We start from the raw sequence: 568,265 nt of genomic DNA on the forward strand, positions 1-568,265 counted from the left end.
TTTCAGAGAAAGTTTATCTAGACTTTGAGCAATTGTTTGGTCATTTTCTGCTAAAGTCTTTACACTCTCATTTAAGCAAATAGTATTGTAGTCTTGTTTTTGCAAGACTCTATCAGGCATGCGTTTCATCTCCATACATTCTTTCTCAATAGAATCAAATCTGGTTTTTAGATACTTTTCAAGACTAGATAGAGCCAGATTTGTCCAATTTGTGGCAGCTATTGAATCTTTTGTTGTCAAAGAAGGATCATCAGCATGAGATGGAAGGAGTTTATACAATTTTCCTTCTTGGCTTCTAATAACAAAATTTTTCCAAGGTGGGAAATCTGTGTCAGTTTCGACAATTGATCCATCAAGGAGTTCCCACTTGTGTTTATTTGGAGTTCCAGTTCTAATCATATTTACATGGAACTGAGAACAAACATTTCTTACTAATTCTTCTCCTTTCATCCTAACAGATATCAGAGTCTTGGGGGTGTTTTCTTTTCTTATCATACTCTGGATTTTAGGGTCAAAAACAGGGGCTTTTAAAGGAGGAGGAACTATGACAGGATTTTCTTGCAATTTTTCTTCTACAAATTTATCTTGATCCTTGACTCTTTTCTGTTTTGCTTGGTTTCTGAACTGCTTTTCCAAAGAGTCTTCTATTATATTTGCAGAAGGATAATACCATTCATAGAATGATATCCATTGATTTTGCGCCTTCATCCATTCCTTCCATTTATCACAGGCCGGTCTTTCTTTTCTAGGAGCCATAGCTCTTGTATATATAAATGTTCTTTCTCATGGGTGTAAATATCCCAGTTGAACATTTTTTTCTTCCAGGCATCTTCTGGATCATACAGGCCAATCCCTTTAAATATTTTTAAGAAAGCAATTATCTCAGAATTAGAAGGGATTTCAACAAACTCTGGGATAGGGTCAATAGGATTCTTCCTATATGAAGGAATGACTGATGAACATGTGTAACCAAGACCATGTGAAGAAGAACCAGAAACAGTATGTACAAGGAGTTCTTCTTGTGGATTGAAAAAAGATACTTTTTTGTAACTTTGTTCCGAAGAGTCATCAGAAGGCGGAACAAACTTGATCATGTTTATGCGGTGATTACCAGATGGATCTCCATGGGGAGTAGGAGGATCAGAAGAGAACTGACAAAAAGTCTTCGAGCAGTGAGGATGGTCACAAACTGAGCTGAAAGGCTGAGATGAGCTTGGTTGTGAGAAAAGTCTTTTTATAGACTCATACACTGCTTGGTCAATTACAAACTGTGGTGGGACTGTGGCTTGAGCAGGATGTAATTGGTTGACAGAAACTGTTGCAGGCATTGAAGAAGGTCCACCACGCTGAGCTGTGGTTACTCTGGGGAATCTGGTGATAACCTTACCATCTGTTTCGGTAATGATAGACTGGGCTGCAGCAACATTTTTCTTTGTAGGTTTTCCCCAATTAGTGACCCAATCATCTAGAGGACAAAGATCCTTGCGGGAGACATATACAGGGGCGACTGGATTACAAGCAGAGTCATATTGTACAAGGGTTACTCTACCAGAATCTTTACCAGGAGAATGCAAAACTGCAGGAATAGTGGTGTTATAAAACCAGACACAGGTAATATAAAAGACGGTCAAATTTTTTGATTTTGCATGAAAATTTTCATACCCTTTGGTTTGAATACCAAGGGTCAAACATTTTAGAATATTGGGGTCGTCAAGAGCGACAGAGAAGTCAGGGAAGACATCATACTGAATCAGACCGTTAGAAAGACTGGTCTCGATTCCTCCTATCATAGCTTGTGTGAAAGTACTCCATCGATTATCAAATAGGGCTGAAAAGACAAAGGCTTGCTGGCCTTTTCTGTGTAAAGCATTCAATCCAATCCTTACCATCCCGAGATGGGCGTACTGGTATCCTGATTTCAAAGCAGCTTGGATATCTTTTTGTTCAAGCAGAGGGATTTTCATCATGACGTTTAAAGATAACTCTGTCTTGATTGACTTTTCTTTTATTTTGATACCATTTTCAGGATCATTACACAAAGTACACAGATATGCGGGAAATACTTTCTTTACTGAATATAAACTGATGATATACAGATGGACACTTAGCAAGACTGAGTTTTCTTCCTCAGATTGACTGCAGCAGCATTTAATGAATATATCTCAGCACAAGGCTTAAGAAATTCATAGGCTGCCTGGCATGCATGCAGACTGAGTCTCAAAAACTTATCAGACTTACAGGCTCATAGAACAACATATGATTCGGCCACTTTAGGTTCACACTAGCATCAAGTACTAATGCGCATGCTTCTCAAATCATTTACAGACTAGAACTTATCTCGTGTTGCAAGCAGATCAGACTAAGAGTCCACAGATGCAGAGCAGGAGAAAGTTTGACTCAGACCTCTAAACTCTCAAACTCTCAATTCCCGGATGAGCCTTACCTTCTAGTTCGAAATATTTATAGAACTAGCCAAAGGGGGACAAGCATCCGTGAACTGCTGAAAGTAGAATGTACAAACTGATGACTCAAAAGAAAGATGTTGATCAGGTCTGATCAGATCGCCGAAAGCTAGATTCGGGCATGGGGGTACTGTCCCATGTTATCTCATCCCTTCTCCTTTTACGGATAGCCAGAGGCATATGGGGACCGAATCTAGTACACACAGTATTTACACAGAGGATATTCATCAAAAGAGAACCCTCGAAAGATCGAAAAGACTTAAAGTTGAGATATGCAAATCTCATTTGTACAAATATTACAGAGTGGAGATTCTAGGACAAGGGAACCCACGAAAGCTTGTCCAACACCATAGTCGGTTGGAAAGACGACACTTAAAAGGTATAGTAATCAACTTTAGGATGGGTGTAGTACTGGTAATTCCATCTTTCAATCATATAGTTTGAATAGTATTGGACCCATACTTCTTTCTCCGATTCCCAGGCGGTTGTACTGTGTGGGTCAGGTAGGTCTAGATAATTTAAAGTCATGAATGGATTTGAATTTGGATCTACTTGTCTATGGAATTCGGCATAATTAGTACTTGGGGCGATTGATCTAGATTTATAATGATTCATTACAAACCATAGGACATGGCCACACCTTCTGACACCTCTTAAGAAATCTATATCTTCTAGGTCCAATAGATCCTTTATTGTTTTGTAGAGAACCTCTGTCATGAGCATACTTTGTGGACTAAACCCCGGAATCTTGAGTAGCATAAAAGAATATGGTTTAAGTATAAGAGGTGACAAACCATATATCTTCCACCATTCCATGAACCATTCTGGGAGAGGATCATCTTCTTCCATATCTTCAATTGGAACTCCTTCAAATAAGAAAGAAAACTGACTTCTTTTATTGGCCGCCAATCATCATCATGATCTAGCAAAGCTTTTCCCAAATCATACGAAATCCATCCAGCTGAAGATTCTATTTCAAACGTTTCATCATGTCTTCTTATATAATTACAATCCAGAGCAAGGATGGAATGCTCTGATAAAAATTCCCTGCTTAGCATGTCTGCAAAACTATTTTTATCCCCTTTTACAAACTCAATATCAAAGTTATACTGGCTGAGTTGCATAACCTAGCGAACCATTATTGCATCCTCAAATTCACACTTATGAATTGCATATTTGAGCACTTGACAATCTGTTTTGATTGTGAATTTGGTGTAAATCACAAAATCTTTGAATTTCTCAATCCCAAGGCAAACAGCTCGGAGTTCCTTTTTCAGACTGGACCAGTTCAACTGGTTCTTGGCCCAGAGTCCAGAGGCATACTGGCATACCTCTATCTCTTTCTTTTCTTTGGGATTTTTCTGACATAGTACTGCACCCCAACCAGCTTGACTTGCATCTGTCATTATTATCTTTTCCCATTCTTCTCTGATGGGAGATAGAGGCTGGATATTTCTTACTCTATCATTTATCCTTTTAACAGCCTGTGTACATTCAACAGTCCAGGGTATGGGATCTTTCTGGAGCCTTTTATTCAAAAGTTTCCTCTCTTGGGCGCAATGACTCAGAAACTTTGAAATATAATTTAGACTTCCTAAAAACCTTTGTAACTGATTCTTGTCAGTTATCTCATCTGGGAAATGATCAACAAAATTAAGACTTTTTTGAATCACAGTATAAGAGCCATACTAGATATTGTATCCCAAGAAGTCTATCATGGTTTTGAAAAGCTTCATCTTTGATGCAGATAACACTATGCCCATTTCTTTGACTCTTTTCAGGAAGATTTTTAGATGTTTGATATGATCTTGTATGTTATCAAAATGTATCAATAGATCATCAATATATTTCTTTAAAAATTCATCCATACCTTCGAAGGTTTCATCCATTATCCTTTGAAATGCTGAGGGCGCATTGATGAGACCAAAAGGCATGATGTTCCACTCATAATGCCCTTGTGGAACGGAGAAAGTTGTCTTCCATTTGTCTGCTTCCTTGATGCCAACCTGCCAAAATCCTGACTTCAAGTCGAATTTAGAGAATACTTTTGATTTTGATATTTGGGCCAGTATGGAGGATGGTTTTGGCAAGGGATAAGCATCATAATCGAGAATGTTATTAAGAGGTTTGTAATTGACTACCAATCTGGGTTTTCCTCTAGCAATCTCTGCATGTTTATTTACATAGAATGCAAAGCAAGCAATTGGGCTCTTGCTTTTCCTTATTAGACCTTTCTTTAGAAGATCTTTAATTTCTTCCCTGCATAGTTTCATTTGTTCTTCATTCATTGGCACAGCCTTAGATCTTCTGAGCTTGCCACTGAAATCTGCTTTTAGTGGGAGCTCAACCTCATGTTTGTGAATGTGCCAAAAGGCATTAGGGTCATCAGAACAACATTCTTTAAATTTAGCAGTGAGGTCTGCTATTTCTTTTGAATATTTTCCATTATCCAAAAGTTCTTCAGTTTTGAGTGTTTCTTTCTTCATCTCCATTTTTGCTAATAAATTTTCCATCCTTTCTATTCTTTTTAATCTGTTTGGAGAATTTGAATTGATAAAAGGAAAAAATATTTCTCGATCATCCAAGCTTATAAAATATCCATACCTCTGAGACTGTGTATCAAGCTTGGCTCCATGCTTGGTGAAGTTCTGGAAAAATGGTGTGCCAAGATACATAGCACAATCTATTCCTGGGACTATCGGACATACAAGATGTACTCCAGTGTCTTCTGTCAAAAATACATCTACTTCTGCTTCTGATTTAGTGCGGATGTCGCCGCTTGCTGTAACCACCTTGGGGCAGGCAGTTGGTCTTCTGAGATGCGTACTGACTACTGTGTCACTAACAATGTTAAGTCTAAAACCAGTATCCATCAAGACTTTCCAATATTCATACTATGTTCCAATCCTGACTTTCATTCTTACATAGTACATAACATCTTGATTCACAATATTACAACTCAGATTTAATCTATCACTCTCACCTTCTGGTTTTTCCATTTCTTCAGAAGTTGGAGTCTGGTGGAGTGTCCAATTTTCCATTCTCCCTGAGATTGGAGGATTACTGGAAGAGGAGGCTATATTCACATTCATCATTCTCAGTGACAGATTATTATGATTTTCAACGCATAGCCTTTTATTTTCTTTTACTGTCTTTCTCAGTTCTTTTATGGCTTGGTGAATACTGGGCAACGTTTGGGGTAGATCTTCACCAAAGTCCTCATTTTTGAATTGCCTGATTAATGCTTCTACTGAGAAAAGAGATGCAGGAGGTACATACCCTTTATTTGGAGAATTCTTCGAGCTGGAGGGTACCTGTTTCAAATGATCCATTAATAATGATTTATACATGTCTTTCAGCTGCGGGTCTAATGCAGCCATCATTTGTGCAAAGATATTCCTGCTTGTCTCTTCATGATCATTTGTCTTCATCATCCTGACCGTATTGCAACTAAATACATCAGGATCACTACGATCACAATCTCTGCATTCTATGCAATAGGGATCTCTACAGAGTTCTTCATCAGAATGGACAAAATTTAAATCATTATCTGTTTCTGGATTAGAAGATAAAATTTCATCACAGCTACTAGGTAAATCAAAGAAATTTATTCTCCCTTTCTTATTTCTATAAGGCAATTTTTTCTTTGATTTGTCTTTCTTCTTCTTGGGGCAGTCTGGAGCTGTATGTCCTTTCTGATTACAGTTATAATAGATAATTTCTTTCCCTTTTTCTTTGGAAAACATTTATGTATGTTTATATGGTTTTCTTTTGAAATGTTTCTTTTCTTTGGCTTGGGAAGACGGGGAATTCTTCTTTGTATACCTGTGAGTTCTTCGCTTTTTCCCCCCAGAATTACCAGCCTTTCCAAGGTGCCATTGCTTACAGAGCTGTTGGTAACCATGTGGTTTCTTTGGATTTGTTGCTGCTCTGGCAATTTTCATTTGAGAGCAAAGCTCTACAATGATTGCTTTAACCGCTTGTCTGATGATACCAAATTTATAGTCTCCAACTTTCCCTGGTAATTTGTTTACAATTGTAGAGGAGACCCACTGAGGAAGAGAGGCCACAAAAATCTCTTTCCATTTGGGCTCAAGAATAAGATCTGGAGACAGAGTATGTAAGCGGTGCAGAAATTCATTAAAATATTCATCAAAATGTTGCATATTATGCAACTTCATTGCTAACAAAGTGATAGTGGTGATTTCATTGGTAATTTGAGGAAAACCAATAAAATTCACAGTGATACCATATATGAGTTTTCCAATCATATTGTTGACAGGCATATGAGTGACTGGATCCATATATGTGGAGCCGTCTTCATTAAGTACTACAGCTTGTTCCCAAGATGGGAGAAGATTAGGCTCTTTCAGAGTTTCAGCTTTCAACCATGAATCCAGTGTGCCTTCGAAACCCCCAATAATTCTTCTAGTGGCATTTATAGGGCCAATGTCGTCTGCAAGGTATGTTCTGTAACAGACAAGCATGGAATGCAAGACAGACATAACTTCTGCCTCAGTGCAGTTATCTATATTCCATGAATATGTTGAATTTGCAGACCAATCTTTGTGGTATTCAGATTTCATGAGATCTCTACGATCTGGAGTAGGATTCCAGGTAGTATCCCATTTTGATCTAGATGAAGTGGCATTGACTTGGTTTTCATCATTATTTGTACTAATGCCAAATTGTTCTTTATCCTCAATGGAGAAATTATTGATGCAGGCTTCTAGATCCTCTATATCAGGATCAAGATCAATCTTATGTATGCTAGTATCAATATTTTCTTGTTCTTCTCCTTTTTCTTCTTCCTCTTCTTGTTTGGATGACTCTCCAAACAGAAAACTTGAGAGATTTCCTTTAAAAGGTTCTTCAGGTTCTTTAACTTTTGCAGGCATAGAAGTAGGGCTGAAGAAGCTAGGATTTGCAAATAGAGAATATGGATGAGTAGATGTTGGAGGTGGAAAGTTTATGGAGCTTGGAGATTTTATGAGGCTTTCCACAAACGGAGTCAAAGAATAGGGAATTGCAGTCTTGGGCTCAGAAAAGGGAGTAGCAGACTTATATGCTTCTGCACTTGCTTTCTTCTTTAAAGACTCAATCCCTTTAGATACTTCCCAAACCTGTTTTTTAACAATGTCAAGACTGGTGGAGACTTTGACAATTTCTTTGCCATGAGCAATTGCTGCTTCATGGATCTTCTTTTCTGTTTTCAGAGAAAGTTTATCTAGACTTTGAGCAATTGTTTGGTCATTTTTTGCTAAAGTCTTTACACTCTCATTTAAGCAAACAGTATTGTAGTCTTGTTTTTGCAAGACTCTATCAAGCATGAGTTTCATCTCTGTACATGCTTTCTCAATAGAATCAAATCTGGTTTTCAGATACTTTTCAAGACTAGATAGAGCCAGATTTGTCCAATTTGTGGCAGCTATTGAATCTTTTGTTGCCAAAGAAGGATCATCAGCATGAGATGGAAGAAGTTTGTACAATTTTCCTTCTTGGCTTCTTATGACAAAATTTTTCCAAGGTGGGAAATCTGTGTCAGTTTCGACAATTGATCCATCAAGGAGTTCCCACTTGTGTTTATTTGGAGTTCCAGTTCTGATCATATTTACATGGAACTGAGAACAAACATTTCTTACTAATTCTTCTCCTTTCATCCTAATAGATATCAGAGTCCTGGGAGTGTTTGCTTTGCTTAACATACTCTGGATCTTAGGCTCAAAAACAGGGGCTTTTAAAGGAGGAGGAATTACGACAGGATTTTCTTGCAATTTTTCTTCTACAAATTTATCTTGATCCTTGACTCTTTTTTGTTTTGCTTGGTTTCTGAATTGCTTTGCCAAAGAGTCTTCTATTATATTTGCAGAAGGATAATACCATTCATAGAATGATATCCATTGATTTTGCGCCTTCATCCATTCCTTCCATTTATCACTGTTCTGTTTGTTGAATGCAGGCCGGTCTTTCTTTTCCAGGAGCCATAGCTCTTGCATATATAAATGTTCTTTCTCATGGGTGTAAATATCCCAGTTGAACATTTTTTTCTTCCAAGCATCTTCTGGATCATACGGGCCAATCCCTTTAAATATCTTTAAGAAAGCAATTATCTCAGAATCAGAAGGGATTTCGACAAACTCTGGGATAGGGTCAATAGGATTCTTCCTATATGAAGGAATGACTGATGAACATGTGTAACCAAGACCATGTGAAGAAGAACCAGAAACAGTATGTACAAGGAGTTCTTCTTGTGGATTGAAAAAAGATACTTTTTTGTCACTTTGTTCCGAAGAGTCATCAGAGGGCGGAACAAACTTGATCATGTTTATGCGGTGATTACCAGATGGATCTCCATGGGGAGTAGGAGGATCAAAAGAGAACTGACAAAATGTCTTCGAGCAGTGAGGATGGTCACAAACTGAGCTGAAAGGCTGAGATGAGCTTGGCTGTGAGAAAAGTCTTTTTATAGACTCATACACTGCTTGGTCAATTACAAACTGCGGTGGGACTGTGGCTTGAGCAGGATGTAATTGGTTGACAGAAACTGTTGTAGGCACTGAAGTGATAGAAGGTCCACCACGCTGAGCTGTGTTTACTCTGGGGAATCTGGTGATAACCTTACCATCTGTTTCGGTAATGATAGACTAGGTTGCAGCAACAGTTTTCTTTGTAGGTTTTCCCCAATTAGTGACCCAATCATCTGGAGGACAAAGATCTTTGCGGGAGACATATACAGGGGCGACTGGATTACAAGCAAAGTCATATTGTACAAGGGTTACTCTACCAGAATCTTTACCAGGAGAATGCAAAACTGTAGGAATAGTGGTGTTATAAAACCAGACACAAGTAATATAAAAGACGGTCAAATTTTTTGATTTTGCATGAAAATTTTCATACCCTTTGGTTTGAATACCAAGGGTCAAACATCTTAGAATATTGGGGTCGTCAAGAACGACAGAGAAGTCAGGAAAGACATCGTACTGAATCGGACCGTCAGAAACACTGGTCTCGATTCCTCCTATCATAGCTTGTGCGAAAGTACTCCATCGATGATCAAATAGGGCTGAAAAGACAAAGGCTTGCTGGCCTTTTCTGTATAAAGCATTTAGTCCAATCCTTACCATCCTGAGATGGGCGTACTGGTATCCTAATTTCAAAGCAGCTTGGATATGTTTTAGTTCAAGCAGAGGGATTGTCATCATGACGTTTAAAGATAACTCTGTCTTGGTTGACTTTTCTTTTATTTTGATCTGACTAAGAGCTCTAAAATTAAAAGGACCAAGATTTTTATATACATCTGTAGGTGAGATGGAGGGAAGTCTCCAATCTACAGTAGGATTTATCTTTCTTTAATCTGAAGAAAATGGACTCTGCAAGTTCTTCTGCATCTATAGGACAATTTGGTTCAAAATACTTTGATGCAATGCAAAATGAACAAGAATTAAGATCAGGAATGTATGATTTGTGGCATAATGAAGAAACTTCGGGAAATGAAGCATGTATAAATGAAGAAGTGTTTTTTGCACAATTTTTGCACAAAAAATTCGTTTTCACTACCATTTTTAAAACATGTTTAAAATTGACCCTAAAAAAACCATCGTTCTAGTGTACACACTTTTCGTTTTTAGCATTGTTTTTCATGTTTTTTCGGGGTTTTTTGGCCAGAGTTCTCGTTTTGAATTTGTACTTCCTGTTTCAAAGCTTACATTGTTTGGATGTACTCCTCTTCATTTGCCTCTATGTTTGTTGTAACTGGAGAAATATTATTTCCATTCTTCATCTGAAACCATTCAATCTTGTGGTGTGTGGCTTGTCTCTCCCAGGATGATCTCTCATGATGGCCTTTCTTCCCACAAATTGAGCATGCCTCTAAGTACTAATAGTTGACAACACCATGGCCTTTTTCATGCCACAATGACAAACAAGGGATACCTTACCTAATACATACCCATGATTCTTTTGCTTCTAATCAATCTACTCATTTCTTCGTTTGAGTGCAAGCATAGATTGAGTTTTTGAACTCTTTTCGCCACTACCCTTTTGTAATCTTCCATAAGAAGGTTGAGATAGTGGTGGTATACTACCTTGATATTTTGTTGCTCTTTCTTCTAATGAGCGGTCCAACTCTGTCATGTCTTTCACCTTAGAAAAAGGTTGTCTTCATGGCATGTTTTTTCCCCTTTGCCATGAAAACCTAGTCCTTCATGCTTGACCCTCGATGTAGCGACATTAGGCCCATAATTCCACAATTAGTATTGTTAGTTTTTGGTAGCATCTGAAGTGCTCTAGCCTTGAAAATTGGTAGATAGGCTAAGGCACATGAGTCCTAAAGAACCCAGAAACCGTTTGGTGAAATTCCACCCGGATTGTATTTTATTAAAATAATTAATATATTTAATGGAGTTCTTAAGTCTAAACTTAAGGAAATTAAAATATTAATGAGTATTAATCAAAATATGGGTGAGAATGATCTAGAAGGTGGATCAAGTCATGTTTTAATCTTAGCTGTTGCTTAGAGACTTAATCTCGGTCATTGAAGACTCAACAGGAGAAATATAAAATGGAGGCTTGGGGTTCATTTGGAAATACACAGAGAGAGAGAGAGAAATGATCTAGAGTTTGATTTTTGGGGCTAGGAAGCTGAGAAATTCGAACTAAGTGATCATTCAGCAGCAGAGGGGTAGTGAGAATCAGGGAGAAGGAATTTCCAGAGAATAATGGAAGAGAGGCGGAGAAAGCTTACAGAAATGCAACGCAGTAGTCGGGAGCGCTGACGCAGAAAAGTTGTCTGTCACGTAGAATCCAGAACTGCCGGAACAATCGAGAACTGTCAGAACTGCTGTGAACTATCGGAACAGTCGAGAGATTTGATGCAGAGGAAGTGCAATAGTGGGGGACTGCCATCACTGCTGGAACAACCGAGATTGTCGGGAGTTGCTGAAACTGTCGGGAATTGTGGGAACTGCTGGGAAGAGAAGGAGATGCAGGGCCTACGAAGGGCTAGTGCAGAAATAGTCAGGGTTAGTCAGTCTTGTGTCAGATCAGCCATAATTCTATCGGGTGAAGTGAGGTAAAACTCACTCAAATTTTCTGCGAGTAATTTCTCTGTAAAGGATTCCTAGATGAGCATCCTAGATTGTATTCAAATATTTCTCCTGCATAATAATAAACCCTCAGAACTATTGCACTAGTTTTCCCACATTAGCTTTTTCCAGGGACTATTGTATCCAAAAATAAGTGTGTCCTATGTATCTTTTTCTTTGCTCTGTTTTCTCTTTCATGAGGTGAAATATTTAATTAGTGTAGGTTGCAGAATTAATTTGCTTCAGTATTCAGAAGAATAACTTGATGAATGTAATTTAAAAAATCAAGTAGGTGAAGTAGATTCAAATTGGCTGCAATACGGGTTCCTTCGAGTGTAGGAATTTTCAAACGGTATCAAAGCATTGATTTTGAAATAGGAAGAGCAGATCCAATGTTGAGTCGTGAGGCCGAAAGATGCAATTGGAAACAATTTGAATCCCCTTGAAGGGATTGCGCAGTCCTTGCCGAGAAGCAGATCCGAGGAAATCTCTCTCTGAGTGAGACGACAGAGAGGTACGATTTCCAGTTCGTTAGTTTGCAAAGGCAAAGGGAGTGATGCAAAGCCTCAGCGCAGTGTTTGAAGGGCACAGTTTCTGTCGGGGCAGAAAATCCGCTAGAAAAGGAACAAAGATACATAGAAGGGGAATTTTCTCCTCATAAAACTTTCTGCCAGAAAGTTCGAATTTCTCACTTGCTGAGCAGCTAAGCAGTGCTAAGCAGTGACTAGAGGAGTCAGTTCGACAATTGGGTGAGATGGCATCACATGGACTTAGAGATCAAGACAGGTTGGAAGGAGCTTCCAACTATGTCATATGGAAGACCAAAATCTTAGTTGTCCCGGAGGAATATGATCTTGAGGCCTACATCAAAAGTGTTGTAGTTGTCCCTGTTGATAACGATCAAAAGAAGAAATACAAGGCCGAGCAGGGGAAGGCAAAGAGGCTCATTCTCGATGGAGTTCGAGATCATGTGGTCTTACACTTTCAGGGCAAGGATACAACTCAGGAGATGTGGGAAGCCTTGTCTTCTCTATATGAAGGCTCTTTTGAACAATGGAAGATGTATTTGGAGCAGAAGTTGCAGCAGACCTTGATGCAAAAAGGAGAAGGGATGAACCTCTATCTTCAGTGTCTTCAGGACACTAGAGACCAACTTGTTGCCATGGCGTCCACTCCTCAGCCAACCACGATGGTGAGGATAGCCTTGAATGGAGTCTCCAATGAATGGCAAGTTTTCGTCCAAAGCATATTGGGCAAAGAAGAGCTACTTTTCATGGGAGGAGATGTGGGTGGCTCTTCAACAGGAGGAGTTAAGGAGGGACCTAGTGAAGGTCAACCTCAATGGCAACAGTGGGAGTGGCACAAAGACGAAGGAGGAGGAGAACACAACTCTAGCATCGAAGGGACAATAGAAGTCGAAGTGAAAGAAGGACATTTCGAAGATGAAATGTTGTGGCGAGATGGGCCACTATGCATCCCAGTGTCCTTTGAGGAAAAAGGATAAGGATGAGAAACATGATCCTAAGGCTTCTTCAACAAAGATTGATGAGGAAGAGTATGCCATGAGTGCCCACGCATCTCCAGGAGGGAGATGGGGCGATATTGAGTTGTAATCGGGAGGACTACATGTGGGTAGGATCCTTGAGGAGTCCACCTCTTGGATCAAATCCTTGCTACGGGAACCCAAGGTTCAGCAGTAGCGAGATGGACTTAATGTTAGATGATGCAGTGGAGTGTTTGGAGGAAAGATGCAGTAGTTGTGAACCAAAGACTGATCATCGTAGAGCAAGGTTGGCAACAGTTTCGTTGGCATAGTGCAAAAGTCAGCAGCAACGCAGAAGATTCAGAGGGTCAACAGTAGTCAGATTCCAACATTCATTGTGTTATGCTAAACACAGTTAAGTTCTATTAATTTTGGATGTTTTTTAGTTGCTTCTCTCATCAACTGAGTTGCAGTATGGATGCAGTGTTAGCAGTGGCAGTGCTAGCAGCATAGTAGATGCAACGTTTGAGAGGTAGTTGTAGTAAAGATTGCACAGTGACAGTGGCAGTGTCATGGGTAGCAATACAATAGCAGCAGTAGCACAGTGTTAGTGGCAGCAACAGTGCAGAAAGAAGGTGCTTCAAAAACAGAGCAACATGCAAGTGGACATTGTTACTTGAGCACTTTCCAAGCTAAGAGGGAGTGTTAGTTTTTGGTAGCATCGGAAGTGATCTAGCTTTGAAAATTGGTAGAGAGGCTAAGGCACATGAGTTATAAAGAACCCAGAAACCGTTTGGTGAAATTCCACCAGGATTGTATTTTATTAAAATAATTAATATTTTTAATGGAGTTCCTAAGTCTAAACTTAGTGAAATTAAAATATTAATGGGTATTAATTAAAATATGGGTGAGAATGATCTAGAAGGCGGACCAAGTCATATTTTAATCTTAGCCATTGATTAGAGACTTAATCTCGGTCATTGAAAACTCAACAGGAAAAGTATAAAATGGAGGCCTGGGTTCATTTGGAAATATACACAGGGAGAGAGAAATGATCTAGAGTTTGATTTCTGGGGTTAGAAAGCTGAGAAATTCAAACTAAGTGATCATTCAACAATAGAGGGGAATGAGAATCCAGGAGAAGGACTTTCCAAATAATACTAACAGAGAGGCAGATAGAGCTTACATAAAGGCAACACAATAGCCGGGAGAGCTGACACAGAAAAGTTGTCTGTCACGCAGAATCCAGAACTGCCGGAACAACCGGGAACTGTCGGAACTGTCGGGAATTGCGGGAACAACCGGGAGAGCTAATGCAGAGGCAACGCAATAACCGGGAGAGCTGGTGCAGAACATTGGGGAGATTTGACGCAGAGGTAGTGCAGTAACGCGAACTGCCAGAATTGTCGGAATAGCCGAAACTGTCGAGAACTGTCGAAACAACTGGAAGAGTTGATGCAGGGCTGACACAAAGCTTGAAAGGCTTACGCAAGGCCAATGCAGAAATAGTCGGGGTTAGCCAGTCTTGTGTCGGATCAGCCAAAATTCTACTGGGTGAAGTGAGGTAAAACTCACTCAGATTTTTTGCCAGTATTTGCTCTATAAAGGATTGCTAGATGAGCATTCTAGATTATATTCAGATATTTCTCCTTCATAATAATAAACCCTCAAAACTGTTACATCGGTTTTCCTGCATTAGGTTTTTCCGGGGACTATTGTGTCAAAAAACAAGTGTGTCCTATGTATCTTGTCCTTTTCTCTGTTTTCTGTTTCATGAGATCAAATATTTAATTAGTGTAGGTTGCACAAGTAATTTGCTTCAGTATTCAAAAGAATAATTTGATGAGTGTAATTTAAAAAATCAAGTAAGTGAAGTAGATTCAGATTTGTTGTAGTAGGGGTTCCTTCGAGTCTAGGAATTTTCACAAGGATGTCTTCCCTTCTCTTGCCTAACCCTTGTTCATCATAGCCCATCTTCCTTAAAAAAATCAATCCAATGCCTCTAGTATGTTTTTGAAATTCACCAATATACACCTAAGAAATGTCTACAGAAGGTAAGATTAAAAGGGTTGTCTTGGTCATGGTGCTAATTTCAACAAAGGTGATGGAAGGTGGCCTTTCTAATATGTGCTCTTGGACAACTACTAGTAGCTTCGCTAATGTTTTTTCCTTCTCTACAATTTTTTGTCACAATTGAGTCATCTATAAGTAAACTTATCCTCTTGCCAACTATCCATCTAGATGACCTTCTCTCCCAATTTCATAAGTTGCACTCTTATTTGGTTCCAATGTACCATAAACATAGCAAAAGAGTCTTTTCATTCATCAAATCTCATATTTAACAATGGTAGTGTTGTAGCGGCTATAACCACCCTCCAAAAATTTTCCTACGCTTCGTTTTGGAGCCTCCCTTCTAAACCACAACAACGCATCTGGCACTGATCCAGGTACTTGTGCTTCGATTGAGCCATATTCTTTTAATCTTGGCTTGTGTTTGCTCACTTAGTTCTTTTTCTAACCCACAAGCCCATATCTTGACTTGGTCCCTTGACGGTTCCGGGCTTGCCTTAGAGAATTACACAATTCTTGAGGGCAATTGGCCTTGCCCTTAGGAATTGCACAGTCATGACTGCGAGTAAGCCTTGAGCTTAGGAAATGCACAGTATTGGATGACATCTAGCCTTGAGCTGGGAAATTACACAGAAAAGAGAGTCAACCTAGAGCCACTCAGCCTGGAAATTGTGCAGAACCCACGGTGCTCAGAAATTGCTCAGTGCATGAGCCAAAGAGTTGCCCAATCCTTCCTAGAACTGCACAATCTTTTCAAGCAATGCGTGGCAGTTTTTCTCGAAAAAGAAAAGAAAAGAAAAAAGCTAAAAACATCCCTAAAAATAGGGATCTATTTTTATCAACCCAAAGGAGGCACTTGAGTTATTTTAGAAATTGCCGCCAAGTGTCACTTTTTCCTTGATTCTAGGCATGCGAGTCATAAACCCTAACTTGGCCAAATCTATTTAATCAACGCTACTAGAGCCCATTTTCACACTTGATCTTAGAGCTCTGGCATTCCCAAAGAGATCAAGGAGCCTTCGGTGCGATTGTCGTCGCTTTTCCAGGTGAGTTTGTTTTTCAAGTCTTTTGTCGCTTTTTGTTGTTTAGCTTGTAAGAGTGTTGTTTCACTTGTTTCTTTGAATGATTGTTGGTGTTTTAACATGTTTTAGCTTGTATAAGTGTTGTTTCAAGTTTTAGATTGTCTTTCCCAAGTGTCGTATGAGTTACCATGTTTTTGCACCAACGGTTGTCGTTGTGGCAAATCTCTTCACATGCTTCATTTTCCTTCAGTTTAATTGATTACTGCACTTGTTTCACATGCATGCATCAACACTTAGTTAGATCTACACTCAACATCACATCATCCTTCAGATCTACTTGTTTGCACACTCCCCTTGGGAAGATCTGGGTCCCCTTGCCCAGATCTCACACTTCATTGCATGCACTGTGCAATTTGGGAGCTCAAGGCCTTTGCCTTGGCTTCTGGAATTGCGCAGAGCCTGCCCTGGGTTAGCTCCAACTGCGCATTGCGTGTTAATTTGAGGTAGTATTGGATGTGCTCTAGCCATGAAAATTGGTGGAGAGGCTAAAGCACATGAGATATCCAAGACCCAGAAATAGTTTTGGGAAGATTGTACTCGGTTGGGAGATATTAAAATAATTAATATTTTTAATGGAGTTCCTAAGTCTAAACTTAGGAAAAATAAAATATTAATGGGTATTAATATAAAACTGGGTTAGAAGGTTCGAAAAGTCATGGATCAAGCCAAATCTAATCTTAGCCATTGATTAGAGATGTAATCTCAGCCGTTGAAAGACCAACAAGAAAAGTATAAGAGGCTTGAGGGTCAGTTGGAGAACACACCCGAGTGATCAGTCATTCGATTTACTAGAGCGGGGTTCGCTAAGTAAAGTCAAATCAGTGATTAGCAGCAAGGGGTAGTGAGTACTGGACAGAGAGGCAGAGATAGTACCGAGAGACCAGTGTAGAGGCAGAGAGGCAAACGCAGAAGCCAGAGCAGGCCACGCAGACCCCAGCATAGACAGTGTAGAGGCCAAAGGGCCTGCGTCATCCACGCAAAGGGCAGTAGAAGTGACGCAGAGGGTCCTAGATGCCGCACAGTGCCTCAGAGTGCTGATGCAGAGAGTTCTGAGGCTGACGCAGAGTAGCAGAAGGCTAACGCAGTGCTTCAGAGTTGTTGGAGAGCGTTTCGTGGGACAGGTTTTCTGAATACCTGTTTCCGAATAGAGAGGTATTATTGTTGGTTGTTTTCCTCTGTCGGGTGAGCCAGTTTGGCACCCGGTTGTACTCAAGGATATACTGCATAATAATAAACCCTCAGAATTCCTCCACCAGTTTTCCCGCATTGGGTTTTTCCGAGGATGAGTTGTCCAAAAATAACGGTGTCACTTGTGTGTTTGCTATTTCTTTCAGCAGTTGATCTATAGATAGTTGAGACTGTATTGTGTTTATTTCGATATTTATATGGTTAAATAACTTGTTCGTAATTAACAAGTAGGAGAAATAAACCAGAGAATACAGATGAAATTTCTAACAAATAGACTTAGAAATTTCAACATGGTATCAGAGCGTGGTTATAGATCACATGAGTGCTGAAGGCATCAGCTAAAAGAAAGAATTTGCCGCAAAATCAGTTGTCCTGAGTGACAAAAGCTAATTCTTGTAGAAAGCAGCAGAAGAAGGGTTGACGTAGAGGGATTGCGCCATCAATCAGAGCCAGAGAGAGGCCAATGTAGAGGCTAAGGAGGGTAGAAAAGGCTCATGCGAAGCCACGCAGAGACCAGGAGGGTTGATGTAGTTGGCTGAGGGAGCAATTTTTCCAGTTTCGGGATTGCGCAGAGCCTACAGGCTCAGTCCTTTAGTTTCTAGGGCATGGGAAGCTGTAGGAAGTTTGTCGGAGCAAAGTTGGTGGGGAACTGTGCGCAGAACAATACCTAACAGGGCAAGACCAAGGTAGAGGGAGTTTCTACCGAGGTAGATTTCTAGCTAAGGAATCTGGATCAGTGTTGCAAGTGCACAGAAGATCAGAGAGGTGCAACTTGACAATTGGCAGGAGGATTTCCAGAAGGGAAATCAAGACTCAGAGGGAGTCGAGCAAAGAACTTCCAAGCATAAAGTAGAGAGACTCAGCAGGAACCGAAGAGAGAACTTCTAGAGGAGAGTAGAGAGACTTAGAGGAGTTGACAAGAAGAGCAGAGAGATGGCCATGAATGGGATGAGGGATCAAGATAGGTTGGACAGGGCGTCCAACTTTGTGGTCTGGAAGGCTAGGATCCTATCCATTCTAGATAGACATCGCATCAAGGCCTTCGCCTTGAGAACAATGGCTATCCAAGTTGACTTGATTAATAATGAAAAGTATGAGGAGGCAATGGCCAAGGCGAAATGCATCATCCTTGATGGGGTCAGGATCATGTGGTCCAACATATTGCCGAGAAGGAGACGACAAAGGAAATGTGGGACGCCTTGAAGAAATTGTACCAACATACTTCCTTGCAGAGGAAGATGTTACTTGAGAATCAGTTGCGGTCATACCAGATGCAGAAGGGGGAGCAGATAGATCACCTCCTCGGTCGGTTGAAGGAAATCTGGGACCATCTGACTTCCATAGGGGCCACGTCGGCTGAAGAGATGTTGGTGAGAACCGTACTTAATGCAGTCTCGGAGGAGTGGGAGACATTTTTCTAGAGCATACTAGACAGGGCAAATCTTCCAGATTAGGAAGAATTGTGGGCAGCTCTTCGCTAAGAGGAGATCAGAAGGCTGAGCAAGACAGGAAGTAGTAGCAAAGGAGTCTGGATCAAGAAGGAAGAGGAAGAGGATGTAGCTTTAACATCTATGGGAAAGCAAGAGAAGAGGAAGAAAAAGGACCTCTCCAAGGTCAAATGCTTCAACTTTGGGGAACTAGGTCATTATGCGAACCAGTGTCTGAGGAAAAATAACAAGGGAGAGGTGTCTGACTCTAAGGTAGTGCCAGCGAAGGCGGAGAAGGAGATCGAGGAGGATGAAAATTGTGCCATGAGTGCTCACGTACCTCTAGAGAAGAGGTGGGGAGACATCGAGCTGTATTTAGGAGGACAACGAGCGATGAGGGGTAAGATCCTTGAAGTACCCAACTTCTTGGATTATACCTTGCTATGGGAGCCCCAAAGAGAGAGTAGTAGGACTGGCAGATGTTGGTAGAAACGGATGTGGATGAAGCGACAGAGAGTGCTACAGTGCAGGAGTCCTGGGCAGCGTGAGGCTAGCAAGTTGCAACAATGCGAGAGACACGGAGAGTTGCAACAGTACAGGATGGCACAGAGAGGTTTGCAACATTGCGAGATGCAAGCAGTTGTTGCAGCAGTGCAAAGGCAGTAAAGGGAGCACATGTTAACAGCAGAGAGAGCTTCAGCATCGAGATTGTTTCTAGCCTGACAGGGATGTCAGTAGTTGGGTGGATTAGCTACTTACTTCTCAGTAACTGAGTTGCGGTGCAGTAGCACGATGCAACATGATGAGAGGGGGTTGCAGTGCAGATGCAGTGTTGGGAGAAAGGACCAGCAGCAGCACGGATGCAGAGGAGCTATTGTACGGATGCAGCAGTGGCAGTGGCAGGGCCAGGGGCAGTAGTATCGGATGCAGCAATGCAGAAGATGTTGGGCGGGGAGGCCTAACATCAACATAGGTGCCGGTGCCATATAATCAGAGTAATGCTCAGTGAGGAGTATTACTAGAGCACAGTCCTCGTGAAGAGGGAGTGTTGATTTGAGGTAGCATCGGATGTGCTCTAGCCATGAAAATTGGTGGAGAGGCTAAAGCACATGAGATATCAAAGACCCAGAAATAGTTTGGGAAGATTGTACTCGGTTGGGAGATATTAAAATAATTAATATTTTTAATGGAGTTCCTAAGTCTAAACTTAGGAAAAATAAAATATTAATGGGTATTAATATAAAACTGGGTTAGAAGGCTACAAAAGTCATGGATCAAGCCAAATCTAATCTTAGTCGTTGATTCGAGATGTAATCTCGACCGTTGAAGAACCAATAGGAAAAGTATAAGAGGAGGTTTGAGGGTTAGTTGGAGAACACACCAGAGTGATCAGTCATTCAATTTACTAGAGTGGGGTTTGTTAAGTAAAGTCGAATCAATGATCAGCAACGAGGGGCAATGAGTACTGGACATAGAGGCAGAGATAGTGCCAAGAGACCAACGCAGAGGTAGAGAGGTAGACGCAGAAGCCAGAGCAGGCCACACAGAGCCTAGCAGAGACAGTGCAGACGTCAAAGGGCCTACATCATCCACGCAGAGGGCAACAAAAGTGACACAGAGGGTCCTAGAGGCTACGCAGTGCCTCAGAGGACTGACATAGAAGGTTCTGGGGCTGACGTAGAGCAGCAAAAGGCTGATGCAGTGCTTCAGAGTTGCTGGAGATGGTTTCGTGGGACAGGTTTTCTAAATACCTGTTTCCGAATAGAGAGGTATTACTGCCGATTGTTTTTCTCTGTTGGGTGAGCCAGTTTGGCACCTAGTTGTACTGAAGGATATACTGCATAATAATAAACCCTCAAAATTGTTGCAACGGTTTTCCCGCATTGGGTTTTTCCAGGGACGAGTTGTCCAAAAATAACGGTGTCATTTGTGTGTTTGTTATTTCTTTCAGTTGTTGATCTATAGATAGTTGAGACTTTATTGTGTTTATTTTGATATTTATATGGTTAAACAACTTGTTCGTAATTAATAAGTAGGAGAAATAAACTAGAGAATACAAATAAAATTTATAACGGATAGACTTAGAAATTTCAACATTGTGCAGTTCCAGAAGCGAGCCTCCCAGCGTAGCCATTGAGACTACACAATGCGCAGTCTCTCCCGGCCTTGGCCTAGACTAAATTGCGCATTGCCCAGTTCTAGTCATCAAGCTTCCGGACTGACTGTGCACAATGTGTAGTTCTCGCAGACAACTAGTGACCTCTGTCAGCCAAAATTGCACAATCTTTCCCATCATGAGCCTAGATTGTTGCTTGATCTTGTCTTGAAGTTACTTTGGTTTTCAAGATGACATTTTCTTACCATGAGTGTCCTCTTTGTCCCATAGGTACAAAAATTTTTGAGCATCTCTCTAGTAGTTACAGTTAACATGGCATCCAATAGAGTTGCATCAAAGGAAATCGCCGAGAGTAGTATTGGGGTAGTTGAGCAGATATCAGTTGATCTACCAGTTTATGCAACTACTCAGTTGTTCATCGAGAAGGGTACAACACTGACATGGTAGCAAATCAAAGATATTTTTGCAGTGAACTTCAAGGAAGACTTAGAGGATCGACAAGTTTATCTTAGTATCTAGTGGTCAGGCTTATACAAGGTTGCATGCAGATACCTTTCCTTCCCATGTGCGAACATTATCAGATGAATTGTCTCTCACACACAGATGAACAGACTATGACATTGAGCAGTGCCAGCGGGAGAGAGCTTGCCACCTTCGGGGCAGAGAACTTTCAGCAGATGTGCCATTTACCGAGCCAGTGAAGCGCATGGACTCATTTTTCTATGCCACCTATAGCTTTGAGAACACTATAGATATTTTCAAGTGTTGGGTGAAAGAGTCGTCAAAGTTTAGACATACACCCACTGATGACAAAGTCCCTCAGGAAGGCTTACCAGTTCTTGATCATCTTTGCCTGCATAATATATGTTCAAGAGAACACATAAACCTTTCCTAAAGGGTGGGTAGTCATTTTGGACTAGTTGGTGAGTGATGGGAAGCCATTCAACTAGTTAGATTTGTTGGCTTGTTAGTTGAAGATCCATGTGACTAATGCTTGAAATCCTCCCAAGAATGAGCAAGCAAGGTTTTACATGCCCGCATACTTATTGGATGCAATATGTGCCTGACAGTAGTTCTCTGGCATTAGCTGGACATGGACACCAAAAGGGATTGTCATCAACATCTATTGCAAGTTGTTTTCCGACTATAGCTTTCGAAGAGTGATGGCAAGGTTAACTGACCATTTTATCATCCCATTGTACAAGCTTATCTTTGAGCAAGATCCACCTTGCATGTCCTGAGAAGCAATGGAGGTGATAGTAAACATTGCATATTGGTATGCCTTAACAAGTGGCACCTTCATCAGAGTGTTTGGCGGAGAGAAGCCTTTGCATGTGCTACCAAGGTATGCCACTGACACGCTGATCATGCAAGGGGTTTCATATCACCACGCTACAGTGTTATCAGCAGGACTACATAGGAAGAAGAAAGTGTCATGGCCCACTCTTCCTTTGCAGATCGGATTATACGAGATTAAGAGCTTGAAAGATGCAGATGTCGAAGCTAAGAAGATAGTGAAATTTGAGTTTGGCACCAAGGACTTTAATCTGTATAATCCCCACGATATTTGCAAGGACCACTATGCAAAAGTGTACTTTCTATGGATCCACGGGACATGTCATTGGCCAGAGGAGGAACCTTGAAGGTATTGTTACAATGTTCTGGTCATCTTAGCAGGAACTAGAAAATCCGCTCTGCAAACAACAACAACAATAGGTAGCAATCCAAGGCAAGACAAGGGAAAGAGGAAGATTGTTGAGGACCTAGAGGGAGAGAAAAGTTGCAAGATGAAGGCAGATCATATCTTGGAGAAGGTAGCTTTAGCAGTGGAAGCAAAGAGGGAGCAACAGATGAAGAGAATAGAGCGAATGAAGAGAGAAACGTTGAGGTTTCAGGAAGCAGAAATGAAGCTGTAGGAGATGGATAAGAATCTAAAGGAAGAACAGGAGTTGAGGAGGAGAGAAAGAGAAGAGAAGCAGAAGCAGGAAGAGGAACAAAGGCAAGGCGCAATGACAGAGAAAACAATGCCCATATAGGTTGATGAGCTAGAACAACCATCAACTGAGGAAGAGGGTGAACAAATGCAGGATCTATAGCTTTCTCAGCAAATTGAACAACTGATTGAAGTGACAGACATGGAGATGGAACAAGAGCCACAAAATGAAGACACTGACCTTATGCCGAGAGCACCAGAGGTCATCTCTTAGTCTCCACCACCTCCAGTGTCAAAACCAGTCTCAAGCGAGCAAGGAGATATTGTTCTTCTTGATGATGATCCGGTCATAGATGTGTACAATCTATCATTTGACGAGTTACAGAAGAGATTGAACATGCGTGGAGGAAGCACTTTCCAGATGATCACACATCACATGCATTCATCAAGGAAATGGTGATAGTGTCAGATGCTAGGAAGCATCCAACTGCCCTTGCCGAAGCCATCTCGGCCTATGCAGGAGCAACAAGCTCAAATGTTAAGTACCTGACCACTGAGAATGAACAACTGGCAAAGAACTTGCAGGTTACCAGGCAAGAGGCAGAACAACTTCGAGCATTAGAGCAAAATGAAGTTTTCGCATTGGGGGAGATGAGGAAGCGATACTCACTGAAGTATCAACACTTGAGGGTACCATGCGGAAGCTCTATGACAAATTTTTCATTGTGCATAAAGAAGTTGCTCATGTGCATGGCTTGCAGCAGCGGAGCAAAGAGTTTGTTCAAACTCTCAAGAACATACATGCTGTCATAGCCTATGTACAAGAGTGAACAATGTGGTACAAAGGGGCCCCGCTTGACATAGTAAAGAAGATGAAACCACAGGCAAAGTTGGAGAAAGAAAAGGTTTGTATGTTGATCCAAAACTATGAGAAACTTGCCCCGTTCATTATCAGTATACATGCCTCATATGTGCAGTTGTAGAATAGTTTGGATGTCATGGTGAAGAAGTACAGGATCCCATTAATCAGTTCCCTCACCGATGCTAAACCCAAAAACCAAGTCCAGCTAGAGATCGATGAGTACATGGACCAGCTAAGACGAGAGGCCACCAGAGAAGACTTGGTGCTAAATGCACACAACATGCAGAAGTACATCAGTGGTCTTGTCAAGGTCAACACCATGTTATACATGCTTCAGAATGAGTTGGATATAGGTTCCAAGACCATATACTCAGATGCCATGGAGGCAAAAGTTTGCTTTCAGAAAGACACCATCAAATAGTTTGGGGACACCATCATGCAGTACCAAGCTTGGCATCAATATGTGACCGAGAAGCACCAAGTGGAGGTTGCCGAGTTGGTCTTTCCCCAAACTTCGGAATCATAGTGTTTTGTCTTGTTAGGCTGTCTCTAGCCTATTTTGTCTTACATGGGTACATGTGGAAAATGTAATATTATTTGTAAATATGTTGTGAGTGAACTTTCAAATGTCATAGTGGAATGTGAAAGACCATCATGTTATGTAATGAGTTACTTGTAAGGAAGTTGAAGAGTCATGAGGGAAGTCAAAGAGTCACAAAGGGGAATGTCAAGGGTCACCCCATCATTTGTTATAAATAGAACCTCATAACTCATAGAACAAGCTTTTGGGAGCCAGGCTTTTGGCTAGGCTTAGGATTAGAGAAGGCTTGGGATTATTGTGAAGAGTCTTGGCTTCTCCATAGCATAGAGCGAGTATACTTCTTTGGAGGAGCAAATGTTCTTGACTGTACTGTTCCACTATTGAGGCTAGTGGTCGTCAATGGTGTATGTATGGATGGAACTTTCACATATAATAATAATATCAGAGTCAACACGCTTTCATGCATATGTTGTTAATGTAGTTGGACTATTCTGGTTGCATTGACAGCGTATGTTGTTTAACTTACGCATTTTATTATGAACTATTTTGTATGCAATTGTACAAATCTTGTTGAATGTGTGTTGTTGGATTAACTCATCACTTTAATTTGTGGACTATTATGCTTTTTAGCTTGTGATGTCATTCCGCTCGTGTGTTCCTTTCAAGCTACGTACTATTACAAGCTTCTAAGGGGTGCACTTCTTTTTCCCCTCCGTGTGTTAGAACCTTCATGCATCGCACTTGACTCTCCGCAGGTTCACACACTTGCTCTCACCCAAAGTTATCAGACTTACCTTAGTGCGCTACAACAGTCAAGGCATTACACTACCACCCACTGTTGGGACTCCTGCTCCAAACAGTTTGAAGTCTAGTTGGGACTTCATATCGGGGAGATCCCCTAAATGTTGGTGGTTCCAACATGTCAACATGTAGTTATCAGACTTACCTTAGTGCGCTACAACAGTCAAGGCATTACACTACCGCCCACTGTTGGGACTCCTGCTCCAAACAGTTTGAGGTCTAGTTGGGACTTCATATCGGAGAGATCCCCTAAATGTTGGTGGTTCCAACACCGTCAACATGTAGCAATTTGGAAAAGGTCTGAAGTTTTTCCCCCTCTCTCAAGAATTTGTTCTCTTCTTGAAGATGAACGTTGATTGCCCTTCAATCTTCCAACCTTCCTTTGTTTGCTTATCCATATTAAGTCTTCTTTTTACAAAGTTACAATAGCTATGTCATAGTCAAGGATTTAACTACTCTGATACCTTATGATCCATAAACAATGAGCTTATAGTCCACTCCAACATCATGGATACCTTACAAAAATAAGGTTAACACCGACATTGTTAACTGATTGTTATCTCGTTTAATTTTACATTTGCATTGTTTTTAATAGGTGCTCTATCCTCCATTAATCGCCTAGTTACACTTGTAGGTATTGAGTCTCAAAACCATTTTTCAAATTCATTTCAAAACAATAATTTTCATTTTAAAAAATGTTTTTATAATCCCAAGAACTTATTATTGCTACTTTTAAAATATTATTAACATATAAATTATATAATAATAAATACTATTAGTTTGTTTTTTACCTTTATTTATCACAAACACATACTAAGACACACACACATATCTATATATATGAAGAATATATATGTAGACACATTAATATGTATAGTTTGATGTGTATATAGACATATTTGTGTACATGTGACATGATTTTTACATATTCATTTATATGTCTATGTAATAGCAGATACACATAAATATGCATATATGCATATAAATAAATGTGTATAAGCTTAAAGAGTTAATTCAAATAGTTGAACCATTTTCCCAAAATATTTTACCAACAAGAAAAACATAAGTTGCATGTTCAAATCCAATCAAGTTCCTCCCTTCAAAAATTTTGGACAGGAATCCAACAACGTTTTCAAGAAAAACATATGCATATAAATAATTGCATATTTAAATTATTTAAATTCGTGGAATTGTGCATGTATATACATGAAACTATATATGTAAAGGTAATAATATCATGTAAAATTTATATGTGACCTTCTAGCCTTCGATATTCAGTGTGACAATAACATGTCTACAAACACAAAAGGTTTGTTTTTATGACTGAAAATTATGTTATCGTGTACTTCGCACATTTAGTGTTAGCAAGGGTTTTTGGTCATTATCACAAGTACTAAAGCAAGCCCATCAAATGGAGACCCCCAACCCATGTATAGCTAGAGTTATTAAAACAATTACGTTTGACAGAAATGTGTTCCTTTTAAAGAGATTGCAAAAAGAAAGAAAAATAGGAGGGAGTGAAAAGAGCCTCACGCTCTACATTTTATGCATGTTCATGCCTTAACTTGCGATTATATTTTGTACATGTTCATGTTGATGTGATACATACGGTTATATTTTCTGCATTTGGTTCACAATGAATGCTTGAATATCCTTTATCTCAACATTATAAGAAGATTTCACCTTCAGTCTCCTGGTGAATGGCTTATATCTATTAATCAAGAAAGTTTTCACCATCCTCGATCAAGATTCCCACCAAATACCATATCCTTTCCATTGAAAATAGTCTTGCTAATAGCATTATTTATCCTGGTCAACAAAGCATAACATTTTAGAGAGGTTATTAATTAAAATGCTGAAGCAGTCAAGGAGTGCCATATTGCATTAAAATGACAAAATTGCTTGGTATTCAATCCTAGCATCCAAAAAACATGAATGTGCATGTACACAAACCTCAATACTGAAAAGAATAGAATTATCGAACACCTGCTGCCCAACCACAGCCTGTAGCTTTCGAACACAACCTTCATATGGTGCTTTGACTACATGCTGGAAAATCAAAAGCAGACAAAATTACTTTCCAAAGTCATAGAATGTTACCGTTATGCAATCTGACCACCATGCACAGTTAAACATACCTCCATTTTCATTGCTTCTAAAACTAGAATAGATTGGCCCTTCTTTACCATTGCCCCATCTTCTACTAGAACCTTCACAACGCATCCAGCCATTGGCGCAACCACTGATCCTTTAACGCTTGGAATGAATGTGTCAGACTTATCTTTAGTTTGAACATCCTCTTCATCATGATATTTCATTATATCTCGCATGAAATGATGGTGACAGTTGCCATACCAAATATGTATATGTTCAACGGAGTCCTAGAAATCCAAGTAAAACTCCAAAGTTAGCAGCCATGCTATTCACAATCAACCAAGCTATGTATTAAGTAGACTGCAGTCTGCACGTCATAATTCTACAAAGAGAAGGAAAAACATATGCAGCTTAATTAACATTTTCAATTTCCCATCTTTCCAATTTTAAATTCAGGATAGCCATGGAGTAGGGGTTTTATAAATCACAACTTTGAAGCCAATGAAATAAAAAAACTGAAACATAAAATTTGTGAAACTGGGCAGGAACATATTTATGCAAGTGTCGCTTTTTATTCAGATGCAACCCATTTGATAGGGATGTACTATAAATCTTAATGAAGCCATTGTGACCCACTTTTATCCTCCATATGTAATTGACATAAATCTACAAAAGGGTCTTCATAGCTAGCCAAATGACCTTCTAAAATTTTATGGGTCATTGAAATATAAGTCCACAAACCAAAGATAAATTTCATTATTTTTTTTTAATACGAATTGCATCTTAAGGCATTGGTGTCTCAAAATAAATCATTCTCCCCATCGTAAAACTAGATGGTCACCTAAGTGATAGGACATGTCCCTAGGGCTCTCATGTGGCATGTCGCATGTGTTGGACACCATTTCGATGGGACACATATCAAATATGAGTTTGGCACTTGTCCTATTCAAAAGACACGTGCCCTAGCCATGTCTGAGAATAGGACACGTGCTGTCAAAAGATGGCTGTGATATCTGATATTTAAGAGTAGAGATAGCCTGCAACAAATATTGTTATAACGCTGGTTTGATGCTTTCACAGAGGGTTCCCAATTTACTCCTGTTGGGCCAACAAAGGAGAGTGCTGCTGTTACAGATTTTTGTGCATGCTACAGTACGAAAATATCATGCTCTGCTTTGTTCTAGAATCTGCACCAATAGCAATATTACACACTCTTAACAGTGATTTCTTTCTAAGCTCAGGTTTTTTGTGCATGCTACAGTCCGAAAATATCATGCTCTGCTTTGTTCTAGAATCTGCACCAATAGTAATATTACACTCTTAACAGTGCTTTCTTTCTAAGCTCAGGTTCATCAAAACTCGCGGGGAATTAGAACTGGACACTTCCAGGTCTTTTTTCCAAATCTGTACTGTTGTTGACCCATTCATTAAGCTCGCCTTTCTTTCAACTGATCATTTTTCATTAAAAGGTTTGAAATAAACCTTGTTTTTCTCAGAATTTACATCTATTCCTCTTCAAATCTAACTCATGAGTATGTGTGATATCATGCATGAGAGACTTCTGAGCAGAAATATCATCATCAACAAGCATAAACAGGATCTAAAGGGCTTTCAGCCACAGACTAACACCAAATGATTCACGGAACAAAGATATAAATACTTATTTTCATTAAAAGCTAACCTGAGCTGGCCTCAGGATTTCATAAATACAGGTAGGCTCATTAAATCTGTATTTAGTAGGCCTTGGTTTGGATAGGTTGGCTCCCATCCTTTCTTGGACAGGATAGTTGTGCCCAACAACATTGCCAAGACCAGGCAAGCTGTTAATCTAGTAAAGAGGGCTTGAATTTTACAGAGGTTATTCTCCTTTCTTAAACCAAGCTGATATTCTCTCAGAAAATGTATTCAAACCTTCTGATGATTGGTTCAGGCTCAAGAAACTGATTTCTGGATTTTGTTTTCCTGGATTTTGTTTTTAAAACCTAGATGGCCTAATAATATATGCTTCTAAATCTGTATTTTCCATTGGCATTTCCATTGGCATACCCGCCTATAGTAATATTTTCCATTGCCATTCCCGCCTACAGTAGTAGTGACTCAATATCACTACTATTAGTAGTGACTCAATATCACTACTATTAGTAGTGACTCTATCTATGTATTTATCTATCCATTGGCATTCCCGCCTATAGTAGTAGTCACTCAATATCTATGATCTATGTAATACCTATATAATAGTAGTGACTCAATATCTATGTATAGATATATCTATGTATTTATCTATGTAATACATTGATAGTAGTGACTCAATATCTATGTAATACCTATTTAATACGTTGATTTTGATGTATTTGCCATTGGCATTACCGCCTATAATAGTAATTACTCAATATCTATGTAATTTTGATATACATCTATGTAATTTTGATAACTTATATGAAATACATTTTGATTTTGATAACATAATGGGAAGACTGTAGTTTATGGTTCTAATATCGTGTGAGTTTGGTATTTGATCATCATTGATTTAGTCCAAAGTACTAAATAGTTTTGATTCTATTTTGATAACTTAATGGGAAGACTGTAGTTTCTGTAGTTTATGGTTCTAATATCTTGTGAGTTTGGTATTTGATCATCATTGATTTAGAGAGTTGTATGACTGAATTTGTTGAATTTGTATTATCATCATGTAAATGTTCCAGTTTTTAAATTCTAATAAAATTTGAATTTGTTCTAGTTTTTAAATTCTAATAAAATTTGAATTTTTATGTTTGTATTTCATTTTTTTTAATGTATAATTTGTTGTTTTTTTAATATCTATATAAAGTGTGTTCTCTGCGTCCTGTTGCAGGGGTTGCCCTGTCTTGTGTCTCATGTCCTGTGACTTTGATGGTCGCGATGTCACATGCCTCTTGTCTACAATACTTATAGTTTGGACCCCCAGTAACTGTTAGCCTTTTGGCACCTAATCCCAAGTCCCAGACCACCTTCACGTGTATCTTGGGACAGTGTTTATTCTAAGTTTTATATACTTATTAAGTGTTAGGTATACATGTGAATAATATGATTAATGAGATTTGGCTTTGAGCGTTTCTGTCACTTGATTTTCTTGTTCTTCATTATGTCTTTCAATTGGTCTCACAGAAAGATTATGGCACACCACTGTGGCAGTTAATGACTTATTGTTTTGAGCTATTGAAGTGTATTTCTTCTTTCAATGTTTATAGAAGACAGATATGGCTGATAGTTCACATTTTTGTATCCGTTGTTTGAATTTTCAGCAATGAATTTCTAGATTAGTTTACTTAGATCTGTGGTTTTGCTAGAAGCTTTCAAGTTTTTAGCTACCTAATATTTTAGGTTATTCCAAGTGCGGACTCTGCTTACCATGCTCTGAAAATTAACATGGTATTAATTATTAAAGCATAATGTCTGAAATCTTCCAGATTCCACTTCTGGAGAGACTATTTCCCTGTGAGAGGGAGCCATTGGAAGCAATGTTATCAGAACCGGACCGGAACCAGTGGAACTGGCTGGTCCATTCATTCTCAGCCCAAAACCAATCCAAACTGGGCCTCCAAACTGGAATAGCTGGTTTGGTACTGAACCGGCCTATTTCACTGAACCAGCCGGTTCAGGACCGGTTTTGTGCAGTGTGTACCTTGCAGTTTGTACCTTCCCAAGTCAGCGTAAAAAATTTGCCTTTTTTTTTTATTTTTTTGATTTGTTTGGTCCAATTCTAATTCTCCCCTAGCCCAACTTAGTATTCAAGTCTATGGTCCTATTCTTGCTATGGTCCTATTATTTCTATGCATTTCATAATAATGTTAAAAATTTAAGTAAAAAGATGGAAATGAAAGATTAAGGAGAATGTTTTTTCATTTCCATCCTTTTACTTAAATTTTTAACATTACCATGAAATGACTCAGGATGTTTGAGAGTGGTTCCAACCTCATTGGATTTCATATGGAGAAAGTAAAGTTTTAGATTTCACTTAAAAGTTAAAATCCAACAAACTTAACAATTTTTCAGGATATTAGGATTGCGGGGATTGCAACGTTACCATTGGATTTTGTCATGTACGAGGGTAAGAAACTAGTATTTAACAAAGAGCACCACCCCCTTTATGTACTTTGATGTTAGTGGCAATGGTTGTCAAACTCCTCTATCATGATTCTACTAAAAATGTACCCATCACTCTAACAAAATCTTGACTTGACATGCCACGCTTTTTCTATCTTCTTTTAACGCTTAGAGGGTTATATTGATGACAAAGATCCCAATATAGGCAATTATTGCAGACTTTGATGTTAATCAGTATTCAAATGAGGATGAGGAGGATGATCAGGATGATGATTCTGATGATGACATTGACAACTAGTACTTGTAAGCTGTAGCTGTAATTTTGTAGACTATAGTATCATACTATCATGTTATTTTGGACTATAAAGACTTTTTAGATCCTGCTTCTTAATGTTTTTTGGTTTATAGATGTTTTGCACTAAGTGTTATTTTGGTTATATGCACTATTACTTGCTATATAAATGAGAACTTTCGCATATTTGTGTATAAATGGTTGGGATTCATATAGATGCACATGAATATATATGCTTTTCTTTGAACTATGAATATTTTATGTGTTTTTGGTAAACTTGTTTTTTTTTTCTGGTTTTTTACAGATTCCGGTCCGGTTCGCGATCCACAAGGTTTTTCGGTTCGACCACCAGTTCGGTTCTAATAACATTGATTGGAAGCTTTGATTTATGCCAATGATCAATGTGTGGGCTTGAGAATGGTTGAGCGGTTAGATGCCCAAGATATTTCATTGACTAGAAGGTTTTGTTTATCTTAGTTGTTGACTATTGTCATGTTTGCTTGAAAAGTTGCAATCATGACCAACCAAGGTCTCCAAGATTGTCACATGTTGGAGGGTGCTTCCAAAATTCTTCCATAGAAGAGCAGGTTGTAGAATCCCTTGGAAGATGTTGAACCATGCTACCTTGTGGAGAAAGAGGTCATACTTACCATAGATCCTGTTACTCCATAACTTGCACAAGTATTGTTACCACTCAAACTAAGAACTCGTCCTAAGAGGGGATCCTATAGAGCAACTACTAGGTCGAGGGCAACAATGGAGCGATAGCCCACTGTCACCTTAGCTAAGGCTCCCTGCTCTTTACGGACTTTCACCGATGGGAGGAGTCTTGGTATGTGAGGAATCACTAGAATATATATAGTCAATGATAAGATAAGGAAGTGATTCCTAAGCCTATTCGCAAGAGAGACTCAATTAAATGGGTTGCTTGCTTTAGAAGCAAGGTGATGGGCTCTCTAGGAAGGGCTAAGAGGGCTTTTGAGGATAGGGTTTGGGAGTATGCTTTGTTATAGAAACCCCTAATCTCAGAAGGCCGTATGGATACTTGGCTTTTGAATGATCTTTGTGTTGAAATTTCTAAGTCTAACCTATCAGAAATTTTTTCTGCACTATCTGGTTTATTTCTCCTACTTGTTAATTACTGAACAAGTTATTTAACCATATAAATACTGAAATAAACACAATGCAGTCTCAACCATATACAAATCAACAATTGAAATAAATAGACAAACACACAATGGACACCATTATTTTTGGACAATCGTCCTCAGAAAAACCCAGCTTAGGAAAATCAGTGTAGAAGTTTTGAGGGTTTTATTATTATGTAGGTTTTCTGAGTACCACTGGGTGCCAAACTAGCTCACCCTATAGAGAAAATAATCTAGTAGTAATACCTCTCTTCGGAAGCAGATATTATGAAAGTCTGCTCCACGAAACTCTCCCCAACACCTCTCTAAGGCTCAGCATCAGCCCTCCTGGCCTCTGCGTCAGCCCTCTAAGGCTCTGCGCAGCCTCTCTGGCCCTCTATGTCACTTATGCAGCCTCTGCATCACTCACGCAGGCCCTCTGGCCCTCTACGCAGTCATTGCTGGCCTCTGCGTGGTTCCTTCTAGGTCTGTGTCTGCCTCTCTGCCTCTGTGCTGGTCTTCCGGCACTGTCTCTACCTCTCTGCTATGCACTCACTGCCCCTCGCTGCAACTAATCACTGGTTCGATTTCTCTTAGCAAACCCCACTCTAGAAAATTGAACTGATTGATCACTCTGGTGTGTCTCCAACTAACCCTCAAGCCTCCTCTTATACTTTTTCTATTGAGTCTTCAACAATCGAGATTACATCTATAATCAACGACTAAGATTAGATTTGGCTTGATCCATGTCATTTATAACCTTCTAACCCAGTTTGATATTAATACGCATTGATATTTTTATTTTCCTAAGTTTAGACTTAGGAACCCATTAAAAATATTAATTATTTTAATCTCCTTCACTGGGTAGAATTTCACCAAACCATTTCTTGGGCCTTGGAGATCTCATGTTCCTTAGCCTCTCCACCAATTTTCATGGCTAGAGCACATCCGATGCTACCCGAAATCAACACTCCCTTTTAGCAAAGAATGTGCTCTAGTAATACTCCACTGAGAATCACCCTGATTATCCAGCACCGGTACTTGTGCTGATGCTTGGCCTTCCTGCCCAACATTCTCTGCACTACTACATCATGTACTACTGCCCATGGCTCTACCACTGCCACTACTACATCTGTACGACAGCTCCCTCTGCATCCATGCTGCTGCTAGTCCTTCCTCCCAACACTGCATCTGCACTGCAGCCCTCTCTCATCATGCTGCCCATAGCACTACCACTGCTACTACTGCACTGTAACTCAGTTACTGAGACGATGGTGACTAATCTACCCAACTACTGACATCCTTGTTAGGCTAGAAACCCTCCTGATGTTGAATCTCTCTCTGCCGCTATCTTGTGCTCCCTTTGTTGCCTTTGTGTTGCTGCAACACCTTTGTGCCTCTCACACTGCTACAAACACCTTTGTGCATTCCTGCACTGCTGCAACCCTCTTTGCGCTACCAGGGACTACTGCACTCTAGCACTCTTTGTTGCTTCATCCGCATTCGCTTCTACCGTCATCCGCCATCCTGCTACTATCACTTTAGGGCTTCCATAGCCGATATGATCCAAGAGTTTGGATACCTTAAGGATCCTGCCCCACATCTCCTTTAGTCCTCCTGCTTACAGCTTGATGTCTCCCCACCTCTTCTCTAGAGGTACATGAGCACTCATGGCACAATCGTCATCATCCTCCACCTCCTCCTCTGCCTTCGCTGGCACTGCCTTGGAGTCAGACGCCTCTCCCTTATTCTTCTTCCTCGGACATTGGTTTGCATAATGGCCCAACTCTCCATAGTTGAAGCACTTTATCTTGGAGAGGTCCTTCTTCTTCCTCTTCCCTTGCTGCCCCGCAGATGCTAGAGTTGCATCCTCTTCCTCCTGTTTCTTGACCCGGGCTCCTTTGTTGCTACTTCCTGCCTTGGTCAGTTGTCTAATCTCTTCTTGGCGAAGAACTGCCCACAATTCTTCCCAATCTGGAAGATTCGCTCTACCCAAAATGCTTTGGACGAACATCTCCCACTCCTCGAAGACTACAATCAGGGCAGTCCTCACCATTAACTCTTCATCCGGCGTGGCCCCAATGGAAGTTAGTTGATCCTGGATCTCTTACAACCTGCTGAGGAAGTGATCTATCTGCTCCCCCTTCTGCATCTGATACGACTGCAACTGATTCTTTAGTAGCATCTTCCTCTACACGAAAGTGCCTTGATACAATGTTGTCAAGGTCTCCCACATCTCCTTTGTCGTATTCTTCTCGGCAATATGCTAGACTACATGATCCTTGACCCCATCAAGGATTATGCATTTCGCCTTGGCCATCGCATCCTCATACTTTTCGTTATCAGCTGGGTCGACTGGGATAGCCACGGTTCTCAAGGAAAAGGCCTTGATGCGATATCCATCTAGAACAGACAGGATCCTGGCCTTTCAGATGACAAAGTTGAACGCCTTGTTCAGCCTCTCCTGGTCCCTCAGTCCGTTCATGGCCATCTCTGCTCTTCTCTTCGACTCCTCTGCGTCTCTACTTCCCTCCTGGAAGTTATCTTCTAGACTCCCTCTGAGTCTCGATTTCTCTCCTAGAAATCTTTCTGCCAACAGTCGAATCGCACCTCTCCAATCTCCTTTGCTCCTGCAAACTGAATTGGATTTCTTGGCTAGAAATCCGCCTAGGTAGCGACTCCCTTCTACCTTGGCTCTGTCCCGTTAGGTATTGTTCTGCCTCGACAGCAACAACACCCCACCAGCTTCACAGTCCACAATCTGCCCACAACTTCCTATGCCCAGCAACTGAAGAAATGAGCCTCTAGGCTCTGCGCAATCCCGATAGTGGCTGAATCACTCCACTAGCCAACTGCATCACTCGTACTTGGCTGAGCAGGATGACGTGGCTCTTTGTGAGCCTCTTCTGTGTTTCACTGCTTCTGCGTTGGCCCCTTCTCTGACTCGAACTTATGACGCAAGCCCTCTGCGTCACCCCTTCTTTGTTGCTTTCTGCGTAGGAACAACTTTTGTCACTCGAGATAGTTGTTTCTGCTGCAAACTCTTTGATTCAATTGGTGCCTTCATCTCTCCTGTGATATGCAACCCTCTGATACCATGTTGAAATTTCTAAGTCTAACCCATTAGAATTTTTTTCTGCACTATCTGGTTTATTTCTCCTACTTGTTAATTACTGAACAAGTTATTTAACCATATAAATACTGAAATAAACACAATGCAGTCTCAACCATCTACAAATCAACAACTGAAAGAAATAAACAAACACAAGGGACACCGTTATTTTTGGACAATCATCCCCGGAAAAACCCAACTTGGGAAAACCGGTGCAGCAGTTCTGAAGGTTTTATTATTATGCAACTTTTCTGAGTACAACTGGGTGCCAAACTAGCTCACCCTACAGAGAAAATAATCTCGTAGTAATACCTCTCTTTGGAAGCAAATATTCTGAAAGTATGCTCCACGAAACTCTCTCTAGCACCTCTCTGAGGCTCAGCGTCAGCCCTCCTGGCTTCTGCATCAACCTGAAATCCTCTACGTCAACCCTCTGAGGCTCTGCGCAATCTCTCTGGTCCTCTGCGCACTTCTGCAACCTCTGTGTCACTCACGCAAGCCCTCTAGCCCTCTATGCAGTCACTGCTAGCCTCTACGTGGTTCCTTCTGGGTCTGCACCTGCCTCTCTACCTCTACGCTAGTCTTCTGACACTATCTCTGCCTCTCTGCTATGCACTCATTGCCCCTTGCTGCAACTGATCACTGGTTCGATTTCTCTTTGCAAACCACGCTCTAGAAAATCGAATTAACTGATAACTCTGGTGTGTCTCCAACTGACCCTCAAACCTCCTCTTATACTTTTTTTTTTTGAGTCTTCAACAGCCGAGAGTACATCTCTAATCAACAGCTAAGATTAGATTTGGCTTGATGAATGTCAATTAGAACAGTCTAACCCATTTTTATATTAATACCCATTAATATTTTTATTTTCATAAGTTTAGACATAGGAACCCATTAAAAATATTGATTATTTTAATATCTCCTTCAATGGGTAGAATTTCCCCATACCATTTCTGGGTCTTGAAGATCTCATATGCCTTAGCCTCTCCACCAATTTTCATAGCTAGAGCACATCCGATGCTACCCCGAATCAACACTTTGTGGAATTGGAGTTAACAAGTTGCAGGACGACAAAAGGCCAAGTGGACCCAAAATTAGGTCAAAGATATGGAGTTGATCAACCAAGTAATTGACCTAATTAGGGAAGGGAAGAGGATCAAAGAAAGAATTTTCTTTTGATAAGTTAATGCTGTGATCTTAGTAAGGTCACTAGCCAATGGAAAACCAAGGGCAAGAATCGATCCTTGAGGTAGGGCTTGAAATATCTCAAGATCCCACCATTGGAATTTCGTGAAATTTGGAGGGCTTCTAGAGGACACACCAACATAGTTGCGAAATTTGGAGGGCTTCTAGAGGACACACCAACACAGTTGCGGGAAAGAGATCGAATTCTATTGATGGTTAACTTGTGAAAAAAGTGATGCCCTAGGTGACCTATGGAGGATAGGCCTAGAGGAGTGGAAGGTGAGAGGAATTCTCTTTGAAAATGATCACCTATGGAAGGATCAGTGCCTAATCCTTTGGGGAAAATGGAGTCAAGATGAAATTTGTGATTTAGAGGAACTACACCCAATCAAGGAGCCTCCTAAACAACTTCGCATGGCAATTATGGCATGAGAGCAGTTGCTAGAACAATTTATACTTCAATTTGAAATAATCGATGACTTACCAAAATATGTTCAATAGAAACAATCTCTAGGAACATTCACCCTTTCACACATGATACATGAGATGATGCAATGCTACAAAAGACTAAATTTCCATAATTTTGCATAAGAAAAGAAATAAATTTCAGATCTAGTATAGCGAAGATCCCATCAACATCAAAGTATTAAAGAAAATAACAAGAATAGACATGAAAAAATTATTTACATGTGCAAAGAGTATATCTAATCACCAAAATTATCCCAATAATGAAGCTCCAAGACAAGAGAGAGATATCCAAACATTGAAATTCATCAATTACACCCAAATTCGTCCTCTAAAAGGTATAGCGAAAATCTCACAAAAGAGAATAACCCAATCCAAGTGATGATGAGAGAGTGAATCACCTCTCATCTATTTATACAATGTCTAATGAGTTTGATTTAGCTAATTTGGCCTAATTGAGTCCCTAAAATAAAATAATGTGCATAATAACCAATGTTACCAGACACGGAATCGGCAATAAATCGGCGAGCCAAAAGAGCGAAAGTTTTAATCGGATCGGGAAAAAATCGGGAAAAAATCGGCAAATTCATTAAATAAAAATATACACATATATTGAATTAAAAAAAACCATTTTTCATTAATATTGGGTAAAGGTATGTCCAAACAATGCATAATATCAATAGATGTCCAAAATATCATGAATAAATAAGTATCTCATATATGTTATGAGTCCACACATGATCCAAAGCACTGAGTCTTGAGTCCTTAGAAGCATATGCTTCTAAAAGTTTACAAAAAAGTAAAAAACTGCATACTAATCAGAAAAAAATCAGCAACTAAGAGTCTAAGACTCTTAAGAGTGAGAACTAGAAGCAATTCCTCCCGCTCCTTCGCTTGCTTGACTCTCAAAGTTCTCCAAGTCATGAAGGCTGAAAAGAGGAGGCTCATCTAATTGAACCCATTCTGCCGCATTTGTAGCTTGCAAATCTAACTCTTCAAGGTCAATTGGTGAATGATCAATACCTGTCATTATCATGAGACATTGAAAATTGAAATGTGAATTAAAATTTCACTTTGAAGTTTGAACTTTAAACTTTTAAAGTACGAACTAGATTATGAAACCTTCAAATTCAAGCTCTCGAATCTCACCTTGTATTTGTTTGTTGCGAAGTCGTAGATTGTAATGGACAAATACAAGGTCATTCAAGCGCTTTTGTGTCAATCGGTTGCGCTTCTTAGAATGTATTTTCTCAAACATGCTCCAGTTGCGTTCACAACCTGAAGCACTGCATGCTTGGTTTAAGATTCGAATGGCAAATCTCTTCAAATCTGGCGTATCACTACCAAAGTTTTGCCACCAAAGACCTAGCAAGTGGTAAGGGTTTGTGAGTAGAAGACTAGAAGTACCAAATTAGTAAATAGTAAAAACTTAAAAAGAAAATAAAATTTAATAAAACATTTAACATACAAAATAAAGTTTAAACAAATTTAATGAATTGATGAAGCCTTCAAGCTGGGTACCTGGCAACATCTTTGACCTTTGTCTTATAGCACTGGTATAGGCAAACAATTTAGATGGTGTCCTATAATCTTGTAGTTGGGAAAAGACACGACTTTGTTGTTCTGGATCAGGGAAGCACCTTTCCAAGCATGTCATAAGTCCTCTGCCAACCTCCCCATCCTCATTAAATTTGCTCTTATCATAAAAATATTGTGGGTTTAAGAAGTACCCAGCAGCATGTAAGGGGGAATGCAATTGCCTATCCCAACGTGCATCTATAATGTCCCAAAGAGGCATATACTTTGTCTCATCATCCCCATATCTTCTTTTGATGGCCTCCTTTGCGAGATCCATCGCCTCATAAATGTAACCCATAGCGGGTTTGTCACCATCAACCATCCTGAAAGTTCAAGCATTCAAATTTAAAGAAATATGAAACATTGTAAATAAAAAGAAGCTTGAAATGAAATTTAAAAAATGAAAAAGTTAAAAGACTAAAAGTACCTGAGAACTCTAACAAGGGACTCCGTCACAGCAATAATCTCTTCAGCATCTTTCCAGAAGCCATCATTAAACACAAGTGCAGCAATTTCGATGCCTTCAGGGGTCTTGGAATGTTTAGATCCCATCCACTCAGGTCCCAAGAACATCCTCTTCAGATTTATCTTTTGCTCAACCACAGATTGCAAAGATATGAAATTTGTTGCAAATCTAGTCACTGCAGGTCGAACAATTTCTTTACCTTCAGTGTATATTCTCATAGCGTTTAGGACAATAGTGTGGTTGTATAGGTATTTGGTTATGGATTTTGCCTTCTCCACAACCTCATGTATCCAATGAAGCTTACCAATGTCCTCAAGCATTAAATCTATGCAATGGGCAGCACAAGAGGTCCAAAAAATAGTGGGGTGCCTCATCTCAAAAAGTCTACCAGCAGCCATATAATTCGCTGCATTATCGGTGACAATTTGTACAACATTTTCTTCTCCCACTTCTTGAACGACTTCCTCCATCATTTCACAGATAAGTTGGGCAGTCTTAACCTTATCTGAAGCATCCACTGACTTGAGAAACATTGTGCCTGCGGGACAAGATACAAGGAAATTTATTAAAGTTCTATTCCTCTGATCTGTCCATCCATCACTCATGATGGTGCACCCTGTTTCTACCCATGATGAACGAAACTCAGCTAGCACAAGCATGACATCTTCAACACTCTCTAACAACATATCTGTCCTAAGGCTCTCTGATGTAGGGGCTTTGAACCCTGGACCTACAACAGCAATTGCATCAATCATAGCTTGCCAATAAGGACTTCTGGCACAGTGGAAAGGTATGTCAGAATAGTACCAAAAGTTAGCAATGGCCTTCCTTGCCTGACTATGGATATTTTTTTTCCAACCAGTGCCATCCAAGGTAGGTTGGGAACCGGGTTTTGTGCGGGGAGCAAAAAAGGCGTTTATGTTTCCACCTCCAGTGTTCAAGGAAGGAGTTGAAGGACTGGCATGGCTTTGAGTTTGACTTGGCCTTGGAGGCATGTGTGGAAAACTTGGGAACGGCATTGAGGATTCAGGAGATTGAGGTGACATGGGGCTAGTGGCAGAAAAAGTATCAACTCCAACATTTCCTATTTCAGCAGTTTGCTTTGCTCTCTTGGCATTATGCTGCTCTAACATTTCAAGGGCCAAGGCTGCTTGGTGTTTGACATTGTCGTCAACCTTGTCGCAAATACCTATATCATGGCCAGTTATTTGTGCAAGGTGGAACTTGAACCTATAAATGCCTCCACTACATTTTGATTTGCAAAATTTACAAAGGAGCCTGGGGTCTCCGGGAATCCTGTCACAATAAGCCCAAGCAAAGTCCTTCTCTCTCGGCATTGTTGTTGCTTTGAACTTGTGTTTAATTTGTGGCTTCTGTTAAGATTTGGAGTCCGGCTTCTATTTAATTTGTGGCTCCTGTGAAAGACAAGAAAAAATCAAATTTAAAAATCATCCAAAAATTTAAAATATGCTAGAAATTTAAAAAAGTAAATGAAGACAGATGGACAAAACACTCATATCTGTAACTCTGACTGGGTAGTATGGGTAGAGCATTGGTCATCTGTATATGGATCAAATTCTCATACATTTCACTCCTCTGGTGTGAACCAAGATAGTCATGAAAGAAGCCTTGTAGGCTTGTACAGTATTCACTGTTCAGGTTTTGCTGATAGAAATATGGTCTCTGTTGAAAGTTTGAAACTTGAATCAGCAGTGTATGGAATCATGGATCTGGTGTTAGGGAGTGTATTTCAATGACAGAGCATTCCTCACAGTGAAAGCATCCTATTGCAGATTCCAGAGTGGACAGTCATCAAACTTTGGACTCTGGACTCATTGGTATGATGAATGATCACAGTCTCGACATATTGGCACAGTATCTCAATTGTATGAGCAGTCTCTTGATTGAACATAAGCGTTGTTCCTTTTGTGATTTAATACACAGTTTGCTTGCTTTAAGATTATCAATCTCAGAGCTATGAATTCTCTGTGATGGGTTTATTGTCTCTGTGGATCTCTACTATATATATATATATATATATATAGAGTCTGGCACTGAGGATATATTTATTATAAAGGAAGCTCGGATCATAACAGAGAGACAAAGGAAAATTCGGATCTGTCTCTGAGAATTTCGCATCACAGTTACAGTGAGAAGTTTGATGATTTTGTATGGGTAAGTTGTAACAGAAGTTTATAAATTTGGATCCTCTGCAATTTCGGTAAGTGATTCACTGATTACAGTGAACAGATTCACAGAACTCGGGCATCCCTGAAGACTTCGGTGATCATTACAGTGACACAGTCATGAATCTTTACAGTGTGCACAGGAATGAAAGAAGCAAATGATCGTTGAAGTTTTGAGGAGTTAGAAACTTAGATCAAAGGAAGTCTACGTCGTAAGGACTCAAGACTCAGTGCGATACACGTAGACTCAGTGATACACGTATATCAAATCAAAATGCGATGCAAGCTACGGTAGCTACCGGTACCCAAGCCTCGGACAGTCGATTCAATAGATCAATGCTTCTTATTATTAATGCGCATTGCATACCTCACACTTAATCGCCAAACTGTGACCTGAGTTTCACTGACAGGGACTGTACTTCGAAGTTCGAATGCGGCTTCGTCCAGGCTTCGTCGTTCGGCAGGGTGCTTCGAAGTTCGAATGCGGCTTCGTCCAGGCTTCGTCGTTCGGCAGGGAATGTGCTTCGAAGGCTGCGGGAATGCTATCAACGCAAAAGCGGCAATGTATCAGCGTTAAAACAGTTAAACAAGTCACGGGAATGTTATAAACGAAAACGCGGCAAACCGGAACCCGCGAAAACCCTATTCCAATTTGGCGGGACTCGTTAAAATCGCCGGAAATCGCATAAATCGCGAGTCAAACTCGCGTTGACCACGAGTTAAACTCGGTCAACGCGAGTTGACTCGCCCAGATTCGAAACGGGACTTTTAGCGGCCGATCCGACTTTCACTCGCGATTAATCGCCGGAATCGGCGATTCCTGTTTCATTGATAATAACAATACTTTTGGTGACAAGCCCACCAAATAGCTCAATAATACAAGAATAATCCTCTCAAGAGGGTCGAATGATCAATAAAGTGAGTCATTGGGCCTTTGAGGAGGCCTAATGAAGTCCAAGGGGTGTCATGATGTAAAAATGGACTCCAAACATAGTGGACAAGGGGTTGGCCCCTTGTTTTCCAAGCAAGAAGTTGTAGTGCTCCCAAATGGGTGTGGGGGCACAAGGACATCCTCACTGGTCTCCAAATGGATCAAATATGCTTGTAGACCATCTGTAAGGGTTGGAGTAATGACATATAAGCCCTCCCTCTGCAGTGAGAGGCATCCTAGAACATCTGCCAAGTGCATGGTGCAACTGTGGGGCCGGCTGGGCATGGTGAACCAAGTGCATCATCCTCATCCCAAAGGTGGAACACAAGCAATCAATGAGTGTTGTTGGGGATCTATGAAGTAATATCCGCTATGGTGGAGGCCTCTACAAGTGCCAATGTGGCCCTCTGGAGGGCTAGGACTCTGTATAAGGAGACCAAACCCCAAATGGAGATCCACCTGCAATCCTACATAAGATCCAATGCGTCCCATTGCCCTCCAATACAACAAATCATTAGAATAATCAAGTGAAAAATCTTACAAATAATGGAATCCATGGCGCACTTCATCGTGGCATGCCCTTCCATAGTGGGCTTTGGCATGTACAAGTGTCTCCAAGTTCAATAGGGGGTTAACCAAGGACCCTATTAGGTGGTTTGAACCTCTAAATGGGGTGACATGTCCATAGTACATCCCTCAAATAGTGGGTGGTAATGATATAATAATGGAGCAGAGTGGGGATCAGGGGAAATCATCCAGACCATATGTCATGATTCATGGGTAGCTATAATAAGGGAAACCCACACTTGGGTATGTGAGTGTAGGAGGGAGAAAATTGTGGTACATGAGTCACCTTGGCCTTTGTTTTTCCACCCTTCTTCATATGCCTTTTTCTTTTATTGATTTTTCTTCATAATTGCTCGGGGCTCTAAAGGATGAGAGCATGATGTGTAATATGTAGCAATGGATACCCCTTTAAGGTGGGGTGGTTCATCGCCCACCAGGGACAATCATGGGTTCCTTAATGATAGAGGGAGCTCATCTAGGTCCCATAGGAACCAGGGTGATGGCCATGGATAAGGGGCAGAGTTCATGTTTGGATTTTGCCCACGTGCTAAATTTGTATGTCCCAGCCATCTTTTGCATTTTGTAGTACATTTTCTGTTGAGAGTGGTCAAATTATGCTTTTTCTTTTCTTTTTAGCTGCATCAACCTTCGGGGCATCATTCCAAGCCCGACCCAAGGCATGGACAAGGGGAAGGGGAGGCTAACCTTATGTAAACCCAGTGGACACATGTGGACCCGGATGGGAAAATAGATGAATGGGGCTAAAATGTCTGGAAGGGGAGTGATGTAGGTGGTATTGAGAAGCAGGACCACACAACCAAAATCAGGATTTCCCATGTAGTGCCAACCCTAAAGCAAATAGTCGGTAAAGGAGATCCCACAGGACTAGGATACAAGGGTAACCACAAAATCGGGCAGTGGAGACAAGAATACAAGCCTAACCCACTCTTTCCGCTGAATCCCCCCACCAATCCATGCCCAAAAGTGTCCATGACAAGTAAGGAAAATTACTTAATTATACCAATGAAAAGCCATATCTTTGGGATTGAGAGGCCCACCTTCAAACATACATTCATGACAAGTGGTTGAGGGACCACATGGTGTTGATTTGTGGTAGCATCAGATGTTCTCTAGTCATGAAAATTGGTGGAAAGGCTAAAGCACATGAGATCTCCAAGAACTAGAAATGGTTTGGACAGATTGTACTCAGTTTGGGAGATATTAAAATAATTAATATTTTTAATGGAGTTCCTAAGTCTAAACTTAGGAAAAATAAAATATTAATGGGTATTAATATAATATTGGGTTAGAAGGTTCCAAAAGTCATGGATCAAGACAAATCTAATCTTATTCGTTGATTAGAGATGTAATCTCAGTCGTTGAAGGACCAACAGGAAAAGTATAAGAGGAGGCTTGAGGGTCAGTTGGAGAATACACACGAGTGATCACTCATTCGATTTTCAAGAGCAAGGTTTGCTAAGAAAATTCAAATCAGTGATCAGTTTGCAGTGAGGGGTAGTGAGTACTAGAGAGGCAAAGATAGTGCCGAGAGACCAGCGCAGAGGCAGAGAGGCAGACGCAGAAGCCAGAGTAGGCCACGCAAAGCCCAACAAAGACAGCGCAGAGGCCAGAGGGCCTGCGCCATCCACGCAGAGGGCAGTAAGAGTGACGCAAAGGATCCTTGAGGTTGCGCAGTGCCTCAGGGCTGACGCAGAGGGTTCTGAGGCTGATGCAGAGGCCAGGAGGGCTGACGCAGTGCTTCAGTGTTGCTGGAGAGGGTTTCGTGGGGCAGGTTTTCTAAATACTTGCTTCCGAATAGAGAGGTATTATTGCCAGTTATTTTTCTATGTTGGGTGAGCCAATTTGGCACCCAGTTGTACTCAAGGATATACTACATAATAATATAACCCTCAGAATTGTTGCACCGATTTTCCCGCATTGGGTTTTTCTAGGGACAAGTTGTCCAAAAATAACGGTGTCACTTGTGTGTTTTCTATTTCTTTTAGTTGTTGATCTGTAGATGGTTGAGACTGTATTGTGTTTATTTCGATGTTTATATGTTTAAATAACTTGTTGGTAATTAACAAGTAGGAGAAATAAACCAGAAGAATACAGATAAAATTTCTAACAGATAGACTTAGAAATTTCAACATGGTATCAAAGCATGGTTGCAGATCACAGGAAAGTTGAAGGCATCAGCTGAGCAGAGCATTTGCAGCAGATTCAGCTGTCCCGAGTGACAGAGTTGATCCTTGCAAAAAGCGACAGAGGAAGGGTTGACGCAGAGAGATTGCATCATCAATCTAGGCTTGAGAGAGGCCAACGCAGAGGCTGAGGAGGGCAGAAACAGGTTCACGTAGAGCCACACAGAGGCTAGGAGGGCTGACGTAGTTGGCTGAGGGAGATGTTTTGCCGGTGCTGAGATTGTGCAGAGCCAAGAGGCTCAATACTTTAGTTGTTGGGGCGAAGGAAGCTCTGGGAAGTTTGTGGGAGTGAAGCTGGTGGGGTACTGTGGTCAGAACAATTCCTAACAGGGCAAAACCAAGGTAGAGGAAGTTATTGCTGAGGCAGATTTCTAGCCAAGAAATTTGGATCAGTGTTGCAGTTACACAGACGATCGGAGAGGGGCAACTTGACGGCTGGCGGAAGGATTTCCAGGAGGGAAATTGAGACTCAGAGGAAGTCCAGAAGAGAACTTCCAAATGGGAAGTAGAGAGACTCGGAAGAGTAGAACCGAGAACTTCCAGACGGGAAGTAGAGAGACTCAGTCGAACCGAGAACTTCCAGGCAAGAAGTAGCGATACTCAGAGGAGTCGACAGAGAAGAGCAGACAGATGGTCGTGAATGGGTTGAGGGATCAGGATAGGCTGGACGAAGTGTCCAACTTTGTGGCCCGGAAGGCCAGGATCTTTTCCATTCTAGACAGACATTACATCAAGGGCTTCGCCTTGAGAGTAACGGCTATCCTAGTTGACCCAGTAGCTAATGAAAGGTACAAGGAGGCAATGGCCAAGGAAAAATGCATCATCCTTGATGGGGTCAAGGATCATATGGTCCAACATATTGCCGAGAAGGAGACGACAAAGGAAATGCGGAATACCTTGACGTTGTACCAGCATACTTCCGTGTAGAGGAAGATGCTTCTTGAGAATCAGCTACGATCATACCAGATGCAAAAGGGAGAGCAAATAGATCTCTTCCTCGGTTGATTGAAGGAGATCCGAGACTAACTGCCTTCCATAGGGGCCACGCCAGATCAATAATTGATGGTAAGAACTGCACTAAACGTAGTCTCTGAGGACTGGGAGACATTTGTCCAAAGCATACTTCCGTGCAATGTTCTTGGCCCTCGCCATTGCCTCCTCGTACTTGTCGTTCTCAACCGGGTCAACTGGGATCACTATCTTCTTCAAGGCGAAGTGCTTGAGAAGATTCCTGTCTAGAACGGACAAGATTCTGGCCTTCCAGACTACGAAGTTTGAAGCTCTGTCCAGTCTGTCCTGGTCCCTTACCCCGTTCATTCCCATTTCGCTGCTCCTCTACTTCCCTTCTGCAAGTTCTCAGTTTGACTCTCTCTGAGCATCGATTTCCCTCTTGGAAACCCCTCTGCCAATGTCAAGATGCCCCCACTCCGATCATTAGTGCAGCTGCACCACTGATCCAGATTTCTTGGCTAGAAATCCTCAGCAACAACTCCCTCCTCCTTGGTCTTGCCCTGTTAGGTACTATTCTGACCACAGTACCCCACCAATTCACTCCGCAACTTACCCACAGCCTCTTATGCCTCAACAAACTGAAGGTTAGAGCTTATAGGCTCTACGCAATCCCAGAACCAGCGAAATCCGCACCTCCTGACCACAAGCATCAATCCTTCCTGACTGAGAAACATGACTGGGCACTGCGTAGGTCAGGTCTGCTCCCTTTTTCCACTGCGTTGATCCTCCTCTTGGCTCAAGCTTGATGACGCAGGCACAGCGTCACCCCTCCCTTGTTGCTTCTCCGCTAGGAACAACTTCTGTCACTCGGGACAGTTGTTTCTATTGTTGCTGCTCTGCTTGGCTGATGCCCTCAGTTCTCCTATGATCTGCAACCACGCTCTGATACCATGTTGGAATTTTTGATTTATTTCTACCTACTCGTTATGTTTAATTAACAAGTTATTTACCATGTAAATACTGAAAATAAATACAAGTACATGCTCAACACATTATAGATCATCAACTGAAGGAAAGAAAAGAACACAAGTGACACCGTTGTTTTTGGACCAATGTCCCCGGAAAAACCCAATGCAGGAAAACCGGTGTAGCTATCTGAGGGTTTTATTATTAAGTAGTTTTTGAATACAATCTTAGTGCCAAACCGACTCACCCAACAGAGAATGATCTCGGCAGTAGTACCTCTCAGTCGGAGATAGATATTTCGAATAAAACCCCGGATGAACAATCCCACAACTCTCAACTCCAATCTGCCCCACGAAATCTCCAACGTCTGCCTCTAGAGACTGTGTCAGTCTCTCTAGCCCAGCGTCACCCCAACTCACCCTGCTTCAGCCTCTGGAGGCACTGTGTCAGCCTCTAGAGCCTTTGCATCACCAACGCTAGCTCTCTCTAGCACTGCGCAACTCTTGGCTGCCTCTGCATGGGCCCTGACTGGTTTTGAGTGGCCTCTAGCTAGCTCTGCATCCCTCTCTCCTGACTTCTGCGCTAATGCTCCTGGTACCCTCTCTGCCTCTTTACTTCTGTATTCACTGCCCCTCAGCTGCAACTCTGATCACTCCTTTGATTTCCTCAGCAAGCCCTGCCCCAGAAAATCGAATTCTTGATCAACTCGATGTATTCTCCAAATGACCCTCAAGCCTCTTCTTATACTTTTCTCGTTAACAATTCAACGGCCGAGATTAAGTCCCTAATCAACGGCTAAGATTAACTCTGGCTTGGTCCATGACTTTTGGACCCTTTTAACACAATTTTATATTAATTCACATTAATATTTTATTTTCCCTAAGTTTAGACTTAGGGACTCCATTAAAAATATTAATTATTTTAATATCTCCCAAACTGTTTAGAATCTGCCCAAACCATTTCTGGGTATTAGAGATTTCATGTGTTTTAGTCTCTCCACCAATTTTCGTGGCTAGATCACATCCGATGCTACCCCAAACCAACAAGGGGATCTCAACTTGGTACTAAATGCAGAGGAGAAGTTTGGTGGGAAATATAATGCTGATCCATTAAGGGAAATGGTAGAATCTATTATGGAAACTTGCAGATTAATGGACATGCCTCCTAGCAATGGGAAGTATACATGGAGTAACAAAAGAATTGGTAAAAATAATATAAAGGAAAGGTTGGACAAATTCTTAATCCAAGGCACAATAGCCACCTCCTTCAGTGAAATAAAATCCAAAATCATTCATAACATTGCATCAGATCACAAACCGGTGGCACTTTCACTTGGGTTATTAGAGAACTTTGGCCCTGTTCCTTTCAGATTCAGTTCCATTTAGAACGACAGTGAAGAAGTAAAAAATATCATTGGAGATGTATGGGCAAATAAAATCATTGGCTCTCCTAATTATGTCTGGGAAACTAAACTTAAATCATTGAGGAAAGAGCTGAAACAGTGGGCAAGGAGCAAACAAATAGAAACACAAAAAAGAAAGCTAGAAATAACAGAAAAATAGAGAGAATCCAAGTTGAAAAAGAGCAGCAAGTGGAAATGCAGGAGAGTCTATGGTAGGAAAAGCAAGCTTATTGGGAATTGTATAGGCAAAATAGAGTGGAAGAAGAAGAGTGGAGACTAAAGTCCAGAATTTTATGGCTCAAAGCAGGCAATAAGAACACAGCCTTCTTCCATAATATTGCCAAGATCAGGAGAATACAAAATCATATTGACAAAATTATGGATAATGAGCGCAAAGAAGTGAGAGGACAAGAAGAAATAAAGGAGGCTTTTAGATATTACAAAAAATTGTTATCATCCTTAGCAGCAAATAGTGAGTATGAAGAATTTCTACAGCATACCCCAAAAAAATCAATGATGGAGAAAACAATGAATTTATAAAAGAAGTTGAAGAAAAGGAAGTGCCTGTTGTTATTTGGGATCTACATCCAAATAAGGCTCCAGGCCTGGATGGGTTGCCTATCTCCTATAAACATAATTGGAGTATCATAAAAAAAGATTTGATAAGAATGATAATGTTTTGGGAAATTCAAGATAGGAGGATTCACAAATTCCTCCTTCCTTGCTCTAGTTCCAAAAGAACCGAATGCAAACACTTTTAGCAGGTTCAGGCCGATCTTTCTATGTAACTCCTACAAAATTATTACAAAGATGATGGCAAATAGAATAAAAGTAGTGCTCCCAGAAATTATCTTCGAAAACCGAAGCGGATTTGTACCAAAAAGACAAATTCTTGACAATATCCTAATTTTCCAAGAAGCTCTGCACTCTAGCCTTCTTAAAAAGGAAAAAGGTATGATTATAAAGCTTGATATGGCAAATGCCTTTGATAGGTTCAATCTAGACTTCCTTGTGGCGGTCCTTCGGAGATTTGATTTCTCAGAAAAGGCAATAGAACAATTAAGGCCTGTATAGTAGGTCCCTAGATTTCTCCATTGATCAATGGAAGACCAAGCAAATATTTCCAAAGTTCAACAGGGCTTCGTCAGGGCTGCCCCCTCTCTCCTTTCCTATATATTATAATGGCGGACTCTGAGCTGAAATCTCGAGAAATGTAGACAAGAGCGGTCTATCACAATTCTCTCAATCTCCACTGGAGTAAAAAGCATAAACCACTCTATATTCGCAGATGACACCTTGGTCATGGGAGGGGCCTCTTGTATAATGGCAAGAAGAATAAAAAAGGTGCTGAACAATTTTATGGAAGTCTTTGGTGGAATTCTAAATAATCAAAAATGTAGAATTTTCAGATGGAACTCTCCTCTTCGCGCTCTCCAAAAAATTCCGGAAATTATTTTACAAAAAGAATGGAGCCATTTTCATTATCTAGGCCTCCCTATCTCCAAAGAAAATCTGAAGACTGAGATATGGAATAAGTACATAGAAAAAATGAAAAAAAGGTGCAAAACTAGGGAATGAACTAGCTAAACATGGCAGGAAGGGTGGTATTAATCAAAGCATTACTCACAGCACTCCCAATTTATCAGTACGTAGCAATACTAGCTCCGGCAAGCATACATAAACAAATCGAGCTAGTAATCAGGGGGTTCCTATGGCAAGGAGGTAAAGTAGAAACAAAGAAGCACAGCCTAGTGAAATGGGATGAAGTAACGCAACCCTATGAGAAAGGCGGCCTGGCTATAAGACTTCCTGGGATAATGAATTTGGCACTGGGGGCAAAAATAACTTGGAGATTTATAATTGGAGAGAGTTGTTGGTGGAAGCAAATCTTGAAAGAAAAATATATGAACCATAATAGAATTCTATTATTAGAAAAAGGTTTCCCAATAAGGCCATGTTCCCAGATCTGGAGTTTTATTAAAAATACCCTTCCCCTAATCAAAGAAAACTCCTCTAAGATCCCTGGGAATGGTAGACTCATCAAAATTTGGAAAGACAGAAAGATGGGAAATCAGCCTATAGCTTTCCAAGAAAATCTTCAAGACTTGAGAAGGTGGATGAATTCAAATGGTATCAGTACGCTGGAAGACATTTCTATTTGGAGAGATGGAGATTGGGAGGACTGGAGAGTCCACAATCTTCCCCAAGGCCTTATCCCTTAGTGGAGGTCACTAATCTCGCATCTTAAACGGGTTGCCCCATTGAGTTTGGACTCAAAGGACTCTCTCTGTTGAGATCCTGATGGAGGAGTTTTTTCAGTCAAATCTGGATATGCCTCCTTACATCAGCAAGAAAATAGTGATTGGGGTCACTAGAGGGAGGGATGTAAAATAGAATCCCTACCAAAAATCAAAGTGTTCATGTGCACACAACTCAAAGGAAAGATTCTTACTGCTGATAATCTTAAAAAGAAAGGTTATGAAGGCCATTTACACTGTGCAATGTGTCAGAAAAGTGAAGAAAACATCCAACATCTCTTTGTGGGATGTCCATTTGCTCGTGCTTGTTGGCAAGAGCTTGTAAGAGTCTAAGACCTCTGGGGGTAAGTATTCAACATTTGCTGCCTCTGTAAATGCTCCTAACAAATTGGAAAAAAACATATCCATGTACTTTAAAAATTAAAGAAACAATCAAGAGATATTGGTTAAGCTTGCCCTCATTTATGTGCTGGAAAATCTGGTTAGCAAGAAACCAGAGGATCTTCAAAGACCGCACTCCAAGCAACAAAACAGTACTGGCTAAAACCTGGAGCATGACAATTAAGTTCTTCAACTCCAAAGGAGCTAAAGCAATAGATATCAAACATATGCAACATGAGGAAAGAACCTGGTTAGAATTTGCGATGAGCAAGCAGCAAAAAACAAACATCAGCAAATCAACCATCAGTAGATCTGCTATTAGCACTCAGAGTTGGAAAATCATAATTAAAAAAGAGGATTTTAAAGCATGGTTAGAAAAATTAAATAGGCCTTGTTTATTGTTTGATGGAGATTATAAGTCTAATCCGGGCAAGGCTGGAGCTGGAGGTCTCATCTCTGACCTAGGAGGAATAAATCCCATCACTTATGAATGGGGATTAGGAGAATTATCCAACAATAGGGCAGAAGCATACAGCCTCCTCTTGGGAACGGAAATATTAAGGCAACGAGGTATGAAGAACCCAGTCATAATAGGGGATTCGACAATAATTATTCAATCGATGGTGGAGAGAAGAAGCCTCAAGAACTGGACACCGAGTCAAATAATCAAAAGGGTCAAAAAAATCTTCAGTATCTTGGAGAAGTCACCTTCAATCATATCCTAAGAGAAAATAATGGTATAGCTGATATGCAAGCCAATTTGGCTGTCAATTGTCCTATGGGAGAATCCAGAATTTACAATGAAATTGCTCAAAAACCCATCCCATAGGACTTCATGTCGTCAAGTGTAGAAAATTGCACTCAAGCTGAGGACATCAAGGTGAGCATCAATCGCCTCAATACGAAAAGCTAGAACTCAGAAGCATAATAGAATCAGGAAAATCACAATGTACAGACAGCATTGTCAAACTCTGTCAATCAAGTGTGCCTCAGCTTCTCAGGATCCCCATGAAATGAACAAGTCATCTATCCTGAAGAGGCCCTCAGCACAGCTATATAACCTTCCTCTCTGCGCTTGTTCCCATCTCTTCGTTGCTCTTTTTCTCTGCTTTCTCCTATCCCTGTGCTTAGTTTCATGCGCTCTCCTTTATATTCCGCCAGGTCCCAGAAGCAGCTTACAAATTTCTTGCTTCTGTCTCTGCGCCCCTTGGGTGATCGAGCTTATCCTCTCTGATATTGTCTGACCCCTCCCACTCGCGCAGCTTTAGTGATATATGTTTCTCCCCTTCGCGCTGAGCTGGTGGTTTCTGCCTCTTATCCCTCTCACGCAGCTCGAGTGGTTCGTGCTTCTCTCCTTCGCGCAGCTCTGGTGGCTTCTTTTCCTGCTTCGACTCTTGGCTTATCTCTTTTTCTCAAAAAGTGCCACTATAGCCTTCAATTCTTTGTTCTCTTCTCACTGGAAGCTCCCTGTTGGCTTGCCTTGTGGCCGGGTTAGCATTTACTCTCAACTTATTATAGCTTCTTCTTCTCCCTGTCGGAAAGGATGCCTTCACCTCTCTAGTCGCTCTATATCCTATGCTCTCCTTTATTTTCCACCTAGTCACAAAAGAAGCTCTCAATCTCCCTGTAATTGTCACTGCACTCCTTTGGTGACCAAGATTATCCTCAATGTTTTAGTCTTTCCCTTCCCCTGCGCGCAGCTCTAGAGGTCTGTGCCTCCCCTCGCGCAGTCCTAGGTGGCAGCTGTTGATTATTGGTGGCCTGTCTTGTGGAAAAAATAGCATCTATTCTCGTGTACTTTCTGCCTCTTCTTCTCCCTGCTAGAAAGAATGCCTTCATCCCTCAGGAAAAATGGAATGGAATCCTCTGGAAAATGTACCTAAGTGCGAGAGTTGCGCTGTGTGTAGAGCCAACAAATTCATGATCGAACAGATTAGAGAAACGATTAAGGACTATAAATTTGAAGCAAAGTCTGAGAACTCATTCCTGAAGAGACAACTGGAAGAGCAGAGGAAGGAAATTGCATCCCTAAAGCACAAATGCAAGCACATGGATGAAACAATCAACTATTTGAAGAGTTTACTAATCAATCAGATGGGAGAGAACTCTAACTATCAAAGCAGCAAGAATTGACTTTTGTCTCATCATGAATCTTCAGTCAACAAAAAATAAACTCCTCATTTCTGCTCTTCTTATCTCTACAAAGCTCTTCCTCCAATAGTTTATTATGTTATGTAAATGTATATTCCCGTTGAATCAATTCGTGGGTATTTATAAGGATAGTGCAATTGGTACTTTCAGAATAAAAAAGGGAAGGGCTTGGAAGATAGGGAATGTTTGCCCTCTGGTTTTCTTCCAGGTCGCCCCTCTCCATTTTGCATTGATGTAATGGGGGCTTGCCTCCTCTTTTTTTTTTTGGAATAGAAATCTAGTGACCGAATCTGTTAAAAAAAAAAAAATCAGCTGAACAAGTTGGCTCGTGATGAAACCTCTTATCTTTTTAGATTTATTATATTTTAGAATTACACTCTAAAAATTCTCTTTTCAATGGATGGGGAGGATCATTGACTCCTTAAGAGTTTTGGATGACAAATCCAAGTTGAAAATGCTTTAGTCGTAAGACAGTCTTTACTTTTTAAGGATAACCTTTTTGACTGAAACTAGAGTAAAAGGATATAATTTTTGAGGTTTTTTAAAAGATTTCACAACTTAATGGAAAAATTTCAGAGTTATATAATTTTTATCTAGTTTTCAATTTTGGTAACCACTTCTTTAAAAATTCCTACCTTCAAAATGAAAAAATGAAAAATTAACTTCAAGAGATGTTTGAAAAGTCAATAGAGTACTATTTAACATTTTTATTAACAAAATCTATAAAGGAAAAATAAATTGCAACGGGATGTACAATGGAAGTGATTTTTTTACATATTTTTATTTTTTATTTTTTTTAGTTATTTTTTTTTTAAGAAAATAATTTCTTTAAGATGAGCCCATTTACAAGAAGAGAATCTCTCTTTCCTGATAAATCTTGAAGTATAAATGTAGATGGGCTTATCTGTTCAACAATCTGAAATGGACCAAGCCATAATTTCTGAAATTTGGTATGTTTCCCTTTTTCTTCGTGTGCTTTGTCCCACTTGAGAACTAGATCTCCAACTTGGAAGGATCTTTGTGTGACTGAACTTGCATCAAAAGAAGCTTTCACCATCTGTTGATGTTTGGTGTGTGTGAGTTTGGCCTTTTCCCTTTCTTCTTCTAGTTTTAGGATTTGTGAATTTCTTAATTGCAAGGAAGAAGAAGGTGTTTCTTCAATAAATTGAACTAGGGCTAATGAAGGAAGAGCTAAATGTGATGGAATGATGGCTTCCTTCCCATATACTAAGTTGAATGGAGAAGTGCCTATAGAGGCCTTTTGAGTTATCCTATCAGCCCATAGAGCAAATATTAAAGCTTTGTGCCAGTTTCTTTGATTTTGATCAACAGTTCTTTTGATTATTCTAAGGAGATTTTTATTAGTGGATTCTGCCAAACCGTTTCCCTGGGGATAGTAATTAGCAGAATATTTGAGTTTAAAACCTCTCCTAATTGCAAATTCAATCATACTAGTACCCGAAAAATAAGATGCATTATCAAATATAAGTGCAGAAGGCAAACCAAATCTTGTAATGATAAATTGATCAATAAATTCAATAACAAATTCAGAATTGACTACCTTTAGCGGAATTGCTTCCACCCACTTAGTGAAGTAATTTGTAGCAGTCATAATATATTTATGTTGTTTAGAAGAATGACGAACGATCTCACCTATGATATCCAATCCCCATTGTTCGAAAGGTTGTTCGATGTTGACTGGTTGCAGAGGCAAGGCTGGTTTTCGTTGCCTTCTAGAAGCATTTTGGCATGTTTTTCATTTCCTTACGTATGCGTGAGTATCTTTGAAGAGAGTGAGCCAGTGGTATCCAACATGTAAGATTTTGTGTGTAGTAGTATCTCCCCCAAAGTGTCCACCTGTTGGTCCATCGTGAAGTTCCTGCAAAACTTTTTGTACTTCAAACTTTTCAAGGCATCTTAACAATATGGAATCACAGTTTCTCCTAAATAACACGTTATTAACAATCTCATAATGACTTGCTTTTAATCATAAAGTTCCTTTTTCTTTATGATTGAGTTCGAGAGGAGCATATCCATTTTTCAAATAAAAAATTAAATCAACGTATTGGGACTCAGCATCAATTACACTTACCTCAGAAATGTTTTCATTGTTACCAGTGTCCCCTTCGGCTAGTATGTTGGATTCTCCTATAAGCAGCATGCAGAAACCTTGCCCTCTGACAATTTTGGCTGGTTTTATTTCAATATCGTACTCCTGCAGAATTGTTACCCAATTTGCTCTCTTTTCTCCTAATTCTTTCTGCATTAGTAATTGTCTCACTGCTGGGAATGGGTCTATTACTTTCGTGTGTGTTTTTAAAAGAAAAGGTTTGAAATGCTTTACAGATTTATATACAACAAATGCTTGTTTTTCTACTTCTGAATAATTCAATTCAGCACCTTAAAAATTTGAACTGAAAAAGAGATGGATGCTTCAATTTTTTGATTATCAATTTGTGTCAAAACAGCGACATAAGACATTGAAGAAGCAAAGGTATATACGATGATATGATTGGAGAAGTTCAGAGTATTTAAAGGAGCATTGATAATTGCCTGTTTGATTAAATCGAATGCTTGCTTTTCATGATAACCCCATTTAAAAGTTGTGTCTTTCTTAATCATTTTTTGTAACAACAAAATAATTTGTGAGAAATCAAGGACAAACCTTTTGACAAAATTGATCTATCCAAAAAATGATTGCATGCTTTTTTGTTATATGGTGGAGAAATTTATGAAATTTCTTTTATTCTATCAGGGTCAATGTAAATTCCATTTTTTGACACAATGAATCCTAAAAGTTTCCCTTCACTAAGAGCGGAAAGAAGACTTTGTAGGATTTAATGAAATCCCATATTTTCTACAGCATTCAAAAAATTGTCTTAAGTCTTGCAAATGATTATTTCTGTTCTTTGAATAAACAGTAATGTCATCTAGATAAACAACAACCGTTTTGTTTAAGAGATCTTTGAAGGCTATATCCATGGCTCGTTGGAAAGTGGCCCCTGCGTTTATTAAACTGAATAGCATTTTTTGGTTGGAATAAGTTCCCCATTTAGTTCTGAAAGTAGTCTTTAGCCTATCATGTGGGTGGACCATGATTTGATTATATCTTGAGAAACCATCAAGGAAAGACATAAGTTCGAAACCAGCAATGATCGTAAAATATGTTCCATAGTGGGTAGCGGGAAATTATCCTTTTGACTGACCTTATTGAGATTCCTAAAATCCATATAAATGCGGATATCACCGTTTTTCTTCCTAACAGGTACCAAGTTGGAAACCCATCTTGAATGCCTAACAGGAAAAATGATTTTAGCCTTAAGGAGTTTATTCAATTCCATTTTGATTTGATTTTCTAAGTTCAGATGAATTTTCCTTAATTTTTGTTGGACAGGTTTATCATTAGATGTCATCAGAATTGTGTGTTGAATGATGGAGGTTTCAAATGTTTTGAGATCTTCGTAACTCCAAGCAAAGATATCCTTATAATTTTTTAACAAATGAATGAAGGATAATCTTTCTTCAAATGAGAGACCAAGTCCTAAATTGATGTTCTAAGGTTTAAGATCTGTCCCAAGGTTTATTAATTCAAATCTCAAAGTTGAACTCTGTAGTTTTGAATTAGTAACTCTTTTAAATCTGTCTTTTAAATCATAGAGATCCTCAAGTTTTACTACAGATTTGGGTATGGGATTATCATCGATTTTCTGTTTTAATTTATCATTATGTTCATCCTTATCAATTATTTGGTCATCATATGATTTTTCAGAAGTTAAGAAGCTTAAAATGTCTTCATCATCATTAAATCCCTGCCAATTGGTGATATTATCAAGGAATGGATGGCCTAAAGATTAACTCTACAGAAAATTTATCGGGATTGTAATCTTCGGATGGGATTAGTTTTGATGCAACATTAGCAAGAAGGTCAGCGCTGGAATTTTTGAATCCTAGGAATAGCAGAAATGTTAAACGCTAAAAAATGTGAAGTGAGAGACTAAACCAAAGACTGATAATGCTTCAAGTGTGTAGAGATACAATGCATCATGTTTCTTACTTGTTTAATTACAATTTCTGAATCTCCAAAAACTTGAAGGTATTTAACGTCAAGGCTAATTTCTTTGTACATACCTTGGACCAATGCCTCATATTCTGCAATATTATTTGTGCATTCGAATTCCAATCTGCAAGTCAGCATTGTCTTCACACCTTCAAGATTAATCAATATGCAACCTGCTCCTGCACCATCACTTGATTTCGACCCATCAAAATACAATGTCCAGAATAAATAATTAACTAATGGTTTTTCTAGCATATTTACACATCTGGAAAAGTCTATTTGTGAAAAATTTTCAATTTGAGAAGTTACAGAATTACTCAGAAATGGTGACGTTTGTGCTTTAAAATTCTCAAAAAATGATTCAGTAGAGTAGTTTCCAAGAATGTTGTTATTAAATGCCACTGCCTCATTTTCACCTTCGAAATCTGTTATCGAATGTTTCATGTGTTTTTCTCTGTTGATTCTAATTTGATTCGGTTTTCCATTAAATGGGAGCCATAAGTAAGACCAATCAGTGGAAAAATAATCGTATAGTTTTTCTGACCAATCTCTACTAAGAATTAAACCGTACAAATCTGCGATATCAACTAGTATATCAATTATTTGACAAACTTCATGATTTAGAGATAATCTAATAAGAATTGAATTCATTTCTCCTATGACTTTGACTTCTGTCCTATCGAGTTGCACAATGTGAACTGCAGTTTTCTGGGGTGACATGTTTAATTTCAGACAAACTGAATACAGCATGATATTCGAAGAAGCCCCTGAATCTACCAAGCAGTTTATGTGAATTAGACTTGTCACCTATCAAAATAACATCAGAGGAATCGAATAATGAATGACCAGGAGGTTTACCCATTCCATTAGAATCTTTGGATACCACAACAACAGGAAGAGGAGAAGCAGGTACTGTGTTCAATTCTTTCAGTAAAAATTTTTGTTGTTGTTTGAGTTTAGTGAGTTCATGAAGGGAAATGTTTGCTTTTATTTTCTTCATATCCTCAACTATATTGTACTCAATAGTATTTGAAACTACTAAGGTTCTGGGTGAAGATGGAGAATTGGATGAAGACGAAATTACTTGGGGGGAAGTGGAAGTGGATTTTTTAACAACAGCTTTATCTTTAGTAGTGGAAGTTGAAGGTTTCTATTTTTTAATTGGTTGTATAGGATCAACTGGACCTTTACTTCTTGTGCTAATAGGTAATGCTTCATATTCATTTTCACTATCAGAAATAGGAAGAATAAAATCCCACATTCCATTTAACTCAGCTATTTGTTCATCTTGGGATTCATCAGCAGAAAATGTTGCCTCCTCATCTTCATCATCAGTTTCTGCATTAGAAATTGTGTTTGGAGGTTGTGGATTAGGTCGCTGATTTCTTCTGTATGTTCTAAAAGGTTTTTGGAAGAAGAATCAGCTACTTGTTTTTTGATCTCCACCATCTCGTTCGACAAAGTTTTAAGGACTTGTTGCAAGACTTCAAGATCAAAGGGATCTTTAAGTGCTTTTTTTTTAGATTCATCCTTAAATGTAACTCTTTTTAATTTTTTGTCTTCCTAATCCTTTTTCTTTTCTAGTGCATTTATCCCCTTCTCTACAAACACAGCTTCTTTCATGTTTTCTACCAAGGTATTTTTATTAGCTCTATCTACAAAAATTGCTACGTTAGAAGGAAGAGATGAAATATACCATTCAATTTATACATCGACACCAGGTCTAGAAGTAGCTGGGATTTTATTTAACAATTTGTTAAATCTGGAATTGAAATCTTTTATCTTTTCCCTTGAATTCATTTTTAAATTGGAAAGGTCATTGATAAGAGATGCGGTTAAGCGATCATCACCAAATTTAGTCAAAAATTGTTCTTCAAAAATATCCCAACTAGTAATAGAAATGGTTGGTAATGAAAAGTACAGAGACCCTACTAATCCTGTAAGAGTGTACGGGAATAATCTAACAACAACGTCTTCTTCAACTACCTCATTAAGATTGATGGCTAACATATAATTATGAAGGTGCTCTTCAGCAGGTAACCCATCATCAGGATTGAATTTGGGAAGCCATCTTTCAGGATGTTTTGGTAGAGGATGAAGTGGTGTTGGCATTTGAACAGCTCCTGGATTGGACCACAGTCTAGCTGCCATTGTAACAGTTGGGGAGGTGGATGTGATGAAAGAAGAATTGGCAGTTGTGATAGTACTACTTGAGGTAGCACTAGTCGTTTGTGTAGAGGAAATGGAAATAGATGAAGTGATTGGTAGAGAAAAAGGAAATGAAAAAGGAATAAATGGACATGTTTGTGAATGAGAGAATTAGGTAATCTCACTAGTAGATGTTTGGGAACCTAATGTAGTAGTTTTCATTTAGCAAGATTGAAGTGGAAATTCAAATGGTGAGATGTCAAGTTTTTCACTTCGGGATCGAGTCAAAACACCAATTCCGTGAAAAATAGAAGTTATACTTCCTTCAGAAACTTCAAATGATTCAAACTTTTCTGCTAAAATGGAGATGTCTTCCAATTTCTTTATCAAAGCTGTAATTTTTGGTGATTTTGGAGTATAATCCACAGGGATTACCTCAGGAAGTATTCTAGGAGACTTAGGAGGTGATTGTACAACTCTTGATCTAAAAGTAGGAGATTCTGGAGGGGATCTGGAAGTTGTAGGAGATTCGGAGGGGAAATGACTCTTGGAATGGCCTTTTGTTTTTGGATTGGACTTAATTTCCATTCATAGTCTGCAGGCCCTCCTTCTAGCGCCAAAAGTGTTGAGGCCTTGAAAATTGCTGCATCAACACGGGGGAAAACCACCCGGTCCGGACCTTAAGACAACTCCTTTTCCGTTTAGGTAGTGGCTCCGACTGGATATAATGGGACCAGTTTCCCAATGAAAGGTGATTGAATGAATGTGTAATGTTTATAGTGGAGTGAAATAGATGGATTTGCAGCAATGAATCAAATGGAAAACATATGCATTAATCTACTCTATAACCTGGGATTGTTTAACATTTATCTAGATGCGATCTATAATGATTTTCCTTAGTAAATGACAATATAGATTGCTCAAACACCAATGGAAATGAAAATATTTCAAGATGATTATTTTAATTAAATAGTTAATCAAAATAATGTGTATAACTCATCGCATTTAGAATATCAAAAAAAATTGCTTAACATGTATTTAAAAATATCAATGGCAGCATGATCAGAAATGAATACATGTAACATTGTTCTTTAAATACCATGTAATAAACAATCTGAAAAGATAAATTCACTATTTATTTATGAACAAAACAGAGGCACAAAGATAGAAATACAAGATGCACGTTGCTCAGCTCATAAAAGAAATAGAAGCAGTTTAGTCCTTCTCACAAAGATGATTTTGGGAGTATAGAAATGCAACTTCTCAAAATTCTTTATGAAAATTCCTAAAACAATGTTCCAGTCATTCTTCTGAGAAAAGTATGGAAGTACAATAATGCGAGCTTTCATAAGCCTTTCTTCATAAAATTCAGCTCATAAAAGAAATAGAAGCAGTTTAGTCCTTCTCACAAAGATGATTTCGGGAGTACAGAAATGCAACTTCTCAAAATTCTTTATGAAAATTCCTAAAACAATGTTCCAGTCGTTCTATTGAGAAAAGTATGAAAGTACAATAGTGCAAGCTTTCGTAAGCCTTTCTTCATAAAATTCAAGACCTTAATTTCATACAACAAGTAGCAGAAAAACAACTGAATGTATTGTGCAGAGCGTTGAGGGCATTTAAACAGATCCCTTCAATAACGCTTAAAGGAAAACAATTTTTTGGTAGGAATTTCTGGATGTGATTTGTTGTCTTCATTGACTTTGTTTGTTCCATCAAATTATCTGGATGTTTGTCCGTCTGTTTGAACTGAACTGCCACTTATAAACACAATTGTACTTTTCTGTCATGAACCTGAACACGGAAAACAAGAAATCGATAAGCTAAAAATAAATGACGCTGATAAGCGAGTTTCATTTGAAACAAATCACGTTTTGCAGGAAATAAGGATAAAAATTTAGAGTGTAATAAATCCCGAACACAAACATCAGGGAGAGGAATGCGAAGTGAGGTCTATGGTAAGAGAGGCGGACTTTACGCTCTTATTGCAAATCGCAAAATAGACGTTGATGAAAAGGGGAGGCTTAGCGGTTTTTTCAGAGGGGGTTCGAAGTGGTAAGTAGTTTGTGAAGAGGGGAGTCCGAAAGAACAAAGGAGTGACACGTAGATATAGGGCTAGACGGAAAAACCACTTTTCGGACCCCCTCTTTTGAGAAACTTAAAATTGAGCGCAGGGGGGTCTGAAATCTTCTCTGTTGTTGATCTGGGCAGATTAGATCTGAGTTGTTTATTTTTACAAGACAAGTCGAGCTTTTTGTATTATCGCAATCGGCATTCGGAGCGAAGGCAAAGGAACAGGAAAGACTATGAAAGTTGCGAAGGACCCGGACGCGAAATGTTATAGATAACTTTTAAGTTATGTGTCGGGTCTGATCCTTATATCGCAATTCAAATCGCAGTCGCAAATCGGTTAAGGTGAAGGATTGTTATAAATTGTGTCCCTTTAAAACTTGCGATTGCGATGATGTGGCAGTGTTGTCACGAATGATGTCATGATGACGTGATGATGTGATATGGCAGATGACATGGAGTATGACGTCACGGATGACATGGACCATATCGCAATCGCAATCGGTGGTGTGAAGCGAGGTTTGGTCTTAAGGCTTTGGATCTTGTGATGCCCTGGATGCAGGGTTTTTATTCAATGGATTTAAATCTATGGTCGGGTCCGGTCTTATCAAATCGCATATCGCAATCGGTAAAGGGCAGAGTGCTTGGCCTTTGGAATTTGCGATAGCCTGCAGTGTGGGATTTTATGGACTGGCATTAACTTTCCCATCGGGTCCGAGCTATCGCTATCGCATAAGAGATAGGTCACGGGACTTGGGCAATGGTTTATGCGATCTCCGCGGATGCGATATTTTATAAAGTAAAGTTCACGACCCTGTCAGGTCCAATCTTATCAAATCGCAATCGGTGTTAGCAGAGGGTCTTTGCCTTATGGAACTTTTTATTATGTCGATGTGCGATGCGAGATATGGCAAAGTTATAAAGTTTTTAACCTTCGGGAATTTGAAAAATCCAATTCATTTTAATTTTTTAATTAAATAACCCATTTTAATACTTAAGGTTTTTAAAGCCTAAGTATAGTTTTGGTCTCGGGGGCTATTAAAATTTAGTTTTTTTTATTTTTTATGGAAATGATTTCGATAATCAAGGTTTAATACTTGGGTTTTAGTTAAAAAACCTAAGTATTAAATTTTGATTATAGGATTTTATTAACAGTTTTTTTGTATTGATTTTCTTTTTTTTTTAAGAAATAAAATCAAAGGTTTTTTTAAAACTAAATGGTCCCTATTTTAATATAATAAATTTTATGCCCACGGGGCTTTGGATTGACAGTGAATGGGTGCGTTGTTAAGGCACTCCTTGTGATAGGTCATCGGTTCAAATCCCCCGTGGGTACTTAGATTAGTCTAATAGATAAAAAATATATATATATAACAAATTTCATAGGAAATTTATAATATATTGAAATGGGGGTTGTTGAACAGTACAACAACTCCTGGCTAACCTCTATGCAGATCTGGAAAATTTTGCTCAGAACTCCCTTTGAAACTGCAAAATTTTCTCCCTTCACTTACTGAGCCTCTAATCTTATCAAAATCACTTTGATAACATGTGAAAATTCCTTGAAATGCAGCACCTGGAATTTATTCTCCTAACTGATTAATTATGCAGTTTATTTTTTATGGCAAATAACAACTAAATCACACTGCAATTTCTTCACAATAAAATTATGTTGCGTAAATACATTGGAACTGGGAAAATATATGCATACATACAATAAAAATAACACCAATATTTTTGGACAAAAGTCCCCGGAAAAACCCAACTGGGAAAACCGGTGCAACAGATGAGGCTTTATTTTATTATATGCAGCAACAAAATCTGAGTACAATATTTGGATGTCAATTTGGTTATCTCGTAGCAAGATAATCTGACCAAGAATAATAGTGACACAATTTGTCTCACCCAACACTAATCTCAGCTCTAGAAACTGGCCCAACTGGGCTACTCGAAACCCTAGCGTCAGCCTCTGCACTGCCTCTATGCAAGTTCTACTTGCACCGCCTTCTAGAACTGCTCTAATGCAGTCATTCTATCCAACTTAGCTACTGGAGATGACTCGCTTGGCCTCCTGGAACCTCTTTTGGCCACTAGCACCTGAATCGACCTCAGCTAAATTGAACTGCCCTTTGAAGCTACCTGCGCAGCCTCACTGAGGAATAACTCAGCCCTCCTACTACTGACTCTCTGGCACTGGAAATCGACCACAATTTGTTGACTCTGCTCCCTCGAGATTTTTCATACCTTCTGGCTCGAACTCTTCTTCCCTGCTCGAATTTTGCAGCTGGATAGCTTGATCTGCCAAGCAGCTTGCTCTCCTGATGTATCTCCATCCCCATCGACCTGCTCTTATAATCTTTCATTGATGAACCAACAGACATGATTAGGTCTCTAGCAATGGCTAAGATCATCTCAAACTCAATTCGTGTGAGTTTCTATAGCATCTCACCTTTCCTTAATGAATTACTATTAATTAACTAGTTTTCCTAAGTTAGACTTAGGAAAAATTTAAATGATGGTTAATTAATTTATTTAAGGCGTTTCGCAAGCTTATCTCATGAAACATCTTCTGGGTTTTGAAGATCTCGTGTTCTTAGCCTCTCTGACACAATTCGAGACTAGAACACATGTCTGAAGCTACAAAAACTAACAGATGAAAATGTTAAGAGTCGTTGGAGCTCTTGGAAGATGAAACCAAGAGTCATCTTTAAGTATTTATCTATGGCTCAGCTCAATGAAAATATTTAATCCATGGAGTTATTCAATCCTCATGCTTGACATAAAGTAATTCTTATTATAATTAATTAATAATCGTTATTAATATTATAAAATTCTTAGTGCTTATGCCTAGAGCGGTAAACCAGATACCTGCTACGGGCCAAGCAGCTAAGAAGAAATGTAAAGAACGGGAGTTGTTGAAACTAGCATATTGGGAGATCAATCGGCTGAAATAACCGTGAGCAGCCACAATATTGTAGGTTTCTTCCTCCTGACCAAATTTGTAACCTGCATTTGCGGACTGATTCTCAGTAGTTTCCCTGATCAAATTGGAAGTTATCAAAGAACCATGCATAGCACTGAATAGAGAGCCGCTAAATATGCCAACTACACCCAACATGTGGAATGGATGCATAAGGATATTGAGCTCAGCCTGGAATACAATCATGAAATTGAAAGTACCAGAGATTCCTAGAGGCACACTGTCAGAGAAGCTTCCTTGACCTATAGGGTAGATCAAGAAAACGGCAGTAGCAGCTGCAACAGGCGCTGAGTATGCAACAACAATCCAAGGACGCATACCTAGACAGAAGCTAAGCTCCCACTCACGACCCATATAGCAAGCTACACCAAGTAGGAAGTGTAGAATGATTAGCTCGTAAGGACCCCCGTTGGGGAGAGAATATTAGATTATGAGCCCCCATACAATAACAAAGTCTGAGATCACCTCTTGTATGAGTTGTAATCTTTATCCTCGATGAGGTTTCATACTATCTATTGATAAATTGTCAATGTGTGGGCACTCCTTAGTTCATGAGGTGGTTACATCCATGTACTAAATAGAATGTATGAGTGAGTGTCCTTAGGCAATCACAAAATCTGAGATCACCTCTTGTATGAGTTGTAATCCTTATTCTTGATGATGTTTCGTTCTTATCTATTGATGAGTTGTCAATGTGTTGGCACTCTTCAGTTCAGAAGGTGGTTACATCCATGTACTATACATTGATATCATTTGATGAATATATTGTTGAGATGGCTAAAGCCTTTTCTGCCAGTTCTTGTGTCATGTTTAATTGCATAGTTTAACAGTTTATTCTATCCCCTTCGCCAGTTATCACATATATCTATAATGATTAAACAGTTAAGCTATTTTCCTAGTTTTATAGAAACATCTCTGAAGAACTTCTCATGGGTTTCAAAAAAGAACATGATTTTTACTTAATACATTAATAACCCATTTCTCCTGGAATAATTTTTCAAATAATTTATCTGTTTTCCTAACCCACCGCTTTTAGATTTTGATATGTTCCTAACTAATGGATTTTACACTTCTGACCATCACATGCTTAGAATTCTCAGGTTAGACATGCAGCTGTGAAACCAAGTACTAATTGTCTAGTACATGGCAATTTTTCCTATAAAAGATAAGTTTATGGTGCACTATTGGATTGATATATGGAGCTAGCACATTAATGCTATGTTTACACAATTGCTAACGTCTCTATGATTGGATAGAATAGACTATTAACAAAGTGCATTGTATTCTAACACAAACATACTTGGGTAAATCCAAAGATTTCGCTCAACAGAAAGTAAACTGAGAAAAATATATTTCGCATATTAGCATAAACAAACCAAACAAGATATCAATATTTTGGTAGGATAAAATTCAAAACCAAAAGCTACAAAATAAGATATCAGGTAAATCCTTAATTCACTCATCTAATGATTTCAACCATATGCTCGCTGAATTGTAAGAGCCAGAATTTTTGTTGGACTAAGCAAGAAACATTTCAGGACTGAACTGGTACCTTAGAATAGACTGCCAAAGATACATTCATGGTAACCCCATCAACATGTAATTTAAAGTTGTTTTTCCCAACAGCTGTAATATCTCTCACCATCATTCCAGGGTAACTGTTATCTTCAATCTGAAAAAATAAGGGTAAAAATCTTTCGTAAGGTAGAACAAAATAGAGCATTCTAGTCAAACTATTCTACTTCATATGATTTCACATCCCGTGCACATTATAAGCCACTCAACGAAATTCACAAAGGAATTTATAAGTTATAATGACTCAGGGGGTTGTAACATATTTCCTAAGATTTGTATATAAGGATTTTCCATAAAGACACTAAACCACCAATAATTTAACAATATATCATCTGATGTTAATAAAAACTAAAATTAATTTATTATTCTCCACTAGTGGCCAAACAGGCCAATGGAACTGCAAAAAGTACAATGCAATGTTGCTGAAATCAGTGTCAAGATAAAATCAGAAAGGTTTCGGAAAACCAAATAATTGTAAAAAATGGGAAAATATCAGTAAAAATTGGCAAACGTTGGCAAAATTAAACAAAAACAAAACAAAAAACTAACTCAAGGCAATTTTTTGAATTGAATTGCAGTTTTTTACAATTTTATCGCGATTTTATTGCAATTTTTTGTACTTTTTTGGACTTGCTCATAAAATCAGTGTCGGGGAAAAATCATGATGTGGAGATGTTATCACAATGTTTTCGCTATGTTTGCAACACCAATGATACAAGTTATACAAGGAATTCAAGAAGCATATTCCTGAAAAAAAATGCAAAAATATAAAAAGAGTAAATGTTGGGTGAGCTGAAAGCATGTTAAGTCCCTATAATACTAGTGATTACCTCATTACTATTGTAGTTGTATCCCTTATTAATATTGTTTTTCCCCTATTGTCCCCATATTGTTATTACTATGCCCCATAGAATCCATCTATTGTTATTTTTGTGACTTTATATTATTATTGTTAGGTCGGCTGAGTTATATTGTGACTCCTTAGACTCCTATATATAGAAAAGAGGTTTTGTCATTTGAATCATTCAAGAATTGTTCATTTGTGTAATGTAAATGAGGTTGCCCCCTCGAAGAGGCTGAATTCTAAGGCGTTCAACTATCTTTTTTATCTTTTTGTGAGCTGGTTTCATAACATTTGGTTTCAGAGCTTTGGATTCAAGGATTTCGCTGCTCCAAATAGGTCATCGTGGAATTTTCGCTATAACTTTTTTTCTGCAACATTTCAGAAACTAAAAAAAAAACCCATTTGAGATGAAATCGCACTGAACCTCGGGTCCAAATTTCAGAGCTTTTCGCACTATATTTGCGGAGATATGATCTGAGGAAGTTGGTCTTTTTGCAGACTCCTTAATTACATTCCAAACAAGTGACCTGGGGAAAATCGTCATAACTTTCTCTCTGAGCATCGGATTGAAATTTTGTAAGAAGGTACAGAAAGAGGACGGACCATAGTTTCTTGTATATATTTTTCAGAGCCAAACGTCGAAATAGTGACTCGTGGCACGTCGTACAAGTTCGCTCTACTGAACTAGTCTATAATCAGGTCACTGTGGGAGATTTGGCATAACTCTTCCCGGGAGAATCCAATTTGGATCAGACTAGTGGCATTGGAAAGAGGACGCAGAGGGCTACCGCAGGTCACAATTTCAGAACTGGATGATCTGAAATTACAGAGATACATCAGATACAATATCAAGCTCCTACAAAGTGAAAAAAGGTGTAGTTTTTTTTTATTTTTGCATAAGCTTGGATTGAAAAATTAGTTTGAAGGAATTCAAAGGGCATAGTAAAGCATTATTATCGGTAATTGATGCCCCGGGGAAAGAAAATGCAAACACCTAGTAAGCAACCTGAAATCTCTAGCATAACTCATGAAGAAGAGGAAGAAATGCAACATGATATATCAAAATTACGAGACCAAGTGCAACAAGTGTCACTTGCACAAAAAGGAACAGAATCTAAGATAGATGGTTTAAAGAAAGATGTGAAAGCTAAGATGGATGGTTTAAAGAAAGGCATAGAAGCTAAGATGGATTGTTTAAAGAAAGGCGTAGAAGCTAAGATGAATGACATGGAAGCTAAGATGGACGATTTGAAGACAAGCATGGAAGATTTGAAGACAGATTTAACAAAGTTTCTACAAGAAATGCTTACTAATGGTGAAGGGTAGTAAAGGGAACTCATGATGAGAACAAAAGAAATGTTAATCATGATTTCATAGACTCTAATGTTGGATCGAAGACCCACCATATTCCAAAAATCAATATGAGGAAGTTTGATGGCAAGGATCCCGCAACATGGATATTATAGATGGAGCAATTTTTCGATTTCAATAATGTGCAAAACACACAAAAGGTACGTATTGCAACTTTATATTTGGAACCAAATCAGTTTGTATGGTATCAATGGCTTTGTTCTCGTAAACAAATTATCACTTGGGCAATTTTTACGGAAGAATTGACAGCACATTATGAGGATACAAAAAGCAACACTTTTTTTAGCCAATTGATAAGTCTCAAACAAAAGGGTTCAATAATGGAGCACACTGAGGAGTTCCAAAAATTGAACATAAGGGTAAAAAATATTCCAGAGGAGCATAGGATTGATGTGTTCATAAGGACTTTAAAGGATAATATCCAACATGATATTCGCCTTTGGGAACCTGATTCATTAGAGAAGGCATTCAGGTTAGCAAGAAAAATGGAAAGCAAAATTATGGCAACCAGGAAGCATACCACTCACAACTATAAAGATAGAAGTGTTGTTGCCCCTAGTCTTCCACAACCTATAAGGTTGACAGCACAACGATTAGAAGAAAAAAGAGCAAAAGGGCTTTGTTACAGTTGTGGTAGCAAATACACTAAAGGTCATAAGTGTGCTGAGAAGAAATTATTCTACATAGATTGTGAAGAGGAAGAAGAAAAGGAGCAAGAAAGGTCAAAAGAAGAGGATATACTCCAGAAACAAAGACTAGATAAAGAAGAAATGAATCCGACCATATCTTGTAATGCATTGGCTGGAATTACCACTCCTCAAACCATCAAGATAGAAGGATGAATCAAGAAGAAAAAAGTAATAGTGTTGATTGATTCAGGAAGTACCCACAATTTTATTGATTGTAAGATAGCAAAAGAATTGAATTGCTTCCTATATCCAGCACCAGAGTGTCAAGTGATGATTGCAAATGGAGGAACAATAAATTGCTCTGGAAAGTGCCATAATATCAAGCTATCCATGGGAGAATATGTATTGACTAGCCCAATGCTTTCCATTCCAATGGGAGGTGTTGATGTTGTTCTAAGAGTCCAATGGCTACAATCCCTGGGTACAATAGCTTTTAATTTTCAAGAACTTTTCATGAAATTTTCTACGGAAGGAAAGGAAGTTGAATTAAAGAGTATTGCAGGGAAACCGGGAAAGATAATCAACTCTAACAGTATGACAAAGCTTCTAAAAAAGCAACAAAGAGGTGTAATTGCACAATTATGTTTGCTAGATGTTTCCACGTTGGAATCATCTATTTTTTCAGATCTCCAAAAAGTCTTGGACAATCATTCCAAGGTATTTGAGACTCCCAAAGGTCTCCCACCTATTCGTGATCATGATCATGCTATTCATCCGATTCTAGGAAGTGTTCCTCCAAACATTAGGCCGTACAGATATCCCTATGCCCAAAAGAGTGAAATTGAACGTATGGTTGCAGAAAAGCTAGAGGCTAGTATAATTCAACCTTGTCAAAGTTCTTTCTCTGCTCCAGTAGTATTGGTGCACAAGAAGGATGGATCATGGTGCATGTGTCCGTACTATAGGGAGCTCAACAAGCTCACTATTAAAGATAAGTTTCCCATTCCTGTCATTGATGAATTACTGGATGAATTGCATGGATCAATTTACTTCACCGAGTTGGATCTTCATACAGGATATCATCAAATCAGAATGAAGACTGAAGACATTCTGAAAACAACATTTAGAACTCATGAGGGTCATTAGGAATTTTCGGTCATGTTTTTTGGCCTTATCAATGCACCTTCTACATTTCAAGGTTTGATGAATTCCATTTTCAAACCCTTCCTTAGAAAATTTGTGTTAGTATTTTTTGATGATATACTAATCTACAGCAAGTCTTGGAAGGATCATGTTGAACATGTTGACAGGGTGCTACAACTATTGGAGGAGAAACAATTATATGCAAAAAGATCCAAATGTTTCTTTGGAGTACAAGAGGTGGAATATCTAGGTCATATTGTATCTCATGAAGGAGTTAAGGTAGACCCTAGCAAAATTAAAGCCATTAAGGAATGGAAAATCCCCACATCCATAAAGCATCTGCGAGGATTTCTCGGGTTGACAGGGAATTATCGCAAGTTTGTTAAGAATTATGGGAGAATAGCAGCACCTCTAACAACATTATTGAAAAAAGATGCATTTTCATGGACTCCAGAAGCAACAAAGGCCTTCGAACATCTTAAAGAGGCAATGTGCCAAGCATCGGTCTTAGCTACACCGGACTTCACAAAAACCTTTATTGTGGAATGTGATGCTTCAAGAAATGGAATTGGCGCTGTTTTAATGCAAGATGAAAGACCCATTGCTTTTGAAAGTCATCCAATCAAGGGAAAGTTTTTACACAAAGCTATTTATAAGAAGGAAATGTTGGAAATACTACATGCACTTAAGAAATGGCGATCCTACCTAATGGGAAGACACTTCAAGGTAAAAACGGATCATGATAGCCTTAAATACTTTTTAGAACAAAGATTATCCTTTGAAGAGCAACAAAAGTGGGTCAGAAAGATGTTGGGTTATGACTTTGAAACCATCTACAAAAAAGGGAAGCAAAATGTGGTCGCAGATGCACTCTCAAGAAAGGATGAGAATGTGGAAGCATTGTTGTGCGCCATTTCTATTATCCAACCAGATTGGATAAACGAAGCAAGGGAGGAATGGAAGAATGATGAAGAAGTGTGGGAACTTATTTGAAAGTTACAAGAAGATTCCAATACATCTGATACATTTAGCTGGAAAAATGATTCATTATGGTACAAAGATCGCTTATACCTCTGCAAGAATTCCCAACTCAAACAAAAGATTCTTATGGAATTGCACACTTCTCCCTTAGGAGGGCACTCAGGGTTTTTAAAAACTTACCACAGGGTTAAGAAGGAATTTTTTTGGGATGGCCTTAAATCAGATATTCAAAAGTTTGTGGCGAAATGTTTGGTTTGCCAACAAAATAAAGTCAAAAAAATTAAGACCCCGGGTCTATTACAACCTTTATCCATTCCAAGCCAACATTGGGAGGAGGTTTCAATGGATTTTATCACAGGTTTACCCAAGTCTAAGGGAAAGAGTGTCATCATGGTGGTAGTTGACAAACTTACCAGTATGCACATTTTTGTGCATTATCACATCCATTTAAAGCTAGTACAGTTTCTATTGCATTTATGGAAACAATTCAAAAGCTACATGGAAATCCAAAGATTATTGTAAGTGACAGAGATCCCATTTTCACTGGAAATTTTTGGACAGAATTATTTTCTTGCCTTGGTACTCAGTTAGCTCATAGCTCATCTTATCATCCTCAATCTGATGGGCAAACTGAGATAGTAAACAAATGTTTGGGAGGATATCTTCGTTGCTTTGTATCTGATAAACAGACACAATGGGTCAAATGGTTGCCTCTGGCTGAATGGTGGTATAACACTTCCTTCCATACAACAACAAAAATGACTCCATTTGTGGCACTTTATGGATATTAGCCACCATCCATCACATCATATTTAAGAGAAAATTCTAAGGTTCAAGCAGTGAAACATCACATCGAACATCAACAACAAGTCCTCCAACTCTTAAAGGATAACCTCGTGTTGGCACAGAATAGAATGAAACAACAGGTAGATCAACATCGCAGTGAAAGAAGTTTTGATGTAGGTGATTGGGTATTCCTACGGCTACAACCATATAAACAAATGTCCCTCAAGCAAGCTAAGAAGGATAATAAATTATCACCAAAGTATTATGGTCCGTACAAGGTGTTGCAAAAGATTGGTACAATGGCATACAAATTAGAGCTTCCTGCAGCTTCTCGAGTGCACCCAGTTTTCCATGTTTCATGTTTAAAGAAGGTTATAGACGACAAGCTCCCAGTTCAAACGATATTGCCAGAACTTGACGAGGAAGGAAAAATTATATTGGAAACGGAAGCAGTCACAAAAACAAGAACTCGACAGCTACGAAATCGATCAATTTCGGAGTATCTCATCAAGTGGAAGAACTTATCCGCTGAAGATTCCACATGGGAGGATGAGAATTTTATACAGAAGCATCTAGAATTACTCAAGTGTTGAGGACAACACTTTTTTGAAGGAGAGGGGCATGTTAGGTCCCTATAATACTAGTGATTACCCCATTACTATTATAGTTGTATCCCTTATTAATATTGTTTTTCCCCTATTGTCCCCATATTGTTATTACTGTGTCCCATAGAATCCCTCTATTGTTATTTTTGTGGCTTTATATTATTATTGTTAGGTCGGCTGGGTTATATTGTGACTCCTTAGACTCCTATATATAGAAAGGAGGTTTTGTCATTTGAATCATCCAAGAATTGTTCATTTGTGTAATGTAAAGGAGGTTGCCCCCTCAGAGAGGTTGAATTCTAAGGCGTTCAACTATCTTTTCTATCTTTTTGTGAGCTGGTTTCATAACAAAGCACCTCCAAGAGAAGTGTCAACTTGTCAAGAGAGAAAAAAAGAAGAAAAGAAGACTTTCTATAAGATACAAGGAGGCACAACAAGGCTCAAAGTAAATATGTGCAAGGACATGAAGAAAGGTGCCAGATTAAAGACCCTGAACCAAAAATGTTGTCGCCCAGTCGCTCTACTAGACTCCATGGTCAACAAATAATCAGTGATGAGATTCATAGTAGCCACTGCTTGGACACACTAGAGGCCACACTCTCACACTGAACTTGTAATGGAGACTTGACCAAGAGGTCTTGTTGCCACAAAATCTTGTAGGCCTTGTAGAGGGGCACCTTGCAAGGCAATCGCTAAACCAAGTGAAAACAATGAGGTAGTAGCCCATTGTCACCATAGCTACCTACCTCCTGCTCTTTACGGACTTTCACCAATGGGAGGAGTCCCAGAACGAGGTCACCTAAGATAAGTGTTAGGATATTCCGACACATAGGAAATAGTTAAGTACAACTTGGTCTAGTATAGAGTTAGGTACAGAGTTAGGTAAAGTGTGTTTCTTTACCTTGTACATTTTGTAACTTACAATCCAACGGTCACGATATGTAGTGATCCGACGGTTCATTCTCTCCTCGGTATTACCGACACTTGATCCGTGGCTTAACACCCAATTGGTCCATGAATTCTATTTAAAGCGCATGGAGGGTCATTTGTAGGGTAATCCGTCTATGAGAGAAGCATATGTAAATTTTCATTCTTTTATTAATAAATTGCTTGAAGTTGCCGTGTTGGCTCAAGCCGTGGACTGTTTCCCTCTTTGAGGGTTTTAACCACGTCAAAAACACTGGTGTATTGATCTGCGATCTGGTTGTGAGCGGTGTCCTTTGGTGTTCTGTCTGAGGAACTTACCCTGTAAATTCCTACATAGTATCAGAGCTATTTGAGGGCTGCATCCGTTGGTGATCCAAATCTGAAGCCGGTAGAACTGCATCCGACTGTTGTTTCCCGGATCTACTGTTTCTGACTACTTTCGGGCCGAGAGGACTACTCTATTGTGTTGGGAGCATCTGTTCCAGTGAGGAACCCCTTTCGTTTCACGCGAAAAGGTTTCCGGTAGCCCTAGCTACGTCATTTTTAAGATTTGGAGGTATACAGTGTTTATTTGCAGTTTACAGTTATTTTCTCTCTGTTTATTTCGGTTTCGGTTTATTTAGCCTTTTTTATTACCGGATCTATACCTTTCATTTCTGCGTATGCTCTTTGCCCTGCGACTCTGTGCGATCTGGGCAAATCAGAAACAGAAAGGAAGGATTTTTCTCATGCGTATGCTCTTTTCCCTGCGCCTTAGTGTGATCTCGGAAAATCAGAAACATTGAGGAAAATATTTAGTTTCCGGCTAAAGCTAACTTTGAGCCGCAAGGTTCATTTTTGAAAATATTTAGTTTTTCGGCTAAAGCTAACTTCGAGCCGCAAGGTTCGTTTTTTTTGTATGTCCGTGTTGGGTTTTGTGTTTTTTGTTTTGTAGGGAAAAAGAGCCTTCTCAAAGCAAGCACGCAACCCAAAGCATCAACCCCCCTCTCTCTCTCTCTTTCTCTCTCTCTCTCTCTCAAACTTTTTGTATAGCTCACTTGGTGCAAAGCTAATTTATGAGAGTAGAGGTCTTGGGTTCAAGTCTCCATTTTTTTGGGGCGGATTTTTTCATTTCCGCACATTCCCGCACTTTGTCGGCGACTTCATCACTTTTTTTCAAAAAGCCATAACTTTTTCATCCGGAAGCTGTTTTCAGAGCCGTTTTTTTTAAATCAGCCTAATTTTTCGAGATCTATCCATTGGAACACTTAGTTTCAGCATCTTTAGCTTCAGTTTCCATTGAAATGGAAAGTCAATACCAAGTTACCCTTGACAGCACCAACTACTTCCAATGGTTGTCCTACATTGAGGATTTACTTAGAAGTAAAGGTCTCTACAGAATAGCCTCAGGCCAAGAAAAGAAACCAAAAGATGAAGATAAGGCTGCTAAATGGGAAAATAGGCAAGATCAAGCACGTGGATTGATAGGGATGTCTATTTCTCCAGATCTTAGATTCCATATTGCAGAACTTGATACTCCTGATGAAGCAATGAAACAAATCAATAAAGTTTTTGGGATTAAAAATGAACTTAGAGTCCATCAACTTGAAAATGAGTTGCTTACATTGGACCCTAATAATTTTTCTTGCATTGAAGATTTCTTGTCCAAGTTCAAGACCCTTAGATATCTCTTGGAAGGTGTTAAGGTTAAGAAAGAAGATAGTAACCTTATCTATTCCATTCTTACTAAGTTGGGACCAGCCTACTCTGTGTTTGTTTCCACCTTCCATTCTACAAGAGAAGCCTTCATTTCTCAAGGAACAGACTACAAGTCCCCTTCCTTTGACTCTTTTTGTGATTCTTTAATAAGAAAACAAGAAAAACTCTTACACCTTGATCTTCTTAATCTTGGAAACTCTTCCAAGAAAGCGTTAGCCGCCCAGCAGCAACCAAATTCAAAGAATCCTAAGAAGTCATATCCTAAAAAGAATGGTCCTAAACCAAACAAGGGTCCTAAGCAATCTCAGCCTCAAAATGAAAAATCATTTCAACAAAATGATAAGACAAATATAAACAAATGGAAGAATACTGATAGACATTGCAACTTTTGTAATCGAGATGGCCACTTAGAATCCAAATGCTTTAAGAAGATGGAAGCTTTGGAAGCAGCGATGAAGAAACATAACATCCATTTGGAGCATTCTTCAACTTCAACTTCATCTTCAGGAATGGCACTTTCTGCATGTGGTTGTCAATCATCTCGGTCTAGTTATGCATTAAATGTATCTTCTTCTTCTCATTCTCATGAGTGTCTCATTGATTCTGGAGCTTCGTATCACATGACCAAAAACAAAGCCATGTTTTCTTCTTTAAATGATTGTAACACCAAAAATATATATGTTGGTGATGATAGATCTCTTAATGTTGTAGGGACTGGAACTGTTCATCTAGACAATGGTCAATTTAATGATGTATTATGCGTTCCAACCTTATCCTGCAACCTTCTATCTGTATATCAGATAACTCATTCAGGTGAAGGTAAAATCGTTGAATTTTCACCTCATGATGTTGTAATCAAGGACCTAAGAGATCCTAAACAGATTTTAGCTACTGGCATTGCTGATGATTCTACAAGGTTGTATAAGTTTCACAACTTTGGGTCATCAAATCTTCCCTTAGTATTTGTTGCTCATAACGATGAAGTGAGCAAACTTTGGCATGAGCGATTTGGTCACTTAAACTATCGCTCCCTTCAGCATCTATGTAAAGAAAATATGGTGACAGGTCTTCCTATGGTATCTTGCAGAGATGGTGTTTGTTCCGGATGTGTACTCGGAAAACATCATCGGGACAGTTTTGAAAAACGTGCCTCTTGGCACGCCTCAGCCCCTTTACAGCTTGTGCATAGTGATTTATGTGGTCCACTTCCAGTTGTTTCATTCTCTGGCTGCAAGTATTTCTTAACTTTCATTGATGATTTCTCCAGACGCACTTGGGTATACTTCTTAAAACTCAAGAGTGAAGTATTTAACACATTTTTGGCCTTCAAGGCCTTTGTTGAAAAACAATTTGGACACCAAATTCTTAAGCTAAGATCTGATAATGGCAGAGAATATGTTAAAAACACATTCATCAACTTTTGCATTGAGAATGGAATTCAAATGCAACATACTGTTCCATATACTCCACAACAAAATGGTGTAGCTGAAAGGAAGAATCGCACCTTAAAGGAAATGGCTAATTGTATGCTACAATCTAAAGGACTTGGTCTTAGTTTTTGGGCAAAAGCAATTAACTGTGCAAATTACATAATAAATCACACTCCTACTAAGGCTTTAAAGAATATCACTCCAGAAGAAGCATGGAGCTCAATCAGACCAGATGTAAGTCACTTTCGTGTTTTTGGAAGTGAAGCGTGGGCCCATATTCCAGATGAAAAGCATAAAGCTTTAGAACCTAAGAGTGAAAAATGTACTTTTGTTGGATATTCTGAAGATGTCAAAGGCTATAGACTTATTCCATTTAAGTCCAAAAATGTTATCATTAGAAGAGATGTAAAATTTGATGAAAATATATCGGCCTGCGAGCCTAGTCCGGCGGATGTGCCACCTCTCCCTATCTCTTCTACTTTTGAAAACATTTCTTCTTCAGATGATGAAAGTGAGGATGACAATCCTCCCCCACCATCTCAGGATCCTCCTTCAGCTCCTCAGCTTCCAAAATGGGTTCGTGCTACTCGAGATGCAGCAGGTGATCTTGCCGGTGATCCTACATATCAGCGACGCACACGTTCACAGTTTGACAGAGCCTCTTCTTTACTGGCTCAAGCTCCAGTAAATTATGATCCTGACACCTTTGCAGAAGCTTCAGGCCATCCAGATTGGGAAGCAACTATGAATGAAGAATATCATTCATTATTGGCAAATGATACATGGGATCCTGTTCCTCTACCAAAGGGACGAAAACTTGTTAGATGCAAATGGGTTTATAGAACCAAGTATGGACCAGATGGGAAAGTTGATAAACATAAAGCTCGTCTTGTTGCTAAGGGTTTTTCACAAGTTGAAGGCATTGACTATACTAAAACCTTCTCCCCTGTTGCCAAAATGAACTCTATCCGCCTTGTTCTTTCCCTTGCTGCCTCTTTCAAATGGGAAGTCCATCGAATGGATGTTAAATCCGCCTTCTTGCATGGGGACTTGCATGAAGAAATCTATATGGAACAACCTATTGGCTTTATACAAACAGACTCCAGCCTTGTATGTCGGCTTAAGAAATCCCTTTATGGTCTCAAGCAAGCTCCTCGAGCTTGGTATGCCAAAATGGATAACTTTCTTTTAGAATCTGGCTTCTCTAGGTGTCATTCTGACGATACTGTCTACACCAAGAAAGTGGGCAAGTCTCTTATCATTCTTGTTCTTTATGTTGATGATCTTATCCTGACTGGTAGTGATCCCAACCTTATAAACCATGTGAAGTCTAGCCTTAAAAGGAAGTTTGAAATGACAGACTTAGGACACTTACATTATTTTCTCGGTCTTCAAGTCTTGCAATCCAAGGAAGGTATTTCCCTTTCTCAGTCCAAGTATGCCTGTGATATTCTACGCCACTTTCACATGGAAGACTGTAAGCCAGCCCCTTCTCCCTTTCAGTCTGGAGTCAAACTTTCAGTCACTTGTACTTCTCCTGAAGTTGATGCTACCTTATACCGTCAACTTGTAGGAAAACTTTTGTATCTAACCCATACTCGTCCTGACCTTTCCTTTGTTGTTGGCCTTGTTGCTCGGTTTATGCAAAACCCACGTGAAAGTCATTGGAAAGCAGCTAAAAGAATACTTCGTTATGTTCGAGGTACAGTTCAGTTTTGGATTCATTCCAGTGCCGAAGCATCTCCTCTATTGGTTGGTTTCACTGATTCCGATTGCGCTGGTGACCCTGATGATCGGAAGTCTACTGCAGGTTATGTTTTCACTCTTGGTTCAGGACCTATTACATGGGCTTGCAAAAAACAAGGTGCCATTTCTCTTTCTTCAGCAGAAGCAGAATATCGTGGTGCCATAGAAGCTAGTAAGGAAGCCTTGTGGCTTCGTCAGATCCTGTTAGAGTTCGGCTTTCAGCAGCAGCATCCGACTACACTTTGGTGTGATAATCAAAGTGCCATTCAGCTATGCAAAGATCCAATCCAACATCAGCGCAGCAAACACATTGAACTGCACATGCACTTCATCAGAAAGCTCATTCATGACCATGTTCTTGAAGTGCAATATTGTTCAACAGATGATCAAGTTGCAGACATCTTTACGAAGGCTCTCACAGAGGCGAAGTTCACTAAACTTCGATTTATGGTTGGAGTTCAGGAAGTTGTCACTAAGGGGGGATAGGCTCTAGTGCCTCCTTCCTTCTCCTATTGTGTCATATTTGTAAATCCTTCAATCCTATCCCAAGTTGTTCTTAAGGGGGGTATGTTAGGATATTCAGACACATAGGAAATAGTTAAGTACAACTTGGTCTAGTATAGAGTTAGGTAAATTGTGTTTCTTTACCTTGTACATTTTGTAACTTACAATCCGACGGTCACAATATGTAGTGATCCAACGGTTCATTCTCTCCTCGGTATTACCGACACTTGATCCGTGGCTTAACACCCGACTGGTCCATGAATTCTATTTAAAGCGCATGGAGGGTCATTTGTAGGGTAATCCATCTATGAGAGAAGCATATGTAAATTTTCATTCTTTTATTAATAAATTGCCTGAAGTGGCCACGTTGGCTCAGGCCGTGGACTGTTTCCCTCTTTGAGGGTTTTAACCACGTCAAAAATACTGGTGTATTGATCTGCGATCTGGTTGTGAGCGGTGTCCTTTGGTGTTCTGTCTGAGGAACTTACCCTGTAAATTCCTACAATAAGTATTCTAAAGCTTGAGGATTAAGGTGACACAAGAAGCTTCAAAGGGAAAGATCAACTTAGGTACAATGCTCAAGCAATCGAGAAGAGCAATTCGCTTCCTTTAGAGAGGCCAAACTAGGGCACATTTGATCTACGCTTTAATTGATAGGTTCTAAGTTGGAATGACCTAAAATCAAAGTGCAAAGAAATGGTTTCCCACAATTTATTTCAACAAGAATATGGCACATGAAACCATAGTTGCAGGAACCGCCCCCCCCCCCCCCCACCACCAAGGATCAAGAGGCGGAATCACGTCCCATATGGACCCGCCACCGATCCTCTAGCGGAATCGCGGATCCAAAAATCGGATCCACAGTTCCACCCTTTTTTGGCAATTCCTGGAAAATAGGATCCCTGGGGGGCCGATCCGTGGATCTGGAAAAGATCAAATGCAGATCCGTGGAGGTTTGGGTGTGTATCTGTCGCGGATTGCAACCGGATCCGAGAGAAGGTGGATGTTTCACACTACTCTACGAGGCTTTTTTTGTTTTTTTTTTTTTTAAATTTCGAACTGTTATGTGAGAAACTATGCTTTATGAATACTCCCCAGGTGTCCCTTGATGCTCCCTAATGGTAATGTTAAATTCTTAAACTAAAAGTGACATTCTCCTTTATCTCTCATTTTCATCCTTTTACTTAAATTTTTAACATTACCATGAAATGACTCAGGGTCAGGATTGCAGGGGAGCATCACCCCCCCCTCACAATGCTGCTCCCAATTCGCACCCCCGACGGGAGCAACTTGGGAGCGGATCGGGAGCGCACTCCCGAAATCGCTCCCAAATAGGGAGCGATTTGGGGAGCGTGCTCCCGACAAAAAAATTTCACTCCCAGGTTTTTTCAAGAGTGAAGTCGGGAGAGTTGCTCCCGCCACTCTGGGAGTGATTTTTCCAATGGGGGAGCGGTCGGGAGTGCCCAATGGAAAAATCGCTCACGGCAGGTGAAAAGAAAAGCCCGCACAGCTAAGCAGGAGGCTAACGACGGCGTAGAGAGAGGGGGAAAGGGAGGGAAAAGGGGAGATGAGAGAGGGAAGGGGAGGAGGGAAAAATAAATAGACCCTCTCCCCTCACATTATTCACTTCATCCCATTGAGAGGGCAAGAGAGAGTTTGAAGCAAGGAGAGGAGCTTGGAGGAGTTTGAGGAGCTTGCAAGGGGAGATTGGAGCTTGGGATTGGAGGTCAAAGAGGTAGGATCTACACTCTAATCTAGCATTATTTTATGTTCATTTCTAAACAAATAAATTCTCTATTTTTCATTTCCATTCCTCCACCTTTTTTTAGATTCAAAACTTCAAATTTCAAACATCATGGTTATATGGCTTGGTATTTTCCTCTTCTTGGTTCATTTTTTTGGTTATTATGGTGTTGGAGTAGAAAAAGGAGGGTTGAACATGAAGAAGAGGATGAAGAAGTGGGTTATAGTGGACTTGATGGAAACCCTGGAGAGGAGTACCTTGGTGAGGAGGAGGAGAGTGAACATGATTCAGCACAAAAAAATAAACAGGACCAAACCCCATTGTGGAAATATGTTACTAGGCCTGAAGCAGGGAAAGGGGGTGGAACCACTAAATTTCACTGCCCCCTTTGCAACAATAATTACATAGGTTCATACACCTGTGCCAGAAGGCACCTCTGTGGGAAAAGGCCATGGGATGGAGATAAACAAATAGGAATCAAAACTTGTGCAAGTGTGTCAGCAGCAGATAGAGCCAAATCCATAAGGGAAAAGGAGGAAGCCCAATACAAATCTAAAAAATCAAATGGTTTCTTTGAACCAAGCTCACAATCACATCAACAAGCACAAAGAACTCCTTCAACATCCTCCCATGGCAGTGGATATGCAGGCACAGGGTCACCAAACATCTCTTTAAGGCATAGAACCATATCAGATTTCCTTAATGAAGGGTCTAGGAATGATGTGAATTCAAAAGTTTACCGGTTTCTCTATGCATGTGGGATACCATTCAATGTTCTTCGCTCACCTTACTGGCATGAAATGGTTTCTGCCATAAATGATGCCCCTAAAGGATACAAGAGCCTTGGGTATGACAAGGCTAGAACCGTTGGACTTGATCATGAAAAAGCAAAAATAGCACATTCTTTGAGTAGAATGACAAATTGTTGGACTGAGCATGGGGTGTCCATTGTATCTGATGGATGGACAAATGTAAAAGGAAAGCCATTGATAAGTGTTATTGTTGTGTCTGTTAGTGGTGCCATCTTTCTTTCAGCGTATGATTACTCAGACAAGTTCAAGATCGGCATCAACATTGAAGAACCATTACTTGAAACAATTGACCATATTGGGCCATACAATGTCATCCAAGTCATCACTGATAATGCTGCTAATTGTAAGGCAGCGGGAGCAATTATTGAGGATAAATACCCCAACATATTTTGGTCTGGGTGTTTGGTTCACACAATGAACCTTTTGATGCATGATATTATTAAGAACAAAAACCAGCAATACAAATGGATTGGTGATTTGTACAAGAGAGGCAAACAAATGATAAAATTTATTACAAATCATAGCAATACCCATGGGCTTTTCCGCAGTCACTCAAGATTGGAGTTGTTGAAGATTGCGAAGACTAGATTTGCTAGCTATTACCTCACCTTCAGATGCCTTTTGAAGGTAAGAGAGTCATTGGCTAGCATGGTATCAAGTCCACACTAGCAGGTATTAAAGGAAAGGGCTACAAATGCAGCTGACAAGCAAGGTTTTGAATAGGTGGAGGAGACTGCTCTTGATGGTCAGTTTTGGGCACATGTGAGGTAAGTATTGGAATTCACCAAGCCCATTTATCACATGATTTGTTTTGCAGATACAGATAAACTAGTGATTAGGGAGGTGTATGCGAAAATTCCTAAGCCGAAATCCCCACTGCAACAAATTGATGTTACTTCTCCTACTTGATTAAATCATGCAAGTTATTCACTGTATTCTATGGTAAATTTCGAAGCAAATACATCTGTAGCCTTCACTTAATTTACATATATGCGAAAACAAAATACTGAGCAAGAAAGAAAAATACAACATATAGGACAGTTATTTTTGGACAAATAGTCCCCAGAAAAACTCAATGCGGGAAAACTGGTGCAGCAACTCTGAGGGTTTTATTATTATGCAGGAGAAATTCTAAGTACAATTCTAGGATTCTCAACTAGCAATTAATCCGATACAGAGAGAATACTGAACAAAATATTGGTGAAATGATCTCACCCTATCACTGGAGAATCAGTGACTTATCCTGCTGCTCTGGAGGCTCTACGTCACCCTCTGGTTGGCCTCTGTGCAGAACTGCATCGCCTTGGACAGTTTTTGCGTCACCCCTCCTAGTTATTACGTTGCCTCTCCTCTGGATCCTCTGTTGGCTGAGAAATCGACTGTCTACCTCCCAGACTCACACCCTGGCTTCCGGCAACTGAATTTCGACTTCCCTCAACAGGAACTCGACTTTCCCTCAATGACTGTGTTGCCTCTACGTCATCACTATGTAGGCTAGCGTCAGCCTTCCTCTGGACGTCTTTCTGTCCTCTCTGTGCCTCGTACTCTCCGAAAATTCCTTCTCCCGGATTCTCACTGCCCCTCTCCTGCAAGATCTCTTCAATCATTTTTCCTCTTGAGAACTTCTCACTTCAGAAAATCGATTTTCTCAATCTCTCTGTGTTTTCCAAATTACCCTCAAGTCCCTTCTTATATCTTCCTGTTGGACAACCAAAGGCCTATATTACATCTTAATTAAAGGCTCGAATCGTTTTGACTTGATCCATGGCTTTTTCTAGAAGTTTCACCCCTAATTAGATTAATACCCATTAATATTTTAATTTTCCTAAGTTTAGACTTAGGAACCCCATTAAAAATATTAATTATTTTAATAAAACCACTTCTGGGTGGAATTTCCCAAAATGCTTTTTGGGTTCTTCGGAATATCTACGCCCAAGCCTCCCTGCAAAATTTGAATTTTAGAGCACATTCGATGCTATCCCAAATCAACAGTGTATGAGCAAATGGATACCATGTTGGGGCAAATAAAAGATATTGTTCAGAAAGATGATCCCAACTTGTATACACTGATTCACAATTGTGTGTGTACACGGTGGAATAAACTTAATGTTCCACTCAATGTTTTTAAAACCGGAACCGGTGACCGGACCGGTCCACCTAATGAACCGGTTTACCGACTGGAAACGATCTAACCGGGACTGGTTTGGTCTAAACGAACCGGTTTTAAAAAATACATTAAATAATTAATTTTTAATGAAACAAAACTATTTTTAAGATGTAAAATCATGATTCCAAGCCAATAGAGACAAAATATGCAAATTTTGCTCATTTATATACCATGTAAAGGTGAATACATCAAAATGGCATCGAGTGCAATACATATCATCAACAAAATAGCAAAATACATAAGAAATGAGGCTCTAAATGGCCTATAAAGTCCAAAAACAATGCTGCAAGCTATGAGGCCATTGGCCTACTACAAGTCTACAGTATACACATGATCAATCATCAAGTTCATTACCACTACTAGACACAAGATCATCACCAGGAGCTACATAGACATCATCTGGTTCAGAGTCTGAGGATGCCTCAGCCTGATCTGCAACCTCAGTATCAATGCCACCAATGACAATAGAAGTGGACCTAATGGAAGCACGAGTTTGTCGACCTGCATGACTAGTGCCTTCCATTGGTTCTTTGCCTTTCCTTGATGCCGCTATTGATCCTGGTTCTGATGCCACCACATAATTTTCTTCATCCCCTGCCAAAGCCATGTCGATATCAAAATCAGCCTCAAACATAGGTTCTTCAGTCTCCTCCACCCATTCTGATGTTGGATCAATATCATCCAACACAATGGGATCTAGATCAGGAGTTTTTCTCATCATTTGGAGCTCTAATTGCATTTATTGTTTACCCCCAAACCATGAAATCCTGAAAACCATTAAGTCTGCTGAATTTTGAGTGAAATCTAAAATTCTAGTTTCTCCATATGAAATCCAATGAGGTCGAAACCACTCTCAAACATCCTGAGTCATTTCATGGTAATGTTAAAAATTTAAGTAAAAGGATGAAAATGAAAATTAAAGGAAATGTCACTTTTACTTTAAGAATTTAACATTACTATTAATTGCCAACATTGTTAGGGTTGAAACACCCTTAGTCCCCCCCCAAAACCCCTCAAACACAGTCAAAAACATGTTTTTTTAACTTTATGGTGGTTGTGCCTAAAACCGGCCGGTTTAGGACAAAACCGGTCGGTTCCGTCCTAAACCGGTCGGTTTTCACCGGTTAGGGCCAAAAATCGGGGCAAATGAAGGGTCTGACCGAGTTTTTAGGCCGGTTCGGACCGGCCAGCTAGCTAACCGGCCGGTTTGACCGGTTACCGGTTTTTCTGAGCGGTTTTTAAAACTATGGTTCCACTACATACCTTGGCATATATCCTTATGCCAAAATAATAGTCTCCATCTTGGTTGGGCCAACCTGGACCCGGGGGTGGGGTTAGGTTCAAACCCCATACAGATCCAGAGGCATCTACAGGATATATGGAAGCATTAGACAAGTTGGTACCTGATAGGGAGGAGTGTGCTAATCTACGTCTTGAATTAGGCAGATACTTCAGTTGCACTGGTTTGTTTGGGTCTTTGCATGATGGAAGATAGACACAGATTTGATGCTCTCACATGGTGGGAAGCATAGGGTGGCATGGGACTTTTGCCAGAATTGGCAAAACAGGTTCTCTCACAAGTTGTAAATGTTGAATTTCCTAAGTCTATCCGTTAGAAAATTAATCTGTATTCTGTTGGTTTATTTCTTCTACTTGTAAATTCTGAACAAGTTATTTCAAACATTTAAATACCGAAATAAACATAATACAGTGACAACGTCTACAGATCATCAGCTGAAAGAAAACAAACACACAAGTGACACCGTTATTTTTGGACAAGTGTCCCTGGAAAAACCCAATGAGGGAAAACCGGTGCAGGTATTCTGAGGGTTTATTATTATGCACTATTTCCTTGAGTACCACTGGTTGCCTAACTGGCTCACCTGACAGAGAAAAATACACAGCAACAATACCTCTATATTCGGAAACAGGTATTCAGAAAACTTGTCCCACGAAACCCTCTCCAGTGACTTTGAAGCACAGCGCTGGCCCTGTTGGCCTTTGCGTTAGCCTCCTGCTGACTTGCGTCAACCCCAGGACCCTTTGCATCAACCCTCTGAGGGACTACGTAGCCTCTGGGACCCTCTGCGTCACTCCAGCAGCCTCTGTGTTGATGACGCAGTCCCTCTGGCCTCTGCTAGGCTCTGCATGGCCTGAACTGGCTGTTGCTCTCGCTCTCCCTGCTTTTGTGTTGGTCTCTTAGTACTATCTCTGCCTCTCTATCCAGTACTCACTGCCCCTCGCTGTTGATCACTGATTCACTTTTGCTTAGCAACCCTGCTCTAGCAAAATGAATCACTGATCACTCTGGTGTGTTCTCCAAGTGACCCTCAAACCTCTTCTTATACTTTTCTCATTGGTCCTTCAACGGCCGAGATTAAATCTCTAATCAATGGCTAAGATTAGATTTGGCTTGATCCATGACTTTTGGAACCTTATAACCCAGTTTTATATTAATACCCAATGACCCATTAATCTTTTATTTTTCCTAAATTTAGACTTAGGAACTCCATTAAAAATATAATTATTTTAATATCTCCCAAACTGAGTACAATCTGTCCAAACCATTTCTGGGTCTTGGAGATCTCATGTGCTTTAGCCTCTCCACCAATTTTCATGGCTAGAGCACATCCGATGCTACCCCAAATCAACGGGAAATACTTCCTCTGCAGAGAGGTGTTAGAGCACCTACAACTTCATACATAATGTGAGAAGAAACAGGCTCAATGAAAACCAGGCAGAAAGCTTGGTTTATGTGCACTACAACTTGAGAATTACTGTGATCGGTCTTATGAGGATCCAACATATAAAATTTGGGACAACCACCCAGAGGATGATAATTTGGAGGATGGCACTATACATCTTGAAGAACTGGAAGCAGAACTTATGAGAGATGAAGATGAAGCAACAACCATGCCACCCCCACCATCCAGTAGCAGTGCTCGAGTTCCAAGTCTTGTTCCTTTGCTATCGTCGCCTCCATGTACATCCACATGTGGAGGGCATTTTCCTTCTGGTTCTAGTCATGGGACTGTGCGGGAGGAGACTCCTAGAAGACCACCACGACCTGCTTAGAAATTAGACATTATTCGTGGCGGCAAGAGGAAGATGTAGATGATAGATTTACTTGTCTTTTCTAGTTTCTAGTAGTTTTTATAATTGTTGACTCTTTCATATTTATTATGATATTTTTTGTAAACAATATATGACAATTTAAGTTTGAAGTTGGCAATTATAACTCATTGGTAATGAATTATGAATATGATGCTTCATGAAAGTTGAAAGTTGTTTCATTTCATTTCATGTTAGATATTATTTGTTGTAATGGTTACACTTAGCTTACAAGTACAACTTTGGTGATCAATGATGATAAATGTTATATATTGAAATTTTAAAGCTTGAAACTTTAAGATTGATGAATCACGAAACTCAATATGTTGTATGTTATTATGTTACTAACTTGTGGACATGGTTGATGAAGATTATAACTTCTAGATGATTGTTGTTATATGGTTCAATCTATGTTTTTAATGTTTTTTATATCTAATTCATCATTCTACATGCTTTTGTTGACATATATGCGTCAAAATATAAAAAATATATATATTATATAAAAAACGCTCCCGGAATCGCTCCCAAATCTGGAGCTTCTAAAAATGTCACTCTCACTCCCGCTCCCAAGTAACCTTGCTCAGGATGTTTGAGACTCGAGCGTGGTTCCAACCTCATCAGAGTTCATATGGAGAAAATAGAATTTCATATCCCATTAAAAATTCAACAGACTTAACAATTTTCAAGATCAATGGGATTGTGGTGTTTCATTGGATTATATCATGCATGAGGGCATGTGATTGGCATTTAATCAAGAGCATCGAGCCCTATATGTACCCCAGTGTTGGTGTTGCTGATTGTTGAACTCCTTTGTCATGGTCTTAGCAAAAATGTACCCTTCACTCAAGTCAAAATCATTGATCATGCATGTTAAGCTTTCTCTACCATATTATAAGGCTTAGATTAAATTGGGCAATGTTGACTAATATCCCTAGAGAATCGAAGTAGAGGCAAAGGCTAGACAAGAGAAGAGGAATCTAGATTCTAGATGGTTGATGCTGGAATAATTAATCATTGATGTGTTGGAAAATGTAACTAAGTTTGGTCTTCATTATTGTACTTGGGTCAAAATATAATTTATTTTTCAAAAGAAAGTGAAAAGAATTTTATTATTAAATTGAATTGACTTATTAAAGCATGGGTTTCATGCTTGGGTCAATTATAGGTCAAGCCTCCATTGTAGGCTTTTCGTTATTGTCAAAGTCATTTATTGTTTGACTCCTCCATCAAGTCATCTACTCATCAAAGAGAGCCTCTTCAAAGTCGGCCTCAAAAGAATTATTATCAAAAGAACACATGCCAGCTCAATTAAAAGACACATCTCTTCATGATACATGTCGGCTCATTTAGGACGAACGAACCACTATATATACCAGCCTAAGATCTTCTCCTTACATCAACTCAGAGCTCGCAATTTCAAAGATAAAATTTGATGATCACGGAAAGGAAGTTTCGGTGCATCTCAGAAGAAGTTTTTTGGTACTATCTCAGAGAAAAATTCGGTGTTGTTTACAGTGAGAAGTTCGGATCTCAGTGAGGCATAATCTTGATGCTATCACAGTTAGGGAATGCAGATTGGGGTTCAATCTACCACAGTTCGATGCTCCCACGTTTTGATGTTGCCACATACTACAATCTCGGTGCCAATACTGTCTTGGTGTAACTATAGTTTGGTGGGCTCAACGCCCTCACAGAAATTAAGTCTCTCGTTGTTATTATAATGATATGACCTCAGAGATATTGCAATGAAGATGTCTCAATGAAAACTCAATGGCAAGTATTTGATGCTAACACAGTGAAAGGAAGAAGGGTGACTTGATGGAGGTAGTCTCGAGTCTAGATTGTAAGGGTCTTGGTCGTCTCATCTTTTGAATCTACTGAAGGAAGAATTTGTGACTGGGTTTTCCCCTCGAGGGGGGTTTTTCCCTGGAAGCGTGCCTATATCTTGTGTTCTCTTCTTTTGTTGTTTGGCATTAATCTTGATGATAAGAAAAGATAATTAAGAAATCTAATACTAATAATGAAAACATCACAAGTTAATGTCATAATAAGGGAAATCATTTTAACTACCAACTCCTTGGATTTCCCAACATGGTATCAGAGCTATGGTCTAAGTCAAAGGCAGTTTAAAGAACATGTATACATCCTTGAAGCATTATCAGTTCTGTCAAGATCCCTCAAGGTGACAACACAGTAATATTTCAGTGCTGAAACTTTCGGTACTTCTACAGTGAGACAATTCGGTCTTTTCAGAGAATAGGTTCTAATTATTTCGGTGGTAACACAGTCTCTGCATTTCGTTGATGGCACAGTCTCTACATCTCGGTAAAGGCACAGTTTGATATTTTGTGAAGGGGCTATATTGGTATTTCGGTGGAGGCACAATATTTTAGCACAATGTTTCGGTGATGGCACAAGGCACAGTCTCAACACTTCTTGAAGGCATTGACATTTTGGATATAATTTCGCTATATATAACATAAATGACTTCGATGCTATGTTCAGTACTCCCACGTTTCTATGACACCACTATAACACAGTCTAGATGCAATCTCTGTTTTGGATCAACTTCAGTGATAAGTTCAATATGAAGTTTGGTATTAGTCACAGTCATGTCATAAAAGAAAGTTCAGTGCTATGGTCATTGATATGTGCAAGGTCGAAACAAGTACATTCCTCCACTCATTGAAGAAACAATGGACTAAGTTATCAAAAGTCTAAGAGCCGACTCAACATACTCTGAGTTTATAGAAGCCCTAACCAAACAACACTTGTCATGCATATATGAAACTGAAGGCAATAAAAGGAGGATTTGCTAAAAGCATTCTGAAGTCTGGCCTATGGAAAAAGAAATCAAGTAAGTACCATCAAGATGCTCTTCCATCAAGCTATTAAATCAAAGGTACGTAAACACAAGGTATGTATATTTATAAGCTTTTAGATTTCTATTATCTCTAATGGTTCATATAATCCTTGTTTATAACTAGTCTAGGATTAGGAGTGTACTCTCTAGATAACATATTAGAACCCTAATCCTCTCCCTCTAGAGTTTACATGTAATCTAGGATGTCAAGTAAAAATGTCTTATTATTGATTGAAAGAATGAACAACTTATTATAGGATTCCATCCTCCACAATTATGTAGAAGATCTAACTTAAGAAATCAATTAAATCATGTCCTTGGTATCACATGTTCTACTTGAAAGTATGCATTACAGGTATAGAAGATCATGGCTTACACTTCCTACAAGGTTTGTCAAGAAACATCTCCAGGTATGTCTTAGACTATAAAATTCTCTTTATCTTATTTTGAAGTTTGCATTACATTACTAACATCGTTATGTCTAGCTATCTTGAATCACGAAGATTCTTGTTTTGGGTGATTCATCACTTGATAAATCTACCCCACTCCTATTCTTAACTAATTTTATAGAACCCTAGACAGGTTCTCTGGAAAACTCTAACCTAAGAGTATGCTAATGTTAATGTCTAAAACCCTAAAACTGCTTAGGGATATTGAAATGCTATTTGAAGTTTTGTTAATGATGTCATGATCAAGAAAACTCTAACTGGTTAGGGTTGAATGATGTTTGTCTGAGATCTCGAACCCTTGAAATTTTGGAATAGTAGGGTTTTCTTTGCTATGTTATGAAACCCTAGATATTTAAGGTTTGGTTGGGTCTATGAGAAAAACCCTTATTATGTATTTAGAGTCCTAGGAATGAAACCCTAGGCATGTGTCTGTTTGAGTGAAACCCTAGACTGTTCTAGGTCGGGATATGTCTAACATATTAAATTTGCCGACATATGATACCCTGATGAATTCCTAGATATATGTGTTGACCTAAGTGTTAATGGTCATGAGTCGTATGGTTTGGAAACAAGCCCTAGTCAAAGTTTGTTTTTCTAGGATGATAGTATTTGTGAAATTCTAGGGTTTTGGAGTTAAACCTTAGTAGAAGTAAAAACCTCTAATGTATGATGACTATGTGATGATTTGAGATTTCTATAAGATTTGTTGAAATCTGAGTTTTAGTCGGGATTGTTGTTTGATTGAAAATCTAGGGTTTGCAACTAACACTAATAGAAGCTGGTCACGTTAATGACTAAGTTGTGATTGGTTTTGATTAATTCTTTTGTATGAAATCTAGGATTTGTATCCCTAGTGGAAAAGTCTAACATATGAATTTTGAAAGTTGTTAGATGCCTTGTAGATCTATATTTGTTTGAATTGCTTCTAGGGTTTGCTATATGTTGTAATAGGGTATGTCATACCTTTGAAAGAAACATTGAAACCCTAGATGGAATGAAAGTTGTTATGAAGTAGTCTAGGGATTATGACAAATTCCCTAGCAAGATGTTGAAGAGTATGTGTCTCTTGTTTTGGTATCTAAAGTTGAAATGCTTCCATAATTCTAATATGGCTAACTTCATGCTTCTATAGATTTTGTTGTACTTGTTATCTAAGTTGTGCAGGTACACAATCTTCAATCTGGTGAAGATGCTTGTTGATATGATAAGCATGATGAGGATGATGATAACTCTGATGAAATGGTTGGAAGACACGAAAGATTCTCCGCTGATGAAAAGAAGAAGTTGATCTCCCTAAGGAAGCTTGAATATAAGAGATCTCCCTATGATTAAGAGGCAGTCTGGATAAAGAGATGCTCCCTCGCTGAGAGGGAGGGCATAGCTTGGTTTTGATTGAAGAATGAATTTTGGAGGATATGTTGCTGCACAAGTAGGAAAGGAAAGTTTATGATTGAGGAATCTTCTGTCAAAGATTCGGTTGATAGTCCTACTATGAAAAGTTGAGAAGCAACATCAAGTTGTCTGAAAGACCCCGGAGGTTTGTATTTGATTATGTACATATTAAAGTATTAATGATTGGGCTTGTGTTTGTACAGGTGAATCTCTCAAAGGTTTTGATAGCATGCTAGTTACCAATCAGTTTGATTGGGAGAGATTGGTTATCCTTGATCTGTTGGATCAAGGGTGTTGAGGCTTTGCGAGTGAAGCATTCCCTGGGAAGACATTTGGCCGGCACTTTGTGTTGATGTCTAGGTACCGAAATTAGAAGGGTGGCATTGGTCATTGAGCTCTGACACACACCTGGATTTATGGGTTGATGGTTAGCAAGTAAGCCTAATGGTACCTAGAGAGGATGTTAGCTTGAGTCCATCTTATTCCCACCCAAATAGATTTCCCTGGTCAAGAATCTAGTTTGTGGCATTGCGGTGCCTAAATTGTTGAGAGATCAATGGATAGATTGCCCTAGTCAAGAATTTAGTCCATGGCATTGCAGTGCCTAAGCTTCTTCATAGATGATGTGTTGAGATCTTCCATGTACCTCTATGATTATATGTAAATATGAATACCTCCCTAGTTAAGAGGGAATGTTGGAAAATGTAACTAGGCTCGGTCTTCATTATTGTACTCGAGTCAAAATATAATTTATTTGTCAAAAGAAAGTGAAAAGAATTTTATTATTAAATTGAATTGACTTATTAAAGCATGGGTCAATTATAGGTCAAGCCTCCATTGTAGGCTTTAGGCTATTGTCAAAGTCATTTATTGTTTGACTCCTCCATCAAGTCATCTACTCATCAAAGACAGCCTCTTCAAAGTCGGCCTCAAAAGAATTATTATCAAAAGAACACATGCCGGCTCAATTAAAAGACACATCTCTTCACGATACATGTTGGCTCATTTAGGACGGACGAACCACTATATATACCAACTTGGGATCTTCGCATTACATCAACTCGGACCTCGCAATTTCAAAGATAAATTTTGATGATCACAGAAAGGAAGTTTTGGTGCATCTCAGAAGATTTTTTTTGGTACTATCTCAGAGAAAATTTTGGTGTTGTTTACAGTGAGAAGTTCGGATCTCAGTGAGGCATACTCTCGGTGCTATCACAGTTAGGGAATGCAGATTGGGGTTCAGTCTACCACAGTTCGGTGCTCCCACGTTTTGATGCTGCCACATACTATAGTCTCAGTGCCAATATTGTCTTGATGTAACTACAGTATGGTGGGCTCGATGCCCTCACAAAAATGAAGTCTCTCGTTGCTATTACAATGATATGACCTCCGAGATATTGCAATGAAGATGTCTCAGTGAAGACTCTATGGCAAGTATTTGATGCTAACACAGTGAAAGGAAGAAGGGTGACTTGATGGAGGTAGTCTCGAGTCTAGATCGTAAGGGTCTTGGTCGTCCCATCTTTTGAATCTACTGAGGAATAATTTGTGACTATGTTTTCCCCTCGAGGGGGTTTTTTCCCTAGGAGCGTGCCTACATCTTGTGTTCTTTTCTTTTGTTGTTTGACATTAATCTTGATGATAAGAAAAGATAATTAAGAAATATAATACTAATAATGAAAACATCACATCTTAATGTCATAATAAGGGAAATCGTTTTAACTGCCAACTCCTTGGATTTCCCAACATGATGTACACTGGATACCATATCTATCTTGATTTACGTAAAAATATGCATGTTTTCATGTCTTCTACAACTAATTTGGTATATTGGAAGTTTTTTTTGAATATGAATACATAAAAATATAAATATATATAGAGTAGATGCTTTGCCTCCTAGATTTTTGGGAAATGATGCTTCCACAGATCCGCTTCCAAAAAACATCCTCGTTTCGTCCACGGTTCTTCAACAAACCATCAAGTTGAGGCTTTGCCAACTAAGGTTTTTCCTAGGACAAACAACTAGGGCAAGAAAAATTATGGACAAAATTGAAAAGAATGGCCACCAAGGGGAATGATTTTGAGACAACCACCACAATCGTTGATGTTGAGACCTTCCAAGACCAAAGATTTATCTTCCTAGCTAATTCGCAATAAGCCCTAGTTGGGTCGCTTGGCCTTAAGAGGGCCCAATTGGATAAGAGAGAAAATTCAATTTTATGGATAAGAAATGACTTTATCACCAAAACACATGGCCAGTGCCTAGTTCTTGGGTTGGAGTCTATGGATGCTTAAGATTAGTTGGATCTTGCAAAGGAGTAAGGATATTTTGATGCCCTAGCAACAAAACCCTAATTATTGCCTTTGTGAGCGATCAAAGTCACTTGGGAGACCTATAATCATGATTCACCAAGGGGGAATACCATTCACATTTCTAATATGAGTAATGCATACAATGATGATATCTAGACTTTGTACAATTAATACTTAACAAATTAGGGCACAATAGGAAAACCGTAGATTATCAATGCATTCCATACATTAGACATAAAATTCAAAGATTTATCAAGTACAAGGTACACTTACAAGATGAAAATGCATGAACATTCCATTATTGATCCAAGACAACTCCAAATCCAAGAAAATAGCTCCAATAAACAAATTACTCCATAGATCACATCTTGTCCAAGACACAAAGAGGTTGAAATCTCCTAAGGAGGGCCAAAATAGTCAAAGTGATGATGATTTGCAATAATGATCCTCTCCTCTATTTATATGAGTAGGACAAAGTCTAATTTTAGCTAAAAGCCCCCTAATGACAATTAAAAATACCAGAATGCCTTGGGTTACAAGTCAACCCACTAGCTATCAACAAGAATGTAAGGAAAAGGTCAAACGTGTGAGCCATGAGACTACTAGGGTTGACGTCATGCAATAAAGGAGCTCCAAATGCCGAGCATTGAGGCTTTTGAGTGCCAAATGTGGTGTATAAGCCTCTAAAAAACATCATTTGAGGGTTGGTCCTCGAATCTTCATCCATGGCTCTTTGTGGTCCCAGAATCCAATCAAGGCACCATGAGGTTCTCCAACTGCTCATAATGTCCATCTCTACTCCAACATTGAGGGCTCTCAAGGTGGTTCTAGCCCGCCCAAGTCTCAAAGGGTGAGACCTTCCTCATCTAGGCCCTAGATCAGCTGTCATCCCTCATAAGGTGTTAAGGCCATCCTAGGGGCATGCTGAGTCTAGGTGCATCATCCCGAAAAATCATCACATATAGTGCAAAGTGGCAAAACGTTCTAGGAGCAGGAGGTGCCCAGGGTCATGAGTGATACAATGTTGTTGCTCAGAGACCCATGGCTCTCAACACTTCACATGTTAGTGCCAACATACTTCTCTAGTGGCCTAGGTACCTATGGGTAAGGTTCCCAAGACATGGGTTGCTAAACCACCTGACAATCACATCATGGATTCTAGAGAAAGCAACCAGTGATCAGGGACAACATTCATTATTGCATCTAAGTGAACCAAGCTTGAATACAATGGGTTATTCAATCCTTCAAACAAGGATTCCCTTCCAAAATCAAGGCCTTGATCTTGCAGTGGTATTTTCTCCCTAGGTAGGAGTGGCTAAAGGACGGCCCTATTAGGTATTTCCAACCCCTAAGGGGAAGTAACATTTCCTCAATCCACCCTTCAATTGATAGATGTTAATGAATAATAATAATGATGATATGGAGGGGAGAAGACTTCATGGCCAAGTGTCATGGTCAAAGGGACCGGCATGATGGGGGGATCCACATCTTGAGTGTATAGATGTGAGGAGGGAGCAATCGTGGATGCATGAGTTACCAACTTGGACTTTGTTTTTCCACCCTTCTTGTGCACCTTTTTACTTTTTCTTGATTTTTCCTTGTATTACTACTCATAGCTCAAGGCTTAGAACTTGCTTTGAATGATGTATAGTAGTTGTTTTACCACTTAATCATGAGGCAATTCATCACTCATCAAAGTTGGGACATGTAAGGGTTCCTTTTTTTGTTGTAATGGAGAAACATGTGCCCAAGAACCGGGTAATGGCCATATGAGTGAGGTAGAGCTCATGCTAGGCTTTTGCCCACATGCTAATTCAAATGTCCCTAGCCATATTTTGCATTTTGATATTCTTTCTTTTATTTTGTTGTGGCCATGATTTGTCCTTTCTGTTTCTTTTAGTTGCATCAACCTCCTAGGACGAAGTTTTCGAGCCCTACCTAGGTATGTAGATGTGTGGGTGCCAAATCTTGGAAACCAATGGCCAGTTGAACCCGAAGAATAGATGTGAGATGGGGCTTGTAATTTATGATGGAAAATGATAAGTATGGCATAGGGATAGATGGAACTACGCTATCTTGATCGGGGCTTCCTAAGTAGTGCCCCTCCTATACCCTTTCATCCATTAGGAGTGGTCCCACTGGACTAGGATCGAGGATTAACTCCCCATTTAAGGTAAGAGAAAAAGATCACGGTCAAAACCCCTTTTCCTTCCAGATCATGCCATAATACATATCAAATGCCCAAATATAAACAAGCATAAGCACCCGATTACAAAATCAATAAAGTACCTCTTGATCGGAAGCCCACCTTCATCCATGTGCCCTTGCCAGATGGATGAGAACTCATCAGCTAGTGGTGGTCGTCTGGGGCTGCTGGAAAGACGGTTGGATTTGAAGAATATAGGAGAAAAATTTTCTTCTAGTGGTTACCCACTTTGGTGGGTAACAAGCCTCATGCAATAAGAACCATCTAGAGGCTAAAAGAAGAAGTTATGTGTATTGTTATTGGCATAAGGGAAGATTAGTCTCGCAAAGTATTTTGTTGGAATAGAAGCATCTTGGCAGAGTATTTTGCTGGAATAGAAGTATCTTGGGAAGGTGCAAGGAAGACATCTTTTGTCCTCATACTGAGAAGAAAAAATTCCTTAAGGATCCAAGTGATTCTCTAAATAAACACTTATATCATCAATAGATCTCCTAATGAATAGGGCACCTGGAAATCAAATGGAAATGCCAACAAAAGTAAAAAAATAAAATTCTATCCAATATATTAAGCTTAGCAAGAATTTCATTTGTTTCTTTCTTCTGTCCAATTACTACAAAAGTATCTATTGAAATTGATCCTTCCCATTTCAACTAAAGCTAAATTAATTTCAACAGATTATCATCCTTAAGGGCGTGCATTAACTGCATGATTGAAATTGGAAGAAAACCCGTTTACAATATATATCGTTTTGTTGAAGAGTCATAAATTGTTCCATTATGAAGACTAGAAAGCTACGCTGCATTTCTATAAACTGGCTCTCATAATTGCGTTGACAGTGATCTCTCCAACCATCCCCTCACATTAAGTATTACGAACACTGTGCAACCAATAAAGTTAAAATTTATCACTAGCAAAAGACTTTCTTGAGCTCCTAGACTGTTCACTTGCAAAAACTCCTTCAATTTCTTCAAGCCCTTACTATCTAGCATTTGCAGACTTTTGAGAGGGATAGATTGTTCTTCTTTCAAGTCTCTTTCTGGAAATAGTCCTAACTCCAGTTGCAATCCATGTTGCATGTTATAGAACGAGATGGTGAATATCTTCTTGCCTGGCCAGCGGGCACATCACCTCTATGAGACCTTAAAACTGAAACCACCCACTAGAGAGTATGGTTTCTTGAGTCAACTCAAAATCCCAAAACTGCATCATTAGATTCTTCCCCACAGCCTCTAAGGTTAGGAGACATACAGCTTCATGCTCCACAACACCTCCCACAATTGTTTAACCAAGCACTCTGCAAACGACATAATTAGGCTTTGCACCAGTGCCTTAACATTGATTGATGAGGACATGAATGCCTCTTCTCCCCCTCATCCTCTACCATCATTTCACTTATGGTGTTGATGTTGAGCGAGGGCCTTGTTACCTACCACTACTGGGTGACACCCATAGGAGAATTTTTCTCCTAGATGCATCTTCAGCCAACAACCAGCGACCCCTTATAGCCATCAGATAGCTCAATGTGCCACCATTCTCTGCCACCTGAGCCAACCATTATGTGTCCTCAACCATCTATTATAATCATATGTTTGAAGGTGGACCTTCCAACCTCGAAGGTATGGCTTTTTCATTATGCAATTGGGTATTTTTTCTTGCTTTTCTTGGACAAATTTAGGCATGGATTAGTGGGGATTTGGTAGAAGGAATTGGCTTGGTTTGTACTCTTATTCCCTTGTCCCAACTTGGTGGTTAATCTTGCATCCTAGTCATGTGGGATCTCCTCTATTGGCTACTAGGTTTAGGAGTGGCACTACATGGGAAACCCCGATTTTGGTTGCATGGTCCCACTTCCTGACACCATATGTATCACTCCCTCCCCTCATTATAACCCCTTTTCACACTTTTCCCATTTAGGTCCACATTTGTCCATTGGGTTCACAAGTAGTTAGCCTCCCCCTCCCCTTGTCCACACTTTGGGTTGGGCCTGGAACGATGCCGCGGATGTTGATGCAGCTAAAAAGAAAGTTAAAAGCATAATTTTGCCACTTACAATAGGAAATGTACCATAAAATGCAAAAGATGACTAGGACATAAGAATTTAGCACGTGGGCAAAAACCAAACATGAGCTCTACCCTTATCATTTTGGCCATCACCTTGGTTCCTAGGGCCCCTGTGTGAGCCCTCTACATCATTAAGGAACCCATGATTGTCCCAACCCCTGGTGGGAAATGAACTACCCAACCTTCACTGGGTATTCATTGCTTTATCATACACATCATTCTCTCATTCCCTGGAGACCCAAGCAGTTAAAGGAAAGAAAAATTAGTAAAAGGCAAGAGGCATATGAAGAAAGGTGGAAAACGAAGGTCGGAGTAACTCATGTACCACGATTGCTTTGCTCCCTCCTACGTCTATACACCCATGTGTGGGATTCCCTCATCATAGCTATTGTTGTACCATGGCATGTGGCTTGAAGCCTTCCCTATTGCCCCACTCTGTTCCACCATTATTTCACAAGACGCTTGTCATTTGAAAGATGCACCATGGACCTATCAGTCCCTTAGAGGTTGACACCACCTAATAGGGCCCTTTATTAACCTCCCTCTTGAGCTTGGGAACACCTGTACATTCTAAAGCCCACTTGGAAGGGCATGCCACTATAAAGTGTCCACTTGGGCCCCTAATTTGCAAGTTTATTTACTCAATTTCACTAATGATTATATTGGAAGGTGAGGAGACGCATTGGATCTTATACAATATTACAGGTATGTCTTCATCTTGGGCCTGGCCTCCCTATAAGGGATCCAAGCCCTCGAGAAGGGTCATGATGGCACTTGTAGGGTGAGCGTTGAGATCCATGGGCCTCCTCCACAGGAAAGCATTGATTGCCAAGCCATGGGATTCTTCAATACCACCTATCATGTGTTTGTGCCCCAGTCATGCAGAGATGATGATGCATTTGGACTACATTGCCTACTCGGCCACATACTTGCACCAGACACTTGGCAGTTGATCTAGGGCCCAAATGGGGTTTTGTCTCACCCTGAGAGATAGGGAGGGATTGTATCATCATTCTAGCCCTTACTGATGGAGCATCGACATGTTTGATCCAACTGGAGACCCATGAGACCATTTAGTTGCCCCATAGCTACTTGGGAGCACCGCAAATGTTTTGCTTGGAAACCAAGGGGCCAACCCCTTGGTCATCATTGTGAGAGCCCTCCTCTTCACTTTGGCACATGGAGGACTTGTCTAGGCCTTCCAACAGCCCTTTGCACCACATTTCTATCATTTCGGCCTCATTAGGAAGGCTTATTTTGTACTTTTGAGCTATTTGGTGGGTTTGTCACCAATTAAATCGTTATTTTGCACATTAAAATTTTTTTAGGGGCTTATTAGGCTAAATAGATTAAAATTCAACCCCTTGAGGTTCATATAAATAAAAACAAGCCTCATATGTAACTCATCAACATTTGGATTGGGATTTCTCTTGTGAAAATAATTTGTACCAGCAATTGATGGATGAAATTGGTTGTTCTTTATGCATTTTAATGTTTGGATCATTGCTATTTTATCTTGGAATTTTTATTTTTCAAATACGATGGATGGATATATTCGCTTTATCTTGTAAGTGTTATTTTTTATGTTATTTCTTTACTTTGTCACATGATTAATGTACGAAATATCTTGTCATTATCTTCTTGTGCCCTAATTTGATGTGAAATTCATGAAACACTGGGATTGTGAAATATCGCTTGCATTACATGTTAGATATAGTAAATGAATGTTCCTCGAGGCCTGAGTTGTCTTGCAAACCTTGAAACTTCATTATCTTTCCAAATGAAGTGTAAATTCCTTTTTTTGTTGGGTTTTTGCCTCATTAAGGGTTAGCAAAAAGCTGCATAGGACTCCTTGATAGAGCGAAGTTCCTTCATCAAGGTCAATCTCGACTCCATTTCTCCCAATTGTCAAGGCACTGGGTCCTAATCCTAGTTGATCACCTTCAAAACCCTTTTCTTTTACCTTTTTCCCTCTTTCTTCCCTAACCCTAGAAGGCCAACTAGGGCATAGCACGAATTGCTTTAGGAGGTGAGTTTTTGAGAGCGAGTTGGTAGGCAACTACGCTGGTGAGTCCTCTAAGTGCCCTCCAAATTTGAGGCAATTCCCGTGGCTAGTTTGAGAGAAATATCAAGCTCTAGCTCTGAAACTGTTTTTATTCTTCACCTATCTTGGTTAGTGGCATTCTTAAGGTCATTTTCTCTTGAAAACTCATTGGATTGAATCATTCTTTGACCCCTAACATCCTTGATTGACCTAGGCATCTTATTGCCTCTGAAATTTCATAAACCCTAGGGCTTGCTTAGATCCCCTTAGGTCTCTCTTGTGGTCCCAAAACCCTCACATGATTGTTATCTTACATAACCTTAAGAGATGCATTTCCCATTCCCTAGGAAGCATTGAATTAGGTGTATCTCCTTTATTAAGTAACCCTTTCACCTAGGTCTAGGCATCCTCATAAGCCTTTCTTGTATAGCCATTATCTTGCTCTCAAGGTAATCAAGCCATTATCTGATCCTCTCCTTTGAATGGGCTTTGGGAATCACTTTGTACCTTTTCATTGATCCTATCATACTCGTGCTTTCCTTTATACTAGGCTCCTCCCATTGGTGAAAGTTCGTAAAGAGCAAGGGGCACTCACTGAGGAGGCAGTGGGTCTTTGTCCCATTGTTGTCATTTGGTCTAATAGTTGTCCCTTAGATACTCCTCCTAGGACCCACGCTAGATTGTGTGGCAACTTTTTTGGCGTCATTGTCGGGGAAACAAGACACGTGTATTGGTCCCATATGACAATATTGACCTATCATTTTGGCAACTCCATTGGAAGAATGAAGCCCTTGTTCTTCATTGAACTTTAAGGTCAATGCTTGTAGGGTGGATCAAGCATTTCTCTAGGCATCTCTAAATTCACCCTGGCGACTCCTACATAATTTGCATGTATATCTTAATAGGATGTCTTTCTTTGATGAATTTCCCGCCTTGGACATCACTAGCATCCCTAGACATCCTAATCATGTCACATGGAAGATGGTACGTGGGGTGCCCAAGTTTGATGGTGATCCACTCTCTGCAATTGATCATGTAGAAAGATTTATTGCACATATTTCAAATGCTGGAGTGGTCCACCAGGATGTCCTTATAATGTTATTCATGAGATCACTCCATGGTCATAATACATGGCTACATAATCACGAACCTAGGAGCATCTCATCTATTGAGGAATTCTTTGATGGCTTTCTTAGACATTTTCAAGTATGCCCAGCATTAGACATTCAAGAGGAAGCCTTGATTGAGCATCAAGAAGACCTTGGAAAAGATGATCCCACAAACCCTTCGAACATTGATATCAGTGATTACTTTCATATTGTAGAGGGGAAATGGGAGGTGCATGGGCACCATTTTGACAACGACCCTATCTATGACACCGATGATGATGATATCAATAGGACCCTTTGTTGGTTTTTGGTAGCATCAGAAATGCTTTAGCTTTGAAAATTGGTGGAGAGGCTAAGGCACATGAGTTCTAAAGAACCCAGAAATCGTTTGGTGAAATTCCACCTGAATTGTATTTATTAAAATAATTAATACTTTTAATGGAGTTCCTAAGTCTAAACTTAGGGAAATTAAAATATTAATGAGTATAAATTAAAATATGGGAGAGAATGATCTAGAAGGCGGATCAAGTCATGTTTTAATCTTAGTCGTTGGTTAGAGACTTAATCTCGATCGTTGAAGACTCAACAAAAAAGTATAAAATGGAGGCTTGGGGTTCATTTGGAAACACACACGGAGAAAACGAATTGATCCAGAGTTCGATTTCTGGGGCTAGGTAGTTGAGAAATTCGAACTAAGTGATCATTCAACAGCAGAGGGGCAGTGAGAATCAGGGAGGACTTTCTGGAGAATACTGACAGAGAGGCGGAGAGAGCTTGCAGAGAGGCAGCGCAGTGGCTAGGAGAGATGATGCTGAGCCAGTCTGGGCCCACACAGCCCTAACGCAAAGGTAGAAGGGCCAGCGCAGAGCAGAAAAGTTGCATGTCACACAGAAGCCGGAACTGCTGGGAACGGTCGGAATTGTCGCGAACTGCTAGAACAACTAGGATAGCTGACGCATAGGGCAGAAGAGGTGACGCAAGGCCTACGCAAGGCCAGCGGAGAAATAGTCAGGGTTAGCCAGTCTTGTGCCACATCAGCCGAAATTCTACTGGGTGAAGTGAGGTAAAACTCACTCAATTTTTCCACCAGTATTTTCTCTGTAAAGGATTGCTAGATGAGCATCCTAGATTTGTATTCAAATATTTCTCCTGCATAATAATAAACCCTCAAAACTGTTGCACCAGTTTTCCCGCATTGGGTTTTTCCAGGGACTATTGTGTCCAAAAATAAGTGTGTCCTATGTATCTTGTTCTTTGCTATGTTTTCAGTTTCATGAGCTCAAATATTTAATTAGAGTAGGTTGCAAAAGTAATTTGCTTTAGTATTCAAAAGAATAACTTGGTGAATGTAATTTAAAAATCAAGTAGGTGAAGTAGATTCAGATTTGCTGCAGTAGGGGTTCCTTCAATGTAGGAATTTTCACATGGTGTCAGAGCATTGATTTTGAAATAGGAAGAGCAAATCCAGTGCTAGCAGTGTGGCCGAAAGCTGCACTTGGCAGCAATTTGAATCCCCTTGAAGGGATTGTACAGTCCTTGCTGAGAAGCAGATCCGAGGAAATCTCTCTCTAAGTGAGACGACAAAGAGGTACGATTTCCAGTTCGTGAGTTTGCAGACACAGAGCCTCGGCGCAGTGCTTGAAGGACGCAATTTCTGTCAGGGCAGAATTCCGCTAGAAAAGAACAAAGACACGTAGAAGGCAAATTTTCTCCTCAGAAAACTTTCTGTCAGAAAGTTTGAATTTCTCACTTGCTGAGCAGCTGAGCAGTGCTAAGCAGTGAATAGAGGAGTCATTTCGACAGTTGGGTGAGATGGCATTGCACGGGCTTAGGGATTAGGATAGGTTGGACGGAGCCTCCAACTATGCCATATGGAAGACCAAAATCTCAGTTGTTCTGAAGGAATATGATCTCGAGGCCTACATCAAAAGTGTTGCAGTTTTTCCTACTGACAACGATCAAATGAAGAAGTACAAGGTTGAGCAGGGGAAGGCAAAGAGGCTCATTCTCGATGGAGCTCGAGATCATGAAGTCTCACACTTGCAGGGCAAGGATATAGCCCGAGAGATGTAGGAAGCCTTGTCTTCTCTGTATGAAGGCTCTTCCGAACAGCGGAAGATGTACCTAGAGCAGAATTTGCAGCGGACCTTGATGTAGAAAGGAGAAGGGATGAACCTTTATCTTCAGCATCTTCAGGACACTAGAGACTAGCTAGCTGCAGTGGGGTCCACTCCTCAGCCAACTGCGATGGTGAGCACTGAGGATAGACCTGAATGGAGTCTTAGATGAATGGCAATTTTTTGTCCAAAGCATATTGGGCAGGGAAAAACTACCTTCATAAGAGGAGATGTGGGCGGCTCTTCAACAGGAGGAGTTAAGGAGGGACCTAGTGAAGGTCAACCTCAATGACAGCAGTGAGAGTCTAACAAAGATGAAGGAGGAGGAGAACGCAGTTGTAGCATTGAAGGGACAACAGAAGCAAAAACGAAAGGAGGACATTTCAAAGGTGAAATGCTTCAATTGTGGCGAGATGGGCCACTATGCATCCCAATGTCCTTTGAAGAAAAACGATAAGGATGAGAAACATGATCCTAAGGCTGCTTCAGCAAAGATTGACGAGGATGAGTTTGCCATCACTACCCACGCATCTCCAGGAGGGAGATGGGGCGATATTGAGTTGTAGTCGGGAGGACTATATGTGGCAAGATCCTTGAGGAGTCCACCTCTTGGATCAATTCCTTACTACGGGAGCCCAAGATTCAGCAGTAGCGAGATGCACTTAGTGTTAGATGATGCAGTGGAGTGTTTGGAGGACAGATGCAGTAGCTTGGGACCAGAGACTGATCAATGCAGAAAAGGTTGGCAACAATGCAAATGGCATAGTGTAAAAGTCAGAAACAGCGCAGAAGATTCAAAGGGTCAGCAGCAGTCAGATTCCAACATTCATTGTATTATGCTGAACACAATTAAGTTCAATTAATTTTGGATGTTTTTCAATTGCTTCTCTCAACAACTGAGTTGCAGTAAGGATGTAGTGTTAGCAATGGCAGTGCTAGCAACACAGCAAATGCAGCGTTTGAGAGGGAGTTGTAGTACAAATGTAGCAGTGGTAGTGGAAATGTCATGGGCAGCGGTACAATAGCAGCAACAACATAGTGTTGGTGGCAGTAGCAATGCAGAAAGGTGGTGCTTCAGAAACAGAGCAACATGCAGGTGGACATTGTTGCTAGAGTATTGAGGGAGTGTTAGTTTTTGGTAGCATCGGAAGTGCTCTAGCCTTGAAAATTAGTGGAGAGGCTAAGGCACATGAGTTCTAAAAACCCCAGAAACAGTTTGGTGAAATTCCACCCGGATTGTATTTTAGTAAAATAATTAATATATAATTATTTTAATGCATTTCCTAAGTCTAAACTTAGGGAAATTAAAATATTAATGGGTATTAATCAAAATATGGGTGAGAATGATCTAGAAGGCAGATCAAGTCATGTTTTAATCTTAGCCGTTGATTAGAGACTTAATCTCGGTCGTTGAAGACTCAACAAGAAAAGTATAAAATGGAGGCTTGGGGTTCATTTGGAAACACACAAGGAGAGAACGAATTGATCCAAAGTTCGATTTCTAGGGCTAGGAAGCTGAGAAATTCGAACTAAGTGATCATTTAGCAGCAGAGGGGTAGTGAGAATCCGGGAGAAGGAATTTCTGGAGAATACTGACAAAGAGGTGGAGAGAGCTTGCAAAGAGGCAGCGTAGTAGCCGAGCGAGCTCACGCTAGGCCAGTCAGGGTTGGGCCCACGCAGCACTGACGCAAAGTCAGAAGGACCAGTGCAGAGCAGAAAATTTGCTTGTCAAGCAAAAGCCAGAACTGTCGGGAACAACCGGAACTGCTGGAATTGTTGAGATCGCTGATGCAGAGGGCAAAAGAGGTGATGTAGGGCTGACGCAGAGCCTGAAAGGCTGACGCAAGGCCAGCACATAAATAGTTGGGGTTAGCCAATCTTGTGTCAGATCAGCCAGAATTTTTCCGAGTGAAGTGAGGTAAAACTCACTCAGATTTTCCGCCAATATTTTCTCTATAAAGGATTGCTAGATGAGCATCCTAGATTTGTATTCAGATAATTCTCCTGCATAATAATAAACTCTCAAAACTGCTGCACCAATTTTATCGCATTGGGTTTTTCCGAGGACTATTGTGTCCAAAAATAAGTGTCCTATGTATCTTGTTCTTTGCTCTATTTTTTGTTTCATGAGATCAAATATTTAATTAGTGTAGGTTGTATAAGTAATTTGCTTCAATATTCAGAAGAATAAGTAGGTGAAGTAGATACAGATTTCCTACAGTAAGGGTTCCTTCAATGTAGAATTTTTCACACCCTTGTCTTTCCTCACAAGTACATGAGTTGCATGTGGCCCCTTCCCTCACCCCTTGAACTATCAATGAGGAAGCCATTGTCTCTCTTATGTATGATCATCATGGCCAACCTTCTTGTTATGTCTCTCCATGTCATCAGTGTCCTTTTCCTTCCAATCATGGCCTTATGGTGGCCACAAAGCATGATATAAATGATAGGGACCGTGATGAGGATGACATGCCTGAGGTTGTCATTCATCGAAAAGTTATGAACTTAATTGTTGATTTCTCTATCTTTTGGTTGAAAGAGAGGATATTGTGGAGTAGATTGCATCCCTTTGCTCCCTCTTTGTCCATGATCCTCCGTGTGTGGACATTTTATTTTCCCACCTCCCACCCGTGTGACTTTCCATATAGCCATTCCTACCCTTGCCTTTGGATCTACTGCATGAGTAAGCAAAGGGGCAGTTGTTCTCATATTGATTGGATAATATATTAGTTGCATTCGGTCTATGATTACACTTAGTACTTGTATGATGTAATGTGTATATTAGAGTAGGATGCATTGCATATTGATTTTTGCATTAGAACTAACATCATATTATATTTTCATGCTAGATTAGATGCATTTAGATTAGAATTGCATTTGGAATTTATTTCCTGTTGATTTTATGGCCTAACAAAAGCATGGGCGATCAAAGGACTCCAAAAAAACATGTTTCCCTGTGTTCTTAGTCTTTGATGTGCAGGTAACAAGTCTACGGTCCAAAGACGTTGTTGGTGTTCTCATAACCTCCCCATTCGAGTACATCATTCGTGCACTCTATTGAGAGCTCATGTTGTTGGAAAATGTAACTAGGTTCGATCTTCATTATTGTACTTAAAGTCAAAATGTAATATTTTTGTCAAAAGAAAGTGAAAAGAATTTTATTATTATTTTATTTTGACTTATTAAAGGGTTTCATGCTTGGGTCAAATGTATAAATCAAGCCTCCATTGTAGGCTTTAGGTTATTGTCTAAGTCAATGTTTAAAGACTCCTCCATCTATCTAGTCTCCTTGTTGTTGAAAGAATCCTCTTCAAGTTGGTCTCCATAAGGTGATCACATGTCAGCCTACACAACTGCTCAAATATAAATGTCGACTCCATAACACAATGCTTCATAATATCATGCCGGCCTATTTCATGTTCCAACAACTATATATATCAGCCTAAGTACTTCGCATAAAACACAGTTCTGAGCTCGCATATTTCAAAGAAGTTATTTCGGTGATCACAGAATTCAAACAAGACATTTCAGAGAGTCTACTTTCGATGATCACACATAAATTCGCATAAAATTTCAGAGAACAAGTTTCGATACTACTACAGGAGATCTCAAGTTCAGATTTCAGGACCAGATTTCAAGAAGTCTTCTTTCAGTGATCACAAAAAGTTCATATAGGGATTTTCAGAGACATATGTTCGGTATCATTACAGCAAAAGGTTCAGATATCACAGAGAGCTCGGTGCTATTTCAAAAGGAAGGGTTCGTTCATTGTTATCACAATGACCTTAACTTGGTGATATTACAGTGACTCCAGTTTGGTACATGAAGGAGCTCGGATTGGTTGCAAAGGTGACCTCTTCAAGGACAAGTATGAAGAAGACTAACTGTTACAGGAGCAATGGAATTGAAGCAAGATTGACTTGATGGATGGAGGTAGTCTCGAGTCTGAGTTGTAAGGGTCTTGGTCGTCTCATCTTTTGAATCTAATGAAGGAAGAATTTGTGACTGGGTTTTCCCCTCGAGGGGGGCTTTGCCCTGGTATCGTGCCTACATCTTGTGTCCTCTTCTATTTATTGTTTGGCATTAGTCTTGATGATAAGAAAAGATAAATCAAAATATCTAATAATAATAACAAGAACATCACAAGTTAATATCGTAATAAGGGAAATCAATTAAATTTCCCAACACATGCCCCAGTTGGAGCCAGATGTTACCCACCACCAGTAGGTGACACCCATAGGAGAATTTTTCTCCTAGATATGTCTTCAGCCGACAACCAGCAGCCCCTTGCAGCCACCAGATAGCTCGATGTGCCACCATTCTCCGCCACCTGAGCCAACCATTATGTGCCCTCGCCCATCTGTTATGATCGTATGTTTGAAGGTGGGCCTTCCAACCCCGAAGGTATGGCTTTTCATTATGTAATTGGGTATTTTTGCTTGCTTTTCTTGGACACATTTGGACATGGATTAGTGGGGGTATTCGGTGGAAAGAATGGGCTTGGTTTGTACTCTTGTTCTCTTGTCCCAACTTGGTGGTTAATCATACATCCTAATCCTGTGGGATCTCCTCTATTGGCTACTAGCGTTAGGAGTGGCACTACATTGGAAACCCTAATTTTGGTTGCATGGTCCTGCTTCCCGACACCACATGTATCACTGACCTCCACTCATTATAAGCCCTTTTCACACCTTTCCCATCTAGGTCCACATTTGTCCATTGGATCCACAAGGAGTTAGCCTCCCCCTCCCCTTATCCACACTTTGGGTCGAGCCTAAAATGATGCCCTGGAGGTTGATGCAACTAAAAAGAAAGTTAAAAGCATAATTTGGCCACTTACAACAGGAAATGTACCATAAAATGCAAAAGATGGTCGGGACATAAGAATTAATCACATGGGCAAAAGCCAAACATGAGCTCTACCCCTTACCATTATGGCCATCACCCTGGTTCCTAAGGCCCCTATGAGAACCCCTTGCATCATTAAGGATCCCATGATTGTCCCAACCCCTGGTGGGTGATGAACTGCCCAGCCTTAAGGGTGTATTCATTGCTTTATCATATGCATCACGTTTTCATTCCCTAGAGCCTTGAGCAGTTAAACGAAAGAAAAATCAATAAAAGGCAAAAGGCATATGAAGAAGGGTGGAAAAACAAAGGTCGAGGTAACTCATGTATGACGATTGCTCCCTCCTACATTTATACACCCATGTGTGGGCTTCCCTCATCATAGCTACCTTTGTACTGTGGCATGTGGCTTGGAGCCTTCCCTAATGCCACACTTCTTTCCATCACTATTTCACATGACGCCTGCTATTTGACGAATGTACCATGGACCTGTCACTCCCTTAGAGGTTGAAACCACCTAATAGGGTCCTTTATTAACCTCCCTCTTGAGCTTGGGAACACCTGTACATTCTAAAGCCCACTTGGAAGGGCATGCCCCTATGAAGTCTCCACTTGGGCCCCTGATTTGAAATCTTATTTACTCAATTGCACTAATGGATTTTGTACTGGAAGGTGAGGATACACATTGGATCTTAAACAAGATTGCACGTGGGTCTTCATCTTTGGCTTGGCCTCCCTATACGGGATCCAAGCCCTCCAAAGGGTCATGATGGCACTTGTAGAGTGAGCGATGAGAGCCATGGGCCTCCTACACAGCAAAGCATCGATTGCAACACCATGGGATTTTTCAGTACCACCTATTACTTGTTTGTGCCCATTCATGCAAAGATGATGATGCACTTGCACCACATTGCCCAGTCGTCCACATTCTTGCACTAGACACTTGATAGTTGATCCAGGGCCCAAATGGGGTTTTGTCTCACCCAAGGAGACAGGGAGGGCTTTTATCATCATTCTAGCCCTTATTCATGGAGCATTGACATGTTTGATCCAGTTGGAGACCCATGAGACCATTTAGTGTGCCCCACAGCCACTTGGGAGCACCACAGATGTTTTGTGTGGAAACCAAGGGGCCAACCCCTTGGTCATCATTATGAGAGCCCTCCTATTCATATTAGCACATGGAGGACTTGTCTAGGCCTTCCAATGGCCCTTTGCACCACTTTTCTATCATTTCGGCCTCATTAGGAAGGCTTATTTTGTACTTTTGAGCTATTTGGTGGGCTTGTCACTGATTAGATTGTTATTTTACGCATTAAAGTTGTTTTTAGGGGCTTATTAGGCTAATATAAATAAAATAAAGCCTCATTTGTAACTCATCATCATTTGCATTGGGATTTCTCTTGTGAAAAGAATTTGGACCTACAATTGATGGACAAAATTGGCTGTTCTTGATGCGTTTTGATGTTTGTATCTTTGCTATCTTACCTTGGAGCTTCTATTTTACAAATATGATGGATGTATATATTCGTTTTATCTTGTAAGTGCTATTTTTGATGGTATTTCTTTATTTTGTCACATGATTAATGTATGGATTATCTTGTCATTATCTTCTCCTAATTTGATGTGAAATTCATGAAACAATGGGATTGTGAAGTATTGTATGCATTACATGTTAGACATAGCAAATTAATGTTCCTAGAGGCTTGTGTTGTCTTGCAAACCTTGAAACTCCATTATCTTGCGAAACAAAGTGTAAATTCCATTGTTGTTGTGTTGTTGCCTCATTAGGGTTAGCGAAAAGTTGCTTAGGACTCCTTGATAGAGCAAAGTTCCTTCATCAATGTCAATCTCGACTCCATTTCTCCCAATTGTCAAGGCATTGGGTCCTAATCCTTGTTGATCACCTTCAAAACCCTTTTCTTTTACCTTTTTCCCTCTTTCTGCCCTAACCCTAGAAGGCCAAATAGGGCATAGCAAGACTTGTTATACAAGGTCAGTTTTTGAGAGCAAGTTGGTAGGCAACTGCGTTGGTGAGTCCTCCAAGCGCCCTCCAAATTTGAGGCAATTCCCGTGGCTAGTTTGAGAAAAATCTCAAGCCCTATCTCCAAAACCGTTTCTATCCTTCACCTATCTTGATTAGCAACATTCCTAGGGTCATTTTCTTTTGAAAACTCATTGGAAGTAATCATTCTTTGACCCCTATCATCCTTGCTTGACCTAGGCATCTTATTTTCTCTTAAATTTCATAAACCCTAGGCCTTGCTTAGACCCCCTTAGGTCTCTCTTGTGGTCCCAAAACCCTCACATGATTGTTATCTTACATAACCTTAAGAGATGTCTTTCCCATTCCCTAGGAAGCATTGACTTGGGTGTATCTCCTCTATTGAGTATCCCTTTCACCTAGGTCTAGGCCTCCTCTTAGGCCTTTCTTGGAGAGCCATTATCTTGCTCTCAAAGCAATCAAGCCATTATCTGAGACTCTCCTTTGAATGGGCTTTGTGAATCACTTTTTACCTTTTCATTGACCGTATCATCCTTGTGGTTTCCTTCATACCAGGCTCCTCCCATCAATGAAAGTTTGTAAAGAGCAGGGGACACTGACTGAGGTCATAGTGGGTCTTTGTCCCATTGTTGTCATTTGGTCTAGTAGTTGTCCCTTAGGTGCCCCTCCTAGGACCCCTACTAGATTGTGTGGCAACAGGCCTCAAGCCTTTTAGGTTTTCCAATCCCCTGCTCTTTTATTTCTTTTACTATCATTTATATATCTTGCACTTCGGTAAAATTTTGGACCTGGGAATGTTCTAGACAATTCCACTATTTAGTGGACAGTGATTGTAATCTTAAATCCCATTGACCTATTACATGATCATTTGTGGACAATTCTAAAATTATTTTATGTTATTGACATGGTAAATTCAAGTCAAAAAAAAATTTGCACTATTATATTTGCAATCAGATCCCTCATGCCCATTCTTGTTGACCTTTATTTACTTTTGAGAAGGTTGTTAAGAACAAAATACAAATTCTATGTTGTGATGTAGTTGTTCCTGAAACACCAAGTACCTCAACACAGTACATGTCATCCTTTCCATATGTTACAAGAATTCCCACAGGTATGGAGTCCATGTCAATTCTTTCACTCTTCCATTTTAGCTGGATAGCACGCTTCAGTGTATGGTTGATTCGGAAAGCTGGAGCAGCATACCATAATGAAGCCAATCTCCCTGTATTTACATCAAACATTGGAAGAGTCACAAATGCTCAAAACTGAATAGGCAAAAAAATGCATTTAGCCAACAAACAAAATAATCAGATTGATTAATCATTAAATGAAGCACTGGCCACAACTGAATGGATATTTGCATCATTGAGGACACCATATCCAATAAATTAATCACCACAGGTGCTTAAAAACTCTAGGAAGAATCTATCTATAAGCAAGTTTGTCAAATTACCTTTGGAGAGACCATTGGCTTCCACTTGTTCACGCTCACAAAGACATGCAGCGGCCAAAGCTGCACCAAATTTAGCATCCTCCATCTCACATTTGACTAACTCTTCGTTGTAGTCAGGAAACAGATCACTCTTGAAGTGCTCTATGAAATTTGTTTCAACTTGGCCACTTGAAAAGGTACAATGGCCAGCCAGGCCTTGGAGGAAGTTAACATTGGTTGGTACACCAGCAACCTGGAATATTATCCATTATGGTAATCAATACTTCCACATTATTCTGGATAAGAACAATATGAACAGATTATTATACATAATAGTAGTACATTTTTATGAAAATGCTCAGTACGCCTGCAATACTAAGTAAAAAGTCAACATGCTTCACGGAACAACTCAATCAGAAGAAACATATGTGAATAGATAATGCTACTATCTTATAATACCTGAAATTTTGACAGGCAGTCCTTCAATTTAACCAATGCTGCTGCTCGGTTTTCTCCCCAGACTACTAGTTTAGCTATCATCGGATCATAATGCACACTTACTGTATCCCCTTCTTTAACTCCAGTCTCAACTCTAACTGTGCAATGATGTAGGTAAGTTGATCTTAAAACTAATTAAACACCTGGGTATGAAATCATATTATCGTACCAAACAAAGCCTTAGTTTTCTTAATACCTTTTGTCGATGCAAGTGGAGGGCAGTAATGATTAAGAAGTCCAGCTGCTGGTAGAAAGCCTTTAGGAACATTTTCAGCATAGATGCGTGCCTCAAAGGCATGGCCTTTACAACATATCAGTAGATAAGTACAAATTGTCAGCTCTCTGAAAACATTCTTATCCCATTTTTCATGCAGATGTATGAGTGTCAAAATCTAGAGCAAGAATTAATGTTCTTCGTCAGTGTTATTCAAATAATTTTATGGTAAGAGATAACTGGTAAAGTATAAGATCACTTCCAAATTGTACTCCCTGCTTATGCTCAATATTGAATGGAATGGTACTCTTTGAACTGAATTACTAAAGTTCCACAATTGATTGCAACTATTATAATAGGACAAGAAATGAGAGATATAGATAAAAAGTTGAAAATAAGTTATGCAATGTCCTCTCCAAATTGATGGCTAATGGAAGACGAAATAGCCTATCTGACCCCGTAGGCTATAGTCTTGTTAAAGGGTTAAAAACCCAATTTTTCCTATGTTGGGGAAATATTGGGCAAAAATTGGGTCGGATGGGGCTAAATTAGGGGTTACACACACAACCCCCCACATTTGTGAAGCCCATGAAAAATTTATAAATAGAAGAGGGTTGAGATCAAACAAGGCATCATCAATTGTGAATCAATTCGTCTGTTTTCTTGAGCTTAGCTCTAAGGGTTTTAAGAACCCTTCAAACCTATCAATTTCAGTGGTGAAAGATTCCACCCTAGTTGATAAACTTTTTTTTCTTTCTTTCTATTTATGTTTTGGCAAGCAGGGAAGAATTTTGTTTGAGCATATCAAGGGTTTGCTGGAAAAAGGAAGGCTTAAAAAGGGAGGTCCACATTCTCTTATGAGGCCCGAAAACTCGCTTGAGGTAACAAAAGTTAATTCTGAGGTAGAATGCAAAACCCTGAGGTAGACACTCCTTACATAGTTGAATTACTACACAAAATGATAACCCTGGGCAACGAAATACCATATTCTAACTGAGACCTAAATTCTTACTAGTCTACAGCAGGCCGAGGTCAATTTGAGGTAGTTGAAACCTCCTGGAGAGTGAAGTACTGAAGTGTTCATCTGAGGCAGGTCCGAGATCCCTAGGGCAAGAAGTCGTGTTTTTTTCCTGAGCCTAAGAGAGACCCATCTAATATAACTTCGTGGTTTATTCAATTGACAGACTCACAAGATCCGAAGTCCTATAGGAGTCGTGCCCATTTGGAATCTGAAGCACTGAAAGTTCATATCTAACACAGGATCCAAGACATTTTAAGCTGAGGTGGGGTCTAAGACACTTAAAGCTGACATTCTGAAGCCAACTCCACAGATCCAGAGTCTGGGAATAGAGTGCGAGTCCTATAGCGGGATAGAAATTTTTCTAAGGAAGTGCGAGGTACCTGATTTGTAATAGACCCGATATTGTGGTAGTGATAAAAGGCAAAAAGAGGAAGCACAGACCTGAGGTAATTAGGGTATTTGAATTTTGTAGTATTAGTCTGCTCCAAAAAATCAGCTCTCTATTGTATTGTTGAATTTACAAGGGTATGTTTGGACTACATCTATTGCATTAGTTGATGGAACTATTGGATTATATTGTTGGGATTATTTCATATTGAAAGTTGGAACTATTGATTAAGAATTCTATTATTTGTGTTCAATTGAATGGTTTATATAAAAAAGGAATTTTTGAAACCCTAGTTACTGAAGGAAAATAAAAACTCGGGCAAAAAAATTCCTTACAATATTATAGTGGTATTAGAGCACAAGCATCCTGCCAACTTGTGAGTTCATGAGCCTTGTATGCTTCCTGCTAGTGTTACTTGGGAGCGGGAGCGAAAGCAGGGAGCGAGAGCGAAAACGGGTGCGAGAGCGACATTTTCAAAAGCTCTCGATTTGGGAGCGAATCCCGGAGCGATTTTATATAATATATATATTTTTTATATTTTGATACATATATGTCAACAAAAACATGTAGAATGATGAATTAGATATAAAAAACATAAAAAAAACATAGATTGATCATTGAACCATATAACAACAATCATCTAGAAGTTATAATCTTCATCAATCACGTTCACAAGTTAGTAACATACAACATATTGGGTCTTGTGAATCATGATTCATCAATCTTAAAGTTTCAACTTCAAGCTTTCAAAACTGAAAATTCAATATATAACATTTATCATCATTGATCACCAAAGTTGTACTTGTAAGCTAAGTTTAACCATTACAAGAAATAATATCTAACATGAAATGAAATGTTATAAAATGAAATGAAATTAAACAACTTTCACGAAGCATCATATTCATAATTCAGAATCATTACCAATGAGTTATAATTGCCAACTTCAAACTTCAAACTTAAATTGTCATATATTGTTTACAAAAAATATCATAATAAATATGAAAGAGTCAACAATTATGAAAACTAATAGAAACTAGAAAAGACAAGTAAATTGTAAATCTATTATCTACGACTTCATGTGGCCCTTTCCACGAGAAGTGTCTGATGTATGAGCAGGTCGTGGTGGTCTTCTAGGAGTCTCCTCCCGCACAGGTCGACGACCAGAACCAGAAGGCACATGCCCTCCACATGAGGATGTAGATGGAGGCGGCGACAACAAAGGAACAAGACTCGGAACTCGAGCACTGCTACTGGATGGTGGAGGTGGCATGGTTGTTACTTCATCTTCCTCTCTCATAAGTTCCGCTTCCAGTTCTTCAAGATGTATAGTGCCATCCTCCAAATTATCATCCTCTGGGTGGTTGTCCCAAATTTTATATGTTGGATCCTCATAAGCCCGATCACAGTAATGACTCAACAACCTCAAGTTGTAGTGCACATAAACCAAGCTTTCTGCCCGGTTTTCATTGAGTCTGTTTCTTTTCACATTATGTATGAAGTTGTAGGTGCTCCAACACCTATCTGCAAAAGAAGTATTTACAACCTATGACAGAACTTTTTTTGCCAATTTTGGCAAAAGTCCCTGGCCGCCATATGCTTCCCACCATGTGAGAGCATCAAATCTGTCTCTATCTTCCATTGCATGAAAGGTACCAAACAAACCAATGCAACTGAAGTATCTGCCTAATTCAAGACGCAGACTAGCACATTCCTCCCTGTCAAGCATCAACTTGTCTAATGCTTGTAAATATCTTGTAGATACCTCTTCATCTATATGGGGTTTGACCCTAATCCCACCCCCTGGTGTAGGTTGGCCCAACCAAGATGCAGAGTAGTATTTTGGCGTAAGGATATACGCCAAGCAATGTAGTGGAACATTAAGTTTATCCCACCGTATACACACACAATCGTGAATCAGTTTATACAAGTTGGGATCATTTTTATGAACAATATCTTTTATTTGCCCCAACATGGTATCCATCTGCTCATACACCTTGCCAATCACTGGTTTATCTATATCTACAAACCGAATCATGTGATAAACGGGCTCGGTGAAATCCAATACTTGCCTCGCACATGCCCAAAACATACCATCAAGAGCGGTCTCCTCCACCTGTTCAAAACCTTGCCTGTCAGTTGCATTTGTAGCCCTTTCCTTTAATACCTGCCAGTGTGGACTTGATACCATGCTAGCCAATGACTCTCTTACCTTCAAAAGACGCCTGAAGGTGAGGTAATAGCTATCAAATCTAGTCCCCGCAATCTTCAACAACTCCAATCTTGAGTGACTGCGGAAAAGCCCATGGGTATTGCTATGATTTGTAATAAATTTTATCATTTCTTTGCCTCTCTTCTACAAATCACCAATCCATTTGTATTGTTCGTTTTTGTTCTTAACAATATCATGCATCAAAAAGTTCATTGTGTGAACCAAACACCCAGACCAAAATATGTTGGGGTATTTATCCTCAATAATTGCTCCCGCTGCCTTACAATTAGGAGTATTATCAGTGATGACTTGGATGACATTGTATGGCCCAATACGGTCAATTGTTTCAAGTAATGGTTCTGCAATGTTGATGTCGGTCTTGAACTTGTCTGAGTAATCATATGCTGAAAGAAAGATGGCACCACTAACAAACACAGCACGAACACTTATCCAATGGCTTGCCTTTTACATTTGTCCATCCATCAAATACAATGGACACCCCGTGGTCAGTCCAAGAACTTGTCATTCTATTCAAAGAATGTGATATTTTTGCTTTTTCATTATCAAGTCCAACGGTTCTAGCCTTGTCATACCCAGGGCTCTTGTATCCTTTAGGGGCATCATTTATCGCAGAAACCATTTCGTGCCAATAAGGTGAGCGAAGAACATTGAATGGTATCCCACATGCATAGAGAAACCTGTAAACTTTTGAATCCACATCATTCCTACACGCTTCATCAAGGAAATCTGATATGCTTCTACGCCTTAAGCTTGGTGACCCTGTGCCTCCATATCCACTGCCTTGGGAGGATGCTGAAGGAGTTCTTTGTGCATGTGATTGTGAGCTTGGTTCAAAGAAACCCTTTGATTTTTTAGATTTGTATTGGGCTTCCTCCTCTTCCCTTATGTATTTGGCTCTATCTGCTGTTGACACACCTGTACAAGTTTTGATTCCTATTTGTTTATCTCCATCCCAAGGCCTTTTCCCGCAAAGGTGCTTTTTGGCACAAGTGTATGAACCTGTGTAATTATTGTTGCAATGGGGGCAATGAAATTTAGTGGTTCCACCCCCTTTCCCTGCTTCAGGCCTATTAACATATTTCCACAATGGAGTTTGGTCTTGTTTATTTTTTTGAGACTCATGTTCACTCTCCTCCAACTCCTCCTCTCTGGGGTTTTCATCAAATCCACTATGACCCACTTCTTCATCCCCTTCTTCATTTTCAACCCTCCTTTTTCTACTCTCCAGCACCATAATAACCAAAAAAGGAACCAAGAAGAAGAAAATGCCAAGAAATATAACCATGATGTTTGAAATTTGAAGTTTTGAATCTGCAAAAAAATGGAATGGGAATGGGTCCATGGGAGAAAAAAAATTATTTATTTATTTAGTAATGAACATTAAAAAAAAATTGCTAGAATAGAGCCTACCTCTTTGGCCTCCAATCTCTCCTTGCTCCTTGCTCCTTGCTTCTTGGCACTTGCTCTCTCCTTGCTCCTTACTCCTTGCTCTCACTCTCACTTGCTCTCTCTTGTCCCTCACTCTCTCTTGCTCCTCACTCTCTCTTGCTCTCACTCTCACTCTCACTCACACAATTTCTAAAATAATGAATTCATTGGAGGTTCCCTCCCTCCCTCCCTCCCTTTTTTTTTTCCCAACGGCGGCTTTTTTTTTCCGACAAATTTTTTTTTTCTTTTCTGTGCAACTTTGTTCTACTCGATTTTTTGGCCGTCGAGAGCGTTTTTTGTAGCTCGGGAGCGGTCGCTCCCCAACCGCTCCCGAGCTATAGAAATCGCTCCGGGAATGATGGGAGCGACGCTCCCGAGTTCGATCTGGCAAATGGCAGGGAGTGAATTTTTTTTCCGAAAGCGCGCTCCCGACCTGCTCCCGAGTCACTCCCGCCCGGGGCGCAGATTGGGAGCGGGATCGGGGGGGGGGCTCCCCCACAACACTGCTTCCTGTAAATACTAGCAACATCATAGTAAGAAAGAAAAGAAACACCCATCGTTCAACCATGGGGGATAGATCAGGGAAAGGAGAAAAGGATCCTGCCATCTTGCTAAATGCAATACTCCAGGGGCAACAGCAAATGACCGACATATTACTGTGAGGACAACAGTTGATTCAATGGCAACAAGATATAGCTCAAGTATTAGCTCAAGGACAACAACAATTCAATCAGTGAATGGCTCAACTCCTAGGAAACCTAAACGTTGTTGGCAACATTAGGACCACCAGTGAAGGTAACAATGACCATAACCCCGATCCTCATGTACACACTAACACCAAGGAAACCAACAGCAGAAGTCACAAACGTTACTTCCTCAATTTATAAATAATCAAGCCCATGTTACTTGGGAGCGGGAGCGGGAGCGGGGAGCGGGAGCGGGGAGCGGGAGCGAAAACGGGAGCGGGAGCGACCATTTTCAGAAGCTACTGGTTTGGGAGCGAATCCCGGAGCGATTTTTTAAAAATATATATATATATATATATATATATATTTTATATTTTTTAATTTTTGATACATATATGTCAACAAAAACATGTAGAATGATGAATTAGATATAAAAAACATAAAAAAGCATAGATTGAACCATATAACAACAATCATCTAGAAGTTATAATCTTCATCAACCACGTCCGCAAGTTAGTAACATAGTAACATACAACATATTGAGTCTCATGATTCATCAATCTTAAAGTTTCAAGCTTTCAAAATTCAATATATAACATTTATCATCATTGATCACCAAAGTTGTACTTGTAAGCTAAGTGTAACCATTACAACAAATAATATCTAACATGAAATGAAATGTTATAAAATGAAATGAAATGAAACAACTTTCAACTTTCATGAAGCATCATATTCATAATTCATTACTAATGAGTTATAATTGCCAACTTCAAACTTAAATTGTCATATATTGTTTAAAAAAATATCATAATAAATATGAAAGAGTCAATAGTTATAAAAGCTACTAGAAACTAGAAAAGAGAAGTAAATCTATTATCTATTTCTTATGCTTGGGCCTCTTGCCACCACGAGAAATGTCTAATTTTTTAGTCTTGTTGCAAAATCAGGATCTTTGTCATTAATATCACCCTCCAAGCATTAATATCCAGAGGTATCTTTGTCATTACCTTTGTATCTGTATGGGGATCTTTGTCATTAATATCACCCTCTAAGCATTAACATAAGATAGAAAAAGCATAGCATGTCAAGTCAAGATTTTGTTTGAGTGATGCGTACATTTTTAGAAGGGTCATGATAGAGGAGTTCGACAACCAATGTCACTAACATCAAGGTACATAGAGGGATTGGTACTCTTGATTAAATACGAGTTCCATACCCTAATACATGACAAAATTCAATGGAAACATTGCAATCCCCAATCCTGAAATCCTGAAAAACTGATAAGTCTGCGGATTTTGAATGAAATCTAAAATTCTACTTTCTCCATATGAAATCCAATGAGGACGAAACCACTCTCAAACATGCTGAGTCATTTCATGGTAATGTTAAAAATTTAAGTAAAAGTGACATTTTCTTTAATTTTCATTTTCATTTTCTTTAATTTTCATTTTCATCCTTTTACTTTAAGAATTTAACATTACCATGAATAACATATCAATACTAGGGCCTAGACTTGATCATTAAGCTGCCCCACTCAAAAACTATTTGTTTCTTTCAAAAAAAATTGCATTTCGGACATTACTACAAAAAAAAAAAATGCAAAAAAGGCAAAACGCTCCCGAAAAGGCAGGGAGCGAAATTTTTTTTTAGGGAGCGCGCTCCCGAGTCGCTCCCGCCCGGAGCGCGGATTGGGAGCGGGTGCGGGGGGGGGGGGGGGGCGCTCCCCCGCAACTATGAATCAAGCAATGACGGCCCCAAAAGCAATTGAGCAAAATAGACTCGTTGATGACTATTTTCGAGAGTATGCAACACTAGAAGAAAACATTCGTGCAGCCCTAACTTTACAGGAATATAGCAATATCAGATTCCATAATAGACCCAGGGAACAACAGAATTCTGACCTAATGCGTAAGGTAAGTAAACTTTCTCTCCCCTCAGTTGATTGAACATCTAAGTGTTCAACATGGTCTTCAGTGCAAAAATTGGACACCTACTTCCGACTCAACCCTATGTTAGAAGTTGACGTCATCCAATTCATGACACTACACTTAGAAGGAGACGAACGTGATTGTTGGTATCATGGACTAGTCACTTTGGGATATGCAATCATCACATCTTATGTAGACTTTACGCAAAGGTTGATAGATAGATTTGATCAGAAGAACTCAGACATACACTCTAATGAATTGGCACAACTTAAATAAACTTGATTGCACAAATAAATTATTGGAGAATTCGAACAAATCATGGTCATGGTGATAGACATATCTGAAGAACGATTAGTCATGCTTTTCGCAAAGGCATTAGCCAAACCCTACAAGGTTGGGTCAAGGCATTCAATCCCGCGACCCTCCAAGATGCCATCAAGAAGACTTGAGACATAGGAAATGCAGCAACCAAATCTAAGGCCCCGTCCAAGCCTCTCATCCCTTAGAAAGATAAGGAGAAGAAACCATTTCAATGAGATTGGCCCAAAAGGGACAGGTTGGATGAGGAAACCCGAAGTGAACTAAGGCGAAAGAAGCTTTGTTTTAATTGCAAGGAGCCATGGGAGCTAGGACATCGTTGTTTAGGCAAAGGAAAGATCCACTACATCGAAGTGGTCTCTGATGATGAGGAAGAAGGAGAACCCACCCCAAAAGATGAGCCTAGCAGCCCAAAGAAAGAACAATCCCATGAGGAAGCTAAAGAAGAGGAAAAACCATGCAAAGAGAAGAAAACTTGACCGCAAGTTAAGATTGCGTCCCTATCTGGAACCCCTAAGTATTACACCTTCAGGATCAAGGGAGTCGTCAAGGGACAATGCATCATAACATTGGTTGACGAAGGAGCTACACATAACTTCATTGATGGAACATTAGTAGCAAAGAGTGGACTTCCCACCAATGTTGCACGAAACGGGGACGAAATGGGGACGTTTTTTGGAAGCACGGACACGGAAGCGTCATTTTCCAAAAATCTAGGAAGCGAAGCGTCTACAGAAGCGTCTGCTATATATATATATATATATATATATATATATATATATATATATATATATTTGCATTTATACTCAAAACAAACATCCCAAATACCAAATTAGTTGTAGAAGACATGAAAACATGCATATTTTTGCATAAATCAAGATAGATATAACATCCATTGTACATTAATGATTAATTATTCGAGCATCAACCATTTAGATGCATCAATCATCTAGATTCTTCTCCTCTTGTCTAGCCTTTGCCTCTACCTCGATTGTCTAGGGATATTAGTCAACATTGCCCAATTTTGATCAAACTACCTAATCCAAGACTTAAAATATGGTAGAAAAAGCCTAACATGCTTGATCGATGATTTTGACTTGATTGAAAGGTAATTTTTTGCTAAGGGCGTGACAAAGGAGTTCAACAATTAACACCACCAACACTAGGGTACATATAGGGCTTGGTGCTCTTGATTAAATGCTAATCGCATACCTTCATACTTGATATAATCTAATGAAATGCCACAATCCCATTGATCATGAATTCCTGAAAACTGTTAAAGTCTACTAAATTTTGAATAGGATATGAAATTCTATTTTCTCCATATGAAGTCCAATGAGGCTGAAACCACTCTCAAAGACTCAAACATCCCGAGTCATTTCATGGTAATGTTAAAAATTTAAGTAAAAGGATGAAAATGAAAAATAAAGGAGAATGTCACTTTTACTTTAAGAATTTAACATTACCATGAGGGAGCATCTGCTATATTTATATTTTTTTTATGTTTTTTTTGCCTTTATTCCTCACCCTAACCCAAGGTGGACCCACCCCAACAAGCAAACTCACCAAAAAATAAAAAATAAAACCGATTTTTTTAGGCCGCGCAGTGCACTTTTTCGAAGCGCGTACGGAATCGTATGGGAACCGTACGATTCGGCCTCCGAAGCGCCGCGCTTCGTACGGCCGAAGCGCCGTACGAAACGCGCTTCGGAGATTCCGAAACGCATTTCGGAAGGACGCTTCTGAAATTTCTAGGAAGCGTCATTATCAGTCCTAAACGCGTTTCAGAATTTCGGAAGCGCATTTCGAGAGGCGCTTCCTGGACGCATCCGTACAGACTGCGATTCGGTGGTTAGATCCGAGGGGGGGATGTTTCCTGCAACATTGCTTCCCACAGAAGAGTTTGAAGGCCTTGATGTAATTGTAGCAGACAGGTAAAACCTAGATTGTACATGAATGATTCTAGGTTTGAATGTAACTCTTGCTAATTCACTAGTGATTTTTATGTAATAGACCTGTGGATATCAATTTGGTATTAGGGGTTCAATGGCTATGTTCATTGGGAAAGCACACTATGGACTACCAAGTAATGGAAATGGAATTTGAAGCCCCTAATGGCAGTAAGGTGGTGTTCAGAGGCATGGAAAATGGTAGCCCACAAGTTGTGTCTACCAGAAGAATTGAGGCCACATTTAGGCATGGAGATATAGCATAAGTTGTTGAATGCATGATTACAATCCAAAAGACACCCAGTAGTTGTGAAATTTTAAATACTATTGCAGTTAAGACTGAACTAAATCTTAATATTATGATGACAATCCCACTTCTCGAGCCCCGACACATCCAAGCCGCCCTTAAGTCTGGTTACCAGTATGTCCATCTCGGGATGGTGAGAGTAGGCCTTAATGCATTACATAGAAAAGGCCAACAAACTTTTTTGTTTTCTGCACTACTAGATAATAGATGGACATCCTTTACGCAAGCCTTAATAGGAGGAATTGAGACTAGCCTGTCTGATGGCCCAGTCCAGTATGATGTATATCCAGATTTCTCTGTCGCACTTGATGACCCTCACATTCTGAAGTGTCTCACTTTAGGTGTACAGACCCAAGGATATGAAGGCTTCAGATCTAAAGCAAAAAATTTGTCCATTTTCTATATAACGTGTGTTCGGTTTTATAATACCACCATACCTGCAGTATTGAACTCCCCTGAAAAAGAATCTGGTACTGTTACTCTTATACAGTATGACTCTGCCTGCAACCCTGTTGCTCCTGTTTATGTTTCTCGAAGGGCACTCACCCCTCCTGATGATTGGGTCACTAATTGGAAAAAACCAACTCTTAAACCTGTTGTTGTTGCCCAATCCATAATCACTGAGACAGCTGATCAAGTCATTACCAGATTTCCCAGAGTTCAGCCAGTCCAGCGTGGTGGACCCTCTGTTACGACTATTCCTACATCCGTCCCTACAAATCAATTACACCCTGTACAGTCTCCACAGCAAATTGTAATTGATCCAGCAGTCTACGAGTCACTTCGAAAACTTTTTGTACAATCAAATCCAAATCCAGTTTTCAGCTCTGTCTGTGACCATCCGCACTGCTCGAAGACTTTTTGTCAGTTTTCTTCAGATCCTCCCACTCCGCATGGAGAATCTTCAGATCACCATCGTGTAAATATGATCAGATTTGTACCATCATCTGATTCTTCTGAACAAAGTTATAAAAAAGTCTCATTCTTTAATGTTCAGGAAGAACTTCTTATAGATTCTGTCTCCTCGACTACCTCTCGTGGTCTTGGTTTTGTAAATACCTCTGTTATTCCTTCCTACAGAAGAAGTCTAATTGATAAGATTCCTAAATCTGTTGAAATTCCCTCTGACTCAGAAATCATTGCCTTCTTAAAAATATTCAAGGGAATTGGGCCATATGACCCAGAAGATGCATGGAAGAAGAAGATGTTCAACTGGGACATCTATACACATGAAAAGGAACACTTATATATGCAGGAAGTACTTCTAGAAAAACAGGATAGGAAAGAATTCAATCAGCAGAATGATGTTGCATGGAAAGCTTGGATGCAAGCTCAAAATCAGTGGATATCATTCTATGAATGGTATTACCCTTCTATAAATCAGGTAGAAGATTCTTTGATTAAACAATTCAGAAATGAGGCAAAACAAAAGAGAATAATAGAACCTGAAAAATTTATTGAAGAAAAATTAGAGAAAAACAGAGTAGTTATTCCATCTCCTCTGCAAGCTCCAGTCTTTCATCCTAAAATCCAGAATATGCTATCCAAACCAAATATTCCAAAGTCATTGGTAGCTGTGACAGTAAAAGGAGAAAATTTGATCAAAGATATATGCTTGCAGTTTAATGTAAATATGATTAGGACCGGAAGTCCTAGCAAGCATAAGTGGGAACTCATGGATGGTTCTGTACTTGAAACAGAAACAGAGTTTCCTCCATGGAAAAATTTTGTAATAAGACAGCAAGATGGAAAAATGTACAAATTACTTCCCTCCCATCTTGATGATCCTTCTTTGTCTGCTAAAGAATCAGTAGCAGCCACAAACTAGACAAATCTGGCATTGTCTAGTTTAGAAAAATATCTCAGAAAAGAATTTGCTTCCATAGAAACTGCATGTTCAGAAATGAAAACAATGCTTGGCAGAGTTCTCCAGAAGCAAGATTACAACACTGTCTGTCTAAATGAGAGCATCAAAACTCTGACAGAGAATGATCAAGCAATCGCTCAAAGTCTAGACAAACTCTCTCTACAAACAGAGAAGAAAATCCATGAAGCAGCAGTTGCTCATGGAAAAGAAATTGTTAAGGTTAACCATAGCCTTGACATAATTAAGAAACAAGTATGGGTTGTTTCCTCAGGAGTAGACTCTTTAAAGAAAAAGCCTAGTGCAGAGGCTTATAAGTCTTCTACTCTATTCTCAGATCCGAAAGCTTCAGTCCCATACTCCATAACTTCATCAGTGGAAAGTTTGATTAAAGCACCAAGTTCAATAAACTTTCCTCCACCAAGCTCTACTTTCCAGTACTCACCTTTTGCTAATCCTAGTTTCTTTGGGAAAATCCAGAAAGAACCAGAAGAACAAACTAGGAGTAGTCTCTCTGAATTTTTGTTTGGTGAAGAAGATGTTGAAACTTCTAAGACAAAAGATGATCATGATACTGGTATTCATAAGATAGAACTTTCTCCTGAATTAGAAGATCTTGAAGCATGCATAAATAATTTTTCTACTCAGGATAAAGAACATTTTGGTATCATAAATTCTGATGATCTTGCTGATACTCAAGTCAATGCTACCTCATCAAGATCTAAGTGGACTAGCACTTGGGATCCTGCCCCAGATCGCAGAGATCTGATGAAGTCAGAATATCATAAGGACTGGTCAGCCAACTCCACTTATTCATGGAACATAGACAACTGTACAGAGGCCGAAGTAATGTCTGTGTTACATTCAATGTTAGTTTGCTACAGAACCTATCTAGCTGATGATATTGGTCCTGTAAATGCCACCAGGAGAATCATTGGTGGATTTGAAGGAACCTTAGATGCCTGGTTAAAAGCCGAAACATTGAAAGAGCCAAATTTGCTTCCATCATGGGAACAATCAGTCGTTACAAATGACGATGGAAGCACTTACATGGATCCAGTCACACATCTTCCTGTTAACAATATGATAGGAAGACTTTTGTATGGTATCACTGTTAATTTTATTGGTTTCCCACAGATAACCAATGAAATTACTACAATTACTTTGTTGGCCATGAAGCTGCATAATATGCAACATTTTGATGAGTATTTCAATGAATTTCTTCATCGGCTCCATACTCTATCCCCAGATCTCATTCTGGAACCAAAGTGGAAAGAAATTTTTGTTTCTTCTCTTCCACATTGGGTTTCCCCAGCAATTGTGAATAAGCTCCCAGGTAAAATCGGAGATTACAAGTTTGGACTTATTCGGCAAGTTGTAAAAGCTGTCATTGTGGAACTCTGTTCCCAAATGAAAATTGCTCGTGCTGCTACAAATCCCAAAAAACCACATGGTTACCAGTGGTTATGTAAGCAATGGCATCTCGGAAAGCCTGGCAATTTTGAGGGGAGAAGACGAAAGCATAAGAAGCATTCAAAAAATATTTCCCAGTCATCCCGAGTCTCACAGAAAAAACATTTCAAGAAAAAGCCATATAAACATACTGAAATGTTTTCTAAAGAAAAAGAGATCATCTGCTATAACTGCAATGAAAAGGGACATACTGCAAACCATTGTCCTAAGAAAAAGAAAGAGACTTCAAAGAAAAAGCTCTCTTACAAAAATAAAAAAGGAAAAATCAATTTCTTTGATTTACCCAGCAGTTGTGATGAATTATTATCTTCTGATATAGAATCAGAAAATGATTTGAATTTTGTTGATTATTCTTCATCTTCTGAAGAAGAACTATGCAGGGATCCTCATTGTACAGAATGTAAAGATTGTGATTGCAGTGACCCTGATGTCTGTCAATGCAATGCAGTAAGAATGATGAAGGATGATTATGAAGAAACAAGCAAGAACTATTTCACTCAAATGATGGCAGCAACAGATCCGCAGATAAAAGAAATGTACAAATCCTTGCTGATGAATCATTTGAAGCAGACGCCCCCAAGTTCAAAGAACTTCCCAAATAAAGGGTATGTTCCTCCTACATCTCTGTTCTCAGTCAAAGCTTTAACAAGGCAATTTAAGAATGAAGACTTTGGTGAAGACCTGCCACAGACCTTGCCTAGTATACACCAAGCAATTAAAAAACTGAGGAAAACAGTAAAAAAAAACAAAAGACTATGCATAGAGAACCATAAGGATTTGACCATCAGATTAATGCATGCACAAGAAGCTTCCACTTCTCAGAATCCTCCCATATCAGGAAAATTATAAAATTGGATGTTTCATACTAATCCAATTAGTGAGCAAATAAATCAATCTAAAAGGCCAGAAGATAATTCTGATAATGAATCCGAAAGGACTGGTTTGGGATGTAATATACTTAACAAAGATGTTATGTATTGTGTCAAGATGAAAGTCAGGATCGGGAAACAGTATGAATACTGGAAGGTATTGATGGATACTGGACCTCGACTAAACATCGTGAGTGACACGGTTGCTAGCACACATCTAAGGAGACCAACTGCTTGCCCAAGAGTAACAACTGCCAGCGGTGACATTAAAACAATATCAGAAGTTGAAATTGATGTATTCCTGACCGATGAAACTGGTGTTCGTCTTGTTTATCCAATAGTTCCAAGTATAGACTGTGCAATGTACCTAGGAACGCCATTCTTCCAAAATTTTGAAAAGCATGGAGCCAAGCTAGACAGTTCTAGTCAAAGGTATGGATATTTTGTCAGCTTGAACAATAAAGAAATCTTTTTCCCATTCATTAATGCTAACTCTCCAAATAGGCTGAAAAGGATAGAAAGAATGGAAAGTCTATTGGAAAAAATGGAAATCAAAAAGGAAATATTAAAAACTGAAGAACATTTTGATAATGGAAAATATGCCAAAGAGATTGCAGATATCATTGCTAAGTTCAAAGAGTGTTGTTCTGATGATCCTAATGCTTTCTGGCACGTCAATAAACAGGAAGTTGAACTTCCTCTTAAATCTGATTTCAGTGGCAAATTAAGAAGATCAAAAGCTATTGCCATGAATTCAGAACAATTGAAACTTTGCAAAGCAGAAATCAAAGATCTATTGAAGAAAGGGCTTATAAGGAAAAGCAAAAGTCCTATTGCCTGCTTTGCCTTCTATGTAAATAAATTCAGAGATAGCCAGAGGTAAACCCAAACTTGTTGTAAACTATAAGCCTCTGAATAGTATCCTTGACTATGATGCTTATCCACTACCAAAGCCTTCCACCATACTTGCCCAAATTTCTAAATCTAAAGTATTTTCAAAGTTTGACCTTAAATCTGGATTTTGGCAAGTAGGAATAAAAGAAGCAGATAAATGGAAGACCGCCTTCTCTGTGCCAGAAGGCCATTATGAATGGAATATCATGCCATTCGGCTTGATAAATGCACCCTCTACATTTCAAAGAATCATGGACGAAACTTTTGAAGGAATGGATGATTTTCTCAAAAAATATATCGATGATTTGTTAATTCATTCAGATAATATTCCTGAACATATTAAGCACTTAAAGATCTTTCTGCAAAGAGTTAAAGAATAGTTTTGTCTGAATCAAAAATGAAATTGTTCAGATCCATGATTAGTTTTCTGGGTTATAATATCCAGTACGGATCCTACAATGTAATTCAGAGAAGTCTTCATTTTGTGGACCATTTCCCTGATGAAATTCTGGACAAGGTCTAGCTTCAAAGATTTCTTGAGAGTTTGAATTATATTTCAAAATTTTTAAAGCATTGCGCCCAAGAAAGAAAGCTCTTGAATAAGAGACTCTAGAAAATTCCGATCCCATGGAGTGACGACTGTACTCAGGCAGTCAGAAGAATAAAAGACAGGGTTAGACAGGTCCAGCCTCTGTCTCCCATACAGGAAGGTTGGGATAAGATCATCATGACGGATGCTAGCCATATCGGCTGGGGCACGGTTTTATGTCAGAAAAGCCCCACAGATAAGAAAGAAATCGAAGTTTGTCAGTATGCTTCAGGACTTTGGGCCAAAAACCCGTTGAATTGGGCCAGTTTGAAGAAAGCACTGAGAGCGGTATGCCTTGGTATTAAAAAATTTAAGAATTTTGTCATTTATACAAAGTTTACTGTAAAAACTGATTGCCAAGCCTTGAAGTATGCCATTCAAAAATGTGAATTTGAAGATGTGGCTATGGTTAGATGGGTGATGCAGCTGAGCCAGTACAACTTTGACATCGAGTTTATACCAGGAGACAAGAACAGCTTTGCTGATATGCTAAGCCGTGAATTTCTATCTGAACATTCAATCCTCTCTTTATCTTGTAATTTCATCAGAAGGGATGAAGATTCAGTTCAAATAGAAACCCCAACAGGATGGATTAACTATGATTTGGAGGTCCCATTATTAGTCCATGATGAAAATTGGTTCCCTATAAAGGAAATCAGATATAGAATGGGAATTCCTTATCTATGGAATGAAAGAATGCAGGATGAAATGAATAGTGAAGCCATAGAAGCCCTGGACTATTTAGAGCATATTGGAAGCATCTCTTATGTGCTTCAAAGAAGTGATGATGATGAAGACTTGATTGAAAGTTGCCACATAACCTTTAGACGGTTTAACAACCATCTTGACAGGAATAACTTTGATAAAGTCCAGCAGAAAGAAGCATTCTACGCAGGTATGAATTTACAGAACTATTCCTCTAACTTGTTTTAGTCTATGCAGTTCTCTTTTCTCTATGAAGGATGGACGATTCATACGATGGAAGAAGCGGATCCTACTCCGGATTGGTTCATTGAATGGTGGAAAATCTATGGCCTGTCTGCTCTTGTCATAAAGCCATATTCTCTAAATCTGCTAAAGATCTATGGGTTCAGTGAACCGACAGCACATCAATCTAGAATATTGTACAAATCTGTAAAAGATATTGTTGATATTGAAGATCTCCACTTCCTCCAAGGAGTCAGAAGGTGTGGTCATGTCAGATGGTTTGTCACCAATCACTACAAAGCCAGGACAATTACCACTAGCACTGATGATGCTCATTCCAGCTATGATAATTTCCATGATCAAGTGGATCCAGAATCAAATCCTTTCGAGTACATAAATTTCTTGGAGCCACCTGATAGTCATGCTTCACAGATTTGGGAATCTGAAAAAGATGTATGAGTACAGTATTTCTCAAATTATCTGATTGAAAGATTCTGGTACCAGCATTACTCACATCCCCAAATCGAATACTATGTCCTATGATTGTGTTGTCTTTCCAATCGACGTTGGTATTGGACAGGCTTTAGTGGGTTCACCTGTTTTTGAATCTCCACTGTGTAACTTTAAGTACAATAATGCAAAAATCACATGTCTGTGATTCTCTTTTAGGTACAATAATGGAGCTTTAGTGGGATCACATGTTTTGACTCCCCATTTTGTTTTGCTTTTACTTTTGTCCGTAGATTCGGTCCCCATATGCCTTTGGCTTTCCGAAAGGAAAAGGGATGAGATAATATGAGCTGTCCGCTCATACCCGAATCTAGGTTGTACAAATCTACTTTTAAGTCATTAAGATTTGAGGAACTTAGAATCTTTCGCTCTTCGGATGTTTGTCCCCCTTCAAGCTATAAATCTGAAGGTAAGGCTCATTGTTGAGAGGAGTCTAAGGTCCTGAAGTTTCATGTCCGAGAGTCTAAGGTCCTGAAGTTTCTTGTCTCAGCCTGCTTGTATGCCAGGTAGCCTACAGGGTTTCTTATGCTTTGCTAAGAAATTACTGTTAAATGCTGCAGCAATCCATCTGTGAAAGAACTTTGATGAGTCCATTGAGTCCGTAATATTTTCTTCCGATAATAAAAACAAAGCATTATCTTCATAAGCTTGCGGAAAATATTGAATAAAACACTACTGCAACTTCACAACAAAATAATTAACCACAAGAACTGAGAAAATTATGCACACATACAAATAATGGACTCCAACATTTTCGAACAAATGTCCGCGGAACTTTTTTTGTTTTTTTGTTTTTGGAAATTTCGAACTGTTTTGTGAGGAACTACACTTTCCAAATACTTCCAAGGTACCCCTTGATGCTCCCTAGACGCTTCCTAGATGCTCCCTAATGGTAATGTTAAATTCTTAAAGTAAAAGTGACATTCTCCTTTATCTTTCATTTCCATCATTTTACTTAAATTTTTAAAATTACCATGAAATGACTTAGGATGTTTGAGAGTGGTTCCAACCTCATCAGACTTCATATGGAGAAAATAGAATTTCATATCCCATTCAAAGTTCAGCAAACTTAACAGTTTTTAGGATCAATGGGATTGTGGCGTTTCATTGGATTATATCATGTATGAGGGCATGTGATTGGCATTTAATCAAGAGCAACAAGACCTATATGTACCCCAGTGTTGGTGTTATTGATTGTTGAACTCCTTTGTCATGGCCTTAGCAGTTATGTACCCTTCACTCAAGTCAAAATCATTGATCATGCATGTTAAGCTTTCTCTACCATATTATAAGGCTTGGATTAAGTTGTTTGATCAAAATTAGGCAATGTTGACTAAAATCCCTATAGAATTGAAGTAGAGGCAAAGCCTAGACAAGAGAAGAGGAATCTAGATTGTAGATGGTTGATGCTGGAATAATTAATCATTGATGTACAATGGATGCCATATCTATCTTGGTTTATGTAAAAATATGCATGTTTTCATGTCTTCTACAACTAATTTGGTATTTTGGATGTTTTTTTAATATAAATGCAAAAAAATATAAAAAAAAATATATATATATAATAGACGCTTCCGAGATGCTTCGCTTCCTAGATTTTGGAAAATGATAATCAGCAACGATCTCTTCCTGATAGGATCATGCTCATCTGCTCCGAGATGCTTCGCTTCCTAGATTTTGGAAAATGACGCTTCTGCGTCCCCGTTTCATCCCCGCTTCGTGCAACATTGGGATGATCTCTTCCTGATAGGATCATCCAGGCTCATAGGGGACTGCAAGAAGAATCTAGCCACAGAGTTCGACATGAAGGATTTGGGACGAATGCATTATTTCCTAGGATTGGAAGTTTGGCAGCAAAAGGGGGAGATCTTCTTTGGGCAAGGGAGATATGCTACAGAAATCCTAAAGAGATTCAGGATGGAGGACTGTAGACCCATGGCTACTCCAATGATAACCAATTAGAAGAAGATTGATGCATCAGAAGACAAAGATGTTAATCCCACCTTATACAGGCAGCTCATAGGGTCCCTGATGTATCTGGTCAATACCGGACTAGACATTTGCTACACTGTCAACACCCTCAGTCAGTTCATGGTGGAGCCGAAGAGGGCGGACTAGGCAGCAGCCAAACATGTTCTCAGCTATTTATAGGGAACAGTCGATTATGGACTCTTATACACCAGGGGTAAGGATATCAAATTGAGTGGGTTTACTGATGCAGATTGGGCAGGATGTTCAATGGATCAGAAAAGTACCTATGGGTATTGTTTCAACATTGGATCAGGAATGACCTCCTGGTGTAGTAGGAAACAAAAATCCGTGGCTCTGAGATCAGCTAAGGCAGAATATATGGCCGCAAGCACAACTTCGTGTGAGGCCATATGACTTAGAAAATTGCTAGTCAACCTATTCAGAAGAAAGATGGAGGCAACCAAGGTCATGTGTGATAATCAAAGTTGCATCAAGCTCTCTGAGAATCCGGTGTTTCACGATCGGTCAAGGGCCGGCATATTAATATCCGGTTGCTAGAAACTATGTCCAGCGAGGAGTTGTACAGTTGAGCTACACTCCTACAGGAGATCAGGTGGCAGACATCCTTACCGAGGCCCTTAGAAGAACCAAGTTTGATTATTTCAAGGAGAAAATGGGGATGATAAAGAATCCATGTCAGTAGCCGAAATGGGTATGATGTTGCAGTGTAGTAGCAGTCAGCAATAGCACGATGCAACATGATGAGAAGGAGTTTGCAGTGCAGATGCAGTGTTGGGAAGATGGACCAGCAGCAGCACGGATGCAGAGGGAGTTACTGTACAGATGTAGCAGTGGCAGTGATAGAGCCATGGCCAACAGTACAGGATGCAGCAGTGTAGAGGATGTTGGGCAAGGAGGCCTAGCATCAGCACAGGAACCAGTGCTAGATAATCAGGGTGATGCTCAGTGTGGAGTATTACTAGAGCACAGTCGTCGCAAAGATGGAGTATTGATTTGGGGTAGCATCGGATGTGCTCTAGCCATGAAAATTGGTGGAGAGGCTAAAGCACATGAGATCTCCAAGACCCAGAAATGGTTTGGGCATATTCTAACCGGTTTGGGAGATATTAAAATAATTAATATTTTTAATGGAGTTCCTAAGTCTAAACTTAGGAAAAATAAAATATTAATGGGTATTAATATAAAACTGGGTTAGAAGGTTCCAAAAGTCATGGATCAAGCCAAATCTAATCTTAGCCGTTGATTAGAGATTTAATCTCGGTCGTTGAAGGACCAACAGGAAAAGTATAAGAAGAGGCTTGAGGGTCAGTTGGAGAACACACTGAGGGAGACCAGTCAGTTCAATTTCTGGAGCAGGGTTAGCTGAGAAATTCGAACTAGTGGTCTAGAGAGCAGCAGGAGGCAGCAAGTACGGAACAGAGAGTCGAGAACAACACTAGGGGAACAACGCAGAGGTTGGAGAGGCAGACGCAGAGGCTGTAGACTGCGCAGTCACTAGAGGGCCTGCGTGGGTGACGCAGAGAGGCCCAGCACTGACGCATAGAGGCAGGGGCTGACGTAGAGGGTTTACAGAGGTCAACGAGGCTGACGCTGAGACTGGGAGAAGTGCTTAAGAATTTTCTCTCTGTTGGGTAAGCCAGTTTGGCACCCAATTGTACTGAAGAATTGTTGAATAATAAAATCCTCCCTTACTGCACCAGCTTTCCCACATTGGGTTTTTCCGAGGACTGATTGTCCAAAATATTTATGTCGATGTGTTAAATCTTGTGCATGTGTTTGTTTTTGTATTATGATGTGATATCTGCAACAAAATTTATTTTAAAGTTTACGGAAGGATTTTCATAAATAACTTATCGGGAAATTAGTAGGTAAAATAAATCAGTTGTTGCAGTGATATAATTTTCACATGTTGATCATGTATTCACTACGCTACCAGTTCATGGATGTACTTACGCAGATCCGGATCATATCTATGGATCTGTGGATCCTGGACCCTAGAGGGTTGGATCTAGTAACTTAGATAAATAGTCTCCTTTCCCTTTTTAAAGATTTTTTCATATCTTCTCCAATCTTCTAGAAACTCCCTTTTTATTATTTTATTGATAAAGTCACTTATTTTCTCCAAGTGACCTTTCCCCCTTTTATTTAATAATAATAATCTCAAAAGTAGAGTTCGGAAAAAATCCTTTGTACCCTTAGCAAATTTTCCCCTTTTGTGGCCTAAAAGAGAAGTTAGGCAGCGGGAATGATATCTCCATGCTCAACTAATTGGGGACATTACAGTCCTCCCACCCAAAATTGTTTGTCTCGAGCAATTTTAGTCCTACATGTTGAAGAATCTGCTCTCCCTCCCATGTGGCGTCCTCAATGCATCGATCCTTCCACTAATAAGATATTCTTTGATGACTCTACTCCTTAATTTCCTCTCTCTCACACCTCCAATACCTCCTCTGGAACCAAAACCAATTGTTCTTCCTCATCTAAGAGAGGCAACTCAGATGAAGATGTGACCTGTTGTCCCAATGCTTTCTTCAAGCAAGACACATGGAAGACATTATGTATTTTGCTTTCCTCCAGAAGCTCCAACTCATAAGCTACTTCCCCCACTCTCTTGGTGACCCTATATGGTTCATAGAACCGTTGCTTAAGCTTCTCAGGCTTGAGGGTGGATTGTCTATAAGGCTACAAGCATGGATATACCATGTCTCCCTCCTCAAAACTTCTCTTGATCTAATGCCTATCTGTATATATAATTTCTACTGGTTCTAAGTTGTGTGCTAATTGTCCTTGAGAGCCTTGAAGATGTCTTGGCTCTCTTGGATCAAATCTTTCGCCCTTAGGGCCCAACTATCTCCAAATAGCAACTCTGCAAATGAAAGTGCATCATAGCCATATAGAGCTCTAAATGGAGACATTCTAATTGACATATAATAAGTGGGGTTGTAGTAGTATTCTCTAAGGTGCAACCACTTCACCCAAGCCTTTTATTGCTCGGTCGCATAGTTCCTTAGATAACCCTCTAACCATTTTTTGACTATCTTTGTATGCCCATCAGTGTAAGGATGATAACTCGTGCTAGGAGTGAGCTTCACGCCTACTAATCTGAAAAGCTATTGCCAAAATCCACCCATAAACAAGTTATCTTTGTCACTCACAATGGTCTTCGGCAACCCATGCAATCTAAAAATCTAGTTGAAGAACAATTCTACTACCTGTGATGTTGAATATATGGAAGGAATCGCAAAGAAATGGGTGAACTTGGTCAACCTGTCTACCACAACATAGATGCAATCTCACCCCTGCACTGATGGTAACCCCATGATCAAATGCATCGAGATGCTCAATTCTTCTTATATGTTCTTCAATAGTTCAACAAAGAGAGAGAGAGATAGTACGTTTACAACAGAAGTCAATGCTTTGACTTATCTAGATAAGAGCATAGATCATCTCTAAGAAGATGATACATGAGATCAGTTGAAAACATGTTTCTTCAACTGATTCTCCAAAGTGACTCCTTCACTTACCGTTGTGCTGCATTTCGTCATCATGTTGCACCTCACCATGCTGCACCCATCATCACTATGTTGAATCTCATCACGCTTCATTAATCATGACTGTACCCATCACTGTACTGCATTATGTGCCGTTGTTGCACCATGTTGACATACTGACCTATGTGTTGGCTGCCCCTTGCTTGCTTGTTGTCCCTTGCTTGCTTGTTGTCCCTAGCATGCTTGTTGTCTTTAGTATGCTTGCTGTTGCATACTAGCTGTAACATTGCATGCTTGGTGTATTTGCTGCTAAGTACTATACAACTATCCCAATGTTAGTTAGTTGTCCCTTGCATGTTGCTCTCCTTCGGAGACAGATGCTCCGGCAGTTCCTGGCAGTTCCCGCAGTTCCAATTGTTCCGGCTGTTCCCGACAGTTCTGGCAGTTCCCGACAGTTCCGGCTGTTCCTGACAGTTCTGGCAGTTCCCGACAGTTCCGGCTGTTCTCTGCAATTCCAGCTTCTTCCCTCTGCATCCGCTTTCCCGGTTGTTTCAACAGTTCCGGCTTCTGCCCTCTGCGTCAGCTATCCTGGCTGTTCCGGCAGTTCCGGCTTCTGCCCTCTGCGTCAGCTATCCTGGCTGTTCCGGCAGTTCCCGGTAATTCCTACTTCTGCCCTCTGCATCAGCTTTCCCGGCAATTCTGGCAATTTTGATTGTCCCCGGCAGTTCCCAGCAGTTCCGACTTCTACCCTCTGAAGTAGGGTAGCGTTATCCCTTAAGATCTCTCCTCCTACCAAAACCCAAAGACAAGTAGAGAGGAAGAGATCCCAAGTGTGTTGACATGACTTGAAGGCCACCTCTATTTATACTAAAACGTTGAGCACAAGTGGGGTTTATTTGGTTGCTGGCCGACCTTGACGAATTGTCCCATAACACAAATAAATTCATATCTCCATGAATACTTAACAGAATCGGATGATCTTTAGATCAATCCTACACCTCTCGATGAGAGGGATCCAAGAAAAATATCAACTTCCATTAATAAAATGACCCACATGGAGGTTGGCCCTAGTTTCCAATTTTAACACTACCTCTCAACTACGAAGAACTCCATCCGTTGATCCATATGTCTGACTGTACTATCTCTGCCATCAGTGCCCTGCACTTCTCAGCTCTGTTGAGCTCTGCTCTGCTGAACCACGAGGAAGAATAATTGATCGAGAATGTCTCATACCATTCTCTATTGACCCGAAGTCAGTTTCATCTGAAGAGAGCATGTCACATCACTCTTACTGGCCCGAAGTCAGTTTTATTGATCCCAGATCAATATCACAAGAGAGTGTCTCAAACCACTCACACTGATCCCATATCAGTTTCATTGATCCCAGATCAATCGAGGTCATCCTAGCATAGGGAGTACGGTAGATACACCGATGCGTCCATCAATAATACTACTAAGGTCCCTAACCCCATTTCCCTACTCATTGATCAGATGAGAGGTACTTCCCATGAGTCCCAGACTGCATGGGTAGGATGCCTCGACAGGAGAACTAATCATCCTGTCCACAGGAGAACGAATCATCCTGCCCCACAGTCGCCACGGGAGAACTAATCATCCCGGCCCACAGGAGAACTAATCATCCTATTTCACAGTTGCCACAGGAGAACTAATCATCCCAGTCCACATGAGAACTAATCATCCTATTCCACAGTTGCCATGGGAGAACTAATCATCCCAGCCCACAGGAGACCTAATCATCTTGTTCCAAAGTCGCCACAGGGTATCATAGAGGAAGGTTGAACCTATCATCTTGTACATAGCGCACCACCAGGGGAGGGTGAGTCGCCCTGTGGTCGTATGTTGCTCCAGTAAGCACCCCAAGCCCCCCAGAGCTCCCAGAGCTCAATGCATGCAACATGCAGGACCCTTATAAGAAGGTCTCTCAATGACTCCAAGTCGTTCGAGAATGTCACAGATTTGACCTTTCCCCGGGGCTTTGACAAAATGTCTGCGACCTGTACATCAGTCTCAATGCGGTGGAGCCTCCTCGCTCATCGACTTACCATATCCCAGATAAGGAAGTATCTGATGTCTATCCACTGGAGCAATCATCGAATACGGGATTCCTCAATAATCGAATCCCCCCTCTGGTTGTCACAGAGAATCACAGTGGTATTCATCATGTGTACAAACAGCTCACTTAAGAGCTTCTGCAACCATGCTGCTTCACACGAGATCATACTCATAGCTATGTATTCGGTCTCGGCGGTGCTTATAGCAACTGACTTTTGCTTCCTGCTCATCCATGATATCGAAGCAGAATCTAAAGAGAACTAGCACTGAGAAGTGCTCTAGTGATCCTCCACACTGCGTGCCCAGTCAGCATTCGAATAATCATGTAGTTTCATATTTCCAGCGGTGTATCTCAATCCATGAGAGATTGTGCCCCGAAGATATCTCAGAAGATTCTTGGCATCAATCCAGTGAGGCTCAACCAAATATGAGCTCACCATGCTAACTGCAAAACATATGTCCAGACGGAAGTTCACCAAGAACATCAATGCGAATGAGTTTATGAAACTCAGAGGCATTTCCCAAATCTGGTCTGACATCACTACCATATAATTTCTAAAAGTTAAGATCCTTGAGGTAGTCACAGGCTTGCAGTTTATCATTTCACATCCAGAATCCAACTCCCTCTTACTTCTAAAATGAGAGGGTCTGCACCTGTCAAAAATAGGTCGTCCTCATAAGGTGCCAGTATAAGAGGTCTATCATCCACAACCTTCAGGTAATGGTTTGGATCGGTTCCACTCCTAGTGAATCTCAGCTTCATCAGACAGCTATCAGCCCTCTCATACTACACCCAGGGTGTTTTGCTTCAAGCTATAGAGGGCTTTCTTCCACCTGTATACATGAGATTCCCGATCATGAATCTCAAACTCCTCGGGTTGTTCCAAACCTGTGGACCTGCTGCATGAGTGGAATGGTCCCCTTATAAGATTTTCCTTCGATACATATTAGACATGTACCTTCATGCTCTTCTTGAATTCAGGGATTCCTATCACCATCTGACTCACATCGGGTAGAGCCCCATAGGTAGACCTCTGGTGTTATAGATGCGATATGTCAATTGACATGATCCCCAATGGACCATCCTGCAACTTGATACAAATTGTCAACCCTGAACCCATGAGAAAAAGCATCTTTGAAAATTTTATTTTTAACACGTACCTTTCCAATGATGAATGCCACCCTGAAACCTTTGACTTCCATTTCCAAGATGGACACCAGGTTCTTCTTGCGATTAGGTACATAAAAGAGATTCTTGTAAATGAATAGAGTTACCCTCATTCAATTGAGCGGTAACATTCCCTACACCCTTTCCGCGATAGGTGGCATCGACTCCAAGTATAATCCCACGGTTGTTTCGGTCTCTACCAAATTCGAGAGAGCACCCTTCTATCCGATGAGGTGCCTTGAAGCACTACGATCAATAAGCCAGATTCCCAAAGAATCTGAAGGAGAGGGCTAATACAAGATAACGCTTCTTTATCTTATCAAAAACAACATTTGATTCTTCATACCTGGGGTTCCTTGCTTTCTCTGAAGAGTCGGCTATTTCCTTGATGACCTGCATTACCTGTCATTCTTATGATCATTGAAGACATCCCTGGAATGATTGTTATCATCGTCAAGTGATGTGTCCCTACCTCAGACACTCCTCCGCATAATGGCCAAACTTATTACAACCAAGGCATCTGCGTTTCCTTCCTCCCTTAGATCCGGACTTCCTAATGAAGTGATCTTTAGGTAGGCCATCAGAAGCTTTCGCTGTGCCATTCTGATAATATACTCTGCTTCGACTTCACCCTTGGTGAATTTGAAGAGGGATGAGGAATCCATTGATCCTTTTGTCCTTTCCCAACTATCTTCGGTGATCACTCTTTCACTCTTGCTTGGGCTTTGTCTATACCAATGTGGAAAAAGTCGAAGTCGGGATTAATTCGGCAAGGGTCCAAAAGTTGAAAAACTCGTCAAAGTCGGGAGTTTTTTTAAAAAGTCGGCAAAAAATCAGCAAAATTAAAAAAACACAAAATTACTTATTTTTATTTTATTTTTTTTAACATCTAGAGTATCCACAACATCAAATAAATGCATTTCCACATAAATATGTAAAGAAAGCTAATATATAATATGTATATGAAGTCTAATGCTACATCACATATCAAAATAGTGAATCAACTCCTGAATTTTGGGTCTTGTCTGAGTCTCAACTCTCAAGAGTCAAAATATCAACAAAAAATATCATAAATGTATATCATGAGTCATCTAAAAGTCATCAAGTAATCAGTCACTGAGATCCTCTTCCCCTTTTAATTTTTGTTTCCGCTAATTGTATTAAGAAATAAGTCATGCATTTATTCAGTAGATTGTAATTTGCTTGGGTAATAAGGTGTCAGGTGGTAGGTACAATGAAAATTAACAGTGAGTATCATAGTAGATGTGAAAATTAACGCTTGGTGACTCCAATCTGCTTATTTTCTGAGAAAACAATAGATGTCAGATTACTAACCTAGCCTTGGCATCTATTATTCAAAAACTCTTCGAGGTAAAATCCACTTTTGATACATAACCTTTGCCCACATTTACAGGGAGTTCACCACTAAAGAAGATTCCCTTTCAAAACGTGCTCTCATTGCAGGAAGGATCTTTGTTGTCACAAGATTTCACAGGTACTTTGTTAGTGTCTGAAAAATGGGTTCTTTTTTGAGGCACTGGTTTTGTTTTTTTTGGACAGGTTGTTGCTATTTGATCTTCATGACCTCCTCTTTGTTGTTTCTTTTGGAAGCATTCAACAACTGTAACAATGTTTTTGATGGTGTGGGGTTCTTTCTACGAAAGACTGTTGTATGCCTGTCCTTTTGGTACTTTTGTAATCTTTTGAAGGGGCAGTGGCTGTTAGAGTCTGGATCACTGAAAGCCTGGAGGCTTAGCCAATGTATACTTTGCTTTCTAACTAGAAATATGAAGTATAAAGATTTGTTTTTCCTTCGAAAACAAAAACATATCTTAACCTCAAAACTAACAGATTACAAATGAGACTGCTATGCTCGCAAGAAGTATGACAAACAATACAATCCAATAACTTGAAAATGCATGGATGGAAGCTTCAATTTACAGTTTTTTCACCTTTGCGGCCTGGGAAGAGAGGCAGACTTTTTGGTTCGACTCTTGATTAAATCGGGAGTATAAGGAAAAAATCGAGATTTTTTCATTTGTGAAAAAGTCGCCAAAAAGTCGGGGGATTAAATCGTTTAGTTCAAAAAATCGCGTTTTTAGGATTAAATCGGGATTTTTTCCAGACTTTTTCCACACTGGTCTATACCTCAGCTCCGATACCATGTTAATTTTAGGTATGTTCTATGCTTAGAGCAATTTATTTCAATTTTCACAGTTAGCTCAATATCTTTTCCAGATTAGCAATCACATCAGCATTAAAGTAAACTGCAGATAGAACATAAACATAAATCGCAGAAGACAAGCCAAGACAAGATGACACAAGATGTGGCGCTAGCCAAGGACAAACCCCAATGTGGGGAAACCCTTGATCAATTCTTCTTATATGTTCTTCAATAGTTCAGCGGAGAGAGAGAGACAGATAGTACGTTTACAACATAAGCCAACACTTTGACTTATCTAGGTAAGAGCATAGATCATCTCTAAGAAGATACATGAGATCAGTTGAAGACATGCTGCTTCAACTGATTCTCCAAGATGACTCCTTCACCTATCGTTGTACCGCATTTCGTCATCATGTTGCATCTCACCGCGTTGCACCCATCATCACTATGTTGCATCTCATCACGCTTCATTAATCATCACTGTACCCATCACTGTACTGCATTATGTGCCATTGCTACACCATGTTGCCATACTAACCTATGTGTTGGCTGCACCTTGCTTGCTTGTTGTCCCTTGCTTGCTTGTTGTCCTCAGCGTCCTTGCTATTGCACACTAGATGTCCCTTGCATGCTCGCTATAACATTGCATGCTTGGTGTATTTGCTGCTAAGTACCATACAATTGTCCCAATGTTAGTTAGTTGTCCCTTGCATGTTGCTCTCCTTCGGAGACAGATGCTCCGACTGTGCCAACAGTTCCCGACAGTTTCGGCTGTTCCCGACAATTCCAGTAGTTCCGGCTGTTCCAGACAGTTTCGGCAATTCCAGCTGTTCCCGACAGTTCTAGATGTTCCCGGCAGTTCCAGTAGTTCCAACTCCTGCCCTCTGTGTCAGCTTTCCTAGCTATTCCGGCAATTCCCGGTAGTTCCAGCTTCTGCCCTCTGTGTCAACTTTCCCAGCAGTTTTGGTAGTTCCCAGCAATTCCAGTTGTTCTCGGCAGTTCTGGCTTCTGCCCTCTGCGTCAGCTTTCCCAGCAGTTCCGACAGTTCACGGCAATTCCAAATTCTGCCCTCTGGATTAGGGTAGCGTTATCCCTTAGGATCTCTCCTCCTACTAAAACCCAAAGACAAGTAGCGAGGAAGAGATCCCAAGTGTGTTGAAATGACTTGAAGGCCACCTCTATTTATACTAAAACATTAGCACAAGTGGGGTTTATTTGGTTGTTGGCCAACCTTGACGAATTGTACCATAACACAAATAAATTCATATCTCCATGAATACTTATCGGAATCGGATGATCTTTAGATCAATCCTACGCCTCTCGATGAGAGGGATCCAAGAAAAATATCAGCTTCCATTAATAATGATGTACATGGAGTTTGACCCTAGTTGCCAATTTTAACATTAACCTATTCTACGAAAACTCCACCAAAAAATGAGACTTCCAATCCGTTGAAGCATCCATGAAAGAAAATGTTGTTTCCCTCCTGAATAAAGCATCCACAACCACATTGTTCTTATCCTCGACATACTTTGTTTCAAAATCATACCCTGGATCTTGCTGACCCACTTATGTTGCCTGTCATTCAACTCCTTTTGGTCCAGGAAGAATCTGAGGCTATTATGATCGGTCTTAACTTTGAATCGATTCCCCACCAAGTATGGTCTGAACTTGGCCAATGCATGCAAGATGGCCAACATCTCCTTATCATAGATGGAGTAGTGCCACTCATAGTCTCTAAGCTTCCTCCTCTCGAATGCAATGGGATGATCGTTTTGCATCAAGTGTTGAAATACTGAGGGGGGTGAATCAGTGTTTCATTCAATTGTTATTATTAATGCCAATTAAGATTTTTCACACTTAAAAACTAGAAAGTAATAAAGGAACTTTATTAAAAACAGGCGAGGACACCAATCCTTTTTACAATGGTTACAAACTCAGCCGTTGAAGTCAAGTTTTAATCTTAGTCATTGATTAGAGACTTGTGGTTCATTTAGAAACACACACGGAGAGAACAAATTGATCTAGAGTTCGATTTCTAGGGCTAGGAAGCTGAGAATTCGAAATGAATGATCATTCTGCAGCAGAGGGGTAGGGATAGTTCGGGAATATTGGATAGAGAGACGGAGAGCCACTAGTGGAGGCAACGCAGCATTTAGAGGGACTGACGTTGGGCCAATCTAGGCCCAAGCAGGCTTGACTCAAAGCCAGGAGGGCCAACGCAGAGCAGAAGTTGCCCTCCACGCAGAAAGTCGGAACTGTTGGGGAACTGCTTGAACAACCTGAAGAGGTTGACGCAAAAGTTCCAAGAGGCAGAAGAGACAACGCAGAAGCTAACGTAGAGCCTGTGAGGCTAACACAAGACCTACGCAGTGCCAGCACAGAGATAGTCGGGATTAGCCAATTCTGCTGCTAGATCAGTCGGAAACAACCAGGTGAAGTGAGGTAATCTCACTCAAGTTTTTCTGCCATTATACTTTTCTCTGTCACTAGATTGTCGGGAGGGCAACCAGCATTGTATTCAGAACTACTGCTTAATAATAGAAAACCCTCAGGGCTGCTACTCCGGTTTTCCCGCATTGAGTTTTTCCAGGGACTATTTTGTCCAAAAATAATTGTGTCCTATGTATCTTGTTCTTTGCTCAATTTTTTGTTTCATACAATCAAATTTAAAGTAGTGTAGGTTGCAGAAGTAATTTACTTCAGTATTCAAAAAATAACTTGATAATGTATATTAAAATCAAGTAGGAGAAGTAAATTTAGTTTTGTTGCAATAGGGGTTCCTTGAGGATAGGAATTTTCACATGGTATCAGAGCATTGATTTTGAAACAGGAAGAGTAGGTCCAGCACTGAGAAAAGAGGCCAATAGCTGCATTTGGCAACAATTCGAATCCCCTTCAAGGGATTGTGCAATCCTTGCCGGGAAAGCAGAGATTCCAAGGAAATCTCTCTCTGAGAGAGTCGACAAAGAGGTACGATTTCTGAATCGTGAGCTTGCAAAGGCAAAGGGAGTGACACAGAGCCTCAGCACAGTTCATGAAGGGCGCATTTTTTGCTGGGGCAGAAATCCGTCGGAAAAGAGCGAAGACACATAGAAGGGGAATTTTCACCTCAGAGGACTTTTTCTCACCAAAAGTTCGAATTTTTCAATTGTCGAGCAGCAAACTAGTGTTGCGCAGTGACTAGAGGAGTCAATTCGACAGTTTGGGTGAGATGGCATCACGTAGGCTCAGAGATCAAGACAGGTTGGAAGGAGCTTCCAACTATGTCATATGGAAGACCAGAATCTTAGCTGTTCTAGAGGAGTGTGATCTCGAAGCCAATGTCAAGAGTGTTGTGGTTGTTCCTGCTAACAATGATCAAAAGAAGTACAAGGCTGAGCAGGGAAAGGCGAAGAGGTTCATACTCAATGGAGTTCGAGATCATGTGGTCTCACACTTGCAGGGCAAAGATACAACCCGAGAAATGTGGGAAGCTTTGTCTTCACTGAATAAAGGTTCTTCCGAACAACGGAAGATGTACTTAGAACAAAAGTTGCAACGGGCATTGATGCAGAAGGGAGAAGCGGTTAACTCCTATCTTCAACGTCTTCAGGACACCAGAGATCGGCTTATTACAGTGGGGTCTACTCCTCAGTCTACCGCAATGGTAAGGATGGCCCTTAATGGAGTCTCAGATGAATGGCAAGTCTTCGTCCAAAGTATATTGGGGCAGGGAAAATCTACTTTCATGGGAGGAGATGTGTGCAGCTCTTCGACAGGAAGAATTAAGGAGGGACCTAGTTAAGGTCAACCTCAATGGCAGCAGTGGGAGTGGCACGAAGACTGAGGAGGAGGAGGAGAACGCAGCTCTAGCGTGAAAGGGACAGCAGAAGCAAAAGCGGAAGGAGGACATTTCAAAGGTGAAATGTTTCAAATGTGGCGAGATGGGCCACTTTGCATCCTAGTGTCCTTTGAAGCAAAAGGATAAGGATAAGAAACATGATCCTAAGGCTGCTCCAGCAAAAATTGACGAAGATGAGTTTGCCAAGAGTGCCCACGCATCTCCAGGAGGGAAATGGGTCTGTTGTCGCACAGATTGTCTAGGCAGCGCAACAACGCTCAGACCGGGCGCTGTCACCCTGATCCCCAATCTCTCCGTTTAAGCCGTCTCCCGAGGCTAAGGGGGGTAGACCCTATAGGATAAAGGAAGACCAACTGTGGACTAGTTGGGTTGGGAGACACAGCAAGGCAACTTAGCACCTGATTGATTTTAGAAATTAATGTACCAGTGCCTTATGGAGTTAATGATTAAATGATTATTTATTAAATGTTGCAGAAATATGAACCTTGTAAAACAATCATTTATCATCAAGTAACCCAAGCAATGCAAGATATTCAATAAATGCACAATGCTTTAACAATGTTCCAACAATTAAACTTCAAGAAAAATCAAATGCTTTAAATGATCATAAAATTTAAATGCTGACCAATTACCACTTTCATATAGCTAACTTTAAATAAACATTTAAGTGCATTTAACTATAGAGAAGTGGAACATAGATACCACAAAAGTCACCAAAAATGAATTTTCAATTTTTAGTTAAGCTTTTCAAAAAAAATTATTTTTATATATTTTTATATTTTTTATGAGATTTTTTTTTATAATTTTTTATAATTTTTTTTTAAATTTTATTTTAAGAATAAAATTAAAACAAAACTAAAGTCTAAATAAATAAAATTTAAATCCAAATAAATCCTAAAGACTAACCCTTTTTAACTTTTTTATTTTTTATGAAATTTTTTATTTTTCATGAATGAAATAAAAAATAAAACAAAATTATCCTAAGTAATGTGAACAAAAACCTAAACTAAAATCTTACTAAAAATAAACCAAACCCAAATTTGCTTTTTATATTTTTTAATATCATTTTAAAGCCAAACTAAAAATTTCTAATTTAAAACTAAAGCCTAACTTAAGAAAAACAAAACAAATAAATCTAATCGAACAGAAATTAAATATATCAAAACTTTTAATTCTAAAATCTAAATATATTATTCAAAATATGAATGCTAACTTAATACAATTCAAAACGTAAAAAAAAAAAAAAAAAATCGAATTTTTCTTTATGGTTTTACTGCCTACGCATATGTACATAATAAAAAAAAAGTGTGGCTTGCGTTTGGTGTTTGCAGGTGCGACGGGCAAGGGAGCTTCGACGGCAGCAGAAAGGAAAATCATGCGATGAGGGTAGCGATGGAATGGTGAAGACGCAGAGGGATGGTTTGGAGCTGGCAGCAAAGGTTTAAAACGGAGATGGATGCCTGCATAGGGCGCTAGATGAGGGACGCAGTTACAGCGGGATAAGTGAAGAAGATCACTGCGTGGAGGGGCGTAATGTAATTATTTTGCAGGTTTTGGCAGCGGATGGGTTTTGATGGCTGTGATGGCAACAATGAAATTTGCGTGAGGAAGAAGGGAGCTGCAGAGAGGAATAGCGATAAGAAGGTAGTGTGAAAAGGTTTCAGCTGAGGAAGTAAGAATAATACGCAGGTTTTGAAGGAGGTATGGCAGCGATGAATGGAGCTGGGTGAGAGGGTTTGGAGATAAATACGCAGAGAGGGGAGAAAGGCTGCATGGAAAGAGGGTATAGCAGTAGTGAAAAACTGTGGCCCCAAAAAAAAATTCGAAATTTTTTCTGCAGCAATAAAACCCCAGGCAACAGAGAAAAATGAAAACGCAGGTAGCAGACCTGTAGTCCAGAAACTTGATTGAAACTTTAAACCATTCCTACTTCAGATTGCCTGATGGAAAACCCCCTGATCAGATTGCCTAATGGAAAACCCTGAAAAAAATTTCAAAATCTGTACCTGCAACCTGCAATGGCAAAAAACAGAACACCCAAAAAATAATATATGCAAGCATTTAACCTAAAAGAAACCCAAAAAAAATAGCTAAAGAATTACAATATTTACATATTAACGACTCTAAGCAGCCAGATTGATCGTTATGTCACAAATATTTTTAGAATTTTAAACTTAATGTGAGGTGTTTCAGAAAACCCTTCATGCATCCACAAGAAAAATTCTAATAATAAGCCTGGGATTAAAACTGGCTGGACTCTTTCAGAAAACACAATCCGGGAGTTGGCTGGTTCAGCCAAGAACTTTCCCTAACACCCGGTTAACTCAAAATTAAGGATATCCTGCACAGCTTAAATCAACCATTAACATAAAGGGAGAAAACAACAGCGTAATTCAGATCAAATGGAGATACCTGCCATTATATTCAAAAATTAAATTATCATTCAAACCCCAAAAATCAAACAAGATACCTGTGCCTAAAACAATCTTCAGCAAGTTATCATCAATGGCTGAAAATAAAATTATGCAGAAAAATAAAACATCTTACAGCATTTCTAGAAGAGTAACACCAGCAAGATTTTCAACCCCAAAGCCTTTCTTTATTGCACAAAAAAAACGACTATAAGAAAGCTTTCTTTAGCACACGACTCTAAGATTGAATGATCTCAAATGACCTCTGACACCATGTTTAAAGGAAAATTTCCCAACGGCTAGTTCAAGTGATCCATGTCAAAATGATCTCGACTGTCGATGAGGATCAAAGTCCCTTTTAATCTCATCCGTCGAAATTTTTAAATGCATTAAAAATTTAAGTTTTGCATTTATTTCCTCAAAACTTTTGACTTATTATTATTTTATTATTTTATTTTATTTTTCAAATTTTTATTTAATTTTTAATTTATTTGTTTATTTTAATTTTATTTTATTTTTTAATTTTTTAATTTTTTTAATTATTATTATTATTATTATTTTATTTTTTTTTAGATCCTCGAATTTAGCCTTTGAAAAAATCACCTAGGACCTAAGACTTAGGACTTATGAGGGGATAAAACATTTTCTAACCCTCAAGACACTTTACATCATGACTTTTACAATTTTACATCTCAAGGGGGAAAACCATTAGACATAGACCCTCATAGACCACCCAGTATTGTGACACAAATATAATATAGCAGATCAAGCAATTTGTAATAAAATAGCCTAACCAAATAGTTAGGACTATTCCCAAATCACTTTTACATATATTCGACCTAGCACACTAGGACTCCCCTAAGATTCTAATGACAAAATCCATTCCGACTTTGGGGTTAGGCTAAAGGAAAACTCTGCCGATCATGGATCGGTAAGACAAAAAACCTTCCGGAACGTAGATTATCACTAGAAAATTAAGTTTGCCTAGGCAATTTACATACATGACTCAAATCTGCTAAGATTATTTACAATTTACGCATGCAGACTGGGTTTACAACATAACATGATCGGGCTGATGATGACAGTCGAATGGCACAAACACGTCAATCAAGCGCTATCCCTTTTGCGAAAAAAGGGGGTGTACTGCTACGAGTAGTTGACACATAGTGGTCAACAAGGTCAATATTGAGTTGTAGTCGGGAGGACTACGTGTGGGCAGGATCCTTGAGGAGTCCACCTCTTGGATCAATTCCTTGCTACCGGAGCCCAAGATTCAGTAGTAGCAAGATGGACTTAGTGTCAGATGATGTAGTGGGTTGATTGAAGAGACAGATTCAATAGCTTGAGACCAGAGGTTGATCAGCGCAAAGCAAGGTTGGCAGCGGTGCAAACGGCACACTGCAGAAGTCAACAGCAGTGCAGAAGATTCAGAGGGTCAGAGTCTAGTAGCAGTCAGATTATGACATTCACATGGTATTAAGCTGAACACAGTTAGTTCATAAATTTCGGATGCTTTTCCATCGCTAAGCAGCAATAATTGGAAAATGACGCAATGTAGAGCTAGCAGTGGCAGTGTTAGCAGCAAATGCAAAGGGAGCTGTAGTACAGATGCAGTAGTGGCAGTGGCAGTGTCATAGGCAGCAGTATAATAGCAGCAGCAGCACAGTGTTGGTGGCAGCAACAGTGCAGAGAAGACATGTTTCAGAGACAGAGCAACATACAATAGGACATTATTGCTAGAGCATATTCCTCACTAAGAGGGAGTGGTAGTTTTTGGTAGCATCAAATGTGCTCTAGCCATGAAAATTGGTGGAGAGCCTAAGGCACGTGAATTCTAAAGAACCCAGAAATCGTTTGGTGAAACTCCACCCAAATTGTATTTTATTAAAATAATTAAAATTTTTAATGGGGTTCCTAAGTCTAAACTTAGGAAAATTAAAGTATTAATGGGTATTAATCAAAATATGGGTGAAAATGTTCTAGAAAATGGATCAAGTCAAGTTTTAATCTTAGCCGTTGATTAGAGACTTAATCTCGGTCGTTGAAGTCTCAACGAAAAAAAATAAGGAGGCTTGGGGTTCATTTAGAAACACATACAGAGAAAATGAATTGATCTGGAGGTCGATTTATCGGGCTAGGAAGCTGAGAAATTCGAACTAGGTGATCATTCTGTAGCAGAGGGGCAGGGATAGTTCAGGAATACTGGACGGAGAGGCGGAGAGCCACTAGTGGAGGCAGCGCAAGAGCTAGAAGGACTGACGTTGGGCCAATCTGGGCCCACGCAGGCCTGACACAGAGCCAGAAGGGCCAGTGTAGAGCAGACGCTGCCCTCCACGCAAAAAGTTAGAAATGTCGGGGAGTTGCTGGAACAGCTGGGAGAGGTTGACGCAAAAGTTCCAGTAGGCAGAAGAGACAGCGCAGAAGTTGACGCAAAGCCTGTAAGGCTAACGCAGGACCTACGCAGGGCCAAAGCAGAGATAGCTGAGGTTAGCCAGTTTTGCTACTGGATCAGCTGGAAACTGTTAGGTGAAGTGAGGTAATCTCACTCAGTTTTCTGCCATTATATTTTTCTCTGTCACTGGTTTGCCAGGAGGGCAACTGGCATTGTATTTAGAACCACTGCTTAATAATAGAAAACCCTCAGAGTTGTTGCACTGGTTTTCCCACATTGGGTTTTTCCGGGGACTATTTTGTCCAAAAAAAATAACTGTGTCCTATGCATCTTGTTCTTTGCTCAGTGTTTTGTTTCATGTAATCAAATTTAAAGTAGTGTAGGTTGCAAAAGTAATTTACTTCAATATTCAAAAAATAACTTGATAATGTATATTAAAATCAAGTAGGAGAAGTAAATTCAGTTTTGTTGCAGTAGGGGTTCCTTCAGGATAGGAATTTTCACAATATGCAGCAACAGTATATTGCTAGAGCACATTCCTCGCTAAGAGGGAGTGTTGATTTGGGGTAGTATCGGATGTGCTCTAAGGCTCAAATTTTGCAGGGAGGCTTGGGCACATGCATTCCAAAGAACCTAGAAACCGTTTTGGGAAATTCCACCCAGAGACGATTTTATTAGAATAATTAATATTTTCAATGGAGTTCCTAAGTCTAAACTTAGGAAAATTAAAATATTAATGGGCATTAATCTAATTGTGGGTGTAACTTCTAGAAAAGACGATTATCAAGTCAAAACGATCTGAGCCTTTGATTAGGAGTTAATCTAGATCGTTGGTTGTCCAACAGGAAGATATAAGAAGGGGCCTAAGGGTCATTTGGAAAACACACCGAGAGGTCAAGAGATCGAAATTCTGAAGAGAGAAGTTCTCAAGAGGAAATTCCATTGAGGAGATTTCTTGCAGTTCAGGGGTAGGGATAGTTGGGGTTGGAGTATCTTCTCCGGGACCCCGAATACTCAGCAAAGAGGCAGAAAAAAACTAGTGGAGGCAGCGCAGACCCAGGAAGGACTAACGCTGGGACAAGAGGGCCTACGCAGTGCTTGACACAGAGCCAGAACGGTCAGCGTAGACGCAGAGTTGTCTTCCAACAGAAGTCTGAAACTTGTCGGGGAGTTTCCGGATCAACCGGGAAGGTTGACGTCAAAGCTCTAGGAGGCAAGGAGGCCCAGCGCAGAGCTGACGCAAAGCCTCAGAGAGCTCCAAACAGGCCCACGCAGTTACTGCAAAGGGGCAGTGCAGTTGTAGTCGGGGATAATCAGTTCAGTTGTCGGATCAGTTGGGATTTTTTCGGTGGAGTGAGGTAATCTCACTAAGTTTTATGCCAGTGTCTTTTCTCTGTAACTGGATTGTCGGAAGGGCATCCAGAGTTGTATTCAAAACTACTACTTCATAATAATAAACCCTCAGAACTGCTGCACTCATTTTCTCACATTGGGTTTTTCCGGGGACATTTGTCCAAAAATAACGGTGTCTATTGTGTTGTATTTTCTTTCTTGCTCAGTCTCTTGTTTCTTCATAATATTTAATTATGTGAAGGTTGCAGTAGTATTTACTTCGATATTTACCGTAGCACATAGTAAATAACTTGTATGAATTAACAAATAGGAGAAGTAACATCAGTTTGTTGCAGTAGGGGTTCCTGTTGTGGAATTTTCACAGAAGGCGATCTTCGGGATATCTTGTTCTCTAACCCAAATCTTATGGAACCTAGAGCAAAGATCTATCTTGGAAAAATGCTTGTCCCCCTTCAACTCATCAATACTTGGGATTGGGTATCAATTTTTTATGGCCTTCTTATTTAAGGCCCTGTGGTCAATTCACATCCTCAAGGACCTGTCCTTCACCAAAACCACTGATGAAGCAAATGGACTCGAGCTAAGACGAATGCGGCCTAATGCAAGCAACTCATGGATGGCCTTCTCAATCTCATCCTTGTAAGCTTTCAGATGTCTACAGAGTGGAGATGACAGCTTGAACCCCCTCCTCTAGCTCGATGATGTGCTCAAAACCCCTATCAGGAGGTATACCTGGCAAATGTCTCCAAAAACTCTCTGGTGCTTCTGTAATAGAGATGAAATATCTACTAGATACTATAATGACTAATTTGCTAATCCCCTCTCTGAAATCTGACACTCCACTACCCACTTAATGTCCCATGCCTCAGATCTGCCTCCATCCTATTTGATGACACCACCTTTAGCGGATATGTATGCATGTCTCTAAATACTACCTTCTTACCATCCAGCGCCATGAACTCCATCTCCATCTCACTATAATCAGTGGTATAACGCCCTATAGATTAGAGCCACTGAACTTCCAATATTATGTTGGTGTTAGGAACATCCACCACGAAGAAATCATCGATGATAGTATAATTCCCCATTGTCAAGCTCATCTTGGAGATCATCCTGGTGCACTGCATATACTTGTTTCTAGGTATGACTACTAAAAAACCCCTCAAACTCCTCAACGGCCAATTCTCTTCTAGACACAAGGCTCGAATCTATGAAATTGTGTGTAGCCCCACCATCAATTAGCATTGTTACCTTCTACCACTACATAGTGCCTCTAATTCTGAGCTTGTGGAATCTTGGGATACCTATGAGAGAAGCAATAATACAGCCCTTAGCTCCACCCTAAGGTTGCTTGTCCTCCATCTCCCGAAACTCATCCTCCTTTGGCTACTCCTGCACATCCTCCTCGCCTTCACTATCCAAGAACACCTCAATGTAGTGAGCCTTCCCTTTCCCTACATAACAGTGTCTTGTTGCCCATGGCTCCTGACAAGTGAAGCATAGCCTCCTGTTGAGATCCCTTCTAGTGTCCTCATCCATCTGATTGTGCCTTGAGCACTCCTTCTGAGGAGGTCTAATGTTTTTCCCCTTTGATGGGATAACCAGTCTAGGAGGAAATCTCATCTTAGGGACTGCATCCTGCATGTCTCAAGTTCTACCAACTACGTCCTATAAGGAATGTGAAAATTCCTTGAAATGCAGCAACTGGAAATATTTCTTCTAACTGAGAAATTAATTATGTAGCTTATTTTGTTGACAGCAAAATAATGAAATATTCACACTGCAATTTGTTGACCATAAAAATTAACTGCGAAAGCAAAAATAGGAACTGAGAAATGCTAACACACACAAAAATACTGACACCATTATTTTTGGACAGGTGTCCCCGTAAAAACCCAATGTGGGAAAATCGGCACAGCAACTAAGGGTTTATTTTATTATGCATTCGTGAATTTTGGGTACAATTTTTTGAAGCCCAGCTAGTTATCCAATCAGCAAGAATCTAATTAACAAAAAAAAAGAAAAAAAATTGGAGAGAAAAGTCTCTCCCTCCACAAACAAACCCCGACCTCTATCTCCTTCTAACAATTCGTCGTCCAACCCCCGTGCAGGTCATTTCTGCTTCTGGTGATCTGTGCGGCTATGCTAGGAAAACTCGCATGATTCTCGCGACCCTAACTACGAGCCATCCAAAAAATCCGCACAACCCTTGTTGTTTTGGGCTAGCTTCACTATGGAATATTTCTATCACTTGTTGCTGCCTCTCCAGAACTGGAAATCTTCCTCTGGATCACTATTTCTGCCCCTCTTGACACTTGTTACTCGATCTCTGAATCAATCTCTCTTGCTAATCACCTGCACTCGAGTACCGAATAGTCTAGATCACTAAGTATCTACAATGTGTGTTCTCCATCTACCCTGTTGCCAACTCGCTTGCACACCAAGGTTAGTGTGGGGAAAATCTTCAACCCCACAGGGTGTGATCTTGGTGGAAAATTAAGAGAAGGTGTTGTCACCTATTCCCAACTCTCTCCTTTAAAGTTCTCTCCTAGTTAAAGCGAAGGGGGGTGGTCCCTAAGAAGGTTAAAGGAAATGTGAGTTTCTAGGAGATTAAAATGAATGGAGAGCTTATCACAATCAATTTGATTCCACGATATGAACAAGGAAATATATATGAGCAACATTCAATGATTCATTAAAAAAAATATAAAATCATGGACCAGTGCTTAAACAAATAATTGCTCAAAATAAATAGTATGTACTTGCTCAAATAGAAATTTCCAAGTAAGATGACAAGCAATCCTGCAAAAGGAAAAATGTTAGAGCAATAAATGAAATATCACTTGCAAGATGGAAATATTGTACTTATAAAGAAATGCTCAAGTAAAAAGACAATATCATCCCATAATCATGAGCTAAACATCAAGTACATGAGATAGCAACTTAGCAAGTAAAGTAAAGATTGCAAATGAAAGATCCACACCACTTGCAAAATAAAGAGAGTTTTATTTGAAAGATAAACAACGCTTGCAAATAAGATTCAATAGACCCAAAAAATATTACTTTCAAAATGTTCACAATGATTGGACTTGCTAAAGGAAGTACTCAATAACAAGAGATAATGACACAGAAACAATGAAGCCATCCATTATGACAAGTACATGAAATCAATAAATTTGCAAGTAAATTGAGAGTGTTATAAGATGAATAAATTAAAATGATATGTAATCTATCTATTGTGCGATGCAATTATCCTGGTAAATTTTAAGTTAAATGTCTATCTAGATGTAACTTTTCTCTCAACTATTTTGAAACAAGTCTCTAGTGTGATTTGTAGAGGGACACCCAAAAAAAGACAATGGAGGTTGTATTAACGATACCTCCCCTGGAAATCCAACCACCCAATGCCTCTGGCACTGAAGACTATGGCTCTAATGGTTGCAAGGTCACCGTGTTAACCACAAAACAGGGTCTATGTTTCTCAAGTTGGACGAAATAGAGGATCCTAAAAAGCCTTTCAACCAAGCTTATGCCTAGAGGTAAGTTACTTAAATATGCAAATTAATACTAAGGATACCTAGATGAAATGCTTATGTGAAAATTAGTGTTTCCAAAGAAAGTGTAATGAGAGAAAAATTTCAAGTAAATGTCACCAATAGGTTCCAATGGAAATAAAATGTGAAACAGTTGGCTTGATGTAAAACCACGAGTTCCAAAATATGTTGCTTACAATAAAGTAAATTTTCTCCAAATGAAATGGCACAAGAGATACAAATAACCATCAACAACCAAAACGCCATATGAAAGTGGATTGATAAAGGTATTGAAGAAATATTTTCATGAACATGTAGAGCAAAGTAAGATAGCTTAAATTTTCCAGAATGAAATACTTGCTTGCTAAAATGAAAGAAAGCTTGCATATATTGTAGATGGATTGCACAAATAAATGGAAATGGCAAAATATAAACTAATTTCAAGCGTGTTAGAATAAGAAGATTATGAATTGTTGATTTCTGGTAGCATCAGATGTGCTCTAGCCTTAAGATTTTGCAGGAAGGCTAGGACACATGCATTCCACAATACCTAGAAATCATTTTGGGAAGTTCCACCCGGAGGAGGTTTAATTAAAATTATTAATTATTTTTAATGGATGCCTAAGTCTAAACTTACGAAATTAAAATAATTAAAGTGTATTAACTAAACTAGGTGTGAATTGTTGATTTGAGGTAGCATCGGATGTGTTTTAGCCACGAAATTTGGTGGAGAGGCTAAGGCACATGAGATCTCCAATATCCAAAAAGGGTTTGGGCAGATTCTAAACAGTTTGGGAGATATTAAAATAATTAATATTTTTAATGGAGTCCCTAAGTCTAAACTTAGGGAAATTAAAATATTAATGTCAACTAATATAACACTGTGTTAGAATGGTCCAAAAGTCATGGATAAAGCCAGATCTAATCTTAGCCATTTATTAGGGACTTAATCTCGGCCGTTGATCTATCAACGAGAAAAATATAAGAGGAGGCTTGGGGGTCACTTGGAGAACACACCAAGAGATCAAGATCTTGACTTTCTGGGCTGGGTTTGCTGAGAAAGTTGAGAGAGTGATCTGGAGTTGCAGCTGAGGAGCAGTGAATACAGAAGCAGAGAGGCAGAGATAGTGTCGGAAGGATTAGCGTAGCCACCGAGAAAGCTGATGCAGAGGGCAGAAGGCGGAACTGTCGGGAACAACTGGAACTGCCGGGAACTATCGAAACTATCGGGAAAGCTGACGCAGAAAGCAAAAGCCGGAACTGCCGAAAACAGTCAGAACTGTCGGGAACTGCCAGAACTGTCGGGAAATGTCGGAACTGCTGGGAAAGCTGACACAGAGAGTAGAAGCCGAAACTACTGGGAACAGTCGGAATTGCCGAGAATTGCTAGAACTGCCGGGAAAGCTGACGTAGAGGGCAGAAGCCGGAACTACCGGAATTAGTGGAAACTGCCGGGAACTGTCGGAACTGCCGGGAATTACCGGAACTGCCGGGAAAGATGACGTAGAGAGCAGAATCCGGAACTACCAGGAATAGCCGGATCTGCTGAGAACTGTCGGAACTGCTGGGAAAGCTAACGCAGAGGGCAGAAGAGGGTGACGCTGGGGTTTTTCATGGGGCAAATTGGAGCTGAGGAGCTGTCAAAGTGTTTATTCGAGGTTTTAGCCGGAGCATCTGTCTCCGAAGGAGAGGTACTACTACCGAGATTATTCTCTGTTGGGTGAGCCGGTTTTGGCACCCAGATTGTATTCAAAAACTGCATAATAATAAAACCCTCAGATAGCTGCACCGGTTTTCCTGCATTGGGTTTTTCTGGGGACATTGGTCCAAAAACAACGGTGTCACTTGTGTGCTTGTTTTGTTTCCTTCAGTTGATGATCTGTAATGTGTTGAGAATGTACTTGTATTTATTTCCAGTGTTTACATGGTAAATAACTTGTTAATTAACAGAACAAGTAGGTAGGAATAAATCAGAAAGTACATAAAGGGTTTTTAACGGGTTAAACTTAGAAACTTCAACATGGTATCAGAGCGTGGTTGCAGATCACAGGAGAAGTGAGGACATCAGCCGAGCAGAGCAACAGCAGCAGAAAACAGTTGTCCCAAGTGACAGAAGCTGTTCTTAGCAACAAAATAGCAAGGAAGGGGTGACGCAGTGCCTGCGTCATCAAGTACGGGCCAAGAAGAGGCCGCGCAAAGGCTGAGGGAGGCAAAGACAAGCTCACGCAGAGGTCAGGAGGGCTGATGCAGTTGGCTTAGGGAGCTATTTTGTTGATGTTGGGACTACGCAGAGCCTAGGAGCTCTCACCTTCAGGTTGCTGGGGTTTAGGAGGCTATGGATAAGTTGCAAAGTGGAGCTGGTGGGGTATTGTTGTCAGAACAGTACCTAACAGGGCAAGGCCAAGGAGGAGGGAGTTGCTACTGAGGGTTTCTAGCCTAGAAATCCGGATCAGTGGTGCGGTTGCACAGACGATTAGAGTAGGGGGCATCTCGACATCGGTAAAAGGATTTCCAGGAGGGAAATCGAGGCTCAGAAGAAGTCACATCGAGAGCTTCCAAGAGGGAAGTAGAAGAGCAGTGAAATGGCACTACACGGAGTAAGAGACCAGGACAGACTGGACAGAGCCTCAAACTTCGTAGTCTGGAAGGCCAGAATCTTATCTGTACTTGACAAAAATCATGTCAAGCACTTCGCCTTGAAGACGATAGCGGTCCCAGTTGACCCAGCTGACAATGACAGGTATGAGGAAGCAATGGCGAGGGCCAAGAGTATCATTCTTGACAGGGTCAAGCATCATATAGTACCTCATATTGTCGAGATGAATACGACACGGCAGATGTGGGAGGCCCTGACCAAGTTGTATCAGCATACTTTCGTGCAGAGGAAGATGCTCCTAAAAAATCAGTGGCGGTCATATCAAATGTAGAAGGGAGAACAGATCGACACCTTCCTTGGTCGATTGAAGGAGATCTGAGATTAGCCGACTTCCATAAGGGCCACACCAGATCTAGAGTTGATGATGAGAACAACCCTAAATGCAGTCTCAGAAGACACTCATCAGGGCGACCCTTCCAGATTGGGAGGAAATGAGGGCGGCTCTTCGCCAAGAAGAGATCAGGAGGGTGACCAAGACGGGAAGCAGCAGCAAGGGGATCAAAATCAATGAGGAGGAGGTGGATGTTGCCCTAGCATCTAAGTGTAAGCAAGACAAGCGAAAGAAGGACCTCTCCAAGGTCAAATGCTTCCACTGTGGGGAGCTGGGTCATTATGCGACCCAATGTCTGAGGAAAAAGAGCAAGGGAGAGGCTTCCAAGACCAAGGCAACGCCAACAAGGGCAAAGAAGGAAAGGGAGATAGACGATGTCTGTGCCATGAGTGCACACACACCACTTGAGCGAAAGTGGCGAGACATCGAGTTGTAGTTAGGAGGACTACAGAAGATGACGGGCTGGATCCTCGAGGTACCCAACCTCTTGGATTATACCTAGCTATGGGAGCCTCGAAGAGGAGTAGCAAGACTAGCGGATGTCGGTAGAGACGGATGAGGATGGAGCGGCAGAGAGAGCTACAGTGTAGGATTCCAAAGACAGCACGAAGCTAGCAGGGTGCAATAGTGCGAGAGGCACGGGAGTGTTGCACTAGTGCAAGATGGCACAGAGAGGTGTGCAACGGTGCGAGATGCAAGGAGTTGTTGCAGCAGCGCAGAGGTCAGAGAGGGAGCACTTGTCAGCGACAGAGGGAGCTTCAGCATCAGGAGCGTCTCTAGCCTGACAGAGATGTCAGAGTTGGGAGATCGGTTACTTACTTCTCACTAACTGAGTTGCAGTGCAACAGTTAGCAATGGCGGTGCTATGGGAAGCACGATGCAGCATGATGAGAGGGGATGCAATGCAGATGCAGCAGTGGCAGTGGCAAGGTCATGGGCAGCAGCGTGTATGCAGAGGGAGCTGTCGTACAGATGCAGCAGTGGTAGTGGCAGAGCCATGGGTGGCAATACGGGATGCAGCAGTACAGTTGATGGGTAGCAAGCCTAGCATTAGGGACCGATGTCGAATGATCAGAGTAAATACTCAGTGAGGAGTATTGATAGAGCAAAGTCCTCGCTAAGAGGGAGTGTTGATTTGGGGTAGCATCGGATGTGCTCTAGCCACGAAATTTGGTGGAGAGGCTAAGGCACATGAGATCTCCAATACCCAGAAAGGGTTTGGGCAAATTTTAAACAGTTTGGGAGATATTAAAATAATTAATATTTTTAATGCAATCCCTAAATCTAAACTTAGAGAAATTAAAATATTAATGTGAATTAACATAAAATTGTGTTAGAATGGTCCAAAAGTTATGGATCAAGCCAGATCTAATCTTAGTCGTTTATTAGGGACTTAATCTCGGTCGTTGATCTGTCAACGAGAAAAGTATAAGAGGAGGCTTGAGGGTCACTTGAAGAACACACCAAGAGATCAAAATTTCAACTTTCTGGCGCTGGGTTTGCTGAGAAAGTTGAGAGAGTGATCTGGAGTTGCAGCTGAGGGGCAATGAATACAAAAGAAAAGAGGCAGAGATAGTGTTGGGAGGATCAACGCAGTAGCTGGGAATGCTGACGTAGAGGGCAGAAGTCGAAACTGTCGGGAACAACCGAAACTGTCGGGAACTACCGGAACTGCTGGGAAAGCTGACGCAGAGGGCAAAAGTTGGAACTGTCGGGAACAGCCGGAACTACTGGGAACTGCCGGAACTGTCGGGAAAGCTGACGCAAAGGGCAGAAGAGGCTGACGCTGGGGTTTTTCGTGGGGCAGATTGGAGCTGAGGAGCTGCCCGAGTGTTTATCCGGGGTTTCAACCGGAGCATCTGTCTTCGAAGGAGAGGTACTACTGCCGAGATTATTCTTTGTTGGGTGAGCCGGTTTGACACCCAAATTGTATTCAGAAATTGCATAATAATAAAACCCTCGGATAACTACAGCGGTTTTCCCACATTGGGTTTTTCGGGGGACATTGGTCCAAAAACAACGGTGTCACTTGTGTGCTTGTTTTGTTTCCTTCTTTGATGATCTGTAATGTGTTGAGCATGTACTTGTATTTATTTCCAGTATTTACATCGTAAATAACTTGTTAATTAACAGAACAAGTAGGTAGGAATAAATCAGAAAGTACATGAAGGGTTTCTAACAGGTTAGACTTAAAAATTCCAACATGAATCTTCTAGAGAAAGACGAGGATCAAGTCAAGATGATCTGAGCCATTGATTAGAATCTAATCTGGGTCATTGATTGATCAACAAGAAGATTATAAGAAGAGGCTTGAGGGGAATTTGGAAAAACACATAGAGTAAGAGATCGATTTCTGAAGACAGCAGCGCAGCAGTTGCAGGAGAAGTCATCGAGGAAATTTCTTGTAGTGAGGGGCAAGGATAGTTTTGGTTGGCGATTTCCCCTGATCCGAGAATACTCAGCAAAGGAGGCAGAAAGAGATTCAGGAGAGGCAGCGCAGAGGCTACGCTGGGTAGCATAGGCTAACGCAGAGCCTTAACGAGATCTGTATTTTTGCTAGATAGGTCGATCTCTGAAGCCGGAAGCCGATGTGTAAGACCGGGAGGACAGAATCGAAGTCTCAAAGGCAAATCGATCAACAGAAGGGGTGCAGCAGTCCCTAGAAGTGCCTACGCAGTGACTGCACAAAGGCAGCAAGGGACAAGCCATTCTGTTGTTGGATCAGTTGGGATCGCCAGTGATAGTGTGAGGGTATTTCTCACTAATCTTTTGTCAGTGATATTCTTTGTACTGCATAGCCAACAAGGCATCCAGAGATTGTATTGAGAAATATAATGCTTAATAACACAAACCCTCAGCGGCTACATCGGTTTTCCCACACTGGTTTTTTCTGGGGACATTTGTCCAAAAATATCAGTGTATATGTGTGTGTTTATTTCTCTCCAGTGCAGTATTTAGTTTCTGTAGTATTTTTTTGACAAAGATTTCCCAATCCTCTGAGACAATGTTCAGGGCCAAACGCACAAGCTCTGAATCTTCAGGCGCCTCTCCTACAACTGCCAGTTGATCTCGGATTTCCAGAATTTTGGTGAGAAAGGGATCAATGCCTTCACCCTTATGCATCATGACATTCCTCAACTTCTCTTTCAAGAACATATTCCGTTGCTCAAAAGGATTCAGGTATAGCCCTATGAGAGCATCCCACATCTCCTTGGCCATATTCTTGGCCGATATATGTGAGACTATATGGTCCCAGACTCCATCCAAGATCATCCGCTTCGTCTTGGCCATCTCCTTCTTGAATTCTTTCAACTGATCTGCATCAGTAGGTTTTGCCACAATGTTCTCTACATCGGTCTTCAGACCATGCTCATCAAGAAGGAAGGACATCTAGGCCTTCCAAATGACATAGTTGGAGGCACCGTCCAATCTGTTGTGATCTTTAAGCCCGATTGTGGCCATCTCTGCAAAAAACTCTACCTGAAGCTGAAATCTCCATCTTTCTCCTACTTGGCTGCTAGCTCTGCTATTCACACTACCTTATGGAGTGAGAAAATCTATCTACTGCTATTGCCTGTTGCAACTGGAAATATTGGTTTTCTAAACTAGAAACCCTCTAAGAGAAAGTCGTTCAGTGTGTGCACTTTCTCTTCCAACCAGCATTGAATCTGCTCTAGCAAACTGTGACAAAACCCTGTGTGCCAGAACAAGAAAATCATCTCTATGAAAATCTGAGTTCTTTCCCCCTACGCTGCACTCGCGGTTGTCCAGTCTGTACTTGCGTGATCTGCACAGTTGTATAGGGAAATCTTGCGAGGTTCTCATGGTTGTCCTGAATGTTAGTTTTTGTAGCATCAAATGTGTTCAAGCCATGATATTTTGTGGAGAGGCTAGAATACATGAGATCTCGAAAACCCAAAAATCGTTTCTAGAAATTCCGCCTAGAAATGACTTAATTAGATTATTAACCAGTTTTTAAATATTTCCTAAGTCTAAACATAGGGAATATGGTTAATTAATAAGTATTAATTAAGTCAAAGCGAGAATCATCTAGAAACTCACACGGATCGATCCAGAGATGATCCTAGCCATCGATTATGTTTTAATCTTGGTCGTTGGTGCTCCAATAGAGGATTATAAGAGGAGGTCGATGTGGTAATGGAGGAAACACTTGAGCAGTTCGATTTCTTAGTAGATCGATTTCCAGAGTAGCAGCCTTCAGTTGCCAGAGAGAAAGCTAGAGATCGAAGCAGTTAGAGAGGGGCCAATACAGTGATGTTGGAGGCATTCTACATCCAGCGAGTGCATTTGCAAAGAAGCAGAGGAGCCACAGAGAGGCTGATGTAGGGGCAATGCAGCAGTCTCTAGAGGCAAGATCGATTCGCTAAGAAGGAGAGACGTTTTCGGTTCCAGAAGCGGGGGAGGAGTCCCAGAGTGCCGGAGAAGCATCTTTCCAAAACGACTCCATCAGAGACCAGTTTGAGGCTAAACGTCCAGCAGGCTGCACAAAGCAACACAGAGGCTGACGTAGAGGGTCAAAGGGTCGAATTTTTAAGGCAAGTCGTGTCGGGAGTCTGTGTATGGGGTGAGGAAAATTCCTCATTAGATTTTTGCCAGTATTTTTCTCTGTAGGATCGCCATATTTCGGCATCCAGTGGTACTCAGAATTTCTCATTGTTGCTTAATAATAAAACCCTCGATTGTTGTACCGGTTTTCCCAAGTTAGGTTTTTCCGTGGACTTTTGTCCAAAAATAATTGTGTTATACTTAAGTGTGTGTGCTAGCATTTCTCAGCTTCCAACATTTTATTTTTTTTCCGCAGAATTTTTTTTGTGAAGGTTGTAGTTTATTTATTTCGATATTTGTCGTAGCAAATAAATTGTTAATTAATTAACAATTAGGGGAAATAATCTCAGTTGCTGCAATAGGATTCCAGTTTGGAATTTTCACACTGAGCTAACCCACACGTCCCTCCGAAAAATCCATACTGCAACTCCCTCTGAGACACGAATTTTTCCCTTTGTCTCTGAGCTTCCTGTTTGTCAAATACGCTTTGAAACCATGTGAAAATTCCTTGAAATGCAGCAACTAGAAATATTTCTTCCAACTGATAAATTAATTATGCAGTTTATTTTGTTTACAGCAAAATAACAAAATATTCACACTGCAATTTCTTCACCATAAAAATTAACTGCGGAAGCAAAAATAGGAACTAAGAAATGTTAGCACACACAAAAATATTGACACCATTATTTTTGGACAAATCTCCCTGAAAAAACCCAATGTGGGAAAACGGTGCAGCAGCTGAGGGTTTATTTTATTATGCAGCAGTGAATTCTAAGTACAATCTTTGGAAGCCCAACTGGCTATCCAATCAGCAAGAATCTGACAAAAATATTTGGAGAGAAAATTCTCTCCCTCCACAAACAAATCTCGGCCTCTGTCTCCCTCTAAAAACTAGTCTTCCAATCCCTACGTAGGTCGTTTCTGGTTCTAGCGGTTTGCGTGGCTATGCTAGGAAAACCTACGCAATCCTTGCAGTTGTACTGGGAAAACCCACTTTACCCTAATTGCAACCCGTCAAAAAAAATTGCGCGACCCTTGCGGTAGTTCTGGGCTAGCTTCATTGTGTGAAAATTTCTAAACTGAAATTCTACTACTACTGCAACTGATTTATTTCACCTACTTATTATTCACAATAAGTTATTTTTGAAATCCCTTCAGCAAATATTAAAATAAATTCTACTGCAGTTATCACACAATTACCCAGAGAAAAAATACATGCACAAGAACCAATCACATCAACAGTTATTTTTGGACAATTGTCCCCAGAAAAACCCAATGTTGTAAACCCAGTGCAGCAGATGAGGGCTTTATTAATCTTCAGTAGAACTGTTTTTACAAGGAATGATTTTACAGCGAAACTGAAAGAAAACACTTGAGACTTTCCCTTTGAGACCTTCTGACACTTTGGAGACGCGCTCCCACTTCTGCGTCACTTTGATTGACCCAGCGTGGCTCTCAGTGGCTCTACGTCCGTCTGTGTCAACCTGCATAAGCTCTGCGTCTCTCCTCTGGACTGTGTCTCTCTCTGCGTTGTCTCCCACTGTCCCTGCGTCACCTCCTCCTTAGTCACTGCCTGCTGCTGATGCACTCCTCTTCCTCCACCCTGCAACTCTCCCTCTGAAATCGATCTCCTCTACTTGAGAATCGATTTTCCTTGAGATACTAAGTATCTGTGATGTGTCTCCAAATGATCCTCAAATCTTCTCTTATACTTTTCTTGAGACTAATCAACGTCGAGATTAAGTCCCTAATCAATGGCTAAGATTAAAACAGACATGATCCTCGTCTCTTAGAAGCTCCTCACCCTTATCTTTATTAATACCCATTAATATTTTTATTTTCCTAAGTTTAGACTTAGAAACCCATTAAAAAGATTAATTATTTTAATATCTCCTCATCCGGGTGGAATTTCCCAAAACGATTTCTAAGTCTTGGAGATCTCATGTGCCTTAGCCTTTCCTCCTAATTTCAAGGCTAGAGCACATCCGATGCTACCAAATATCAACACTCCCTCTTAGTGAGGAATGTGCTCTAACAATGTTTCACTATAGAAACATCACACTGATCTTCTGCATCGATACATGTGTTGATGCTTGGCCTGCTGCCTCACATCCCCTGCACTGTTGCTTCCTGTACTACTGCCCATGGCACTGCCACTGCCAGTGTTGCACCTATGCTGCATCTCCCTCTCAACATGCTGCATCATGCTACCCATAGCATTGCCACTGCTAACTGTTGCACTGCAACTCCTGACACTTATCCATTTCTGCTACTGAAATGGATTCTTTACCATCCCCATCTTCTCCCTGAAATAAACAAACTTTGTTCTTCCTAGAGCCTTGGTGAGGATGTCTGCCACCTGTTCTCCTGTAAGAGTGTATCTCAACTGTACTGCTCCTCGTTGGACACAGTGTCTGACAAAGTGACACCTGATATCAATGTGCTTCGACCGATCATGAAATACTAGATTCTCAGAGAGCTTGATGCAACTCTGATTATCACACATGATCTTGGTCGCTTCCATCCTTCTCCTAAATAGATTCACAAGAAATTTCCTAAGCCATATGGCTTCACACGAAGTTGTGCTAGCTGCCATATATTATGCTTCAGTTGAACTCAAAGCCACGGATTTCTGTTTCCTACTGCACTAGGAGGCCATTCCTGATCTAATGTTGAAACAGTACCTAGTTGTACTTTTCCAATCTACTAAACTTCTAGCCCAATTTGCGTCAGTGAATCCACTCAGCCTCATGTCATTGCCTCTGGTGTAGAATAGTCCATGCTCGATTGTTCCTTGTATATACCTGAGAACATGTTTGGCTGCTGCCCAGTGCGCCCTCTTAGGTTCCACCATGAACTGACTGAGGGTGTTGACAGCGTAACAAATGTCTAGCTTGGTATTAACTAGATACATCAGGGACCCTACAAGCTGCCTGTACAAGGTGGGAACAACGTCTTTATCTTCTAATGCATCAATCTTCTTCCAGTTGGTGATCATTGGAGTAGCCATAGGTCTATAGTCCTGCATCCTGAATCTCTTCAAGATTTCTGTAGCATATCTCCCTTGTCCAAGGAAGATCTCACCCTTCTGCTGCCAAACTTCCAAACCCGGGAAATAATGCATCTGTCCCAAATCCTTCATGTCGAATTCCGTGGCTAGGTTCTTCTTGCAGTCTTTGATGAGCTTGGATGATCCTGTCAGGAAGAGATCATCCACATATAACACTAGAATTAGAGGTTGATTCTCTACGACCAGATAGTAGAGATTAGGGTCTGCATCACTCTTGACGAACCCCATCTTCTGCAAGTAGCCATCAATTCGACCATACCATGCCCTAGGTGCCTGTTCAAGCCCACAGAAGGCCTTCTTTAATCTGCATACATGAGATTTCTTCTCATGTGTCTCAAAACCTTCTGGTTGTTCAATGTATACTTCCTCTTCTATTACCCCGTTCTAGAATGTCATCTTGACATCCATCTGATGAATCTCCCACCCCATCTGAGTTGCAAGAGATATCACAGTTTTAATATAAGTATACCTGGCTACTGCGGCGAAGGTTTCTTTATAGTCTATCCCTTCCTTCTGAGCATACCCCTTACCCACAAACCTAGCTTTGTATTTCTCCACATTGTTGTTTGCAGCATATTTGACCTTGTAGATCCATCTTGAACCTACCACTGATCTGTCTTGAGGCCTAGGTTAGTAGGTACCACTTCCCAAACATCATTGACCATTATAGAGTTGTATTCCTCCACCATAGCATCCACCCATACTTGATGTTGAACGGCCTCCTAAAAACTAGAAGGTTCTCCAACTAGAGCTACTAAGGTCTGGTATCTGTCTAGCTGTCTTCGCTCCCTTTTACTATCCCTGAGTGCACCAATGAAGTCTTCTGCATCCCGTAGAATCTGTCAAAGTTCCCAGCTTGTTCTTCCACTGGTAGTAGGCACATCTATCATCTCTTCCTCTTCCTCCCGTTCTGAAGCTTTCTCTTCAGGAGAAATTCTGGTACTAGTTTCCGCTGGTTCAAGTGGTTTGACCAACGGCTAGTCTTTCGACTGCTCCTCGAAAGGCATTTCTCGGGATTTCCTTAAAGCTCTATCCTCCATGAACTTTACATCCCACAGAACTACTACCTTCCTACTCCCTGGAATATAGACTCTATATGCCTTAGCATTCTCGCTATATCCCACAAGATATCATTTCTCAGCAATTTGATCTAATTTCTTCCTCTTCTCTTCAAGTATACGGCAATATGCTAAACTCCCAAATATCCTGAAATGACTGACTTCAGGTGTCTTCCCGGTGAAGACCTTCTCCGAAGTGATTTTGCCCAATGCCCTGCGAGGAGTCCTGTTCTAGACATAAATTGTCGTGTTGCATGCTTCTGCCCATAGGAATTTAGGCATATCCTAATCATACAACATTGCCCTAGCTGCTTCCACAATAATCCTGTTTTTCCTTTCTGCTACTCCATTTTGCTCTGGATTGTAGAGAGTTGTCCACTCTCTTCTAATGCCTTCCTTAGCACAAAAATCGGTGAAGTCCTTGTCAACATACTCTCCACCATTGTCTGACCGCAACACATTTATCTTCTTTCCTGTCAAATTCTCCACTAGAGCCTTGAACTCTTTGAATTGACCGAAAACTGTTGATTCCGAGTAGCATCGAATGTTCTCTAGCCATTAAAATTGGTGGAGAGGCTAAAGCACATGAGATCTCCAAGATCCATAAATGGTTTGGGCAGATTCTACCCGGTTTAGGAGATATTAAAATAATTAATATTTTTAATGGAGTTCCTAAATCTAAACTTAGAAAAAATAAAAGATTAATGGGTATTAATATAAAACTGAATTAGAAGGTTTCAAAAGACATGGATCAAGCCAAATCTAAACTTAGTTGTTGATTAGAGATGTAATCTCGGTCATTGAAGAACCAACAGTAAAAGTATAAGAAGAGGCTTGAGGGTCAGTTGGAGAACACATTGAGGGAGACCAGTTAGTTCGATTTCTAGAGCGAGGTTTGCTGAGAAATTCGAACTAGTGGTCTGGATTGCAGCAAGAGGTAACAAGTACGGAACAGAGAGGCAGGAACAGCACCAGAAGATCGGCGCAGAGATTAGAGAGGCAGACGCAGAGGCAACAGGATTGCGCAGTCACTGGAGGGCCTATGTGGGTGACGCAGAGAAGCCCAGTGCTGACACAAAGAGGCAGGAGTTGACACAGAGGGTCTGGGAGCTGCGTAGAGGCCAACAAGTCTGAAGCTGAGTCTGGGAGAGGGTGTCGGAGAATTTATCTCTGTTGGGTAAGCCAGTTTGGCACCCAGTTGTACTCACGAATAGCTAATTAATAAAATCCTCCTTTGCTGCACCAATTTTCCCGCATTGGGTTTTTTTGGGGAAAATTGTCCAAAATATCTGTGTTGATGTGTTTGATTCTTGTGCATGTATTTGTTTCTGTATTATGGTATGATGTCTGCAGTAGAATTTATTTTAATGTTTACTGAAGGTTTTTCATAAATAACTTATTGGAAAATAAGTAGGTAAAATAAATCAGTTGTTGCAGTGATACAATTTTCACAAAAACCTCATCCTTGGTTTTCCGAAAGTAGATCCAAGTCTTTCTGGAATGGTCATCGATGAAGGTGATGAAGTATTCGGCACCACTAAAAGCTTTTGTGGACATCGGTCCGCAAATGTCTGAGTGTATCAATCCTAGAACACTTTTAGCCCTATTGTTACTTCTGGAAAACTTTGCTTTGGCATACTTGCCCAGAGCACACCCTCTGCATACATCATCTTGTTCAATATTTCGATCTGGAACTTCTAATACTATTTTCCTGAGAATTCTCAAAGCCCCATGGTGTAAGTGTCCCATCCTCCTACGCCATAGTTCATTCAAATCTTTGTCTCATTCACTGCCTATCAGTGCCATTCGTGATTCTAGTTGCAACCTGTACAACTTGTTAGTTTTGATTCCAATCTAGGCCTTCTTTTTCCAACTCGGGTGTTTGACATATACTTTCTCCTTAATGAAGAAAACGTCATAGCCCTTGTTTTGAAGTTGAGATACGAAAAGTAAGTTCATCCCCAATCCTGGCACATGCAACACATTGGTTGCACAAAGCCGCTCTCCTGCTTTAGTTTGAAAAACTATAGTATCTCTTCCTACTGGAGTACACTTTGCCTTATGCCCCATAGTGATCTGAAAATTCATTCTTTCTTCCTGACAATCTGAAAAAACATTCTCGGATTCCTGTCATATGCTAGGAAGCTCCACTATCTATATACCAAACTGTTGATTTGGGGTAGCATCGGATGTGCTCTAGCCACGAAATTTGGTGGAGAGGTTGGGGCACATGAGATCTCCAATACCCAAAAAGGATATGGGCAAGTTCTAAACAGATCAGGTTATAATGGAGTCCCTAAGTCTAAACTTAGGGAAAATAAAATATTAATGTGTATTAATATGAATCGGTGTTAGAGTGGTCCAAAAGACATGGATCAAGCCAGATCTAATCTTAGCCGTTGATTAGGAACTTAATCTCAGTCGTTGATATGTCAACAGGAAAAGTATAAGAGGAGGCTTGAGGGTCACTTCGAGAACACACCAGATGATCAGTCATTCTATTCTCTAGAACCGGGTTTGCTAAGAGAGATAAAATCAGTGATCGGGAGAGCAGCTGAGGGGCATTGAGTACAGAGAAACAGAGAAGGCAAAGATTGTGTCAGGAGAGCAGTGCAGCAGCCAAGAAGCGTGACGCAGAGCCAACAAGGGCTCATGTAGGGTGACGCAAAGGCAACCAAGTGTTGCGCATAGCACCAGAGAGGCCAGCACAGCTGACGCAGAGGCTTCCAGAGCTGACGCAGAGCCTCCTGGGGCTAACGCAGGCCAAGAAACGTTGATGCAGGGCCAGCATGAGATAGAGATGGGGTGACGCAGTCCAGATTGGGCAGACACTAGGGTTGCAGGAGCAGTTTTGTGCTGAGGAGCTGCCGGAAGGGTTTTCCGGGGTTTCAGCCGAGAGATTTCTCTCAAACTGTGAGGTATAGCTGCTAAGGAAATTCTCTGTTGGGTAGGCCAATTTCGGCACCCAGATTGTACTTTGATATTGCTTAATAAGAAAATAAGAAACCCCTCAGATAGTTGCACCAGTTTTCCCGCATTGGGTTTTTCCGGGGACATTGGTCCAAAAATAATGGTGTCATGTGGTGTGTTTGTTCTTGTTTCTTTAATTGTTGATCTGTAATATGTTGAGCATGCACTGGTGTTTATTTCAGTATTTACTTTGTAAATAACTTGTTAAAGAAAAATAACAAGTAGGTAGGAATAAATCAGAAAAAGTGCATGATGGGTTTCTAAAATAAGTAAACTTAAAAACTTCAATATGGTATCAGAGCGTGATTGCAGATCATAGAAAGACTAAAAGACATCAGCTGAGCGGAGCAATAGCAGGCAAAAACAGTTGTCTCGAGGTGACAGAAGTTGTTCTAATAGCGCAAAAGCCAAGGAAGTGTGACGCAGAGCCAGCCAGAGCCACGTAGAGGAAGCCGGCAACTACGCAGAGCCTCAAAGAGGCGAGCGTTGCCGACACAGAAGGCTAAAGGGCTGACATAGGGCATCCCAGGGCTGACACAAACCCATCTACAGTGACGCAGAGCCAGTGTGGGGCAGAGAGGGGCTAACACAATTCATAGAGAGGCAGTTGCTAGAGTCTAGAAGTGTTAATTTTAGGTATGTTCTATGCTTAGAGCAATTTATTTCAATTTTCACAGTTAGCTCCATATCTTTTCCAGATTAGCAATCACATCAGCATTAAAGTAAACTGCAGATAGAACATAAACATAAATCGTAGAAGACAAGCCAAAACAAGAGGACACAAGATGTGGCGCTAGCCAGGGACAAACCCCAATGTGGGGAAACCCTTGATCAATTCTTCTTTTATGTTCTTCAATAGTTCAGCAGAGAAAGAGAGAGATAGTACATTTACAACAGAAGTCAACACTTTGACTTTCTATATCTACATGATATCAGTTGAAGACATGCTGCTTCAACTGATTCTCCAAGGTGACTGCTTCACCTATCATAGTGTTGCATTTCGTCATGGTGTTGCACCTAGTCACTGAGTTGCTCCCATCACTGAGCTGCTCCCATCACCATGCTGCAGCTCATCATCATGCTGCACTTTATTATTATGATGTACTTCATCGTCACAGTGCTGCACCCAAATATCACTGAGATGTTAGTCCTTGGAACAGCGAACAACTCCAAGACCAAGAGAGGTTCCAGCACTGCCACTGATTAGTTCAGCCCTTACAGCGGCCTAGCTCAGCAGCAAGACATGTTTACACACAGCACCTAAATATTTCTGCCTTTGAACAGCAGTGTGTCTTCAGAGAGATCATTTTGGACGGGCTTGTTTGACCTTCTCTTTGAGGCTGCACCAGACCTTAGATCAGCCTTATTACTGCACAGTCAACTTTGCTTACAGCGTTCATCATTTGTGGCTGATAGGGTAGCATATAAGTAGCATATTGAAGGTAGTATATGCATCCTCCTTTTAGGGCACTCAAGGACAGCATGTGACTGTGTATAAGGCCAGCGTATAGTTCTCATTACATTGAATAGAATCTCCATTATGACAGCGGAAATTAGGAGTTGCTTGAAGCCTTCTTTAACGGATGAAGGGCAGCTTCTAGTGCAGCATAAGCCCAGCAGTTATAGTGAATCTTGGACTGCAACTGTGGCTCTACTTAGGGCTAGTGTAATGCCTCCTTTAGCTGTTGATGAACCCTTTGTTCACTGTGGCTTAGAACAGCGAGTTAGGGATCTCCTTTAGGGCTCTTATGAACAACGTTAAGGTCTTTACCAAACAACTCTCCTTGCTGCGTTATAGAGTCTAATTACTGTGTAAGTAAGGACCTTCATGGACTGTGTATAGAGCCTCCCTTTAACTGTGACTTAGGGCATCTGATAGCTGCGTTTAGAACCTCCTTTCTTAGCGGAATTAAGTCTCTTCTAGACTGCGTATAAGTGCCTCCCTTTGCTGCATTAGATCATCATTGATTGCTGTCAAGAGTACCTTCAAATGCTACAACTAGGGCACCCTTAAATGGTGCGAATAGACTTACTGCGGCTAGGGCATCATACTGCGGCTAGGGTTTTATCTGTACTACATCTAGGGCATCATTCGTTTTGTGGCTAGGGCATCATCTTAGGCCAGCGTATACTTTAGTTCCTCTCCTCCTCCAAAACCCAAAGACGTGGAGAGAAGGAGATCACATGAAGAGTATGTGTGTGACAAATGACTTCAAGTCCTCTTCTATTTATACTAAAACGTAGAGGTTGAATAGACATGACTGTTGGGCTTCTGAGCCTACATAAGTTGCTGGCCGACTTGACAATTTGTCCATAATCAAAATAAATTCATATCTTCATAAATACTTATCGGAATCGGATGATCTTTAGATCAATCCTACACCTCTCGATGAGAGGGATCCAAGAAAAATATCAACTGCCATAAATAAGATGACCCACATGGAGTTTGGCCCTAGTTGCCAATTTTAACAAGAAGGCTGCAAAAATATTGTAGAGTGGAGTTGGTGAGGTACTATAGTCAGAACAGTGCCTGACAGAGCAGGGCCAGAGGAGTTGTTACAGAGGGTTTCTAGCCGAGGAACCTGGATCAGCAGTGCAATTGCACAAGACAATCAGAGTAGGGGACATCTTGACAAGCAGCAGAAGGATTTCCAGGAGGGAAATCAGGACTCAGAGGGAGTCCAGAAGAGAACTTCCAGACGGGATGTAGAGACTCAAAAGAGTTGAACCGAGAACTTCCAGGAGGGAAGTAGAGGAGCGTCATGGCACTACACGGGGTAGGAAACTAGGATAGACAGGACGGAGCATCGAACTTCACAGTCTGGAAGGCCAGAATCTTATCAATGCTTGACAAGAATCGTGTCAAGAACTTCACCTTGAAGGTTATAGCTATCCCAGTCGACCCCAATGATAACGACAAGTACGAAGAGGCGATGTCGGGGGCCAATTGCATTATCCTTGACAGGGTCAAGGATCATTTGGTACCACATATAGCCGAGAAGAAAACGACAGTTGAGATGTGGGAGGCTCTCAAGAACCTGTACCAGCTTACTTCTGTGCAGACAAGAATGTTGCTCGAGAACCAGATGAGGTCGCATCAGATGAAGAAGGCTCAATCGATTGACACCTTCCTTGGAGGACTGAATGAGATCCGAGATCAGTTGACTGCTATAGGTGCGACACTGGATCAAAAGTTTATGGTGAGGACAGTCCTGAATGTTGTCTCAGAAGATTGGGAAGTGTTTGTCCAGAGTATCATGGGCAGAGGAACTCTCCTACCTTGGGACGAGATGTGGGCAACTCTTCGCCAGGAAGAGATCAGACGGCAGTCAAAAACAGGTAGCAGCAGCAAAGGGATCAAAGTTCAGCAGGAGGAGGAAGCATCTGAGGGAAAGCAGGAGAAGCGGAAGAAGAAAGATCTCTCCAAGATCAAGTGCTTCCACTGTGGGGAGATGGGTCATTATGCGGCCCAGTGCCCAAGGAAGAAGAGTAAAGGAGAATCTTCCGAGACTAAGGCAGCACCAGCACGAGCAGAGAAGGAAGTTTTGACAGAGAATGACTGTGCCATAAGTGCACACGCGCCACTTGAGCGGAAGTGGGGAGACAGTAAGTTGTAGTCAGGCGGACTACAAGTGATGAGGGGCAGGATCCTTGAGGTACCCAGCCTCTTGGATTAGACCTTGCTACGGGAGCCCCAACAAGGTGTAGCAGGACTGACTAAGTGGGTAGAGACAGATGCGGATGGAGCGGCAGAGAGAGCTACAATGCAGGAGTCCCGAGATAGTGTGAGGCTAGTAGGCTGTAGCAGTGCGAGAGACACAGGAGTGTTGCACCAGTGCAGGATGGCACAGAGAGGTGTGCAATGGTGCGAGATGCAGGGAGTTGTTGCAGCAACGCAGAGGTCAGAGAGGGAGCACTTATCAGCGGCAGAGGGAGCTTCAGCATCAGTGGGTGTCTCTAGCCCAACAGGGAGGTTAGATTGGGAGATCAGTTACTTACTTCTCAGTAACTGAGTTGCAGTGCAGCAGTGGGCAGCACGATGCAACATGATGAGAGGAGGTGCAGTGTGGATGCAGTGTTGGGAGAAAGGACCAGCAGCAGCACGGATGCAGAGGGGGCTGTCGTATAGATGTAGTAGTGGCAGTGGCAAAACCATGGGCAGCAGTACAGGATGCAACAGTGCAGAGGATGGTGGGCAACAGGCCTAGCATCAGCACAAGGACTGATGCCGGATGATCAGAGTAATACTCAATGAGGAGTATTGCTAGAGCACAGTCCTCGCTAAAAGGGAGTGTTGATTTGAAGTAGCATCGGATGAGCTCTAGCCACGAAATCTGGTGGAGAGGTTGGAGCACATGAGATCTCCAATACCCAGAAAGGGTTTGGGTAGAGATTCTAAACAGATCAGGAGATATTATAATAATTAATATTTTTAATGGAGTCCCTAAGTATAAACATAGGGAAAATAAAATATTAATGTGTATTAATATGAATCTATGTTAGAGTGGTCCAAAAGACATGGATCAAGCCAGATCTAATCTTAGCCATTGATTAGGGACTTAATCTCGGTCGTTGATATGTCAACAGGAAAAGTATAAGAGGAGGCTTGAGGGTCACTTGGAGAACACACCAAATGATTAGTCATTCTATTCTCTAGAGCAGGGTTTGCTAAGAGAGATATAATCAGTGATCGGGAGAGCAGCTGAGGGGCATTGAGTGCAGAGAAACAGAGAAGGCAGAGATTGTGTCGAGAGAGCAGCGCAGCAACTAAGGAGGGTGACGCAGAGCCAGCAAGGGCTCACGCAGGGCCACGCAGAGGTATCCAAGTGCTGCGCAGAGCACCAAAGGGGCTAGTGCAGCTGATGCAGAGGCTCCTAGAGCTAACGCAGGGCCTCCTGGAGCTGATGCAAGCCAAGAAAGGCTAACGCAGGGCCAGCGTGAGACAAAGAGGGGCTGACGTAGTCCAGATTGGGTAGACACTAGGGTTGCACGAGCATTTTTGTGCTAAGGAGTTGCCGGAATCATTTTCTGAGGTTTCAGCCAAGAGATTTCTCTCTCAAACTTTGAGGTATAGCTGCTAAGGAAATTCTCTGTTGGGTAGGCCAGTTTCGGCACCCAGATTGTACTCTGATATTGCTTAATAAGAAAACCCTCAGATAGCTGCACCAGTTTTCCCGCATTGGGTTTTTCCGGGGACATTGGTCCAAAAATAATGGTGTCATGTGGTGTGTTTGTTCTTGTTTCTTTTAGTTGTTGATCTATAATATGTTGAGCATGCACTGGTGTTTATTTTCAGTATTTACTTTGTAAATAACTTGTTAAAGAAAAATAACAAGTAGGTAGGAATAAATCAGAAAAAGTGCATGAAGGGTTTCTAACTAAGTAAACTTAGAAACTTCAAAACAAACCTCCGAGGAGGCAGAGCTTGCTAAGCAAGCGATTTCTTCTACCATTCTGGAAGCTAACATAGAATAATCGTAATTTATGTCCCTTATGCATTCTTCTGGAAATCTGTGCGAGTCCCCTTGAGTGGATGCCTCTGCATCATGCTCTTGACCCATAATCAATTTTCCTCTCCTGTTGCCGGATCTCTGCTCCAATACCATGTGAAAATTTCTAAACTGAAATTCTACTACTGCAGCAACTAATTTATTTCACCTACTTATTATTCACAATAAGTTATTTACGAAATCCCTTCAACAAATATTAAAATAAATTCTACTGCAGTGATCACACAATTACCTAGAGAAAATATACATGCACAAAAACCAACCACATCAACACAATTATTTTTGGACAATTGTTCCTGGAAAAACCCAATGTGGGAAAACCGGAACAGCAGATGAGGGCTTTATTAATCTTCAACAGCAATTGCTTCCACAAAGAATGATTTTACAGAGAAACTGAAAGAAAACACTTGAGACTTTCCCTTTGAGACCTTCTAACACTTTAGAGACCATGCTCCCACTTCTGTGTCACCCTTGCATCACTCTGATTGACCCAGCGTGGCTCAGAGTGGCTCCGTGTACCTCTGCGTTAGCCTACGTAAGCTTTGCGTCTCTCCTCTAGACTGCGTCTCTCTCTGCACTGTCTCCCACTATCCCTCCATCACCTCCTCCTCAGTCACTATCTGCTTTTGATGCACTCCTCTTCCTCCACCCTGCAACTCTCCCTCTGAAATCGATCTCCTCTACTTGAGAATCGATTTTCCTTGAGATATTGAGTATCTGTCGGTGTGTCTCCAAATGATCCTCAAGTCTTCTCTTATACTTTTCCTGAGACTAATCAACGACCGAGATTAAGTCCCTAATCAACGGCCGAGATTAAAATAGACTTGATCCTCGTCTCTTAGAAGCTTCTCACCCTTATCTTTATTAATATTTTTATTTTCCTAAGTTTAGACTTAGAAACACATTAAAAATATTAATTATTTTAATAACTCCTCATCCAGGTGGAATTTCTCAAAACGATTTATGGGTCTTGGAGATCTCATGTGCCTTAGCCTCTCCTCCAAATTTCAAGGCTAGAGCACATCCGATGCTACCAAAAATCAATACGTTGTGGAATATTTTTGTCACTTGTTGTTGCCTCTCCAGAACTAGAAGTCTTCCTCCGGATCATTGTCTCTACCCCTCTTGACACTTGCTAGTCAATCTCTGACTCAATCTCTCCTTCTAATCACCTGCACTGGAGTATCGAATTGTCTAGATCACTAAGTATTTGCAATGTGTGTTCTCCACCTACCCATCGACCGCTTCTTATAATCTCCAGTTGGGACTCCAACGGCCAAGATTAAACCTTAATCAATGGTTGAGATTATGTCTAAGTCGATATGTTATGAATATAAGTCATAACAAGTAAATAATTAAAATAAATATAAATATTAAATAATCAAATTTTGATTATGTTAAATAGTCATTAAGTTAAGTGAAAAGGCATGTCTAAAAGACATACCCAGTCACGAAAGGACACCTGCTTAGGTATATATATGCGGGTCTTCAATGTAACATTCATCACTTGTACATTTTTATATATATAAATAAATTATTCCAAATACCTCTTATGTATTTTTACGTTAAGTCAACAAGCTATCAGTTTTGATGCTTCAGTGATATCGGAGCCATGGCGCACAATATAATCATGTGAGCCTTTGAGTGTTGTTCACCACACAATATGCCATTATGTTCACGTCCTGAATCCATGGAGAATTTTAGTAAAATTCAAGAAGCATTTCAGCATTTAGAAAAATCATATGCAGAAGTTAAAGCATGTCGAAAGGAAAGCGATAACAAGGAAAATGATCTAGATAATGATTCCGATGAAGCTTATACAGATCAAGATGAGGATTTAGATAAAGTTGATCTTGATGTGAATGAGGATGATCTAGATCAAGATAATGATTATGATGTAGTAGATATAGATCAAGAAGATTATAATGTTGAATATCCAAATGAAGTTGATCTTGATGTGGATGAGAATGATATAGGTCAGGATGACAATCCAAATGAAGATGATGTCGATGAAGATTATGCAAATGAAGATGATGATCCAAATGAAGATGATGTGGATAAGGACTATCTTGAGAAACAAGAAAGATGTGAGGCTGAATTTCTGTGGGAATCTGAGATGATCAAAATAAAGGCAGTTGAGTTAAAAGCTAAGGTTAGGGTGAACACTCGTCTTCTATATTAGGAAACAAAGTTTAACCTTCTTCGAGAGGAGAGTGAAGGCTATGCAAAAATTGGTGACTCTCTTATGTCAATGTGATTCTGGTGGATTGACACATAGGATTGCATCTGCAGTGATCAACACAATTAAGTCATTAAATGGCCACTTTGATTTGGACCCAAACCATGTTTTTGACATTGTTTTGGAATGTTTTGAGCTGCAACCTAAAAATGATGCTTTTCTTGAACTAATACCTATCTTCCCAAAGACTCATGCTGCACATATTCTTGGATTTAAATTCCAATACTACCAGCATCAAGATGTAAATGAGCCTGTACCTGATGGACTGTACATACTTACAGCAGAACTGGTGAAGGTAGATTTTATTGACCTTGATAACATATATGCACATTTACTTCCCAAGGATGAAGAAGCATTTGAGCATTATGAAGAGATCTCAAAAAAGCAATTGGATGAGGTGAATAAAATTGGCAAGATAAATCTTGCAGCAACAGGGAAGGATCGGATGGAAGAGGAAAAAACTGGAGATGTTACAATTGATTTATTTGTAGCTCTGGATATGGAAGCAGAGGCTGGTGGTGAATGTTCCACAGAGCTTGTTACAAATCAGAAGCTGGGCCTTTTGAAATATCTTTCCAGAGAGAACAAGCCAACCTGGAGAATCATAATGCAGGGAAGAGTGATACCTAACTTTCTTCATTTGTTAAATAGAAAACATCGGCATGCCGACGACGAGTTGCCCGTTCAGATCCATCGCGTTGTGTTGATTTGGGGTAGCATCAGATGTGCTCTAGCCACGAAATTTGGTGGAGAGGATAGGGCACATGAGATCTCCAATACCTAGAAAGGGTTTGGGCAGATTCTAAACAGTTTAGGAGATATTAAAATAATTAATATTTTTAATGGAGTCCCCAAGTCTAAACTTAGGGAAATTAAAATATTAATGTGGATTAATATGAAACTATGTTAGAATGGTCCAAAAGACATGGATCAAGCCAGATCTAATCTTAGCCGTTGAATAGGGACTTAATTTTCGTTGTTGATATGTCAACAAGAAAAGTATAAAAGGAGGCTTGAGAGTCACTTGGAGAATACACCAGAGTGATCAGTCATTCTATTCTCTAGAGCGGGGTTTGCTAAGAGAGAGAATCAGTGATCGGAGTTGCAGCTGAGGGTCATTGAGTACAGAGAGACAGAGAGGCAGAGTTAGTGCCAGGAGAGCAGCGCAGGAGCCAGAGAGAGTGATGCAATAGCAGCCAGGGCTCACGCAAGGCCACGCAGAGGCAGTCGGGAGCTGCAGTGCTTCAGAGAGGCCAACGTTACTGACGTAGAGGGCCAGAAGGCTGACGCAAACCCATTCAGGGTGATGCATGGCCAACGTTGGACAGAGAGGGGCTGGCGTAGTCCAAAAAGGCAAACGCTGGGGTTTCTGGGGCAGATTGGAGCTGAGGAGCTGCCGGAAGGTTTATCCGGGGTTTCAGCCGGGACATTTGTCTCAGACTGAGAGGTACTACTGCCAAGGAAATTCTCTGTTGGGTAAGCCGGATTTGGCACCCAGATTGTACTCTGAAATTGCTTAATAAGAAAACCCTCAGATCGTTGAATCGGTTTTCCCACATTGGGTTTTTCCAGGGACATTGGTCCAAAAATAACGGTGTCATTTGGTGTGATTGTTTCTGTTTCCTTCAGTTGTTGATCTGTAATATGTTGAGCATGCACTAGTGTTTATTTTCAGTATTTACATTGTAAATAACTTGTTAAGTAACAGAACAAGTAGGTAGGAATAAATCAGATAAAGTGCATGGAGGGTTTCTAACTGGTAGACTTAGAAACTTGAACACGTTGTTCTAAAAATTTTCGAAGTTCTACGGCCCCAGGAGGTGGTGAACGTTCTCGTTGCTATCCAGGGCCACGACGACCATGGATTCGGTCATGAATTCTCAATGTTGTTCTGGTCACATGATCGTTAGGTGCAACTCTGAGCGCTATGTATCATAAGCGCATTAATGTCAGAGAGTCGGGAGTACATGCGTAGATTTACTTGGTCCAACAAAACCCTCCCTTCTCAGCTCTCAGTTATGCTTTCTTCCAAGGACGTCGAGCTCTAGTCGCACGGTGCCTCTGCTATACTGCCCTTGTCTCAAGCCTGGCCTCAAAATCCAGATTTCCGCTTTCATACTAAGCATCTGATAATGACATTCATCGATGATGGAATTTTGGAGAACATAGTGGATATGCTAGAGAGTTCAGACTTCAAACTCAGGTTGCTCGCATCACAGTTAGTGACCAGATTTAATATGGGCATCATTGCAACAACAATGACACATTTCACAGCCCATGGCATCGTGAGACCCCTTGTTCAAATGCTCAGCTTGCCCAATTTGCGAAGAGATGCAGTTACCACTCTTGAATCCTATGTATCACAAAATAGAATTGTCTATAGCATTATCATGGAAGGAGGGTTATAGGTTATAATGGATCTCTTCTTTTCACCCGAGATTCAAAACGATGGACTGCTTGCACAAAGCCTTGGCCACTCGCTTTTCTCCATGATCTATTCCAGAGATGGAGAACAAACCACTGATGGAGTGTCTCGCTTCATCAAGATTGGGGCCTTCGACCCCTAAGAAAGGTCAAGCTAAGAGACGCTAGATGCAAAGAAGAAATCGCAGTGGGTTTGTGGACTGAGGTTATGAAAACGATTGAGAGATATATAGATTATACAATCAATTGTCTACAACGTAATAAAATCCCCAAGATAATTAACAATTGGACAACCAGGAGTCTAATTCTTACTATGAAGGAGTGCGATGACTTTACTGTCCAGGCACGGTCTGCTCATGCCTTGGCTCTCTTCACCCACCCATACAATTTTCATGACATTTTTGTGTTCAACAACTTCTTGGAAATTCTTCTGGACCTCCACTGCTCAGCCAACCCCGATAGCCCTCACAGATTGTGCCCATTGTCCAAACAACCGACAAGGAAGCCGCAAACGCACACATCGTTAAGTGAGGTTGTTGCCCTCATCGTCAAACAGTGTGTCCCCGATCTAACGTTGGGTCAAACGTTACGTGTACGCCGATACATTACGCAAACGTCGGATCAATATAGTGCATTGATATATAGTCATGACATATCACATATATATAATCGTGACCTATATTTGCGTGATATATGGTGATATATAGTGCTCCAACGTGATATACAATGTTTCAACGTATAGTCGTATTATAACTAAATTAACAAAATCTAATTAATTTAATTAATTAAATTATTTAATTTAAAATATATATATATATATATGGGAGGTCAATATTATTAAAAAAAATGAGTTATTTAAAATATAAAATAAAAAAGAAAAATTAGGGTTATTAAAAAAATAAATTGGGTTATAAAAAAAAACTGAATTATAAAAAAAAATTGAGTTATTAATTAAAAAAAAAAAAAAAAAAAAATCGATAACCCTGGATTCAATATAGTGTTACTAAGCGAATTATACAGGAAGAGGTGCCAATGGCGTCAAGTTACATATGTCGAGATGACAAATGCAAACTGAAGGAAACTATCGACAATAAGCTTTGAGGACAAAGCTTCTGAAGGAAGGGGCTATGTTATGAATATAATTCATAACAAGTAAATAAATAAAAATAAATGTAAATATTAAATAATCAAATATTGATTATGTTAAATAGTCATTAAGTTAAGTGAAAAGGCATGTCTAAAAGACATGCCCAGTCACGAAAGGACACCTGCTTAGGTATATATATGCGGGTCCTCATTGTAACATTCATCACTCGTACTGTTGTACATTTATATATATATAAATTATTCCAAATACCTTTTGTGTATTTTTACGTTAAGTCAACAAACTATCAGTTTTGATGCTTCACGATTCGTGTGAGTTTCTAGATAATTAACACATTTCTCAACTAGTTCATATTAATTAACCACTTTTCCTAAATTAATTGAGCCATCTCTAGGTTGAATTTCCAGAAATCATTTTTGGGTTATGGAGAACTCCTATGTTTTAACCTCTCCACAAGGTTTCAAGACCAAAACACCATTTGATGCTACAAAAACTAACAATGAAGTGGATTTGTAAGCCTTTACCCATCCACACAAAGGTTCGGCTAACACCGTTGGGAAGAGAGTAACTCATCTAGCATCTGATATGTCTGGCACCATCATGCACAACCTCAGAAAGTCTGATATATAAGTCTCTGGACTTCCTATCTGTCTAAGTTGTGCTAAATCCCGGAAGTGAATTTCCAAATCCTTCTTGTCAAATCTCTCTATGAGCCTCTACGTGAATTCTGTGTATGATGTAATGTTTGCATGTCAACGCTAGCTTGAAGATGCTCCAAGAATGGTCCATAGTTGATGTATATGGTCCATGGTCACTCTTTTCAGCATGGTGTAGTAATTTCCAAGTCAAAAGGATTCCAAGAACTTCGCTCCTCTAGTGCAATGACCTCATGAAGGTGTGCCAATTGTCCATCAAAGGGGCGGCATCATGTTAACAGCTCCAAAATTAAGTAAAATAATGACCCAAAGAAATTAAGTTTCAGTGTATCTCAGATGAGCAGGTTGCAAATATTTTGACCAAACCCTTTCTTAAAGGGAAGTTTGTACTTTATAGAAACAAGGTTGGAGTGGTGCAAAATACCTTTTTCGCTAAGATGGAGTGTTGATGTTTGTAGCTCGGATAGGTACTTCAGCACAAGTTTAAGTGTTAAGTCATGTGGAAATCATCCAAAGTCTTCACCTTACCAAATTCACTTCACTTTATTTAAAGGAATTATTAAAGTGAATTTTTTTTAATAAAAGTGAGTTTAATATCAAGGAAATGTAAAGGTTTTTAACTTTTTATATTAGTGAATTAGATGAATCTAGTTTGTTGATTGAGACTTAAACCCAACCATCAATCTCATTGAGAGATTATGGTTATGGAATTTGATATAAGAGGAAAGGTATGGGAATTGAATATAGGAGGAATGAATTTTGTCTAACCAAGTTATGTTTATGTGAATTTTCGAAATGGAATATTCAAGCCATGAACATTACCTACTACAACACCATTGTGGCTAGATTAACGTGATCTATTTTCAGAAATTTAAATATGAAAACCTTGAAAATTCAAAACTGGGGTGCTCTCTGGTATCTATTTAAAATTTTAAGACTGAGCTATGAACCCATGTATTCCACAAAATCATATATATACAACATATAAAGGAGATCCCTGTGCCGGTTGCTGAATCTGACCCGTAGGGCCATATCTGAGGAAAAAAACTAATGTTGCGAACATCGGCATTGGGATAAAATTGGCAAGGGTTCGAAAAACCAAAAAATCGGGAAAATATCGATAAAAATCAGCAAACATCAGCAACATTAAGATACCATCAAAATATCGGTAAAAATCGGCAAACATTGGCTAGGCCAAAAAATCGTGATTTCGCAATACAATCAGGATGTTATCGAGATGTTCGCAACATTGAAAAAAACTCAAAGCATAGTATATCCTTTCCTTGGAAATTTAATAACCACATAAAGGATACCTGACTGAGAAATTTGAGATTGATTCAACGGCAAGGTTTCTCCATTTGCAACTCGGATTTGCCACTCTACAAGATCTTGACCAATTACCATTTCAGTCACTGGGTGTTCAACCTGAACAAAAAATAGAGTGTTGGTGAGATTAGATAGCCACTTTGAGCTATGTATATCTAGTAACAAGCACAATATATAAAATGGTGGATCAAAATGCATTGCATGTCATTACAATGAAACTATCCCCATATGATTCACTTTATACTGCATTTTTGTCATTCTTCATTATGAAATCACTAATTTCATATACAAACGCTAAGATCTATACGAGTTGCTCCATCTTAGATAAGAATCAATTACAAATATCAGACTGATTTTTTGCAGAAATTGATCTTCCAAGTACAGTTATTAGTTTAATCCTCTGACAGATGGATATTACGAGTTCACAAAAGGAGAAAGATCACACCTGAAGACGAGTGTTCATCTCCAAGAAAAAGAATTGACCAGATAGAGTGTCCATTATAAATTCCACAGTACCTGCATTATAATAGCCCACTGCCTTCACAGGGAAAACTCAAAATATATAAGAATAGTGTCAATAGCAAAAAAAATATTCAATAAAATGCAGGCTAAAAGCATGCATTAGCAAATTGAATATAACATTTAGTAATTAATTAAACTGTCATGAAAGAACTATGAGAATGACTGCAAACCTGATTGTGGTACTATATATTTAATGGAATATTTTAAAAGAGAGATAGGTGCTTATCCTAAACAGGGAAAGAATACAGAATACCTCACATGAAGGCTTTTCTCTTTTTTTTGAAAAAAGAAATTACTGTAGAATCTATAACTTAACATATCAGCAGATTCAGCACACAGCAATTTTTAAATATCAAGTGATGCTTTTTATTCCAATACAGGTCACATAAGTAGAGATGAGATGAGAACATTTTATTAATGCGCAACAAATAAGCAAGAAATTGGTCAATGGGATTAGAGAGTACAATCAGTGGCCAACAGATTATGTGATCTAGAACACTCATAGATGCTAGAAAGCTAACAAAAAAGTAATGATACACGTGATAATAAAAGAGAGAGTACTGGGATATAGGTACAGCAGAATTAATCTCTAAGAGGTCCTAGGCCCTGGCTCAATATTAGCATCATAATTGGCAATATAAGTAGAAGTAGAGGGGGGAGAAATATCCCTGTCTCTATATATCATTCTGAAGGGACCTGTTGCTGCAAAATATTGCACCTTGGTGCAAAGCCTCACCAGACAAGGAAAATGCACAACAAGACAGGAGTGTCACCATTGTCACCTCAGCAACAGCCCCTCTTCTGTTTTAGTGGTGACTTCCAGCAACCACAAGGGAGGCTTCCTGGTAGAACTCAGGGATCAAATAATCCTAAAAGGCTAAAGCTAAGTGCCCCCCAAGTATCCTACAAATGAAACCCACCAATGCTTAAGCTCTTAGAGACTACAGTTAGGTGGAGAAGAAGTGAAATGCAATCAAAGGGATTCACAATATCTATGGGTCAATCCTCAAGCTTCCTGGACGTTAGGAGTCTCAAATAGAGTCCCCAAACACACCCAATGCATACAAAACACAAGGCTACTGTAAACTAGGGAAAGATCTGCAGTTTGTGACAGCAAATAAGACTTTATTACGACAGCAAAACCAACCATTCAAAGAGCATCAAAATTACATACAATGAAAGGTCATTAAATTGGCAACCTAGGAAACAAAAATCAGCAAATTTTAATGGTTGTATCAGTCAATGATTGCATATAAAACAATGACGTCAACCTTAAGATAATGCAGAAAATTGCATGAAAACAATGTTTATGCTTCTCTAATGCACTTTTAAATGATTCCAAATTTCCAACCATTAATACAGTCATCAATGACCAAGATTAAGATAATTAAACATTGTTTTTGCTGGAATTTATCCCCATTATCAAGGCAACAAAACAAAAAGATTTTACTGAACTAGCGTTTTATAAATTTAAAAGAAAAATAAAATTCAAGCCAAAAGATGCATGAAGATTTATGCCTTCTTCAACTAGGGCATGGAGTCTAGGATACAAACCAATTTTACGGTCTTTTAGAGGGAAAAAAACTAATTCCAACAAGCTAGGGAAAATTAACCTACTTTCCCTAGGGTTTGAATTAGGGTTCTCAATTTCTAAGGAATTAAAGGGAAAAGAATTAACCTACTCAAATCTTTGGGTGATGTGATATCTCAACAAGGGAAAATTGCACAAAATTTCCAAATAAACTAACTTAAAAATAATAATAAAATTCCTGTGAACATAAACCAAGCAAAGTAAATAAACCAACTTACTCAACATGCATCAACCAAGATTCACCATCAAAACATTTGAGAAGAGCTCAATCCAACACAAGAGTTAACCCTAGGCCTAGTTGCTCATTGCACACTAGTACAAAGATAAGTCAATAACAAATAATAATGTGTGACAAGACGATCTAAGGGAACGAATCGACCTCCTACTTATGCGAAGCCTAGGGAGGTGGATTTCCCTCAAAAATGCTAAAAGAACCCACATAAGACATAAATCCATGATACATGCTAACAAGGTCACATGTCGACCTCAAAATAGATATCTCAATGCTAAAACATAACGAAGTCTCTAAAAACCCACATGTGTCTGTAAAAGTGGCTCAACAAGTGCGACGTCATGCTCTAGGGAGCCTCTCTCTCATCAAAAAGTGCAAAGGGCACCTCAGAAAGTGCACATCATCAACAAGCCATCTTTATCATCAAGGGAAGTGCTCTATCATCAAGTAAACCACCCACATCATCAAGTGGTCTGTGAGAAAAAAATTCTCCCACTCTTTTACATCCCACCTGCCAACTAGAAACCTCTCACAACCACCACTAGTTGATAGCATGCCATTATTTAGCTCCACCACCTGCATCAGTCGTATGCTACTCACCCATATGACAAGAGCACATGAACTAAGGTGGGCTTCCAATCAAAAGGTACTTCATTCATTTTGCAATTGGGTGTGTTTCACTCAAATTGTACAAGCACTGCGACAACCGGCACGACAACAGCTCAGGGCAAGGGTTGTCGTTCTGATTGCCACCCACTCCTTTTTAGTTGTCTCCCAACAGCAGGCTATGGGGGGTAGTCCCTATGGAAATGTGAAGGTGGAAGGCATGTTGGCAACCAACAAACTTGGGAGACACGATTGAGTGGCCTAGCTACTTGGTTAAATTTAACAAGACTCAAAGATTAGATTAGATTCAAATATGAGACCAGTGCCTTATGGAGTCAAAATTCTTGCTTATTATAATTTAAGACCGAGTAACTGGATGGACAACCGCTACTTAGATGCTTCACTAACCTGTATGAGATGCACGTCCTAAGATCTAGATGAGATGTAAGGATCTTGGTCACTTTTAAGTTATATGCCTAGTCTAAATGGAACATTCTTCTTAAGTTTAAAACACTAGAACACCTAAGATTTTGATGACGAATTCCCCCCTAGCTTTGGGGTGAAGCTGCGGGAAAAAACTCTGTCGACCATCCGTGTTTAGAAACATAGATGAATTGTTGAAGTTTCTAAGTTTACTTAGAAACCTCCATGCACTTTATCTGATTTATTCCTACCTACTTGTTATTTTCCTTAACAAGTTATTTACAATGTAAATACTGAAAATAAGCACTAGTGCATGCTCAACATATTACAGATCAACAACTAAAAAGAAACAGAAACAAACACACCATATGACACCATTATTTTTGGACCAGTGTCCCCGGAAAACCCCAATGTGGAAAAACCGGTGCAGTTATCTGAGGGTTTTCTTATTAAGCAATATCAGAGTACAATATGGGTGCCAAAACTAGCCTACCCAACAGAGAATTTCCTTGGCAGCAATACCTTTCCGTTTCTAACAAATCTACTGGATGAAACCCAAAATAATCTTTCCAGCAGCTACTCAGCACCAATCTGCCCCAGAAACCCCAACGTCTGCCCAATCTGGACTGCGTCAGCCTCTCCTAGCCCAGCGTTGGCCCTGCATCAGCTCTCTGGCCTCTGCGTTAGATACGCTGGCCTCTCTGGTGCTCTGCGCAGCACTTGGCTGCCTCTACATGAGCACTAGCTGCTCCTGCGTCACTATCTCTGGATGCCTTGCTGCTCTTCTAGCACCATCTTTGCCTCTCTGTCTCTCTGTACTCAATGCCCCTCGGCTGCTCTCCCGATCACTAATTCTATCTCTCTTAGCAAACCCCACTCTAGAGAATAGAATGATTGATCACTCTGGTGTGTACTCTCCAAGTGACCCTCAAGCCTCCTCTTATACTTTTCATGTTGACATCTCAACGGCCGAGATTAAGTCCCTACTCAATGGCAAAGATTAGATCTGGCTTGATCCATGTCTTTTGGACCACTCTAACACAGATTCATATTAATACACATTAATATTTTATTTTCCCTAAGTTTAGACTTAAGGACTTCCATTAAAAATATTAATTATTTTAATATCTCCTGATCTATTTAAAATCTGCCCAAACCCTTTCTGGGTATTGGAGATCTCATGTGCCCCAACCTCTCCACCAAATTTCGTGGCTAGAGCACATCCAATGCTACCCTAAATCAACACTCCCTCTTAGCGAGGACTATGCTCTAGCAATACTCCTTACTGAGTATTACTCTAATCATCCGGCATTGGTACCTGTGTTGATGCTAGGCCTTCCTGCCCAACATCCTTTGCACTGCTGCCCATGGTTTTGCCATTGCCACTGATGCATCTGTACGACAGCTCCCTCTGCATCCATGCTATTGCTGGTCCTTTCTCCTAGCACTGCATCTGCACTGCACCTCCTCTCATCATGTTGCATCGTGCTACCCACTGCTGCACTGCAACTCAGTTACTAAGAAGTAAGTAATTGATCTCCCAACTGACCTCCCTGTTGGGCTAGAAACACCCACTGATGCTGAAGCTCCCTTTGCCGCTGACAAGTGCTCCCTCTCTCTGACCTCTGCGCTGCTTCAACAACTCCCTGCATCTCGCACCGTTGCACACCTCACTGTGCCTTCCTGCACTATTAAAACACTCCTATGCCTCTCGCACTGCTACAGCCTGCTAGCTCTACGCTGTCTCGGGACTTCTGCACTGTAGCTCCCTCTGCCGCTCCATCTGCATCCGTCTCTACCAACCCAGTCAGTCCTGTTACTCCTCATCGGGGCTCCCGTAGCAAGGTCTAATCCAAGAGTCTAGGTACATCAAGGATCCTGCCCCTCATCGCTTGTAGTCCACCTGACTATAGCTCGATGTCTGCCCACTTCCGCTCAATTGGTGCGTGTGCACTCATGGCACAATCATCGTCTTTCAAAACTTCCTTCTCTGCCCATGTTGGTGCTGCCTTAGTCTCGGAAGACTCTCCCTTACTCTTCTTCCTTGGGCACTGGGTTGCATAATGACCCATCTCCCCATAGTGGAAGCACTTGATCTTGGAGAGATCGTTCTTCTTCCACTTCTCCTGCTTTCCCTCAGATGCTAGGGCCACATCCTCCTCCTCTTGCTTGACCTTAATCCCTTTGTTGCTACTACTTGTCTTTGACTGTCGTCTGATCTATTCTTGGCAAAGAGCTGCCCACATCTCGTCCCAAGGTAGGAGAGTCCCTCTGCCCAGGATGCTCTGGACAAACACTTCCCACTCTTCTGAGACAGCATTCAAGGTTGTCCTCACCATAAGCTCTTTATTCGGTGTCGCTCCTATAGCAGTCAACTGATCTCGGATCTCATTCATTCCTCCGAGGAAGGAGTCAATCATTTGACCCTTCTTCATCTGATACGACCTCATCTGGTTCTCGAGCAGCATTCTTCTCTGCATAGAAGTATGCTCGTACAAGTTCTTAAGAGCCTCCCACATCTCAACTGTCATTTCCTTCTCGGCTATATGTGGTACCACATGATCCTTAACACCATCAAGGATAATGTACTTGGCCCTCGCCATCGCCTCCTCGTACTTGTCATTATCATTGGGGTCGAATAAGATAGCTATAACCTTCAAGGCGAAGTTCTTGACACGATTCCTGTCAAGCACTGATAAGATTCTGTCCTTCCAAACTGCAAAGTTCGATGCTCCATCCAGTCTATCCTGTTCTCTTACCCCATGTAATGCTATGACGTTGCCTCTACGTGAGCACTGGCTTCTCCTGCGTCACTATCTCTGGCTGCTCTGCTGCTCTCCCGGCACTATCTCTGCCTCTCTGTCTCTATGTACTCAATGCCCCTCAGTTGCTCTCCCGATCACTAATTTTATCTCTCTTAGCAAACCCCGCTCTAGAGAATAGAATGACTGATCACTCTGGTGTGTACTCTCCAAGTGACCCTCAAATCTCCTCTTATACTTTTCCTGTTGACATCTCAACAACCAAGATTAAGTCCCTAATCAATGGCTAAGATTAGATCTGGCTTGATCCATGTCTTTTGGACCACCCTAACACAAATTTATATTAATACACATTAATATTTTATTTTCCTTAAGTTTAGACTTAGGGACTCCATTAAAAATATTAATTATTTTAATATCTACTAATCTATTTAGAATCTGCCCAAACCCTTTCTGGGTATTGGAGATCTCATGTGCCCCAACCTCTCCACCAAATTTCGTGGCTAGAGCACATCTGATGCTACCCCAAATCAACATGAATCAGTGAGATGAAAAACCTCCTAGGATAAAATTTTCACCAAAATAATAGGCTTACTGTTAAAATTGGCAACTAGGGCCAAACTCCATGTGGGTCTTCTTATTTATGGCAGCTGATATTTTTCTTGGATTCCTCTCATCAAGAAGTGTAGGATTGATCTAAAGATCATCCGATTCCGACATGTATTCATGGAGATATGAATTTATTTTTTTTATGTGACAATTCGTCAAGGTCGGCCAGCAACCAAATTACCCCCATCTATCCTCAACGTTGCACTATAAATAGAGGTGGCTTGCAAGTCATTTTAGACACACCTCTTGGGATTTCCTCCTCTCCACTTGTTTGGTTTTTGGTGGAAGGAGAAGTCCCTAAGAGATTACGCTGCCCTAAAGGAGATGCCCTAGCTCTTAGCACAGTCAATGAAGTATGCCCTAGCTGCAGTCATGGAGGAGTCTTGTCACAGCAAGTGAATCTCCTACGTGGTCCTAAAAGAGGTTTCTCTAACGCAGCAAGGAGAGAACCCAAGTTGTTGTCCTAAGAACCCTAAACGTTGGTCTAGAAGAGACCCTATGATGATGGTCTATGAGGCCCTAAATCCGTTGTCATCATGTGCCCTAGCCGCAGGCTTATGAGGAGATCTACACGCAGAAAAGAGGGGACCTATATGCAACTTAAAGAAGCACATATTCGTTGTCCAAAGAGGGAGCTCTATCCGCAGTTAAGGGTGGCCCTAATTCACTGTTAAAGAGGCCCTCATATGTTGTCCTGGGGTGTCCTAATCCGCAGTCTGTTGAGCCCTTATTCACAACTAAACAATGATCCTATTCCGCAGCAACTGGGCCTTAATACGCAACTATGAGGAGGTTCTATACTCAGCTAATATAGGCCCTAATCCACAGCTACAGGAAGCCTAAATCTGTTGTCTTATCCGCTGCCCTAGCTGCGTCTTAATTAGCCCTGGCCACAGTGAAAGAAGGAGGTTTCAGTTACAGCAAGTGGAGGTCTCAAGCACCTGTTAAGTAGTGCCCTAAGCCGCAATAGGAGAAGCCTCTAATCTACTGTCAAGGGACCTTAGACTCAGTCAAGGAGAGACTCTTATCCACAGCAAGAAAGGGTCTTATCACTACATGTATAAGCCTGAAAGGACAGCATGTTTTCTGTGATGAAACAAGTTGTTTATCGTATGCATTGACCAGGTAATGAAGCCGCTGTAATAAGTTGAAAAGCATGAATGAGTGCAGCAGCATGAAGGATGCAACAAAATGGTGGATGATGAGCAGCTCAATAATTGGGTGTTACACAATGATAGTGGTGCAGCATATAGGTGACAGTAAGGATGGGTGCAGTATGGTGCAACACAATGGTACAGCATGGTATTGTAGCAGCTTATTTATGATGGGTACAACATGATGATGAGGTACTGCTTTGTGATGGGAGCACCACAGTGATGAGAGCAACTCAGTGATTGGGTGCAGCACAGTGACGGGTGCAGCATGATGATGAGGTGGAGCACAATGATGGGTGCAGCATGGTGATGGAGTCACCTTGTAGGATTAGTTGAAGCAGTATGTCTTCACCGGAGTTTAGATCAGCTACCTCATGTGTTATCTTCATAAAGAAGATCTCTACTCTTATTTTGATAAGTCAAAATGTTGACTTCTGATGTATATGTACTATCTCTCTCTCTATTGAACTATTGAAGAACATAAGAAGAATTGATCAAGGGGTTCCCCACATTAGGGTTTGTCCCTGGCTAGCGCCACATCTTGTGTTCTTTTGTCTTGGATTGTTTTCTGCGATTTATGTTTATGTTCTATCTACATTTTACTATCATGCTAAATGTGATTGCTAATCTGGAATTGATATTGAGCTAATATGGAAAATTGAAGTAAATTTGCTCTCAGAATAGAACATACCTAAAATTAACACTTACCTAGGTTGTTGCATACATAAATGGTCTTACTAGCATCATTTACATTACAAATTTGCATAATGGGTTTACAATGACTCAATAAACCAATTTCCTGACGATCTCAATCCTTTGAAAAAATTGGTACATCTGCTTCCTTGGAACTTTGACAAAAATGAGTGCAACAGGGTGCTTATGCTTGTTTGTACTTTGGGCATTTGATATGTATTATGGAGTGACCTCAAGGGACGGGTTTTGACCGTGATCTTTTTCCCTCACCTTAAATGGGGGGTTTAATCTTTGACCCTAGTTCAGTGGGACCTCGCCTAATGGCCCAACGGATACAGGAAAGGCACTACTTGGGAAGCCCTAATAGAGGCAGCATTGTTCCATCTATCCCTATTCCATACCATTTTCCATCATACACTACAAGCCATTATCTCACCTCCATTCTTCGAGTTCAACTAACCATTGGTTCTTTGGGATTTGGCACCCACACATCCACATACCTAGGTAGGGCCCAAAACTTTGCCATGGAGGTTGATGCAGCTAAAAGAAAAGGAAAGAGCAAATAATGGCCATGTTACACTCATTTTTGTCAAGGTTCCGAGAAGGCAGATGTAACAATTTTTTCAAAGGATCGAGATCGTCAGGACATCGATTTATTCAGTCATTGTAAACCCATTCTGCAAATTTGTAATGTAAATGAAGCTAGTAAGACCATGTATGTATGTAATAACCTACGTAAGCCTATTATTTTGGCAAAATTTTCATCCTAAGAGGTTTTTCATCCCACTGATTCATCTGTGTTTCTAAACATGGATGGTCGACAGAGTTTTTCCTTCCAACCTCACCCCAAAGCTAGGGTGGAATTTGTCGTCACAGTCTTAGGTGAGTCCTAGTGTTTTAGTCAAGCCTTGTGTAAAAATGGTTTGGGAATAGTTTAAGCTAATTAGCTAAATTATTTTATTACAAATCACTTGGTCTACTAGATCATGTTGTGTCGCAGAATTGGGTGAGTAATTTGAGGGTCTATACCGAATAATTGTTCCCCCTTTGAAGGTTGAAAATGTAATCATCTTATGTAAAAAATATTTTAGTGCATGGTCCCTCAGACACCATGGCTAAAATATTAGAGGGTGGGAAAAATATTTAATCCCCTCAAGAGTCAATTAATTAATTTTTTAAACTAATACTAAGCTAAAAAAATTAATTAATTAGAGTCAAATTTAGAGTCATGGAAAAATTAAATTCTCAAAGTGGAAAAATTCGTGGGTATCAAAGAAATTAATTTTTGGAAGTCCTTGAAAATTTCAAGAAAAATTGGACCCTTGGGCCTTGGTGGTTAAGTCAAAGTCAATTTTTTTAGGAAATTAGTTGAATATAATTAATTTTGAATTAATAAAAAATGGGTTAAATGAGAAATTCGAAAATTCCTCAAAAATAAATATTTTCAACGGTGGAGATTAAAAGATGATCAAATATTTTTTTACGGTCGAGATTATTTTGACGGGGATCAAGCCAACTAGCCATTATTTTTCTACTTGGAGGATTTATCTATAAATTGAGAGTCATTTGTGTCTCAAGCCATCTAGTTTTGGCTTATGTAACTCTAAAAAGCTGATGTAAATTATTGTCCCACTAGGAACATTGGAATAATCATAATAAAGACTTTGGGGTGTAGTTCATGGTGTCTCTGATCTGATGATTTGTGGTATGTGTTGGGTACGGGCATTCCTATATTGTGCTTTATAAATATTTTGATCGTTATTTCATTGTAGGTGATAGGAACATTCTATTGGTAAGTTGTGGGCTTATCTTAGGTGATCTGATTCACTGGGTGTTCTAACAATTTGTTCTTCAGAAATATATAGTGTTTGCAGGTTCCCCAGCCCTTGGACTCCAAGTTCACGAACTTTGGATAGAGAATCACTGTGTTTGGACTCTCATTATTTTTATGGTGTTCTAACTTTGCTAAAGCTGTAGTTTTTCATTTATCTTTTGAAATACATTTAGCCACTACTAAAGATTTATAAAATTTCAAAAAAAATTCAAGCATTTTACATGGATATTTTGTAAATATAATTTGTATAATACACTTGTAAATTATTTTATTTTTCTAATCTTGGTTTTGCAGCTGGGGTTTTTTGGGGTTTGAATTATTTTTAAATTTTTGTATATATTGGGGTTTTGGGTATTTTTATTTTCATTTGTGCAAGTGAGATCAAGTGACAAGAGTTGGATTAGAGCTAGATCTAGGCCCTTGAGAGTAAGATCTAGTCTCTAAAAAATTTTGTGGGCCAGTCATTGAAGATTTTGCAGTAAAATTGAAGATCTGAAGCAAATAAATTTTTTCGGAGAAAGGGCTTCAAGTTTTAGGGCTCCCAGGCCCGGATCTCTCCTCTCCAAGCCCAGCATCTTCCTCCTAGGACCCTACGTCATCCTTTTTTCCCTCTGCGTCAAGGTTTTAGGCAGTGTTGTTAAAATCGCGATAAAATCGCGATTTTATCGGAAAATCGCGATTTTTTCATCTTGCCGATCAAATCGCGATTTTTATACGAAAAAATCGCCTACTTTTTTTTTTGCCGATTTTTACTGAAAAAATCGCGCTTTTTTCAAAAAATCGCGATTTTTTCGAAAAAAACGCGATTTTTAACGAAAAAATCGTGGGGGCTCAGGACAGCATAGTTTTATAACTTTTTTTGGGTTTTTTCATGCAATGTTTTTTGAAAGAAACAAATAATTTTTTAGTGGGGTAGCTTAATGATCAAGTCTAGGCCCTAGTATGGATATGCTATTCATGGTAATGTTAAATTCTTAAAGTAAAAGTGACATTCTCCTTAATCTTCATTTTCATCCTTTTACTTAAATTTTTAACATTACCATGAAATGACTCAGGATGTTTGAGAGTGGTTCCAGCCTCATTGGATTTCATATGGAGAAAGTAGAATTTTAGATTTCAATTAAAATCCAGCAGACTTATCAGTTTTTCAGGATTTCAGGATTGGGAGATTGTAATGTTTCCAGGTGACACCACCTGCCCGGGCTACCCCTGCCACCAGTAGAGGACGTGGTCTACCTCCTATAGCTCCTACTTCTAGTTCTTCAACGTCTAGATCACATCAGACTCCACTGCCATTTCCACCTGCACGGGCACCAGCATCTACATCTAGAGGGAAAGGGAAAGCTGTGGCATTTTCTCGCAAGAGGGGCAGAGGAAATCAATAGGATTAGACTTTCATTTTATTGTATATGACATTATGACATGATGAGATACATTATCATATTTTTTGTTGATATTTTGAGGCTGAGTTGGGACTTACTATTCAGGACATGATTCAATGTTATGTGTGATTTTAGCGCTAGAAATGATATTAAACATCTTATATATTAGTTTTTTTATCATATTTATGTGTCAATGTATTTATTTTATGTTGTAGATGGTTTAGATATTAAAAAAATTGAAAAAAAATGAATATTTTTGTGCCAAACGATTTTTTCCCGCTTTTTTCCGATTTTTTCCCAATTTTAACGATTTTTTCCGCTTTTTTCCCGGCGCCGATTAAATCCCGATCGCGATGTGTGCAACACTGGTTTTAGGCCTCCCAGAGGCTGGCCGCAAACCCTAAGGGGCCTCGGCCTCCCTTTTACCCCGTGTGTCAGCCCTTAAAGGCCTTTTCAAGCCTTGTTGTGAGCCTTTAGGGCCTCGACCTCGGCCTCCCGGAGCTTGAACGCCAACCTTTAGGGCTGGTCGTAGGCTTTTAAGCCCCTAATTCCCTTTCAACCCCCCTCCTTCAGCCGTCTGCTACCTTTGCTCTCCCTTTGACCTCTTCACTGACCCTCTTCAGCCTTCTTCCCTAGCCGCTAGGCCTTCTAGGCCTTTTCCACCCCAATGCTAGCCCTATTAGGGCTAGTGTTAGCCCTTCTTGGCCCTAATTTGGCCTTTGCCCATCTCTGAAATTTCTGCACTAAAGATTGGTTGGTTTTTGCAGGTGGAATTTGCTCAAATCATGTGTTTTCAGGTGGTATCTTCATTGGAAAAATTTTGGGCAAATTGGACAAGTCATCTTCAAGGCCTTGGGCCTAGGATTTGCTCTCTAAACCCTTATTTTCTCATTGTTTTGTTACGGTTGTAATAAATTTTCCACAACATTGATTTAAGTGCCCTAAAATCTCATCTAAATAGTACCCAGCAGCATGTAAGGGGGAATGTAATTGCCTATCCCAACGTGCATCTATAATGTCCCAAAGAGGCATATACTTTGTCTCATCATCCCCATATCTTCTTTTGATGGCCTCCTTTGCGAGATCCATCGCCTCATAAATGTAACCCATAGCGGGTTTGTCACCATCAACCATCCTGAAAGTTAAAGCATTCAAATTTAAAGAAATATGAAACATTGTAAATAAAAAGAAGCTTGAAATGAAATTTAAAAAATGAAAAAGTTAAAAGACTTGAAGTATCTGAGAACTCTAACAAGTGCAGCAATTTCGATGCCTTCAGGGGTCTTGGAATGTTTAGATCCCATCCACTCAGGTCCCAAGAACATCCTCTTCAGATTTATCTTTTGCTCAACCACAGATTGCAAAGATATGAAATTTGTTGCAAATCTAGTCACTGCAGGTCGAACAATTTCTTTACCTTCAGTGTATATTCTCATAGTGTTTAGGACAATAGTGTGGTTGTATAGGTATTTGGCTATGGATTTTGCCTTCTCCACAACCTCATGTATCCAATGAAGCTTACCAATGTCCTCAAGCATTAAATCTATGCAATGGGCAGCACAAGAGGTCCAAAAAATAGTGGGGTGCCTAATCTCAAAAAGTCTACCAGCAGCCATATAATTAGCTGCATTATCGGTGACAATTTGTACAACATGTTCTTCTCCCACTTCTTGAACGACTTCCTCCATCATTTCACAGATAAGTTGGGCAGTCTTAACCTTGTCTGAAGCATCCACTGATTTTAGAAACATTGTGCCTACGAGATAAGATACAAGGAAATTTATTAAAGTTCTATTCCTCTGATCTGTCCATCCATCACTCATGATGGTGCACCCTGTTTCTACCCATGATGAACGAAACTCAGCTAGCACAAACATGACATCTTCAACACTCTCTAACAACATATCTGTCCTAAGGCTCTCTGATGTAGGGGCTTTGAACCCTGGACCTGCAATAGCAATTGCATCAATCATAGCTTGCCAATAAGGACTTCTGGCACAGTGGAAAGGTATGTCAGAATAGTACCAAAAGTTAGCAATGGCCTTCCTTGCCTGACTATGGATATTTTTTTTCCAACCAGTGGCATCCAAGGTAGGTTGGGAACCGGGTTTTGTGCGGGGAGCAAAAAAGGTGTTTATGTTTCCACCTCCAGTGTTGAAGGAAGGAGTCGAAGGACTCGTATGGCTTTGAGTTTGACTTGGCCTTGGAGGCATGTGTGGAAAACGTGGGAACGGCATTGAGGATTCAACAGAGTGAGGTGACATGGGGCTAGTGGTAGAAAAACTATCAACTCCAAGAGTTCCTATTTCAGTATTTTGCTTTGCTTTCTTGGCATTATGCTAATCTAACATCTCAAGGGCCAAGGTTGCTTGGTATTTGACATTATCGTCAACCTTGTCGCAAAGACCTATATCATGGCCAGGTATTTGTGCAAGGTGGAACTTGAATCTATAAATGCCTCCACTACATTCCTTTTTGCAAAATTTACAAAGGAGCTTGGATTTTCCGGGAATCTTGTCACAATAAGCCCAAGCAAAGTCCATCTCTCTCGGCATTGTTGTTGCTTTGAACTTGTGTTTAATTTGTGGCTTCTGTTAAGATTTGGAGTCGTGGCTTCTATTTAATTTGTGGCTCCTGTGAAAGACAACAAAAAATCAAATTTAAAAATGATCCAAAAATTTAAAATATGCTAGAAATCTAAAAAATTAAATGAAGACAGATGTCAGTAAACATATAGAAATGTTGCCTTTCAATAAAACCAGAAAACATGCAGAACCCTGGTTTTATTCAATGGAGCACAACATAGCTCTAAAAATTGGCACAAAAGCACACCAAGAAAGTGCCATGTCATGCTGAAAGGCCAAAGTGCAGTACTGCCTTTTAAGTTTTGCTGGTTGAGAACAGTCATAACAGCGGCACAGATGACATGCGAAGCAGACCAAAAAATGGCACATTAACTGCTTGAAAATTCCTTAAGAAGTGCGTCTCCTTGAGTCCTTACCAAGCAAACATACTCAACAGTCAAAACCCTATCTTATGCGAAAGGGATCCAAAAACTGTGCTCTCCATCACACCAACAGCAGTAACAGTAGCACCCTCCTCTAAGGTTGACTTATCTCTCATTAAATCTCGAAAAAGGTGCTTGGAAATTGGAATAAGTAATTTTCAAGCTTGTTTATTGATCATGTAAAAATTAAAATAACAGAAAGTCTTCACAGGTGAATTTGACTTAGCCTGAGGTGTGAGCAACCTCCATAATGATAATACATAACTTCAATGGTAGAGAAGAAAGTTGAGATCCATGATGATATGGTATTTGACTTGAGGATCAATGGCAATGGCTTGAATTTTAGTGGCACTATAGAAGAGGATAACTCGGTTCTTAAAAGTTTCTGGATGGAAATGGATCAGGCTTTCTATATAGTATAGAGATGGAAATAATCTCATTCTTAGCCCAGAGAAGACTATTATTCACTGCAAGCCTATTTTAACAGATAATGCGGAGTACAGAGAGATAGGTTTAGTAGAGAATAACATTAAAGAAAGGCTTCAATGCCCTTTTGCACACATAGCAAATGAAATTGATAAACCCTCAGTTCCTATCTTGGCCAGATGTCCAACGATAGAAAGGAAAGCTCAAGTCCATGGTGATTTGATATCTGATCTCAGGATCAATGAGGATTGCCTGAACTTTATTGGCATATTAGAAGAGGAAAACTCAGTCCTCGAGAATCTTTGGGAACAAATGGAGCATACTTCAGATGGGGATGAGAATAATTTTGATCTTAGTCCAGAGAGGAGTAATATTTGTTGTGGGCCTGTTTTTAACCTTTTATTACATATGTTGGTCCTCCATGTGCATATCCCAAGAACATAGCTTAGGGAGTATCAGTAAGCTACCTCATTAGACGTGGATTTGAAATAGATCTGATATGCTTCATATCAGAGTTGGAAAACAGTGCAATTTGTTTCTCAAACTAAATAAAATAAGGATAAATAAATATCAGAGTTGGATAAATAAATATCAGAGTTGGAAAACAGCTTGATCCCTGTAGGATGTTGCACCTTAGTACTACTGTCAGATACATATATGGCAGGCATGGCATCTCTGCAATATGGATATGTCTGTCATCTCTCTGCGTTATAGTTGGTCATAGTTGTAAACTTGTATAGATTTCGATTAACTCCGCGTTATATATCAGGCAGATACATATATGGCAGGCATGCCGCATAACTGTTATATATATGGCATTGCCGCATTAGCATCTCTGTTCTTCTCTGCTGTATCGCGATTCGCATCACATGATCACACTGCACAGTGTCACGATTCATCATATATAGAGAGAGAGGGGTTACCTCAAGGCTCACGCAGGTATATGATATCTCAACAATGCGGCGTCGAATGCAGCTCTAAGGCTTTGCGGCGGTGTCCACTGTGCGGTGTCTGGAGTCTGGACGCGGGACTATGGATGCGGGACAATGAATTATGAAACAGCTCTACCACGTAACCGATAAAGTGATAAACGCGACAATCCGAAACCCAAAACCCAATAAACCTAAACCCAAAAATTTTGGCGGGACTCGGAAAAAAAACGCAGAGTCAGAATAATCGCCATACTCGCGAGTCAAACTCGCGTTGACCACGAGTCAAACTCGGTCAATGCAATTTGACTCGGGAAGATTCGGTTCGGATCGTTTCATGGCCGAGCAGAGTGGGAATCGCAATTAATTGGCAAAATCGCCGATTCCTGATTCACTGGATCAAATATGTCAATAGATACAAACCAAAACAATGTCCATGACAAATATGCTTGTAAAATTGATTATTAGCCCTAGATTATGTGATTTTAGCACTGCTGAAAGTGAATTTGTATGGCTGTAGCAAACATATCAAATCTGGAATTTCACAAACAGTCAACAAATATTCACTTATATGCACCCAATTTGACCTTAGATTAATTTTTAATGCCTTAGATGAATTATTAGGTGAATTTAGGCTTGATTTAGATGCACTTAAGCCCTAAATATGTTGTTGTCATAAAATACTTCAGAATTCGAAAAGATGACAGTGATGAAATTGAAGGGTTAGAGAGCAAACCAAGAGGCCTAGTGGCCTTGTAGATGGCTACAGAGACTTCCAATAAGCTTGAGAAACTGTAACCACCAAGTTAGCTCTAGAATTGTTGCAAAACCAAATGTTAGAGATGAAATATGAAATCAATGACTGAATAATGGTTGAATGATGGCTAGAATGAGAGACCAGGGTTAGGAAACCCCAAAACTAGGGCTAGAAAGGGCTAATGAAAGGTTGGAACGGGCAAGCAAGGGCAGCGATGAGGGAAATGAGGCCTTAGAAGGCCATGGCCAAGGAGGAGAAGCCCTCTAAGGCTGATGTCAATCCCATAAGGGCTGACGCAAGGCTAGAAAAGGCCCTAAAAGGGCTAGCGGCCAAAGGAAGAGCCCTTTTAGGGTTGCGGCTAGGGTTAAAAGGGGGTTCGAGGGCCTCAAAGAGCATCCCAACGCTACGGCCAAGCAAAAGGAAGGGGCTCGAGGCCCCTAGAGGGCTAGACGGCTAGGCTAGAGGCCTAAAACGGCCACGACCAGCACTTAAGGGCTTGCGGCCAAGCCAAGGAGTGGGGGTAGAGGGCTCTAGGAGGCCCCCTAGACCTCACGGCTAGGGCAAAGGAGGGAGGACATCTAGGCCTTAGTGCCTAAAAAAATTTTGAGGCCTGCAATTTCAAAAAATGCCCAAAATCACTGCAAAAAAGTTAAATGACTTCCCTTCTTTAGCTAGACGTTGAGTTACTGGAAGTTGGGGAGGCTAGATCTTACCCTCAAGGGCCTAGATCAATCTTCCTTGCTTGGTTGAATAGCCCAAAAAAAATTGTCACTTCAAACCCTTGAGCTATCAAAGAATCAAAGAATGCCAAAAATGAATCATCTACAAAAATGAATCAAAGAATGCCAAACCCCAAATATATATACAAAAATATAAAACCCCAAATACCCGAGTGATGCAAAATAAAATGGGTAAGGAAATAATTTACAAATTATTTATAAATGTACAATGTTTACAAAATAATCATTTTGGAGAAATATTTTTGAATAAATAGCAATGGATGATTGATTTCGAAAAAATAGATATTGGCCAAAACCCTCCTACAAAATCAATTACCACAATGAAATCTCAGACCCCAAACATAGTCGGCTCTTCCCCACATTTGGTGAACTTGGAGCCCAAGGGCTAGCGTACCTGTAAATCTCTATAATTTTCTTGAAGCGAAATTGTTAGATCATATGGTGAATCAAATCACCTAAGATAGCAGGTATCAATAGAATGTTATTATCACCGACAAATGAAATAACAATTTATTAACAATATTCAGCTCAATATAGGATCACACATAGCTAACACATACCACAGATCAATAGAACAACAACACCATTAACTGAACCCCAAAGTCTTTCTATTATGATAAAATAATGTTCCCAGGAGAATAGCAGCTCAATACCACAGTTCAAGAATTACATCATCCAAAGATATCAAATAGAAGCTCAATAGCTTCTTTCTATAGAGAAATTATGTCAAGTGGAAAACAACAGCTAGTTGGCTTGATTCTTGTTAAAATAATCTCGACCATTGAAAATAACTTGATCATCTTTTAATCTCCACCATAGAATTTTTAATTTTGAGGAACAATTCAATTTTTTCTTAAAACCCACTTTTAATTAAGAGAATAAAATTAATAGTTTGGATTAATTTCCTCAAAAAATTGACCTTGACTCAACCACCAAGGTCCAAGGGCTCAAATTTTCTTAAAATATCCATTTTTCCCTTGGTGGGGGACCTCCAAAAATTGACTTCTCTTTGACCGACGAATTTCTTTTTATTTTCCACTTGGAGAGAAATTAATTTCTCTATAATTATTTTTGACTCAAAATTAATTAATTTTCTAGCTTAAGATTTTTATTTAATTTGGCCAGAAAAATTAATTAATTGACATTAGAGGGGATTTAATGATATTTCCACCCTCAAATATTTTAGCCATGGTGTCTAAATATGAGTAACCGTGCACTAAAATATATTTTACATCAAATTATTACAATATCAATCCTTGAAAGGGAAAATACATATTTAAACACAGACCCTCAACAATTTACCCAATTTTGTGACACAATATGATCTAGTATGAAACCAAGTGTGCTTGTAATAAAACAATTTAGCCAAATGTGCTAAAATTATTCCCAAACACACTTTTACAATAAACTTGATATAGCACTAGGACTCACCTAAGACCTTGTCAACAAATTCCACCCTAGCTTTGGGGTTTAAGTTGAAAGACGTTAAAAAACACACATAATTCAGTGACGTTAAAAAACTTCTTAGGATGAAATCATTTTCCAAAATCAGAGGTTTACCTAGGTGTTGTTACATAATTAAATGGTCATACTAGCATCATTTACAATACAACTTGTAGAAATTGAGTTTACAATGATAAAACTGTGTTGGCTAATGACTTTGGACTTTGAAAAAAAAATCTTCACATCTTTGTACTTCGCTTCCTTGGACTGTTGACAAAGTGTGGTCAACGCATCCAAAACATTGTTCTTTGGACATGTTTTTCTTCTTGGACTTTCCAAACTTTCCCTTCTTCAGCTTCTTGACTCGAGCTAGAAAGGCTTGAGATTGCTCATCTGATCCAATATCATCCTTGACCTTGATCCTTGATTCTTCGAATATGCACTGCACCCACTACTCTTCAAAGGGAGTTGAATCCTTCTTGGAGTAAATGTTTGTTGCAAAACTGCTCCATTCTAGTGTCAATGCATTTAGTACACAGATGGTTACTTCCGAATCAGTAATAGGTTCCCCAAGTCCTTGTAGGAGGTCGCTTAGTTGAGAGACTCTTGTGAGAAAGGATGCCACATCCTCATCCTTTGATTTCTTCATTCTGTACAACTTGTTCCTCAACAACATCTTTTGTCATGTTGTACTTAGTACTTACTGAATACAAATTCATTAGTTGGTCATACATGGCCTTGGAAGTCTTCAAATTTGCAATAAATGCAACAAGAGAATCCTTAATTGATTCAACTATGATCCTTTGAGCTCCTACTTCCCCTTTGTTGTACTTTGCTAGTTCTTGTGTCTTATCTTTCTCAAGTTCAGTAATTTCTCTAGTAACATATCTCATTACTTCTTGTTCTGTGAGTATCAAGTCAATTTTTTTCTTCCATGCTAGATAGTTTGAAGCCCCAACGAGCTTATTGCTCTCCTTGTAGAAAGAACCCATATGACTTGAAGATTCAGACATAGTGTAATAATATGTTACTTACTTGAGACCTTGACGATGTCTTCAACCTTCTTGATGTCTTCAAGACCTTTGGATAGTTCTTGATGATGTCCTTGAAAGATGTTCCCTAGGATTCCTCCACCAACAGCTTCCAAGATTGATGCCTTGCAAATAGACTTCCTTTTTGTGAGATCAACACCCTCCTTGCGAGATTGATGTAGTCTTGATCTTCTTCAATGTAGAAACCCTAGATTAGAAGGGTCTTCTACCAACGAGTCTTTAACCAGATCCCCTCAAGAGACAATTTTCCTTGTAGTCTTCTTCTTTCAAGCTTTGAGAGCTTCCTATCTTTTGATCAGCAATTCTTTCTAGTGTCCTTCCAATTGCCTTCCTTGTTCACCTTAGCTCTGATACCATGTTAGAAAATGCAAAGTGGGTGCTATTAAATCTTATTTTCTTTAACCTTGATAGTGCTTGTGAATCTTTAGTTATCTTCTTTAACTTCCTTAGTTAGATCTTTCATCAAACAATAACAGTAACAAAAAGACGACACTGATATAGGCTCTCAGCCAGGGCAAAACCCCTCCAACGGGTAAAACCCAAAAAACTCTTCTCTTCTTAGAATCCACTTCAAATGAGATACAAAGACCCAATCCCTAGACCAAGTCCTCCCAGTACCAAGTCGGCCTTTTCTTAAATCCTTCCTTTATCCTGCACCACACTTCTACACCCTTCAGCTTCGAACTGACCTGCAACTTTGACCCAACAACTTTGTCCTTGCAAATTCTTGAAAACCCTAATATAACCTCCTCCTAAGACCTACTTAGAGCAAGACTGTGAAAATTTCTAAATAGAAATCCAACTGCAGTGACTGATATTATTTCTTCTACTTATTAATTCATAAATAAGTTATTCACAGTGTTTCTACAACAAATATCGAAATAAATTCTACTGCAGCCTTCACAATTAAAATACTGCGGAAAGTAAATGCAAAGAAAAATACTAGCACAAGTATAATCACAATGACAGTTATTTTTGGACAATTGTCCCCGAAAAAATCCAATGTTGGAAAACCAGTGCAGCAGATGAGGGTTTATTTATTGATCTTCAACAAAAATCTCATGTACAAGATACAACCAACAGAATAGAAGAGGAATTTTTGTGAGAAATTTTACAGACAATATTCTCATGCTTCTCAGCGAGATTCTGACTCTAGAGAGGACCTGCTACCCCCTCTGCGTCTCACAGTGTCAGCTTCTGCGTAGGGACTGCGCAATCCCAGCTTCACAGCCTCTATGTTGTCCCTCCTCTGCTCTGCATCTTCTTTCTACTCCTGCACGTTGTAGAATCTAGGGAAGGCATAATTAGGGTGATTCTTTGTTACATGATAACAATTTGTCAAGTGTTTATGCAATTTTTATTTTAGCTTGATGTTTACTTCATTATTAGCATGTGCAAGTTAACTTGATCAAATTGCTATCAAAACAAAAGAGACAAGAACACAAATTTTTGGCTTACTGCCAGGGCCAAAACCTCTCCCTCTTGGAGAGGAAAACCCATGCAAAAATTCTTCTTATAGAGATTCCATTGACAAATACCAAGACCATGACCCTTGACACACTCTGCCACTCCAAGACCAAGAAATCAATCCTCTGTTGCTGGGATCATCATGATTACTGCACCATTCAAGCTGTTACTGTTGCATTACTGAGATCTTCACTGGTTGCTTCTTCATCGTATCATTGAGATCTCTTGACTACATTGAGATCATGACCTTCAAGACCGAGGTCATAACTGAGATAGGATCCTGACTGTATGTGTGCCATGATGAAGTCTTTTCCATCATTATCATGTACTGAGATAGTCCTTATCTCATTGATGAGACTGCTTCTTCTAACTATGTCGATATTATGGTATTGCTTCTTCTCATTATGAAGATACTACATCTCATCATTTGCACCAAGACTGTGATAGTCATAATGACTGTATCTATCCTTTCACCGAGACTAAGATCTCCTTGTACTTAGACCTATTGTATTAATGCAGAGACTGTATCATTGTAGTCTTTTCTTAATAACGATTTGACTGTGTCTATAATAAGTGTTGTTGTAACAGCACCAAAATACAAGTATATACATATATATGTTGAGGCTACTAGGAGACCGAATACTATTCATTATAATGCCAAGACAGTACCTCTATTTAACCTATGCAAATACACAGTGATATCAATCCATTCGTGGTCCTGATCTATTGTCCTTATGTAATGCGAGATCTCCTTAGCCATCCGAGATGTAGTTTATCTACCAATCCGAGGTGTAGACAAACCCTTGTGCACTTGCCCTAGTGTAATGCGAATCTGCTCCTCATATCCATGAGATCTCAGAAATAAATGCGAGATCTATCTGCTCCTTAGGCATCCGAGTTTATGCACCTGCAATTGAGGATATGTTTAGCCCCAACACTTGCCTCACAGTTGCGTCATTACTACTCCATATATGCGAGGTCTTGACTGCACCTAAACCCCAATCGAGGTGTAGTCAGGCCCTAACTGCGGTTGTTGCTCCATGCGAGAACTCAAAGACATCCTAAGTTTTCTTATGTAATTGTGCTGACCCTTTATGGGTATTTATAGTGGTCATCCCATATATGCAAGCCGACATTACCTTATGAACTGACGTGTCTATACTTCAAGCCAACATTACATGTATTTATACATTTAATTCATTTATTTGGAGCCAACATGAACATCTCCTTATCGTTTTGCTTGCAGACTTTGATAGGCTTGTTTTGAGGCATTGATCTTGGTCTTGGAGGGTTGTTACACAACTTTGAAGACTTGTACATATTTACATGAACTCATAAAGAGTTTCTATACACATGACATGACTCTTTGACATTTATAATAAATCCTAAAGACATCAAGAAGAAATCTTTTACCTAGAGACACTTCTTGTTCATGAAACCCATGTAGCAAGATTACAAAAATAAATTATTTCCTTTTATTACATCAAATACAAAGATCATGTCATTATGAAGACCGAACCTAGTTATACTTTCTTCAACACTCCCTCTTAACTAGGGAGGTATTCATAATGGTATTTGGTCATTCTCAATCTGAAAAAAATTTCATAAGAAGAATCAGATTTGCAATCCATCTGTTATAGCATCATTTCAACCAACATTGTTTCCATTTAGCAAGGCCTTGACTAACAGCGCTATCTCTCACTTAGAGCACACAATGTTGGCGAGAACAATGACTGATAGACATGCATCATCATTGTCTCTCTTAGGGTCATACCCACCCGGGTGTTCTCCGAGTATGCCCTACTAGGACTATTCTCATCTTGGGTTCCCAGCCCTCAAGAATATCAGTCTTCTTGCCCACTCTTGTCTTGGATGCCCTACCACATCCTCAAAGAGTGTTGGATGCCAGATGATTGCACAATCCTCCATTCTTTCTTCCGAACTGAAGACAAGAATGCCATGTCTACCTCTCTCTCTTAAGCAGGGACGAGTTCCAAGTTTCTCTTTACTCAGAAACTTGCTCGAGTTCCTTTGCTCATAGGAACTTCCCAGAGCTCCCTCTTACCCAGGGACTCTATCATCAGTGCTTTATAGGGTCTTCTAGTTGACTAACGATTCAAGACTTCGATGTCATCAATTTCTTCACATGTAGGGTTCAGCCATCCATCACTTTCCTCTGTCATGTCATTCCTTCTTTCCCGGAAAGTATCCTCCTTGGCTTTACATCTGGGGCTTCCTTCATAAGCTCATTTGTCTTCACTTTCCTTCAACAGTGATTGCTCTGGATCACAAGATACATAGTTGTGACATCCTTCACAACTTTCCTTTCCTTGATCCTGCACACATACCCAGACTTTTCCAAGAGGTTAGACACCAAAAACAAATTACATATTACCTTTTGGTGATGGCCTTCTTTCAGTGACATCTTCTTGTAGGTATCAATCATCCTGCATACATGTTGACACATTTCCCAATGATTTCTGTCATCAAGGGTCCTCATCCTTTCAAACTTCCATCAGAGTCTTCACATCTTTCTGGGAGATTTCCTGGTCAAGTCTTCCTAATATTCTAGATGTCAATTGCCTTCATCAAGGTTGCATACTTCACGATCCCTTCCATCCTCATATATTTCATTCCCATGAGCTCTCATAGTTCTTCAATGGTCATCAACTACCTCACATTGCATTATGAGGGCATATTATGTTGATTTCATCTCAGTCTGACTTATGTCTTTCTGCATCCTTTCATAAGAGGAGATTTATTCCCTTTTGATCATGCTTGATCCATTTTATCTGCAACCACATATCATGACATTACAATATCAAATGCAAATATAAATACAATAATACATACCTCATTTTCCTTCAGGTATTTTCCTGCAGCTTCCTTGATTAAAAAGATCTTCAATCCTTTGGTCTGCTTCATTCTTCATGTCATTGAACCACCATCTCATGAGTTCCAAGAGTTGGAATTTCTGACGAGACATTTGTTGTCTTCCCGGACTAGGAGATCCTCTGTTGAGATCTCTTATCAGAGATCCTTCAGGATCTAGTATATCCCCATCTGGCAAATGTTTCCTTGGATGACTTCTTCCTTTCCTTCAATGTACACTGAGATTCCCAAGAGCTATGTTCTTCATGATTCCATATGAGCTCTTGCTTCCATGATGCCACGATGCATCTTCTTACTATGTTCATATCTGCAGGGACTTCTGATATGATCCTTTTGAGAGGGATACCATCTCATTCATAGTGGAGATCTATTACTCCTTCTTTCCCTTTATCCTTTTCTCAGCTTCCTCCATCCTTCCAGCAATATGAGTTCCTCTTCCATAGTACTATTATGTCTTGTCAACCTTCCTTTACTTATCGGCACTTAATTGTGTCCTATCAACTTACCTTTCTCTATTGCTTCATAGAGACCACAGACTGTCGATCGAGGTAACCTTCTTGTTCATTGACAATTGTTACCTTTCTTATCAATATCAATATCAATGATCATCATTTTTCCCAGATCTCATAACTGAGATCTCATGAAGATGTTTCTTCATTTCTTGGCACGTACTGCTCTTCATTTTAGAGAGTATATCCTTTTATGTGTCCTTTCTTATTTCATAGAACCTTAAGAGTTCTCATGACCTCAAAGGAGACCTTGATGTACTGACTTCACTCCTTCATGAGGATTCTGTCAATACTACTGCAAGAACTTTTGATGACCTCTCTAACCCATAGTTCTTCTTGCACTGATGAAGTCAATAAACCAAAACTTGATTATAGAATAAAAGTTATTTACTTGATATGTGAAGACAAGATCTTCACCTTGATCATGTTGGTTGTTGTTGAAGCTGATATATTGACTGAGATCCTTACACTGCCTTCCAACAAACTGCTAATACATATTGAATTGAAGTTGCTTGCCATGATCCATAGAATAGCTTCTGATTTGAGTATTGTTCATATACACTCTCATATATGCCTTTGAATCAAGTTCCCCCTAAGATCTGATATCTTAAGACTTTGTTCTTTATAAAGAAGGATCCAAACTGAGTTGTGGATGAACTTGTCAAAACTGTTGTTACATATCCTGAGATCTGAAGACTGTTGACATCTGAAACCCTTGTTGTTGCAGACTGATCTCTGATCTAGGGTTTGATCATGACTACGGTTTGATTCAGCTACTTTGATGTCTTGATTCTTCAATTTCTCTTTTCTGACCTTATTTTTGACTGTTGAAACCATCCCTCTAATACCATGTTGAAGAATCTAAGGCAAGCATATTTAGGGTGATTCTTCGTTAAATGATAACAATTTGTGAAGTGTTTATGCAATTTTTATTTTAGCTCGATGTTTACTTCATTGTTAGCATGTGCAAGTTAACTTCATCAAACTGCTATCAAAACAAAAGAGACAAGAACACAAATATTGGGCTTACTGCAAGGGCCAAAAACTCTCCCTCTTGGAGAGGAAAACCTACGCAAAAATTCTTCTTATAGAGATTCCATTGACGAATACCAAAACCATGACCCTTGACACACTCTGCCACTCCAAGACCAAGACATCAATCCTCTGCTACTAGGATCATCATGATTGTTGCACCATTCAAGTTGTTATTGTTGCATCACTGAGATCTTCACTGGCTGCTTCTTCATCATGTCATTGAGATCTCTTGACTACATTGAGATCATGACCTTCAAGACCGAGGTCATAACTAAGAAAGGATCCTAACTGTACATGTGCCATGATAAAGTCTTTTCCATCACTATCATGTACTGAGATAGTCCTTATCTCATTGATGAGACTGCTTCTTCTAACTATGTCGAGATTATGGTATTGCTTCTTCTCATTATGAAGATACTGCTCCTCATCATTTGCACCGAGACTATGATAGTCATAAGGATTGTATCTATCCTTTCACCGAGACTAAGATCTCCTTGTACTGAGACCTACTGTAGTAATGCAGAGATTGTATCATTGTAGTCTTTTCTTAATAATGATTCGACTGCGTCTATAATAAGTGTTGTTGTAACAGCGCCGAAATACAAGTATATACATATACATGTTGAGGCTGGTAGGAGACCAAACACTATTCATTATAATGCCAAAACAGTACCTCTGTTTAACATATGCAAATACACAGTGATATCAATCCATCCGTGGTCCTGATCTACTGTCCTTATGTAATGCGAGATCACCTTAGCCATCCAAGATGTAGTCTACTACCAATTCGAGGTGTAGGCAAACCCTTGTGCACTTGCCCTAGTGTAATGTGAATCTGCTCCTCATACCCACAAGATCTTGAGATCTGTCTACTCCTTAGGCATCCAAGTTTATGCACCTGCAATTGAGGATATGTTTAGCCCCAACACTTGCCTCACAGCTGCGTCATTACTGTTCCATATATGCGAGGTCTTGACTGCACCTAAACCCCAACTGAGGTGCAGTTAATGTTGAATTTTCTAAATTGACTTAGTCTAGAAACCCTTCATGCACTTTTCCTGATTTATTCCTACCTACTTGTTATTTTTTCTTTAACAAGTTATTTACAAAGTAAATACTGAAAATAAACACCAGTGCATGCTCAACATATCAACAACTAAAACAAACAAGAACAAACACACCACATGACACCATTATTTTTGGACCAATGTCCCCGGAAAAACCGAATGTGAGAAAATTGGTGCAGCTATATGAGGGTTTTCTTATTAACCAATATCAGAGTACAATCTAGGTACCGAAACTGGCCTACCCAACAGAGAATTTCCTTACCAGCTATACCTCATAGTTTGAGAGAAATTTCCTGGCTAAAACCCTGGAAAATCCTTCCGGCAACTCTTCAATGCAAAACTGCTCCTACAACCCCAGCGTCTGCCCAATCTGGACTGTGTCAGCCCCTCTCTGTCTCACGCTGGGCTGCGTCAACCCCAGGAGGCCCTGCGTCAACTCTGGGAGCCTCTGCGTCAGCTGCGATGGCCCCTTTGGTGCTCTGCGCAGCACTTGGCTGCCTCCGCGTGGCCCTACATGAGCCCTTGCTGGATCTGTGTCACCCTTCTTGGCTGCTGCGCTGCTCTCCCGGCACAATCTCTGCCTTCTCTATTTCTCTGTACTCAATGCCCCTCAACTGCTCTCCCGATCACTGATTCTATCTCTCTTAGCAAACCCCGCTCTAGAGAATAGAATGACTGATCATCTGTTGTGTTCTCCAAGTGACCCTCAAGCCTCCTCTTATACTTTTCTTGTTGACATCTCAACAGCCAAGATTAAGTCCCTAATCAACGGCTAAGATTAGATCTGGCTTGATCCATGTCTTTTGGACCACTCTAACACAGATTCATATTAATACACATTAATATTTTATTTTCCCTAAGTTTAAACTTAGGGACTCCGTTAAAAATATTAATTATTTTAATATCCCCTGATCTGTTTAGAATCTGCCCAAACCCTTTATGGGTATTGGAGATCTCATGTGCCCCAACCTCTCCACCAAATTTCGTGGCTAGACCACATCCAATGCTACCCCAAATCAACACTCCCTCTTAGCAACGACCGTGCTCTAGCAATACTCTTCACTGGGTATTACTCTGATCATCCGGCATCAGTACCTGTGCTGATGCTAGGCCTTCCTGCCCAACATACTCTGCACTGCTGCCTCCTGTACTGCTGCCCATGGTTCTTCCACTGCCACTGTTGCATCTGTTCGAAAGCTCCCTCTGCATCCGTGTTGTTGCTAGCCCTTTCTCCCAGCACTGCATCCACACTACACCTCTCATCATGTTGCATCGTGCTGCGCACTGCTGCACCGTAACTCAGTTACTGAGAAGTAAGTAAATGATCTCCCAACTGACCTCCCTGTTGGCCTAGAAACTCCTACTGATGTTGAAGCTCCCTCTGCCGCTGACAAGTGCTCCCTCTCTCTGACCTCTGCGCTGCTGCAACAACTCCCTACATCTCGCACCGTTGCACACCTCGTTGTGCCTTCCTGCACTGGTGCAACACTCCTGTGCCTCTCGCACTACTGCGGCCTGCTAGCTCTGCGTTGTCTCGGGACTCCTGCGCTATAGCTCTCTATGCCGCTCCATCCGCATCCGTCTCTACCCATCTCAGCCAGTCCTGTTACTCCTCGTCGGGGCTCCCATAGCAAGGTCTAATCCAAGAGGTTGGGTACCTCAAGGATCCTGCCCCTCATCACCTGTAGTCCTCCTGACTACAACTCGATGTCTCCCCACTTCCGCTCAAGTGGTGCATGTGCACTCATGGCACAGTCATTGTCTGTCAAAACTTCCTTCTTTGCCCGTGTTGACGTTGCCTTAGTCTGGGAAGACTCTCCCTTACTCTTCTTCCTTGGACACTGGGTCGCATAATGACCCATCTCCCCACAGTGGAAGCACTTGATCTTGGAGAGATCTTTCTTCTTCCGCTTCTCCTGCTTTCCCTCAGATGCTAGGGCCACATCCTCCTCCTCCTGCTTGACCTTGATCCCTTTGCTGCTGCTACCTATCTTCGATTGTCATCTGATCTCTTCCTGGCGAAGAGCTGCCCACCTCTCATCCCAAGGTAGGAGAGTCCCTCTGCCCAGGATACTCTTGACAAACACTTTCCAATCTTCTGAGACAACATTCAGGGTTGTCCTCACCATAAGCTCCTGATCCGGTGTCGCTCCTATAGCAGTCAACTGATCTCGGATCTCATTCAGTCCTCTGAGGAAGGTGTCAATCGATTGACCCTTCTTCATTTGATACGACCTCATCTACTTCTCGAACAAAAATTCTTCTTTGCACAGAAGTATGCTGGTACAGGTTCTTGAGAGCCTCCCATATCTCAACTGTCATTTCCTTCTCGACTATATGTTGTACCACATGATCCTTGACCCAGTCAAGGATAATGCACTTGGCCCTCGCCATCGCCTCTTCGTACTTGTCGTTATCATTGGGGTCGACTGGGATAGCTATAACCTTCAAGGCGAAGTTCTTAACACGATTCTTGTCAAGCACTGATAAGATTCTGGCCTTCCAGACTGCGAAGTTCGACGCTCCATCCAGTCTATCCTGGTCTCTTACCCCGTGAAGTGCCATGACGCTCCTCTACTTCCCTCCTGGAAGTTCTCTGTTCGACTCCTCTGAGTCTCTACTTCTCGTCTGGAAGTTCTCTTTTGGACTCCATCTGAGTCCTGATTTCCCTTCTGGAAATCCTTCTGCCACTTGTCGAGATGCCCCCTACTCTGATTGTCTTGTGCAACTGCACTACTGACCCAGGTTCCTCGACTAGAAATCCTCGGTAACAACTCCTCTGGCCCTGCTCTGTCTTCTGACTACAGTACCTCACCAACTCCACTCTGTAATATTCCTGCAGCCTTCTAGACTCCAGCAACTACCCCTCTGTGAACTGCGTCAACGCCTCTCTACCCCACACTAGCTCTGTGTCACCCCAGATGGGTCTGCGTCAGCCTTGGGATGCCCTGTGTCATGCCTCTGGCCCTCTGTGTCAGCAACGTTGGCCTCTCTGAGGCTCTGCGCAATTCCCAACTTCTTCTCTGTGGCTCTGGCTGGCTCTGCGTCACACTTCCTTGGCTTCTATGCTGCTAGAAACAACTTTCGTCACCTCGGGACAGTTGTTTTCTGCTGCTATTGCTCTGCTCAGCTGATGTCTTCTAGTCCTCCTGTGATCTGCAATCACGCTCTGATACCATGTTGAAGTTTCTAAATTTACTTAGTTTAGAAACCTTTCATGCACTTTTCCTGATTTATTCCTACCTACTTGCTATTTTTTCTTTAACAAGTTATTTACAAAGTAAATATTGAAAATAAACACCAGTGCATGCTCAACATATTACAAATCGGCAACTAAAAGAAACAAGAACAAACACACCACATGACACCATCATTTTTGGACCAATGTCCCCGGAAAAACCCAATGTGGGAAAACCGGTGGAGCTATCTGAGGGTTTTCTTATTAAGCAATATCAAAGTGCAATCTGGGTGCCGAAACTGGCGTACCCAATAGAGAATTTCCTTAGCAGCTATACCTCACAATTTGAGAGAAATCTCATGGCTGAAACCCCGAAAAATCCTTCCAGCAGCTCTTCAGCACAAAACTGCTCCTGCAACCCCAGCGTCTGCCCAATCTGGACTGCATCAGCCCCTCTCTGTCTCACACTGGCCCTACATCAGCCTTTCTAGGCCTGCGTCAGCCCCAAGAGGCCCTGCGTCAACTCTAGGAGCCTCTACGTCAGGTGCGCTGGCCCGTCTAGTGCTCTGCGCAGTACTTTGTTGCCTCTGCATGAGCCCTTGCTGGCTCTGTGTCACCCTCCTTGGCTGCTACGCTGCTCTCCCAGCACAATCTCTGCTTTCTCTATTTCTCTGTACTCAATGCCCTTCAGCTACTCTACCAATCACTAATTCTATCTCTCTTAGTAAACCCCGCTCTAGAGAATAGAATGATTGATCATCTGGTGTGTTCTCCAAGTGACCCTCAAGCCTCCTCTTATACTTTTCCTGTTGACATATCAATGGCCGAGATTAAGTACCTAATCAACGGCTAAGATTAGATCTAGCTTGATCCATGTCTTTTGGACCACTCTAACACAGATTCATATTAATACACATAAATATTTTATTTTCCTTAAACTTAGGGACTCTATTAAAAATATTAATTATTTTAATATCTCCTGATCTGTTTAGAATCTACCCAAAAATCTTTCTGGGTGTTGGAGATCTTATGTGCCCCAACCTCTCCACAAAATTTTGTCGCTATAGCACATCCGATGCTACCCCAAATCAACAGTCAAGCCCTAACTGCAGCTGCTGCTCCATGCGAGAACTCAGAGACATCCGAATTTTTCTTATGTAATTACGCTGACCCTTTATGGGTATTTATGTTGACCCTTTATGGGTATTTATGATGAAATTTCTAAGTCTAACCCGCCAGAAATTTTCTTGCACTATCTGGTTTATTTCATCTACTTGTTTAATTACTGAACAAGTTATTTAACCATATAAATATTGAAATAAACACAAATGCAGTCTCAACCATCTACAGATCATAATGAAAGAAATAGACAAACACACAAGGGACAACATTATTTTTAGAAAATCGTCCCCAGAAAACCCCAACTTGGGAAAACCAATGCAACAGTTTTGAGGGTTTTATTATTAAGCAGCTTTTATTGAGTACAACTGGGTGCCAAACTGCCTCACCTGACAGAGAAATCAATCTGGCAGTAATACCTCTCTTCAAAAGCATATATTCGGCAAATCTACTCCACGAAGTCTGTCTAACGCCTCTTTGAGGCTCTGCGTCAGCCCTCCTAGCCTCTGCATCAGCCTAGAACCCACTGTGTCAACCTGTTTATGCTCTGCACTGGCTCTCTGCGTCAACCTACTGATGCTCTGCATTGGCTCTCTGTGTCACCCACGCAAGCCCTCTACACAGTCTCTCTTGCCCTCTGTGTGGCTCCTGCTGGCCCTGCGTAGCCTTCTCAACCTCTGTGTTGGTCTTTCGGCACTATCTCAGCCTCTCTGCTATGCACTCACTACCCCTCACTGCAACTCAGATCACTTGTTCGAATTTTCTCAGCGAACCCCACTCTAGAAAATCGAACTGACTGATCAATCTTGGTGTATCTCCAACTCACCCTCAAGCCTCCTCTTATAACTTTTATGTTGAGTCTTCAACGGCCAAGAGTAAATCTCTAATCAATAGCTAAGATTAGATTTGGCTTGATCCATGTCATTTAGAACCTTCTCACCCAGTTTTATATTAATACCCATTAATATCTTAATTTTCATTAAGTTTAGACTTAGGAACTCTATTAAAAATATTAATTATTTTAATATCTCTCTAACCGAATGGAATTTCCCCAAATCATTTCTGGGTCTTGGAGATCTCATGTGCTTTAGCCTCTCTACCAATTTACATGGCTAGAGCACATTCGATGCTATCCCAAATCAACACTCCCTCTTAGCGAGGAATGTGCTCTAGTAATGCTCCACAATTGAACATCACCCAGATCATCCGACACCAATACATGTGCTGATGTTTGGCCAGCTGCCCAACATCCTATGCATTGTTGCATCCTGTACTGCTGCCCATGGCTCTGCCACTGCTACATCTATACTACGGCAGCTCCTCTGCATCTGTGTTGTTGTTGGTCCTTTCTCCCAACACTGCATCTGAACTGCAACCCTCTCTCATCATGCTGCATCGTGCTGCCCATAGCACTACCACTGCTACTGCTGCACTGCAACTCAGTTACTGAGACGTTGATAACTGATCTACCCAACTACTGACATCCTTGTCAGGCTAGAAACCCTCCTGATACTGAAGCTCTCTCTGTTGTTATCCTATGCTCCATTTGTTGCCTCTACATTGCTGCAATAATTCTGTGCCTCTCGCACCGCTGCAAACACCTATGTGCCTTCCTGCACTGCTGCAACCTCATATGTGCCTCTTGCACCACTGCAACCCTCTCTATGCTGCTAAAGATCTCTGCACTCTAGCATTGTTCTGTCGCTCCATCTGCACCTTGCTTCTACCGACATCCGTCATCCTGCTACTGTCACTCGGGGCTCCCGTAGCCGGATATGATCCAAGAGTTTGGGTACCTCAACGATCTTGCCCCTCATCTCCTGTAGTCCTCCTGACTACAGCTCGATCTCACCCAACCTCTTCTCTAGAGGTGCATGAGCACTCATGGCACAATAGTCATCAGTCTCTACCACCTTCTCCGCCTTAGCCGGGGCTGCCTTGGAGTCAGAAGCCTCTCCCTTATTCTTCTTCCTAAGACACTGGGTTGTATAATAGCCCAACTCCCCACAATGGAAGCCTTTATCTTGGAGATATCATTCTTCTTCCTCTTCCCTTGTTGTCCCGCAGATGCCAGAGTCGCATCCTCTTCCTCCTCCTTCTTGATTCGACCTCCTTTGCTGCTGCTTCCTGCCTTGGTCAGCCGTCTAATCTCTTATTGGCGAAGAGTTTCCCACAATTCTTCCCATCTTAGAAGATTCGCTCTGCCCAAAATGCTTTGGACGAATGTCTCCCACTCCTCAGAGACTGCGTTCAGGGCAGTCCTGACCATTAACTCCTGATCCGACGTGGCCCCTATGGAAGTAAGTCGGTCCAGAATCTCCTGCAACCTGTTGAGGAAGTGATCTATCTACTCCCCCTTTTGCATCTAATATGACCGCAGTTGACTCTCCAGTAGCATCTTCCTCTGCACAGAAGTGCCCTGATACAATGTCATCAAGGTGTCCCACATCTCCTTTGTTGTATTCTTTTTGACAATATGTTGAACTACATGGTCCTTGACCCTAGCAAGGATTATGCACTTTGCCTTGGCCATTGCATCCTCATACTTTTCGTTATCCGCTGGATCAACTGGGATAGCCACGGTTCTCAAAGCGATGTCTATCCAGAACAGATAGGATCCTGGCCTTCCAGATGAAAAAGTTGGACGCCCCATCCAGCTTGTCCTAATCCCTGAGTCCGTTCATTGCCATCTCCACTCTTCTCTTCGACTCCCTCTGAGTCTATACTTCCCTCCTGGAAGTTCTCTTCTAAACTCCCTCTAAGTCTCGATTTCCCTCCTGGAAATCCTTTCCTAGACTCCCTCTAAGTCTCGATTTCCCTCGTGGAAATCTTTCTGCCAATAGTCTAATCGCACCTCTCCAATACCCTTTGCTCCTACAACACTGATCTGGATTTCTTGGCTAGAAATCCGCCTAGGTAGCAACTCCCTCTACCTTGGTTCTGTCCCGTTAGGTATTGTTTTGCCTCGACAGCAACAACACCCCACAAACTTCCCGATCCACAATCTACCCACAGCTCCCTAGGCCCCAACAGCTGAAGAAACTGAGCCTCTCAGCCACAATCCCAGCAATGGCTCAATCGCTCCTCTAGCCAATTGCGTCACTCCTGCTTGGCTGAGCAGGATGACGTGGCTCTTCATGAGCCTCTTCTGCCTCTCACTGCTTCTACGCTGACCCTTTCTCTGGCTCAAAATGATGATGTAGGCCCTCTGTGTCACTCCTTTGCTGCTTTCTGCTTAGGAATAGCCTTTGTCTCTCGGGACAGTTGTTTCTGCTGCAAATTCTCTGATTTCACTGGTGCCTTCAGCTCTCTTGTGATCTGCAATGCTCTGATACCATGTTGAAATTTCTAAGTCTAACCCATTAAAAATTTCCCAGCACTATTTGATTTATTTCACTTACTTGTTTAATTATTGAACAAGTTATTTAACCATATAAACACTGAAATAAACACAAAAGAAGTCTCAACCATCTACAGATCATCAACTAAAAGAAATAGACAAACACACAAGGGACACTGTTATTTTTGGACAATCGTCTCTGGAAAAACCCAACTTGGGAAAACCGATGCAGCAGTTCTGAGGGTTTAATTATTAAGCAGCTTTTCTTGAGTACAACCAGGTGCCAAACTGGCTCACCCAACAGAGAAATCAATCTGGCAATAATACCTCTCTTCAGAAGCAGATATTCCGCAAGTCTGCTCCACGATAGTCTCTCCAACGCCTCTCTAAGGCTCTGTGTCAGCCCTCCTAGCCTCTGCGTCAGCCTACTGATGCTCTGCGCTGGCTCTCTAGCCCGCTGCATCACCCACACAGGCCCTCTGCGCAGTCTCTTTGGCCCTCTACATGGCTCCGGCTGGCTCTGTGTAGCCTTCTCTGCCTTTGCATTGGTCTTCTGACACTATCTCTGCCTCTCTACTATGCACTCACTGCCCCTCACTGCAACTCAAATCACTTGTTCGAATTTTTTCAGCAAACCCCGCTCCAGAAAACCGAACTAACTAATCAATCTTGGTGTATCTCCAACAGACCGTCAAGCCTCCTCTTATACTTTTTCTGTCGAGTCTTCAACGACCGAGATTAAATCTCTAATCAACAGTTAAGATTAGATATGTCTTGATCCATATCATTTAAAACCTTCTCACCCAGTTTTATATTAATACCATTAATATTTTAATTTTCCTAAGTTTAGACTTAGGAACTCCATTAAAATATTAATTATTTTAATATCTCTCTAACCGGGTGGAATTTCCCCAAACCATTTCTCGTTCTTGGAGATCTCATGTGCTTTAGCCTCTCTACCAATTTTCATGGCTAGAGCACATCCAATGCTACCCCAAATCAACAATTTATAGTGGTCATCCCATATATGCAAGCCAACATTACCTTATGAACTGACGTGTCTATACTTCAAGCCGACATGACATGTATTTATACATTTAATTCATTTATTTGGAGCCAACATGAACATCTCCTTATCGTTTTTCTTGCAGACTTTGATAGGCTTGTTTTGAGGTATTAATCTTGGTCTTGGAGGGTTGTTACACAACTTTGAAGACTTGTACATATTTACACGAACTCATAAAGAGTTTCTATACACATGACATGACTCTTTGACATTTACAATAAATCCTAAAGACATCAGAAAGAAGGTTTTTACCTAGAGACACTTCTTGCTCATGAAACCCATGTAGCAAGATTACAAAAATAAATTATTTCCTTTTATTACATCAAATACAAAGATCATGTCATTATGAAGACCGAACCTAGTTACACTTTCTTCAACACTTCACTCTCGACTGAAGTTGATGCCCTCTCTCCTTCTCACTTGCAACTCTCCCTCTGAATCGATTTCCTCTTGCCGAACTTCGACCAGTAAGAAAATCGATCTCACTTAGGTAACTGAGTATCTGCCTAATGTGTTTTCCAAATGCCCATCGAAGTCCTTCTTATAATCCTCCAGTTGAGTAATCAACGGCCCATATTAGATTCTAATCAATGGCTAAGATCATATTGACTTGATCCTCATCTTCTTCTAGAAGTTTCACCCTCAGTTTAATTAATACCCTTTAATTATTTTAATTTCCTAACTTTAGACTTAGGCACCCATTAAAAATAATTAATTATTTTAATAAAATTGTCTTTGGGTGGAATTTCCAAAAACAATTTATGGCCATTGTGGAATACATGTGCCCTAGCCTCCCTGCAAATTTTGAAGCTTAGAGCACATCCGATGCTACCAAAAATCAACACTCCCTCTTAGCGAGGGATGTGCTCTAGTAATGCAACCTGCTGAAGCATCACTCTAATTTTGTGACATCTCCCTCTGTGTTGTTGATGTCTAACACCACTGTCCATCAACTATTGCACAAATGTTGCATCTGTACTGCAGATGGCCCTGCCATCGCCACCACTGCATCTGTACCGCAACTCCATCTCATTTCCTGCCACTACAACTGAGAAAACCATCTGTTTCTGCTACTGAAACGGATTCTCTACTATACCCATCTGCTCCCTTAACTGGATGAACTTAGCTCTTCCTAGAGCTTTTGTGAGTACGTCTGCTACCTGATTTCCTGTTGAGACATATTGCAACAATACTGACCCACGCTGAACACAGTGTCTGATAAAGTGACATCTGATATCAATGTGTTTCAACCAATCATGCAATATTGGATTCTCAGAGAGTTTAATAGAACTCTGATTATCACAGAAAATATTGGTCGCTTCCATCCTCTTCTTGGATAAACTCACAAGCAGTTTTATAAGCCATATAGCTTCGCACGTAGTTGCGTTGGCCGCCATATATTCTGCTTTTGCTGAGCTCAGAGCTACCAACTTTTGCTTCCTGCTGCACCAAGAGATCATTCCTGATCCAACACTGAGGCAATACTCGGAGGTACTTTTCCGATCAATTAAACTACCAACCCAATCTACATTTGTGAATCCATTCAATCTGACATCATCTCTTTGGGTGTATTTCAAGTTTCAACCCATATTCGACTGTTCCACGCACATATCTAAGAATGTGCCTAGCTGCTGGTTAATGCACCCTTTTCGGTTCCACCATGAACTAACTAAAGGTGTTGACAGCGAAGCAAATGTCTGGCCTAGTGTTGACCAGATACATGAGCGACCCAATAACTGTACAAGGTGGAGTCCACTTCCTTGTCTCCTGATGCATATATTTTCTTCCAGTTGGTGATCATGGGCGTAGCCATGGGTCAGCAATCCTACATTATGAATCCCTTCAGAATCTCTGTAGCATATCTTCCTTATCCAAGGAAGATCTCCCCATTCTTCTGCCAAACTTCCAACCCTAGAAAATAATGCATCAACCCCATATCCTTCATGTCGAATTCTGCTTCAAGATTCCTCTTACAGTCCTTTATGAGCCTAGATGACCCTTGTTAGAAACAATTCATCCACATATAATACCAAAATAAGTGGCTTATTCTCCACCATTAGATAGTAGAGATTTGGATCAGCATCACTCTTGACGAATCCCAACTGCTGCAAGTAACTATCAATCCGACCATACCATGCTTTGGGTGCCTGCTTGAGCCCATACAGGGCTTTCTTTAACCTGCATACATGAGTTCTCTTTTCATGAATTTTGAAGCCTTCGGGTTGTTTGATATACACCTCTTCTTCTATCACCCCATTCAAGAATGTTGTCTTGACATCCATTTGGTGAATCTCCCATCCCATTTGAGCTGCTAGGGATATAACAGATCTGATAAAGGTATATCTGGCTACTGGGGCGAAGGTCTCCTCATAGTCTATTCCTTCCTTTTGTGTGTACCCTTTTGCCACGAACCTAGCCTTGTACTTCTCTACACTGCCATCTGCAGCATACTTGATCTTGTAGATCCACCTTGATCTTACAACTGATCTATCCTCTACTCTAGGCACCACTTTGTTGATTTGGGGTAGCATCGGATGTGCTCTAGCCATGAAAATTGGTGGAGAGGCTAAAGCACATGGGATCCCCGAGACCCATAAATGGTTTGGGAAGATTCTAACCGGTTTGGGAGATATTAAAATAATTAATATTTTTAATGGAGCTCCTAAGTCTAAACTTAGGAAAAATAAAATATTAATGGGTATTAATATGAAACTGGGTTAGAAGGTTCCAAAAGTCATCGATCAAGCCAAATCTAATATTAGCCATTGATTAGAGATTTAATCGCGGTCATTGATTGACCAATGAGAAAAGTATAAGAAGAGGCTTGAGGGTCAGTTGGAGAACACACTAGGGTGATCAGTCATTCATTTTGCTAGAGCGGGGTTGCTAAGCAAAAGTGAATCAGTGATCAGCAGCAAGGGGCAGTGAGTACAAGGCAAAGAGGCAAGGACAATACTGGAAGACCAGCACAGAAGCGAAGAGAGCGAGAGCAGCAGTCAATCCAGGCTACGCAGAGCCCAGAGAGACTGCGTCATCCACACAGAGGGCAGAGGGAGTGACGCAGATGCTCCCAGAGGCTACACAGTGCCTCAGAGAGCTGACGCAGAGGGTCCTGGGGCTGACGCAAGTCAGCAGGAGGCTGACGCAGTGGCCAAAAGGGCCAGCGCTGAGCTTCAGTTGTGTCGAAGAGGGTTTCGTGGGATAGGTTTTCTGAATACCTGTTTCTGAATATAGAGGTATTGCTGCTGTATATATTTCTCTGTCGGGTGAGCTGGTTTAGGCACCCAATTGTACTCAGATAAATTGCATAATAATATAACCCTCTGAATAGCTGCAATGGTTTTCCCGCATTGGGTTTTTCCAGGGACATTGGTCCAAAAATAACGATGTCACTTGTGTGCTTGTTTTCTTTCAGTTGATGATCTATAGATGTTGATACTATACTTGTCGAGCAGAGCATTTGCAGCAGATTCAGTTGTCCCGAGTGACAGAGTTGATCCTTGCAGAAGGCGACAGAGGAAGGAGTGACGTAGAGGAACTATGTCATCATTCTGGGCCAGAGAAAGGTAGCGCAGAAGCTAAGGGAGGCTGAATCAGGCTCACACAGAGCCACACAGAGGCCAGGAGGGCTGACACAGTTGGCTGGGGGAGATGATTTGCCGGTGTTGGGATTACGCAGAGCCAAGTGGCTCAATCCTTCAGTTGCTAGGGTTTAGGAGGCTGTGGGTATTTTGTGGAGCAAAGCTGGTGGGGTACTGTGGTCATAACAGTACCTAACAGGGCAAGACCAAGGGGGAGGGAGTTGCTGCTAAGGCGGATTTCTAGCCAAGGAATCTAGATCAGTGGTGCAGTTGCACAGACGATCGAAGTGGGGCAACTTGACGTTGGCAGAGGGATTTCTAGAAGGGAAATCGAGACTCAAAGGGAGTCGAACCGAGAACTTCCAGACGGGAAGTTGAGAGACTCAAAGGGAGTCGAACAGAGAACTTCCAGGAGGGAAGTAGAGAGACTCGGAGGAGTCGAAAGAAGAGCAGTGAGATGGCCGCGAATGGGCTGCGAGATTAGGATAGGCTAGATGGAGCGTCCAACTTTGTGGTCTGGAAGGCCAGGATCTTGTCCATTCTAGACAGGCAGCGCCTCAAGGGCTTCGTCTCGAGAATGATAGCTATCCCAGTTGATCCGGTAGCTAATGAAAGGTACGAGGAGGCAATCGCTAAGACTAAGTGCATCATCCTTGATGGGGTCAAGGATCATGTGGTACCACATATTGCCGAGAAGGAAACGGCAAAGGAGATGTGGGATGCCTTGAAGAAATTGTACCAACATACTTCTGTGCAGAGGAAGATGCTCCTGGAGAATCAGCTAAGGGCATACTAGATGCAGAAGGGAGAGCAGATAAATGTCTTCCTCGGTCGATTGAAGGAGATCTGTGACCAGCTAACTTCCATAGGGACCACGTCGGATGAGGAATTGATGGTGAGGATCGCACTGAACGCAGTTTCCGAGGATTGGGAGGTATTTGTCTAGAGCATACTGGGCAGGACGAGTCTTCTAGATTGGGAAGAACTGTGGGCGGCTCTTCGTCAAGAAGAGATCAGACGGCTGGCCAAGGCAGAGAGTAGCGGAAAAGGGGTCAGGATCAAGGAGGAGGATGAAGAGGATGCAGCTCTAGCATCTGCGGGAAAGCAGGACAAGAGGAAGAAGGACCTCTCCAAGGTCAAGTGCTTCCATTGTGGGGAGCTAGGTCATTTTGCGAACCAGTGTCCTAGGAAGAAGAGAAAGGGAGAGGCTTCGGACTTGAAGGCAGTCCCTGCAAAGGCAGAGAAATAAGTTAAGTTTAGGTATGTTCTATGCTAGAGCAATTTATTTAAATTTTCACAGTTAGCAATCACATCAACATTACAATAAACTGCAGATAGAACATAAATATAAAATCGCAAAAGACAAGCCAAGACATGAGGACACAAGATATGGCGCGAGCCAGGGACAAACCCCACAATGTGTGGGGAAACCCTTGATCAATTCTTCTTTTATCTTCAAAGTTCAGCAGAGAGAGAGAGAGAGAGAGTACATTTACAACAGAAGTCAACACTTTGACTTGTCTAGATCTGAGCATAGATCATCTTCTATAACGATGAGATCAGTTGAAGACATTCTGCTTCAACTGATCCTCCAAGGTGACTCCTTCACCTATCATCATGCTGCATCTCGTCCATTTGCTGCACCTTACCGTGTAGCATCATCATTCTGCAACATGCATCATTATGTTGCTCATGATCACTATGCTGCCCATGATTTCATCTATCATGCTATCCATTGATCATGATCTCATTCTTCATCATGCTGTCCTTGTCACTTCCTTGAAACATGTTGAGCTAGATCTGAATGTAGTGATGATACTTATGCCAAGGATCTTCTCATTGAATTCTTATAGCAAGACTATAACAAGTCTGCTACAGCACTGCCATCAAAATCAGAACTGCTCCTTGTCATATCAAGATTGCCATGCCGAGAATGGATAGGCTTTAGTTCCTTGATCCATCCGAGGAGACTGAACTCACTACGGCTCCATGACCTTGACTGTGACTTTGCCTGACAATGGCTCTCTGCGGCTTCATGCCATCACAGTGATTCCTCTTCATAATTGCAGCTATGTATAAAGAGTTTCCATTGCTGCGTATGATGACAACGTATAGATTGTTCACGCTGTGTGTCATATCAGGTCTTCCAACATATAATAGTGTCTCCATATCTGCGTATGACCTGTGAATGAGTCTTTATAACAGCGTGTTGACTGCGTTGGATCAGTCTTCATGACTGCATTTCGATGTTTCCAAGGCCACATGTTCAATGGCTGCATATAAACTGTGTTGTATAGAGTCTTCATGCTGTTGACTCCCATTACAACATATGTAGATCATTCTTCTGTTGCTTATTGTGGCAAGGTTATCATGACGGTGGCTTTGTTACCTTGACTGCATGTAATACGTCTCCACTTTGTCTACGTATATGGTGTCTTCATTTACTGTGGATTGGATTGGGGTGTTTCCACTTACAGCGGATCATGACCTGCATATATGGTGCTTCATGAACAGACCTTAATGACCTGCATATATGGTGCTTCCTGAACAGCGTAATATCCTCCATTGTGAACAGACTGTCATGACCTGCGTATATGGTGCTTCCTGGACAACGTAATATCCTTCATCATGAACAGACCTTCATGACCTGCGTATATGGTGCTTCCTGGATAGCGTAATACATAATCTGACCAGCGTGTAGATGTCTTCATAATCTGCGTGTAGGTCTTAATGACTAGTGCTATGACTGCGGCTCTTCTAGGAGAAGATTCTCACGTTGACTGTGGCTTAGGGCAACATACAACAGCTAGGGCATCACTTGAAGACTAGCGTATCACTCTTGGTGTCTCTCTCCTCCCAAAACCCAAGACGTGGAGAGGAAGAGATCACTCAAGAATGAGTGTCTAAATGATATCAAATCCTCATCTATTTATACCACAACGAGGATATGAATAGACACGTCGGTTGGGCTTCTAGAGCCTACATAAGAGCTGGTCGGCTTGGTAATAATTACATAAACAAAATAAATTCATATCTCCATAAATACTTATCGGAATTAGATGATCTTTGGATCAATCCTACACCTCTCGACGAGAGGGATCCAATAAAAATATCAGCTGCCATAAATAAGCCGACCCACATGGAGTTTGGCCCTAGTTGCCAATTTAACATAAGTCGAGGAGGAGGACGATTGTGCCATGACTGCTCATGTGCCACTTGAGAAGAATTGGGGAGACATCGAGCTGTAGTCAGGAGGACTACAGGCGATGAGGGGCACGATCCTTGAGGTACCCAACCTCTTGGATTATACCTTGTTACAGGAGCCCCGAAGAGGACTAGCGGGACTGGCGGATGCAAGTAGAGACGGATGCGGATTAAGAGGGAGAGAGTGCTACACTACAGGGGTCGCCGGATAGCGCGAGGCTAGTAGGTTGTAATAGTGCAAGAGGCACATGAGTGTTGCACCAGTGCAAGATGGCATAGAGAGGTGTGAAACAGTGCGAGATGCAGGGAGTTGTTGCAACAACGCAAAAGTCAGTAGAGGGAGAACTTCTTAGCGGCAGAGGGAGCTTCAGTATCGAGAGTGTTTCTAGCCTGACAAGGATGTCTGGACTCTGAAGTTGGGTGGATCAGTTACTTACTTCTCAGTAACTGAGTTGCAGTGCAGTAGCAGTATGCAGAAGCACGATGCAGCATGATGAGAGGGGATGCAGTGTTGGGAGGATGGACCAACAGTAGCACGGATGCAAAGGGAGCTGTCGTACGGATGCAGCAGTGGCAGTGGCAGGGCCATGGGCAGCAGTACAAGATGCAGCAATGCAGAGGATGTTGGGCGGGGAGGCCTAGCATCAACACAGGGACCGCTGCCAGATAATCAAGGTGATGCTCAGTGTGGAGTATTACTAGAGGACAGTCCTCGCTAAGGAGTGTTGATTTGGGTAGCATCGGATGTGCTCTAGCTATGAAAATTTGTGGAGAGGCTATAGCACATGAGATCTCCAAGATTCTAGCCAATTTGTGAGATATTGAAATAATTAATATTTTTAATGGAGTTCCTAAGTCTAAACTTAGGAAAAATAAAATATTAATGGGTAGTAATATAAAACTGGGCTAGAAGGTTCCAAAAGTTATGGATCAAGCCAAATCTAATCTTAGCCGTTGATTAGAGATTTAATCTCGGTCGTTGATGGACCAATGAGAAAAGTATAAGAAGAGGCTTGAGGATCAATTGGAGAACACACCAGAGTGATCAGTCATTCATTTTGCTAGAGCGGGGTTGCTAAGCAAAACCATATAGTAATTAAGTAATTAAACAAGTAGGTGAAATAAACCAGATAGTACAGGAAGAATTTCCAACGAGTTAGACTTAGAAATTTCAACACACTTCCCAGACATCATTCGTCATGATAGAACTAAACTCTTATACCATGGCATCCACCCAAACTTGGTGTTGTACGGCTTCCTAAAAGTTGGACGGTTCTTCAACCTGTGCTACCAAGGCTTGGTACCTGTCAGGTTGTCTACGCTGCCTTTTCTCAGTTCTAGGAGCTCCGACAGACTCCTCTACGTCCCTCAGCGTCTGGCGTACTTCCCTATTCGTTCTACCACTGGTGGTGGGAGGCTCAATCAAATCCCCCTCTTGTTCCTGTTGTTCCATTTGCTGAGAACTACCTGGATTTCCTACTTCTGAGGAAATATTAGTGCTAGTCACTGTGCTCGATCGAGGTGTATGTCCTCATGCTTGTCCTCCTTGTTGCCCCTGCTACTGTTGGACTAATGGAACATCTACTGACAGACCTTCTGTTGGCATCTCTCGAGATTTCCTAAAAGCTCTATCCTCCATGAACTTTGCATCCTATCTTACTACAATCTTCCTGCTACTAGGAATGTAGATTGTGTATGCCTTCGAGGTCTCGCTCTATCCTACGAGATACCCCTTTTTTGCAGCCTGATCCAGTTTACTACGCTTCTCGTCTGGAATGTGACAATATGCCACACTTCTGAATATCCTGAGATGACTCACCTTCGCTTCTTCCCTGTGAAGACACCTTCAGATGTTTTCTTCCTCAATGCTCTGTGAGGAGTTCTATTATGGATATACACCATTGTGTTGCAAGCCTCTACCCATAAGAATCTAGGCAAGTCCTAGTCATACAACATAGCCTTTGCCAGCCCAACAATAGTTCTATTCTTTCGCTCTGCTACTCCATTCTGCTCTGGATTATATGGAGTTGTCCATTCTCTTTCGCTGCCCTCCTTTGCGTAGAAATCTGTGAAGTCCTTGTCTGTATACTCTCCACCATTATCTGAACACAATACCTTTATCTTTTTCCCTGTCATGTTCTCTACGAGAGCCTTAAACTCTCTGAACTGATCAAAGACCATATCCTTGGTCTTTAAGAAATAGATCCATATTTTTCTAGAGTGATCATCAATAAAGGTGATGAAGTATTCACCACCACTAAGAGCTCTTATGGACATTGGGCCACAAATATCTGAGTGTATCAATCCCAATACGCCTTCCGCTTTGTTGTTACTTCTGGAAAACGTTGCTTTAGCGTACTTTCCTAGTATGCATCCTCTGCATACATCATCATGCTCAGTACTAAGGACTGGAACTCACGTAACAGTCTCTCTCAGCATCCTCAGTGCTCCATGGTGTAAGTGTCCCATTCGCCTGTGACATAGTTCATTCAATTCCTTTTCACTATTATGATTGTTGCCTATCAGTGCCATTGGAGACTCGAGCTGCAATCTATATAGTTTGTTGCTTCGAGCTCCAATTTGTCTCTTCTTCTTCCAGCTTGGATGTTTGACGTATACTTTTCTTCCAATAAAGTATACCTCGTATCCCTTGTCCTGTAACTGGGACACTGAAATTAGATTCATTCCTAACTCAAGCACATGCAGAACATTAGTGGCACGGATGTTGGTTCCTGCTTCCGTCTGAAATGCTATGGTGCCTCTCCCTACTAGAGTACACTTCGTTTTGTTTCCCATAATAATCTGGAAGTCCATTTGTTCTTCTTGATAGCTCGAAAAATATTCTTGTACTCCAGTCATATGGGCTAAAGCCCCACTATCAATATACCAAACATCTGCTGACGCTAAATTTGACAAGCATGCGAATTCTTCTTCCAATCTGTAAGATAATTCAAAGACATCTTGATTTTCCATCCTTCTTTGTGCTATTTTTCCTATCGATTTCTGACGCTTTTCTGCCCCAGCAACTACTGCAAAAAAACTGTGTCTTCACCTGAAGACTGCTCTGCGTTGAAGCTTTTGCGTTGCTCCCTCTATCACTGGCACCCTTTGATCTGGAAATATTCCTCTCTGTCGACTCTCTCAGAGAGAGATTTTCCTATGAAATTTTTTCCCTCCTAGACTAGACTGCGCAATTCCTCTAGGGATTCGATTTTCTGCCTATGCAACAATTTCGAACTCCCTCCTTTTCAACACTTGCTTTTCCGATTTGTCGTCCTGCTTAACTTGGCTTTGATAGCATGTGAAAATTTCTAAATAGAAATCCGACTGCAATGACTGATATTATATCTTCTACTTATTAATTCAAAAATAAGTTATTCATAGTGTTTCTACAGCAAATATCGAAATAAATTCTACTGCAGCCTTCACAATTAAAATACTATGGAAAGTAAATGAAAAGAAAAATACTAGCACAAGTATAATCACAATGACGCAGTTATTTTTGGACAATTGTCCCTGGAAAAACCCAATGTGGGAAAGCCGGTGCAACAGATGAGAGTTTCTTTATTGATCTTCAGCAAAAATCTCATGTACAAGATACAACCAGCAGAATAGAAGAGGAACTTTCGAGAGAAATTTTACAGACAATGTTCTCACGCTTCTCAATGAGATTTTGACTCTAGAGAAGACCTATTGCCCCCTATGCGTCTCACTGCATCAGCTTCTGCGTAGGGACTGCACAGTGCCTGCGTCACAGCCTCTGCACTGTCCCTCCTCTTCTCTGTGTCTTCTTTCTGCTCCTGCACTCCCGACTGATGCCAATGCCCTCTCTCCTCACCTACAACTCTCCCTCTAAATTGATTTCCTCTTACCAAACTTCGACCGGTGAGAAAATTGATCTTACTTGGGCAACTGACTATCTGCCTTGTGTGTTTTCCAAATTCCCATCGAAGTCCTTCTTATAATCCTCCAATTGAGTAATCAATGGCCCAGATTAGATTCTAATCAATGGCTCATATCATATTGACTTGATCCTCGTCTTCTTCTAGAAGTTTCACCCTCAGCTTTAATTAATACCCTTTAATTATTTTAATTTATTAAGTTTAGACTTGGGCACCCATTAAAAATAATTACTTATTTTAATAAAATTGTCTCTCGGTGGAATTTCCCAAAACGATTTATGGGTATTGTGGAATACATGTGTCCTAGCCTCCCTGCAAATTTTGAGGCTTAAAGCACATCCAATGCTACCAAATATCAACAAAGACATCTCTCCCAAGGTCAACAAGGTCAAGATAAGGGTTTTCCCTCTTACAGCTACCAGATTCTGCACTTCATCCTACTACAACTCGAACTTGCAACTTGGGCCTGTTTCTGCAACCCAAAAACCCTAAAATTTTGCACGTGTGAGAGAGATAGAGCCCAAAAACAAGAAATTTCGTCCTCCCAACTTCTTCTAGACCTTCACTCGTCTTCTTCTACCCTTTCCAGCTACAAATCGAACTCTTTCTTGTAGATCGAACTAGTGAGTGAGTGTGTTTCAAATGACGTCGAACTACTCCTTTATATAGCCTTTTCAAGGGGTCGAATTCCGTCCTTTAGGTTGACTTGATGATCCTAAGGGCGACTTGTACTCTTGGAGATTCCAGGACTTTCTAGACTCGAAAATAATTCTTTTTCCAATTACAAATTACCCGGAAGGTTCTTATCAACATGATGTCGACTCCATTGACTCATGATAATAAATCCTAAGACCTAACAAACCCTAGAAGCACAAAGAACATGCTTTTACCTAGAAGACTATCAATAATGAGCATGAACCCCACGCTTTAATAATAATAACTTTTCTTTTTCTTTTCTTGTTTGTTATATAGGAATCAAGATACATATTGAAATGAGTACAACAATTATGAAGATCAAAAATAGTTACATTTCTCAACACCTTTAACCATGGCACTTAGCCATGAAGTCTTCTCCCCTTTATACCATCATTATAATTCACCAACACCTATCAATTGAAGGGTGGACTGAGGAAATGTTACTTCCCCTTAAGGGCTAGAAGCACCTAATAGGGTTGTCCTTTAGCCAATCCTACCTAGGGAGTGTTGTCGTTCAAATTGTACAAGCACTGCGACAATGACTCAAGTTGAAGGCTATCACTCTGATCCCCGATTTCTCCATTATAGATGTCTCCCAACAGCGCACTATGCGGGATAGTCCCTATGGAAAGGCAGCAAAAACGTCTTTGTGGTCAGCAGAACGGGCTAGAAGCATCTAATAGGGTTGTCCTTTAGCCAATCCTACCTAGGGAGTGTTGTCGTTCAGATTGTATAGGCACTGCAACAACGACTCAGGTCGACGGTTATCACTTTGATCCCCGATCTCTCCATTCTAGTTGTCTCCCAACAGCTGGCTATGGGGGTAGTCCCTATGGAAAGGCAGCAAAAGCGTCTTTATGGTCAACAGAAGGCAAAACGACTTCGTCAGGATCTAGCAAAAGGCAAGTCATCCAGCGAGCTATGCAGAGCAGCGCAGAGGCTAACGCAGTGCCTCAAAAGGCCGAAATTTTGAAGGCTAACGCAGTGCCTCAAAAGGCCGAAATTTTGAAGGCAAGTGGTGCAGGGAAATTGCTTATGGGGTGAAGAAAATTCCTCTCCAAATTTTTGCCAATATTTCTTTTAGGATTGCCAGTTTCGGCATCTAGTTGTACTCGGATTATTTCACTGTTGCTTAATAATAAAGCCCTCATTTGCTGCACCAGTTTTCCCCAGTTGGGTTTTTCCGGGGACCTTTGTCCAAAAATAATTCTTAATTTTATGTGTGTGTGCCAGCATATCTTCCAGCATTTATTCTTCCGCAGTTTTATTTGTGTAGGTTGCAGTGTGAGTTATTCAATATTTGTAGGAAATAGTAAATAAATTGTTAAATTTAATTAACATCTAGGAGAATTATTTCTAGTTGCTGCAATAGGATTCTGGTTTGGAATTTTCACTTTTCACAAAGTGCTCCAGAATCAAGCCATCGGCATGGTAAAGGTGCAATGGACCATGCTCGGTCCAGAGGATGCGACCTGGGAGCAGGAAGATATTATGAGGGCAGAATACCCTCACCTTTGTTTACTGATATGTTGTATATACCTATATATACAATGCACGGAGGACTGCATAAAATAAGGGGGGGAGGAATGCAATATTGTTTTGATGATGTAATTGCATGTTATTTTGACTATTAGGTTGGTGAGTCGGAATTTATCTTATGTGGCCTGCATGCCCATGTAGTTACATTAGATAGATTTTGGGGTTGGGTGCCTAGATACTGATATGTCAGTTTTGGTTAAGTGGCCAAAAGTATCAAGATGTAAATACTGTAAATTTGTACATATATTCATATATTATAAAATAAGGAAGGTTGCGGAGCCCACTCCATAGAAAGAGTGTGGGGCGCAACTCCAGGGAAGAAAGCAACAGTTGGGTGCTTCTTTCGGTGAAAAGTGCACCATGGGGCCTGTGAAATTTCCTTAGTTGCAGTTACTGGAAATTATTCTTCTACCTTATGTAGATTATTTGGCGTCAAAAATTAATTACGACCAATAACGAATAAAATCACTACTGCAATCTTCACAAATAATAATAGGAACTGCACACACAAAATTTAGACACGGATATTTTTGGATAATAGTCCTTGGAAAAACCCCCGTGTCAAGAAAAGAAGTGCAGCAGATAAGGGTTTTATTATTATTCTTCAACAAAATCTATGATTGAAGATTATAACTACTTTTCGTACACTGGCAAAGCTCCGACAATTATTTTTCTCCAGCTATTAGCACATAAAAATACCTGGAAGGAACTCGGCTTTCCTCTACAAGTGTTTACAGCTTCACACGTGTGGTCTTGGCTGAAGGAAATTCAGTCCCACAACCTCCGGCAAACTCGGCCTCCTCCGCAACTAACTCGGTCTGACCTCTTAGCCTCCCCTGGAAGAAATCAACTCTAGAAACTACCTCTTTCTCCCACACGTGCAAATGCAAACTCGGCCTCCCTGAAATCCTTGCATACTAGAATAATTTTGGCCTCATGTAGAAAAATCGAACTCGCAAATTTTCTCCCTCTGGATCTCAAAAAATAGAAGAAACTAATGAAGAAATTCTCTCCAGAAATCTTCTACTCAAACACTGTTGAATCCCCGCTATCATTGTCCTCCACACTATCACTGCACCCTTGCTATCACTACAATTCATTGTATCTCTAAATGTACCATTGACTTGCTCTTATAATCTCTCGTTGACGAATCAACCCACAATCTAAGAAGAAACTAATGAAGAAATTCTCTCCAGAAATCTTCTACTCAAACACTGTTGAATCCCCGCTATCAGTGTCCTTCACACTATCACTGCACCCTTGCTATCACTACAATTCATTGTATCTCTAAATGTACCATTGACTTGCTCTTATAATCTCTCGTTGACGAATCAACGACCACAATCTAACTCCAATCGATGGCTAAGATCATCTTGACCCCTTCTCATGAATTTTCTAGAAGTCACTAGAGCAAATCAATTTTGTCTCAATTACTCTGATTTAATTAACCATTTTTCCTAAGATAGACTTCAGAAAATAATTAAAAATTGGCTAGTTAATCTAATTAAGACAATTTTCCTTAGAAACTTTTTATGGGTCTTGGAGATAATTATCTTCATGTGTTCCTTAGCCTCATACACACCAATAGAGACTAGAACACCTATCCGAGCTATAAAAACTAACAGGGCCCATGTGGCTTCAGGGAGTGCCACATGGCAAGTTAGGGCCATGCAGATAAAAGAAGTGTAGATTTCCTGTGAGTGGCATTCGGTAATTATTCAGGGAATGGATTTAGGGACTAATTTTGGGTGACTGAGAAGCCAATGAGTGTTGGGGTTGGACTCTGGAACAGGCGAAGGTGTGGTTATTCAATTAAGCATACTGAATGGATGCATCCCGGTTTATGTGAGTCTTGGTGGCTCCGAGAGCTTATGGGTTCTGATTATGGCTTGATGGCCATGGAGTTCTGGTGTGGATGCAGTTTGGTGATAGTCGGTGAGTCCTAGTTGGGCTCTGATACTGATTGTGGGACTATTTAGTCTGGTTGATAACACTTGGACGTCGACGAGTAGCAGAGCTCCTAGAGTTGCGGGTTGAGACCGTTATGGCTAGTCCTAAGTCGCCCTGGAAGGTAGGCACCACTGAGTGACTCAGATTGTTCCTTGTGCTGGACAGTGAAAGTTGCTCCAAGCACTGCTCTAGAATTGCGTCACTCTTCAAGAACGGCGTCACCCTCTCCTGGCTGATCTACTCTCAGTCTGCCCCACAAAATCTCCCCAGTGCTACCTCTGAAGCCTGCGTCAGCCTCTACGGCCCTCTGCACTGCCTGCGTCAGCCTCTACGGCTTCTGCATTAGCCTCTACGGCCTCCTGCATCCTCTACATCAACTCCTGCTGCCTCTACGCCAGCCCTTCTCGGGCCTGTGTTGTCTCTCCAGCACTACGCTGCCTCTCTGCTATGTATTCTTCAACCTCAGATGAAAATCCCTTGCTGAACTACCCCTCGCTGCAACTGATCACTAACTCAATTTCCTCAGCAAACCTTGCCCCAAAAAATCGAATTCTTGATCTCTCTTGGTGTGTCTCCGGCTGACCCTCAAGCCTCTTCTTATACTTTTCCTGTTGACAATTCAACGGCCGAAATTAAGTCCCTAATCAACGTCTAAGATTAGAACTGGCTTGATCCTCGTCACTTAGAACTTTCTCACCCATATTATATTAATACACATTAATATTTTTATTTTCCTAAGTTTAGACTTAGGAACCCATTAAAAAAATTAATTATTTTAATATCTCTTCATCCGGGTGGAATTTCTCCAAACGATTTCTGGGTCTTGGAGATCTTGTGTGCCTTAGCCTCTCCACCAATTTTCAAGGCTAGAGCACATCCGATGCTACCAAAAATCAACAGATACACCTAGACCAGCATGCCCCCAAGATAGCCTTAACACTTTGAGAGAGATGGTAGCTAATCCAGGGCCCAAATGAGGATGGTCTCACCCCTTGAGACATGAGAGGGATAGCACCACCTTGAAAGCCCTCAACATTGGACCAGAGGTTGACATTATAGATGGAGACCCATGAGAACCTTCCTGTGGTGTCCCAAATGAATTTTGGGACCACGGTGAGCCATTGGCATAGATTGCAGGGCCAACCCTCAAAGGATGATTTTTGGAGGCTTCTACACCACATTTGGCACTATAGAGCACCAACGCTTGGCATTTGGAGCCTCTTCTATGGATGACACTAGTCTAGAAGGGCTCACAGCTCACACGTGGTATTTCTTTTACTTTTATGTCTAACCTAGTTAGGTTGGCTTGTAACCCAAGGCTTTCATTGTGATTTAATTTGTTATCTAGGGGCTTGTAGGCTAAATTAGGACTAATCCTCCTCATATAAATAGAGGAGAGGATCATTTGTATTTGAACATCATCACTTGGATTCGGAATTCGGCCTCTCTTGAGATTTTCAGCATCTTTTCTAGTGGAGAAGATGTGATCTATGGAGTGAAATTTGTCTTGAGCACTTGTTCTTGTCTTTGGAGAAGTCATTTTGGACCAATTATCGAATTGTTCATGCATATTGTCTTGTAAGTGCAGTGTTTATTGAAAAATTCTGATTTCATGTCTAATGTATGGAATAAATTGTTGATTTAGGTTAAATTATGTGCCCTAATTTTGTTGAATATCAATTGAATGGAAAACTAGGTCATATCATTGCATGCATTACTCATATTATTATATGTGAATGACAATCCCCTTGGTGATCTCATTTTAGCTCTCCCATGTGGAATTTTATCCCTCACAAGGTGATAGTTAGGGTTTTGATGCTAGAGCATCGAAACATCCTTACTCCTTTGCAAGATCAAGTCAATTTTAAGAACCCATAGACTCCATCTACCCTAAGACTAGGCACTGACCATCCTTGGGTGGTGATCAAATCAATTTTTATCCACAAACTTTTCTCTTTTCTCTCTCTTTAATTTTGGCCCTCTTAAGACCAAGCAGCCTAGAGCTTAGAGTGAATTGGCTAGGTGGAATTTTGTAATTTGGAGAGTCTAAACATCGGGAGTATTGTAGTTGCCACAAAATCACTCCCTTTCACTGGGCATTCACTTCAATTTCATCCATAATTTCTCTTTCCCTGGTTGATTTCCCTAGGGTAAACCTTAGTTTGGGTTTAGCTTCAACTTGGGGGCTCCTTGAGGGTTTCATGTTCCATAACCTTGTTGTAATACATCATTGGAAACCCTTTCTTGGCATCTTGACCTTGGGTCATCCCAACTCACAACCCACCAATCAAACCCTAGGTTAAATCTTGCCCCTTTTAGGCCTCTACAAGGAAATCAAATTGCCTCCTCTTCATAGTTGAGGCCATGAACCTAAAATTATGTCCTCCTTTAGCCCCTTTACTTGCATAGTTGTCTCTTCCTTAATCACTTTTGTGTGAGTCATTTCAATTGTTGGTGTTCACTTGCAAGTTCCCACCATTTTTGTTGCATCATTTCACATTAGTATAGTTATCAGACATCAATAATGTTAATTTGCACTAGAGAAGCACATAAAAATAACTCAAAATGTACTTAATGCAATGCGACTAAATTAAATATCTTTATCTGAATCAACTAAGACAATGTGAACTAATTGAAGAATCACTAGTACCAACTTCCAAATGTGTCAACTATTATTTGAGAGATTAGAGAACTACAAAACAAGGTTCCTTAAAATTCACAATAAAAATGCCAAAAATCTTCCTTGGAAACTCCTTTGCAATGAGTTATTGTCCTTCACAAACCATAAAGATGAATCTTAGAGTTGACATCCATGATGCATTAATAAAATTCACTTTTTCAAGCATGCCAAATGATGATCATTTTAGTTGAGATAGTAAAATTGCAGCACATAAAACAAGCCAACAACTCTCCTACACATTAGAGTGCCAAACCGCATATGCAAGAGTGAGACCCTCAAGTGGCAAGACAAATACCTTTGCAATCAAGTCACACAAATATTTTCTCTATCTTTTCTTGGAAGCATGACATTGGGAAGTTCCTATGTCGTGAAAATTGGAATCATATATACAATAATGATTGTCATAATAAACCACAATTGTGCATAACAAACAAGATTAAATGTACAATAGCTTGTGAAAAGCAAAGAACTAGGTGAACATAAATTTATAATGTTAGACTCATGAACTAAAGGTTTAAAGTTTCAGTCCAAATGTTTCATGTAAAAAACAAAGAAATAAATTGCTCACTATATATATATATATATGCCCCAAGGGATAGCTCAGTTGGTCGAGTTCCTGTTGCTAAGTACCTCACTTATCGAGAGGTCACAAGGTCAAATCTCCTCGACGCCCTTGGGGTTAGGCCTTGCTAGTTTGGCCGATGGATAGATCCCTTTGCGTTGATCTACCTATATTTTCTCGTGGATGTACCAGCCAGTGTTGATAATATCGTCGAGATATCGGTGATATTTCGGAAATATCGCGATATTTTCTCAGCGAGTTTCCGAAAATATCGCGATATTTCCGAAAATCGCCAATATCTCAGCAAAATATCGCACAATGATAGAAAAAATTGTCAAGAAAGCTGAGCCACGGCTAGAAAAGGGAATTTGCTCATTTCATTTACTCATTTTGGTGTCTGAGTCTTGGAGAAGGAAGGGGAAGAGCTTTGTGATGGTTGTCAAGGAGGGATTGAGGATCAAACAGCAATTATCACCACCAACTAAGATTTTTTTGTGGATCAAAGATTGAAGAACAATGAGACAAACTTCATTTCTTCCATTAACAAGTATGTTCTAAAAAACCCCTATGTTAATGATTTTTTTCATAGATTTAGAGTTATGCTTGCTTGCCTCTTTGCCTACCAACATTTTGCTTCTTTTTTTTCATTTGCTATGATTTTCATGCCCATGAGCCAATGCAAGGGTTTTCTCCATATTTGGACAGCAAGCTTCATTTTTTTTAACTTTCTTATGCACCCTCCTATTGCCATTCTTCATTCACATTGCAAATAATGTAATTAAAAAAAATGAGGTGCTTATTACTTATTATTTTTTGTGTTGGGTGTTCAATGCCAATTTTTTGTTTTTTTGGTGCCCTAGGTTTAAATTAGTTCACTACAAATATGTCAAAAGCCTTGGACCCATTTTGGGAGTATGGGGAGCCTGATGACGGGACAAATCAAGCATATCTATCATGCAAATAGTGTGGGTCCAAGATGGCAGGAGGGGTTACGCGATTGAAATACCATCTAGTTAGACTCCCTAGACATGATGTAATGCCTTGTACGGTTTTCAGTGCGGAGGTTATACAAAAAGCTCTTGAAGCAATTGATGAAAAAGACAGAAAGATAGTTGCTAGGAAGAGGGCACTGATCTCAGATAGATAGCTGCTAGTTTTTTTGTTTTGCTACATATAAGTTTATAACTCATGATGATGAGATACTTTTACATATGTAATGTTATTTTGTATTGGTTCTCCACATTTGAGTCCTTGATTGGACAATTATCAGGGATCAGAAGGATTTGGTATCGTCTTTGATGTATCATTTTTATTTTACATCCACTACATCATACATATCAGTTCTTTCTTCATATTTATGTGCCATTGTGTTTATTTCATGTTGTTATTGCTTTATATATTTAAAAATCTAAAAAAAAATGAACATATTATGCATTTTTTTATGTTTGCCGATATTTTCGCCGATATTGCCGCTAAGATTTTTTCTGGACCCTCGCCAATATTTTGCCGATACCAATATTGTCAACACTAGTAGGGGCCACTCAGTGTTCGTGAACCACCCTATATATATATATATATATATATATATATATATATATATATATATATATATAGTTGTAGAAACTACAAAAGAGGTTAAAAAAACATAATTTTATCATGTTAGCTTATGCGCTGAATGTTTAAAGTTTCAGTCCAAATGTTTCATGTAAAAAACAAAGAAATAAACTGCTCACTACATATATTTATTTTGTTGTAAAAACTACGAAAGAGGTTGAAAAACAAACAGGGAATTGGAGACATATACAATAAGCTGTGTTACCTTGGCTGCAGATACTGCCGCTTGACCCAAATGACACCGTAATTCTTCTGTAATATTAGGCTGGATTAACAAAGCATACAGTTTATGATATCAACAAACATAAATGTAAAGCAAAGGGAAAACTTGCATTACATCAAAGAGTTTCAAATTGATTTCTTTAATTACCGCTGGGGACTCTTCGATGATCTTCTGATGCCTTCTCTGTATGCTACAGTCCCTTTCATATAGATGCACTACATTTCCATGCTTATCTCCAAAAACCTGATAACCCCATCAGGACATTCAATGATTCAACTATGTGAGGACACAAAATTATTATGAACTCAAAAATACCAGGGAAAAACAGCACAAATCTCATGACATTATATGACATAGGAATGTACCACGACTGGACAGATTAGCAGTAAATTGTAATAAACAAACATAGGAAGAGAAGTTGTCCATTACTAATTAGAAATAAGAGATCAGAAATGCTAAGCAGCAATAAAGGACACCAAGGTTGGAAAGAAAAGCAGAGCTCTCAACTATGAACCACATGAGAGCTTCACTTAAATAAGCGTGAAGGCCAATTCTCCAACTTGATAATGCATCCATGTGAATGTCCTAAAGATGTTGCTTCTGCAACTTGCTAAGCTTCCAGCTTGTCAAGAAGAGAAATATTTCCTTTTTCGGGCAATTTTTGATAAAATTTGGCCATAGTAGAACAGCTCATCAGTCTGGTTCTGTTCATTTGACTTACAGCCTTACTTGAAGTTAGAATATGAAATTCGCCATGTAGTGTGTATTCCTTCGGAAAGAAATATCACACAAATAAAATTAACTATGAATTCAACACTTTAACTGTTCTATCCATACTTCAAAGTTCATATGACCCAATTAAGACAGCGAAAAAATTTCAACTTTGCTACTCTTACATGCACTTCAAGAACAGCCTCTTCTGTACTCCAGGGTATATCAGACCACAGCTACCTTGTAGCTTGAGAGACTCTCTAACTCAACTTCAGGCTTGTTCCCATCAGCTATGAATGGAGAGAAATAATATTTCAAAGGAGTAATGCACCTATAAACTGTATATGGCAACTAGAGTCAAATGATCATTTCATTTTCAGATGCCCTATCTATTATCAGATCCTTGGACATGACTCATTGTCACTGTTTGTTCAGAGACTCTGGTCACTCCTTGAGGGCTTTTGCATAGTATAAGGGCAATGTTCCTTCATGAGATGCTTCACCTCAGTCAAAATACTCTAAGAAACAGGTCTTCCCATAGAGTTAGTTCCAGATGCATATTGTTACCCAGCAAGATACATGGGTAATCCTAGGAGAAAGTTTTTCTCCTATGCTGCAGCTTGTCAGCCAGCAGCCCTACCATGATCCACAGATAGCCAAACTCAAATGCTTCTCATCCATGATCCAGTCAGTGCACTCATTGATGTAGCCTACTCATTCGATGAAGGTGGATCATCTGTTGTGAGGTACTTTAACCATTTGTGCATTCAAGTGCTTTCATTTAATGTTTAAGGCACTCTAGTATGGATCACAAGTTGAAAATCGGATTATAGACCACTATTGGCTGTGAACTTGTTCCCTTACTTCAGCTTGGTGGTTATCATGTGTCCTTACCAAAGAGAAGGGCAGCTGTACAAATTTTGAGGACAGATTTCAACAGCAGTAGGAGGCATTTTACAGCAGGTTTTGGCAAGGCCGTGTAGGCTGTATGGACTATTTTCTCAGTTTGGGAGCCGTTGTAAGCTTGAAGTAATTTTAATAAAAAGATGATATTTAAAGGGCAGAAATTTATGTGTGTATTTTGGAGGTTGGTTTCCTATAGCTTCAGCTGATTTTTTATTTCCAGTCAAATTTCTAGCAAGTGTATTTTATTCTATGAGCTGAAGAATTCAATCTAAATTAATTTTTCAGTAAAGAAACCATAAGGAATTAATTTCCCTAGGTTGTCGGAATAGAGATTTTAACAAGTGCACTTTTTCACATCGGTGTCATAATAGAAAATCGGGTAAAAATTCTTGTTATAATTGTTGAGAAATGTAACTAGTATCGGTCTTCATAATTGTATTTGGGTCATGATGTAATATATTTGTTAAAAGAAAGAAAAAGAAAATTTATTGTAAAAGAAAATTATTTATAAGCATGGGTTTCATGCTCTATTTATTTTGTTTCTAGGTCCAAGCACCCATTGTGTGCTTCTAGGGTTTGTATCATAAGTCATTGTCCATGTCATCATGTTATAGACCCTTCTTGGGCTTTGTATGTCAAGAAATAAATTTGTAAAAGAATCAATATTGTAAGATTAGCCTCCTCCATCAAGTCAGCCTGCCCACTCTTCAGGTTGGCCTCATAGAGGAGCTTCAAACCACTATAAATAGTTGAGCAATTGTCTTATTATGAGGTCAACCATCCATGAATTCGATCTGCAATTTTTCAAGTGAAGAAGGAAGTGCGAAGAAGTCTAAAGAAAGGTCTTTATCATTACAAAGAAGGAATAATCATAGCGAAGAAGGAAGATACCTCTGGGAGCCGAGATTCTCTATTTTCTGCCACACGTGCAAAGGAGACTGAGGTGAAGATGCACGCTGAACTTCAGTGTTGCAGAGAGAGCCGAGACCTTTGTTGAAGAACTGATTTGTGTTGACTTGTGAAGAAATGAGCCAAAGCTCGACTAATTTTCTTGGGAGGTTGACTTGATAGATTGGAGGAGGCCTTTGACTTGGTCAAAGGGTCCTGGTTGTCTCATTTGATTTGGTTTTTGAAGAAGAGGAGAATTTTGGGTTTTCCCCTAAGAGAGGGGTTTTCCCTGTTACCGCTCAAACTAGCAGGGAACCTAAAGGGGATTCCTAAAGGGTCAAATGCTAGTCCAAGGGCAAGAAATGGAGACTTAGCCCAATCTCACCTCAACTAAGGCTTGTGAAAATTCCAAAACCCGGAATCCAATTGCAGCAACAGGAAATTATTCACCTAATTGTTATTTCTAATTAACAATTTATTTACTATTTTCTACAGCAAATACTGAATAACTCACACTGCAACCTACACAAATAAAATTGCGGAAGAATAAATGTTGGAAGAAATGCTAGCACAGACACATAAATTTACACAGTTATTTTTGGACCAATATCCCCTAAAAAACCCAACTTGGGAAAACTAGTGCAGCAGTGAGGGTTTATTTTATTATGCACCAGTGAAATTTGAATACATCTATGGATGCCCAACTAGCAATCCAAACAGCAATAAGATCTGAGCAAAATACTAAAGGGAATTACCCTTCTCCCACAAGCAATCTCTGGCTCGGCTTTCCCTACCAAAACTCGGCCTCCTAGAGCTCTGCGTCAGCCTCTGCGCTGCTCTACATAGCTGGTTGGATGGATTACTTCAGACTAAAGCTCTGGTGAAATCGTTCTGCCTCTGGATGTTCACGAAATTGCCTCTATGACCCTCTGGGACTTCTTCCCACCTCTGGAACTGAGAACGATTTTTCCTTCCTCCAAATCAAACTACCTGGCTGAAGCAACTGTGCTAACTCTCTGGGATAATTTGGCTCTCTTGCGGCTGCCTCTCTGAATCTGGAAAATATTTCCTCCAGATCACTATCATTGCCCCTCACTCACTGCTTCGATCTCACTGGCTCTCGCTCTGGCAACTGACTATTGTTACTCTGGAAATCGACCTGTTCATGAAATCAAACTGCTCAAGTGTCTTTTGCAAGTGCCCATCGACTTCCTCTTATAATCCTCTTTTGGGACTCCAACGGCCAAGATTAAATCTTAATCAATGGCTAGGATTAACTTGAAGTCGATCCGTGTGAGTTTCTAGATCTTTCACGCCTTGACTTAATTAATATTAATTAATGAAAAAAAATCGGAAGAAATCACATTGAAGATTTTGGTCGACGTGTTTCGAACCAACAAGTGTGGTTCATCTTCAAGACAAGATGAAGAAACAGAGATAGGAAGAAGGTTAAACAGGGAGACAGGTCAACCTAACAGCTAGAAGAAAACGACTATATTTGACTAGGGGAGGAAAAGGGAAATGTTTAATATTATTTAAATAAATTTTATTAATTTATTAATTATTTATTTTATTTATATATATCAATATATATATATATATATATATTTTCTAAATATCTACTTATTAATTTAACTCAACGATTATATTTGACTAGGGTTTTACTTAATAATATTTATTTATTTCTAAAACGGCTATAGTTGAAATTATTTTATTTTTATTTTATTATAATATATATATATATATATATATATACTTATTAATTTATCTCAACAACTATATTTGGCTAGGGTTTTACTTAATAATATTTAATTATTTATAAAACGGCTATATTTGAATTTTTTTAAATAATACTAATAAAATAATATTAAATATTAAATATGAAATACTAATATTAACAAAACTAATTATACTAATATTCCTAACACTAATACTAATAATACTGATAATACTAATATTAACACTAATACTATTATTAATTAATAAATCATAATACTAATAAATAATAATACTAATAAAAACTACTAAATAAAATAAATAAATGAGGGTATTCCAAAAAAAGAAAATGAAGGAATCAAATCACAAACAAGAAAAGGGACAAAGGGCCTAGACAAAGACGGAGAAAAACTAAGAAGAGAGGGTGGGAATCCAACAGCTACTAATTTTCCAGTTGTCATCCCTATTAATATTACTGGAAGACCTCTCAATTTCAATGGCTTCCCTAAACTTACGATGATGAAAATGAGGAATTTTAGCAATAACCCTAGCCTCCTCAATGCATATATGATGCTTGGTCATCTCCGCATGCTCAGCCAAAGCTAAAGATTTGGTCCTCCCGTGCTTGATATCAACAATGTGTTCCTTAATCCTCTGGTTAATAGAATGACCAGTTTCACCAATGTATGAGGTTCCACATGAACAAGGGATGATATAAACACCTTTCATATCCATAGGGTTCACCTGGTCTTTAACAGACTTTAGGGAACTTCTAATGGTGTTGAGGGGTCTAAAGATCGAGGGAATATTATGCTTTTTTAGGATTCTCGCAATCTTGTCTGTCGTCCCTTGGATGAATGGGAGGTGGATCAGTGGGAAGCCATTGAAATTGAGAGGTCTTCCAGTAATATTAATAGGGATGACGGCTGGAAAATTAGTAGTTGTTGGATTCCCGCCCTCTCTCCTTAGTTTTTCTTCGTCTTTGTCTAGGCCCTTTGTCCGTTTTCTTGTTTGTGATTTGATTCCTTCTTTTTCTTTTTTTGGAATACCCTTATTTTTATTTAGTAGTTTTTATTAGTATTATTATTTATTAGTATTATGATTTATTAATTAATAATAGTATTAGTGTTAATATTAGTATTATTAGTACTAGTGTTAGGACTATTAGTATTATTAGTTTTGTTAATATTATTATTTAATATTTATTAGTATTTTATTAGTATATATATATATATATATATATATATATATATATATATATATATATATATATATATATTTCAAATATAGTCGTTTTATAAATAACTAAATATTATTAAGTAAAACCCTAGCTAAATATAGCCATTGAGATAAATTAAGAAGTAGATATTTAGATATATATATATATATATATATATTAATAAAATAAAAATAAAATAATTTCAAGTATAGTCGTTTTATAAATAAATAAATATTATTAAGTAAAACCCTAGTCAAATATAGCAGTTGAGTTAAATTAATAAGTAGATATTTAGAAAATATATATATATATATATATATATATATATATATATATATAAAATAAACAATTAATAAAATTTATTTAAATAATATTAAACATTTCCCTTTTCCTCCCCTAGTCAAATATAGTCATTTTCTTCTAGCTGTTACGTTGACCTGTCTCCCTATTTAACCTTCTTCCTAGATCTGTTTCTTCATCTTGTCCTGAAGATGAACCACACTTGTTGGTTCGAAACGCGCCGACCAAAATCTTCAATGTGATTTCTTCTGATTAAAAACAAAACAAAACAAAAATTCATTAAGATATGGATCACAGAAGCTTGAATTCGAATTCTAATTAATTAGTCATATTTCCTAAGTTGAGACTTAGGAAATATTTAAAAACTGACTAATAATCTAATTAAGTCATTTCTAGGCGGAATATCTAGAAACGATCTGGTTTTTGGAGATCTCGTGTATTCTAGCCTCTCCACAAAATTTCAAGGCTAGAACACATTCAATGCTACAAAAACTAACATTCCCTCTTAGCAATGAATGTGTTCTAGTGCTCCACTGCACACCCTGTAGCAGCACCCTGTCTTTGCATCATCTCCTATCACGTTGTTGATGTTTCGCTACTGTTGCCCACCAACCAGTGCACAACTCTGATATGTGTTGCATCTGTGATGTTGATGACCTTGTTGAGCTGCTGCCAACACTACAACTCCCTCTCATTTGTTGTTGCTGCAACTGCAACAACTGCAATTGAGAAGCATCCTAAATACTGAATCAACTGTGATCAGTATGGTACATATGTCTCCCGAGTCCTAACTGTTACTAGCTACTGCATTGTCTACTGAAGACTCTGCGTTGTTGTTGACTCTGCACAGTGCCAACTGCACTGCACTCCACAGCATTTGACTGCTACTAGTCTGCAACTGTCACTCTACCTCTGAATAAATCTACTGCCACTGATCTATCCTGCTACTAAATATTGTGGGCCCCCATAGCAAGGTATTGATCCATGAGGTGGACCTCCTCAAGGATCGTGCCCAATATCTGTAGCTCTCTGGCGCTACATCACCAAGTCACCTCACCTCACTCCTGGAGGTATTTCAGCAAACATGGTAAAGTCCTCCTCCAGTCTAAAGGAAATCCTATCGATCTTTGTTGGTGTTGTCTGTTGGTCTTGCTTCTCCTCCTTGTCCTTCATCCTGAGAGGACACTAGGTATTGTAGTGACCGAGCTCACAACATCTAAAGCACTTGACTTTCGACAGGTCCTCGTTCTTCTTTCACTACTCCCCCGGTCCTTGACTCAGGCCCTTCGATGCGAGGGCCACATTCTCCTCCTCCTTCACCTGCTTTGATCCACTGATGGAGCTCTTTAGAAGAGCTCGCCTCAACTCCTCTTGCCGCAAATCGGCCCACATCCTATCCCACCTTAGCAAGGTATCTCTGCCCAAAATAATTTGGGCAAATACCTGCCACTCCTCGGAGACACTATTTAGTGCCAATCGCACTAGCTCTATGGGTTGAGGCCTATGTTGCACGAAACTTCCAGTAACTTGACATTTCGGGAAGTACCCATACCCAAAACTCCGAGACTTCGTTTTCCTTCTAAATTGTCATCTATGGGTCTTATTCCCTTTTTTCTTGCAAGATAATGTGTTATTCACTTATTTATAAATTTCTTTTTATATATATAAAAATATATGGCGTTTTAGCCAACGTTTCGGCCGACGTTTCCACTTTTGGGAGGTGACGTTTCTAAACGTACCCGTTTCAGAAACTTCGAAACGCTTCGATGTTTTGTGCAACTTAGGTTGAGGCGCTACCCCAACAGCTGACAATTGGTCCCGAACCTCCTGAATTCTGGTGACGAAGGAGTCTATGCCTTCCCCCTTCTACATCTGGATGAGCCTTATCTTCTCCTCTAAGTACATCTTCCGTTGCTCGGAAGTTCCCTGGTACAGTGTGGAAAGTGTATCTGATTCCCACACCTCTTTGGTCGTTCCCTTGGCCGCTATGTGTGATGCAACATGATCCCAGACACAATCTAGGATCAGTCTCTTTGCTCGTGCCATCTCCTTTCTATACTCCTTCAATGGATTTGCATCCTAGATCACTGCTACCACTGCATTAATATATGGCTTCGGTCCATATTCATCCAGAAGAAAGGACATCATTGCCTTCCAGATGACATAGTTGGAAGTTCCATCCAACTTGTCCTGATCTCGATGTCCAACAGTGGCCATCTCAACAAATGTCGAAAATCTCCTCTTCCCTTCTGCTCAACTGCTGCTAGGCTATTCGCACTCCCTTCTGCACTGAGAAACTCTGCTCACAACGACTGTTGATCTGCAAGGGAAATCGAACTTCTTGAGACTAGAAATTCCCTGGGAAAATTCTCCCTTAGTGTGTGCTCTTCATCTTTCCACCCAATGCTAGCTTTGCTCTGGAAAACTATTGCAAAACTATTGCGTCCATCTAGAGATCTACTCCACGAAAATACTGGCTACTCCCTCTGCCTTTGGAATCACTTGATCTAAAGAGATAGAATTTTTCTGCCCCACTTAGAAAAATCGAATCTCCTCAAGTAACTCGGCCTCTTGGCAAAGTGACTGCACTGCCCCTGGGAATTTCGATCTGCTGCACACACTAAACAACGAAACTCCTTTCTTTGCTACTGAGCTCTCCGACTGATCATCTGTGCTCTGATACCATGTGAAAATTCCGAAACTCAGAATCCTATTGCAGCAACTTGAAATTATTCACCTAATTGTTATTTTTAATTAACAATTTATTTACTCTTTTCTACAGCATATACTGAATAACTCACATTGCAACCTACACAAATAAAACTGTGAATGAATAAACGCTGGAAGAAAGGCTAGCACACACACATAAATTTACACAGTTATTTTTGGACCAATGTCCAAGGAAAAACCCAACTTGGGAAAAGAGGTGCAGCAGTGAGGGTTTATTTTATTATGCAGCAATGAAATCTGAGTACATCTATGGATGCCCAACTGGCAATCCAAACAGCGAATAAATCTGAGCAAAATGAAGGGAATTACCATTCTCCTACAAGCAATCTTTAGCTGAACTTTCCCTACCAAAACTCAACCTCCTGGAGCTTTGCATCAACCTTTGCACTGCTCTACGCAGCTGGCTAGACGGCTTGCTTCGGACTGAGCTCTGATGAAGTCGTTTTGCCTCTAGATGCTGAGGAAATTGCCTCTCCGACCCTCTGGGACTTCTCCCGACCTCTGGAACTAAGAACGATTTTTCCTTCCTCCAAATTGAACTGCATGGCTGAAGCAACTGCGTTGTCCCTCACGCTGCCTCTCTGGGATAATTCGGCTCTCTTGTTGCTACCTCTCCGGATCTGGAAAATCTTTCCTCTGGATCACTGTCTTTGCCCCTCACTCACTGCTTCGATCTCACTAGCTCTCTCTCCGGCAACTGACTGCTACTACTCTGGAAATTGATATGCTCACGAAATCAAACTGCTCAAGTGTCTTCTCCAAGTGCCAATTGACTTCCTCTTATAATCCTATGTTGGGACTCCAACAGCCAAGATTAAATCTTAATCGATGGCTAGGATTAACTTGAAGTCGATCTGTGTGAGTTTCTAGATCATTCACGCCTTGGCTTAATTAATTTTGTTTAATTAGTCATATTCCCTAAGTTTAGACTTAGGAAATATTTAAAACCTGACTAATAATCTAATTAAGTCATTTCTAGGTAGAATTTCCAGAAACGATTTCTGGGTTTTGGAGATCTCGTGTATTCTAGCCTCTCCACAAAATTTCAAGGCTAGAACACATCCAATGCTACAAAAACTAACAAGGCTCCCCACTTTTTACGGCCTTTCACTGATGGGAGGAGACCCAGTATATTTGGAGTCACAAATGAAGGATAAATCAACAAATAGATGTAAAGTGACTCAAACAATCCCTTTCTAGAAGAGGGTTAAGAATGGAGCTTGCTTTCTTTCTAAGCAAGGTACAATGTCTTCTAGGAGAAAGATGTGGGGATTTGAGGGTTAGGCTTAGGGAATATGACTTGTGAAAGAGTTTCCCAATCCCTAAAATCCTTATTGAAAATGGTAACCAGGATGGTTCTTGAAGAATTGCCTTTTTAAGGAACGAGACCAAATGGACCTGGTCTAAGGTAGGAGGAAAGAATATGGCCACCAATGATGTTCTTACCCTGGACAAGGTGGGGGAAAGGATCAAGGAAAGAATATTCACTTAAAGTTGTTGAATTGATCCAGTAAGGTACTAGCCTTTAGGGATGTTAGGGCAAAGTTTGATCTCAGAGCTAAGGCTTGGCTTTTCTCACAACTCCATTGTCGGAATGGCCTCAAATTTGGAGGAGGTCTTGAGGAAACACCAACACAGGAGGGCTATGAGATCGAACTTTTTGGAGGGCTAGTTCACCAGGAAAATGATGCCCTAGGTGACCCAACTTGGCTAGACCCAGGAAAAGGTGAAAGAAGTTGGTTTAAGGTGACCACCTTTTGGTAGATCAGTGCCTTAGTCTTGGGAGAATGGAGTCTATGATGAATATGAGTGAGGACCTTTGGTTCTTGGTCAAGGAGGCCTCAAGACTACTTCGCTAGCCTTCTAGGTCAAAGAGAAGCAATCTTGCAGCTTTTATACTTCGATGTGCAAAAGGTGATGGCTTATCAAGATCAATTCGTTGATAGAATTACCCCTAGGAGATTTCATTCACATTACATGGCCCATACATTGAGAGATGTTATAATAGAGACAAAATTCCACAATTTAAGCAGTAAATGCATGCAGCAATTAGCCCTAAGAATAGCGAAAATCCCAATCCAATGTATATGACAAAGTAAAACAAGAATAACATTAAAAGCATGTACTTACATGTAATAGAATATATCCAACCATCCACAATTTGACAAGAGAGAAGCTCCAAGATGAGATATACCAAATCCACACATCAAAATTCATTCATAAATCTCCAATTCATCCACCAAGAAAAAGTGCGAAATCTCAAGAGAGAGAAGAGATCCAATCCAAAGTGATGATGAGCAAATGAACTCATCTCACTTGTATTTATACACTAATGAGGAGTTCAAATTAGCCTCCTTGGCCTACATAAGCCCCAAAAATAAAATAATGTTCTAATAATCTAACTTTTGGTGACAAGCCCACCAAACTAGCTCATAAATGAAAGAATAAGCCTCTCAAGAAGTCAAATAATAATCTATGCATGTTGTAGGGCCCTCTAAGAGGCCTAATGAGGTCCATGGGTGCCATAATGAAGAATAGGACCCTCAAAAGTGATGGACAAGGGGTTGGCCCCTTGTTCTCCAAACAATAAACCTATAGTGCTCCCAATGGGTCTCCAAATGACTCGAGGATGTTTGTAGATAGTCAGCAAGGGCTTTGATGATGGTGTAGGGGATGCCACACCATCCTACAAGTCCTAGGTTAGTTGCCAAGTGCATGGTACATGTTGTGGGGCCGGTTGGGCAAAGGTGAACCAGTTGCATCATCCTGGCCCAATGGGAGTATCTCGAACATCTTTGATCATCCTCGGGGATCCATGGAGTGTTGTCTACTGCTATGGAGGCCCATGGCTCTCAACGCACACCCTACATGTACCAATGTATCCCTCTGGAGAATTAGGACCCCATATAAGGAGACCAAACCCAAGATGGAGACCATCTGCAATCCTGCATAAGATCCAATGCGTCCCCTAGCCTTCCACTACAAGTCATTAGAGAAATCGAGTAAATAAGCTTACCAATTCTGGACCACAGGTGGGGGCTTCATAATGGCATGCCCTTCCATAATGGGTTTCAAGATATGCCAATGTCTCCTAAACTCCAAATGGAGTTAACCAAGCATCCAATTAGGTGGTTTCCACTTCTAAAGGGGATAATATATTCAAGGTACATCCTTCAAAAGGTGGTGGCATGGGACAGATAGGTGAATGAAGTAGAGGATGAGAAGGGGCAACCCTGGGACACATGTTGGGGTACAAGAGTAGCTGATAAAGGAAAACCCCCACTTGGGTTTATAATGTATAGGAGGGAGAAATCATGGTACATGAGGTGCCTCGGCCTTGATTTTTCCACCCTTCTTTTGCCTTTTTATGATTTTCTTTGATTAACTGCTCGGCGCTCAAGGGGTAAGAGCATGATGCATAAGTTATAGCAGTGAATACCTTCTTTTAAGGTAGGGCGGTTCATTGCCCACCAGGGGTTGGGACAATCATGGGTTCCTATATGATGAAAGAGGCCCGTAGAACTTGTAGGAACCAGGGTGATGGGCATGATGATGAGGTAGAGCTCATGTATTGGCTTTTGCCCACCTGCTAAATGTGTTTATCCCGGCCATCTTTTGCATTTTGTGGTACATTTGCCTGTTGAATGTGGCCAAATATGCTTTTGTCTTTCTTTTTAGTTGCATCAACCTCTGGGGCATCATCCTAAGCCTAACCCAAGGTGTGAGCAAGGGGTAGGGGCGAGCTAATCCCTATGTGGACCCAGGTGGGAGAACTAATGAATGGGATAATAATGAATGGAAATGGGGTAATATGAGCGGATAAGGGAGCAAGACCACGCAACCAAAATTGGGGTTTCCCATGAAGTACCATTCCTAAAGCCAAATGGTTAGTAAAAGAGATCCCATGAAACTAGAATCCAAGGTTAATATCCAAAAGGGGTCTAAGGGACAAGAGCACAGACCTAAACCATCCTTACCGCCGAACCCCCCATTAATCCATGTTGAGAAGTGTCCATGATAAGCAAACTACAACACTCAATTACCAAATGACAAGGCATACCTTTAGGTTCGGGAGGCCCACCTTCAAACGTACGATCATGGCAAATGGGCGAGGGACCACATGGCTGGCTTAGGTGGTGGAGAAATGGCACAATGAGCTAACTGGTGGCTGCAAGGGACTGCTAGTTGCCGACCATCTTGGAAAAAAAATTCTCCTAGGGATATCACCCACAAAATGGTGGGTAACATTGCCCCCTGCTGAGAACCTACATCTTGTGTCTTGGTCTTCGTGGCGGAGAAATGGCACAATGAGCTTACTAGTGGCTACAAGGGGCTGCTGGTTGCCGACCATCTTGGAAAAAAAATTCTCCTAGGGATATCACCCACAAAATGGTGGGTAACATTGCCCCCTGCTGAGAACCTACATCTTGTGTCTTGGTCTTCATGCATTTATGTTTTCATAGTTGCTTAATGATAAGAAATTAAAGAAGATAATAAGAATACAAGAACTTCACAAGTAATTATCAAAGATAAGAAAATCTTTCTGCCTTTATGATATTCTAACTATAATCCCACTTCATGTTAGAAGGACAGTGAACAAACTTGTTGATTATATGGCTAATGAAAGCCTAAATTTAGAGCAGGAAACTCTATCCATGGAATGGAATGCAGACATATAAATCTCCTTAAAAAAACATGCTCCAAAATAGCCAACTAAGACTACAGCTCCCTGAACAAGGTGCCACTGAAACAACCTTGGCAATAATGAAACATGACTACAAGCCTCTCACAAATGGCATCAAGTGGTCAGGACAGGAGGCATCTAAAAGTTTTAAGACGAGGCATGCACCATGTTTTTTGATAATGACAATCTGTACTAGGGTCTGATAAATCATGTGAGAAATTCACTTCAATCAAATGAGAGATACATCGGCCCTCCCTTCAATATGTAAATTCATCATGAAGCAAAATCAGGCAAATTCCTTGGCCAATTGGGAGCATTATCCTCTGCAAGGTCAATTTCTTTAGACTTAATGCACTTGGGTTCCAAGTACATTTCCATTTTATGCAGTTGTTTCACTTTACATCATTCATTTTTGTAGTAGCAAGGAGCCTCTTCTCCATAGCCAGTTACCCTAAACCCATATATTGTCAAGAACCTTATCTCTTTACAATTTTTTGTTTCTTTACTACATAATTTTGTTTCTTTTCTGTGTGTCTGTTTCCATCCTTTGGCATTTCATTTTCGCTCCTATTGTTGTTGATTTGTGGTAGCATCGGATGTTATCTAGCCATGAAAATTGGTGGAGAGGCTAAAGCACATGAGATCTCCAAAACCCATAAATCGTTTGGAAAAATTCTACCCGGATGAGGAGATATTAAAATAATTAATATTTTTAATGGGGTCCTAACTTCTAAGTATAAACTTAGAAAAATTAAAATATTAATGTGTATTAATATAATTTTGGGTTAGAAGGTTCCAAGAGACAAGGATCAAGCCAAATCTAATCTTAGCCATTGATTATAGACTTAATCTCAGTCATTGAAGACTCAACAGAAAAAGTATATGAAGAGGCATGAGGGTTAGTTAGAGATACACCAAGTTGATTAGTCAGTTCGATTTTCTGGAGCGGGATTTGCTAAGAGAATCGAACCAGTGATCTGTTGCAGCGAGGGGCAGTTCGGCACGAGGCCGAGAATACATTGCAGAGAGGTAGAGATAGTGTCAGAGAGAGCGCAGAGGTAGCATGGAGTGATGCAGAGGCATCCAAAGTTGATGCAGGGGCTTGGAGGAACAACGCTGAGGACGCAGAGCTGACGTAGAGGCTAACAGAGCTTACGTAGAGGGTTGAGGAGCTGCACTGGGTGATTTTCGTGGGGCAGACAGAGTGCTGGTGAGGTGACGCAGAGCCCTAGGAGGGTGACGCAGTCTCTAGTGGGTGACGCAATTCCAAAGGGAAGCTTGGAGCAGCTTTTCTTCTCCAGCTAAGGAACAGTCATTGTGGGGCTCATCATCCGGTTGTTGATCAGCCGGAATTTTGTCTCCGAAGATAGGTACTACTGCCGAGGGCATTCTCTGTTGGGTGAGCCATTTCTGGCACCCTTGTTGTATTCAGAAATTGCATAATAATAAAACCCTCATATCTGTTGCATCGGTTTTCCCGCATTGGGTTTTTTCGAGAACGATTGTCCAAAAATATCGGTGTCCCTTGTGTGTTTGTCTCAGTTATTTCAATTGTTGATTTGCATATGTGTGAAGGTTGCATTTGTGTTTATTTCGGTATTTATATTGATAAATAATTTGTTAATGGAATGAACAAGTAGGAGATAATAAACCAGTTAATGCAGTAGGGATTTCTAATGTGTCAGACTTAGAAATTTCCACATGGTACTAGAGGATTGCAGATCACAGGAGGGCTGAAGGCACCAACAGAAATCTGAAATTTGTAGCAGTAGCAGTTGTCCCAAGAGACAGTGTTGTTCCAAAGCAGAGGCAGCTAGAGAGGAAGTGACGCAGAGCCTGCGTCATCATTTCGAGCCAGGAGAAGGGTCAGCGCAGAGGCAAAGAGAGGCAGATCAGACCTACGCAGTGCCTAGTCATCTTTCTCAGCCAAGAAGGATCGACGTTGTGGCCAGAAGGAACAGATTCAGCCTTAGCCAGGATTGCGCAGAGCCTGAAGGGCTCAGTTTCTTCAGTTGTCAAGACTTGAGGAGCTGTGTGCAAATTGTGATTTGAGGAGCTGGTGGGGTGTTGTTTATGTCGGTTCAGAATAGTACCTAAGGAGACGGAGCCAAGGTAGAGGGAATCACTACCTCGACAGATTTCTAGCCAAGGAATCCAAATCCAAGTTGTTGTTGCAAAGGAGGATTGGAGAGGAGCGGTTCGACAGTCGGCTAGAGGATTTCCAGGACGAAAATCAGCACTCAAAGGGAGATTTCCAGTAGGGGAGTCGAGACTCAGAGGGAGTCCAAAAGAGGAGCTGAAATGGCAGTGAATGGACTAAGGGATCAGGACAAGTTGGACGGGGCTTCCAACTTTGTCATCTGGAAGGCCAAGATGCTGGCAGTGCTGGATCGACATCGCATCAAAGACTTTGCCTTGAAAACCATGGCTATCCCAGTTGATCCAGCCGAGAACGAGAAGTACGAGGATGCAATGGTGAGGGCGAAGTGCATGATCCTTGACGGGGTCAAAGATCATGTCATACCACATATTACTAAGAAGAACACAGCAAAGGAGATGTGGGACACTTTGACGACCTTGTATCAGGGCTCTTCCGTACGGCGGAAGATGTTATTGGAGAATCAGTTGCGGTCATATCAGCTGCAGAGGGGAGAGCAAATAGATCCATTCCTTCTCAGGTTGCAGGAGATACACAACCAGCTTACTTCCATGGGGTCTACACCGGATCCAGAATTTATGGTCAGGACTGCCTTGAATGCAGTCTCCAAGGAGTGGGAGACATTTGTCCAAAGTATTTTGGGCAAGGCTACTCTTCCACATTGGGAGGAGATGTGGGCAAATCTTCGCCAAGAAGAGATCGGGAAGATGACGAAGGCGAGGAGTAGTGGCAAGGGAGTTCGAATCAAGAAAGAAGAGGAGGAGGATGCGGCTCTAGCATCTACGGGACAGCTAGGGAAGAGGAAGAAGAAGGACATCTCCAAGGTTAAGTGCTTCCATTGTGGGAGCTGGGGCATTATGCATCCCAATGTCCCAGGAAGAAAAACAAGGGAGAGGCTTCCGAATCAAAAGCAGCTCCAGTTAAGGCGGAGCAAGAGGTCGAGACTGATGATGACTGTTCCATGAGTGCTCATGCACGTCTAGAGAAGAGGTGGGGAGACATCGAGTTGTAGTCAAGAGGACTACATACTAGGCGCAGGATTCTTGAGGTGCCCAAACTCTTGGATCATATCCAGCGATGGGAGCCCTTAATGACAGTAGCAGGATGACAGAGGTCCGATGGAGCAAAGTGTAGTTGAGCAACAAGGCAGTGCTTGAGTGCAAAAATCTAAGGCAGCACAGTGGAGGTTGCAGCAGTGCAAGAGGCACATAGATGTATGCAGCAGCGCAGTGGCAACAGAGGGAGCACAGGATAGCAGCAGAGGCAGCTTCAGCATCACGAGGCTTCCATATTGACCGAGATGTCAGTATATGGGAAAAGTCAGTTACTTACTTCTTGGTAACTGAGTTGCAGTGCAGCAGTTATCAGTGGCAGTGCTAGGGGCAGCATGTTGAGAGGGAGCTGCAGTACGGATGTAGAAGTAGCAGTGGCAGTGGCAGTGTCATGGGCAGCAGTACAGGAAGCAGCAGTGCAGTGGATGTAGGGCAGCAGGCCCAGCATCAGCACAGGTACTGATGTGGAAGATCATTGTGATGTTTCCATAGTGAAGCATTACTAGAGCACATTCCTCGCTAAGAGTGAGTGTTGATTTGTGGTAGCATTGGATGTTCTCTAGCCATGAAAAATGGTGGAGAGGCTAAAGCACATGAGATCTCCAAAACCCAGAAATCGTTTGGAGAAATTCTACCCGAATGAGGAGATATTAAAATAATTAATATTTTTAATGGGGTCCTAAGTATAAACTTAGGAAAATTAAAATATTAATGTGTATTAATATAATTTTGGTTTAGAAGGTTCCAAGAGACGAGGATCAAGCCAAATCTAATCTTAGTCGTTGATTAGGGACTTAATCTCGGTCGTTGAAGGCTCAATAGGAAAAGTATAAGAAAAGGCGTGAGGGTCAGTTGGAGATACACCAACTTGATCAGTCAGTGCGATTTTCTGGAGCGGGGTTTGTTGAGAGAATCGAACCAATGATCTGTTGCAGTGAGGTAGTTCAGCACGAGGCCAAGAATACATAGCAAAGAGGCAGAGATAGTGCTGGAGAGACAGCGCAGAGGCAGCCTAGAGTGACGCAGAGGCAGCCAACGCTGACGCAGGGGCTTGGAGGGCCAGCCCTAAGGACACAGAGTTGACGCAAAGGCTAGCAGAGCTGACACATAAGGCTGAGGAGCTGCATTGGGTGATTTTCATGGGGCAGGCTAAGTGTTGGTGAGCTGACGCAGAGCTGTAGGAGGGTGACACAGTCTCTAGTGGGTGATGCAATTCCAGAGGGAAGCTTGGAGCAGCTTTCGTTGTCCAGCTAAGGAACAGTCACTGTGGGGCTCATCATCCGGTTGTTGATCAGCCAGAATATCTGTCTCCGAAGAGAGGTACTACTGCCAAGGGCATTCTCTGTTGGGTGAGCCATTTCTGGCACCCTAGTTGTATTCAGAAACTGCATAATAATAAAACCCTCATATATGCTGCACCGGTTTTCCTGCATTGGTTTTTTCCGGGGACGATTGTCCAAAAATAACGGTGTCCCTTGTGTGTTTGTCTCAGTTATTTCAGTTGTTGATCTGTATATGTATGAAGGCTGCATCTGCGTTTATTTTTGTATTTATATTGATAAATAACTGGTTAATGGAATGAACAAGTAGGAGATAATAAACCAGATAATGCAATAGGGACTTCTAATGTGTCAGACTTAGAAATTTCCACAATTGTCTCCTTCCTTGGCACCTTGTGCTTTTGTTCCCTCCCTCTTGCTCTCCTTATATCCTTTGGCCTCCTCTTGGGTACTCTGTTTCCCCATTTCAAATTCCCACCCTGTCATATTTCCCCATTCCTGGTGAAAATTCCCCAACGCAAAGCAGGTCAACAGAACAAAGGCAGAACTGGAAACAGGCACCACCCCTGAACTAGGCTTACATGAATGCAGAAAATTCGGCTGATACTTTTTGGAGAAACACCCCCTAGCTATCAGATCAAAAATAAACATAACAAAGGAGGAAGCCAGAGTAGAGAGAAGATTTATACAGGATGAAGAGGTCATTGACAATGTAGGCCAGTGGATTCTAGACACAGAAACCGGCAGAGGCAGATTTAATAGATGCATGCAAGCAGTTGACATATACTGGCAAATAAAAACAATCATGGGAAAAGTCTTAGTTGAAAGAAGCAAAGCACAGCAAGAGATTCTGCTGTTTATAGATGCCATACAGCTACAGGTGCAGAAATTGGACAACAAGACCACTAAACTTCCTAGGAAGGTAGCTAATCTGTATTTCACTAACACTAAAAAAGAAAAAGAGAAACCAAATAAGGCTAATGAGGTTACAATATCTGACTAGTCATGCATAGTATTTTATTTTTTGATAGCAGCTAAGCTAGATAGAACAACATCTGTTTATGATAGCACTCTGAGCGTCCTGTCTAATTTAGCATCTAAGTCAGACAGATAAACTTTATATATGATAATATTGTGGGAGCTATGTTTTCCTGGACAAAAAAAACTGCTACTCTTGCCACTGGTCTGGTTTCCCTGGTGGCAGACCAATAGCCAGACATGTATTTTTTTTTGTCATGCTCAGATTAATATAATACCAAGAGGAACTTAACCAAAAAGTTAGACTGACTTGAAAAACATCAATTATGAATGCTGCCAAAATACAACAAACTAGATAATTACACCATATTTTAGGATGTAAGAGAAAAAACTACCTATCAGAATAGCAGGAACTCAATAAGAATAAAGTAGGTCAGGCACCTGTACTTCTATATGCCGTGGTCGAGAAATGTATTTCTCCAAAAGAACAGTTTCATTACCAAAGGAAGAGGCAGCTTCACGCCGTGCTCCAAGTAAAGACTCCACAAACTCATCTGGTCCCAGGACAATGCGCATGCCCTACACAAGTCTAAATAAGAATGAATCTGTAGAAGAAGTTAAACTAGCATATTTGAAATGTATTAAAACATAATACCATCCATGCAAGCTGATATAGTCATCCAAACGTTTTATCAAAACATATCCTATTACTAAATATTTGAAAGTAATGCATAGACAAATGCTAGGTTCTGCCGCATTATTTAGCCTGCAACAGTATTCCAAAACAGTGAGCAACAAAATAGTACAGAAAGGTAAAGCATTGTTAACTTTTAAGTACATATCTGTTCTCATACATCTTGCACAAAATATAAATCTTTAAAGTTACCTTGTGAAGGTTGGAAGAATAATTTTGTTTTAAATCAAGTACAAAGATGATGCTGAAGAATTTAAACCTGGCAAGGTCCAGGCTCAGAAAACAAGGCTATTAAGATGGTTCACGACCCAACCCTGTATAGATATTGTGCTTATGTCAGCCCCTGCCCCACTGATAAATGAAGAATTAATTGAATCATTCTCACTATGTTCAAACCCTACTATATCAGTATATGTCTACCAACCCCAACAATTAACTATTTCCATGGTCATCGGGATGCCATCCAAGGATATGATAAATGGTATCAAGAGGTGTGCCCAACCCTGCCAGGCAAGGAAAATCAACTTCGTTATGAGACCCTGCTTGGTGCCACACCATTGACCATCAATCCGAAACAATAGTTCTGCACAATACTGCATGCACACACCTTGATTAAGTAGTCAATGTCTAGCACTGGCTCTGACATTCAGGATTCTAAAATTAAAAGAATAATAGCAAAGGAAACTCTGCTATTAAAAGTAAAACCTTAAATTTTCCACACAGCCATTTTTTCATGGAGTGGAATTGAAAATTGCTACCAGATCAAATTGATATTGTACAGCTAGATGAACTTTAAACCCTAACTATTGTCTCTAGATATAGATTTGTCCCCTTTTGCAGAAAGAACTTTATAATGGAACAGGATTCACCAAACATAAGTTACATGAAACAGGAAAATGGGTATGGTTTCCAAAGCAGTAACAAGTTTTGGGAATGCTATTTTCAAAATTTTAGGAAACAGGGAAATATCAGTATTACGTGTGTGCGTGTGTAGAGAGAGAGAGAGAGAGAGAGAGAGAGAGAATTAAACATAGAAAAACTGTGAATGTTTTTTGAGAAATGCAAATATTATTATTTTGAGAAATATTCAATATTCTGCACAAGAAAACGATATACATTTTTAGAGAGTCCCTTGCTACCTTTTTCCGCTATTTGAAGTACAAATGTTTAGCTCTCTTTATTAAAGAGGCTATTGCTCATTGATCAATGATGATGGGCCTTCAATTTGTCACTTCGTGGCCCATCTTATGTCTAAATTTGATACATTTTGCCTCCGAAGCCAAGAAATTCCTGGAAAGCATTAGTACTTATGATGGTCAATGTAGACATTAATGTATTATGATTCAAGCTTATCTAATTAAATATGATATTACTTAATCTCATGTTGAGTGTAAATTTCACTTAATGTTATGGGCATACTAATATGGATCAAGGTGCAAACTGGATGATTGCTAATCTTGACTGTATTCTTACTCCCTCACGTCACCTGGGAGGTTAGCCTTTGACTTTAGTCCAGTGGACCTCCTCTAAGGCCTTAGGGTTTTCGGAAGGGCACTATTGGGGAGGCTTTAATTGAAGTAGCATGTCCAAGGTATTCCATCCTTACCACTTTCCATCTTTTCCCTTGTTCATTTCCATTCTTCGGGCTGGTGGTCATTGGTCATGGGGATTGGCACCATTTCATCCTCATCCTTGCATCTGGGCCAAAAAACATTGCCCTAGAGGTTGATACAACTAAAAGAAAGTTTAAAAGCATAAGAAAGTGACAATGAAATAAAAAGATAAAATGCAAAAGATGGTTGGGACATTTTATTAGCACATGGACAAAAGCCTAGCATGAACTCTACCCCCTCGTTAGCCATTACCTAGTTCCTCGAGCACATGATGCTCCATCTATAAAAGGAACTCTTGTATTGTCCCAACCCTAATGAGCAATAAATTGACTCATCATTAAGGGGTATTAAATGCTAAATCTCAAAAAGCAAGCTTGGGCTCCTAAGTTATGCACCCAAATCAAAGCAAATCATAAAGTAAAAGGCGCACCAAAGATGTGGAAAAAATGGGCTAAGGAAATGGGTAACTCATGCCTCCACAATTGCTCCCTCCTTACATCTATACACTCAGGATGTTGGACCTCCATTAGCTGGTCACTTGGCTATGGCACCCTGCCCTAAAGTCATTCCCACTTTGTTGCCACCATTTTCACACACACCTATGGATTGATGGGCTAACTTGGGACATGTCACTTCCCCTTGGGGGCTAGAAACACCTAATAGGGTTATCCATCTAACCATCCCTAACATAAGGAGGTAACTTATTTACAAGACTTAATCTAGTTAGACATTTGAAGGTGAGCTTTGTGTGAAGTATTATTGTGCCCCCAACATTAGGTATGGTCCACTATGATGCATCTATGGTTATTGTACCTAATGATTAATGATTTTCACTTGATCTTGAGAGGGTTTTTGTCAAGTGTTTTCATCACAACAATACAGGTCTCTTAAGAGATGATTGCCCTCCTTCCTCAGCAACATTGTAAAGGTCATTTACCCATTCCAGAGAGAGGATGACCTTAATGATGCAATGTTTCCTATCCAGAACAAAGCGTTGGGCTACTTGAGGACCCGACATGGTACTTGACAGTCCAAGGTACCCCCAAATGCTAAAACACTAAGCCCATGAAGTTTAGCACCGGAGATATTACTGAAGTGCCAATTGGACCTAAGACACCCTCACGCTGGACTTAACATTGTTTGATGGTCGTTGCTTGTTCCAAAGCCCGAATGATGATGGTCAACCTTGTGATGACAGGGCAGGGTTTGCACATCACTTTTGAGCCCCAATGCTTGAGTGAGAGAGTACCACGTAACCCCTCTTCCCCTTTAGAGGGTGACATTAGGCACAATGGAGATGATGTCTTGGTATGGAGGCATGCCAATGATCTTATAGCTACATCTTTGAGCATGGAGCACTCATTAGCCCACATGACACTAACTTGTGACATTTAGAGCTCATTTAGAGGATGACATCATAGTGAGAGGATTTCCTTCCACCCATGCGCATTGATGGCATCTTTTGTTATGTTTTTGAGCTATGGGGTTGCATGTAACCTCTCTCTTATGGAACACTCAAGGTAAAATTGTAATTAGGGTTTTATTTGTATTTTTTTGTAAAAATGAGGGAGTTAGGTCTCATAAAATAGAGACTCCTCCACTCATTTCATTTCATCATCACACATTTCAATATTTTCCTCTTTAAGAGAATGTGAGCTAGTCTCTTCCGCTACTATGGGCAAGATCTGAGCTTTTGGTGATGCAATTATCTTATGGAATGGGTTTTTGCATGGAGATGTTATTTTGGGATTGAAAGAAGTGCCTTTCGTGGAGTGCTAACCACCAAAAGTGGGAACCCCATAGGAGAACAGTTTTCCTCCTAATTTGGACAGCCAAACAGCCAGCAACCCTATATTTGCTCATTATATGATGATAAGCGACATTCCTCCACTATTTGCATCGATCATACACCTCTCACCATTCGGCACTCCTCTTGAAGGAAAGTGGGTCACCACACGACATGTAATTTAACCATTTTGCGATCATTTGTTTTTACTTAATGTTTTGGGCATTCTAACATAGATAAAGGTGTGATCTAGATGATTGACCAATCTTGACTGTAAACATGTTCTCTCACCTTACCAAGGGGTTAGTCTTTGACCCTAGTCTAGTGGGATCTCCTCTAAGGCCTTAGGGTTATAGGAGAGGCACTAGTTTGGAAACTTGAATTGAAGTAGTGTGTCTATAACCTTTCCATACTTACCACTCTCCATCAATCCCCTAATTTCATGTCCATCCTTCAAGTTTGTTGTCATTGGTTTAGTGGTATTGGCACCCTCGTACCATCATCCTTCAGTCAGGGCCAAAAACTTTGCCCTTGAGGTTGATGCAACTAAAACAAAGGTAAAAACATAAAATGGTCACAATGAAAGAAAAAAAATAAGTTAAAATGCAAAAGGTGGTTGAGTCATTAATTAGCGCGTGCGAAAAAGCCTAGCATGAGATCCCCCCCCATTAGCCATCACTCGATTCCTGAGCACTTGATGCTCCATCACATAATAAGGAACCCTTGCAAGTCCCAACTCTGATGAGCAAGAAGTTGACTCATCATAAGGGGTAAATCAATGCTATATCATTAAAAGCAAGCTTAGACTCTTGAGTTATGCTCCTTATCAAAGAATCATCAAAAATAAGTAAAAGGTGCGCTAGAGGGGTGGAAAAAGTAGGATGAGGAAAGGGGTAACTCATGCCTCCATGATTTCTCCCTCCATACATCTACACACTCAAGATGATGGACCTCCATTAGCTAGTCCCATGACCATGGCACCTAGCCATGAAGCATTTTCCACCATCATTACAAACACCTATGAATTGAAGGATTGACCTCAGACATGTCACCTCCACTTAGGGGCTAGAAGCACCTAACAGGGTTGACCATCTAGCCATTCGTAACAAGGTAGGTAACACTTACGGGACTTGGTCTAGTTAGACATTTGTAGTTGATCCCAGTTTGAAACCTTATTATGCACTTAACAATTAAGTATGGTACACTATGATGCATCTATGGTCATGGTCTCTAATGAATGGTAACTTTTACTTGAGTTTGAGACATAGTTTTACGAAACGGCCGAACCGAAACGGAAACGGCCGTTTCGTTCCGTTTCATTGCCAAAATATGTGACCCGGCCCTTGACCCGGCTCGGTTGACCGGGTCAGCTATGACTCGGCCGGGTCATCCAATGACCCGGCCGAGTCATAGCTGACCCGGTCAACCCGGCCGGGTCCGTATTGACTCGGCCGTTTCACTCATAACCGGCTGGGGCAGCGTATTACCAAAAAAAAATCGATTTTTTGCTGATTTTTTATAAAGTTAGTTAGGGTTTGTGGAGCTGAAAGGTTTATTGTGATTTGTTTAATGCTTTTGGGGTCCATTTCCCCCTCCCAAACTCTATTTAAGACAGCCAAATGCTCTCATTTCACTCACAGCAGTCTTATGCATTTGAGTGAGAGTCTTCTTTGAGAGTTAGTGAGCAGTTCTTGAGCTTGTTTTGGAGCAGCAGTGAGGAGTCTTGGAGGAGCATTGTAGCTGGAGTGAGGAGCTTCTTGGGCAGCCATTTGGAGCAGCATTGAGGAGCTGATTTTTGGAGCAAGCTTGAGGAGGCAGTTTGTGCCTGGAGGTATTTTTTTCCACCTCTATAAATCTGTTTTTACTTAGTAAATTTTAGGTGCATATCAAGATAGCTTAGAGAGTGTTTTTAGTCAAATAAATGAACATTGAATCAATTTTTTTTTTTTTTTTCATTTTCAGATTGTTTTCCTAGTCAAAAAATGGCACCTAGAGCAAAAGATCCTGCTTGGGCATATGTTGAAATGGTTGATGATGAGATGTGTTGCAAGTTTTGCCATAGGAAAATTAAGTCAGGTCCTGGGGGGATTAATAGGCTGAAACAACACTTGGCAGGGATTAAAGGCAATATTACTGCATGTAAATCTAATGAAATTGGGGAGATTAGAAAGAATTTGTTGGAAAGCTTTGAAAAATTTAATGCAGAAAAGACTAGGCAAAAAGAGATACAGGCTGAAATTGGGAGGAAGAGGGAGATACAAAGAATGATGGTTGCCAACCCCCACTATGAGTTTGAGGGTTCTTCCTCTATCCCTCAAACTGATGCATCAAACCCTTTCCGTTATGTTCCTCCCTCTTTTGCTTCTGTTCAAGATAAGGGAAAGGGTAGAATGAAGGGTGATGGGACTATCAAAAGTTTTTTCACTCACTCAGGCTCCTCTCCATCAGATGCACATGGTCCTGAAGTTAGTAAAGGTCTTGCTCAGCCCACTTTAGATGACCATTGGAAGAAAGAATTGAGGGAGACTGCTTGTGACTACATAGCTAGATGGTGGTATGATGCTGATATCCCCTTTAATGCTGCTCGTTCACCATATTATGAGCCTATGTTTGAGGCCATACATGCTGCTGGAAAAGGCTTCAAAGGCCCTACTATGCAAGAGCTAAGGGGGTTTCGTTTGCAGAAAGAAATTACATCAATTAATGAGTATTTGCAAGATTTCAAGGAATCATGGGCAAGAACAGGGTGTACCATCATGTCAGATGGATGGACTGATCAAAGAAACCGTACCATCATAAACTTTCTTGTCTTCTGCCCACAGGGAACCATGTTTTTAAAATCAGTTGATGCATCTGATAAGGTAAAAGATGGCCACTTGTTGTTTCAGCTATTGGATGAGGTTATTCAGGATGTGGGGGTGGCTAATGTTGTTCAAATCATCACAGACAATGCCTCTAACTATGTTCTTGCTGGTAGACTGTTAGAGGAAAAACACAAGACCATCTTTTGGACCCCATGCGCTGCACATTGCATAGACCTCATGCTTGAGGATATTGGAAAATTAGATTGGGTCAGAAACACTGTAGATAATGCCAAAAGCATAACAAAATTTATCTACAATCATACACTGGTTTTGAGTCTCATGAGGAAACACACTGGAGGCAAGGATATTATTAGGCCTGCCATCACTAGATTTGCTACACATTTTTTGACATTGCAATCTATGCTTTCCCAACATAGAAACTTGCAAAAAATGTTTTCCAGTGATGATTGGAATCAAAGCAGTTGGTCTAACAAACCAGAAGGCAGAGAATTGAAAAGGAAAGTCCATGAGGAAACTTTTTGGAGAAAGGCAGCAGAGATTGTGAAGGTTGCTGAGCCACTAGTTAAGGTGTTGCGGTTGGTGGATGGGGAAAGGTTGGCTATGGGCTTCATTTATGAGGCTATGGATCAAGCAAAGGAGCAAATAAAGACAGCATACAAGGATAGAGTGGCAAAGTATGGGCCCATTTGGGCAATCATTGATGAAAGATGGAACAATCAACTCCATCGCCCTATACATGCAGCTAGGTATTTTTTGAACCCACGATATCATTATAAAGCTAAGGAGTCAGGAGCTTTGAGGGGGGAGGTCAGAGATGGACTGGTTGATTGCATTGAGCGCATGGTCCCATCGGAGTCTGATCAGCTGCTGATACATCAGCAGGTCACATCCTTCAGCAATGCAACAGGTACCTTTGGGAAGAACCTAGCAAAGATTGCAAGAGAAGCAGATGAGCCAGGTAAACAAAAATTTCAATTTTCAATTTCTTAATGGTTTTACTTTTTTTATTAAAGTTTGTTAAATCATTTATAATTTGAAAGTTAGATATAATTTGTAATTTTGTTGAACTTCAGCCTTCATCTAACTCATAATTCATTACACTCCTATGTTTTTTGCAGCACAATGGTGGGAGGCCTTTGGTGGCCAGTGCCCTGAATTGCAAAGGTTTGCAATTCGTATTTTGAGTCAAACTTGCAGTGCATCTGGGTGTGAGCGCAATTGGTCTGTCTTTGAGAGGATTCACACAAAGAAGAGAAACCGTTTGGAGCAAAAACGGTTGAATGATCTAGTTTTTGTCCAATACAACCTTCGGCTCAGACGGAACCAATTGCTGAACAAAAGACCTGATTCAGATCCCATTGTGTTGGAAGACATTGATCCAACATCAGATTGGGTAGTGGAGAGTCGTCTACCAGAGTTTGATCCTGATGAGGATCTTGATGAAATTGATGTTGGAGATCCACTGCAGTGTGTTCAGTTGAATGCAGATCCCAATCCACCAGCCTCAGTCTCACAGCCAGCTAGTATGACTCCAGTTGTAGGTGCTTCCTCTGCTCAGCCACGACAGAAGCGCAGCCGCATTTGTACTCTATCTCAGCTTGCATCTGCTGCACAGCCTAGTGGTACTGGCACCACTTCTACAGTTGCAGTTGGAGACGATGATGATGAGGAGGAGCCATGGGGCCCCTTGTCTGACTCTGATGATGATGATCCAGAGATTGGTCGAGATGATCTTGGCTCCTCTGGCAGTAGCTACTAGCCTCCTTGGTTATTTGTATTTTGTTTTGACTCTTGAGTCTTTGATCATGTATGACAGACTACAGTTGACTATGTATTTACTATTGCCATTGGGTACCACCGTACCATTTTGATATAATGGATTGGTTCATGAGCCTACTTTGATCATATGTTGTCTTCCATGTATATTATAATGTTGTGTGTTTGGAAACTTGAATGAAAATCTTTAAAATTATGTTTAAAATATTTAAAATTATGTTTTTTTATAAAAAAATAAATATTTAATGTATTTTTTACAACGACCGAGTCATTGAAATCGAGCCGGCCGAGTCATTACCGAGTCCGAATCCGAGTCCGAGTCGATCCTCGGCCGAGTCCGAATCCGAGTCCGAGTTGTAAAACATTGGTTTGAGATGGTTTTTCCCGATGGTCCTTCATAAAGCAACGGAGGCCTTGAGGGCACACATTTCATGCCTACATTCCACATGATATCCAGGCCACACCACACTTCCAAAGTGCAGTAATGACCTTACAGATGTAGCATTGCCCCTCTATAGCAAAGTGTTGGGCACCTTTGATGATCCTAGCAGTTGATTGACACTTAAGAGCACCCCCAGATGTAGGAAACCTTGAGCTCACTTTGCTTGGTGTTGGAGACTCTTATGTTAGTTTTTGGTAGCATCGGAAGTGCTTTAGCCTTGAAAATTGGTAGAGAGGCTAAGGCACATGAGTTCTAAAGAACCCAGAAACCGTTTGCTGAAATTCCACCCGGATTGTATTTTTTTAAAATAATTAATATTTTTAATGGCGTTCCTAAGTCTAAATTTAGGAAAATTAAAATATTAATGGGTATTAATCAAAATATGAGTGAGAATGATCTAGAAGGTGGATCAAGTCATGTTTTAATATTAGTCGTTGATTAGAGACTTAATCTAGGTCGTTGAAGACTCAACAGGAAAAGTATAAAATGGAGGCTTGGGTTCATTTGGAAACGCACACACAGAGAACGAATTGATCTAGAGTTCGATTTTTGGGGCGAGGAAGCTGAGAAATTCAAACTAGGTGATCATTCAACAGTAGAGGGGCAGAGAGATTCCGGGAGAAGAACTTTCCAGAGAACACTGAGCAAAGAGGGGGAGAGAGCTTGGAGAGAGACAGTGCAGTAACCGGGAGAGCTGACGTTAGGCCAGTCTGGGCCCACGCAGCCTTGATGCAGAGCCAAAAGGGTTAGCGCAGAGGGGAAAGTTGCCTGTCATGCAGAAGCTGGAACTGTCGTGAACTGCCGGAACAGTCGGGATAGCTGATGCAAAGCCTGAAAGGCTGGGCTAGTGCAGAAGTAGTCGGGGTTAGCCAGTCTTGTTGCCAGATGAGCCGGAATTCTACCGGGTGAAGTGAATTAAAACTCACTCAGATTTTCCACTAGTATTTACTCTGTAAAAGATTGTTATATGAGCATCCTAGATTTGTATTCAGATATTTCTCTTGCATAATAATAAACCCTCAAAACTACTGCGTCGTTTTCCTACATTGGGTTTTTCCAGGGACTGTTGTGTCCAAAAATAAGTGTGTCCTATGTATCTTGTTTTTTGCTTTGTTTTCTCTTTCATGAGATCAAATATTTAATTAGTGTAGGCTGCAGAAGTAATTTGCTTCACTATTCAGAAGAACTTGATGAATGTATTAAAAATCAAGTAGGTGAAGTAGATTCAGATTTGTTGCAGTAGGGGTTCCTTCAGTGTAGGAATTTTCATACCTTAATGATGTACCTAGCAGACCCGACATGCCCCCAGGCTAGCCTTGACATGTTTGATGGGCATGACTCGATTCAGAGTCTAGATGATGATGGTCATCCCCAGGATGACAAGGGATGGCTTGTACTACAACTTGGAGCCCCAATGCTTTAGAGAGATTGTGCCACGTCGTACTTCTAGCCCCCTTGAAGATGATACAAGGCACCCAAAGTAGGGTTTTGACACATGGAGACATTCTAAGGCATGTATTGAGGGCTTCCCCTCAAGGAGAGAGTTGATTATGGTGATTGGACATCCACCTTGCCCATTCCATGCACTTTTAGAGCATTTATTGCCCAAAAGGGGCATGACATCGTACTCGAGGAGAGTTTCAACCCACAAGTGTGGGCTTTTAGTGGCATATTTTGTTATGTTGATTGGGTTGGCTTGAAACTCATTTTCTTCATGTACACTCAAAATCAAACTTGTCAGAGGGCTTTTAGGCTAATTAAGAGTGATAAAAGTCATATAAATTGAGGATCGCCCTCTTTTCATTTTTCATCATCACATTTGGATTTCGGCCTTATCTTGAGAGCTCATCTTAGCCTTCGTGTAACTCATTACTTGCGGAGATGTGATCATTATGGTGCTCTCGCTATTGAAGATTGTTTTTGTCATGGAGATGTCTTTTTGGGATTGAAAGAACGATTTTTCACGGAAGAATTGTAATTTTTATTGCATATCTTTATTGTTTTACATGTGATTAGTTATTGCTAGGGTCTTTTTTTAATTCCATGTCTAAATGCAAGCTATTTATGGAAAATCTTGGTTAATTATTGCATGTTACATATCTCTACCTTAAAATCCATAGGGGACCTCCTAAAGAACTTCCCCTATTTAATTCCCCCCCTCACAAAAAGATAGGGTTTATATAAGTGAAAACAAGAGGTTTTCCCCCTTCCTCCAAGCATTTGTCCATTATCTCTTGAATCGGCCCTAAAGACTCCATCACCCAAGTAGGATTAGTCACTGGCATCCTTGGTGTTGGTCATAAATATTGAAAACCTAAATATTTTTTCTCTCTTGTTTTCCAAGTGTTTCAAGGCAACTTGCTAGGGCAATATTGTAGGGTCGAATTCAAATAGGGCTTTTGTGGATGAAAATTAGAGGCAGTATAACTTTATTTTAACCTTGTTGATTCCTTTAACTCAAAATCTAGCATTTTGCATGGTTAAATTTACCCTAGAAGGGTTGACATCATCCTTCTCTAAGCATCTTATGCCCTAGAAAACCCTTACCCTATCCAGGGCTTCAACCTAAGGCTTAATTTGAGGGTTTTCCTTACTTGTTTGTTGATTATATCTTTAGTAAACTCTTTCTTTATTGCAAATATGCCTATGAACCCCTTTGTTGCTACATATCTTGAAACCCTAAGCCATAGTATATATGTCATACTTAGGCTTGGTGTATGATATGCTACTCTTTTACAAGAAGAATTGTGCCTTTGTCTGTTAAAGAGTATCTTCACCTAGCCTATATCTACATCACCTTGAGCCACATAATTTAGAATAACCTTTCGATGATCATTGAGAAGCCTCCCTTGTGGTACAATTCCACTAAAGAGCAAGAGGAAGGTTGTTGAGGTGGAAGTGGCAATCTCCCTCATTATTGCAACAAGGTCTAGCCTTTGCCTTGTGAGTCCTCTCACAAGGCCTACTGGATTTTTTGGCAACATGGAGAATTTTGTGAGTTTAATGTTTTGTCATTGATATTTTGCATGCTGAATTTATGAAATAGGGTTTCTATTTTGTGCCATGACTAAATGCTTAATGATTGTTGGCATCTTGCTACATTATTGCATGTAAAATTGTTCTTTTAAATGCCTATAGGCAAACTCTGAATATGCAACCTGTAGATTTAATTTCTCCCCTCATAAGAGTAATAGTTAAGGTTTTAATAATGGATGCCCTAGTCCTCCTCCTTACTCCATTAAAGTCTTTCGCTTGAATTCTAACCGTAAGGAACTCCATTAAACTTGTTACCCACCAAAATAGGTAACGCCAAGGAGAAAACTTTTCTCTTATATTCTTCACATCCAACCAGCAGCCCCAGAGAACCACCACTAGCTAATGATGTGCCATTATATCTCCGCCACCTACATCATCCCTATTCTTCTCACCCATTTGACAAAAAAGCACATGGAGGAAGGTGGGCTTCCGATCAAAAGGTGCTTTATTCATTTTCCAATCTGGTGCTTATGCTTGTTTATATGTAGGCATTTGACATGGATGTTGAAAATTGACAACTATGGGATGAATTTCCTTGAATAAAATTTCATTTCCGACCTTTCTAAAGTGACTTTCTAAAAATAGAAAGTCATGTCTATCTTTGCAACCATGACTTTCCAAAAAACGTAAATCACTTTCCATCAATTCGTAATCATATATATATACAATGGAAAATCACTTAACATGTCCTTAATCAATCTCAATTGCTTAATTTTAAACTTAATCATCAATACTATTATTATTATTACTATTATCCTCTTTATGATATTATTATATTATTATTAAAAAGAAATTCAAGTCTCTCAATCATGTCATATGTAACTCCCCTCAATTAATGCATATGTTACTCTCTCTCTCTTAATGGATTCATTCCTCTCTGTCTTTAATGCTCTTACACACCTCTTACACTCTCTTACACAATTTAATGACTCATCATAAAAAGATTCCTCTTACACCTCTTTAATGCATAAGTTACACTTCTCTGCTAAATGCATAAGTTACACTCCTCTCCTTTATGGCATAAGTTGCACTCCTATTTTGGCATATGTAACTCCTCCTCAAGGCATAGGAGTTACTCCCTCATGAATTCAACCTCCTTATATATTTGTTCTTCTCATCCTCACTTGACACGCTTACTTATGCTTGGGAGAGGAGAATTCGAACTTGAGAAAGAGAGTTGGAGAGTCTAGAGGAAGATTGAGAGAGAGACAGAAAGAGTCTTGAAGAGGAAGAGCAGATCTTGGAGAGCCAAAGTGATTCAGTGTTTGCATCAGCTATTGCTGTCAAAGCTCTTCTTCAGATTTGGGTGAACTTCAATCTCTCACTGTACTTTGTATCTCTATTGAACAATTGATTTCTAATAGAAGAAGAATCTAGTTGGGTTTTGCCTTGGTCATTGACCTAACTTCTTTGTGTCTCATTGAGATTTTGGTTGTCTTCCATTGTGCATATGGTTTATATAGTTTATGTTCTATCTGCAATTACTTAACTTATTTTTCCACATAAAGAAGTTATGGATTTAAGTGATTGTAACAGCATAGAGCATCAAAATTTCAACATGGTATCAGAGCTTTGGTGAAGACAAACTCCATTTCCAGCTCTCTTTCTACTGAATTATCTCTTGTTGTCAACTCCATTTTCAGCTCGCTTTCTGCTGGAATATCTCTTATTGTTCTCTCCATTTGCAGCTCTTTCTACTGAAGTATAGCTTGTTGTCCGCAACATTTGCAGCTCTCTTTCTGTTGAAATATAGCTTGTTGTCTGGTCCATTTGTAGCTCCTTTTCTGTTGAAATATAGCTTGTTGTCTGCTCCATTTGAAGCTCATTTTCTATTGAAATATAGTTTGTTGTCCGCTCCATTTGCAACTCTCTTTCTGCTGAAATATAGCTTGTTGTCCACTCCATTTGCAACTCTCTTTTTGCTGAAATATCTCGTTGTTCCTTCTACTTACCGCTCATTTTCTACTTAAATTTCTCTTCCATTTTGCTGCTGAAATATCTCATTTACAGCGTAAATATCTCTTGTTGTCCCTTTCTATTTGCTGTTGAAATTTTGAGCAAATCAAGATGTCTTCCTCCTACTTTAAGAATGAAGAGAATTTGGTTGATGCTTCAAACTTCTTCCCTTGGAATGTCAGATTGAATATTACTCTTGAGGAACATGATGTTCTAGAGTATGTTGAAGGAGAGGTAGTAGAACCAGCTGAAAAATCCCATGCTGCTATCAACGTCAAATACAAGAAAGGAGAAGTCAAGACTAAAAAGATTATCCTTGAATCTCTTGGAGACCACCTCATCACTTATGTTTCCAATTTGAAGAAAGCCAAAGAAATGTATGACAAGCTGATTAAAATGCATCAAGTGAACAACTTGAGTCAAATTCTTGCTCTGAAGAATCAATTCAAGGATATTAAGAAGAACATAGGAGAAACAATTCAAGCATACTTCATGAGGATATCAAAAATCAAAGATCAACTGTCAACTTCTGCTGAAGTTGTTTCCGATAAAGAACTGGTACTGATTTCGCTTGGAGGTCTTCCTTCTTCTTGGGGAAGCTTTATTACTACCATTAGTAATAATGACAAGTTTCCTACATTTGATGAGCTCCTAGGAAAGTGCAGTCAAGAAGAAGCCAAAATGATTTCCAGAGGGACAATTCCCAAGCATGAGGAGGGAGAACCTACTGCCTTTATTGTACAAGGCAAAAAGAAGAAAGGAAGAAGAGGAATGTGTTGAAGTTTCTAAGTTTACTTAGTTTAGAAACCCTTCATGCACTTTTTCTGATTTATTCCTACCTACTTGTTATTTTTCTTTAACAAGTTATTTACAAAGTAGATACTGAAAATAAACACCAGTGCATGCTCAACTTATTACAGATCAGCGACTAAAAGAAACAAGAACAAACACACCACATGACACCATTATTTTTGGACCAGTGTCCCCGGAAAAACCCAATGCGGGAAAACCGATGCAACTATCTGAGGGTTTTCTTATTAAGCAATATCATAGTACAATCTGGGTGCCAAAACTGGCCTACCCAACAGCGAATTTCCTTAGCAGCTATACCTCACAGTTTGAGAGAAATCTCTTGGCTGTAACCCCAGAAAATCCTTCATGCAACCCTTCAACACAAAACTGCTCCTACAACCCCAACATCTGCCCAATCTGGACTGCGTCAGCCCTTCTTTGTCTCACGTTGGCCCTACTTCAGCCTTTCTTGGGCTGCGTCAACCCCAAGAGGCCCTGCGTCAGCTCTGGGAACCTCTGCGTTAGCTACGCTAGCCCCTCTAGTGCTCTGTGCAGCACTTGGTTGCCTCTATGTGAGCCTTTGTTGGCTCTGCGTCACTCTCTTTGGCTATTACGCTATTCTCCTAGCATAATCTCTGCCTTCTCTGTTTCTCTATACTCAATGCCCCTCAGCTGCTCTCCCGATCACTGATTCTATCTCTCTTAGCAAACCCCACTCTAGAGAATAGAATCACTGATCACTCTGGTGTGTCCTCCAGGTGACCCTCAAGCCTCCTCTTATACTTTTCCTCTTGACATCTCAACAGCCGAGATTAAGTCCCTAATCAACGGCTAAGATTAGATCTGGCTTGATCCATGTCTTTTAGACCATTCTAACATAGATTCATATTAATACACATTAATATTTTATTTTCCCTAAGTTTAGACTTAGGGACTACATTGAAAATATTAATTATCTTAACATCTCCTGATCTGTTTAAAATTTGCCCAAACCCTTTCTAGGTATTGGACAGTGTTTTACGAAACGGCCGTTTCTGACCGTTTCAATGCCAATTTTTATGACCCGGCCCATGACCCGGTTCGGCTGGCCGAGTCATAGCTGACCCGGTCAACCCGGCCGGGTCCTGTAATGACTCGGCCGTTTCAATTACAGATGCATTCTTCTTAGGGCAATCTACTTCAGATTATATGCAGATATTCAAACACTTCCAGGTATCGACCTCACAAAAATGAGTTGTATTTAGGCTTGAAATGTGCCTCACAGGGTCGGATACATGAGGTATGCAAGAAACAATTAATCAGTTAGCTAGAATTTATGGCTTGTTGTGAAGTGTTCAACTCCTGTAGACAAATCGAGATGTCATCTAAAGCAAGGATTTCAATATTCAGATTTGCAATAGGAGGCTCTATTAGTAATGTCTGTAACAACAATAGTTACATCAAAGTTTTCATGGCAGCAAGAATGTTCACCTTGCATAATTGAATGTGTATCATCACCTGCTTTAGCATCATTGCCTTCAAATCAAAAGTATAGTGGCACTCCTTTCTGTAAGGAAGAAGACTGCAGTTGTTGTTGTATGGAATGACATCAAAGAATGATAAAGTCTCATCTTAATGATGAAGTGCAGATTGACAAGGGCTTGACGATCTCCTAAAGCAAGGATTCAGAGGGAGATGTAATGTTTTGATGATGTATGTCCATCAGATAAGGATCCTCCCATTTTCAAATGAAAGAGGTAATTTTAAGATGTAAGATCTAGCTTTGTTTCTAAGTGTCAAAGGTCTGGTAAAATTCAACAGCTATTGTAGACTACACACAGGGACATTGGGGTATATCATACATCACATTTAGCTGCCACGCAATGCTTTTGCACTAAACAGAATATTCTTTAATGTATACCTCTGTTCTAGAGGCGAATAGTAAAGGATCAGAACCGTGTCATAATCATAGAGTTGTGAACCACTGTCAAAACAATTTCAGAAAACCAACGATTATGCCCTCAGAACAAAATGACTAAAACCTGCAAAATATATGTTGAACGAACCCAGGGAATCCCAGAACTATAAACCACAAACCCTTATACAAGTTCAATGCTGTTACAGATCAAAGGATGTCCGAATTATCTTATCTCTTTTGGAGAGAGGATGGGTGCGTTTAAATAGATTTGGATAGGCTTTCATGACAGGCAGTCTACTTGAGTATTTGGGAGGGAAGCCCAAAAATTTAATTTTTTAATTAAAACAAGTTTTGGAGCCAAGAATCCCACGCTTAAATGAGGCCATTTTGTCCTCTATTTTGGACCATAGTATGATTAAATTTCCTCGTATATTTAATACATTTTCAAATGTTAACCTTAATCTTTTGACAACCTTTTGGTCCAGCAAGATATTAGAAGGTTCAATTTGGCATTTTCAACAATTATTTAGCCTTTTAATATGCTTCCATATTATCAACTTATTTGGGGCTTGTGACCACATAGTGGGTGCACCAACTTAAGTTGGACATATCTTTCAAACAGTAAGGAGTCTCGCAGCGTGCTATATATCCTTAGAATCGTAATGACGAGGAGAATCCAATAAAGATGGTCAAGCAATAATGAAGCGGAACATAAAGATGAGTCTTTGATCATGTATGACAGAGTCACAGACTACAGTTGACTATGTATTTACTATTGCCATTGGGTACACCGTACCATTTTGATATAATGGATTGGTTCATGAGCCTACTTTGATCATATGTTGTCTTCCATGTATATTATAATGTTGTGTGTTTGGAAACTTGAATGAAAATCTTTAAAATTATGTTTAAAATATTTAAAATTATGTTTTTTTATAAAAAAAATAAATATTTAATGTATTTTTTACAACGACCGAGTCATTGAAATCGAGCCGGCCGAGTCATTACCGAGTCCGAGTCCGAGTCCGAGTCGATCCTCGGCCGAGTCCGAATCCGAGTCCGAGTTGTAAAACACTGGTATTGGAGATCTCATGTGCCCCAACCTCTCCACCCAATTTCGTGGCTAGAGCACATCCGATGCTACCCCAAATCAACACTCCCTCTTAGTGAGGACTGTGCTCTAGCAATACTCCTCACTGAGTATTATTCTGATCATCCGGCATCGGTACGTGTGTCGATGCTAGGCCTTCCTGCCCAACATCCTCTGCATTGTTGCCTCCTGTACTACTGCCCATGGTTCTGCCACTGCCACTGCTGCATCTGTACGACAGCTCCCTCTACATCTGTGCTGCTACTGGTCCTTTCTCCCAACACTGCACCTCCTCTCATCATGCTGCATCGTGTTGCCCATTGCTGCACTGCAACTCAATTACTGAGAAGTAAGTAAATGACCTCCCTGTTGAGCTAGAAACACCCACTGATGCTGAAGCTCCCTCTGCCGCTGACAAGTGCTCCCTCTCTCTGGCCTCTGCGCTGCTGCAACAACTCCTTGCATCTCGCACCATTGCACACCTCTTTGTACCATCCTGCACTGTTGCAACACTCCTGTGCCTCTCGCGCTGCTGCAGCCTGCTAGCTCTGCGTTGTCTTGGGACTCCTGCATTGTTGCTCTCTCGGCCGCTCCATCCGCATCCGTCTCTACCCACTCATCCAATCCTGCTACTCCTCGTCGGGGCTCCCATAGCAAGGTCTAATCCAAGAGGTTGGGTATCTCAAGGATCCTACCCCTCATCGCCTGTAGTCCGCCTGACTACAGCTCGATGTCTCCCCACTTCTGCTCAAGTGGTGCATGTGCACTCATGGCACAGTCATCATCTGTCAAAACTTCCTTCTCTGCCAGTGTTGGGGCTGCCTTAGTCTCGGAAGACTCTCCTTTACTCTTCTTCCTTGGGCACTGGGTCACATAATGACCCATCTCCCCACAGTGGAAGCACTTGATCTTGGAGAGATCTTTCTTCTTCCGCTTCTCCTGCTTTCCCTCAGATGCTAGGGCCACATCCTCCTCCTCCTGCTTGACCTTGATCCCTTTGTTGTTGCTACCTGTCTTCAACTGTCGTCTGATCTCTTCCTGGCGAAGAGTTGCCCACATCTCGTCCCAAGGTGGGAGAGTCCCTCTGCCCAGGATACTCTGGACAAACACTTCCCAATCTTCTGAGACAGCATTCAGGGTTGTCCTCACCATAAGCTTTTGATCCAGTGTCGCTCCTATAGCAGTCAATTGGTTTTGGATCTCATTCAGTCCTCCAAGGAAGGTGTCAATCGATTGACCCTTCTTCATCTGATACGATCTCATCTAGTTCTCGAGCAGCATTCTTCTCTGCACAGAAGTATGTTGGTACAGGTTCTTGAGAGCCTCCCACATCTCAACTGTCGTTTTCTTCTCGGCTATATGTGGTACCACATGATCCTTGACCCCATCAAGCATAATGCACTTGGCCCTCGCCATCGCCTCTTTGTACTTGTCATTATCATTGGGGTCAACTGGGATAGATATAACCTTCAAGGCGAAGTTCTTGACACGATTCCTATCAAGCACTGATAAGATTCTGGCCTTCCAGACCGCGAACTTCGATGCTCCGTCCAGTCTATCCTAGTCTCTTACCCCGTGTAGTGCCATGACGCTCCTCTACTTCCCTCTTGGAAGTTCTTTGTTCGACTCCTCTGGGTCTCTACTTCCTATTTGGAAGTTCTCTTCTAGACTCCCTCTGAGTCTTGATTTCTCTCTTGGAAATCCTTCTACTGCTTCTCGAGATGCCCCCCTACTCTGATCGTCTTGTGCCACTGCACTGCTGATCCAAGTTCCTCGACTAGAAACCCTCGATAACAACTCCTTTGGCCCTGCTCTATCAAGTACTATTCTGACTACATTACCTCACCAGCTCCACTCTGCAATATTTCTACAACCTTCTAGACTCCAGCAACTGCCTCTCTGTGAACAACGTCAGCCCCTCTCTGCCTCATGCTGGCTCTGCGTCTCCCCAAATGGGCCTGCGTCAGCCTGGGATGCCCTGCATTAGCCCTCTGGCCCTCTGTGTCAGCAACACTGGCCTCTTTGAGGCTTTGCGCAGATCTCGGCTTCTTCTGCGTGGCTTTGGCTGGCTTCGCATCACACTTCTTGGCTTCTGCGTTGCTAAAAACAGCTTCTGTCACCTCGGGACAACTGTTTTTTGCTGCTATTCCTCTGCTTGGCTGATGTCTTTTAAGTTTTAGTCCTCTTGTGATCTGTAATCACGCTCTGATACCATGTTGAAGTTTCTAAGTTTACTTAGTTTAGAAACCCTTCATGCACTTTTTCTTATTTATTCCTACCTACTTGTTATTTTTCTTTAACAAGTTATTTACAAAGTAAACACTGAAAATAAACACCAGTGCATGCTCAACATATTACAGATCAGCAAGTAAAAGAAACAAGAACAAACACACCACATGACACCATTATTTTTGGACCAATGTCCCCGGAAAAACCCAATGCGGGAAAACCGGTGCAGCTATCTGAGGGTTTTCTTATTAAGCAATATCAGAGTACAACAGAGAATTTCCTTAGCAGCTATACCTCACAGTTTGAGAGAATCTCCTGGCTGAAACCCTAGAAAATCCTTCTGGCAGCTCTTCAACACAAAACTGCTCCTACAACCCCAGCGTCTGCCCAATCTAGACTGTGTCAGCCCCTCTCTGTCTCACGTTGGCCCTGCGTCAGCGTTCCTTGGCCTACATCAACCCCAGGAGGCCCTGCATCAACTCTGGGAGCCTCTGCGTCAGCTACGTTGGCCCCTCTGGTGCTCTACGCAACATTTGGTTGCCTCTGCGTGGCCCTGCATGAGCCTTTGTTGGCTCTGCGTCACTCTCTTTGGCTGCTACACTGCTCTCCCAACACAATCTCTGTCTTCTCTGTTTCTCTATACTCAATGCCCCTTAGCTCCTCTCCCAATCACTGATTCTATCTATCTTAGCATACCCCACTCTAGAGAATAGAATGATTGATCACTCTGGTGTATCCTCCAAGTGACCCTCAAGCCTCCTCTTATACTTTTCCTGTTGACATCTCAACGGCCAAGATTAAGTCCCTAATCAACGACTAAGATTAGATCTGCCTTGATCCATGTTTATTGGACCATTCTAACACAGATTCATATTAATACACATTAATATTTTATTTTCCCTAAATTTAGACTTAGGGACTCCATTAAAAATAATAATTATTTTAATATCTCCTGATCTGTTTAGAATCTGCCCAAACCATTTCTGGGTATTGGATATCTCATGTGTCCCAACCTCTCCACCAAATTTCGTGCCTACAGCACATCTGATGCTACCCCAAATCAACAGAATGCACCATTTGAGAAAGTATGCTCCCAACAGCTCCTCTCAATGGACTAGAGACTTATCAAAAGTCCAATGCTACAATTGTTGCAAGCATGGCCACTATGCTCGTGACTATTCAGAAAACAAAAGAGCATCAAAATCAAACTTCAACAATCGCTCCAACAAATCTGATTATAGAAGAAGAAGAGAAGCTCCTTCTGCTCGCAGAGGAAACTATCGTTCCTCAAGGAACCAAAGGTATGATAATAATGCAGCTAAGACTCAATCAGAGTACTTTCTTGTTTCTGCTCTTTCTAGTTCATCTCTTGCAGATTCTTGTGATAGTTGGTTGGTTGATAGTGGTGCTTCAAGGCACTTTACTGGTTACAAAGAAGTACTCTCTAATCTGGTTGAGAGGGAGACAGATTTGAAGATCATTCTTGGAGATAACTCTACATATCCCATAAAGGGATCTGGTTCTATTTCTTTCCATCTGGATCAAGGTAAAACTTTGACTCTTCAAGAAGTTTTATATGTACCTGGTTTAAAGAAAAAAATTGTGTTTATATCAGCTTTAGAAGATAAAGGAATGAAAGTTGCTTTCATAAATGGTAAAGTTCTCACTTGGCCATCGAGATCCAACATGAGAGATGCCCTCACTCTAGGATCTAGATGTGAAGGTCTATATAAAATCAATGGAAGACCTATTCATGCGCGAATCCAATGTTACTTGGGAGAGGGAGCGAAAGCGGGGAGCAGGAGCGACATTTTCAGAAGCTCCCGGTTTGGGAGCGAATCCCGGAGCGATTTTTTAAGAATATATATACATTTTATATTTTTAAATTTTTGATACATATATGTCAACAAAAACATGTAGAATGATGAATTAGATATAAAAACATAAAAAAACATAGATTGATCATTGAACCATATCACATCAATCATCTAGAAGTTATAATCTTCATCAACCATGTCCACAAGTTAGTAAAATACATATTACAACTGCAACATATTGAGTCTTGTGAATCATGATTCATCAAATTCAATCTTAAAGTTTCAACTTCAAGCTTTCAAAATTGAAAATTCAATATATAACATTTATCATCATTGATCACCAAAGTTGTACTTGTAAGCTAAGTTTAACCATTACAAGAAATAATATCTTAGATATTTCTAAGTCCTAACTTCTAACAGTTAACATGAAATGAAATGTTATAAAATGAACATGAATAATGAAATCAAATGAAACAACTTTAATCTTTCACGAAGCATCATATTCATAATTCACAATCATTACCAATGAGTTATAATTGCCAACTTCAAACTTCAAATTTTCATTGTCACAGTCATATATTGTTTACAAAAAATATCATTATGATATGAAAGAGTCAACAGTCAAGAGTCAAGGACTCAAGACTCAATAGTTATGAAAACTAATAGAAACTAGAAAAGACAAGTAAACTGTAAATCTACATGTGGCCCTTGCCACGAGAGTCTTCAGGAGTATAAGCAGGTCATGGTGGTCTTCTAGGAGTCTCCCACACAAACCGACGACCAAAACTAGAAGGCACATGCCCTCCACGTGAGGGTGTAGATGGAGGTGGCGACAGCAAAGGAACAGGACTCGGAACTCGAGCACTGCTACTAGATGGTGGAGGTGGCATGGCTGCTGCAGCTGCTTCATCTTCATCCCTTATAAATTCCTCTTCCAGTTCTTCAAGATGTATAGTGCCATCCTACAAATTGTCATCCTTTGGGTGATTGTCCCAAATTTTATATGTGGGATCCTCATAAGCCCAATCATAGTAATCACTCAACAACCTCAAGTTGTAGTGCACATAAACCAAGCTTTCTGCTCAGTTTTCATTGAGTCTGTTTCTTTTCACATTCTGTATGAAGCTGTAGGTGCTCCAACACCTCTCAGCAGAAGAAGTATTTACAACCTGTGAAAGAACTTTTTTTGCCAATTTTGGCAAAAGTCCCTAGCCGCCATATGTTTCCCACCATGTGAGAGAATCAAATCTATCTCTGTCTTCCATTGCATGGAAGTTACCAAACAAACCAGTGCCACTGAAGTATTTGCCTATTTCAAGGCGCATAGCTGCACATTCCTCCCTGTCAGGTATCAAATTTTCTAATGCTTGCAAATATCCACTAGTTACCTCTGCATCTAAATGGGGTTTGGTCCTAATCCCACCCCCTGGTGCAGGTTGGCCCAACCAAGATGTAGAGTAGTATTTTGGCATAAGGATATACGCCAAGCAATGTAGTGGAAGATTAAGTCTATTCCACCGTTCACACACACAATCGTGAATCAATTTGTACAAGTCGGGATCTTTGTTTTGAACAATATCTTTTATTTGCCCCAACATGGTATCCATCTGCTCATACACCTCGCCAATCACTGGTTTGTCTGTATCTGCAAACCGAATCATGTGATAAATGGGCTTGGTGAAATCCAATACTTGCCTCACAATTGTCCAAAACTGACCATCAAGAGTGGCCTCCTCCACCAGTTCAAAACCTCGCCTGTCAGCAGCATTTGTAGCCCTTTCCTTTAATACCTGCCAATGTGGACTTGATACCATGCTAGCCAATGACTCTCTTACCTTCAAAAGGCGTCTGAAGGTGAGGTAACAGCTATCAAATCTGGTCTTCGCAATCTTCAACAACTCCAATCTCGGGTGACTGCGGAAAAGGCCATGGGTATTGCTATGATTTGTAATAAATTTTATCATTTGTTTGCCTTTCTTGTACAAATCACCAATCCATTTGTATTGTGCATTTTTGTTCTTGACAACATCATGCATCAGAAGGTTCAATGTGTGAACCAAACATCCAGACCAAAATATGTTGGGGTATTTATCCTCAATAATTGCTCCCGCTACCTTACAATTAGGAGCATTATCAGTGATGACTTGGATGACATTGTATGGCCCAATACAGTCAATTGTTTCAAGCACTGTTGATAATATCGGCGATATTCGAAAATATCGCGATATTTTCGGCAAAACGATATATCGCCGAGAAAATATCGCGATATTTTCTGTTTTGATAATATCGCGATATTTTCAAAATATCGGCAAATATCGGAAAATATCGGCAAAATATCGGCTATATTTAAAACTCTAAAAAAAAAAAAAAAAAAATTTATGCTTGCCGATATTTGCCGATATTTTCGCCGATATTGCCGATAAGATATTTTCTGGACCCTCGCCGATATTTTGCCGATACCGATATTTTCAACACTGGTTTCAAGTAATGCTTCTGCAATGTTGATGGCGGTCCTGAACTTGTCTGAGTAATCATGTACAGTTAGAAAGATGGCACCACTAACAGACACAGCAAGAACACTTATCAATGGCTTGCCTTTTACATTTGTCCATCCATCAGATACAATGGACACCCCATGGTCAGTCCAAGAACTTGTCATTCTATTCAAAGAATGTGATATTTTTGCTTTTTTATGATCAAGTCCAACGGTTCTTGCCTTGTCATACCCAAGGCTCTTGTATCCTTTAGGGGCATCATTTATGGCAGAAACCATTTCGTGCCAATAAGGTGAGCGAAAAACATTGAATGGTATCCCACATGCATAGAGAAACCTGTAAACCTTTGAATCCACATCATTTCTACACCCCTCATCAAGGAAATCTGATATGGTTCTACGCCTTAAAGCTGATGACTCTGTGCCTCCATATCCACTGCCTTAGGAGGATGTTGAAGGAGTTCTTTGTGCTTGTGATTGTGAGCTTGGTTCAAAGAAACCCCTTGATTTTTTAGATTTGTATTGGGCTTCCTCCTCTTCCCTTATGTATTTGGCTCTATCCGCTGCTAACACCGTTGGACAAGTTTTGATTCCTATTTGTTTATCTCCATCCCATGGCCTTTTCCCGCAGAGGTGTTTTCTGGCACGGGTGTATGAACCTGTATAATTATTGTTGCAATGGGGGCAATGAAATTTAGTGGTTCCACCCCCTCTCCCTGCTTCAGGCCTGTTAACATATTTCCACAATGGGGTTTGGTCTTGTTTAGTTTTTTGAGAGTCATGTTCACCCTCCTCCAGCTCCTCCTCACCGGGATTTTCATCAAATCCACTTTCTCCAGCTTCTTCATCCCCCTCTTCATTTTGGCCCCTCTGTTTCCTACTCTCCAACACCATAATAACCATAAAAGGGACCAAGAAGAGGAAACTGCCAAGAAATATAGCCAGGTCCATGATGTTTGATATTTGTAGGCTTCTGAATCTGCAAAATTTAGTGGGAATGGGAATGGGAATATGAATGAGAAAATTAATTTAATTTATTTAGATTAATTAATTTAATTTATTAATTTAATATAGATTCATGATTTTTGTATTAAATAAAGTTAATAAACTAAACTAAACTAAATTAAACTAACTAAACTAAATTACTACCTAACTAAGGTTTAAAATACTAAATTACTAAGTTACTAACCTCTTTGCAGGCTTGCTCCTTGCTCCTCAGCGCTTGCTCCTCGCTTCTCCTCGCTCCTTTGCTCTTGCTCTCCAGCTAAACTCAACTCATTCAAGTGATAATGAAATGTTTTTTGCCCCAATGTGATTTTAAAACATAATTATTTTTTTTTAAATTAAATTTTTTTTCGCGTCCGCGATTTTTTTTCCGCGCGGAACGCTCCAGCGTCGCTCGAATCGCTCCCGGAGCGAAATTTTAACACTCAGGAGCGATCGTTCCCTGATCGCTCCCGAGCTGATATTTTCACTCAGGGAGCGACGGGAGCAACGCTCCCGATGTCGCTCTCAATTTTGGCAGGGAGCGCAAATTTTTTTATCGGGAGCGCGTTCCCGAGCCACCCCCGCCCGGAGCGCAGATTGGGACCGAGTTCGAAGGGGGGGGAGCGCTCCCCCACAACTCTGCGCGAATCCATGACATCAATCATCAAAGTGAACTTTGGCACCGAAGGTTCGCTCACTTGCACTACAAAGCATTACCTCATGTGAGAAAGATGGTTTCTGGAATGCTAGAAATCAGATCTGATCATGATGGCATTTGCCAAGGATGCGCAAGCGGAAAGCAAGTGAAGGGACCATTCTCTTCAAGCAAAAGTAGAACCAATCAGGTATTGCATCTTGTACATTATGATTTATGTGGACCAGTGCCTATAACTTCTATTGGTGGTTACTATTAACACCTAATCATCAGGATTGGGTGAATAACTAAAATTGACGTAAATAAATAATAGAAAATATGAAGAGTCATCGGGAGATGAAATGAACAGTCTCTCCCTCATGTATATAATAAAGACCAACCTGTCTGAATATCATGAATTGATTTGAGGAGTTACCTCCTGGTCTGACATGGTATCAGAGCCAGCGCCATTTTTGGCTTCCAGCTCCATTTTGTAACTCCCTTTTGCCATTTCTTCAAAAGTTTATCTCGCATTTTTCTACCGATTTTCCTGGTATAACCTCCCACGCTCCTCCACTTTCATGTTCTGCCGCATTCTTTTCCCAGGATAATGCATTCAATCTGACATAGTCTAATAATTCTGCTCTCTGGCGCTCCCATACCATCAAGCCTACCTGTGTTGCCTTCTCTGCGACGTTGCTTGATACCTGCAAAACGCTCAGCCTTTCTGCATTCTCCCCACCGATTGCCATACCTCGGCCCTTGGCATATGAATCCGCTCCAATATAACGCTTTGTGGATCGTTGCTCCGTTGGTACGCTGATCGTTGCTCCATGGGATCACAGTATTATTGATAACGCTGGTACACTGATCACTCCTCACCATACTCCAGGTTAATACCGCGCTGCCTCTGTTGTTCATTACACCCTCCCGTGTAACACCACTCGACAGTCATATGAATGTTGTAGTTAATACTCTCCCAATCGTTGTGCGCACTATGCTCTTCTATCCATAGTGGTTTGGAGCTCGATGCTTGGCACTTAGTCATTAACTTGGATTGTGACTTGTGGTTGAATGAATCATGTTGCATTGGCTGATAGCTCCGGGCCTAGTTTGAATACTCTCCCAATCTGTTGCATACGTTGAATGAACATCATATCCGTTACATACATTGAACGCTGGTCCAGAATATTACCATGCTACGGGGTTTTTTTAATATAATTGTGGTGTAATATTACACATACCACCAGTCCTTTGCTATGCGTTTGAATACCCACTGCATTTCATTATAATACTATGTTTCAATATAGTATTGTCATACCAATGCCCCTTTGAATTGTAATTTATTTTTTTTTGCAAAATTACCACCAACAGTGCATTTCTTGCCAGCGGAAATATTTTTACAGCACACAGATTTTACAATGCATTCAATCATATCTGTTGTGGGAGTAGTTCTCACTGGCAAGAAGAACTATCCTGAGTGGTCCTGGAAGATAAAACACACCCTCAGTTTAAATGAGTAGTGGAAAGGAGTGTGTGTTGGAGACGGAGACAGAGCCAAAACAGCCTACCTCAGACAAAGAGTTCGCCATTTGGGAAAATAAGAATAGCAAAGCCTATGCATTAATTGCAGCATCTGTAAGTGAAGAGGTGAGTCGCCATATTTCGCCATTTTCAAATGCTTTCGAAGCCTTACAAAAGCTGAAAGAACTCTATGACTCACACTCTGCACTTGAAGTTGTTCAACTCATGATTAAACTCTTCACTCTTGAATTACAAAACAATGATCCTCTTGCTCTTGCATCAGAAGTAAAATCTATAATGCATGATATCAAAGTCACTAATGTTGAACTGGATATTCCTCTGATAGCTTTTATCAAGGCACTTTATCCTACTTCTCCAATTATCTTGAGTCATTGCAAAGAAATGGAAATCTCAAAGATATTACCTTTGGCTCTCTTGTGAAAAAATTTGTTGAAAAAGAGAAAGCTTTTGGAAAGAAGACAGCCCCTGAATCTTCTGAAGAGGTTGTGTGCCTTGCTCATAAAGAAAAGAATCTTGCCCAAGATTCTTCTAGAGGAAGAGGTGGTCGAAGAGGAAGAGGAAGATATTTCAGAGGTGGGGGGGCAGACACTCTCAAGGAGAAAAGTCAGATTTGCACTGCATACGCTGCAAAAGAAATGGATCACATGATGCCTCTACATGCAAGTTACCTTGGGACAAAATTGAGCAGCAAAGAAACCAACCCAAGGTAAAATTAATGACACAGACAAAGGTAAAGCACCTAAATCCGCTCATTATGTTGTGGCACAATGTAATATCGGAGTAAATGAAGACTTATTTAATGCTTCACTTGCTTTTTGGAAAAATGATTGGTTGCTTGATTCAGGAGCAACTTGCCACATGACTCATAGAAAAGATTTTTTTGAAGAATTTACTGACAATGTTGATGGAGCAGTATACTTTGCAAACCAATCAAAACTCAAGCCATCAGAGCTTGGCACAATCAGGCTTAAATTGCCTGGTCTTCCAGACTTCCTTCTGCATCATGTTCTATATCTCCCACAGCTGAAGAGAAACTTGTTGTCCTTGGTCCACATCCGTCAGCAAGGTCACTCCATTCATATGTTTGATGGCAAGCTTGAGGTGAGAAAAGCGTCTAACCACTCACTTGTCATGAGGGGGATAGAAGAAGAAAGGCTTCTCAAGCTGCAGGGTACCCCTGCTCGTGCACAACATTTCTCATACAACTCTCATTATGAAGAAGGTACACTTCCATCAAGTTTATTATGGCATGCTAGATTTGGACATTTGAACTGTGACAGCCTCCTCTTGTTGAAGAAAAATGGTGTTACTGGTTTGCCTACAATTCCTAGGAAACTTAAGCAATGTGATGCTTGCATTCTAGGAAAGCATAGCAAACAGTGTTTTCATGATTCACATTCGAGAGCACATAGAAAACTTGACCTCATTCATTCAGATTTATGTGGTCCAATGCTTGTTCCTTCTGCAAATGGAAATAAATATATGATGATATTTATTGATGACTACACCAGAATGTGTTGGGTTTATTTATTGAAGAACAAATCTAATGCTTTTCAAACATTCAAGAACTTTCATACATGGACTGAAATGCACAATCTCATATTGGCTCTATTCGCACTAATAATGGAAAAGAATATACTTCAAATGAATTTGAAAACTATCTTCACCAACATGGGATCAAACATCAAACAACTGTGCCTTATAATCCCCAACAGAACGGTGTAGCTAAAAGAATGAATAGGACAATCTTAAATATGGTGCGCTCCATGATGTTTTTCAAAAATGTAAAATTGATGTTTTGGGTTGATGCAGTTCTATGTGTTGTATATATAAAGAATAGATGTCCATCTAATGCTATCAGAAACAAGACTCCCTATGAAATGTGGTATGGGCACATTCCTTCGATAAAACATCTCAGGGTCTTTGGTTCCACCTGTTATGCCTTGATACCAAAGGTACATAGAAACAAACTTGGTGCAAGAAGTCGTAAGTGTATCTTCTTGGGGTATTCAAACACCTCCAAAGCATACTGTCTCTATGATGAAGTCAATAAAAAGTTTGTTGTATCTAGAGATGTAATCTTTCTTGAAACATCCAAAACTGAAAATGTTGTTGAGCAGCAACTTGATCGCTTGGATAGATTCGCAAATGCAAAATCTTTTCAAGAATTTGTTAATCAGATTCCACATCTTGAAGGGGGGATTCCTATACTAGATCAACCTGTAGAATCTTCTTCTGAAGCACTCTCTCCCCCGCATGAAACTCCAACAACGAATGACACCTTAAGTGATGTGATTGATAGAATTGGGAGACTCAATCTTGATTCAGTCCCAACTCAATCAATGGAGCAGCCTGGACCATCTGAGAAAGGTCCCCCAAAGTGGCTAACAAAGACACTTGAAAGTGTTCATCCTGATGAGGTTGAAAAGACAGGAACTAGAAATTCAAACCGGCAAAATGGAGGTGATGTAGATGACTCTGATTCCCCTGTTGATATGAATGTTTCTTATGATTGTGAATTGAATTTGTCTACAGATTTCGAACCAACTTCCTTCAAAGAAGCTGCTTATCATGATGAATGGAAAGAAGCGATGCAAAAAGAGTATGATGCCCTGATAAAGAATGGCACTTGGAAGCTGGTTGATCCTCCATTAGGAACCAAACCAATTAGCTGCAAGTGAGTCTACAAGAACAAGTATAAAGTTGATGGCTCACTTGACAAGCACAAAGCCCAACTTGTGGCAAAAGGTTTTGCACAGAAGGAAAGGGCCGATTATGATGAAACCTTTGCCCCCACAGCAAAATGGGCTACCATCCGAACACTCTTCGCCCTAGCAGCTCAGAATGGTTGAAAAGTCCATCAAATGGATATAAGAACTGCTTTCTTGAATGGAGATCTAAAAGAGAATGTTTTTATGTCCCAGCGTGAAAGATTTGCTGTGAAAGGACATGAACATAAAATATGCAAACTTGTGAAATCCTTATATGGCCTCAAACAAGCACCGCAAGCCTGGTATGAAAAACTAACTGAGCATCTTTTGGAACTCAATTTCAAACATTATGATCTTGATGATGCAACTTCATTTGTCAAGAAAGTTGGCAAAACAGTTGTATATCTTGTGGTATATGTAGATGATCTTTTGATGACAGGGAACAATGAAAGCTACATTGCATCCATAAAGAAGGAATTGAGGAAAGGTTTTGATATCACTGATTTGGGCTATGTTCATAACTATCTTGGTATTGAAGTAACTCAACATCCTAAGTCCATATTCCTTTCTCAAAAGAAGTACAATGGAGATGTGTTGAACAGGTTTGGCATGACAGAATGCAATCCTCTTACTACTTCAATGGAACAAAACTTAAAACTCGCATCCATTAAAGGAAAAGAATTTGAGGATGCAACAAAGTATAGACAGCTTGTAGGAAGTCTCAACTACCTAACTACTACCAGACCAGACATTTCGTTTGCTGTTGGAATCCTCTCCAGGTTTATTCGATAGCCTTGTGAGGGACATTGGTCTGCTGCAAAAAGAGTTCTAAGGTACTTGAAGGGAACTCAAAACTTTGGAATCAAGTATACATAGGTGGACGACTTCAGCTTGATTGGATACCATGATTCAGACTTTGATGGAGACAAAGAAACTGGGGTATCTACTTCAGGTTATGCTATGAGTCCTGAATCAAGAGCTGTCTCCCGGAGATCACGCAAACAATCAGTTCCATCAGATTCCACAACAGAGGCAGAATATGTGGCAGCAGCTGAGGCAACAAAAGAAATTGTGTGGCTCAGGAAAATTCTTGAAGATTTGCAGGTAAAACAAGTACAATCGACTCCACTCATGATTGACAATACCTCAACAATAAAGTTGGCCAAGAACCCAAAGTTCCATGATCGAACGAAGCACATCAATACTAAATATCATCTGATTCGACATCATGTTGAGGCCAAAACAATCCATCTCCGCCATTGTTCCACTAATGAGCAAATTGCAGACATCTTCACCAAAGCGCTTGGAAGAGAAAAGCTTGAAAGATTCAGAACGATGCTTGGACTCACCAACATCCTTTCAGATTAAGGGGGAGAATGTTGACACCTAATCATCAAGATTGAGTGAATAACTGAAATTGATGTAAATAAATAATAGAAAATATGAAAAGTCACCGGGAGATGAAATGAACAGTCTCTCCCTCATGTATATAATACAGACCAACTTGAATGAATATCATGAATTGATTTGAGGAATTACCTCCTGGTCTGACAGTTACTTGTATTATATTATCTTTGTGGATGATTTTTCTCGCAAAACATGGATTTATTTTCTAAAATATAAAAGTCAAGGTTTTAACATGTTCAAAGATTACAAAGCTCTAGTAGAAAAACAAACTGGAAAGCAGATCAAAATTTTTCAGATCTGAAAATGGGCCACAATTCACTTCCAGTGATTTCATTGAATTCTGCAAAGAAGCTGGAATCAGAAAAGAGACCACTATACCATATAACTTGTTGACCACTACGTGTCAACGACCCATAGCAGTACACCCCCTTTTTTTCACAAAAGGGATAGTGCTTGATCGATGTGTCCGTGTCGTTCAGCTATCATCATTAGCCTGATCATCATGTTATAATGTAAACTCATTCTGCATGTATATGATGTAAATAATCTCCGCAGAACGGTGTCATGTATGTAACAACCTAGGTAAACCTACTTTTATGGTGATGATCTACATTGTGGGAGGTTTTTTGTCTCAATGATCCATTCTCGGATGGTCGGCAGAGTTTTCCTTCAGTCTTACACCAAAGTCTGAATGAATTTTGTCACTAGGATCTTAGGCGAATTCTAGTGTTCTGGATCGAGTCTATGTAAAAGTGATTTGGGAATAATCCTAACTATTTGGTTAGGTTATTTTATTACAAATTGCTTGGTTTGCTCAATTATATGTGTCGCAAAAATGGGTAGTTTGTGAGGGCCTATTATAAATGGGTTTTCCCCCTTCTGATGTAAAAAATATGAAAATCATGATGTAAAGTCTCTTGAGGGTTGGAAAAATAATTTATCCCCTCATAAGTTAATTAATTAAATTTTCTGGTCAAAAATTAATTAAAATCCTAGGCCAGAAATTTAATTAATTCTAGGTCCTAAGTAAATTTAAATTTTCCAAAGGCAAAATTCGGCGGTCCTTAAAAATTAAATTTTAAGAGGCCCAGGGACTAAGGTAAATTAATTATTTTGATCAATTTTAAACCTTTGATCCCTGGGGTTAAGTCAAAGTCAAAATTTTGGGGAAATTAACTCAAAAATTTAATTTTTGAGTTAATTAAAATACATTTAATTGAAAAATTCGAATTTCCACAAATATTTTAAATATTTCGACGAATGAGATTAAAAGAAACTTTAATCTTCATCAATGGTCGAGATTGCTTTGACGAGGATCACTCAAACTAACCGTTGGAGGATTTATCTTTAAATAGGAGGTCATTTGTCAGTTGATCCATCCAATCTCTGAGTCGTGTGCTAAGCAAAAAGCTCATGTATTTTTCTTGGATAATAAATAAAGACTTTGGGGTTAAATTTCATCGGTGTTACTCTTCATGGAAATACTGTAAGATGTGTTGTTTTCCTGCATAAATTTTTTTTAAACATTGGTGATAGTTTCTGAAGAGTGATTTGAGTACAGATATCTTGCTCAGTCGTTGGGGTTTAAATGATAATTTAAATTTTGAATGTAATAGCAGGTATTTCTATTTATCTGAATTTTATTATCATTTTGTCGCTCTATTTTGATAGTTGGATTGAGTTTTAAAGGAAGATCTTGATTTTTAAATCCTCGGGTATTAGGGGACGTTTTCAGTTTTACATGGATCGACTGGGAATTAATTTGGGTCGTTGATTAAGTTTTAATATTGGCCATTGAAGGTCCAACCGAGCATTATATGATGAAGTTGATGGATAGATGGAGAACACACTTGTGAAAACCACAAAGAGTTCAATTTCCTCGGAGAGTTCGATTTTCCCGAGAGCCAGCAGTGTTGGGAGAGTTCAAACTTCAGTAAGGAAGCAGAGACGAAGAGGGGCAGAGGCAGTGAGGTCGGAGGAAGCTTTCCAAATCCGGCGAGTGCATTCACAGAGAGGCAGAGATAGCCACGGTGACGCTGACGCTGACGCAAGGGTTGCGCAGAAGCCTCTAGAGGCAATTCGATTTTGTTGGGGAGAAGCCAAGTTTCAGTTACAGAGGCCCGGAAAGGGTTCCAGAAGGCCGAAGAGACAATTTCTCAGCCAGGGACAAACAGGACGACTACAGGAGCAACGAATTCAGGCTGAGCGTAGAAGGGACTGTGCTAGGGTGACATAGGCCTACGCAGAAGCAGTTTGGACGGCTGACTTGGAGCTGCAGTCAAAGCCTGAATTTTCCTGTGGGGTGAGGAAAATTCTTCACTAATTTTTTTCCAGTAAGTACTTTGTGGGATAGCCAGCATTTGGCATCCAGATTGTACTCAAAATTTCTCGCTGCTGCATAATAATAAAAACCGTCAGCGGTTACACCATTTTTCCTAGGTTGGGTTTTTCCAGGAACATTTGTCCAAAAATAACTGTGTCAAATTTTATGTGTGTGTGCTAGTATTTTCTCAGTTTCCAACGTTATTTTCTTTCGCAATTTATTTGTGAAGGTTGTAATGTGAATTATTTGGTATATGCCGTAGTAGATAATTTGATAATTAATTAAAAATTATGAAAATAATTTCCAGTTGCTGCAATAGGATTTCAGTGGTGAACTTTTAACATGGTATCATAGCGTGAGTGATCATTTTGGTATCATTTTGGCTTGATCCCCATCTTGTTGATTTGGGGTAGCATCGGATGTGCTCTAGCCACGAAAACTGGTGGAGAGGCTAAGGCACATGAGATCTTCAATACCCAAAAAGGGTTTGGGCAGATTCTAAACAGTTTGGGAGATATTAAAATAATTAATATTTTTAATGGAGAGTCCCTAAGTCTAAACTTAGGGAAAATAAAATATTAATGTGAATTAATAGAAAATTGTGTTAGAGTGGTCCAAAAGTCATGGATCAAGCCAGATCTAATCTTAGTCATTGATTAGGGACTTAATCTCGGTCGTTGAATTGTCAATGAGAAAAGTATAAGAGGAGACTTGAGGGTCACCTGGAGAACACACCAAGAGATCAAGATTTCGACTTTTTAGGGTTGGGTTTGCTAAGAAAGTTGAGAGAGTGATCAGAGTTGCAGCTGAGGGGCAGTGAACACAGAAGTAGAGAGGCAGAGATAGCACCGGGAGGATCAGTGCAATAGCCGGAGAGAGGGACGCAGAAGCAGCCAAGGGTTCGCGCAAAACCAGCCAGGGCTCACACAGAGGCAGCCAAGAGTTGCGCAGTGGTTCAGAGGGCCAGCGCGGGTGACGCAGAGGGCCAGAAAGAGGCTGACACAGTCCCTAGAGGCTGACGTTGGGGTTTCGTGGGGCAGATTGGAGCTATAGTCAGACTTAGAAATTCCAACATGATATCAAAGCATGGTTGCAGATCACAAGAGAACTGAGGACATCAGCCGAACAAAGCAGCAGCAGCAGAAAACAGTTGTCCCGAGTGACAGAAGTCGTTCCTAGCAGAGTAGTAGCAAAGAAGGGGTGACGCAATGCCTACATCATCAAGATTGAGCTAGGAAGAGGCAGCACAAAGGCTGAGGGAGGAAAAGGCAGGCTCACGCAGAGCCACCCAGAGGCCAGGAGGGCTGACGTAGTTGGCTGAGGAGGCAGATTTGCCGGTGTCGGGATTGCGCAGAGCCTAGGACATCTAACCTTCAGTTTGCTGGGGTTTAAGAGGCTATGGGTAAGTTGCAGAGTGGAGTTGGTGGGGTACTGTAGTCAGAACAGTACCTAACAAGGCAAAGCCAAGTTAGAGGGAGTTGTCGAGGTGGATTTCTAGCCAAGGAATCCAGATCAGTGTTGCAGTTGCACAGACGATTGGAGAGGGGCATCTCGACATTGGCAGAAGGGTTTCCAAGAGGGAAATCGAGGCTTAGTGGGAGTCATACCGAGAACTTCCAGGAGGGAAGTAAAGGAGCAGCGAAATGGCACTACACAGAGTAAGAAACTAGGACAGACTGGATGGAGCCTCAAACTTCGTAGTCTGGAAGGCCAAAATCTTATCCATACTAGACAGGAATCGTGTCAAGTACTTCGCCTTGAGGACGATAACTATCCCAATTGACCCGGTTGATAACAACAGGTACGAGGATGCAATGGCGAGGGCTAAGAGTATCATCCTTGACGGGATCAAGGATCATATAGTACCACATATTGCCGAGAAGAACATCGCACAACAGATGTGGGAGGCCCTGACCAAGTTGTATCAGCATACTTCCGTGAAGAGGAAGATGCTACTAGAAAATTAGTTGCGACCATACCAAATGAAGTAGGGAGAACAAATCGACCCATTCCTCCGTCAATTGAAGGAGATCCGGGATCAGCTGACTTCCATAGGGGCAATGCCAGATCCAGAATTGATGGTGAGAACAGCCCTAAATGCAGTCTCAGAAGACTGGGAGGTGTTTGTCCAGAGCATACTGGGCAGGGTGACCCTTCCAGATTGGGAGGAAATGTGGGTTGCTCTTCGCCAAGAAGAGATCAAAAGGCTAAGCAAGGCGGGAAGTAGCAGCAAGGGGATCAAAATCAAGAAGGAGGAGGAGGAAGATGTTGCCCTAGCATCTGAGGGAAAGCAGGAGAAACAGAAGAAGAAGGACCTCTCCAAGGTCAAATGCTTCCACTGTGGGGAGCTGGGTCATTATGCGACCCAGTGTCCAAGGAAGAAGAGTAAGGGAGAGGCCTTCGAGACCAAGGTAGCACCAGCAAGGGCAGAGAAGGAAGTGGAGACAGACGATGATTGTGCCATGAGTGCTCATGTGCCACTTCAAAAGAAGTGGGGAGACATCGAGCTGTAGTCAGGAGGACTACAGGCGATGAGGGAAGGATCCTCGAGGTACGCAGCCTCTTGGATGAGACCTTGGTACGGGAGCCCCGAAGAGGAGTAGCAGTGCTGGCGATTTCAGTAGAGACGGATGCAAATGGAGCGACAGAGGGAGCCATAGTGCAAGATTCCCAGGACAGTGAGAGGCTAGCAGGTTGCAACAGTGCGAGAGGCACAGGAGTGTTGCACCAGTGCAGGATGGCATAGAGAGGTGTGCAACGGTGCAAGATGCATGGCGTTGTTGTAGCAGTGCGGAGGTCAGAGAGGGAGCACTTGTCAGTGATAGAGGGAGCTTAAGCATCATGAGTGTTTCTAGCCTGACGGAGATGTCAGAGTTGGGAGATCAGTTACTTACTTCTCAGTAACTGAGTTGCAGTGCGGCAATTAATAGTGGTAGTGCTATGGGCAGCATGATGAGAGGGGTTGCAGTGCAGATACGGCAGTGGCAGTGACAGGGCCATGGGCAGCAGCACATATGCAAAGGGAGTTGCAGTACGGATGCAGCAATGGCAATGGCAAGGCCATGGGTAGCAGTGCAGGATGCAGCAGTGCAGAGGATGTTGGGCAGCAGGCCTAGCATCAGCACAGGGACCGATGCCGCATGATCAGAGTGATGCTCAGTGAGGAGTATTACTAGAGCACAATCCTCGCTAAGAGGGAGTGTTGATTTGGGGTAGCATCGGATGTGCTCTAGCCACGAAAATAGTGGAGAGGCTAAGGCACATGAGATCTCCAATACCCAAAAAGGGTTTGGGCAAATTCTAAATAGTTTGGGAGATATCAAAATAATTAATTTTTTTAATGGAGTCCCTAAGTCTAAACTTAGGGAAAATAAAATATTAATGTGAATTAATATAAAATTGTGTTAGAGTGGTCCAAAAATCATGGATCAAGCCAGATCTAATCCTAGTTGTTGATTAGGGACTTAATCCCAGCCGTTGAATTGTCAACGAGAAAACTATAAGGGGAGGCTTGAGGGTCACTTGGAGAACACACCAAGAGATCAAGATTTCGACTTTCTAGGGCTGGGTTTGCTGAGAAAATTGAGAGAGTGATCAGAGTTGCAGCTGAGGGGCAGTGAATACAGACGCAGAGAGGCAAAGATAGCACCGAGAGGATCAGTGCAGTAGCCGGAGAGAGGGATGCAGAAGCAGCCAAGGGTTCATGCAGAGCCAGCCAGGGCTCACGCAGAGCTAGCCAAGAGTTGCGCAGTGCTTCAGAGGGCCAACGTGGGTGATGCAGAGGGCCAGAGAGATGCCGACATTGGGGTTTCGTGGGGCAGATTGGAGCTGTAGAGCTGCCAAAGTGTTTATCCAGAGTGTTTATCTAGGATTTCAACCATAATATCTGCTTCCGAGTAGAGAGGTACTACTGCCGAGATTTTTCTCTGTTGGGTGAGCCAGATTTGGCATCCAGATTTTATTCTGAAACTGCTTAATAAATCAAACCCTCGGATAGTTGCATTGGTTTTCCCGCGTTGGGTTTTTACGGGGAAATTAGTCCAAAAGCAACAGTGTCACTTGTGTGATTGTTTCTATTTCCTTCAGTTGATGATCTGTAATGTGTTAAGCATGCATTTGTATTTATTTCCAGTATTTACATGGTAAATAACTTGTTAATTAACAGAACAAGTAGGTAGGAATAAATCAGTAAAGTGCATGAAGGGTTTCTAACAGAGTTGCGGGGGAGCGCTCCCCCCCCCTTCGAACTCGCTCCCAATCCGCGCTCCGAGCGGGAGCGGGTTGGGAACGCGCTCCCGATAAAAAAAATTGCGCTCCCTACCAAAATTGGGAGCAACATCGGGAGCGTCGCTCCTGTCGCTCCCTGATCGCTCCCGAGCGTTAAAATTTCGCTCCGGGAGCGATTCAAGCGGCGTTGGAAGCGTTCCGCGCGGAACAAAAAAAATAATAATAAATAAAAAAAATTCGCGGACACGAAAAAATAAATAAATAAATGAAAAAAATGTTTTAAAATCACATTGGGGCAAAAAACATTTCATTATCACTTGAATGAGTTGAGTTTAGCTGGAGAGCAAGAGCAAAGGAGCGAGGAGAAGCGAGGAGCAAGGAGCAAGCCTGCAAAGAGGTTAGTAACTTAGTAATTTAGTATTTTAAACCTTAGTTAGGTAGTAATTTAGTTTAGTTTAGTTAGTTTAATTTAGTTTAGTTTAGTTTATTAACTTTATTTAGTAAAAAAATCATGAATCTAAGTTAAATTAATAAATTAAATTAATTAATCTAAATAAATTAAATTAATTTTCTCATTCATATTCCCATTCCCTTTCCCATTAAATTTTGCAGATTCAAAACCCTACAAATATCAAACATCATGGACCTAGCTATATTTCTTGGCATTTTCCTCTTCTTGGTCCCTTTTATGGTTATTATGGTGCTGGAGAGTAGGAAATGGAGGGGCCAAAATGAAGAGGGGGATGAAGAAGCTGGAGAAAGTGGATTTGATGAAAACCCCGGCGAGGAGGAGCTGGAGGAGGGTGAACATGACTCTCAAAAAACTAAACAAGACCAAACCCCATTGTGGAAATATGTTAACAAGCCTGAAGCATGGAGAGGGGGTGGAACCACTAAATTTCATTGCCCCCATTGCAACAATAATTATACAGGTTCATACACTCGTGCCAGAAAACACCTCTGCGGGAAAGGCCATGGGATGGAGATAAACAAATAGAAATCAAAACTTGTCCAGCGGTGTCAGCAGCGGATAGAGCCAAATACATAAGGGAAGAGGAGGAAGCCCAATACAAATCTAAAAAATCAAGGGGTTTCTTTGAACCAAGCTCACAATCACAAGCACAAAGAACTCCTTCAGCATCCTCCCAAGGCAGTGGATATGGAGGCACAGGGTCATTAGCTTTAAGGCGTAGAACCATATCAGATTTCCTTGATGAGGGGTGTAGGAATGATGTGGATTCAAAGGTTTACAGGTTTCTCTATGCATGTGGGATACCATTCAATGTTCTTCACTCACCTTATTGGCACGAAATGGTTTCTGCCATAAATGATGCCCCTAAAGGATACAAGAGCCCTGGGTATGACAAGGCAAGAACCATTGGACTTGATCATGAACAAGCAAAAATATCACATTCTTTGAATAGAATGACAAGTTCTTGCATTGACCATGGGGTGTCCATTGTATCTGATGGATGGACAAATGTAAAAGGCAAGCCATTGATAAGTGTTCTTGCTGTGTCTGTTAGTGGTGCCATCTTTCTAACTGCACATGATTACTCAGACAAGTTCAGGACCGCCATCAACATTGCAGAAGCATTACTTGAAACAATTGACCGTATTGGGCCATACAATGTCATCCAAGTCATCACTGATAATGCTCCTAATTGTAAGGCAACGGGAGCAATTATTGAGGATAAATACCCCAACATATTTTGGTCTGGATGTTTGGTTCACACATTGAACCTTTTGATGCATGATGTTGTCAAGAACAAAAATGCACAATACAAATGGATTGGTGATTTGTACAAGAAAGGCAAACAAATGATAAAATTTATTACAAATCATAGCAATACCCATGGCCTTTTCCACAGTCACTCGAGATTGGAGTTGTTGAAGATTGCGAAGACCAGATTTGATAGCTATTACCTCACCTTCAGACGCCTTTTGAAGGTAAGAGAGTCATTGGCTAGCATGGTATCAAGTCCACATTGGCAAGTATTAAAGGAAAGGGCTACAAATGTCGCTGACAGGCGAAGTTTTGAACTGGTGGAGGAGGTCGCTCTTGATGGTCGGTTTTGGACAAGTATGAGGCAAGTATTGGATTTCACCAAGCCCATTTATCACATGATTCGGTTTGCAGATACAGACAAACCAGTGATTGGCGAGGTGTATGAGCAGATGGATACCATGTTGGGGCAAATAAAAGATATTGTTCATAACAAAGATCCCGACTTGTACAAACTGATTCACGATTGTGTGTGTGAACGGTGGAATAGACTTAATCTTCCACTACATTGCTTGGCGTATATCCTTACGCCAAAATACTACTCTACATCTTGGTTGGGCCAACCTGCACCAGGGGGTGGGATTAGGAGATGCAGAGGTAACTAGTGGATATTTGCAAGCATTAGAAAAGTTGATACCTGACAGGGAGGAATGTGCAGCTGTGCGCCTTGAAATAGGCAAATACTTCAGTGGCACTGGTTTGTTTGGTAACTTCCATGCAATGGAAGACAGAGATAGATTTGATTCTCTCACATGGTGGGAAACATATGGCAGCCAGGGACTTTTGCCAAAATTGGCAAAAAAAGTTCTTTCACAGGTTGTAAATACTTCTTCTGCTGAGAGGTGTTGGAGCACCTACAGCTTCATACATAATGTGAAAAGAAACAAACTCAATGAAAACCGAGCAGAAAGCTTGGTTTATGTGCACTACAACTTGAGGTTGTTGAGTCATTACTGTGATTGGGCTTATGAGGATCCCACATATAAAATTTGGGACAATCACCCAGAGGATGACAATTTGGAGGATGGCACTATACATCTTGAAGAACTGGAAGAGGAATTTATAAGGGATGAAGATGAAGCAGCTGCAGCAGCCATGCCACCTCCACCATCCAGTAGCAGTGCTCGAGTTCCGAGTCTTGTTCCTTTGCTATCGCCACCTCCATCTACACCCTCACGTGGAGGGCATGTGCCTTCTAGTTCTGGTCGTCGATCTGTGCGGGAAACTCCTAAAAGACCACCACAACCTGCTTATACTCCTAGAGACTCTCGTGGCAAGGGCCACATGTAGATTTACAGTTTACGTGTCTTTTCTAGTTTCTATTAGTTTTCATAATTGTTGAGTCTTGAGTCCTTGACTCTTGACTCTTGACTCTTTCATATCATAATGATATTTTTTGTAAACAATATATGACTGTGACACTGAAAATTTGAAGTTTGAAGTTGGCAATTATAACTCATTGGTAATGATTGTGAATTATGAATATGATGCTTCGTGAAAGACTAAAGTTGTTTCATTTCATTTCATTATTCATGTTTCATTTTATAACATTTCATTTCATGTTAACAATTAGAAGTTAGGACTTAGAAATATCTAAGATATTATTTCTTGTAATGGTTAAACTTAGCTTACAAGTACAACTTTGGTGATCGATGATACAAATGTTATATATTGAATTTTTAATTTTGAAAGCTTGAAGTTGAAACTTTAAGATTGAATTTGATGAATCATGATTCACGAGACTCAATATGTTGCAGTTGTAATATGTATTTTACTAACTTGTGGACATGGTTGATGAAGATTATAACTTCTAGATGATTGATGTGATATGGTTAAATGATCAATCTATGGTTTTTTATGCTTTTTATATCTAATTCATCATTCTACATGTTTTTGTTGACATATATGTATCAAAAATTAAAAAATATAAAAAATATATATATTTTTAAAAAATCGCTCCGGGATTCGCTCCCAAACCGGGAGCTTCTGAAAATGTCGCTCCCGCTCCCGTTTTCGCTCCCACTCCCCGCTTTCACTCCCGCTCCCAAGTAACATTGGTTTCTAACGTGTCAAACTCAGAAATTCCAACACGTCTTCTTCTAGAAATTTCACCCACAGTTAGATTAATACCCTTTAATTATTCTAATTTCCTAAGTTTAGAGTTCGGTACCCATTAAAAATAATTAATTATTTTAATAAAACTGTCTCCATGTGAAATTTCCCAAAACGATTTCTAGGTATTGTGGAATACATGTGTCCTAGGCTCTAGCCTCCCTGCAAATTTTAAGGCTAAAAGCACATCCAATGCTACCAGAAATCAACAGTAGCAGTGCCCGGCCAAGTGTAGCCACTTCACCCATGCTCTTTGCTGCCCCGAAACATAGTTCCTCAAGTACCCCTCAAGCTACTTGTTTACTATCTTTGTCTGTCTATCCGTCTGCGGGCGATAGCTCGTACTAGTGCTAAGTTTGGTGCCCACCAACTGAAATAGCTCCTGTGAGAACCCTCCCATAAATTTGTTGTCCCTGTCACTAATTATGGCCTTGGGGAGACCATGCAGCCTAAAGAAATCCTTAAAGAATAACTCTTGCGACCTGAGACGTTGAGCTCTTAGAGGGAATTGCGAAGAAATGGGTGTACTTAGTTAAGCGATCCACCACCACATATATGCAATCCTTGCCTCACACAGAAAGCAACCCCATAATGAAGTCCATAGAGATGCTTTCCCACTTCCATTCTGGAATAGGGAGTGTCTCCTCCTTATTCTGCTGACAGATACTGCATTCGTGAACATACCTCAAAACATCCTCCTTGAGGCCCTTCCAAGAGAACCTCTCCTTGATCGCCCTATAGGTTTTGAGGTAGCCTGGATGCCCTGCAAGTGGAGAATCATGCATTGCCTTTATTACTTTTTCCTTCAACTACGACTCTGACACCAAAGAGATTTTGTCCTTATAGTAGATGATATCCTGCACCTACCATCATGTATTTGCCCATCTAAGATCTCACATGCCATCTTGTTCTTGGAGTACTCCACCAGTAGCTGAGACTTCTAATCCAGAGATGAATCCATAATAGAAAATATTGTAAGTCTTCTAGATAGTGCATCTGCAACCACATTATTCTTTCCATTGACATATTCAATCTCAAAATCATAAGCCTGGACCTTGCTCACCCACTTTTGTTGTCGGCCATTCAACTCCTAATCTAGGAAATATTTGAGGTTGTTATGATCAGTTTTGACTTTGAAAAGTTAGCCACCAGATATGCTCTGAATTTGGCCAATGCAAGCATGATAGTGAGCATCTCTTTATCATAAATAGAGTAGTGACACTCATAATCCCTAAGCTTTCTACTCTCAAAATCAATAGGGTGGTCGTTTTCCATCAATAATGCTCCAATCCCTTCACCTAAAGCATCACACTCCAAAACAAATGGCTGAGGAAAATCAGGCAAAGCTAAAACAAGACAAGAACTCATTACCTCTTTAAGTCACATGAACGCCTTCTCTGTTGCATCTGTCCACACAAACGCTTCCTTCTTTGTCAGATTTGTAAGGGGAGCTCCCAGTTGTGAAAACCCCTTGACAAATCGCCTATAGTAAGCATAGATACCCAAGAAACCTCTCAACATCATCACGTTCTTGAGAGTGGACCAATCAATGATGGCTCAGATCTTCTCCTGGTGCACTTGCACCCCTTCTCCAATCACATGCCCCAAATAGAGCATCCTAGTCAAACCAAATTCGCACTTGGACAATTTGGCATAGAATTGTTGGGTTTCTAGTGTCTTCAACACCTCGTCCAAGTGTTGCAGGTGTTCTTCCCATGATCAGTTGTATATCAGGATATCATCAAAGAAAACTAGCACATATTTCCGCAACTACTTGTTGAACACATTGTTCATACAAGATTGGAATGTAGCTGGTGCATTGGTCAACCCAAAAGGCATAACCAAAAATTTATAATGGTCTTAATGACATCTGAAAGTTGTTTTTGGAATGTCTTGCTCCCTGACTCTAATCTGGTGGTAGCCCGAGCGGAGATCAATCTTGGAAAATATTTGGCCCAATTTAACTCATCCATTAATTCATTAATATTGGGAATTGGGTACCGATTTTTTATCGTCTTCTTGTTCAATGCTCTATAATCGATACACATCCTCAGGGATCCATCCTTTTTCTTAACTAAGACTACTGATGAAGCAAATGGGCTAGAACTGGGGTGTATGTGGCCTAGTCTAAGCAGCTCCTGAATAGTCTTCTCGATCTCATCTTTGTATGCCCTGGGATGCCTGTAGGGAGTGGTAATGACTGCTTAGACTCCCTCCTCCAACTCAATGATATGCTCAAAGCCTCTGTTAGGTGGTCTCCCTGGTGGAAAATCCCCAAACACCTTCTAATATTTATGTAACAGGGTTGCAATGTCTATTGGATACTGTTGGTGTTGATCCTCTGACTTCTTCTCTGATACCCTGCATTCCACTGCCCACTCAACGTCTCCATGCCGAAAAATTGCCTCCATCTGATTTGATGTCATTGTCATGGGAGGGTAGGTGTGCATGCCCCTTCGCACCACCTTTTTGCCATCTTTCATAAACTCCATCTCCATCTACTGGTAATTTGTGGTGTATCGCCCAATAGATATAAGCCATTGAACTCCCAATACTACATTACTATCATGGACAGTAGTCACAACAAAATCATCTGTGACAGTGTAGTTCCCCATTGTCAAACTCATTTTGGGGATCATCTTATTGCATTGCACGTTTGTTTCCCGATATGACTATGGAGAATCCCTCAAACTCTATGATGGTTAATCTTGTCCTACCTACATAGTCAGCATTAATGAAATTGTGGGAAGCCCCACTATCAACAAATATTGTCGCCCTCTACCCCTGTATAGTTCCCCAAATCCTGAGAGTCGGATATCGAGGAATGCTTGTGAGTGTAGCAACGACGCCGCCTTTTTCTTCCTCCGGGGGTTGCTCACCCTCCATCTCTCTAAGCTCCTCCTGTGGCTACTCCTACTCATCCTCCTCCTTCTTGTTATCAGAGAATACTTCAATGTAATGAGCCTCCCCTTTGCAGTGCATCGATGCCCTAGTGCCCATGGTTCTTGGCATGTGAAACACAATCTCCTCCTAAGATCTCTTTTGGTCTCCTCATCCAGTTGTTTCCTCCTTGTCCACTCCTTTTGAGGAGGTCTAGTATTCTTTCCCTTTGGTGGGAAGATGGATCTGATGGGTGCCTTGGACTTATGAATTGCATCCTGTAAATCCCTTGTCCTGCTCACTACACCCTGTAAAGTAGTTGGCGTGTAAGACCTTACTAACCCTCATAGAGGTTCAACCAATCCCTCAACAAATAGCGTAATCCTCCTAGCCTTTGATAGATCCGGTACCATGACGAACATCCTCAAGAATTCTGATATGTAATGTTCCACACTACCTGTCTGCTTGAGTTGTGTGAGCTCCCTAAAATACAACTCGGGATCTTTCCGCTAAAATCTTTCTATTACTCTTTGAGCAAAATCCTCATAGGTGGTTATGTTGGCATGACCCAAAGTGGTTAAACCATGGTACCACCAATCATGCGCCTCTCCCTTTAAATTCAAGGTGGCCAACTTGATGGCATCTGCGTCTGCCACCTAGTTCAGCAGAAAATAAGTGTTAAATTTTTGAATCCACGCCCTTGTTGTACATTTGGTAGAACCATCAAAGTTTGGAAAGGTCATCTTCCCAACAGGTCGTTGCAATTTGTGTTCTATGTAGTTGCTCCTCCACCTCCTTTGCCTTTAAAACTACTCTTCAGGAGACAAAAGCCTTTGAAAGTAATTGCATCTTGGAAACCATCTCCCATGGACTGGTTTTCCTGAAAATAATCACCCAACGACATGTCTTCTTGATATGCAGGTTTTGATGGATTGGCATGCAAGAATTTGGGCTTGGTGGATCAAGATGCTCCACTATAATTTTGAGGGTGGCTTTGGGGATTGGTAGCTGCAATATTATAAGATGTCCCTACTCCTCCTACATAAGAATCCCCATTGTTGCCTTTATTCCGATTCCGTTGCCTCATCTCTTCAACCATTTCCTTTTGCCCATTTGCCAAGTCATTTAGATCCTTTAAAAGACTCTGGAATGCTACTTCTTCCTTGATTAATGGGGTGCTTGAATCTCCCATTTGGACTTCCTTTAACATAGTGAGAACCCCTTCCTTTTGCACTGGGGAATTTGATTATGCATCTATTTGCAGCTCTCTTTCTTTGCTCCTATACTTGTGCCTCCTATAAGTCATGTTCTGGAAATTTTCAGAGGTCATGTGGCTTGAGACCACAACTAGCCAAGACAATGCTCTAATACCACTGTAATGTACCAGGCAATCTTCAAGCGATTATTAGAATTATTTCAAACAACTTCAAGCAAACGTTTCCAAAAATATTTGAAAATTTCTCTGACACCTTTCTACAAAAGTGTGCAAACTCTGAAGTTTCACTTTCAAATAACACTACAGGACTTTTGTCAAACAATTTGAGAGCAAACTTGAAAGAACACTTTAATCGAATTTTGAGGCAAAGGCTGATATTTTATTAAGAGCCAAAATTCATTACAATGCCATTGGAGTGTAGCACCTAGAACGTGCTCCAAACTGATAAGAAGACAGACTTGATAGTTTGCAAATGCTCTTGGATGCACAGGAAACAACTCAGCCTCCCTCACTGTCAAGTTGCTACAACACTCCCTCTTGCCAATGCTCTGCCTGGACTATGATGAAAATGGACTCGGCCCAAAGGATAAGTCTCAGATCTAGAGATGACAGATAATTCTTTCCTTCAATTCTGGTCACAAACACCCAATCAAAATCAAAAGTGAATTCGGCCCTCCGTTCTTGACATCAACCCTCTAACATTTTGTACCATGAACTTGATGCAAACTGCTCCCATAAACCACTTGGCCTTTTTGGAAATTAAGTGTTGGTTATCATATGAAATTCATCCTCCTTTGGAATGAATCGGCCCTCCCCAATGACAGAAATTGACCCACTGTTTAGCATTGGAAATTATGAAGGTGACTTCCTTAATCAACTCATCCCTTGGGGGAAATAATGAAACAAATCGGCTCCTTCTTAGACCAATAACCCGGCCCTCTCGTTACAAATGATTCAGCCTTCACAATACTGGTGCAAAAATTAACTTGGCCCTTCTATAAACTCAATGAGCTTGTCTTTGGCATTGGCACAAGAGAAATTTTGAAAATGCAAACTCGTCCTTGGCACCTTGTGATCTCTGTGCACAAATAAATCTAGAATTTGCAAGCACGATCTCCTCTTTTCAATTTGAACTCGGCCTCTAATTGATGTGGCAAATAATTCGGCCTTAGCTAGATCTGCTCGGCCCTCTTGATCTGGAGGGAATTCTATTCTGAATTTTACTGCAATTCGGCCTTGATGACTGCTTCAAGAATCAACCACCCAATCCCTTTGGTACTCGGCCCTTTGAAGGAGATAAACTCGACCTCTTGAAGATTTGTGTGGCCCTGCAAACAACTGATCCAAATATTGTAGCTTCTTAGCAACAATATCAATTAGCTCTTCAGAAATAAACAAGGAAAAACAATCCGACTAGGGTGGCAAAAAATGTCCATCGAAGGAGGAGGACTAGCTAGGGTGGCAAGAAATCCACCAAAACTAGTGTGAGGGTTCCGCCTAAAACCCTCAAGATCAAAACTCGCTTGAGCTTCTCACTAATGACAGTAGATATGATGGAATAGAATGATCAACTATTGAGCTCCATCCTCCTTTTATAATCTTTCATTGAGACTTCTCCAAGCTTCTAGATCTTATTTTAATATTATTTTATTGAAGAAGTCACTTTTTCCCTCCTAAGTTCCGCCTAAAACCCTCAAGATCAAAACTCGCTTGAGCTTCTCACCAATGACAGTAGATATGATGGAATAGAATGATCAACTATTGAGCTCCATCCTCCTTTTATAATCTTTCATTGAGACTTCTCCAAGCTTCTAGATCTTTTAATATTATTTTATTGAAGAAGTGACATTTTCCCTCCTAAGTAAAAGTGACTTTTTGCCCCTCTTTTAATAAAAATATTATTTTCCCTTTTTATTATATATTATTTACCTTTCTTGTTTAATAATATCAAAATTGGGTAAATTTTCCATGGATCTCCTAGATAATTTTTTCCTTCTCGCTAACCTAGAGGAGATAACTTGGCAAGCGGAAACCGTGGCTCCACCTCATGAGATAATGGACATTACAAAATGCTTAACGATTGTTGGAATCTTGCTACATTATTGCATGTAGAATTGTTCTTTTAAAGGCCTATAAGGAAACTTTGAACGTGCATGCCAAATATGTGAAGTATTAGTGAAGTAATTACTTCACTAATAGTGGAGGATTGGAGTCCTCACTGTTTATATTAATAAAATTATTTTTATTCTACATCTTGTGTGCTTGTGTAATTTGTGATAAGATCTTAATTGGCATAATCTAACAATTGAAAGAAACATTGATTCACCCCCCCTCTCAGTGTTTCCAACAATGTAGGCATTTGACATGGATTATGGAGTGACCTGGAAGGAAAAGGGTTTTTACCGTGATCTTGTTCACTCACCATAAATGGGGGGTTAATCTTCGATCCTAGTCCAGTGGGACCTCCCCTAATGAACCCTAATGGCCCAAGGGGTATAGGAGGGGCACTACTTGGGAAGCTCTGATTGAGATAGCGTAGTTCCATCTATCCCTATGCCATACTTGCCACTTTCCATTATGCATTACAAGCCTTTATCTCACATCCATTGTTCGAGTTCAACTGACCACCGGTTCTTTAGGATTCGGCACCCATACCTCCACATACCTGGGGCTCAGAAACATTGCCTTGGGAAGTTGATGCAACTAAAAGAAATAAAAAGAGCAAATCATGGCCACAACAAAATCAAAAGAAAGAATATCAAAATGCAAAAGATGGTCAGGGACATTTGAATTAGCACATGGGAAAAAACCTAGAATGAGCTCTACGTCACTCATATTTGAATTAGCACATGGGAAAAAACCTAGAATGAGCTCTACGTCACTCATATGGCCATCACCCAATTCCTGGGCACATGTTTTCCCCAATACATCAAAGGAAGGAAACCTTGCATGTCCCAACCCCGATGAGCGATGAACTACCTCATCATTAAGGGGTAACACAACTGTTAATATCATTCAAAGCAAGCTCTAACCCTTGAGCTGTGAGTAGTAATACAAGGAAAAATAAAGAAAAGGTAGAAGGCACACACGAGGGGTGGAAAAACAAAAGCCGAGTTGGTAACTCATGCATCCATGATCACTCCCTCTTCACATCTATACACTCAAGATGTGAAGCCCCCATCACATTGGTCCCTTTGACCATGGCACTTGGCCATGGTGTCTTCTCCCCTCCATACGATCATTACTATTCACTAACACCTATCAATTGAAGGGTGGATGAAGGAAATGTTACTTCCCCTTAAAGGCTTGAAACACCTAATAGGGTTGTCCACTAGCCACTGAGAAAACACCATTACGTGTTCAAAGTCTTGATTTGGGAATGGAAACCTTATTTGAAGTATTGAATAACCCATTATCTTCAAAGCTCGGTCCACTTAGATGCAATAATGATTATTGTCCCTGATGATTGGTTGTTTTCACTATAATCTATGTTGTGATTGTCAGGTGGTTTAGCAGCCCATGTCCTGGGCACCTTACCCATAAGTACCGAGGCCTCCAAAGAAGTATATTAGCACCAATGTTTTAAAACTCTGACTCCGACACGGCCGAGGGTCGACTCCGACTCCGACTCGGCCGACTCGATTTCAATGACTCGATCGTTGTAAAAAATACATTAAATATTTATTTATTTTTTATAAAAAAACATAATTTTCAAGATTTTCATTCATGTTTCCAAACACACAGCATTAGAATATAGCTAGAAGACAACATATGATCAAAGTACGCTCATGTATATATCCATTATATCAAAATGGCACCTAGTGCACTATCCAATACATACATGATGATGATATAGAGATCAAAATAAAAACACATAACCAAGGAGGCTAGAAATGGCCTCTACAACAACAGTAAGTTGTGACCAGTACTACTTAGAACTGGCTACTGCTGGAGGAGCCAAGATCATCTGGATCAACCTCTGGAGCAAAGAGAACAAGAGAGATTTTAGCATTGGTTTGAATCTCAAGGGGTTGAGCTTAAGCTTTGGAGGAGGCTTGAATCTTAAGGAGCAGTTTTATAAACTTAAGCACCCAGGTCGAATTGTTTTCTGAGATATAGGCATCACTTTTCTCACCCAACAGTCAGCCAACAAGAGGTCGAAAATCTCAGGCCTCAACAGCACAATTCTCGGGCCAATCTGAGCATGCTACAGCGTGATTTTCTGGAGGCTTCAGTGAGTTGTCTAGGGTAGAAAAGCCTGCTACAGGAGTTCTAATTCTAGCAGAGAAATATATGTCAGAGTTCTGAAGTGTTGACTGTTCCTTGCATCAAATTCCCTGTACACTATAAGCTAAAAGGAGGCCGTATTTTTCACCGGATGAGAGAGACTATGTGAAGACGCTGAGTAGGCTCGGACTCAACCGAGCTGGCCGGGTTATTACCGAGCCGGCCGAGTTGGCCGAACTGGTTCACTGGCTGAGTCGACCCGATGAGTCCTTGACTCAGACCAACTCGGTCGAGTCGGTTCCCGGCCGGCCAAATATTAAAACACTGATTGGCACCCACAATTGAAGCGTTGAGAACCCTAGGTTTCCAAGCACTAGCAGCATATCATAATATAACCCTAGGCACCTACACCCAGGACATTCTGCCACTTTGCACTACATTTGATCACTCTTCAAGATGATGCCCTAGGACCCAGCATGGCCCTAGGCCGACCTAACACCATGAAAGGGATAGAAGTTGATTCAGGGCCCAGAGGAGGATAGTTTTGTTGTTGCACAAACTAGCAGGCCTAGTAAATAGGCTAAAGCTAGAGGGCACAACAACAACTTGGGAGTCGGGACTAAGGCCCATTGTCACCACAACCTAAGTCCCCTTCTCTTCTCGGATTTTCACCGACAGGAGGAGTCTCAGTATCCCTCACTTGTGATAGATGTATCTAGGATTGGTTTGAAGTGAGGCAAGGAGGCTCATTCAATGGAAAGGTTCAATGAAGGTGCGAGCTTTGGGAGAAGCTAGGAAGACTTTCCAAGAAAAACCCCTTGAAAGATTGACTACACGAGATCTAGGGTTGAGAAATTTGATAAGGTAAGAGTACATCCAAGGTCAAGATAGCTAATAGAAAAGGTTTCGTATGATATACTTCAATAAGTAGTTAAGCATAAACCTTCAAGAAATCCTTAAGTTGAAGGATTAGCTTCTAAGGTTCCCTATTGGTGCGATAGCTAGGGCATTAATTTATTTGAAATTCCACCGTTAGAATTCGTTCAAAACTGGAGGATGCCTAGAGGAGACATAAATGAAGATATTTGTCCAGATGAATCCCAAAATTCCTCCTCCCTAAAATTTCGCACCAAGCCCTAGAAAACCTCCTTATCTTTAAAGGGGCGAAGAAAGGAGAAATAAAAGAGGTGAAAAGAATGATATTTCATTGATTTGATGTGATCACTAAAGATCTAAGACCAATGCCAAGCAATTGGGAAGATTGGAGTCAAAATGATCTTGAATTGGGAACGTCGCTCTTCAAGGAGGCCTAAAGAAGCGGCTTCACTATATATGGATGCAGCTACATGGCAACCTTAGACTTTTACACTTTGATGGCAATTATTATGGAGTTTCAAGGATGCAAATGCAAATTTCCCTCTAGGAACATTCATTCATTCTTTGTCCAATGAGTAACACATGCAAAAATTTCCAATAGCTACAATGCTTACAACAATTTAATTGGGGCACATTATTTCACCATAAGAAAGTAATTCCATGCATTAGACATTCATCAAAACAGAAATATAGCATTAAATAGCACTTACAAGACCAAGAAGAGTATATCCATCCACAAATTTGCCAAAGAGAAGCTCCAAGAGAGATAGCCAAATTTTTCCATACATCAAAATGCTTTTAATCATCCAAAATCCTCCACAAAGTTGCAGGCAGAATTCTCTAATGAGAGGGCCGAAAATCCAAAGTGTGATGATGAAATACAAATGAGGCTCTCTTTTATTTATATGAGCCTCTACAAGTTCGAATTAGCCTAATGAAACCCCAAATTTACTTTAATGTGCAAAATAACAATAACTTTGGAGACAAGCCCACCAAATAGCTCAAATGTGTAAAATAATCCTTCCTAATGAGGCCGAAATGATAAAATAATGGTGCAAGGAGCCGTTGGAAGGCCAAGATGAGTCCTCAGTGTGCCATGATAAAGGGGAGGACCCCATAAATGATGATCAAGTGGGTGGCCCCTTGATTTCCAAGCAAAACATCCTATGGTGCTCCCAAGTGATTGTGGAGCACAAGAAATGGTCTCATGGGCTCCAAATGGCTCCGCAACAAGTCAATGCTCCATCAGTAAGGGCTGGAATATGACACATGTCCCCCATGTCTCTCCAGAAAAGACAGCCTCATCTGGGCTTTGGATCAGCTGCCAAGTGTCAAGTGTCAATGTGTGGTCGATTGGGCAATGTGGTCCAAGTGCATCATCATCTTTGTATGATTGGGGCTCAAACAAATAATGTGTGGTACTGAAAAATCCCATGGTATAGTAATGGATGCTCTGCATTGGAGGAGGCCCATGGCTCTCAATGCTCACCCTACAAGTGCTATTATGACCCTCTAGAGGGCTTGGACCCCGTATAGGGAGACCAAGTCCAAGATAAAGATCCACCTGCAATCTTGTATAAGATCCAATGCGTCTTCTCACCTTCCAGTACAATTAATCATTAGTGCAATTGAATAAATAGGCTTGCTAATCAAGGGCAAAAGTGGACACTTCATAGTGGCATGCCCTTCCTAATGGGCTTAAAAATGTACAGGTGTTTCCTTGCTCGACAATAGAGGTTAATAAAGGACCCTATTAAGTGGTTTTAGCCTCTAAGGGAGTGACAGGTCCATTGTACGTCCATCAAGTGAGAGGTGTCATGAATGATGAAATGGAGCGGGGGCAAGAGGGAAGGCTCCAAGCCACATGCCATGGTAAAAGGGTAGCTATAATGAAGGAGGCCCACACCTTGGGCATATGAATGTAGGAGGGAGCAATCGTGATACATGATTTACCCCGACCTTTGTTTTTCCAACCCTCTTCATATGCCTTTTACCTTTTATTGATTTTTCTTCATTTTACTAGTTGGGGCTCCAAGGGATGAGAGCATGATGTGTATGATATAGCAGTGATTACCCCAAGGTAGGGCGATTCATTGCCCACCAGGGGTTGGGACAATCATGGATTCCTTAATGATGCAGGGGGCACTCAAAGGGACCGAGTCACCGAAGGGACTAGAGTGATGGCCATAATGATAGGGGGTAGAGCTCATGTTTCAATTTTGCCCATACGCTAAATTTTTATGTCCCGACCATCTTTTACATTTTGTGGTACATTTCCTGTTGTAAGTGGCCAAATTATGTTTTTATCTTTCTTTTCAGCTACGTCAACCTCTAGGGCATCGTTCCAGGCCTGACCCAAAGTGTGGACAAGGGGAAGGGGAGGCTAACACCTTGTAGACCCAATGGACAAATGTGGACCCGGATGGGAAAAGTGTAAAAAGGGGTTATAATGAGGGAAGGGGTGTGAGATATATGGTGTCGGGAAGAAGGACCATGCAACCAAAATCAGGGTTTCCCATGTAGTTCCACTCCTAAAGCTGGTAGCCCATAAAGGAGACCCCACAAGACTAGGATACAAGATTAACCACCAAGATGGGACAAGGGAACAAGAGTAAAATCCATGCCCATTCTTTCCATTGAATCCCCCCACTAATCCATGTCCAAATGTGCCCAAGAAAAGCAAGCATAAACACCCAATTACATAATGAAAAGTCATACCTTTAGGGTTGGAAGGCCCACCTTCAAACATATGATCACAACAGACAGGCAAGGGCACACAATGGCTAGCTCAAGTGGTGGAGAATGGTGGCACATCAAGCTATTTGGTGGCTGCAAGGGGTTGTTGGTTGTCGGTTGAAGACAAATCGAGGAGAAAATTTCTCCTATAGGGGTCATCCATTGGTGGTGGGTAACAGGTCTCACCTTCAAAGACTAGGGAGGGCTAGTAGCACCTAGAAATCCCTCAACCTTGGAGCAGAGAGACCCCATTATGATGCCTCAGCTGGACTTTGGGGACCACAAAGAACCATTGATGGAGATTTGAGGGCCAGCCCTCAAATGATGATTTGTGGAGGCTTCTAGACCACATTGGGCACTCAAAAACCTCATCGCTTGGCGTTTGGAGTTTCCTACATGGATGACGTCAGTCTAGAAGGCCTCACGGCTCACACATGTGGGCTTTCCTTAGCATTTATGTTGAGATCTAGTGGGTTGGCTTGTAACCCTAAGGATTATTGCAATTTAACTTTTCATTTAGGGAATTGTAGGCTAAATTGGAGCTCATCCTCCTCGTATAAATAAGGGGGAGGACTATTTCATTCTGATCATCATCACTTGGAGAATTCGGCCTCTTTTGTGAGAATTTTGATGTATTGTACCTATTGGAGAGATGTAATCTATGGAGCATATTTTGTTTTGGAGTTATATTCTTGTCTTTGGAGAAGTTGCCTTGAATCAATGATTGGATTGCACATGCATATTGTCTTCTAAGTTCTTTCTGTTGAAAAAAGTAACTAGGTTCGGTCTTCATAATGACATGTAATTGTGACTTTTGTAAATGATGTAATAAAGGAAATAAGATTATTTTTGTGAGCCTCGCTTCATGGGTTTCATGAGCAAGTGATTTTATTTTAGATGGCTCCCATTGAGAGCCTTAGGATTCGTCATTAAGGTCAATGAATTAATGGCACGTATGAAGGGCTCTTCTTGAGCATATGTAAAATTTATATGAGTCAATCTAGTGTCTAGAAAGCCCTCCAAAAGACAAGCATAGTCCTCTTGACTTGATGTCGACCTGCAATATAAAGTAAAGATCACGTCGGCTTACCTTATGAAGATACATCGGTTCACTTGGTTCATGTCGGCTTAATAGGATGGACAAACCACTATAAATAGGTGGGTATGATATTCGCATAAAACACAATTCAAAAATTCAGATACTTCTGTAATTTTCAGTGGGTAATCACAGTGAAAAGTTTGGATAGAAAGTCACAGTCCAGAACTTCACATGTCTCTGATTTCAGTGATTAGTAGCAGCGAAGACGCTCGGATCTCCTTTGATTCGGACCACTATTAGAAGGCTACAATTCAAAGGCTACAACTATGTGATGGTAAAGGGAATCAGATACCTCTAAGGTTCAGATTACAATTACAATGAGTATGTGACAAGTTTGGATGCTTAGTTAAGAATGCGAAGAAGGAACAGTGATAGTCTTTTCTGAACCAACAGAATTTCAGATGTCAGAAGAAGATCCCAGTGCTAGGAAGAGGTCTTAGTATTCTAATCATGGTATGGCGTCAGGATTCAGTGCTACTGTTGAAGAAGAGATCCATATCATGACAGCGACCTCAGGAACTACAATGATCTCATGTGACGTAAAGTAGAAGAAACCGAGAAAGAATAATCGAAGAGAAGAAAGAGAACTTGTGTCTTGGTCTTGGAGTGGCTATTAGGTCAAGGGTCTTGGTCTTGGTATTTGTCAATTGGAATCTCTATAAGAAGAATTTGTGCGAGTTTTCCTCTCAAAGAGTGAGAGGTTTTGGCCCTGGCTTATATCCTACATGATGTGTCTCTTGTGTATTTATGTTCATGCATTGGTTATTGTTTGATGAAGAAGAACACTAATAATATAACATGAAAAAGATCCTAATCTAAATAAGTAAAAAGCATTCACAAGCAGTCACTAAAAGAAGAGAAATCACCTAATGCTAATGCCCTAGATTTCTCAACATGGTATCAGAGCTAAGGTGCTGAAGTCAAAGGAAGGGCATCTAATCAAAGAGACATTCAAGGATTGAGTTTCAAGAAGAGCATCAAAGAAAGTTGAAGGTTATCAAAACAAAAAATCAAGATCTACATTGAAGAATCAAACCCTAGATCGAAGAAGCAGTCTACAATAGCAAGACTGCAAGAGCTTTTGTTTCTATAGTTATCATCAAAAGGCCACAAAGACCCTCATCAAGTTGTCCATAATATAGCTCGAAGGACTTTAAAGATGAAGATCACATCATCTTGGAGAAAGTCGAAACCCTAGAAGCATTTCTGATCTACACTACAAGAGAAGTCGAAGTATATTGAAGGTGAGAAGGCATTGTCATCATCTTCAAGGTTATAAAGCAAGCAAGGATCCTCTCATTGTCCTTGAAGAAGTTCATCCGAAGAAGCAGCAAATCATCCTCATCAAAAGGAGCAACCTTCTCTATTGAAGAAAGGCTTTTTCATTTGGAAGAAGATCATCCAAGAGGGAGCACTAATACATCTTCTTCAACCATCATCAAAGTGATCAAGGTGAAGATTTCATCTTCACTTGTCAAGTAAGTATCTTTCATTCTTTAATCAATTTGGTAAAATGACTTCGTGTTTGCAAGGAGATCTATAAGTTGGATGGGTCATCGAAATTCCTTGCATGAAAAAGGAGGATAGACATAGTCCTCTAAGAAGGTGAAGTCATTAAACATATCAAAAGGTCTCCTCTGAATTCATGGAAAGGGATTCTTATGAAAGATCCCCTCATATAGAAATATTGGAGCCATCAAAGAAATGTATATGATAAACTCGTAAGAATATCCTCTGAAGATGCGATAAAGAAGATCACATGACTTAGATCTGATTTACACAAAACGAAGGTATCAAAGAATGAAGGGATATCTCAATAAGATATCAACTGCAAGATTTGAGAGAGATGATAAGAAGATAATCATCATTGTTCTAAATGCACTAATTGATGAACAAGGTAACAAATGTCCATGAGGACAAGAAAGTTACCTCATTCGACAACTTGGGGTTTCTATGCAAGATAGAAGAAGACAAGTTGAGGGCAAAAGTATTGAAGGTTAAAAGACTCAAACATTTGCAGGAAAGAAAGGGAAGTTTAGAAAATTCTGGTCCTCAAAAAAGAAAGAAGAGCATAGCTGAGATTCAATGCTATGGAAGTAAAGACTATATCATTGAAGGAGTGGAGGACGTTGAAGAAAAGAATTTCATGAAAAGAGGAAGTAAGAGATCTCAACTGAGATAGTCTTCCTCACAAAAGTTCCTGCCATAGCTCCTAAACTTTATAGGAAATGGTTATAATAAATAATAAGGTGCATCGTGGCATCATGGAAGCATTAGAAACAAGAGCTTGTAACATCACCATAGGAAACATGAAGGATGTCTGATAGTCAAAGGATATAACTCTTGGTGACCTCATTGAAAAATCAAAGGAAGAAGTCATCCAGGACAAGTCTCATCATACATCTGTTTAAAAGGGAAACATCTACAGAATAAGGATATGTGAGATGTGAAAATTCTATCACTGCAACAACTGATTTACTTTTCCTACTTATTTCATCATAAGTTATTCATGAAATTACTTCAACAAACATTAAAATAAATACTGTTGTAGATATCACATCGTAATACAGAAACAAAAATATGCACACATTGACACAGTTATTTTGGACTAATGTCCCCGAAAAAACCCAATGTGGGAAAACTAGTGCAGCAAGGGAGGATTTTATTATTCAGCAATTTTCTTGTACAATAGGGTGCCAAACTGGCTTACCCACAGATAGACAAACTTCCAGCACTTTCCTAAACCCAGTGTAGGCCCTACTGACCTCTGCTACAGCCTGAAACCCTCTGTGTCAGCCTACTGAGGCTCTGTGCAGCCTCTCTAATCTTCTGCGTCATTCCTGCAACCTCTGCGTGGATGACACAGGCCCTTCTGGCTCTACGCAGTCTCTGTTGCCTCTGTGTGGCTTCCTTTGGCTCTGCATATGCCTCTTCTATGCTCATCTCCCGTCTCTCTGTTCCGTACTTGCTGCCTCCTAACTGCTCTCCAGACCACTGGTTCAATTTCTCAGCAAACCCTGCTCCAGAAATTGAACTGACTGGTCTCCCTCAGTGTGTTCTCCAAGTGCCCCTCAAGCCTCCTCTTATACTTTTTCTGTTTACATCTCAACAATCGAGATTAAGTCCCTAATCAACAGCTAAGATTAGATCTGGCTTGATCCATGTCTTTTGGACCATTCTACCACAGATTCATATTAATACACATTAATATTTTATTTTCCCTAAGTTTAAACTTAGGGACTCCATTAAAAATATTAATTATTTTAATATCTCCTGATCTGTTTAGAATCTGCCCAAACCCTTATTGGAGATCTCTTAAACTTAGGGACTCCATTAAAAATATTAATTATTTTAATATCTCCTGATCTGTTTAGAATCTGCCCAAACCCTTATTGGAGATCTCATGTGCCCCAACCTCTCCACCAAATTTCGTGGCGAAAGCACATCGATGCTACCGCAAATCAACATGAGATAGAATCATCATTGGAGGATTCACCTATCTAGAGAGGAAGCAAATGTTTCATCAGGAACTCGAACTTGTGAAGTTCATGGGATGATCATATGATGACATGAGAGATGAAGCAAATCAAGGGGTTGAAGATCTTTTCAATCAAGGAAGCTGCCGAAAGAAAACTAGATGACCTAAAGGTAAATAAGGTATGTATGCATGTATTTAATATTATAAAGTCATGTCGTATGGTTGCAGGTAACAAAGATCACTACTTCTATTTTGAGAAGCATGATCAAAGGAAAGGAATCTCCTCCTATGAAAGAATGTCGAAAAGCATGAGTCACACTAGATGAAATCAACATAATATGTCCTCATATGAAGTATGAGGTGGTTGACTACGATTGAGGAACTCTGATTGGAAGCCTCTGGGAATGAATTGAGTGAAAAGATAGGAAGAGATCGTGATAATATGCAATGAAGGAAGAAGGCATTCAACATCCGAAGTCCAAGAATATTTGACTAGAAGACCTCTAGAAAGGATGTGAAGACTCTGATGGAAGTCGGAAAAAAGATCGAGACCCTTGACAATGAATATCTGTGGGAGATGTGTCAATCTACATGCAGGATGCTGATACTTACAGGAAGATGTCATGGTGAAAGATCATCACAAAGGTAAGTCTAATTTGAAGTGTTCATGGATTATTTTTGAATTAACATCTTGTTGGGCTTATGTAGGACTGCCAAAGGGAAGATCTGTGAATGACCTCCAAGCAAACCATATAGAAGGATGTAATGTCCCTCCGAAAATATGGCATGAAAGCAGAATGACATGAAGCAAAGCTAGATGGAAAATCTGATGGATCACTTTCTGATGAGTTGAAGACATGACTAACTCATGAATAAAGTGACGAAAAAGAAATTTATGACATCGAAGGAAGGAGCTCTTCAAGCAGCCGGTTGTTTCAGGATCTCCACATAAGGAGCTGTGATAGGTCCCTGGTTAAGAGGGAGCCTGAGAAGAAGTTTCTTACTTGGAAGAAACTTGGGAAATTCCTAAGCAGGAAGCTTAGGTACATTCCTTTGTGATAGGAATGAGTACATTCCTTTAATGGAATAAAACCTCCTGGTTTGAAAAGGAGAGATAGACACGTCATTTTGTTCTTCACCTGGGAAGATAGAATGGAGGATTGTGTAATCATTTGGCATCCGATGCTCTTTGAGGATGAGATAGGGCATCCAACAGTAAGAGTAGTCGTGGAGGACCGATATTCTTTGTGGGACTGGGGAGTCCAAGAAAAGAATAGTCCTTATGGAGCATATCCTGAGTGAACCCGGGTGGGGTATGTTCCTAGAGAGACAATGATGAGTATGTCTATAAATCATTGGTCTCGCCAGCATTGTGCTCTGATCTTGTGGAGAGATAGAGTTGTTAGTCAAGGCCTTGCTATATAACAATGTTGGTTGATATGATGCTATACAAATGAGTTACAAATTCGAATTCTTCTTATGAGAAATGTTGATTTGGGGTAGCATCAGATGTGCTCTAGCCATGAAAATTGGTGGAGAGGCTAAAGCACATGAGATCTCCATGACCCGGAAATGGTTTGGGGAAATTCTACCAGGTTAAGGAGCTATTAAAATAATTAATATTTTAAATGGAGTTCCTAAGTCTAAACTTAGGAAAAATAAAATATTAATGGGTATTAATATAAAACTGGGTTTGAAGGTTCTAAATGACATGGATCAATCCAAATCTAATCTTAGTCGTTGATTAGAGATGTAATCTCGGCTATTGAAGACTCAACAGAAAAAGTATAAGAGGAGACTTGAGGGTCAGTTGGAGAGACACCAGAGTGATCACTCAGTTCGATTTTCTAGAGCGGGGTTTTCTAAGAGAAATCGAACCAGTGATCCGTATTGCAGTGAGGAGCAGTGAGTACGAGGCAGAGAGGCAGAGAGAGTGTCAAAAGACCAGCGCAAAGGCAGAGAGGCAGACACAGAGCCAGAGGGAGCCACGCAGAGGCTAGCAGTGACTGCGCAGAGGCCAAAAGGGCCTACGTCATCCACGCAGAGGGCCAGGCTATGCAGAGCCTCAGAAGGCTGACGCAAAGGGTTTCAGACTGATGCAGAGGCCAGGAGGGCTAACGCAGTGATTCAGATTGTGTTGGAGAGGGTTTCGTGGAGCAGACTTTTAGAATATGTGCTTCCGAAGAGAGGTATCACTGCCAGATTTTTTATCTCTGTCGAGTGAGCCAGTTTGGCACCCAGTGTACTCAGAAAATCTGTTTAATAATAAAACCCTCAGAACTGTTGCACCAGTTTTCCCAAGTTTGGTTTTTCCGGGGACGATTGTCCAAAAATAACGATGTCCCTTGTGTGTTTGTTCTTTCTTTCAGCTGATGATTTGTAGATGGTTGAGACAGTATTGTGTTTATTTCAGTGTTTATATGGTTAAATAACTTGATAGTAATTAAACAAGTAGGCGAAATAAACTAGAGAATACAGATAAACTTTCTAACGGGTAATATTTAGAGATTTCAACATGGTATCAGAGCGTTGCAGATCGCAGGAGAGTTGAAGGCACAAACTGAATCAAAAAATTTGCAGCAGAAACAGTTGTCCCGAGTAACAGAAGTTGTTCCTAGGCAGAAAGCAATAGAGAAGGGTTGACACAAAGGGCCTGTGTCATCAGTTTGAGCCAGAGAGAGGCCGGTCCAGAGGCAGAAGAAGGCAAAAGAGGCTCACGAAGAGCCACGTAGAGACCAGGAGGGTTGACGCAGTTGGCCAAGGGACAAAATCAGCCTTCCCGGGATTGCGCAGAGCTTAGAGGCTCGATCCTTCAATTGCTGGGGCATAGGAAGTTGTGGGCAGATTACGGGGAGTGAAGCTGGTGGGGTGTTGTTGTTGCCGAGACAGAACAATACGTAACGAGGCAAAACCAGGGTAGAGGGAGTCGCTACCTAGGCGGATTTCTAGCCAAGAAATTCAGATCAGTGTTGCAGGTGCATAGGAAATCGGAGAGGTGCGATTCGACGGTTGGAAGGAGGGTTTCCAGGAGGAAAATCGAAACTCAGAGGGAGTCTAGCAAAGAACTTCCAGGAGGGAAGTAGCGACTCAAAGTGAGTCAAAGAGAGAACTTCCAAAGGAAAGTAGAGACTCAGAGGAGTCGAAAGGAAGAGCAGAGAGATGAACATGAATGGACTGAGGAATCATGACAGGCTTGACAGGGCGTCCAACTTTGTCATCTGGAAGGCCAGGATCCTGTCCATTCTAGATAGGCACCGCAACAAAGCCTTCGCCTTGAGAACCGTGGCTATCCCAGTCGACCCAGCTGACAATGAAAGGTATGAGGATGTGATGGCCAAGACGAAATGCATAATCCTTGGAGTCAAGGATCATGTGGTCCGGCATATTACCGAGAAGGAGACGGCAAAGGAAATATGGGATACCTTGAAGACATTGTATCAAGGCACTTCCGTGCAGAAGAAGATGCTAATGGAGAATCAGCTGCGGTCGTACCAGATGCAGAAGGGGGAGCAGGTAGATCACTTCCTCAACAGGTTGCAGGAGATCTGGGACCAACTGACTTCCATAGGGGCCACGCCGGATCAGGGGTTGATGGTGAGGACCACCCTAAACGTATTCTCCGAGGAGTGGGAGACATTCGTCCAAATCATTCTAGGCAGAGCGAATCTTCCATATTCGTTAGATTGTGGGCAGCTCTTCGCCAAGAAGAGATCAGACAGCTAGCCAAGACGGGGAAGTAGCAGCAAAGGAGCTCGAGTCAAGAAGGAGAAAGAAGAGGATGCAGCTCTAGCATCTGCGGGGAAGCAGGAGAAGAGGAAGAAAAAGGACCTCTCCAAGATAAAGTGCTTCAACTGTGGGGAACTGGGGCATTATGTGAACTAGTGTCCAAGGAAGAAGAATAAGGGAGAGGCGCCTAACCCCAAGGCAGCGCCAGTAAAGGCGGAAAAGGAGGTAGAGGATGATGACAATTGTGCCATGAGTGCTCATGTACCTCTAGAGAAGAGGTGGGGAGACATCGAGCTGTAGTCAAGAAGACTATAGGCGATGAGGGGCAGGATCCTTGAGGTACCCAAACTCTTGGATCATACCTGGCTACGGGAGCCCCGAAGTGAGAGTAGTAGGATGGTGGATGGCGGTAGAAACGGATGCGAATGAAGCAGCAGAGAGTGCTATAGTGCAATAGTCCCTGGCAGCGCAGAGGAGGTTGCAGCAATGCAAGATGGCGCAGAGAGAGTTGCAGCAGTGCGAGAGGCACAAAGGAGGTTGCAGCAGTGCAGGTGGCGCATAGAGGGTTCCAGCAGTGCAAGAGGCACAGAGGAGGTTGCCGCAATGCGAGGGGCACAAAGGAGGTTACAACAATGCACGATGGCACAAAGAGGTTTGCAATGGTGCGAGAGGCACAGAGTTGTTGCAGCAGCGCAGAGATAGCAGAGGGAGCACGAGATAGCGGCAGAGAGAGCTTCAGCATCGGGAGTGTTTCTAGCCTGACAAGGAAGTTAGTAGTTGGGTGGATCAGTTACTTACTTCTCAGTAACTGAGTTGCAGTGCAGTAGCAGTAGCAGTAGCACGATGAAGCATGATGAGAGAAAACTGTCGTGCAGATGCAATGTAGGGTGAAAGGACCAGCATCAGCACGGATGCAGAGGAAATTGTCGTACAGATGTAGCAGTGGCAGTGGCAGAGCCATGGACAGCAGTACAGGATGCAGCAGTGCAAAGGATGTTGGGCGAGGAAGCCTAGCATCAGCGCAGGTACCGGTGTCGTATAATCAGGGTGATGCTCAGTGGTGGAGTATTACTAGAGCACAGTCCTTGCTAAGAGGGAGTGTTGATTTGAGGTAGCATCGGATGTGCTCTAGCCATGGAAATTGGTGGAGAGGCTAAAGCACATGACATCTCCAAGACCCAAAAATGGTTTGGGGAAATTCTACCCGATTAAGGAGATATTAAAATAATTAATATTTTTAATGGAGTTCCTAAGTCTAAACTTAGGAAAAATAAAATATTAATGGGTATTAATATAAAATTGGGTTAGAGGGTTCTAAATGACATGGATCAAGCCAAATCTAATCTTAGCCATTGATTAGAGATGTAATCTCGGTCGTTGAAGACTCAACGGAAAAATTATAAGAGGAGGCTTGAGGGTCAGTTGGAGAGACACCAGAGTGATCAGTCGGTTTCATTTTCTAGAGCGGGGTTTGCTAAGAGACATCGAACCAGTGATCAGTATTGCAGCGAGGGGCAGTGAGTACGACGAGGCAGAGATAGTGTCGGAAGACCAGCACAAAGGCAGAGAGGCAGACGCATAGCCAGAGGGAGCCACGCAGAAGCCAGCACTGACTGCGCAAAGGCCAGAAGGGCCTGTGTCATCCACGCAGACATCGCAGAAGTGACGCAGAGGACCAAAGAGGTTGCGCAGAGCCTCAAAGGGCTGACGTAGAGGGTTTTAGGCTGATGCAGAGGCCAGAAGGGCCGACGCAGTGCTTCAGATTGTGTTGGAGAGGGTTTCGTGGAGTAGACTTTCTAAATATCTCTATGTTACCAGATCCAGCAGAGGCAGGAGGATTATTTCCGGATCCACGGCTCTATACCAGATCCGGATCCAGATCCGCCAAAAACACCTCTAAAATATGTATTTTTTATCTTTTGAATTTTTAGAAACAGCCAACTTTCCGAGGAAACGAATCCCGATGGTGGCTGCCGGAAACGATGAAATGGTTGCCGAAAAAGTCAGAAAAGTGGATTTTGTTTTAGGTTTTGATTTTATTTTGCAAATAATGTGGTCCCTGCTCCCCTTTGTCAGCACTCAGTAATTAACATCGGACCCCTGCTTCCTTTGTCCGCATTCACCCCGGGCTCACCGCTAGGCCCCCTTGCACACAGCCATTTGTTATGGGCTCACCAACGGCCCCCCTGTACACAGCCAATTGTTCCAGGCTCACCGTCGGCCCCCTGCACACAGCGCACAGTCGCTCTCTCTGTTCAAGCCGGCACACAGTCACTCTCACAGCAACGCAACACACAGTCACTTTGTTCACGCTGGCACATAGTCACTCTCACAGTCACGCAGCACACAGCAACGGAACACAGAAACTTAGAAAGCAACACAGCATTGAGGTTTACCGTTTATGGTGTATTTGGTTGTCTATCGCCTTGAAGACTTCAACCACCAGAGGAATCGGGCTTCAACAAGGTAATTAATATTCACTTCTTCTTATGTAGTGTAGTGTTATAAGTAAATTATAATATTAATTCTACGCATCTTTGCAAATACAAATTCTATAATGAATATTCTATTATCTATACAAATACAAACTTAATTCATTACAATATTTACAATATTTATTATTTACTATAGTGTTACAGTGTTACTGTTTAGGTAATAAACATAATATCATTGTATTGTTTAAATTTTTCATATTTTTTACTGTAGTGTTTAATATTAATAATATATGATATTAGCCTAATACTAGTGGTAATAGTAAATACTAATTTAAAAAAATTTATGTTTTAGTGGTAATTTTAAATTACTAATTTAACTCTAGGGAGTGGAATGGTGTTAATACTTGGGCTTTTGTGGACAATGTTTGAGCTCTATTTAAATTGTAATTTTTTTAATGTATTTACTATTTAATTTTTAATTGTTTATTGATAATATATATTGTAATTTGTATTTTATATGCAGTAACCAATAGTTGAATAAAGTCTCTACCATTATCATTATGGAACCATCACAACATGAGCATAGTGAAGGGGAAATCATCAAAACAGGACCCAAAATCTCCTCTATGGCAGTATGTGGAGATTATTGGAAAAAATCCCGAGGGTATTTCAATTAAATGGAAGTGCAATGAATGCCAAGATATAAAAAATGGCTCATATACTAGAGTGAAGGCCCATCTCACTAGTGAAACTAACACAGGGGTGCAAGTATGCACCGGGCCAAAAGATGCAAATGGCAAACCTGGCCAAGGTTTGAGTCCTAAAAAAATGAAATTCTATGCATCTTTGCAAGAAGTTGCTGATAGGAAGCTTGCTAAGGGAAAACACCCTATGAAAAGCTCTACAACTAGGCCTCCATTACCATCTAGGCCTGCTGCCACATCTAATAAAAGGCCCACTCTAGGCCTTCTTGAGGCGAGTTTCAATAATCAAGGTAGAGACATAGGTGATGAACATGTAGCTCGTTGCATCTATGCAAATGGGCTAGCATTCAATTTGGTGTGTTCCCCTTATTGGCAACAAATGATTAAGGCAGTTAATGAAGCGCCAAAAGGGTACAAAAGCCCTGGATATGAAAAGGTTCGCACTACTTTGTTGACATCAAAGAGACAATCCGTGGATAGACAGCTACAAGCAATCCGAGATACATGGGCAAAAATAGGGGTGTCCATCATTTCTGATGGATGGAGAGACCAAAGAAACCGCCCATTAATTAATGTTGTTGCAATATGCCCCCAAGGGGCAATGTTTTTTAAGGTTGTTGATTGCAGTGGAATAGAGAAAGATGCATCTTTCATATCCACAATTCTTATTGATGCAATAGAAAATGTGGGGCCACATAATGTTGTCCAAGTCATTATGGACAACGCACAAGTTTGTAAAGCTGCAGGTTTGATTGTGGAGGGTCGATATGATTATGTCTTAAAGAGTTTAGGCTTTTGTGATTCAAATCAAGTTTGTGAGAGATTTTTCGGTGAAAATCACATGAAATACCATTTGTCTTTTGGACTCCATGTGCAGTACATTCATTAAACCTTATGCTTGCCAAGATTGGTGAGATTGAATGGATCAATGAAATATATGTAGCATCAAATGAAATCCAAATGTTCATAACAAATCATTCAATGTCCCAAGTCATTTATCAGGGTTTTGCAAAGTTGGAAGTACTGAAGGTACTTTTTTTTAATCAATATTATTTGTATTGGAAATTATTATTTTTAATTACAAATTTATATATGGTTTCTCATTTGAGATTTGACTTTTTGAAACTTGTAGGTTGTTGAAACTCGTTTTGCCTCCCACACTCTTGTCATAAAGAGAATTGTGGAGGTGAGACAAGCATTACAAGCAATGGTCATTGACCCCCTTTGGGAATCATGGAGAACTTCCACTTCTGATAGAGGGCAAAAAATCAAGTCCATCATTCTTGATGATGCATGGTGGGACAAGGTCCAATACCTTCTACGGTTCACTGAACCAATCTTGACCTTAATCAGGGCATTTGATACAGATACACCTTGCTTGGGGAAAGTTTATGAAAACATTAATAGTATGTTGGAGAGGATAAGGGAAACTATCAAGGCAAGTGAAAATGACCCTTATGAAACATTCTATTATTTAGTGAAGGACATAGTTATAGAAAGGTGGAACAAAATGACCACACCATTACACCTTCTGGGATATGCATTACACCCTAAATACTATCATTCTAAAATTTTGTCTTTACCTGGTAGAACAGCACCAAACAAAGATTTTGAAGTGGTACAAGGATACAAGACTGCTTTGAGGAAAATTTATAGAGATATGGGAGTTGAAATGGAAGTCCGCCAAGAATCTGGAGGGTTTGTATAGTCTACTGGTAGTTTTTTAGATCCAGTAGCTATGGATGATCTAAGGCATTTTGATCCTATTACTTGGTGGGGCTTCCATGGTGGGGATAGCATTCATCTCTCTACTCTAGCCACCAAGTTGTTATCACAAGTTGCTAGTTCCTCATCAGCTAAGAGGAATTGGAGTACATGGCTTCATCCATTTAGTGAAGCGAAACAGGCTGGGAGCGGGAAAGGCTGAGGATCTTGTTTATGTTCATTCTAACCTCCGTCTTCTATCGCATGTTGAACCAGAGTATAAAAAAGTTCCGAGCAGGATGTGGGATGCAGAGCCTGAGATCTCTGACTTGAACCTGACACTGAATGCCATGACTCACGTCAACCTACTGGAGGATGTTTTTCCACCACCAGTCTAGCCTACTGATGCGACTTCCTACATTCCAGGACCCCCATCATCTATTCATGATGTAGAGTTGCAATATGCAGAAGATATAGATCCATTTGAGGATATCTAAATGTATTTACTATTATCATTTATGATATTATGATCCTTTTTGTTACTTTGTACGAGGGAGGATGCATCATTTTAGTGTTTCAATCTTCATATTTATCATTCAGTGTTCTAAAAATGTTTGATGGTTTCAAGGAGTATTTGATTTTTTAACTCTAAAGTGTTTTTTAAAATTTAAAAATTATTATTATCATTATTATTATTATTATACGTGACGTATCCTTGCTGTATCTGGATCTTGGATTTTCAAAAAACTAGTGGATCCGAATCTGTATCTATATCTGTATCCTGGTAACATAGGAATATATGCTTCCGAAAAGAGGTATTGCTGCCAGAATTTTATCTCTGTCGGGTGAGCTAGTTTGGCACCTGGTGTACTCAGAAAAGTTGCTTAATAATAAAACGCTCAGAACTGCTGCACCGGTTTTCCCAAGTTGGGTTTTTCCGGGGAAGATTGTCTAAAAATAATGGTGTCCCTTGTGTGTTTGTTCATTTCTTTCAGTTGTTGATCTGTAGATGGTTGAGACTGTATTGTGTTTATTTCAGTGTTTATACGGTTAAATAACTTGTTAGTAATTAAACAAGTAGGCGAAATAAACCAGAGAATACAAATAAACTTTCTATCGGGTAATACTTAGAAAATTCAACGTGAGATGAAGGCGCCAGCTGAATCAGAAAATTTGCAGCAGAAACAATTGTCCCGAGTGACAGAAGTTGTTCCTAGGCAGAAAGCAGCAGAGAAGGGTTGACGCAGAGGGCTTGCATCATCAATTTGAGCCAGAGAGAGGCCAACGCAGAGGCAGAAGAAGGCAGAAGAGGCTCACGAAGAGCCACGTAGAGACCAGGAGGGTTGACGCAGTTGGCCAAGGGAGCAAATCAGCCTTCCTGGGATTGCGCAGAGCCTAGAGGCTCAGTCCTTCAGTTGCTGGGGCATAGGAAGCTGTGGGCAGATTGCAGGGAGTGAAGTTGGTGGGGTGTTGTTGCTGCCAAGACAGAACAGTACCTAACGGGGCAAAACCAAGGTAAGGGGATGTTGATTTGGGGTAGCATCGGATGTGCTCTACCCATGAAAATTGGTGGAGAAGCTAAAGCACATGAGATCTCCAAGACCCATAAATGGTTTGGGCAGATTCTAATCGGTTTGGGAGATATTAAAATAATTAATATTTTTAATGGAGTTCTTAAGTCTAAACTTAGGAAAAATAAAATATTAATGGGTATTAACATAAAACTGGGTTAGAAGGTTCCAAAAGTCATGGATCAAGCCAAACCTAATCTTAGTCGTTGATTAGAGATTTAATCTCGATCGTTGATGGACTAACGAGAAAAGTATAAGAGGTGGCTTGAGGGACAGTTGGAGAACACACCAGAGTGATCAGTCATTCATTTTGCTAGAGCAAGGTTGCTAAGCAAAGTTGAATCAATGATCAGCAGCGAGGGGCAGTGAGTACGAGGCAGAGAGGCAGGGACAATGCTGGGAGACCAGCACAGAAGCAGAGAGAGCGAGAGCAGCAATCAGTTCGGGCTACGCAGAGGCAGCGCAAAGCCCAGAGGGACTGCGTCATCCATGCAGAGGGGAGAGGGAGTGACGCAGAGACTCCCAAGGGCTGCGCAGTGCCTTAGAGGGTTGACGCAGAGGGTCCTAGGGCTGACGCAGGTCAGCAGGAGGCTGACGCAGAGGCCAGAAGGGCCAGCGCTGAGCTTTAGTTGTGCTAGAGAGGGTTTCGTGGGACATGTTTTCTGAATACTTGTTTCTGGATATAGAGGTATTGTTGCCGTATATTTTTCTCTGCCGGGTGAGCCAGTTAGGCACCCAATTGTACTCAAATAGACTACACAATAATATAACCCTCTAAATAGATGCATCGGTTTTCCCCCATTGGGTTTTTCCAGGGACATTGGTCCAAAATAATGATGTCACTTGTGTGCTTGTTTTCTTTCAGTTGATGATCTGTAGATGTTGTGATTGTATTGTGTTTATTTTGATATTTAATGTATTAAATAACTTGTTCGATTTTAAACAAGTAGAAGAAATAAACCAACAGAATACAGATTAATTTTCTAATGGATAGACTTAGAAAATTCAACAAGGGAGTCGCTACCTAAGCGGATTTCTAGCCAAGAAATCCAGATCACTGTTGCAGGTGCATAGGAAATTAGAGAGTTGCAATTCGACCGTTGGCAGGAGGGCTTCCAGGAGGGAAGTAGCGACCCAGAGTGAGTCGAAGAGAGAACTTTCAGAGGGAAGTAGAGACTCAGATGAGTCGAAAGGAAGACCAGAGAGATGGACATGAATAGACTGAGGGATCAGGGCAGGCTGGACAGGGCGTACAACTTTGTCATCTGGAAGGTCAGGAACCTGTCCGTTCTAAATAGACATCGCATCAAGGCCTTCGCCTTGAGAACTGTGGCTATCCCAGTCAACCCAGCTAACAATGAAAGGTATGAGGATGCAATGGCTAAGGCGAAATGCATAATCCTTGATGGAGTCAAGGATCATGTGGTCCAGCATATTGCCGAGAAGGAGACAGCAAAGGAAATGTGGGATACCTTGAAGACATTGTATCAAGGCACTTCCGTGCAGAGGAAGATGCTACTGGAGAATCAACTGCGGTCATACCAGATGCAGAAGGGGGAGCAGGTAGATCACTTCCTCAGCAGGTTGCAGGAGATCCGAGACCAACTGACTTCCATAGGGGCCACGCCAAATCAGGAGTTGATGGTGAGGACTGCCCTAAACGCAGTCTCCAAGGAGTGGGAGACATTCGTCCAGAGCATTCTAGGCAGAGCGAATCTTCCAGATTGGGAAGAATTGTGGGCAACTCTTCGCCAAGAAGAGATCAGACGGCTAACCAAGACGGGAAGTAGCAGCAAAGGAGCCCGGGTCAAGAAAGAGGAGGAAGAGGATGCAGCTCTAGCATCTGCGGGAAGCAGGAGAAGAGGAAGAAAAAGGACCTCCCCAAGATAAAGTCCTTCAACTGTGGGGAACTGGGGCATTATGCGAACCAGTGTCCGAGGAAGAAGAATAAGGGAGGGGCGTCTAACTCCAAGGCAGTGCCAGTGAAGGCGGAAAAGGAGGTAGAGGATGATGACGATTGTGCCATGAGTGCTCATGCACCTCTAGAGAAGAGGTGGGGAGACATCGAGCTGTAGTCAGGAAGACTACAGGAGATGTGGGGCAAGATCCCTGAGGTACCCAAACGCTTGGATCATACCTGGCTACGGGAGCCCCGAAGTGAGAGTAGCAGGATGGCGGATGGCAGTAGAAACAGATGCGGATGAAGCGGCAAAGAGTGCTATAGTGCAGTAGTTCCTGGCAGCGCAGAGGAGGTTGCAGCAGGATGGCGCAGAGAGGGTTGCAGCAGTGAAAGAGGCACAAAGGAGGTTACAGAAAAGTAGGATGGCGCAGAGAGGGTTGCAGCAATGCGAGAGGCACAGAGGAGGTTGTAGTAGTGCGAGAGGCACAGAGGAGGTTGCAACAGCGTAGAGATAGCAGAGGGAGCACAAGATAGCGGCAGAGAGAGCTTCAGCATCGAGAGTGTTTCTAGCCTGACAAGGAAGTCAGTAGTTGGGTGGATCAATTACTTACCTCTCAGTAACTGAGTTGCAGTGCAGTAGCAGTAGCAGTAGCACAATGCAGCATGATGAGAGAGAACTGCAATGCAGATGCAGTGTTGGGTGAAAGGACCAGCAACAGCACGGATGCAGAGAGAGTTGTCGTACAGATGTAGCAGAGCCATGGGCAGTAGTACAGGATGCAGCAGTGCAGAGGATGTTGAGCGGGGAAGCCTAGCATCAACACAGGTACCAGTGCCGTATAATAAGTGTGATGCTTAGTGGTGGAGTATTACTAGAGCATAGGCCTTTGCTAAAGGGGAGTGTTGATTTGGGGTAGCATTGGATGTGCTCTAGCCATGAAAATTGGTGGCGAGGCTAAAGCACATGAGATCTCCAAGACCCTGAAATGGTTTGGGAAAATTCTGCCCGGTTAAGGAGATATTAAAATAATTAATATTTTTAATGGAACTTAGGAAAAAAAATATTAATGGGTATTAATATAAAACTAGGGTAGAAGGTTCTAAATGACATGGATCAAGCCAATTCTATTCTTAGGCATTGATCATAGATGTAATCTCGACCGTTGAAGACTTAATAGAAAAAGTATAAGAGGAGACTTGAGGTTCAGTTAGAGAGACACCAGAGTGATCAGTCAGTTTGATTTTCTAGAGCGGGGTTCGCTAAGAGAAATTGAACCAATGATCAATATTGCAGCGAGGGGCAGTGAGCACAAGGCAGAGAGGTAAAGATAGTGCCGGAAGACTAGCGCAGAGCCAGAGAGGCAGACGCAGAGCCAAAGGGAGCCACTCAAAGGCCAGCAGTGACTGCGCAGAGGCCAGAAGGGCATGTGTCATCCACGTAGAGGCTGCAGAAGTGACGGAGAGGGCTAGAGAGGTTCCGCAGAGCCTCAGAGGGCTGACGCAGTGCTTTAGATTGTGCTGGAGAGGGTTTCGTGGAGTAGACTTTCAGAATATCTGCTTCCGAAGAGAGCTATTACTGCCATATTTTTTATCGCTATCAGGTGAGCCAGTTTCGTACCCAGTGTACTCAGAAAAGTTGCTTAATAATAAGACCCTCAGAATTATTGCACCAGTTTTCCCAAGTTGGGTTTTTCCGGGCACGATTGTCCAAAAATAATGGTGTCGCTTGTGTGTTTGTTCATTTCTTTCAGCTACTGATCTGTAGATGGTTGAAACTGTATTGTGTTTATTCCAGTGTTTATATGGTTAAATAACTTGTTAGTAATTAAACAAGTAGGCAAAATAAACCAGAGAATACGGATAAAATTTCTAACGGGTAATACTTAGAAATTTCAACAAGAAATTCTTCAGATTGAGAATGACCAAGTACCATTATGAATACCTCCCTAGTTAAGAGGGAGTGTTGAAAAACGTAACTAGGTTTGGTCTTCATAATGACATGTAATTGTGACTTTTGAAAATGATGTAATAAAGGAAATAAAATTATTTTTGTAAGCCTTGCTTCATGGGTTTCATAAGCAAGTGATTTTATTTTAGATGGCTCCCATTGAGAGCCTTAGGATTTGTCATTAAGGTCAATGAATTAATGTCATGTATGAAGGGCTATCCTTGAGCATATGTAAAATGTATACGAGTCAATCTAGTGTCTAGAAAGCTCTCCAAAAGACAAGCATAATCCTCTTGACTTGATGTCGACCTGCAATATAAAGTAAAGATCACGCTAACTTACCTTATGAAGAGACATCGGTTCACTTGGTTCATGTCGACTTAATAGGATGGACGAACCACTATAAATAGGTGGGTATGATCTTCACATAAAACACAGTTCAGAAATTTGGATACTTCTATAGTTTTCAGTGGGTAATCACAGTGAAAAGTTCGGATAGAAAGTCACAGTCCAAAACTTTGCATGTCTCTGATTTCAGTGATTGGTAGCAACGAAGAGGCTCGGATCTCCTCTGATTTGAACCATTGTTAGAAGGCTACAATTCAAAGGCTACAGTTTTGTGATGGTAAAGGGAATCGAATCCCTCTAAGGTTCATATTACAATGACAGTGAGTATGTGACAAGTTTGGATGCCTAGTTAAGAATGCGAAGAAGGAACAGTGATAGTCTTTTCTAAACCAAGAGAATTTCGGAGGTCAGAAGAAGATTTCGGTGCTGGGAAGAGATCTCAGTATTCTAACCATGGTACGGCTTCAAGATTCAGTGCTACTGTTGAAGAAGAGATTCGTATCATGACAGTGACCTCAAGAACTACAATGATCTCATGTAATGCAAAGTAGAAGAAACCGAGAAAGAGTAATCGAAGAGAAGGAAGAGGACTTGTGTCTTGGTCTTAGAGTGGCTATTAGGTCAAGGGTCTTGGTCTTAGTATTCGTCAACTAGAATCTCTATAAGAAGAATTTGTGTAGGTTTTCCTCTCAAAAAGTGAGAGTTTTTGGCCCTAGCTTATAGCCTACATGATGTCTCTCTTGTGTATTTATGTTCATGCATTGGTTACTGTTTTATGAAGAAGAACACTAATAATCTAACGTGAAAAAGATCCTAATCTAAATAAGTAAAAAGCATTCACAAGCATTCACTAAAAGAAGAGAAATCACCTAATGCTAATGCCCTAGATTTCTCAACACTTTATTATTGAAATTTTTTGATTACATGTCTAATGTATGGAATAAATTGATGGTCTAGGTTAAAATATTGTGCCCTAATTTTGTTGAATATCAAATTTACTGGAAACTAAGTCTAATTATTGCATGCATTACTCATTGAATGATATGTGAATGACAACCCCTCTTGGTGATCTTACATTAGCTCTCCCATGAGAATTTTTGGTCCCTCACAAAGGTAATAGTTAGGGTTTTGATGCTAGGTCATCAAAATATGCTTCCTCCTTTGCAAGTTTTAGCCAATCTAAAGAATCCATAGACTCCATCAAATCAAGGACTAGCTATTGGCCATTTCTTTATGGTGATCAAGTCAACTTTTATCCACAAAAACAAATTTCCTCTTATCTTCTCTAATTTAGCTCTCTTAAGGCTAAGCGCCCCAATTAGGGCTTAGTGTGAATTAACTTGGAGGGGGAATTTCAAGACATCGAGGGATTCAACATCTAAGGTCGAGAGGTTGCCTCAAAACCATTCCCTTGTGGTGGCTAATCTCTCTGATTTTATCCATAAATTCTCTTGCCCTAGTTGTCTGCTCTAAGAGAAACTTTGGTTTGTTAAAGCTTCAACTTGAGAGCTTGTTGAAGATTTCATGTGCCATATCCTTGTTGACATACATTGTGGGAAACCTTTTCTTGACACCTTGACCTTAAGTCATTCCAACTCACGACTTATCAATCAAACCCTAAATCTAGTGTGCCCTAGTTTGGCCTCTCTAAGGGAAGTGAATTGTCTTTCTCCATCACTTGAGCCTTGTGCCTAAGTTGAGCTTTCCCTTGGATGCCTCTTGTGTCACCTCTCCCCCTTAAGCCTTAAAATACCTATCTTAGGTGACCTTATACCAAGACTCCTTCCATTAGTGAAAATCCATAAAGAGCAGGGGAGTTTTGGTTGTGGTGACAATAGGCCATCACCCCATTGTTGCCACTTAGTCTAGTGAATCAGTGATTACCTCGTGGGGTGACCCTCTACAAGCCCTGCCAGACTTTGCGGCAAGAAAACCCTAGTAGGATAAGGCACTAATCCTTGGTGTGTTGATCATCCATTATATCTAAGTCACTTAAATAATTTTATTATTTAATCCTTAGAAGTTTGGCCTAATAGTCCATAATAATTAATTAAATTAATTATTGTATTTTTCCTAAGTTAACCTTAGGAAAGAAATCATAAAATCACTTACTCCACCAAGCAAACACCTAAATAGGCAATCAAATATCTTCTACATGCTAAGACACCAAAGCAATGTAGGAGACCTTCTGAGAACATCCCATGTAGTTGGCCCACTGAACAGGGATGTCACATTCTCAAACATGAAGATCACATTCAGCTAAGCTGGCCACAACAAGAGGTACTCTTCCCTAAAAATCACCCAAGAGTTGCACCTAGCCCAATTATTCGAAACATGCATTCAGAGAATCAAACCTTGGTGAGCAGGTTGACATGCAACCATCCTCCCAATGGATTAGGACACCATTGGCTTGAAGCAGTACTTTGACTTTCAGTGCACCTTACTATCATAGATTATAATTATTAACATAGGTAAACTATTCATATTGGTTACCTATTCGTCATTGCTCTAACAGTTTGGAGCAACCATTTTCATTTTGTATGCAATTTAATTTGAGCCTCTTAGTGTATTTTACTCATAAAAAGTGTTCCGTTTGGATTTATAGAAATGATAGAATCTTGAGATACAAGTCTAAGTTGTGCTTTGTCATATGTCATCAAATCCTACAATCTATCACACATTAGATGGTCAGTTGGTCAGGCTACAATGGATGTGATGAGTTAGTTTAAGAATTAGGTTACTAGAACTAAGGATTTGCCAATAAAAAGTTTCTTTTAAGTGTAACATAATCCAATATTTGTTTTTCTTGGAAGTTGCTTTGAGAAACACACCCTGAGGTCAGGATCTGCACCGTATAATACAGATTTCCTTCAAATTAAGTGTCAAGTCTAAGGGGTGTTTATTCTGCCAAGTTCACCCAGGACTTCTGCCCAGCATCATCCTTTTTTGACATGACAACCGGTTGGGGCACACCAGAGTGAGAATGAAACCCTGGTGGATAGCATAATAACTTATCAACCTCACTAATGAATCAAAGCCCCATTGGCAATCCATTCTATTTTCAAAATCATTAATTCCCAAATTACCATTAGTTGCAAAGATTGTCGAATCACTAATTAAAAACTTTATAACTAAGCATATACAGTAATATAAGCTCTCATTTAGTGAAAATTTAAGCTCTGTTTCACAGATCTAAATTCTCAAATAAAATAGAGAAGAATTAAATCCAGCAGTCAACATGGACCAGCATGAATTTCTCTAAAAATCCAAAGGGACCTTAGGACTGCACCTTTCCACCACCACCATGAGCAGGCTTGACCAAGATAGGATATCCAATGCGATCTGCTTCTTCTTTCAAGAAATCTAAGTCCTGTTCATATCCATGATATCCAGGCACAACAGGAACACCTGCTTCACTCATTATCCTCTTAGATGCACTGTAATACAACCAATGCAATCGAATCTGAATGAGTAATGTTAGCTTTTGTTACATAAGAATCAAAAAAAATGCCCCACCATAAGATATACAACAGGACTTTGCACTAAAAGCTCAAAATCAAGCAATAGTATTGAAACAACTTATATGACAAATGAATAAGTCAACCTTGTAATAAAAAAGAAAATGGCAAACCTTCAATAGACAAAGTACTCCTCAAAATGTTCTAAGGAAATATTTCCTTCTGAAAATACAAGAAAAATGCTATTGCAAGATACCTTTTATCCCCCATATCTAGTATCGCTGAAGCAGGGGGTCCAATAAATATCAAACCCTTTGTTTCACAGTGTTCTGCAAATTCAGCATTTTCAGAGAGAAATCCATAACCAGGGTGGATAGCCTACAGCATGAATATGTGACGTTAGAAACGTAAAACCCATCCATATTTCCATCCTCCTCTCTATCATTGTGTCATAGATTCTAAATTACAAAGCATAATAATCAGAAAAATAAAAACAGACAAGACATCAGTGCCACAAAAGCATATAAATGTAAGTATGCACTGATAAACTCTCCATATATATTTGCTAAAATCAGCTTTTGCAAAATCTGACCATATGCAATCCAAAAGGAAAATTTGTCTAATGGAACAGACCAAACTTCGCAGTAACAGAACATATTTTTTACGGTGCAAACTGTTATTCTCCTAGGTCTAGGCATCTTGGTTATGATACTCTTACTGTGTCACTTGAGGTCATGTTTATAAGGTCATGTTAGTGTATTTGTTTTGGTCTTCATGAGTGTCATGGCATTAAAAGGTTAGATTTGTAAAAGTATCATAGAGTCAAAAAAGTCTTTTTGCCATCATTTAAAATTGTAAGGCCATAAGTCATGATTTGAATTGACAATCATGAGGGATCATTTGTCATTATAAGAGAGTCTAGGTCATGTCATGAGAGAATTAGTCATCAAATTTTGGTTATCATAGTTTAGTCACCTAAGTTTGGAAATCAAGTCTACATCAAAAAATCATAACAAGGAATTGGGCAGACTTGGAAGCTGTGATGAGTCAGTTTAAATGTCTTTTCAACAGCAGTTCATGATGTCAGCAAGGAGGTAACGGTCAGAAGGACATTCCTTGCCTCTTCCCCACGTGCTGCAATTTCAGAAATCGTTGCGAATTCATGATTACCCATCCAAAATCGCGATCAACGCTTTCTTGCCCACTCCAGGTTATTCTGCATGATAAATTGAGCTGTTGTCTTCATCCCACAACGCTTTGTTCTTCACCATCTTCATCGCAGGCTTTGGTTCAGTTGATTTGGTCGCTGTGAAAGAGAGGCAGGGGCACTGCGAGTTCAGACAGCAGTACCATTCTTTGATGCTGGTGTTAAAACTCTCATTACAGGTGCAAACTAGGGCTTTTCTTTGTTCCTTAGTTTTAAATCAACCCTCAATTTGCACATAGAAGCTAGGAGAATTCATCAAGACAAGTGAAAAATTTATCATCGTTGTGTTTTCCTTGCATTGCGTTTTCTCCTAATTCGCTGCAAATCCACACAGTGCATTTTATTTCTTGTTTGTCGCTGCCATTTCACCTTTTTGCTGTATGAACCTCTGCATGCAAATGGTACCTTGGTTTTAAAATCAAATCAGAGCTGCTACCTCATATGTTTATGCTTGAAGCTGCTTAGAAAACTCAATTTCCCTTGGCACTGCGTTTCTGATGTTCTGTCCTGCGACTGTCTTTTTAATAAACTTTTTGCCAACAGTTGCTAGGTTAAAGATTTTGTGGGGTTTGCCTGAGGATGCCTATGCTGTTTAAGCCTGTTGTGTAATTGAATTGCTCCCTGTCTCAAGGCATCGTCAAGGGTTTTAAATACCATAACACTTCATTTGATAATCAATTGCTCATAGCCCAAAGCTATTCACTGCTGCTAGAAAGGAAAATTCTGTCAACCCCAGAAGACAAAGAACACATAAAAGGAGGGAGAAATTGATGAAAGAAATCAGAAAATCAAAGAGTTACAAGATCAGTTGGACAAGGCCCATGTGACAATAGCATACTTGCAGCAGGAGAATAGGGAACTTAGGCACAAAATACCACAGGAAACTATTCAGCCTAGTGAAGCAGAGCCACCAAAGGAAGCATTGGCACATGTTGCCAAAGGCAAAGGTAAAATGATCATTGATGTTGAAGAGTTAAAAGAGGTAGCTGAGCAGCCAATGATACCTAGAACTAGGTCTGCTGCCAAGATGCAAGTGCAGGTAGAGGAGACCTTTCAACCTGAACAGAAGGCAGCATTTGATGAAGACAAAGAATATGAAAAATTATTTGAGCAGCTTGAGGATGTCCAAATGCAGGTAGATCAGCTTGTAGAGGATAGAAGAGACAAGATAAATTTGTTTAGAGAGGTGGAATTGTTTTTCCTACTCTTCAAAAGGCTAAGTACAAGCTGAAGTGGACTTTGCCTTTGCATAGGCAAGTGAAAAATCGGTATGGTGCTAAAAAGAAGGCTCAGATTGGTAAAGCAGAAGCTCACTGAGGTCAAGCAGTCAGGAAGAAAGAGGAAGAGAGGTAAGTTAGACATACTTGCAGAGGCTAGTACAAAGGTGAATCTCCAGCAGGAAAACCCAACTCAGCTCCAAAACTTTGTTTGTTGGCTCAAGAACTCAGAAAAAAGTAAATTTTGATGAATTTGGCAAAAATGCAGCAAGCAGGCTTGTTAGACTTTTTATGTAAATTTTGACACTGATGGGGTAGTGAAGCTGAGAGTTTTTGTTGTTATGATGGGAGTTATATGAATATTGCAGCATCTACATTGAGGTTTCCAACATTTCACATTAAGGAAAGACCACCATATGCTCATTTTTGGAGGCGCTGCGAAAGTTGACAGTTTGCTGTGTTTTTCACTGTTTTTGTCATCATTTTCAAAAGATTTTTCTGACAAAATGGAAACTAATTTCAGAAAACTGAAAGAGGTTTTATCCAAGCATGGGACAAAGAACAAAAACCTCCTTCAGGTTCTGCACAGGTGTTATAAAAAAATGAAAATGCATCTTTAGAGCCTATGTTTCAGGTTTTGCCATTTTCTGTTTTAGTTATGATGTTTAGGTGCGGATTGTGAAGAGCTGGGGAAGAATTTTTGGAAACTGGGAGAGGTTTCTCTCAAGGACACTCTCATCTACAAAAACCTCCTTTTGTTTTGTAACAGCTATCAGGATTTAGGAGATATGAGCTAGTTTTTAACTCCTATTTTTTCGGAAATGCAGTGAAATGTATGTAAAAAATTATTTAGTATTTAATTTTAGGTTTATTATCTAATTTTAGAATTAATTAGACGAAAGGTCTAATTAATTCTAAAATTAAATAATAAACCTAAAATTAAATACTAAATAATTTTTTACATAACATTGCCTTCCTCTCGAAAGAATGCTTTGTCCTCAAAGCATACGTAACGACGGATGTTGTTGACAAAATGATTCATTCTCCCAAGAAGCGTCTTCTTCGGGTAAGTCCTTCCACTTGCTCAGATATTCCAAGATGATCAATGTCCCACACTTTAAAAGGTCTTGGATTAATCTCTCAATTTCCGTTTTTTGGTGATGTGGATATCGGCATGGCTTGATGTTGACGGGGTCTGACCTTGCCTTGACTTCTATTGTATGCTCCATTTCCCTTTTAGTTGGCATTTTCATAGGTCGGTCTTGAAATATCTTTTCATGCTTTTGAATTAGATCTTGTATCTCTGGTGACTCTTCTCTGGTCATATTTGCAGATAACATTTCTAATTGGTGACATTGTACTACATAAGCGGGTGCTCCTTTTCGACTCAACTTCATCATCTAAGATGATGATACAACTTGATTTTCTGGTGCTTGGAATCTGTGTAGTTTGTACTTCGGACCTCCCCACTTGAATTTTATAAATTGTACTTGATGGTTGGCAGCATAAGTACCTAAAGTTCGTAGCCATTGGATACCTAAGACTACATCTACTCCTCCTAATGGTACCGTGAAGAATGGAGACTCTAAATTAAAGTCTTGAATTTGCAAATTGACCTTATGGCATTTCCCCACCTTTTCAATCTTCTTACCGTTAGCTACCATCACTTTCATGTTTGGTAAGGGAAATGAAAAGATATTGAGTCTCTTTGCCACGGTTGCATCTAAAAAATTGTGCGTGCTACCAGAGTCGATGAGAACCACTACGTTGTTCTTCTTTATGTGTCCTTTTAACTTTAAGGTCTGAGGTTGTGATATACTTGTTATGGTTGATAATGACACTTGCGGAATACTTCTGTCATCTAATTCTGGTGAGAATTCTGGGGCATCTTCTATTTCTTCTATGTCAGAATCTTCACTGTTTGAATCTTTGGTTGCTTCACAATTATATAGGTTCTTTGGTTCTTTTCCTTTAGCACATCTATGTTTGGGTTCCCACTTCTCAACACAGCGTTTGCATTTACCCTCTTTTATCCTTTGCATTTCCACATTAGATTTTTCATTTTCACGACGATGTGGTGGAACATATCTCATATTATTTGAGTCCACATACTGGGGTATTCTTCGTCTTGAATATGTTTTTTCCGCTTTTGACCAAAATATTGGTTCGAATTTCTTTTCGGCTGTTTTTGCTTTTTGTCTCGCTACTTCTATTGATGTAATGTCATGCATCTCAAGTTCTACTTGTAAATGGGTTTTGAGTCCCGAGACGTATGACTGAATTAGACGAGATTCTGATAACCCAAGTACTTGCGTTAATAAGGTCTCCCATTCTTGAGTGTATTCGTCCACACTTCCTTTTTGTAGTAATTTGATGAGTTTTGAAAAGAACTCTTCTTCCTTTACACCTTGGAATCTTTTAAAGAATGCATCCTTAAACTTTCTCCAACTAATGACGTGTGTTGTCTTTTTCCACCACATATACCAATTATATGCTTCCCCATCCATTTTCATGGATGTGTGCCTGAGCTTTTCGTCATCGTCATTGATGTCATATATCTCAAAGTATTCTACTGCTTTATTTATCCATGCAACATTGTTTTTTTCGTTTCCATCGAATTTAGGCATCTTGACTTTTGCCCTTTGCTGGTATGTCGCTAATGGTTGAGCAAAAAAAGGGTGTTGATTGGTAAAGGTATCCCAGAGTTACTTGTTTGTAAGAGTTGCGTTACTCACTTCTTGGTGGGGTGTCGCTGATTTTTTTGGGGATTCAGCTTTTTCATGAGACTCTATTGACTTTGTGAATCTGATGAGTTGTGCTCTTGATTCTCTTCATTTTCTTGTAGTAGTTGTGCAGGTGTACCATTCATCTTTTTACACAGAAGTTTCAGCAATGTTAAGGACTCTCTAAGATCTGCTTCTGTTTGGACACGGTTATTTTCCATCTTTATTTCTATTCGATCTGTCGTATCTTGAAGTTTTTTGATATTGTCAGCCTGATTTTTTATATCGTCAGCCTGCCTCTCAACCTTGATCTGGAATTCATCTAATCTTTTACTGACCTCATCGTGGTTGCTATTTACCTCATGCTCTGTGTCAATCAATTTTTTCTAAAAATCAGCCATTGTCATTGACATTGAGCGAGTATGTGGAGGTGTGTATTTATCTGCCAGCTTAAATTATTTTTATTTTTTTAAATTAATTAATTAAAATATTATTTTAATTAATTAATATTACTCACATATATGTAATTTTTTTTATATAGTGTTAATTCTATATAATTAATTTAATTACATGTAATGTGATATGTAATGGACAGTCACGTATTATTCGATAATTATTTTAATGATCGAATGGACAGTCACGTCCAAACGGAAATGTCACGTTCCTTTGACTATTCAAACCCTTCTCGGTCGGGGCAGGGACAATAACGCAGAAAAAAAATGGGAACTTTAGTGTTGTCACCGCAGAAAACTTCAGTGTTGTCACAGCAGAAAAAGAACACCGAAATTTCAGCATTTATTATCACAAGTAACACAGACTACCGCAGGTCACGTTTGACCGTCGAATTTTCAACGGATACACCGTCGAGCTCACCGCAGGTTATGCAGACTACCGCAAGTCACGTCTGACCTCTTGACTGTTCAAAAAAAACTCGAATTTTACCGCAGATGTAACGATGGGCGACGGATTTGGGACGGTTGATTAGGGAATAGCGATATTACTACTGTGGACGGTGGCAGCTGCACGATGAGCGGGATGGACAGAGGCACGATGAGCGCTGACGGAGGTAGAGACACGATGGCTGCAAAAAAATGATTGGCGGAAGGCTAGAGCGCGCGGCGGACGGGTAAGACTGGAAAGCGGATTGCAGTGGGCAGGGGTTTTAACGTATGCGCAGGAGCAATGTGGGGCATGAGTGAATGTAGGGGACAAGGAAATTGATGTATAGTGAATCAGGAAGACGAGTGAGCCTAGTATGATAGGCACAGTGAGCTGTGCAGCTATCTGCCGAGAAAAGAACCGCTCTGATACCAATGAAGTGTAGAACTTCTCGATACACAGAGAATATATATATAAATATTTATTAATAATGAATTGACAGATGATGAATGTTTACAATGGGGTTCCTAGCTTATATATCGCCATGGACACCCTTTGGGGAAAGGGCATGATCTTATGATCATGCCCTTTTGTCTAATTAATTCTAAAATTAAATAATAAACCTAAAATTAAATACTAAATAATTTTTTACATAACATGAAAACAGACAGTGCACTGCAAAAATAGGGAACAGGTCAAGGGAATGGTTGCAGCAGTTTTGAATCTTGTTTAAGAGGTCCCTCACCATCACAGGAGTATTTGGAGCATACCCATTTGCTTCGTTTGGTCAGAAAGGCGCTGCAACCATACAAAGCACAAACTCCAATTCAATGTGCTGCGAATCCGACAAATGCATTGCGAGTCTAAACAGTTAGCCAAATTTTGTCTTAAAATACGAATTTTTGATTTCTAGTAATAGTTTTGAGCATGTAAATATATGGAAAATTATCCTAGGGATTGTGTTTGATGTTTATTGGTCAGTATTTAAAACTAGTGATGTTTTAAACTTGGATTGGCTACAAGGAAAACAGTTCCTATTTTTAAGTATATGCACTAGATTTTGAATGTATCTAATTAAAATTAGTTTTGGTCAATGAATTCGACCACCCAGGATAGGAGATCGAATCATGGATGATGTATAAGGATAGGAAAAGCATTGTAAAGGTTCTGTTGGTTGAGTTTAGAGAGAAGACTTTTTGAGCACTGTAATTTTGAAGACTTTTTGCCAGTGAATGAATGGAATAGCAGGTGATTTGCAGGGATTCTTGTGTCAAAATTTTGGTGGCTTGTGCTCCTTTGACTTGTGAGTTATCTTATGTGTTTTTCATCCCTTTAATGTACATATTTCTTGCTTGGAAAAAACCAGATGATTGATTCAGAATTCATCCTTAATGATGCTTTGATTAGTTTGCCAAGTTATTAATGTTTTCAGCTTTAGAACAACATTTTAGAATTCATCTATTGTTTGATGCTCTAATGTGCTTGTCCTTCACTTTTTCTTCCTTCACCTTCCACAACAATTTAATCTAAAACCACCACCAAAGCTGCCTACCTTGCCCCTGTGGAGAAACCCTCTATTTTCCCATCATCTCACTGGACAGAAATCATATTTTGATCATGACTCCATGCCCAATGGTTTTCCTCCTTTTCTCATCAACAAATCTCTAAAATCAAAACCCTTTTGAGCTTACTACCTAGCCTAATATCCTATTTGTTGAGTAAACTAAGTGAGAGAACCCTCTCCAAGCTAGAAGGGCTAGATTCTGGCCTAAAGTGGTTTGTGGTTACTTTTGTCATTTTCCTCTTCAGCCTGGGAGAATCAGAGTGCTAACACAAACTAAGAAAAAATTGAAAGAACTGCTCTAACAATAGAATCTCTCCCCTAGTCATCAGAGGGGGTTACGCAAGCAGAAGCACATCAATATACACCGGCAATTAAATTAATATATTAAAGATGTTTCCAGTATGAACAAATCAAACAAAAAGAATCTTTACCCCCGTCCACTTACCCTCTACAATTGTAAACTCTTTTGCAAAAGAAGCAAGTCCTCTAAATCATCTTCAAGGCTTCAAAACTTTTAGACTATATGGTAGCACTAAGGCAGATATTGTATTTCAGAACCTATTTGATATGAAATAACCACCTTTAGAAAATAAAGATCTACCATTGAGTTAATAGATATAAAAACAGAATGAAAAACAAATATCACACAGGAATGTTAAATGTTTTATACCCTTTGTCTTGGTATAGAGCGAATATTTGCAGACCAGTGAGTTAGCTCGAGTGGTCGAGTTCTTTGAGCTCTTACTAATAGAAAGCTGTATTTTACTTCATTTCTGAAATTATGTGATGAAACAAATATTTAGTAAGAGTATTATGGCATCTTTATGAACTTGGTATGTTGGCTTAAAAGTGGATTTACAAAACTGTTATCGCTAGAAAGGACTGTTATGTGGAGAATCTTCGTTGGTTAAATATTGTCTATTGTCAAGTTCTCTTAACCTCAAAGTGTTTTGACTCCATTGCCCAAGAATTAGGCAATCCAACGCCATATATGTATTCCATATCATAAACTTCTATATTGCTAAGCCCAAATTGGTTTCAAGGGTTATATGGAAAGACTTAGTAATCTCATTAGGGAAACCCCCCTTCTGCCAAAGGAGAGCCAGCTTAAAGTGAATGGGAATTCCACTAAGGTAACAATGGGTAAGACATCTAAAGAAGTTGCTAGGTTCGCATCTTTGTTGCAGGAATTGAATATTTTACAAGTGTAGGTTTAAAAGGTAACAAATTAGTGTTGTTGCCAAGGGAGACAAGTCACTTGCCCAGAATTTGATAACTATACTCCAATACTGTTGATGAGATATCTCATTTCGCAACTCCATTGGAAGAAAGTTTAAAGAGGAAATACCATACAAGGAGTTCCTCAATAAAATTGGTTTCATTGCTGTCTAAATCAAAAAGAGTTTGTAGAAGAAGACGAGGGAACAAATCAGCCCAGGTTTCACAAGATTCAAGTATAGAGAATTTTGAAGTTCTTGAAGATATAAGGTGCTTGATTCTTGATAATACAGGGAAGCAAATTGCAACAAAATCATGACTTCAAGGAAAGCGAGCTTGTACAAATTTACAAAGCCTTGGACATCCTAGAATTTCAAGGATCTTCTCATGCTGTGCCAGATAAGTATCACAAATGGTTTCCTAAATTCCAAGATAATAATGTTAAAATTTACAAAGCCTTGGACATCCTAGCATTTCAAGGATCTTCTCATGCTGTGCCAGATAAGTATCACAAATGGTTTCCTAAATTCCAAGATAATAATGTTATTTCCGCTCAAACCCATGTAAGGCTTTTGAAGATGTACTTACTGAAAAAGGGATTGAACATGAGGATGTTGTGATGAAACTTTTTGTTTTATCATCAAAAAAAGCTACTAGGGTTTGTTTCACTCTTCTTGATGATGCTAGTGTTAAGATCTGGAATGGAGTTAAAGAAACATTTTTGGAACAACAGGAAGTAGAAAAAGGATTGTAGAATGATGTTGAGAAAGCTCAATGAGATTAAGAAAAAAGAAAATTAAACAGTGAGAGAATTTAATACAAAATTTGAAAAGTTGATTGAGAAAATTCCAATGGATATTAGACCCCAAGGTAATGGTATTCTTTTACTATGTAAATGCCTTTAAGGGAAATGTTGGTTTCTTGCTCAGAGATAAGGCTCCAAAAGATATAAAATAAACTCAAGAAATGGAAACTGCAGATAATGTGGCTTCTACAAGTAACGTAGACTTAACCAGTCCTTCCAAGTTATCCACTTCTAAAGCTTAAACAAAGCCAACAGCTATGAATGCTAATGACCTAGCAGTGGATTGTTGAACTTTTAACAGCAGATCTGATTTATTTTTCTCATAACTATTTATACCCAGAAAATTTATTTTAAGCCAAATTAAAATTTGAAATTGTGAAAATAAAAACACTGGTGTTGTCAACTTTTAAATAGTAAATTTGCAGCAGAAAAATAAATAGGAAATCACCACAAGATAACAGAAATTCAACCCAATAAATCTCCCTTCACTTTATATTGAAATCTGGAAAATTTAGGGCCTAGAACCCCAGAGAAATTACACAGAAAATACAGCAATATTACAACCTGGAAATGGCCCTAAGATTTTCAGCCCAAGGAAGAATTTGGCCTTCTGAAAATGGATGCTCTGGATGATGAATTGGCCCTGGCAAATCTCAGCTTGTACCTGCAAAATTTGGCCCTCATAGACATACAACCTGTGCACCATAATTCTCGGCCTACCAAAGGAAACTTGACCTCCAAGTCTCGGCCCTCTCTGACAGTCTTGACTTACTCAAGATTTTCGCCCTCTCCCTCCCCTCCAAATCTCAGCCCCCTTCAAAAATCTCAGCCCTCACACAAATTATCCTTCTGAAAAAGCAGCTACACACTTTTCCACTTTCTCCTCAATGACTTGAGCCTCTCATTCATGAAAAAATTGCATCCTCAACAAAATAATGTGCCTTCATCCTCTCCCTTAGGTTCTCTTTATAATTTCAAATTGAACAAAATCCCTAACCCTCAATCTCCAAAGTGATAGATGGCTAGGATTAAATCCTAACCCACTTAGATCAATGGCTAAGATTAAATCTAGGCTAAGTTGCACGAAACGGGGAAACGGGTACGAGTTTCCGAAACAGACATGGGTATGAAACGTGAACCCCCCCAAATTTTGGAAACAGGGAAACGCAATATATATATATATATTAGGACATTTAAGAAATATGTGCAATCATAAAGCATATATGATACATTCTAATTTATTACATTATGATTAAATTGTCAATTGTCAATGCATAAACTATAAGTCTCTAAATTTACATCACATTTACTCATGAATGATCACATAATGAAAATAGCAATATCCAAAATCAGCCACGAGAAATTTCTAATTTCTTGTTTTGTGTTTGATTGGGAGTCTCCTCCTACATAGTCGAACGACCTTAGTGCTCTTGATTAAATACAAGTTCCATACCCTAGTACCCTACGTGCTCTTGATTATTGGGAGTCTCCCCTGCATAGAGGGCTTGGTTCTCTTGATTAAATACAAGTTCCATACCCTAGTACATGACAAAATCCAATGGAAACATTGCAATCCCCCAATCCTGAAATCCTGAAAAACAGATAAGTCTGCTGGCTTTTGAGTGAGATCTAAAATTCTACTTTCTCCATATGAAATCCAAATTCCAATGAAGGCGAAACCACTCTCAAACATCCTGAGTCATTTCATGGTAATGTTAAAAATTTAAGTAAAAGTGACATTCTCCTTTATTTTCCATTTTCATCATTTTACTTTAAGAATTTAACATAACCATGAACTGCATATCAACACTAGGGCCGTAGGCTTGAACATTAGGCTGCCCCACTCAAAAAAATCCTCTTTTTTATAGCTTGAGAGGCATCTAGAAGCATCCAAAAGATATTTTAGTCAACCAATAAAAAATTAGAAGCGAAAAAAAAATTTAAAAAAAAAAATACAAGAAAAAGTCAAGTTAGAAGAGGAAACTCCGTCGTACGGCCTAGAAACTCATTTCCGGTCGTACTAGCCACGTTTCCTCCTCAAGAAACGGGCCAATACGGCCGGAAACAAGTTCCAGGCTGTACAGTACGAGTTTCCTCATTTCCGTTTCGTTTCCGGCCGGAAACGGACCCTTCTCCAGTGTTCCCTGCAACTTAGGATCTACGTCACTTAAATAATTAAATATTTATCCTTAAAAATTTGCTCAATTAGCCAACATTAATTAATTAAAATAATTAACGCGTTTTTCCGAAGTTAGACTTAAGAAATTAATTGCTCCTCTCGAACAACCACCTAAAGAGGACTTCTTCTTCTGCATGCTAGACATAAGCATATGCAGAAGACCTTCTGATGCTATAAAATCAATGTGAAAATTTTGGTGCAACAAAATTATTCTGCAGCTCAAAAAATTCCACTATGAAATTGTATTGCAGCAGCTGGAAATTATTCTTCTAACTATAAATTAATTAACAATTTGTTCGCCCATACAAACAACGAATAATTCACTACTGCAAACTTCATAAATAAAACTGTTGAAGAAAAAGAGCGTTGGAAACTAAGAAAATCTAGCACACACACACATAAAATTTACACAGTTATTTTTGGACAATTGTCCCTGGAAAAAACCCAGCTTGGGAGAATCGATGCAGTAGCTGAGGGGTTTATTATTATGCAGCAGTGAGAAATTTTGAGTATAATAATCTGGCCGTCGAAATCTGGCTATCCTGCAAAGAAAACACTGGCAAAAATATCTAGAGGAAAATTACCCTCACTCTGGGCAATTTCGGCACTGGACTGCCTCCAAAAAGCAAGTCGTCCAACTGGGTCTGCACAGGCCCTGCGTCTACCTGAAGCTACCTGTTGCAACCGCTTCCTGAATCATCTGCTAATCAACCCATCCTGCCTATTACTGGTTGGGAAACTACTTCTCTAGGACTCTAGGACTCCTTCCCAGCCTCTGGAACTGATGACGTCTTCCCTTCTCAACAAATTGAACTGCCTTCTGAGGAATCTGCATTAGGACTGTGTAGCCTCCTGGAGAAACTTCGGCCTCTCTGCAAATGCACTCGCTCGAACTAGAAAACTCCCTCCAGCCTCACTGTCTCTGCTTCGATCTCTGGCTTTCTGGCAATTGTTGCTACTGATTTTGATAATGTCTTTCAGATTAATCACATCATAAGTTGTTGGTCAACGTTTCGAACCATCTAACGTGGTTCACCTTTGTCCTAATGATGAACCACATTAGATGGTTCGAAACGTCGACCAACAACTTATGATGTGATTAATCCAAAAGACATTATCAAAATCAGTATGGATCACAAAAGTCTAAAATCAAGCCACTGTTGCTACTCTCTGGAAATCGAACTGCCAAGGAAATCGAACTTCTCAAGTGCTAGTGTGTTCTCCTAGTGCCCATCGACTTCTTCGAATAATCCTTTGTTGGGGCTCCACCGGCCAAAATTAAAACTTAATCAAGGGCTAGGATCATATCGGAGTCGATCCGTGTGAGTTTCTAGAGAATTCTCAACATCACGTAATTAATTCTAATTAATTAACCAGTTTTCCTAAGTTTAGACTTAGGAAACATTAAAAAATGGGTTAATAATCTAATTAAGTCATCTCTAGGTGGAATTTCCATAAATGATTTATGGGTTATGGAGATCTCATGTATTCTAGCCCATCCACCAAGTTTCGTGACTATAACACATCTGATGCTACAAAAACTAACACTCCCTCTTAGCGAGGATTGTGTTCTAGTGTTGCACACTCTGCCACAACACCCTGTCTCTGTACCACCTCCTGTCAAGCTGTTGATGTCTGGCCACTACGCAACTCTAATGTTGCATCTAGATTTTGTGCTACTGCTGACACTGTCGTACTACTGCCAACCCTGCATCTGCACTGCAATTCCCTCTCATTTGTTGTTGATGCAATTACAACAACTGCAATTAAGAAGCATTCAAAATACTGAATTAATTTTGTTCAGTATGATGCATAGTTTTAAAACCGGCCAGTTTGAACGGGAAACTGGTCAAACCGACCGGTTCATTGGCCAAACCAACCGAACTGGTCAAAAAACTTGGTCAATAGCCTCATTCACCCTTTTTTTGATAAACTGGTAAACTGACCGGATTCGTCATAAACATGTCGATTCATTGCCGGGCAAGTTGCGGACCCACCAAAGGCATTCTTGGAGCCTTGTGAGGTTGTTTGGAGGGAAAATAAGGGTTGTTTCCCTCCAAAAACAACCCCTCCAAGCCCATAAAAGGAGGTCACCCCTCTCATTTGCCTCACACATCTCATTTAGAGTTTTTGTGAACTTCATTGTGAGCTTGGAGAGTGTTTAGTTTTTACTGGAGTAGTGGAACAACAGAGACTTTGAGCTAAATAGTAGCCACCATGCCTCCAAAAGCCAAGGATACTGCATGGGCTCATTGTGATATGATTGATGGCAAAATGATCTGCAAATATTGCCAAAAATCTATTGAAGGAGGGGGTATTAACAGGTTCAAGCAACACTTGGTTGGGATAGGAGGCCATGTAAAGCCATGTGGAGCACCAAATGAAGTAATAGGGCATATTAGGGCAGAATACCTTCAGAAGTTTGAGACTCAAGTCACTGAACCAGTAGAGAAGTTTGTGACTCAAGCAGTTGCAAAGTTTGGGAGTCGAGACTCAACCAACTGAGTTTGATCATGATGAGAAGTTTCAACTTTCAAGTGATAATGTTGATCACTAATATCATATATGTAGACTTGTAGTAGGTCAGTGGCCGCATAGCTTGTAGGCTTTGTTTTTGGACTCTAGAAGCCATTTAGAGCCTCATTGATTATATATTTTGTTGCTGATATGTATTGCACTTGGTGCCATTTTGATATATTCACCTTTACATGGTATATATATAAGCAAACATTGCATATTTTGTGTCTATTGGTTAGGAATCATGGTTTTAAATCTTAAAAATAGTCTTTTTTCATTAAAAATTAATTATTTCAAGTGTTTTTTTTAAATTGGTTCATTGAGATCTAACCAATCTCGGTTTGACCGGTTCCGGTTTGAAACTTGGTTTATTAGGTGGATCAGTCAGGTCACTGGTTTCGGTTTTTAAAATTATGACATGATACATCTGTCTCTTGAGCATCTGACTGCTACTAGCCACTACACTGTCCAACAAGGAATTTGCGTTGTTGTTAACTTTGCACTGCACTCCTCAGCACCTGATTGCTACTAGTCTGCAACTGTCACTCTGGAATTTTGACTGCATCTTTGACACTGATCCATCCTGCTACTGAATTTTATGGGCCCTCATAGCCAGGTGATGATCCATGAGGTGGACTCCTGAGTGGACCCTGCCCAAACTTGTAGCTCTTTCGGACTACAACTCCGTGTCGCCCCACCTCACTCCTAGAGGTATGGCTGCCATCATAGCGAAGTCTTCCTCCAATCTAGAGGACAACCTATCTATCTCGGCCGACGTTGTTGCTTGGTCCTGCTTCTCCTGCTTGTTTTTCTTTTTGAGAGGACACTACATGTTGTAGTGACCAAGCTCACCACATCTTAAGCACTTGACCTTTGACATGTCCTTCTTCTTTTTCTGCTCCCCTTGCCCCTAACTAGGACCCTTCAATGCAAGGGCCACATTCTCCTCTTCCTTCTCACTCTTCATGGACTCATTGCTGCTACCATTGATGGTGCTCTTTACTAGAGCCTGCCTCAACTCCTCCTCCTACAGATCGACCTACATTCTGTCCCAACCAGGCAAAGTGTCTCTGCCCAATATCCTTTGGACAAACACTTGTTAGTCCTCTGAGACACTATTTAGTGCCAATCGTACAAGCTCTGTAGGTTGGGGCGCCTCCCCAACGGTTGTTAGCTGATCTCTAACCTCCTGAATCCGAGTGAGGAAGGGATCTATTATTGAGTTGGGGTAGCATTGGATGTGCTCTAGCCACGAAAATTGGTGGAAAGGCTAAGGCACAAGAGATCTCCAATACCTAGAAAGGGTTTGGGTAGATTCTAAACAGTTTGGGAGATATTAAAATAATTAATATTTTTAATGGAGTCCCTAAGTCTAAACTTAGGGAAATTAAAATATTAATGTGAATTAATATAAAACTGTGTTAGAATGGTCCAAAAGACATGGATCAAGCCACATCTAATCTTAGTCGTCAATTAGGGACTTAATCTCGGTCGTTGATTTGTCAATGAGAAAAGTATAAGAGGAGGCTTGAGGGTCACTTGGAGGATACACTAGAGTGATCAATCATTCTATTCTCTAGAGCGAGGTTTGCTAAGACAGATAGATTCAGTGATCAGTGGCAGCGAGAGGCAGTGAGTACGAGGCAGAGAGGCAGGGACAATGCCAAGGGACCAGCGCAGAAGCAGAGACAGGCAAACGCAGAGCCAGAGGGAGCCACGCAGAGGCAACAGAGACTGCGCAAAGCCAGAAGGGCATGTGTCATCCACGCAGAGGCTGCAGGAGTGACGCAGAGAGCCAGAGAGGCTGCGCAAAACCTCAGTAGGTTGACGCAGAGGGTTTTAGGTTGACGTAGAGGCCAGCAGGGCTGACACAAAGGGTTTTAGGTTGACGTAGAGGCCAGCAGGGGTGACGCTGGGCTTCAGATTGTGCTGGAGAGGGATTATGTGGAGTAGGCTTTCTGAATACCTGCTTCCAAAGAGAGGTATTGCTGCCAGATTTTTTTATCTCTGTTAGGTTAGCCAGTTTGGCACCCAGTGTACTTAGAAAAGAGTTGCTTAATAATAAAACCCTCAAATAGCTGCACCGGTTTTCCCACATTGGGTTTTTCCAGGGACATTAGTACAAAAATGACAGTGTCATTTGTGTGCTTGTTTCTATTTCCTTCAGTTGATGATCTGTAATATGTTGAGCATGCACTTGTATTTATTTTCAGTATTTACATGGTAAATAACTTGTTAATTAACAAAACAAGTAGGTAGGAATAAATCAGTAAAGTGCGTGGAGGGTTTCTAACTGGTAGACTTAGAAACTTCAACATCTATGCCTTCACCCTTCTGCATCCTGATGGTTCTCAGCTTCTCTTGGAGAAACATCTTCCGCTACTCGGAAGAACTCTGATATAACATAGAGAGAGCTACCCACATTTCTGCTTCCATCCACTATATGATCTCGGAATCCATCCAAAATCATCTGCTTCGCCATTTCCTTCCTGTACTCCTTCAGTTGATATGCATCTTGCGGAACTGCTACCACATTGTCCATGTAGGCTTTCAGGCCATATTCATCTAGAAGGAAGGACATCCTAGCCTTCCAGATGACATAGTTGGAGGCTCCCTCCAACCTATCCTGATCTTTGAGCCCAGCTGTGGCCATCTCTGAATCTGTCAAAACCTCCCTCTTTCCCTATGCTTGGTTGTTGGAACTACTATACGCACTCCCTTCTGGAGTGAGAAAATCTACACTTAACTACTGCCAATCTCCCTGGAAAAAACAAACTTTTGAAACTCTAAGTCCCCTGCAAGAAATTTTCCCTCTATTGTGTGTGATTTTCTCTTCCACCCGACGTTGATTTTGCTGCTACAAAACCCTCTATGTCCAACCAGAAATCCGCTCAACGAAAAACTGAGTTGTTGCTGCTCCCTCTGGACTACTAGAATCACTGTCTTGGGCAACCTCAAATTTTCTGCAAGCCTACAACTGAAAATCAAACTTCTACCCCAGCAATTCGAACTGCCAACATAGGTATTGCACGACCTCTAAGAATTCCAGCCTGTTGTTCCCTCTAAACAGCGAAATTCTCTCCTCCAATTTTGAGCTTCCTGACTGATCACTCACGCTCTAATACCATGTGAAAATTTCGGCGCTACGAAATTATTCTGCTACGCAGAAAATTTTGCTATGAAATTTTATTGCAGCGACTGGAAATTATTATTCCAACTGTAAATTAATTAACAGTTTGTGCGCCCATACAAACAACGAATAATTCAATACTTCACAAAAAAAATTGTGGAAAAAATATAGCGCTGGAAACTGAGAAAATCTAACACACACACATACATAAAATTTACACAATTATTTTTGGACAATTGTCCCCGGAAAAACCCACTTGGGAAAACCGGTGCAGCAGCTGAGGGTTTTATTATTATGTAACAGTGAGAAATTCTAAGTACAATAATCTGGATGCCGAAATCTGGCTATCCTGCAGAGAAAATATTGGCAAAAATATCTAGAGGGAAAATACCCTCACTTCGGGCAATTCCAACACTGCACTGTGTCTGAAAAGCAAGACGTCCAACTGGGTCTGCGCAGGCCCTGCATCTACCTGACACTGCCTGCTGCTCGAATCGTCTGCTAATCAAGTTGTCCTGCCTACTGCTAGTTGGGAAAATGCTTCTCCAACACTTTGGGACTCCTTCCTGACCTCTGGAACTAAAGACGTCTTCCCTTCTCAACAACTTGAACTACCTTCTGAGGCTTCTGTGTTAGGACTACGCAGCCTCCTGGAGAAACTTCAGCCTCTCTACAAATGCACTCGTTGGATCTTGAAAACTCCAACCTCATTGTCCCTGCCCCTCACTGTCTTTGCTTTGATCTCTAGCTTTCTGGCAACTGTTGTTGCTCTCTGGAAATCGAACTGCCAAGGAAATTGAACTTGTCAAGTGTTCTAGTGTGTTCTCCAAGTGCCCATGAACTTCTTCTTATAATCCTTTGTTGGAGCTCCAACGGCCAAGATTAAAACTTAATCAAGGGCTAGGATCATATCAGAGTCGATCTGTATGAGTTTATAGAGAATTCACACATTGACTTAATTAATTATGATTAATTAACCAGTTTTCCTAAGTTTAGACTTAAGAAACATTAAAAAATAGGTTAATAATCTAATAAAGTCATCTTTAGGTAGAATTTCCAGAAAAGATTTATGGGTTATGGAGATCTCATGTATTATAGCCCCTCCACCAAGTTTCGTGACTAGAACACATATGATGCTACAAACACTAACAATCAACACTCCCTCCTAGCAAGGAAGGGATTTTCCACCATCCCCAGCTTGTCCCTGTAGAACACAAACTTGTCCTTCACTGGGGGATCAGTGAGAATGTCTTCCACCTACTCAATTGTGGATATGTAGTACAATCTCACAACACCACTCTAGACCCTGTCTCTGATGAGGTGGTACATGATCTCTATGTGTTTGGACCTGTCATGAAACACTGTATTCTCAGAAAGCTTGATGCAGCTTTGATTGTCGCGGTGAATCATTGTGGTCCCCATCTCAAGACCAAATAAACTTGAGAGCATTTTGCGAAGCCATATGGCATTACAACTTTTCAGACTTGCAATCATGTACTTGGCCTCTACTAAGCTAAGTGCCACTGAGTGTTGCTTCTTGCTAAACCACGAAATCATAGTTGATCCAAAGCTGAAACAACCTAAATTACTCTTCTTATACAACGCACTCCCAGCCAGTGTAAATCTATGTAGCCCTATAGTTGCACTCCACCAACTCTGACATACCTGAGTCAATACTCCATTGTACCTGTCAAGTACCTAAGCACATGTTTCACTGCCATCCAATGAACCCTCCTTGGCTCCACCATGAACTAGTTGAGTGTGTTCATAGAAAAACAAATATCCAGTCTGGTGTTGACCAGATACATAAAGGACCCTATCAGTTGTCTCTACAAGGTGAGATCCACCAACTCACTCTCAAAAGCATTAAGCTTCCTCAAGTGGGTGTCAACATAGGCCTGGGTGTCGACATAGGCCTACAACCCTCCATCCTCAATCTCTTCAGAATATCAGCGGCATACTTGCCCTACACAAGGAATATCTCTCCTAGCCATTGTCACACCTCTAATCCTAGAAAGTAGTGCATCATCCCTATGGACTTCATCTCGAAATGTGAAGCAAGGTCTTCTTTGCACATCTCTATGAGCCTCTCAGATCCCGTCAAAAATAGATCATCCACATAAAGCACCAAGATGAGTGGATCACCATCCACAAGTAAATAGTACTAGTTGGAATCGACCTCACTCTTGGTGAAGCCCAAGCCAAGAAAGTACCCATCAATCCTTGAGTACCATGCTCGAGGTGTTTGCTTAAGTTTATAAAATGCCTTCTTCAACCTATATACATGGGACTACCTCCCATGCTCTTCAAATCCCTGAGGTTGTTCAATATACACCTCTTCTTCAAGTACCCCATTGAGGAAGGTAATCTTCACATCCATCTAATGTATCCTCCGCTCCATCTCTGAAGCAATGGAAATAACTACCTCTATAGATGCATATCTAGCAATAGGAGCAAAAGTCTCCTCACAATTTACCCCTTCTTTTGGGAGAACCCTCTAGCGGCCAACCTCACCTTATACTTCTCAACATTGCCATCTAGTGCATGTTTGATCTTATAGATCCATCGAGAAGTGACCATTGATTTTCCTTCAGGTTTTGGTGCAATCTCCCAAACATCATTCTTCGTGATGGAGTTGAGCTCCTCCACCATGGCATCCCTCCAAACCTATTGGTCTACTGCATCCTCAAAAGTACAAGGCTCAAACTCATTGATGTTACTCATCAAGGCCATATAGCTAGAAAATCTCCTCAATGGTCTACTCTCCTTGAAAGTGTTGCTAGGAGCCTCCACATGCTCATGAGCATCCCTCAATGTCTGCTCGGCCCATCTCGGCCTCCTCTAAAATGGGCTCAAAGGAATATCTTGATCCTCCTCCTGATTAGAAAACTGTGTTGGTGTTGTTAGTCCCTCCTTAATCTTTGGAGCCTCTCACACCCGATCATCTACTACTACTAGATCCAACCCATGTGACCTCCTAAAGGTCCTAGCCATCCTCAAATTTCAAAAATAACTCAATAAAGTACAACGGCGCCTCGACAATGTTGAAAAGAAGCAAGAAGAGTTAGGAGAAGGCCAAAATAGGTTAATTGTAACCCAAGAAGGAATAGCAAACGATATTAAAAAAGTGGGTAACATTGAGAAAATGTTACAAGACATACACAGCAAGTTAAATGGAGGAGTTAACTCAATTTTTAATCCTTTAATTACTCAAGGACCGACACAAAGTCCCAAGACTCCAGAAAGCGAAGGGTTTCCAAATCATGAAATTCCATAAACGCACCATGAGATTCCACAAATACACTTTTCAGGGAGTTAGTACTATACAAAATTTCCAAAAAAGACTATCAACGAATTAAGAGGGAGCTCCCAAAATACAATGGTAAAGACCATAGAGGTACTATTGTGTGGGTTAATAAAATAGAAGTTAATTTTGAATCGAACCCCTCAATAGGTGAACGAGAGAAAATCATGACCGCATCCAACAATTTGGAAGATGAGGCATATGATTGGTTCCTATGGTGGTCCAGCAAATATGAAGCTCGCTCTTTCCTCTGGAAAAATTTTGTGGATGCCTTGCTAAAAAGGTTTTATGACGAAGAAGAAGATGATGTCTATGAATCTACAAAAAATTTGTTCATCTCAAGCAAAAAGGGTCTGTAAGTGAATACACCCACGAATGGGAAGTATTAGCTACAAGACAAAGAGGATTTATTGATGAAGAACTGCTAAAAATGTATAGATGTGGACTTAAGGAGTATATCCGTGCAGAATTGAAATTATACAAACCTAAAACTATCGAAGAAGCTAGACATGTTGCAAAGATTATTGAGCAAAAACATAAGTTCAGAATGTCATCATTCAAGGAAGATGAAGACCAACAACAATACTCAAGAAAAAAAGAAACAAACAAATGTAGGTATTGTGGGGACAAATGGACCTTAGGACACAAATGCCTTAACAAGAAATTGTATACTTATGAAGTTGAGAAAGAGTCAGACTCTTCAAGTAATGAGTCAAAGAAAAGGATAAAAAAGAAAAATAATTGTCGCAAGTGTGGAGAAAATTGGGCACCAGGACATAAATGTGAAGACACGTCCTTACACTACTATAAAATAGTAGATGGGAAGCAAGTTGAAGTACAAGAACGTGATGAAGAAATAGTTGTCACACATAGTGAGGATTCAAATTCTAAGAAACCATCATTAGCTGCAATCTCATGTGTCCAACAAAATCAGGTTGAAGGCAATTCTTCAATGGGTCAAAAACAACAAGTCACTGCAAAATATGTTCCACCACACCTTCGGAAGCAGAGAAACTAGTCTCCAAGAAGAAAGAACATTAAGCCTACTACTCTACCAACAAACATGACAAGAAGGTTACAACCTAAAACCCTGAAGCTTAAGGGGTTCATAAGAGGCAGAAATGTCAATATACTTGTAGATTCTGGCAGTACTCACAATTGTATAAACATTGATCTTGCTAAACAACTTGATCTTTGTATATGCCCAATCAAGGACCTTAGCATGACTGTCACTACTGGGCAAAAGTTCGAAGAGATAGGAGAATGTCTTAAGGTTTCAATTTAGATACAAGAACTAGAGCTACAGACAAATTTATATGCCCTACCACTCAAGGAAATGGATATAGTGCTAGGTGCAAAATGGTTAATGTTATCACCCCAAGAAACTCTCCTGGGTTGTATCTCAGAGATGCTCGGGAACATTACAAACTCAACAAAATGTTGGAAAAATGGTGGATGAATGAAAGAAATGTTGCATATTCAAGCCAGATAACCACTTCTACTTTACTTAACCCCAGACATGGGTGAACACCCCCAGACTACAAGGCTTTAGACCATCAATTACTCACAATTTAAGGAAAATGTGATGATGGAGAATACTGATCACACCAGCAGATGCACAGGACCCTATGATGGCTAGCTGCAACCAGTGTTGTTAAAATCGCGATAAAATCGCGATTTTATCGGAAAATCGCGATTTTTTCATCTTGCCGATCAAATCGCGATTTTTATACGAAAAAATCGCCTACTTTTTTTTTGCCGATTTTTACTGAAAAAATCGCGCTTTTTTCAAAAAATCGCGATTTTTTCGAAAAAAAACGCGATTTTTAACGAAAAAATCGTGGGGGCTCAGGACAGCATAGTTTTATAACTTTTTTTGGGTTTTTTCATGCAATGTTTTTTGAAAGAAACAAATAATTTTTTAGTGGGGTAGCTTAATGATCAAGTCTAGGCCCTAGTATGGATATGCTATTCATGGTAATGTTAAATTCTTAAAGTAAAAGTGACATTCTCCTTAATCTTCATTTTCATCCTTTTACTTAAATTTTTAACATTACCATGAAATGACTCAGGATGTTTGAGAGTGGTTCCAACCTCATTGGATTTCATATGGAGAAAGTAGAATTTTAGATTTCAATTAAAATCCAGCAGACTTATCAGTTTTTCAGGATTTCAGGATTGGGAGATTGTAATGTTTCCAGGTGACACCACCTGCCCGGGCTACCCCTGCCACCAGTAGAGGACGTGGTCTACCTCCTATAGCTCCTACTTCTAGTTCTTCAACGTCTAGATCACATCAGACTCCACTGCCATTTCCACCTGCACGGGCACCAGCATCTACATCTAGAGGGAAAGGGAAAGCTGTGGCATTTTCTCGCAAGAGGGGCAGAGGAAATCAATAGGATTAGACTTTCATTTTATTGTATATGACATTATGACATGATGAGATACATTATCATATTTTTTGTTGATATTTTGAGGCTGAGTTGGGACTTACTATTCAGGACATGATTCAATGTTATGTGTGATTTTAGCGCTAGAAATGATATTAAACATCTTATATATTAGTTTTTTTATCATATTTATGTGTCAATGTATTTATTTTATGTTGTAGATGGTTTAGATATTAAAAAAATTGAAAAAAAATGAATATTTTTGTGCCAAACGATTTTTTCCCGCTTTTTTCCGATTTTTTCCCAATTTTAACGATTTTTTCCGCTTTTTTCCCGGCGCCGATTAAATCCCGATCGCGATGTGTGCAACACTGGCTGCAACCAGTTAAAAGGTCTGTAAATCTGTTTCCTAATACATAGACAGGATGACAGCTCTCTGGCATTAAAATAACAGAAACCTGCATACAAATTCAATGATACATGCTAAATTCTAACACAGAGGTAGGATGACAGCCCCTCTAATGCTAAACGTCAACAGCACATGAATAAATGCATAGTAGGCACAGCCTAGAACAAAGAAGAAGAAGTGGAAAGTGAGCAATTAATAGCAAAAAAAGCTTGCATTAGCTGAAAATGAAGATCAGACGCTGCAGGTATCACAGTAGTTACAGTCTCCAGAAGTTGAACTTTACAACAGAATAACATTCATCCCCCCTCTTACATTCTGTCTCTGAGTATATATGGAGGTTGATTACAAAAAATCTCTGCTAACCTATGCGTGGAGGGGTCATAACTGACCACCAACCGCATTTACAATCAGATATGGTGCTCTGTTGAAATCTGAGTGTCTTAATGAACAAAATCGGCCTCTTCTGGCGCTCTGCAGTCCTTTTCTGAGCATATAGAATGTTGACTGAAAGAAACTCCATAACTGATTAATGCTTTGATCTGCTCGAGGTCGTCCTTCCCTTCTCGGCCATCCTCTTCCTTAAATACAATTGTTGAGGATTAAAGAACAGTTAAGGGTGGCACAGACAGTATGGCGGATGCATGGGCAAGACCAGAACAAATATCAGCCGTTGGATCCAGTAGATGAACGATTGGGATCGGTTCGCAGAAGATACTGGGAGATAGGAGAGCGGGATAGACGCAGGCCGTAGGATCTCATGCAAGCCGATCCAACGGTTAACGGGAGTTGAAAGTATGCGGGGTTTAATGAGCGGAGACGGGTGGGATGGCGGTAAATGGTATTATCGCACAGCCTTTGGAGCTATGGCGGTGTTCGTATATAACGGAGCAATCATAATGGGAGGGCGACACGTGGCAAATGGTACCGGCGGGAAACCGCTTTCCCCGCAAGTTAAAGTGCGGGCATGATTCGGCGGGGAAAAGGCGCGCATGCCGTTGGATCAAATGAACGGACGGCGGAGATTGGTTTGCGGGGAAAGCTATGCAATATGGCAAACACACTATCGGAGGCGGACTTGCGGACTTGAAACTTTATATAATGGAGCAGTGAGTCGCATCGGGTCTGGCACCAAATATCGCATTGCTATAATGGAAAAGGGCTTGCCACATTGAAAGCATCGATTCCGATGGTGCTACGAACCCGACGGAGTCATTATCGTCAGTTTATAATCACATTGTGTCCAATATGGGCAGTCGGTAATCGGCGATGCTATGGATATGACTTAAGCGAGACCTGCTGAAAGCTCCGATTGCGACTTGCGACTAGGCTACGGACCCAATAGAGGAATTAACCATATTTAAGAGTGAAGAAGGGGCATCGCAATATCACATCGGCAGGAGTCAAGGGGTTTGGGCCTTTACACACACACAGATATGCGATTTGCCGATTGCGATGATGAAAGAAAGCGCAAAGTTATATGGTTGGGTTTTATGGAAGATTTGACTTGTGCTTAAGGACTAGGCCCAAAAAGGGGCTTTGACGGATTTAGGAGGGCTTTAAACAGGGAATGGAGAGGTTTTCAAAGCATTTAAACAAAAACGCGCGAGAGACGGTGAAAAAGGAGTTATGAAGAAATTTAGGAAGAAAACAGAGATTAAGGGGTTACGAGGGCGAATAAAGAGAATGAAGGGGAAGAAGAAATCCACTGCTGCGAACCTCTTGAAAGCACAACCAGCACTGCCAAACTTGCTTTGACCCTTTAAGCACTGAAATTTTATAGCAGAGCTAACACTGGCTCCTTCTGGGGATGAGATCCTCCCTGTGAGGTCTGAAGAACTGCAGACCAATGCCTTCATACAAAACTCAGCTTTAAAAACATTCGCCTAGTATCCATTGGGCATGGAATCAAACTAAGCATATACTAAAAACTGAATAAGACATTGCTTACAATCATTAAAGCTTGAAAAACTTAAACTTCAAAAATTGCCCATTTGTTGGGACATCAAAATTGCTACCTGTCATCCGGTTCATCAAATATCAGTAAGACAGGATTTATTTGATCCTCTACCTCAAAGAATTTAGGAGGTTTGAGCTTGATGGGTAGAAATGGATCAACCTTCACTTCCCTTCTGCGTATTTTCCTCCTTGGATGTTTTTCATGGGAGCACTTGTACACCTGGTGGATAGCCATGAATGTTGTGTATTTGTCTGTCTATTGTAGTCTGCACAACTAATATGAAAGATGCACCATTGTATTCTTGTGCAGGGGACACAGAGAGGTTTTATGCTCCTGTATCTTTCTCAAAACAGTCCTCATCCAAGGAGGGATTCCAATACTGCACATCCTCTTCCTCTGTCACCTGATAAGCTGCCATTTCAATCTGTGTGGAGACCTCCTGGGCAGGCATGAAAATATCAAGATTGAGGTGATCAGTCTCAACCTTGGGCTGTGAATTTTGTTCTGCCTCAGCATTCAAGTGGCAACTTTGAGGGATTCTCTTTATTTCAGCAAACAGAGGGACAAAAAGTGATGGGGAGCTTTCTTCTCCCTTCTTGATTACTGGACTGGGGACAAACACAGGCTGTTCAACTTGCAGATCTGCATAGCCATTAGAAGATGTGCTGGCCTTAGGCTCGAATTCTTGGAGGAAGGGATCTGCTGCTGGCTGCCACTGCTGGTCAACTTGTTTTTCTGCAGCTACAACAAATTGTTGAGTAGTGCCTTTGGATATTGCTTTCTCATAAGCAGCCCTTGTTAGGAAGGGAGCAGCTTCCAAAACATGGACCTCCTCCTCATGGTGCACCTCTTCCATGACTATATTCTTACAAAGGGTCTTCACCCTTTGGTCTTTGTTTACATCTCTGTTCTTTGCAAAATCTGCAAATGTTCATGTGCTCCTTTACATGGATATGGAGTTGGAAAAGAAAAGGAACAATGAGCTCCTGCTTCATCAAAATGCTGCTCAGCTTCTAATTTGGAAACTTCAGAGGCCAATAACTCAATCATCCTAGCTAATTCATCTATTTCAGGATCATAGGATGATGAGGATTCTTCTCCCTGTCTTCTCCTTTCAGCATCACCTTCGAGTCCTTCTGCAGCAATAATATTTGCTTCTACTTCAAAGCCTGCAGCTTGCAGATCAGCCAAAGAAGCAGACTTTCTTTCTCTTAACAGCAAGCAAAACTGAGAATCAAAGGCGTTAGAATAAATAATCATGGCAGAAGCAGGGGTAGGTCTTACTTCAACTGGCATTCTGCTATACATATGATTGAATCTGATGTTAAATTCAGACAGCAGCTCACCATCTTCTCTCTACAAGTTTCCAAATTCATCATGATAAAAGAGCAGATCTTTATTATTTCCCCAGCGTTTTAAAAATACATCATCTAGGGCCTCAATACCTGAAACAGACCTAGGGGGTAATTCTCTGAACCATTTTCTAGCTTTTCCCTCTAGGCTTTGGACAAAAACCCTCATCCAAACATCCTCTTCACTGATATCCAAGTTATCAGCATAGCTGTAAAAGGACTCTAAATTCTCTTCAGCCGATACTCCTTCTGCACCAGTAAACTTTGGCATGAATTCTTGATAATCTCCTGCAGGATGGCATGTAATGGGATAGGCAAGACCAGGGGTCCATACCTAGCAGCAACTATTTTTTCTATCATTGTGAGGGCTTGTTGGCCTGCCATGACTGAGGTAAGATAAAAGGATACTGGTGGACTGAGTGGAATGAATCAATGAATGGAATAGCTGAAACAGAGGAATATGATGGACAGCATGGATGCTTTTTATACTGAGGCTCAAATGGGAAATGAATAACAAGGAGCTGTATGAATCTCTGAAGGTATTTCTACACTAGCAGAGATACATAAAAATTCTTTAAGGCTTACCTGACCCTGATGCTCCTTTCTACAAAGTCTTTCTTCTGTTTAACGGTCTTCTCAGGATCAGGGACTAGTTCAGCTAATGGCTTCTAAGATGTCTTCGATCATATCTCAACAACTGCGCCAGAACTTCAATGTGGAGTCGCCAAATGATGGTCTTCCACCAGTGGAGCCGCCAGACAAATGATTACAACCAGAAACTGTGTTCAAAGTTTCAAACCTTGTCTGTCATCAAAGCTTGAAGCTGTGTCGTTCTCCCAGGGAAGCTGAGCTTCGATTCTCCTCTCCCCGGCAACGGCGCCAATTAATGTTATCACCCCAAGAAACTCTCCTAGGTTGTATTTCAGAGATGCTCGGGAACATTACAAACTCAACAAAATGTTGAAAAAATGGTGGATGAATGAAAGAAATGTTGCATATTCAAGCCAGATAACCACTTCTACTTTGCTTAACCCCAGACATGGGTGAACACCCCCAGACTACAAGGCTTTAGACCACCAATTACTCACAGTTTAAGGAAAATGTGATGATGGAGAATACTGATCACACCAGCAGATGCACAGGACCAGTGTTGTTAAAATCGCGATAAAATCGCGATTTTTTCACCTTGCCGATCAAATCGCGATTTTTATACGAAAAAATCGCCTACTTTTTTTCCGCCGATTTTTACTGAAAAAATCGCGCTTTTTTCAAAAAATCGCGATTTTTTCGAAAAAAACGTGATTTTTAACGAAAAAATCGTGGGGGCTCAGGACAGCATAGTTTTATAACTTTTTTTGGGTTTTTTCATGCAATGTTTTTTGAAAGAAACAAATAATTTTTGAGTGGGGTAGCTTAATGATCAAGTCTAGGCCCTAGTATGGATATGCTATTCATGTTAATGTTAAATTCTTAAAGTAAAAGTGACATTCTCCTTAATCTTCATTTTCATCCTTTTACTTAAATTTTTAACATTACCATGAAATGACTCAGGATGTTTGAGAGTGGTTCCAGCCTCATTGGATTTCATATGGAAAAAGTAGAATTTTAGATTTCATTTAAAATTCAGCAGACTTATCAGTTTTTCAGGATTTCAGGATTGGGAGATTGTAATGTTTCCAGGTGACACCACCTGCCCGGGCTACCCCTGCCACCAGTAGAGGACGTGGTCTACCTCCTATAGCTCCTACTTCTAGTTCTTCAACGTCTAGAGCACATCAGACTCCACTGCCATTTCCACCTGCACGGGCACCAGCATCTACATCTAGAGGGAAAGGGAAAGCTGTGGCATTTTCTCGCAAGAGGGGCAGAGGAAATCAATAGGATTAGACTTTCATTTTATTGTATATGACATTATGACATGATGAGATACATTATCATATTTTTTGTTGATATTTTGAGGCTGAGTTGGGACTCAGAAGTCAGGACTTACTATTCAGGACATGATTCAATGTTATGTGTGATTTTAGCGCTAGAAATGATATTAAACATCTTATATATTAGTTTTTTTATCATATTTATGTGTCAATGTATTTATTTTATGTTGTAGATGGTTTAGATATTAAAAAAATTGAAAAAAAATGAATATTTTTGTACCAAACGATTTTTTCCCGCTTTTTTCCGATTTTTTCCCGATTTTTCCAATTCGTTCCCCGCGCCGATTTAATCCCGATCGCGCTTTTAACAACACTGCACAGGACCCTATGATGGCCAGCTGCAACCAGTTAAAAGGTCTATAAATCTGTTTCCTAATACACAGACAGGATGACAACTCTCTGGCATTAAAATAATAGAAATCTGCATACAAATTCAATGATACATGCTAAATTCTAACACAGAGGTGGGATGACAACCCCTCTAATGCTAAACATCAACAGCACATGAATAAATGCATACAGCCTGAAACAAAGAAGAAGAAGTGGAAAGTGAGCAATTACCAGCAAAAGAAGCTTGCATTAGCTGAAAATGAAGACCTGACACTGCAGGTATCACAGTAGTTACAGTCTCCAGAAGTTGAACCTTATGGCTCATTCATTCGAGGTACGATCTTGCTTTCGAACTACCTATTCTTCCGCTTTTGCTCAGTCAAATGCAACTGCTAGAGCAACTAGGTCAGCAGCTACCGAAGCTACTAGTTCATATGGTATTGATGGTGGTGCGACTTCAATTTGTGCTGGTGATGCTTCCTAAACTACCTACCTTAGCCTTAACTTTAGGTGACTTTGCTCCTAGGTCAACTGAATGAACAACTAGCTTTGGATCTTGACCTGCGTCTGGATCAACTGCTTTTGAAACGATTGGTACTACTGAAGGATGGGGGCAATGGTATCTATTGTTTTTGGTTGTTTAGGTCGAGAGTTCGACAGGCTCACGATGGCGGCCTTAGCAGTCGAGCCCCTCTTCTTAACAGTCGAGCGTGCTTACGCACCCTGTCGGTCCTCACCCTGCCGGCCCTCTCCTTGACAGTCGAGTGTACTAACGCACCCTCACCATCGGAATAGTGAGTGACTCCGTCCCTTGATGCTTATTGGGTGGTGGGCTTTTGGTCGAGCCTGCTGTCGCACCCTTCTTCTTCAGGTGAACCATCCTTGCATGCTTCTGATGCTAGTGATTGAGTTCACTTTCTGGCTGGCTCTCAAAATGAAAGGAGTGCCTAAGCTTTTCAACAATACGGGCCCTTCACTTCGCCCAATAGAGAAGGCGGGAGCATAAGCATAGGTAGCAAAGAAAAGCGCATAGGTGGGGACAAAGCCCAGTAGAACAGAGCCAGTGAAAGAAGAAGAGGCACCAAAGCAAGCAGAGGCACCACCAGTGGCTAAGGTAGCAGGAGCAACCATTCATCCCCCCTCTTACATTCTGTCTCTGAGTATATATGGAGGTTGATTACAAAAAATCTCTGCTAACCTATGCGTGGAGGGGTCATAACTGACCACCAACCGCATTTACAATCAGATATGGTGCTCTACTGAAATCTGAGTGTTTTAATGAACAAAATTGGCCTCTTCTGGCGCTCTGCAGTCCTTTTCTGAGCATATGGAATGTTGACTGAAAGAAGCTCCATAACTGATTAATGCTTTGATCTGCTTGAGGCTGTCCTTCCCTTCTCGGCCATCCTCTTCCTTAAATACAGTTGTTGAGGATTAAAGAACAATCAAGGGTGGCACAGACAGTATAGCGAATGCATGGGCAAGACCGGAACAAATATCAGCCGTTGGATCCGGTAGATGAACGGCTGGGATCGGTTCGCAGAAGATACTGGGAGATAGGAGAGCGGGATAGACGCAGGTCGTAGGATCTCATGTAAGCCAATCCAACGGTTAACGAGAGTTGAAAGTATGCGGGGTTTAATGAGCGGAGACGGGCGGGATGGCGGTAAATGGTATTATCGCACCGCCTTTGGAGCTACGGCGATGTTCGTATATAGCGGAGCGATCATAATGGGAGGGCGACACGTGGCAGATGGTACCGGCGGGAAACCGCTTTCCCCGCAAGTTAAAGTGCGGGCATGATTCGGCGGGGAAAAGGCGCGCATGCCGTTGGATCAAATGAACGGACAGCGGAGATTGGTTTGCGGGGAAAGCTATGCAATATGGCAAACACACTATCGGAGGCGGACTTGCGGACTTGAAACTTTATACAATGGAGCAGTGAGTCGCATCGGGTCCGGCACCAAATATCGCATCGCTATAATGGAAAAGGGCTTGCCACATTGAAAGCACCGATTCTGATGGTGCTATAGACCCGACAGAGTCATTATCGTCAATTTATAATCACATCGCGTCCAATATGGGCAGTCGGTAATCGGCGATTGGCGATGCTATGGATATGACTTAAGCGAGACCTGCTGAAAGCTCCGATTGCGACTTGCGACTAGGCCACGGACCCGATAGAGGAATTAACCATATTTAAGAGTGAAGAAGGGGCATCACAATATCGCATCGGCGAGAGTCAAGGGGTTTGGGCCTTTACGCACACACAGATATGCGATTTGCCGATTGCGATGATGAAAGAAAGCACAAAGTTATATGGTTGGGTCTTATGGAAGATTTGACTTGCGCTTAAGGACTGGGGCCAAAAAGGGGCTTTGACGGATTTCGGAGGGCTTTAAACGGGGAATGGAGAGGTTTTCAAAGCATTTAAACAAAAACGCGTGAGACGGTGAAAAAGGAGTTATGAAGAAATTTAGGAAGAAAACTGAGATTAAGGGGTTACAAGGGTGAATAAAGAGAATGAAGGGGAAGAAGAAATCCACTGCTGCGAACCTCTTGAAAGCACAACCAGCACTGCCAAACCTGCTTTGACCCTTTAAGCACTGAAATTTTATAGCAGAGCTAATAGTTAATGCAATTAGGAAGCTATACTACAAACCTTGAAGAACAGTTCATGGAGTTTAGTTGGAAAGGACAACACTATAAATTACATTGTGTTAATGCACCCGGCTTCAAGAAAGTTGTAGTTTTATATGAAAAAGTCACCAACTCAAGAAGACACAAACAAGTCAAAGAAAATAGATGTCATTCCATAGCAACTTGTTCAACTAGATAAAACCCTTTTTTATTATGCTTTGAGGACAAAGCATCTTTAAAGGGGGTGGTGATGTTATGAATAAAATATTCATAACAAACATCAATTAATAAATAACATTAAATAACAAGTATTAATAACAATTCATTAATTAAATTAATTAATGTCCCATTAATTATGAAAGGACATTGGTCAAAAGATGTGACCACCCATCTTCATGGCTAGTTAATGCCTATATAGGCACACCGCCATGAAGAATTGTAATCACCATTCATATTTTCATCAATAATACAATTACTTACGTACACTTAGTATACACAAGTCTACACATAGCTACACTCTTGCGTGTTGGTTTCTTGTAACTGAAAATTACCTTAATTAGAATTAATTAGCTAGTTTATTGATTTTCCTAAGTCTAACTTAGGGAAATGTCTTAATTAATCAAGATTAATTTAGGTAAATTGATTTTCCTCTAGTCACGTGTAGAAAAGTCATGTGATGGGATCAAGATGATCTAACCCATCGATTAAGATTAGATCATGGCCATTGATTGCTCAATGAGAGATTATAAGAGGAAATCGATGGGCATTTGAAGAACACATCAAAGACACAGATTTGATTTTCATTTCATTTACATTGTGTATATGTTAGGGTTAGTTTAACATTTTTTTTTAAATTTGATTTAATTTCCTTTTTCTTTTTTTTATTTGGATTTTCGATTTTGACTTTTAACTTTTGATTTAAAGTCGATTTTCTTATTACTTTTTTTTTTAATTTGATTTTGGTTCTTTTTTTTATAAAAACATTTAAAAAAATCTAATATATCTAAAAATCCTAAAAATTAAAAAATTCTTAAAACATAAAAGAAATCTAAAAAGATTAAAAAAAAAAAGATCTAAAAATTCTAAAACATTTAAATTCATTTTAAGACATTTAAAAAATCTAAAATATTTAAAAATATAAAAATCTTAAAAAAAAATGGTGACTAAAGAGTTCAAGATAAATTAAAGGGATTTACGCCTTAACATTAAAAAAAATTAATGTGGCCTATGGCCCATTAAAATTTTAAATTTTTACCCTTTGATTCATTTTTCCATCGCATTAAAAGATTTTGATTTCTTCAGTTACCATTGAAGTTATTGCCTAAGGAATAATTAAAATTTAAACCTAAAGTTCCTTAGTGTTATTTGGTCATTAAATGCATTTTTATGATTTTCCTATGGTCAAAGTACGATAAATGTTTTAAGTTATATTGACTGTTGGAGAAAATTAATTAATTCTAGATCTTGGTCATTAACGATAATCATTTTAAATCTGGAATCTCTTGCATGATACAGTTTTGGGCGTTTATATTAATCATACCTGATTGTCACTGTTCGTCACATATTGGAAAAGTTATTCTGGATGACTTGTTTTCTTACTTAATCTATGGTTAATTCAAATTAAAGGCACTGGTCTATAATTATCTCTAGTTGGTGGTCGTGTCTTGGTTACATTAGCGTTTAATCTATTCATCTGAGTTAATCGAGATTCATTTAAATTCATTAAGTTGTCCATCATTAAAATCTCCTAGAGCCTATGATCCACAGGCTTGCTCATCCATTTACCTTAAGGACTACCCCCCTTGACTTGTCTATGAGAGAGTCTAAACAGAATGAGTAAGGATTAAGAGTGACAGCGCTTACTCTAAGCGTTGTCGCGGTGCCTGGACACTTTGCGCGACAACGCATTGTAATGAATCCCAAACTGAATTGTACCTCGAACATAACGAAGTATTATTTTAGCTACTTTCCAATGACTTTCATGTGGGTTTTGCATAAACCGAGCAATAAGCCCAACAGCAAAGGAAAGGTTAGGACGAGTATGGGTCAAATACAAAAGTTTTCCTACAAGCTGACGGTATAAGGTAGCATCAACTTCAGGGGAAGTACAAGTGACTGAAAGTTTGGCTCCAGACTGAAAGGGAGAAGGGGCCGGCTTACAATCTTCCATGTGAAAATGGCGTAGAAGTTCACAGGCATACTTGGACTAGGAAAGGGAAATACCTTCCTTGGTTTGCAAGGCTTGAAGACCAAGAAAATAATGCAAGTGTCCTAAGTCTGTCATTTCAAACTTCTTTTTAAGGCTGGACTTCACATGGTTTATAAGGTTGGGATCACTACCAGTAAGGATAAGATCATCAACATAAAGAACAAGAATGATAAGATACTTACCCACTTTCTTGGTGTAGACAGTACTGTCAAAATGAAACCTGGAAAAGCTAGTATCTAAAAGAAAGCTATCCATTTTGCAATAACAAGCCCGAGGGGCTTGCTTGAGACCATGAAGGGATTTCTTAAGCTGACATACAAGGCTAGAGTCTGTTTGTATAAAGCCAGGAGTTTGTTCCACATAGATTTCTTCATGCAAGTCTCCATGCAAGAAGGCAGATTTAACATCCATCTGATGGACTTCCCATTTGAAAGAGGCAGCAAGGGAAAGAACAAGGCAGACAGAGTTCATTTTAGCCACAGGGGAGAAGGTTTCAGTATAGTCAATGCCTTCAAATTGTGCAAAACCCTTAGCAACAAGATGAGCTTTATGTTTATCAACTTTTCCATTTGGTCCAAACTTAGTTCTGTAAACCCATTTGCATCTAACAAGTTTTTGTCCCTTAGGAAGAGGAACAAGATCCCATGCATCATTTGCCAATAATGAACGATATTCTTCATTCATAGTTGTGTCCCAATCTGGATGGCCTGAAGCTTCTACAAAGGTGTCAAGATCATAATTCGCTGAAGCTTGAGCCGGTAAAGAAGAGGCTCTATCGAACTGAGAACGTGTACGTCGTTGATTTGTAGGATCACCTGCTGCATCCCGAGTAGCACGGACCCATTTGGGAACCTGAGGAGCTGAAGGAGGATCCTAAGAAGGTGGGGGAGGATTGTCTTCCTCGCTGTCATCGTCTGAAGAAGAAATATTTTCAGAAGTAGAAGGGATAGAGAGAGGTGGCACATCCGCCGAACTAGGCTCATAGGCCGATATATTTTCAGCAAACTTTACATCTCTTCTAATGATAACATTTTTGGACTTAAGTGGAATAAGTCTATATCCTTTGACATCTTCAGAATATACAACAAAACTACATTTTTCACCCTTAGGTTCTAAGGCTTTGTATTTCTCATCGGGAATATGGGCCCATGCTTCACTTCCAAAAACACGAAAGTGACTTACATCTGGTTTAATTGAGCTCCATGCTTCTTCTGGAGTGATATTCTTTAAAACCTTAGTAGGAGTGCGATTTACTATGTAATTTGCACAGTTAATTGCTTCTGCCCAAAAATTAAGACTAAGTCCTTTAGATTGAAACATACAATTAGCCATTTCCTTTAAGGTGCGATTCTTCCTTTCAGCGACACTATTTTGTTGTGGAGTATATGGAGCAGTGTGTTGCATTTGAATTCCGTGCTCAGTGCAAAAGTTGATGAATTTGTTGTCAACATATTCTCCGCCATTATTAGATCTTAGCTTAAGAATTTGAGGTCCAGATTGTTTTTCAACAAAGGCCTTAAAGGCCAAGAACATGTTAAATACTTCACTCTTGAGTTTTAAGAAGTATACCCAAGTGCGTCTGGAGAAATCATCAATGAAAGTTAAGAAATACTTGTAGCCAGAGAATGAAACAACTGGAAGTGGACCACATAAGTCACTATGCACAAGCTGTGAAGGGGCTGAGGCGTGCCAAGAGACACGTTTTTCAAAACTATCTCGATGGTGTTTTCTGAGTACACATTCGGAACAAACACCATATCTCTGCAAGATACCACAGGAAGACCTGTCACCGTATTTTCTTTACATAGATTTTGAAGGGAGCAATAGTTTAAGTGACCAAATCGCTCATGCCAAAGTTTGCTCACTTCATCATTATGAGCAAAAAATACCGAGGGAAGAGTTGATGACCCAAAGTTGTTAAACTTATACAACCTTTTAGAATCATCAGCAATGTCAATAGCTAAAATCTGTTTAGGATCTCTTAGGTCCTTAATTACAACATCGTGAGGTGAAAATTCAACAGTTTTACCTTCACCTGAATGAGTTATCTAATATACAGATAAAAAGTTGCAGGATAAGGTTGGAACACATAATACATCATTAAATTGACCATTGTCTAGATGAACAGTTCCAATCCCTACAACATTAAGAGATCTATCATCACCAACATATATATTTTTGGTGTTACAATCATTTAAAGAAGAAAACATGGCTTTGTTTTTGGCCAGGTGATAAAAAACTCCAGAATCAATGAGCCACTCATGAGAATGAGAAGAAGAAGATACATTTAGTGCATTAACCAAACCGAAATGCTTGACAACCACATGCAAAAAGTGTTATTCCTGAAGATGAAGTTGAAGTTGAAGAGTGCTCCAAATCGATGTTATGCTTCTTTATTGTTGCTTCCAAGGCTTCCATCTTCTTAAAGCATTTGGATTCTAAGTGGCCATCTCGATTACAAAAGTGGCAATGTCTATCAGTCTTCTTCCCTTTGTTTTTATTTGCCTTATCATTTTGTTGAATTGATTTTTCACTTTGAGACTGAAATTGTTTAGGACCCTTGTTTGGTTTAGGACCATTCTTTTTAGGATATTGCTTCTTAGGATTCTTTGAATTTGGTTGTTACTGGGCGACTAAGACTTTCTTAGAAGAGTTTCCAAGATTAAGAAGACCAAGATGTATGAGATTTTCTTGTTCTCTTATTAAAGAATCACAAAAGGCATCAAAAGAGGGGGACTTGTAGTCTTGTCCTTGAGAAATAAAGGCTTCTCTAGTAGAATGGAAGATGGAAACAAACACAGAGTAGGCTGGTCCCAACTTAGTAAGAATGGAATAGATAAGGCTACCATCTTCTTTCTTAACCTTAACACCTTCCAAGAGAAATCTAAGGGTCTTGAACTTGGACAAAAAATCTTCAATGGAAGAAAAATTATTGGGGTCCAACGTAAGCAACTCATTTTCGAGTTGATGGACTTTAATTTCATTTTTAATTCCAAAAACTTAAGTGAGTTGTTTCATTGCTTCATTAGGGGTATCAAGTTCTGCGATATGGAATCTAAGGTCTGGAGAAACAAACATCCCTATCAACCCACGTGCTTGATCTTGCCTATTTTCCCATTTGGTTGCCTTATCTTCATCTTTAGGTTTACTTTCTTGGCCTGAGGCTATTCTATAAAGACCTTTGCTTCTAAGTAAATCCACAATGTAGGACCACCATTGGAAGTAGTTGGTGCTGTCAAGAATAACTTGGCATGGACTTTCCATTTTAACAAAAACTAAAGCTGTAGATGTTGAAACTAAGTGTTCCAATAGAAAGATCTTGAAAAATTAGGCCGATTCAAAAAAACGGCGTCCAGATGAATAAGTTATGGTTTTTTGAAAAAAAGTTGTTGAAGATGCCAACGAAGTGCGTGAATGTGTGGAAGTGAAAGATAATGTTATATTTGTTTTAAAACCCCCTCCCCCCCCGCCCCCCTTCCAAACTTAATCTAATTAGCTCACTTTAAAAAAAAAAAAGATTTTATGTGACCCACTTTTATAAATAAGTGAAAGTCACTTTGGTATTCTATGAGCTACCCACTAAATTGTAACTTAAATAAAAGATAAAGAGACTTTCGAATTATAGTGACCTATGTGTCGGAATATCCTAACATATTCACCATACCCTTGCATGAAACATATGAAAAGCCCTCACAAAGACAAGTTTTAACAAATTCGCATTTTTTAAAGGCAACTACACCAGCTTCATTAGCAAAAACATTCATACATTACACATGAGACAATATATGTAAAGTAAAACATGAAAATGACACAAGTATAGCGAAAAGCCTCCAATCATCAAGTGCAAATATATCAAAGCTCCAAGACAAAAGATAAGCATTCCAAACATCGAAATGCATTAAACTTCCAATTCATCCACCAATAAGGCTAGCGAAAATTTCTAGAAGAAACAATGATCCCAAATCCAAGTGATGATGAAACTCAAATGAGCTCTCATCAATTTATATCTTTCCTAATGAGTTCGATTTGCCTAATTAGGCCTAATTAAGCCCCAAATAATAAAATAATGTACAATAATGGCATGACTTGGTGACAAGCCCACTAAGATAGCTCCATAATACAAAGATAAGCCACTCAAAAGGGAAAAATAGTAAATACAATGAGACGTTGGACCCTTGAAGAGTGGAGTTCAAAGTGTGCCAAGGTGAGTAAATACACTCCAAACATAGTGAATAAGGGGTTGGCCCCTTAACATCCAAGCAAGTCACATCTGGTGTCCCCAAGTGGGTGTGTGGGCACAATGACATCCTCATGGGTCTCCAAGTGGATCAATGATGCCTGTTAACCATCTGTAAGGGTTAGGATGATGACATAAGCCTTCCCTTTGTCTCCCGCGGTGAGACACATCCTCATCTAGACTCTAGAACCTCTACCAAGTGTGGAGCCAGCTAGGCATCATGATCCAGGTGCATCATCCTCATCCAAAAAGGTGGAACATGAGCAATCATTGAATGATGTTGGGGATCCATGAAGTGCTCTCTGCTATGGTGGAGGCCCATGGCTCTCTATGCTCACCCTACAAGTGCCACTGTGACCCTCTGGAGGGCTTGGACCCCATATAGGGAGACCAAACCCCAAATGGAGACCCATTTGCAATCCTGATCCCTGCATAGGATCCAATGCACCCCCTCGCCTTCCAATACAACACATCATTCGAGTAATCAAATAACAGAGTTTACAAATCATGAAACACAAGCAAACACTTCATAATGGCATGCCCTTCCATAGTGGGCTTTGGCATGTACAAGTGTCTCCAAGCTCAATAAGGGGGTTAACCAAGGACCCTATTAGGTGGTTTCAGCCTTTAAAGGGGGTGACATGTCCATGGTACATCTATCAAGTGGTAGGTGGCATGTGATATAATGATGGAATGGAGTGGGGATCAAGGGAAGGCTCCAAGCCGCATGCCATGGTACAAGGGTAGCTATAATAGGGGAAACCCACACTTGGGTATATGAGTGTAGGAGGGAGCAATCGTGGTACATGAGTTACCCCGGCTTTTGTTTTTCCACCCTTCTTCATATGCCTTTTGCCTTTGATTGATTTTTCTTCATAACTGCTCGGGGCTCCAGGGAATGAGAGCATGATGTGTAGGATACAGTAGTAGATACCCCCTTTAAGGTGGGGCAATTCATTGCCCACCAGCGGTTGGGACAGTCATGGGTTCCTTAATGTGGAGGGGGCTTATCTAGGGCCCATAGAAAAAAGGGTGATGGCCATAGATAAGGGGTAGAGCTCATGTTTGGCTTTTTCCCACATGCTAAATTTGTATACACTGACCATCTTTTGCATTTTGTGGTACATTTCTTGTTGTAAGTGGCCAAATTATGCTTTTTCTTTTCTTTTTAGCTGCATCAACTTTTGGGGCATCGTTCCAAGCCCGACCCAAGGTGTGGGCAAAGGGGGGAAGGCTAACCCTTTGTGGACCCAGTGAACATATGTGGAGCCCAGATGGGAAAAGTGATAAATGGGGTAAAAATGAGCGAAAGGGAGTAATTTATATGGTGTCGAGAAGCGGGACCACGCAACCAAAATCGGGATTTCCCATGTAGTGCCAGCCCTAAAGCTAATAGTCAGTAAAGGAGATCCCACGGGACTAGGATACAAGGCTAATCACCAAATCGTGCATAGGAAACAAGAGTGTCCAATCACCCCACCAATACAATCACCCCACCAATCTGTCGAATCACCCCACTAATCCATGCCCAAAAGTGTCCATGATAAGTAAACAAAATTACTCAACTAAACCAATGAAAAGCCATACTTTCGGGGTCGGGAGGCCCACCTTCAAACATATGATCATAACAAATGGGCAAAGGACCACATAGCTAGCTCGGGTGGCAAAGATAGTGGCACATTGAGCTATTTGGTGGCTACAAAGGGGCTGTTGGTTGTCGGCTGAGGACCATCTAGGAGAAAATTTTCCCATGTGGATACTACCCACAATGGTGGGTAACAAGTAGATAGCGAGCCTTCCAGCTATCAGGAGGCCACATAGCAGCAGGTGTGGCAGGATGCGATGGTTGAGGAGTACACCTCAATCATGCAGAACAACGTATGGGAGGTTGTACCAAGACCGACTAATAGGGCAGTGGTTGGATCACGTTGGATCTTCAAGATCAAGCATGGTGCAGATGGTAGCAACGAAAAATACAAGGCAAGGTTCGTGGGCAAGGGGTTCTCCCAGAAGGAGGGAATAGATTATGAGGAGATATTCACTCTTGTGGCCAGGTATATTCTATACGAGTCGTGATCTCATTAACAGCACAAATGGGATGGCAAATCCATCAGATGGATGTCAAGACAACGTTCTTAAATGGTGAGTTAGAAGAGGAGGTATACATAGAGAAAACGGAGGGCTTTGTAGCACACGGCAGAGAGACCCACATGTGCAAGTTGAAGAGAGCTTTGTATGGGCTCAAGTAGGCTCCCAAGGTATGAGCGCATCGACAGATATATGCAGGGCATGGGCTTTGTGAAGTGTGAGGCGGATACCAACCTCTACTACTTGGTGGTTTGGGCTGAGGTTCTCATTCTTGTGCATGGACTACTTGTTTCTTACAGGTTCACTGGGGCTCATAGAGGAGTGCAAGAGGGATCTTGCAGCTGAGTTCGAGATGAAGGATTTGGGGCTCATGCACTACTTTCTAGGCATGGAGGTGTGGCAGACAGATGGGGAGATTTTCCTTGGACAAGGGAAATACTGCATCGAGATCTTGAGGAGGTTCGGGATGGAGGATTGCAAAGCCATGTCTACACCCATGATCACAAATTGGAGGAAGGTAGACACATCCAGGGAGAAGGATGTAGACCCCACCTTATACAAGCAGTTGATTGGCTCTCTCATGTATTTGGTCAACCTTATGCCAGATATATCCTATGCAGTAAACTCTCTCAGTTAGTTCATGGTAAAACCGAAAAGAGTGCGTTGGACAGCGGCAAAACATGTGCAGAGATATTTGTGTGGCACTATAGTGTATGGTATTAGATATGCTCAAGGTGATGGTATCAAGTTGGTGGGCTATACTAATGCAGACTGGGCAAGTAATATAGTGGATCAGAAAAGCACTTCAAGGTGTTGCTTCAGCATGGGATCAGGAGTTGTTTCTTGGTACAGTGGGAAGCAAAAGTTCATGGCACTGAGTTCTGCAGACACAAAGTGCATAGTAGCAAGCATGGCTACATGCAAGGCCATTTGGCTTCAGAAGCTGCTAGTATCCTTGTTTAGTCAAAGGATAGAGATGACAATGATAAACTGCAACAATCAGAGTTGCATCAGGTTGTCCAAGAATCTGGTGTTTCACGATAGGCGCAAGCATATACACATCAAGTACCACTTCATCAAGGATTGTGTACAGTGCAAGATTGTCCAGTTACAATATATACCTACAAATGAGCAGGTAGTAGACATTCTAACGAAAGCATTGGGGAAGGCGAGATTCATTTTCTTCAGAGACAAGATGGGTATTATGCAAAACACCTTCCTCGCTAAGAGAGAGTGTTAGTTTATGTAGCTCAGACATGTGTTATAGTCTTAGATGGTGTCCATGAGGCTAAGGAACATAGTAGATTAATTGTCTCCAAAGCCCAGAAAATGTTTCTAAGGAAAATTACCTTAATTAGAATTAATTAGCCAGTTTATTAATTTTTCTAAGTTTAACTTGGGGAAATGGCTTAATTAATTGGGATTAATTGAGGTAAATCAATTTTCCTCTAATGACTTCTAGAAAAGTCATGTAATGGGGTCAAGATGATCTTAACCATCGATTAAGATTAGATCTCGGTTGTTGATTGCTCAACGAGAGATTATAAGAGGAAATAGATGGGGATTTGAAAAACAACAGAGACAGATTTGCAGTGATAGCAAGGGTGCAGTGATAGCGTGAGGGCACCTGCAGATTGAGATCAGCAGTGATTAAAGATATAGTGTTGCCGGAGAAAATTCTTCATAGCAATTTCCAGTTTCTCAGAGATAGAGGAAGGTCGATTTTATCTACAAAAGAGGCCGAGTTTCTAAACAGTGTGAATTGACTGAGAGAGGTCGAGTTACCAGATGTTAAGTTTTGGTATGTTCTATGCTAGAGCAATTTATTTAAATTTTCACAGTTAGCAATCACATCAGCATTACGATAAACTGCAGATAGAACATAAATATAATATGCAGAAGACAAGCCAAGACAAGAGGACACAAGATATGGCGCAAGCCAGGGACAAACCCCACAATGTGTGGGGAAACCCTTTGATCAATTCTTCTTTTATCTTCAAAGTTCAGCAGAGAAAGAGAGAGAGAGAGATAGTACAATTACAACAGAAGTCAACACTTTGACTTGTCTAGATCTAAGCATAGATCATCTCCTATAACGACGAGATCAGTTGAAAACATTCTGCTTCAACTGATACCTATCATCATGCTGCATCTCGTCCTCTAGTTGCACTACTGCATATTGCACCATGCTGCACTAACCATGATAATCATCATGCTGCCCATGTCCATGATCTTATCATGCTGCCCTTCATGTTCATGATCTTATCATGCTGCCCATACTAATGTGCATCATCATCATGCTGCTGTCCTTACAGATGTGTATTATCATTATGCTGTTGTCCATCATGTCCATGTTCTCATTCAACTTCATTGCTGCCCATGTCCATGATCTTATCATGCTGCCCGTACTAATATGCATCATCATCATCATGATGCTGTCCATGCTCCATGTCATCATCCATCATTATACATCATTCAGGTCATTCATACATCATGCTGCCAACAGACCTAATTTGTCATGCTGTTACCTACAGCAATCCTTCCTCTGCCTGCGTATAAGGTGTTACTATTTACAGCGGAATAGGTGACTATATATATCAGCGTATATGTCTCCATTTACAGCTACATATATCTGCGTGTCTGTCTCTATTTATATTGGAATATCCTTATGATGAACAGCATATATGTGTCTTCAAGAACAGCGTGTAAGATAGCTTCATGACTGCGTATGGACCCTTTATTAACTGCGTGTTATGACTTTATGACTGCGGCTGTTCCAGGCATCATGTTGACTGTCCATGAACTGCGTGTAATGATTCCATATGACAATGGATCCAAATTAGGGCATTACGTTGAATGATCTGCGTGTTATGACTTTATGACTGCGGCTGTTCCAGGGATCACATTGACTGCATTTTACTTCTGGACAGCGTAGTGTATAAGGCTTCTTGACAGCGTGTTAGGGCCTGTTCTTCTCAGCAATAATTCTTTTCTTAGCTGCGTTATAGAGGCTTCCTAGACAGCGTAGATTAGGCCTCACTTTAACCACATAGGAGCTCCCTTGACTGCGGCTAGGGCATGACTAGGAGTCTCTGTTTGCTGCGAAGATCAACCTGCGGCTAGGGCATCACCATAAGGCCAGCGTATTCTTTTGGTTCTCTCCTTCTCCAAAAACCCAGACGTGGAGAGGAGATCACCTCAAGAATACGTGTGTGCAAATGATATCAAATCCTCATCTATTTATACCAAAATGAGGATGATGAATAGACACGTCGGTTGGGCTTCTAGAGCCTACATAAGAGCTGGTCGGCTTGACTATAATTACATAAACAAAATAAATTCATATCTCCATAAATACTTATCGGAATCGGATGATCTTTGGATCAATCCTACACCTCTCGACGAGAGGGATCCAATAAAAATATCAGCTGCCAGAAATAAGATAACCCACATGGAGTTTGGCCCTAGTTGCCAATTTAACACTCCCTCTCAACTAGGGAGAACTCCATCCGCTGATCCATATGTACGACTGTACTATCTCTGCCATCAGTGCCCTGCACTGCTCTGCCCATCTTTGCTCAGCTCTGCTGGCTCTGCTCTATTCTACCCAGCTCTGCTGGCTCTCCTAGCTCTGCTTTGCTCAGCGCTGCTGGCTCTGCTCTGCTCAGCGCTGCTGGCTCTGCTAGTTGTGCTCTGCTCAGCTCTACTCATCATTGCTGGCTCTGCTAGCTTTGCTCTGCTCAATTCTGCTGAACTATGAAGAAGAAGAATTGATCGAGAATGAGTCATATCATTCTCCACTAACTCGAAGTTAGTCTCAGAGTGCGTACCACTGGTCCCAGACCAATCTCAACCGACCCGAAGTCAGTGTCATAGTATGTACGACTCTTACTGGTCCCAAACCAGTATCGCAGTCTCAGAGAGTGTACCACTGGTCCCAGACCAGTCTCAACCGACCCGAAGTCAGTGTACCACTCTCACTGGTCCCAGACCAGTACTGCACTGACACGAAGTCAGTCTCGGAGTATGTACCACTGGTCCCAGACCAGTATCAGCCGACCCGAAGTCAGCGTCATAGCATGTACAACTCCTACCACTGGTCCCAGACCAGTATCATTGATCCCAGATCAATGGAGGACATCCTAGCATAGGGAGTACGGTAGATACAACGATGCGTCCATCGGTATTACTATGGTCCCTAACTTCATTTCCCTGCTCATTGATCAGATGAGAGGTACTTCCCATGAGTCCCAGACTGCATGGGTAGGAAGCCTCGACAGGAGAACTTAATCAATCCTGTCCTCACAGGAGAACACATCAATCCTGCTACAATCGCCATGGAGAACACATCAATCCAGGCTGCCATGGAGAACACATCAATCCAGGGCTCACAGGAGAACACATCAATCCTGCTACAATCGCCATGGAGAACAAATCAATCCAGGCCTCACAGGAGAACTAATCATCCTGCTACACAAGAGAGCGAATCATCTTGTCCCACAAAAGAGCGAATCATCTTGTCCCACAAGAGAGCAAATCATCTTGTTTCAGTGCGCACCACCAGGGGAGGGTGAGTCACCCTGTGGTCGTATGTTGCTCCAATAGAACTGCAAGCCCCCCAAAGCTCCTAGAGCTCAATGTATGCAGCATGCAAGACCCTTTTACAAAGGTCTCTCGACGACTCCAAGTTGTTCGGGAAAATCACAAATTTGATCTTTCCTCAGGGCTCTGTCCTGTACATCATCTCAGTGTGATGGAGCCTCCTTGATCATCAACTTACCATATCCCAGATAAGGCAGTAATTGATGTCTATCTGTTGGAGCAATTGTCAAATACGGGATTCCTCAATAATCGAATCCCATCTCTGGTTGTCACAAAGATTCACAGTGGTATTCATCATGTGTACAAACAGCTCACTGAAGAGCTTCAGCAACCAGACTGCCTCACAGAAGGCCATACTATCAGCAATGTATTCTGCCTTGGTGGTGCTCAGAGTCACCGACTTCTGCTTCCTGCTCATCCAGGATATCAAGGCAGATTCCAAACAGCACTGAGAAGTGCTCTAGTGATCCTCCATACTTCCTGCCCACTCATCATTCGAATAATCATGTGGTTTCATATTTTCGGCAATGTATCTCAATTCATGAGAGATTGTGCCCTGAAGATATCTTAGAAGATTCTTGGCACCAATCAAGTGAGGCTCAACCAAATATGAGCTCACCATGCTAACTGCAACACAGATGTCCGGACGGAGGTTCTCCAAGAACATCAACGCGAATGAGTTTATGAAACTCAGAGGCATTTCCCAAATCTGGTCCGACATCATTACCATATAACTTCTGAAAGTTAAGATCCTCGAGGCAGTCACAAGCTTGCATCTTATCTTCCCACATTCAGAATCCAACTCCCTCTGTCTCCTATAAATGAGAGAGTCTGCACCTGTTAGACATAGGTGCTGGTACGAGAGGTTTATCATCCACAACCTTCGAGTAATGGTTTGGATCGGTTTCACTCCTAGTGAATCTCAGCTGCATTAGACAGCTATCAATCCTCTCATATTATGCCTGAGGTGTTTTTCTTCAAGCCATAGAGGGCTTTCTTCCACCTGTATACATGAGATTCCTTGATCATGATTCTCAAACTCCTCGGGTTGTTCCAAACCTGTGAACCTGCTGCATGAGGGGAATGGTACCCTTATAATATTTTCTTTTGGTACATTTCAGACACGTACCTTCATGCTTCCTTTTGAATTCAGGCATCCTAGTCACCATTTGACTCACAGACCTCTAGAGCTGAGTCAATGGACATGGTCCCCAGTGGACTTCCTGCAACTTGATACAACCCTGAACTCAAAAACATCTTTAAAAGATCTATTTTCAAACACGTACCTTTCCATCGATAAGTGCCACCCTGCAACCTTTGACTTCCATTTCCGAGATGGGCATCAGGTTCGATCAGGTACATAAAAGAGATTTTGGGGTTCCTTGCTTTCGTGGAAGAGTCGACCATTTCCTTGATGACCTGCATTACCAGTCATTCTTTTGATCATGGAAGATGTCCCAGGAATGATTGTTATCTTCATCAAAAGATGTGTCTCTGCCATTCGGAGACTCCTTCGCATAACGGCCGAACTTATTTCAACAAGGCATCCGCCTTTCCTTCCACCCTTAGATCCGAACTTCCCAATGAAGTGATCTTAAGATGGACCATCAAAATCTTCCACTGCGCCATTCAGATAACATTCTTTGCTTTGAATTCACCCTCGGTGAATTATGAGGAACCCATTGATCCTTCTGTCTTGTCCCAACTGTCTTCGGTGATTGCTATTTCACTCTTGCTTGGGCATTGTCTTCACCTCAGCTCTGATACCATGTTAAGTTTTGGTATGTTCTATGCTAGAGCAATTTATTTAAATTTTCACAGTTAGCAATCACATCAGCATTACGATAAACTGCAGATAGAACATAAATATAATATGCAGAAGACAAGCCAAGACAAGAGGACACAAGATATGGCGCAAGCCAGGGACAAACCCCACAATGTGTGGGGAAACCCTTTGATCAATTCTTCTTTTATCTTCAAAGTTCAGCAGAGAAAGAGAGAGAGAGAGATAGTACAATTACAACAGAAGTCAACACTTTGACTTGTCTAGATCTAAGCATAGATCATCTCCTATAACGACGAGATCAGTTGAAGACATTCTGCTTCAACTGATACCTATCATCATGCTGCATCTCGTCCTCTAGTTGCACTACTGCATATTGCACCATGCTGCACTAATCATGATAATCATCATGCTGCCCATGTCCATGATCTTATCATGCTGCCCTTCATGTTCATGATCTTATCATGCTGCCCATACTAATGTGCATCATCATCATGCTGCTGTCCTTACAGATGTGTATTATCATTATGCTGCTGTCCATCATGTCCATGTTCTCATTCAACTTCATGCTGCCCATGTCCATGATCTTATCATGCTGCCCGTACTAATATGCATCATCATCATCATGATGCTGTCCATGCTCCATGTCATCATCCATCATTATACATCATTCAGGTCATTCATACATCATGCTGCCAACAGACCTAATTTGTCATGCTGTTACCTACAGCAATCCTTCCTCTGCCTGCGTATAAGGTGTTACTATTTACAGCGGAATAGGTGACTATATATATCAGCGTATATGTCTCCATTTACAGCTACATATATCTGCGTGTCTGTCTCTATTTATATTGGAATATCCTTATGATGAACAGCATATATGTGTCTTCAAGAACAGCGTGTAAGATAGCTTCATGACTGCGTATGGACCCTTTATTAACTGCGTGTTATGACTTTATGACTGCGGCTGTTCCAGGCATCATGTTGACTGTCCATGAACTGCGTGTAATGATTCCATATGACAATAGATCCAAATTAGGGCATTACGTTGAATGATCTGCGTGTTATGACTTTATGACTGCGGCTGTTCCAGGGATCACATTGACTGCATTTTACTTCTGGACAGCGTAGTGTATAAGGCTTCTTGACAGCGTGTTAGGGCCTGTTCTTCTCAGCAATAATTCTTTTCTTAGCTGCGTTATAGAGGCTTCCTAGACAGCGTAGATTAGGCCTCACTTTAACCACATAGGAGCTCCCTTGACTGCGGCTAGGGCATGACTAGGAGTCTCTGTTTGCTGCGAAGATCAACCTGCGGCTAGGGCATCACCATAAGGCCAGCGTATTCTTTTGGTTCTCTCCTTCTCCAAAAACCCAGACGTGGAGAGGAGATCACCTCAAGAATACATGTGTGCAAATGATATCAAATCCTCATCTATTTATACCAAAATGAGGATGATGAATAGACACGTCGGTTGGGCTTCTAGAGCCTACATAAGAGCTGGTCGGCTTGACTATAATTACATAAACAAAATAAATTCATATCTCCATAAATACTTATCGGAATCGGATGATCTTTGGATCAATCCTACACCTCTCGACGAGAGGGATCCAATAAAAATATCAGCTGCCAGAAATAAGATAACCCACATGGAGTTTGGCCCTAGTTGCCAATTTAACACCAGAGCAAGAAGAAATTTGCCAGAGAGATCAATTTGCACAGGAGAAGCCAAGTTTTCCAATAGAAGTCGAATTCCAAAGGAGGGGAAGTTGATTTTCCCAGCTAGTGCGAGTTGCTAGTGAGGGTCGAGTTCTCAGGGCCACACGTGTGGACCAATTCAAGGCTCTAGAGGAGGGTCGAATTGGATCAAAGGGACCCAATTGCTTCCAAGAGGAAAAATCAACTTGCAAAAGTGAAAGAAACAATTTTCCGGAGATTTGCTAATTTACGGCGAACAGTTGTAATTTTCAATCACAGATTTTGCTGAAGAATAAATAAAATACTCATATGCAGAATTGGTTTTCCCCACACTGGGGTTTTTCCAAGGACATGTGTCCAAAAATATCGGTGTTCATTATTTGTGTGTGTACAATATTTTCTCAACTCCTATATTTAATTTTTTGTAAAGTTGCAGTAGCGTTTTATTCAGTATTTCCGCATATAGATTGCAGAAGACAAATAATAATTTAACAATAGGAGAATAATAACCAGTAACTGCAAAAACATTGCATTCCCAAACTTCACATCCATATAAGATAAGATGATATAGGATAGCTGGGAGAGGAGGCGGAGCGGGCGATGCTGAAACCTGACCTAGGGTTCCTGCAAACCTGAACTCGGCAGGACTGTATTATGGCGTACAAAGGGCAGAGACTGCAGCGCCGACAAGCACGAAGAGCGGCCCATACGGTTCAAGGAGAATGGAAGCCCCGCAGGGGGAGGGCCAGGGGCCTCCCCCAGATACGGAAAATAGAGAACGGTCTACGGCCGACAAAGAAAGGGAACAGGGCAGCAGAAGCAATGCCAATGACAACGGACAGAAGAAAGGCAAGGATATAGAAGAAGATGAAAGAAGCAAGGCAAGCTCATCAACCTGCAAACCTGTGGCAGTCCATAAACCAAGAGTGGACTTTCCAAGCGAGCGCATCAACGCCAGAATACAGTACATGAGAGATCATGCGTTAATCGGCAAATTCATAGGAATCTGGCCAACGGAGAGAGCGCTAAGAAGCTGGATCAATACTAAATGGCATCCTAAAGGGCATCTTTCGCTCCATCTAGGGGCCAAAGGTTTCTTCACTGTAGTTTTCAACTGCCTGGAGGACCGCAACAGGATTCTGGATCAGGGTCCGTATTTTTTTAATTCAGCGGGACTATATCTGAAAGGCTGGGTTGAAAGATTTAACCCAGACAAGGAGGACCTGACCTATGCGCCAGTGTGGATAAGGCTTTATTCACTACCGTGGGAATATTGGGAGGAAAAGTCTCTGCAAGAAATAGGGAACGCTATTGGCGAGTTTGTCAAGATCGCAGAAGAAACAAAAAGATGTAGTTACACTTCCTACGCTCGGATCTGTGTTTATATGGATCTCAAGCAACCACTGCCAGATACGGTAAGCTTCTTTCATGAGGACTCTGAATGGACACAAGTTATAGATTATGAATATGTGCCCTTCAGATGTAGGAAATGCCATGAGATAGGGCATCTCTATAGAGACTGTCCTCAGAACAAAGCATCTTCTCCACAAGACAGCTCTGATAATCAAACTACAGATGGATACACCAAGGTTACAAATCGCAGAAGAGGAAATAAGAAGGCAACAGGCAACACCAAAGCAAATCCAGTCAACAAAGCCAAACCCACAACTAGCAATAGATTCTAAGTACTGGACAAGGAGGATGAGCAAGAAAAGGAAAAGGCAATGGCCAAAGACAAAGAGATCCACCCAGAACAGCCAGGCGAGACATCAAGACAAGGAGGAAAGAAGATACAGAAGCAAGATAACTTGACTACCCCAGCAAAAACCCTGTCATGGCATACTCAAGGTATGGATGTTGAATACTCGCAGCCTCATGAGAAATCCACACAGGAGCGAGAGGATCCCTCACAAGCACCTCAAATTATGGAAGAAGACCCGGAACCCTTAGACATAGGGGAGCTGGACATTCTGGGCTTGGAACAGGCATGCAAGACAAGGAACTTTGAAAAAATATCAGAAACGCAAGTGGATAACCTAGTTGAAGTTCTGCACAAAGCACAGAAGAAATATTCGCTAGGGGTCCAAATAGGAAGTCCATGGGATGGAAAATTTATCACAAAGGACAATAAGAAAAGAGGTAGGAAATCCACTTTGGAAAGAACTATCAAGATTGGAGAGATTTTAGTGGAGTCAGGGAGGTATGCCAAACTGACCAGGTATTTTAATCCTCACCCCCAAATTTCTCAATGAAGTTAATATCATGGAATATCAGAGGGCTCAACAGCCCCAGGAAAGGAAGATTATTAAAAAATATGCTGATGCAAGAAAAACCAAGCATTCTTTTCTTACAGGAAACGAAATGTGGCTCAAATTTTTTGGAAAAAATAGCAGGGAAAGCATGGCCAGGGGGACATGTAATAGCTGTTGATGCTCAGGGCGCTTCGGGTGGACTTGCAATCCTCTGGGATGCGCGAGTCATACAGCTAAATAATATTCAAGCTAACAAAAATTTCATTCAGGCAAACTTCCACCTCTTAGGTTCTAATACCCATGGGTTAATAACAAATGTTTATTTTCCTCAGGATACAGTTCAAAAAGCTCAGATCCTGAACACACTATCAGATCTCAGCTCAGACAGACCTCATCCACTATGGATTGCGGGAGGTGACTACAACATGACAACGGGCACAGAAGAAAAACGTGGAGGCAGAAATAATGCAAACAATGAGGGTCATCTACTAAAAACCTTTATTCAAAATAACTGGCTGGTAGATGTACCTACAGGCAACGGTATCTTCACATGGAGTAATAAAAGGGAGGGAGAGCAGCAGATTACATCGCGCCTTGATCGGTTTCTCATCTCAGATAATGCAGTTCACCTTGGAGGGGAATTCACAGCTTCCATACTTCCTGTCTCAGGATCAGATCATTGGCCCATCGAACTGCAATGGAACAGGCCAGGTAACAATAGCAAACGCCCCTTTCGTTTTGAAGAATTTTGGTTCACTCACCCGGACTTTGAGAGGCTAGTAAGAACCACTTGGCTCCACTTCAATCCATCTGAAGGCACCAGGATGGCGAGATTTCAACAAAAGCTTAAACATCTTAAAGGGGTAATAAAAAGATGGAATCACAATACATTTGGCAACATCTTCACAGAACAAGCTGCTCTTAATACAGAAATGAAAAAAATCCAGCAAACCATCATCTCTGAAGGGCGCACAGAGGAATTAACCAAGCAGGAGCAAGTCTTAGAAACCAAAATCATAGAAAGAGCCAAACAGGAGGAAATACTTTGGAGACAGAAATCAAGGGTCAGATGGCTAAAAAATGGAGAAAAGAATACTAAATTCTTTCATAAAACGACGGTGCAGCGCAGAATGATCAATCACATCTCTCATATCAACAATGAACAGGGGAATAAAGTGGAAACTCATGAAGGTATTGAAGCGGAATTCCTGAAGTATTTTGAGAAGGCGCATCAGGAACCCGACTTTAATAGAATGCCGGCCATCAATAAGGTAATCAAGAACATACCAAGGATAATAACAGAGGAACACAACAGTCTCCTCCTCAAACCCATTAACTTAGAAGAAGTTGAAGAAGCTATGCGAAATCTGAAGGAAGGCAAAGCGCCAGGACCGGATGGCTTTACATCCAATTTTTTTCACAAGTTTTGGGATTTAATAAAGGAGGAAGTCTGGCAGGTTGTAGAGGAATCTAGAGCACTCAGATGGATGTATCCGGGATTAAATGCAACCTTCATAGCATTAATCCCAAAAGGAGAAGATTCCAACACCCCAGACAAATATAGACCGATTGCGCTGTGTAATATCATATACAAAGTAATCTCAAAAGTCATAGCGACAAGATTAAAGCCTCTGCTCCCTCTGATCATATCGCCAGAGCAATCGGGCTATGTTGAAGGTCGCCAAATTACAGATGGTATTATTCTAACGCATGAGATAATTCACTCCTTAAAGCAAACCAAGAAACCAGGTATGTTGCTCAAACTAGACTTATCCAAAGCATTCGACAGTCTTAGTTGGGCTTATATTCAAAAAATCCTTTTAGCTTTTGGTTTTGCTCATTCATGGGTAAGATGGATTTTCAACCTTCTATCTTCTGTCTTCTTCTCTGTCTTAATCAATGGCATTCCTTCAGCTACTTACCGGCCCTCCAGAGGCATAAGACAAGGTGACCCCTTATCTCCCTTCCTTTTTGTCATCATGGCAGAGGGTTTAGGTAGATACATCGCTTCAGCCAGACTGACACAGCAATTACGGGGTCTTTCTTTCAATAACTCTCCCGTCTATACCCATCAGCAATTTGTAGATGATAATATGCTTTATGGATATTCTTCAGTGCAAGAAGCTCGTATCCTCAAATCTATCCTGACAACCTTCTCTGATGCTTCAGGAGCTCTCATAAATCGAGTTAAATCCCAAATATTTTTCTTTAATACCCCTGCAACCACACAGAGATCTATTGAACGCATCTTGGGATTCACTACTGCATCTCTGCCCTCCAAATATCTAGGTGCCCCTTTAATGGCCTCTGCCCTTAAGCACTCCTCCTGGAAGCAACTCCTGGAAAAACTTGAGAAGCGGCTTACCCTTTGGACCAACCGAGCTCTGAATATGGCCAGTAGAATTGTTCTAATTAAAGCGGTCCTTCAATCCATGCCCCTTTATCTCTTCTCCATCCTAGCCGCCCCCAAATGGGTTCTCAAAGAAATTAAGGCTCTGCAGCGCAATTTTCTATGGGGAAGTTCGGGGCATAACAGAAAATGGGCTTTAGTGAAATGGGAAAAAGTCTGTCTTCCCAAAATAGCAGGAGGTATTGGGTTAAGGGACCCTGAGCATAGCAACAGAGCAATGGGAGCTAAGATCTGGTGGAGATGGCTTGCTCATCCCAGCACTCCATGGGCCACTCTCTGGACAGCCAAGTACACACGCAATTGTCATATGGAAGAAAGAATAAGAATGACTGAGCTAAGCACGGGTTCGGTATTTTGGAATTCAGCAATTCAACAAAGGAGTCTCATACAAGAACACAGTTTTTGGGAAATCAAAAGCGGAACCACAGCGAGATTCTGGGAGGATTCATGGCAACAATTACCTAGGCTAAGAGACATTTTACAAGATCATCAAATTCCAGAACGAGAAATGAATCCACATGACACAGTCAGATTGTTCTGGAAAACAGATACCAATCAAGAGCATAGGCAATGGAAAGATGCAGCTCATTTCTTAACTAATTGCTCTGAGCAAACGAAGTATTACCTTAATACAGAACTTCAAAAGAGGCAAGTCACAAACTCAGAAGGTATGGACATCCTCAGGTGGGGATATGAAGAGAAAGGAATCTTTACCACAAAGGAAGCATACAAAATCATTATCCAAGATCGGCTCAATAAAGATAAAATTTGGGAAATAATCTGGCGCTCAGCTAACTGGCCGAAAGTCTCTACATTCTTATGGCTTCTTTGTCACAATCGAATCCTAACCTGGGATAATCTTAGAAAAAGAAGCTTCTCAGGGCCGTCCATATGCCTAATGTGTATGAAGGAGGAGGAAACTGCGCTACATTTGATGCAGACTTGCCAATTCAGTAAAAAACTTTGGGAGAAGGCAGTTTTTCGCTGTCAAAAAGAAGGCAGAGTACAGGGAGACATTAAAGAGACCATATGCAAATGGGAACAACCGCCTTATCAAAGCAACTTACTTAATGCTCTTTGGCGACTAATACCAGGACTATTAATGTGGAATATATGGAAAGAGCGTAACAGTAGAATCTTCAAAAATCACTCTTTGTCTCTAGAGCAAATATGGACCAAATTTCATCAGAACCTAGTGGAAACTCTTTCAACTAGAGAATGGCACGCAGAAGACTTCCCCACTACAGCTCAGGAAAAAACAATATGGGACAATTGGGGGATTCAGATAAATCAAATGGTCGCAGGGACAAAGAACCGCGTAATGCAGGGACCAGAGCTAAATACTTGGACTCCGCCTCCCATAAACATGTTCCAGCTCAACTTTGATGGAGCCTCTAAAGGAAATCCAGGCAAGGCGGGATATGGAGGAGTCTTCAGGGATCACAATGGCAATCCTCTATGCATTTATATGGGATCGATCGGATGGGACACAAACAACTCAGCAGAATTGGAGGGTTTATGGAGAGGTCTGAAACTAGCTAAAAATAATGGTTTCTTTCCCCTCATTGTTGAAGGGGATTCACAAATCATCATCAGAATGCTCATCAAAATGCTGCACGGTTCCCCTGCTCACAAAGTAAGCAAAAGTTGGCGAATGGCGCAAAGGTTAGAGCTAATCTCCAAGTGGATGGCTCAGCATCAAGCAATTTCCTGCAAACACATCAGGAGGGAAGGCAATAAGCTTGCTGACCTTCTTGCTAACCTTGGAGTGGAAGCCAAAAACAATCACTTTGAAGGTCCTATCTCTAACCTTGATTCAGAGGATCTGATAATCAAAATTCAGGAGATTGTCATGAGTGACATAGCTCAGATCAAAAGAACCCACCCGGATGCGGGTGCTCCCTCCAGGTAACCATGTCAAACCTCACAGATCCGACAGCTGGCTTCTTTGCTGGCATAAGGGCGTACCGCATGGTACAGGAGGTAGTTGAAATTTATAGGTTCAAGGTGATTGCAATAACTGTGGAGATGTCTCGAAACTGGTTCGATTTCACCTCGCGCATGGCAAACATGAAGGCGCCTGGGTTTTGGGTACTGTTACCAGCGCATGGCATTAATGCTACATTGTTCTTTAATACCAAGACGCTCCGGTCTTGCAGCATTACGATGTGTGTTTGGAGTGGAAGAATTCAGGAGGAATCCAGAGCTCCCTCCTCTCTGTGTCACTGTATTTCCATTTGCCTTCATCAGTTCTCGGTGCCTGTTATCAAAATGCGCAGGCGCGGCATTCCTCGGAGGGGCAGCAACTATGGTAATCGGGGAGGTCGAGCTCATCCTGTACCCCCGACTGTCGATCCCATTTCTTCAATTCCGCCATCTCCTCCGTCGCTGGAACCTGTGGGAGCTCGTCCGAATAGCTCGTTTCAGACTTCCAGCTTTTCTTTCCAGAGTGAGGTCAATAGACCTATTATTACTATCAATTTCACTGTTTCGGTGGTAGAAGAGGAAGGTAATTCCTCCAGCTCTGCTCCCTCTGATAACAACCCCTCTCAAGATGACGGTATCCTGCTTGGGGATCTGTCAGGGCGTGTGTATCGTGCGGGTCAACAGCAAGAAGACCCTCCGGCTCCTGTTCAAACTCTGCCTTCGAATCTAGCTAAAGAAAGCGCCATGGTTCAGGAACAGAGGCCGAATTCAACTCCAACTCAGATAGATGTTCCACCTGTTGGTCCTTCGCATAGGTACTCTGGAGTCCTACATCTGGTCACTCACCCCAACGGCGAGCCAGTGATAGATGAAGACGGGTGTGTTACCTGGGTACCATCGCCCAGCCCGGAAAGGGAGGAAATGCCAACATCCCCGAATCATGACGGTTCAGCACAGTAATCTCTGGCCGGGTGGCCATCCTGCTCTTTTGTTTTGTTTTTTTGCTATTAAGGTCTTGGATAGTAAGTCCAAAGTTAAGTACTGGCATACCCTGTTATCTGTTTTTGTCTATATCAGAGACTTTTTGGTACTGGTTGTCAATGTAGGTCCAGAATTTCATAAGTTTGCTACATCTAGTCTGCAGGACCTTAATGTAATTGTGACTGAAATGCTATATTGTAAAATCCATGACTTTCTTGCTGAGGACTGGCTGAGGCCTCCTCCCGAAATGTAACCTCTATGTACATATTTTTACTTTCTTAATAGATTTAGCTTTTACCGAGAAAAAAAAAAAAAATAACCAGTAACTGCAGCAATATTAAAATTTCACAAATCCAGCTTCCCTATTGACCACCGTCTTCCCCCACGCTAGAATGTAGACCCTGTAGGCCTTTGAAGTCTTGTTGTATCTAACAAAAATGTCCTTCTCTATTGTGGGCTCCATCTTATTCCTCTTCTCATAAGGTATGTGGACATACTATGGTCCATCAAAATATTATGAGGACACCTGTTCTACAAATAAACAATCGTGTTGCACGCTTTTGCCCCCAAAAACATAGGCAAATCCTCCTCATGGATCATAGCCTTGGCTGCCCTAATGATGGCCCTATTCTTTCTCTCTACCACTCCATCCTACTACAAATTATATGGCATGTCAAATCTTTTTTGATTCCTTCCTCCTTGCAGAAATTCTTGAACTCGTTGGAGGAATACTTACCGCCATTGTCTGATCTAAGAACTATGATTTTCTTTCCTCTCTGGATTTCCATAAGAGCCTTGAAACCGACTGAAGACCTCATCCTTGGCCTTCGAGAAGTACATCTAAGTCCTACAGGAGAAATAATCTATAAATATCAAATAATACCAATCAGTGTGGAAAAAGTCCCAAAAAAATCAGGATTTATTCCTAAAATTGCGATTTTTTGGGCAAAAGGATTAAATCGGCCGATTTTTTGGCGATCTTTTCATAAACGAAAAAATCGCGATTTTATCGAAATAATCCCGATTAAATCGCGAGTGGATGGAAAAAATCGGCATGAAATTTTTTTGGTGGATAAAGCGCCGCAAAGGGTTATTTCAGTTTAGTTTTTACTGTGCGTTTTCATTGCTCGCTGTTTTAGCTGCTGTGGAGAACCGAGAGAACGAGTGTTACATTCCAAATTGGCAAATCCACCTTCCGTTTGCAACTGCCATTGCGTGGGGAGGAGCCGGCAAGGTATGTAAATTGTGACCTCGTTGATAGCATTTGCCAAGTATTCCACTGTTCAACATTGCTGGTAGTAACACCTGCCATACTGTTTTAAGTTCAAATGACATGTACGTAACCCAAAAAGATTGAAATCAAATGTAAATCCTTTTCTATTTATTGCTTTTCATTTCCCTTTACATTTAAGTTAGTTACTGCTGACAAGCTTCATGTCTATTCGTGTTCAAGTTTCAAAATATTCCCGTCAACATAGTCGCTTTCAACTACATGTCAATGTATCCATTGTTTTTCCCATAAATGTTTTTTATATTACAATGTTAGACAACAGAACTACATTAAATAGGACATCAGTGGGCTAAGCTCTCATGTTGACCACCTCAGTCAGCATATGCAAGAAGAGTTGACATGTCAAACTTGGCACTGATCTCTAGTGAATCTATATCTGAACTGAAAATATCTAGTATAGCAGGCACCTGGTGTGCTAATTCAGCCTTCAAACCTGTGATTGCTTCTACATTAAGATTGGAAGAGTCACTATCAAGTTATCAACTCTACATTTTCATTTCCATAAAAACAAAAGTCCTGCATGAATTGGTTCTTCACACGTTAAAGGATTCTGGTGGTTGATTTCTCAATTTTGTGGGTTTGAATTCATCAAAAGGAAACTTGTTGATGCCTGTTCCATGGTAGCTTTCCTCACTTGCACTATGCTAATTTTTTAACAGATTCATGGAGTCACATTAATGCCTATGAATCTGTTAGTGGGCAGTGTAGAGTAGCACAGTTGCAGAAAGGGCATCAAATCACTGTGACTGGTCACTGAACAACATTTAATATTTCCATATTTTGGGAAAAATATGATCAAATTTTATGTGATGTATTACCTATGGAGTCTTGTCATATATTATTGAGAAGTCCTTAGCAGCATCACAAGCATAACGGTGCATGATGACAAGTAAAATACCATTTCACCAGAAAAGGATGGTAGGAAGTTCAGAATCAGAATCCATGATAGACTACAGCTGTAAAGAAAATTTTAACTTTTAAAAGAATCCAGTTAAAAACATTTTCGCTGTAACAAGAGGCAAGATATTAACTATTAAGCATAACTTATATGATAACTTATATTCTTATGATGTACATTTATTATATTTTTTGTTGATAATTTGACTCTTGAGAGTTGAGACTCAGACAGGACTCAAAATTCAGGAGTTGATTCACTATTTTGATATGTGATGTAGCACTAGACTTCATATACATATTATATATTAGCTATCTTTACATGTTTATGTGGAAATGCATTTATTTGATGTTGTGGATACTCTAGATGTTAAAAAAAAAAATTAAAAAATGAATAATTTTGTGTTTTTTTAATTTTGCCGACTTTTTCGAAAAACTCCCGACTTTGCCGAGTTTTTCAACTTTTGGACCCTTGTCGAATTAATCACGACTTCGACTTTTTCCACATTGGTACTAATATCCCATCACAAACTCCACTGACACAAGACCAAACAAATCAGAATGAATCAAATCTAACACACCCTTGGACCTGCTCTCATTACTTGAAAATGCAACCTTGGCATACTTGCCAAGTGCACATCCCTTGCACACTCCATGCTCTACACTAAACTCTGGAAGACCAGTGACCATCTCATGTAACAATGGTAAAGCTCTATAGTACAAGTGACCCATCCTCTGATGCCACATCTCACATAGGTTGTCACTATCATGCACTAGAGCTCGTACTAGCTATCCTCTCAGAGTCTCAACAAGTACAAGTTACCCTCTTTACCTCCAATTACTCGCGCCACACTATGATTAGTTCCCCGCGGCCTGACAAGTACCTATCCATCTATAAAGTTGACCTTAAAACACTTGTCTTACATAGTTGAGACTAACAGTAAGTTCTTCTTAAGCCCTAGTACATACAACACTTCATTCACCTCCATAGGACTCCCTAAATCCAACTGGAATTGTATGTTGCCCACACCCTCTACTGCATACTTGGCGTTGTCACCAAGCTCCACATGTAGGTATCCATGCTCTTTAGCCATACTAGTGAAGAGGCCACGAGATCCCATCATATGACGAGATGCTCCATTGTCCATGAACCACACCCCTCGTGTAACAATGCCAAAAAGACAAGACACCAATTAGAATTCCTTCTCAATCTAGGTGGCCAACTCATCCATCTGTGCAGATGTAGCCACAAGTGCCTTTCCCTTGCCCTTCTTCTTGTTTAGACATTCACCTGCAAAGTCTCCATTGTTGCCCTTGGTCTAGCATTCGCCACTTTAGGGATCCCCTTTAGGTCCCCTGCTAGTTTGAGCGGTAACATTTTTGGCGTCGTTGTCGAGGGACACGAAACGTGTTTGGTTCCCCATATGACATATTGACATAACATTATTGGCGACTCCATTGGAAGAACAAAGCCCTAGTTCTTCATTGAACTTTAAGGTCGATGCTTGTCGGATGAAGCAAGCATTTTTCTAGGAATCTTCAATTTCACCTTGGCGACTCCTACATATTTTTCATGCATACCTCAAATAGATTGTCATTATTTGATAAATTTCCCGCTTTGGACATTGCTCGCATTGTTGGGCATCCTAATGATATCGCGGGAAGGATGGTACGTGGGGTGCCCATGTTTCATGGTGGACTACTCTCCGCAATTGAACACGTATAAAGATTTTATGCATGTACTTAAAGAGAGAATGTTGTCCACCGAGATGTACTTATGTTATTGTTCATGGGATCTCTCAGTGGCCATAACTCATGGCTGTATGATCATGAACCTAGGAGCATCTCATCTATTGAAGAGTTTGTTGATGGCTTTCTTAAACATTTTTAAGTACACCCCGCATTAAGCATCCAAGAGGAAGCCTTCATCGAGCATCATCAAGACATTAAGAGCCTAGGTAATGAGCAAGAAGACGAGTCCTCCTTGGGTCCACATGATGAGAATAATGATTATGAGGACACATTTGCTGGTAAGGATGAATCTATGGAAAATGAAATTGAGACAAACCCTACCTTTCTTAAGGATATTACTCTCGATGAATCCTCATTTGAAAACCTTGAGAGAGATCATCCCATTAGCCCCTTGAAAGATGACATTGAAATTATTTCCACATTGAAAAGGAGAAATGGGAAATTATTGGACCTCAATTTGATTGTGCTCCCATTTACAACACCGACGAGGAGGATGAGGATGAGATTGGTCTTCCCTTCCCCTTGGCACTATTTATGATGACATACCCATTGATATCCTTAGGAAGGAGAATCGTCATTTTCCTTTACATAAAGAGGGGCGGTTGGAAGTGATCAATTTTCCTTTTAGGAGAAGCCAAATCTTTGATACTAAGAAAATTGATAAGGCTCCCACTTCTCCTGAGTATGATTCTATGTTCAAAACACTTGAGCCTTTAGATTATGATTTTGAGAAAGCACAACCCGTTGAATACACTATTTCTTTCTCCCTTTTTCCTATGGTCATCATCTTGAGTCTTCATCGAGTGATTCCCTCACCCTTGGTCATATGATCCCCAGTAACTGTGAGCCCTTGCCCCCTCCGGAGTATTGTGTCAATGAAAATGCTTTCATCCATTATACTTGTCCTTCTTGGACGCACCCTCAGGGTTTTGATCACTCCATAGTCTCCCCTCTCCAGTGTAATCATCATGTGCAACCTGCTTGTGTTTCTCCATCTCAACAGCCTCCCTTTCCCACTAATCATATCCCGATGAAGGCCATATGAAATGTTGGAGATTGCCATCCAACAAAAGTTTATGAGCTTGGTTGTTGACATCTATATATTTTGGTTGCAAGAGAAGGATCTCATGGACTAGATTGCATCATTTTCTTCCCTCTTCTCACATAATCATCCACGTGTGGGCATCATATTTTCCCACCTCCCGCCCACAGCATCCTCCATGTGTTTGGGTTTGCATTCGCTTTGGGATTTGTTGCATGAGTAATCATATAGGCAGGGATATTTATATTGACTTGATGATATGTTGGTTGCACTGGCTTTATGATTACACTTAATAATAGCTTCTTCATATGCATGTTAGGGTAGGATGCATTGCATGATGATTTTTGCATTAGAACTAACATCATATGATATTTCTCATGGTAGATAGATGCATATTTGCATATTTTATTTTCTGTTGATTTTATGGCCTAACATATAGCATGTGCGATCATGAAACGCTGCGAAGGCATGTTGCCCCATGTTTTTCTATCTATTATATGTGCAGGTGATTGGTCTACGATAACCAAGAGATCGTTGGAGTTCTCATGACCTCCCGTTCGAGTAACTTCGCCCACTTCTTCGAGAGATCACGTCCCAGTTGGAGCCAGATGTTACCCACCATTTTGTGGGGGATATCCCTAGGAAAAAAAAAATCTCCAAGATGATCCTCAGTCAGCAGCCAACAGCCCCTTGCAACCACTAGCTAGCTCATTATGCCATTTATCCACCACCTGAGCCATCCATGTGGTCCCTCACCCATCTGCCATGTTCGTATGTTTGAAGGTGGGCCTCCCAAACCTAAAGGTACGCCTTGTCATTTGGTCATTGAGTATTGTAGTTTGCTTATCATGGACACTTCTGGCATGGATTAATGGGGGGATTCGACAGAAATAATGGGTTAGATCTGTGCTCTTGTCCCCTATACCCGTTTTGGATATTAACCTTGGATTCTAGTCCCATGGGATCTCTTTTACTAACCATTTGGCTTTAGGGATGGTATTTCACGAGAAACCCCAATTTTGGTTGCATGGTCCCGCTCCCTTATCCGCTTATATTCCCCCTTTTCCACTCATTATTACCTTATTCCACATTCCTACACTGGGCCCACATAGGGTTAGCTCGCCCCTTCCCTTTACCCACACTGTGGGTCAGGTCTGGAAATGATGCCCCAGAGGTTGATGCAGCTAAAAGCAAAGACAAAAGCATATTTGGCCACATTCAACAGGAATTCAACAGGAATATGTACCACAAAATGTAAAATATGGTCGAGACAAACACATTTAGCACATGGGCAAAAGCCAATAAATGAGCTCTACCCCATCATCATGGTCATCACCCTGATTCCTACAGGTTCTATGAGCTTCCTTCATCATATAGGAACCCATGATTGTCCCAACCCATGGTGGGAAATGAACCGCCCTACCTTAAAAGGGGGGTAATCACTATTATAGCTTATGCATCATGCTCTTACCCCTTGAACCCCGAGCAATTAATCAAAGAAAATCATAAAAAAAGGCAAAAGGCATATAAAGAAGGGTGGAAAAATCAAGGCCGAGGCACCTCAAGTGTGGCCTTCCCTTTTATTAGCTACCCTTGTATCCCAACATGTGGCCCAAGGATGCCCCTTCTCATCCCCCACTTCATTTGCCTATCTGTGACATGTCGCCACCCCTTGAGGGATGTACCTTGAACATATTATCCCCTTTAGAAGTAGAAACCATCTAATAGGATGCTTGGTTAACCACATTTGGAGTTTAGGAGACATTGGCACATTCCGGAACCCATTATGGAAGGGCGGACCATTATGAAGTCTCCACTTGTGGTCCATGGTTGGTAAGCTCATTTAGTCAATTTCCCTAATGACTTGTTGTACTTGAAGGCTAGGTGTCACACCCCTACACCTGCGGTAGTCTTCCAACCGCTTGTAGCGAGGTGCGGCACCACCGAACGCTTTCTTTTTAACAATACTAACATTCGTGGACTACGCCTACTCCAACATTAACATATTTAGTTTGTGTTTCGCAACCAAGTAAAAGCATTATCCTTTATACTTTAATGAAGCCCATACTCATTCATTATCCATATGCAATTAACCAAGAACAACAACAATTGCAAACAAGTATGAAGGGGAGGGGCAACTCCCCGTAATGTGAGTTTGCCCGACAATTTTATTAAGAATATCAGATTACAATACAACAGTGTGTCTTGGCTGAACCAAGTCTCACACTTAACCAATTTTTACAAAAGATAGGCCCCCTGCCTTTTACAACATGTTCTGCACCCTTGCACGAAGGGAGGTGCTCACCCGAGCCACCCAAGACCCTTTGCCAAGTCCTGCATAAAACCGTACACTAAAACCTCCTCAACCCGTGGCACACTTGCCAACCTTCCACCAAGATAACCTGCGCAATTTTCCAAGTCTAATGCGCATGAGATGTGCGCATCTCCTCACCCAAAACTACGCACCTTCTTGTCTTATGCGAAGGCTTTATGAGCGAAGTCTTCGTTGACCAAATGAGCTCTCCTCACGTTCATTTATATGCATCTTCATGTGGGTTTACATGGGGGTGTCAGCCCCTTGGCCGACCCCACAACTACGCCCACAAAGCTTCATTAACAAGTCGGCCACGCCCTCACGCAGCCTCCTTCCAAGTCGAGTATAAACCACGCTCTTCATTACGTTATTTTTCCAAGTGTCGCATATGTATCAACCTTCGTCGCATGTGGAGCGCCCGCTCGTCGCAAGTTCGCACGCCCGTCGCACCAACGCGCGCCCGCCACGCCCGTGCGCCCATCGCACCCGACGCCCAACCGCCCAAGTTTGCGAAGGCCTTACATCCTCCTCCACCTGAAATCGTTGTCGTCCTCGACAACATATCATCCCGGTAGCTCTCCACCAAGATCATCATCATCCAGGATGTCGACCTTTCTACACAAGGCAAACATCCTTGCAACATATGTAGAGACTCTTTCTCCACTATGTCTCGGCCTAGTGACCACTGCCACCAAGCTCACCATACCAAAGTATGTATCTCCATAATCCATGCTCAGGTCCATGGAAACTCCATCCATCTCATCTGCAACATGTTGTCCATGTGTGTGTCTCCTCCATATGAAGAGATCATCTCATCAACCCACTCTCGATGTGCCCCATTCAGGTCCATGAAGCCTCTTCATCATCTGCAATGTGCCATCCTCAAGTCTCCATAGAAACAAGTATGCACTTGTCTCATCTATCCATGTGTAAAAAGTAGTTGAGTCTCGGCTCAACCCATGCCCAAGTCAAGGCATCATCATCATCGTAACTTCATCACTTCAAAGTGCCTCATACCGATCCTCTACATCAAGTCACTCTTCCAAGCCATGCCCATACATGTACTTTGAAAGTATGCATCCCATACTGCATCAAAGTCACCTGACCTCAGCTCCTCAATGCATCAAATCCTCTAAGTCCACCATATATGAAGTCCCTAAAAGTCACAACAATCTCATGTCATCATGAGCTCCATGAGTCATCTCCAACCAACATCTGCCTCAGCTCTCCATGTAGTAGGAATGCTCCATAGTCTGCCCACAACTCCATCCAAGTTCATGGCCTCGTTGTACAAGAGTGCACAACCTCTCCATCAACTCATAAGTAACAAGTCTCCATGTCACACTAGCAAATCCATCTTGTTGAAATTTGGTACCGGAGGACAGGTGGTTCCCTAAGGCTTTGATCTTTGGCCTAGGGAAAAGTGTCCAAAAGAGTTTAATTTTTCTCCTAAAGTAACTTTATAATTTTTATAAAGTTAAATCTAATTTAAAAGTGACTTTAAGTGATAAAGTTACTAAGTCTAATTTTAAAGTGACTTTTATAAAGTCAATGAAAAATTAGAAAGTAAAAGTGACTTTGGAAATAAATGACTAAGTGGGTCTTTATTAAAGTGGGGTGAATTAAAAAATAGAAAGTGAGATTTAAATGAGCATTTAATCTCAGCCATTGATCTAAATCTATTTCAGCCATTGGATTTAGGGATCACCCAAAAGTCACTTAGGGTTGGGTTAAGGGAGGAAAAGGAGGAAAAGATCATTCATTCTTTCATGAGCAGATTGAGAGAGAGAGAGAGCAAGAGAGCAAGGGAGATTTCTGGACAAGGAGGAGGAGGCAGCAGCTTGGCACACATACCAAGGCAGTGTTTAAGCAAATCCTTACAGCTGAATGTGCAAGCAGTAAAAGACAGATTTTTGCTGAGCAAACAGTAAAAGGCAAATTTGTTTTTGCACAGAAATCGAGGTAGCTGATTTTCTGCACAAAAATCGAGGTTCGTACAGTCTGTCTGTACCGTCCGTACAGCCTGTTCGTACAGTCTGTACAGCCGTCCGTACAGTCGTCCGTACCGTCCGTACAGTGGCCGTACAACATTGTGTTGCTGTTTGGAAATTTCTAGTGGGCTATGAGGCTCAGAAATCGAGATAAGTTGTAAATTTGCTTGCTGATTTTTGCTGATTTTTGCTCAAAATTTCTCACTGTAAAAAGGCAATTTTCAGAAATAAAGAAGAGCTCTCAAACTGGTTTTCCCCAAGAGTTGTAGGGGGTTTTTCCAGGGTCAAGTTGACCAAAAATCTCAGTGTTTAAATGTGTTTTAATGGCTGTTTATTACCGCTGATTTTTATTTCTGCAATTTCCAGCATTCTGTAAAATTTCCAGAATTTGTGTTTTCAGCAAATTTATTTTTTCCAGCTTGTTAAATGTATGGTTATGGGAAATGGCATTTAACTATATGGGAGAAATAAGGAGAAACTGAAAACCGGGGTGGGAAAACAGAAATTTCTACATGGTATCAGAGCTTGAGTGCTGAAGGGCAGTTTGGGACAGCAAAAGGAAAAATTACAGCTGCTGATTTTTCACTCAGAAAATTCCAGCAAGCTGATTTTTCATAAACAGCAGTTTTATCTTTACCACAGCAGTGCTATTTTTCAGTTTTAGGACAGCAGGATGTCATTGGGATTGAGGGTGGAGGATAGGCTGGATGGGCATACAAATTACAGCGTTTGGAAGGAGAGAATGCAGAGTATCTTTGAGGAGGCAGAAGTCTGGGATATCATGGTGCATACCACACAGAACCCTGTTGTTGTGCCTACTAATGCTACTCAGTTGACAGCTTATAATAAAAAGAACAACAAGGGTAAGAGGCTGATTCTAGACGGAATCAAAGACCATTGCATTCCTCATGTGAGAGGAAAGAGCAATGCCCATGAGATGTGGACAGCATTGTCCAATCTCTACCAGAGTACCAATGAGAACCGGAAGATGGTCCTGAAGGAGAAGCTGAAGAACATTAAGATGGGTAATGATAGTGCAGCTGGATATCTCACCAAGATTACTAATGTGAGAGATGAGTTGGCAGCGATTGGAGAGGCCATTCCACCCACTGAGTTGGTGCGGATTGCAGTGAATGGCCTCCCCCGTTCATGGTTGAACTTTGCTGATGGGGTTTGTGCACGTGAGACCCTTCCCACATGGGAGAGGTTTTGGGATGATTGCATTCAGACAGAAATCAAGAAAGGACAGCTTGGGGCAGCCAAGCCAGTTGAGCAAGATGAAGACGTAGCACTGGTGGCAGGAGGCAAGAAAGGCAAAGGGAAGAAGCAGGCTTCCACAAGTGTTGGTGGGGGCAAAGGCAAAGGTAAAGGTAAACAGGGGAACACACAGAAGGACTATTCCAAGGTGAAGTGTTGGAATTGTCAAAAGATGGGACACTATGCAGTTGTGTGTCCGGAGAAGAAGAAGAAGAAGGGGAAGAACCAGGACGTGGCAGCTTCAACAGAGATTGAGGACTTTGCTGGTTGTTTTGACCGAGAGTTTGCATTCACTACGTGTGAGTCCTCTAGTGCAGGATCACCTGCCACACAGGTTCAGAGGGAGCATGCTTTTCCCTCGATTAGCGGAGCATCTTCAGGTATCTGGTATGTGGACAGCGGGGCTTCACGTCATATGACAGGAGTCCGTGAGTACTTCTCAGAGCTTTCAGAGAGTGGCACTGATATAGAGGTAGTACTCGGTGATGACAGAGTTGTTAGAGCAGTCGGGGTGGGGACACTGACATTTCAGAGGGAGTCCAAACCTCCCTTGAAAGTGTCAGATGTTCTTTATGTGCCAGAGATGAGGAAGAACCTCATATCCGTCTCAGCTTTGGAGGACAGAGGATATGAGGTACTGTTCAGGGGAGGACAGGTGTTGATGTATCCCAGGGGCACTCCAGCTGATTCAGCTAGAGTGATAGGTGTACGCCATGCAAAGGTGTACAAGTTTGCATTCCAGCCCCTTTTGGCATTAAGCAGTAGTACCGACAGCAGAGCTAGCAGTTCTGAGCTGTGTGAGATTTGGCACCGCAGGATGGGACACATGTATCATGGAGCCTTGAGGACATTGCGGGAGATCACTACAGGTGTGCCAGATTTCAGTACTGATCACTTTGATACTTGCAGAGGTTGTGCGATGGGCAAGTTTGCCAAATCCCCTTTTCCTAGCAGTGACAGCAGAGCGACTGGGATACTTGATTTGATTCATTCTGATGTGAGCGGTCGGATGTCTCATGTTTCCTTGAGTGGATATGAGTACTATGTTTTATTCATTGATGATCACTCCAGGAGGACCTGGATTTATTTCTTGAAGACCAAGAGTGAGGTCTTCAAGCGGTTTCAGGAGTTCAGAGCTCTTGTGGAGACACAGACAGGTCGAAAGATCAAGTCCCTGAGGTCGGATAATGGAGGAGAGTACACCCTTGGAGAGTTTGTTGACTATTGTGTGGAGGCAGGCATTAGGAGGGAGTTCACTGTTCCTTACAACCCCCAGCAGAACAGGGTTGCGGAGAGGAAGAACAGATCCATCATAGGGGCTGCCAAAGCCATGTTACATGATCAGGGGTTGCCATTGTTCTTGTGGGCAGAGGCCTGCAACACAGCTGTTTACTTGCAGAACAGGAGTCCGCATCGTGCCTTGGGGCACATGACTCCGGAGGAGGCTTTCTCTGGGAAGAAGCCTGATATTGGTCATCTTCATATCTTTGGATGCATTACATACTCCTATATACCCAAGGAGAAGAGGACCAAACTAGAGCCCACCGCAGATAAGGGTATCTTTGTGGGCTACAGTGAGACCTCAAAGGCCTTTCGGATTTACATTCCTGCACAGAGGAGAGTTGTTGTCAGACGGGATGTGAAGTTCGAGGAGGACAGGGCCTTTAAGAGGTCACGGGAGTTAGAGTATCTGGATCAGCCAGACCCTCAGCAGCAGTTGAGTCAGTCGCAGGGATCCAGTGGGCAGGGATCAGGAGGATCCGGAGGTACATCTATGAGGATGTCAGGTCCATCAGTGAGCAGTGGCTCGCCGAGCCAGAGGGGTGGTGCTCCGGGCAGCATGCAGAGCAGTTCACTAGGGAGTCCACTGATGGACAGTTCACACGGTACCTCAGCTTCTACAGGTTCAGGTGCAGGCAGGAGGACAGCAGACAGACAGTCAGGAGTTCAGGCTACTGATGGTGATGAGGAGGAGGAGTTTCATTCTCCTATGGGAGAAGCATGCTCAGGGAATAGGAAGCCCAAGTGGCTTCAAGACACCTTGAGAGATGCCACATCTGTTGCTGAGCCGAAGAGGCCGGTCAGAGAGAGTAGACCACCTGAGAGGTTTTGTAGCTATATGGCGATGGTTACCAGCATCCTTGACTCTGAACCTTCTAGCTATGAGGAGGCAGCTAGCCAGCAGGTCTGGAGAGAGGCCATGCAGGAGGAGTATTCTTCTATCATGAAGAATGATGTTTGGGAGGTGGTGCCGAGGCCTGAAGGCAAATCCGTGGTTACTTCCAGATGGCTTTACAAGGTAAAGCATGCTGCAGATGGCAGCATTGAGAAATTCAAAGCGAAGTTTGTGGCTAGAGGGCTCTCCCAGGTAGAGGGAGTTGATTATGAGGAGACCTTCGCTCCCGTAGCTCGATATACTTCGATCCGCTCCATTATATCGATAGCAGCAGAGATGGGTTGGAAGATCCACCAGATGGATGTGAAGACCGCATTTCTCAATGGCTTCATACAGGAGGAGGTGTACATTGAGCAGCCACAGGGCTTTGAGGTGCATGGGAAGGAGTCCCATGTGTGCAGACTGAAGAAGGCCCTTTATGGCCTGAAGCAAGCTCCCAGAGCTTGGTACTCCAGGATAGATACATACTTGCAGGGGATGGGTTTCACAAAGAGTGAGGCAGATCCGAACCTTTACTTTATTGTGATTGGTGAGGAGCCTCTCATTCTGGTGCTGTATGTGGATGACTTGGTCATTACAGGAGCAGAGAGACTCATAGAGCACTGCAAGAGAGATCTTGCGGCGGAGTTTGAGATGAAGGACATCGGCTTGATGCATTACTTTTTGGGTTTGGAGGTGTGGCAAGAGGAGGGGCATTTCTTCCTGGGGCAGGGGAAGTATATTGTGGACATCCTTAGCAAATTCCACATGGAGGATTGTAGACCCATGTCGACACCGATGATCACCAACTGGAAGAAGCTTCATGCTTCAGATTCCGAGTTGGTGGATCCCACATTGTACAGGCAGCTGATTGGTTCCTTGATGTATTTGGTCAACACTAGACCAGATATCTGTTTTGCAGTCAACACGATGAGTCAGTTTATGTGTGAGCCTAGGAAGGTTCACTGGGTGGCTGCAAAACACATTTTGCGGTACTTGCAGGGGACAGTGGATTATGGTCTGGACTACAGGCAGGGAGATGGAGTGAGATTGGCAGGATACACTGATTCTGATTGGGCAGGTTGTGCTTCTGATAGGAAGAGCACTTCAGGGTGCTGTTTTGGGTTGGGTTCAGCAGTAGTGTCATGGTTCAGCCGGAAGCAGCAGTCAGTAGCACTGAGTTCAGCGGAAGCAGAGTATATGGCAGCCAGTCTAGCTAGTTGTGAGGCCATCTGGCTTCGCAAGATGTTGTTTGGCTTATTTGGTCAGCCGTTGAGACCTTCAGTGATTTACTGTGATAATCAGAGTTGCATTAAACTCACGGAGAATCCAGTATTTCATGACAGATCAAAGCATATCGAGATCAGATATCATTTCATCAGAGACTATGTTCAGAAGGGAGCTGTGAAGCTTGAGTATATTTCCACTGATGAGCAGGTTGCAGATATTCTTACCAAAGCCTTACCACGGGGCAAGCATGTCTACTTCAGAGACAAGATGGGTGTGGTGAGGAACACCTTCCTCGGTAAGAGGGAGTGTTGAAATCTGGTACCGGAGGACAGGTGGTTCCCTAAGGCTTTGATCTTTGGCCTAGGGAAAAGTGTCCAAAAGAGTTTAATTTTTCTCCTAAAGTAACTTTATAATTTTTATAAAGTTAAATATAATTTAAAAGTGACTTTAAGTGATAAAGTTACTAAGTCTAATTTTAAAGTGACTTTTATAAAGTCAATGAAAAATTAGAAAGTAAAAGTGACTTTGGAAATAAATGACTAAGTGGGTCTTTATTAAAGTGGGGTGAATTAAAAAATAGAAAGTGAGATTTAAATGAGCATTTAATCTCAGCCATTGATCTAAATCTATTTCAGCCATTGGATTTAGGGATCACCCAAAAGTCACTTAGGGTTGGGTTAAGGAAGGAAAAGGAGGAAAAGATCATTCATTCTTTCATGAGCAGATTGAGAGAGAGAGAGAGCAAGAGAGCAAGGGAGATTTCTGGACAAGGAGGAGAAGGAGGCAGCAGCTTGGCACACATACCAAGGCAGTGTTTAAGCAAATCCTTACAGCTGAATGTGCAAGCAGTAAAAGGCAGATTTTTGCTGAGCAAACAGTAAAACGCAGATTTGTTTTTGCACAGAAATTGAGGCAGTTGATTTTCTACACAAAAATCGAGGTCCGTACAGTCTGTCTGTACCGTCCGTACAGCCTGTCCGTACAGTCCGTACAGCCATCTGTACCGTCCGTACAGTGGCCGTACAGCATTGTGTTGCTGTTTGGAAATTTCTGGTGGGCTGTGAGGCTCAGAAATCGAGATAAGTTGTAAATTTGCTTGCTAATTTTTGCTGATTTTTGCTAAAAATTTCTCACTGTAAAAAGGCAATTTTCATAAATAAAGAAGAGCTCTCAAACTGGTTTTCCCCAAGAGTTGTAGGGGGTTTTTCCAGGGTCAAGTTGACCAAAAATCTCAGTGTTTAAATGTGTTTTAATGGCTGTTTATTACTGCTGATTTTTATTTCTGCAATTTCCAGCATTCTGTAAAATTTCCAGAATTTGTGTTTTCAGCAAATTTATTTTTTCCAGCTTGTTAAATGTATGGTTATGGGAAAGGGCATTTAACTATATGGGATAAATAAGGAGAAACTGAAAACCGGGGTGGGAAAACAGAAATTTCTATGAAGTCCCTAAAAGTCACAACAATCTCATGTCATCATGAGCTCCATGAGTCATCTCCAACCAACATCTGCCTCAGCTCTCCATGTAGTAGGAATGCTCCATAGTCTGCCCACAACTCCATCCAAGTTCATGGCCTCGTTGTACAAGAGTGCACAACCTCTCCATCAACTCATAAGTAACAAGTCTCCATGTCACACTAGCAAATCCATCTGCACAACATCCCTGCCTTGGCACTCTTCCTTGGATGTCCATGACACCTCTACAAGTGCTCCCGCATAATGTCCCTGCATAAGACTGCCATGCTCCATGCCTCCAACCTGATGTCCATGACTAAGTTGCCCATGTAGTCCAACCAAGTAGACTCATCACAACCATCGGTCATCCTCATCCAAGTCTACAATCTTCGGTCTAGTGAACTCGGTCACCCAACCATATCATCATCATGTCATGAGTCCCTTCCATCATAGCTCCTCCACCAAAGTGTCCACCAAGACTATCTCTTGGTCTCGGCCATGAGAAGTCCACCCAAGCATCATCACAAGTGTGTGCCCTCCTCAATATGTCCATGAGTCATGCCGGGCACTTAGCCATTCTCCATGTGGCTAAAGCATGACCCAATCCTCCACAACGATCATCATGTTCCTCCCTTGTCAAGGGCCTTTGTACCTTCTACCATAAGGTCACAAGCAGCCCCAACAAGTCCTGCAACAATCGACAATCCTTGCTTCTCCATACAAGGTTCCATCCTAGTCATCCATGGCGAGATCCTCCCTAGCATAGGCAAACTGGCTTTGCCCTTTCCTGCACACGGTCCATCTCCCAAATGCCCAAATGAAACACAAGTATCATCACTTACTTCATCATCATGAGGCTCTTCCATGTGAGTGACCTCATCCATACATGTTGACAAACTGCACGATCCTGGTTCAACTTGATCATCCTCAAGTTCATCCTCCATCATGGTCATGTTTGCAACATCTTCAACTATCACGGCTTCCTCTTCCTTGCTGGCACAATCTGCAACTTCACCTTGCTCCATTGCCCAACCGAGTTGAAGAAGCTCTTCCTCAGCTTCAGCCTTCCTCTTCAAGGCTAGGAGATGCCTCACTTCAAGAGCTAGGCAATCCCACTTCTTTTGGTTCAATTTTTGTCTTATCTTGAGCTCCTTGAGTTCTGCTTCAATCAAGTCTGCTTCCTCTGCAAGTCGAAGAGCTTCCTCTCTATTCTCATCAGAAATCCCTTCCTTAACCAAGGCACGAAGAGCATCCCTTGTTTCAAACAACCTTTTGCCACATTCTACAAATCCTTGTTTTACTCTTTCTGACTCTTCAAGTAGACTTCCTTCGAATTCTTCGAAGGATGCATAACCCAATTTCTGCAAGATAGACATCTTTACCAAGTCACCTGCAACCTGAACCAGCCCTTGTTCCACTTCGTGTGAAACGGTTTCCTTCACCTGCAAGTACCCTTGTCACTGTCACGAGCAACCTTTGCTCACCAGCTCCGACCGAGCTCTGATACCAACTGTCACGCCCCTACACCTGCGGTAGTCTTCCAACCGCTTGTAGCGAGGTGCGGCACCACCGAACGCTTTCTTTTTAACAATACTAACATTCGTGGACTACGCCTACTCCAACATTAACATACTTAGTTTGTGTTTTGCAACCAAGTAAAAGCATTATCCTTTATACTTTAATGAAGCCCATACTCATTCATTATCCATATGCAATTAACCGAGAACAACAACAATTGCAAACAAGTATAAAGGGGAGGGGCAACTCCCCGTAATGTGAGTCTGCCCGACAATTTTATTAAGAATATCAGATTACAATACAACAGTGTGTCTTGGCTGAACCAAGTCTCACGCTTAACCAATTTTTACAAAAGACAGGCCCCCTACCTTTTACAACATGTTCTGCACCCTTGCACGAAGGGAGGTGCTCACCCGAGCCACCCAAGACCCTTTGCCAAGTCCTGCATAAAACCGTACACTAAAACCTCCTCAACCCGTGGCACACTTGCCAACCTTCCACCAAGATAACCTGCGCAATTTTCCAAGTCTAATGCGCATGAGATGTGCGCATCTCCTCACCCAAAACTACGCACCTTCTTGTCTTATGCGAAGGCTTTATGAGTGAAGTCTTCGTTGACCAAATGAGCTCTCCTCACGTTCATTTATATGCATCTTCATGTGGGTTTACATGGGGGTGTCAGCCCCTTGGCCGACCCCACAACTACGCCCACAAAGCTTCATTAACAAGTCGGCCACGCCCTCACGCAGCCTCCTTCCAAGTCGAGTATAAACCACGCTCTTCATTTCGTTATTTTTCCAAGTGTCGCATATGTATCAGCCTTCGTCGCATTTTCGTCGCATGTGGAGCGCCCGCTCGTCGCAAGTTCGCACGCCCGTCACACCAACGCGCCCCCGCCGTGCCCGTGCGCCCATCACACCCGACGCCCAACCGCCCAAGTTTGCGAAGGCCTTACACTAGGGGACGCATTGGATCTTATGCAGGATTGCAGGTGGTCTCCATCTTGGGTTTGGTCTCCCTATACGGGGTCCTAATCTTCCAGAGGGCTACATTGGCACATGTAGGGTGTGTGTTGAGAGCCATGGGCCTCCACAGCAATAGACAGCACTCCATGGATCCCCGAGGATGGTCAGAGATGCTCGAGATACTCCCATTGGACGAGGAAGATGCACCTGGTTCATCTTTGCCTAGCCGACCCCACAAATATATCATGCACTTGGCAACTGACCCCAGACTTGTAGGACGATGTGGCATCCCCTACACCATCATCAAAGCCCTTGCAAACGATCTACAGGCATATTCGATTCATTTGGAAACCCATGAGGTTATTGTTGTGCCCCCACACCCATTGGGAGCACCACAGGTTTATTGTTTGGAGAACAAGGGGCCAACCCCTTGTCCATCACCTTTTGAGGGTCCTACTCTTCATTATGGCACCCATGGACCTCATTAGGCCTCTTAAAGGGTCGTACGACATGCATAGATTATTATTTGACCTCTTGAGAGGCTTATTCTTGCATTTATGAGTTAGTTTGCTGGGTTTGTCACCAAAAGTTAGATTATTAGAACATTATTTTATTTTGGGGGCTTATGTAGGCCAAGGAGGCTAATTCGAACTCCTCATTAGTTTATAAATACAAGTGAGATGAGTTCATTTGCTCATCATCACTTTGGATTCGATCTTTTCTCTCTCTTGATAATTTCACACTTTTTCTAGAGGATGAATTGGAGCTTTATGGATGAATTTTGATGTGGATATTGGTCTATCTGACCTTGGAGCTTCTCTTTTGTCAATTGTGGATGGTTGGATATATTTTGTTGCGTGTAAGTACATGCTTTTAATGTTATTCTTGTTTTACTTTGTCATATACATCGGACTGGGATTTTCGCTATTTTTAGGGCTAATTGCTGCATGCATTTACTACTTTAAATTGTGGAATTTTGTCTCTACTATAGAATCTCTCAATGTATGGGCCATGTAATGTGAATGAAATCTCCTAGGGGTAATTCTCTCAACGAATTGACCTTGATAAGCCATCTCCTTTTCACATTGAAGTATAAAAGCTGCAAGATTGCTTCTCTTTGACCTAGAAGGCTAGTGAAGTAGTCTTGAGGCCTCCTTGACTAAGAACCAAAGGTCCTCACTCATATTCAACATATACTCCATTCTCCCAAGACTAAGGCACTGATCTACCAAGCGGTGGTCACCTAAAATCATATTTTTCACCTTTTTCCAAGTCTAGACAAGGTGGGTCACCTAGGGCATCATTTTCCCGACAAACTACCCATCCAAAAAGTTCAATCTCTTAGGGTCTCCTGTATTGGTGTTTCCTCAAGACCTCCTCCAAATTTGAGGCCATTCTGACGATGGAGTTGTGAGAAAAGCCAAGCCCTAGCTTCGAGATCAAACTTTGCCCTAACATCCCCAAAGGCTAGTACCTTATTGGATCAATTCAAACCTTTAAGTGGATATTCTTTCTTTGATCCATTTCCATACCTTGTCCAGGTTAGGGATAATCATTGGTTGCCATACTCTTCTCCCCTACCCTAGACTGGGTCCACTTGGTCCCGTGTGGTCCCGTTCCTTTGAAAAGACAATTCTTCAAGAACCATCCGGGATACCAATTTCAATAAGGATTTTAGGGATTGGGAAATTCCTTCATAAGTCATATCCCATAAACCTAACCCTCAAATCCTCCCTTCCTTTCCCTAGAAGACATTGTACCTTGCTTAGAAAGCAAGCAAGCTCTATCTTTCTAACTCTTCTGGGAAAGGGATTATTTGGGTCACTCCACATCCTTTCATTGACTTATCCTTCATCAATGACTCCATAATATATCGGGTCTCCTCCCATCGGTGAAAGTCTGTAAAAAGTAGAGAGCCTTAGCCAAGGTGACAGTGGGCTAAGTCTCCATTTCTTGCCCTTGGTCTAGCATTCGCCCCTTTAGGGCCCCTACTAGTTTGAGCAATAACAGACCCTAGTAAATCCCGACTTGTACCTGCAAAATTGAACCCTTTTGTCAAGTAAGGGTAGACCGAGTGGTTGAGGCAGGTTGTTAATTCCCTCACCACCCGTGTTCGATTCCCTAAAATGGCATGTTAAGCATGTTATGATGAGCCTAGAAGAATAGGTGGCCCCAGGGAGTTTACTCTATTCATGGTCAATACGAGATGTCTCGATTCTTGCTAAGCCATATATTCCTAGTATATTTGGCTTGTAGGCAAATGGATATACTCTTGGTGTTATAGTGGCAACCAAAAGGTTTGATTCTGGGCCTTGCCTAGATTACTCCAACAAGTTACCGATCCACCATGGTAAAAAAAAAAAACAATTCAGCCCTCCTAGTCGTATATCCTGCTCACTAGAATTCTCGACCTGTCCAAGGAAATTTGACCTCCAAGTCTCAACCCTCCTGCTGGAAGTTGAGGGCCTCTCTCATAGTCTTGGCCTGCTCAAGATTTTCACCCTCTCTCTCCCCTCCAAGTCTCAGCCCCTTTCAGAAATCTCGGCCCTCACACAAATTCTCCTTCCGAAAATCAGCTACACACTTTTCCTCTTTCTCCTCAGTCACTCAAGCCTCTCACTCATGAGAAAATTGCTTCCTCAACCAAATAATGTGTCTTCATCCTCTCCCTTAAGTTTTCTTTATAATTTCAAATTGAGCAAAATCCCTAACCCTCAATCTCCAAAGTGATAGACGGCTAGGATTAAATCCTAACCCACTTAGATCAATGGCTGAGATTAGATCTAAGTCACTTAAATAATTAAATATTTATCCTTAGAAATTTGCTCAATTAGCCAACATTAATTAATTAAATTAATTAATGTGTTTTTCCTAAGTTAGACTTAGGAAAGAAATCATATTACTTGCTCCTCTCGAACAACCACCTAAAGAGAACTTATTCTCCTGTGTGCTAGACACAAGCCTGTGCAGAAGACCTTCCGATGCAATAAAATCAATGTGGATGTGATGCTGAAGCTTGTTGGAATGTTGGAAAAAGGTGACTACAACTTGCAAAACTATGGGCAGCCATTTGATCAAATTGGAAAGGGGATTACAAAGTCAAATGCATCCTAGACCTAATTTCCAGCCAAGAAGGAATGTTGGATGTGATGGAAATAGCAGAATTGAAGAGCCAAGGTTGTCTGTCCCACTGGAGGTTACAAATATGATGGAAGATGAAGAACCATGGTGTAGACCTTGCAATGGTCCTCATCCGAAAGAGCAAATGCCAAGGCTTCAGGTCCTTGACCATGCCTACTAAAAGCACTCCTGATGAAGGTAACCCTGATAATACAAATGATATTAATTATATGGATGATGATGATTTTGCTTATGCTATGAATGATAGAGTCTTCACCATGCCTTGAGAATATATGGCTGAAATAAAAGTAGGAGTCTACAAACTGACAAACTGCAGGGCATGTCTGGATAGAAACCATCTCCTCAAAAAATCATGGCCATTACAGAAAATTTGAAAGCATATGGTCACAGAAATGAGCAAATAGGGCAAGGAACCAGCAAACTTGTATTGCATTAAATCGAAGAAAGAGGAGGAAAGGCTAGCAGATTTTATAACACTAAAGGAGATAATGGAGGAGGTCCAATTGCTAAATCAAAACCTCTCTTAGAACCAAATCGGCAAGAGAAACAGCCCCAACAATGATACAAAAGTATCCAGATTGATTCATTTATTTCCGGGATTGTTCATGACTTTCTAAAAGTTCCAGAACCCTCTGTTGGAATTCATGAAAATTCCTGCTTATAGATAAAAGGTAAAAAAGATATTGGGGTTGGACGAAAATGAAAACAAACCATGAAATGTCAAGGGAGGAATGGGGCTCACTTTCTTTTCAATTTTTCTTTATTGGTTAATGGTTTGTTGCTTCATAATTGCATGTTGGACCCTGGTGCTCCCACCAATGTGATGTCTGTCAAAGTCATAAATCAATTAGGGCTTTAGATTACCGTGTATACCATAGATTCTAGAGAAATCAAGCTTCGTATATTATTAAAAATCTCTAGATCAAACAAGCAGCTTATCCTAATATTTCCATGTCAATGGATATAGTTGTAATTGATGTACCAGATACGCCCCCCCTTAGAAGGTCCAGGACATTTTTATTTGTGGGTTAAAGGAAGGAAAATCTGTGGTGAAGTATCCTATCTTTTGTTGTTATTTTTAAGAGTTTCTCTGAAAGTGTTTACACCATGCTTGGGGTGCTTCATGAGATTTGGCATACATGGTGTATATTCAACCACTAGACAATCCAAGATGGATTGGCATGGGAGAGATAGTCCTTCATGGATTTGCATAGTTGAGATAGATCGCTTAGTGGATAGTTGAGCTCAGATGGTTGTTGGCTCACTGTTTTTCCCTTGAGCGTTGGACTTCTTTTGACAATTTGGCGGATACCCTTCGATGGGACCTCATGAAGGATCCACCTGCTTGGAGAGCACACTTTATAGGATGAGCAGCATTGTCCAACTTGGAGGAAGGCATCCAGCCCTAATTGGCATGCAGTGGCTTGGCTTCCTATTTGAAGGGTTGGAGATGGCTCGAAGACACTTAGGACTTCCACGAAAGCCTTGGAGGGGCATCTATCCCAGTGGAATACATTGCTTAGAAGGATTGATGGAGTCCGTGGAGGCTTGTGATGGAGGGATGTGGACTTGCCTTACATAGCTACATCATCTCGGAGCTATTATTGTACACAACATCACATGGAGAATGACACATGTACTTTAGAATGTAGCATCTCACTTGTGTTTACCTACAAGTGCTCATTGTAGGTTGCTTATAAGGGTTAAGGCCCACTTTGTTTTGTTGGCCTCCCTTACCTCTTATAATAAGGGAAAGAGAGAATCTTTCCTTTCATATATATTCATTCACTCACTTATATTCACTCTTGTGACAAGATGTGACCTATAGACGACACGACGGTCTTGGAGGGGCAGCTATCCCAGTGGCATACATTGCTTAGAAGGACTGATGGAGTCCGTGGAGGCTTGTGATGGAGGGATGTGGACTTGCCTTACATAGCTACATCATCTTGGAGCTATTTTTGTACACAACATCACATGGAGAATGACACATGTACTTTAGAATGTAGCATCTCACTTGTGTTTACCTACAAGTGCTCATTGTAGGTTGCTTATAAGGGTTAAGGCCCACTTTGGTTTGTTGGCCTCCCTTACCTCTCATAATAAGGGAAAGAGAGAGTCTTTCCTTTCATATATGTTCATTCACTCTTGTGATGAGATGTGACATATAGACGAGTGCACACTAGCCTCTCTCTCTAGTGTCTTCACATGTGCTCTCTCTCTCTCTCTTTAGTTGCTTGGGTTTCTTGGTCTTCTTAGAGTATCTTGGAGGTCTATGGTTAGGGTTTATCCCTTGAAGATTCAAGATTAGAGTTTTGAAATAAAACCCTAGGGTGGAATCATGAAGAAGAAGAGGAGGAAAGGAGGTCATGCCTTGAAGGATGTGTTGGAATGATACTTGCATATTGGCACTTCTCTCTTGCCAAGGTTTTGTTGATTTTCCCTAGCTAGGGTCTGGAGAACTAGGAGGATTTGTACCAACCTCAAGAGAAGGATATGGTACGTACATATACTTCACCTTGAGCATATTAATGAAGTTTTCAGCTGTCCAAAACTTGTGCCATATCCATTTTCAAATATATATGCTCTAACATATAGAGAGTTGATTTAAGGCTGTTGTGCTGCTATTATTACCACTGTAAAAGAGTATTTTCAGATCTATTTCTTGGTTGATAAGTTGCCCTAAAAGGGTTGGAACTTATCCCTTTGGTTGGTATATTTTCTCCTTGAATTGCCACAAAGTTTGGGCTGATTGGAAGTGAAACATTGTACTTTTTTTGCTGCTGTTTTGTACCTTGTTTTACAGCCACCCTGAGGCTAGGGCTAATATCTGAGAAACCTTCAAGGTTGAAAGTGAACTTCATGTTTTGCATTGAATTTTGTATTCTGAGAAATTTTCACATTTATTGGGAACGTAGACTACAATGATGCTTGGGATGCCGTGTCAAATTATGTTGGGACATCTCTATTTTCATATCTGTTCATACATGTTTTGGTAGACTGTTTTGAGGTTAGAGAAAGGTGTTTTGGACAGGTGTCCATGCCCTCTTCGTTCTTTGATGTAATCAAGACGTAATGAAGATTAAGACTGTTGTTCACTCTATTTGATGACTGCTGTTGTTCACTTACTTTATTAGTTACAACATATGCTGGTTGGTTTGGGCTGGTTATGAAATGGCATCCTAATTAGCTTTATCGTATAGTTCCATGCATCAAGGTGGTTGATTTAACTGGCAATGTTCATATATAACATAACTTATTGATTTCTCCTTTGCATTACAAGCTTCTTCACCAAATAATGCTTTTACTCCGTTTCCCTAAAGAACAAAGCACTCAGTCTTGCGTGTCTTCTCACTCTTTTATCTGAAAAATCCAAACATAAACTACATTCTACAAATCTGATTTTATTAACAACTTTGCAAAGAGAAGATTCGTAGTCTTATTATGGAATTCCTCCCTTGTGATAAAGAAGAGTTGGCCTAAAACGAAAGAAGTGGCCACTAAGGTGGCAGTAGGTGGCACTTCTAAGTTGCCAAGTAGAGTTGTAAGTAGTTCTTGAAGACACATGAGGTATAGACCAATTGGTTTGTGTAGGGATTAGTCCCCATCAGATCTCACGTTCAAACCTTATGGGAAGGGGTTGAGGATGGAAGCCACCTTTGGGGAAAATAAACTCACATGAAACATCCAAGCTTCACTGACCTTCGCACAATCGTAGTAAAAGAATCCCACTGGTGGACAGATCGTTTTTCCATTCAACATTAAGGCTAACCTTGAAGTGAGATCTTAAGGACATTCTATTTGAAAAAGTAGGAAGTTGATTCTACATTTGGGCCATTAGAACCTGGTTTCCATGAAAATTAAGAATCTAAATTATTTTCTGGTAATTAAAACATAGCTGCAAGAAGGAAATGGCATCTTGTCCACAACAAATTTTCACGTTTTTCGTTCACTAGAATCTTTTTATGAAAACCTCCCCAATCTCAAAATCAGATATCAAAACCTCATTAATCTTCCCTTGGACGTTTATGACCACTTCTAATAAGCTCAAAGTAGAACATCTTTAAGCATCTCATAAAAGACATGAATTTCTAAGTGAGTTTCCAAATGTGAAACAGTTTAGGATACATCTCTAAACCACATGATGATTGATGTTATAAGAGGTTTAGACTGCGATTTCTAAATCTATCAACATAAACCTATTAAAGTACTAGAGTGAAAAGTATTGTACCATATTGATCTTTGGACAACTTCTAGATTAGGTTAGATAAAAGATCGTTTCACAAAGTATAACATATATCTTTCAAACCTAACATGTTTATTTAAGAAACATAATCTACAATATTTTGAGATTTATTAGATATTTGTGTTGGGATAGATGAATATCATTCTCTTGTGTTGACCCTAGACCGAAGGAAGACTTGCCTTTCTTCAAACCACTAAACATACTGTCAACTTTTTGGACCATTATATTTCAATATAAATTAATTATTTCAACTTTTAATGATGGCTATTATTGGGATAAAAAGTTTACATAAATGTCAATAAAACCTTAAAAAAAAATAACATAGTTTAACATTATTTTCAAAATAAGATAAGGTTAACCACTCTTATCAAGGCCTACCATATAATCTTCCCTTTTTCCTCAAATAAAAACCATGTTTTATTTTTACCATGCTTTTCAAATTTGTTCCCTGGATCAATCTGAATGAAAAATTCAACCATTTGGCGTTAGAGAGCACTGAATGCGACTTACATGAGCTTTAGTGCGGTGTGCAGCATTGAGAATGGCAGAGGCATTCAAGTAACTGGAGCGTGCAGAAGCGGGCCCAATGTAAACAGCTTCGTCCGCCTGTTCTACATGAAGGGCATTCTTGTCTACCTCGCTGTACACGGCCACCGTCTTTATTCCAAGATTCCTTGCGCTCCTGATGACGCGGCAGGCTATTTCCCCTCTATTTGCGATCAAAATCTTTTCAATCGGCGGGCTGGAGGGTGAGGCCGTGCTACTGCTGGTGCTGGGCCTCGTGAGCGGCGGAAATTTCTTCAGAGGAAATCTTCTTGCAGCGATCCTTGCAATCCCCATTGCAATTACGGTTCGCCCTCTTCTCCTCTCGCCCTTCTCTAGCTGTGTTTCTTCCTCTGCAGTTTGATTCCTCTCACTGGCATGGATAAGCTATCCGGATCGGCGAAATTACATATTAATATTCTCAAACAGTTTATAAGGGAAGTCATGCATGATAGATTCCGTGATTATCACGTAGAGAAATTCAGCTTTGTCACTGGCAAACAACCATGATTTTTATATTAAACTAATTTTAATATTAATTAAAAATGAAGTTGATAATGGTGACGGTGTTCCTGCGTCTAACGAAGAAACATTGAGAGTGTGAATATGAGTGTCTGAATTGCTATAAATTTGGTTGTAATTTAGGAAAAACATTACATCGGGATTAAAATATATATATATATTTTTGTTGGGGGATGATTATATATTTATATATTATTTTAAATAAATAGTAAATTGATTTATAATTTTATTCTAAAAATTATTTATATTATAATATATTGATTTTATTATTAATATAATAAAATAAATTTTAACAAACTTCATTTTCAAAACATATTAAAATTTTATTATTTCTATTAATAATTATATGAATGTATTTAACAAAATAGTGGAATTTTAATATATAAAAATAAATTTTTATGTAAAATATTAATGTCTTTATAAAATAAATTTATCTTTAAAAACTAAACATTTTCCAAATCGAGTCGAGTTAGAGTATAAAAAAGTTAAACATTCCCCAAATCAAATCGAGTGGACAGTTGTCGAAGGAGGTTGGGAGGGGTACCCACTACCTCGTTGCCTCCCACTGCAATTAACAGGGGTGGTGTGACTAACCCCTCTCATGCAATGTTGTATGCGAGGTTTAATTTCCCTTGGTATGATGGTCTTGTTGTTGTAGGTTCATTGGTATGTGATGATAATGTGTGCAGTTGTTTATTTATTTTTTAGTGTGAGTGCATCTCGTCGTTAGTGCGATTAAACTTCCCTCTACATTTTTGTGAGGCATTTGAATTGTTGGTTTGCTTGACAGGAAGATGGTGTTTGAATTGTTGGTTTGCTTGACGGGAAGATGGTGTGAGCCTTGGATATTCCTAACATGGAGATTTTGTTGATGGTGTAGCAGAGGCAGTGACCCATGTTGGTTTTCTTTTACCCCTGCTCCTATTGTTTGCGTGTGAGGGTTGGTTAGCCATGGTGGTGGGTGGGAGTGTTGTACCAAGTGTTGAAGCCACTAGATAAGTGTGAAGTGGAATTTCGTGGAGTTATCAGGCAGGTGTAACAGACTTCAGTGGCACTCTCTCTTCGTTGTCTCAATCATGATTTTTGTCATCCCCGACCTTCCTAGATAGCGAGGTATGGGTATTGCTTTCCTCCTTGTCTTTGGATAACCCTTACCTTTTATTCATTTGAGGTTGTTCTATTTATGTTGTTATTCCCGCTTTTATCTTTTCGCTCCCCTATTAGTTGGGTTTCCCAGCCTTTAGTCAGACTATGGCTTTTGTGTGGAGTCTTAAGCCCAATCTTGTTTCTTTCTTGGTGGTCGCGTTGTGGTTTCATTCCTTTGGTTTTCCACTCCACAACTTGTTTAGGCTCAGTGGCTTTTCTCCTTGTTTGTTGATGGTGTAGTAGAGGCAGTGACCCACATTGGTTTTCTTTTACCCTTGTTCCCAGTGTCTGTGTGTGAGAGTTGGTTAGCCATGGTGGTGGGTGGGAGCGTTGTACCAAGTCCTCGAGCCACTAGAGAAGTGCGAAGTTGAATTTCGTGGAGTTATCAAGCAGGTGTAACAAAATTCGGTGGCACTCTCTCTCAATTATCTTAGTCATGATTTTTGTCATCCCTCACCTTCGTGGATAGCAAGGTACGGGTATCAGTTTCCTACCTGTCTTTGGATTTCCCGTACCTTTTATTCATTTGAGATTGTTCTTTTTTATGTTGTTATTCTCGCTTTTATCTTATGGCTCCCCTATTACTTGGGTTTCCCAGCCTTTGGTTAATCTATGGCTTTTGTGTTGAGTCTTTAGCCCAGTCTTGTTTCTTTCCTGACAGTCGCGTTGTGGTTTCATTCCTTTGGTTTTCCACTCCCATATTTGTTTGGGCTTAGTGGTTTTTCTCCTTTAGTTTCCTTGCCACTTGGCATCCAATTTGGGACGTGTCTTTGGGTGTCAGTACATTCTTGTTATGTTGTGCTTTAAGGCAAGGAATTAAGGTCTTTGTTGGACCCTTTGTAGCCAATATGAAGTTGATTGGGCATTGGTTGTGTGAGTAACCTTTTGGGGGAGTTGGTTGTCATTCCAGCATTATGATTGGCTTCTTTCTTGTTTACTTGTAATACCCAAATAGCATATGCGCAACTACAGAGGGGTTGGAGGGCACAACCAGCAAAGTAGGTTGTGCACCCAATCACAGGCCTAAGAAGCATCATTGATTTATCATTGAGTGACCTCTCCTAACATTCGTGAGGGTATTCATGATCTTGAGACAAATGTCACACATGATCGATAGGCCTACTCTGATACAAAAGTTATGGCATAAGTCTCTAATTGGCTTATTGACCTTGGCCTTACCAAGGGAAGAGAGAACCAATACATGCACTCCATCACTTTGCATTGACAGTGGAAGACCTATTAGGCCGAGTTATGAAGGAAAAACATGAAGATAGGAATGAAATCATTTCCTTTCTGAATGAGATCGAGAGGGTGCAATGCCACTAATGGTATTGCCTGGAGAGATTGGATGCTCGCTTGGTTCACTTGGAGAGCCACCTCCAATGTGAGTCCAAGCCCTCTACGTCGGTCAAAACGAGTGCAAGGGACCCTACTCATGTGACATCTTCAAACTCTTGAGTACGTTGTTATGTTGTTTTACTGTGATTTTTAGTAGTTTGATTGTGATATGGCACCATTGTGTTCGATTATAGAGTAATCTTGTTGATGCTCTACATTTCCTTATATCGGTCAACAAATTTGGTTTCCCTTGTAGCAATTTGATAATAGTTTATTTTTTACACCAGCCTTATGAGTGATGTAACTTGAAATTTGAAGATAATATATAATTTAACTTAAACATTACTACCTTTACAATATGAAAATACAATAAAAATTGATAATATGGTTGATTGATAGTAATTACACATGAAATGTTGATTTATTAAACTTTCATGTTTAATAAACATACATGCATTAAAATACATATCCACGACTAATCCACGACTATAAAGTAAATAATTTTAAATGTTTTATTTAAATAATTTTAGAATAAGATTTACTTATAATTTAATTTTTGTTTTATAGTGGTATTTAAAATAAATATATTAATAATATTTGTAATAAAGTAGATGTTCATAATAATTGAATAAAACTACTTATATTTTTATTTAATAATATTCAAAAATGGTATTTATTTTTATGGAAAATGTATCTCAAGTTTTTATTTTCTTGAAATTGAAATTTAAAAAAAAAAAATATTGAATTTTTTGGAATTGATTCATATTTTTTCCTATTCCTAAGCTCTGCAAAGTGAAAGAAAAAAAAAACTAATTTAAAATATCATAATAATAATAGTAATAATAAATACTATAATCTATTATTAAAACTAAACTTATATTATTGAAATCAAATTATATTTTTGAAATGGCATATTTAAATATTTAAAGATAATGGCCCACGCGGCGTAGGATAGACAGTGACATGGTGCTTTGTTAAGAAACTCCATGGTGAAAAGGTCATCACTTTGAAACTCTATGGGAAAAAATCCAGTGATGATAAGGACTGGTGTGACCCAAGCCAAGTGTGATCCACAAGTTATTTTGCAACTGCCTCCTCCCACATTTACCCACTTTTACCAGTTGCTCGGGGTAAACATGAGCTAAGGGTCACTATGATAAGACTCGACCTCCTATGTGACCTTAAGGAAATGGAGTCGACAACTTAAGACCTTACTGACTTCCCTTAGGTGTTACATGACCTCCAGGAGCTACCCAACCTCTCCAAGTGTCCAACCCCTGAGCTAACTCTCTTTTTCACTGACCTGGGCTCTGAGTCACTCTCTTGACAAGGCTTATGAGTGATTGTAAACCTCTAGCTGCTCCCATAGGCCTGCTTCCCAGCGACTATGGATTTTTCCAGTCAGTTTTGTGCCAGCGACCCCGAATTATGAGCCACTTTTTCAGGGCTAGGACTCAGGCCTCTGCCCAAAACTCAATGAAACTTCTAGAGATGATAAATAACATAGAAATAAAGCTTTTAAACCAAAAACTTGAACAAGGACTTGACCTAACCCCTCCCAACCAGGACAAGCATTATGTCAAACACATGGTGAACATACAACCTACAGGTCATGAATGCATATCTGAACATAGGGATCTGAAAATTATATGAGGTTTAACAAGAAGGACCAATGTCTTCTCACAATAGTTGTCATAACACCAATTAGGTCATGCATTCATTAACCAGACATTCATTAATTAAAATATGATAGGATTCATACTTAAATCTGTCACATAAACATGATTATAAGCAACATATAACCAAGTAGATAACAATGATAGAACAACCATTAAAGCCACATAATAACAAGTATAATTACTCATCAAAGACAAGAGGAACTTAGCACTTATTAACCATATGCAAAAGCCAGCCGAGTCGGGGACTTCCACGTACCACCCGGCCATAGATTGGGTTGAACCGAATCCTTCTTTCAGCCAATTACTCTCGTGCCATATTCCAAGCATGAATGTGGGATCCCATGGGATAAACCAATCCATAAACAACCAAGGGAATCCAAAGGTTAAACCATCTCCACCCTCACCATATTGTGATTTCACCTAAACCGATCCCGAGATCAAAAAACCAAACCGAGCTTGGATGCCTCAAAATTCCTTCACCATCCCTTGAGGAGTTTTTCTTGTCTCCACCCACCTATTGAGGGTTTCCCGGAGAAAACCATTTCCACCCCCAACCCTTGGGATTTTCCTAAGACCACCTCACCCAGATCCAAAACCTTCTAGCAATCCAAAGCTCAACCAAGAAAAAAATCCCATCACACCATGGCTATCTGAAAATGGCAAGGCAAGGCTAAAACCATTGTTGAAACCTGGCAAACCCATGCCAGTGACAACAAATTAACCAAATAAACACATGCACATACCATGCATGCCAAAACCAACTAGGAAATCATACATGCAACCTATTACCGACAAGTATTCTTGTTGAAGGCGCTTGATCCAACCTTTCCTTACTTGATCCTTGCTTCCCTTTGATTTCCTTTGCCTTGCTTTGCTTGCTTTCTTTCCTTCTCCTCTTGGTGCTCTTCTCCTCTCTAAGAGTCACTAATTCCAAAACTGAACTGACAAAAGGCCCCAAACTGATGCTCCGATGTATTTTTATTATTGATGCTTCTAATTTCTTCATTTTCCTTAATTTTCCTTCAATTTCCTCCTCACATGCAACCTGTGACCTTTCACACTCCTTTTCTCCTAATTTCCTTTATTTTCATAAACGAAATGCCAAAAATACATTTTTGCCTTTTCAAAGCCTTTGCCAATTTCCCCTTAGCCATAATAAACAACAAGTGATGTCCACTAGGATACTTTGCCCAACATTCAGTTTGGAATATGTGTCCCATGACCTTGGTCTTATTTTGCCTTTATTAACTTTATTACATGAACTTTTAACTTGGGGTTGTTACAGATTTTGACAGCTTAGATTTCCCTGGGTCGCAGTTACTCAGGCCACAGGTTAAGCGTGCGAGTCATCTTAAAACTCACATTACCTAACCAAACAAAACAAAAAACAATTTAAAGATAATGAATCTCATTATCTTTGGATATTAATTTTAGAATATATATATATATATATATATATATATATATATATATATATATATATATATATATATATATATATATATATATATAGATATATATATATATATATATATATATATTTGAATATTTTTGTTAAATGTTTTGATTAAAAATCTATATTTATGCCCCTAATGGGGGTGCGAACCGAGGAGAATGGAGATCTGGGGCAGAGTGTCCGTTGTTGGTGTGTGGGATTCTGACAGACCCAAGATTTACTACACAGTGGCCAACAGAAACCTGCATAGCGTTGGCCCTTTCGGCAACACCCAAGGGGTGGATGAAGTCTCACCCGAGATGCTCATGAGTGACTCTTGGAACCAGGTTTCTGCAATCTGACAAGTTTGTCAATAGCTTAAGACATTACAATCCCATAAGACAGACACTTAACCATCCTCCTAGGATTGCGCACCACGCAAGACTTATAGGCCCTTCTATTTACTAGTTAGCATGCAAGTCACGAAGGACAGTGCGCGGGGGTCTCAACAAACTTACACCTTTCAACATTTGAGACGACATTAACAACACCAAACAATGTTCTTTGTAGATGCATGATAAAGCATTAATATGCTACCAGGCCTTCATTAGCATGCTCATTTAGACATTCATACATACTTATAATTGTAGCAAAACGTTAAACACATGTTAAACCATCACACCATAAGCAAAGAGATCAATTCAGACATTAGCCAAAACATTAGGGGAAACTCAACCATCCATTATGTTGCTTTATCATATATAAGAAAAGGCGTCAGGCACTACAATGAAGATATCATGTAATCGGGCTCACCAACCATTAGTCTTTGCACATCGTACCAAAAAGGAAAAACACCCCTAGTTCAAAGCTATCCAACATTTAATATGTATGATTGACCTTGCATCAGGGGCTACAGAGCAACTACAGACTCAAACACTCAGACTGAAGGCTACGGACAGACACAAACAGAAGATACATGCAAAGTATCACACTTCACCTCTAACAATGGTTGTCCCATCGTATAGTTCGTTGATCAACCTTCTAATCTATGATCCATCTCAAGCATCCTCTTTTATTTTTCCCTATTAAATCCTTGAACCTTCCCGACCTGATCCTCCATCTCTCCAACTATCCTCTAGGTTTGCAAGATGTTAGGATATTTTCTAGTATCTCCTTGAGTTATCCCATGCTTGTTGAAAATATCTCCTGCTTGTTTCCTCCACTTCGTCAACCTTCCTCTCGCTGCAAAATATCTTTAACATACCTTGTCACGGCATCCCTCTCCACCGTCACCACAACTGCAAAATCCTAACTACCTTACCTTCCTCGCACACATCCCTCTCTCTAGATGCTGACATCTCCTTCTTGTGTGGTCCCTTCATGCGTCACACCTCTTCCTCCTATTCCAACTTCTCTTGTTGTGCACCATCTTCTACTCCCATGCTCCTTTATCCTCTTGTGTGATCCTTCACTTAACAAATTTTAAACAAAAAAAAAATTGGGCTCCAACACCCACCATCCAGTGGATTCAAGAGCATTAAATGTAGGAGGTGGTGTGGCCACCCTCGTGCATGCAAAAGCATGTGACATTACTTTCCACTGTAACCACTAATGCATGCCATTTGGAGGATGAGAGGGGCATGTGAGGTCCGTTTGTGTAGCGTCCCCCATCAAAACTAGTTTTTTGCCATTGTAAGAGGGAATTGGGTGGCTTTTTGGGCAGATTTTGGGCCATGGTGAAGTGATGACCTATGATTAATTTGGATTTCTAGTAGCCTGGTAGTTTTGATAGTGTTACTAGAAGACAAAAAAAACAAAGTGGAGCTCCTTTCTAGCCCTGTTGAGGAAATATGTGCTCTACTTTCACGAGGCTCTGAGCATAGAGAGAGTGATGGGAGTTTAAGTTGGTTATAGTTAGGAGAATTATGCAACTTGGTTGCTTTCAAAACTTATGGTGTACAAAGATCTTTGTTTGCTTCCTGCCCGCGATACTCAGTGGTCTCTCCTCTTCGTGTAACTCTACAGACCTTTAGTATTTACAATTTAAATGTCAACTCTTTGTTTAACTACAACATTGTAATTTTGGTTGTGGTTTATGGTATCAACATTGTGGCCTGGGTGTGTTTTTGTGTGGGTGCGGTTGTTGTTTAGTCTAGTTTGTTGTATTATTGGGTCCTTCAAACTATGTTGGTTGTGGGCTTCATTTTATTTTGTCATCTCTCACTCGTTTCATTGTATTTCATCCATGGGGAGCTAGCTTCTTCTTTGTTCGAGCAATGTCGAGTTGTTATTGAGTATTATTCTTTTGTTCTTATATTGTGGTTTGCCCATCTACTTTTCTCTTGTCCCCAATTCTCTTTTCTTGGTCAAATTTGTGGTGCCTATAAAAGGTGTTTCTTGTCTGCTCATATGCAACAACAACACATGAGAAGCAAGGGGGGGGAGGTCGAGGCCCCTAGAGCTGTAACTGGGCCTAGGAGGTAGCTGAGACCTTTCATTTGACTACCCCCCTCAAAAACACACAGGCAAATTCAAGAGCTGGAGGGTATGACAACTGGAGATAGGCAGGCTTTCTCTAATTTATAGCTCATGGAGGATGTTGGATAGTGGGTTCCCAACCCTAGCCACACTAGGGGAAGGAAAAGGGATTATTTTCAAGTTTTATCTCTCTAGTAGTAGATGAAAACCATGTTGGGAAAGGCCCTTAATGGGAGGCAGACTGAAAGGTATAATATATTTGCTAGTCTTGAGGATTGAAACGTGAAAAGAGAAACCAACGGTTCCATATGGAGTGAATGGACACTCATCTGGCTCAAATCAAGCGGCACATTCCATGCATTTCGACTTTGTTAGCCCCTATAGGATCTAATGTGAAAGATCCAACTCCCGTCACCTCTTCAGGTTCGTAGCTATCAAATGATTGCAAGTTGTTCTTTGTATTGTGATTATGCAGTAGTCTCTTTAGTAATGTTATAGTTATTAAGACTCTTAAAGTTTTGGACAAGTTATTACATCACGAGATGGTCAAAATTATTTAATTTTCCATTGGGCAGATTGAGACCATCTGCAATAAGTATGTTGCCAATGGATAAATGACTTGTGTATTCGAATCTTTGATTTTGTGAGGTAATAAAATTGAAGCTTACAAATAAATATGTGTGTGTGTGTGTGTGAATAATTAATTGTTTTTTAATATAATTATTTTACAATACTTTTTTTTTTCCAAAAGAAAAAAAAAACAAACTTTTTATAAATATGATAAAAAGTTACATATCATATGCCGAAGCATTCCTTTTGTTGTATGATTAAGCATCATAAAGTTCTGCAAGAAAGGTTATTTTTCCTGCCTTCAGCTAGGAGAGATAGATCTTCCTGAGCGTAACGTGAGCCTCCTCTAATGAGGAAAACAACTCCCTATTTTACAATACTTTTATACAATTATAGTATCATATATAATTTCACAATTACATTTTTACACATATTTAGATTTAGTGTTTGAGTCAATGTATTATTTATATTATTTAGTATTTTGGTTAAAATTTTATATCGATGTTGATATTTGAAGAATTATTTAAGTATGCAAAAATATAGCAATTAAGTTCAATGGAAATTTTAAGGATGGAAATTTATCATAAAGTATAGCAATATTGGTGAATTTTACTAGTTTTTACTATGCCAAGTATAAAAAAATTGACCATATTTTTGTGAAAATATCCAACTTTCTATTTATTTTATATAGCCTTTATAAAATTTTAGAGATTTTTAAGGTGAAGTAGTTTTATCTTATAAAATTTGGGCGAATCATTTTTAGAAAAATTGGAAATTGGGCCTTTTTGCCCATTTGCAAAATTTAGCCCCTAAACTTTTCCCTAATTAAATTTAATTGGAAATTACTTATCTTAATTATTAATTGCATCTTTATAAATAGTAAGTGGACGGAATATGCATTTTTATAAATGGTAAGGGGATATGTGATGATTTATTATACTATGAATTCTCAATCATTTAACTCATGTTTGTACAATATGTTTATATTGTTGTGTTAATATTAGTTTTCTAATGTGACCTGTTATCTACCTACCGCCTACACCTACCTATAGGTTAGTGAGAAAATCCTTCAACCCCACAAGGTGTGGTTGTTGACAGGGAACTCAGAGAAGGGGGTGTCACACTAATCCCGACTCTCTTTGTTTGAGCTATTTTCTAGGTTAGCTAAGGAGTGTGGTCCCTAATGAAAAGTTAAGTTAAAAGATGTGAGTTTCTAGGAGAGTTATTACAGTTAAATTGATTATTTATTTAAGATTTATAAGCAAAAATTGATATGAGCAATAATCATCAATACATAAGATAAGCATGAAATACATAAACAACCAGTGCCTTCAAAGTATTGCTCTTTAAGAAATGAAATTGTATTTGCTTAAAATGAAGTGAAATGCTTTCAAATGGAAAGCCAAAGTAATTCTGAAAAGTGAAACAATAAATTATTAGCACAAGATATTATAAATGCTTCTAAGATGAATAAGGCTACAAATCAAAGCATGGAAACTTTTTTGCTCAAAAGAATACAATTAGAAATCTACTTGTGAGAATGAGATGACAAAAAAAACTCAAATATTAGACCAAGATGACAACATGCAATTAAGTTTGCAACCCAAAATAATAGTACTTGAAAGTGAAATCAACCATTCATGACAATATGCAATTAAACCAAAAGATAAGTCAATTTCCAAGTACAAGAAAATTAAACTTGTTGCAAATTAAAAGGGATGAGAATGCTTGCATCCAAAGTGCCTCTAGAAATAAGATTTAAATGTGAGACCTTAAACCATCAAGATAGCAAGAAATTTAAGAAATTTGCAAACAAAGCATATGCTATGAAATGTTCTTCTTGGTTTATTTTATTAATTAGTGCTAAAGCAAAGTTACATTTGAAATCTAGTCCTCAGACCTCATCCTCGCCCAAATATTTGGATCTCACAATGAGGAGACATTAGAGGTAGAGGGTTCCTAAAAGTCTATTCAACCAACTTAAGTTGGAAGTAAGTTTTAGTGATGCTTGGGGCATGTAAATAAATTAACCAAACAATGAAAATTAACTTCAACTTGAAATGTACTTGCATGACATGAAATAAATGTTACTTTATGGAGAAAATTTGTCCAAATACTTGATGCATGTAAAATGTGTTTAATGGTGAAACATAAATAAACTTGGAACTATGTTCAAGCCAAATAAGATAAAGGAAAAAGTGTTTGCATGCAAAAAATTGAATTTGTTATGGATTTAAAACATGTAGTAAATTAAATTAAAGTGCATGCAAAATGAGTGTGATGCATGTTGTGTTAATTTCCCAAATAGATGATATGCAACCAAAATGAAATAAACCAACAAAGTCAAACCACCAAACTTCTCCAAAAGGTGGAGAGATAGGGATACCAATGGGTAAAACCCACGCTTCCAAAATAAATAAATAAATTATTAGTTGTTACAAGAAAGAAAAGACAATGAAGTCTTCTCTAAAATCCAAGGAAAGTCTTAACAAATTGGCATCAAACCATAGACCTTTCCTTGCTGAAAATTTCTGCAATTTGAAGCCCACAAAGGCTCAACAAAATGCAGATTTTTTTTTTAAGAAGAAAAAATAAGCCTCCTCTATGGCCACGGCCAAGAGAGAGAAAGAGATGGTCAAAATGAACTCGGCCTCCCTCAAGAAGAACACAGCCTTATCCAAGATGAATTCGGCCTAAAGGTGGAAGCAATCACTAAATCTGAGCCCCAAGGTTCTGCATGCAAACTTGTAAGTAGTTTTCTAATGATGAATCCCGCAAGTAGCTACAAGAGAACAGGTTAAAAATGACTATAATAACACAACAAATATTAGCTTAGGAAAACTACAAAATATGTTACAAAAATAATCTACAAGAGGCTAGGCCAAAGAGTATGAGCAAACTCTCCTCTTTGACTAGTCATGACTTAGCTCTTTGAAATAGTCAAATATTGATAAATGAGGTACAATACGTAAAAAATTATTTTTTTTTCCAAGTTTGATATTTTGATGCAATAAATAAAAGCTTTAAGAAACTTGAAAGAATCCCTTCAAGACAAAAATAAAATATAGATGAGACTTTGGAGTTCAACACATGCGGGTTCTCCTTGAATATTTTTCAAGAATGGGTTGATTCCTCCGAGAATTTCCCCTCACGCTTTAAAAGTTTGACCAAATAATTATTCATCTACAAAAATTCACCACAAATCATTAAATCGACATGAAATTAAATAAGTGCAGTGGAAAGAATTCTTAGAGATACATCTATTATCCACTCGAAGATTTATTTTCCTAAAGTAAATAATTAATTCGTATGCTAATATGAGATAACTTTATACTAACATAACTTGAAACAAGCATGAAAGAAACAATGACATGAGGAAATAAATAGAAGCATAACAAGAAGTCAAAAATTTACCACATATGCAAGGAGAAGAACACCATCACGCTTTACCCCAAAGGTCTCACTCACATAGTGTAGTCGAAAAAGAGGTCACTTGCCCACTTGCTAGAGGTAGAATGAAGCGTTAAGAATCGATGAGTTTCATTTTACAAAAGATGGCATGTGCGAAGAAGGCCGCACTTTAGACTTGCACTCTAATTTTCTCATTCATAATAGGGGAAGGGAAGTCGTAGGTCACAATCACAAGGCATAGTGAGAAGTCATCTGCGAGATGAGAATGGGATTTTCCATATGAGAATGTGATTTGTGGCCTCAAGGGGGTCACAAGTCGTATATGTAGGGATTAATGAGAACTTACTGTGCTTTCAGCATGTGACTTATGATCTGGAGAGACAGTTTGGCTCAAAGGAAGTCGCAAGTTGCAAATATAATATCTAGTGAAGTGGCCACTATAGGTTGCATGTGAAACTAGTGACTTAGAATGCAAATATGTATAGAGGAGGTTGCAAGTTGTAACTTCAGTGGCTAGTGGGACTGTCGCTACAAGCTGTAATTTCAATTTGTGACTTGGTGACGAAAGTAGACATCGCAGAGAATCCAGAACTGAATGCAGAGGAAGATGAATAAATAGTACAAGACAACACACTAAACGAAGAGGAAGCCCCCAACAACCCCATGCAGCAACAAGGTCCCCAGCTAACAGGAAAGGAAATACCCGGCAACAAGAGAACTCATGGATCAGAAGGATCGGAATCGGACAAGGACTCTCCCACAACTATAACAGAAAATCAGCTATCCATTGTAACTGCTACCCCCAACACTGGAGGATGGCGAAAGGTGGAGAAGAAGAAAGGGAGAAAACAATAGCTACTTCAATTTTTTTTTATTTTTTTTTCATCTTTTGGTTTCGGTGAAAACCGGAACAAAACATCTACATATGCTCTTCAGCATCTACAAAATGTAATTTTGTCTTATGAATAAAATTACGACTTTTTTCACGGGAAAAAAAATTAATCTAGGAAAGTATTGGAATTTTAATCTAAGAAACCACTGGAAAATTAATCTAGGAAAGTATTGCAAATTTAATCTAGGAAAGCATTGGAAACTTAATCTATGAAAGCAACTAAATCTAGTTTATGAAAGCATGAAAACTTAGTCTATGAAATCATGGAATCTCAATCTATGAAAGCATGGAAACTTAATCTATGATAAGCGAGTACATTTAATCTAAGAAAGTTTGAATTCAATCTAAAAATCATCTGAAATCTATTTCTATGAAGCCATATAAACTTATTTTAGTAAAGCATGTAAATCTAATGTATGAAGCAATTTAAATCTACATCTATAAACAAAGAAAGGGAAGAGTGAACATGATTAGAAAAGGGGGACTTTCAATGCTCAACAAGAACACTTGAAGTTGAAAATTAGAATAACATCATATATTAAGTGAAATAGGCTTGGAGAAACATAGCTATAAAGATATCTCTTCAAAATTTCCAATTACAAGTTCTAAATTTCTTCTCCCTTCTTCTTCTCTCAAATGGAAAAGGCACTCCTATTTATATGTGATTTGCTTTGAAGAGGTAACCAACTAATAAATTCAGTTCCAGCTTTCTCTCAAGTAAGTACAACTGATTTTCTAAAATTAGGAGATCATTATCTCTACAAATCCTCTTACAGCTCTCTAATAGCTTTGATAGGAGACACTTATTAAAACTTCCATGTTTCTTCTCCGTGAATTGTGCTTGAATAAAAATCTCAAATCTTCCTCAAATTTTCGAGAGTTTGAATAGGAAATTCGAATTTGAGGCTTAGTGGCTAAATGTGACTCTGTTGGAATCTTCAAATATGCCTACAAACATCACAAAACTCATCCAACTTTTAGATATAAGTGAATACATGTTATTTTTCTAATATTTAACTATAAAATCACTTAAAATACTAAAATAAATGCTTTGGAAAATAATAAGTCTAACCCATATATAATCACGAAAATGGTCTTAATGTAAGGTTTTGGCGCCGCGAAATATGGTAAAAAGTAAAGGCAAGTGAAAAGGATGACATTTTGGAGAGCCAACATTTCCCCCCAATCGAAGATTTTGCATGTCCTCATGCAACTTTGCATTAATTGTTATGGACTATAACTTTTTGTTCTCTTTTTTTTTGTAGCCTTTTTATGGAGTGAAAGATTAAGTCACTTTGTGACTCTGAGATACTCTTCAAGACTTGCAAAGTTTTCTTCAATTATTTTTTTCTCAAGAGCTTGCTATTGTTGAGAGTCTTCTTTCTCCAAAAGATATCTAAGTGGCAATTGTTGTGGCTGGTTCTTGTGTGGCAACCACAAGTATTGCAAGTGTTGGTTCTTGTGTGATAACACTTTTCTTTTTCTCTTCTTCTTACTGCAACAAAGAATACCCGAAAATGCCTTCAAAATAAACACCCACTCATATACATATCAAGAAATCCTTGCTGATATCTGAATCTTTTTAAACCATGTCAATCTTTGAGCCAAAGAGCGCAAGCATTCAATTGAGATAAACATGTTGGTCAACAATATTTGAGGTTATGCAATATGGAGTTCAAAATTGTAATGAATAAAACCCCCCAACTGCTGATGTTTCTATCTTTGGAAAACGGGGAAAGCAATGTCACGTGGGCAATTTTCCAAATACATGTCTTTTAGCATTCAGGGAAATAATGATTAAAGATTAGAAAACAACATATCTTCACCTACCTGAAAATTCAATAAGCTATGCATTTTGAGATCTTGGCTAATAATGTTGGATCATGGAATGTGAAGTGAACAAATATGATCTTCTTCTTTTCTCTTGGCTGTAGGAATAGGGGATGAAATATGAAATTGAAACCTTTGTGCCTTCTCACTGCTAGAACTTGGCTACTATTATTGAATTCTGAAACTGACTCTTGATTTATTATAACACTGATGCAAGTTGCTAAAACCATATAGTCTTCATTCATATCCACATTGTGGCATAATTCTTATCTACATGAATAAATTTTGCTGATGTCGAACATAGAAAGAAATTGTTGGATTACCGGTCATTAATGAATGTTATTAACCAACATGAGACTCCTCACAATCAAATTCAAGATGCCTCGGTACATCTTATTAGGTACGAATAAATGAGTTGTAGTTGAGTCACCTAGAAGATCCGACAAACAAGGGAGAGAGGATGAGAGAGGGTTTTCATCGATGAAGCGATGGGAATCTAGTCTAAGAGCTACCAAAGACTAGATACAGTGAATTAATATATTTTCAACACAACTAGAATGGACCAAATTATAATGCAACCCCTCCCTCACATATCATGGAATGATTTACGACTATGGAGGGTATGGTGGCTCAATACCATCATGAGAGAGTTTTAGCATAAAGAACCTTGGGATGAGGGAGAAGAGTGTGGGGCTTCAAATTAGTAATTTAGAATATAACATGGGCACATAGGTTATGGTGTATGGGGCCACAAGAGCTGAGACCATGTTGGGTATGTGTTATATGTTGACACAAGGATGGTGGGCAGACCTACCCATGGTTTTGCGCATGGTTTTGGGTATGATGGTTTTTTCCTATTGTATTGTGTAGATTTGGTCAAGGGACTTATGGTTATGTTCTAATCCATGGTTAAAGGATTGGGTTTTATGAATGATTTGACATGTATATAGTGTATTGTAACATTGAAAGGAATATAATGAAAAACCGATCTGGTTTTCCTAGTTTTGGTTTCCAAGAGAAAATATTTGTGTATATTTTTATGTTCTCGCTATTGTATATTTTTCTGTTTTTTAAGAATTCATTTGTAGCTAATTTATATAAAGGGTTAAAACCTGTAGAGATATTACTTGAAAGAAAACCCTAAGGTAAGGGTTAATGGCCTAGCATAGAGGTGAATAGTTCCAAACTCAAAGATGGAAGGTAATGGTTCGATGAGCAGGCATCGAAGTAATAAGAGAGGGGAATGTTAAGAGTTTGTGTGCGCAAGGATATGGAAGTTGGAAATAAACATCTGTCAAACTAAACAAGGAATAATGATGGAAGGGGTTATGTGTTATTTATCAGGTCGCACTCGCATAGTGTAGTAGAAAAAGAGGTCACTTGCCCACTTGCTAGAGGTAGAATGAAGCATTAAGAATAGGTGAGTTTCATTTTAGAAAAGATGGCATGTGCGAAGAAGGCTGCACTTTAGACTTCCACTCTAATTTTATCGTTCATAACAGGGGAAGGGAGGTCGTAGGTCACAAGCACAAGGTATAGTGAGAAGTCATCTGCGAGATGAGAATGGGATTTTCCATGTGAGAATGTGATTTGTGGCCTCAAGGGGGTCACAAGTCGTATATGTAGGGATTAATGAGAACTTACTGTGCTTTCAGCGTGTGACTTATGATCTGCAGAGACAGTTTGGCTCAAAGGAAGTCGCAAGTTGCAAATATAATATCTAGTGAAGTGGCCACTATAGGTTGCATGTGAAACTAGTGACTTAGAATGCAAATATGTATAGAGGAGATTGCAAGTTGTAACTTCAGTGGCTAGTGGGACTGTCGCTACAAACTGTAATTTCAATTTGTGACTTGGTGATGAAAGTAGACACCGCAGAGAATGTTGAACTCAATGCAGAGGAAGATGAATAAATAGTATAGGACAACACACAAAACAAAGAGGAAGCCCCCAACAACTCCATGCAGCAACAAGGTCCCCAGCTAACAGGAAAGGAAATACCCGGCAACAAGAGAACTCATGGATCAAAAGGATCGGAATCGGACAAGGACTCTCCCACAACTATAACAGAAATTCAGCTATCCATTGTAACTGCTACCCCCAACACTGGAGGATGGCGAAAGGTGGAGAAGAAGAAAGGGAGAAAACAATAGCTACTTCAATTTTTATTTTTTTATTTTTTCATATTTTGGTTTCATCGAAAACCGGAACAGAACATCTACATATGCTCTTCAGCATCTACAAAATGTAATTTTGTCTTATGAATAAAATTATGATTTTTTTCACGGGAAAAAAATTAACCTAGGAAAGCATTGGAATTTTAATCTAAGAAACCAGTGATCTAGGAAAGTATTGCAAATTTAATCTAGGAAAGCATTGGAAACTTAATCTATGAGAGCAACTAAATCTAATTTATGAAAGCATGAAAACTTAGTCTATGAAATCATGGAATCTCAATCTATGAAAGCATGGAAACTTAATCTATGATAAGCGAGTACATTTAATCTAAGAAAGTTTGAATTCAATCTAAAAAGCATCTGAAATCTATTTCTATGAAAGCATATAAACTTATTTTAGTAAAGCATGTAAATCTAATGTATGAAGCAATTTAAATCAACATCTATAAACAAAGAAAGGTAAGAGTGAACATGATTAGAAAAATGGGACTTTCAATGCTCAGCAAGAACACTCGAAGTTGAAAATTAGAATAACATCATATATTAAGTGAAATAGGCTTGGAGAAACATAGCTATAAAGACATCTCTTCAAAATTTCTAATTACAAGTTCTAAATTTCTTCTCCCTTCTTCTTCTCTCAAATGGAAAAAACACTCCTATTTATATGTGATTTGCTTTGAAGAGGTAACCAACTAATAAATTCAGTTCCAGTTTTCTCTAAAGTAAGTACAACCAATTTGCTAAAATTAGGAGATCATTATCTCTACAAATCCTCTTACAGCTCTCTAATAGCTTTGATAGGAGACACTTATTAAAACTTCCAGATTCTTCTCCATGAATTGTGCTTGAATAAAAATCTCAAATCTTCCTCAAATTTTCGAGAGTTTGAATAGGAAATTCGAATTTGAGGCTTAGTGGCCAAATGTGACACTGTTGGAATCTTCAAATATGCCTACAAACATCACAAAACTCATCCAACTTTTAGATATAAGTGAATACATGTTATTTTTCTAATATTTAACCATAAATTCACTTAAAATACTAAAATAAATGCTTTGGAAAATAATAAGTCTAACCCATATATAATCATGAAAATGGTCTTAATGTAAGGTTTTGGCGCTGCGAAATATGGTAAAAAGTAAAGGCATGTGAAAAGGATGACATTTTGGAGAGCCAACATTTCCCCCCAACCGAAGATGTTGCATGTCCTCATGCAACTTTGCATTAATTGTCATGGACTATAACTTTTTGTTCTATTTTTTTTTTGTAGCCTTTTTATGGAGTGAAAGATTAAGTCACTTTGTGACTCTGAGATACTCTTCAAGACTTGCAAAGTTTTCTTCAATTATTTTTTTCTCAAGAGCTTGCTATCGTTGAGAGTCTTCTTTCTCCAAAAGATATCTAAGTGGCAATTGTTGTGGCTGGTTCTTGTGTGGCAGCCACAAGTATTGCAAGTGTTGGTTCTTGTGTGATAACACTTTTCTTTTTCTCTTCTTCTTACTGCAACAAAGAATACCCGAAAATGCCTTCAAAATAAAGACCCACTCATATACATATCAAGAAATCCTTGCTGATAATCTGAATCATTTTAAACCATGTCAATCTTTGAACCAAAGAGCGCAAGCATTCAATTGAGATAAACATGTTGGTCAACAATATTTGAGGTTATGCGATATGGAGTTCAAAAATGGTAATGAATAAAACATCCCAACGCAGGCTGCAACCTGCAGAGAGCTACAACTCTCTCTCGTTTTCTAGTCTCTCCTGGAATGGAGCTACAACCCCCTTTGCTCTTTTACTTCTTTGAGGACCACGTTTCATTAATTTTCAGACTGGATCCAAGAACATCAAATAATCATCAAGTACATGTGAATCAACCAATCTCCTTATACAATCAATCCAATGAACCACCCAAACTTCTCAGAATGCTGTAAACAAAAAACGAATACAAGTAATCTAACCCAGAACACTGCAGCAATAGATAAAAGGCAGCCAACAAATATTTCAAAACAAGTTCGCAACTTCACCAATATAAACCTGTGGATATCCGTAGCCTTTCTGTGCCTGAACTGCGCAGATCCGCACCTTATCCTTCTGCTGCTCTGCGTACCACCTCAATTACTCCTTCTGCTCTACTGCGTACCTCAGCTCAGATCCGCACCTACACTCTCTGTCTGACAGCGCACCTCCGCACTGGTCCTTCTGTGCCTCTGCGTACCTCTGCACTGTTCTTTCTTCTGCGTTGTGTACCTCGCACTGGCGCTTTCTGCTTCGCGGTGGACCCCCGCACCTGCGTCTCTTACTGCACTGTGTACCTCCGCACCTGCGCCGTGAATCGCTTGCGGACCTCAAAATAGATCCAAATTAACAGTCCTCCAATGTGCGACAGACAGTCATATCCACAGGTCTGATCATGCGCCCAAGAGATCACGACTTATTAACAGATTTGCCTTAAATTTCACCTTGCTTTAGATCTAGCTTTTAAAATCGATAACCCAAAATTTCAGATCTTAAGATATTCAAATTTTCACAAGTACTTAGCCAAGTGATCTCCTTCCCTTTTTATAGTCAAGCCCTTATTCACACCATGGGACAAAACCATCAAAAACCAAAACAAGGGATCCAAACCGGGGTTCAATAATTTAGATCCTATACCACGGGCCAAAACCATAGGATCATGAATGATGGGCTAAATACCAAGGGCCAAACATAAGAAACCCCACGTGAGCGTGCTTCTCTGCATTGGAGTGAGTGAACTGGGGTTCGCACCTTCTGAACGGAGAACCTGCGGGTATGTCCGCGCTTCTTGGTCGGCGAGCCTGCGGATCCGTACCTTTTGAACGTTGCACCTGCGAACCTCTTAATTTTCATCATTTTGAGAGCCTGAACAGAGTTTTTCCACTTGAGTGAGTTGCCATCAAGTACAACACCTGAGCCCTAGCGCCAAACCAGAATCATAATGTCAACAATCTCCCCCTTTGGACTTGATGGTAACCTCAACGTCATTCTCCCCCTTTGACATCAAGGGCAAAGGGTATGCTCCCCCTGAGAACATGCTTAAGTCTTTGCTCTGCTGATCATGCTCCCCCTGACTATAAACCAAATTTGCAAACCATAATCCACCATACACCATAAATGAAAGAGATAGAGACATATTGCAGCAATATTCAGATCAGCATCCATGTTCTCCTTTTGTGCTACCATAATGCCAACAATGCATTATATGTGCTCCCCCTGAACCTGTGCCATTCGATCTTCGACCAATCCATAAACTAACAAATGTACTCGTAAACCCCATATGAACCTCGCGTACAACCAACAATCCCTGAAACAGATGAGATTCAACAACAAGATGATGCATCAATTACCCCCAGCTTTTGCTTGAGGTATTCAAAGGTCTCCCTGGGCAATGGTTTGGTGAGTATATCAGCAACTTGTTCCTTAGAAGGAACATACTCCAACTTGACCTTTTGTTCAAGCACTTGTTCCCTGAGAAAGTGATACTTTATCGGTATGTTCTTGGTCTTTGAATGCATGACTGGGTTCTTTGAAATGCTGATTGCACTTGTATTATCACATAAGATGGAGATAGGTGGTGTACAAGTGATTTGAAAATCCTGCAAGGTCTGCATCATCCAAAGAAGTTGAGTGCAGCAAGATGCAGCAGCCACATATTCCGCTTCAGCTGTAGATAAAGCAATCGAACTTTGTTTCTTGCTGAACCAAGATACTAATCTGGAACCCATAAAGAATGCACCACCACTTGTGCTCTTCCTGTCATCCATGCTTCCGGCCCAATCTACATCTGTATAAGCATGAAGTGTGAGATCTGTATCTCTAGGATACCATAAGCCATAGTTTTGAGTCCTTGAAGGTACTTGAAGATTCTCTTCACTGCCTGAAGATGAGTTTCCTTTGGATTTTCCTGAAATCTTCCAATTATTCGCACTGCATGCATGATGTCTAGTCAGGTACCTGTCAAATAAAGTAGACTTCCAATCATAGATCTGTAGGTTGGTTGATGCACTGCTGCTGATTCATCATTGGCACTGAGGCTGCATCCTGTGACCATGGGGGTACATACTGGTTTTTCATCTTCCATGCCATATTTCTTCAAAATCTGCTTGAGATACTTGGTTTGAGACAAGAAGATCCCACCTTCATTTTGTTGGATTTGCAATCCAAGAAAATATGTCAGCTCTCCAAGCAAAGACATTTCGAATTCTTTCTGCATCACCAAGGCAAAACTTTGACTCATAGCTTCTTCATTGCTGCCAAAGATAATATCATCTACATACATAACAAGTATTAGCAATTTGTCATTTTCAATTTTTATATAAAGATTGCTATCTGCTGATCCCTTTGAGAAACCTTGTTGATGAAGATATTTGTCCAAACGGTAGTACCAAGCCCTTGGAGCCTATTTAAGACCATAGAGAGCCTTTTTTAGTCTGCATACAAGATTTGGATCATTCCCAAGGATGAAACCATCTGGTTGTTCAATGTACACTTCTTCTTCTAAGTCTCCATTCAGAAAAGATGATTTTACGTCCATTTGAAATACTTTGAACTTCTGAAAGCTTGAGAGAGCAAGGAACATTCGGATGGCCTCAAGTCTAGCAACGGGAGCAAATGTTTCTTCAAAGTCTGTTCCTTCTTGTTGAGCATACCATTTACACACAAGTCTGGCCTTGTTTCTAATTACTTCCCCATTTTCATTCAACTTATTTTTGAAGATCCATTTTGTCCCTATGACATTCTTATCTTTTGGTCTAAGAACCAACTCCCAAGTGTTGTTCTTTTCGATCTGCTCAAGTTCTTCATCCATTGCCTTGACCCAGCATTCATCTTTGCATGCCTCTCTTAAATTTTGTGGTTCAGTGGAGGAGAGCAATGCCAAATAGCTTGAGGCTTCTGCAATTGTTCTTCTTGTTTGTACACCTGCTTCTTTCTGCCCCAAAATCTGAGATTCTGGATGATTCTTTTGTACGTACCTGGATGGAGTCTTCTCTTCTATCCTTATCTGTTCCTCTGGTGCCTCTTGAAGTACTTCTTCATCATCTGTCTGATTTGGAGAGTAGTCTTCATTCTCTTCGATATTTTCATGATTTACTTGCCTAGGGATGTATCCTTTTTCATCAACCACTACATCAATGCTGTCAACAATTCTTCCAAGTATTTTATTGTAACACTTATATGCTTTGCTGTGGGGAGAATAACCAAGGAGAATGCCTTCATCTGCTCTAGGTTCAAGTTTGCCAAGCTGTTCATCAGTATTCTTAATATAGCATTTGCTCCCAAAAATTTTGAAATGCTTTACCGAAGGAGTCTCACCATACTAGAGCTCATGCGGAGTTTGAGTGTTGTTCACTCGGACATTTGTTTTGTTGAGAATAACAACCGCAGCAAATGCAGCTTCACCCCAGAAGGTTGCGGGAGTTCCAGACTCATCAAGCATAGCACGAGCCATTTGTTGGACCGTTCTGTTCATCCTTTCCACCACTCCATTTTGTTGAGGAGTCCTAGCTGTAGAGAATTCCCTTCTTATTCCATGTTCTTCACAGAAATCGAAAAATTCATTTGAGGTGAACTCCCCACCTCTGTTGGACCTGAGGCACTTAATTTTTTGATCTAATTCATTTTCATCCAAGGCTTTGAAAGATTTGAATTTTTCGAATGCTTCATCCTTGTGTTTCATAAGTCCCAACCAAACCATCCTGGAGAAATCGTCAATGAATAATATAAAGTATTCTTCTCCTCGAGGTGACCTTGTCCTAAATGGACCACATACATCTGTATGGACTAGTTCAAGAGGCTTGCTGGTTGATCCTTCCTTCTCAGGAAAGTTAGTTCTGGTTTGCTTACCAAACTGACATGATTTGCATATGGTGTTGTCTGGAATTTTGATATCTGGAAGACCACGAACTGCCTGGTATTTGCATGCTTTCCTTATTTTTGAAAAGCTTAGATGCCCCAACCTCCGGTGCCATAACCAGTGTTCATCATCCTTGCTCAAATAGCATTGTTGTTGTCCTTCTTCAAATATGTATAGATTATTTGGAGTTCTTCTGCCTTTGATCACTGTTTTTCCTGTATCAAGATCACGAACACTACATCCATTTGATCGAAATATTACCTCGATTCCTTGATCGCACATCTGACTAACACTCAGTAGATTATGTTTCAAGCCATCAACATACAAAACATTTCCAGCTTTGACCTTTTCTTTCAACTGAGCAGTGCCTTTTCCTTTTATGGCTGCACGGGTATCATTTCCAAACGAAACCTTCTTTCCCTTTTCTAAAGCAGTATATGATTCAAGTTTTTCTTTATCACCTGTCATATGCTTCGAACATCCACTGTCGATATACCATAGATTTTCCTGTCCTTCTGCATAAAAAGCTATCCCACATCTTTCTAGTTGTGGTTCCTTTATTCTCCATGTTCTGGTACTTGAGGCTTGTTCCTTTGTCTTCCAAAACCTGCTCCTGCATTCAGAATCTTCATGACCAAAGTTATTACAAATAGAACATTCCACTTCATTTTCAAGGGCCGAAAAGTTGTTATAAGTCCTTTTCGTGATCCCAGTCATATTTCTTTGTTTTTGAGCTTCTCTAGTCATGATTGTCTTATAGGCAACACATTGAGTTGCTTTGTGACCAAAGTTATGGCAAGAGAAACATTGGCCATTGAAGAAACTCCTGCGATTATCAAATCTATCATCCAACCGATTGTAGTTTCTACTAATATCCATTCTCAAGGCAAATTGGGAAGATTTTACCTGTGGCTGGTTGTAGCTTCTGTTTGTCCTTAAGGTAGCTTTCCCCCGGTTTTCTTGATAGTCTTTGTTCGTTCTTGAGGTAAACTGTCCCTAATTTACCTGATGATTTCTATTAGGCCTTTGCTCACTCCTCCTTGCTGCATCAAGATAACTTTTGGAGGTGGATGCTTGAGATGCTTCTCCATTATATCCCAGACCTATCTTGATTAGTGGAGAACACTGCACATTGATGATCTCATCCAGAGTTTCAGATCCTTTAACAAATTTAAGATTAAGAACTTTTGTTTTCTCAATCTCTTTTCTAAGACCAACAATTTCAAATTCCAATTTTTCAAGATGTTTTTCCCTTTCAGCCAGTTGACATTGCAGAGAATCAATAATCACATTTTTCTATTCTAAGCAAATTTTGAGATTAGACATCTCTTCATAAAAACCTTCTTCATCTATAGCATCCATGTAGTCATCATCTTCAAAATCCATTAAAAGTTTATAATCATTACCTCGTTCATCTTCGTCACTATTTGAAAGTCCATCTCTATCTTCATGAGTGTAATAGCTTTTCCTATTTGCATTTTGTTTCTTGTTCCATCTAACAGGTTCCTTCCCCTTGTCATTCTTATCCTTATGAGGACATTTGGCAGTATAGTGACCGACTCTTCCACAAGCAAAGCATTTGAAAGGTAACTTACCTCGGAATCGTTCAGCACCCCGTTGAAGATTTCTGACAAAATTTGATTCTTCTTCTTCTTCTGATATGTGTCCTGACTCATAGTAGTCTCCTTTGCCAGAAGCTTTGAAGGCAGCTTCTCTCCTGTCTGATGGTCCTCCTTTCCTCATTTCATAAGCAATTAGAATTCTATGCAGCTGTGACATTTTAAGGTTTTGAAGATTATCCTTTTCTTCTATTGTAGAAACTTTAGATTCAAACCTAGGGGACAAAGATCTTAGAACTTTTTCAACCACAACAGCCTCTTTTACTTCTTCACCCAAATTTTTCATACAATTAACAATCTCATCTACACGAAGAAAATAGTTAGCCACACTTTCATCATTGTACATTCTAAGATTTTCATACTGAATTCTGAGGGTTTGAAGTTTTGCTCGTTTTACCTGATCATCTCCTTCATAGCTCAGAACAATCTTGTCCCATATTTCTTTTGCGGATTTATACTGCATAACTTTGACAAATTCTGATTGCGATAGACATCCCAATAGAGTATTGACCGCCTTTGCATTTGTTTCATATTTCTTCTTCTCAGCCGGATCTGTAGGAGTTGCTGCTGGAAAAGTATACCCTGTATCTATGATATCCCAGACTTCTGTACCCAAAGATTGAAGATAGGTAGTAACTCTTACCTTCCAATATACGAAGTTTGTCCCATAAAAAACCGGTGCCCTGATTGATGCTTCCCTCTCGTAGTTGCTCATGATGAAAGATCTTCCTTCAAGCGATCAAGCTTCTTGAGAAGGATATGCTCTGATACCAATTGTTGGAAATAATACTAAGAGGGGGGGGGTGAATCAGTATTATCAAATTATTTTCAATATATCTTCCTGATTTATACTTTAATTTATTCTTCAGAAATTGATCATTAGTTTGTATGTCAGTACCATATAATAATGAGCATGAACAAGAAAAACAGATAGTCACACCAAAGAACACCAGATATAAGGTGGAAACCCAATGTGGGTGAAAACCACCTGCTGCAATATGTCTCTATCTTCTTTCAATTAGAAACTTCTTTTACAATGATTTTGTACTGGTGCAGTCCTTTACCAGTACGTAGGCTGCAACATGCAGAGAGCTACAACTCTCTCTCGTTTTCCAGTCTCTCCTGGAAGGGAGCTACAACCCCCTTTGCTCTTTTACTTCTTTGAGGACCACGTTTCATTAATTTTCAGACTGGATCCAAGAACATCAAATAATCATCAAGTACATGTGAATCAACCAATCTCCTTATACAATTAATCCAATGAACCACCCAAACTTCTCAGAATGCTGTAAACAGAAAACCAATACAAGTAATCTAACCCAGAACACTGCAGCAATAGATAAAAGGCAGCCAACAAATATTTCAAAACAAGTCCGCAACTTCACCAATATAAACCTGCAGATATCTGTAGCCTTTCTATGCCTGAACTGCGTAGATCCGCACATTATCCTTTTGCTGCTCTGCGTACCACCTCACTTACTCCTTCTGCTCTACTGCGTACCTCAGCTCAGATCCGCACCTGCACTGTCTGTCTGACAGCGCACCTCCTCACTGGTCCTTCTGTGCCTCTGTGTACCTCCGCACTGTGCTTTCTTCTGCGCTGCGTACCTCGCACTGGCGTTTTCTGCTTCGCGGCAGACCCTCGCACCTGCTTCTCTTACTGCGCTGCATACCTACGCACCTGCGCCGTGGATCGCCTGCGGACCTCAGAATAGATCCAAATTAACAGTCCTCCAATGTGCCACAGACAGTCAGATCCACAGATCTGATCATGCGCCCGAGAGATCACGACTTATCAACAGATTCGCCTTAAATTTCACCTTGATTTAGATCTAGCTTTTAAAATCGATAACCCAAAATTTCAGATCTTAAGATATTCAAATTTTCACAAGTACTTAGCCAAGTGATCTCCTTCCCTTTTTATAGTCAAGCCCTTATTCACACCATGGGACAAAACCATCAAAAACCAAAACAAGGGATCCAAACCGGGGTTCAATAATTTAGATCCTATACCACGGGCCAAAACCATAGGATCATGAACGACGGGCTAAATACCAAGGGCCAAACATAAGAAACCCCATGTGAGTGCGCTTCTCTGCATTGGAGTGAGTGAACTGAGGTCCGCACCTTCTGAACGGAGAACCTGCGGGTATGTCCGCACTTCTTGGTCGGCGAGCTTGCGGGTCGCACCTTTTGAATGTTGCACCTACGAACCTCTTAATTTTCATCATTTTGAGAGCTTGAACAAAGTTTTGCCACTTGAGTTTGTTGCCATCAAGTACAACACCTGAGCCCTAGCGCCAAACCAAAATCATAATGCCAACAGGTGGAACCATGAGCCCAGAGAAGAGGCAGGCGGAACCATGATTGGGCGAAATTCTCAAGAGGGTGAAATTTTTGCATTGTCCAAATTGGATAAATTTTATGTCAATCTTACACCTCTCAGTGAAACGAACCCGCTGCCGCAATCAGTTTCCTTATCTGAGCAGCAGATTTTCAGAGGACCCGAAGGAGGGAATCTTTGAGGAATCTAGAGGGAATCTAAAAGATTTCGTAAGCGCCAGATTCTCACTTTCTCAGAATTCAGAAATTTGACAGTGGATTTCACACTATTCGACGCCACGAATCTGATGGTGTAATCAAATTCTTCATTTGATCATTCTATTTTTCAGCCACTTTTCAAAGTGGAGCGCAGGTGTCAGCGTTCAACGTGTGAGCAGTCCTTCCATGAGATTTGATGCCGCGAGCTTGGTGGTATGGCTAGCTTTAGCAGTTTGACATCCTTTTCTTCAGATGGCCCCAGGATGTGAGGTATATGTAGTGTGTTCATGTACTTCTTTTTCTATGAGATGCATTGTGCTACATAGATCCATGTTTGTTTTTTGATCCGAGATCTTGTTTTCTTACTTTTTCATGGTTCATGCTTGATGTGATGCAGAATCATTTGTGTGATGTACTTGTTGTCATGATTCGTCATGTTTTATTTGAGATCCCTTTGTCATCATGTTGATGGGATACTCATGTTGTTGCCATGTATGTCTGAATCGAGATCCCTCTTATGCCATGTTGGCGGGATGCTCATTATCATCATGAATGAGTTTAGGTCATACTGATAGGAGTCCTTTTTGAATGGGAGTTCCTGCAGTGGAACATCTCTTGGAGCCACTCCTGCGTGAGGAAATTTTCCTTGTATGATAGCAGCGTCACCTCTTATGTACATCATCATTATTGACAACACTTAATGCAGCAGCCTACACCATCTTAACACCAGGGCCTGGAGACGTAGTCCCTCCTGGATGAACTCTGTTATCAACGTCTTGTTATTTTATGTTGTTGATAATTGTCATGTTCCTTCTTCTTTACAACATGTATATATGTTCAATTATGCTAACTTAAATGCAATTCTAATCACATCACGAAAGTAAAATATCTTGGTTAAATACGGGAGTTGAGTCAACTCGGATCAACACTTTAGAGAGTTCATACTTTTGATCAATTTCATAGCAATGTGTTGTGTGTGGAGCATGATTGTTCAAAGGTCTTTGTTTCAGCCGGATGTATACCCTAGGAAGTCTTGTACACCCCTCCACGCGGGGGGGGGGGGTACGGGGGGGACTTGTCCCCCCCGCGGGGGTCCAGGGGGGCCGATCCCCCCCGGCTGGGGGGTCCGGGGGCCAGCGGTCCCCCGGCGGGGGCAGCGCCCCCGAAGCTAAAAACAAATGTAAAATTGCCTTGTAAAAGTATAGTAATTTCTAGTCAATCTGGGTCGTTCATTAGGCGAATGATCTGACGGTAGAACTTATGTTTAGTTTAGGGTTTTTTGCCCTAGAAGGCAACCCCTCTCTTTGTATGAGGGTATTGTATTTGAGGCTGTAAAATAGATGTGTATTCTGTGAGTGAGAAACAGAGAGGTGAGACTGTGAGAGAAAACAGAGGATATTACAGCGGATTTGTTGTAGGTTGTGTCTCTTCATTTTGCTGGATAATAGAAAGGAAGGACTGGCTGTTCGGGGTGGACATAGCCCAAACCGGGTGAACCACGTATATCTGTGTCTCTCTTGTTTTGTGCGTTTTCTATGTTTATATTTCTGCAATATTTTATGTGTTCCATTGCTCCGTAATATATAATTTTCTAACACAATGTTCCACAAATATACAACCACAGATTTACAAATTCACAAAGAATGTTCGCAAAATTTCACAAAGATATAGTCTTAGATGTGCATATACAGAGATGATTCAGATCATCATTATGAGTTCGGATAAATTTTGGATACTTTTTCAATTTAAATCACAAATTATAGAGGCTTACGAATTTTCAAGACAACTTCAGTATTCATCTTGGGTTACAGAGGATAGATATGGAAATGTCCATAGAGAATACAAGGATTGGACTTCTGACCATGATTGAAAACCACATGAAGCTTGAATGAACTTGTATTTTTATCATATATCAATGTAATGTTCCTCATATAATTGGTATGGAGTTATAGATATACAATCTCAGATTTTTGTGTCATTTTGTTATGCAACCAACTCACAAAATAGAAGAAAAGATAGATCAACGACTTAGAAATTAGCCTCTTCGAGGGGGAAACCTCCTTTAGAGTACATAAATGAAGAATTCTTGTATGATACAAATAATAAGACCTCCTTGGTATATATAGGAGTCTAAGGTGTCACAATATAATCAGAGCCTACATAACAATAATAATGTAAGGGTACAACAATAACAATAATGGGCTTCTACGGGGCACAACAATAACAACATTGGGGATACATGGACACAACAATAACAATAGGGGGCTACACTAATAATAACAATAGGGGGAATACACTAGTATTATAGGGACCTAACATGCCCATCTCCTTCAAAAATGTGTTGTCCTCAACGCTTGAGTAGTTCTGGATGATTTTATATAAAATTTTCATCCTCCCATGTGGAATCGTCAGTGAGTAAGTTCTTCCACTTAATGAGATACTCTGAAATTATTCTATTCCATAGTTGTTGGGTTCTTGTTTCTGTGACTGCTTCTGGCTCAAATATGATTTTTCCTTCTTCGTCAAGTTCTAGCAACATTGTTTGAACTGGGATTTTTTCACTGATAACCTTCTTTAAGCATGAAACATGGAAAACTGGGTGCACTCAGGAAGATGCACGCAGCTCCAGTATGTATGTCATAGTACCAATATTTTGCAACACCTTGTAAGGGCCATAGTACTTGGGTGATAATTTATTATCTTTCTTAGCTTGCTTAAGGGACATCTTTTTGTATGGTTGTAGCTGTAAAAATACCCAGTCGCCTACATCAAAACTTCTTCCACTGTGATGTTGATCTGCATGTTGTTTCATTCGATTCTGCGCCAGAGTGAGGTTTTCCTTTAAGAGTTGGAGAACTTGTTGTTGATGCTCGATTTTATCTTCCTCTACTTGAACCTTAGAATTTTCTCTTAAATATGATTTGATATATGGTGGATGATATCCATAAAGTTCCATAAGTGGGGTCATTTTGCTGAAGTATGGAAGGAAGTGTTATACCACCATTTAGCTAAAGGTAACCACATGATCCATTTTTTTTTTTTTATCAAATACAAAGCAATGAATATATCCTTCTAAACATTTGTTCACTGTCTCAGTTTGTCCGTCAGATTGAGGATGATAAGATGAGCTATGAGCTAATTGAGTACCAAGAAAAGCAAATAATTCCATCCAATTTTTTTTAGTGAAAATGGGATCTTTGTCACTACAATAATCTTTGGGTTTCCATGTAGCTTTTGAATTGTTTCCATAAATGCAATAGCAATTGTATTAGCTTTAAAAGGATAAGATAATGCACAAAAGTGTGCATATGTTGGGGCGGGGTCCCCTGGGTCAAATTTTGTAAAGTTTTGTTAAATATTGTAAAGTCTCAGCATTTTGAGGAGCAGAGCACGAGTAGCGTAGGTCGATAGGGGCTTTAGGAAGGTAAAAGCCCCTTAGTTTGTTAAGAGTCAAGATCTTTTGAGACCCGCCCATGGTTCGCAGACCATGGTATGGTAATGAGGAAGAATATAAAAGGAAGTCATAGAAGAGTCATAGGAGAGAAGAATAGAAGTAAGAATAGTGCATGATTTGGGTCTGATTTTACCTATTCTGTACTTGAGCGAAGGGGAAAGATCCTGCAATTGTGTGCGCGGAGACCTTGGTAAGTTTGCAACTGAGTGCGCGAACCCCTGTAGCTATGTGAGCAAGGTTGGGAAGAACTGTAATTGAAGATCTGAAGCATAATAAAGGCTTGTTTTGAAGAACTATTTGTGTATCTGTGTATCATTGTTTTATCTCTAAATTTACTGTATTTTTGATCTGTTGAATGCAATTAATAAGGAAAAATACTTATTAGATTCGTGAAGACGTAGATATGTTTAGTTATATGATGTTATGCATGTTTAGCACTATCAGCGAAGAACATAAGTCTGCTAACTGTTAATTACTGTAAAGTCTGAGTTTTTAAGGGTTAGGGTTCGCGAAGGTCAAGATAAATCCCTAAGCTTGGAAAAAACACATCACATAGTCTTCTGGATGCAGAAACCTGGTTCTAGCATCCCCCAATACTGCCTCGGGTGAGACTGTAACTTGCGCTACGCAGGTTGCTACCAAAAGGGTCGGTAGTGTAGGGTTTTTTTGGTTACCGCAACTAACTCCAAACCTGGGTCCAAACCTTGAAGAAGTAAAAGAAGCCACAACAAGCGTCAGTTCAGAAATCACTATGCAAAAACCCAACTGAGGTTAGGTAGAAGGGTCAGATGGATAAAAGCAAGCAACCAATGGAACTCCTAGACTTGGATGAAGAAGAATAGACTATGGAGCTTGAAGATATTGACACAGAAGAAGTAGTGCCAATTACTCGGCTACTACCTTATGTACCCCCTAGAAAGTCCACTGCCAAGATCATTAAGGACCCTGACTCATTGAAATATAAGGTATTCATGCCATTGTTGCTTGAGGAAGTACCTGTTGAGGGCGACTTGTTGGCTCGGGTACCATTTCTAAAGATGGATGACTGGGATCTGGGTGATCATGTGAAGTTTCCGCAGTTAGAACCCAGAAAATATTTGAAGTTGGTATACTATGAGGAGTCGAGTGTCACAAGACTTGAGCCATTGAAGTGGGCGTCTGGAATTAAGCATGTAGGATTTCTCAACATGTTGTGGGTCCCACACTTTAGCTGCAACATAATTAATACTATCTGTGTGCGTCAATTGTTGGCGTTGGTTCACGATGGGTGCCTCTAGCTAGGAGGGCCCATTCCAATTGATGATATGTTGGTCCACAGAATCACCTTGTTACCTTATCAGGGTGCGAACCATACAAACGCTTTTGTGGGGATGTCACAGGAGAAGAAGCTTGCGAATCAAATGAAGAGTGACTTTGTGTTGGTGAAGAAGTCACGGCTATGCCATTAGCTCCATATAAGATGGAGTTGTGTAGTTTTTTACGCAGATTCCGGCAGGAAAAATAATGCGGAAGTGTTGTGTCGATGAAGTGTTGAAACCGGTGGTATCTTTAGCTGTGTAGTGCATCCAGGGGGTCCAATTCAATTAGGAAAAGTACCTATGTCACGAGTTCTTGGAGGATTTTCGTGAAGCCCAGGAGGATGGAAAGGCATTCCACTATGCGTGGTTACTTCTATTGATCGGATTGGTAGCATGGAGGATGTTGTTTTGGGAAGTTTTAGTGTCTACAGGTAAACGCTTAAACCCCTAGACTAGTAGCTAAGTCTAGAACAACAGTGCAAAGAATTCTCTACTTTTTTTATGACCAACAGATTAAATAAGACAGTAAAGAAGCCTACCTGAAGCTTTCGCTTACTCCTTATCTCCCTTGATCAATCATGTCGCTCCTTTCCGTACTTAATCTGCTTGAAAAGTACCTGCACATAGACAGAAGACAAAAACCGATCAAAGCATATGATGATATTCTATTGATTAAACATAGCATGGAATCAAGTACATAATACACATATGAAAGCATCAATGAACAATACAAACATATGGAAAAATCTTTGAACACTTTATTAGTAAAAGGAAGAGTTACAACCCAATTTGCTTGATTCAACATCACTCCTCCAATTCAATCCCATCCTCTCCTCATAACGAGCAAGACATTTTGACATCATTACAATACTTGAAATCAACTCAAGTCTCATACTAACAGCATCTCCCTATAATTCAATAATTTCTAGCCCCTGATCACTTAGATGAGTGGTCTTTTTTATAGGTGAATGAAGGAAGTTATGCCATTAATGGTGATAATGAATGCCCTCCCAAACTTAGAATTTAGTTCCATGGAGAAATGGATAAAGGGATTGATGTTCCTTAACTCCCTACCTCATCCAAATTCAAGCTCAAAGGAGTAGATAAACTTGGTAAGCTTCTAGATGCACCCAATGGATAAGAATATTCCCAAACCCCAATGAAATTTCACTCAAATTCACCCAGCGCAGGCCAAAGAGGGCTCAAGTGCGTTGCACAACACCCTATCAGTGTATGGACTGCACTGCAGTGCACCCTAATGAAGGCCTACCTGCTGATCTTCTTAGAGGCAGTTTTTGGATGATTTCAGTCATGGAACTTCTTGGGAAGCTAGGCATTCTGATGGTTGACTTCTTTAGGCATGTAACAACTAAATTAAGGTTTGATGGGCCCTAATAGTATTGATCTGTAGGTTGGGATTGATGTGCCCAAATGGATCTGTTACAGTTTCCCCCTAAAGCATGAAGTCATAAATATGTATGTCGAGTGAAACGCTTTATCATGTGGAGAGGAGGTTTCGAAGCGGAAGGTGACCTTCATCAATTACAATACATATATCATTATAATTTGATTTTTTTTCATGAACTCGCTGAGGGAATGCATACCCATGCTCAGCTTATAAAATTTCATTACATGTACAAATATAGTCGTCTACAAATATAGACCCATGAATGGATGACCATGTATGTAAGGCCATTGTACATTTGATTTAGTACTCCTGAAAATATCGCAGCCCGCATTGATGTAACTAGATCCAGGGTCTTCAATCTCGTTCAATCTTTCGCTCAAGTACAATTCTAACCATGTGAATAGATGATCTGAAGTCGAACATGGGAAGACACCATCTGATTACCAACCAATGATGTAAGCCGTTAACAGACGTGAGAGGAATCACCGATAATGATGATGACCCTCAAGGTACTACAATACATTTCGCATGGTGTGAATAAATGATTTGATGTCGAACACCATACAAAGTCTTTCGATCGAAGGCCAGTGATGTCAACCTATCGCCGGAAGTGGGAAACCTGCCATTGATGTATGCAAGCCTCAAGGTACTAAAGGGGTGTTTTTAAGTCAACTTCTTGGATAATGCGCTGATGCCGACAAGAAGAAACTCGTCGCAGGAGGGTCTTGACGTATCCCACATCAACGACACGAAACGAGGTAAATGATTTTGGAGATGAAAATCAACTGATGACAGAAGGTTCAGGAATGTTGGTCATGAAAATGAAGGTTTATGGTATTGCAAAGGATGAAGTTTGAATTGAATGACTTCTCTTGAACATGTCAGCGACACTAAAATGAATTGGTAGCATTGACCCAAACAAAGTAATGGATGGTATGATAGACCAACGGTGTGATAACCATCAAGCTGAATGACCCAACCCACATAGTCATGGTGATGAGGTGAAAGTGTCATGTTCAAGAGTGACTTGCTACCATAAAGTGTTCTCCCCTTTTTCCCATTTCCCTAGTCATTGCTGACCAGTACCTCTTTGTTTTTATCAAGCTTGAGGGGGATAACATATGCTTGTTGTATGATTTCACCCTTCGGGTGAATCCATTGCTATTTGATGTTTTAATGAGTCTAGTGAAGGTGAAACTCGGTCTTGTCTAGATGGGCAAGTTTGTCGCTATTTGATGTTTTTAACGGGTTTAACGACAAATATAACTCGGTCCTTTTCATATTTAGAGAGTTTGAAAAGGGACAAAAGAAAACTCCACAAGTTATTTTTCGTAAGTTAATCTCTCAAGTCCAAAAAAGCGTAAAATAATACAAGAGAGATATCATTTCCAATCCGTTAACGAGCTGGAAAGGACAAGCACTCGGCAATCTTTTCATGCTTAGAGAGTCTGAAAAGAGCTTAAAGAGGACTCCATTTTGGGGAACGAGTGGTGTCTAGGATAGCAACCGGTCCCACTGATTTTGGAACTTCTCAAAACATGTTGATTTATGTGAAGAGGCTAGCTAATAAGACCACTCATTGCAACTGTTCCTCAAAAAAGGGTAAAACAACCAAGTGAAAGTGTGTGATCGACCAAAGGGATGGTGGGCGATGGGATGAAAACAACCAAAGCTCATCTGATGAAAATGGCTAATAGAATGGCAATCACAAGGGTTAAAAATGGAAATGGGTTCATTTTTACACAAGCTTGAACCATAGGGAACTATGCTTGGGTTCAGTTTCATGTTTACACAGGCTCGAAACAAAAAACTATGCTTGGATTCAGTTTCATTTTTACATAAGCTCGAAATGAAAAACAGTGCTTGGATTCAATTAGTTTCATTTTTACACAAGCTTAAAACGAAAAACTATGCTTGATATTGGTTTACATTCCCCCAGCATGTTAAAAGGGAGAGTCTCCTGTAACCAGATGGAAGTCGCTGCGGTAAAGCAGGACGGTTATCCAACACCTTTTTGGCTTCGTCTAGATAGGGACAAAGGTGAATGGGGTGATAGTGTCTATGAATAAACGCTTAAACCCCTAGACTACTAGCTAAGTCTAAAACAACAGTGCAAAGTATTCTCTACTTTTTCTATGACCAATAGATTAAATAAGAGGTAAAGAAGCCCACTTGTATCTTTTGCTTACTCCTTATCTCCCTTTACCAATTATGTCGCTCCTTTCCGTACTTAATCCGCTTGAAGAGTACCTGCACACAGACAGAAGACAAAAACCGATCAAAGCATATGATAATGATCTATTGATTAAACATAGTATGGAATCAAGTACATAGTACACATATGAAAGCATCAATGAATAACACAAGCATATGGAAAAAGCTTTGAACACTTTATTAGTAAAAGGAAGAGTTACAACCCAATTTGCTTGATTCAGCATCACTCCTCCAGTTCAATCCCATCCTCTCCTCATAACAAGCAAGACATTTTGACATCATTACAATACTTGAAATCAACTCAAGTCTCATACTAACAGCATCTCCCTATAATTCAATGATTTCCAGCCCTTAATCACTTAGACGAGTGATCTTTTTATAGGTGAATGAAGGAAGTTATACCATAAATGGTGATAATGAATGCCCTCCCAAACTTAGAATTTAGTTCCATGGAGGAAGGGATAAAGGGATTGATGTTCCTTAACTCCCTACCTCATCCAAATTCGAGCTCAAAGGAGCAGATAAACTTGGGAAGCTTCTAGATGCACCTAATGGATAAGAATATTCCCAAACCCCAATGAAATTTCGCTCAAATTCATCCAGCGTAGGCCAAAGAGGGATCAAGTGCGTTGCATAACACGCTATCAGTGTATGGACTGCACTGCAGCGCACCCTAATGAAGGCCTGCCTACGCTGATATTCTTAGAGGTAGTTTTTGGATGATTTCAGTCATGGAACTTCTTGGGAAGCTAGGAATTCTGATGGTTGACTTCTTTAGGGCATGTAACAACTGAATTAGGGTTTGATGGGCCCTAATAGTACTGATCTATAGGTTGGGGTTGATGTGCCCAAATGGATTTGTAACAGATGCATGATGATATCCAGTTCCCAACGCAGGATCCAGACTTGTGCAAGGTTGTGAAATGCGCCTCGCTATGGGCGACGAAGGATCTTGACCGCATCATTGAGACAAAGATGTTTTGGGTACTTTTTGAATCAGAGTTGTAGATGGTGATCAACCAACGGTCGCGGTTGTCACCTATTCTACATGTGCAGTACACAAATATCGTAGATTTCAAAGCATATTTTCACAATTTGTCCATACGCGCAAAGAAGGATGTCGCAGGAACATGGCACAAGTTTCCATATTTGGTCGCAGAGGATGACATTATGGGGGTCATTAGCAAATGGTAAAGTGAGTGGCTCACCCCATCTGGCGAAGCTGCAGGAACAAGTAAGGCTGCAAAGGGAGAAATGGGGACAATAACAGCTGCAACAACAACCCAGAAAGTCAAAGAGAAAGAAGCACAGAAGGCTTCTACAAAAGACAAAGAAGCACATAAATCTTCTAGAAAATTGAAGGCAGCGCAGAAGGAAAAGGCTTCTGCAAAAGAGAAGGAAGCGCCAAATAAAAAATTTCTGCAAGCAGCAACATCGCAGGTCACTATTGACCTCGAAGAACTTGAGATAGAGCGCACTGATGTTGAGGTTGAAACCAAAGGTGAAGAGGAAGGGGGTGCAGACCCCTATCTCAGATCGGAGGACTTAGAGTCTCCCTTTAGGGTTAGGAAGAGGCAGAAGTGAAGTTCCACGGGACCTCACAAGAACCAGAAGTCTGATAAGTCTACAAGTGTGACACCATTGGTCCTCACAGAGGGGGACCTTAATGAGATAGGTGATGTTGTCCACTCTGTCACGGAAACTATATGGGGACACATAGAGGACTAGTACCACCAAGTATTGGAAAAAGTGCAACAAGGCCTGAAGGAATTACAGGTCCAAATAGGAAGGATCTAGGTGAGAGTGGGACAAGCGAGCATGCTGAAATTTAGTTCAGCTGAAATCACATTCGAGCTCCGAGCAGTACCACTACCAGGGGGATCTCTCCAGTTTGATTCAACCGAAGACTAGGAGCGCGCATAATACTGGAAAAATATAAGTATGAACCTTGCAGCACTGCCAATCCAGACCTCGCATGAGCTACACCAAGGAGTTTCAGATGAGCTCCGCGTCCAAGAGAAACGAGTGTTGTTGATTATCGACGAGGTAAAAACTAACAATCAACGAATTTTTGCAGAGAAAGCGCAGGCCTTGCAGGCCCCTGACGAGGTGATGCCGCAAAATCAACATTTAGAGGCATCCCTTACCCAAGTGTGCAGCGAGATCCCTGAGCTCCAAATTCCAGTAGAGGTGGCCTCAACAAAGAAAATTCACAAGTTGGCTGCTACAGTGAAGGAAGAAATTAGAAAGGTATGGTTTGAGCTGCAGTTGCAGATTTCAGAGCTTCAACTTAAGCTGAAGCCAAACACTCCTCTGAAAGTCAGAGAGTAGTGTGAGGCTACTATTAAAGCATACATGAACACTCTCGAAGCTGAAGTCAAGGACTGCAGCCAATTTTTCAAACAAATAATGGAGATGTGGACCTCGTTGTAAGAGGATCCACACTTGCAGATGATCGAAGCAGACATCCATGAAAAATAGTTGCAGTTTGACGAGATCGGGGTGACAACGCGGACCTTAGCACCTATGCAAAGGTTCACCAGACTTCAGGAAGGGAAGTTCATCCAGACCCATATTGATGAGATGCATCGAAAGGCCTCCATTATTTCCTCAAGGATGCAGCCATGGGCCGACGAGGCAAGCCAACTATCAAAGATAGCCTAGAGCAAGTTAAAATCTCTTTAGGAGATGCAGAGAACCATGGGCCTTGCAGTTGAAGGTCCAACAACGGAGAAATTGGTTGAGGAAGTTCGTCATGTCGTCGCGTAGGGAATAACATATCTTCAAGAATTAAAGATCGAATTCAGCGGTTTGCAAGCAAATATTGAGGCAACAATAGCAGAGTGACTAGGGGCAAGTCACGACTTTGTGTTGGGGGCATATTGGGATGGGGTCCCCTGGGTCAAATTTTGTAAAGTTTTGTTAAATATTGTAAAGTATCCGCATTTTGAGGAGTGGAGCGCAAGTAGCACAGGTTGATAGGAGTCAAAGGGGCTTTAGGAAGGTCAAATCCCCTTAGTTTGTTAAGAGTCAAACTGTTTTGAGACCCGCCCATGGTTCATGAACCATGCTATGGTAATCAAGAAGAATATAAAAGGAAGTCATAGAAGAGTCATATGAGAGCGTAATAGAAGTAAGAATAGTGCATGATTTGGGTCTGATTTTACCTATTATATACTTGTGTGAAGGGGAAGGCTCCTGTAGCTGTGTGCTTGGAGACCTTGGTAAGTCCGTAGCTGAGTGTGCGGGCCCCTGCAGCTATGTGAGCAGGGTTGGGAAGAACTACAATTGAAGATCTTAAGCATAATAAAGGCTTGTTTTGAAGAACTATCTATGTATCTATGTATTATTGTTTTATCTTTGAATTAAATTTATTTTTTATCTGTTGAATGCAATTAATTAGGAAAAATACTTATTAGATTCACGACGACATAGACCTATTTATTTATATGATGTTCTGCATGTTTAGTGCTATCGGCGAAGGACATAAGTCTGCTAACTGTTAATTACTGTAAAGTCTGGGTTTTAAGGGTTAGGGTTTGTGAAGGTCAAGATAAAGCCCTAAGCTTGGCAGAAACACATCACATAGTCCTCTGGATGCAAAAACTTGGTTCTATCATGCCCCAGTACTGCCACAGGTGAGACTGCAACCTGTGCTACGCAGGTTACTGCCGAAAGGGCTAGCCCCCTCAAGCCAACAACATACTTGGTAATTCTATCAACAACCACCATGATGATGCTCTTTCCTTTAGACTTGGGTAAACCTATGATAAAATCCATTAAGACCTCCTCCCAACGTTGACTTGGAATGGCTAAAGGTTGCAACAGACTCAGGGTCTTAATTGTCTCAATTTTTTTTTGTTGGCAAACCAAGCATTCTGCCACAAATTTCTAAATATTAGATTTAAGGCCATCCCAAAAAAAATCCTTCTTAACCCTATGGTAAGTTTTTAAAAATCCTAAGTTTTAAGAATATTTTGCTTGAGTTGGGAATTGTTACAAAGATATAAGTGATATTAGTACCATAATGAATCAATTTTTCATCTAAATGTATCAAATGTATTGGGATCTTTCTGCAAATTTTGAATGGGTTTCCATACCTCTTCATCATTCTTCTATTCATCCCTTGCTTCAGTTGTCCAATCAAGGTGGATAATAGAAATAGCACAAATCAATGCTTCCACATCCTCATCATTTCTTGAGAGTGCATCTACAACAACATTTTGCTTCCCTTTTTTGTATATGATTTCAAAGTCATAACCCAACATATTTGTCACCCATTTTTGCTGCTCTTCTAAAGATAATCTTTATTCCAAAAAGTATTCAATACTATCATGATTTGTTTTTACCTTGAAGTGTCTTCCCGTTAGGTAATATATCCATTGCTTTAGTGCATGTAGTATTGCTAACATTTCCTTCTCATAAATAGGTTTGTGTAAATACTTTCCTTTGATTGGATGACTTTCAAAAGCAATGGGTCTTGCTTCTTGCATTAAAACAACACCAATTCCATTTCCTGGGGCATCACATTCCACAACAAATATTTTTGTGAAGTCTGGCATAGCTAAGACAAGTGCTTGACACATTGCCTCTTTAAGATGTTCAAAGACCTTAGTTGCTTCCGTAGCTAAGAAAAATCATCTTTCTTCGGTAATGTTGTTAGAGGTGTTGTTATTCTCCCATAATTCTTAACAAACTTGTGATAATACCCTGTCAATCTGAGAAATCCTCGAAGATACTTTATGGTTGTCGGTATTTTCCATTCCTTAATGGATTTAATCTTATTAGGGTCTACCTTAACACCCTTATGAGATATAATGTGACCCAAATATTCCAACTCTTGTACTCCAAAGAAACATTTGGAGGTTTTTGCATATAATTATTTCTCCTCCAATATTTAGAGCACCATGCCAACATGTTGAACATGATCCTTCCAAGACTTGTTGGACTTGTTGTAGATTAGTATATCATCAAAAAATACTAACAAATTTTCTAAGGAAGGGTTTGAAAATGGAATTCATCAAACCTTGAAATGTGGAAGGTGCATTAGTAAGGCCAAAAGGCATGACCAAAAATTCATAATGACCCTCATGAGTTTTGAACGTTGTTTTCGGAATGTCTTTAGTATTCATTTTAATTTGATGATATCTTGAATGAAGACCCAACTTGGTGAAGTAAATTTCTCCATGTAATTCATCCAAAAATTCATCAATGACAAGAATGGGAAATTTTTCTTTAATAGTGAGCTCATTTAGTTTCCTATAATCCAGACACATACGCCATGATCCATCCTTCTTGTGCACCAATACTACTGGATCAAAGAAATAAATTTGACTAGCTTGAATTATATCAGCCTCTAGCATTTATGCAACCATACATTCAATTTCACTCTTTTGGGCATAAGGATATATGTAAGGTCTGATTTTTAGAGGAACGCTTCCTGGAATCGAATGAATAGCATGATCATGATCACGAATATGTGGGAGGCCTTTGGGAGTCTCAAATAACTTGGAATAATTGTCCAAGACCATTTGAAGATCTGGAGAAATAGATGATTTCGATGTATGAACCTCTAGTAAGCATAAATATGTAATTACGCCCCGTTGTTCTTTCTTCATAATATTTTTCATGCCATTAGAGTTGATTATATTTCCTGGTTTCCATGTGTTACCCCTTAATTCAACTTCCTTTCCTTCCCAAAAAAAATCAACAAAATTTCTTGAAAATTAAAAGCTATCCTCCCCAAATATTTTAACCATTGGACTCCTAGTACAAAATCAACACCACCCATTGGAATGGAAAGCATTGGACTATTCAATACATATTCCAACATGGTTAGCTTTATATTATGGCACTTTCAAGAGAAATTCAATTCCTTGGCTATCTTACAATGAATAAAATTATGGGTACTACCTAAATCAATCGACATTGTTACCTTTTTCTTCTTAATATATCCTTCTATATTGAGAGTTTGAGGAGTGGTAATTCCTAGAAATGCATTACAAGATATGGTTGGATTCATTTCTTCTTTCTCTAGGGTTGGTTCCTAGTGTATATCCTCCTCTTTTGATGTTTCTTGTTCCTTTTCTTCCTCCTCTTCACAATCTATGTATAATAATTTCTTCTCAACACACTTATGACCTTTAGTGTATTTGCTATCAAAACTGTAACAGATCCCTTTTGCTTTTTTTTCCTCCAATTATTGTGGTGTCAACCTCGTAGGTTGTGGAAGGATAGGAGCAATAACACTTCTATCTTTATAGTTGTGAATGGTAGACTTCCTTGTTGCCATAATTTTTCTTTCAACATTTCTTTCCACCTTGAATACCTTCTCCAGTGAATCATGTTCCAAAAGACAAACCTCGTGTTGGATGTTATCCTTTAAATTCCTATGAATAAATCATTCATATGCTCGTCTATAATATCAATTACCCTAATATTCAATTTCGGAACTCCTCAATGTGCTCCACCATTGAACCCTTTTGTTTGAGATTTATCAATTGGCTAAAGAAGGTATTTCTCCTTGTATCTTCATAATGTGTTATCATTTCCTCCGTAAAAATTGACTAAGTGACAAATGGTTTATGAGATTAAATCCATCGATACCATACAAATTTATTGGGTTCTAAATATAAAGATGCATTGTGTACCTTTTGTGTGTGTTGCACATCATGGATATCAAAATATTGCTCCATCTGTAATATCGATGTTAACGGATCCTTGTCATCAAACTTCCTCATATCGATCTTTGGAATGTGGTGGTTCTTCAACCCAACATTAGAGTCTCTACAATCATAATCCATATTCCTTTTGTCCACATCATGATTTTCATGGATTACCTTATCACCACTAGGAAGCCTTTCTTCTAGCAGCTTTGCCAAACCTTCCTTCAACCCTTCTACCTTGACTTTCATCATTTCTTCTGTGTCTGATTTTAAACCATAATTCAAAACTCCCATGTCCCTTTTTATACCATTTATCTTAACATTCATCATGGCTTAAAATTATTCTTTTTTACTTTTTGCGAGAACGAAATTTGTTGCCCTTGGTCTCGTAATTTTGATACATCATGTTGCATTTCTTCCTCTTCTTCATGCATCATGGAAGAGCTTTGTGTTTGCTTACTACGTGTGTCCATTTATTTGTTTCGAGGAATTTTGGAATCAAACAATGATATCTATGATTCACTATGCCCTTTGAATCACTTCAAACTGATTTTCCAAACAAAAGTTATGCAAAACATAAAAAATAAAATAAAAAATAAATAAAAATAAAAATAAAAATAAAAATAAAAAATCACACCTTTTTCTTGCTTTTTACAAGCTCGATATTGAAACTGTTGTACCTCTATAATTTCATATCTCCAGGGTGTGAATTTTTTTTTTATGGTAGCACTCTGTGTATTCTTTCCAACCCCACAATTCAGACCAAGATTGAATTCTTTAAGAAAAAATTATTTCCAATCTCCTATGATGGCCTAATTATTGACTGGCTCAATAGAGCGAACTTGTACAGAGTGCCACATGTCACTGTTTCGTCCTTTAGACATGAAAATTATACACAGAGAACTAAATTCCATGTAATTTCAGTCACTTTTTACAAAATTCAAATCTGATGCTCATAGAGAATTTTATGACTATTTTCCCTAGATCACTTGTTTGAGATGGAATTTTGGAGCTTGCAAAAATCCCAACTTCCTTGGATCATATCTCTGAAAATATAGAGAATAAAGATCTGAAATTCGTCCACGAATTTCACCAATACTTTGGTACCACGTGGTTGCAATTTTAGCTTCTAAAGCCTTGTAGAAAAAAATTATTTCTAAAATTCCAAGATGACCTATTTGAAGAAGCGAAACCCTATAATCCAAAGCTCTAATACCAAATATTATGCAACCAACTCACAAAATATAAGAAAAGATATATTGACGAATTAGAAATTAGACTCTTCAAGGGGGGCCTCCTTTACATTTACATAAATGAACAATTCTTGGATGATACAAATTATAAGATCCCTTGGTATATATAGGAGTCTAAGAGGTCACAATATAATCAGAGCCCACATAACAATAATAATATAAGGGCACAACAATAACAATAGTGGGCTTCTATGGGGCACAACAATAACAACATGGGGGATACACAGGCACAATAATAACAATAGAGGGCTACACTTTCAATAACAATATGGGGAATACACTAGTAGTACCGGGACCTAACACATTGCAAAGATCCTCAGGAGTTCACGTGAACCATTATAGGATTTTGCCTAGGAGAATTCAAAATCAAAACAAAACTAGATCAAATTTAGATCTCCACTATAGCTTGGACATATGTATAGGATATAGGACACCATACAGATCAATTTCACAGATACAATCATACGAGTCAATTTTACTTGGAATCATTAGTAATATCACAAAGATAATCATCATGCATGAGTTAGGTCCAAAAACTTTTATAAGTGCAAGAGGAACATGGCCATAAAAAAATGAGGATTCTCACATAGCATAGAGAGTAATATGCCACAATATAGCTAAGTAATGACACATATTATGTCATAGAGCTCGTATTTCCATAGATAATCATACAATCCACATAGAGGCTCACAATAAAAATGGTGTTACATAACTCAAAAGGTATTTGGCCTTCTATCACAATTTTTGTTACAGGTTTGTACCTCTTTTTTTCCATTGCAAATTCAGCCTTATTCACTTGATTCATATGCCCAAAACTTGTGATAAGCTCAACTATAGTTTTACCATTTCATCCTTTTCTTCAACCTGTTCTTCAACCAAGCTCTGATACCATGTTGAATTTTCTAGGGAACACGGACTAGAAAAACAATTATATTCAATTGGTAACTACTTCCAATGATTAGTTAGAATCAAAACATGTAATATCATTAAGCAGTTACACAAAAGAAAAAAAAATAAACTACTAAACATGAGTTGTAAAGATAACCATGAGACAATAACACAAGAGACAAAAAATTTAGTTCTCACGCCAGGGAAAAACCCACAAGGGGAAACCCATAAATTGTTTTCCTTATGTGTGAGAGAGAGAGAGAGAGTTCTAGATTCATCAATACATCAAAATCAATTGATTCAAGATAATAAACAAACCAAAAACCAAGACAAGGTCAAGTGTCAATCTAAAGAACAAGCTCTTGAAATTTTTTCCCTTTCTACAATTTCAGCCCTTCCTGCTCCATCTTCCTTCACTAAAACAGAGTTCATCTTATGATAGATTGATGTGAAAAGTGAGAAGAGATAGTCTCCTTTATATATAATTGAAATGGGGTTGAATGGGTTCCTTTGAAGGGGCCCAATCGAATTGAATCATATTAGGCCGACTTAAATTAAATTTGGAAGCAAATTTAAAAATTCAAATTTTCAATTTCTTTTCTAAGATGAAAATATTGACCATTGCTACAATATTTTCCAACATTGGCCATACAGCATATACAATTTGATATAGATCCCCCTTCTAGTCAAATAGAGCTAGAGCATCATTGCAAGACATTGTTGACTAGTTTACTCCCACATATTCTAGATATATAAGGGTATTTGGAGCCTATAAGCCTCCCCACTAGTTGCCTCTATTTGTTATGGATAAGATAGTCTTACAAGAGATGGTTTACCAAACCATGACAAGACTTACCATAAATTAGTTAAGGAAAAGAAAACCCCATGGCCTACATTCCATTTATGTATAGGGCCTCACTGTGTTAGAAGCTTTAGAGAGGTAGAAGCTAAAGCCAAAGAATTGGAGAATTTAAGGTTTTGTGTACTTGGTTTTCACATATATGACTTGAGGGGTATTCCGTCAAGGAATTGCAAATTAATAAAGTACAGATGGCCTTACACCCCAGTAATATAAGAATAAGAAGATAAGGTGAATAACTTCTACAATGATGCTAAGGCTGTAGAAGCAAGCAAAGGCATTGGAACATCTAAACCTACTTGTGATCTTGAATCCCCAAACCGTTAGAAAACCAGAAAGGCAAAAAGATTTTCTTATGTTTATAATTACTTGTGATATTATTGTAGTTTTATTATCTTCTCTTATGTTCTTCTTTTATCTTAGTTTCATCAAGAAATCACCAAAACAAACCATGAAGATCAACGACACCAGATGTAGGCACTCAGACAGTGCTAAAACCCCTCTATAGGGGAAAACCCAATCAAGCTATTCCACCGGTAAATCAAATTGAGATAGACCAAGACCTTAGACCCAAAATAACTTCCTCCTCCACCAAGTCGGCTTTCCAACATGATTCAGCAAGCTTCAGTAGTCTCTTCTTGTGCAGCAGCTACAACCCAGCAACAACCCAGAATTTCGACCCCCAACAACTTCAGAATTTCAGCCCAGCTACAATCATGAACTTCGACCCCAACAACTTCAGAATTTCAGCCCAGCTACAATCATGAACTTCGACCCCAGCAACTTCAGAATTTCAGCCCAGCTACAATCTGGAAACTTCACACGTGTGAGAGATAGATTGCCCAAGAACTCGATTTTGGTCTCCCATCTTCTTCAATCCTTCTCCAACAACTTCGTTATCCTTTTCTGACTCCAGCAATTGAAGATCGAACTTATTGAGATTGAGAGTACTCCAAATTAGTTGAATTGTTGCCTTGATATAGTGTTTGTGTGAGGTTGAATTCCCTTGATGAGGCTGACTTGTCCTTCTTAAGACCGACTTGTTGTAGGAGACCTAAAATACCTATTTTACATTAAAATAAATTATTTTCTTGATAGATGAACCCCAAGCATTGTCTTTTACATTATGACATGGACAAGGATACTTGACATGAAACCTAAGCCTACAATGGAGGCTTTGACCTAAGAACCATTGACCCAAGCATGAAAACCATGCTTTAATAAGTCAATTCCATTTACAATAAAATTTATTTTGCTTTATTTTTATAAATGCATTACATCATGACTCAAATACAATTATGAAGACTTACACCAGTTACATTCTCTAAAACTCCCTCTTAACTAGGTAGGTTTTCATAATTGCATATATAGAAAGGTACATGGAATATCTCAAATGATATACTCTATGAAGAGTCACAACACACACATTGCTATAGATTAGATACTTGTAGGATCTCCATGACCAATGTTGTTAGGTCCCTAAAAAACTAGTGATTCTGCCATTACTATTGTCATTGTATCCCTTATTGTTATTGTTGTTCCCCTATTGTCCCCATATTGTTATTATTGTGCCCCATAGAATCCCTCTATTGTTATTTTTGTGCCTTTATATTATTATTGTTAGGTCGGCTTGGTTATATTGTGACCCCTTAGACTCCTATATATAGAAAGGAGGTTTTGTCATTTGAATCATCCAAGAATTGTTCATTTGTGTAATGTAAAGGAGGTTTTCCCCTTGAAGAGGCTAAATTCTAAGGCGTTGATCTACCTTTTCTATCTTTTTGTGAGCTGGTTTCATAACATTTGGTATCATAGCTTTGGATTATAGGGTTTTGCTGATCCAAACAGGTCATCGTGGAACTTTCTCTATAACTTTTTTTTGCGATGTTTCAGAAGATTAAAAAAAAACCCATTTGATACTAAATCTCGCTGAACCTCGGGTTCGAATTTCAGATTTTTTCTCACTATATTTTCGGAGATATGATCTAAGGAAGTTAGGGTTTTTGCAATCTCCAAAATTTCATCTAAAACAGCTCATCGTGGAATTTTCGCTATAACTATTTCTCTACGAAGTTTCAAAATCTAAACAAAAAACTCATTGGAGAAGAAATCAGTCTGAACCTCGGCTCTGAATTTCAGATCCGGTCGCGCCATATTTTCAGAGATGTCATTTGAGGAAGGTAAAGGTAGGGTTTTTGCAGACCCCCAAATTACATTCCAAACAGGTCACCTTGGGGAAATCATCATAACTTTCGCTCTGAGCATCAAATTGAATTTTCATAAGAAGTTACAGAAAGAGGATAAACTGTAGTTTGTTTGGGTATCATTTTCAGAACCTAAGGTGGAAACAGTGACCTGCGGCACGTCGTACAAGTTTTCTCTACTGAACCAGTCTATACTAAGGTCATCGTGGGAGATTTGGCATAACTCTTCATTGGAGAATCAAATCTTGATCAAACTTGTGGGGTTAGAAATATTACTCAGAGGGTTACCACAGGAAGAAATTTCAGACCTGGGAGATCCAAAATTAGAGAGATACATCATATTTAATATTGAGCTCCTACAAAGTGAAAAAAGGTGTGTAGTTTTCTTTAAATTTTTGCATAAGCTTGGTTTGAAAAATTAGTTTGAAGGAATTCAAAGGGCATATTGAAGCATTATTATCAGTAATTGATGCCCCGAAGAAAGAAAATGGAAACACCTAGTAAGCAACCTAAAAGCTATAGCATGACTCATGCAGAAGAGGAAGAAATGCAACATGATATATCAAAATTACGAGATCAAGTGCAACAAATTTCACTCGCACAAAAAGTAACAGAAAATAAGATGGATGGTTTAAAGAAAGACGTAGAAGCTAAGATGAATGACGTGGAAGCTAAGATGGATGGTTTAAAGAAAGGCGTAGAAGCTAAGATGAATGACGTGGAAGCTAAGATGGACGGCGTGGAAGCTAAGATGAATGACGTGGAAGCTAAGATGGACGGCGTGGAAGCTAAGATGGACAACGTGGAAGCTAAGATGGATGGTGTGGAAGCTAATATGGATGATTTAAAGAAAGGCATGGAAGATTTGAAGACAGATTTGACAAAGTTTCTACAAGAAATGCTTACTAATGGCGAAAGGGTAGAAAAGGAAACTCACGATGAGAAAAAAATAAATGTTAATCATGATTTCATAAACTCTAATGTTGGATCGAAGAACCACCATATTCCAAAGATCAATATGAGGAAGTTTGATGGCAAGGATCCCAGAACATGGATACTATAGATGGAGCAATTTTTCGATCTCCATAATGTGCAAAACACACAAAAGGTACGCATTGCAACTTTATATTTGGAACCAAATCAGTTTGTATGGTATCGATGGATTTGCTCTCGTAAAAAAATTGTCACTTGGGCTATTTTTATGGATGAAATGATAGCACATTATGAGGATACAAAAAGCAACACTTTTTTTAGCCAATTGATAAATCTCAAACAAAAGGGTTCAATGATGGAGCACATTGAGGACTTCCAAAAATTGAATATAAGGGTAAAAGATATTTCAGAGGAGCATAGGATTGATGTGTTTATAGGGACTTTAAAAGATAACATACAACATGAGGTTCGCCTTTGGGAACCAGATTCATTGGAGAAGGCATTTAGGTTGGCAAGAAAAATGGAAAGCAAAAGTATGGCAACAAGGAAACCTACCACTCACAATCATAAAGATGGAAGTGTTGCTTCCCCTAGCCATCCACAACCTACAAGGTTGACACCACAACAATTGGAAGAAAAAGGAGCAAAAGGGCTTTGTTACAGTTGTGATATAAGATACACTAAAGGTCATAAGTGTGCCGAGAAGAAATTATTTTACATAGATTATGAAGAGGAGGAAGAAAAGGAACAAGAAGCATCAAAAGAAGAGGATATACACTAGGAACAAACCCTAGAAAAAGAAGAAATGAATCCGACCATATCTTGTAATGCATTGGCTGGAATTACCACTCCTCAAACTATCAAGATATAAGGGCATATCAAGAAGAAAAAGGTAATAGTGTTGATTGATTCTGGAAGCACCCATAATTTTATTCATTGTAAGATAGCCAAGGAATTGAATTGCTTCCTATATCTAGCACCAGAGTGTCAAGTGATGATTGCAAGTGGAGGAACCATAAATTGTTCAAGAAAGTGCCATAATATCAAGTTATCCATGGGAGAATATGTATTGAATAGCCCAATGCTTTCCATTCCAAAGGTTGGTGTTGATGTTGTACTAGGAGTCCAATGGCTACAATCCTTGGGTACAATAGCTTTTAATTTTCAATAACTTTTCATGAAATTATCTTAAAAACGAAAGGAAGTTGAATTAAGGGGTATCTCAGGGAGGCCGGGAAAGATAATCAGCTCTAACGGAATGACAAAGCTTCTAAAGAAAGAACAACGAGGCATAATTGCACAATTATGTTCACTAGAGGTTCCCACATTGAAATCATCTATTTCTCCAGATATCCAAAAAGTCTTAGACAATCATTCCAAGGTATTTGAGACTCCCAAAGGCCTACCACCTATTCGTGATCATGATCATGCTATTAATTTGATTCCAGGAAGTGTTCCTCCCAACATCAGGCCTTACAGATATCCCTATGTCCAAAAGAGTGAAATCGAACTTATGGTTGCAGAAATGCTAGAGGCTGGTATAATTCAACCTAGTCAAAGTTCTTTCTCTGCTCCAGTAGTATTGGTTCACAAGTAGGATGGATCATGGCACATGTGTCCAGATTATAGGGAGCTCAACAAGCTCACTATTAAAGATAAATTTCCCATTCCTGTCATTGATGAATTATTGGATGAATTTCATGGATCAAATTACTTCACCAAGTTGGATCTTCGTTCAGGATATCATTAAATCATAATGAAGACTAAAGACATTCTGAAAACAACATTTATAACTCATGAGGGTCATTATGAATTTTTGGTCATGCCTTTTGGCCTTACCAATGCACCTTCTACATTTCAAGTTTTGATGAATTCCATTTTCAAACCTTTCCTTAGAAAATTTGTGTTAGTATTTTTTGATGATATATAATCTACAACAAGTCTTGGAAGGATCATGTTGAACATGTTGACAGGGTGCTAAAACTATTGGAGGAGAAACAAGTATATGCAAAAAGCTCCAAATGTTTCTTTGGAGTACAAGAGGTGGAATATCTAGGTCATATTGTATCTCATGAATGTGTTAAGGTAGACCCTAGAAAAATTAAAGCCATTAAGGAATGGAAAATCCCCACATCCATAAAGCATCTACGAGGATTTCTCGGGTTGACAGGGTATTATCGCAAGTTTGTTAAGAATTATGGGAGAATAGCAGCACCTCTAACAACATTATTGAAGAAAGATGCATTTTCATGGATTCTAGAAGCAATGAAGGCCTTTGAACATCTTAAAGAGGCAATGTGCCAAGCACCAGTCTTAGCTACACCAAATTTCATGAAAACATTTATTGTGGAATGTGATGCCTCAGGAAATGGAATTGGTGTTGTTTTAATGCAAGAAGAAAGATCCATTGCTTTCGAAAGTCGTCCAATCAAAGGAAAGTATTTACACAAATCTATTTATGAGATGGAAATGTTGGCAATACTACATGCAATTAAGAAATGGTGACCCTACCTAATGGGAAGACACTTCAAGGTAAAAACATATCATGATAGTCTTAAATAATTTTTAGAACAAAGATTATCTTCAAAAGAGTAGCAAAAATGGGTCACAAAGATGTTGGGTTATGACTTTGAAATCATCTACAAAAAAGGGAAGCAAAATGTTGTCGCAGATGCACTCTCAAGAAGGGATGAGGATGTGGAAGCATTTCTTTGTGCCATTTCTATTATCCAACCATATTGGACAAATGAAGCAAGGGATGAATGGAAGAATGATGAGGAAGTGTGGGCACTCATTCAAAAGATACAACAAGATCCCAGTACATCTGATACATTTAGCCAGAAAAATGATTCGTTATGGTACAAGGATCGGTTATTCCTATGTAAGAATTCCCAACTCAAACAAAATATTCTTAGGGAATTGCACACATCTCCCTTAGGAGGGCACTCAGGATTTCTAAAAACCTACCACAAGGTTAAGAAGGATTATTTGGGATGGCCTTAAATCGGATATTCAAAATTTTGTGAAGCAATGTTTGGTTTTCCAACAAAATAAAGTTGAAACAATTAAGACCCCAGGACTACTACAACATTTATCCATTCCAAGCCAACGTTGGGAGGAGGTTTCAATGGATTTTATCACAGGTTTACCCAAGTCCGAAGGAAATAGTGTTATCATGGTGGTAGTGGACATACTTACGAAGTATGCACACTTTTTTGCATTATCTCATCCATTTAAAGCGAGTACAGTTTCTATTGCATTTATGGAAACAATTCAAAAGCTACATGGAAACCCAAAGATTATTGTAAGTGACAGAGATCCCATTTTCATTGGAAATTTTTGGACAGAATTATTTTCTTGTCTTGGTGCTCAGTTAGCTCATAGCTCATCTTATCATCCTCAATCTGATGGGAAAACTGAGATAGTAAACAAATGTCTGGAAGGATATCTTCGTTGCTTAGTATCTGATAAACAAACACAATGGGTCAAATGGTTGCCTCTGGCTGAATGGTGGTATAACACTTCCTTCCATGCTGCAACAAAATGACCCCATTTATGGCACTTTATGGATATAATCCACCATCCATCACATCATACTTAAGAGAAAATTCTAAGGTTCAAACAGTGGAAGATCACATCGAACATCAGCAACAAGTTCTCCAACTCTTAAAGGATAACCTCACCTTGGCACAGAATAGAATGAAACAGCAGGCAGATCAACATCGCAGTGAAAGAAGTTTTCATGTAGGTGATTGGGTATTCCTACAGCTACAACCATATAAACAAATGTCCCTCAAGCAAGCTAAGAAGGATAATAAATTATCACCAAAGTATTATGGTCCGTACAAGGTGTTGCAAAAGATAGGTACTATGGCATACAAATTGGAGCTTCCTGCAGCTTCCCGAGTGCACCTAGTTTTCCATGTTTCATGCTTAAAGAAGGTTATAGGTGACAAGCTTCCAGTTCAAACAATATTTCCAGAACTTTATGAGGAAGGAAAAATCATATTAGAACCTGAAGCAGTCAAAGAAACAAGAACTCGACAGCTACGAAATCGATCAATTTTAGAGTATCTCATCAAGTGGAAGAACTTACCCGTTGAATATTCCACATGGGAGGATGAGAATTTTATACAGAAGCATCCAGAACTACTCAAGCATTGAGGACAACACTTTTTTGAAGGGGAGGGGCATGTTAGGTCCCTATAATACTAGTGATTCCCCCATTACTATTGTCATTGTATCCCTTATTGTTATTGTTGTGCCCCTATTGTCCCCATATTGTTATTATTGTGCCCCATATAATCCCTCTGTTGTTATTTTTGTGCCTTTATATTATTATTGTTAGGTCGGCTTGGTTATATTGTGACCCCTTGGACTCCTATATATATAAAGGAGGTTTTGTCATTTGAATCATTCAAGAATTGTTCATTTGTGTAATGTAAAGGAGGTTTCCTCCTCGAAGAGGCTGAATTCTAAGGTGTTGATCTATCTTTTCTATATTTTTGTGAGTTGGTTTCATAACAAATGCCACCCTCCCTACTTAGGGATATAGACATCAACACAAGCCAACTAGATATCCTCCCAATCATCTTGCCATAAGATTATTAATCTCTCCTAATCAACTAAATCATATATATCCATCAAACCAAGCATGATTCAAATGTTCAATATTTTATGGAGAGATCTTGCACAATCACAACCCCAATCAGTAATAAACTTTCAAATGTATATATACAAGTAAACACAAACCTTCAAGGTCCTCAATCATTTTGATTATGCTTATAGCATCTTCAATATTATCGAAATTTTTCCTTTTCCATTTTTTTAGCAACACTAAATACAGTCTTAGTAGTTCTCAAGTCTTTTGTTTATACAAACATTCATCCTTTCTTCTATCTAGCCTCCCTCTCAACTTGGGGAGATCAACAAATTCATAACATTAGAGAAATTCATTCTTTCAAGGCTTCATTATTTCTTATGGCATCAAGGTCATGTTGATCATCATCATACTTAGAACTTCTTTCATCATGCTCATCATTATCATATTCAACTTATGAACATCTTGAATATTATGTACCTTCAAATCTTCAACAACAAGTAGAACTAGATAGAAATATACATAAGCACGAGGAAAACTATAATATGTTTATCATATCATTACGATGGAAGCATCAAAACATTCAAACTTTAGACATCAAATACCTAAACCTAGTTAGGTTCATAATCAGCAAAAGACACATCTTTTACATACTAAACTTCAACTTATTGTGAGGGTTTTTTCATAAACCCTAGACTCCATCTTCGAGACATAAAGACTTAGATATTAGTAATTAAATAACAATCCAATCATAGTACTATACATCTAAGGTTTCAAAAATATGATTTTAGAATTGTACGTTGGACTCTACTAGGGTTTGTTTCCCTAGAATATTAATCACCAATCGAAAACATTATCATCATGCCCTAGAATATTAATCTCTACTAGGGTTTTGTTATATGCCCTAGATTTCATCAATTGTCAACATAACATACTTGCATATACATATCTAGGATTCCATTATCATGTACTAGCATCTCATTTCAGTATCCATACCTACTAGGTAAACCCAAGACACAAACATTAATAGATCAAAGTTAGATATACAACAATTTCATTCATACTAGGGTTCTAATCATACAGACGAATATACACCTAGCGTTTCATTCCTAGGATCTTACTATAGTTATTATTAGGGTTTTGTTTATAAACCCTAATTTACAAAACCTTAAAAATCTAGGGTTTTGACTAATAACCTAGACATTAATAACAAGCCCTAAAGGATTAGGGTTTTTATCATAACATCATCAAAACCCTAAACTTTAAAAGAATAGGATTTCTAGAATTTATCAACAACCCCTAAGTAGACTAGGGTTTCATTATTTTGCATTGCCATACCCTTAGTAGCAAGAGGCTAGGGTTTTATAGTGAACCCTAAAGGTTAGGGTTTCATAGGAATGATCAAAATATAGTATAGCGAGGGTAGATTCAAGCTAATGATTAATCACCTGAAAAAGAATCTTTAAGATTCAAAACCATAGACATAACGATGTTAGTAATGTAAATAAAATTTCAAAAGAGAATGAACATACCTTTTTCTATGAAGAGAACCTTGTGACAAAATTTGTAGTTTAAAACATACCTTTTAGCAAACCTTGTAGGACATCAATTCTTGAAAGGCTTCCTTTGCAACAAAACTTCTTCCATGCTTTAATTATGTCCTTTGAAGTCTCCTCCTATTCTACAATCTTTCCTACCAAGGAAAATATAAATAAAAGGTTATTAGCATATAATACAAACAAATATTGATGTGGGAGGGAAACCAAACATAAAATAGGAAATAAGGAACAAGATACTTATCTTTTGGTAAATGGTGAAGGCTCTCTCTTAATCCAATCTTGAGGGATACCTACAACTTATAAAAATAATTCAAAAATGTTATAACAAGGCATGTTAGAAATCAAAACATAAAGGAAAATAATGCAAAACTTAAGATAAAAGGATATATGAGGGATAGTATTCCCTAAGAGTCTTTGGCAAATAGATCTTTGATTTCAAATTCTTCAGTATTGTTTCTCTTAGGTGGAGCTTCATCAACAACATTTTCGTGTTCTCTTTCTCTCTTCTTCTTTCTTGGATCTTCAGGACAATGACTTTGTAGTGACCCATCTTGTGACAGTTGTAGCATTCAACCTTGGATAGGTCAACTTTCTTCTTTGGTCCTTTGAACTTCTTGAAGGTTCCCTTCTTCTTGTGATAAGAAAAACAAGCATTAGAAGTGTTTTATTCTTCATTCTTGTTGTTTACTAATTATATTCAAGCTTCTTCTTGGTTGCATGCATTCCACATTTGTTTTAATGTTGGAGCATCCTTTCAACTGCTAATTCCTGATGCAAAAGCACTCCAAGAATTTGGTAGTCATAGAAGAGCAACAATTACGATCTCCTTTTCTAGTACAAATTCATCTATTGCTTGGATTTCATCTCTTATTCTAGATATCCTTATAGAGTATGATGATACAGTAGTGTCTCTTGTCATCCTTATTGTCCTTAGTTCATTCTTGAGGCTTGCTTTTTTACCAATGTTCTTGATGGTGAATAATTTGGAGAGAGCCTCATACATTGCTTTAGCAGATTCTATATTAGATACGTAAGGGATGATATTGTCCTTCACTCCATCTATAATTAAGTTCATGGCCAAGATATCATTTTCCTTGTACTTTTATTTTCCTGCTTCATCTGTTGGTTCCTTGACTTTTCCTTGAACAAAATCCAACACTTTATGCCTTGCGAGAATAAGATCCATTCTCTTCTTCCATGCTTTGTATTTGGAGGCTCCTTCTAGCTTGTTTTATGAATTCATTGAGTTTTTCATATTGCTATATTCTACTCCTTGTGACCTTTCTTGAAACCCTTTTCTTATATCTCTCCTTTTAATAGATCTTTAGTTTGCATTTTTCCCTCTTCTTCGCCTTAGCTCTGATACCATGTTAGAAAATCATAAAGGCATAAATATTTTCTTATGTTGATAATTACTTGTGATATTCTTGTAGTTTTATTATTTTCTCTTAAGTTCTTATTTGATCTTAGTTTGATCAAGAAATCATCAAAACAAAGCATGGATATCAACGACACCAAATGTAAGTACTCATCCAGGGCTAAAACTCCTCTATAGGGGAAAACCAAATCAAACTCTTCCACTAGTAAATCAAATTGAGTTACATGAAGACCCTATACCCAAAAGACCTTCCTCCTTCACCAAGTCGACCTTCCAATATGATTCAACAATATTTAGTAGTGTCTTCTTATCCAATAGTTACAACCCATCAACAACCCAAAATTTCGACCCCTAGTAACTTCGGAATTTTGGCCCATCTACAATCTAGAAACTTCGCACGTGTGAGAGATAGATTTCCCAAGAACTCGATTTTGGTCTTCCAACTTTTTTACTCCTCCTCGAACAACTTAGTTATCTTTTTCTGCCTCCAACAACTGCAAATCAAACTTTTTGAGAGTGAGAGTGCTCCAAATGAGTCAAATTGTTGCCTTTATATAGTGTTTGTGTGAGGTTGAATTCCCTTGATGAGGCCAACTTGTCCTTCTTGATGCTGACTTGGCGAAGGAGACCTAAATACCTATTTTAATTAAAATAAATTACTTTCTCAATAGATGAATCCCAAGAACGGTCTTTTACATTATCACATGGACAAGGATACTTGAAATAAACCCTAGAACCCTACAATGGAGGCTTTTACCTAAGAACCATTGACCCAAGCATGAAACCCATGCTTTAATAAGTCAATTTATTTTATAATAAAATTTATTTTTCTTTATTTTGAAAAATACATTACATCATGAATAAAATACAATTATGAAGACCAACAATAGTTACATTCTTCAACACAGACAAAGGATCTCAACAAACTATAGACACAAGAAAGAAGAAAGATGCTCTAAAAGGAGAAAGAGAAAAGGAAGTGGAAAATAAAGAAAGGATAAACAAGCCAAAAGTTGAATGAGATTCTAAGAAACAAGAAGAATTAGTAGCTAGGAAGAGATAGGAGGAAGAAAATCAAAGGCAGAAGGAAAAGAAGAAGAAAGAAGGAAAAAACAAGAGGAAGTTAGGCAGTAAGAAGAAGAAGAAAGAGAGAAAAAAGGAGAAGAAGTTACTAAGAAACTAGAGGAGGAAAGAATTGCAAAGGAGATGGCAGAAAAACAAGTTGAAGAAGCTAGGTTGAATGAACAAGCTCAACAAGGAACAAAAACCAGATGACCTCTTACACCTCATCGATGGAATTTCTAATTTGGAGAAATGGACATCACACAAGAGGAGGGAGACCGAGTTCTGGATTTCTCGAGTATCATACTTGATCATGTCATAAACAAGATTACTCAAGAAAGGCAGAAGTACTTAGCTAGAACACTAGCTAAGCCAATCTCAGTCACCACAAAATAGGAGATCGTAACAAACACTACACACGATCCCATAGTAATAGGTTTTGCGGGAACCGCTTCACTGTCGCAAAAAAAAAAAAACATTAGAGAATTTCACGAATGAAGTAAAAATAACTAAAACAAAACTTGGCTAATTCTTAGTAGGAAAATGAGAAACTGTCCGCAGAAATCCAAACTTTGGCCAGCTCAGGTTCCTACAAAGAGTAATTCCAGACAGTAGCTTTGGAAAAAATAAAAATATTGGAGGAAGTCATCAAACAATTGTATGAAGAGATGATCATTCTTCAAAAGGTAGCCTCATAGATGAGAGAGATCCAAAACAAACAAACAGGAAAAGGTGCATCGATAAGGAAAACCTTAACAATAATAGATATCTTATAGGAATGGAGAAAAAAGTACCCAGATGCCCTAGTGGAACTAGCAGGAAAAGGTAGATTGGGTAAAGAGCATGACAGAGCCAAAGTTAAAATGTTTCTAAAATCACATTAAAATTTGGGAAGGGATGTGGCTAGGACATTGAATGCATATTGATTGCTATATATCACATTGGATTCCCTTGTCAAATCTCATAGAGTAGCATTTGTCAATACTCTAGGGGTAGCAAGACAAAAAGAAGGTGTGGAAAAATATCCAGGAAATTGTAGATGCAAGTAGACAAGCGATGGCTCAAAAATATTTGGAACCCACAAAATAATTCATTGCCAAACATGTGGTAGAACTAGCAAAGCTACACATAATGCTCACCACCCTCTTAATCCATGTTGAAATAGATATGACAACTATACTGTCGGATGGCCTAGAATGTGAGATATGATTCAACGATCTCATCACCAACAAAGTCAGATCAATTGCATCTGAATACAAAGTATGGAATTCTTACTTAACACAAGAGATGCAAGTTGAAGCTTCCTACCTTCCATCATGAAATTAGTACCATTAAAGAGCCTTGTTTTTATTATCTTTGACTTTCAAGTAATTTCTAAATAAAATAATAGAATTAGAAAATGAAAAGTCATGTAGAAGGTGAAGGGTCATGAGGGAAGTTGAAAGGTCATGGGAGGTGAAAAGTTGCCCCATTTTGTATAGATATACCCTCATGTCTAGTTAGAAAGGACTTTAGGTTTTGGATTCCACTGAGCATCTTGTTATAGAAAAACTTGTACACTCTTTTGAGAGATTAAGTGACAGATTAGTATTTATGTTATTGGATCTCATGGATGGTTTGTGTAATGGTGCATTGGATATTTCAACTTAATTTTGAGAAGCTCTTTGAGCCTAGGCAAGAAATTCCATTCATGTATTGTTAATCATCATAAGACTTTTCTCGTGGTGATTTAATGGTATACGGTTTTTATTCATATGCTGAGAATTAATGAACTATTTCATTAGTTTGAAACTTACATCTTAATCAATATTGTTTAATGATTTATACTTTTAGGAATTTTTTTTAGTTGAGAACTAGTTTACAATTGATAACGTATATTTTTATTTTATTCATGCATCTTAATTGAAGCTTCCTAACACTCTTTCTTTAAGATTTTTGTCAGTTTATTTAGTTGTTGTTATATTCTTTGCAACTTGCTCTTAAATTATTTCATAAATTTGTTCTAACTTTATTCTGTCAGAATTTCTATCGACTTTTCCGTATTCTCGCTCATTCTGCCCAAAACCATCTTAAAACAAACATGGTGGCAACTGGGCCCACAAACTGGATGGGACTCCTATCTCAAATGGTGTAAGGTTTAATTGGGACTTCAAACTAGGGAGATCTCCTTATTGTTGGTGGTACATTCCATCCAATCAATAGTTGTGACACTAGAAGGAGGGTCGCCATTGTATGGTTGGTAGGTTATCACATTCTCATCATCCTTAAATATTTAAGCAAGGTAGAAACCACCCTTGTTCCCCTCAACCAAACCCTCAACTACTAAAAAATATTGATTTTGAATATTACCCCCCTCCAAAGAGTTCTAAGCAGTTGTATGAGGTAACTCAAGAGTAGTTAAGATCTCTTAGACCCTTCACTCAAGAATGTGTGAAGAAACTTGGAGTAATTGTCGTTTTCAGTATTTTACCTCATAAGCATGTTGGTAGGAGATAAATAACTAATCACGGTGTATTAGTTGAATATGTACAATATTTGGTTAATGCTTCACTATCGATCTGGCCAAATCAATTGAAAGACCCCACTTGTTTGCATCCTCAGATGTAGAAGACGAAGGGCCACCAATTGGTGAAAATTTAGAAGGTGAAGGTCTTGAATTTGAGCATGAAGAAATTGATATTGAAAATGAAGAAGAAGAATTTAAAAACAATATGGATGATAACCAATAATCATGGATGACGCAAGGGGAATTAAACATTCAAGGTCCCCTATATAACATGCCCCTTCACCCATAGAAGTATATTCCCAAATTCGACCAAGAGAAAGCTACATCGCAGAGGATCATATTCAAGATTTATACTTGGATCTAAGGCTACTAAATGTTCAATACAAGGATGTGGAATGTAGACTCTTCCCTTACCTTTGAGAATAAAACCTCAACTTTGTACTTTAGTCTCCCACCTAATTCCATCGCAAATTGGGAACAATTTAAGGAGTTTTTCTTGGAGAAATTCGTTGAAGAGAAAACACCTGCTATGTTGTTAAAAGAATTAAGTGCATTAAATATGGAGAAATAGATAAAGTGAAAGAATTCAATCAACGCTTTACTACTATTCTAAAAAAATTCCCTTTTGGTGTGCCCCGTCATGGCTCGACAATAGTTGATTATTATATGTCAGCCCTGCCCTCCAATATAGTAACGTATGTGAAAAGGGTAGGGAAAGTTCCATTGGCAAAAAAATTCACTAAAGCCTTGGTGGTAGAGAAATATATGATTTCTATCGACATACACAACACTCAATATGATTCTAAGGTCAATGGGAAAAATCCTTAGGCAAACCAAAGTAAAACTACAAAGAAAGAGGCAACTAATTTGGATAGTATGTTAAAGATGTTGAATAAACTGACCACTGGAGTTACTGATTTGAAGAAGAGTGCTAGGGAAAGATCTGCAAGTAATTAGTCTCACAAGCCATTTTTCAAGTGTAGCAACAATCCCCCAGCTAAGACGACACAAAGTTCTAACGTAAATTTGAATGATGATGAATTGGGCATGGACAATTTCTGTTAATAATGATAAGTCCTGGTATTGCAACAAGAATGTTGCAACTCCCAAGGTTACCAACTTAAATTATCAACTCGGTGTTTGTACAAACTTAAGAGGTGTTGGCACTATATGTACATCATGCAATGTGTCCTTTCATTGATCTTATGCAATGCAGTGAAAATCATGAAATTAAACCTAAACTAATTGCAGAAAACAAAAGAAAAGGAAAGAAAACCTACTCTAATTGCATAAATTAAAGAGCATGAACCAAATCTCCATCACTGCATTCAAAAGAGATTAGACCTAGTAACATAGTTCATTAGGTGCTTCATAAAGTAATCATGAAAATCATCACCATGTCATTCAATTCATGAACCTGTCTACTGACCCTTAATTGTCGGAATGTGTTGAAGTGGTAAAAAGGCAAGTCCTAGGTGGCCTTTAGTCTTCCTCAATCATGGTTTTAGATCCTAAGGGTCACTATTCAAGGTTAAGAGGCAAAAATCAAGCTTTTGGAGAAAATATGTCCAAATTTACGTAGTGCTACAAGATGCTACAAGATTGGACCTGTGAGCATTTTGAGGATGGAAAAGGTGATATAAAGGTGGGAAAGGGTAGATGAAGGTATATGAAGGTTGTATGAGGATTTTTTCAATATTAGCACCTCTTAGAGGTCCATCTTGCACAAGAACAAATGCACACAATGTCCTTCAATGACCCAGAAATGTACTTTCGGTGGTAGATTTTTTAGGGCATTGTGTAGTGAGGAGAAAGAGCATGATGATGGTAGGAGGAATTTAGGATGACAATGCTAACCCTGAAAATCAACAATAGTACCTGCACACCACACAAATATTTGATTTTTATACTTGAAAACACTAAAATACCCAATATGTCAGCTAATCTATCCTCCAATTTATCTCACTGAATGACTAAACGAATAAAATGAAAATGATATAGGGTAGATTTTGTTATTAATTAGGATTTCCTAAGACTCCAATCCAAGTGGAATCACTCAAAAATACCCTAAATAGCAGCAAATTACTACTATTTAGTGGAATCGACATGCCGCCGCTTGGCCGCTCGTGGTGGCGCGGCCCTGGGCAGAGGAGGCTGCATGCAGCCCCTCTGCCCACGATCGCGCCACCACGCGCGGTCGGGTGCGAATCATTTTTTTTTTAATTAAAAACTATTTGTTTAAATTTTTTTAAAATTAATTAAAGTTTAAAATTTTAATTTGTTTACAATCAATTTGTTTAAAAAATTTTAAAATTAATTTGTTTAAAAAAAATTTAAAGTTTATTTAAAAAAAAATGTTTAGAAATTAATTAAAGTTTAATTTTTTTCTTAAAAAAAACAAAACAAAAACAAAAAAAATTAAATGTTTGTTATTGAAAAATAAATAAAGAAAAATATACCCATATTTTTTTGTTTTTTTGTTTTAAATTAAAAAACATTTATTTATTAAAAAAAGTTAAACGTTTATTTTTTTTAATCAAACATATATATGTTTTATTTTTATATTTTTGAATTTAAATTTTTTTTGTTTTTAAATAAAAAATATAGGGTTTAAGAAAAAATTTAAAAGGCTTTTTTTTTTTTTAAATCAAAAATAGATATTTCTTTTTAACTTCAAATGTTTTTTAATTTTTTTTTTTAATTTTAAAAATATATATATATATATATATATATTTTTTTTTTTTTAATTTTCATATTTTTTTTTGTTTATAATTTGAGTTTATTTTTGTTTTTTTTAATTTTTTTGTTAAATGTTTTTAATCTTAATTTTAGTAAAAAAAATAAATTAATCTAGTTTTTTTTTTTTTTTTTTTTTTTTAATGGTTTTTTTTTTTTTACTTAATTTTATAGTTTTTTTAAATTTTGTTTTTCTTTTCCAAATTCTTTTATGGTTTATGAGATAATTTTTTTTTTTTATGTTTATATATATATATATATATATATATATATATATATTTTTTTTTTATTTTATTTTTTTAATTTTTTATGTATATATCTATATATATATATATATATATATATTAAGTAATCAACATTTAAAAAAATAAAAATAAAACAACTTGAAATTTCATTAAGTAATCATGATTTCAAAAAAAATGGACATAATAAATTTTAAAGTGTGAAAATTAAGCCCTCTAAAAAAAATGTATGTTGCATCAACACGTTTCAAAATCAGCATGAAAATCACTAACATTTAAAAACAAATTTTTATATTTGATACATAAGAAAATTTAAAGTGTCAAAAATATGCTAAAAAAAGAAGAAGTGTATTGTGCATCACCACTTTTCAAAATCGGGTCACTTTTTTGCTACCTTTACAAAACGGGTAATCGTATCGGTTATTTAAAGTGTCAAAAACTATGCTCTAAAAAAATATGTGTGTTCTGCATTGCCCCTTTTCAAAATTGGGTCACTTTTTTGCTATCTCTACGAAACGGGTAACAGTGCCAACTCCCATTTCAAAGTTTACACTATTGACTTCCAAAAATTCTAGATTTGTGAACTAGTAAACCAATCCAAGTAGCTCAATGATGAATATGAATTTTCAAAGTTATTATGAAGATGCATCATACTTGTGACTCTGTAAATAACCTACAAAAAAACTCACTTCAATCATTTAACCAATATAACCTACAACAAAGGAAGCATGAACACTAAATGCAGAAATAAGAGATGCAAGTGAAAAAAGCATTCAAAGAAAATAAAGAAATTGTACAACAGGACTCTGAGGCTCCTGGGATGGCCAAGCCCAAAGATACTCATAGTCCTATGAAGGAAACCAAGCCTTAAAATCTTAAATGACACCAAAATTCATTATTTGAATCAATCCAAGTACATCCATGTTGGAAATGAAAGTAGAACTACTAAATAACAAATTTTCTCAACAAGAAGACTAAGAAATGCATGCCCCAAGAGGCGAATTCGAATTGGTACTTAAACAAATACATGATAAAGCATCCTCCTTGAAAGGAGGTAGCTCTCCCATCCAAAATCCCTCAAAAAGTGGATATGGTTCCCAATAGAAGGAAACTTCATTTAATGACAGGCAACACATTGCTAGATTTTCTAAATCAGTGGAGCTCTATAATCTGTAAATAATTTCATGATATCCAGTTCATTTATTATCTAATATTGGTCCATACTGTAGTATGGAGAATGTCCCTATATTATCTCATTTAGAATTTACTCAATATTCTCTCAATAATATGAAAAATATATATATTAGGAACATAATATGAAATTATCTCTAAACCTACCTAAGAATATATTAAAGCTAAAAGACATTATTAAGTATAGAAGGAGAGATTTAATATAGCCTTTATGTGCCTAAGAATGATTATATCGGCCTTAATTTGTGTCTAATTTGGAGGCTCATCATACCCCCTACTGAAATTGTTGGTTATTCTCTGAGAAACCTATCCATCTTCTTGCCCTGTTGTTCTTATTTTATGCCTCATATGGCTTTTCTAATGTCCCATGCTGATGTGGATGTCACTACCCCTACTGGATAATATTTGTGTTTATATCAATTTCCCATCATTCCTTTGATTATCCCTCTTGGTTTTAGTATTCTATAAGTATCTGTTGATTCTCCTCCTATCATGACTTCAATAAAATTTTACCAATGTGGAACAAGGAGTTTCTCTTTTCTGCTACAAGATTCTAAAGCTCTATGTGTGAGAGTGTTTATTGAAACATAGGTAGAATAAATGTTATTTTTATGATGTTGAGGAGAAGGGAGAATTCAACATGCAACTAAATACACTTTATCCTTACTGGCACAAATTCACTGATCTTTCTTACTGAGATTTAAATATGTGGCAGCTACAGAGTATGCTTTTGAGAATTGAGAGAGTTTTAAGGGTTTTCATGCCAAGTATTGGCAGAGAAAATTTTTACTTACGATTTCCCTCGTGATTCTTTCCTCCTCCTTAGGATTTGAGGGCAATTATGTCTACTATCAAGCTTCTTGTAGCAAACTGTGACTTTCCTGTAGCACTTTTTGCAGACCCTGTAGGTTCCTATGCAGTGGATGTTGTTGTAGCAAAATAAAAATAAAAAAAAATGACAGCCTGTTTCAAGATTGAGGTAAGAAAAATAACAACATGAACCCTTTCCCTATTCAACACACCATATTCTTAATCAAATGCTCAACCAATCAAACTGTTTTTATTACTAGAATTCAAATTTTAAATTTGCAGAGTACTTTTTCTTGATGACTGAGGTGTTTTTGGAATGTTTGTACCAAATGTTGGAGAGAATGAATTTTCACTTACATTTCCTTTGAATATTTCCTTGCTTCCCGAGGCTCCAGTGGTTGTTATAGGTGAAATTTTTCTTCCTGTAACACTCTGTTAGATTCCTATAACAGACAATCTCAATCCTGTCAAAGTTTGTTTTGATCTTGCAGCAATCTGTTCTAAACTTGTAGCATACAACCTGAATCTTGTAGCAACTAATATTTGCATGCCAAGAGGTGGTGGGTTCACCTTTTTGTTTTTATTATTTTATTATTATTATTGTTATTTTCATTTTTTTCTCTTTTTCATTATATGCAAAACAAACTCAAAGTGCTTTGAGTTAACTGAGTTGGCCCCAGCTACCCCTTCACACTCTTGTCCTCCATCACAACTAAAGGATTACAACCCACTTTCTCAAGTCCTCTTCACTTTTGTCTTGTTCCTCTCCCACACATGTGGATGTCTTGGTGGAAAAGTGAAGTTAACTGTTAGATAAGGTTGAGCTTGTTCTACTACTAATTTTGGCTATAAAAAAAACGTTTCCTTTATACAGTTGCAACATTCTTTTGAGCTAAAATAATTCTGTAAGAGAAGTTTTGAGGATTGCATACCTGGGATTTACCCTTGATGTGTTTTTGCAGGTGACATTGAGGTTGTTGAAGCTACCTTTGCTGGTTCTGAAGCTGATCTATTGATCACTTGATGTTTTCATGTTGATTCTAAACAAAGGTAATGGCAAGTCTATTGGATTCTTGAGGTTTCATCTTCTTATGCTCGTTGCTCCATGATCTGGTCCTTCTTTTTAACAAAATAGTTTTATACATATTTCTTATAGGTTCCTGACTGAGCGAAGTTTGTTGATGTAGTTTCTTCAAGTGGTGGATCAATATGTTGTTGTTGGAGATGAACATTGACCCTGTAACAACTCCTCAAGAGTTGTGTGGCTACCCAAGATCATAGAGATGGTCCTTCAATGTTTCAGGATGGCTAAGTATTCATTCTAGTGTGTTCAAGTACATCCAACTGTGGTTTTCTAAGGTTTGTGCAGGCTGCTACATGATTGGATTATTTCCTATAGCAGTCACACAGGCCCTTTCAAGACCACAATAATCTTCATGAAATGCATTCAGAAGCTTTGATAATTCATGGTGAGATCATTGATAGGGACTAGAAACTTTGGTGAAGGTGAAAACTGTGGAAGAAGGGGTGAAAATTGATTTTTTTCATGGACATAGATGAATTTTTTGATGGGGAAGTGACTAAATGGTGTGGAGGATGGATGATGGAGGTGTGGTAGACTTATTTTCTCATTCCAACAAGGAAAACATAAGATTTGATTCCTCTCTCTATGTCGATCACAATCCTGTAGCAATTCTGGTCAATCTTGTAGCACTACAGGACAATCCTATAGCAGACTTGTTTAATCCATATCTCTCAAATGCTAGATCGAATTCACTTGAATTTTGTTTAGAATGTTTACATCATCATTATGCATATCTCCATTAAAAATCTTGGCCAATGGATGCACAAATATCGGGTTAAAAAAAAAAAAAAAAGGTTGTAGGTTATGGTGGCCAATTTCTCAAAAAGTACGCATTGGAATTTGCTGAAATTTATTGAGCATGTTACCATCAACCTTATGCATCTCCTCATAAAATAGCTCGGCCAAAGCATCACAATTTTCAAGATATTGGAAAAACAACTTATGCCTTGTATTTTTTTTTGCAATCCCGTAGAAACATAGAGCTTTCCTATAGAGACTATAGGAAAATGAGGAAAATGAATGGAAAATGCTTGGGAATGATGTGTGAGGTTGGAAATGGATGAGGGTGATGAGGGTGATTGTTTGACATGACGTTGGTCCTTCTTAAGCAGTTTTCACATAAAATAAGAAGCCCAAGGTTGTTTGTTTTTTACTTTCTGCTTGCCTCACTTCTCATTTCTTTCTTTTTCTCTTTTTTTGGTGATGACTTGTTTATTTTCCTTATGTAGGTGGGGGAGCACTTGCATGCCAACACATAAATGCAACTGGAACAAAAAAAAATATGTTTTTTTTTCAATTTTTTTTTTCTCTTTTTTTTCATTGTTTTCTTTAAGCCTACTAGCTGCCTCAGTGAGGTTTTCAACTAGTAGGTCTACCTAGGTGCCTCAAAAGAGGTTTTCACCTAGGATCTAATTATTTATTCTCTTTTTACCAACTCATTGATTGCCTCATGGAGGTTTCCAATCAATGAGCCAATCTTAGGAACCTCAAAAGAGGTTTTCACTTGATTTTTTTTCAATTTTTTTTTTTTTCCATTTTTTTCATTTTATTTTATTTCTATCCTACGCTACTTGAAAAAAAAAAAACAAATCGCTTTCAAGTATAGGAATACTTCCATTGGATACATGTGCATATCAAGATGACATATAAATTGTGTGTAGGCTTGAAAGATATGCTTTGACATGTACTTGAATATGAAAGACCAACTATTTTGACTGAGATGAGATCATGAATTCTTAAAGAAGAGTGTGGTTATGCATCTTAATGATTGCCTGGAAACAGATTTTAATATAGTTGTGATGCCCTTGGTTCACTTGTTCATTTAGATAATCCTATATGTCTTCTTCTCCCATGAAATTCAAATCTTCTTCTTTTTGCTAATTATTCTCTTGAACATGTAGAGGATATGATGGTAAGAATAATGGAACTTTCTCAATCTTTAATTCTAATGTTTGCTCTCCATCAAATGCAGTCCATGATTCTTTAGTCTCCTCATTTGAATTTTATTTTTTTAATGTTGTTCTTCAATGACATCAAGATAATCTTTTTTTTTAAATACTCTTCCCGACCTAAGGTGAATACCATTTAGATCAAGAGGATTTGTTTAGAAGTATTGTACCTCAACATTGTAAGTGGAGTAAGCTACTTCGTTGTTTGGGTTTGGAAATGGTGGTACAGGTAGTTGAGTGGGAGTGGACCTTTGAGATGGATGTGGTTGAGGTTGTGGTTCTAGTGGAGGTGGATGGTAGGGATAACATGGAGTTGGGTATGGAGGATATTGAGGAAAATATTGACAATATTGTGGATTTCTCCCACAAGGTCATTGCCAACCTTGTTGCCAAGATTAGTTTTGGGGTTGAGATGGGTCAGGTTTCCAAGGAAAGGGTGTGTTCCAATTACTTTGAGATGGATGTGCATAACTTTGAAATTCTAAATTAGGTTCTTGCATCATATCATGTTGACTAGGCTATCATGGTATTCTTGGAGCTACATAATAGATCTACTTTGGTGATTGACATGCTCCACCGTCCTCCCGGTAAACTTCCTTCAACCTTGGTAATGATGGGCAATATTTAGTAACATGTGATTCTGCATGGATAACACAAATATCAACATCCTCTTTTTTCTCGTTTTGAATTCTTAACATTTCTACTTGTTCACTTAGATTGCTAAGAATTTATGTTTTAATTTTATCAAGCAAATTTCCAAGTTCAACTTGACTTACTGGTCTCGATGTTGACATCGCCTGTAACAGCGCTGGTCAAAATTCCATGTAAAAGTTAATGAAGGAAAAAATAAGATCAAGGTCATACGACACGTATTCCAAGTTGAATGGTGGGAAAAAGCATCCTAGTGGGGCATCACTTCGGTTTATTATGGCTAAGGAAATTGTCAAAGGAAATGAAAAAGGCTTTGGAAAGGCATGAGGAATTTATTGACATTTATTTTAGAAAATAATGGAAATTAGGAGAAAAGGAAGGTGAAAGGTCACAAGTTGCATGTGAGGAGGAAAATGAAGAAAATAGTGGCCTCATTGATAAAAAGGTGTATGAGGATCAATTGGAAAGAATTTTTCTCATGCTTGGTCAGTTAAGCTTTTTGGTCAGCTCAATTTTGGATCTCTCATTCTATTCTCTCTCTCTTATACTCTTGGACACACAAAGTTTTCTTAGAGCACTCTTGGACAATGTGGCATAATTGGATTCTTAGAGAAAGAAGGAAAAGGAAGAGCAAGAAATCCCAAGAGGATATCTGGATCATCAGCTACAACAGGTTTTGCTTGTAGATATCGAGTTTCATGTATGTTTCCCTCACTATTTTTGGCATGCATGGCATATGCATGTGGTTTATTGGTCATGATATGTCATTGACATGGAGGATTTCTTGGATTGATAGTGGATTTGCATAGCCTTGCCATTTCTGGGATAGCAATGGTGTTGTGGGTTCATTTCTTTGTTTTTCTGGTTGGTTCTCATGTTTCCTTTAGCTTGGGTTGAGTTACTAGTTCCTGGAAGACTTAGTTGGAAAAACGCTCTAGAAGCCCCATAACATCTTGGGTTGAGTTACTAGTCCTGGAAGCCTTGGTTGGAAAAACACTTTAGAAACCCTTGGTGGGTTGAGTTACTAGTCGTGGAAGCCCTGGTTGGAAAAAAGATCTTGAAGCCAGATGGCAACTGTGGGTTGAGTTACTAGTCCTGGAAGTGTTGGTTGGAACAAACGATCTGGAGCCATGGAAGGCTTTGGTAGAGACCAATATGGTGATGGTTTTGGTGTCCATCCGTGAGGTGGAATCACTGTTTGATGGGTTGAGGTGGTTTGGCCTCTGGAAGCTCTGGTTTGGTTTTGATGGATTGTTCCATGAGATCCCACATTCATGCTTGGAATATGGCATGCGATGGATTGGCTTAAAGAAATATTTGGTTCAACCAATCTATGGTCTGGTGGTTCGTGGAAGTCCCAAACCTGGTTGGCCATTGCATTCATTAATATAAGGTTATTTCTCCTTGTTATTTCATGAGTATGATATTGGTTCATATGTGGATTATATGGTTGTTGTTTCCTTGGTATTTTTGTTGTTATTATGTTGGCTATGAATATGTATTATGACAATGGTGATGTATGGATCCCATCATGTTTTTACTTGTAAATGAATGAACAATGTATCTATGGCCTAATAGATGAAATTGTAGCTAATGTGATAAGGCACCAATGATTCTTAGCGATTCTCATATAAGTATGAGACCCCTATGCTCAGATCTGTTGTTTAAACCTGTAGAATGCATAACTGTGATATGTTTGACGAAATGCCTGTCATGGATAGTAGGGGTCCAGTCTAATTCTTATTCATATTTTTGCAAAGGTATCTTTGTTCCGTTGTGAAATTTCATTTTTGAACCTATCATTGAATTTTGGGCAGTGACCTGGGCTCTCACCCTGAAAAATTGGCACAAATCCTCGAGTCGTAGGCACAACACTGGGGGAAAAATTCCTCGGAAGCTCCCTTTCCCTTGTCGTGGGAGATTTTGGAGCCTCCCAGACTTACCTTTGTCCATATCAAGGGAGCATCCAGGGGTTTGATGCATTAAAACTTCAGTTGGTCTCAGGGGTTGGTTACCTGAGTGGTTGGGATGGCTCCTGGGAGTTCTGTTGCTGATGTGGAAGGTATGTGTGGTGTGTTTCTGTCGATTCCACTTCCTTAAGGTGACTTAGGAGGTTGAATCCCATTATAGTGGCCTCTCGTCGCATATTTACCCTGGTTGGCCAGTTACTTGGGTAGATGTGGGATGAGAGTGTTACATCACCTCTACTTATGAGATCAAGGAGATCAATCCACTCATCCCTAATTGTTCTAAGTAAGAGGGTTTTTAGTGTGTCAAAACCTAAATGATGTAATGTTTCCCTCTTAACATTATACATAAATATCTCTATTAGATCCTTAAGGCTCTCATCTTTTTTTTGAGCCACTCTAAATATTTCTTCTTTAATATCATGATATTTATATTTTTCTAGAAATATATTTTGCATATCATTACATGATCATATTGAATTAGTACCTAAACTCATGAACCATTTAAGAGCTCTATCCTTCAATGTTTCTAGAAACAATCTCAAATTTTAAATGTTTAATAAGTGACCATAAGATCTACAAACGATTTCAAATTCAAAAAGAAAGGTTTTCGGATCCTTTGACCTCATACCATGGAAGTTGGGAAGAAAAGATAGAGGGATTTTCTACATATGAACATTGATATCAATACCTTGAATGGGAAATCCAAGAGAATATTCCTCATTGTAATCATCTCCATCCATTTATTCTACCTTCTCTTCCACCTCTTCTTCTTCTACCTGAAAAAGTGGATGGTGATGTGGTTCTTACTGCACCACATGATCAAATATGGGGGTTTGGTGTTGAAGAAGTATTTTTTCTATTTTCATAATTTTTTTCAATAAGAATGCTAATGCAATGCAATATGCCTTCGAAAATTAAAAGAAATGAATTAACTAAGGAAGAAAACAATGCATGCTTTGACACTTCCCCAGCAACTGCGCCAAAAAGTGATGAGCCCTGGTATTGCAATACGATTGTTGCAACTCCCAAGGTTACCAACTTAAATGATCAACCCGGGGTTCGTACAAAATTAATAGGTGTCGAAACTATATGTGCAACATGAAATGTGTTCTTCTTTCATTGATTTGATGCAATGAAGTGAATATCATGAAATCGAACCTAAATTAATTACAGAAATGGAAATGCTTGAAATTGAAACCTTAACCTATTGCAGGAAACAAAAGATAAGGAAAGCAAACCTATTCTAATTGCATAAAGTAAAGAGCATCAAACGAATCTTCATCACTTCATTCAAAAGATATTATACCTAGTAACAGGGTTCATTAGGTGTTTCATAAAGTAATCATGAAAATCATCACTATGTCATTAAATTCATGAACCTATCTACTAACCCTTAATTGTTGGAATGTGTTGCAGTGGTAAAAAGGAAAGTCCTAAGTGGTATTTGGTATTCCTAAATCATGGTTTCATAGCCTAAGTTTCATTATTCATGGTTAAGAAGAAAAAATCAAGATTTTGGAACAAATTTTTCCAAGTTTACACGGGCTACAAGATGTTACGGGATTGCTACAAGATGTTATAGGATTGCCCTGTTTTGCTACAGGATTGGATCCATAAGCATTTTGAGGGTGGAAAATGTGATATAAAGGTGATAAATGGTAGATTAAGGTATATGAAGGTTGTATTAGGCTTTTTCCAAGCTTAGCACCTCTCGGAGGCCCATCTCACACAAGAACAAATGCATGCATGTCCTTTAATGACCCAGAAATGTACTTTCAGTGACAAATATTTTAGGGCATTGTGTAGTGAGGAGAAAGATGTTGATGATGGTAGGAGGAATGTAGTATGACAATGCTAACCCTGAAAATCAATAGTAGTACCTACACACCACAAAAATATTATGATTTTTATACTTGCAAACACTAAAATAACCAATCTGCCAACTAGTTTGTCCTCCAATTTATCTCACTAAATGACCAAGAAAATTGAATGAAAATGAGATGGCATAAATCTTTTTATTAATTAGGTTTTTCTAGGACTCCAATCCAAGTGGAATTACTCAAAATACCATTTTTAATGTGTGCTAAAAAATAGTAGAAAATTACTACTCCAAAAACTAGAAATTCAAGAATCAGTGAACTAGTTAACCTACAAAATGCCCAACCTTATCAAGTGAAAATATTATGGCATAAATTTCTTTATTAAGTTGAATGTTTTTATGACTCAATCCAAGTGGAATCAACTCAAAATAATCTCATTAACATGTTCTATAAATTAACAGAAATTTTTTACTAGTTTGTTACAAGAGACTTCCAGAAATTCTAGATTTGTGAACTAGTAAACCAATCCAAGTAGCTCAATGATGAATATGAATTTTCAAAGTTGTTCTAAGGATGCATCATGATTGTGACTCTATAAATAACCTGTAAAACAACTCACTTCAGTCATTTAACCAATATAACCTACAACAAAGGAACCATGAACACTAAATGCAGAAATAAGAGATGCAAGTGAAAAAAAACATTCAAAAAAATAAAGAAATTGTACAGCAGGGCTTTGAGGGTCCTGGGATGACCAAGCCCAAGGATACTCAAAGTTCTGTGAAGGAAACCAAGCCGTAGAAGCTGAAAATGGTACCAAAATTCATTATTTGAATCAATCCAAATACATCCTTGTTGGAAATGAAAGTAGAATTTCTAAATAACAAGTTTTCTTCACAAGAAGAATAAGAAATACATGCCCCAAGAGGCTAATTCGAATTTTTACTTATACAAATTGATGAGGAATCATATTCCTTGAAAGGTGGTAGCTCTCCCCTCCAAAATCCCTTAGAAAGTGGATCTGTTTCCCAACAAGAGGAATATTCATTTAATAATAGGGAACACATTCCTAGATTTTCTCAATCAGTGGAGCTCTAGAATCTGTCAATAATTTCATGATATCCAATTCATTTATTATCCAATATTTTTTTTTTCTCGTTAAGACTACGCTATTCTATTATATACATTAAAATGAAAACAGTTACAGTCAAGAGTTCATATTGCCAGAGGCCGAGAATGGCACTCTGGACTTACAGTGCTCAAAAATACCACCCATACAGGGTCCACACCACTAAAACTGAAAACCCGCACTGGGGCCCTATCCTGGAGACAAGTCACCCTCGCAGGGGCGCTACCACTGTGACTGATTGCCCACGCAGGGGCTTTAAACCATTGAGGAACATTGAGAGCAAAAATGGTCATCCCATTCCGGGGCATAGACGAGAAAAAGAAAACCTTCAACCATATCCCTCGCAGGGGCTTTGACAGACATTGAAATATATAATTTGAGAACCAAACAAAGACATTCAAGACATACAGTATTTCGTTATGGCGATTCATGGCAAAACCAGAGCATCGTTTGAAGGGAAGAGACTGAGCAAGCGGACGACTATTCGTCCGGCTCCTCTTCATAAATCCAGCACGCACCTTCTGGGGGGGGGGGGGCAATCGACCTTGGCTTTCTTGACGAAGGTGCTTCCTGAGTCGTAGGTGGGTCGATGTTCGGCTCTGGGCGATCCTCTGGCGTGCCCTCAGCGGCCCTTGAGCTTTCAGCTTGATGAAACTGCGAGCGGGGTGGCTCCCCGCCTTCCTCCGTCGGTTCTTCCAAGAAAAGAACAGACACATGGGCGTTAATACGAGAATTGCCATGGGTATTGCTGAAGGAGAAGACCGCTGAGCCAAACGCAGGAAGTGGATTAGAGCCCGAATCAGGATTGCCCGAATCCATGAACTGGCTCGCCTGGATGGGATGAGCCTCTGCAACTTGGTGGCAGAGACAGCGGCAGCAGCGAGAGGGTGCACTAGCGACTGAGGGACGAGAGGGTCCGCCTCTGCCAGAGCCTCGGCGGCTGATGAGGCGCTGTCGAGGCTTAACCATGATGTCGCTGCAAGCAGGAAAGCGGAACAGAGCCGGGTAAGATGGGAAGGATTGCGTGAAACAACCGTCGCCCACCCTTGCAGACTTGATACCACCCTCAATTGCCAGAGGGGCACCTTGCACCTTAGCTCTGAGAGCCAACAACCATACTCCCAATTCAAAACTCTGAGAACGACCGAATGCATTATTTTCCAAACCCCCAACATTCTTATGCTCCTCTGCATTGTCTCGATTCTTGTATGCCATAACTGCACACTGCAAACGAAATTGAAACCCGGACAAGGCAGTAAATTGCCGTCCTTTCTCGCTCCAGCACTCACGCTTGCAATCCCCGACGGCGGATTGCAGTAAATGCCCTTCTTATGCTCGGGATCGCTCATGGTGACCAGGTGTCATTCCGATGCCCTCAGTCGTGTCACCCGCATCCGGGGATTTATTATCCAATATTAAAATATTGGTCCATATTGTATTAGGGATCAAGTCCCTATTTTATCTCATTTATAATTTACTCAATTTTCTGCAAAAATAAATAATATCAGGCACATAATATGCAATTATCTCTAAACCTTCCTAAGAACATATTAAATCTAAAAAACATTATTAAATGTAGAATGAGAGATTTAATATAGTATTTATGTCCCTAAGAAAGGTTAGATGGGCATTAATTTGTGTCTAATTTGTAGGCCCATGACATATCATAAAGAAAACCATTCAGAAAAGACATTCCCACATTGTATCAATACAATGACCATTGTGATCAACTGACTTTTAGACCAACAATTTGTGGATGATCAAGTTGAAGAAAATATAGAAGAAGAATCCCCTTCAACAGATGATGATTCAATTGAAAACTCATCAACATTATTGTTGGATATAGTGGCCAATAGAGATACCCAACCAACTATAGAACCATATGTTGGAGAAACGCAACCAACTAAGGCCACCAAATATTATAATCTATGATGTAAAGGGCCAATACTTGAGTCAAATACTCAAGACACAGATAAAGTTTTGTTGGATATTCCCCCCCAGAATCAATAATCAAAGTTCAAATTCTAAAACCAATAATAGTCAACCAACAAAAGACACATCGTGGAATGTTAGGACTAACACAAAAACTATTAAAGAAAACAATAAGCCTTCATCAACCATTTCCTCAAACCAAGAAACTAAAGGTAAACATGAAAATGGATCAATGAAATACAATATTATTGAGTAAATGAAGAAAATGAAGGCTAATGTGACAATGTATGACATGTGTCAATTTCCTCAACAAAGAGAGCTCATACGACGAGCATTTGAGTCTCCTACTACTAAAAATCAATCTAGTTCTATCTCTTCCAATTCTGAGGATACCACATTGTGGGCTCAAGGAAAGGCTATAGTCAATGCTATGACCAATGGAAAATCATTACTGTTTGGTAGATTATGGTGCATCTACTAAAGTTATGACATTGTCAGCTTGCAAAAGGATCAATGCTACTATGGATAAGATCAATGCCAAGATCATATAATTAGATAAAAGTGAAGTACAAGTGGTCGGTGAGCTCGATGATCTGCTTATTACATTATCATTAAACCTAAATTCATTAATTTATTGACATAGTGGAAATTAATATACCAAAAGTGTATGGTTTGTTGTTGAGTAGAGACCAGTCACATAAAATTCAAGGACACTTTTCTTTCAATTTGTCTCACCTATGGTTACCCTATAAAGGTAAGAACAATCAGATACAGGTAAAAAATCAGCTACACATGAAATATATTGTGATAGAATTGGAAGGGAAAAATGAGCCAATTAGCTTTACTGAGGATATGCTTGGGAATTTCTTTTTGGAATCAAAAATTGGTTGTTATATTACACATCCATTATCAATCCCATTAGATAGACAATCAGAACTCCTTCCCTGTGATTTGACTGGTGAAATGGGACTTGTATTATAGATTTAAATAGTCCTATCTTAGTTAATAATACTATAAATATTGATATTTTGAATCTTTATTGCGATGGATAAAAAATGCAAGATGGAGTTGGCGCAGGTTGCATCTTGATGGACCCCAAAAAGAATAAAGTTGTCATATCCTATCGTTTGGAGTTTGAATACATGAATAATTTAGCCAAATATTAGTCATTGCTCTTTAGTCTAAAGAAAATCATTGACTTGTAGGTAGAGTGCATCAAAGTTATTGATGATTCTGAAATAATCACCACGAAGGTAAAAAATCCAATCCATTGTCTTTCACCTCATCTCAAGAACTACCAGCAAAAGATATGGCACCTCATTTCACCTTTCAAAGTGTTTAACATTATATCCATTCATATGATTAATAATGTTGCAACCAACACTCTAGCAAATGTAACAATTATGTTTACTCCTCTCAAGGCTGGCTTTTCTATCAAAATTGTTTATAAACCAATAGTTCTAGATAATGTCACCAATTTCTATGTTTTCAACTATGACCAATAGATATTGGACTTCCTCACAAACGCAGACATGTTCAAATATGCGGCCATTGATGAAGATGGACATGAAAAATACTTGGACAAAAGCGCTAAGTTGTGAGAGGTGTTGAAAAATGTAACTAGTGTCAATCTTCATAGTTATATTTGAGTCAGATGTAATGTATTTGTCAAAATAAAGTAAAAGAAAAATTTTATCATGAAAGAAAAATTATTTATAAGCATGGGTTTCATGCTTTATTATTTTATTTTAGGTCAAATCCTACATTGTAGGTTTCTAGGGTTTATGTCTTAGTCCTTGTCATCATGTAGTAGACCCTTCTTGGGCTTTATCTATCTATAAGGAAAATTATTTTGATGTATATTAAGTCAATTAGGCCTCCTCCACCAAGTCAGACTCAAAGAATACAAGTCAGCCTCATTAGGGGAATTCGACCACCTAGAAAGACTATATATTGGCAGTTGCTCGACCTCATTTGGACACACACTCAAGCAAGTTTTATTTGCAGTTGCAGGAGGATAAAAAGGAAGAAAAAATGCATAGAATAAGGAGGAAATCCTAGCGGAGAAGAAGGAGGCACTTGTCAAAAAAAAGGAAGTCAATTTTTCTCTCTCTACTACCACATGTACAAAGTGTCTGGGTTGTAAGAGTGCCGAAAATTTTAGAATTTCAAGGGGAACGAAAATATGGGAGCTGGAGGGCTAAAATTCTGTGTAGTTTTTGGGTTGAATTTGTTTGACTTGAAGAAGACTATTGAAGTTTGATAATCATCCTGGAAGGTTGACTTGGTGGAGTGAGGAAGGTATTTTGGTTTGGTCTAAGGTATTGGTTTGTCTCAATTTGATTTGAATCTATTAGTGGAAGAGTTTGATTGGGTTTTCCCCTACATAGGGGTTTTAGCCCTAGTTGAGTGCCTATATATGGTGTCATTGATCTTCGTGTTTTGATTTTTTGATTGCTTGATGAGAAGAAGATAAAAGAAGAAGATAAATAAAGTTAATAAGAATACAAGTAACTGTCAACGTTAAGAAAAAAAAATTCCTTTCTAATTTTCTAACATGGTATCATAGCTAAGGTAAAAGAAGAGGAAAGGAAGCTTGAATATCTATTGAAAGAAGTAAGGATCAAAGAAATGTTTCAAGACAAGACCATAAGAAGAAGGATTATTAGAGGGAAGAATCTACATCTAGGAAATCTATGGCAACTTCAATGAATATAGAAAATAAGCTAGAAGGAGCCACCAACTATAGAGCATGGAAGAAGAGGATGGATCTCATCCTTGCAAAACAAACTATTGGATTTTGTTTAAGAAAAGGTGAAGGAACCCACAAATGATGTAGGAAAAGAAAAATATAAGGAGACAATCATCTTAACTATGAAATTAATTGTAGATTGAGTAAAAGACAACTTAATCCCCTATATATCTTGAATATAGAAACTGCAAAAGGGATGTATAAATCTCTCTCCAAACTATTCACTCTCAAGAACATTGGAAAAATTGCTAGTCTCAAGAATGAAATAAGAATAATGAAGATGACAAAAGATGACATGTATCTTCATATTTTTCGAAGATATCCCAAATAAGAGATGAGCTCCAAGATATTGATGAAATCATTCCAAACAAAGAACTTGTGATTGTTGCTCTATTAGATCTACCAAAATCACGGAGCTCCTTTGCATCTAGTATTAACATTTGGAAAGAAACACCATCCTTTGAAGAAATGTGGTATAAATGTAGTCAAGGAGAAGCCCGCATCTCATTAGCAAGTAATAAGAAGGAAGAATATGAGGACAACACTTCAAGCGCATATTCTACTCACTACAAGAAAAAGGGACGAAATAATAAATTTAAAGGACCAAAGAAGAAGATTGACCTATCTAAACTAGAACGTTATCATTGTCAAAAGATGGGACATTGTAAGAATCAATGTCTAGAAAATCCTAGGAACGAGAACAAGAAAAGAGAGAGAGAGCAAGTGATAGTTGTTGATGAAGCTCCACCTAAGAAGAACCAAGTTGAGGAAATTGAAGTCAAAGACTTATATTATTAAGTCTTTCTCTTGAATATCCTTCTATTCATAGATTATTTTTTAAAGTTTTGTAAAGTTTTTATTTTATATTTTGATTTCTAGAGTTCATAAATCTAATATCTCTTGTTCGAAATTCTTGAATTGTTTTGATAAGTTGTAGGTATCCCAACCCCAAGGGTTAGCTCAACCGGTCGAATCCTCGTTGTTAAGTGCCTCGCCGATTGGGAGGTCACAGGGTCAATTCTACTCGAAGCCCTTGGGGTTAGGCCTAGCTATTGGCCGCGGGGCTTGATTCCCTTCGAGGCTAATCATCCCAGATATTTCCGTGGACGTAACGGTCACCCAGTGACCATGGGTGACCGTGAACCACACCAAAAAATAAAAATAAAAAATAAATAAATAAAAATAAAAATAAATAAATAATAAATAATAATTAATAAATAATAAATAAAATAAAATAAATAAATAAGCAAATAAATAAATAAATTAAAAAATAAATAAATAAATAAATAAAATAAAATAAAATAAAAATAAAAAATAAAAAATAAATAAATATATAAATAATATATAATATAAATATATATATATATATATATATATATATATATATATTAAAAAATAAATAAAATACAAATAAAGAAATAAATAAAATAAAAAATTGTAGGTATCCCTTAGAAATATTGGATTAAGAGGGAGTCTTCACCATTTTACCAACGATAAGTATCTTGTTCTTTGTTGTATGATTTACTCCATACATCTAGATTTTATTTGTATTGCATACTCATAATCCTTTCTTTGCGTTTTCCTTGGTAGGAAAGCAAGAATACACAAGGACTATAGAGGAAACTTTAAAGAAAACTTGTATCATGAAAGTAAGTTTGTTAAAGAAACTCTACAAGGTTTGTTAAAGAACAACTCAAGGTATGTTTGATTTGATTTATTGCAGATCTTCTTCACATAAGAAGGTATGATTATTATTCATTTTAAATTTGCTTTATATTGCTAACTCTCTCATGTCCAAGGTTTTGAATCATAAAGATTCTTGTTAGAGTGATTAATCACTAGATTGAATCTACCCTTATCATACTATATTTTCCCATTGTGTTCATTTTGGTGAAAAACCCTAACCTTTAGGGTTCATTGTAAAACCCTATCCTTTTAAATCTTAGGGCATGAAACCCTTGTCTACTTAAGGGTTTAATGATAAATTTTAGAATTCATGATGAATCCCTGATCCCTTAATGTGTAGGGTTTCAATAATGATATGATGAAACCCTGACCTTTTGAGGTCTATTTTTGATGTATAGTTTCTATGATGGAACCCTATATTCTTATGGTTTGAAAAATTAGGGTTTATGACAAAACCCTTTCTATAGTAAATATAAGATCCTAGGAATGAAACCCTAGGTGTATGTTTGAAACCTTAGCTTGGTCAAAATTATTGTATGTCTGAATTTGAAGTTTGATATTTGCATCTAGGGTTCACGACAAAAACCCTAGTAAGAGATTAATATATATGTTTCTAAGGATATGAAATGTTAGAATGATAACTTGATTATTGATGTCCATGATTTAGTTTGATGAAATCTAGGGTTTATGACAAAAACCCTAGTAGAGCTTGATATGGAATTGAAAGAGCATATTATGGAAACCTTAGATGTAAAATGTTATGATTTGATTGATAAATTGATATCTAAGACTTTAAATGTTGATGATGAAATCTAGGATTTGTGATAAATCCCTAGTAAGTTGTGGAAGTCCATAATATAAAATATGTCACCCTTGTTGATTATGAACCTATCTAGGATTAGGTTTTTGATGTCTAAAGATTTATTTTTTTGATGTGATAACATAATGACCCTATCTTGATATAGTTGACTTCATGCTTTCATATATTTCTATTTGGTTGTACTCGTTGTTGAAGATTTGCAGGTACATAATCTTCAAGATGTTGAATATGTTCCTAATTGAAGATAATAGAAATGAGCATGATGGATCAAGGGAGCTGTAAGAATGATGATAACATAAAATACGAATATATGATCTTGTTACCATAAGAAGAAATGGAGCTTTGAAAGGTTGAAATTTCTCTGATGATGTGATAAAGAACCTACAAGAATGAATTTTTTGATCTCCCTAAGTTGAGAGGGAGATTCGATGAAAGAAAGTATAAAAGACATTATGACAAAGACCTTGAATAAAGAATAAAATATCATGGATGAAGCATTACAGATAGATATTCATGAGTGGTAAAGTTGTAAACAAGACTTAGGTTATTTAGAAGATGTGCTAAGGCTGATTTTGATGCTACTTTAGAAGTTAAAGAAGAAAGCTTCCGATGAAGATATGTTTTGGATAATATGATGATGACCTAAGTAGAGTCAGTATAGTTGAGAACCCTGGAGATTTATGCTAATTTATATTTATTGAAAGTTTATTGTTAATTGGGGTTTTAATTGTGCAGGATCTCTCCATAAGAAGGTTGAACGTTTGAAGCATGATTGGACTGGTGGATATATTTGTTTTATTTAGGGAGAGATGAAGCATCTCGGGGCGACAAGATGCTTGGGAGGACATCTGGATGACCTGTGATGATGTCTGGATCCTGAAGTAGGGAGGGCAGCATTGGTCTTGTAGCTCCGAGCTTGGATACGTACCTAGATCCCTGGGTTGGTGTTAGAAAAGAAGCTTGAAGGTACCTATAGAGGTTGAAGCTTAGAACACACCTTAGTCCCACCCGATTACATACCTTGGTCAGGTATCTGATCTATAGCATTACATGTGTTGTGACTCTTCATAGAAACATATCATTTTTATTCCATCCATATACCTATTATGAATACCTCCCTAGTTAAGAGGGAGTGTTGAAGAATGTAACTATTATCGGTCTTCATTATTATATTTGAGTCATGATGTAATGTATTTTCCAAAAGAAAGAAAAGCAAAAAATTTATCATGAAAGAAAAATTATTTATAAGCAAGGGTTTCATGTTTTATTATTTTGTTTTAGATCAAATCCTCCATTGTAGGCTTATAGGGTTTATGTCTTAGTCCTTGTCATCATGTAATAGACCCTTCTTAGGCTTTATCTATCTACAAAGAAAATTGTTTGAGGTATATTAAGTCAATTAGGCCTCCTCCACCAAGTCGGCCTAAAGAAGACAAGTCGGCCTGATTAGGGGAATTCAACCACGCAGAAAAACTATATATTGGTACCTACTCAACCTCATTTGGACAAACACTCAAGCAAATTCAATTTGTAGTTGCAGGAGGAGAAAAAGGAAGAAAAAATACCTAGAAGAAGGAGTAAATCTCAGGAAAGAAGAAGGAGACACTTGTCAAACAAAAGGAAGCCAAATTTTCTCTCTTTATTTCCACACGTGTGAAGTTTTTGGGTTGCAGGAGGGACGAAAATTTCAAAATTGTAGGGGGGTTGAAAATCTGGGTGCTGGAGGGATGAATTTTTGTGTAGCTACTGGGTTGAAGTTGTCTGACTTGAAGATGACTATTGAAGTTGATAATCATCCTGAAAGGCTGACTTGGTGGAGTGAGGAACGTATTTTGGTCTAGTATAAGGTCTTGATTTGTCTCAATTTGATTTGAATCTATTAGTGGAAGAGTTTGACTGGTTTTTCCCCTGCATATGGGTTTTAGCCTTGGCTGAGTGCCTATGTTTGTTTCCATTGATCTTCATGTTTTGATCTGATGATTTCTTGATGAGAAGAAGATAAAATAAGAACATAAAGAAAGTTAATAAGAACACAAATAATTATCAACATTAAAAAAAAATTTCTACCTTTCTAATTTTCCAACAAGAAGGAAATCCCATGCCTAAATGTGTCGTGTCATTGGAAAAACTAGATGATTTGCATAATCGTTTCATAGGTCCTCCAAAAACCAAGACAAAAATTTCAATTTTGATGCATGAACAAATAAATTTAGGCACTAAAAAAGACTCGAATTTTAGTAAATCTCAACACTTGTACTTCAAAGGAACGTCAATCATTAATTCAATTATTTAAACATTACCAAGATGTTATTGTCTGGACAGATGACGACCTCAAAACATATGACACCCGAATAATTCAGCGCATCATTCCAATAAAAGAAGGTGTCAAGCCATATCAACAAAAGCTACAAAAGATGCATCCAACATTGGAGCCATTAATAGAGAAAGAATTGAAAATTTTGTTGGACACGAGAATCATTTTCAAAGTTTGGAATTCTACTTGGGTCTCGAACTTGGTTCCCATTAGGAAAAAGTTAGGTGAAATATGGTTATGTATAGACTTTCGTAACCTAAGCCAAACATCAGAAAAGGACAACTATCTTGTTCCGACTATGGAGAAAATTATTCAAACAATTTCAAGTTCTGAGATATTTTTATTACTTTGTCAGATTCTCTGGCTATAACCAAGTTTTAGTATCTGAACTCGATGGGATAAAATCATCATTTAGAACCAAATGGGGTATGTCTACATTTAAGAGGACACCTTTCAGTCTCATGAATGATGGCGCTATATTTCAAAGGGCCATGGATATCACATTCAAAGGATTAATTAGGCAAAGTATGATTTTTTATCTAAATGACATGACAATATTCTCGAAAGATGATGAAATCAGTTGCATCATCTTAAACAATTTTCTTAATGCTGCAGAAAGTACAAGATCTCACTCAATCCCAAGAAGAGTATTTTTTTTGTATTACAAGGTAACCTCTTAGGACATATCATAGATAAAAGTGGGATAATTATAGATCTAGAGCAAGTTAAAACAATCACACAAATTCCATTTCCAAATGGTAAGAAGGAAATGCAATCATTCCTGGGTAAAATCGATTTTGTTTCAAATATCATATTTGTATTCACCAAAATTGTGGATCAATTGTAAGACATGATTAAAAAAGTACTACCTTAAAATGAAATCAAAAGGAAAATGATGCCTTTGTTAAAATCAAAGAAGTTATCACTAAGGAACTTGCCCTATTTGGTCCCAAGTTTGACAAAGAATTCACACTTTATTGTTTTCATTTGACCCTTCGCTTGTAGTCATTCTCACGCAAAAGCATAACCAAGGAAATTAATGGAACATATCATTTATGAGTACTAGGATGCATATATTGACAAACAAGCATATGTAGTGTATAAGGTAGCCAAGCACTTCATGCCTTACATCTTGAAGAGCCATGTAAAAGTGATTTTTCCCCACTTTGTAGTTAGGTCATTATTCGTATAAAGGGAGTTAGGGGAATGAAGAGCTAATTAGATGAAATATTTACAAGATTATGACATCGAGTTCAAAATGTCTCACACTACCAAAGGTCCATAACTGTGCAAATTAGCTGCATAAGTTGTGGATCCTAAAACAGAAGATATAATTAGTCTGTAGGAAGAAATGCACATGTAAAATTCTAATTTTTCACATGTACCTACTGTACAACCATCATGGTATACTAAATTGAGTCAATACTTAGAGCATGGTACTTTTCCTTTCCATTTAAAAGAAAAACAAAAACAATCCATCCAACTCAAGTTTGCACAATACCAGTTGGTTCACAAAGCTATATCTAGAAAACACTACAGTTTTGCTAAGGTGCGTAGAGTGTTTTGAGGTTGATAAAATGCTAAAATAACTTCATGGTTGAGAATTCAATAGGGAAATTTATATGTTAATTCTCTTAACTTGATAACTGTTTGTGTTACCTTTTTACTTGTCATCTTTTATCTTTCTTATTCCAATTTGCAATACATCAAACTGCTACCAAAAATAGTAAGAACAATGACACAGTATATAGGCCGCAAGCCAGGGCCAAAACCCCTCCTCTTGAGGGGAAAACCCGTAAAATATCTTCTTATCTTCCAAATCTTTCAATTTATGAATACCACGACCTAGACTCAAATAAATACCCTCCAAGATAAAGTCTTCCTCGACCTCCTGCTGAAATATCTTTGACCTCCCAGTAGATCTGAAATGCTACTCCCCAATAACTGCTATTGATTCTCTAGGAGACTTTGATCTCCCTCTAACTATCTTCCACTTAACCTCACATGCCTTGGCTTGAGTCCTAAGGCTAGTAAGATGCCTTAAGAGACCTTTGCTTACCTTCCTTTCTCTCTTTCTCTCAAAATCGAACCTCATACTTTCCAAGTGCAGAAACCCTAACTCCGCACTCCCAGAAGAATGGAGAGAGACCCAAACACTTTGAATTCTTCATCCTTCTCTTCTTCGCACTTCCTTCTTTGACTTCCCTCTTCTACCTTATTTGTATAAGATATGAGTGAATGAATGATACAAGTGGAAGATGAGTTCCTCTTATATATAGGATTCCTTAAGGGTGGATGCGGCTCTTCATGTAGGCTGACTTGACAGCTCATTAGGTCGACGTGATCTTGGAGGTATTTTGACATTTTCAAAACAAAATAAAATTTTCTTTACAATATAAAATGTGTCCATAGGGTCTTCCATATATGACAATGACTCTTATACCTAGGACAAACCATATAAGCACTCAATGGGTGCTTGACCTATAAAATAAAATAACTTGAGCATAATAACCCATGCTTCAACAATAATAATAATTTATTTTTCATTTTACATTTACAAGAATACATTTCATACTAATGAAGACCGAACCTAGTTACACATTTTTCAACACTCCCTCTTAACTAGGGAGGTATTCATTAGAGGTACATGGTCATTCTCAATCTGAAGAGATCTCATAAGAAGAGTCGGATTGGTAACCCATTTGTCTAGCATCATAATAACCAGCAGTGTCACATAGCAAGGCCTTGACTAATATCTCTATCTCTCCACAAGATCAGAGCATAATGCTGGCGAGAAAAATGATGTACAAATACCATCATCATTGTCTCTCCAAGGTACATACCCCACCTAGGCGTTCATAGAGTATGACCTCCCATTGGACTATTCTTATCTTGGGTAGCTAGTCCTCAAAGAATATCGGTCCACGACTACTCTTTTCTTGAATGCCCTACCACATTCTCAAAGAGTATCGAATACCAGATGGTTACCCAATCCTCCATTCTTTCTTCCCAAGTGAAGAAAAGAATGTTGTGTCTATCTCTCCCTCTCAATTAGAGAGGACAAATCCACCAAACCAAGCTTGTCCCTTAAGTAAACAAGCTTATTATTTGGAAGTGATTTCATCAATATGTCAGCTACCTACTCATCAGTGGAGATATACCGTAGCTGCACCACACCATTTTGTACTAGCTCCTGTATGTAGTGATACTTGTTGTTGATATGCTTTGTCTTCCCATAAAACACTGGGTCCTCATAAAAACGAATACAACTAGTTTTATCATAGCGTATCACTATAGGGTTCATAGGTCCTTCAAACAAGTCAGATAGCAGCTTCCTTAACCAGACTACTTCCCTGCTAACTTCACATTCTGCAACATATTCAGCTTCAGCACTACTCAAAGAAATGGTGTCTTGTTTTTTGTTCATCCGTGATACCATAGAGGATCCTAAACTAAAACATTCTCCTGTAGTGCTTCTTCCATCCTATCCATTTCTTACCCAGTCAGAATCTGTATAACCAATCAATTGAACATCATTCCTTCTATCATATTCTAGGTAGTAGTTGATGGTTCCTTGTAGATATCTCAGAATATGTTTTGCTGCTATCCAATGATTAGGATTCAGCTCCACTTGGAATTGGCTGAGTACATTTACTGCAAAACATATGTTCGGTCAAGTATTCACCAAGTACATCAATGAGCCAATCAATTGTCTATACCTAGAGGGATCCACGAGGATTTATTTAGAACTCCTTAGTCTTTTCAAGTTTTTGATCATCAGAGTGGTCATAGGTTTACAGTTCATCATGTCGAACTTCTTCAGTATCTCGATCACATACTTTCTTTGACCTAAATAGACTTCATTAGGTTCCTTCCAGACTTCTAGTCCCATATAGTAATGCATCAGCCCAAGATCCTTCATGTCAAATTTTCTTGCCAATTATTTCTTGCATTCATCAATTTTACCTTCTATACCTGTCAAGAGAATATCATCTACATGCAGAACAATAATTACAAGTTCATTGTTTATAACCTTAATATAGAGGTTTGAGTCAGCAAAACTTTTCATGAAGCCTAATCTCTATAGGTATGCATCCATCCTAGCATACCATGCCCTTGGTGCTTGCTTGAGGCCATATAATGCTTTCTTTAATCTGCAAACATATGCCTTCCTATCTTTGACTTCAAATCCCAAGGGTTGTTCTATATAGACTTCTTCATCTATAGTGCCATTCAGAAACGCATTCTTGACATCCATTTGGTGGATGTTCCATCCCACCGATGTTTCCATTGAGACTAATGATCAAATCGTTGTATATCTTGTTGTTGGAGCAAATGTTTCTTCACAGTCGATGCCTTCAAGTTGTGAGAACCATCTAGCCACAAATATTTCTTTATACTTATCTATACTTGTAGAAATTTTGAATAATATGACACTTATTCACAAATATTATCCTGATCATACATTATTTGTGGAACCATGCACAATACGTAATCTCCTCTACGTTGATCATCAATTTAGCAGCATTAAAAACAATGAAACATCAATCACATGCACACATTAACACAGTATGTAACCCGGGGAAAGCATACAGCTGAAAACCCCACACTATCTGTATATTATAGTGATTGAGAACACGTAACAATACATAGTACAATACTCCTCGCAAGTACTCAGTACTATCTCCACTTGTTACACACAAACTAGCTCAGATCTGATGCCTCAAATCTCCTCCACTGTTTGCCTGCCTCCATTGCGCAATCCTGCAAGAGAATGAATGATGAATGGCTGAACCAAACTCATTATACCTAGTGTGTGACCATGCAATCCTCATTGGCAACTCAATCCCACTGATTGTGCAAGATCTCATGCACAACTATAGTCACAACTGATAGCAATCTCAACCTCTAACACCTGTCTCCACTGAACTGTACATGCACTGAGTTAACTGATGTATTATTCAGTTGCTTTATGAGTTAATAATTAGTGAATTAATTAATAACTAATTCACACCACTCAACATTAGTCTATTTGTCAGTTAGACTAAATACAACTAGTTCAACCAAGTCAAACTAAACACAACTCCATCAACTCCACTGTCAACTCCACAGAACTCAAGCACTGAAGTCCTCCATGCAATAGCTCAACTAACTCATAAGAAAAGCGTATTTCCTTCTGACAGTTGCATGTGCCACATTTGTAGCTCAAACTGAAGTGCTCCAAGAGGATAAGATAATGTTTATAGTCCAAATATTATTATGAGCAAATAATATTCGACTGTTCTATTTTTAGCCTGGCAGTCCAAAAAATAGAAACCGCCCATATGTCTAAAAATAGAAGTCCATCTATTTTTACCAGCATGACCAATCATCCAGAAATAGCATCCTGCAACTCATAGACCATGATCCATATGTCTAAAAATAGACTTTGTGCCAAAAATAGCCTGTGGGCCCACTTAGTGAAGGCGATTCCTTTCCACTAAGCTCCATCATCTTGTTGCATTTTCAACACTCCCTCTCAACAAGATATGGATTATCTGCAACCCCTATCCTGCCTCGGTGGTATTCGAATTTGCTCCTGGTGAGCGCCTTCGTCAAGATATCAGCATCCTGATCCTCCGTTGGAATGTATGAAAGTAACATGACTCTTCGCTGCACACAATCTCTGATATGATGGTACCTGATGTCGTTCGTTGAGCTCCCTACCCAATATGCATCCTCCTGTCTGTACCAAGATCCATATCCCGATGTGCCTCTCTTGAGCTTGCACACATGCGACTCCACCAGCTGTTGATAAATAGTGGCATCCACTACTTCTGCTGAAGTAGCATCCTCCTTCCTCCAACCTCCAGGAAGAGGAGTATCAACAGGCTTGCAACCATGCATGTTGAACTTCTCCAGTATCTCCCGAGCATACTTACCCTGAGAAACAAATAGTCCATCACTGCGCTGCCAAATTTCCAATCCCAGGAAATAATGAAGGAGGCCCAAGTCCTTCATCTCAAACTCCTTAGCAAGATCATCCTTGCATGAAAGTATCAACAGCTCATCACCCGTCAGAATCAAATCATCTACATAAAGTACAATGATAAGCAACTTACCCTCCACCACAATCTGGTATTGGTTAGGATCCGCCTCACTCTTGGAGAATCCAAGTCCGGAGAAATAGCTGTCTATCTGTGTGTACCAAGCACGTGGTGCTTGTTTCAACCCATACAGTGCTCTCTTGAGCCTGCACACATGCGACTCGCTGTTGAAGGTCTCAAAACCTTCGGGCTTCTCTATGTACACCTCCTCCTCAATGACTCCGTTGAGGAACGTAGTCTTCACATCCATCTGATGAATGTGCCACCCCATCTGCGCTGAGAGAGCAAGAATCGTCCGTATGGAAGAATACCTTGCGACAGGTGCAAAGGTCTCCTCATAATCGATCCCCTGTATCTGTGAGAAGCCTCGGGCAACAAATCTTTCCTTGTACTTCTCCACACTCCCGTAAGCTGCCTGCTTCACTTTGTAGATCCATCTCGAACCCACTACTGATTTTCCTTCCGGTCTTGGGACAATCTCCCATGCACTGTTTCTGACAATTGAATCATACTCTTCCACCATGGCATCTACCCATGCGGGATCCTCCACAGCTTCCTTGAAAGAGGATGGCTCAGTCACGACACATTTTCTCACAAGAGCCATGTATCCAGTGTACCGATCAGGTGACTGTCTCTGTTTACGTTGAGCTGTAGGTGGTCCTACAACCTTCTCTGCATCTTGAGCCAGTCGCTCAGCTTCTGTCAAGCGCTTTCGCCCTCTGATGGTTGGCGCTGCATGACTGGTCTCTTCCACTCCATAAAATTCGTCTTGTGGCTGATCCATGTCCTGAAGCTCATCCTTAGGAACTAATAGCTCCTCATCTGCATGTAAGCGTGGCTCCCTCTCAAGCGAACACTTCATGGCTTTCTCCTCCTGAAATTTTATATCCCGTCGCACAACAGTCTTGCCACTGTCTGGAAAATACACACGATAGTTGTGGGGCATATCAGTGTACCCCACAAATATCCCAACCTCTGTGGTCGGCTCCAGCTTCTTCCTGGAATGTAAACATTAGAACCAAAAATCCTCAAATGAGAAATATCAGGTCTCTTACCAGAATAAGCCTCCTCGGGTGTACTCATGCCAAGTATCCTGTGAGGACAACAGTTCTGCACATATACTGCAGTATTGCATGCTTCTACCCACAAGTGAAGGTGTAGGCTCTGATCATGCAACATCGCCTATGCAGCACCCACGATCATTCTATTCTTCTGCTCAGCAACCCCGTTCTGTAGTGGGTTATGGGGAGCTATGAGCTCTCTTCGAATCCGTTCTACGCTACAGAAGTCCTTGAACTCGCTAGAGATGTATTCACCACCATTGTCGCTCCTAAGAGCCTTCACCTTCTTCCCCGACTCCTTCTCGACCAGTGCTTTGAACTCACAGAACTTTGAGTATGTCTCACTCTTCTTCTGCATGAAGAAGATCCAGCACTTCCGAGAGAAATCATCAACAAAGATCACATAATACCTGTGCTTTGTTGTCGAAGCTACTGAGAAAGGTCCACACACGTCTGTGTGAATTCTCTCAAGGATCGTTGTGGCACGACTATCCTTCTCGTGAAAGGTGGCTTTCACAAATTTTCCCAAAGTACACCCCTTGCACTGATCTGACTGCGCAAGAGTGCCTTTAGGAATCCTAGTAGTGATCTGCTGCAGTATCTTCAAGGCTCCATGGTGAAGGTGACCCAATCTCCTGTGCCACAACTCACCATCATCCTGGCTCACCAATCCTTCTACCTTGCATGTCATTGTTGCGCAACCATCTACATGCAACTAATAAAGGTTCCTGACTCGAACCCCTATCTTCCGGGTTTCTCCAGTTGTCTTACTGCGTAGGAAAGCATTTCCCTCGCTGAAAACAACATCATATCCCTTGTCTTCTAACATCGCCACAGAGATAAGATTCTTCTTCAATCTTGGAACATGCATTACTTCCTTCAATACGAAGGGTTTACCAGACTCCCTCTCAAAGGAAATGGTACCGATACCGGTCGCACTGTATCTACCATCTTCGCCCATCTCGATGTGCACTCCAAGATCTTTCTCCTCCAGATCAGAAAACAAATCTTGATCTCCTGTCATGTGAAAAGACGCACCACTGTCCAAGAACCATACTGATCCCATCACACTTGATACCAAGCATGCGATCAATGAAAAATCAAGCTCAAACTGTGAGGCTAAGGCCTCTCCTGCTGCAGATCTAGCAGCTTGCTTATTTTTCTTCTTCTGCGGACAATTTGTGGCATAATGTCCGTGCTGGTGACAATGAAATCACTTCACCTTGGACATGTCCCGCTTCTTGCCTTTCGCACCGGAATGAGAAGCTTTCTTGTTCTTCCCCTTCTTTGCTTTGGTAGCAAAAGCGCAATTTTCTTCATCAGTTGCCTTTGATGAAGATCCATCCCTGGTATTCCGCCTCATCTCCTCTTGCACAAGATCTGACCAAAGTCTCTCCCATCCTGGCAATTTCTCCCGACCATTGACAGAGTCCTGATAGGAATGCCAACTCTTCGAAAGACCAAGGAGAGCCAAGCTCACCACGTCCTCATCATCAACAGTCACCCCCACACTTCCCAGCTCATCCCGGCATTGGGTGAACTTCGTGAGATACTTGGGCATACTGTCGCCCTTCTCGCATTTGATGTTTCTGAGTTTATCCTTGAGCGCCAACTTCCTCTGATCACTCTTACTTTGGAATAGATCTATCAACGCTTTCCACATCAAGTATGGAGAAGCCTTTCCATGCAGGCTGGACACAATGTGATCCTTCATGCCCTCCAACAGAATCCTTCGAAACTTTGCTGTCTTCTTTTGCCAAGCATCAACTTGAGCAGCATCAGTAGGCTTTGGGACATCATTCTCTATGAACTCCTTCAGCCCATTATCATCTAACACTGCCTCCATCCTGTCTTTCAATGCAATATAGTTTGAGCTGCCCTCAAGAGCATACTCCAATTGCAATCCATTGAAAGACATTTCAACTTTCGACACCAAGAAAACACTGCTGCAAATTCGAATTCCACCAGCTCAAAACTCAACAGCTTCTGATCTAAAATTCGTGAGAACAAATTATTTCTTGTACAGAGATTGACTGTATGGGCACTCACCGAATATCTCACCTTCCAAAAGAAGGATGAATCCAGAGGCTACCTGGCCCGATTACAGACTCTGCCTGAAGAAATAAAATGTAAACACTTTCTGAATAATAGATTTGATGATCAACAGCTCTGATACCATGTAGAAATTTTGAATAATATGACACTTATTCACAGAGATTATCCTGATCATATATTATTTGCAGAACCATGCACAATACGTAATCTCCTCTACATTGATCATCAATTTAGCAGCACCAAAAACAATGAAACATCAATCGCATGAGCACATTAACACAGTATGTAACCCGGGGAAAGCATACAGTTGAAAACCCCACACTATCTGTATATTATAATGATTGATAACATGTAACAATACATAGTACAATACTCCTCGCAAGTACTCAGTACTATCTCCACCTGTTACACACAAACTAGCTCAGATCTGATGCCTCAAATCTCCTCCACTGTTTGCCTGCCTCCATTGCGTAATCCTGCAAGAGAATGAATGATGAATGGCTGAACCAAACTCGTTATACCTAGTGTGTGACCATGCAATCCTCATTGGCAACTTAATCCCACTGATTGTGCAAGATCTCATGCACAACTATAGTCACAACTGATAGCAATCTCAACCTCTAAAACCTGTCTCCACTGAACTGTACATGCACTGAGTTAACTAATGTATTCTTTAGTTGCTTTATGAGTTAATAATTAGTGAATTAATTAATAACTAATTCACACCACTCAACATTAGTCTATTTGTCAGTTAGACTAAATACAACTAGTTCAACCAAGTCAAACTGAACACAACTCCATCAACTCCACTGTCAACTCCACATAACTCAATCACTGAAGTCCTGCATGCAATAGCTCAACTGACTCATAAGAAAAGCGTATTTCCTTCTGACAGTTGCATGTGCCACATCTGTAGCTCAAACTGAAGTGCTCCAAGAGGATAAGATAATGTTTATAGTCCAAATATTATTATGAGCTAATAATATTCGACTGGTCTATTTTTAGCCTGGCAATCTAAAAATAGAAACCGCCCATATGTCTAAAAATAGAAGTCCATCTATTTTTACCAACATGACCAATCATCCACAAATACCATCCTTCAACTCATAGACCATGATCCATATGTCTAAAAATAGACTTTGCGCCAAAAATAGCCTGTGGGCCCACTTAGTGAAGGCGACTCCTTTCCACTAAGCTCCATCATCTTGTTGCATTTTCAACAATACTTCCATCAGATGTGTGCTTGATCTTATAGATCCATTTGGAAGTAACCATAGATTTGTCTTCAGGCCTAGGTACGATCTCGCAGACTCCATTCTTCATTATAGATTGATGTTCTTCGTTCATGTCATCCTTCCATTCTCGATGTTCTACAACCTCTTCAAAGGTGGATGGTTCTACTTCTATTATTTTTTTCATGTATGAAACATACCTATAATATCTCTTGGGTATTTTACTTTCTCTAAATGGTCCTTGAGTTGCCCCATGACCTTCTGCAACAAATAGTGTAGACTTCAACCAATTAGGTATTTTTTGTGTCTCTTGAATGACCACAGGTTGAACAGGTTCACTAGGTCCTTCTTCTTCATGGTGAGATTCTTCTCCTTCCTTGTCAAATTCTTCCTCAAATATAGGAATTTATTCATCATCAGAATCTATAGAAAGTTCTTTTGATTTCTTAAATGCTATGCTCTCATCAAATATGACATCACGACTAACTTCAATGTGATGTCCATATTTCATATAGATTCTATAGGCTTTCGATGAGTTACTATACCCAACAAATATGCCCTTCACACCGGAAGGATCCAACTTCTTTCTTTTGTCCTTTGGTATATGAATATACACAGGACATCCAAAGATTTAGAGATGATCTATGAATGGATTTTTCCCAGTGAACACTTATTCCAGAGTTTTGTTATCTAGATATTTGTGGGGACATCAATTTTGTATGTAAATTGATGTCTTTGTTGCCTCACCCCACAAAAACGTGGGTATATCCTCATTGTGTAACATTGCTTTTACACTTTATTCAATGTAGATTCTATTCTTTCTTTCTACAGCTCCATTTTGTTCGGGATTGTATGGAACTATCAGCGCCCTCTTAATCCCAGATTCCTTACAGAATGTTATAATCTCTTTGGATGTATATTCTCCTCCATTATCAGATCTTAGTATCTTGATTTTTCTTTCTGTAAGGTTCTCCACTCCAGCTTTGAATTCTTAAAATTTAGTAATTACTTCATCCTTGGTTTTCATTAAGTAAACCTAGGTATTTCTTGAGTGATCATCTATGAATGTGACATAATAAAGATGTCCTCCAAGTGATTTTGGAGTCATACTGCCACACACATTAGAGTGAATGAGATCCAAGATTTCTTTTGACCGTGAAGCACTACTTCCAAATGGTATCTTGGTATTCTTGCCCAATTCACATCCTTTACAGACACCTTCACGATCCTCCTTTAGATTTGGTATTCCGTCTACTATGTAATTTAGAGTTGGAAGTATTTTGAAATGTAAATGACTAAACCTTAGGTGCCAAAGTTCACATGGACTAATATTAGTGTGAACTATAGCATGGCTTACGGGAGATATTAACATGTAGGGCCTTCCTTCTCGGATACCAATCACTTTTTCTTGTTCTATGCTTGAGCCCTTTTCCCATACAACTATTTTACCATCAATGAAGGCTACTCTATCTCCTTTATCTTCTAAGCTTGAAATAGAAAGTAGATTTTTGTGCAAACCTGGAACAAACAGAATGTTGTTGAGGTGGATGTTGCTTCCATCTTTGAGCCTTATGGATGTTGATCCAATGCCTTTCACTGGATATATTTTGTTGTCTCCAAGTTCCACAGAGTATGCAGATTTTCCTTTTGACAAGGTCTTCAATTGGTGGGAGTGACCAGTCATGTGCCTTGATGCACCGCTATCAATCACCCAGATGTCTTCGTCTTGGAATGTCCCAGAGAGAGTCGAGAAGAGTCCTTCATCCCTTTCTTTGAGTGATACCTTATTTGAAGAGAATATGAGACTTCATACTTCTTTGATACCTTTCTTGAGATGGCTAGAAATATTCTTGATGACCTTCTTCATTGTATAGGAGATCTTCATGATGCCCTTGGAGAACCAAAGCTCTGATTCCATGTTGAGAATTCAATAGGGAAATGCATATGTTAATTATCTTAACTTGATAACTGTTTGTGTTACCTTTTTACTTATTATCTTTGATACTTCTTATTCCAATGTACAATACATCAAACAACTACCAAAAACAATAAGAACAATGACACAATATGTAGGCTACAAGCTAGGGCCAAAACCCCTCCTCCTGAGGGGAAAACACGTAAAATGTCTTCTTATCTTTTCATATGTTTCAATTGACGAATACCATGACCTAGACTCAGATAAATACTCTCCAAGATCAATTCTTCCTCGACATCCTGCTGAAATATCTTCGAGCTCCCAATAGATCCGAAATTTTGCTCACTAATAACTGATGCAACTGTTGCTGCTTATCTAGGAGACTTGGATCTCCCTCTAACTGTCTTCCCCTTGACCTCACTTGTCTTAAATTGATTCCTAGGGATAGTAAGATTCCATAAGAGACCTTGTATTTCCTTCATTTTTCTCTTGCTTCCAAAACCGAACCTCATACTTTCCCAACACATAAACCCTAACTTTGCACTTCCAGAAGAATGGAGAGAGACCCAAACACTTCCACTTCTTCGTCCTTCTCTTCTTCACACTTCATTCTTTGACTTCCTTCTTCTGCCTTCTTTGCATAAGAGATGAGTGAATGAATGATCCAAGTGGAAGATGAGTTCCTCTTATATATAGAATTCCTCACGGGTGGATGTGGCTCTTCATGTAGGCCAACTTGACAGCTCATTAGGCTGACTTGATCTTGGAGTTATTTTGACATTTTCAAGACAAATGAAATTTTTCCTTACAATATGCAATGTGCCCATATGATCTTCCATATATGACAATGAGTCTTATACCTAGGAAAAACCCTAGAAGAACTCAATCGGTGCTTGACTTATAAAATAAAAGAACATGAGCATGAAACCCATGCTTCAACAATAATAATAATTTCTTTTTCATTTTACATTTACAAGAATACATTTCATACTAATGAAGACCGAACCTAGTTACACATTTTTCAACACTTCATGATGGGACAGTTGGAGGTCATTTTGTTGGCAAAACTATAACACATAAAATTATTCACGCGAGATATTATTAGCTTGTGTTACTCAGAAATTCTCACACATATTCCTGTAGGTATCCTATTTGTCAGAGATGTGTTGGAGGATAGAAGAGATCAACAACTGATTGAAGAAGAAGAACCTTTCTAATAGTGGGGATTGGATATTATTGGTGAGATACTTCCACATTTGTCTAAGCAACACAAATACATTCTTATGACAACAAATTGTTTCGCAAAATGGGTCGAGGCCATTATGTTAAAGCAAGTGAATGATCAAGTGGTTATGCATTTCATCGAACAATAAATTATCACCAGGTTTGGAGTTCCATCTGGGCCATATTTCGAAGATGGAATACACTTGATCGATGGGGTACTTATACATGGAGAAGAAGGTGGCATTGCTATAAAATTACTTCTACTAGCCAAAACTCTTATAGGGAATCAATATATCTATCAAATTGTGCACTACTGGTATCCATCACTAACCATGCGATAAAAAATAAAGGACTTTTACACAATTCCCAGTCCAAATTATCCTTGGAAAGTGTTTATGGATTTTATTTCAACATTGACCTCAACCACGCATGATCATAATTGTGTTTTTCTAGTTGTTGATCAATTTTCAAAGATGATAAGCATGACACTCTACAAGAATAATTCGAAGATAGAATGCACTACTAAGCTCTTCTTTAAGCATGTTTTGGTTCATTTTTCGATTGCCAAAGATGGTTGTATCTGATACATATAGACAAAGCATAGGTATATTCTATTCCATTATAAACACCAAACTAATCAAATCCATTAGCTCACATCCTAATCGATGGATAAATGAAGGTATTTAACAAGCTCATTATACCTATACTCGTGATATAAAACTCCAATCATTCACATAAATGAGATCACAAACTTCCTTATGTTCATTATAATTGTAGCTTTATACATTGCATTCGCACTAGAAAGAGTCCTCCCATGCTTGGAACCACACAAAAAAAAGAAAAAAATTGTCAAGCAAATCCAATATGTCTAATAATTTCATGATATTCTATAGAAATCCAACACCAAATACATGTTTCAATGTCTATAGTTATTTTTTTATAGCATTTACCAAAATATTAGAGTCTAGGATGAAGGAAAATCCCCAGCTCGCTTAGGGCTTGAGAGTTTATATTTTAAAGAGTGTGAGCACTTGTATTGTACCTTCAACAATTCACTATGACATCACTGCCTTGTCAAGCCAACAACCTTTTCAACATAAGAATCTTTATCACCCCACCCAAATTATCCCTCATTTTTTAGGATGAGGGTTCTACCCCTATAGCTAGCAATAACATCCTAAAATTATACGACGAGGTAATGAAGACCATCCCCCTAACCCTAATATTTAAATCTTTGGTACTAAATATGACGGTTTTTGTGATTTGTTTCAAGTGGATTAACTCCCAAGTTGTTTTGTGATTCGAGTTTCCCCGAAAGTAATTATCAAACACTAGATATGAGAGGCTTGGGATACCTTTGGTTAGTAATGTATTCACATGGAGAACTTGACCAAAGGGTTTTTACTCTTTTAGTTTAACAATCCTACAAAATTTATCCAATAGATCCTATGGTCATATGGCATAGCCTATAAGAATACCCTAATGGTTTTAAACTATTAATATTAAATTTTCCATTAATAGGAATTCTCAATTCTAATTTGGCTTGACTTTCCTACATTGGCAACGATATTCCAACCTACAATACAATAAATTGTGTACCCCATTTGGTAAAGGTCATCTATAAAGAACCCAAAATATTTTTCAACCCTTGGTATAAGCATCATGTTTGCATGCAAAGTAAATCTATCAATAAACTTCAAGGAGTTTCTCTATACCCAAGTATGTAGCCATGTCCATCACTAGACAGTTCATTATAAAAATTTACTTAATCCTTATTCTTTATGCCAAATTCCATATTATCAAATTTGATATTGCTTGCTCATGCCCCAACTTGGAACAAAATCATCTACTCTTAACTCAATCTCCATCACCACCTAAGCACCACAGGCCCCAAAAATGGGTGAAAGTCTATGCACTAAACTCATGTATAAGAGAATAAAAGCCACTTCAATGAAGAAACACCCATGAATTCCCAACACACTAAGTCATCGACCGCCAAGGTCACATGTATGACTAACCCTAGTCCATAAAGGACCATGATAGCCCTAAAGTTCCTTCTAGTACTTAGTTATTGGGAGGAAATGTATAATAAACTCATCGCGAACTTAACTATAGTAACCACCATAAAATGAGGATACCCTTAGAACTATAACTATGATAATCAACCAAGTAAACCACCTTGGGTGACTAGTTATCATGGAGTCTTTCTATATGCAATTCCTTTGATACTCTTCGAGACCTTGAGGATAATTAGATGGAAATGTTGGACATTGTTATTTATTGATGAAAAGAGCATCTTAGAACATCCAACGCCTCAATGCATATGGAACTCGAGGGGTTCATGGTGTTGGACAGTTGGCATTGTTTGGATGACTAGTGGCTACAAGTGTGTTGGCATTGATGTCAACAATCATGTTGGAAGATGTGTTGGGAAGATTAGATTTTTCTTATTGTTGGCATTGATGTCAACTAGACTAGAATGGAGGTTTGTGGTAGAAGATGTTAGCCTTGATTTCCATTAGGCCAGATGTGATGGCAGCATATGTGTCAAGCTCAGGGGAGTCCCATAGCTGTTGCAGCCTCTGGTAGAGAATCACCATAGTAGCAGACTTATTAGAGAAGCCATAAAATGATGACTATGGTTGTTGGGAGTCCCGAACTTTGGAGGAGGTTCTGCCTCAAGAGATCATCTTAGATGCTCTTAGAGATGGCATAGTTTGTTATCGCTCTGAAATATCTCTCCAATGGTATGTGGAACCTTTCAAAATGCCTTCGAAGAGCAGGTTCAAGGCAGAAGAAGAAGATCCAAGCAGGAGAGAATGGAAAAGAGATTGCATCCATTTTCAGGTAGAAATTGGGCTCAAAACCTAAATATGACCTTCTCCACTGGAAAGTACTCCAAATGAGATTTCCAATAGTATGTGAAAGTCTGCAAATGGCCTCCTGGATCAGAAGTTATTCCTAGTCAAAGTTTGGTGACTTAATCCATGATAAAAAAGTTAGGGACTCGAAATGGAATATCAAAACCTTAAAGTAGGCAGGGATCTCGAGACCTTGACATATCGGAGGTCGGGACCTCGTAACCTCAATGAAATTCATTTTGAGAAACGTTTTGATCCGAAAACAAGGAAGGAAGTGGTGAGGACCTCGACGATTTAATTAAAAGAGACACGAAAGGAGCAGGTTGACCATCGGGCGTCGATTCTCGGGACATTGGATATTGGAGATGGATCAAAACATCGGGACCCGATATCAGAAGGAATGGCAGGAAACATATCAAAATATCAGAGTGGGTTGGAACCTCGGAAGGTCGATACCATCATAACCTTGGAGTTTCGTAAGTCCTTATGAATGTGTTCTTTTTAAAAAGCGTCGAAGTTGCCAGGAGAAGGATTTACAAAGAAATTATTTGGAAAACCAAGGACCGAGGGACCCTTTATCTCTCTTCCAATAAGACAGATGGCATGAGGTGATTGACCTTGAGAAGCTAATGAGGCAGATGATGTCAGCATGATGTGGCAGTATGGAGGACACATGGGAGTCATATTTGGCATTTTAGGTGGCCTAATAGAGAAAATAATGTGACACATGTCACCATTAAGGAGACACCACATGGTGATGATGACATCAACATGATGTCATCTCTGAGGTTGTATATCAGAGGTAGGATACATCATAACTCTGTTCTAATTTCTTTTTGAAAAAATTATGATACAGGGAGTTTCCGATGTTGAGTGGCACTCAGTCGTGGGGAACCAAAAGAACCAAGGGCATAGATCAGGCTTAACATCTAAGTGTTATCAATAATTTTTGGGGTTGGATTTTTCATAAATCCTTTGTAATTAATTTTTGTGAAAGACCTTATGCATGGGAGCTCCAATTTTGAGTGGCGCTTGGTCGAGACCCAAGGAACCAAGGGAATAGAGCAGGATTATCACCTAAGTGCTATGGATCATATCGAAGCTCGGAGTTTCGTAACTCCTATGAAAATGCATATTTGAAAAATTTATGATGCCTAGGGGCTTCTGATGTGGTAGGAGTTTGGTAGTAGAAACCCATAAAGCCAAGGGCACAGAGAAAATACACAGGGAGATAGGCCACCAAAAAGATCATGAAGGCCTTAGCACCTAAGTACCATGCCCCCAATCACAATTCCTAATCATATGGGAAAATCAAGAAGGGGCTAAGTAAAAGGGGCTCATAACCTTTCGATCCCGTAACATATTCTTGATAAAAGTTACGATATGTAGGAGCTTCCGATGTTGTTGCCGTTTGGGCGAGAAGCTAAAGGAACCAAGGGCGCGGAGCAATAACATGAAGATAGGCCCCTGACAGGAATCTAAAAGGATTAGCACCTAAGTGCTATACTCATGGTCACAAGCAGCGGTCCTATGGTGTGAATAGCAATAAGGGATAAGCATAAGAGGGGTTAAAGGCACTTCAGAATATTGTGATTTCGTAACATCTCTTTAATAAAAGTTACGATAGAAAAGGCTCCAATACTGCATCATAGAGGTAATAAAGGATGAATGTGTAGGCAGCTTAAGGGTAACTACGCATAGGAGAGTTGGTTGCAGGATTAATGGAGACTATAAAGATTGCTTGGTCAAGGTAGAAAGGACCATGATTTTCAAGAAGAGAGTGTTGAGGCATATCTTGAAGATTGAAAGAAAGCTACCTTTGATCTTCCCATGCATGCTTCATTGAACTAATTGAAGTACCGAGAAGCCATTCTAAAGTACCAGTCAAGCTATTTGAAGCCATGAATAAGCACGAAGAGCCGCAGGGATAGGAGATTTGTTCACAGAGAGGGCAGTGCCTGGTTGAAGTGTGCAGGTGGAATGAGAATTAATTCTCAGTATGGAGATCACTCAGGTGCCCATCCTCATGTTTAATGCAGTGGCAGAATCCAAGTCAAATGAAACAATAGGATGGAGAACCATGCCAGGAGTACACTCGGTTGGTGTGGATGACAAAGATAACATCAACCAGTCTGCAACAAAGGAACAAAATAGAGGAGCACAGTTGAGCTAAGGGGGAATGCAGCATTGTTGAGCAAGTTGAGTCGACAGCTCTGAGTGTGATTGTGCACTATTGTGTAAGTCCAAGTGAGCGTGTCCTGTTGAGAAAAGGCTGAGAGTTTCTAAGCAAAGAAAAGAGACCCCGAGTGAGCCAGTGTTGTTGTCTGAGGCTGAGAGAGCCTGTGGAATAGTAGAAGGCCAAGAGTAGAGTATGTGCTATGGAATGTGATCCATGTGGAGAACTACAATTCTGAATGTGTTGCTAAGAGGAGGCCATGTGTGCCAATCAGAAAGAAGGTCGAGAGCAGACATCCTAGTTTTGTATGTTTTTGCAAAGTGGGCAGAGTGTAGAGAGGGTTGTGTGTTAGTTACTGTTGTTGAGAAGAACAACAAGCCACAACAGAGAGTGAAAAGAACAAAGTGTTGTGTAGCCCAAAAGTATGGGGAAGAGAATACAGTTGATATCAGGAAGAGTAGTTTCCAAATACAATGAACATTAATTCCGATTTGAGTGTGGGTTAGAGCCTGCATACATGAAGTTAGTGCTTCCATATCTAGTGGGTGCTTGAGAAGGCTTGGGGCTTGGTTCCTCCTACAAGTTGGTGCTTGTATAAATCCAAAGAGCTGCAAATTGGTGCTTGCAACAAATCCGTGAAGTTTGTGCTTCACATGGTTCTTCTGGTAAGCTATACAGGTGTCTACAAAAGGAGGGAGTTGGTGCTTCCTGCTAGTGGGTGCTAGAAAAAAATCAAATGGAGTTGGTGCTTCCTGTGAGAGGTGACTCACAAACAGATTGATGTAATAGAGTAGGTGCTCTTATTTTACATCAATAACGACGACAAGCTTTGGTGGTTTTTTCCCGAAAGAGTTTCCACGTAAATCCTTCTTGTCTCATGTGTTTGCTTCTCATGATTTGTATGCTTGTGTTGATTTATATGCTTGTTGTTATGGTTTGTTAAATACTTCTCTCATATAATGGATGCCAAGTTTGAATGAAAAGTAAATTGGCATAAAAGTTAAAATTAGCCTTAATACAAATTCACCCCCCTTCATAGTATTAACATTGTTTCCAACAATTGGTATCAAATCCTGGTTCCTTCAGGAATAACTTAATCACTAGAAGATAGATCAAAGAGAAATAATGGCTAATCGAGTTAGAATATTATATTAGACTATGATATCTAGAAGATTAGAATGGAGGCCTATTTCATGGTAATCAATGAAAACATTTGGTTGTTTGTGATATATGGAGAAAGGAATGAGTTCAATATAGAAGCCAAGGAGATTATCATGAAAGGGCTATCCAAACCAGATGTTGATAGAGTAAGGCACTATATAGCAAAGGAAATGCTAGACAGATTGCAACGTTTGTATGGAAAAGATTGCAATGTGGCTCAAAAAAAGATTGAAGAACCTTGTTGCTCAAGTAGTGAACCAGAACATGTAGCTACTGGTGATAAGAATAAAAGGAAGAAAAAGGAGAAGGAATCTAAAAGGAAAGATGCTCAAAATATTGAAGATATTTCTTACTGTGAGCAAATTGTTGATCTTCACTCCAAGGATGGTGAAGAAGAAGGCTTGGATGAGAGGCCATGCGACTTTGAAGGTAAGTTATTTCTTTGTGGTAATTTTAAATAGATAGGTCATTTAGCCAGTAGATGTACATATTCTTCTTTTGAAGATAAAGATAGCCATACATCTAGTTGTTGTGAAGAGAGACCTACATTTGTAGCAGTAGAAAATGAGAGTACCTCAAAGGAAGAAGAGAGATCCCGGGTGTGTTCATCCGTAGGAGAAAATAAGAGTACCCCTAGTAGTGATGAAGAAGAGATACATCTTAGAAAAGTGAAAGACTCCATGGACACAGAGATGGTTTTAGGTCTCTGTGATGACTCAACCAGCACCTCCGATAGTGAAGAGAAGGATCTGAATGAAAGGATCTACTTTAGGAAAAAGTTGATCTCTGCTCTAAAGGAGATCAAGTACCTATCAGAGGAAAATATCAAGCAAGAGGAGTAACTGAAAATTTATGAGATTGAGAATGAAAAGTTGAGAAAAACAATAGTAAATATTAATTCTCAACAAGAAGAGGCTAGAAGGTTGAGTGGCATGTTGTTAAACCCCTATACTACTAGTGTAACCCCTTATTGTTATTAGTGGAACCCCCTTATTATATTGATGCACCCATGTAGTGCCCACACTGTTACTATTGTACCCCATAGAAGCCCACTATTGTTATTATTGTGCCCTTATATTATTATTGTTATGTCGGCTCTGATTATATTATGACCCCTTAGACTCCTATATATAGAAAGGAGGTCTTTTCATTTGTATCATCCAGGAATTGTTCATTTGTGTAATGTAAAGGAGGTTTCCCCCTCGAAGAGGCTTATTTCTAAAGCGTTGATCTATCTTTTCTATCTTTTTGTGAGCTAGTCTCATAACATTTGGTATCAGAGCTTTGAATTCTAGGGTTTCGCTGCTCCAAACAGGTCATCGTGGAATTTGCACTATAACTTTTTTTCTGCGACATTTGAAACACTAAAAAAAAACCCATTTGGGCCGAAATTGTTCTAAACCGCAGGTCCAAATTTCAGAGCTTTTCGAACTATATTTGCGGAGATATGATCTGAGGAAGTTGGCATTTTTGCAGACTCCCGAATTACATTCCAAACAGGTGACCTGGGGAAAATAATCATAACTTTTGTTTTGAGCATCAGATTGAAATTTCGTAAGAAGTTACAGAAATAGGACATACTGTAGTTTCCTATGTATATTTTTCAGATCCTAAGGTCAAAATAGTGACACGTGGCACTTCCTACAATTTCGCTCTTCTGAAAAGGTATATAATCAGGTCATGTTGGGAGATTGTGTATAACTCTTTCTTGGAGAATCTAAATTTGATCAGACTGGTGGCATTGGAAAGAGGACACAGAGGGCTACTGCAGATCGCAATTTCAAAACTGGAAGAGCCGAAATTACAGAGTTATAGTCATTTCAATATCGAGCTCCTAAAATCAAGAAAAGGCGGTCTGAGGAAGTTTGATGGCAAGGATCTGGTAAATTGGATACTCCAGATGGAGCAATATTTTGATCTACATGGTGTACCACTGTTACAAAAGGTATGTATTGCATCTTCATATTTAGAACTGGATCAATTTTTATGGTATAAAATGCTTTGTTCTCGTAAACAACTTGTTACGTGGTCAATTTTCACAGAGGAAATGATAGCACATTATGAGGATACAAAGAGAAAAACCTTCTTTAGAGCAACACCACACACAATTGGAAAGTGAAAAAGGGCTTTGTTACATAGTGGAAAGTAAAATTATGGTAACAAGGAAGTCTACCCCTCACAACTATAAATATGGAAGTGTTGTTTCTCTTAGCCTTCCACAACCTACAAGGGTTACACCACAACAATTGGAAGAAAAAAGAGAAAAAGGGCTTTGTTACAATTGTGACAGCAAATGCACTAAAGGTCATAAGTGTGCTGAGAAGAAATTATTTTACATAGAGTATGAAGAGGGGGAAGAAAAGGATCAAGAAACATCAAAATAATAGGATATATGCCAGGACCCAACCCCAGAGAAAGAAGAAATGAATCAAACCATATCTTGTAAAGCATTGGCAAGAATTACCACTCCTCAAACTCTCAAGATAGAAGGACATATCAAGAAGAAAAAGGTGCAAGAAGTGAAAGATCACATCGAGAAAGAAGAAATGAATCCAACCATATCTTGTAATTCATTGGTCGGAATTACCACTCCTCAAACTATCAAGATAGAAGGACATATCAAGAAGAAAAATGTTCAAGAAGTGAAAGATCACATCGAGCATCAAGAAATGAATCCGACCATATCTTGTAAAGGATTGGAAGAAAGTACCACTCCTCAAACTCTAAAGATAGAAGGACATATCAAGAAGAAAAAGGTTCAAGCAATGAAAGATTACATCGAGCATCAACAACAAGTTCTCCAACTTTTAAAGGATAACGCTACTTTGGTGAAAAATCGAATGAAACAACAGGTAGATCAACATCGTAGTGAAAAATGTTTTGATGTAGGTGATTGGGTATTTTTACTGTTACATCTCACGCAAGCTATTTATGAGAAGGCAATGTTGGCAATACTACATGCACTTAAGAAATGGCGACCTTTCCGAATGGGAAGACACTTCAAGGTAAAAATGGATCATGATAGTCTTAAATACTTTTTAGAACAACTATTATCTTTAGAAGAACAGAAAAAATGTGTCACAAATATGTTGGGCTATCACTTTGACATCATCTATATAAAATGGAAGCAAAATTTTGTTGCAGATGCACTCTCAAGAAAGGATGAGGATGTGGAAGCATTGTTTTGTGCTATCTCTATTATCCAACTAGATTGGATAAACGAAGCAAGGGATGAATGGAAGAAGGATGAAGAAGTATGGCCACTTATTCAAAAGTTGCAAAAGATCCCAATTCAAACAATATTTCCAGAAATTGAAGAGGAAGGAAAAATCATATTGGAACCTAGAGCAGTCACAGAAATAAGAACCCGACAGCTACAAAATCGATCAATTTCAGATTATCTCATCAAGTGGAATAACTTACCTGCTAAAGATTCCACATGGGAGGACAAGAATTTTATACAGAAGCATCAAGAACTACTCAAGCGTTGAGGACAACACTTTTTGAAGTATAGAGGCATGTTAGGCCCCTATACTACTAGTGTAACCCCTTATTGTTATTAGTACAACCCCCTTATTATATTGATGTACCCATGTAGTGCCCATATTGTTACTATTGTGCCCCATAGAAGCCCACTATTGTTATTATTGTGCCCTTACATTATTATTGTTATGTCAGCTCTGATTATGTTATGACCCCTTAGACTCCTATATATAGAAAGGAGGTCTTTTCATTTGTATCAGCCAAGAATTGTTCATTTGTGTAATGTAAAGGAGGTTGCCCCCTCGAAGAGGCTTATTTCTAAGGCGTTGATCTATCTTTTCTATCTTTTTGTGAGCTAGTTTCATAACACATGTTGACCAATCAATTGAGTAAGAAGGAAGCTTACTATGAGAGACTACATACTAAAGTAGTCGCATTGAGACATGGCTTAGAAGAGTCAAATAAATATTTTTCTTGATATCAGAATCTTGAGGACAACAAAATGGCCTTGGATGAGATGCTTATTAAGCATAAATCCCCACTCGCCAAGGTTGGTTTGGGTTTCAAAGAAGAAACAAGCTCCATGGAGGAAAAGGTTGAAGGGTCAACTATTTAATTAAGGATAGCTGAAGATTCCAACAACAACAAAGGAAAAGAGGTTGTTGGATAACAACAACAACAAGGAAAGCAACAGAAACAAGAGAAGAAAATGCAGCAGCAGAAGGATAAGAAGCAACAACAAGTAGAGCGGCAGAAGAGAGTTAGGTAGCTGTAAGAAAGAGTGCAAGGAAATAATGTAAATTGTCATGGAATTCACATGAAGAACCAGCATATGTCCTTTCCTCCTCAAGGACAAAGCCTTCAAACAAAAGGTAACCTATATCATCAAAATCCATTTTATGGGTATTGTTTTTCTTGCAATAATTTTGGACATAAGGCCATGGATTGTAGATGGCATGCAAGAAAACAAAGTGTGTGGAGCAATAGTAGGAGAAGGCATGATTGCAGTAGTAGAGGCCATGACAAGAATTTTGTCAAGAATAGTAACTCCTTTGCCACACTCTGGTGCTATGTAAAATGATACAATTGTGGAAATCTTGGGCACAAGAGAGCGAGCTACAAATATGAGAAGAAATGGCATCCTTCTCAGCATATGCATGTGAATGTAACAGATCATGGTTTGAAGACAAGAATAAACAATGGAGGTGTGGAATACAAGTCTGCCTTTAGTGATTTGTGTCAAAAGAACAAGATGAAAAGAGGAGGAAGAAATCAAAAGAATGATCCTCCTACTCTTTCAGTAAATCCTTTTGTAATTATAAGCTATGATGAGTGAAAGCTTCAGGTATGGAAAGGGATCAGCAAGAGGATTTTAGTGAAGAAAGAAGAGTTGAAGGAGAAGCTTCCTCCATCCTTGTTTAATCAAGATAGATCTTAAACAAGGGAAAATAAGAAGTTGGAAACCACTGCTCATGTGAGGACTCGACCATTGAAGGTTTGGAAGAGGAAATAGGATGATCTTCTCAGGGGGAGTAGAACCTTTGTTTCTCGTCGGTAAAATAAGAGAATGGCCTCAATGGAGGATGAATAAGTCAGATGTAGGAAGCTAGAAAGAATAGATAGAAAGGTGCATCTGATTGTTGAAGGTATGATCGAATCCCCTTGCTAATTACACTGAGGAATTTGTTTGTTTTGAATGTATCGGTTGTTAAATCCCTATACTACTAGTGTAACCCCTTATTGTTATTAGTGCAACCCCCATATTGTATTATTGTGCCCATATAGTCCCCATGTTGTTATTATTATGCCCCATAGAAGCCCACTATTGTTATTGTTGTGCCCCTACAATATTATTGTTATGTAGCTTTGATTGTATTGGGACCCCTTAAACTCATATATATAGAAAGGAGGTATTGTCATTTGTATCATCCAAGAATTGTTCATTTGTTTAATTTAAAGGAGGTTTTCCCCTCGAAGAGGTTGATTTTGAAGTCGTTGATCTATATTTTCTATCTTTTTGTGAGTTGGTTTCATAACATTTGGTATCAGAGCTTCGGATTCTAGGGCTTTGTTGCTCCAAATAGGTCATCGTGGAACTGTCGCTATAACCTTTTATCCACGAAGTTTCAGAAGCTAAAAAAAAACCCATTTGAGTCGACATCGTTCTGAACCTCGGGGTCCAAATTTCAGATCTTGTCTCACTATATTTTCGGATATATGATCTGAGGAATTTAGGGTTTTCCAAGCTCCATAATTCCATATCAAACAGGTCATCGTGGAATTTTCGCTATACGTTTTTTTATACGAAGGTTCAAACACTGAAATTAAAACCCATTTGAGCTGAAATCTAGATGAAGCTCGGGCCTGAATTTCAGATCTTGTTTCATTATATTTTCGGAGATATGGTCAAATATATTTAGGGTTTTTGCAGACTCCCGAATTACATCCCAAACAGGTGACCTTGGGAAAGTTGTCATAACCTTCTCTCTGAGCATCAAATTAAAATTTCGTAAGAACTTAAAGAAAGAGGATGGATTTTGATTTTCTATGTATCGTTTTCAAGTCCGAGGGTCGAAACAGTGACACATGGCACTTTGTACAAGTTCGCTCTACTGAAAAAGTATATAATCGGGGCATCTTGGGAAATTGGGCACAACTCTTTCTTGGAGAATCCAATTTCGATCAAACTAGTGGAATTGGAAAGAGGACACAGAGGGATACCGCAGGTCGCAATTTCAAACCTTGGAGATCCGAAATTTCAGAGATACAACAGATTCAAGATTGAGCTCCTAAAAGTAAGAAAAAGAATGACTCGAATCAAGAAAATAGAAACACCTGGTAAGAAAAAATGGAGGGATCTATTTGAAGAATGTGATCGAACATATGATCAATAAGATAAATGGTATAGAATAAAAATTGAATGGCAACATGGAAGATTTGAAGAAAGACATGAAAGGTTTGAAGGAAGGTGGGACAAAGTCACTACAAGAAAGGCTTCCTAATGCCAAAAAGGTAGTAGAGGAAACTCATGATGAGAACAAAAGAAATGTTAATCATGATTTCATACACTCTAATGTTGGATTGAAGACCCACCATATTCCAAATATAGATATGAGAAAATTTGATGGCAAGGATCCAATAACTGGGATACTATAGATAAGCAATATTTTGATCTACATGATGTGCAACCGCCACAAAAGGTATGTATTGCATCTTTATATTTATAACCAAATTAGTTTGTATGTTATAGAGGGATTTGTTCTCGTAAACAACTTGTCACCTAGTCAATTTTCACGGAGGAAATGATGGCACATTATGAGGATACAAAGAGCAACACCTTCTTTATCCAATTGATAAATCTCAAACAAAAGGGTTCAATGGTAGAGCACATTGAGGACTTCCAAAAATTGAATATAAGGGTAAATGATATTCTGTAGAAGCATAGGATTTAAGTCTATAAGGGGACTTTAAATGATAACATCCAACATGAGTTTCGCCTTTGGGAACCTGATTCATTGGAGAAGGCATACAGGTTGGCAAGAAAAATTGAAATCAAAATTATGGAAACAAGGAAGCCTACCACTCACAACTATAAAGAGGGAAGTGTTGTTGCTCCTAGCCTTTCACCACCTACAAGGTTGACACCACAACAATTGGAAGAAAAAAGAGAAAAATGGATTTGCTACAATTGTGATAGAAAATACACTAAAGGTCATAAGTGTGCTAAGAAGAAATTAATTTACAAAGATGGGGAAGAGGGGCAAGAAAAGGAACAATAAACATCAAAAGAAGAGGATATACACCAGGAACCAATCCCAGAGAAATAAGAAATGAATCTGACCATCTCTTGTAATGCATTGACGGGAATTACCACTCCTCAAACTCTCAAGATAGAAGGGCATATCAATAAGAAATAGGTAATAGTGTTGCTTGATTCAGGTAGTAACCATAATTTTATTCATTGTAAGATAGCCAAGGAATTGAATTGCTTCCTATATCCAGCACTAGAGTGTCAAGTAATGGTTGCAAATGGAGGAACCATAAATTTCTCTGGAAAGTGCCATAATATCAAGCTATCCATGGGAGAATATGTCTTGAATAGTCCAATGCTTCCATTCCAATGGGTGGTGCATATGTTGTACTAGGAGTCCAATGGCTACAATCTTTGGGTACGATAGATTTTAACTTGAAATCTTTTTGGGAAGGAAAGTAATTTGCATTAAGGGGTATCGCAAGGAAACCAGGAAAGATAATCAGCTTTAACAGCATGACAAATCTTCTAAAGAAAGAACAATGGGTCGTAATTGCACAATTATGTTCACTAGAGGTTCCCACATCGATATCATCTATTTCTCCAAATCTCCAAAATGTTTTGGAAAATCATTTCAAGTTATTTGAGACTCCCAAAGGCCTCCCACCTATTCGTGCTCATGATCATGTGATTCATTTGATTCCAGGAAGTGTTCCCCTAAACATCAGGCCTTACAGATATCCATATGCCCAAAAGAGTGAAATTAAATGTATGGTTGCAGAAATGCTAGAGGTTGGCATAATTCAACCTCATCAAAGTTCTTTCTCTACTCCAGTGGTATTGGTACACAAGACGGATGGATCATGGCGCATGTGTCTGGATTATAGGGATCTCAACAAGATTACTATTAAAGATAAATTGCCCATTCCTGTCATTGATGAATTACATGGAGTAATTTACTTCACCGAGTTGGATCTTCGTTCAAGATATCATCAAATCAAAATGAAGACTGAAGACATTCCAAAAACAACATTTAGAACTCATGAGGGTCATTATGAATTTTTGGTCATGCCTTTTGGCCTTACCAATGCACCTTCTACATTTCAAGGTTTGATGAATTCCATTTTCAAACTCTTCCTTGGAAAATTTGTGTTAGTATTTTTTGATGATATACTGATCTACAGCAAGTCTTGGAAGGGTCATGTTCAACATGTTGACAGGGTGCTCAAACTATTGGAGGAGAAACAATTATATGAAAAAATCACCAAATGTTTCTTTGGAGTACAAGAGGTGGAATATTTGGGTACTCAGTTAGCTCATAGCTCATCTTCTCATGCTCAATCTGATGGGAAAACTGAGATAGTGAACAAATTCTTGGAAGCATATCTTTGTTGATTTGTATCTGATAAACAGACACAATGGGTCAAGTGGTTGCCTCTGGATGAATGGTGGTATAACACTTCCTTCCATACTGCAGCAAAAATAACCCCATTTATGGCACTTTATGGATATCGTCCATCACATCATCTTTAAAAGAAAATTCTAAGGTTTAAGCAGTGGAAGATCACATCGAGCATCAACAACAAGTTCTGAAACTCTTAAAGGATAACCTCAATTTGGTGCAAAATATAATGAAACAACAGGCAGATCAACATCGCAGCGAAAGAAGTTTTAATGTAGGTGAATGGGTATTTCTACGACTACAACCATATAAATAAATGTCCCTCAAGCAAGCTAAGAAGTATAATAAATTATCACCAAAGTATTATGGTCTGTACAAAGTGTTACAAAGATTGGTACTATGGCATACAAATTTGAGCTTCCTGCATCTTACCAAGTGCACCCAGTTTTACATGTTTCATGCTTAAAGAAGGTTATAAGTGAGAAGATCCCAGTTCAAACAACATTGCCAGAATTTGATGAGTAAGGCAAAATCATATTGTAACCGAATGCAGTCACAAAAACAAGAAATTGACAACTATGAAATCAATCACTTTTAAAGTATCTCATCAAGTGGAAGAACTTACTCGCTGAAGATTCCACATGGGAAGATGAGAACTTTATACAGAAGCATCCAGAATTACTCAAGTGTTGAGGACAACACTTTTTGAAGGAGATGGGTGTCTTAGGTCCCTATACTACTAGTGTAACCCCTTATTGTTATTAGTGCAACCCCCTTATTATATTATTGTGCCCATATAGTCCCCGTGTTGTTATTATTATTCCCAACAGAAGCCCACTATTGTTATTGTTGTGCCCCTACAATATTGTTGTTATGTAGGCTTTGATTGTATTGGGACCCCTTAGACTCCTATATATAGAAAGGAGGTATTTCATTTGTATCATCCAAGAATTGTTCATTTGTGTAATGTAAAGGAGGTTGCCCCCTCGAAGAGGATGATTTTGAAGTCGTTGATCTATATTTTCTATCTTTTTGTGAGTTGGTTTCATAACATCAGCATTGAAAGAGAGAGGAGAAGTGCAACCAGCATGAGATCAGAGGGAGTACACAACAACATTTTATGTTGTGAAAAAAATGAGTTGCAGCAGGAGTGTGGAATGAAAAGAAGTTCATCATTAAGTCAGGTCCACAGGATCAGTCCCCACACAGATGCGATGAAGCATTTGAGGGAGATCAGAGAGCATTGGCTAAGTGGGAGCTTATTTGATAGAGGTAGCAGGGAACAATTGTTTGAAGAAGACAAGGGGGAGAATAAGTGATGTAGGTTCTAAGGAGATGTGAGCATAGAGGATGAAGTAGAAACATAGGTGAAGATAAAGTTGAATTGCATCACTAATGATTGGTACTACCAGCAACAACAATACCATGAGCAGTTTAATTGGTATTAGTTTATTTTTCACTAATACAAAAGATGCATTGGCAAGAGAGTACTCATCCAACAGCCATAAGGTTCCCAAGACTAGAGGCACTCAAAGAAGTGATAGTATATGTTCAAGGGGAGCATATCACATATATCCAATTTGCAGAGTAGAATACACATAAGCAGTTAGACCCTCATTATGGACAATCATTGTTTGCATGAGGAAGAAGAAGCATCTTATAGCCCTTTTCAATTGATGTCAAAGGGGAAGAGAAGTCATGGAGAAGTTATGATGGCCCATAAAGAGGAAAGAAATCCATTGGTGGCTCATGCTAGGAGAACTATGGAAGTAGCATGAGTATTGGCCATCAAAGTGAAGAAGTGATGGGGTTGAGGTGTTACCATCAATGCCAAAGGGGGGTATTGTTGGATAGTTTGCATTCTTTGGATGGCTAGTGGCTGCAAGTGTGTTGGAATTGATGTCAAAAATCATGGTGGGACATGTGTTGGGCAAATTAGCTTTGTATGATTATTGGCAAGAGTGCTGGGATTGATGTCAACCAAAGTAGCATGAAGGTTTGTGGTAGCATATGTTAGCTTTGATGTCCATTATGCTAATTGTGATGGAAGTAGATGTGTCAAGCTCAGGGGGAGTCCTATAGTTGTTGCAGCCTTTGGTAGAGAATCACCATAGTAGCAGTATATTGGAGAAGCCATAGAATGATGACTATGGTGGTTGGGAGTCCCATACTTTGGAGGAGGTTATACCTCAAGAGATCAGCTTAGATACTCTTGGAGATGGCACCGTTGGTTAGTTCTCTGAAAGATCTCTCCAATGGTATGTGGAACCTTGCAAAATGCCTCAAAAGAACAGGTTCTAGGCAGAATAAGAAGAGCCAAGGTGGAAATAATTTCAGAGATTTTACAGCCATTTTACAGGTAGAAAGTGACCTCAAAGCCTACATCAGACCTTCTCCACTAGAAAGTGATTTGAAAGAGATTTCCATTGGTATGTGGAAATATTCAAATGGCCTCTTGGATCAGGAATTATTCCTAGTAAAAGTTTGGTGACTTAAGCCATGATAGCAAAGTTAAAAGGCACCCGAGATGGCATATCGGAACCTTAGAGCAGGCATGGACCTTAGGACCTTGGAATATCGAAGGTTGGGATCTCGTAACTTCAATGACATTCCTTTTGAGAAAAAAAATTGATCCGAGAACAAGAAAGGAACAAGTGAGGACCTCAGCAGTTTATTTGCTCGGTGGTATATTTAAAAGAGACCCGAAAGGAACAGGCCGATCATCGAGAGTCGATTCTTGGAACATTGGATATCGACGATGGCACAAAACATCGGGACCTGATATCAAAGGACTGGAAAGTAGCATATCAGAATATCGGACCAGGTTGGAACCTCGGAAGGTCGAGACCATTGGAACCTCGAAGTTTCATAAGTGCTTATGAATGAGTTCTTTTAAAAAAACGTTGAAGTTGCGAGGAGAAGGATTTACAAAGAAATTTATTGAAAAATCAAGGATCGAGGGACCCTTTCTCTCTCCTCCAATAGGACACATGACAACAGGTGATTGGCCCTCAGATGATGATGAAGCAGATGACATCAACATGACATGGTAGTATGGAGGACATGTGGTAGTCAGATTAGGCATTTTAGGTGGCCTAATAGGCAAAATTCGTGTGACACATGTCACCACTAAGGAGACGCCACGTGGTGATGATGACATCAGCATGATGTCATCTGTGAGGTCATATATCAAAGGTAGGAGACATCATAACTTTGTTATAATTCCTTTTTGAAAAAGTTGTGATACAAGGAGCTTCTGATGTTGAGTGGCACTTGGTCGTGGGACCCAAAAGAACCAGGGGTGTAGAGAAGGCTTAGCACCTATGTGCTATGAAGAATTTCAGGGGTTGGAGTTTTTGTAACTCCTTTGTAATTAATTTTTTTGAAAGAACCAATATTTGGGAGCTCCGATTTTGAGTGGCACTTGGTCGTGGAGACCCAAGGAACCAAGGGCATAGAAAAGTTTTAGCACCTAAGTGATATGGAGCATATCAGAGCTCGGAGTTTCATAACTCCTGTGTAAATGCATATTTGAAAAATTTATGATGCCTAGGGGCTTCCGATGTGGTAGGCATCTGGTAGTAGAAACCCAAAAATCCAAGGGCGCAGAGAAATACACAAGGAGATAAGCCCCTGATGGGAGCCTGAAGTCCTTAGCACCTAACTGTTATGCCCCTAGTTACAATACCTGGTCATATGGGAAAATAAATAAGGGACTTGGAACCTTTCGATCTTGTAACATATACTTAATAAAAGTTACGATATGTGGGATCTTCCGATGTTGTTGGTGTTTGGACAATAAGCTAAAGTAACCAAGGGCGCCGAGTAATAACACGAAGATGGGCCCATGGCAGGGCTCTAAAAGGATTACCACCTAAGTGCTATACTGGCGGTCACAGGCAGCGGTCCTATGGTGTGAAAAGCGATAAGGGCTAAGCATAAGAGGGGCTAAAGGCACTTCAGAATATTGTGATTTTGTAACATATCTTTAATAAAATTTACGATAGGAAAGGCTCTAATACTGCAACATAGAGGTAATAAAGGATGAATGGGTTAACAACTTAATATTAACTACGCACATGAGAGTTGGTCACAAGAGTAATGGCAACTACAGAGATTGCTTGGTTAAGGGAAAAAGGACCATGAATTTTAGGAAGAGAGTGTTGAGGCATATCTCGAAGATTGAAAGAAAGTTACCTTTGATCTTCTCGTGCATGCTTCATTGAATTAAATGGAGTTCATAGAATCCATTCTGAAGTACCAGTCAAGCTCTGTGAAGCCATGAATAAGCATGGAGAGCCTCAAGGATAGGAGATTTGTTCACAGAGAGGACAACGCCTGGTTGAAGTGTGCAGGTGGACTGAGAATTAATTCTCATTATGGAGATCACTCAGGTGCCCATCCTCATGTTTAATGCAGCGGAAAAATCCAAGTCAGACGAAACAACAAAATGGAGAACCATGCTAGGAGTACACTCAGGCAGTGTCGATGACAGAGATAATATCGACCAGTGTGCAGCAAAGGAACAAAACAGAGGAGCACAGTTGAGCTAAGAGGGAATGTAGCATTTTTGAGCAAGTTGGGTTGAGATATTTGAGTGTGGTTGTGCATTTTTGTGTAAGGCAAAGTGACACTGTTTTGCTGAGAAAATGTTGAGAGTGCCTAAGCAGAGAAAAGAGACCCCGAGTGAGCCAGTGTTGTTGTGTGAGGCTGAGAGAGCTTGTGGAACAGAAGAAGGCCAAGAGCAAAGGATGTGTTATGGAGTGTGAGTCATGTGGATAACTCTAATTATGAGTGTTCTGCTAAGAGGAGGACATGTGTGCCTAATCAAAAAGAAGGTCGAAAGCAGAGATCCCAGTTGAGTATGTTGTTGCAGAGTGGGCAGAGTGTTGCGTGTTAGTGACTGATGTTGAGCAAAACAGCGAGCTGCAGCAGAAAGTGCAAAGCACAGATTGATGTGTGGGCCAAAAGGCTGGTGAAGAGAACAAAGTTGATATCATGTAGATTTGTTGCCAAAAACAGTGAACATTAGTTCCTATTCGAGTGTGGATTGGAACCTACGTACAGGAAGTTAGCTCTTCCATCTCTAGTGGGTGCTTGAGAAGGCTTGGGGGTTGGTGCCTCCTGCAAGTTGGCGCTTGCATAAATCCAAGGAGTTGCAAGTTGGTGTTTGCAACAAATCCATGAATTTGGTGCTTCATATGGTGCTTTTGGTAAGTTGTACAAGTGTCTACAAAAGGAGGGAGTTGGTGCTTCCTGCTAGTGGGTACTAGCAAGCAATCAAATGGATTTAGTGCTTCATGTGAGTGGTGGCTCACAAACAAATTGATGTAATATAGTAGGTGCTCTTATTTTACATCAATAACAACAACAAGCTCTGGTGTCTTTTTCCCAAAAGGGTTTCCTTGTAAAACCTTTGTGTCTCATGTGTTTGTTGCTCACTATGTGTATGCTTGTGTTGATTTATATGGTTGTTGTTATGGTTTGTTAAAGGATGCTCTCATATAATGGATGCCAAGTTTGAATGAAAAATAAATTGGCATAAAAAGTTAAAATTAGCCTTAATACTGATTCACCCCGGCCCCAGTATTAACATTGTTTCCAACACATGGAAGCCTCCAATGGGCCATTATGGTGAGGAGAATGGGGGCCAAGCATAAAACTCCACCTTCCATTGAGGGTGGAGGATTTATGTGATGCAATAAGCACTTGTGGCATGCTTACTTGCACTAATTTTAATTGGGGGAGAATCCCACCAAAGAAAAATCCAAAGGCTTAACCACCAAGGAAATCAAGGAATCCATTTATATGATCAAAACAACCTTTGGTTGGACAACCAATTAAGAAGATATTGAAAATGAATTTAGGAGTAATATTTTGCAATCTTAGGATCTTATACCAGACATGGAAGGGGATACACAATACTCCTATATTTTGTGTCATGTAAACTATTGAAAGAGCGTAAGAATGCATGTGACCTAACCTTATCTTTGGATGAGCTAGTCATAACACTTCATGAAATGGAAAATTATAAATAATTGAGGTTCAATGGCTTCCCTTGGGCGTTTTAAAAAACTAGCTAGGCCTTTGTTCACCCCAACTTACTCTATGTGTACAAATAGGCCTTCTGCCAAAGCTCTCTAGGAGTGGGAATTAACAAAGCACTTATCATATTTATCCTTTACATCAAATAAACTGAGGCCATTACAAACCAACAACTAGTAACCTTGTTCGACACCTCCTAGCTCTAAATAATTCACCCTAAGAAAACTAGATTTATTTTTGGGTGATACATTTTGGATGATGTTATTGCTCTCTAGGAAGATATGAAATGGACTTGGTTTCGTGGACCTAGATGCATTATTCATCGAGATTTAATTCTAAAAATGATATAAGAATTTGAGTGACCATTCATTTTTTCCATACTCAAGGTTGTAGGTTTTGGTCCCTCTTTCATCAACAATGTTGAAAACCTCTTTGTGAATGTGTCAATGTCTCTTTATCAATTGTTGTTGTTCCACTAAATTTGATCTTTTATGTTCCATAAGTAAAAATAAAGATAATAAATATTTTATTATTTGGTCTCCTATAGAGATGGATAGATAGTTGCTACACAGCATGGCTTTGACTTAGTGAGGGTATGTTGGGAGAAATGGAGATAACACCACCCACTAACTCCAACACTTCAAGTCATGAGAATGAAATCCCTTGGAAATCTATGAAACCCCAAAGTCACTATGGAGAACATTCAAGGTTATTCTACTCCCTAACCCTAACACTAGCCAACACATTAATGAATATTTTGTAAATGACTCCTTGAATATCTATGAGGACCAACGCCCTTGTGACCATATTATGGCTGCCTAGTCATTTTTTTCTCTAATTCCCTGTGGGCCAATACTCAATGTTACAGGTAGAATATATAATTGATTCAAATTAAGGTCAAAACCCTTTAATGGTATTGGATTCAACAAGGATATATTTTCAAATTCTCAAGCATCCCTATCATTCTTCTAGGGCTCTCTTCGTGGGCTTTGGGTTGTGGTTGTTCAAAGAGGTGGAAAAATTTTGATAAATAGGTTACCAAAACATTCACATTTTCCACAAAGTTTCATATATGTACCAAAGTACTAGCAACCTATCATGTCTATTAGTCTCCTTGTTGGGTACAGTTTAATGCAACACGAGTGGCAAGAGAAAACCCATGCAATTTCCTATGGTTCAACCCTAAGTAGTGGCATGGCTTCCATAGATTCCATTGGGCACTTTTTTATACCCACCAAGAGTAACAAAGTTACCAACTTAATGAAAATTGTCACCTCAAAATGCAAACTCTAGCCCAAAAAACCCTATTTTTGCGCAAAAAACATGAAAAAAAACCTCAAAAATGAAAAGTGTTGATGTTGCATCAACATTTTTTGTTTGTTAAAATTCCAATTTTTTTAGCAACGACATTAAAAACCAAATATTTTGTGCAATAAAAATGAAAAAAAACACTTTCAAAATGAAAAGTGTTGATGAAAACTTTCAATAATGGCATTAAGAACTAATTTTTTTGTGCAATAAACATAAAAACACACCCCCAAAATTGAAAAATGTAGATGTTGCATCTATGTTTTTTGGTTAAAGTTTCAACATTTTTTTAGAAATAGAATTAAAAATAAAATATCATGACTCTGAAAAACCTTAAAATTTCAATAGTTTTCGACAATAGCATTAAATATAAAATATTAACTAAAAAAACCTAAAAATTAAAACAATTTTCAACCATAGAGTTAAAGATAAATATCATCACTCTAAAAAAACCTTAAAATTTTAACATTTTTCAACCATGACATTAAATATAAAATATCACGACTATGAAAAACCTTAAAATTTCAACATTTTCAATCATGGAATTAAAACCAAATATTGTGACGATAAAAAACTTTAAATTTTCAACATATTTCAAAACCAAATTTTATGACTAAAAAAAACTTTAAAATGAATACCTACATCAAAGAGTCATTATAGAAAGAGAAATTTTTTTTGAATGCTAGAAGTATAGCTCTTTTAAAATTTTAGCCTAAGATAACTTGACAAATTACAATGAAAACCTTAAAATCAACCACAAATTGACATGTAGTGGATGTGGACTTGACCCATTGCAATGAAAACTTAAAAATTGGCCATCAAACTGAGACAAAATGGGAGGAAACTTGATTTGTTGTAATGAAAACTTAAAAACAACTATCAAATTGACACATAATAGGGTCAAGTTGTTAGATGAACATCGAAAAAAAGGTAGAAAATTAAGAAAAATAAAATAGAAATAGAAATTACATAAATAAAAAGCTTAAAAATAATAAAAATTGAAAAAAAAATAATAATAATAATAATAATGTTTACAAATATTTAAAACAACAACAAAAAAATCAAATAAAAAATTCAAACATAATTTCTTTTTAAATAACACATAAAAAAGAAAAATTAACACAATTTGTTTTTTAAAAGCCAAAAAATATAAAATAAGAAACGATTTTTCAAAAAAAATTAAAAAACAAAAAAACAAAATTTAAAATAATTAAAAAAAAAATAAATATATATATATATATATATATATATATATATATAAAATAAAAATTTAATCCCGATTGGGGGTGACGAACTCTGAGACATGCTCGACGCGTGTGCAATGAAAGTTAACATATGGAAGATGGGAAGGAGGACAGATTTCTTGTCCTCCCATTACGTAAGGTGTAAGGTGAGAGGATCGGTGTAGCGTGCGAGACTTCATTCATCCTTCGCGGGAATGTGTGCTAGTAAGGCAAGATGATTAATGGCGAACGCTGGGGTTATGGAATGTTATATTGCGTTGGTAGTGTGGAGGTTGGAAGATTTTGGTCTGAGAAGTGTTAGTTTGTCTGGGTTCTTCAGCCCTCGGGTGCTCTGGGAGTGGTGGAGAAAATGACGTTGTCACTTCCTCCACCATGAATGGATAGCAAAAGCTTCAATTTTTTCTTCTAATGTCTGGTTCCTCGCTTATGTGAGCGGATTGAGGGAAATTTGCATGGTAAGATGGCCAGTCTTAGTGTCCATACCTACGTTGCTCGATAGTTTTTCCCCAAGTGTTTTTTGTGTTTGGGATGGTGCCTGGGTCTTTTGTTTGTTGGAAATCTATTGGTTACTCCTCTCTCTGTGGTTTTATCCTGGAATTCTGAGACGCATAACTGGGTGAGCAGTGATTGGTCTCGAAGGTTTCAGGGAGGTTTGGTGGATTTTGCTTCGGCTTTAAATTGGCTTGGGTTCACCTCTCAAGTGTTTATACTCTGGTGTCAAGTATTTTTGCCTATGTCATTGCTCCCAAGTGCTTTCCCTGTCAGAGTTGAGGAAGAGTCGTCAGTTTGGCTGGTGTGGAACTTAATTGTGGGTGAGGACGCCTCCCTTCTGGCTAATGTGTGGTGATTGTCAACTCTAAGGGGAAGGCTCCTTCTGGATAATTTGGGGTTGGCGTCCGGCTCGCTTTGGTTCATGACTTGTCGAGATGCTCTAAAGAACATTGTAGGTCTTATATTTGAGGAATCTTCCTGGGCACTCACCATTCGACCTGTGCTGCATAATTCTCACTTCGAGCCCATGCGGAGGGGAGCTTCGACCAGTCAAGGTGGTTCTGGCAACAAGCTGAAGGTGGCGCTAGGGGATAGGGATGTTGAAAGACCCAAGTGAGGAGGGCGTGTTGCTGGTGTGTGAACAGAGCTTCGTCTGGAACTCGTGGCAATAGAGGTGGAGCATGCTTTGTGTAGGGTGGACATACAGATGGCAGTGGTAAGAAAGGTAATGTGGTTCATGGGGATGGAGCAGGTGTGTGAGGTTGAAGCTGTATGCAAGGGCACGCACGAGTTTCTAACCGATGGATTCGCTATGTTTCCTATAGTGGCCTGCTCCAATCTATTCTGGCTCGCTTGGAAGCGTACAACAGGACTAGAAAGGAAGAGCAGGAGATTGTCATCGCCATGCTAAATCAACTACATTACTTTCAATGTCATCTCAGAGAAAGGATTGTGGTGGTTTGGCGGGGACAAAATCTTTTAGCAGAGAAGGTCGAGAAGTTAGGAACATAGATGGCTCACTTTGAGCAACATTTTCAGTGTTCATATATCCCCCTTCCCCCTCCAGGGACTAGGCTGGACAATCCAGTGTCAATTACTTCTTATGATTGAGCATGGTCACAAGTGTCCTTCTGGTTCTGTTTATCTTTTGGTGCTTTTGGCCTATGTGGCTTTGGACTTCTAATCTATTTCTGCCTCTATTTTTTTGTAATATGGTGATAGTATTGGTCAAAAAATCCAGTTGGTGTGAGACTACCTGCATTTTGATATTTATGTACTTTACTTTTGATTAATGAATAGATCCTCGACTTACAAAAAAAAAAAAAAAACTTTAAAATTAAAAAAATAAAACAAAAACAATTTAAAAAGAATAAAAAAATATTTTATGGTCGGGTTGATGCCCACGGTTGGTCACATCACGATGGGTTTGTTAGCATGTTGTGGGGGGGGCACCAACCTCACCCACACAGCAGGAGTGCACAGAAGCATCTCCTGCTGTGTGGGCTAGATCAATGCCCTCGGCTAGTTGCGGCGCTGGCATGGCGGCTAGAGTGGAGAGCCGCTATGCTAGCGGCCCCTTGGCATTGCAGCTGGGTGCAGGGACAATTCCAAGGATCGACTGCAGTCCCAAACCTCTTTTTGGCTAGTTTTTTTAATACTTTTTTCAAGTTTTCTGCTCTCTTTTTTTAATTTATTATTATTTATTTTTTAAGTTTCTTTTTAATACTTTTTTCAAATATTTATTTTTAAATATGGTGAAATTTTTATTAATATTGTTATTTTTTATTTTTACTTTAATATATTTATTATTATTATTATTATTTTAAATTTATATAATGTTTTTTTCAATGTTTTTTCCATCAATTTGTTTTGTATTTTCTTTTTCTTTTCAATTTAATTTGTTTAGTTTTTATGTGTTTTTTTTTTATATATTTTTTTAACATTTTTATTTTTATTTTTTATAGTTGTTTTTTTTAATAAATTTTGATTTTAATTGATTTTTATTGTTTCTTTTTCCTTTTTTGTGTTTTTTTTTTTCCAAATTTTTGTTTTAAATGTTTTTTAATTTTTATTTTAAATTATTTTTTATTTGTTTTTTTCATTATTTTTATTTTTCTAAACCATTTATTTTTATTTTTATTATTTAAAAAAAAATCTATTTAATTTTAAATCGTTTTGTTTTGTTTTTTCATGTTTACTTAATTGTTTTGTTTTGTCATGTTTACTTAAAATTTCATGTGAATCATTATTTTTGGAAAAAAACCTTCAAATATTATGATCTTTGGACATACAATTCATTAAAAAAAAAAAAAAAATCATAAAATTTGTTATTTTTTCAGTTTATTTATTTATTTTTTTTCATAAAATTCATTTATTTCACATGCCATTTTTAATGAAAAGGCCTTGAAATGTATATTTTTTTAATAATATTTATATGCAAAGTGTATTTTTTGTGACATGTTTAAAATTACTATGTTTTTAGTAACAATTATTTTATATGTATTGAAGTATTAATTAATGATACATAAATATATAAAAAAAATCATAACTTAAATATTAAGTGTATTATTTTTTTAGACTTTGCGATAAAATTGAATATTTTATAATAAAAAAAACATTGCAAAGAAAACCAAAAAACATGAACTTGAAAGACACTTAGAAAACAAACATGTGAGGAAGAAAAAAGAAGAAGAAGAAGAAGACAACTTGAAAATGGTTAAATAACCAACATTTATAAAAAAGAAAAAGAAAAAAATGTATATTAAAGGTAGAAGTAAATTTAAAGTGTAAAAAATATGCCAAAAGAAAAGGTTGATGTCGCATCAATGTTTTTCAAAATCAGCGTGAAAATAGCTAACATTTTAAAAAAATTGCCCATACTTAATACATATGAAAATTTAAAGTGTCAAAAATATGTCGCCCTAGAAAAAAAAAGGTTGATGCTAAATTAACGCTTTTCAAAATTGGCATGAAAATCACCAACATTTAAAAAAAATATCCACACTGAATACATAGGAAAATCTGAAGTGTCAAAAATATACTTCTCCAAAAAAAAAGGTTGATGTTCGCTTGAGTTTCTCCTTCTTCTAGGGCTTGAGGATGACCTAATATACCTTCCTTTGACCTTCTTTTTGCAATTTCTCAAAGTTCGATCTTGCCGCTGCAAAACCCTAGCCTCCTTCCTTCGCACATGTGAAAAGAGAGAGAGAAATAACCCAAACACTTGTCCTCCGTCCTTCTTCCTTATTTGTTAACCTTCTTCTTCTTCTCCTTCATTTGAATGATGATAGAATTAATGATGTCCATAGGAGGTCGAGTTCCCTCCTATATATATGCTTCCAAGGTGGATGAAATGCCCTAATTGAGGTCAACTTTTTAGTTGCCAAGCCGACTTGGTCTTCGAGGGTACTTTGACACTTTTAAATACAAAAATAATTATTTTTACAAGTTACAATGTGCCCAATGGGGTCTTCTTCGTATGACAATGAATCTTTTGACTTCTTGACCCTAGGACAACTCTATAAGCACTCAATGGGTGCTTGACCTATAAATAAAAGGCCTTGAACATGAAAGCCATGCTACAAAAAAATAATAATAATATTTTTTCTTTAACTTTACAATATACCAGAATCAAAAGTATATTTCATATTTATGAAGACTGAACCTAATTGCACATTCTTCAACATCCCTAAGGCAAGTGGTTTAGTAAAACCAAAGTCAATAGAAGTTCCCCATCTTGTTCAAGAACTTGAAGCAGTGAACAACATTGCCACTGAAAGTGGAAACACTAATCCAAGGAGTTATCTAAGTTCATCTCAAAAATGACATTCACAATTTTCATGTCTTGAACTTTCAATACACTTTTTGATGTCTTTTCATCCACTATTCATAATTTGGCTACCGAAAGAAAGGCATCCAAATAAAATTTCCTTTCCAACAAGCCAAAAAGCCCTAAAACTGAGCAACCAATGAAATGTCATGGCCCAACAAAGCTCCCCTTTTGTTTTATGCTATTTGGCATTGCATTCATGCTAACTTCGTATTGGCGATAAGGCTCTTACATTTCAATATCATGTGGCGTAGATAATGCATCTCTTCTCAAAAATAAGTATCACCACCATTCCAACCATTGTACTTGTACAATATTTTCACCATCATTTCATTTTATCTATGCATTTGTTTTTTATGTTAATGATATCTTTAATTTCACTATTAACACAATTCAAGTTATCTAAACATAGAACCAACCAATATAGCATTTATATGATCACAACCCAAATAGTGGCCCTGTTCTTACTAGTGGTTTTATGGAAACAACATTAAAAACTATAAGAGCAATTTTTATAAAAATAACATTAAAAATCATCAATTTACTTTCATAGAATCACCAATTTAAAAGAAAGCTCATTGTCACTCTTCTAACAAATATGTTAATTACTAACCATCCACTCTACTAACAAACATGACATGCTTCGGTCTTCACTTGAAAACGTACCTTTGCACCATTTAGTGTGAGTGTATGTATAAGTATTTATTGGACATCTACCTTCATTTAGCCGATATCCATTGAAAGCATGGATGATCATCACATCCTAGTGAAATCTACCATGTTCTCGAAGGATACTCCAACAAACAAGATATGATCACCTATGAAAAGAACTTTTTCAACTTTAGCACAAAATATTTGAACAACATGCAAACTATGATAAAAACATTATGATGGTGAATTGGGCTCAATATTATATTAGTGAGAATTTATAGTAAATTGAGTTCAATATAACTTACCTCTGAAATGAACACTAAATCTTTTCAAACAAAATTCGGCATTGGACAATAATAACTCTATTGACTAGAGTATCATTATCTCTATTTATTTTTGGATGTGAGTATGCAGTAAACATCCATAACGAAAGAAAAAACGTTGAACTTTCCCGATGGCCTTCCTTGATCTTAGTCGCACCCAGAAGCCTGCCGAACTCTGCGAGCCCCTGGTGAAACATGGCACTCCCAACGTTGAAAGAATGGCTGAAAATCTGAAGCATTCCACCATCAATGTTCCTCCCATCTCTTTCATTTTTGCAGATGGTATGTTGTCTCTTTCGCAACAGATCGCCGACAAATATGGCATTCTGAGGGTTGCCTTCTGGATACCTAGCATTTGCGGTTTACCTGCTTATTTCCACATGCCTCTGCTGGTCGACGAAGGGTACATCCCTTTCAAAGCTAGGGTTTACCAGTCCTCAGAAACCCATCAGGTCGTCGACAAACTGGAAGACCCCGCCGCCGCAACACTATGCATCCCAGGCTTTGGCACAGACCCGGTCACGTTGAGCTTGGCGAATTGCTATGGATCGCTCATTCGGGCCTCCCTCTGGAAACGGCCGAAAGACAACCGAAAGAAGGCAGATCGGTTCATACATTGGCCAGATCTAGCCGTCTATAGTCCAACCTCCCTTGTTTACCACCGGCTAGCAGAGCTCGCAATAAGAGGGAAAAAAAACCCTCTACAACAATCATGACAGTGCAGGAGAAGGTATGGAGCACCTATCTGGGCCCGCATTATACAATCCTACCACCACATCGAGAACAGGATCTGGCAAAGAGAAAACTAGACAGAGCATCGATATGCTTGGATCTGGCATATCCGGCCACATGGGCAACAGATCGAACCCCTCCTCAAATATGGAGGACCTAATATAAATCTTCATCAAAACATTGGAAGGCAAGACTATTTTCTGGAGGATTGAAGGCAAGACTATTTTCTAGAGGATTTGGAAAGGGAGGAATATTCAAGAGCTAAGAAACAAAATCCAGAACCACCTTGGTATACCAGCATGTCGGAAAAATCTGATCTGCGCAGGCCACAGTTTATAGGACAACCTCACACTCCAGGATTATCGCATCATCGCAGGCTCGACCATCATAATTAACCTGTGTTTGAGGGGTGGAAGTGTTGGAACCAGCTCAAAAAGAACAGGAACCTTCAAGGAAGCAGTCAAAGGTAAGGAAAAAGCACAAACCAAAGCCACAACACCGGCCGAGCTTCCAGGGCCCTACATTGTAGAACAAAAATCTAAGAATCCTGCTCTTACAATCACAATGCCTGAGGTAAAAGACATGTACACATATCTCTATTCCAAATCAGTTATATGTATACTTAATAGGTTTTGGCCAAAATCCGATGTTTTGCATCATGGATTTATGATACCTGGTCACCAGATTGTGGAATATACTTATGCCCTAAAGGATTTTTTATAGTCAGATTCATAACAGTACAGGAAATGGAACATATCCTCAATAAGGGACCATGGTTCTGGGGCAATGTAGGACTATTTATGACCCCTTGGTTCCCGGAATTCGACGCCAACACAATGGTGGTATCAAAGATGCCAGTTTGGGTCAAGTTGCACAACCTCCCATTACACTTATGGCATCACAATGTATTAATCGCCATAGGGAATGTATTGGGAAAATTCTTAAAGATCGATGATGACAGAATTACAAGCGGGGTATTCACTTTTGCTAGGATATGTATTGAGGTATACCTCAATGAGGGACTACCAGAAAGCATAAACTTGAATTTCAATAATACACAGTGGACAAAACCACTAGACTACAAAAATACATCGTTCTGATGTCGTGGATGTCTACAAACAGGACACCTCCACAGTGCCTGTCATAAAGAAAAACAAACCCCCAAATGGAACAAGAAGCAGCAGAAACAGCCAAAAGGATGCAATGTACAGCCCCCTTGGAGGAAGAAGTAGAAAAAGCAGAAACAGCAGCATACAAAGCAAAAACGGAGGACCTAAAGGACCAAAATAGCACACAAAAGGAGGAGGAATTCCCCAGCAATCCTACGCAGCACTAAGCATCTCAACTAACAAGAATGGAAATAACTGGCATCAAGCAAACCCATGGATCAGAAGGATCTGATTCTGACAAAGACACTCCCACTCATACATGTGAAAATCAACTTTCCATTGTATCGGCCACTCCCAACATTGGAGGATGGCGAAAGGTGGAAAAAAAGAAAGGGAGAAAAGAATAGTGGTTATATTTTTTATTTTTTATTTTTTGTCTGCTTTGTTTCCTGTGAAAATAGGAATAGGCCATATGCATATGCTCTATAGCATCTACAATATGTAATTTTGTCATATGGATAAAATTACGAATTTTCCAAAGGGAAAAAAACTCTATTGACTACAAATAAATGAATGGATACTATCTAGGATGAGTTCCTTAATGGAGTTCTATTGTTAGGATTTTGATATAATGTTTATATAGCAAGGTATATTTCAAGGATGGGCCCTAACATAGTGTTCAAAATCCATGTGCTTACCCTATCCTAGATCCTCTAATACACATGGAAAACAACTCTCTCGAGGATCAGGAAATTTAGGCATTGTTGAAGTTATTCAGTGATGACTTCTCACATTCATTGATCCATTGAAGTTTGTTAGAGAAAAATCCTCTGATGAGAGATACTCTAGCCTTATTTGGAACCATTATTTGAGAGGTTGATTAAGTAGAGTCAACAATAGATGGTGGATTTGCTAGACACTTCCCTGGATCAGATCTAATTTGATATAATGACGACACAAGCTCCATTGTACCATCCTAGAGTGAATTCACTCTATGTGATCCCTTCGTCGTATCCCAAAAAATGATCCTTCAATGGCTGCTCATGAAGCCCTATGGGTAGAAAACCCATCACATATCATTATAATGCAAAACATATATTGGCCACAGAGCAACCGTATACATGTAGGGGAGGTAGAAGAAATTTTGTTGAGAGGATTCATAGAGAAACACTTATTGGTGGAGTTAATGTGCATCAATGGCTATGTACAACTCTTGACCTCAATGGATGCACCCTCAAAACCAACTACGGAAACAAGAAAGCTATCATGTTCTCACAAGATATGATCACCTACGAAAAGAACTCTTTTAGCTTTAGCATAATATTTGAACAGCGTGCTAACCAGGATAAAAACATTAATGGTGAATTGGGCTCAATATTATATTAGTGTGAGTTTATAGTAATTGAGCTCAATATAACATACCTCTAAGATGAACACAAACCCTACATTGGCCATAGAGCAACCTTATACACAGGGGAAGAAAAAGAAATTCTAAGGAGGATCTAGGGAAACACTTATTGGTGGAGTTAACATGTAGCAATGGCTATGTACAACTCAGCCTCGATGGATGCATCTCAAAACCAATTGCTATGGAGAAAACCTAGAAACATATGAAATGTGTGAAGCATCAATCTGAAGAACTAAATCTGGTGTTGGGGGAAGATGTAAATCTACATGAGATTTCGTAGATGGAGGAAGTGGCGCTTGTTGACATATTTTCTAGTAAGAGAATGTTAATTGACACTCTCACGGAGTTGACAACGAAAAAAAATTAGTAATTTTGGTATTCTCCAAGATGCACCATTTTGGTGCGGAGGAGGATGGATGGTTTGGATCACAAATTTTTGTGAGGATGTGAACAATGTTCCTTAATCTTAGTGGAATTGGGGCTCTCAAGCTCTTTTCCTAAAGAAGTGGAAAGTGGATTTCAACGCGAAGATAAAAAAAATGGAGGTCAATCCTATTTGGATTCGACTCTATGGACTGCACCTTATCTTATGGTGTGAAAATGTCTTTTGAGAAATTGGGAACCCTTTGGGTTCCTTCTATGAAGCCAATACATCCTTTTGGTGTTCCAACTATATGGGGATGGCCAGGATATTGGTCAAGCTCAATGTCTTTAGACCAGTGGATTCTATCACTATTATACATGGGAACTTAATCTATAGACAGGAAGTAGACTATGAATGTATTCCATTTCAATGCGAAGGATTTCATTCTTATGGTTATTTGGGTTCTAATTGCATCCAAGGTGCAAAGACGCAAAAATGGATTTGCAAGGACAAGCATGGGCTAGAGATTCATCCATCTTCTCACAAGAACTTCCTCTGGACCTGAGGGCTCAATGATACCCTCTGGACCTAGGGTCTTTGAGGTCATTATGTCGTCTTTGGCTCAACTCCAACTTGTAGACATTCCAAAGACACAAATTTTGAGTAAGAATACCATCTTCTCTCCCTCTATAAATTCTACAAATAATTTTGGTCTCAAATTTGGCTCATTAAATCTCTCTACCTCTAGCCCTATGCTTGACCATGGAGATGACTTCCTCTCTAGGTTCGCAAGGCTCATTGGACCCCAATCTTCCTCTTTGATTCTCGTTCCCCCTTTCAATCTCCAATTTGATGGTTCCTCCTTGATTCCCCTTACATCAAACCCCCCAAAGGATCCCTCAACCCTCCTATTAGCTTAGAATCACCCTCCCTTTCCCTAGAGCCTAAATATAACCTTAGATCCAAAAAAAATGTTAAATTTTCATAGGGAGGCATTGTTCTTTGCTATGATAGTTGCATTTCATCATTAATACATTGAGTTCACCCCATATCATCATTGCACTATTTAGATCTATATCATTATACATCAGCATATGCAATTACATATAAAGAAACAACATCATCAATGCAACGGAACATAAAAGGAATAGTAGAAGAAAACATGGACACACAGAGACACCAGGATTGGTTCGAGACCAGGGCAAAACCCGCTATGGGAAAAAACCTTGCAAATATTACTCTTCTTAGATCATCATCAAATGATGCAACAAAAGATAGTATAGTGATTCATAACTTTATCTATCCATCAAAACAATAATGAGATATATATATATATATATATATGAGACAAATCTAATCATGTTAGGAATCAGAACCCTCATACTGATGGTTGTAATGCGTTGTCACAAATTGATGTCAACTATTGTCACTGTGCCGAACATAGCTGAATATTGTTGTATATTGTTGTCACTGTGTCAAACACTGTTGAATATTGTTGTCACTATCAGTGAGCCCAATACATATGTTTGCAGCGAAACTAACAAATCAGATCTACATATTTGTATAACATTAGAGAGGAACCCAGATCTACCTTATCACTAAAGCCAAGATGTCAAATCTTAAATCTGAACTCTGGTCACCCTCATCACCACTGTTTGTGTGCGACTGGAACTCCTTGGTCACTCTCTCGGTCGTTGTATGCGAGCGATTGTGACTGCAAGGTTGCTCTCAGGAGGTCTTCATGCGAGCCACTATGGCACTGTACTGCTGAAACACAAAGTTGCTCTTTTATTGAACTGTGCGAGCGACCAACAAACCAAAGTCGCACACTTACAGAGTTGTGCGAGCAACCGAGATGACAGGGTCGCTCCCAGGGCTACCTTGTGCGAGTGACCAAGGACCAGAACCTTCCGACCCGCCTTTGAACCCAGAGTCACTCCCATAAGCCTATGTGCCAGCGTCCAAAGGTCTATAGTCGCTCTCATAAGCTTGTGTGCCAGTGACCAAGGACTAGAATGCCCTGTTCTGTGCCAACGACCGAGATCTAGGAGACCCTAAACCAGAGCGAACCTTTCGCCTATAATTTCATACCCTTAAGCGAACTCCTTCCGTCGAACCTGTGCGAACCAAGACAAAAGAGAAGAGAAGATGCGTCCAAATGATCTTAAGGTCTCTTCTATTTATAGGATTTCCTGAAGGGTCACTTGGGGTTAAGACTGACCCAAGCGTTTACTCATGTGGTTAGGGCTAACCCATTCCATAATACATGTATGAATAAAATAATAATTCATAACTCAATTTCCCCTTAACCAAATTGGGTGATCTTTAGGTCGATTTTGGTCCTCTCGAAAAGAAGAATCTAATGCAGTGATTATCTTGGTCATTTGAGTTGTCCAAGGTGGAATTTTACCGCAATTACAAAAATTAACAAAAAAGGCACACACTCTCAAGATCCAATACTGGAGGGGGGGTTAGGCTCATATGACGTTTTGGAAAGTAAGCCCCCATAGTAGGGGTAGGAAACCCTTCATATCCATTTCCCAAAAGTAGGGAAACACTGAAATTTGATTTGGGAAACAACAATCTCCATATGGAGCCCTTAGAGCAACAGCCCCAGGGCATGACCTGCAATGATAACTCTTTTTCCTTAAACTATAGGCTCCCTTTACCTAGAGCCTAAATATAATATTAGATCCAAAAAAAAGGCACAAACTCTCAAGATCCAATACTAGACGGGGGGGGTAGGCTCATATGACATTTTGGAAAGTAAGCCCCCATCGTAGGGGTAGGAAACCCTTCATATCCATTTCCCATAAATAGGGAAATTTGATCTTGGAAACAACAATCTCCATATTGGACATGTGTGCTAGTGAAATTTGGAGTCAAAGTGCACAAATTGACCCTTTATCACTTTTCTTCCTTTCAAATCTGAAAGATGCGTGATCTGAAATCCCAATCGAAATTGACACTGGTTTATTAACTTTTTAAAAGTGTTTGCATGTATTTAAGCTCACCATTAAAAATAGCTCAATTTAAAAGACATAGGCAACTTGAAAGGAAATTGCAGCGAATAAACATTAACAACAAACCACACAAGAGAAAGGTCATGGAGGTGGCGTAGTGGTAAAGTCGGCCTCGTCATGACGGACCAGTCTTGTGTTCGATCCCGAGCAAGGTCGTAGCTCGTCGTGCGAGTAATAACCGAACCGGGCCAAGCCCACTACCTTTTGGTTTTCGATTTGTTGTAATATATCTTTATAGAAACCTAGCACGCGCGCTCCTGCTGCAGCCGCCGCCTGCAACTGTTTGACAACTCTTGCGCGCGAGACCGCCTGTTCTTCCCTTGGATCGCTTCGCAACTGCTCAGATGGCCCCTCCAGAGGCTCCACCAGAGGAGGCAGCTCAACAACAAGCATTTCTGCACTGATAAACTCCTTACCGCCCCAACGAGCTTGCCCTGTGATTTCCAAGTTTGTAAAAAAAATCGAGGGGTTACAGGAAGTTTCTCTCCCCCCGACTTTGCCCAGAATGGCTACTCTTGCTCTGGCGGAAAAGGGACTGATAAGACAATTTACAGGTCTCTGGCCCTCACCAAAAACTGTTCAGAGGTGGGTGGAAAGGAACTGGATAGATAAAATTCAAGGGAAAATTTCTATCAGATTCTGCGAGAAGGGATACTTCACTTTTCACTTTGAGACAAAGGAAAACAAGGATTTGATATTTCACAATGGCCCTTACTTCATGGATTCCAGAGGTTTGTACTTAAACAAATGGACGTCGGACTTCGACCTGGAGCTAGATATCCCTAATGCAGTTCCAGTTTGGGTTCGTCTCCCTCATCTCCCATTGCATTGCTAGGGAGATGAGTCAATGCGCGCCATTGGAAATGTGGTTGGAAAATTCATTGATCGGAGCGAGCCAAGAGATAATATGCAGGCATGTGTCTGTATATGTGTCGAGGTTGATTTGGGTAAAGGTTTTCCAGAAGCCATCAAGCTCAAAGTTGACCACTGGTCGCACATTCAGCAACTCGACTATGAGCAGATCCCCTTCAAGTATAAGGTATGTCACGAGTACGGTCATTTTTCTATCCGTTGTACTAAGCTTTCTAATGTTGATAATAATACGCAAGAAGAGCAATGGGAAGTGGTCAAAAAGAAAAAAACAGCCCCTAGCCACAAACTGCCCAATGTAGCTGGACCCTCCATTCATCCCCCTTCCACCTCTCATAATCCCTACCGCCCGCCCTCGTCCCCTCTTCCTTCTTCCCCTCAGCTGCCCCAATCCTCTAACATGTTGAAACCTCTTCCATCTCCTCCTTCCTCCAACCCCTTCCACGTCCTCTCCCTCCCCGAAGATGATCCTTCTCCTTTGAATCATTCTGAACCCCCCTCTTCCCCCCATTCTATGACCATTCCTTCCCACATATTATCAGATCCTCTCCCTCCTATAATTACTCGTAGCAACTCCAAGGATCAAGGATCCTCTCTAGATGGTCAAAAGAAGCCGGGAAGAAAGACTTCCAAACAACATAGGGATGAGAACGCACAAAAAGATATAGCTTTAGGACTCCAGAATCCTACATTCAGGGCACAAAAGATCAAGAAACAGCAAGCAAAGACAAGGGAGGCAGAGCACCTCCTCGAATCACAGTTTTGAAATGATTAAAATCCTTTCATGGAACAGCAGGGGACTCGGGCATCCCTCCAAAACCAACGCCCTAAAAGATCTTATAAATCAAGAGAAACCATCCATTATCTTATTACAGGAAACAAAACAGAGAGAGTCAGAAATCAACAAGATTATTGATCGTCATAAGTGTTATAAAGGAAGTACTTGTGAAGCCAAAGGGGCCTCTGGCGGGATCACTACCATTTGGAGCCAGGAAGAGTGGAACAATGACATTGAACTAATAGAACAGCATTGGATAAAGACAGTGCTGAGGAACAACATGAGCAAACAGTAGATTGTTATTTTTAATGTCTACGCCCCTAACCATTACAGGGACAAAGAATTTTGCTGGGATTCTCTCAGCAAAAACATAATGGAAGAAGACAGCAGCAACATCATCTTAGGAGGCGATTTCAATTTAATTTTACATGCTAATGAAAAGCGTGGGGGAAGCTTTATGCCAGACCATAAGAAATCAGCTGGAAAACATAATGCAAAACGGTGACATGATAGATATCACTCCAAAAAACCGAAAATACACTTGGAGTAATCGCAGATTGCGTAGCAGCAATATGATGGAGAGACTGGATCGGTTCCTGGTCAATATCTCCTTTCTTTCCTCTTTTTCAGTTGTCAACTCCTCCATTTTGCCTTTTGCGGTCTCAGATCACTACCCAATTACTTTAGCCATGGATATGCACTGCCCCCTCGGGCCTCTTCCATTCAAATATAATCACATATGGAGCTATTACCAAGCAGCAAAAAATATTATCAAGCAAACTTGGGGTCCACATATTGAAGGATCTCCAGGGTTTATATGGGAGAACAAGTTAAGAAATGTGAAAAAAGCGCTCAAAAATTGGGCCAAAACGCAATACAATGAACCTGAGGAAAAAAAACGAGAGCTGAAATCCAAAATTGAAGACCTCCAATGCGTAATAGAACATCAAGAGTACCATCTGAATGAAAAGGCTCAAGAAGAAAAACTATACAATCAATTGTGCAGCATCAAAAGAGAGGAGGAAGAAAAATGGCGCATAAAATCTAGGCAAACCTGGTTGAAAAGCGGAGATAAGAATACCTCCTCCTTTCACAAGCAAGCCACTGCACGGCAAATCAAAAACAACATAACAGTCATCGTAGACAACGCAGGGACTCAACATACTGACCAAACAGATATCAAAAGGGCTGCCACAGACCATTTCAAGGAGCTCTTAACTAAAACAGGGGAGGAAGAACTCTTTGATGACCTCCTGCAGCACTTGCCAACCAAAGTCACAGCGGATTTAAACAAAAATTTGATAGAAGAGATAAAAGAGGAAGAAACACAGGAAGCAATTTGGAGCCTTCAGCCTAACAAGGCACCTAGACCGGATGGATTCCCAATATGCTTTTATAGAGAATATTGGGATTTGATAAAAAAGGATCTTATTAAATACTTCAAGTGGATTCAGAGGAAAGGCAAAATAGTAGGTTATACAAACTCTACTCATCTGGCCCTCATTCCAAAGGAGAACCGCCCTTCCAATTTCTCCCGCTCCAGGCCAATATCATTATGCAACTCTTCCTACAAAATCTTCACTAAAATCCTAGCCTCACGCCTCAAACCCCTCTTACCAATGCTAATTTCTGAAAACCAAGGAGGCTTTATGGCTAATAGACAAATCTCAGACTCTATTCTCTTGGTTCAGGAAGCCATACATTCAAGCCATTCAAGGAACGAAAAGGGCTTTATTTTGAAATTAGAATTGGCCAATGCCTTTGATAGGGTAAGGCATTCTTTCCTCTTTGCGGTTGTCCAGAAAATGGGCTTCTCTCCCTTCTTTCTTAATATCATAAGAGCCTGTATCTCTGGCCCATGGATTGCTCCCCTTATCAACGGTAGACCTGGACCCTCCTTCCAATCCTCAAGAGGATTAAGACAAGGCTGCCCCTTATCTCCATATCTCTTTATCTTAATGGCAGAATTATTCAGTTGTGCGCTTGACCATAAGAGGCAGGCAAGCCTCATCACTGGCATTAAATTTGAAGATGGCATAAAAAATATCAACCACTCTCAATTTGCTAACGATACTCTGCTGTTGGGTGGGGCGACCACAATTATAGCTCGAAGATTCAAATCCTTGCTCGATAAATTCATGAGATACTCAGGGGGTCAGATTAACCATCTCAAACGATGTATTTACGGATGGAATGCTTCAGCTCAAACGATTCAAAGTATTGCTAACATTTTTGGTGTCCCTTGCAAGTTAAACTGGGACTATTTCAGTTACCTGGGAATGCCGGTGAGTATAGGGAATGCAAGGGCAGATGTCTGGGATCTAACTTTAGAAAAAATGAAAAGAAAAGTTCAGAAGTGGGGAACTTCTTGGCTCAATCCAGTTGGGCGACTGGTGCTTCTCAAATCAAGCCTTTCCTCTCTTCCCCTCTATCAATTTTCCCTGGCTCAAGCTCTAGCTTCCTTTCTTCGCAAAATGGACAGTTTTCTCAGAGTCTTTCTCTGGCAGGGAGGGAAGAACGAGAAGAAAAAATTCAACCTGGTGGGGTGGAAACAAGTCACCCAAAACCAAGAGAATGGAGACCTTGGCATTAGATCTCCAACACTCATGAATTTAGCCTTTGGTGGAAAGTTGATATGGAGACTTATGGAAAATCAAACAGCCTGGTGGAAAAAGGTCTTAGAGGCAAAATACCTCAATCAGCCAAGGCTGCATCTGCTTACAACTGAAATTCCCAACAGAAATTGCACAAAGATTTGGAAGCTTTGTAAAAAAGCCATTACATTCATGGCGCAAAATGTTTCCAAGGTGCCAAAAGGAGGTATGAATGTCAACATCGGCTCTGATAAAATCATGGGAAACCCACCTATCAACAGCCTCCCAGGTATGAATTCCATAATTCTCTTTCTCCAAAGTAAAGGTATATGTAATTTAGGCCAAATCTCTCAATGGGATGCAATAGCCCATGTATGGATGCGGTGGAAATTTCCTCCCATCCCTCATCATCTCAAAGGCAGCTTTGACATTTTTTGCAATCATCTGCACAACATTGCACCCACCTTCAAAAATGACAAGGATGATTTTAGATGGGATCCTACAGGAACCAGTTATTCAATCAAAGCAGGCTATAATTACTTAAACAGCAAGGAACACCCAGCGCCAGCATGGATACACTAGAAGACTTTAAAGAAAGCAGAAACAATTCCAAAGGTTAAATTCTTCATGTGGACTCTATTGAAAGGAAAAACTCTCACTGCAGAGAACCTCAAAAAAAGAGGTATTGTCGGACCCTCCAAATGCCCTAACTGCAAAGAAGCAAAGGAGTCTATACAACATCTTTTTATCTCATGTCCTTTTGCAGTCTCATGCTGGAACAACATCAACCCCTTCGCGCCTCCCATCTGGAATTCTCAACACTCAGTTGACGAAGCTCTAAATAACTGCAAAAGAAACTACCCTTGGCAATCCATGAAGCATAATCCAGCTAAGAGAGTTTGGGACACCCTCCCATTTGCTCTTTTATGGAGGATCTGGATTGCTCGGAACAGCATGATATTTAGAGACAAAGAGACTTCGATCAGGCACCTTTACATCAAGGCAAAAAGTCTGGCAATTGAAACTATTGCTTCCAAGATCACCAAAAAAATTGATATCACTAGTCTATGGACTGAGGAAAGAGACTTCATAAGAAATCTACTTGACAAGATCAGTATCCCTTCAACAGTGAAAGTCTGCAGTAACCTGGGCAAAACAAACAGTCTCAGTTGGAAAATTCGCCTAAAACATGACGATTTCAGCAATTGGCTTCACACAAGTAACTCCCATTCCTTATTCTTTGACGGAGCTTCTAAATAAAACCCGAGAGCAGGGGGCATTATCTACAACCCCTCAGGCGAACCCTTAACCTCCTATGAATGGGGATTGGGAATCCTCTCAAATAACAGGGCCGAAGCTCTAGGCCTCTATCAAGGCATTCTTCAGTTACAGGCCCAGGGGATCAAAAAAGCCCTCATCTTTGGCGACTCTGCCATCATAATTAGTTTAATGAACAGCAGACGGCAAGCTTCCAACATTTTTTTGCAGCAAACCATCAGTCGATGCAAAGTCCTGATATCTCATGACCAGGAGTACCATTTCTATCACGTCCTTCGTTCCATTAATCGAGAAGCTGACAAAAGGGCCAGTCAAGCTTGCTCACGGCCTAAAGGAAGCATCCTCTGCAACAATGAGGACCTACACCAATTCATCCCTTGATATCCATGATTGTTTCTAGCTGTTTTTTTCCAATGAACCATGCTTCTGCAAAAAAGTACCTTGATCAAATCCACAGTAAATCCGATGCATACTGTCGCAAATCGCCGAAAATCCATTCGTATCTCATCGCAAGATATGCTGCTACTCTGAACCTAAACTTTTCCTGCAATCTCTATGATCGCCCATGCCTCTACCACGTGATTCGGTACTCCATAAGTCTCTACCCGCCTATTATTTATCTCAGGAAGCCTCCCCTTCAACTGCAAGCCCCCATCTCCATGTTCATTGATCTCTTTGCCTCCTCTGCAGTGGCTATCAGTCGGCTATCGATCTCTCTTAATGGTCACGCCTCTTTTCTCAGGCTCCCTAATGCCCGACCCCTCCTATCCGCTATAATAAGGTCCGCCTCTTTGCCTCACTGCACCTCTGTTCTGGCCATTAGCGCTTCCTATTGCCCTGTTTTAGCCTCTGAATCCAAGTCCGATATCACCTTCAGACCTGTTCCCAGTGTTGCCGCAACAGCTTGTGAGAGCCCTCTTCCTGTGTCGCTCCAGGCCAGTTTTGAAGCTCCTTGGATGGATCGTAGTGAGGATTGCCTTCATTGTCGTGATCTTCAAGATGAACATGAACAAGTCAAAATGCATTAGCGTCTCCTGGACGAAAAAATCGATGTTGCTACAAGGATTATTACAGCCAAATATGAGGCCGATCTCAACCTCTTCCTTCACCGCATCTCTTCTCTGCAGGAGCAATTTAACACTCTATCAAACACCTGTGCGCACATTCAGGAGTCTGTTGAGATTCTCAAGTTTATGATGGACAAGCTCAACGCCCCAAGCACCAGTTCCTCTAGTGCAAAAGTTGCAGAAGCTGACAGCCACCCGGAGGATTCCACTGCTCGACAGATCAGTCACATAAGTATAGACTAGATGTATTGTAAAGTCAGCTTGCTTTTGTCTCAATTTATCAGAATCTACACTTGTGCTAGAATTTTTCAATCGGTTTATAAAAGCATTCCAGTGGAATGTCTCAATGAAATTCAGCTGCAAGCTCATACTGTGAGCTCTTCCATTGTAACACCGGAGCTTAGTCTCCCCTTCCTTTTTTGAATACATCTAGCAACCGACTTTGTGAAAAAAAAAAAAAAAAAAAAACCACACAAAAGAAAATGACACCAGCACGTTGATAACGGAGTTCAGCTATCTTCAAGCCTACGTCTCTAGGCCCGATCTTCAGTGAGGGAGCCTGATCTAGGTGGCTCCGGACACAAGAAGAAGTCCCAGAGGACTCAAAAAGGGTCAAAATTCAAAGTGGTCGGATTGCTCCCAAACCAGCGCCAAATCGAAGTGCTCTTCGCCCTGATTCCAACGGTGAAAGTTCAGGGTTGACTTTGCCAAGTGGCAGGGTTAATGGACCTACAAATTGCAACGACAACGGTCGTTAGAATCTGCTCACCGACGGCGGGAGAAATTGTTGCCTCTTTAATTTGCCTAATAACCTCCAAGTTCGAGAATTTAAAAAAAACGACATATTGTTATATAAAATAACAAAAAATATATATATTTCATGGGATCGCAGGCCACCAACCCCACCACCCCCCCAACGACCATATGTTATATGCATTAATGGGGCCAGTGAGAGTTGAACCCGCCCGGCCCATGCAGGCTAGCCCCCAACAGGGAGCGCTATAATACGTGTCAGACCCCAACCAACATCGTTGTTTAACATTAAAATTAACGCCACCAAACATTTATTTAAGCCTTTCAAACGCATTCAGATGGGCCAAACGGAGCACTGGCCAGGAAAGAGGCGGAAAGGAGGTGTGGCAGTGCAGAAAGGGTCTACCTTGGGCACGAAAATCGAGGCATATGCCCAAAATATTGCAGGGAATATTCTCATGCAAATTCTTTGAGGAATCTTTAAGATTCCTTGGGAGGTAAAAAATCTTTTTATCATAATGTAATCAAGTTTACAGTGATTTTTCTCAGATTTTCGCAGGGAACGCAATGGCGAGGTTGGATTCGCCTTTTGAGCAGCAGATTTGCAGATTCCCAGTGGAAGAGAATCTTTAGGGAATCTTCCAAAGTCCTTGGAAGCTGAATTTTTCCAGATTCAGAATGCAGCGAACTTTATACTCATTCTTCTCAGAATTTCGCAAGGATCTCAGTGGTGAGATCAGTTTGCTGATTTGAGCAGAAATCTTTAGATGACCCGGAGGAGGGAATCTTTGAGGAAGAGGGAATCTAAAAGATTCATGTAGCCCCAGATTTTCACTTTGTCAGACTTCAGAAATTTGACAGTCGATTTTACACTATTCGACGCCACGAATCTGATGGTGATCATTCCATTTTTCGGCCACTTTTCAAAGTAGAGTGTAGGTGTCAGCGTTCAAATATGCGAGCAGTGATTTCCATGATATTCGACGCCGCGAGATTGATGGTACAGCCAGATCCAACATTTAATCATCATCTTCTTCATTTAACTCCTTGATGTGAGGTATATGTAGTGTGGTCATGTACTTCTTTGTCTCTTTGCTTGAGATGCATTGTGTTGTATAGATCTATGTTTGATGTTTGATGTGGGATCTTGTTTTGTTCTTGATGTGAGATGTACTTATTGTCATGTTTTGATTGAGATGCCTTTGTCGTCATGTTGACGGAATACTCATGTGTCACCATGTATGTTTGAATTGAGATCCCTTTGATGCCATGTTGGCGGGACGCTCATTATTAACATACCTGAAATTATGTCGCGCTGATAGAAGTCCTTTTTTGAATGAGAGTTCTGCAGCAGAACATCTCTTGGAGCCACTCCTGTGTGAGGGCATATTCCTCGTATGATAGAGAAAACACATGCATATACATCATCACTCTTTTCAGCACTTAATGCAGCAGCGTACACCATCTTGACATCGGGGCCCGGAGACGTAATCCCTCCTGGACGAACTCCGTTATCAACGTTTTGTGTTTTATGTCACTGATTCTTGTCATGTTCCTTCTTCTTTACAGTGTGCATATATGTTTCTCTATGCTCTTTTAAATGCAATTCTAACAACATCGCGGAAGTAAAATATTTTGGTTAAATCCGGGAGTTGAGTCAACTCGGATCAAGGCCTCTTTACTAAAATGCTCAAATGCTTGTACATAAAAATATAAGCTCCAACTCATCAAAATAATGCCACCAATGCATTCAGAAGGCCTCAAAACCCCTATTTCGACTCTTTCCGCGCTCAAAATGATCTCCAAATGGCCACAATAAGCCAAAAACACTCTTTGTTGTAGCTAAAAAGGACTTGGCACTGTAAATCTTACAATAAATCAACATGTGGCTCAATGGTTGAGTGCCCAGGGTATAAAGGCAGAGCTCAAGTGTTCGATCTCAACGAGTGCGATTCGTTTTGTGATTTGTCAAACGGTTTACATAATATATGGTATATATTAAATTTTTAACAAAGGATATGGTGGCAAGGTCAATGAACCCGCCACCACACCATACCACACACATTTTATATATTACATTTATGGCCTGTGGCCTTATCCATAGCGCTGGTGGAGGTTAGATATCTATGTCGGGGGATATGGCAGAGCCGCCAATATGGCGGGCTCCCACCATATCCCTTCCCCCATATGCGTTAACGATACACCTTAAATAGCACATCTTCGCTACACATAACAAGAGCCACTAGTGATGTAGTGGTAAGGCACGAGACTGTTTGTGGACAGGTCATTGGTTCGAATCTTGTATGGTTTGCTTGGTCGATCCTTAAAAAAAATTGAACAATGTGACAAAGCCACGTGGCCTTTCCTGAGTGGGCCACGTGTCGCCTCAAGATTGGCCCGAAATCAACCAACCATGCAAAGACACTTGTCAAAACTTGGATGCGCCATGTGTCAGCGGAAACCATGAGCTTGGAACCCTAACCACTGGAACCATGAGTTGACCGTAGATTGTCGAAACCCTGAGTGTTGACTTTGACTTGTTGACCTTTGACTTTTTGTCTTACTTGGACCTGAACTTTGACTGGTTGTAACTTCATCATATGATATCCTTTTTCGTCCATTCAAGTTGCGTTGGATTTAGAATCCAAGTTGAAAGATCCTTCTTTTCTACAAGCAATAAAGGAATGTTGGCAACCTCTAGACTCATATGCCCCAGAAACTCCCCCTCTCCAACTTCAAGAAAATCTTAAGGAGCCAAAGCAGTTGTAATTTCTTGGTCCAAGAATTCATCCATATAAGACATTGAATTTCAAATACAAATTGCTTTGAAGGATCGAGAATGAGCTTTCTCTTGAACCAATAGAGGGATCATCCAAAATCATTAGAGGAATGAAATAGGAAAATCCTTTTAGATAGAGAACATATGCATATAAGTAGAGCTATATGGCTCCAAGCCAAGGACTAAATACCAAGTTCTTCCATCATTTTGTCAACAACAAAAAGGTCATCAACTCCCTCTAGGCCATCAATAATGCAAATGCAACACAAGTTACTTCCTTTATGGAGATGGAAGAGGAAGGAATATCGCAATTGAAGAAATTGTTTAAAGAGGATTCTAAAGCCACTTTTGATGCCATTCTATGAGTGGCCTCACACTTTACCATCTTTGTAGATCAAGACGAGAATAATCAATTCATGTCAAAGACCACTTCGGAAAAACTTCAAGTGGTTCTACATAGCTTTTGGAAAGATGAAATCCCAAGGTCTCAAGGCTTCTAGTGGAATTCTACATTGATTGATTTCATTTCTTGAGGACTAACTTGCTTAGAGTGGTTGACTAATCTAGAACCTCAAGACCAACTCTCGTAACATTCAACTCTGTTGGGTCCCTATAATACTAGTGATTACCCCATTACTATTGTAGTTATACCCCTTATTTATATTGTTGTGCCCCTATTACCCCCATATTTTTATTTTTGTGCCCCATAGAATCCCTCTATTGTTATTTTTGTGGCTTTATATTATTATTGTTAGATCCGCTGGATTATATTGTGACTCCTTAGACTCCTATATATAGAAAGGAGGTTTTGTCATTTGTATCATCCAAGAACTGTTCATTTATGTAATTTAAAGGAGGTTTCCCCCTCGAAGAGGCTGAATTCTAAGGCGTTGATCTATCTTTTCTATCTTTTCTTGAGCTGGTTTCATAACATTTGGTATCAGAGCTTTGGATTCTAGGGTTTCGCTGCTCCAAACAGGTCATCGTGGCATTTTTGCTATAACTTTTTTTCTGTGACGTTTCAGAAGTCGAAAAAAAAACCCATTTGAGAAGAAATCGTGCTCAACCTTGGGTCCGAATTTCAGAGCTTTTCGCGCGATATTTGCGGAGATATGATCTGAGGAAGTTGGTCTTTTTGCATACTCCTGAATTACATTCAAAACAGGTGACCTGGGGAAAATCGTCATAACTTTCTCTCTAGGGATCGGATTGAAATTTCGTAAGAAGGTACAGAAAGAGGACGGACTGTAGTTTCTTGTGTGTGTGTTTCAGATTCAAAGGTTGAAACAGTGACTCGTGGCACGTCGTACAAGTTCGCTCTACTGAACTAGTCTAAAAGCAAGTCACTGTGGGAGATTTCACATAACTCTTCCTTGGAGAATCCAATTTGGCTCAGACTTGTGGCATTGGAAAGAGGACGCAGAAGGCTACTACAGATAGCAATTTCAGAACTGGATGATCCGAAATTACAGAGATACATCAGATTCAATATCAGGCTTCTATAAAGTGAAAAAAGGTGTGTAGTTTTTTTTTAAATTTTTGTGTAAGCTTGGTTTAACGGAACTCAAAGGGCATAGTAAAGCATTATTATCGGTAACTGATGCCCCGAGGAAAGAAAATGCAAACACCTAGTAAGGAACTTGAAAGCTCTAGCATGACTCATGAAGAAGAGGAAGAAATGCTACATGATATATCAAAATTACAAGAACAAGTGCAACAAATGTCACGCTCACAAAAGCTAACAGAAGCTAAGATAAGTGGCATGGAATCTAAGATAAATGGCGTGGAATCTAAGATAAAGGGCATGGAAGCTAAGATGGAGGATTCGATGGCAGATTTGAAGATCGATTTGAAGACAGACATGGAAGAATTGAAGAAGTTGCTACAAGAAAGGGTCACTAATGGTGAAAAGGTAGTAAAGGAAACTCATGATGAGAACAAAAGAAATGTTAATCATGATTCCATAGACGCTAATGTTGGATCGAAGAATCACCATATTCCAAAAATCGATAAGAGGAAGTTTGATGGCAAGGATCCCGCCACATGGATATTACAGATGGAGCAATTCTTCGATCTCAATAATGTGCAAAACGCACAAAAGGTACGTATGGCAACTGTATATTTGAAACCAAATCAGTTTGTATGGTATCAATGGCTTTGCTCTCGTAAACAATTTATCACTTGGGCAATTTTTACGGAAGAATTGATAGCACATTATGAGGATACAAAAAGCAACACTTTTTTTAGCCAATTGATAAGTCTCAAACAAAAGGGTTCAGTAATGGAGCACATTGAAGAGTTCCAAAAATTGAACATATGGGTAAAAGATATTCCAGAGGAGCATAGGATTGATGTGTTCATAGGGTCTTTAAAGGATAATATCCAACATGATGTTCGCCTTTGGGAACCTGATTCATTAGAGAAGGCATTCAAGTTAGCAAGAAAAATGGAAAGCAAAATTATGGCAACCAGGAAGCATACCACTCACAACTATAAAAACGGAAGTGTTGTTGCCCCTAGTCTTCCACAACCTATAAGGTTGACACCACAACAATTGGAAGAAAAAAAGAGCAAAAGGGCTTTGTTACAGTTGTGATAGCAAATACACTAAAGGTCATAAGTGTGCTGAGAAGAAATTATTCTACATAGATTGTGAAGAGGAAGAAGAAACGGAGCAATAAAGGTCAAAAGAAGAAGATATACTCCAGGAACAAAACCTAGATGAAGAAAAAATAAATCCGACCATATCTTGTAATGCATTGGCGGGAATTACCACTCCTCAAACCATCAAGATAGAAGGACAAATCAAGAAGAAAAAGGTAATAGTGTTGATTGATTCAGGAAGCACCCACAATTTTATTCATTGTAGGGTAGCAAAAGAATTGAATTGCTTCCTATATCCAACACCAGAGTGTCAAGTGATGATTGCAAATGGAGGAACAATAAATTGCTTTGGAAAGTGCCATAATATCAAGCTATCCATGGGAGAATATGTATTGACTAGCCCAATGCTTTCCATTCCAATGGGAGGTGTTGATGTTGTACTAGGAGTCCAATGGCTACAATCCTTGGGTACAATAGCTTTTAATTTTCAAGAACTTTTCATCAAATTTTCTACGGAAGGAAAGGAAGTTGAATTAAGGGGTATTGCAGGGAAACCAGGAAAGATAATCAGCTCTAATGGCATGACTAAGCTTCTTAAAAAGGAGCAAAGAGGTGTAATTGCACAATTATGTTCGTTAGATGTTTCCACATTGGAATCATCTATTTCTCCAGATCTCCAAAATGCCCTGGACAATCATTCCAAGGTATTTGAGACTCCCAAAGGTCTCCCACCTATGCGTGATCATGATCATGCTATTCATCTGATTCCAGGAAGTGTTCCTCCAAACATCAGGCCATACAGATATCCCTATGCCCAAAAAAGTGAAATTGAACGTATGGTTGCAGAAATGCTAGAGGCTGGTATAATTCAACCAAGTCAAAGTTCTTTCTCAGCTCCAGTAGTATTGGTGCACAAGAAGGATGGATCATGGCGCATGTGTCCGGATTATAGGGAGCTCAAAAAGCTCACTATTAAAGATAAGTTCCTCATTCCTGTTATTGATGAATTATTGGATGAATTGCATGGATCAATTTACTTCACCAAGTTGGATCTTCGTTCGGGATATCATCAAATCAGAATGAAGATTGAAGACATTCCGAAAACGGCATTTAGAACTCATGAGGGTCATTATGAATTTTTGGTCATGCCTTTTGGCCTTACCAATGCACCTTCAACATTTCAAGGTTTGATGAATTCAATTTTCAAACCATTCCTTAGAAAATTTGTGTTAGTATTTTTTGATGATATACTAATCTACAGCAAGTCTTGGAAGGATCATGTTGAACATGTTGACAGGGTGCTACAACTATTGGAGGAGAAACAATTATATGCAAAAAGATCCAAATGTTTCTTTGGAGTCCAGGAGGTGGAATATTTGGGTCATATTGTATCTCATGAAGGAGTTAAGGTAGACCCTAGCAAAATTAAAGCCATTAAGGAATGGAAAATCCCCACATCCATAAAGCATCTGCGAGGATTTCTTGGGTTGACAGGGTATTATCGCAAGTTTGTTAAGAATTATGGGAGAATAGCAGCACCTCTAACAACATTATTGAAGAAAGATTCATTTTCATGGACTCCGGAAGCAACAAAGGCCTTTGAACATCTTAAAGAGGCAATGTGCCAAGCACCGGTCTTAGCTACGCCGGACTTCACAAAAACCTTTATTGTGGAATGTGATGCTTCAGGAAATGGAATTGGTGCTGTTCTAATGCAAGATGAAAGACCCATTGCTTTTGAAAGTCGTCCAATCAAGGGAAAGTTTTTAAGCAAAGCTATTTATGAGAAGGAAATGTTGGCAATACTCCATGCACTTAAGAAATGGCGACCCTACCTAATGGGCAGACACTTCAAGGTAAAAACGGATCATGATAGCCTTAAATACTTTTTAGAACAAAGATTATCCTCTGAAGAGCAACAAAAGTGGGTCACAAAGATGTTAGGTTATGACTTTGAAATCATCTACAAAAAAGGGAAGCAAAATGTGGTGGCAGATGCACTCTCAAGAAAGGATGAGGATGTGGAAGCATTGTTGTGTGCCATTTCTATTATCCAACAAAATTGGATAAACGAAGCAAGGGAGGAATGGAAGAACGACGAAGAAGTGTGGGCACTTATTCGAAAGCTACAACAAGATTCCAGTACTTCTGATACATTTAGCTGGAAAAATGATTCGTTATGGTACAAAGATCGCTTATACCTTTGTAAGCATTCCCAGCTAAAACAAAAGATTCTTATGGAATTGCACACTTCTCCCTTAGGAGGGCACTCAGGATTTTTAAAAACTTACCACAGGGTTAAGAAGGAATTTTTTTGGAATGGCCTTAAATCAGATATTCAAAAGTTTGTGGCGGAATGTTTGGTTTGCCAGCAAAATAAAGTTGAAACAATTAAGACACCGGGCCTATTACAACCTTTATCCATTCCAAGCCAACGTTGGGAGGAGGTTTCAATGGATTTTATCACAGGTTTACCCAAGTCTGAGCGAAAGAGTGTCATCATGGTGGTAGTTGACAGACTTACCAAGTATGCACACTTTTGTGCATTATCACATCCATGTAAAGTCAGTACAGTTTCTACTACATTTATGGAAACAGTTCAAAAGCTACATGGAAACCCAAAGATTATTGTAAGTGACAGAGATCCCATTTTCACTGGAAATTTTTGAACAGAATTATTTTCTTGTCTTGGTACTCAGTTAGCTCATAGCTCATCTTATCATCCTCAATCTGATAGGCAAACTGAGATAGTAAACAAATGTTTGGAAGGATATCTTCGTTGCTTTGTATCTGATAAACAGACACAATGGGTCAAATGGTTTCCTCTGGCTGAATGGTGGTATAACACTTCCTTCCATACAGCAACAAAAATGACCCCATTTATGGCACTTTATGGGTATCAACCACCATCCATCACATCATATTTAAGAGAAAATTCTAAGGTTCAGGCAGTGGAACATCACATCGAACATCAACAACAAGTCCAACTCTTAAAGGATAACCTCGTGTTCGCACAAAATAGAATGAAACAACAGGCAGATCAACATCGCAGTGAAAGAAGTTTTGATGTAGGTGATTGGGTATTCCTACGACTACAACCATATAAGCAAATGTCTCTAAAGCAAGCTAAGAAAGATAATAAATTATCACCAAAGTATTATGGTCCGTACAAGGTGTTGCAAAAGATTGGTACTATGGCATACAAATTGGAGCTTCCTGCAGCTTCTCGATTGCACCCAGTTTTCCATGTTTCATGTTTAAAGAAGGTTATAGGTGACAAGCTCCCAATTCAAACAATATTGCCAGAACTTGACGAGGAAGGAAACATTATATTGGAACCGGAAGCAGTCACAGAAACAAGAACTCGAAAGCTACGAAATCGATCAATTTCAGAGTATCTTATCAAGTGGAAGAACTTATCCGCTGAAGATTCCACATGGGAGGATGAGATTTTATGCAGAAATATCCAGAACTACTCAAGCGTTGAGGACAACACTTTTTTGAAGGAGAGGGGCATGTTGGGTCCCTATAATACTAGTGATTACCCCATTACTATTGTAGTTATACCCCTTATTTATATTGTTGTGCCCCTATTACCCCCATATTGTTATTTCTGTGCCCCATAGAATCCCTCAATTGTTATTTTTGTGGCTTTATATTATTATTGTTAGGTCAGCTGGATTATATTGTGACTCCTTAGACTCCTATATATAGAAAGGAGGTTTTGTCATTTGTATCATCCAAGAACTGTTCATTTATGTAATTTAAAGGAGGTTGCCCCCTCGAAAAGGCTGAATTCTAAGGCGTTGATCTATCTTTTCTTGCGCTGGTTTCATAACAAACTCCACTTTCATTGTGTTCATCCCCAAATCTAACAACTCTTCCACATTTGAGGAGTTTAGACCTCTATCCCTTTGCAACACCATATACAAGATTACTTCTGAAATCATTGCTCATCATCTAAAGAGTATCCTCTCAAACCACATCTACCAAAAGCAATTTAGATTTCTAAAAGGGAGACAAATACATGATGTTATTGGTCTTGCGCAAGAAGGCCTACACTCCATGGATGTTGGTCACCAAAAAACCATAATAGATAAGATGAACCTATCAAAGGCCTTCAACAAATTTAGTTGGCTTTGCCTTCAACTACTCTTGATTCACCTGGGATTTTTTCACCCCTTTATCACTTGGATTATGCACTACATCAACTTTGCCTTCTTTGCTCTACTAATAAATGGCTCAGCCACCCCATTCTTCAATGTCGAAATAGACCCAAGACAAAAGTGACCTCCCTCTCCTCTTCTCTTCCTCCTCGTAATTGAAGGTCTAAGCCAACTGATAAAAAATGCTCTGAACAGAGTAGATATAAAAGATATAGTAGTCATCCCTTCTTGTTTCGTATTCCATTTGTTGTTTGTTGTTGAGGTTTTGATATTTTGCGAAGGAGATTCAAGGTGCATTGAAAATCTAAAGGCTCTCCTCAACACGTTCTGCAAAAGCAATAGGAATGTGCATAAACAAATCAAAATCCCCATTGTTCTCTTGGAGGATGTCAGAGGAAGAAAAGACCTTCATCTCTCATTCACTCTCTCTCCAAGTAGAGGGTTTTGGATCGGGCTTTAAAAACTTGGGTTTCATTCTCAAACCAAATGACAAAAGGAAAAACAATTGGTTCTATCTCCTTGTAAAGATTGAAAGGAAAGTGCATGTCTAATGTAGTGAAAGTTTGTCTAAGCAAGTAAGCTAGTTTTAATGAAAGCGGCCCTTAAAGCCATCTATGTTTGTTCGACATCACTTTCTTGGATTCCTAAAAGAATCTTGGATAAACTTCGTCAAATATCTTTTCGCTTTCTTTAGGTTGGATGTGAGGACAAAAAGCCAATAGTGTTAACATCCTGCAAAAGGTTGGTTATCCCTAAAACTTTAGGGGAATGAGGCCTTAAAAATATACACATGTTCTCAAAAGTTTTAACAGCGAAAAGGTGTATGGAGACTTATCCAAGGGAAAGGGAAATGAACACATATCACAAAGGCAAAGTATATCCCTCAAATCTCAATAGTGCACTAGATCAAAGAGCTTGACAAAAAATGGTTCCATAATTTAGAAAGCCATCTTACAAGCCTGGAAGATGGTTGTTGTTGTACCACATCGACAATGGATCACAAGTACTCACTGGGAAGGACCATTTTTTTGTGTATCTAAACAATCATCCCCTTCCTTAATAGCTTATTAGGAGACTCAATAAAGTGGGCTTCTTCCTAAATCATATTATGAGGAAAGATTTTGTATCAAGTCAAGTTCAATGGTTTAATGATGAGGATGCTCCTTTGCGAGATTTCCATGTCCATGTTCTTAAAAAACTCCTTTGTTTACCCATTGGATCAGCCAAATCCATTGACATGGTCCCAAGCTAGCTTACACTACTCTTACGCTAGGAAATTGGCCAGACCTGCTCCTTAGTGGGGTAAGAAGCTTTGGAAGCTTAAATGCCAAAAAATCCAAAGATTTCATGTGGTTCATGCCGCAAAAGAATGCACTCACATGAGGCAACCTATAGAAGAGATTTTGCCATGGTCATGGGAAAAGAACTCCCCTGTTGAAAATAATAGCAAGAAAGGGTCCCGTGATTTGTGCCTTAATTCAAGGAGCCTCAACGAGTTTCTCCTTAACATACTCGAGTTCCTTATAAGTTGGGACAAATTCCTATAATTTAGGATCCATTCATGAGGCAGTTAACTAATAGGCTGAAGTGGAAGACACAGTTTAGTGTTTTCTAGTCCGAGTTAGCTGTGGAAGCCAACATCAGTGAGTTCCAAGTCTAAATTTGGGCAGATCGAATTACATGAGTCAGTTAGACTCACTTAACTCACTCTATCACCAGTTCGACTTTCCATAAATAATAACTTGCTAATTTTAGCCATTCGAATTGCCTTTAAAAGAAGGGACAAAGACACAGATTTGATGATTGTCTTGTGAGCACGAGTTGGTGAGACAAGACAATAGAGCTCACGGGTTTGTGAGAAGGTTGCACAGGTTTATGTGTGGAGCTTGTGAGAGAAAGGATGTACAAGAGGAGCTTGTGCGAGTATTGAAGAAGGCAAGTAGATCAGGGTTCTTGCAAATAGTTTCAGCGTAGTACAAGCAGAGGGGATCAGATTGTATTCTCTATTGAAACAAGTTCTATTTGTAAGAGATCTGTTGCTCATTTTCTACCAATAAAATTCTCAATCAAACAGGGTTTTCCCAATCGGGTTCCCTACAAAAACAGTGTTTTGCTACTGTGTGACTGATTTATTTGTGTCTAAAGAAACTTGTTTTCAGATTGCTCATATTAGCAGATCAGAATTTCATGGATTTTCTACACTCCCACATCCTTCTTGAGTGCTCTCTCTGAGGCTTGGACAGAAATTCAGGAATCACTTGGGCTCTCATACACGTGTATAGGCAACTCCATCGAGGATGCTCTAAAAAATTGGATAAGCTTTCAACACCCGAAAAAGCATAAGGCTCTTCCAGAGTGGATCACTCAGAACATGCAATATTTGATAAACTCCCTCTGTAGTTCATTGTCATACAAAGTCTTGCTATAACGGAATCTTTTCCACAATCAACTCGCAAACCCTCCTAGCAAACCAAGTTGAAACTCATTCATTCTAATCACCCACACACTTTCTTTGATGGGGCAGCACAAGGAGACCGTGCTACAAGAGGGGTTCAGGGCATCTTATATCTTTCAAAGGCACACTCCCTTTCCTTCTCAGCAAGCCTCGAATTGGCCACAAATAATTTTAGCAAACCAATGACCCTCGAGCTTCTAATACAACTTACCATGGAAAAGGAAATCACAAAGCTACGTGTTTACGAAGATTCAGAAATTGTCATAAACTGAATGAATGGGGTTTATTCTTTGCAAAATTACTTCTGCCTCATTTCCAAAATATAAAGGCCAGTATTTTTAATCTCTCATTCATTTGATCATGCATTCAGGGAGAGGAACCAGGAAGCAGACAGCCTCTGCAAAGCTGGATTGGCACTGGAAAAAGGCATAAGGGAAATTCAGGAAATAGCCCAGGGTGCTTTCTCGGAATATTTTTAAGAATCTTGGCTCCAGTCGGTTTAAATCTGATTATGAACAGGAATTGGTTTTCTGTTTTGTTATCCAGGACTTACATATCTGATTGTTATAGCAGACACTATCAAAGATTTTCACTGTATTATTCTATGATATGACCTGACCTCATGATGATAGCACAATAGACTCTTGTATTGTATTATTTGTTTGGATTGCACCCTCTGCTGCTTGTTTCTCTGCCTTTTGTTGACAGTAGGCTACTAGCCACAGCTAGAACGCTCAAAGCATCTATCAATATAATTTTCTTCTATTTTGAAATAAAATCACTGGATTTTTTTTCCTTTGGAAGTATTAAATAAACTAAACCAAAAAAGGCTCTATTGACTACACGTATTTATAATTCTTAATGTGTCCCTTTAGCAGAGAGGAACTTCAGTTGAAGTATGAGTAAAGTATTTTAGGTGAGGATGGTTCGTGGTAATAATTACCCGTTCCACAAAGTATTATCAAATACCCAATCAAGATATCAAACTTGCCAATAGAAAATTTCTGCCCACAAACCCCGTCTCTTAAATGCTGCCTTTTCAATGTGAGAAATTAATAAATCTGTTGCTACGGTATCTTCTCTGACAATTGTGATCATCCATCATATAATCTTGTTCCCATATTTTGACCCGAGATGATATTTATGTGGTACGTGTCTAAAGCATTATGGGCAGCATTAAGCTTGGCACTTCTATTCTCACTTTATAACACAACAGCTAAAATGGAATCATATATCGACTTTTTGGGGATAGCATCAGCACGGTACATGACATACATAAACAAGGAAATCTCTGTGCTCACAAACAATGAAACAAATAATGGATCTACAGAAACAAACATTAAGCGGTGAAAATGGAAACATCCTTCAAAGTAAAATGTCAGCACGTTGCTGTCTTTAATCAATGAATGAAGAAGACTCTAATCTAAAACCCAACCGATATTTTTCACTTGCACAGCAACTTAACAAAAGATCCAGTGTCCAAGACAATGATGACAGGGATCTCAAAGATTTCAAAACATTTGGAAAGCCCACTTGTCTTTTGAGCCTATGGTGCTTTGGCAGCTGGTCCTCATAAACGGACTAGCAATTAAAGATAGGCTCCACCATACCGGGTTTATCAATGGCTGTTAGCTGCTTTGTCAGAAGTTAGAACACAGAAACAGAAACACTTTGTGAGACTAAGAAATAGCCAGAAACACTGGGAACTGAATTACTACTGAAAATTATATTTATCTTAATCACCCCCAACCTCCACACCACCCCCCTCCCCAAACCCCCCTACAACTGAAGCAAATCATCTTTTGAGATGAGATGGATATTCAAGCACGCAAATAGAAACAAATAGGGCACAACAAGCCTGACTGACATCCTTTCTGTGGAGGTAATTGTAGCTACAGTCGATGGTATAATGGGGAAATCAAAGCTTTCAAATCAGGTCTAACAACCCAGTTTGCAGGCGGGAGAGGGGTCTTCAGAAAAGATGAAGATTCTCAACATTGGAGTCAAAGCAAATAAGTTGGTGCCGTTTGCCTGTATATGGAGAAGATGAATATCCTAAGTAATTTCTATGTATCCTCTCTTGTTCATTTGCGAGAGATGCATTTTCCCAAAATAATGTCGTCAAGGACGCATTTCTAACTACATTCATAAATTATTTATAATAAAATCATATTTCCCGACTATCAAATCACATTACACAATGCTACTCTCCAAGCATTGTTGACGCCTCCAGAGAAACTATCCACTTGATCCTAGTTCGTCTCACATTGCAGCAGAAAACAAATTTTGCAAGACATCATGCTCTCGTGTACTAGAAAATTTGTCCTGGTTCAAAACGGATCTGAGGAAGGTTGAATATTGCTTATAATTATTATTATAAGGATTAGAGCATTCCTCCCCAAGCTAAGAAGCACCATATTGGGCTTTTGTCGTGTT

At 39.9% G+C, this 568,265-nt stretch overlaps 3 protein-coding genes across 4 annotated transcripts; 1 reads left to right on the forward strand and 2 right to left on the reverse strand.

Moving 5' to 3' along the window:
- Positions 1-26,507: 26,507 nt before the first annotated feature.
- Positions 26,508-415,233, reverse strand: MCCA (methylcrotonyl-CoA carboxylase alpha chain). Of its 2 annotated transcripts, XM_089395890.1 has the most exons (16): positions 414,638-415,231; positions 333,192-333,313; positions 332,767-332,914; positions 256,892-257,029; positions 237,976-238,071; positions 237,811-237,870; positions 182,488-182,580; positions 182,030-182,141; positions 112,312-112,416; positions 112,077-112,213; positions 111,639-111,870; positions 111,247-111,407; positions 66,255-66,374; positions 27,187-27,429; positions 27,002-27,097; positions 26,508-26,857 (listed from the first exon to the last, which is right to left on the reverse strand). In XM_089395890.1, the coding sequence occupies exons 1-16, from the start codon at positions 414,965-414,967 to the stop codon at positions 26,849-26,851; spliced, it is 2,202 nt and encodes a 733-aa protein (XP_089252016.1). In that variant the 5' UTR covers positions 414,968-415,231; the 3' UTR covers positions 26,508-26,848. The 2 variants fall into 2 exon arrangements, with proteins under 2 accessions (XP_089252016.1, XP_089252018.1); XM_089395892.1 differs by lacking the exons at positions 26,508-26,857; positions 27,002-27,097; positions 27,187-27,429 and adding an exon at positions 61,158-61,446 and having other exon boundaries at positions 414,638-415,233.
- On the reverse strand, positions 38,059-55,713 carry LOC149207936 (uncharacterized). The gene is made up of 6 exons (XM_089396580.1): positions 55,540-55,713; positions 42,004-42,167; positions 39,412-40,680; positions 38,928-39,307; positions 38,556-38,771; positions 38,059-38,429 (listed from the first exon to the last, which is right to left on the reverse strand). The coding sequence occupies exons 1-6, from the start codon at positions 55,711-55,713 to the stop codon at positions 38,260-38,262; spliced, it is 2,373 nt and encodes a 790-aa protein (XP_089252706.1). The 3' UTR covers positions 38,059-38,259.
- Positions 264,160-265,423, forward strand: LOC149207937 (uncharacterized). Its single transcript, XM_089393965.1, has 2 exons — positions 264,160-264,326; positions 264,487-265,423. Exons 1-2 carry the CDS (start codon positions 264,209-264,211, stop codon positions 265,125-265,127), a joined length of 759 nt encoding a protein of 252 aa, XP_089250091.1. The 5' UTR covers positions 264,160-264,208; the 3' UTR covers positions 265,128-265,423.
- Positions 415,234-568,265: the final 153,032 nt, after the last annotated feature.

This window comes from Pinus tabuliformis, chromosome 1_2 (assembly GCF_031772625.1).
Source record: "Pinus tabuliformis cultivar Carrire ecotype Pingquan chromosome 1_2, CPIR1, whole genome shotgun sequence".
NCBI classification, from domain to species: domain Eukaryota; kingdom Viridiplantae; phylum Streptophyta; class Pinopsida; order Pinales; family Pinaceae; genus Pinus; species Pinus tabuliformis.

Bases quoted from the DNA above. Each gene is read 5' to 3' on its own strand.
- LOC149207936 (XM_089396580.1), bottom strand. From the start codon at position 55,713: ATGCAGAAAGAATTAGGAGAAAAGAGAGCAAATTGGGTAACAATTCTG. The intron at 39,308-39,411 runs GTACTTTTAGTC...TTGAACTTTCAG, and splicing joins TCCCTTGTTAGAGTTCTCAG to GATGGTTGATGGTGACAAAC. The intron at 38,430-38,555 runs GTGAGATTCGAG...TGATAATGACAG, and splicing joins TCGCAACAAACAAATACAAG to GTATTGATCATTCACCAATT.
- LOC149207937 (XM_089393965.1), top strand. From the start codon at position 264,209: ATGGTCCCATCGGAGTCTGATCAGCTGCTGATACATCAGCAGGTCACA. The intron at 264,327-264,486 runs GTAAACAAAAAT...TGTTTTTTGCAG, and splicing joins AAGAGAAGCAGATGAGCCAG to CACAATGGTGGGAGGCCTTT.
- MCCA (XM_089395890.1), bottom strand. From the start codon at position 414,967: ATGGGGATTGCAAGGATCGCTGCAAGAAGATTTCCTCTGAAGAAATTT. The intron at 182,581-237,810 runs GTAACACAGCTT...TTCCCTGTGAAG, and splicing joins CGGCAGTATCTGCAGCCAAG to GCAGTGGGCTATTATAATGC. The intron at 66,375-111,246 runs GTACTTGGTGTT...TTATTTTTTCAG, and splicing joins ATGACATGTACTGTGTTGAG to ATTGAAGATAACAGTTACCC.